At 42.5% G+C, this 482,708-nt stretch overlaps 13 protein-coding genes and 3 long non-coding RNA genes across 32 annotated transcripts; 9 read left to right on the plus strand and 7 right to left on the minus strand.

Moving 5' to 3' along the window:
* The first annotated feature begins 13,504 nt into the window (after positions 1-13,504).
* On the plus strand, positions 13,505-17,396 carry LOC144930477 (uncharacterized). Of its 2 annotated transcripts, XM_078852433.1 has the most exons (3): positions 13,505-13,937; positions 14,807-14,894; positions 15,947-17,396. In XM_078852433.1, exon 3 carries the CDS (start codon positions 16,102-16,104, stop codon positions 16,720-16,722), a length of 621 nt encoding a protein of 206 aa, XP_078708559.1. In that variant the 5' UTR covers positions 13,505-13,937; positions 14,807-14,894; positions 15,947-16,101; the 3' UTR covers positions 16,723-17,396. The 2 variants fall into 2 exon arrangements, with proteins under 2 accessions (XP_078708559.1, XP_078708558.1); XM_078852432.1 differs by lacking the exon at positions 14,807-14,894.
* Positions 17,397-22,438: 5,042 nt separating this feature from the next.
* On the plus strand, positions 22,439-29,916 carry LOC140910212 (uncharacterized). 3 transcript variants are annotated; one of them, XM_073340634.2, is made up of 5 exons: positions 22,439-22,588; positions 24,579-24,652; positions 24,765-24,812; positions 26,048-26,398; positions 27,776-29,916. In XM_073340634.2, the coding sequence occupies exons 2-5, from the start codon at positions 24,599-24,601 to the stop codon at positions 29,222-29,224; spliced, it is 1,902 nt and encodes a 633-aa protein (XP_073196735.2). In that variant the 5' UTR covers positions 22,439-22,588; positions 24,579-24,598; the 3' UTR covers positions 29,225-29,916. The 3 variants fall into 3 exon arrangements, with proteins under 3 accessions (XP_073196735.2, XP_073196736.2, XP_073196737.2); XM_073340635.2 differs by lacking the exon at positions 22,439-22,588 and adding an exon at positions 22,848-23,115; XM_073340636.2 differs by lacking the exon at positions 22,439-22,588 and adding an exon at positions 22,848-23,028.
* A 22,326-nt stretch (positions 29,917-52,242) lies between these two features.
* On the plus strand, positions 52,243-54,849 carry LOC140909941 (uncharacterized). The gene is made up of 2 exons (XM_073340033.2): positions 52,243-52,307; positions 53,686-54,849. The coding sequence occupies exons 1-2, from the start codon at positions 52,254-52,256 to the stop codon at positions 54,619-54,621; spliced, it is 990 nt and encodes a 329-aa protein (XP_073196134.2). The 5' UTR covers positions 52,243-52,253; the 3' UTR covers positions 54,622-54,849.
* Positions 54,850-64,805: 9,956 nt separating this feature from the next.
* On the minus strand, positions 64,806-111,507 carry LOC140910216 (uncharacterized). Its single transcript, XR_012158462.1, has 3 exons — positions 111,338-111,507; positions 67,964-67,998; positions 64,806-65,365 (listed from the first exon to the last, which is right to left on the minus strand). It is a non-coding gene; the product is annotated as an uncharacterized LOC140910216 (long non-coding RNA).
* On the plus strand, positions 72,526-83,874 carry IBSP (integrin binding sialoprotein). The gene is made up of 6 exons (XM_073340649.1): positions 72,526-72,580; positions 72,713-72,763; positions 72,877-72,948; positions 76,811-76,873; positions 81,843-81,971; positions 83,038-83,874. Exons 1-6 carry the CDS (start codon positions 72,527-72,529, stop codon positions 83,614-83,616), a joined length of 948 nt encoding a protein of 315 aa, XP_073196750.1. The 5' UTR covers position 72,526; the 3' UTR covers positions 83,617-83,874.
* A 49,006-nt stretch (positions 111,508-160,513) lies between the features above and the next one.
* On the plus strand, positions 160,514-167,989 carry SPP1 (secreted phosphoprotein 1). Its single transcript, XM_073340651.2, has 7 exons — positions 160,514-160,655; positions 162,007-162,073; positions 162,179-162,229; positions 164,821-164,925; positions 165,335-165,379; positions 166,078-166,347; positions 167,176-167,989. The coding sequence occupies exons 2-7, from the start codon at positions 162,020-162,022 to the stop codon at positions 167,602-167,604; spliced, it is 954 nt and encodes a 317-aa protein (XP_073196752.1). The 5' UTR covers positions 160,514-160,655; positions 162,007-162,019; the 3' UTR covers positions 167,605-167,989.
* Positions 167,990-172,599: 4,610 nt separating this feature from the next.
* PKD2 (polycystin 2, transient receptor potential cation channel) lies at positions 172,600-233,547 on the plus strand. 7 transcript variants are annotated; one of them, XM_073340655.2, is made up of 17 exons: positions 172,600-173,148; positions 182,938-183,048; positions 187,285-187,418; positions 189,446-189,696; positions 190,435-190,659; positions 191,935-192,163; positions 194,081-194,251; positions 197,548-197,729; positions 198,541-198,661; positions 201,947-202,045; positions 205,480-205,601; positions 206,977-207,094; positions 207,333-207,496; positions 209,545-209,692; positions 210,198-210,247; positions 224,329-224,390; positions 233,401-233,547. In XM_073340655.2, the coding sequence occupies exons 1-17, from the start codon at positions 172,668-172,670 to the stop codon at positions 233,439-233,441; spliced, it is 2,709 nt and encodes a 902-aa protein (XP_073196756.2). In that variant the 5' UTR covers positions 172,600-172,667; the 3' UTR covers positions 233,442-233,547. The 7 variants fall into 7 exon arrangements, with proteins under 7 accessions (XP_073196756.2, XP_073196755.2, XP_073196759.2 ...); XM_073340657.2 differs by lacking the exon at positions 233,401-233,547 and adding an exon at positions 211,455-211,548 and having other exon boundaries at positions 172,601-173,148; positions 224,329-224,397; XM_073340656.2 differs by lacking the exons at positions 224,329-224,390; positions 233,401-233,547 and adding exons at positions 211,455-211,548; positions 211,759-213,721 and having other exon boundaries at positions 172,601-173,148.
* Positions 220,074-224,536, minus strand: LOC144930478 (uncharacterized). The gene is made up of 3 exons (XR_013635653.1): positions 224,292-224,536; positions 223,633-223,722; positions 220,074-220,195 (listed from the first exon to the last, which is right to left on the minus strand). It is a non-coding gene; the product is annotated as an uncharacterized LOC144930478 (long non-coding RNA).
* A 2,528-nt stretch (positions 233,548-236,075) lies between the features above and the next one.
* Positions 236,076-252,198, minus strand: LOC140910221 (broad substrate specificity ATP-binding cassette transporter ABCG2). The gene is made up of 7 exons (XM_078852407.1): positions 251,478-252,198; positions 250,339-250,398; positions 249,635-249,749; positions 244,672-244,824; positions 243,444-243,601; positions 237,905-238,171; positions 236,076-236,121 (listed from the first exon to the last, which is right to left on the minus strand). Exons 1-7 carry the CDS (start codon positions 251,684-251,686, stop codon positions 236,076-236,078), a joined length of 1,008 nt encoding a protein of 335 aa, XP_078708533.1. The 5' UTR covers positions 251,687-252,198.
* Positions 252,199-254,440: 2,242 nt separating this feature from the next.
* LOC140910219 (broad substrate specificity ATP-binding cassette transporter ABCG2) lies at positions 254,441-293,109 on the minus strand. Of its 4 annotated transcripts, none has more exons than XM_073340660.2 (16): positions 292,338-293,109; positions 284,660-284,877; positions 280,245-280,304; positions 279,546-279,660; positions 275,653-275,805; positions 274,998-275,155; positions 274,578-274,729; positions 273,657-273,761; positions 272,019-272,266; positions 269,597-269,679; positions 267,834-267,923; positions 267,021-267,145; positions 265,161-265,315; positions 264,019-264,108; positions 262,732-262,826; positions 254,441-261,333 (listed from the first exon to the last, which is right to left on the minus strand). In XM_073340660.2, the coding sequence occupies exons 2-16, from the start codon at positions 284,857-284,859 to the stop codon at positions 261,183-261,185; spliced, it is 1,980 nt and encodes a 659-aa protein (XP_073196761.1). In that variant the 5' UTR covers positions 284,860-284,877; positions 292,338-293,109; the 3' UTR covers positions 254,441-261,182. The 4 variants fall into 4 exon arrangements, with proteins under 4 accessions (XP_073196761.1, XP_073196762.1, XP_073196763.1 ...); XM_073340661.2 differs by lacking the exon at positions 292,338-293,109 and adding an exon at positions 282,069-282,180 and having other exon boundaries at positions 284,660-284,749; XM_073340662.2 differs by lacking the exon at positions 292,338-293,109 and adding an exon at positions 282,069-282,177 and having other exon boundaries at positions 284,660-284,727.
* A 31,614-nt stretch (positions 293,110-324,723) lies between these two features.
* Positions 324,724-352,596, minus strand: PPM1K (protein phosphatase, Mg2+/Mn2+ dependent 1K). Of its 2 annotated transcripts, XM_073340666.2 has the most exons (7): positions 352,418-352,596; positions 343,574-344,092; positions 342,486-342,586; positions 333,995-334,160; positions 333,311-333,455; positions 332,026-332,160; positions 324,724-331,406 (listed from the first exon to the last, which is right to left on the minus strand). In XM_073340666.2, exons 2-7 carry the CDS (start codon positions 344,011-344,013, stop codon positions 331,275-331,277), a joined length of 1,119 nt encoding a protein of 372 aa, XP_073196767.1. In that variant the 5' UTR covers positions 344,014-344,092; positions 352,418-352,596; the 3' UTR covers positions 324,724-331,274. The 2 variants fall into 2 exon arrangements, with proteins under 2 accessions (XP_073196767.1, XP_073196768.1); XM_073340667.2 differs by lacking the exon at positions 332,026-332,160 and having other exon boundaries at positions 352,418-352,595.
* An 8,318-nt stretch (positions 352,597-360,914) lies between these two features.
* Positions 360,915-384,005, plus strand: LOC140910228 (uncharacterized). The gene is made up of 3 exons (XR_012158463.2): positions 360,915-360,983; positions 367,805-367,880; positions 380,756-384,005. It is a non-coding gene; the product is annotated as an uncharacterized LOC140910228 (long non-coding RNA).
* Positions 384,006-386,655: 2,650 nt separating this feature from the next.
* Positions 386,656-420,618, plus strand: LOC140910224 (putative E3 ubiquitin-protein ligase HERC6). Of its 4 annotated transcripts, XM_073340673.2 has the most exons (23): positions 386,656-386,977; positions 388,773-388,932; positions 391,781-391,857; positions 394,148-394,375; positions 397,138-397,232; positions 398,498-398,625; positions 399,570-399,715; positions 400,357-400,430; positions 402,420-402,547; positions 403,249-403,308; positions 404,626-404,719; positions 406,256-406,445; positions 407,786-407,934; positions 408,028-408,144; positions 408,820-408,930; positions 410,570-410,731; positions 411,767-411,913; positions 413,934-414,100; positions 415,750-415,816; positions 416,836-416,906; positions 418,210-418,393; positions 418,498-418,600; positions 419,145-420,618. In XM_073340673.2, the coding sequence occupies exons 1-23, from the start codon at positions 386,722-386,724 to the stop codon at positions 419,354-419,356; spliced, it is 3,126 nt and encodes a 1,041-aa protein (XP_073196774.1). In that variant the 5' UTR covers positions 386,656-386,721; the 3' UTR covers positions 419,357-420,618. The 4 variants fall into 4 exon arrangements, with proteins under 4 accessions (XP_073196774.1, XP_073196777.1, XP_073196776.1 ...); XM_073340676.2 differs by lacking the exon at positions 410,570-410,731; XM_073340675.2 differs by lacking the exon at positions 403,249-403,308.
* A 3,829-nt stretch (positions 420,619-424,447) lies between these two features.
* Positions 424,448-470,924, plus strand: LOC140910225 (E3 ISG15--protein ligase HERC5). Its single transcript, XM_073340678.2, has 23 exons — positions 424,448-425,022; positions 427,161-427,293; positions 428,733-428,809; positions 430,096-430,317; positions 431,224-431,315; positions 432,207-432,337; positions 433,281-433,438; positions 435,848-435,924; positions 436,951-437,051; positions 438,437-438,496; positions 439,441-439,546; positions 440,332-440,515; positions 440,880-441,052; positions 442,341-442,439; positions 449,398-449,499; positions 449,592-449,714; positions 460,402-460,545; positions 461,332-461,498; positions 463,946-464,012; positions 464,230-464,312; positions 465,210-465,393; positions 466,805-466,904; positions 468,749-470,924. The coding sequence occupies exons 1-23, from the start codon at positions 424,770-424,772 to the stop codon at positions 468,961-468,963; spliced, it is 3,051 nt and encodes a 1,016-aa protein (XP_073196779.1). The 5' UTR covers positions 424,448-424,769; the 3' UTR covers positions 468,964-470,924.
* Positions 452,795-453,530, minus strand: PIGY (phosphatidylinositol glycan anchor biosynthesis class Y). The gene has a single exon (XM_073340681.1). It carries the CDS (start codon positions 453,528-453,530, stop codon positions 453,315-453,317), a length of 216 nt encoding a protein of 71 aa, XP_073196782.1. The 3' UTR covers positions 452,795-453,314.
* On the minus strand, positions 453,596-457,073 carry PYURF (PIGY upstream open reading frame). The gene is made up of 2 exons (XM_073340680.2): positions 456,812-457,073; positions 453,596-453,737 (listed from the first exon to the last, which is right to left on the minus strand). The coding sequence occupies exons 1-2, from the start codon at positions 457,027-457,029 to the stop codon at positions 453,596-453,598; spliced, it is 360 nt and encodes a 119-aa protein (XP_073196781.1). The 5' UTR covers positions 457,030-457,073.
* Positions 470,925-482,708: the final 11,784 nt, after the last annotated feature.

The raw sequence follows: 482,708 nt of genomic DNA on the forward strand, positions 1-482,708 counted from the left end.
TCCAAACAGATAGTAGCTAGCCTTTGGAATTAAACCATCCTCTGACCTGCCCCTTCCAAACGCAGCATTTTCAGAAAGTGCAAAGTAAATAATCCAAGTAAAGGGAAGTCAAAAACAAACTAACATAAGTACATGCCCTTTAATAAAGTCTCAGAGAAGGAATAGTTGATGCTGGTTTAGAGCGTCCCAGCTAAGGGCTTGTCTACATGAGGGAATTAGTGAGCAGCAAGCTAGGGTGTGAATTTTCAGCTCACTAGCTACTCCACACTAACTCCCTGTGTGGACACACTACTCCGCCCTAAGAATGCCCTCAGGTGGTTTAGTTTAGTATGCTTGAAAGTTAACTAAGCTGAAGTGCACAGGAAGTGTGTTCATGCTGGGAGTTTGTGTGGAGTAGCTTGTGTGTGGTAAATTCACACCCTAGCTTGCTGCTCACTAACTTCCTTACATAGACAAACCCTTAAAGTCTAATAAATTCTGTGGGCCAAGTCAGGCTAGTCCCCTGGGGCCTGAGAGAAAGTGTCCCACACTCACAGCAGCCTTGGTAACTTCTTACCCGCCTCTGCCTGACTCAGCTTCTGTTTCTGTTTCAACAAGCCAGCCCCGAGACAGAGCAGGGAGCCTCTTTGATTACATCCAGATTGTTCTGGTTGTGAGCACCTGGTAGTCCCTTAAAGTGAAAGTACACTTCATCACAGGCATCATATCATTATTTATTGTTGATTGATATTATGCAATCCAATATGCAAAGGGCATATTATGAGTGGGTGGATGGCATGGAGATTAAAGCACAGGACTGGGAGTTGAAATAGATGGGTTGCTCTGCAACAGACATCCTTCAAGTAACTTTTGTCAAGTCACTTAATTTCTCTCTGTACCTTTGTTACTCCATCAGTAAATTGGGGATAATAATCTTTACATACCTTATAGAAGGTATTGTGAGGCTGAATTCAATGTTCATAAAGTGATCTGACATCCTTGTATAAGTCATGTTATAGGGCATAGTATTTTTATAAATTATATTATAAACAGGTGATTGTAACTGGAAAACATCTTCCCCAGTAAACCTCTACTTGATGAATACAACGGATAACAGTCTTTATAATCACATAGTTATGGATCCTGGAAACTAGAGAAACAGGAAACCAGTGTTGATCCATAACTCATAAACGCTCAGTACTAAAATGTGTTTCACAGATCTCAGGATGATGGTTTCGGAGAAGTTCCACTGAAAGCTTTGGAATATTTGGTAATTACTATAGAACTATACACAATGATGGCATAAAAAGGAGGCTTTGTACGCTCTAACTATAGTATCTTTCAACAGTTGGATCAATTGTTTTTCTTCTTTTGCTGCAAACATACAGGATGCTGTTTTTTTTTATCTCATATAACCACAAACTCACCAAGACCCCTTTGAATAAAACTTTAAATACCTCTCATGTCTGCCACGAGACAAAACAACTTCAGCTTTAATAGGCACAGGATACAAGATGATTCATGAGACATAACATGCCTCCATCTCCACAGACACCTGTGTCAGTCAGCCTTCCCAGGGTTGCGCCAGCTCATGAAAGCACATTGCTCAGGATTCCAAACAAAAGGATTTTGTAGTAAGCTGCGATGGGAAAGCAAAATCCTGTACTAACTCTTTAAATTTTAATACAAAAATAGCAAACATTTTATCCAGGGACTTTTGGCCTGAATGATCCCAAAATGCTTCATAAGGGTAACAAATTGATGAATGAACTAAAGCCCAAATTAAGAACAACCATACTAGGTTAGACCTGTGGTCCTTCTAGCCCAGTATCCTGTCTTGACAGTGCCCAGTACCAAATGCTTCAGAGGGAATGAACAGAACTGGGCAATTAACAAGTGATCCATCCTCTGTTATCCAGGCCTACTTTCTGGCAGTCAGAAGTTTAGGGACACCCAGAGCATGGGGTTGCATCCCTGACCATCTTGGCGAAGAGCCACTGATGGACCTATCCTTCGTGAATGTATCTAATTCTTTTTGGAACCCAGTTATACTTTTGGCCTTCACAATATGCCTTGGCATTCTGCTTTCAATACACCACATCCAGCTGAAACTGCAGTGGGTACTCAGGGCGTAGAATGTAATGAACTGGGTTTGAATTTATCAGGGGTAAAATCATTGGGACTTAGGCGCCTAAGTCCCATTTACAAGCTTTTGAAAATTTTACCCCAGGCCCCTCGTTATAATATTCCGATTCATATGAAAAGGCTGACTGAAGTTTTAACGATTGTTTGTTCTTTCATGCCTGAGAGCAGCAACCCTCTATTTTCAGTCTCATTGATTTTTATTTTAGATTGAGAGACAAAAAAGGAGAGAGAACTGAAGTCTCCATGAGAGAGAGAGCACTGTGCAAATGTGTCTCTTCTATCACACGCTGCATCTTGAACTTTAAACTACACTCTATAAATGAGTGCCTCATAGCTACAAGTAGGCAGACTCCTTAGAATCTGGAAGGTGCCATACACAGGAGCAGGTTATTACAATTCCATAACTGCATACAGCACAATGATCACAAGTGGTTGAGGCCTCTGTTATCCATCTCACCCTAAAGTATTTCAAGCAGTACAGTGCTCCCTAACTCTCTGTTTCTGTATCACTTCAGTGCTGACTCAGAAGAAGCATCTATATGAGTGCTTGTCTCCCACAAGTAGCTCCACAACTCCCTGGAATGGAGCTGAAGCATTTGGGACTTTTTTGCTTTTCTGCAGAAGTCAACCATTCCCTGAATAAGTCGGCCACTTGGGGTTTGTAGGGCCTAGAAGGCTGCAGATATCTTCTACAGGACACATATTAATGTTCTTTCTTCATCTCATTCTTTTCTCTGCCACATGTGCTTGGAGCTTGGACAGTTGTTTCTTTTCCCACAGATTAGTGAATACCGCATGTGGATCTTGTTTGTTTGGGTTGTTGCAGACAATAGGCCTCCTGAACATCAAGCTCCTGTTAATTTTTTTGCCTCTATGAAGCATGTTTCATATGACTTTTTATGACCTTCTCTCTCAAGACAGAGAGGGAGCACTCGTGTGGGAGGTATGATACTTGTCATTCATGAATCTGTGGGTTTAAAAATATGACTTATGAAATACCTAATGAGAACAGTTTTAGAAGGCATTTTACGCCCAAAGTATTTCAATTTCTTAGGAGAACAAAAATAATTTGGATGAAATTTCTATTTAAAAACACAATCAAGTAAACACAAACAGGAAGGAGTTGGAGCACACTGAGACATGACAAACATAATGCTATGTCCAGCGATGTCTGAATTTCATCTGTTATCCTGACTTTTGCCTTGCATGACAGCTCTGGTGGTTCCTTGCAAGCCAGTTAGGGGTACTGATGGGCCGAATTTGAAAGGTTCAGAAGTCTGATTCGGAAAACAGTTGCTGCTTATCCAGAGATCTTCCAAACTCCTTTTTCTACCAAATCAAGACTGAAAACTTACCAGTACAGGCTTTTTTCTCAGATTTCCAGTCCCATGCTTCTGGTTAGAGCTGTCTGGAGCTTGATAATTCCGCTTTGCAGTAACTTTTGAAGTTTTGAAGTTTTGTTTTTGGTTCACAAGGGAACCAAACCAAACCTTGTGAACATGTTTATCAAGTGGAATTGTATCGAAATGTCTATTTTTTTCCATGTCTCTTTCTGGTCATTGAGAGAAAAAAAGTCCACCCAGGACTGGAGAAATTGTCTCATCAAAAACTTCACAGAAATCGATATGTCTCTGCAAAACATTGTAGTGTTGATGAAAGAGCATTTTTCAATGGAAAAATGTTTAGTCAAAAATGTTCTGATCAGCTCTGTGTCTGATCAGTCTTTATTGCAGTGTATTAGCATTTCTGTTCCCAGTCCTAAATTGAATCAAAGGGCAGAAATAAGTTGAAATATTATGTGGCCTTGATATTTTAGACTGGGCTCACTCCTAGCAGTTCCTGCTTCCTTCTCCTCAAAGCTTTCCTCCCAAGGCCTTCCACATTGTGACGTCAGTGCAAGACCCTTCAGCCAACACCATGGGCAGTAAATCCTATTCTTTCTCTCCTGTGAACTTGGGTGTGTGGTTGTGGCAGTGGATTCTTTCCGTACAATCATTGCCATCATCCCCCATGGCAATAACCCTTCATCTTCTCTCATGGCCTGGAAAGGAATCGCAGCAGAAGCTCCTCTGCTCCCTTAGCAAAACTAGAAGCAGGGGCTCATATTCACTCAACTGTTTTCCTCTATCATTGGCTCCATTGACAAGGGCTGTGTGTGGGTGGCACAGAATAGACCTCTTGGCTCTTGCTGACTCCTGGAGCAGAGGAGTTGTATAGCAGCATGAGCTCGAACTCCGTTAGCTGCCCAATAACCACTGAGGAATGTTCCTGGCCCAGGGTGGACGGGCACAGAAACAACAGAGACAGGATGGAGAAAGCGTCACAGTAGTTTTCTCACTCTCCCTGTCACAAGATCTTGCCCACGGAAAGGTATGGGGTGGCTAGAGTCCTTCTCCCAAGCCTCTTACCCCTTCCAACTCCTCCAGAAATGCAGAAGCATGTCAAAGTGGGAGAAGAGGTGATGCGTTTTGTTTTTTTTTGAAACCTCAGACGGTGTCTGATTGGGTCCAAACTAAGATGTAGTCAAAGATTTGGGTTGTTTAGCTAAGCTAAGGCTTCCTCTGTCTGGACTGCCCTAAGCTTGCCCCTTAGACTGTCACAATGTTTCTCTGTTCTAGGAATCAGTCAAGATCTCCTAATTTAAATTTAAGATTTGACAGCAAGTCTGACAATTCCTCCCTCCCTCCACTTTAACTAACTGGCTAACCTGTTGTTAAGGGAAGGATGGAGCATGGTGAAGATGTAAAGAGCCTGGGGTCAGGGGCTGGAGAGCGTGGCAGTATCTCAGCAGTGTGTGCCGACGATACTTTATTGGAACAGTCATATGAGAGCAACAGACAGTTCATAGGAAGGGATGGAAAGTGATGAGTCTGGATTAGCAACAGAACACTGATTTCAGAGGGGAGCGAAAGAGAAAAGAACTGAACACAGCAGACAGAGAGAGAGATACAGGAAAGGTGAAAGGAGAAAGAAATGACTAAGGCAATGATCAGAGCAGAAGAACACGATCATGGAGGGCTGCACTTTTTGAAGACCATGGGGTAGTAGAGGCTTTGCTGAAGGCCTAATTTGGCTAGCAGAATCTTTATTAATGGTGAGGGAAGGAGAAGGAAAGAATCCAGCGTGACACTCAGATTGCAGACAGAGTATGAAGGGCTGTCAGTTTAAAAAACATGTAGTGAGCCCATTTGAATATGGGGGAGAGAATGAATATGGAGCAACATGATGCCATCTTTGCAGAGCCACTTTTCAAAGCAGAGCCACATTTCAAGCATCATATTAAAGGCTTAAATTGCTCACAGAGCATTATACCCCAGTGCACTGGGGTGAATTTCACTTTTTTGAGTTGTCATGCTCTAACATACAGAGATGTACTTAAGAAAACTATTTCACATAGTATTACAATGACACACAAAAATACCTCCTTTAACACATGTATAATGACTGAGAATACCATCATGGATTTGCATCCATCTAGCATGTTTCAATCATGTAGTATCATCATGTAGGATGTGTAGACATGAGTAAAGTCATGGCCTTTAGGAAGCGAAGGAAGCTTTAATTAAATTATTCTTAGCTCTTTTTTTGTACAGTAGGTAGGATATTATTGACAACAGAATGTAAAGACTGCTTCAGACTGTAGCTTTTTGTTCTTTGAGGAGTGTCCCCGGGGGTGCTCCACTTCAGGTGTCTTGGCGCCCTGAGCTTCTAATCAGAGATTTGTAGTAGCAGTGCCTCGGTTGGCCACGCATACACTGCAGCCATCTCGCACCGCTCCGAGCGGTTACACCACGTGCGCAGCCAACCGTCCCCCAGTTCCTTCTCTACTGCCTTTGGCTTCGGTCGGAACGACAGCAGAGCCCTCATTGCTTTAGTTCTTTCCCAGCTAGTACCCGGCCAACCGGGGCACTGCTACTACACATCTCCAATTAGAAGTGCAGGGCGCCAAGACACCTACCGTGGAGCACCCCCAGGGACAACCATCTCGAAGAACCTCAGTTACTGCACAAGGTGAGTAACCTTCTCATGTCCTTAGTATGCAGATATAAAAGGGCTCTAAATTTGAAGTTTTGTTTTGTGTTTATTTTTGAGGCACAGGATTTGCCGTCATTAACATTTTTTTCTGTATTCAGATCATTTCACTATTTTAGCTTCATTACAGGAGCTTTTTGATAAATTCTGGAGTATTTTAGCCTTTTCCATTATTCTACTCTGCTTTTCCTTCATCCTATTTCACATACGCAGACTGATTTCTGTTATGCTTTTCAACTTTTTTCCTGGAGATTTTCTGCTTCAAATGCTCATCAGAGCTAATGCTGAGAATTGTACTTGTGAGGTAAACTATATTTTAAAGATGAATGGAGAAAAAAGGGCTTTGAAACCTATTCGTTTTATACAGACCCCACAACATTTTGAAGATTATCGGTAAACAGTCCTATGAAATTAAAAATAAGAGAGCCATTTCCACTTAATAGGGAAAAATTTGGATGTCCGTGTTCCTTCATCCCCCGCACCCTGCCACCAATCCATTTTCATCCTAAGACATTTTAACCATAAAAAGTTCATGTGGCTTATAATTTTGGAAATTAAATTATATCTTGGATGGATACATCCGAAACTAACAAGAACAAACAACCACCATAGAAGCGCCCACCAATTTGGAAATTGTTGGGTAAGCAAAATCCCTGGGATTGTTGAGTACCCTGGACTTGGCCTCAAAACACTGTCATCTTCTGGGCTATCTGAAATTCAGTCCGCTGCTTTGGCCTTCCTGCTTCAAACAAACCTTGTGTCTTTTTAATAGGCTTTTACTAAGTTGTTATGAAAGAATAATATTTGTTTTAAAAAATCCCTATTAGTCCTGTGCCAAATGACTTGTAGTAACTTCAGATTTTCTTTCAGTGCTGAAAACCCAAATATAGCTGTAGGGAGAGGAAAGAACTTGGGTCAAATTATAGTTTTACTATGGAATGTGGTGGTGGGAAAAAGAACCATATGATGGAAACACAGCTTTTCCCTGTGCAAGCAAAGTTTTATGCTTCTGTGTACTTTAGAAGGAAGTAAGAGCCAAAAAAGAATAAAGTATAAAGACATCACGTTGCAGGAAGGTATGACTGCTACCTTCCTTTTCCTGGAAATTAGATATTTAGGGTCTGCTGCCTAGAAAAGCCAACCTATCATCAAAACGTGCATTTACAGTCAGGATCTCGCTAAATCCTTCATGTTAGCAGTAGATCTGTGCAACAACTGCAACCAAATAAGAAGCCATACAAAACTCACCCACTTGTTATTTGGTTTTGCTAACAGATCTAAATGTAGAGATGAGGTTTGTCGAAAACTCCATGAATGCTTGCACATTTTTTGAGGACACCTGGGCTAATTTATGACTTGGATTAAAATTATGCACAATGAGGGCTCTGTGGTTTGAATGTGTTAAGAGGTGAAACTCGACAGATTCAACTGAGTTTTGCTTTGAGTTCTTGGCTTCATTCTAATCTGAAAATACAGACAGGCCAAAATCACAAATTATTCAGTTTTGTGTGTATAGGATGAGGGGTTGGGCAGGATGATAGGGTCTGAATTTAAATTCTAGGATTGGAACACATATATAGATATGAGAGCTTTGATTGTGGGTTGAGTCCAAAATTGGAAGGGGTCTATTTTCAGGTAATGAGTTTGATATGACTGAAATATGGAGAGAATGGCTGCTCTCCTGAGTATTCTCCTGGTGGAAATCTCTTGAGGGAAAAACTCATTTCACAAGATTTCCATCATTCACGAAAGTGGGAATCTCAGGAGCCCGGATGAGATTCTGTGTTTTGGTTTCAGAGTAACAGCCGTGTTAGTCTGTATTCGCAAAAAGAATACATGCATCCTATGAAGTGAGCTGTAGCTCACGAAAGCTCATGCTCAAATAAATTGGTTAGTCTCTAAGGTGCCACAAGTACTCCTTTTCTTTTTGTGTTTTGGTTCTAACTCTTTAAGAACAGCTTGTGAGATTCCAGCACCAGTTAACCCAAACCTAATCTTATATTTCAGATGAGACTTGGCCTCAGACCCCCAGTTCCAAACTAACAAACTGAATCTGACCAATCTCATTGTAAAACTGGGGAGATTCATAACCATGAAAATGAGGTAAATGATTCCTGTGAATCCAAACCACCGAGTTTCACACAGCTTTAGTTGCTGGCTGTGTACATTCCAGCCTAACCCACAGCATACATTTTATAACACTGTGTATGTTCTCACATAACTCCTTATGGCCAAGTAGCATAGATACACTGTGCGCTCCTCTCCCAGCCCTAATTTTGCAACCATGCCTGGATCCCTGTGACTCTATTTATGCAACCAGTTCTAAAAGCACCACATGTATTTCCAGGATCCCAGGAAGCATGTAGCTTTTCACATTTGCATTCAAAGAACAAAATCTGGATGCTATACATGGAGGTTTCCAAGAGATTCAATTATGCAAAGTGTACCTGACAATTCCCTGTACACAGTTTTTTCCCTCCATCCCTGTGTATTATCTTGATATGAAAATTGACAGTGTCAGATACAAGTGTAATAATAATAATTTACCTTTTGTGTAGCACCTTTCATCTCAGGATCTCAAAGCATTTTACAAATGTTAACTATGCCTGAAACACCCTTGTGAGACAGGTATTGCTATTAAACCTATCTTACAGATGGAGAAACCTGAGGGACAGAATGATGAAGATCACACCGTGACTGAGCAGAGCCAAATGTAGATCCCAAGAGTCCCAACTCAGTCCTTATGCTCTAACTATTAGGCCTTGCACCTTCCTCCCTGAAAGGGAACCCAATAGATGTGCTTGAATCTATTTGGGCTTTGATATATGTTCAAAGTAGCTAGGGCAAAGGCACATCTTAGAGTGGTCAATATTGTTAAGAGCTTCCAAAGTTTTTCTGGCTCTCTGATTTTTGGGGTTCTTTTTCAGGGGACTTCAGGTTAGAGAAGGAAGTCCTTATATGGAATTTCCCGTTGTTGTCTCTTGAGTGATGTCTTGCTTCAGAAAGTGGTGTTTGCGCAATTTCCTTAAAGACGACCACAAAGCATACTGTATAATTACTTGCAGGAACAGCAAAGACAGCTCCAGTAATTCACAGACTTTAGTATAAATGTGCCTGGCTTGAAAAGGTGTGAGGTATTTGCTACAGGGAGGAGGAAGGCTGCAAAAAATGTATTTTCAGTGGCCTAGGAATGTTTGAAAGGTGCATGTGGTGGAGACCCTTAGGAAAGTTTCCTACAATGGTTTGGGTTCCCAAGTTATTGTAAAAGCTGAAGCAGAAGAGATTCTTGTACAAGGCTGATACACTCAAAAGGGAATTACACTTTAAAAGAGCTGCTGGAAAACTGCAAAACAGTGGTCACAAACAATCATTTGAATACAGAAGAGCTCTTCATGTTGGTGCCTCTTGTTGCTTGCTATTCACAAATGCACAATTTCTTGGCAAATGGCTACCCTACGTAAGAAGAGGGAACTAGTGCATTAATAAGATTAGCTGGTATTCACTCATTATTTGTCTCGCTTTTGTTCAAAGAGTTTCAGCCATGCAGAAATAATAGTTGGTGATGTCCCATCATACCTATGAAAAGTAATTAGCAAATAATTGAAGTCAGCAGTTTGTGACTGATTCTGCAAACATTTACACAGGTGCTTAACTTTATGTCGGTGGGGAGTCCCATTTTGTTCAGTGAGTCTCCTCGTGGAAACAAATGTAAGTGTTTGTGGGATGGGTCTATAATGCATCTTATTCTTAATTAACACTTTAACTAGCTCTAGTCCTGAGCGAGAGTAAAGAAACAACAGAAAAGTCTCCCAGTATCGAACTCCCCCACTTTGTTTAGGTTATGGGCTTCAGAGCTGGCCAGAATATTGTGGGTAATAATTGGCAGATATGGTCAGTGGCTAAGTGAGAAAAATATACAGGTGCTCAGGAAGTGGGAAACTTACAACCATTTATTCTGCATTTCAGTTAACACAAACCCACTGCCTCTGAGGCTACGTCTCCGCTTGGAGCGAGGGGAGTGATTCCCAGCGGGAGCAGACCGATTCCTGCTAGCTCTCTTTGCACTAGTGCACTAAAAGCAGCAGTGTAGCTGCAGTGGCCCGGGGAGTAGTGCGCAGCAGCACGGGATAGCCACCCGCAGGGGGTCTGGGAGGGTTTGTACCTGGGGCAGCTAGCCTGTGCTGCCGCGATACCCCAACTGCGCTGCTATTTTTAGCCCTCTAGCTTGATGAGAGCGAGTGCCAGGATGTCTGTGGGGGCTGGGACTCACACCTCTAGCTCTGAATGGAAACATAGCCACAATCAGCTGATCTAAAGCCCAGTGAAATCAATGGGAGTCTCTCTCTATTGTTGAAACATCTTAAGGAGACATTTACAACAGACATAAACACACACTTGTATCCAATTCTATAAATCAACCCATAAATAAAATATTAAATATAAAACTAGGCTTTGAGTAGTTTTCTGATAGCCTATGTCTCATTCTGCTCACTTTATTCACAGGAATGATCCCTCAAACTCAGTGGTAGGCTGCTCATATTAAAACAGCAGGCAAGATTTGTTCCACTGTATTGCTTTATGCAGGACAACATTGCAATCCGCGGTTATCATGCAAGGTAACAACGTGACAAAGCAAGATGTAACATAAAACAAAAATCCATCAGGTAGAATACCAGCTACCCTGTCTGAGTTTGGGCACATTTATTAAATGGTCAAGTGTTTGATAACAGAGGAGTGGAATGGAATTATTTTTTTGCACATCTTTTGAACAGATTAAATTTACAACAGACTCCCATGTGTGTGGTGGGATTACACAACATTATAGTGAGAGGATGCAATAACTATGTTACAAGGATCTAGGACCTCACCCTGCAAAGACCTGTGCACCATGCAAGATGAATAGTTTCACTGAAGTCAACAGGACTACTCACAGTGGATAAAGTTAAGCATGTGCATATCTCTTCTCAGGACTGGGATCACAGAATGCAGCTTGGAGAAAAACTACAGCAGACATTCTATATAAGCAATTTCTTAAAAAGAAAAAGGACTAAAATAAGAATTAAAAAGTCTCAAAAGCTTTGATTCATTGTGGTTGAGCTATGTCATATCTAAAATCCCAAATGGCCTGCAGGACAAAGTTTTCTCTCATGTTTAATACACTCTAGTTTATATATTTAAAGATAGATTCACTTGTGAACTCATCCCAGAAGTCTACTGTTTTCCCAGACAGATAATGATCAGTTTTGCATTATCCTTTGGACTAGACTCCCTCTTTGCCCCTGGTGGGGAGAAGATGTCAGAAAGGTAATTTTGTAAACCAACCCCAACCTTTTCTCCTCCCTCCTTACATGACAAATATTTTTCTAAAAGAATTACAGCTTTGCCTCAGCTGAAAGAACAGCTGAGCTACACATCTAATACGGGACTTCGTCCTAAATGAATATTTGCAGCCCAGGCTTAAATTCAGCTGGAGCTGTGTGGAGTGGAGCACCAGACAGTATTTTCAAACCCACAGGGCAGAGGCCTGGGGCTCCATGAAATACTCTGTGAGAACTTAAGCCCTGCTTGTACCAAACATTTTTCTAAGATCCTATAATCTTGTGGGGGGGTTTTCAAGCTTTCAAGAAGGTTGTGGTATTGCTTCCTTCCCAGTTACACACAGCAGTCATAAAGTTAAACAAAATGAAAACTTAATTATAATAATATACAAACCAAAAAGGATATAGATTTCTGTTTATGACAGAGTATTCATATGTCCCGTATAGACTTTCCCTCTCCTCCACTAGACAACCAAATTTCTATCTTTACTAGCAACCCTAATCTAATAGGCATTGATCTCACTTAATTTTGCCCATGTCTTTTCCATTTCTTACTGTTCTTTTACAGTTTAAATAGTTGGACTTCTGTCTCACTCTACTTTTCTGAGCTTTACAAACCAGAGTGGTGTGAAATCTTCATGAGAAAACTTAAACCCAGGAAAAACTCACTTGGCTTTATTTCAAACTTGAAACTCAGACTAGGTTAATCAAAATAGTAACTAAGTTGCATGTACCTCCATGGTGAAATCTGGGCCCAGTTTTGAGCCAGCACAGGACTATTTACAAATTTGCATTGAAATAATGCCAGGCTGATGTTGTAATTGTCCCCCAGTGTCGACAGGAATGTTCCGATCATGTTAAGAAAAAGGCCGATAATGCGAAAATATTCGTCTGGAAGAAATGAAACAGTAACAAGAGAAAAGCAAGGAGGCTGTTTGTCTTAGATGCTTTGCTTATGCTCTACAGTACAATTTCCAGCACAAGCATTGTGTGGTCCAGTAATTGTTGGTACACATACCACCCCAAGTCAGCTGAGTCCCTAGACTGGTCAACAAACACATGTTTTATACCTGAGGTTCAGCCACATTGCTTTTTTTAATTAAGCTTCTCCAGATAATATTGTAGTTTATGGCTTCATGAAATAAATTACGCAGCTCCCATAAACATAAAGCATAAAACAAAAATCCATCAGGTAGAATACCAACCAACCCGTCTGAGTTTGGGCACATTTATTAAATGGTCAAGCGTTTGATAACAGAGGAGTGGAATGGAGTTATTTTTTTGCACATCTTTTGAACAGATTAAATTTACAACAGACTCCCATGTGTGCGATGGGATTATACAACATTATAGTGAGAGGATGCAATAACTATGTTACAAGGATCTAGGACCTCATCCTGCAAAGACCTGTGCACCATGCAAGATGAATAGTTTCATTGAAGTCAACAGGTAGGTAATCCTTTCTCCAGTGAACATTCCCATTAACTTGCATAGGGGTACTTGCATGAATAAAGACTACACAGGTTTATTCAGGAAAGAACCCTGTATTTTTGTATTATTTCAGAGATTAGAGGCTATGCATCAACAGCCCATGCTGGTTTTGGGATTGGATCTGCACCAGAAATCAAACCCAGGTCTCCTGCCCATCACTGCAGAGTTTTGCAAATAGGTGGCTGAAATGACTGTGATTGAGAAAGTGAAAGAGACAGCAGCCAGATCATCAGCTGATGTAAATCAGTGTTGTCTGTTGTCACCAGCAGAGCGTTGCTGATTGAGGACCTGGTCCACAAAATGTGCAGTTTGTTTGCATCTACTTATAAAACTTGTAAAATAAAGTGATTAGTGTGGTATTTGCTTTAAGAGCATTCACATATTTGTACTAAGGACCAGAGATACTTTATACAATAATATGATGTACATGTCTTAAGCGTGTATACATCCTCTGATTGTATACTAATTTTATAGCATTTACATTTGATACATGTGTTCAGATTTCTGATTCATTTTATAATCTGTTTCTTCCCAGTCCATTTATATTGTTCCAGACTGAGAACACTAAAGAAGGTGAAGAATATCATTATACTTCTTTGCAGTCTGGCAGTAGCCTGGGCTACTCCATTAAGTCTTAAGTCTTAAAAATCTTCCTTAGTGGGGACTACATAATCAATCCCTTACCCATACTGGTGAGCAATTACTCCCATGAATAGTCCCACTGAAGCCACAAGGGACCGTCTGAGTAAGTAACTGGTTGCTGTTGTAGGTAAGGGTTCTATATCTGGCCCCAAAAGTTGGAAAATCAAACAAACTACCTCTTTACCTCTTATTGATCACTTTTATTTTTATTCCCTTTGATTCACATAAGAACCTTTGTCTTCTTTTTAAAAGATACATCTAGGTGAAAAGGAGAATGACAGCATTGCTGGAGAACACCAAGCGAGCCATGCGATTCCCCCCGCCTTCCCTGTAAGCTTCAATTCTCCTACCTACCTCCTTCCCCACTTTGAAAATGCCACCCAGTCTTTATGTCGTCTCACCATTTTTATAAAGTGATCTACCGGATGAAAGCCAAAGAAAGAAATAAAGCCCCTGTACAGTTTTAGAAAGGTCACTGCAGCCAAATATAGCACAGGGCTCCGTCCTGCAATCACAGCCAGATTCTGCTTGGCTGTTACGTGAGTGCTCAGTTCTTGGGGAGTGTACAAAAGCCACCCCCGCCACTACTGCAGGCTGTGCGTGGGCCAGACATACTTGCAGTCCTTGTGCTCTCACACAAATAAGTAGATTGTGAGGAGAGTAGCTAGGACATGAGCTGAGACTTTGGGTTTGTGTTTGGTCTCTCATCCATGCTTCTCTGAATTTCCATGGGTTTGATGACTGCATCTGAGGTTTTGATTCACCTCATCTCTAAAGATAACTTTAAAAAGTGGCATTGTAGGTGAGCAATGTGGACCAAGGAAACTATACAAGTTCCCCACATTGTTTCCTGCTTCACTCTGTAGAAAAAGACTACACAGAGGATGGCCTGGCCCTTAATCCCGGAAGTGTGATTTGCTACTGCTTGTTTTACAGATGAAATTTGGAGGACTGACTATACCAGTCATGGGCAACGTTCCTTCTAATTTTTGACAGGCCGTGTGCCCAAAAATGTCTTCTGTGCAAATTTTTGACAGGCCGTGTGCCAATTATTGTGCTGCTGTGCAAATTGTTGTGCGTGCGGTTTCGCCGTGTGCACAGGGTTTAGGATCTGTGTGTGTGCGCGCACACGCCCAGCTTAGAGGGAACAGTGGTCATGGGTATTTTCGGTAGTTAATTGTTCGTCTCTCATCTGACAGGTGGCTTAACTCCACACCCAGGGCGGAGATGCTGTTGACATACATGGGTATTTGCATTCTCCAGAAAAGCTAGAAGTGACACAACAGGGTGTGTTTTTGGAAAAAAATTGATGCTGTATTTGTCTAATCTCAGGCGTGAACTTCTTTTCATGGAGGGAGGAGTGCAAGGACACTGGCAATGAAAAACTGATGTGTGAGACTGGCAAGAGGGCTGAATTATGGTGGGAGGGCAGGAGAGAGGAATTTAGTGTGTTTAACTTTTAAAAAAGCAAACACCTAAATAGGCATGGGTGAGCCTAACAACAAACTCATCACTTTGCTTCAGTCTTGTAAGACTTTCCCCCACCATTCATATTTAGACTATGTGCTCTTTGGGGCAGGAACTGTATCTTTCTCTTTGTTTCAAAAGCATCCAGCACATTTTGGGTATGCCCATAGTCTACATAAATAAATAACAACGAATTAATATCTGATTTCTGGGCTTTGGATTACGTTTTGTAATATGGTGCCAGAGTTGGGAGCAATGGCTGAGGAGGGGTTTGCATAGATGGCTTTAAGTCGTCTCTGCATTTCTCCAGATCTTGGGTCTACACTGTAACATAACAGGTGTTTTAGTCGCTATGATCAAGAGATTAAAAAATGGTATTTACCATCAGACTTCCTAAGCATAGTCTGGGATTTTCAAAGGATCTTAAGGGAATCAGGTGCACAGCTCCTATTGAATTTCCCATTGAAAATCTCAGCCAGATCTGGGTCTTTGGCTTGGGTTGATCTCTAATTGCAATGTGTAGGCAAATGAGTAAATATATGCAACATTTCTGCTACTGCCCACAGGACTGTTTGTGATCCACAAATGGATGTGGAAAGTTTGAGGGCGCCATTTGAATATATAGGTTTGAAAATATGATGCTTAAAAAGGAAATGGAAAAGCTGACCTGGAGGAAATTCACTCTATGAAGAGGCAGCGGCAGCTTGCTAGACTTGGACTTGTTGATAGAGCTTAGGGGATAGGCCTATTTTTCATTTTCTTGTTCACCATATTTAAGCCTTTACCTTGAAGAATGCATTTCTTTGACAGGTGTTTACAAATAATTATTTCCTGGGATCGATCTATCCTTTCTTTCATTTCCAATCATATAGGAGCCTGATAATGAAAGCACCAATGACAGCAACAGGAATGAAGTTACTGTGGATGGAGGCAACACTGGTGATGGAATGGTAAAGTGAAGGTGGTGACACTGGAAGTGGAAATGGCAGCGCTAAAGGTGGAATTAATCATGTGACTGGCAATCCAAATGCAAACAGCCAGCAGAGTGAACCCAGAGGTACCGATGAGAAGTCTGGCAACATCAGCAGTGAAGACCGTGATGAAATGCATGATTCTAACGAACTCATACAAGGGGATGGCCCCACTGACAGCAATGAATCTGATGGCTCTGTCGGTCCTGAGAAAGGATGATGATTCAAACCCTGACAGTGAGATCAAGTGCAGCGGCCAGCAAGAGGATACCAGCGAGTCCAAGGAATCAGGCGGCGAGGACCATGAAAGCACATCATTCAGCGATACCGAGGATTCAGACAGGGACAATGACCGCAGCGAGAGTGACAGCGAGAGCAGCAGTGACGATGACCCCAAATCAGACAGTAGTGACACGAGAGCGATACCTGTAGTGACAACAAATCAGAAGGCAGCAACTGTGATCGCACTAGTGACAGTGATGGCAAATCAGACAGCACTGATAGCACTAGTGACAGTGAATCAGGTGGCAGTGAAGGTGACAGCAAGTCCGATAGGAGTGAGCGTGCACCTAATAGTAATGACAGTAGTGGTGACAACAGTGGCAATTCACCCCATACAGAACTCCCAACGGACCGCCAATCTGAGGAAAATGACAGTGATGGTAGCGCAAAGTTAGAAGACAAAGACGGTAAGAGCGAAAGCCAATCACAAAGTGAAGGCAGTAATAGCAAGGACTCAGCGAGTGATGATTAGAACTGGGGAAATGAAAATCCGTAGTGACATTGACACTAATTTAGAGCAAATGGAATTTGTGTAGGTGGGAAGGGAAAAAGGACTTAAACAAAAACACCAATAGTACCTAGACATTATCTGAACTGTAATCAAAGATACTAAGCAACCTTAGAGCAAGGCTAGAGGAAAAATGTATTCCCGCAGTGCCGTCCAATTCCAGTCAATAAATGAAAATAAATACTGAATGCATATGTTAAAGTAACATTTTCAGTTGCTATAATTTTATTAAATTGTACATCACATTCAAATGAAAACTAGTGAGTGTTTGAAACTGTGGGATGATTTAGCATCAGAATGTATCAGTAAATTATAATACTTGAAGATTTATAAGTTGTCCCTCAATCTAGGACAAACCACAAATTGTGGGTAACATTATTATTAAACATGTGTATTGCTAATATATAGATCTCACACACACACACACGCACCCTCTTTCCATGTGATATTCCTGTATGCTGCTGGTAAACCCACATTCTCCATTTAATGACAGTTGTATGTAACTTTCCCTCTCTTTTAATCCAATCATTTCAAAATCGTATTTTTAGAAGATGAAATAGGTAATCTGTAAAATAAAGATTTTTTTAAAATGTAGTCTATTTGCCTTCTTATTGGGAAGGAGTCTTGGTTTTACTGGCAGTGTTAAAAGAATGGCATAGAAAGTTTGTAGTAAAATCAAAAATTCTTCTTGTTAATATGAATCATTTTACAACACCTGAAAGTGCACTAGGCACCTCAGAATGCAGTTAAGAACACATAGGCCCAGCTTAAAACGTAAAGATCTATGTATTTACAGAGCCCAGATACAGGGCTGCTGCAAGGATGTTTTGCGCCCTAGTCGAAACTTCCACCTTGCACCCCCACCCCCCCCGCCCTGAGGTGACCCCCTGCAGCAGCTCCCCACCGCCCCCTCTCTCCCTCCCTCCCCTCAGCCTGGGGAGCCGTGCGGCAGCTCCCCGCTCCCCCTCCCTCGGCCCGGGGAGCCGCGTGTGGCAACTCCCCGCCCCAACTCACCTCTGCTCCGCCTCCTCCCCGAGCGCACCGCCGCTTCTCCCGCCTCCCAGGCTTACAGCGCCAATCAGCTGTTCGGCGCGCAAGCCTGGGAGGGAGAGAAGCAGAGTGGGGCAGCATGTTTAGGGGAGGAGGCGGAGCAGAGGTGAGCTGGGGCGAGGAGCAGTTCTCCTGTGCACCGCCTCCCCCCATTACTTGCTGCAGGCGGCCCTCCCCACACCCACCTGCCCCAGCTCACCACCGCTCCACTGCCTCCCCAGAGTGCACTTTTGGCCGCCTCCAACCACTTGGCGCCCTAGGTGACCGCCTAGTTCACCTAGTGGTTGCCTTTGCCCCATTCTGCTGGGCACTGTACAAACACAGAAGAGACTATCCCTGCCCTTAACATAAGTAGTCCCCTTAAGTTCAATGCTATTACTGTCCCACACTAATTCACAGAATACAGTGGACAGGATTTTGGCTGCCTTCCCCAAAAGCACCTGCTGCACCCTCATGCAACACTAGAGGGGTTTGGAATATCCAGACCAAATTTATTTGAAAGATCATCTCATCCTTTGACGAGTCCTGCATTTAGGGTTTGTTACTGCTCCTATTAAAATGTAGTTATTGACTTAAATGGGACCAGAAGAGGATCTTTAATATACGATTTACTCTGCAGCCCATTCACATGAAAGTTACAGGCCATTCTATGAGGTGCTAACCACACTCAACTCTTGTTGCTCTCAGTGGAAGTTGATGGTGCTGAATGAGTCACAAGGCCAAACTGTAGGCAATGGCTGATGTGAGCCCATAATACCTATAGCTAATCATGGTATAAAGATATCCAGGGTTTGTCGGAATAAAAAGGAAGGCTGCAAGGAGTATTATCAGGATGTGCAATGCTCATGTTTATCACTTACCCAGTCAGTGACATTTTGACAGAAGACAACATCAGGTGTTTGGAGCTTGAGTTAAATGCAGGTTCAACCTAAAAAACCAACACTATAATTGTTTAAGGCACAATTCCTTTGTGATGTGAAGCCTAGGAGTGTAATTTTGTTTGAAGTTCAGAGGAAAACACATCCCAGGTTATTGATGTGACAGACAATGAAACCACAAACAAACAAACAAAAATCAACGAGAAAGGAAGAAAGCCATTTATGGAAGAAGGGAGTAAAAACACAAAAGATTTGACCCAGTGCCTATGGAAGTCAACACCAGTCTTTCCATTGACTTCACTGGGCTTTGGATCAGACCCAGATGGAGCTAACAGAATGGAAAGCCGAATGTACAATCGAAAAAGGAGAGAAATAAAGGGAAAGAGGAAAGAGAATTACAACTGCAATAGAAATGAAGGGAAGAGGATAGTTATAAAAGGAATGTACAAAGAGAATTAAACTAAAGGCACACTGTAAAAAAAGGGATGAGAATCAAAGAAAGCACAAGGAAATAGAAGAGACCATGAAGCTAAATGGCTGCTGTGGGCAGATTCAATGGAGAGAGTTATAAAAACTGAAAATGATGGGGGCGAAAATTAACACTTGAGAAAAGGGAGCCAGAGAAACTGGTCTAGGCAACAGGCTACTGGAGACCTAGGGTTTATTCCTGGTACTGCCACTGACCAGCTGTATGAGCTTGAGACTCTGTTTCTTCTAGTCTTTGTCTGTCTTGTCTTATTAGATTGCAAGGTTTTGGGGACAGGTACTGTTTTTTGCTATATGTTTGTACAGTGCCTAACGTACCTGAGTCCCAATCTTGAGTGAGGGCTTTAGGTGCTACTGGAGTATAAACATCATGATTGTAAATTTACCCCAGTGTTGAGACGTATCTAATTCATTATGCACCATTTCTCACACACACACACACACACACACATATTTTTTTGCTTAATTCAAAGACCCAGTACCCATACTGAGAAGAAAGTAGGGTATCTCTGCAGTGGGAGCCCACAAGGGAAGGCGTCTTGATCCAGACTATAGGGGAAAACAAGATTTGTTTTACAACATTATTTTAAAATTCACAAATATATCTATGTTTGTGTCAACAATTAAAGACTATGAACAGAGAATAATAAATGACTAATCACATAATTAACAGTTATTCAGCACCTATGTTCAAAACATCTGACATTCATTAATTTATTAATCCTCATGAAAACTTCATGATGTAGGTAAATATACTCCTTTTAGCGATGGGGAAATTGAAGCAGACACAATTTAGGATAAAATTTTCAAAAGCGCCCAAGTCTCATTTTTTAAAGTAACTGTGGCCCAGATGCTCAAAGGTATTTAGGCTCCTAGCTGCCATTGAAATCTGGGTCTTTGTGGCTTCAGGCCTTATGCATTTAGGAGCCCAAGCGTCACTGAAAGCCCCATTTAAAAATGTTACCCTTAATGACTCATCCACTTGACAAAGGATGATGGTACCAGAGGTGGGATTAAAATCCAGAAATAAGGAATTTCTGACGTCCAGCCCTAGGCCAGCTAAGAGTAAAACACTGGAAGAAATCCCCTCCCTCCAAAGCTGTTGTATGACAGCTTACTCAGAGGGACTCCTGCACCCAAAGCAGGGTTTCCATAGCACTGAGGGGAAGCTGCACAAAAGTCAATGCAATTTACAACTACATTACATTTTTGGCAAATTACTGATAGTGTGAGTTTCCCCATATTTCTGCTTCGAAAACTGTGTCTTTTACTGCATTAGGAATACACTTTTTTTAAAAAAAACGGCATGAACTCTGCAGTCTCCTTGTTTCAGTAGTGTTGTCATTGTACTATAATTTTGTGGAAACTAAGGGCTCAATTCTCTGTTTACAACTACATTACATTTACAACTGTTTACAACTACATTACATTTACAACTACATTACATTTTTGGCAAATTACTGATAGTGTGAGTTTCCCCATATTTCTGCTTCGAAAACTGTGTCTTTTACTGCATTAGGAATACACTTTTTTAAAAAAAAACGGCATGAACTCTGCAGTCTCCTTGTTTCAGTAGTGTTGTCATTGTACTATAATTTTGTGGAAACTAAGGGCTCAATTCTCTGTTCCTCCCAAAAACGGATTATTGCACAAATGGAAGGGCAGTTCAAAGAGGATTGTAAATGCCCCCTTCCATGCTTTTTTCCCTAGCAAGAACAATTCCACCCCATAGTAATATTTTATAAAGAGTAGTTTCCATTCAAGACTGGAAAACTCATTGCAGATGACTGAACTGTGGAGTTTTGTGTGCCCACACACAACAGAAAAGCAAGGAAAATAAATCTCAAAATTTACTTTGGTTCTGACCCTGTTCCCACTGACTTCCACAGGAGCAGGATATTGTGCTAATTGCAGTTTGTTTTTATTTGCCACACTTTTTGTGGTCTTACCTCACGATACGCAGCTTCTGAGAGACATGCAGCTAAATGACTGGAAAAATTATTTCAAGTGCTTTCCCTCAGTGATGTGCGGCCAATGTCTTAACATAGGACTCCCACCATTTCTTTCCGCATGGCCTGTACTAAACACGACATCTCCTGGGGAAATGCGTTACAGAGAGAGGGACTGAGGGATGGGAGAAATCTACTCATTCCTTTACCCAGTTAAACAAAAATGCCTTCTCATAACTTAGGAGGGAAGTGACACCACTTGGCAAAGAAAACTCGTAAAGTGCCCTTCGCTGGAATTGTTTATACTTTTTACTGAAAAAGAAACCAAGCCAAATTCCATTCTCGGTTACATCAGTGTAACTCCAGAGTAAAGCTGCTGAAGTCAGCAGAGATACTTTGGACTATTGATGTTAAACCTGAGAGTTGAATTTAGTCTACTGAGTACAGTGAGAGCATAACACAGCGTTGTGTAGTCTGAAGTTGGGGAGAAAGGTAAGAACTCTTTAGGGAAGTCTGGAGTTACCCTTCATTAGGACATCACTTAAGAAAACCCTTGCAATTTAGTGGAAGCTGGTCCATTTCAAAGGCAAAATATTTGCACTTCAGGCATATTTTTATGAGCTGAAGAACTAAGTCACCTCCAGCAGGGATGACTTAGGAATGTCCAAATGAGGACATGGAAACTATTCCAACCTTCCCTTCAGTTTGGTGGCAGCATTTGAAGAGACTCCCTCGCAACACATCACTACTTTTCCCGTTAGACCTTAAATCCACTTCCTTGGAATAAACCGGGGTAAAGAACCAAAGGGAATGTGTGTTTGGTATTTACTAACATTGCCTAAAATTTTCTCTCTCTATTTATATATATTATTTACATATATATGAGAAACTAATAAAATAACAGTACTAATTATGTGTAACACATACATAGTGCTTTTCAAAGTATTTAATCCTCATGACAACACAGCAATGCAGATAGGTATTATTATCCTCATTTTAATGATGGGGAAATTGAAACAGAGAGGGTTAGGTGACTTGACAAAAGTCATATATGAAGTTTATGTCCAACCCAGGATTAGAACTCAGGAATTCCTGGCTCCCAGCCCAAATTCAGACCTCTAGAGGATGATAAAAGAAGGCAAGAAAAACCTCACCACCCGAACTGCTGTATGGCTTCCTCTAGCACATGCATCTATTTGGCTCAAGTCCTATTTAGCTTTTCCTTTCCATAAACAGAGCTAGGGCCTGATCAACAGAGGCTGATGGGAGAATGCCCACTGAGTTTGAGAAAAGTGGGACCAGGCTCTCCATTTCCAGATTTACTGTGTGAAGATAGCACCTGTGGAACAAGGAGATTTCATCCTGATCCTTTTCAGCGTGTTCTCACAAGGTGGTTAAAAACATACAATTCCTGGAGCATAAGTGTACAAACTGTCTGCTTGTATGACCTGAAAATATACATTAACAGGAAACAACCCCTGCCTGAGTATGACCGGGATCTGGCCATGTGTGTGGGTGACACTCTAATTGTTTGTGCTCGTAACCCTGTATGTATGTGAATGGCATAAATTTAGAAATGAAAATAAAGCCTTAGCAAGATCTTTCATTATATGAAAACTAGGCTAGTCATTTTGAAACCGCAAAAAGCTTTTTTTAGGGAAAATCTCTCTCTGGAGGCTGAAGGAAGTGTGGGGGTGCTGGATTCCCAGTGACACCTTATGACATCATTCACCCTGTGAGAGTGCAGATTGGCCATCATATCTGCAGCAGAGTTTAAATTCATGCACTAGTGGAGGAGGCTCCAGCTACCAAAGCAACAGGGCGATACAGGTATTTAACTGGTCCTATGCCTTTGTGACATCTGACTTGCCAAAGCTAAGAAGTCCTGAAGAAAGCCTGTGTGACGTGCATACAGAAGTAACTATTTTAATTTCTTTGGTTTATTCTGAAAAATGAAACAGCATGTACATGTTAACAGTTCTTGAGCTGTGATTTATAGAAAAGCACAACAGAACATCTCTGGGAAAGAGAGAGAGGAGGGGTAGGGGGCAGATTGTTTTCTAAGGAAAAAGCAAAAGCTCATCTCTCATTTTGAGATCTGTGTGCGCTTATTTAAGCAAGTAAAATAATGTAGTGTTTCCTTCCTAGAGCACATTTATCTTTTGTTTCTGTGTCACATGTTTATCTGATTTACCCAGTGTATAAATCTGTGAGTAAAGATGTTTATATGTGAGGCCTTATAATTCTGATTTTCTTTGCCTGGGGGGGCGGAAATGCAGCAAATTTGTGACAGACGGCTATGGTGTTAGAGTATCCCGTGCAATAGACTCAGTCTCAGATATATCTTTTTGCACAAAGACACCGTGGAACAGATTCTGCCACCTTTACCCTTGTTGCAGCGCGCCTTGCTCCACAATTATTGTGTAGTTAGATGCTACTTCGTGTGAGTCGGGGTGGCAGAATCAGGCCCCCTGTTAGTCTGAAAGAGCGAAAATGTGTTGACTTACCCATTGCAATGTTTATGGTTGATGTTACACAAAAGGGTTTAATTCTCAAAGAAAAAGATTACTTAAACCCACTCCTAAAATCTGTTCTTTGTGAAGCATTAGACTGATTCAGTGAGACTGAATTTGCCCCCCAGTACACAGTTAGCCTATTCCAGAATTTTGTTTGGGATGGACAGATTGTGTGCAAGGCTCCATGTGATTTTTCTCCACTACTAATTTAGGATGAAAATGTAAATATTAAAACAAAGTACCAATAGCAATAGACAACATTCGGTACTGTGACCGTGATCTGTGGTACTAAACTTTTTAACAGGTTGATAAGCAGCCCTGGGTGACACAGTCATTAAGGAACTAGATTTCAGAGTAACAGCCGTGTTAGTCTGTATTCGCAAAAAGAAAAGGAGTACTTGTGGCACCGTAGAGACTAACCAATTTATTTGAGCTACAGCTAGCTCACGAAAGCTTATGCTCAAATAAATTGGTTAGTCTCTAAGGTGCCACAAGTACTCCTTTTCTTATTAAGGAACTAGCGAATCATAAACTGTTTTGCACCCTGTCATTACAGTTTAATCAAGAAAAATCTGCATTTCTCCAGGTATCCCCTATTCCAAACCAAAACATGAAATTTAACTTAATCTTCATGGCCCAGCTTCAAAAGCCACTAGAGATTTTGGGCGCTAGACAAGAGCATGTGCTCAGCACTCTTTCCAAATCAGGATCTTTTAAGGTGTCTCAGGTTGGGCACCAAAACCCGAGGCATCCAAAATCACTAGGTGCTTTTGAAAATCTTATATGCCGTTATAATCAATCATGCTGAATTTCAATTAAGAGCATGTGAAAATACTCTTTTGTAACACTCCTACTTCATTGCAGCTACAGACACTATAATCAATATGAAGACAGTACTCCTGGTAATCTCTCTCTGGGCTTTATCCTGTGCTCATCCTGTAAGTACTTATTATAAAATCATTAAAATCCCTAGTTTCAGCATTTTAAGCATGCCCAAGACCTTCTGTACCACTTCTGTTCATTCATAAGTTGTCTTTTCAATGTGTTTAGGTGCCCAGCCATCAAAATGCCCATTCTGAGAGCTCTGAAGAATGGGGGGTAAGTTGACCATCAAGAGTTTTTCAGAAGACTCTATTTCAGCAAATAGCTTATGAAACAGCATTGTAAAGCGGAACTGGTCTCTGGTTAATAGCGCTCGAAACACTACTAGATTAAAATAGCTGCTACACCTCTAGGCTTTGAGTTATATCCATTTTTCAAGGTCATTTTAATTCATAATGGTTTCAGCCATTTCTACATCCCCCCACCCCCATATGTGGAGATGATAACTAGGTGATAAATTGCATTACATGCTTTCGGCCACCTCAACTACGTGCTGCCCACTAATCTATCCCCACAAGACTTACTGTAACAATCCAAAGATCTGAACAGCTTCAGAGAGCTGCCATTTAAAATAGGAATGCTGCCAGAGCAATGTTTCGCCCTTCACCACCAAATATGGAATTTCTTCCTGACCTTCCCACAATGCGAGGCGCGAGGCACGAGACAGGCATGGTTCAGCCATGGACCAATAGCTACTCTTTAAATGTAATAGTATCACAGCTTTCAAGTTTGGTATCTCCCAAACCCATAATGCTAGAAATGGGAACTTTATACCACTGGAAAGAAGAAAGTCCCATCTTCCCAGTGGGGGACAAATAATTTGTTCCTGACTCTGAAAGCTTATACTTTGTTGGTTCTAAAAAAATGGAACTGGTAGACTCCAAACCACTTGTGGTTTTGGTTTCCCTGAGCCCAAAAGCCTCCCAGGGTTTCGCAAATCTCTATCAATGAAATTTAAGTGACAACACCAAATAATTTCTGGATATAATTTTGAATGATCCCTTTACAAAAAACCCAATTAGTTCATTTGAAACGCCAGCTGCATCCATGGCAACTATAATAAAAACACTCCTTTTATTTTACTCAAACTGAGATTACTTGAGTATAAAAAGATTCAGAGCACTTCAAAATGCATGAGCTGTTACTAAGACAGAGCCATCATATATATATACCCATCTCTTTTACTCAATAAAAACCGCAAGATGAAGCATAAACAAATGTTTGGGGTTTCTTGCATAAGGCAAGCTGTGGTTCTCATTAGAAACAAATAAAACCCGTGCAGAGGAACTGGTAATTAAGAGTCTTCACACTGCTTGCCTGACCCCAAAGCCAAACGGTAATAAGCAGTTTACTTTACACCAATGGACACAATGTGGCCCTTACCATAGCATCAGTAAAACCGCAATAACATTTGCTTAATCAAAGTACCTTAATTTCGCCTTTTTGTACAGGACACAGCAAGCGAAGAAAGTCTGAATGAGGAAGCAGATTGGGCTGGCGATGCTTACAGCAGTCCTAAAAGCAGTACAGAAACTGGAGGAGAGGACTCCAATGCTGATGAGCATGATGGCACTGATGAAGAAAACCACGACCCATCCGTGGTTTCTAGCAGGAGCTCTGAAAGTCATCCAGATGATGTCGATGCAAGGAGCACTCAAGACTATGAAGAGGATGACAGTTTCCGAATTCAGCAGGCTCATCGTAAAAATTGGGCTGATCATGAGGATTCTGGTGACCTTGATGATGTGGAAGAAGTAGATGAAAACAGTCATGGTGATCAATCAACTGAGAAAAACTCTCTGGTAAGTGTACATAGCTCTCCTGTATAAGGCTCAGTTTCCTAGCAGATAACATTCTTCTTCTGCCAGTTGTCTGAGTAGAAAAAGTGGTTAGCAGTCTTAATTCAATCTGCCGTAAACATAGGGCTACAACATAACACATCCCAGATAATTTACTGTAAATTAGCACTGTAATCAGATCAGGCTCTGTTTTCAAGAGACAGAGGATTGTGCTAACTGAGCTGAGTTTTGGAGAACAAATTTGGATTTGGGTAAGTGCATGGGAAATAGAGTATCACTCCTCTGGCTTTGTAATGGGAGCAGTGTGTCAATTAAAGACAAACAAATTGGATGTATTTGAAATTCACATATATGCAAAATTGTTATAGGACAAAATTTGACTACATGGAAAAACATAACCAAAAATATACAATTGTGTAAAATTATATCTGAAATGAAGCCCTATCCCCCGTTTTTTTTCACCACTAGATTATAGTCCTTCACATGAAAAACGTTGTTCAGATACCTAACAGACCTGTGGACATATGGGAAGCATTATTTTCTTACATCTTTATGGTCCAAAGCACAAAAACTCAATATTCATCCATGGGTCAGATTTTCAAAAGAGCTCAATATTAGCAGCTCCCATTTTTTATTGCACAAATGGGCCTGAAATCAATTACTATAAATTTGAAAACAACACTGGTCAAGATTTTCCAAAGAGCACAGCACCATGGAGTCCATGTGGAAGTTCTGGCTTTTTTCAGAATGGTGCAATGGGCCAGATCACTGCTTTTAGTGTGTGGACCATTACTGTAGAATATTTTAGGAGTTATATTAAGGCATATACAATTACATGTAGAAATGGAACAAACCAAATCCCTGTATTCAAACACCCAGAACTTCAAAAGATGGATCAGAATTTTGTGGCTTGAGCCATGTTATATCACATCATGCTCTATTTATAGTGAGTGTGATGAAGCCATGTCATCCCAAACCAAGTAATGCCATAAACTAAAATTCACCCCTCTCCTGCCATAAATCCAGTGAGGACACACATTTTAAACGAGTGGATTACTTGTTTACAGTATCTAAATTGAATCCTAGTAGAGCAGCAATTTCTAGGGGGACTTATTTTTAAGACTCCTAAAATAAGGAGTAAAATAAGTAACATTATTATTTTATTTGGTGGTTTGAAATCTAATTTGTTAGATATACATTTTAAGGCATACTGGGCCAAATTCTGCTCTCAGTTACACCCATGTAGCATTACGAATTTTGATGCAGTAGCACGAGTATAAATTATAGTAGTATTTGGCCTACACAATTCAGTAAACAAGTCGCATTTGTAAAATACAGGAAGGAAGTGTTTACAATGATTTCTCTTTGCCACATCTCTAGGAGGATGTAAACGAGATTCTTGCTATTGACCGCAGTGACCATGGAGATCACCACGCCAGGGACAGCAGAGAATCAGAAGACAATGGTGACATTGAAAATGATGGATTTCTTTACCTATCCAACGGCTTCGACTCTAGCAAGGGGGACGAGGAAAGAAATTATCTGACAGATGAGGAAGATGAGAGCGGAGATGATACCTTTGATGAAAATAACGAGGAAGAAATTAAGGGGGCAGACCCTCGATACCCTGTTCGTCCTGCTGGAACAGATGAGCACAGTGCAGTTGCTGATGGAGATCTAGATGGTGACCATAGAGCTACCGCTATGGGGAAAAAAGATAGCAGCAGCAGCAGCAGCAGCAGCAGCAGCAGCGAGAGCAGCAGCGAGAGCAGCAGCAGCAGCGAGAGCAGAGGCTTTGGTCATGGGGAGGATGCCAGTCGTGGCAGGCATGTCCCCAGCAAAGGAAATCGAGGCAACAGTGACAGTGCCTGCAGTAGCCAAGAGGAGAGGGATGATTCTGATGATGAAGGAATGCAAGGTGATGACCCATCCTTCTTTGAGAGTGAAGCTGGCAATTCCAACATGGTTCACGGTGCCATTCATTCCAAAGAGAGCAGCCAAGAAACCAGTAGGGAGCACCGCTACGGCAAGCGGAAAAGCACCAATAAATCACAGAAACCTTCCCAGAGCCATGTGTTCCGAAATGGTGATGATACTTCAGAAGAGGATGATAGCGCAGAGCACAATGACAGTAAATCCAAAGAGGACAGCAAGTCCACAGAAGACAACAGTTGTTCTGAAGAACACGTTGCCAGCCACTCCAGAGAGGATGTCACCAGCCAGTCAAAGGAAAATGTCACCAGCCACTCCAGGGAGGATGTCTCCAGTCAATCAAGTGAAGAGAGTAGTGAATCCCAGGAAGAAAATGAGGAAAACTCCACAGACGTGGATAGCAAATCAGATGAACACAGCGGTAGCAAATCTAAAGAAGGTCAGGAAGACAGAGACTCCTCTGAGGATGACAGCAATACATCAGAAAGTGACAGTGAATCCACAGAAGACACGAGGGACCATAGCAAATCAGAGGACAACTTGGAATCAGAAGAAGATAAGGATGGACCATCTCACAGTAAATCGGTTGAGAGCAGAAGTGCTTCAGAAGAGAGCAGTAGCAGTGAAGAGAGCAATGCCAGTGATTCGAATGAAGAGGACATCAGTTCTGAAGAGCAGCAAGGCCAAGACAGCAAGTCTGCAGAAACCAGTGAAAGTGAATCGAATGAAGAGGAAGATAGTGAATCCAGAGAGCACACTGCAAGTCAATCAAGCAGCCAGGAAGATGATAGTGTATCAAGGAGCATGGACATTGAAAGCAGAAAGTTAGTACTTGATGTTTATCACAACAAACCCATTGGTGATTATGATGACAATGACTGCCAGGATGGGTATTAAAATATACATTAAAAATCCAAACTATATATGACTTGTGGGGGGGAGGGAAAAATCTTTTAATTTATTTACCCTATAGACAGTATTAAGGTCAGCAGTTCCTTCTGAGAAATATTCTGTGAACAATAAGGGCATGATGATTTTGTAGGATTTCACTATTTCAGCTGGTGTTTGCCCAATGTGAAATTAAATGAAAAATGATGCTTTAAATATGAAAAGGATAAATCTAAGTGAGAAGCTGATTTATGATCCTAGAACTGAATTAGTAAAAAAAAGGGAAAAGCTAAATATTAGTTAGGAGAAGTGTTTGCAAATAAAATAAATGTATTTTTCAGGGAAGATAGACCCACCACTGTGCTAGCTTTATGTTCTCCTATAATTCATTGCATTATGTCCATGAACATTGTTAGGAGCGATGGTTGAGCATTAAGGAGAGAATGGATGCTTAGATTTATTACACAAATATTTGCATCTACAACTTCTTTAAATTCATTTGTCTACAGTCCAAATGCACTTTAAATTAATTGCCACTACTGCACATAACAAGGAGAGCGGCTAGTCACTGCACGTACAGTGTATGAAGTATCACTTCAGTATGGGACGTACGTAATATTTTGTAATAAATGCACAGAAAACGTAGTTGTATCCTTTTGCATTGATGGCATCACTATTTCAGTGTTAACAATAATCCTATTTGACTCCCCTAATTAATATTAAAAACACCAGACTAAATAGTCACATGGTTTGAGTTTTCGCTATTAGGTTATATTAAAATGAAACATTATTTGGAGTCTAACTGCTGTGAGCAGAAACAAAGAGTTTTCTTAACTGGTAACTTTAACATATGCAGCATGGCCAACTCAGATGGATGAACCACTTAAGGAAAAATAGTGCCTAATTCTGATCTCACACTGTTTTTATACCAGTGTAAGACAGTGGAGTCATTTTTGACTTGCTCTCACACCAATGAGATCAGATGCAAACCCTGTACTTGTGCTGATTTTGCAGCAGGAGGCCAGCATTTTGAAGCATCCCTCTTCAAAATGCCGCTTTCAAAAAGAGATCCTAGGTGGAATATTATTGCAACATCAGCTAATCCTCTTTCTCTGATGCTCTATTACCATTCCCAGAAGTGCAGCCTCCACTAAATGCACTGGGAGTGAAGCTGTCTCTATGCTAGACCAAACCAAGGACAGTCCCGTGTTCAGAGGTGCACAAACATACACATACCATTGACCCTGACTGACCCCCCTCTGTTCAGAATGCAATCATTATCATTTAAAAGCTTAGCAATCACATAGGGCTGAAATCTCCTATTGCCAGTACTGGACGGTAGAAAGACGCAGAGGACTCTGAACATGACAGAACTCTGAACATGACTGAGGATGTGGAGTTTTCTTGGCATGCACCTACATGGCCGTGCTAGTAACAAGATGAACCTGTGCACAGAAGGTGACAGCCCTTCTGGATCCTGCTCCAATCCTCTGGTGGTGGTTAGGAAGAGGATGACGACAGGAGCGTTCGGAAGGCTGGGGCAGTGGAGGGAAGGTGGTATGGGGAAGCTGGGAGGAAGGGCGCAATCAGAAGCGTGGCCACACATTGGTGATGGAAGAAGAAAATGGAGAGAGATAAGGGAAAGGGAGGTTAATGAGCAAGACAAAGGAGAGTTGAGAATGCGCCTGGGTTGTAGTGATGGTGCAGGAGGTGGGAAGGGAGAACAAACAAGGGTGCTGAAGCTGGAGGGGAGTTGGAATGGGAGTCTATCTAGGTGCTGGTACTGGGGTTGCAGGGAGTAGCATGGGAGGAGGATTGTGGGCTGAGCTGGACTTGGAGCTGGTGATGGTGGAAGGGAGTAGGGCAAGGAGGCTGAGAAGTTTTTCCACCTCCAATATGTTGGGAACTTAACTCTAGAGCTGCTCCCCAGCTGCAGCATCCTGGCTGAGGGCAGGTTCGGGCAGTCCCTCCCTACTTGCTTTAAACCTATGTTGGCATAGCTGTACTCCCAACATCAAATTCTTCATGAAGGGCAAGGAATGCTCTTGTTCAATCCCAGCATCATGTTCAAGTTTTTGTGGGAGGGGGGGTCCCCTGCAAATACTTGTTGTGGTACCAAAGAACATGGAACGTTAAGCAGCCTTGATGACGCTGATCCACAGCAAGCAATTAAATACAAGGACCTGCAGGATGGACAAATTTCCTAAACGAAAGCACATCAACTGGGTTAATTTTTGTAATTAGACTTAAGACTCTGAGTTGATCACAGAGCAGATGATGTATTGTGCTTACATGATATTCAAATTCAGTAATTGCTCCAGTTCTGAGAAATCCTGAGTCAATCCTGCTTGAGATCTGGAAACAGGAATCTATGTAAAATACGAGTAGATGAAACTGCATGAATTTTACCTCTCGGTGAAACATTATATAAGGTCAGAAGCTGTAAAATTACAGACCAGTAACGCAAATCAATTTGCAAATGCAGTTTGAATTATGAAAAGGCAATGTCAAATAAAATAGCTCTTATTTTGTTAACAATGACCTCACATTACTGGTGGAGTACTGACCCCTTGATATGGGATCAGTATTTGCTGATTCAGCAGAGCATTTTTGCTATGTAATTTACTTTAAGCTCATGCAAAGTCCCATTAAAATCAGTGGGACTATACATATACTTAAAACCAAGCATGTGCTGATGTGCTTTGCTGAATTGGGGTATGAAATCTGGGTTACTGGCCTACAAACAGAGTTTTATGGATGCCTCTCCCACTACTTTTGTCTCCTGATGTAAAATGATTAAGCAACAAGGGCCAAATTCTGGAAAAGACTGAAAATTCACAGAAACGTCACCGGAATGTATGGGGGAAAGTTTGGAAGTGTGAAATATTGGAGCTCCACTGAACAACAGATCCACTGGCCATGCCCCTCGTGTGCCAACATTTCTCTGTGCAGGACTGTGTGTAGAGCTCAGCGAGATCTGATTTGTGCTGTATAAAGATCAATGGTTTCCCCATGTAGTCTTTTGTGAACAAGTCCCATGGAATTTAACCAAATGTTAAAAAATTTGCATAACCTTTTTAAACCACCATACCGTGTGAAATTCACGCTCCACTTCAGTCAATGGGTGTTTTGCTATTGACTTCACGGGAGGCAGGATTTCACCCATAAAATGTAATAGAGAATTATATCCCTATTATAGAATTCTGTAGGATGGCTCAAAAATCGATTCTATGAATCTAGTGATTTGATAAATGCAAAATACATTTTAAGAGTAGTTTTGATACAACCCTAAGTTCTATAGCCTTTGAATCATTGAAAGCACATTCTTTGCTTCAGAATCCCCTGAGTATTTGGGCCTGTGTATGGAGAACACTAACCAATACAGACGAACACGGCTACCCCTCTGATACTAAGAGTGTTTTGTTTATCTCCACATTGTGTGTGGATGTTGGTCTTTCCTTCTCAGGTCTTCAATTTAATCCAGAGGAGGTTTGAAAAACTGAGATGTGGTTTTGTTTGTTTGTTTGTTTGTTTAAAGAAAGAGATAGAAAGTGTAATCCTGGCTCTATTGAAGTCAGTGGAAGTCCCATGTCTAGGGGGAAGTGATGTAAAATAGTCGGGGGAATGATTAGGTATACACAAATCAAACATATGCCTGGTAAATGTTGGAATTCATGCAGTAGACTATGTACCTGGGGCCTGCTGAAGTTAATGGGAGTCTTTCCTTTGACTTTGGTTCAGGCCCTAACATGCTGGAAAGATTTCTAGGGGGAGCGCAGCGTTCTAACATTAAAGTGATACCTAGGCTTTATGAATTTCTTAGAACAACTTAATGTAAGAAGCCCCAAATGGCAACATAGCAACGAATAAGGACTTTCAACAAGAGATTAATCAGCTCAATGGCTAAGGCCTTTTACCTTATAAATTATTTTTTTCTACCAGCAAGTAAGACCATGTGGGCTACATTCACAAATGGACTTAGGCACCTACCCGCTACTTTAGGTGTTTAAATCCCAGAATCAGGCCCCACGAGGATGAACAAAACCCCCACTCACCTGCCACCGAACCCCAAAAATTTGTCAATAAATGTTCCCTAGGAACCTGAGTTTCTGCCTCTGAGTAAATGAACTACAGCCCCACACCAGATGCCTAAGCCCCAGAATGATGCACGAACTAGGGGAAGATGCATGTTCCTCTGCCTAACTTGCCTGCAGGCCGAGTCTAGTAAGTGTGCTCAAAGCTCACCTACCAGATTGGGCCCCTATAGGCGATCTTACACAAAACAGCCAGGAGAAGAGGAGGAAGGGAGGCAGTGGACCTCCCTCATAACTTTTAGTCCAGAGGTGAGGGTGCTCACCGGGGATAGGAGGGGCCCTCCCTCTCATTCAGATTCTCCTCTGCCTGAGGGGGAAAGGGATTTGAACTGGGATCTGGGTGAGCACCGTAATCCCTGGGTGCTGGGATATTCTGCAATGGTGTTCCCTCAGTCTCTCCTGTTAAAGCTGTTCCACTGTGGATATATCATTTTAAAAATACATTGGTGCAGGGGGACTGGCTGCTCGGGCTCCTACCTCCCAAGTGAGTGCTCTAAGCACCAGGCTATACACAGACATTCCCATGGCTGCTTTCTCTATGGGCCAATGATTTTTTTCCTTAGTGATTCACAGTGGAACAGTTTCCCCAGGAGAGACTGAGGGCCACCTCCCCTCAGAACATCCCATAGCCCAGTGGTTAGAGCACTCACCTGAGGGGGGCTAGTTCCCTGTTCAAACCCTTCTCCCCTCAGGCACTTGAACCCATCTGATGTGAGTAGCCTAACCACTAGTAAAAGTTACAAGGGAGGTGGTCCTCTTTCCCTGCCCCACAAAAGGGAAGGATTGCAGCTGAGACGGCCAAGCACAGGAAGGTGCCTCTATGGCCTTAGGTGCCGATCTCCAAAAGAGAGGTGGGCCTTAGCACACATCCCATTGGCTACCTTAGGATAGGAGCTGCTTAGTGTGCTGGCTTTTGTGTATCCCATTCTGAGGCACCAATCTCTTCCTGTTCATTGTGTAGGGAGCCTAGGCTCTGTGAGTCACAATGATTTTCCAGGCGCCTAAAAGTTAGGCATCATGGGGATATTGAACGTCACCATGCCTAACTTTCTTCGTGACTCTAGCCCTAGCTGTTTTACCTAGCATACAGACTGTTTGTTTGTTCTTCTTTTTATAACAAAATACATAACATTAGCAGTTTGTATTAGATGCACAGTAGACAGACCCTGACTTACTCATGTTTTGGCAAGTGGAATTATTAGTGGATAGATGTACTTACACAGATGCCTGCTGATGCAATTGCATTTAAATTCCTCTGGAGCCAGTGATATGTCTGCGGGGAGTTGGAATAGATCGACAAATTAAAGACCCAGAAAGGAAGTTAATTAAATTTTAACTATTTATAGCAAAAAAACCGATACTTAATATGTGAACTCAAATACTCTCTCGAGAACTGAAAAAGCTCTTAATTGACCTTCTGGTTTTAGAGGATCTGCCTTTTTATTTACGAACTAATCAAAAGAGACTCATAGATAAGTGGTGGAAAGTAATTAAGCATCTAGCTCACGATACAGGCTGCGTAACTGTATTAAAAGCCACAAAACGTTTCGAAACCTTGAAAAGTGAAAAAATACTGATTTGGTGAAACCATTTAATGCAGCCCATTTTTTAGCATTGTTGTTTAGAAATATGTCAGTGTAGGAAGTTGCATTGTGATTTCTCAGCTACCCAGCAAGTGGCACTGCTGTTCAGATCAAATGATGCAACCCCTGCTAGCACACTGAATTGAGTTTATAGGCCTACTGTGTAAACACCTCCAACAAGCCTGGGCAAAATAATACAATGAAAGGAATGGCATAGGAATCAGATTCTGAATTCCTCCCAAATGTATGTAATAATTTCTTTAATAAAGAAATGATTCTAACTTCCTAGGAATTCTAAATCAGCAACAGGGTATGCAGGACCTATTCAGTTTCCTAATTAAAATGCCCAACCTGACACAAAGCAACCATACGACTGGGGGATTGCGAAAGTTGCTTAAAACTACTGTTTCATACACACACACACATACATAACTACCACTCAGCACTCATGAACTGGACCCAAAATCCGGCCCAAAGTATCTGGATTCTTGGATGTTTGAGAAAAAGTAGTAAGTTTCTGTCCTCTGCCTCATCTTTTCCCTCTATTCCTCCAAGGAGCCCAGATAATACAGTAATGGGTGACAGTATAAAACTCTAAGGTAGAATGAGATTTAGTGGACAGAACACTTACAAATATCATTTATCTAGGACTTACAATGGCCCTTGGAAATAGATAAACAGAATTTCTTCATTTTATACATGGAGAAAATGAGAACCAGAGAGGCTAAGTGTCGTGCCTACAGTCACATAGCAATTTAGTTTCAGAACAGAACCATGACTAGAACCTGGGGTGGAATCCTGGTTCTGTTCAATTCAGTGGGAGTTTCACCCCAAGTCTCTTGACTCCCAGTCCTTTGCCTTTAGGGCATAGTGTCTCCAAGCAAATCAAACAAAATCTCCGGAGTTGACTCTGTTCTCATTTATACACTTGTAGATAGGGAATAATTCCCACTGAAGTGAGTGGAGTTATATCAGTGTGACAACAGAATCAAGCCCTAAATCTCAGTCTCCCATCTAAAATGGGGATAATAATGGCAAACCTCCCCATCTCTAAAACAGGGATAATATTTGCCTCTCCAGGGTACAATGGGAAATAGATTGTTTGCACATTGCTTTGAATAAGAAAAGTGGTAAGTACACCATAAATTATTTCAAGACACTGTTGAAAGAGCATTAATGTAACTCTGAACTGCTGCTTTATTTGGATTTCCACAATGTCTTGCAATCTGTTTTTATACACGAGTATACAGCTTTGAGGATCTGCAGCCTTCAACTGAAGATAGCAGAGCCTATGCTGAATACCTAACAATGAGAACTGTGCTAAAGTCATGCTTCTTTTTCATCCATATCCACCTAAATTCTGAGAATAACGTTATCTGTTTCATGCATGACATAAAAAGACAGTTCAATAAAACCACTGAAGTGCTGCTGTCTTTTTGAAACCTTCACACTTCATGAATTTGTGAGCAATTTCATGAAACCAACATGATTTCATCCAGAAGAATGAGAAGAAGAAGGAGAATAGCCATTTTTGCAAACCTACTGAAGGAATGCTGAAAAGAACCCTACCATGATTGTTGGAAAGATTTGTTAAAGATTTTGTCAAGAAGATTACAGGATGGTAGCAAAATACACACCTCACCGTGCTACTGTTCTTTTTTGATAACCAAGGGGACAATGCTGCATCTGTAACGTAGGGATAATGATACTCACCTTCTTAGGAAAGCACTTTGAGATATACTGATGAAAAATTATATTTAAAAGCTATTATTATTACCAGCCTTATTACTACTTAGCATAGCACTAATTGCTAGGAGTGTCCCACTGCAGTTTACTTTTTATTTCCTTACTTAAAAGCTACTTTTGACTTCAGGGGAACTACTCAGACTAGTCAGCACTACTCCAAGTAGTCCATACCTGGCAGTAAGTGCTTGCAGAATCCAGTACAAAAGTCCTTCGTGAAGACATGCACTGTATTTGAAAAAAACTTCCATCCTTTGACATTGGCAAAGGGCTGTGGCAGCCAGTCAGATCACTCTGTGTCAATAGTCATGTGACAAGTTATAACTATTAATGTAAAAAAAAAAAGAACGTTTACAAAGGGATATAAGAAGTATGCTTTGTATGACACCTGTCCCAGGGATCTTGGGAACAGAAACACATTTGGATACTGTGGGGCACTAAGGATAAAACATCGATCTGGACTCTTTATACCCTCACACCTCCCTGATTCCTTGATCCCGGAGGACTGAGGTAAAGGTGAGAACAGCTCAGCCATGTGCTTTACAAATGAGATCATGCAATTTGATAGAAAGGTCATTTCTCTCCTACTGCTCCCAAAATCTAAAGGAGTGTCCATCTTTTGGGCCTGGTTCTCCTCTCATATACACTGGTGTAACTCCATTGGTTTCCACAAAGTTACTGCTCATTTGCACCAGTGGGAGAGGAGACTCAAGTCCTGTAGGTCAAATCCTATAGTCCTGACTAGTCTTTCTTCAGGTAACACCCTTTACCACCACCAGGACCTGCAGTTGATGGTTTGCTTGAACGAGGATTTGGCCCCTTATTTACAGATAGCAAATATATGCCACACTCTCGTAATCAAATCAGACCTCTCTGGGCAACCACCTGTGCTGTGCAGAATAATTAAACTCAACCGTCCAGTTGGATCCCGTTGTGGGACTGGGGGCTTAATTGCTCCGCAGTGTATTCAGATTTGGGAATATTAAAATAGCTCTGCCACCACCTCTTTCAAAGCAAAGGGCTCACCACAATTCTATGTCATTTCTTCTTCTCTGAAGAAGAATCAAAGATTAACCCTTTGGTTTGCACCAATTTTCAGATGCAGGTTTCAATCAAAGAGGAAGTAACTGTGTAATGATTACAATTACAGAAAACAACAAGTTTGGCAAGATAGTTAAAGCATTTCAGAAGTTTGATAGACTTCAGTGATTCCATTAAACTATACATTTTTTACTTCAGATAGCTGAATAATGGGAACATTTTTTGAGAAAATTTGGTCTTTTTTTTTGTGGAAATGAAACAAAGTTCCATCAGCTCCACAGCTGGTCAGAACGTAGGATGCTGGTTTTGCGAAAAAAGAGTGGATCACTTTTTTTCCACTGAATAATTTTGAATTTTTTTTGACCAGCTTTTTTTTTAATGGATGTCACGAACCCATTAATTTAATCCATCCAGGATAACCAACACAGGGTCAATAGCAAAAGCTCCATGGACTCCAATGGGAACAGGATTGGACCCTGCTCTTGAAAAATGTAAGATTTTCTTTCCCCCCCAAGAGCTAAATACCATTATTACTGTGGCATATTGATCTCAGGGACTGGAGCAGGAGATGCAGTGACTGTCTGAGGTGACTATACCACAGTAACGAAGCCACACCAAAATGGCAGGGCGCACAGTAACCAGCTTTCCCACCTGTGTCTTTGCCTCTCATCTGACAGTCTTACTTTTTTTTTCCAGATTACATCTGAAATGGAGAGGACTAAGCAGCTCCGGAAACTTTCCTCTCCTTTCTGGTGCACTGGGTTCTAAATATGGTCCAAGTACCACAATACTGTGGTCAAATCAAAATGCCAGTTTTCAAACTGAGCGCTTGGTCACCTTTCTCCCTCCCCACCATAACTGGGAACTGTATTTTTAGGAGCCAGGAATGTGGCCAGATAAAATTAAATGGGGATGAGTAACTTTCAAACTGATTTAGCACACACCGAGACTGTCACATACGCCCCATTCCCCCACTGGGGGCTCTGTTTTTTTTCTTATATAATAGCACAGGCTTGTGGTCATCATAAAAATAGGAAAAGGGTTTTTGAACTTTTTTTATTTTTAAAAACATGGTCACTTTCTCTTATTTTCTGTAACTCAGAGCTATATTTTCGGAATACCACAGGAATGCAGTTGAAAAAAAAAGAACTTTATTTCAATTTTTTTAAAGAAACTCTCCCTATTACACCTTGTGAGGTTATGTTGACTGTGCCTTTAAATCTTCAGCAAGAAGTCAGGCAGGAGGGCCTGAAAAAGAGATCTAGGCAGAAGCTCCACAGTGAAGCAGCAAAAGATACAGGACCTTCATGAGCAACACTCTTCTCCTTATTATAATAAAGCTGCTTGTACAGTATTGGAAGAAAGTGACTCTTTTTATGATTTCTTACTATTGTCACATGACTCTCCTCAGTCTATGTCCATGGACCATTTCCCCACCCTGTAAATAAAAAGTAAAATGAAGTTATTTATATAGGAAATATTCAAGACTATTTCACCCTCTACCTTCTTTCCTCTCCACTATAAGAAGGTGTAATAAGCTCTTCCAAAGTTGCTATTTATTTTAGTGTTATTAAATTCTATTTTAATATTGCTAAAAGAGCAGACTTCTGACCAGGCTGTAAATGAAACACAAAGAGATCTTCCTCCTTCGTTGCTCTGCTAATCTCTCTAACCCTTGACAGATATTCACCAAGAGCCTCATTCTCTATCCATGACTTGCACACACTTTAGGCAACCCAAAAAGTTCAAAAATAAGAATGGCTTAAAAATCATGATTTTTAAAAGAAAATCTGAGGTTCTTTCACTTTGCTTTCTTGTTACTGAGCTTTTAAGGTGAACTCACTTCATGTTTTCAAGCTTTTCGCCTCAGTTATGAGGGAGTAGAAACTACTACTACCATACTTTTTTCGTTTTAAATGAAAGCTGAGAGTCTCATATTGATGTAATCTCCTGATTCAAGCAGTTGGGGCTTCAAGAAAAACACCAGCATTGCAAGACTCATGATAAAGTTGAGAGAGTTGGCAACACAACACGTGAGTAAGCTTTGCCCACAGAAAAAGCCCCATTGTCTCCAGTAGGACTATTCACCCAAGTAAAGTTTGCAGGATCAAGCCCAAAATAGGCAGCCCCCTGTTCTTCCCCTCAGAAAAACTGCAGCTGAAGCCCACCTGCTCACTTGTTGTTACATTAAGCATGGACTTCAGTGCTTTACTGAATCAGACCCTTTAAGCACAAATCACAAATAAGTGCTAATAAAGCTCTCTAATAATTGAAGTGATATGCTAGCTGCACTTTTGACCTCTCTCTCTGGTCTTCAGAGCGACAGGCCCTGCATCTTCCCTCAAGGTGGAATTTTCCCACTCTTAGACTGGGTCCTGGGCTACCTCTGTACCAATTGTGATTACTCAGCAGGCCTGACTGGCTTTGGCATCTGCAAGTCTTCTCTTTGGGAGCTTTGACCAGTGGTGAATAAAGCAACTCAAACCAGCCTTTTCAAAACAAAGTATTATTTAATCTTAATAGCAGAATCCCAGTATAACAACAAAAAGGGCTTTTAACACAATGAACAGTCTACATGCATATTTGTCTTAACTAAAGTTTAGGTAGGCGTTGGATACCCCCACCTCTGGGAAGTGGAATTTGGCCTGCTTTGCAGCAGTTTTTGCTTCTCTCTCTCCCCCGCAGTGCTTTTTGGGGCTCAGCTTGGCCACCCTAAAGTTTTAGTTTCCCGAGCTTCACCTTCCCCAAGTCCAGGTGCTGAACTCAGTGTGGTCAGAGGCAAACTTCAAAGGGAATGACACCTGCATTGTCTTTTTTAAGTATTGGTAAATGGAATGATCTAAAGTGACCATCTGCTTTCCTGCCTATAAGCAGTTAGCTGCTGTTGGAATTAAGCCTTTGGAGCCCTATAGCCAACACCACAATAACAATCAGTCAGATGGAGTGTATAATATTCATAACACATTTCAGGCATTTCCTTCGCAATATGTATTTTCTATTTCATTCTCAGGACTGTCTCAGGCCAGGCAGACAACAACTTCCACTGATGTCAGTGGGAGTTCTGCATTAAGCAAAAAAGGAATAATCAATGGCAGAAAATGGCCCTAAATGAAGACACAATTGTATGAGTGTAGTGCAGCTCTGTCATGCTGTGGCCACTCAGAGTATGTCTACCCTGCAATGAGATACCCGCGGCTGGCCTGTGTTAGCTGACTTGGGCTTGCGGGGCTCGGGCTGCAAAGCTAGAAAATTGCAGAGTAAACATTTAAGCTTGGGCTGGAGCCTGGGCTCTGGGACACGGAGCCTGAGCTCAAATGCCGACACTGCAATTGTATAGCCTCTCAGCCTGAGCCTCACGAGCCCAAGGCAGCTGACCCAGGCCAGCTACAGGTGTTCTATCACAGCGCAGACATAGCCTCTGTGCCTTTGCACTGCCTAAGTGGGTTGGGTTTTTTCTGCCTGCTGTTTTTGATAGCAGCACATTTTTAATTAAATGGAGGGGTTGAAACAGTGGCCGTCTTTCCTGTTCGGAAGTGGCAGATTGTGCCTTTGCAACTTTTGATTCAACAGGGGTCAGATGAGAAGCTGCAAAGTATGAAACTTGGGGGTCAGCTTGATCCGCTCTGCTCTATTCCCACCCACTCCATAAAGCTCAGTCCAGTTTCTGAGACAGACAAAGGAAGATGAGCTGACTGCAGATTGGAGTACCACGTCCTGGGGAAATGAAGCCCCATCGGGTTGGCACTCACAATCAGGGCTAGATTTTTCAAAAAAGCTCAGCACCCACTTAGGAAGTGGAGCAAGTGGGCAGATTTTCCAAATGAGCTCAGCACACTGGGAGACTGAGTTCTTCTGTAAATCTGGCCGTGTCACAATGTGAGCTCTGGGTGCTGAACTCCTGAAAACCTGCCCCATAATCCCTAGCGTGTGGTGGCTGGGAATCTGCAGGGACTGATTTGCTGCCAACTGCTGCGAATGGACTCTGCAAGGTCTGGCTTCTGGGGCTAAAAATTACCGGAGATTTTGCTTAATGAGTCACCGATCATCACAATAGGAGAGTGGTCACTAGCTGTCCACTGGTGAATGTGGATTTCTGTCCCTTTAACCTCAGTGCAGTGGTATTGCTTTTAGGAATGCTTTCCTAAACAGTATTCTATGCTGTTAGGTATGTAAACGTGCAGGTGTAAAGACAACTTCCCTACCCTATCATCAGCCATTACCCTCATATTAGTAAGGACTCAGTTCTTCACCATTCCCTTATGTCACGAGGGTGTCATGTTAACAGATTTAAAGATGTTAAATAGGCAACAATAGCATCAAGTTCTTCATCACAAACCACTTCAATAATTTTAGAGGGAGGCCATCGATTTGTTTTCGTGGTGTTATTTCCTCTAAGCCACCACATCCACACCCTTGAGCGAATATTGGGGGGACATCTGTGCCCACAGTATTTGACATATGGGAAAAACAGCTTGAAATATTTGCAGACAGCTCTATTTTTGTTAAAAGTTTGTGTTTGTCCGTTAACTTTCGGGACTAATTTTGTTATTAATTTATCTAGCAAACATAGTACCTGATGCTTGAGGCCAGAATGCAGGATGCATATATATTTTTCAATATTTTTCTGACTTTTCATGTGGGTTTTTATTTTGGTAAATATAACTGAATACAGTGATTTAGCCAGAAATAGTATCTGGGAATTTAAAGGGACGCTGGTCGAGGTTGGTTTTAAAAAATCAAGAGTTTACAAAAGCCGAAACCAAGAGAAATAGTTCCATTACTTTTTTGTCAGTTCTAATGGGGAAAGCTACTTTAAACAAATAACCACTCCTTTGACATGTTTGCAACTCAATCCTTACAGCACTGTGCAAACCTATGACAGCCAGAAAGTGAAACCTGACCAGAAATAGAGGTGAAACTGACCAGTTTATTTTCACTGCCTAAGCTGAGGGGGGAGACCCAATAGCATGAAAGGTGTCATTTTAATTCACTATCTGCTTTATTAATAACAAAGGTAAATGCATTTGTTTTTTAAAAAATACTGATTTATTTTAGCGAGACAAGGTAGCTGAGGTAATATCTTGCATTGGACCAACTTCTGTTGGTGGAAGGGACAAGCTTTCACTTACAGAAGTTGGTCCACTAAAAAAAGATAACCTCGCCTACCTTGTCTCTCTCATATCCTGGGACCAACACAGCTACGACAACACTGCATGCAACCACTGATTTATTTTAGGCATCTCTATTGAGCTCATCACCACTGATTCTTTGCACATTTACACTGGTATAAATCAGGAGTTATTCCACGGAAATCAACAAAATCCTACTGGTGTAAAAATGGAGTCAGCGCAAGGAGAATCAGGCTCCAGGATTTTTAACTTGTGAGTGTGCCTTTAAGCTAAAAAGTAATGAGAGGTTGCAAACCCAAAGAGCTTATCCTGTGCATTTCATTGATTTATGTTTATCTGCGTAACTCAGTGTAATCCCCCTACCAAGTTGTGTGTGTGTGTAAGTATCCTGTAAGAGCCCAGAAAACACAGTACTGAGCCCTGTCATCTTTTATTACACTGCCTATGCTGTCTTCCTGCTTTCTAAAACTGTGCACCCCCAGACATGTGTGTGGTCTAGTATTTGTTTCTGCTAAATGCTTGGGGGGAAGGGGGGGTTGAGAAGAGATGTTAAGAATAGGAGGGACTTTTTTTTTGCCTTGCTCTGCAAAATACTACGTAGACTAAATGCATTTTCTTTGCTGAAGCAGATAAGTTATGACTTCTTAACATAGGCATTGACTATAATAAAATATAATCAACGAACCGCTGAACAAAAGTCACTTGAGTATAGTCATAGACAGTGACATAGTCAAAAAATCCCGTTGCAGTAAGCATTTTACACCTAGCTGGACCTTTTCTGACTTCAGGTAAAAGAGGCCTGCTTTTTATCAGAGAGGTCTGGTTCTTACTTAACTTTAAATACATCTCTGTTTTCCTCATAGTAGAGAAACAGTTGCACTATGTCCCAAATAAAAAGTCAACAGAACTGATTATTTGAAAAACAACAGACCTGTTATTTCCCGTATTTCCAAAGACCCCTTCATGTAGCCTGCAAGATACAGTCAAATATTCAAAAGGTGGCATCTGACATACTTCATCCAGTATTATGCATCTGATGAAGTGAGCTGTAGCTCACGAAAGCTTATGCTCAAATAAATTGGTTAGTCTCTAAGGTGCCACAAGTACTCCTTTTCTTTTTGCAAATACAGACTAACACGACTGCTACTCTGAAACCTAATATTTCCCTGTAAACTTTGTACATGCATCAGTTGCACTAGCAAATGCTGAATTTGCTTGCACAAATGAAGAACTGCACATTAAAAGTGGTACTTACGTGAGCAATTGACAGCTGTGCACTCAGAAATGTAGGTTTGCCTTGGGCTGCCTCATAAAAACCCTTTTTTTTTTTTTTACCAAAAAGACCTTTCTGAAAGAAATGAAAATTCTTATAGAAAATTTTAGTTTCCTTCTGAGATTTTTTGTTTGTTTGACATCAACAAAATTATTTTCAAAACCCAGACTATTTATTTTAAAAATGTTTCAATAAGTGTTTGGGGTTGTTTTGTGTGTGTGTGTGTGGGGGGGGGGGAGTTCTTGGCTTTCTCCCTTCTCTAAAACAAAAACAAACAAACAAATTGAGAAGAAAAAAAAACCCTCAAAGACAAACATTTTATGAAATACAAACAAAAAAAATCAACATTTCAAAAAACAAATTAAAAATCATTTTTTCTTAAGTCATTTGGGTGCTTTGGAAAAATCCCACACTTAGATATCCAAATATGGATTTAGGAGTCTATCTTTAGGCTCCTTATTTTTGAAAATTTTGGCTTACATGCTTTAATCCAACACCAGGCCTACATTCCACTCAGTGATGCACAGACCTTGTGATTATTCTTTGTACAAGAATGAATTTCCCCAACACTAAGTATAATGACGATTGCTGGGCCAAATCTATGCCTGATGCAAACCGGCAGCGGGTTTAATCTGTGAGTGAATTTTGTTCTTTGCAGTTTTAAAACATAAACTTGCAGAGAATGTACGGTAAATTTCCTGCTTTCCACACTTATTGTCATAACAGCAGAGTTACTAAGTGGTTGGCCATCCATATTATTATACTGTGACACCCTAAAATACAAGGTAGAAGAGAACCACAGGTTTTTTTTAGCATAAGTGATTAAATCTCTACAAACAAGCAAAGTTTATAACTGAATGGTGACAACAATCCTCTCCCATTTGAAACCCTGCTCTGCCTCTGTCTGGAAAGCACTCGTTAATTTTATTATGGCCTGAATTCTTTCCAAACCTTCATTTTTCAATAGCATAATCACTACTTTAATTTTAGGGTGCTTATTATATGTGTACATGTATATGCATAATGTGCAAAACTATTTTTTCCAAGGTTAATGTCAGCTTAGCAATTTTATGTCTGAACTAGGCACCAGGGATAAATTTACCAGGAAAATGGCATAAGCCAGTCTCCTTGTCTGTGCAGAAAATCTGGGTTGTGTAAATCAAAATGCAGTTTAGTCAGAAATGTGACACAATTAAAACAGTACATTGGAAGTACAGGAGAAAGGAGAGTTTTATGCCTACAGCACTGGGCTCGGAATCAAAACAGCTGGGTTCCGTTTCTGGCTCTGCCACAGATTTTCTTGTGACCTTGGACAGGTTGCTTAATCTCTCTGAGCCTGATCCACAGTCCATTGAAGTCAATGGGTGTCTTTCCATTGGCTTTAATGAGCTTTGTTCTCCATCAGTAAAACGGGGATATTTCCTTTCTCTGACCCATTGTCTGTCTTGTCTATTTATATTGTAGACTCAGAGACTCTCTCTTACTATGTGTACTACACTTAGCAGCTGGAGGCCTGAAGGCATTACTGTAATATAAATAATAATTCTTACTCAACCTATGTTCTCCTTGTGTATCCCCAAGTCGTAGCTTCTTACAATAATTGTCAAACATGTTTTTCACTCCCGTAAGGAATACGGAGACAATGCATCTATGGAAGCTTGATCTTTCAGCTAGACTTAGGTCAATAAAACCCTTAAAACCCCCCTAATATTCTATTTTAAAACGAATCCTGTCCTAATACAGAACAAAACACCAAGGCTGAAATTCTCACCCCATGGACATCAATGGCAGTTTTATCGATGAGGCCAGCATTCCGCCCCATATTCTGCTCTCCTTTACGCTAACGCTACCCACATTGAAATCAATGCACTGATGTGAACTATATTTGCCTCAAAAGCATTTAAAAAAATCCAGGCAATTTTGTATGCCTCCTTTACCAATGTGGATAAAAATCCATTCTGTGCCCTTCAAGGGCCTGATCCTGCCCACACGGATGTCAATGGCACAAATCCTGTAAGAGCAGTTATACCAGACACCCCTATTACTGGGGAGATTGAAAGCACTCACAATGCATGCAGCGGCAACCAGGTATGCAGTGTAACCACAGTGTGACAGTCCCCAGGAGGACCCAACGTTGAGAGGTCCCAGGGTTGCCCTTAGCATGAGGCAGTCTTGTCTGTGCCTGCTGTGGATCAACTCCCTGACACCAACAGCCTCTGGCAGCACAAGCAGTCCCTCTAGACCTCCACAGGGCTTGCTCTCAGGCACACACCAACCCCCCGAGCCCTCGGTGTCCAGTCCCTTATCCACTAGACGTTCACGGAATTACCAGGCCCACTGTTCCCAAAGGAACAGCAAACACCAGCTTGTAAGATTCAGCTCAGGACCAGCACTTAGCTTAACGCCACAGCACTGAGCTATATTTATAGTGAAACAAGGATAAGTTTATTGTCAAAGAACAGAGAATCAAGAGATAGTGAGTAAGAATATTGGTTACATATAAAACAAAATCATACCACGCTTTCTAGAGACTAAACTTAACTAACAAGTTAAGCTTCTTTAGACAGGAGGTTGTCTCACCCAAAGTTCTCTCCAGCCAAGCCTGGTTGAGACCCCTTCTTTCATGAAGCAAACACACTCTGTTTACCTCCTAGGTGAAGGATGGCAGGATGCCTGCTTTGTCCCCCCCCAAATATAACAGAGCAAACCTTTGATGTGCACCTCAAGATAGGGTCCCCCCATGCAGGTTGCTTCTTCCAGTTACCTTTCTCTCTCTCTGATGTATTTACAATCCTTCAGTAGCATCCGGTTTAGACTGGTGAGAGGAGACCCATTTGCACCATGCAGTACTTAACTTACTTGCAAACAGCCAGATAGCTAAACAGTTCTTGTCTGACAGAAAACCAGTTTTTCACTTTTGCTGGTGACCAGTCTCTCGTTGCAGACCTAAAGAACATAATGTTCAGTATAGATACATAACTCCTTGCATCACATCCGTCCATACGTTTGCTACAATGACATTGGCTTTTATTTGAAGCCCCCCATGGCACTTTTTGGTGAACTATATAACGTACATACAGGAGATCCCTGTAACCCGTAAGCATCCCCTTGGCTTCAAGAGATCTCGTCATGTGCTCTTGATCATATAGATCATCATGTACACACGTACCTCCTTATTGTTACTTCCTCCTTCCAACTCATGCCGCCTTCTTTGTTTCTTGCACCAGTTGGATCCGGTTATATAGATTATGAGTTGTTTGGGACAAGGAATTTCTTCCTGTACAATGCCTAGTGCAGTGAGGTCCTAACCCTTGACTGGGGCCCCAAGGTGCCACTATAAGATGAAGAAATGGCACATATGTATCAGTAAATTTCCCAAATTGTTACAGCTTGCTGGTTGCTTGCGCTAAAATGAAGTCATATAGTGAAACTATTTTTTGCATAGCATCTTTCATACAAGCTTTATTCCAAAATTACATAGAAAGTTAGACATAGCAGCAGAAGGTATAAATAAGGAAAAGGAGGTGTGTTTTCAGAGGATTTTTGAAAATAAAAGAGACAATGAAGGAGGCAGAGATGCAGGAAGGATCATATCACTAGCACTCAGAAAGTGGCTATTAAGGGGAAGATTAAAAGATAACTCAGCAGGATTAAGAGTGTCAGAAAAATTTTTCCTTTCATTTACAAGTCTGGATAGTTCTCAGAAAAATATAGATAAAAAAATGTCACATAATCATAATGCCAGGAAATAATGTGTGTGTGTGTGTGTGTGTGTGTGTATATATATCTTCAAGAAAAAATACACTTAACTTGTATTTCACATAGGTCTTTCTATAATGGAAATTTTAATTAACTGGAAAGTAGCCTAAAAATTTCAAGAACAAAAGGGCAAGTAAATACATCTCAGATTCTATTGTGGGAGATTAGTGGGGTTTAGTTTAAGACTTTGTGAAGACATACTTAAGTTACTGTGTTACAATTGGTTGTTTGGAAGCTTGAACAGAGTTTAAATTACTTCGAGGTATCAGGTTAGGCTCATATGCGTAGGGGCTGATGCACAAAGAACATAAATGCTGTAATATTGGCAGATTCTTTTTCAGAAGTTCTTTAGAAAATATCCCTAAAAAGTGTTACTTTCTGCTAGATCCTTTACTGCAGTGCTCCAACAAGGTATGTGTGTAGCTTTAAAACAGGTTTTCTGGTAAAATTCAAGTTGAGTTTTGATTTCATGAAATATAAATGCCAAGAAATGTATCTAGGATGTTTTGTTTAAATCTTGTTTAAGCTTATAGTGTGTTATTTGTATATGTGTATGATGGTCACACCTAAAATGATATTGCCACTGGGGAAAGCAGCTCTTTTTGGTGATACAATCCCTTTGCTCATTCATCAGACATATAGGGTTAAGCTATGCAATCTGCACAGTGCCCTGTGTAGGGGGCAGGGTGAAGCCACACCACAGTGGGAGGAGCACTGACAAATTGTACCTCAGATTGCACAGTCTTTCCTGGGACTGCTTAGACTTCATAGTGGCTGAGCAGTCTGAATTACCCACAATAATGGCTCAGTGCATGGGGAGAAGGCAGCCATGACCTAGCCCTCCCAGAGGAAGCAGGTGATTGACCCCTTGCATGGTTCCCTCTGTGCACTGGCATAAGGGCTGATCACAGTCTGGTCCACAATGGCGAGTATTTTTAAGGATGCTCTTTTCACTAACTTCTGCAAGAGTTAAAAACACTAAAGGCTCAGCCTGCAGGGTCAGCAGTTGCTGGCTGTGGACTCTTCCATTTTTCCCCTCACCTCAGCACCCACACAGAGTTAGAGCAGGAAAACGCTGGGTTCTGTGGGCTTGTATTACTTTAGGCTTTAGCCACATCATCTGATTCTGTGGCTCTCCCTTCAGCACTTGGGCATCCAGTACAAGGGACACACATTTTAGAAATGATTTGAGCTGGATGATCCTGGGTGCAAAGAAATTCGGAGGTGCTTGATTTTCCTAAATTACACCCCTGCTCCATGCAAACCACTGATATAGGTCCTTTGACACTTGAAGTGAGAATCCGATCCAGAGGTAATTACATTTCCAATTCAAAGATTCTGACCTTGGTTTCTTCCAGAAGGTGATTGGAACCAGCTCCCTCTGGGCCAGTTCAGATCTCCTCTAGATGCTTCCAGCACTCCTTTCATAAATTCCTCAATAATACTGATAAGAGAGGGCTGGCTTGATTGGCACCTACAGTAGGATATTAACATTATCATCCTTCACTCAGTGGCAACCCACAGAGCCATAATGGCCTTTACCAAGTGGAGGAGGACATTCACGCAACCCTGGTAATCTCATAGACAGCCAGGCCAAGACCATCTGATGTATAGGTTGTTGGTTTAGCTCTTTTGTTAGAGCCAGGAGTACTTTTTTCAGCCACATAAGGAAAGTTTCTCTCTCTCCTGAATTGGGCAGTAATACCTGTGAGGGGAGGAGTCTCCGTTATTATGAGTTTTCTACCTCCCTGTGGTTTTCCACAACTTGGACCCTGTGTTAATGAGAAAATATAGACTATGGTTTGGCCCATTTCAGTGCTGAATTGCTTGGCCAGCCACAAAACGAAAATCGGCAAACGGATGCGGCTTTTTTGTTCTCAGGTGGCACATAAGGCCTGAGACCTTGTCTTGATAATTGAAGCCTACATTTGTATACTTAGTGCTGTATCCACAGAGAACAAAATCAGTTGACTATAGTATTACAGTAGTAGATGCCAGATGCTCCCACTGCAAATAAAGCCTGTTGACAATATACGTTAATTTGGCAGACTGGCTGTCCTTCTGAGATTGTAAAACTCATGTGAGATTAACATCCTGTCAACGTTAAAGGTAAGAGAGGTCACACAGACCCCAGACATTGTAGTTAAAGAGGAGAATTATACATATCATAAGGAGGCTGGTGCTTCCCAAAGATATTTTTTTAAATGCATTTTCTTCTCAAAAGGCTTAGTGAGACTAGCACATGAGAAACAAAGAGGATTTGCGTGAGACTTCTTGTAAACAGCCTGCTACTTGCCGAACAGAGCTCTCACACTAATCCCACTAATGCCTCACAAAAAAAAAAAAAGACATAACAGAATAGCAGTCCTCACATGCAGAGTCCATTTTTAACTATACTTCAGCTCCACTTGTGAATTATGTGGTGGATGTGGCTATGTAACTGTGATGCCTTGTTTTGTGTGCACTGCACCTTTAAATTTTTAGGAACTTTGTCTGTGTGTAGCGACAACAGCCATTTAGATCTCAGAAAAAAGAAAAGGAGGACTTGTGGCACCTTAGAGACTAACCAATTTATTTGAGCATAAGCTTTCGTGAGCTACAGCTCACTTCATCGGATGGATACTGTGGAAACTGCAGAAGACATTATATACACAGAGACCATGAAACAATACATCCTCCCACCCCACTCTCCTGCTAGTTGCTGCAGCCTCTTCAGATATCACACTCTCTCTCTCTCTCTCACACACACACAGACAGTTCTCTCCCACAGAGACATTATTTTTGTTCCTCTTTATTGTTATTTTAGATTAAGGAAAACAAAATAATTGAGACTGAAAGTGTATAACTGGTCTGTGGGAAAACATGGAAAACCACAAGTTACATATGTGACGGATTTGGAGCTGCCTGTAATAATTTATGAATACTATATCTTGACTGGGTTACGGTAATGTGTACTGTCAGTCTAGTTTGAGTTAATCCAATGGCAGGATTGTTGGGAAATGCACATGGGCTGAGGTGGGGTGCTGGGTCCTGATATACACTTCTCTACAAACACTAGAGAAAAGACAAGAGCTATTCACTTTGATGCCCTGGCTTGAACACCTGCGGAGCTCACCAAACCGGTTTGTAAATTGAAGCCTAGGAAGAGAGAACTGAAACGTGGATGGATTAAAAAAAAGCGACTCTTTCTCTTTCTGGTGCAGTTATTTTTAGGGAACAGATAGGCCAGATCCCCAGAGATTAAGGGTCTGGGATAAAACTGATCTGGCTAGGACTTCAGGTAGAACTGACATGCATAAACAGACATTTTGTTGTTTTAAAAATCCATTTATTTAATGTTACACTTTGTTCTTACTGTTAAGATGAATCTTTGTTTTAAGAAGCCTGTTTTGGGTTACTGGATTCACTGCTGGTCACAAGCTGCTAAAGGGAAGATTTTCAGGACTGACCCCAGTCAGACTTGCCAAGTAAGCACAGTAAATACACAGAATAAGGAACCTTATGGTCTGATTCAAGAGTGGGAGAACTGTCGAATTCCACCTTGAGAGAGGTGAAGGAATGAGACCTGAGACAGAGAGACCAAAGAAAGGGGGTCAGAGGTGCAGCTAGCCCTTTAACTGTGACAACATTGCTGCAGGATGACAAGTGAAACTTCTGCTTCACTTCTTCTTTTTACCAGTACAGACTGGTCCTGATCTCAAAACTGAGACCAAACTCAAAAAAAAGCAGGCAAGCCAGTTGGGCATTGTTTGCCACTTTAGTCAGCATCTCTGTGCAAACCTGGTATAGTAAGACAAAAAGAAGAAAGCAACAGTGGGAAAAGAACCCAACCCATAGAAAATAACAATACTCACTTTCAGATGCCACTAGCCTGCATGATGAAGAAAACACTGTTCTGCATCAACTGAAATTAGACACAGCCATTATAACTGAGACCTAAGCTGCACATTGGAAGACAGTTCAAATTGGCAGTGGGGTAGATATGTGGAGCTTCCTCCTTGTTCCAATCAGAATCTAAATGCACTTTACCTAGTCCAAACATTCTGATAATAACAAACATAAACCTCAGCCTAGCTTCAGTCTCTCAGTCCTAGGTCCCATTATCTTCCACCAAGAGAACCGCTTCCACTAAATAGAGGCCAACGTCAACAAGCCACAGCTGGTCTAATAAGCCAGCGGGACTCAGTCAGCCTCTCCCTGTAAAGTCCCAACATGTGCTTATAGGGGGAGTGAAAAGGAGAGCTCTGCCACTCTGTTACAGCAATGAATAATTCAGCCAGCTCTATTAAAACACATGGTTGACCAAGTGCCCATCTGTGCTGATCAAATATTATTGCTCTATTATATTGTGAAATATTCATGGGCATTGGTAAGAAATAACATACTTTCCATTTCTTGCAGGAAGTAGTTCCAAGCATGAATACTCTGCTTCTGTTTATGAGTGTTCTAGGTATATCCTTTGCTTCTCCAGTAAGTATGACCCCCCAGCCCCTGCAAGCAACAAACACTATCAGAGTTACCGGTATCATCCAGTGATTTGCATCTTTGTGTATGACAGGTGCTCCATTGGCCCTTATATTAACCTAGCTGCCACTGAAATCAATGAGAGTCGGCGATTACAAGGACTTCATGATCTAGTGACAAATGGTCATCCATTCATTACTTAATTGACTGGATTATGCTTCCCTTGTGTACACTGTAGCAAAATTATTATTTATGATTCTGCCTAATACTCTTAAATAACATAACAAATCTGGTGCAGCTTGCAAAATATAAACGGAGCAACTTTTTTTCTTAATCTGATCCTACTGCATCAAAGAGACAGTTTAAAATTATCTGAATTTTTCATTTTTATCTGACTGGCGCACATTTAAAATTTGCATTCATAATGTCTTTTGATGCTTTGTTTTACTAACATCGCCTCTTTGCAAAAATATGTGCATAGCAAATCAATTGATGCTTTTCCTCATCTCTAACTCTACATCAATTTAACTTTCCAATTTTGAAACATAAGCCCGTAATCAAGCTGTTCCCCTGGAGGCAATAGTAGAGTCTGCTGGAGAGAAGAGACTGTGTTACAAATCTGGTCAAAGGCTTACCTGGCCTTGTTACAATATCCGAGTCTTCTACCTATCTTTTAAAAGGGGCAGGTGTCATAACCTTTTAGCTAAACTATTTCTTTTGAGAGTCTTAGGTATTGTGCAAATTGCACTGCATTTCCTCAGCCTTCAGAAAATGAGACTCAATTCTGCAGTCCTTACCCAGGGAAAGCTGGAAAAGGACAACAGGGTCAGGCTTATGAGGCCAGATGCTGATCTCCGCTACACCGCTGTAAATCTATTTTCACTTTGATTTGAAGCAAAAATAAATAGTTGGTGCTTTCAGTGTGCCTAATGTATTAGTGAAATTGCAAATTATTTCAATTGTTGTCAACAGGATTAGATGTTTTGCTCAGCTGTAAGAGAAGTCCATTTTGCCCATAGCTTAATGCTGGCTACTGCAAGTAAATTGAAGTCACACAGGCTCCAGTTCAGCAAGACGCTGCAAAACACTCAAATGTGTGCTTAAGTCCCATTAAAGTTAGTTGGATTTAAAGACATTTCAGTATTTTGTTGAACAGGGATGGACTTGCTGAATCAGGGCTAAAGAGAAGATATAGTTTGTCACCAAACACTGGTAATCTGGCAGGTGACTATTACATTTCCAACAGAGGAAATGGTAATTAATTTGTATTTTTAAGTGGATTTTTTCTTTAGTGCTCCAGTATTTCAGTACATTAGGTAAGATATTCTATTCCTTCATTGTGCTTTAGAAACATAATATAGTTTGAATTGTGTCCTCTTGACAGATCAAAAGAAGTGTAAATTTGCTTGGAAGTGGCTATGTGGAAAATGTTGCCAATGTTAATGCCATTAATGCAAACAAAGAAATCTTAAGCAATGGCTCTGGGAATGCTGGGAGGAACCAACAGAATGACGAGAATGAAAACAATGGGCATCCAGAAGGAGCAAAATTCAGTAATTATACAAGAGGACCCAATCAAACTGGAGAGGTGTCTGCAATTGATATTAACAATCCCCAGGGGGCTTATAAGGACAAATCCAATAATCAACCAGCCCCTGAGGACCCTGATAATACCCAGGGAACACAAAACATTGATCAAAATGCTGAGCTCCGCACAGGGAAAGGAATTAACCATCCTCATTTAGACCTACATGTGAACACAAACCACACCAGTGAACAGAATCCATCTGAACATTTGCCAGGGGAAAACAGCGTTTATGGTTCAGCATGGGCAGAAGAGGGTTTTGCACCTGAGGATGCAGAGCTCTCCACTGACAAACAAGATGTCATAGAAGCCCACACTGACAGTGGCTTTAATGTAGGGGGAAAGGATGAGGATATGGATAGTAACCACCATCATTCGGACAGCTGTTCTTTTAACGATGAAGGCATGCAAAGGGTTGATCCAGGTAATGCTGGTGATAGTGGTGACTCTAACTCTAGTCAGCAGGAAGAAAGCAACAGTGACTCTGAGCAACCCACTCCAAAACACTGCAAGAGTATTCCCAGTGAATCAAAGAGTTCGAGTAAATCTGGTCATGAGAATACTAGTGCCGCCAATGATTCCGTCAGCCAGAGTGTCACTAGTGCCTTCAGCGACCCCAGTGAATCCAGCCGCTCCAGTGAATCCAGTGAATCCAGCCGCTCCAGTGAATCCAGTGAATCCAGCAGCTCCAGTGAATCCAGCCGCTCCAGTGAATCCAATGAAACAAGACAGTAGAGTTCAATAAGTCAATAGTGACATTCCAAAGGCATCAGATACCAGTCGCCGGCAAAACAGAGAAAAAGGCAACAGCCTACAAACAGGTATCAGTGAAAATAATTCCGATGATTCAAGTAACTAAAACTAACTTGGTAAATGGTAAACAACCACAACTGAAAAGACACCCCTCCAATAGTATCCCCAAATAAGTACTCGCCAAAAGAAAAGGAGGACTAGGGGCACCTGAGAGACTAACCAATTTATTTGAGCATAAGCTTTTGTGAGCTACATTCATAGGAATGCATCTGATGAAGTGAGCTGTAAAAGCTTATGCTCAAATAAATTGGTTAGTCTCTAAGGTGCCAAAAGTCCTCCTTTTCTTTTTGCGAATACAGATTAACACGGCTGCTACTCTGAAACCTGTCAAATAAGTACTGTAGATCTCTAAAGGACTCTACTTAATTTGCTTTGGTGGTTGCATAATTTCATTCGTGTTAAAGCTTTTCATAATAAAAGAGAATATTATGTTGCATGAACAAGCATATTTGCCTTCCCCATTTGCAGCTTGTAGTTCAAATTCTCTTTTCACTGACACCTGTGCAACCCCAGTGACTTGGGTGTCACTCGGAGATGAATTTGCTTCACATTCAGATCGTTCCAGAATGTTTCAGTGACATGGTGTAACTGTGCCTTGTAGCCTAGCACTGCAGAATCTTAGCGTAATTTAATATTTCAAATTTTCTTTACACATTTGTAATTTCTTAATCAGAGCTACAAGAAAGATTGTTGTTTACCATGCTGTGTCAAAGACATTTCTTACTGCTGCCTTGTATCACTGTTATCTGTAATCTGTTCATTCTCTCCAGCTATTTTCAGCCTCATCTATTTACTGTAATACTGTAACTTCCCAGGGTGATGTGCATTAGAAAGAAAGGGGTGGTTTGGCGGAATATGTGAATTTAGCTGGTAGCCCCAGTCCAGTCTCTACTGAGTCTATCCCATCTCAGAAAGCACATGTGGCACTAAGTGATACCCTTGTTGGCATAAAGACCACAACTTTTTCTTCTGTAGTTGGCCCCTATAGCTCATAATTGAGTCATATTAGTGGAGCAACGTTGGCGGGACTGTACTACTGAGGTGGCTGAGGAAGTTTGGTCTCCAACATAATCGTTCTGCATAGTCCTATTACAGATAATCTTACAAATGATGTTTAACTAAATGTATAGGCAGTTAGATCTTGGAGAAAGGTGTGTTCTTACATTGTCTTGCCATTCTTTTTTAGAAGTTGTGAGTATTACCAGTAAAATTGGTTTCCTCTAATGGACTCTTGCTGACTAGACAGTTACTTAGGTGCACAGATGCTGTCTTCAGGATATACTCCCACAAAGAAACGGAAATCATTACAGGGTCAGGAAAACCTCACATCCAAGGCTATCAATCTGGCATCTTTACAAGCAGCTACCACTGACATCAGTGCGAATTGAGGATGCTCAGCACCTCTGGAAATCAGGCCAGTGGTCCCTGCCCCAAAAGTCTTACAATCTAATTAGACATCAGGCAGACAGTGACTGACAGACAATTTGTGACAGTAACAAACAACAGAGGTAAAAGGCAGGAGGGAAAGAAAAGAGTGAAAGGAACAGGATCACATGGTTACTCAGCTATTGTACATGTACTCCTTGGCAGGTCCATTAAAGTTAATTTGATTATGGTAAATGAACTCATTTCCTGTAGTCATTTCTATAAATGATGGGGCAGATTGTGATTGTCTTATTCACACAGGTGAGCAGTTTTTCATGGGACTTCAGTGAAACTACTCATATGAGTAACTGCTTGTTACATTATTGAACTGGATTTAATTCTATGGTCTATGCTATGTAGGATGTCAGACTTAGATAATCACAACCTTAAAATGCACGAGTCTGTGACAATATATAACAGCTCAGGATCAGCCCCTTATGAATTTGAGTAAGGGGTTCACAATCTGCCCCTATATTTGTACAGACCATCATGAAAAAGGTGAAAGACCCGTAGCATATATTTAAAAAAAAATGATTATAATAAACAAACCACCCTCTCTCACTTTCATGAATGCTTGTTTGTTTTTGTTTTCTTTTCTTATTTTTGGAATTGCAGTTTCCTTTCAGAATAGCTCTCGGGTGTGGAAACACAACCATATAACAGAGCCAGTGGATTAAGGCTGTCAAAATGACAATCACTGCCTTTACCAGCTGTGAGACACAGAGAACAAAAATTCATTCTTTCACCACGCTACAAAAAATAATAATTAAAACTCTACATACAAACTGTGTCCCCAATGGGATACCCTAGATCTAGCTTTCGAAAGCTTTGGCAATTAAAAAAATACCAGGCCACTTCTCTGCCAGGTTTATCAATTCCAGACACTAACTAGCCCATTTATAGCGCTGGCAATAATTTTCAGCCACTGTTCAGGGACCAAACATTGAGCTTACTGGAGAGATCAGCTGCCACTAAATAAAGCCTAGGAGGACTTGTGGCACCTTAGAGACTAACCAATTTATTTGAGCATGAGCTTTCGTGAGCTACAGCTCACTTCATCAGATGTTTACCGTGGAAACTGCAGCAGACTGTTGCAGTTTCCACGGTAAACATCTGATGAAGTGAGCTGTAGCTCACGAAAGCTCATGCTCAAATAAATTGGTTAGTCTCTAAGGTGCCACAAGTCCTCCTTTTCTTTTTGCGAATACAGACTAACACGGCTGTTCCTCTGAAACCTAAATAAAGCCTGGTGCCCTTTGGGTGTTGCTGACTCCAGTTTCAGAGTAGCAGCAACCTCTGAGAGGCGTGACCCCTCTGCTCTCCCCAGAAAACTAACAGGGTTGGTTTTGGAAAGCAATGATTGACTATGGTTTGGTTTCATATAGCAGTAATCCAGCAAGCTTCATGTTCTTGGGTATTTTTTTTCCCACTTCCCTCCCCAATTTTCTCACTAAAATGTTTCATCAGCAAAAAGACAATGTATTTATAGATAAGAAAACAGAAAAGGAAAAATACAGTTTAAATTCATACATACTGTGGCATGAACATGCCCGGATATTATTTTAAAATATATCTTTATACTTTCTTACTCCCATAAACGTTTTTCTAGTTTTACATTTATGTTTCCTATTGCTAGGATCATTCACCTTAGTAAATCACCAAATTGGGTTTCAAAGGTGGGCAAGTGTTTGGAGAAGAGAAAATGAACTCTCACTATTAACAGGGGACAATCACTTCTAATTTGAATCCTGTGGTATCTATGTACTGCACACTCAAAGGAGGGAGCAGGGTTTGGATTTTTAGAACCACTCAACACTGATCTAACTCTGCTCCCATTAAAGTCAATGTAAAGTATTGTTTTTTTACTTCAATGGGAACAAAGTTAGGCCATCACCGAGCACTCAAAAATCACATTCTGTGTTTTTACGATGTCTGTTAACTAATGATGGGCAAGGATATGGTACCAATTTTTATTAGGGATCCCCTTCTGATCTATAATACTTCACATGAATTATCCCATTGTTACTGATGATCTTTTATACTACCCAGGCTTATGCAGTATACATAGTATTTCATCAGCAAATTACGGTTAGATCTGGTGAAGTTAATCATTGTTAATAACATGCACTAACAAATTTAGTCCTCTTTAATGTTTATAAATTCTTTACAAACCGATTCTGATATTCCGCTGATATGTTATTTATAAATATTCACCCAGATAGTTTAGATAAACAATTGTTCACTTAAAAGTCTTTTAAAATTCAATGTAACTATTTGTTATTCATGATAGATCACCTAAATGACATAGTATTGTTTCTGCTCCCTGACTGGTTGACAAACATTTTAAACAGGAGAACAAATAATATTCTTGTTCACATATGAATACTCTTGTCTGAACGCAAATATAATAATACTATTCATAATAAGGGCAGCCAATCCCCAAACATGGGTGTGAAGAAAAATACCACATCATATAAAGGTTTGCAAATTGTGAACAACAAGGGACACTAACAACTGTGCAGAATTCAAAGTATTTGTGAAACCTGTTTTGCAGTATTTGGTCAGTTCTAAAAATGAAACCTGCAGGGAAAACTGGAGAAGTAGAATGATGCATTACACTTCACTATACTAACTTTACTAGGGGTGGTTCCTCTTTCATTTCCTAGTCAAAGAGATACACTTATAGAGCCAAAGGTGTTAAGTGTGACTCCCGCTGCCTCTTAGTGATGTGGAATGTACAATAGGCACTTGGTTGGCATTTACCCCCGGCGTGAATTATTAAAGACAATTACTCGGTTGTTAGTGTGAGTTTAGAATCTCCATACAATTTGCTCTGAGCCCAGAATAAACTGTATCTAAAATGGAAGAGGGTATTTAAGCTATTAGTTTTTATTTTACATATATCAGTGCTCTCTGCTGGTCTATAACTGATACACTAACGCATAACCCATAGAGACTTGTAGCGATGGAGCTGAGGATACTAATTTTGAATGCTGCTCATGCCACCAATATACAGCTGGCAGCTGTCTATGGTGCATGCATGTTTGTGGCCATGGATCATTGCATACTGTGGGAAGTCCGCTCTTTCTAATGATCGCTTCATCAGTGTCTTAGCCATGCTTAAAGGAGAATGCCTCCGATGATAAGGAAATAACTGAGCAACAGGGCATTATTTCTGACCTGGAGGATTTAAGGGGAGACGTTCAAATGCTTCAGTGCAAGGAGGAGATCCAAAATCATATCTGGGAGGACTAAGAAGAAACTCTTCATATCAGCTATACACAGTCTCAGAACGAAGTTTATGCTCTTCTACGTTTCCATTCTGTGTTGCTCATGTATAAGATTTTATATTTCATTCTGCATTGCTCATATATAAGATTTTGCATAGCAATGGGACTAACTGTCAACTCAAACATCCACATTCAGATTCCAAACCCATCCAAGTTTGGATCAAATAATCAATTGTGCTAAAATTTTTGAAACTTTCACGATTCATGAAAATTTTCCCAAACACCCAGTGGCTAGCTGAATCCACACAAATAACATTTATGGCCAGAACTGGTGTGATAGTGGGGGGAAAACAGCACCCCAAAACCCACTGAAGAATATTTTCACAAACTAAAAGTGCTGATGGGTATTGTAAGGATAAAGTCATTAATGGTTGTGAGGTGCTTAGTATTAAACTGAGGGGAACAGATACAGAATTAGAACTGATTATTTGTACTGGAAGTGCTTTATTCGTTATTTCCCTGTTTTAAGGTTTCAGTCACCTATGTAGGGAGCAGAAACAGTCCTATGCAACTTAAGTGACCAACCCCAACTAATGACTATTGAACAGCAAATAATCTTACCAACATCCAAAAGTAATACACTTTCTTCCAAACTATTTAGCAAATAGGTATGAACAATTAATATATTTAACGGAAAATTAGGATGAGTGCACAAACAATTGAGTAACCAAAATAAAAAGACCAAGTTTGTAAGAAATATGCTTCATGACAAATAGTTAGAGCAACGTTAAACATGAGGCCACTAGTCACAGTACGCATAACCTGGTGTTTTGGAACCATACGGTGTCACTGATTTTCATTCAGAACTTGCACTGAAATCAGTAAGGAGATCTGCTTAAGATGGTACAATATTGCCATTCATTTCCAAAAATATTCACAGATTATTTTTTCTCTATTCAACCAGCTCTACCCAGGATCATGCATCTTTTAACTGCAATGCTGTGTGTTGCAGGAGCACTAGCTGTAGGCTTGAAGGAGGGCTCCTCACAAGTTAAAAATGGTCTTGGTTCTGGGAATGATGCCCCAGCAGCACAGTGGTTTGGCGTGGCCCTTGGGTACATGGATATTTTTGTGCTGGCTCATCTCTAGCTCTCACATGAAAAACATTCTTCTATGACATTGTGAGTTTCTCTAACCTATTTTCTTACACTGCTAACTGAATCTGTCAATATAGAGTACGTATAAACACAAAGGCCATATATTTTTCTGTTTTAATGGGTCGTCTTTACTTCCCCACTTCCAAAGAAAAATTCTCTTTCCGAATAAATCATTGTATTAAAATGAATGATTTTGTTGATTAATGATGTTCTCCCCCAACCTATAGACATCTATAAATGGAGTATTTAATGTGTATGTTCAAAGTATGACTTGGAACTGGGCTATGTATATTTCCTATACTATTAAAATATGTACAATGATGGTAAATTATATTTATTTTTCAGCACAGTGCTCCTGTTTAGTAGATTTCTTTTTTTGCTATTATTTCAGCTACTGCTAGTACTAAAGCTCAGGTGCAGCCAGTTCAAACAGCTTCTTTCATGTCTGTAATTATTTACACTTTGGTTCTGAAACTCTCCGTTATGGCTGCTAAATCCATCATAGCTAGGCCATTCTGTACACTATCTATTACAGTAAAAAACCTTGTTTTTATTGGACCCTTCTACGGGCACTCATCTTCTCCTGCCCTCTTGACGAAAATATGAACATAGATGCTAATCCAGCATGCTGACTATTTACGTGCTTTGCTGGATCATGGCCAAAATGTAGATGTCTACTTGTAGAAAAATTCTGATTCATCTTTTGACACCAGAAATCTTTTCTTAGTTTTTTTTTTAATAGGCTCCTTTATTTACATACAAAAATTGTTTCCCTCCATTATCCCAACATTCCCTGGCTCCAATTCAATTTAACCATGTGCTAAAATGCTTTGCTGAATAGGTACCCCTGAGATGAGCTACCTGGGTCGGTGAGGTGCCTTCAGGGCCAACCAATCCCCACCACCAAAAACTACTTTTTAACATTGCTAGTATTGTACATTTTGGTATTTGGGGAACAGATTTCATACAAATCCAATCTCAAATTTTTGCCTCTATGTGGGTTTTTTTGTTCGTTTTGTTTTTAAGTTAAAACTGGGAAACCCAATACAAATGTCATTTGACACAATGCTCCCAAACTATTAGAAAGTCACATAATGTAGACTGAAATTTTATTATTAGCTTGATCTCCATTATCTGCCAAATATTTTTGCAGGAAGTTGTTTGCTTTTACATGTAAATTAATGAGCTAAGATATAATTTTTTAAAAGAATTAGGAATATGCAGTTTAGTCCCCAATTCAGCAAAACACCAAAAACCTGTGCTCAAATGTTAAGCATGTTCCCAAGCGCTTTGCTGAATCAAGACCTTAGAGAGGGTTATTCTGCTAATCAATTCTTGGTAGAGAAAGAAAGGGGCAACATATTTATATGGCTTTTATCAATCTAATGCAGCATTTTATACTATAAATAAGAAGACTTGAGGCCAAAAAGTGGGACTATGGACTTGTCTACACGATGCATCAATGCGCACTAGAAGGGTGTGATTGCTAAAGCACACCAATGCACTGTGCACTAACTGGTCTATGTAGACCCTGATGATGCACGCTAATAGTGCATGATAATGGAGTGCACTACTATTTGTCCCAGCAGGGTCCACACGGGCCAGTTTGCATGCAACATGTTGGTGAGCTTTAGAATTCACACCCCTCTAGCGTGCATTGTAGGCACTGTGTAGGCAAGCCCTCAGTGGAGTAGCTGCTGAACTGAAATGGGAAGATTTCTGCCTATCTACTCCTAGAAGATACTGTTAGAGTAGACTGTGGAGGACCAGTTCCATTAAGCCAACCTCGTGGTACTGAATGAGAAACGAATGGTCTTGCTACACTATGTGCTGAGACCAATTATGTGGAAAATAAAAATTTGCCTCTGAGAATTTTCCATTTTTAACAAAGGGTGGGGAATGTTCAGATGTTCATACAGTTCTACCATCTGGAAACCACAGCAACGACACGTTGATTGGCACTCAGAGGCTAAATGGCACATCTCTTGAACAAGTGTTTCATAAAAGGTGAAAAACAGCTGCTATGCCTGGCTTTTTCCCTACTTAAGTCTGCTGAGCTGGCATCAGATAACAGGGTCTGCTTTTGATTTTGTGGGTTTTTCTGGCCTGAGGCTTCCATCAAAACCCAAACCAGCTCTAGCTCTGCTTTGTAATTAAAGTTCATTACAGTAGCACACTGGGTCTTCGCTAGGCTTTGAAATTCATACTTCATTAAGATGAATGGCTAAAGTTTACATTGACAGTCCACTTGGGAGCAGAATATGTATAAATGCACTGGTTTACATGGTGAAACAATCTTGGACACCAGAATGACTAAGAAAGTTCATTTTTGAATAATAATGAACATTTAGATCTGGAGGAAAGGTTGTAACCCAGAGAAAGACCCATAAGCTGACATTTTCAAAATTAAGTGTCCAACTCCCATGAAATTTCAAGTTAGGTGCCGAACTTACTAGTTTAGGCTCCTCTGAAAATCCTGGTGTAAATTCTCAAGAGTTTAGGTTTGGAGATGATGAAGAATAAATAAAATTTCTTCTTCTCCTGGATACTAGTATTATGTTTTGAAGCCATATTATCAAACTGGGTCTCTGGTTTTAGGCTCTAACTATCCTGCACTAAGGCCTGTTTTTATATCAGAAATAACTCATACCAGTTTTCATAACTTGGTAACTTATACTCCTTCTATACATTAGTAATCATCACCAAGAAACTGATTCTTTAGTCCCACTGTTGCCAAAATGCACAATTTTAGCACCAGTTTTGCGATATTTGCTGTGTTTCTTAAAGCTCCAGCTCCTAGAGACATGTGATTAGGTGACAATCTCAGCTTTCATTTAAAAAACCTTCTAGTCTTCATGGTTCCAGAGAAAAGCTTGAAAACTTGATCCAGGTACTTAGAAACTCAAAACCCAGAAGGCAAATTAAAAGGACCTAAAATTTATTATAAAAAAAACCAACCGTGATTTTTAAGCCGATCTCACGATCTTCTGGGGGCCCGATTTATGTTTTGTAAATGCTTGGGGTTGCAATACTGTAGTCCTATAATTACTGTAGCAAAATTCCTACTAAAAATAAATGGAAGATTAGCCTGTTTCTCAGGGAATTTGCAAATCAACTGATTAAAATGAAGTTGCCTCATTTAAAACCTTAAAGAGCTTTTCTCTTACTCTGTTAATTCAAACTTTGGCAGCTCCAATTTTTTCCTCATCGTCTACATTCCATTTAATTTTCTTCTTATTAACGCATCAAAGATTTCTTGCCTTTAGTGGAGCTGCTCTACAGTAGAATCTGTCAGTTTTTAAGGAATGAATTAACACTTTAATTACCAAATGGAAACTGACCCATCTTTTGCTCTACCAATTATGCAAAAGTACTTTAGTCACGGCTAGAAGTTCAGTTCTATAATGAAATCAGTCGTGTTGACCCTTTCTGAGGAAAGATTACCTAGAATATCACTGGGGTTTCTTCCCTCAGTTAATCCCTTTTTCCTTGAAATGGGTTTAGATATTAGATAAAGTTCAGTCCCTTACCCAGGAGAATATTGGAATATCCCAAATTTCATTTTGTAATGTGGCCCCTCCTGATTCTTTAATACCACCTAACCATTCCAATGTTCACTAATGATCAGATCATTTGAAGAAAATTTTCCCCTCAGCCTCACCAGATGCTCCTTTAACAATATCCAGGGGACCTGTAATGAGTGTACATACTTACGAGGTTTACAGACATTTACTTTAAAACCCATCCAATTTTGCTTGATGATTAAACTACAACAACGTGGCAATAGTCTGTGCTCGTACTGGCCAGGCCACCTCTGCTTAGTTTTCCACTATTTTGTCAAAAAATAGAAATAGGGAAAACAAATCACAATTTAACTAATATCCCTACAATTCACTAATATCAAATATTTACAAGCCTTCCAATCCTTGTCCGATAATTTGCTGGGGACTCCTGCTTTCATCGATTATAAAGGTTTTGTTTAAAATGTAGGCATACTTTGAATATCCTGCTTCCAGAAAATAAGGAGTTAAAATTAAAACTACTGAGATGTTTTCTTGATGTTCTAGGATTTCATAAGCTGTCCTTGGAAAGGAACTGAAAAGCTTAGTCTTTAGTCTGTGATCCAAAGTCCCTTTCACCTTCTTGCTTCAGACTGGTACAGAGCATGCTAATGAGACCTGGTTTATACAAGAATCCCTTAACTGTATACGTACAAAAATCTGGAAAAGCAGGTAAAATATTCCATAGACAGTCAAAGTAATGTAAGAGCTACAACAATAGTCACACTGGCACTTCAAGAGATAGTAAAAATATATAGGGAAAAGTTTAGCAAGACAATTACTCTTAAGGAATGATAGATTAACAGGGTAGTATAATTGCTTCTTTCAAAAGGCACCTACAAAGTCACACTCCCTACTCCCATAGGTTTTCCGTGGTACCTTAACTCACCTAACAGACTCAGTACAATAACACCAGCACCAGCAAACTCCTCGCAGGAATGTTCCTACTCAAAATAAACAAAACCAATTTAAAAACTAAACTTTAGCTTCCTAATGTCCAACCCAGGTGTTTACAACGTAGCCCAGGGGAAACAGCCGGTCTTTAGGAATTTTAAGTGACATAATCTAGGTTTTCCTGCCAGAAGGAGCTTTCCAGTTTGCCATGAATTCAAAACATTTGATTCTTTTCTTTGGCTCTTTTTCATTAGGTGGCAGTCACACTGGTGTTTGCTTTGCTGGTTTGGAGAGTATCCATCACAGTGTCATCACCGTGGCTTCTATACTAGTGCTCCCAATCTGTGCCTAGTCAGCCAGAGGTTCATATTCAGTGCTAGCCACCTTACAGCTATCACAGCTGAAATAAAAATAAACAAAAGTTACAGTCAGTAGCTAGTGCATTACGTTTTCAAAGTGTGTCAGGGCAAAAGTTGGAAACTTTGGTCCTGATCTAAACCCCCAGATCTGAGCACAGTTTGGGTTCAAGTTTGAGAGAGAGGCAGCTGTTCAAATTGATCCTTACTATAGATGAATTGGTTTACTCCTCTAAATGTGGCCAGCTCTGCCAAGTAGTTCCTCAAATGTCTAGCTCCCTTATCAATGTTCTGCGGGTGGGGTGGGGGAAGATGTCTGTGGCCATACGAGAAACGGCCTAGTTACCCAAATTGCTACACTTCACTGATGCTTATAAATGTTTTCAGCGGCAGATCATGCAACTCTTTCCTACTCATGGCCCCTGCTCTCAACTGGGCACCGAACACTGTCTGGAAGCAAATGTGAAGCACAAAGGAGACTGCATGATGGAATTGAACTTCTATGTCAGCAAGAGATGAGGGGCCTGTCTGCCCCAAATCAGCTTGGAACAAGGATTCATTCTTTGGCTAGACTGGGTCTTGGAGCACCTTTGGCCCAATCACGAGAGTGAGGAAAGGAAAGAAAGGGGAAAAAATGAGGGAGGCAGGGAATGGAAAAGAAGGATGGGGAAAGAGAGTGTGGGAAAGTAGAAAGGGGGAGAGAGAGAGCAACAGAAGAGAAGAAGCCTGACTCAAAGCCCTGCAATCAATGGCTTCCACTGACTTCAGTAAGCTTTGGATCAGGCCCAGATAAAGAAGGAAGTTGTAACTCTATTGCAGCATAAGCCCTGCGATAGCCCTACTCATGTTAGCAGATGCTGGGTTTGGTAACCTAGGACTTGAGCATCTACACTACCGACATACCCAGAGAGTCAGAGTTGAAGGCCAGAAGGGACCCACAGATCATCTAGTCTGATCTGCACATCACAGGCCACCATTAGCACCAGCACACTAAATGGAAAAACTGAAATTGAAATTAAACCAAAGTATTCCAGTTTACAGCAACTAGACCATTGTGTGCCATAGGCAGAGAACAGGAGTGACCCAGGTGCACCAGACCCCCACAATGGCACGGAAATGATTAAGTGACATATACCCAGTTAATTCTGCCACATGCTGCAGAGGAAGGCGAACAACCGCCAAGGTCAGTGCCAATGTGACCTGGGAAAAATTCCTTCCTGACCCTACATGTGGTGATCAGTTAGACCCTGAGCATGGGAGCAAGAACGAAGCAAGCAAGAACCAAGCACCTGAGAGAGAGAGGATACTTGACGCTACCTCAGAGCCCAGACTCTTCCCAGCTAATGTCCAGTGTCTAGTTGTGGCCCCCAGGATGCTTCAGAAAAAGGAGATTAAAAACACACCAAGAATACATTGTGTGGAGGGGAATCCCTTCCTGACCCCTGCAGGTGGCCAGCTGAAACCTGAAGCATGAGCTTAGGAACATAAGAAAAACCAGAAGTGAGCCTCCCCGCCAGCTGTTGAGCACCCTACATCACAAGCAACCCCATTATACAATTGCACATAATTTATCCAGAAAGGAGGAGTGAAAGGACATCTAACAGAGACAGGAGTGGGTTAACATGAGGGAAGAGAGAGGTGATTAGAAACAAATGTATACTACATGGACTTGGGATCTGATCCAGAATGACAAGTCCTATTAAACCTCAAATCTGAGAGCCTTGATTCTCAAATCGATAGGCATTGCAGGTGCTCAGCACCTCTCAGGATTTCACCCCAAGGGCGGTATGACTCCCAGCGAGGGTAGGCAGACAAAATTGCAGTGTGAACATTGCACTAGCCTGAGCTGCCACAGCCATGTGGCTATTTTTAAGACACTAGCTCAAACAGAGCTAGCACAAGTCTGTCTGCCCACTCTGGGCATCACTCCTCCCAGCCCCAGGGGGGACACACCATAAAAGAGAAAATGCCAACAGGAAAAATAAGTCAGAGAATAAAAGACCCAAAATAAATAAATATATTTTGCGGAGATAAAAAAAGAGAATGGATTTAGAAAGTAAAAACTTTGAAGATTCAAAGATGTATTAAAGAATCAGTTTGAAGAGAAACTGGTGTTGAAAAAGATTTAGAAAAAGGGAAGGGTAGAGAAAGAAAAAGAAAGAAAGAAAAAGAAGCCAGATCCTCAGCTGATATGAATTAGTGGAGTTCCATTGAAGACAATGGAGAGGTGCTAATTTACACCAGTCCTGGATTTAGCCCAAGGGGTGAAGGAAAACCACCAGCCCCCTTGCTTTACTCAACTCCCCCCCACAACCCACCAAGAAATATAGAGTTTAATTTTTAAAATTGGTATTTATGATTATTTAAATGAATGTGACTTTTGCCTGAATAAGGCCCTAAAGAGCAAACAAAAGCACATACACACCCACACTTTGTGCACATATAATAAACATTGCCATTGTATTAGATAACTGATATCAGACACACCCAGGGATGGGCCGGACAATTCATTCGATATCAGATGTCCATTTCAAATATTGCTAGTCTGCTTTGCCCAGGGTAATGGGCACATTTTAAGCCCCAACATCCACAAAAAGTATAAAATCAGCTCTGCCCTGGAGAATTAGGGATAACAAACATACCTGTAATTGCCTCTCCTTGTCAGCATCTTGACTTCCTGAGAGAAAAAGATCTGTCTTAATTATTCAGTTAGTAAAACCCCCTCCTTCAAGCAATGTCAGCTAGTCCTTCCTGCCACTTGATTCCAGTCTGAGTCCAGTCCATTGTTCAAGGATTTCCTCTCTCTTTGGTGGTGTGCAATACCCTCCTGACTGCAGATACCTGACCCCTCTAATTCCCCTAAAAGTCACCCAATTGGACTGCACTGCATCACTAATAAATAACTGAATGCTATCCTGTACATATAGTTACACTCTCATGCTTTGCCTCTTTGTCCTTCCTGGTATCAGTAATAACCACCAGGTTTGGCTCCTCACAGCCAATTGTAGAATCCAGCCCTCCATATTTTGCTACTAAAGTCTTAGCACTAAAACAGATGAATGTAACCCCTTTTCCAGATACCTCAACCCATACCGTGTGACCACCACATTGGGATATCAGCATCTGTTAGGGCAGTCATCTCTTAAGTGGTCCTCACTGTTTATTGTAAGGTTAGCCTTTGGTCAGAGACAAGCCAACACTCATGCCAACACACTGAAGTGCTTCATGAGTGTAAAATCCAGCCTGGACAGTGCTTTCATGGAAGACCACCAACGAACACTTAGCGGCTGTTGGAAGTGGTGCTAGTAATTCAGTAGGTGGTCATTTACCCTCTGAGTCAGTAATGAACCAGTACCCTATCATGGTGTTAATGGACACCGCTGCAGTAGGTGGCATCTTTCACATGAGCCATAAAACTAAGGTCCTGACCACTTGTGGTCATAGATCTGAAGACATTTCTTCAAGAGTAGGGTTGCTAACTCTGGTGTCCTGACCAAATTCTAACTTGAATAACTACATTCTGCCTATTTAGCTTCCCCCTGTACTTTCCGTTGCATAAGCTGTTCTTCACATTAGGTTCTAAACAGTTGTTTAGCTTTGCAGTACACCATCAAACAATTGCCACGTTTCACCTGAGAAGTAACTGCTTTTCAGCAGTGGGTCAAGTGATCTCTGTGTATAGTTTGTAAAGTGCTTTGGGATTCTTTGAGTTGATAAACAAATTTCTTAGTCTCTAAGGTGCCACAAGTACTCCTTTTTCTTTCTATGTACATTGTATGGTATCCAATGGTTGATAGTAACAGTTTTCTTCCTTTCTTTCTATAAAACAGTAAAATGGGCCAGGTTCTCCAAAGGTGTAAAGTAGCAGAACTATGGTGAGCATCTGGCTTCGTATAATATATATGCTGTGTTTAATTCATATTCATGAGCTATATCAGCACAAATGACACTATTTGTGACCGAATAGTCCTCTCACACTAGCCTTAAACCAGATTGATGCTGGTGTTAAGTGAGAAGAGAATCAGGACTGTTGTGTTTCCACTTCTTTTGTATATAACATTTTCCAAAAAAGAAAGAGAAAAAGCCCTTAAAACAGAATTCCCAATATTTGTTTTAATTTATATTCAGAACATTATTATACATCTCAGCATCCAAACCCTTCATCTTACACGAGACCTTTAATTAAATGAAACGATACAACCCTCTTGGCACTAGAACAGAGCTTTATGTTTATAAACTAAATCTGTGTCTAGAAAAATGTTGAAACTGGGGGGTTTTATGGTGAGAGTCCACTTGCTGACATCACACAGGCAAGGTGATGATTGGCTACTGGAGGGTGAAAAGAGAGTTTATATTCCAGTAGGATGACAGTGAGCAAGCAAAACTATTAAATCTGTGTCCACTGACTTCTTTTAACTAGGCTGTACACTTCAGGACTGCAAACTGGTAAGATTTCTTATGTTTAGTTTCTTTATATGTTGTATAAATTGAGACCAACTTTTTCCACCTGTTTTTCTAACCTGTTGATTCTCTATTTCTAACTGGATTGCAAAATTATGCTTTGTATACTTTGTAAAAAAAGGTATGAATTTACAGCATGATCGTTGTGATAAAGTTGAATGAAAAAGGTAACTAAGTCGTGCCATACCTAATTATAACTTGTCAACCACTCCAATATGAGACAGAAAATGTGAACAAAAAAATTTCATGAGTGAAATATAATCAAAATCCCTACTGAACAACCTAAGAAAACAATTTTTCCTGACTCTTTTCTAACCTGTGTTTAATACAGCATGGGGAAAATTTGCAGAATGGAAGAAACAGATTTTCCCATAGCTTAAAAAAGTTAATACAACTAATCTTGTTACAAACTGAAATATAGAAATGATCCCAAAAGCAGAGTTTTTAGGTGTTATATTACAGACAGGTGTAATTTGCAAGTTTCAGACCAGATCCTCAGTTGGTATAAATCAACATAACTCCACTGAAGTCTACAGAGCTACACTGATGTACTTCAGCTCAAACTCTGACTCCTTATGGCTCAGTGTCTTAATGAAATAAACAGTTGTGCAAGTTATGGATATTTTTGCTTTCAGGATCTGTGTTTATTACCTCTTCCACAGAGAAATCTGTAGTTCAGTGAAGAACCATGACAACCACATTAGAACCAAAATCAGACCACTGCAAGTTCTGAAATGTCACAAACTACAGTGCAGTTGCACCCACTTGCACATGTCTGAATTTCTTTAGTGTTTAGATCTCTCTGATTTACTTTTACTGGGGAGGCGGGTGGGTAGGAGTAGGAGTCTGGTAAGATTCCTAATCACCTTAGCACTAAAAGGTAATTTCCCACCAGGTCTCAGAGCCCACCCAGCTTTAGAGGACTTAGAGAGAAAATTGAATGAGAACTAGAGATGTGTTTCCTGGTCCTGTTCTATAGAACAAGGAAGAAGACACTTCTTCACTTCAAGACATAATTGGGTGGATCTGGCAGGGCTGAAGAGGTAGTAGACCTGCTAGCCACTTATCTCAAAGACAGTAAATAATGGAGTCAGCTGTTCCTCAGAAACCCTACAGCAGGCCACTGTTTCCCCCTGGAGACAACTAAAAGTTAAGAGAGTGATGTCCAGAGCCTGTCAAAGTCCTGAGGTCTCAAGCAAGTTTGAGGAAAGGTGCAATAGACCATTATTCAGATCAGATGATTCAGGGGTATAAATATCATACAAATATCAGGTGTTCTAAACATAAATATTATGTAAGCCCACATTGTGACCTATACTCTCATTGCTAATCAGCTGATTACCAGGGTTAGAGCAGTTGATTACTTGGAAGGGACACCTATGAGGAAAACCCATGTTTGGCAGCCCTGATCGTGGTGACATTAGCATTCTTACTATAGCAAAACCTCAGCTTGAAGTTAGGAAAATGGTGATACAGGAAGTGCCTTCAAACATAAAAATCTACTCGAGATCATTAAAGTTTCCTTTCAGAAGGATGGAGGAATTAACCCAAAGGAATTGGCCAAATTCCAGGGTGGGTAATTACATGCTACCAATCTAAATATTTCCTCCTGAAATTTCAACATTCTTGACTTCCTGCACTAACATGTTACTGTGTACTGTTGAATAATGTGTTGAATAATACAGAAAGTGACTCATTAATATTTTCATGAATTAATGTGACAAGCTTGTGCTGCATAATATCACCCTATGAATTATTCATGAGGATTCAGACAATGGCCAGTTTATTTGTGAAAATGAGTGCAATTCCCAGAGGTTTTGTGAATTCTTATATGAAGGATTATTTGGTCAAGAACTCAAACTAGATGTACATTATTCATTGTAATTGCTCACTATTCATCACTCACTAGTCTCCCGTTTTAAAAACCAAGTTGTCCAATCAGGGAGCAGAAACATTGCCATGTGACTTAGAAACCCAGCCATGCAATGCAAACGAAGGATTAGTTTGCAAAGAAAAACACCGACTAAACATTGTTCACAAACTATTTGGTGAGTACTTGCAAAGGACAACTACATTCACAGATCAGGATTTGTTAATGAATGATCCATCTACAGAGAAAGAAGGCTAAATTAATCAGATAATTTAACTGCAATGAAGTTGACATGCTCTAGGGGCATATTTACTCGGCAGTGGGAAACGTGCCTCCCAGCCTGGGTAGACAGATTTGTACTAGCTCTGCTCTAGCTAGCATGCTAAAAATAGCAGCATGGATATTGTAGCTTGGACAGCAGCTTGGGCTAGCGGCCTGAGTCTATGCCCTCCCAACTCAAGCTTGGATGGCTAGCCCATTCCATTGCCTGAGCACTAGATCCATGCTGCTCTTTTTGGCACACTAGTTCAAGCAGTATTAGTGCAAATCTGTCTACCTAGGCTGGGAGGCACGCCTCCAGCTGCAGTGTAGGCATACCCTCAGTGACATTCAACCCCAGAAATGGCAGTATTCCATTGATGGGAGAAGCGATTCCCCTATGTTTGTCTATCTCCATACATATATATTTGGGTGTGGTTGTGGGTGTGCGTGTGCACACACTTCTGTCTGTCTGTCTAAATGTCACTGGGCTAGTTCTGCATGAAAATACTGCATAAGTCAGTAGCCCAGGAGCTCCCTTGCTCTGCTGATGTTTCATAAATGTGAAGTAAATATACTGACATTACCCTTCTTGTTATTTCCAGAAAATACAACAATGAGGACTGCACTTATCTTTATCTGCCTTTTGGGAATAGCCTGTGCTTTCTCAGTAAGTGGCTTCAACAACTGACTAACTCTTCTAGATCATTTATGAGGCGCTAGAATACCACTTGCCAGTGACTTTGCCTTGCTGGTGTTTTTAAGTAGGAGAACCATTCATTAAAATAACCTTTTCCAACAGGCAAAAAGCTTCTATAGAAGAGCAAAATCAGATGACTCAGAAGAAAACGCGGTATGATATCAGCCTTGTTGGATTATTTTTGTGTATTAGAATTACACTCACTTGTTTCTTAAGCACCAATACCGGAAACCAAAATTGATTTAGTTTTTTTACTTTTTTGCTAGGTTTTCAAGAACAGACATCGATATTATTTTTACAGATATGCCTATGTGTATCCACCACACAGAAGAATTCAGGTAAATGCAGCTTTTTAAAAGGAGTTATAAACATTGCCTGTCACATTATGATCCACACACTTAACATAATTAGATACCTCTTGAACAAAAATAATTGCCAATTTTAGATAATTTAAAGTTATTTGGAACAATTCACATATATTTGAACTCAGCTCTGGCATAAGGAGGAATAATTCCATCAACATCACCTGAAAGTAGAGGAGTTAAACCCATTTGCACCAGGACTGAATTTGGCCTGGGGTGTTCCAAAGACAGTTAGGGATGTTAATTTATTCTTATTCAGATGGGTGAACCTAATCTGCTTCAAGATCCTGCAAATCTCTTAAATTCTCTTTTGGGTCCGTGAAATTTTCTCTATATAGTTTAAAATGGAGCAAAATGAACCATTCATATTGATTTATATATATAACTGGTTCAGTTTTTACAAACAAAAGCCTGTGGGTGAAATCCTTACCGCATGCAACTCAATCCTTACCTCATGCAAAAATCCCCTGGACTTCAACAGGGCCAAGATTTCACCCCAAATGTTTCTCTAGCCAAAACGAAACAATACCAGCTATGCTTTAGAGAAAGAAACCTCCAAAAGCTGAACTGGCACAAGTGCGGGTCCTATGGTGTGTGTGGGGGAGTTGGGGGTGCGCAGATTCTCAGCTAATTTAAATATTGTAGCTCAGTGGAGCTACAGAAATTCACAACGGATGATGATCTGGCCTTCTGGGTGGTGTACATGCACTGGGCCTGATTCTGATCCATCTGTAGTGGTGTAAATTAGGATTAACTCCACTGAAGTCAGCAAATTTATACTAGTGTAAGTCTGGGGTAAGTGAAAGGAGAATCAGGCTCATTATATCCATTTTTTCAGCCACCCTAACTTATGCCGAGGTCTGGCCTTTGGTGTTTTGCTGCCAGAGGAAAAAATATTTTTGGCACCACCCAAATGGCCGAGTTTAAAACAACCCCCCCCCACACACCTCCCCAAAAAAATCCCAAATGGCTGCGTCAACCATTCAAGCAACAGCAACAAAAAAAGAGATGAGCAATGTGGTGCCCCTGAAAATTGCCATCCAGAGCCCCCACCTTGGCTGCCCACCCGTAGGGCTGGCCCTGCTTATGTGCAGTTGACTGTGGGGCTGGCTGACATTCAGAAATAGTCAGATGTGGGAATGCCCCAGGCACACCTCTTTCTCCCTGGGATTATCCCCCAGTGTGACCCCCTGAACTGGGGGCTGCTGCAGGTAACAGAGGAGAGCCAGTGAATTCCCCAGGAATTCCCCACAGTATCTTTACAGCCTTTTATGCTGTCAGAGCCAGTGGAAAGGAGCTGGAGGGCAGTCATAAAAAGGGCCAGGTTTTGAAAAGGGCCTGGCACCCAGCTGCCCCCATTGTAACACTTATGACCAGATTTACAAAGAAGAGCTCAGCACCCCAATAAGTTGGGATCTTTTGAACATCTAGCCCACGAGGTTCATGTTCCAAAGACATTTGGTGTGACTCACAGGGGCACTGACACAAAACATGTCATTTAAAAGAGACTCACTGTTAAATAAGATAAAATAATTACACTCATTTTAAAGCAGTAAACAAAGGCCACTTAATTCCCAGACCTGTCCAGAACTGTGGCCAGTATAGCCGTATGGATTGCATCCTGCCTGACGGTACTGCCAAGAATATGACATCATTTACCTCAGTATGGCCTCTGGAAATGGCACAGACTGGCATGGCTCAGAGTTACAGGAAAGCAGGATGTGTAATTGCATAATTACAAATTATGCAAAGGAGACTCCACTGGAAGAAGTAATTTTGCTTACAACTGAAAAAAATAGGAGAAATGGCAGAATTTACTGTATGCTTTAAAAAAAAAAGACAGCAGTTTGGAATTATTTTTCATAGACTCAATATCTGTATCTTTTGACTGGCATGCAGTTAGATGCAGAGGCACAGTCAGAGATTTCCTCTGAAGCTAAAAACAGTCTTGTGTCTGGGAATGATGCCCCAGCAGCACAGTGGTTTGGAGTGTCCCTCGGGTACAAATATATTTTTGTGCGGGCCCATCTTTAGCTATCACTCACAATGTCAGAGAAGAATCCTGTGAACCCATCTCTCATCTAGTCCCTAATTACGCTGAACGCAAATGTCAACGTACAGAAGATACAAGCTCCAAGGCCAAAAAGGCTTGTGGGCTTCCTGGGTTTCCCTACACCTTTCCTCTCCCCACCTCCAGAAATAATAGTCATAATAAAGCCTGTATGGAAAGCTAATGATTTGGTTCCCAGATAATGTGAGTAGAAATGTTTACTGCCTTTATAGGAAGTATTAACATATCCAAACAAAAAATTACTTATACCTTCAGTGAAAAATTGAATGATGAGAACTACATCTATTTCAAAGCACATCCATTCTCTCCAGAAATCTATGTTTACATACCTATCTCATGGCGAGCTGCAAGTCTAAATTAAAAGGAGTACTTGTGGCACCTAAGAGACAGTGAGCTGTAGCTCACGAAAGCTTATGCTCAAATAAATTGGTTAGTCTCTGAGGTGCCACAAGTACTCCTTTTCTTTTTGCGAATACAGACTAACACGGCTGCTACTCTGAAGTCTAAATTAGTTAAGGCCAGATTCTGGTACCCTTTCTGCCTGCTTAGTAACAAATGGCATAAATCAATTTAATGGCCGAGCAGCACTTTGAAAGTGTTATGTGCTGGGTAAGTAACTGGATGAACCAGGGCGGAAAACCACAGCGTAGCACTGAATGGTGGCAGGGGAAAGGGAAGCTTCTGTCCCCCTATAGCTTATTGTCCGAGGCCGCTATTCTTTTCCATAAAGCTCTGTGGTTCCTGGGAAAGTCTGATGGTGGATAAGTTGTTGGAGAGGCAATATATTTGGCAGAAGATGTTCTGTAGACAGGGAAGCAGATTTACAGTGAAAAGGAGAGGGAAAGCGCACACATACCAGCAAGGGAGCTTTTCAGTCCAGAGAGTGGGATGGCTTAGTGGGCTACACCCCACAGCTGAAGTGTTTAGTCTCCCAGGAGGACAGATTCAATCCGCTCTAGGCCAGGTTGATCCTGCCCTCCATCCTCAATGTACATACTCTGAGTCCCACGAAGTTTTCAGACAAGACCATAAAAATCTGTCTACTGTGTCAGAGCAGCAGCCGTGTTAGTCTGTATTCGCAAAAAGAAAAGGAGGACTTGTGGCACCTTAGAGACTAACCAATTTATTTGAGCCTAAGCTTTCGTGAGCTGCATCCGATGAAGTGAGCTGTCGCTCATGAAAGCTCAGGCTCAAATAAATTGGTCAGTCTCTAAGGTGCCACAAGTCCTCCTTTTCTTTTTGTCTACTGTGTGTGGACTTTGAAGGACCTATGAGGCCATTTGAAAGGCTCAGGGTTTATCAGTGCACAGAATCATTGTGCAGCTCTGGTGTGCTGGCTGGTGGCTGTGCTCCCCCCAGAAGGTCAGTCTCGTTCAGTAAGGTGCATGTATATAATCGGTGCTGAAAGGCATAACATAATTGGGATGAAAGGCATTGTCCACACCAGCCATTTTTTGTACAACATACTCCCCTGAGAAGCTCGTGGAACACCAGTATAAGTGTGGTATACACACGTCTCAAGGGTTCATTGACATTACAAACCCTTCTCCGCCTGACTCTCCACCACTCTCTGCATCACAAGTTTCATGTGCGCCATCATAAGGTCACCAGAATCCTTTAACTGTCTGGCTAACCTTGTAGATCAATTATCCATGTAGAATCTTTTCTGTGCTTTATATGTAATTCTCAGAAACTCTCTCTCTCTCTCCCTCCCCCATTAACTGGAAGCACAGGAAAGGAAATACTCACAATTTTCCCTCTGTTTAGAGCAGTGACTCAGAAGAAGAGGGGGATGGTGACAGCTCGGAGGAGGAGGAAGAAGAAGAAGGGGTATGTAACTTGCGTGGCCATTGTCAAAACAAACCAAGTAGCACAAAAAAATCAAACAAAAAATGGGGATTTTTTAATAGTCTGAACTCTGTGAATGGTCATTGTCAGGATTGCTAACTACCCACAGGTTTCCATTCTGGACTGCTGCTATGTTTTTTAAGCCCTGAGTCATTTTTTTTTAAAATGGGGGAGTAGTCTTTGAGATACAGTCCAGCCTTTCTGTTTCCAACAGTTTAGAAATGGGCAGGGCTTGATAAAATTGCAGAAAAGACCAGCTTCAGGCCTAAGAAGATGAAGTGTTAATAATGTTCAGCACTTCAATAGTGCCCTTCATCTAAGAACCTCTTTAAAAACAACATTGTGAGACAGGTAAGTATTGTTACTAGCTTTTTTACAAATGGGTAAACTGAGGCACTAACAGTGGAAAGCCCTGCTTAACGATTAGACCATAGAACTAGGTTTACTACATTTAGATCAGGATAATAGCAAAGCAAATTGACTGTGGAGAATTATGGAACTAAACTCTTCTTTCCTTAGAGAGTCTGTGGGCCAGATCCTCAGCTGATATAAATCTGAAAAGCTCCATTGACAGTAATGTAACTTTCCTGATTCACACTAACTGAGGATCTGGCCCTATGTCCAGTTCTTTCAGCTGTATGTGTTTGTGTGGGACGTTATGTAGAGCAGCATGCAATCTTCTGCACTGTTCCTGAGTTTGGTGATTCACCAGTCCTTATTTTACCGACATAGAAGTTGTTCTCCCTGTTGGCACACCACAGAATTCTGCAACATAATCCTTAGGGAAATAAAGTGACCCAGAAACAAGAGTGGCCCCAGTGTTAACTCATAAAACAAGCCCATCAACACAGAAAAGGGAACACTGACTACAGAGAGTACTTCCATCACATAACCATGGGGTGTATTTGCAGTACTGGGAGTTAAACATCCTCTCTCATTACTATTTACCTTCTAAATTGTGTTGTCTCCTTCAAAACTGATATAATCTCTTGTGTAAATATGTATTTTGGTGTAATACTATTTTTGGAAATGTATAGTTTGACCTGGACAAGCAGTAATAGCTTCTTTGCTGCCATTATGGTCTCTTGAGTCAATGTGTGCTTAGACACTACTGTATTTATAACACCGAATTTTTGGCTTGAATGACTGTTATGGGTTACAAAGGTGCCATTATATATATATTGTGCTTACCTGGCTTTCCACACACTTATACATCAACCATTGGTGTTAATTATACAGGTATTCAGGGAAAGGAATATATCACACTCCTAAATCTACATACTGAAAATAATCGTGCAATTTTATTTGCAAATACTTAGGGTTAAATCCTGAGGCATGCTACATGGATGCAGAATGCCCAACGGCAGTTGAAAAATCAATATGTCAGGTTCACGGGAGGCAATAATTATCTGAGAGCCTGGTGCATAGAGATTCTGCAACCTATGTGCTGTGGAGATCTCTGCAACTCAGTACAGGGGCAATGGGGGAAGCATAAGCAAGACAGGGCACCAGTGTTTCCATACAAAGCATAAATCTACAGGATTGAAACACCACAAGCAGGAGAACAAACAGTGGACCTTACCCCCCCGACTCACCTCCTTGGCATGTATTAGCAGCTGTGGCCCAGCTAACCAGATATCCTGAGTAGTTGAGTTTGAGTCCACTCCTCAGTCCTGTGGGGCTTTCATGTGGAGCAAGGTGTACCTTCTTTTCTCCGTTTCCATGAATTTGGCCTTTCATGCATAATCAGGAAACCAGGATTTTAAACAGAGTAACTCATTTGAAATTTATTTCCCAATTGGTACCTTTGTTGGCAGAGAAGATGAAACTCGATCTGATGGCGAATAAATTGCCATATCAGTTTGAGAGAAAAGAGGAAAATATATTTCAAAATACCCCCTGCAAAGAACATGCCCCTTGTGGTGGAGCGCAAATAGCTTAAACATTTATAGACCAGCACAGCTAAGATTTTCCAAAGTGAGGAGTTAGTTTTTTTGGGTGCCCAACATGAGTGATTTTAAAGGGACCTGATTTTCAGAACATGCTGAGCACCTACCCCTTGAAAGTCTCTCAATTTGAGTACCCACAAACTGAAACATCCAGGACCATTAGTGTGTATGGAAAATGTACACCTACATTTAAAGATGGGTCTTATCTGGAAAGGGCTTCAACATGGTCTCTGTTCTGGTGGGCACAGTATTAATTATGTGTTCATTGCAGTTGCCATCAGGTAGGTGAGCATTTAATCTCTAACTTTGAGTTTACAGTTATTCACAAGGATAAAAATGGTATCCAAAAAAAACAGAGGCCACATTTTAAAAGGCAGGGCATTACCATGTATATTGTGTCTGTATTCATCTGTAGGCAGAATACTGTCATCTAAAAATAATCCCTCTATTATCTACCTGCCAAGACTAGAGTCAGGTTTCTGCCTTTCCTTTGGGAAGTGTTGATGACATGCAGACAACCTGGAGCAGAGCCAGAATCTGCATCCTGAAACTGTTTAGGTGTTGGTGATATAAACAACTCTGGCAGGAAAAACCCAGACCCCTGAAAGCATAAAACCAGGTCCTGGCTGGATTAAAAAAAAACAACAACAAAAAAAAAACCCTTTAACTTCTCCTTTAAAGTGCATCTACTTGTAACTCTTAAATCTCCATATGAATTTCGTTTACATGACTTGAGGTTTCAGATAGTAAATTTGTGAAGTGAACCAAAGTGGCTTGAAGAAACATTGACTTTATTCTCTATTGTTTTTGTTTTTTTAAAAAGCCGTTTCCAGGCTATGACAATTCTGTGGCAGGCTTTAGCCTTAAAGGCAGTGGAAAGAAAGATAATTTATAATGAAGAGGCAGAACCTCAGCAATGGCTATATAAACAGCATAACTATGATAATTATTTTATTGGGCACATGACAAGTTCTGATACCTATCCGCACAGACAACCACACCATGCAATTTGGTGGCTCTTTCAAGAGAGTAGAAAATAACTTACGTTTTAACTGGCACTAAATTAACCCAAGATTTTAGGTTTACCTTCCTTGATTCCTCTTTAGATACTGAGCAGCGAGTGTTGAAGGTGATCACATTAGATTGTTCCTCTCTTTAGTATCTTACTACTGGTCATGTAAACAAGGCAGTCCTCAGAAGACGGGGAAAGTCTATGGAATTTTTACAAATTCTAACACTAGCAATTGGCTGTGTGCAAAAATAAGAAAGAAAAATTGAGCCAGGCTTGACAGAGGAACAAGAGGAATTACTAAAAGAACCAGCACAAGCACCATGTACAGGTATCTATCTACAATTTGAGAAATAGGTTTCTCTCTTCCCCAGTCTCAGCCTTGAGAACAGGTGAAGCTAGCCATCAGTAGCCTCAGAAGTCAAATGTCCCTCCCATTCAATTGAGATAGAAAACAAACCTTAAAAGTCAGTCTGGCAGAAGTGAGCCTCCTACATCATTTTTATTTGTTGATTACAATTTTTCACTCTTCCCTCTCTGCTGCTTTGTCATTGTGTCTCTATATTTTTTCCAGTCTCCCCAACAATCTGATCCACTTTGCACTCTATTTCTTCAGTGGTGTTTTTTCATCTGCTCCCTTTTCCAGAGGTACTCCAAAGCAGAAAGCAAACCCATTGATGTCTGAGTTCAAATCAAAACTTTCAAACCCACTATGTCTGGGTGCATTTGAAGCAAAAAGAGTTCACCCATCCCTACTTCAAAGCTTAATTTGGTTCTTTCAAATGATATACTTTGTTAAACAAGAGACCAAAACAAAACCATTCAGCTTCAGTCCCTGATGTGTAATTACAAAGGAAGGATGGGACCCGTTTTGGTTTTAATTGAAGTCTCAAAGCAAAAATTCCTGGGAAAATACAAAACCCAAAGTAGTCCCAGTTTTCTGAAGAGTTCTTTGAGATGTTGTGTGATTGTGAATGGGACCTTAGCGGTCAGTTCGAGGATAGCTATATTAAGATATGGTCTGCACTGTGAAAAAAGTTGGACAAACCTCAGCTCTAGAAACACAAAACCAAAAGTGGTCCCAGTTGTCCAATGTTAAAGTAGCATATTTAAATACACACAAACCCAGAGTCTTACTTGAACTGCTCATTATGTAATTACAATTACTACATGCACTATAGCGGTAACTGCTTGTACATTAGGGTTGCAAATGCATGTGCTTTTTTGCTCGAGCAACTACCTGCATATATGCAGATTTAACAGTTTAGCCATAGAGCTTACGTTTTACCATAGAGGCAGTGGGGCTGGATCAATTTTTATAATGGGGGTGCTGAGAGCCATTTAACCAAACTGTAAACCCTGTATAGAATGGAAACCACTTCAAGCCAGGGGGCATGTCAGCACCCCCAGCACCCCTAGTTCCAGCACCTATGCATAGAGATACAAAATTTTACATGCAACTGTGACTACTAAATGGCCAGTTGTGTATTATATGTGCATAATACTAACGTATATAAATAATCATGGTAGCTGAACACACCAACTCAGGCTTCTAGAAAAAATGTGCCCTGTAAGGTGAAATTATCAACGCATCCTCTACCTCATTACTAAGTGTGTGCTTGTAATTTTGTTCACACAATCATTTCGTCTTGCAGATAATGGGATTTTCATGCAGCCTGTTTGTTTAGATTTGCAGATGACTGTGCACACTCAATTTTGAGGCTGCTTTTGAAAACAGAGGTCTAAAATTATTTGTTCTTGAACTCCACAGCCAAGACACAAATTCAGGATTCTTTGTTTTCCCTGCAAGGATTGGCATCGCAAGCTCCTAAGAAAGAGTGCTTTCCTTCAGTATTTAAAGCAGACACAGCAAGGACAGAAGGGAAAGACAATTCCCTCTATTGAAATGTTTACTGCTCACATGATGAGATTATTTTTACATCTCTGTCGAAACTAAAACAGCCTCTGTGACCAGTGCCATGTAATATCTCAGCAGGAGCAGTCAAATGAAGGAAACAATGGAGAGAATGAAGGTGAAGAAACTACGACTGAGGCTCCCACTGGAAAGAAGGCTGTAGGCAAGAAAGGCCTTGGTAACGGAATAACCAAAATCCCTAAGAAGGTAATATTTGCAGCCCTCCAGTAAGTTTATAAATACAATGAAGCCAGTACAAAAGGCTGCCACCCACCCCACCTCCTGGCCCAATAGACTGGCCCAAGGAATCCCAAAATACATTGAGATTGATTCTCTGCTCACCCATTTTACACCGGTGTAACTCAATGGACTCCTGATTTACTCTGGAGAACAGGCCCAGTAAGTACAGTTCAGCTCCTTTATTAGATGGTTCCCATTGTTAGACCTCAATTTGTGTCATAACCATTAGTAGTAGTATTTATGTTTCCAAGAGTTCCTACAGGTCTAGACCAGGTAAGGGCCCTCACTATGGTAGGCACCATACAAAACACATATATAGTGACAGCTTACAATTTGAAGGCAGGCTTTACAGTGCCTTAATGTCTTTCTGTTCCCACAAACCAGGGGGAAATACCAGTGCTATAAAATACAGTATGTATTCAATGCTTCTTAGTCTGGAGCACATTCCGCTTTTTGGCATGGGCTTAGGAGCCAGGGGATGATATTTCTCGCTGTATCTGCTGGGAGGTAAACATGCTGAAAGGAGCCTCTGTCTGCAGCCATGTATTACCAGCTCCTCAGCTTGTGTAAGTCAGCGGAGTCAACATGTGCCTTTCAGACGGGCACAGCGCTTTTTGCACGTTCCCAATTGCACGGGGAGTAATTTATTGCACCATTTTGAAAGCTCTGTCATATTGCTGCCCAGTGGGCCAGCCACTGTGGCTGGGTGTGGGTAGAGAGCCATCCCGCTGCTTACTTCCCTGCCATTTCCCCCTAGAGTGTGGGAAGCTTTTGGAATGCAGTCCCTGCCCCACCCCCGCCCCCAAGGGACTGAGTTGCAACTAACCATCCCTTACATGGGCCATGCAAGAAGCCGGGAGGGAATCTTTCCTTCCTCCTACCCATCTGTGGTCCATTAGGGCAAGACACACCTCGCCTGAAGTTCTCAGAGCTCAGGATCTGGCCCCATGTTAAAAGTTTTTGAATGACTGCGTCTTTCTCTTGTCTATTTATCCCTTTGTAAATCCGAACCCTTTTGCCATATGTGGCACAGGAGCAAGACTGCCAAGGTCCTGAGAATGCTGAAACGGGTGAAAGCGCTAAGAAGGGGGGGGGATGCAAAGCTCCCGGAAAAGGCGGGAAGAGCGAAGGCTCTGAAGGCGAAGAGGACAGCGATGAAAATGAGGAGGAGGAAAATGAAGAAGAGGAGGAAGAAACTGAAAAAGTGGATGAGAACGGGACCGGCGGCAATGGCACGAGCACCAATGGTACGGATACAGAGAATGGGAATGGTGGCAATGGAGAGGCTGAAGAGGAGGAGGAGGAAGAGAATGAAACTGAAGCCACAACCATCGTCATCACCACCCCGACAGATCCGGGGCGAGGTGACACCACGCCAACTGAGGATGAGGTTTATGACACCACCACCCCTGGGGATCTGTGGGGTTATGAAAACGGAGAAACCACCACCCCGGGCTATGAAAATGGCTACGAAAGCCAAACAGATTATAACGACGGCCGGGAGAATGGGTATCCCCGAGGGGACAGCTACAGAACATACGAGGATGAATATGGCTACTACAAGGGGCATGGGTATGATGTATATGGCCATGATTACTATTACAATCAATGAACAGCAAGACTGTGATTGATATTGTTAATGCTCATACTCTGCATGGCAATTGTTTTCAATGTTCTCAGGAAGGTGCAGCAAAATGTAACTTGATGCCGGTAAAAAAGGGGAAGGGGGGGATCCACCTTTAATGAGTGGCATTACTGCTAACTACTAAAATGTGCTCTTTGTTAAAGACATGCTTTTGGACATTATATATGCTCCTGGGGTTTGTAGATTTTTAATCCTGGTACTGAGGAATATTGTATGTCAGGTGGAATTACCCAGTGAGTTTTGTTGTATCCTATATATTTGCAGTGTGTCTATCCATTGTTTATATTAAAGTCAAAATGAATTTTAAAGCAACCAAAATGACCAACATGTTGTAATGAAGAAGAAACAACTTTTTAATTATCTGCCCAATATACCATGTCACTTGCTAGTTTTCCACGAATGGGAGCAAATGCTCAGCTGGTGTAAATCTGCATAACTGCACTGGAGGCAAAGGAGCTACACAGGTTTTTACCAGCTGAGGATCTGTCTCGCTGTGTTTTGAGACTGACTTATTCCTATCTGACCCCATGCCAAAATGCCCACAAGACACCCTGGCAAGAGGAAATGATTGATTAAAAATAGAAAAACTTCTCTAGTCTAACCTCAGAATAAATGAAGGGCCCTCTTTTAGGGAATACTTTATCAACAGATTCACAGTTTTCCTGCTGGCATTATAATAAGATATGGCACTGACCTGGTGCAACTGAGATGAACCTTTAAAATTTGGAGTCAGTGAAAATCTTACATTATCTTTCGTTGCTACTTTAAATGACCATGCATCAAGGCCATATCATATCAATAAGCAACCAGTGGGCTAAATTCTTCTTTATGTTATGCTGATGCAAATCCAGAATAACCCTCTTGTCTTTAATAGTTACTCCAGATTTACATACCGGTGTAGTAAAGAAAAGAGTTTGACTGTAAAATCATAACTGCATCCTGACAGTCTCTGTGTGATAAGGATGGTACTGTGGTTAAGGCAAAGAAAGGACTTTTGGCTAAGGCACATAGGACCTTCTTACGAGGTTCAGGGTGCAACCAGACCAGTAAAGGTTTGTGTCACCACTTGCCCCTGCAACATGGGCGCTTTACAACACTTTGCTGGCGCAGCTGCCAGCCAGGGACCCTCACAACCAACCTACAAGCCTGAAGTGCCTTTGTGCTGGACAGTCCTGGTTCAACAGCTCTGACCCTAGCAGCCTGTCTACAGCCCCACTCTGTACCCCATCCTGTTAGCCTGATAGTTTTGTTTGCCAATATGTGAAAATGGACTTTCATTGTCTTTCTCCGAACACGAGGCTGGTCAGAGAATCGAATACACAGTCCTTTGTCTAGGGCAAACCTGTTTACCAACACCTCCTGACATGCCTGCTTTAAACACACTTAAGTCATAATTCCAGCATATATCCATCCATACACATGGTACATACCCCACACCAGAACGTTAGTGATCAGTGACAGGTTTCAGAGTGGTAGCCGTGTTAGTCTGTATCAGCAAAAACAACGAGGAGTCCTTGTGGCACCGTAGAGACTAACAAATTTATCTGGGCATAAATCAGTGAGTTATTAGTTTTCAGATGATACCTTTCAAGGCATATTTTGTACAAAGATTACCACAATAGTGAATAGGCTGTGAATACAGGAGTGTCCAGGGTCACTCCCCTCCCTTACAAAGTTTCAGGAGAGTTAGCCACTGGCTGACTTAGAGGCAGCAGGTCAGAGCCCTCTTTCCTGGACGGAGCATCTGCCACCACACTTTATTTCCCCTTTGTATAGAAGAAACCTGTTTTGTCACCCTTGTGTACAGTCTCCAGGACATAATCCCAGAGAGTATCCATAATTTCACCGACTGAGTTGTTACAAACATTTCACAGCGACATTAATGATCAGCATGTGAGGTGTAATGAGTATGTCAGGCCTGACAAGAGTTGCTGACACAGTAGTGAACTACCAATGGGCCTTTGTGACACAGTTCTGATATTCAAAAACCGTGTGTCCCAACGGCATGCTCAACTTCTGCAGTTTTGCACACAGATACATCATTCACACCCAAGTGGCTAGTTCTTTGTTTAACTTTGCAATTTTGAAAAACCAGGAAAGCCCAGGAGGATATGAATAAGCCTGGTGGTGTTGGGATTACTCCAAAGGGCTGAGCGAAGGGGAGAGGCAAACCTAAGCAACCCAGCGGTTGACAGTGATCAAGCAGCTTCTGTGCCATGACGACTGCTTTTCTTGCTGATCAATATGGTGTCATCGTTACTTTGGGCTCCCCAGTCACTATTTCTAATAGTTGCACTGTAACCTCTTCGGGCAGAGACCATCTTTTGATTCTGTGTTTGCACAGTGTCTAGCATAATGGGGCCCTGATCCATGACTCAGGCTCTTAGGTATTATTGCAATAAAATCCAACAACCAAGCAACCAAAAGGCAGAGAAAGGAAGGGAGATGCATAGCTGTGAATGGAGAGAAGAAAAAGGAAGTTAGGAGCGATATTAAAGAGAGTCTGTAAGGAAGGTCAGAGATCATTATTTTGAGTTTACATTAGATATGGATGAACTCTCTCTTTCATCCCAGACCATCTTTGAAGACACGGAATAGTTACAATGTTGCCATTCAGTGTTGTCCATGGCTTGTTCCTCCACTGAGCCCAACTTGGTCATAGAATCATAGTACTGGAAGGGATCTTGAGAGAGGGGTCATCTAGTCCAGTCCCCTGCACTCATGGCAGGATTAAGAATTATCTAGACTATCCCTGACAGGCGTTTGTCTAACCTGCTCTTAAAAATCCCCAATGATGGAGATTTTACAATCTGCCTAGGCAATTTACTCCAGTGCTTAACCACTCTGACAGTTAGGAAGTTTTTCCTAATGTCCAACCTAAAACACCCTTGCTGCAATTTAAATCCATTGCTTCTTGTCCTATCCTCAAGGGTTAAGAAGAACAATGTTTCTCCCTCCTCCTTGTAACAACCTTTTATGCACTTGAAAACTGTTATGTCCCCTCTCAAATCTTCTCTTTTCCAGACTAAACAACCCCAATTTTCTCAATCTTCCCTCATAGGTCATGTTTTCTAGACCGTTAATCATTTTTGTTGCTCTTCTCTGGACTTTCTCCAATTTGTCCACATCTTTCCTAAAATGTGGCTCCCAGAACTGGACACAATACACCAGTTGAGGCCTAATCAGCATGGAGTAGAACAGAAGAATTACTTCTTGTATCTTGCTTATAACACTCCTGCTAATACATCCCACAATGATGTTCACTTTTTTTTGCAACAGTTTTACACTGTTGACTCATATTTAGCTTGTGATCCACTATGACCCCCCAGATCCCTTTCTGCAGTACTCCTTCCTAGGCAGTCATTTCCCATTTTGCATGTGTGCAACTGATTGTTCCTTCCTAAATGCAGTATTTTGCATTTGTCCTAATTGAATTTCATCCTATTTACTTCAGACCATTTCTCCAGTTTGTCCAGATCATTTTGAATTTTAATCCTATCCTCCAAAGCACTTGCAACCCCTCCCATCTTAGTATCATCCTCAAACTTTATACTTGTCCTCTTTATGCCATTAACTAAATCACTGATGACGATATTGAACAGAACCGGACCCAGAACTGATCCCTGTGGGACCCCACTTATTATGCCCTTCCAGCATGATTGGAACCACTGATAACTCCTCTGTGGGAATGGTTTTCCAACCAGTTTTGCACTCACCTTATAAGTAGCTCCATCTAGGTTGCATTTCCCTAGTTTGTTTATAAGAAGATCATGCGAGACAGTATCTGAAGCTTTACTAAAGTCAAGATATAAGATTACTAAAGTCAAGTCATGTCCCTACATACGATGTCCTGCCATCTAGTCAGTGGTTGTCTCTAGGTCTGACTGACCTTGGTTGCATTTGCATTATTTTCTTTGGCATTCTATCACCTATCTTCTGCAGCGTTCACACCACTGTAAACTTTTTGATTGTAACCAATCCCATACCTTGACTTCACATTTTGAGACCTATCAGCAGGTTTTAATGCATTTAATGTGTGCCTTGTTGAGTATACCTTGTGCTGTGAGATGCACAATCTGGTTATTGGCAATGCTTGGTTTCCTCACAAAGACATGCAGAAGGTTACCTGGAACTCATTAGGTGGCCAAACCAAAAACCAAAACTGAGCACATTATCAGTAAGATGTACAGATGGTCACTGTTGGATGTCAGAATTCATACAAGTGCCGAGTGTCGTAGTGATCATGAACTACAAATGGAAAGATTAACTTAAAGATGAATAAAAAGATGGGTGCAAATGGAACTAGATTTGCTCGTGATAAATTAAAGATTAGGTCTGTGAAGGAGGCATACAAGGTGATGCTTGGAAAGTATTTCAGGCCATTCATTTGTGCTAATGAATAAGTCTCATTACAGATCAGATGGGGAATATTCAAAGCTGTGATACAAAACACAGTGATACTGGAAGGCATAAGCAAACAGGGAAAAGTTGGAAAAGCAACAAAACAAGAACGTTACAGGAAAAGTGCAAACAAGCCAAGACCTCTGGAAAAGTGGAAGAAGTAAAAGCATCCTGCAAAGTAGTGACGAAATCACAAATATTGGGACAAGCATAAATTTTGGAAAGAAGAGGCTCAACAACTAGAGGAGAAATCAAGAAAACAAAACATGAAAACAATATACAAAAAAGGTTAAGTTGTATGGATGAACTATATGCAATAAAAAAGCTAAATGACACAAAATTCATGCTTTTTGTTACAAATTTGACAATGAGAAGTTTTGTGAAACATTGTGCAAAGGTTTGAACGTTTTTGGTTACAAGCAAAACATGGCCATTTTTCACTGATAATGACCCAATTTTCAAGCAAACATAGGTCTTTTTCCAAGCTAAAAGGGGCAAAAATGAGCCTGCTTATCAAATAAACAGAGCAGCTGCATCAAAAAGATATATAAATATATGCTTTTAACATACTTTCATTGTGAAAATAGCCATTTTGCCCAAATAGCAGATAAAGCAAAATTGGAGGAGAAGTGAAATCACTGGGCATGGAGAGCATTTTTCAGATGAAAACAAAATGTCAATTTTTGCACAACTTCATCTATCTTATATATAGTGTTTTTGTCTGAGGAGCTAAAAGGGCTGAAGAGGTGATTAAAACATCCCTCTAAAGTAGGTAGATATTAGATACATTTTACAGATGGGGAAAGTGAGGCCTCGTATGTAAAGTGATATCACCAATATCAAACATTGCATGCTCACAGCAGCGCTGTAAATAGATTAGAATGGAGGCCTGACCCACATTCTTCTGCTTTGACCACTTGACAACACTCCCTTGTCTTTAACTTAATTCCCTTCCATGTATCTTCTGTGGTAAACATGCTGAAAGTTGCCACAAGCCTCTTATTAATCACATAAGTGGAAGCACAAGACCTAAAATCTATTCTAATTATTGAACAGTTTAAACTTCAAAATAGATATGTATATACTGTGCTTTCTGTTTATTCAACTAGACGGAACATTTGATAGCTGCCTTTTACCACAAAAACATTTTTAGAGTAAAATTACCCCCCATAGTTATCTGTGGGCACTTCTGGTTCTGACAAATTGTTTGCTGGTGCTAAGGTAGCAAGAGCTGATTGGCTACTGGAAATTATAACAAACTTTACATTTCAGCAAAGAGCACAAAGCCTACAAAGTCGGCAGAAGAAATCTTGCAGTCTGAAGATAAAAAGGTAATTTCTCTTGCCCCACTGCCCTATTGCCTTTTAACATTTAATTTTTCCCCTAGTAGATTTGCTCCATCTTTCTCTGCAAGCACAAATCTATTGATTAGTGAAATGAAGCTGATAAACTGTAGCTGAACTTAGTCTAGGCAGTGCATAATTTGCTTAATGCATGCCGAATAGAATAGAATATATAGAAATGTCTGTATACAAGTGATAAAGTATGTTTTTTCTGCAGGTGTTTTTTATATAAGCGTTAACGTAACAAGAATAATTCATGGACTACACCTGTGTAATCCACCAATGACCAAGCAGGACAAAGGGAATATGCTAACAAGCATTAATAAACAAATTATTTGAGTTTATTTACATATATCACAGACACATGGCACCTGGCTTTTATTAGTTTTGGTCCAGCAACTAGCAGCACTCAGAAGAGATAATATTAGTGAAAGCTTTCTACAATAGATGAATTTAGAATGATAATGAAGCACATGCTAAATTAATTACTTCATTTATCATTGTATTTCTTTCCTTACGCATATTAATATACTCATTTGTTTACAACATTCCCCAGAACCTCTTTCATAAAAACTGATCTTTAACAAGGGGTGTATAACAATACCTAAAATAACTTTAATGTCAGACACAAAACTATATCACTATAACACTGAGCTGACATATACTTGTACTACACATTGTAAGACACACACCCACACACCATATTACTTTGTTCTTAAACAACAACAATCCCTGCCATTATAGGCTTCTCTGAGAGAGACAGAGCCACAACAGGGTCAGGTACCAAAGGTCAGAGCACACAAGGGACACCTAGGTAAGTTAATCACCATGGAACTGCCTTTGGTCACTACTGCTCTGGAATGTATGAGAACCAGAGATTCAGAGGAGAATGACTCCATGTTCTGGTCCCTCTCAGACATCCAGTCTCTTCAGAGCAAGTGTTTTACTTCTGAGGAAGTTACTGTAAGTCACCTGCAGACACTTCTTATAGTGCTTTTGATGAGTCACTGCACATCTCTAGAAAAATGAAACTAGGTGAAGCCAGTTGGAAGAAAACTTTAATTACTCAAAAAGAAATTCAAACAGGCTGCATTTTGAGGTTTCAGCAAGTTCTTCCCTCCAGTATGGAACACTTTAATTGTTATGGAATACTACAATTTATATTTGAGGTAAAACCATGTGCCAAATAATTTATTGCTCTGTGTCCTTAGGAATCTCTGAAGATGAAAGTTTCCCTTTTGTGCCTGTGCCTCGTTAGCGTAGCCTGTGCTGAACCAGTGAGTATTTCCTTTTCTGGCTTCTAGATGTATATTTAGTATGGCACGAGACAGTAACCTGTCACAGCACAGTCAGAAGAGATCAGAATTGCCAACATCACCATTTCTGCATCCTTAGGGCTCCTAAATTAAAAAACAACAAAGAACGTGAAGGTGTCTTTTACATTCCAAATGCTTGTTCGGTCATTTTGTGAAGCAAAGCGAACACCCTACATTGACCATATCCTGTCAGATATTAGGATCGTTTCAATGCCACTGGTGGAAATTATTTTTTTCCAGTTTTCTTATGACAAGTCTCTACCTCTGATAAGTGCCACAGCTTTTTATAGGCACAGTAACTGAAGTGAACCAAGCAATACAATGTACTTCATAATATAGTTGTCTAATAGATCATTTTAATGTCATTTTTTGCAGATCAAGATTTTTTGCAGGTCTTCATCCAAAGCCCACTGAAATCAGTAGGAATCTCTCCATGAACTTCCATGGGTTTTGGATCAGGCTCATTTGCTTTTTATATAGGCACTGGGAGGAGTAATAAAAAGGCAAGCTGCTCAGGAAGTACGCCCAAGGTATTAATCACAATGGGATGGATGGAACAAATATCTTTACAGTGAATTCCTATGTTCTTTTCATGTTATGAACATGAAATATTGCTAAAACAAAAGATGAACTAAGATAAAAGTGTTTATTAATCTTCTATGTTTAAAATGTTTTGTAATTTTTTGCCAGGAACTATTCCCAACAACAATATATTTGGAATATAATGGCAACATCTTAAATACATGATCAAATTCTGCCCTCAAATACACGGTTGCAACTCCTAATGGGGTTGAGCAGGATAGGAACTAATCCATTAGGCTAGAATTAAGGCCCATAATATGTATAAATTACTGTCTGATTTAAACTCTGTACAAGCCAATCATCTTCAATAGGAATGCATGGAGGGATGGATATAAGTCACAGCAGAATTTTGACAATGTAGTTACAGTGGTTACCATTACCAAATAGAACTGGTTAAATAATATTTGTGAAATAATTTATTTAATGCATTCCATTATATTTTTCAAACAAATTATTCAACATCTATGGCATTTTTCCATTTGTATATATTCACTAGTAATTGAATAATTCAAAATATTAAATATTTTGGAACATTTTTCTAGGTAACTTTCACTTACTCAAAAATGGGCCTATTTTGAGGGTATTTAATTTGAAATTGCCATGTAGAGGGCTACAATGACACAAAGGAAAGTCGTTAGACAATTGTTTTACCCACTGCCTTTTTACAGTACTTTCACCCCAGCTTTCATACTATTCTGGTAAGTTTGTTTTCTACCTCTTGTTAAAATCGCAGTGTTGATGCTCAAGGGGGTTCCTTGTTTTCCAGTTTAAATGCCACACGGTAGTCACTAAAGTACTTAAACGGCACGGGAAAGATTTTCAAACGCTCCGGGCAATGGTCTAACCCTGCTCTCACTGAAGTTAAGGGGAATTTTACAATAGATTCTGATGGGAGCACAGTTAGGTTGACACTGAGTGCTTTTGAAAATTCCACCCAATATGAAATTTACTGTAAAATTTACTGTAGCCAATTTAGGCACATGGCTATTTTGCTGTGGGGGATAGGCACACCTCACTATACCTCTGTAGCTGGTTAGACTAGCCCTCCCTCCTCCCATAATTCTGTGTGGCTAGACACCTCAGGGTGCCATTTCCCATGTGATGAGGCCACTACTCTTTGCCTGCCCTATAGGAACACTATCCCTGATGCATAATCTATCATAAGCCGGTTGTACAAAGCTCAGTCATGTTTCTGTGATGGTCCTAAACATGGGAGGGTCCTAGCTACACTTACACAGTTTTCAGCACCAGGGAGTTTCACCAGTTGCTGACACCTATTGTGAAATTCGATATATAATGAAAATGGTTTCCACTACCTTCCCTCCCACTTGGAAACCATGGGCCAGAGCCTCAGCTAATGTAAATCGGCATTGCTTCACTGACGTGAATGGTGCTACACCAGTTTACACCAGCTGAGTCACCTCAGATTTTCAAGACATGTAGAACTTTCACCAGCTATCCCTCAGTTACTAGAAAAAAGAAGCATCACCACAGCACTTTACAAGCATCTTTTTGCAGCAGCCTGCAGTGTTAGAAAAACAAGTTACCACCTGTCACACTCCCGTAAAGTATATGATCACCCCTAACACTGGTCTGAGTCTCTTGTATCAAATCCTGTCAGATGCCTAATACAGACCAAGGAATGCTGTTAAATAAGAATTAATTTATCATTACACCCAAATAAATTATTGTCCGACATCAGATTAGTCAAGGAGAACAGGCAAACTAACAAAAGGTATCTGACATAAGCACACATCCTTGCTCCCAAGAATTCACTCCTCTTTTTCCTCCCTTCTCCAATTAACATCCTGAGTAACCTGGCACAGAGCATCTCATCTAAGTCTTGCCCATCTAGTATAGCACCTTCCTCAATGGGGTCCTGGTCTATGACTCGGCTCCTAAGCACTATGGGAACACAAAAATAAATACAGAACTACTAGTAGTAGTCAATAGGGCTCTCTTTATTGAAACTCTCACTTCCAGTATAATCTCTCCCAAACTCTCAGAGAGGGAGCAGCCATCAGTGCTACTGGCCAGTCTCCACAATGCTATGGCAAGTCTCTTATCCAGAAGAGCAGTCATTTGCATGCGTATATTTCTTGTGCTTGGTCCACATACTCATAAATTGCCCATTTTCCTTAGCATATGTAACTGTTCCCGAGGTACTGTGTGATTCGCCACCCAGAGTGCATTCAAAAACATAGTGAGGCAGGTTGTTTATTGTGAATGCAAGCACACAATTATGGCACAAAAGTTGTTGTGTGGATACAAACCAAATGTTCTTACTTGTAACTGATTAATGGGGCCAACCCTCAAGCCAGGAACAAAATCATGGCTGTAAGTTACAGCGTGGGCATGATAGTATTATGAAAGTCTAACTACAGCGAATTACTATTTTCAGAACATCTGTAGAGAATCCTTCAGTTGTAGTACAGAACCCATTACTTGATATCTTTGCCCTTTTGTTCCTCTCAGGTGTTTCATTCACACTCTGGGAAAGCTAAAGAGAACTGCGGTGAACGCCACAAGGTAAACTCAGTTATTATCCTAACAGAAATCTAATTTCCCTAAAGTGCTGTTAATACGTGTGTGGATATGGGGCAGGGAGTAAGGTGGGGAAGCGAACCTAGAAAAAACATATTCTTTTTCAAGTTAGCCAAGAGAGCACTGGGAAAGGAGACTGAAATTTCACAAGGTTCTTAGACTGTTGTGTTGTATAGGAACATTGGAGGATCAGTTCAGAAAGATCTATGGTGGAAGCGAAAAAGTTATGGTGAATCCAGACAAGAGAGAGTCAAGAACTGTCTCTATCAAAGGGCGCTGGAACCTTTGTAGAAGTGGGGGGGGCCAAGGCCAAAGTGCCCCCTCCCTCTCTGTGGCTGGCTGCTCTGGCAGTGAGCCAGCTGCCCTCTCTTCTGGTGCCGCAACAGCCCACTGGTGGGTGAAAGGTGTAGTTGCAGTGCCTCCCTGGCAGAATCTATTATTCTGCAGGGGGAGGAGGGGGTGGAAGAGGGGGAATCTGCGGAGGACATGAATTCTGCGTTTATATTTCTTGGGACTTGGCTCCCTGGCTCTCCTGGTTCTGACACCAGTGTCTCTATCACCTCCCTGGACAGGACAAATCTGAAATCTTTAAATTTTCGCTACACTGAATTCTATTGTATTTTGTCCCTAAGTAAAAGGAGTGGACCCGCTCCATTTTCACTACAAATGCAGGCCCCAATTCAGCAGTCCATCACTATTCAGCAAAGCACTAATGCTTAAGCTTTTTGTTGAATAGGGATGGACTTAAGCACATGCTTAAATGTTTTGCAGGGAGCGTTCACCCTCAACCTTGTTTCGATAGGCACTAGTTTCCTGAACCATAGATGAGTAGATTGACAAAGGTTTTAGAAAAAAGAAAAGGAGTACTTGTGGCACCTTAGAGACTAACCAATTTATTTGAGCATGAGCTTTCGTGAGCTACAGCTCACTTAATCGGATGCATACTGTGGAAACTGCAGAAGACATTATATACACAGAGACCATGAAACAATACCTCCTCCCACCCCACTCTCCTGCTGGTAATAGCTTATCTAAAGTGATCATCAGGTTGGGCCATTTCCAGCACAAATCCAGGTTTTCTCACCCCCACCCCCTACCCCCCTCCAAAAACCCCACACACAAACTCACTCTCCTGCTGGTAATAGCCCATCCAAAGTGACCACTCTCCTCACAATGTGTATGAAAATCAAGGTGGGCCATTTCCAGCACAAATACAGGTTTTCTCACCCCACCCCCCACCCCCATACACACACAAACTCACTCTCCTGCTGGTAATAGCTCATCCAAAGTGACCACTCTCCTTACAATGTGCATGATAATCAAGGTGGGCCATTTCCAGCATAAATCCAAGTTTAACCAGAACGTCGGGGGGCGGGGTAGAAAAAAACAAGGGGAAATAGGCTACCTTGCATAATGACTTAGCCACTCCCAGTCTCTATTTAAGCCTAAATTAATAGTATCCAATTTGCAAATGAATTCCAATTCAGCAGTTTCTCGCTGGAGTCTGGATTTGAAGTTTTTTTGTTGTAAGATAGCGACCTTCATGTCTGTGATTGCGTGACCAGAGAGATTGAAGTGTTCTCCGACTGGTTTATGAATGTTATAATTCTTGACATCTGATTTGTGTCCATTTATTCTTTTACGTAGAGATTGTCCAGTTTGACCAATGTACATGGCAGAGGGGCATTGCTGGCACATGATGGCATATATCACATTGGTGGATGTGCAGGTGAACGAGCCTCTGATAGTGTGGCTGATGTTATTAGGCCCTTTGATGGTGTCCCCTGAATAGATATGTGGGCACAGTTGGCAACGGGCTTTGTTGCAAGGATAGGTTCCTGGGTTAGTGGTTCTGTTGTGTGGTATGTGGTTGTTGGTGAGTATTTGCTTCAGGTTGGGGGGCTGTCTGTAGGCAAGGACTGGCCTGTCTCCCAAGATTTGTGAGAGTGTTGGATCATCCTTCAGGATAGGTTTAGATCCTTAATAATGCATTGGAGGGGTTTTAGTTGGGGGCTGAAGGTGACGGCTAGTGGCGGTTCTGTTATTTTCTTTGTTAGGCCTGTCCTGTAGTAGGTGACTTCTGGGAACTCTTCCGGCTCTATCAATCTGTTTCTTCACTTCCGCAGGTGGGTACTGTAGTTGTAAGAATGCTTGATAGAGATCTTGTAGGTGTTTGTCTCTGTCTGAGGGGTTGGAGCAAATGCGGTTGTATCGCAGAGCTTGGCTGTAGACGATGGATCGTGTGGTGTGGTGAGGGTGAAAGCTGGAGGCATGTAGGTAGGAATAGCGGTCAGTAGGTTTCCAGTATAGGGTGGTGTTTATGTGACCATTGTTTATTAGCACTGTAGTGTCCAGGAAGTGGATCTCTTGTGTGGACTGGACCAGGCTGAGGTTGATGGTGGGATGGAAATTGTTGAAATCATGGTTGAATTCCTCAAGGGCTTCTTTTCCATGGGTCCAGATGATGAAGATGTCATCAATATAGTGCAAGTAGAGTACGGGCATTAGGGGAAGAGAGCTGAGGAAGCGTTGTTCTAAGTCAGCCATAAAAATGTTGGCATATTGTGGGGCCATGTGGGTACCCATAGCAGTGCCGCTGATCTGAAGGTATACATTGTCCCCAAATGTAAAATAGTTATGGGTAAGGACAAAGTCACAAAGTTCAGCCACCAGGTTAGCCGTGACGTTATCGGGGATACTGTTCCTGATGGCTTGTAGTCCATCTTTGTGTGGAATGTTGGTGTAGAGGGCTTCTACATCCATAGTGGCCAGGATGGTGTTATCAGGAAGATCACCGATGGATTGTAGTTTCCTCAGGAAGTCAGTGGTGTCTCGAAGGTAGCTGGGAGTGCTGGTAGTGTAGGGCCTGAGGAGGGAGTCTACATAGCCAGACAATTCTGCTGTCAGGGTGCCAATGCCTGAGATGATGGGGCGCCCAGGATTTCCAGGTTTATGGATCTTGGGTAGTAGATAGAATATCCCAGGTCGGGGTTCCAGGGTTGTGTCTGTGCGGATTTGATCTTGTGCTTTTTCAGGAAGTTTCTTGAGCAAATGCTGTAGTTGCTTTTGGTAACTCTCAGTGGGATCATAGGGTAATGGCTTGTAGAAAGTGGTGTTGGAGAGCTGCCGAGCAGCCTCTTGTTCATATTCCGACCTATTCATGATGACAACAGCACCTCCTTTGTCAGCCTTTTTGATTATGATGTCAGAGCTGTTTCTGAGGCTGTGGATGGCATTGTGTCCTGCACGGCTGAGGTTATGGGGCAAGTGATGCTGCTTTTCCACAATTTCAGCCCGTGCACGTCGGCGGAAGCAGTCTATGTAGAAGTCCAGTCTGCTGTTTCGACCTTCAGGAGGAGTCCACCTAGAATCCTTCTTTTTGTAATGTTGGTAGGGAGGCCTCTGTGGATTAGTATGTTGTTCAGAGGTATTTTGGAAATATTCTTTGAGTCGGAGACGTCGAAAATAGGATTCTAGGTCACCACAGAACTGTATCATGTTCGTGGGGGTGGAGGGGCAGAAGGAGAGGCCCCGAGATAAGACAGCTGCTTCTGCTGGGCTGAGAGTATAGTTGGATAGGTTAACAATATTGCGGGGTGGGTTGAGGGAACCATTGCTGTGGCCCCTTGTAGCATGTAGTAGTTTAGAAAGTTTTAGAGGTTTCAGGCCCAGTTGTTAAAGAGATGTACTTAGGATGGTAGAGGCTGCATTATTAATTGCATTCAGCTGAATATATGGCTTGAATTGTTTGTTTTGAAAGAGTGAATTTGTCTAGGCAAGGACTCAGACTCATAGACTTTAAGGTCAAAAGGGATCATCATGACCATCTAGTCTGACTTCCTGCACATTGCAGGCCACAGAATGTCACCCACTCACTTCTGTAATAGGCTCATGTGTCTTCTTTTGTGTTTGTACAGGGTTTGTGTTTGTCACAACACATTGTGAGCACTACCAGAAACAAATAAATATTAATGGAAGAAAAAAACCTATTACCCTCACAGGAACTAAATTATTTATATTAAAAATAATGTAATTTCCTCCTGTTATTTCAATCAATTTGGATCTTAGACAAATTTAACTCATTTGTTTACCACCAGTGACTGAACTGTTATTTTGCCTAACAGAGAAAGTCCACATTCTAAATGAAAGCAAAAGATGAGAGTTGAAAACAGATCCATTTAAAAAAAAAAAAAGGAAGAAGACAAACTAAATAATTCCCTATTCAGATGAACATGGCCATTATCCACCCTGCAATGATGTTCTGCAGAAGACAAAATATGCCCCCTGGTGGTCATATGGCTGTCATCATCATGAGCCACTTACATCATTCAAAGTGACAGGAACAGACTTGATTGAAATAAATAGAAGGCAGTGAACTGTAATTAAAGCAGAAAACTTCCTCAATAATATTTAAGTTTTTAAAGTCATATTCTGTTGTCCTAGATACTGGTGAGAGGCCACAATCTCAAGCATGGGTATTATATATTTAAGTATGTGTATGCACCTTCAATCCAAAAAAATCAGACCCAGATAAAGGTAAGAGGACTCTAAATTGATATTTTTTTAGTGTGTGTGTAGGCAACAGAATAGGAGAATTGCAACCGAAGAAACCACAATTTTCACTTTGTCCTTAGGAGTCCAGTGGTTGAAGAGTAGCCAACACTTCATGGGCAACTATCTAAGTAAAATTCTTTCTAAATAGATTCTGATATATTTTCTGATTTCTCTCGTTATATTTTGATTGTTCATGATTTATTATTGCCATTTTTGTCCTTAAAGTACCCATAGCCCTCTGAAGAATTAGGGAATCCTCGATTTGTGACATCACACCTGCTTCTTGTGGAAAGTAAGATTGTCACAAAGAATGGAAGTGTACTGTGCCTGTTTATTTTAAAATTGACTGATTAATGCCAGGATGCAAGGACTAGCATATGGCATTATTATTTATTTTATATAAAATAATCCTGTGCAAAACATATTATAAAGTTAAAAATGCAGAAGTCGACGTTAGACTACAAAAAACTAAGTGCCCATGTTGTACTTTAAGCACATGAGTAATTGTACTGAAGTCATTGCACATTGATAGGTGCCTCATTGATATAATGACTGACTAGTAATGACTAACTATGAGGTTAACTTGTACTGAAGCTCACCCATTAATATAGCAAACCTACTATTCTCGCAGTATATTGCTCAAATCGTTTGAAGGTTAGTCACAGGTGGGGGCTAGAACCAACTTTCTTAAAGGACCATCCCATCCGCCCTTTGTCACCCCCTTTATGGTGAAGGAGTGAATGAGCATAGAGATTGAACTCCCTTCCTTGCCTCCAGATCAGACTGGATGCACAATGGAGGACACACTGGAGAAGGGTAATAGGGCACAATGGAGAAGAGTCTACTGCCACTGTCCGTGCTGAATGTGTTCTGGGAATAAATACAGTATTTCAGTTTCCAGTACTACCCAGATAATAAATTCACAACACAAATTTGTGTGTGTGTTTGTATATACAGATAAACAATAGACACAAAACATATACCTATAATGTGTGTATATATATATCTAATATTGCATAAGAATATTCTCAAATCAAATCAACCACCTCACTTTTATACCACAATTTAGAAAGAAGAGGAAAATAATAAAAGCAATGTTTCTACTCACCGGTTTAACAAGGGAGATGAATTAACAAAGCGGACAGAAGAAGACTCCAGGTTCCGAGAGAGAGGTGAAGACCAGAAATACATTGGTGAAAATGGAATTGACAGAACATCTGAGAACAGGAGCATTTCTGATAGCAGACAGAAATTTATTGGAGCTAATGGAAACGCCAGCAGCTGGGACACCCATCATCACTTAGAGGTCATTATACACAAAGATGACACTGAGATTACTACTGGGAATATTATTGCTGACATAGAGGGCAGTGGTGACCTAGATTTTCTAGACCACATTTCTGTTAATGCCCACCATGCTAGAGGTAGTGGCCATAAGGATACAAGGGGCACTGGTCACAAAGATGGAGCTGGAATAACCGGTACTAATGAACCAGAGAGGACTGATTCTAATGTCACTGGAGAAAAAGATGAAGCCAAGGACAGTGATAGTGCTAGAGATATCTCTAAGAAAGACAAAGACATGAGTCAGGACCCAGAAAGCACTGGCTATTCAGACCAAGATGGCACCAAAGATAGAGAGCCTGGCAATGAGGGAAGTGGTTACACAGGCTTTCTAGACAAAGAGGAAGAGGATGTTGCCACCAGCAATGGGAATGCCCACCATGATATAAGAGGCAATAGCTCTACAGATATTCCAGAAAAAATGGAAGATACTAGAGTTGATGCAGAAGGCACAGAGGATTACACATATCTTCCAGCCATAGATAAAGTTAAGACAATTAAGGGGAAGTCTGGCAGTCATGTGGAAGGGCCTGGTTTCACCAAAGAACATAAAAAAGGTGAAGTTAATATCCTTAGCGTGAGGGCTAGTAGCTGTGGAGAAGAACCAGCTGTCACTGACGCACATAAGAAAGAGGAAGGGAAAGGTAACGTTAATGGGAGAGCTAGTAGCCAGAGAGAGAGACTTGGTTCCACCAAGAAACATAAAAAAGATAAAGGTGAAAGTAATATCCCAAGCAGGAAGGTTAGCAGTCACATACAGGAACTCGATGTCAACAAATCACTTGAGAAAGATAAAGGTGAAGGGAGCAGTATGAATGTGAGTGGTAGTGGTCACGTGGAGCAACCGGGTTTCACCGAGACACACAACAAAGACAGAGGTGATGTTAACAAGAGTAATGGAAATGCCCATGATGGTAAATTGGGAATTAGTTACACAGAAGCTCCAGGAAAGGGGAGAACCATTACTGGAATTAGATTTAGAGATGGCCAAAATGGTTTGACAGAAAGAGGTACCAGTTACAGTAAAGCCCTTGGAAATGGTGCCAATGTTAAGACCAGCGATAGAGTTCCCACCACAAAGACAGAAAACATTAGTCACAAGTATATTAGAGGCAAAGATGATACTCGACTCCATGCATCTCAAGACCACAGCAAGCATATTAATAAAATTAAGAAAACTGATGAAATTCATACTTTTTATGTCCTTGGTAATGATGGAAATGTTATAAAAACAAATGACAAAAGCAAGAAGAACAATGCTGGAACTGACCGACAATACTCAGCCAAGACATATCAAGGGAGTGACAGAGTCCTAAGGAGAAAGGGCATTTGTCATGATAAAAAGGACCAGTCAGCTAAGAGCTTCCGTGGCAACAATGACGACAGAAGCCAATCGTCTGACAGTCAAAATTCAAGCAGGAGTGATAGTCACCAGTCCTCTGAGGTTTACCAGAATGATCAGCCTGGCAGTTACCAGTCAGCTCAGGGTATTCAGGATGAGTAATATGGTCTCTCAGCTGAGAATAATCAGAGTGACAACCATAGCTAGATGGCAGAGCAAGAGACTGATTATTCTCACGAGCACTAGCCAACAGGAACAGTTTCATTTACTGAGGTATCATTTCTGAGAACCAAGTTCCATCGTCAGCAGGTCTCACACTGAAAGTGATACTGGAATGTCAAAGTGGGATACATACTACTAGCAGGACATGGGCTGCGATCACCTGACACGAGAGTTGCTTTAGACTATAGTTGGAATAAGAAGCCATTATAACCACACTGATTAATATTAAACATGGCACACCAACTACTTTTGAGTTTTTAGGCAGGGTAAGTTTTAAAGTCTGGGAGCCACTACTATAAACTATAATAGTAGAGCCAAAATAGAATATATAGGTTGAGGGTTGACTACACTTCATATTTTGAAAGCAGTTTATAAATTTGCTGTAGCTCAAATATGTTATGAAGTAATCGAGCAAAATCTTAAAATACACCATATTTTGGCATAAGATGTTGCAATTAAATAAGCAATAAGAAAGTCTCCTGTCTTAGTTATTTCTTTTAAAACGAAAACATTATGTGCACATATTATGGAGAAACAATTAGTTTAGGCTGAACTGACATTTGCATTTGAAATGTAAATTAATTTGGCTTCTTATGCCTGAATAATACCATGTATGTCACTCTTTGGGCACAGAAGGAGTTTTCTGAAAATATACAGAAGAATCGCCTCATTAGTTTAGGAGCTAATAGCGAGTGAAACCTCTGAAGCCATTCCAGACAACACCATTGATTGAAAAGATGAATAATATAAGAACCCTAATCCTGCAAATATTTACTACGAAACATAGTGGTAGATCCTGTGCTGTGTCTTCTGAGAGAAATAGCACCGAGAATGAAGCCCCAGGAATAGGAGAGGGCATTGATGGCTTTATGCTACATTTGTGCCATCTGGATTCTGGACTGCTGTGGTGGCCAATAGCTCTTACCCTGGCACACCCTGGACACCAGAGTCTGTGAGACTAAGTTATTTAATAATAATATAAAAATAATACCTAGCTCTTGTGCAGCCATGCTTTCACCAGTAGATCTCAAAGCCTTTCACAAGAGAGGAAAATATCATTATCCCCATTTTATAGATGGGGAAACTGAGGCTTCAAGTTGCAATGACTTCCCCAAGGTTACCCAGCAGGTCAGGGGCACAGCCATTAATAGAACTCACATCTCCTGCATCCCACCTAGTGTTCTACCCACTAGGCATCTACCCAAGAGTGTAACTAAGGCTGCTTGCATTGGCCCCATGCTGCCCACGTGTCGGGGTTCTCCCCCTGCTCCTTTGCGACTCCTTTTCAGACACCAGAATGAGGCCTACAGTAGGGCGCAGGATCAGCTCCACTGTGTCAGTAACCAGTGATTAGAGCAGGAGTCAGGTTTAGTGGTTAGAGCAGGAGTCAATAGTTAGGGATTGGAGCCAAGGGTCCAAGCCAGAATCAGAGGCCAGATGTCAGAGCCAAAGTTAGGAATCAGAACCAAGGGTCAGAACCAAGTTACCTGAAGTAAGGCAAGGCTGGGTCCCAGGCAGGAATAGGCTCTATCAGAGCCATGGGCAAATGTTCTGAGCATCCACCGAACTGCTGCTGCTGGGTTTAAGAGCCAGTCTGCTGACTCTTCCAGCCAATCAGGAAGTATAGCCAGTCAGGTAGCCTACTCCAGGCTAGCTGCACTTGTTAGGTTGCCTGGAGACTGGCTTTACTGCAGGCCTTGATTCCTGACACGCAGTGCTTAGAACCTGGAGCAGTACCGTTGACCCCCGAACATTTAGAAATGTCTCAGTTAATGCTTCAGGTGAGCATAAGGGGACGGTGTGTACCCTTGTGCTGCTGAGAGGGATCCAACTACATTGCAAGTTGAAGCACAACTTTGACCATGGATAGATTCCTATATGCTTCAACCTGGGAATGCATTTTCAGTCCTTTTCAGTAGCACAGGAAGCACTAACTCAGAACATGCAAAACACTGTGGAGTCTGCTCTTCACTTTGGAGGTCTATCCAGGAAAGTCTGGTTAAGGCCATTTTCAGAGCTGGCTCTGGCCTTCCCTTTCCACAGAAAATCTGTGAGTTTTTTGTATTTTTTAGCCTGAGTTAGCACTGTAATATAGCCCAAAGACAGCTCTGCAGCTGTTTATTACCATCCATGGGCCATGTTCATAGCCATACTTCAGGCCCTGGGCTGTTCATGGGCATGTGCCCTTCTGATTTGTAGAAAACCAGAAAGGTAAAGAAAAAACTCAGCTTTCATTGAAAAGTAAGTAAGTGTCTTTTCCTTGCAAAAGTAGATTTGAAAATGTAACACCATTCCTGGGGTTGTACGGAACATACTGTCACAGTTCAGGGCAACTGCATCTGTCTTTCCCCTTCATGGTCCAGCAAGGGCAGACACCAGATACACTGAGGCTTCTGGCTCCCCAGTGGTCACCTTGCCTGGGTGGAGACACACGTCTCTCTCCCTCCTGACCAGGGTATTTCCAGGATGCACAGCTCCCTGCCTACACTGTGAATTCCCCAACAAAGGGGAAAGTAAGCCAGCCTGCTCTCCTTTTCTCCTCAAAGACATATAACGGTGTAATCGCCACAGTGAAGTTATCACACAGCTCTTTCCAAATCAGCCCATGTATTCTTATGGTAAAAGCATTACAGAGAAAACATATAAAAACAATAAAAAGAACCTACACGCATGCCAATAAGCTTACCAGAGATCACTCCAACTCCACAGGGCTCCGGCTGGCAAACAGTCCTTCAAACCCCACCAAGGGGTTTTTCAGTAATCACAGGTTCATTAACAGCTGTTAGCTCAGAGCAAGCACACCCAGGACTCGAGCGTCCCTCCTCTATGCTCTACGTCCCAAGGCTTACATTAGTCACGTCTCCTTACGCAAAACAACACAAACACTTGCACTTCGAATATGACGAGCTCTTAAGATACTTACATGTAATTCAGTAAGGTTTGTCCAGGACAGTGCAGGCAATTGCCGCACCTGTCACACATACAGCTTGCTCCAGTTCTGCAACAGAATGTTGTGGGGAGCGGGCGTGGGGGGGCGGGAGGGGAGGAGAAGAGTATCCAAGAATTCGCCCCGGCCCCCAGCGTACACAAACTTTGTGTGTAAAGTGAGGCAGTTGAATTTGGAGTGTGTACCTCACCGAATCATTTCACTAGCACTCCCCAAAATCTGCAGGCTGGCTCTGCACACATCAGTGTGATAAATGACCACGAGTCAGTTACATTGTGGGGTGGGGATCAGCAAACAAAATGGTTTCCCAAGATGCCTCAAAACTGCTAATGGTTCTGTCAGCCTCCTCAGCTCTGCAGCCATCCCTAATCCGTAGGGAAAATAACTGGTAACTTAACCTGCCTAAGCCTGTCTCTTTCCCAGTACTGCCAACCCCAAACCCCTGATCTTTTTTTAAAAATGTTGTCTTGTTTTTTGGTCCGTCTTTTGATTTTTGAACCCCCTACCCCCAGTGTGTGTGTGTGACAGCTACAGTGTCACCCACTGTCCCGGATGTGTACAGTGAGGTGATGCTGACCCCTGAGACCTTGCTGGCTGCCTGATGGTGCAGAGCTTCCAATGTCTCCCTAAACTTCTAATGAATTTTGTGCCCCCCCTCCCGCCACTTGGCAGCTGCCCTTGCCCCTCAGGGCACCTCCTCTTCTGCTGCAGCTCCTCAGGTTCTTGACCATCCACACCCAGGTCTGGGGGGTGAGCTGCAGAGGGGTGCCCTTCTCCCCTTCCCAGCTCCCAGCATTCTACACACACCCCCACATTCCCTATCCCAGCCCTGGTGTTGCATGGATGGGGAGGGTCAGTCTGAGCCATTGTTCACTGGAAGGAAGGAGGAGGAGGGAGCGGAGCCACTGGAATCTTGCTGCTCCCTTTTCCCTTCCCCTCCCCCCCAAAAGTCCTCTGGGCTCCTAAGGGGAAGGGGAAGAGTTTCGCCTGTTTTCTCCCGCAGCCCTGATTAGCTGCTCTTCCCCAGGAGGTGGGCAAGTGGGCAAGGCAGCCAATCAGATGGGGTTATTCCCTCCTGCCAGGGCTGAAATTCCCATGAGGGCTGGAGCGTCTCACATCATTCCGGAACTGGTTCCATAGGGGCCAAAATCCCGTCACTCACAAGAGTTGGCAACACCATACATATGCTCAGGGTTTAGCTGATCGCCATATTTGGGGTCGGGAAGGAATTTTCCTCCAGGGCAGATTGGAAGGCCCTGGAGGTTTTTCGCCTTCCTCTGTAGCATGGGGCACGGGTCACTTGCTGGAGGATTCTCTGCTCCTTGAGGTCTTCAAACTACAATTTGAGGACTTCAATAGCACAGATATAGGTGTGAGGTCTTTTTTAGGAGTGGTGGGTGAAGTTCTGTGGCCTGCGTTGTGCAGGGGGTCAGACTAGATGATCATAGTGGTCCCTTCTGACCTAAATATCTATGAATCTATGAACACTAATTTCCCTGGGACAGAGTCTGCAATCCAGCCCTGTGTGGTTGCCAGTAATGCTGGGGCACATGTGGAGCAGGGAGGCAGTGAGGGAGCAGAGGATTCTTTTCGTGCTCATTGGTTTGAGGCAGTCAGGGAAGGTGTTTTTTAAAAAGGCCAAGTGCCAGAAATGCCCGTCTCAGACTGATAATTTAGAAATGGAGTTTAGCCATGGAAGACAGGAAGAATGGTTAAGAACATAAGAGTGGTCATACTGGGTCAGACCAAAGGTCCATCCAGCCCAATATCCTGTCTACCGAAAGTGGGCCAATGCCAGGTGCCCCAGAGGGAGTGAACCTAACAGGCAATGATCCAGTGATCTCTCTCCTGCCATCCATCTTCATCCTCTGACAAACAGAGGCTAGGGACAGCATTCCTTACCCATCCTGGCTAATAGCCATTAATGGACTTAACCTCCATGAATTTATCCAGTTCTCTTTTAAACCCTGTTATAGTCCTAGCCTTCACAAGCTCCTCACGCAAGGAGTTCCACAGGTTGACTGTGCGCTGAGCGAAGAAGAACTTCCTTTTATTTGTTTTAAATCTGCTGCCCATTAATTTCATTTGGTGGCCCCTAGTTCTTATGAAATTAAGTGGTTCAGTGGTTAGGTGTTAGTTTGGGAGACCCAGCTTCAATTCTTAAGGTGATGGGAGCTGTAGAAGTATCTCAGATAGGCCATACAACAAAAAGACATATTTGGAATTCCTCTATGTGTGTGTTTTTTTTAACTTTCCCAACTTGCTCCAAAGGAAGCAAAGGATGCATTCAGCTTCACTGACTGTTATATATAGTCATTGGAGATGCCCTTGCCCAAACAGCTGTAAGACAAAGGTTACAACAATGAAAGATAAAGAGAGCAAGGTTATGTGTTCACACCTTCCAGGAGAGACTATCAGACCATCCTAGCTCCTTCCTCGTCCCTCCCTCCTTTCTTTCGACACTCATTCTCACTTATTTCCCATCATGTCTTGTCAGTAAAAGCTTGACTGGCATGTTGTAAAATAAATGGAGTATTATAAAGAAAGAAATGTGACCTTTCTGTGTACCCAATTTCCACTGTGAATCTAATCCTGTCAAATCAAGATTATTATACAGATCTATCAAAACTAAAGTCTGCTAGTTGACAATTATATGAAATACCATGGCGCCATCTCATGGGGAAACTATGAAACATTCAAAGCAAAGGGTTTTATTTAAATCTCTATTCACATAACAGATCTCTTTCTGTAATGTTCTATGAAAGGCTGTCTATGCTCCCGCAACACACAGGGGGGAACAGTAAGTAGTTCCTAATATAGAACACCTACATTCAAACTGCATTTGAAACTCCTGTCAAATTTGGATTTTTCGTGCCCGAATCAAGGTCTGACAATTTACTTTCATTTTATATAAGCTTTTATCACAGATTCTTGAGGCACAACAGTCTATCTTGGAAGGAAAGTTAAAGGATATTTTCCTTAAAAAGAAAATGAAAAATAATGTTCTCTCATTAGTTTCTAGGGTATTTTTAAAAACTTGAATCTACCTTTCATTCGGTGCCACTTAACTGTATCTATTACCCACTGGCAGCACCTTGAAGTTCTGGTCCATAGTGATTATATCTGCATGCTTTCACATGGCAGAGAGATTTAAAGCCCTAAAATGACATCTAATACCCACTGGCCTCTAGCACTGCCAGGTTCAGCAGCATTTCAGTTTTCTGAACCAGTTCAGCCCATCTCTAATGCGGCACACTCAGTACATTTCTTAGAGGAAATTAGGGTCCATTACAATACTTCTGCTCGTCTCTGGAGAAACCAAAAGTTCAAAAAATCCTTTTGCTCTCTTCCAAAATCTAGTTGCCATATGGAACACCTTGAAGACAGATGATTAATTGCAGCTCGAATATCCAGTAGGGAAATTCTGTACTGTATTTTTAGACCTATGTATACATCTTGTATACTATTAATAGGAATAACTAAATTAAAAATATTCTTGTTAAATATTAAAGCACGGATTTCCCGTCATGCCCAGGAGACTGTGGTCACAGCTGAAGGGTTGGAGGGCACCTGATTGTAATGCCTTGTTCCTGAGACTCATTCCACAACAGTATTGGCCCCAACCTATATTATAGCAGCCTCTAATCTATGCACGGCTGGTGATGGCTCCCCCGAGGAGTACTCCACCAGTCACGGATGGCTACAGTGCAGTGAACTCTGATCATGGATCCTGCCGGCCATTCCCTTCCCTAAGACATATGCAAGGGCTACTAGGGGGTGGCAGAGAAGTCCCCACCTAAGGAGACGCATCTGCTTTTTGGTCCCTTTCCATTATAGGCGCAGTACAGAGGGAATGGTGTGTAGCTCAGGGTTTAGGCCTCTGGATTTGGGGCTTACCTGCACTTCTAAGGCACAACCCTGCATTGGAGGTCAAGACATACCACTTCCCCAGAAGCCCTGCTGAGCACTGTGCCTCACAAAGGCACAACCAACCTGATTCTTCACTGCATTTGCACCTGAGCAAAGGGGGGTAAAAACCCTGCCACTCACCTGAGAAAATGAAGAGTTCTGCTCTAGTAGCACTTCACACCCTCTTTGTATGGGCACAACTGACTACACAAGGCAGGAGCCCGTAGGGGCGTGTAGGAAACACACAGCTGCTACAGACCCCTCTCAAAGGGGGCCATGCCCACTTCCTTTCTCTGCTTTCTTATGCACCAATGCATAAAGGGTGGGGCCTCCTCGCCATCTCCTTTTGGGAGACTAGTCCTGCAGATAGCCCTATACTCATGCAGTTACTGAGCAGAAGGAAGGCCACTGTACCTGGCTTCTGCATGGGAGAAGTAGGGAGGTGGTGGCATGCTCTCAACCCCTTATGCACCCACATAAGGGCCAAGCACAGTCTTGCTGCCATCGACAGCTTGCAGCAGCAGGAGACCCTTCACAGACTAGAATGCAACACTAGCATGCTAGTGTTTTTGACCATTACTATAGAATTCTGTAGGGCTTTTTTAAATAGAGGGCTTATGGATAAAATAAGCCCTACCGAGGAACTTTCAGACAAAGCTTGAAGTGAGCTTTTTATGTGATTAGAAAACAGTTCAGTTAACTACTTCCCATTATTTTATGTTTGTAGTCATCTCCGCACTCTGGGGATGTGTCTGGGTCTGCAATCTCATAGGGAAGCCTTTCCTCAAGAGAGTCCAGGTTTAAAGATCCAAGAGTTTCTGATAACCATTTAAAGTGTTGATGTTTATCGGGCCCAAACACAAACTCTAAGTTTTTTGAGGTTCACCCATTGGTAAATACTGACCAATACTCTGTGTTCCTTGGCAAGTTTTATTCCTGGAGCTGTAAAACTATATATACACACGTCAAAACCAAACAAGGATTTCCGTTTTGTGTTTCCTTTTGGTTTCTTATAGAGAGGGAATAAACTGGTTCAAGACCTTCTGCCTGTTTCTGACTTACACAGTTTGGAGCATCTTATGGGTCTGCTGCTGTACTTGCTAGCTAACGATTGGCAGGTCAAGCAGGTCAGACTATAATCCGCTACACCAAGTTCAAATCAAAACAACAACACTAGTATGACAAGTATGTCTTAACAATCATGCCATGAGTCAGAGCTCCACCAAAACAAATCTGGCTTATTCTCACAACAGCTCCACCCACTTCTTCATGTACTTTTCTTACATTTTTCACTCTGTTTTTCTTATTTCATTTCCTTTGCCACTAGCGGCTGCCATGTCTAAGTCTTAATACACAGGACAGCCATTCCAATGTTGGCTTTTGTACATTTATATTCCCTGCATGTTGTGTTTTGTCATCACCTATGGTATATATTTCACTCCTGAAAGCTCCTCATCCCATCCTTATCTGTCTTTGTACAACGGCCATACAATGCAGCCCCAATCCTCATTGGAGCCTTTGGACACTCCCAGAATAATTTGCCCCTCCAACACCCTTATGTGTAGGAGGAATTCTGTTTTTCTGAAAACTCCAGTAGTCTCTATGAGACCTGGGAGCTTTGTGGTATGTGGCACAGTATCATCAAAAGAGCATAAACACATGATTTTCAGAAGAGCTCTACTCCCCTTTGAACCGTAATGAACTGTCCAGTATTTCAGCCGTGCTCAGATCTTACCTTTTGGTGACCTACAAGCTGTATTCATATTACATCCTCCATACTGTGCTAAAAGGACATTAAAGTTGCAAATTCAAGCACTCAAAAGTTAGTAAATGTCAGCATTAAGGTTGCCTGTGCAACCTTCATTTGCACCCTTTGATCATGTGCATTAAGATACAGTCTTTAACTACAAGATCACAATACATTTTCCACAGGATCTTCTTCCTCATTCAGTGCATAGGATGGACAGTGCTGACTGATTGAGCAGCTATTCATTTTTTTGTTTTAGCCTCATTGTTTGGTGTGTGGCCCCATGCCTGTCCCTTCCAGCCAATCCCTGCTTGAGAGCATACCTAGGGTCCCAGGTGGGTGGGGCTTGCCCATGCCACCACCCATGATGCAGCAGCTTCACTACTATTGTTATTCAAGCTAGCTTTGATCCAAATCAAAAGCTAGACCAAAGCTTACTGTGACATCTTGGGTCCTGAACCCAGGCCTGGGAGTCCCCAGACAGCTGCCACCTCCTAGACTTCACCCAATGTCTTCTGAAACCTGGAAAGCTGAGAAGCCAGTAGGACTATAGCCTCAGCCAAGGCACCACCCATTGGGAGCCCTGTCTGGAGAATCACCCGGCTCCACCGGTTGGTCCAACCACACTATTTAAGCCAGAAGGTGGCACAGGAAGTTTGTCTGAGCAACAAAGTGGTTTCCTGTTGTGCCTACCTCCTGCACCCAACCCTATTCCTGCTTCCTGCTCTGCTTCTGCTTCATCCCTGCCTTCGCTCCTGCTCCAGGCTAAATCCTTGCCTCTCCTCCAGTCCTGCCCTTACATCTTGCCTCCAATCATCAGTTACCAGTCTTGGCTCTGATCCCAGCCTCTGACTTCTGACCCTGGCTCTGGCACTTGGTATCTGACCTCGGCTCTGACCCTCAGCTTTGATTCTTGGTTCTGGCTCTGGCTGGATGCCTGGCTCTGGTAACTGGGGCTGATTCTTGGCTTCGTTCCCCAACCTGGGACATACTGCTCCGCCCACTAGACCTGACTCCTGCTCTGACTACTAGACCAGGTCTACATCCTGTCTATAACACTAACTCAGAAGTGTCTCCCCATGCAGTCAGGCTTCCCAGTTGCAATGTAGACATACCCTGGGTGGACCTCTTCTTGGCAGCCTCAGGAGAGAGGCCAATAATTGAACAGTCTAGGGCTCGTCCCTTGCTCCGTACTGCACATCTCCAGCCCGCTGCCATAGCAACGATTTGCAGTAAGAGAGAAAAAGCTAGTGGGGGTACAACCATTAGCCCAGTGACCCCAAATTACCTGGCCCTGTTCTTTCACCGAGGACCTTGGCATTTGTACCCAACCAAACGAAATTTTTAAATTAGCCTGCAGCACTCATTTCCTTTTACTGACTGTACAATTATTTCATTAAACTGACATCAGTGGCAGCACTACTGAAAGCAACAAACCTGGAACTCTCATCACACCCTCCGAACAGGATACTCTTCTGTTCTGCCAGCCTTCTTTCAGCTCTTCATCCACCAAATTCTATGTGCCTTACAAAACTGCAAAAGCCTTTCGAGCTCCATTTTACAAATGGGGAAACCAAGGCAACTGAATGATACGCAGATTGTAATAATTTATAACAGTTCAGATTGATAGCTCACAGACCCCAAATCCCAACGTGCATTACCAATGATTTTAAACTTTTTTTCCAGGACATGCCTATGTTTTAAACAATTAAAAGGATACAGTTAAACAAAGACACTTGGTTACTCATTAAGCAAGGAATTTGCCTGAAAAGTGAAATATCTTTGTTAGATACTAGAAATCAGTGATCCCTCACTAAGTGCTCTATCCTGTGAAAAGCTGAGTGCCTTCTAAAAGCTGAATGTCCTCAATGCCTATCAAAAGCAATGGGAGTTGAGGACCTCCCCTGTTTTGAAAGAGCTGCTCACAGCAGCAGGATCCAAAGTTTGGGCATGTTTGGATCCAGGGTTTTAATTTGGGCTCATTTCTAACACACACTAAAGTTGTAATGCAAAAAGCAGACATTAAAGTCCTAGGGAAACAGGAAAATTAAGTTTGATAATGACTTGTCACGTGAATCAGACTTGGGCAATGTGATCTATGTTTTCCATGATGATCCAAAAAGTGGAAGTTACCTAAGAAAAAAGCAGGCAAACTGGTTAAGGCGTGGGTCACAGCTGTGAAAATTACATTTCCTTGAAGCTTGCATGACCAGAGAGGTTTTCCAGTAGCACTGGAAATAGCCTTCTGCTGACAAGGTCAAGATGGCATCACACGTACACATCACAATTGGAGAAAACCTGTTTACCACAGCATTTTTATTTCTGTCCTGCTGTGCAAATATTTCCAAACTGTTTCTGGATACTGCCAGCATGCCCTGAGATCTCTTCACAGTTACTGACTATTAAACAATATCTAATGTTCTTACAAACACAGATCAAAATCCTGTCCTGTGCCATAGGGATGTGCTAGGGTGATACTGGGAGGGTAAGAAGAGAGCGTATAGAGACTCCTCCACCCAACACACCTGCTCAGCACCAAAGCTATCCTTGGACTGTTCCGAGCATTAAGAGAGGGGTTCTGGCTAATGCGCTCACATTGCACAAACCCTGACTGTGTGTGGTCTAGCTTGATCAGGACACCTCTGTGTATACACTTCAGTGCTGAGCAGCTGCTAGAGTGGTGTGCTGGACTGCTCTTTTCTGATGGAGAACTCCATGTTTTCAATATAAATAACCTTTGTAATAATTTTTCAGCCACTTTAAAACCCTTGGGGCTTCTCTAGGGCTTATTTTGTCTTCTAAACCAGTAGAGTACCTGGTCAATTATTAAAATGGAGCAGGAATTTGTGCAACTGTGGTCATATGCAATTTTCCCAGACCGGTTAGCCAAACCTTAACTGGCACCGTTCTGTCACTGGGCACCTTGAGACTTGTGCTGTGACCCGTTCACTATCCAAATACCATCTTTAATTACAATGCAGCAATTATTTCTCTTCACCTTCACTGCCAGTAAAATAGTTTCATTCATCTCCTGCCATGGTTGGTCTAATGACATCAGTGACAGTGCTGCTGTGAACAATAGCCTAGGGAAACTATTATTCTGATTCACTAGTTTTATTTATTTATATATATGAATGACTCTTTCAATGAATACCAGAATGGGCAAACTGTATTATTTTGAATAAGAGATATTATTAATCTCTTACATTTCTAAATCCGTCTCTATCTCTAGGGATTGCAGGGCACTTTACAAATTGTACATTATCTGATACACCTTTTCTATCCTAACCAGAAGGTAGTAAATAAAGTAGTCTAGCAAGTCCCTCACATGGGTTAGAATTCATATTAGTTCCTTCTCTCTCTCTTTCCATGCCTTATAAAATAAACTATGTCAGATTAAAAAAGGGTGAACATTTTTAATATTCAAAAATTTACAACCAGATTTTCTCAATTCTTTATTCTGCCCAACTCCACCCCAAACCAGCCATCTATAAGACATTCAAAACTGGCTTCAAGAATTCCCCCAGGATGCTGAAGGTACAGCCAAGAAAGTGTTGCCAACTAAGTTTCTGATTCTGTCATTGCTGAGTGCCTCCTGTCAGGTGGTGAGTATCTCTAACTTCACTTGAAATTAAGGAGAGTTACGGATGTTCAATACCTCACAGAACTGGTCCCTCCCTGGTACATTTTTTGGTCCTGATTGGTCATAAAAGCACAATATTGGCCAACAAGATTGTCCAGGGTTTGCGACAGGAGGGCAACTTGCCAGGAGCCCAAGGGCCACCCCTAATTTTCATATATAATGATTTCATGAGAAAGCAATGCACACAAATAGTTGACCTAATTGCCATTTTGTCACAGTGGTATTCTGCCAGGGTAATTCCACTGACATCAATTAAATGGAGCAGTGAGTCAAGCCAAGTATTTGCTTACATTTGAGTCTTCCACGAAAGATGATCAGAAACTGCTTGCCATTTGAGTTCCCCGCAATAAAATCCTACGAATGAGCCTCAGCTGCATTTATCTGCATTTTAGGACTCCTTGGACCACCCGTGATATATGTAGTTCATGCAGCTGTAGAATTTACACTTTCTACTAATTTTGGTACACTGGATACTATACAGGATGGTTTGCTTTTTCTTGCTAAACCAACCCTTGTGAAAAAAGACATGTGTGGTAGTAGGTCTGTCACGTTTTTAGATGTCTGTGAACTATAATATATGAGACTATCCCCTTCCTTACATAGGTCATATAAGCTCATTACAAACAACATATACTGACTTGTATGTCATATATGTTACATTTATTTTTGTTTCAGATAGGAGGTGGCTTTTCACTACCAAAGTAACAGCTAGGGAAACTGTACTGACACTGGAAAAATAAGGCTCAACCCAGAGATGCTAAATAGATGTCTGAAAATCACTATTATTGTTCAGATAGAAAAGTTAAAGCTGCATTAGAAAATATGGGTGAACTGATTATTCCTTTGATGAGCATTTCAGTAGCGTATGCTTCCCTCCCCCTTTGGGAGGGGGGTCTGATCCAATGCCCATTCAAGACATTGGAGTGTTTTCCATTGATTTCAATGGGTCTTTGTGTTATTTTTATTAGTTGATATCGTACAAATTGTGACATTCATAATTGGTTTTCTCTCCTATTTTCTTCTAAACAAATCCAGTGAAGATTTTTATTTAAGTTTTAAGGGACTCCTATCTCACCTCTGAACATGTGTTTATGTTAAATCAACAAAAGGAGATGAAATATTATGTCAGTGATATTTTGTTTCAGCTGGGTTATTTTCAACACCTCCACATTGCATCTGATATGTTGTTGCTTGTGGGTATTTTGAATCAGAAATCTGTAGGTTTGTTTTTATACTAGCAATTCAACCACTATGTTGTTTAACCTTCTGTATGTTCAATGTTTAATCAGAGCTGAGAACAAGAATGCCAGACTGTATGAAAACATGGGTTGCAGACGTGTTCAAAAAACCAAAAGTAAACTGTAATTTACTGGAAGAGAAGGTCCTCTTTAAACTTACAGAAAGGGGCATATATAGATCCCTAACAAAAACATGTAATGATTCTTTGTCACTGTCCACAGTGGCATCCATTTGCCTTTGCCAATGTGGAATCTGTCATATCCGTCACATGTTGGACACAGTTTGTTTTCGTCAGATCATTATACCACATCCTTGTTGGGGCTTTCTCTTTCTATTCCCATTGTCTGCCTCATCCCTCTTCCCCCCCAACTTCTGGGGGGAAAGTAAACTTTCCATGTTGCTTGTATATATTTTTCCTGTTCAAATATTTTTGCATAGGCTTTTCAACTTAATCATATTATTTATCTGTATTACAGTGGCACCTAGTGGCCCCAGCCAAGATCAGGACTCCACTCTGCTGGGCACTGCACAAACATATAGTAAGAGACAGGCCCCTGCCCCAAAGAGTTTACAATGTAAGCCAACAAGTGAGGCAAAGGAATGCTGTTTTCCTCGTTCGTTACAGGTGGAGAAAGCATCTTGCCCAAGGTCACACAGGAAGTCTGTGGTAAAGCCAGGAATTGGAACTAATCTCCTGAATTTCAGTCTGGTCCATTTGCCACAAGATCATCCCAAACTTTTTCTACCAGCCCAGTCACAATGCAGTGGAATATGACACCTTCAGTTCTATGTTCTTTCTCTGAATTCATTTGGAATAGGTTATTACAATATAAATACAACTTAATCTCTACACTGTTTTTTCTACGAGTCTTTGAAACTCTTTATGAACATTAATTCTCACAACATTCTGATGAGGTAAGTATTACACCATTTTTCCCCTGGGCAAACTGAAGCACAGAAAGATTAAGTGACTTGTCTAAATTCACATAGCAATCCAGTGGTTGAGTCAGGAAGGGGACCCAGTTGTCCCGACACAAAAGTTCATACTCAAACCACTAGGTAGCATTACCAGCTAATACTTCCCCCCATTCAGTCAAAAATAACTCCTAGAGTGACCTTTTGGGCTCTGAGAACAGACTGTGCAAAGATCCCTGGCAGAACTACCAAATCATAGATGAATGTGAAGTAACAACGATTCAAAGCCAACATCTTAATTGTGTAAGCAGTGTCAGGATGAGCTCCACCCTGACATCTGGTGGTGAGGTGTGGCAAGTTGTGGAAAAGAACTTCAGGGGCCGATCTCATTTGTATAGGCACACCCACCACGCCTAGAATGAGACCATAGCTGCCCAAATGGTCACTTTGGCTGCTGTGGGATCCCCAGTGTCTCTGTTATTGGGGCAGGAAGAATAAATTGTTATTACCCTGATTATGGGAACTGTGCTTGGAACTGTACGTGGCCTTTTGTTATGATGGAGGGATTCACCATCAACTAAGTAGCACTCGCTAGGCAAGGGTCATGGGTTCCAAAACTGTGTGAATGGAGAGAGGCTGGGGACAAGTATTAACACTTGGTGGCATGGGCCCCTTGGTGAGGGCCTTACATGCTAATTGCACTTTCTCCTCTCTCCACTGTGGAATATCAGAGCTAATTTTGATTTAATTAGAAGTCTAGCTATAGGCTGCTGAGCTCATTTTGGGCTGACAGTGCACCAGCACTGGGGCTCCCCTACTACAAGCTGAATTCACCTAAGAGCTGAAATCACTGAGTGTTGTGTTAAGTAGTGGGGGAGCCTGAAGATATATTGTGGAGCGGTTGGCGGGCCGGCTGACGGAGCAGTTTGTGGAGCTGAGCGAAGGAGTTCGTGGGGCGGCTGGCAGAGCGGAGCGCAGCTGAGTGAAGGAGTTCGTGGGGCGGCTGGCAGAGCGGAGCGGGGCGGCTGGCGGAGCGGAGCGGAGCACAGCTGAGCGAAGGAGTTCATGGGGCGGCTGGCGGAGCGGAGCGGGGCGGCTGGCGGAGCGGAGCGGAGCACAGCTGAGCAAAGGAGTTCGTGGGGCGGCTGGCGGAGCGGAGCGCTGCTATGGAGCTATGGGGCGGTCAGCTTCAGATCATGTAAGGTGCCTCTTACCCCCGTCCCATTTCCACCCAGGTTGGGAGATAAAGCTCCGCAGATAAACTTTCGAACTCTGGGGCTGCCCTGACCAGGGACAGAGACTTTTGGGGCATTGGACTTTTGGGACTTTGGGTGATTTGGGGTTGCTGGACTCAAGAACCAAAGGGAAGAGGGCATGCCCCAATTTGCTTGGGGTGGGTTTTTTTGCTCATGGGTTGTGTTATGAATCCTGTTGGTGGTGTTTCCCCAACATAATGCCACATTGTTTCTCTCTGTTATTAAAAGGCTTTTGCTACACTCAGACTATGTGCTTGCGAGAGGGGAAGTATTGCCTCTTGGAGGCGCCCAGCGGGGGGTGGTATATATTTATCCCAGGTCACTGGGTGGGGGCTCGAGCTGGTTTGCATTGTGTTATTGGAATGGATCCCCTAGATATTGAACCCGGCCCTTGTTGCTGCCAACTCTGACGGGCAGAAGGGTTACAATTGATTAATTTTGTCTTTTTCCTTTCTGATTTCACATTGTTGTCCAGCAGCTTGCAATTTTGTCAAACTATTGATAATTTCAAATAATTTCTTAAATATGAGTGCCACAAAAATGCCCATTGAATGTTTGTGAGCAGTTTGCTGCAAATATTCTATATTTGAGAGATGTTAGACAGTTTTCAATAGACACAGTCACACAGTGTTGTTTCTGTTCCCTGATTGGACAAGCATAACTCTTACAATCAAATTTATGGTGCAAATTCTCCTATTTTGAGTTCAAAGCCCTCTTCCCATGAATACTGGCTAACAGTCACTTAACAGTCAAAATGTATTAAAAGGAGAGATGGAGCTGACTTAGCTTTGATTTTTCCAAGCTCAAGCAAAGATACAGTGCATGCCTTTTAATAGTAAGGCAATAAAACCAGCATCTTTCTAGCCAGTTATGGGTCTCTGTACCTGTTTTCAGGATGCTTAAGAATTGCTCAAGGAGAAGAGCCCATTTGGTTGGTTTGTTGCAGTCAGACAGTGGAGCTGCGCTCACACAGTTTCCACAGGAAGGGCCAAAGAAATTTGATTCTCCACAATTTATTTTAAAATAAAATTATGCCTTTTAAGATCCTTGGTTGGAATTTTAAGCTTATTTCTTTTTTCAGCAGGACAACTGAACAAATGCATTAATGGTGTGGGGGTGGAAACTAGTGGAAACCAACACTGCCTCTTTCCACTTTAACACCAGCACACTGAATGAAATGTGTGGGGAAATCTTTTTTGTCGCATGGAAATATCCCTAAATGGGCTGTTGCAGCCCTACTAATTCAGGCTGTCATCTCATCCCCAGTCATCAACTAAACAGGGTTGTGCCAGGTCAGTACTCTGAGGGGAGGTGACCTGGAAAGCAAATACAAAGTATCCACAGGAAGTGGTACTGGGGATTCATTAGGTGGCTCTCTGAGTCTACAGAAACAATGATCCAGCGTGGTGTTGGGAAGGCAACGTGTCACTGAAGGTGATGCAAAACAAGGTCATGACCGTATCTAGTGGTTAAAAACTCCTTTGCACTTTTCAGGAGAGTGGAGGTGTTATGCCACTGTCTGGCCAAATTCCATCAGGGTATTGGTAACTGCATGCTGCCCACTTAAACATTCAACTCCCTCTTCACTTTCAGCTGAACAAGTTTTTCTGTAAATGGTTCCTCTGTACTGTTAAACAGTCACCACCCTTTCCCCCAGCCAGGGGTTAGAGCACTAGATAAAATGAATTCCTATGGCATATAGACTTTGTAAGTCAGTCAGTAAGGTGTGACGGCAAAGTATCCCTTATTATCCTTCTGGCTGAAAGTTGCTATGTTATTTGTAGTGCCCCCAGAACTCCAATCTATGTCAAACCAGGGGAAAAAATATTAGTTAAAGAATGAGCAAACTTGAGAAAGATTTAACCATATAGTATATGCCAGTCACCCAGTATTTAATGTTACTATCTAGTAACCACTGCTTTCTGTCCAATTTTGAGATATCCTCCGAGAAGGACTTTACTGCAGTCTACTCTCTCTTTCTTAACTTGGGCCTCTGTCCTACAAACTTGAAATGAATACAACTACTCGCCTGGCTAAAGTGAGGCACACTACCACTAGTCCACATATCCATCGCTATTGTGTTGACCCTTCCAAAGGCAGTATTTCCTCAAATGGACTGAATGGCTGATTCCAGGTTTGGAAGTGCCAAACTGGGACTTGATCCAACATGCGTGGGACACTCCAATTGACTAAGCTCAAATCCTCGCAGCACTATGACAACGATGGAGGCTCTCAGTACCAGTGGCAGTGAACTTCTGTAAAATTCCTAAACAAAACAGTGTTGCAAAAAGGTGCAGTTGCAACTGTGTTTAAGTGGAGTCCAGCTAACACCCGAACCCACAAGCTATACCTTTAAAAACCAAAACAAAAAACCACCCAAGTTTAGAATATTTGGAAGTGTCATAATAATAATGTCATTCTCCCCCCTCCTGATTTACATCATCCTCCCACATTTAAGTTTGCCCCTAAAATTGCAGAAGTTTGTTCAAAAGATCAAAACAACAAATTACTAAGAGTCGGTTGGGAATGGATCCCTTGAATAGGAAATGAGATTTCATAATCTCCTAATAATTTGTAATTTTGACTTTTGCACATATTCTTGCAAGTTTTAGAGGGTTAACTTAAGGTTGGGTGGATGTTGTAATATTTTTGGGGGGTGGGATCAGAGGGACTCAGCTGAACACACTCTCAGCCTTATTATTAACTGAGTTTTTTGTTTACTAATTTCCATGTTTTTTGACAGAATGCAAAATGTTTGTCAGGTTGATATATAAGGTTTGCAGGAGAGGATCCCTGCTCCCACATATCTTCTTATGTCCACCAAGTCAAGGCTTCTCTTCTGCAGACTTTAGGAAGTTCATAGAAAGTATGTGTGGTGGAGAAAATTATACATGGGAAAGATGTGGGGGAGGAAAAGAAGGGGGGGGAGCACTTTTATCCATACAGAAAACTTTAAGGACTTCAAATGTTTTATTGTATCTAGAAAATCTATATCTAGAATGTTGTTAACATGGATTTCAAACTGCCTTTCCCAGTCTCCCTGTATGCCCCAGCTGGTGGTCCCCTCCATCTAATCTCAATCTAGAGAATATGGGTTTAGAGGTCTACATGTTACAAGGCATATCTGCCCAGCAGTTCACTAGAGAAGTAACTAAAATCAGTAATGGAATTAATTTTCCTGCATTCTCTCTTTTTTTTTTGGTCTCAGAGAGGGGTCTTCTGTGGACCATCTCAGGTGTTCCTCCTGAAGCTCTTTCCAGGTGGAGGAGGTAGCCACCTGGTGTCTTTCTGGAGATTTGAGGGAGATGATAGATGGAACCCAGCGCAGAAACAGATGGCAGGCCATTGGGCTTAAGACACTGAAATACATGGTAAGTGGGAGATCTGTGGGTCAAGGGGTGCTGAGGAGGAGGAGGAAGATTGAGCCAGGTGCTACGAACAGTATCAGCAGATGTTTGACAACATTTCTGAACTTGGGCTGGTGTCCAGGCATATTAGGGAACCTGAAACTCATCCCAATTGCATGTGGATTCTGGGTTTGATGCAAAGGATTTGCACAACCGTAGTGCCAACCCACGTAAACCAAAGCCATAAAACAGGTTTGTCCAGACCCCTGCCAACTGAAACCACTGAATTCTGTGGCTCTCTAGCTGATTGTTTCCAGGCTTCCCAGTGACAAAGGCTGAACTTTTATCCTGGTTTGTGTTTAGTTGCTGCCATTGTTCTGACTTAACTGCTCATAGTTTCACTCCCACCTACGTCCTTTCCTCACATACCTGTACAAAAATTAAAAGTGAACAGCCTGCTGCTATTCTTGTGTTGTGCTTAATCATTACATCAAACCCACGCGAGAAAGGATGGGAGGAAAAGAAAGGCTTAATTATGAGCAACGCAATCAGAAGATCACGGAAACCTGCCAGAAAAGAATCGATGAGCCAGTAACAGTCACTAGTCAGCGGTGCGTCAGCAAGCAGCAGTCGGGATGTCTGGACTGCACAGATCTTTTGAAAGGCTATTCAGGACTGGATTTAAGGATAAAAGTCTATTGGGCAGGAGGCTAATGCTTAGCAAGGGCCTGGGTATTGCGAGCTGGAGAACTGGAGTGAGGGGAACAGCAGAAGGAAAATGAGGTTGACAGATAGTGTTCAAAGGAACTGGATCCAGTAAAGGAGTGTCACCCCTCCATAGCCACAAGCTGGGAAAAGTTTTCGATTTTGTTTTCCTGGAAACAGCAAAACCACAATGAAATCAGATTCAAAACACAGACTAAAGTAAGCATTCTGTACAGGGAAACAGCAGTCATTTAAAGTCTCCCTGTGGTTACTCCTTTCCCCATCCAAGACCTTGATGAGTCTCTTCTTCATTCTTTTATGTTGTCTGAGTTTTCCCTCTGGCTAATTATCACTGATTTTCAATCCCCTTTTAAAACGTTTTTTCTCTCTCTTTCTCTCCCCTTCTCTGATTCAGCTTCTTCCCTACTTACTTTTACTTTCATTTTTTTCTCTCCCTCCCACCTTCCTACCAACCCTCATTCTAAGTTTTCCCTCGTCCCCCTTTCTGCAGTACTCCCTCTCCCTGCTCCTTTCTCCTCACCCTTGGTCCTCTCTGCTGTCCATTTCATCCATGATGGTGCTCTTCACTCCTGTTTCCCTAACTGCATATTTGTACTCCCTTCCATTTTTCTCCTTCATTTCTCTGCCCCATTTTGCTGGCTCTGTGGCTTTGCATCCTGTGTGGCTGCCCCGCTTGCCCTGTCCTAGTTACGATCCTGTTCACATCCATACACCCTATTAGTCCTTTCCTCCCTTTTCCCCTCCCACTGACCATCTCCCCCATGGTCTCTTTCTGCCCCACCCACCTTCACTCAGAGAAATGGGGGCTAATGTTTTGCTAATATATTACAGAAAAGAACAGCAGATTATTACTTAGAGTTTGTAGAAAGCTTGGGGATCATTTAATGAAAGATGTTTAATAAACATCAGTTGTCACTAGTAAGCAGCAATCTTCTCTTCTTTCTATATTTATTTATATCAGGCTCTCCCTACATTTATGGGATTGGGGATCCGCTTTTTAAAACAGAAACAAACCAAAAGAGAGGAAGGATGATGTTGTGACTCCGACCCTGGGCTGGGACTCAGGAGACGGGGGTTCAATACGTGGCTCTGCCACAGACTGTGATTTTGAGCAAGTTATTTAATCTCTATTTGCCTCATTTCCAACCATAAAATGCGGTGATAGAACTTTTCTCCCACCTTTTGTCTGTCTCGTCTATTTAGACTGTAAGATCTCCAGGGCAGGGCCCATTTCCTGCTCAGCAGACGTACAACATCTAGCACAGCGATAGGCAACCTATGGCACGCGAGCTGATTTTCAGCGGCACTCACACTGCCCGGGTCCTGGCCACTGGTCTGGGGGGCTCTGCATTTTAATTTAATTTTAAATGAAGTTTCTTAAACATGTTAAAAAGCTGATTTACTTTACATACAACAATAGTTTAGTTATGTATTATAGACCTATAGAAAGAGACCTTCTAAAAATGTTAAAAAGTGGCACGTGAAACCTTAAATTAGAGTGAACAAATGAAGACTTGGCACATCACTTCTGAAAGGTTGCTGACCCCTGATCTAGCAAAATAGGGCTCTCCTCAGATGGGGCATCTAGGTGATACTGCAATACAAATAACAAATAATGACAAAATAAAGAGTGAGAGCAGAAACACGTCAGAGAGCTTACTGGGCTGGCAGTTCATTGCTCTCAGAGTTCTCCTAACTAGGAGGACTCATTTATACTGCAGGAACAAAGGCATTTTAAGGGATCAGTCTCATCTGGATTATATTTGCATTTTCTATTTACAGTATTTAAGCAATCCAAAATTTCATGGACTAAGTGTCCCTTTTTTGGTGCTGCTCCTCTCCAGGCAGTGACTATAAGACCATATTGAATCACAGTCCTCTTCACTTGCACCTAAAATTGATTGCTAAGTAAATTACATTCTTGTTAGTTATAACTTCAAGAAAAAGCTATAAGTTCCTTACACATGAGTTAAAAGCTGCAGGATGCAGGTCAGTCCTAAGAGGAAAAGAAAGAAAAATTTGCTTGCTGTTTCAGCCTCCAAACATAAACAACTGGAGTGGCTATTTCTCAGCTGAATTCTGAATTAGCATTTCAGGGTCCTACATCTCCATGTAACGTTTGTTCAAATACTACACTGGTAGGGAACAGCTTGGATGTCTAAGCACCAGGTGAATGTAGGCTTTATAGAACCCACAGTTCTAATCCCAGCAGGATCCACCTAACCAGCCTCATTTCCATGGTAGATAGTCAAGATCTATGTTTCTTACGCTACAGTCTTTCAAATTAGGTTTTAAAAACCAAGGGTCTATTCTTTTTTCTATTAACTTTAATGAGACCTTACTAATTTTTGTCAGACATGGTGTTGGCTCTAATGTCCAGGGAGTTCCTTCCCCACACGGTTATAGAAGGTTCTGTGCACTAGTGGTCCATCCGGGGACACTTTCGTCCCAGGAGGTGGTTGTATGATTCCAATCCATACACGCTTTGCTAAATGTTCCAGGCAGACAGGCACTGTAAGAGTACGGCATTAGTACTGGTCTGAATTCTGAGGGGCTTATTTAGCTAAACTCTTTCTATTGTCCTTAATAGAAGCTTGCCTGAATAAGAACGCAGTGAATACCCTGAGATTTGGTCCATTTTATTACAAGAGGTACTTAGAACTGGCCCACTACATTCCAACACCACACATAGTACTGTACATAGCACTAAATCAACATATTTTAAAAATGCCCTGTACAATATTTGCTATATGTTAGGAGCTGCCTGAGCAGCTGTCTTGATGTAATTTATTCCTGGTATAACTAATGAATTCAGTGCAGTTATATCAGGGATACATTTGGCCAGGGGCATCAAGTTCAAATAGTTAGGGATGAAAAACATTAACAGATCTGCTAAAAAACAAACTAAAGGAAAGAAGCTGAAACAATTAATCACCCCCACATGAAGGGAAACCATTGCAATGGAAGAGACATTCTCCAGCTATCACATGAGCAGCTGATTATGTAGTCATCTCTTTCTTTAGACTCACTGGATCAACTGATCATAGACCAGTCTGAGATAACGTAGGTTTAAATCTATCAGCAAAGAATGTTAAAATTGAAAGTGGGCAAATTTCGGATAAGAAAGAGAAACGGAAAGATAAATCAAAATCTCCGTGCAACAACCTAAGCGAATTCTCTCCCCTCTGCTCTTTCTGGAAATGATTAAATCGTACAGGAAAAGCAAGATAACAGGCAAAGCTTCCTGAAGGATAAAGAGACACCTGAGCTTTGCCAGCTATTCCTGGTGCCGATGAGGGTTTCAGTAACCAATGACAGTGTGATAATCCTTGTGTGTCTAACTACTTTATGTTAGCAGCACCCACTTCAGTACAGGCTTCTATAAGCTTCAGGACTGCTCCTCTCATAAATTTAATCCGTGAACAAGGGGTGCTCTGGTGCTTCCTACCGGGTGAGTAGAAAGAGAATGGAGCCTTTGAAAGAAAATGGCAATGGAGAGATCATGATGAACAAATCTGTGCACTGAGGTAGTGTCTGGGTTTTAAGTAAAGTGCTTACAACCAGCATTTGGATTCTTCTAGTATTGCACATCAGGAGGAGTGTAGGAAAACCCAAAGGCATTCCAAAGGAGCATCTCTAAGTGAGGCTGAAAATATCACACATTAGCCTGAATACTGAAAACCTCAGACCTGAAAAACTGGGCAACAGGCTCAACCATATACTATTAAACAGTGGAGTCACTGAATATTGTTGCAAGACTATTAAACTTTGGAACTGTAACCCTGGTCATGGGATTGTGACCAGGAAACAAAGTTTCTTGCCAGCACTCCTATGTATCAGCCCTTTATTACAAACTATACAACTCCATTCTGACCCCTGTCTGAGCTAGCAGAGATCAGCTGTGTGGTGGGACCAGTGCACTTGATGGATGTAGAAGGCAAGATGGGAATGGGTGCCGTGACTTCTCTAATGGTGCCTGCCAGCCAGTCCTACACTAACTCCATGGGAGTGGCTCATTTTTAAACTTTTCTCCTGTTAAGAGACAGTAGATTTGATAGTTCCATGTCAGCCACAGAATGCTTAGGAGGTGGGGATCAGCCTGAGACACTAAAAGAGGAGCAACCATTCATTCTTGCTTGGGGTTGGGCTCCATTTATAGAAAATGGGCGGAGAGAACACAGCAGTGAATTGGGGACCTCCAGCTGGACTCAGTGAGTCCCCGTCTGTAGTTACATAATGACTGATACATATGGGGCAGGAAACTAAAATGTCATCATTTGAGAACAGCCACCCTGGTGCTAAATGGAGATACTTGTGTAACTACAGTTTGACATGTTCTGATGTTTCCTATACAGGGGAACATTCTGAAGGGTGCACATGTCACCGCTCACTGCTGTAGCATTTTCAGACTTCTTTGGTTTTGAAACCAGACAACTTTTTTTCCTCCCCCAACTCTATGGGTCATTAGAAAAACATGTGAAAGGAAAGCCAAGGCAGTCACTATTTTACCACATACACAGAAGCCCCACCTCAATGGAATCTGATCTGTTTACTGGAATCCAGGCAGAGGGTTTTAAGCTAATTCACCTATCCCAGCAAACACGCCCACTTTGATTTGCCAACAAGTCTGTCTACTGGATACAGAGGCTGGAGTGTGGGGGGAGGAGGTGTGAAGGAAGCATAAGGACATAACACAAGAGCAGCCATCATGATTGCTTTAAGACTGCAAGCTCTCCAGCATTTCTTCTTCGGTGTTTGTGTAGTGCCTAGCATAACAGGGCCTCAATCCAGACTGGAGCCTTTGGTAACGTATATGCCAGACTGTATACCCTTACTCACATTCAGTAGTGATTTCGTCCAAAAGCGAGTAATTACTTAGGGTGAAAGCCATTATTCAGGGTGAGTAATGGTATTACTATCTGGCTGGAAATGATTAATAACAATGAATTACTGTGGTGGACGGATCCAGTGTGACAAATCCCACAGGCCAGTGTGCCAAAGCTAATATTTTCTGATCTGAAGTTTAATTAATTCTCACACATATTGTAATGGGGATCTACCAAACTGGAAGGATGAGAGAGTCTTTACTTTCATATTTTAGCAAATAAATGGTTACAAATCTTCAGTACTGAATCCTCCATGTGGATAGAAATTCAGTACCTCATGAGCACTGAATGGTGTAGCTGCCCACCTTACGCGTGTGTCGTATTTTCATTGTAATAGTTTATATCTGGTAATCACTCTCATGTGACAACAGTGAAGAATCACAGAAAAGGTCACTTTCTTCTAAAAGTGAGCTAGGAACTTTAATAGAGTAAGGAAAACAGTATTATCTGTGAGATTAAAAATAATAATTAATAATATATTTGAGTTCATTTTTATTTGCCATTTGGTTTTTGAGCCTATAGGACACATTGTGATCATATTTGTGCACTTCTTTTTATAACCAAAAGTGAGGGTAGAGACTTACTTTTAGAAAAAAATGAAAACTGAGATTCTCAGTCAGATGGCTCCAGGAGCAGGGGTATCAAGTAAAACACCAGATATTGAGAGTTGACAATACTGTACCCATAAACTATCCTTTTCCTTTGATACACTGTAGAACTCCTGCCTTAAACCTTTTTCAGCTCCCTCTTGTCTGGATTCCTACTACAGAAGTAAAGAAACACTATCCTCACTGATATCCCTACATCTAAACTCTGGCAACTTTCCTTATTACAGCTCTGCCTTCTCTCACTCTTGACTGTGACTTTCCCATGCTTCCTCCTACATCTGTAAAGTTCCCCCAGCTCCATTGTGCCAAGAAAACTCACTCTGTCTTCATAATTACCTTCTTTCAGCTAGACTTCCAACCATACTACCTACTCCTGCTCTCATGGCAAGTCCCCTGTCCGTACCCAAGCAGAACTGAAGTCAATGAAAGTTTGGTTCGAGTAAGAATGGAATATGTTCTGCAGGATTTGGCCTCTTATTTAGCCCCCATACTCCTAAATTTTAACTCACATTAACAATGAAAATTATAAATACAAAAATACAACACATATTTGGAGCTAATAAGATGCCCGCTAAACAAACTACATCACGCAATATTTCTGATCCATCCCATCCTCTTCTTATGATTGATTCAGACTAGAAGCTCCTCAAGGTTGTGCCTTTATCTGTAAGATGCTATGCACAACTATGGTTTGGAGAAATACATTTATTTGCCCTGCTCTTTCCTTCTCAGTGGCTGACAGCTATCTCCATTAGACATCTTCCCACACTCACCTGCCTAACTCCACTGTTCTGAAACACATACGGTACTCATTCAAAGGAGGCAGGAGACAGCACAACTGGAAAGTAGAAGTCAGCTGTTCATTGTCAGTTTCCTTATCCTCATTGGTGGTCTCGGGACTGGGAAGGGTACATAAATTGTAGATCCATTCCCCAGAGGTCTCAACAGAGATCAGTATGGAAGGTTGCAGAGTATCTTCCTGTGCTGCCTCACACTCATATACAGACTTTCACCTGCTTTCACAAACAGCAAGTTCACCTATGACATTGTAGCAAAATCTGTCACTAGATAAGGTTAGATTGCAACAGATTTGGTATCAAACGCTACAGCCTCACTTGTCAACTTATCATAAATGCCAGTGCATTTGGGGAATGTAAGTGAAAGCTTTCAAGTATGCATTTATGCCCCTCACCTCCCCATGCGAAAAAGAGATACAGGTCTTGTCTACGTGGCACCTTAGTCCTCATTGGCTGCGGAGTAAATTCTATTAAGCGCCAGCGTGTTGCACACTAACTAGTCCATGCAGACCCTGCTGGGATGCACTAAAAGTTCCCGAGTGTGCATTAATATAGTCCTGTTTCAAACAGGACTACATTAACACTCATTAGGAAACTTTTAGTACATGCCAGCAGGGTCCACGTGGGCCATTTCGTGTGCAACACACTGGTGCTCATTAACACTTTCTCCACAGCCGGTGCGGAGTAGGCACTGCGTAGAGTGAACCCTCAACAACAAAGCTGGTTAACAATTTCTCTCTGGTGCCCATACAGGCCTTAATAAAAGGGTTTCATATAAAAGTGTCCCCAATATTTCTAGTGAGGGAACAGCTATAAAAGTCATCTATAGAAATGCCACAGAAAAAAGGTCAAGGTGAGTGAGGTGATATCTTTTATTGGATGAACTTCTGTTGGTGAGAGAGACAAGCTTCTAAGCTACACAGAGCTCTTCTTCAGGTTTGGGAAAGGTACTCAGAGTGTCACAGCTAAACACAAGCTGGAACCGATTGTTCAGTGTAAGTAGTTAGCACGTATTCTAAGGGAGAATTCAAGGTGAAATGGCCTGTTAACACCCCTGTTGTCATACAACAAAAGGAAACGGGGGGGGGGGGGCTTAGGGGGTTACAGATTGTTGTAATAAGCCATAAATCCAGTGCCTTTATTAAGACCATGATTTTTAGTGTCTAGTTAAGTTATGAATTTAAGCTCCCAGGCTCATCTTTTGAAAGTGCTGTGTGGGTTTCCTTTGAGGATGAGGACTGACAGGTCAGATATAGAGTGATCACTCTGTGAAAAGTGTTCACCCACAGGTGATACGGTGTTTTTGTCTTGTATGATTTTCATGTGTGAGTTCATTCGAGAGCGCAGTGATTGCTTGGTTGCACCCACGTTGTCGTTACTGGGGATTTAGTGCACTGGGTGAGGTACACAACGTGTTGTGATAGGCATGTGTAGGACCCCTGGATCTTGAAATGTGTGTTGTGGGGGGGTATTGATCATTGTATCAGTGGAGATATGTCTGCAGGTTTTGCATCTGATGTTCTGGCAGAGTCTGGTGCAGCTTTGAGTTGGTGTGTCCTGGTCTGAGGGAAGCTTGCTTTGTCTCCCTCATCAGCAGAAGTTGGTCCAAGAAACAGATATTACCCCACCCATGTTGTCTCTCTAATATCCTGGGACTGACACAACTACAACTATACTACATCAAAAAGAGGAACATTCTTCTGTTCAGGGTGCAGGCAATTCTCTCCATAGACATTCCGTTGCTACAGAGTGTAACTGAACAGTTGGGTAGAAATGCAAGTGTCATCTCCAGATCAAACTTGATAACCCTCTTCACTATTTTGAAGACAGTTGTGAGCTCTCAAAGTGTGTTCTGGGGAGAAACTTCCTTAACCTTTCTTAAAATCATGGATTCTTGTGGCACTGTCTTAGCCACACTAAAAGCTGCACATTCACTAGGCCAAAAATATCCTTTGTATGATAGGGACACTTGTATTTTACATAATAGCACAACAAATATTCTATGGATAACAATGTCTAACCTTTTGATTTAAATTATTCCAGGCTTATCGGGTCACAGGAACATCAATAGTCCAGCATCCAGTCTTCCTATTGAGAATTTCAAGGAATTCCCGTGGCTCCCACGTCATTTTTCTGAACAGTTAACAAGTTAATGTTTGTAAAGCATTTGGAAGGTGAAAAGAGCAATAAAGTGTCAAGTCACTGTCCTGCTTCAGACCCTGATCCTGACTGTCTTCTGTATACAGAAAGCTCTTCCAAGTCAATGGAATTCTGCACATGGAGGGTTTTCAAAATATGGCCTATAGTAATCAAAGTCAAATCCTGTTTTCCTTACTCATATAAGACTTCCATTGCTCATAGCAGGAGTTTTGCCTAAGAAAGTGGAACTGGTTAGTGTGTATTGCATATCCCATTCTGTGTCTATCCACAGAGGATGAAATTCCATTACAGCTTTCTGCTTGGCAGCTTGGCTCTTTAGCTCAACTATAGTGTCTCATGCTTTTAGAAAGACCCCAGTTCAATCCATCATGTTGGCCAAACTGGCAGATGCAACACAAGAACTGCAAGATTTGTCACTTAGGGACAGATCCAATGCTCTTTGATATCAATGGCAGCCCTTCATTGGGCCCTATCCATATTTATCAGAGAGGAATATACCAAACACAGCAATAAAAGCATATCCTTCAAGGGGAAAAAAGTAGTTTCTATCTCAGGTATATATATTCTGTTTCTGTAATGTGTTTCCTATAGAAAATGTTTCTCATGTGATAGCTTTCTTTGGCTAGATAGAGTATCTCCATGGAGATTTTCTCCTATAAAGACTCTCTAGCATTTTAGAGATGCTTAGGCTGCATCTTGCTCCCACAACAGGAGCACTCTCAGGTCATTCATAAGGGACCACCACTATTGCATCCTAAATGAAAAAAGCAGAGCAATGCTGAATATTCATTAGTACTTCGGTCCCCTCTATCTTCTCAGACTAACTGCACTTTGAGCCTGAGCCTGAAAGCTGGTGACTGCTCTCAACTTTCAGTGATATCAACAGGAGCCGATGGCACTCAGCAGCCCGCAGGATGAGGTCCTTGTCACTTTCTGTTTCCCAGAGCACTGTACAAAATCCCAGATAGACACAGCTGTTTACAAGGCACACACTGTGCCAAGCCTGCCTGTAAACACAGACGCCACTATTTAGAGCCGATTGCTTCACTCAGCTGTATTTCCTGTGTAGTCAGACTGGCATCATCACGTGTCCACAAACAAAGCAATTTACTCTTTTCGATCTGTCTGCAAAGTAAATTTTGTAGAATTCTATTGAGGGTGTAGGAGGAAGGAGGCAGTTAATTTTTCACTTCCTCTTACTGCAATAAAGAGCTAACTGTTACCACTTAATGCACTAAGTAAGAGACTTTGTGCTATCACTTTTAATTAGCCATACATCACCCTACAGTATTTTTAATTCAAAGGGCAAATCCTGTTAATCAGCATAGTTCCACTAAAATCAATGGTAGAATATAATCTACACCAGACAAGGAGCAAGGTCAAAGTGCCCCAGAGCGAGTTTCCCAGGGGACCGGCCAGAGTTAAACTGTAAACAATTGCAGCAAAATATTTTTAAAAGATCAACCTAACAAAAAGATCTGAGCAATGACTCTGTTCTTTCAGTATACAAAGAATGAAATTCCACAGCTAAGGAGCAGAGAAATGTATTCCCTTCAGCCTCTCGATCACCTTCTCCAGGGATATGGGTGGCAAACTCAGCTCCCACCCACTCACGAGATGGGCCCAACCTACAAAAGTCAGACCTGGATCTGGAATTTGAGAGCAGTTTGATTCAGAGTTTAACTTTGGTCCATTACAGAAATACAGGCCATTTGTGAAATTCAGAATCCAAACTGGATCTGAACTTTCACCCAGAACATTTGGGAATGTTCCAATATGGAATTTTTGTTCAGACCCATCCCTAGGAAATGATACGATGGGCCACGACTATTGACATATGAAAGATCTTAACATGAACGTTTTGGGGAAAGGAGGAATATGGCTATGCCTGAAGCCTTCACTGAAGTGTATTAAGGATGATGGACCATTTGGTATACACATGGAGTGTATGGAGAGTTGAGCTGGAGAGGTGATCCATATTTAGATTAGATTTAGACTGATTCCAGGCTTTCACTTTGAATTAAGTCTGGCGCTGGGATTCAGGTTCACTGTACCTGAAGGTGCTGAAATCTCACGATACCACTGAAGTTGCTCTGCTGTGTCCGTTGCCAAAGAAAGGACTCAGCTCTCCATCGTACTAAGGCTTCACAGAATATGGTTTTCATTTTTTATAATTTTGATGGATTCTACCAATGTTTATTTGTAATCATTGTTTTAGATTTTTATCTATTTAAATTTTCACCGTTGCAGGAAATTATGGGAGGTGTCACACAATAATTAATATCAGTAGCCCAGAGATTCAAAAAGTTAACGCTTTTGTTAAAACACAAATTGTCAACATCACATGTAAAATATACAAAGCAAATATCCTTAAATCAAACTCTCATAAGTTCTCAAGCAGCATTTTTCTTACTTTGCCTACCTGTAAATTTCTATGGTTATCAATTGGAAAGATTTTTTTCTGTTTGTGTTTGGACAGTGAAATCAACATTTACTTTCATTTAATCAATAAAAACGGAATCCTTCCAAGCCTAACTGCAGCAAAGGCAACCTCATTTAAGCATCCCTAAACTGAAAGTCTGGCGAGAGCAGCTGTTTTTGCAAGATTTTGGCCACATTTTTACAGGAACTGGGAAAAAGCTCCAATTCATCTTTACATCTGACCTAGAACCAAAACCAGTGTCAGATCCAGGGATTCAAATCTAAAAAAAAGGCTCCCCTAAACTGGAATTCTAAGCATTCAGGTGTGAGATCCATGGTTCTTGTCCATGCTGAGTTTCTGTACATAGGGGATGCCACTTGTGCATTGTCTAGCAGCGCAAGAGGGACAGAAGGCTGCCAAATCTGTCCAGCTAAGAACTTGCCTGACCTGGAGGTGTGGCACTGACATCCCCTGCTCTGGCCACCTCCATCACCACCCTAGGTATGGGGAGTGCCAAGGAAGTTGGTGCTGGACCGTGCCATGCTCCAACTGATGTACACCCCTTGGGGACTATTGCCAGCAAAAGGAGGTTACAGCAGTCTGGAAGCTGCTCTGACTTACATTGGGGCCAGTGCAGATGTACCCTGAAAATCATGGAGCTGTAAACAGCATTCTGACAGCTCCCCCCAGCCCAACTTACACTCTGCCAAGCAGAAACTCAGTGGCAACGCTGCTGGGAATCTGGGCTATAGTTCTTAGAACAAGCAAAAGCCACCTAACTAGTATGTGAAGAGAGATGATGAACAAAGAATAAAATGATCTCACAAATCCAATAGAGCCAAATCATACAGTGACTTCCTAGGCCTTCATAGCTCCCTAATTGTTTACTAGAAGTTGATAAAACTTGTTTCAGGTAGAATTAGGGATTAATCACACCCTGTAGACGTCTAGCTGGAGAATGTGGTACCAGCTGCAATAGCTGGAGGGTAATGTCTGGAACGCTCTCAAACAAACAAAGAACTGCAGTGTGCAGAGAGTGGTATTGCGACAGGCTGAAAGAGAATGAGGCTCCCAAATTCAGTCTTTGAGGTCTTTAAGCTTAAGGCAGTTTATTTTCAAAGTATGCAGAAGTGCAAGATGCAAACACCGGTGAGCAATATTTTATGGTGACACACACACAGCAGTAATATACAGACTATTTTATCGCTATTTATATGTGGTTAGTCTGGACCTTGCAGGACTGGAGACACTCTAGCAGGCCACCCAGGGATCTGACCAGTTCAGGGCTTCTGATACCCTGCTGGCTGCTTTCCCATTCCCTCCTGTCCAGCTAATTTCTTACCTCACTCAGTCTCAAGGACTAGCATGGTTTAATAGCCCACAGCACCATTCATAAACAGTTTTCTCTCTCTAACGTAGACTTCTGGCCTGCTTTCAGAAGTCATTATACATTTACAGTGGACGGTTTAAAAACACAGACAGCATCAGGTACCGTTCTGGCAGCAAGTAATTTAATAAAATTCAGGCAACCAATAGCTTATAAACAGCCACCACCCTAGGCCAGTCCTAGACTCTGGTTACATTCATAAAACAAAATTGTGTGTGTGTGTATACGTGCACTCACAAACACACACAAAGTTCTCTTAAATTTTACATCAGCAAGATGCACCATTAATATGACTCAACAGCAATTACATCTGACAACAGGACAACTCAACAATATATCCTTATGGGGCTAGACTCTATCAAACTGCTAATGACAGAGAAAAGAAAGTTCCCAGGGCCCAATTCTCCCCTCTCAGGATAGGAGCAATAACATACCAGATCCCAAGGACCTTATTCTGGGCCATATTCTGTTTGGCCTTTTAGTGGGCGTGCAATGAGGAAAAGTGCAAGAAGATCCCTCTCCCTTGAGCAGCTTATGTAGGGACCAGGCAGAATTGCCACTCTGGCACTTCACACCAGCCAATTGAACTGGCCATCTGTGCAACAGGGAATATGCTGAATCTCTGAATGGTGTGCAGTAGTAAATATACACCTTCTGTGTGCCTAGGAGCTCCAGTAGCTATTTTGCCTCCCCATAGGGCAATGTGGCTCTGCCCCAGCCCTTGCTGTGGGCTATGCCTAAATGGGGCAATTCTAGCCCTCATGTTACCACGGCAACCTTCCCCTGATCTGCCTCAGTCAATGACAAACAGAGCAAGCCCTCCAGGATGCTGTCTAGAACTCAGCCTCTAAGGTCCATGGTTTTAGGAAGGAAGTGACTTATGTGCTTGTGATTTGATTTTCCTTCTATGTTTCCTGTTAGGAAGACAGCAGGCAAGCATGGTGACAATCATGAAATCTGCCTGCCACACCAAGCTCAGCCCAGCACTGCCTAGAGTTTGTTTTACAGTGGGATGATCAAGTTTTTCACAGGCAGAAGGCCAGTTCTGAGGGCATTTAGTGCTCACACAGCGACTGTGTTCAGAAATGCAAGTGTATATCTGTTCATAAAAGGAGCAGTCTTATTCCTTACTACCCATCACGGCAGAAGAAGGCTAGACACATATTCTAGTTCCTTCAAATTGTGTTACAGAGACTAATACTGCCCTAAATTTTACACATAATGATCAGATCTCCATGAAAACACATATCTTATCAAGCTGCACCTTGTAAAAGCACTGTATTCATCCTGATATCCGTTCACTAATATAATAAGGATCACCTAATTAGGGGACAAACACTTAAAAGTCATGGGGAGGAGAAAGATTTTTAGAAATGATTATGAGATTCAGGAGCATATTGACTTTCAGTGTTTGACTTTCAATGGAACTTGTGCTCCTAAATCCCTCAGACTTTTGAAAAACTCCGCCTTAAGCCAGTCCAACTTGCATAATGCATTATAAGCCAAAGTATTCTTGTTCATCTTCGTTCTTTTCTCTTTTCTGCAATAATCTTGCCTTTGTATTTTGTAGGTACCTGTGGATTTGCCATTTGATGAAGGCCACTGATGAGCTATCTGAGTAAGTCTTTTCTCCACAAAAAAGGGGAAAGATGATTACTGGGTTTTTTATTTTAACATTACTAGAGTGTATAGTATCATTATGCTTACCAGTGGGGTATTGTTCTTTTCATTGTTTTAATCTGTACAGAGGTTTTTCTGTGATGGTATGAGCTCACCACACTAGCCCTGGAAGAGCTGAATTAGGCCTGCTGAATTAGGGCCTAATCAGCTAATTAGGCTACAAACTGGGAGCTTTAGGCTGGAGGCAGTTAATTACAGAGAAGCTCACCTGTGAGGGACAGGCAGGGCTTCTACAAAAGCCAGGAGGCTGGGAACAGAAGGAGTAGTAGGGAGAAGTATGCAGCTACTTCCTGGGAGGTGTGCCTGAGGGGCTGCAGAGATAAGCTGTCAAAAGTTTCCTCTTTTGGGAGGAGGGATTGAAGAGACTGGAAAACCCAGAGGAGTGGGGAAGGCCAGGAGGTATGGAAGTGGCTTAGGAAATAGACCTTGACTACTGTGTAGAGGGTCCCTGAGCTGGAAACTGGAGTAGAGCGTGGGCCTGGCTTCCCCTGCTAGCCCCTGTGGGAGTGGCACCTGAGGCAGTGAGTGGAAAGACTGCCTAGGACTGTTGAAGGAAAAGGGGGAAGGATCACTGAGTGACCTGGAGAGCTGAGTCATGAAGAGGCTGTTGTGGTTTCTGGAGTGAGAGAGGGGCTGCAGATCAGAGAGAGAGATGGAGTGATGGCACGCAACTGCAGAAATGAGTGTTGACCTGATGAGTTAATTTACTCTTGAGTGGCCAGGAGGAGGTGCTAGACTGGTGGTGAGTGAATTCCCCTGTTACATTTCCCCACATGCTATAATGTGCATCGTATTGCTGAAAGAAGTTGTTGTTTGCTAATGGTAGCACGCATGAGGCACTTTCCAGACCTTCAGGTAAGGGTGGCCAATGCATCAAGGGTATCAGTGTCTGTCCAGGGATGGATAGAGAGGCAGGTTAGTACACAGGTCATGGAAGAGAAAACTCAAAGGGATTTTTTTTTAATGGAACTCAAGAATCTTGATAGGTAGCACTACAGAAATAGGCTTTAAGAGGGGCTTAAAAGATCGAGAGGGTAGGACCCTTTCAGATGAATTCAGGGAGATTGAAACATGCATAAAAGAAGGCACCAAGTGCTGGTTTGAGGGATTGAAAAATGGACATCTAAGGGTGAGATTGTTGGTTTTAAAAAGGGGGAAAGAGGCTTACAGCCTTGCATTCCATGTTGAAGATATAGAAGCAATACATAAAAAGAAACGTGAATCTCTGGAAATGGTATCTCTGAAGATCAGAGGTCTAGATCTATATACATGGCTCTGAATGGCAAAAGCTTCCCATTTCCCAATGACCGCACAGATCTCTTTGCATAACCCTCAAACAGAATTGGCTGACTGCCTCCATCGTGTCAGGTGCCCCAGTATTCTGGGTAGCCCAGTGGGAAGTTATTATTGCCATATTCCTTTTTCTTCCTTGTTTCTGTGCATTTCACTTGAGTAGTCATGAAAGGTGAAACATTCTAGCATTGTTTCATGCCCTCATAAAAGAGGGGACATCCTCCTGTTAAGCCAATATCATCACATAGACTGTAAGCTCTTTGGAGCAGAAACAGTCTGTTTGTGTGTACAGTGCCTAGCACAACAAAGCTTCTAGGTGCTACCACAATATAAACAAAATGTATGAATTTCAACTATGCCTGTCCCTGGAAAGTGAATTTCTAGATATGGTCTGATCTTGGGGGCTAACCTTCACTCTCTCTGGGGTATTTACATATCACCAGTCACTGTGGGAGCCCAGCTTACGTGATTTTAAAGGTGTTAAACTATATCCCGCACAAGGGGCCAAGAGTTATGTGAAACCATTCTAGCTAACTTGCTTTGAAAAGGCTTCTTTTTACCTAACAGACTCTTCTTCACCACTTCTGTGGGGGGGGGGGGGAACCCTTGATGAACTCCAGGTCTGACAACCCTCTCCCTGCAACCTCTAACATGCCTGTGACCTCTTGCGGTCTCTTACCCTTTCTCTCCACAGGCTCATGAATCTCCCTCCCTGCCCTCTGCATTTATTACAAATAGTAATAAATAGTAAGAATAGTAGTATTGCTGTAGCACCTAGGACCTCTGTCATAGGTCGTGCCCCCATTGTGCCAGGCACTGTACAAATATAGAAAGACAGTCCCTGCTCCAAAGAGCTTATCCTACATACACACACCCCGCTGTTGATGCATTATGATAAGAGGAGTTCTATTCAGTGTTCATGTTTTCTGGGGTTTCCGTGTCAGAGACCAGCCAGTGTGTTCTGCACACCTCTGATAAGAGAGCTAATGAGTAAGAAAGATCTGAAAGGGTAAGCCAGCCCCAGAACACAACACAGATGATAGAAATTTGCAAGACCCTGGGAGGGGATTTTTTTTTTTAAATAGAGGGAGGTGACAGGTGGGGAAGACTAACTTCATGGAGAAGGAAGGGATATTCAAACATTTGTGGGGAGCTCTCGAGGTGAACAGAAGGTGTAGAGAAAGGAGGGCTCTGGGGGAGAAACCAAGAAAAGGATGCTTAGCCAAACAACGCTTGAGGGGAAAAAGTGGAGATCAGTTTGAGGACGAGTCTGAGGTTCGGGCCTGTTGTTCCAAACTGTTTCACTCACCCACAGTATAGCACAATTGAAAAGAGTGATTATATATCTTCTTGCTGTTACTTAAAGAATGCTTTGTAGGTAGACGGGAAGGGAGAGTTTGGCTGACTGACAGGAAGTCATGTACATCTCCTGTCCCTACTGGAGCCTACACAGGTTTAAAAGATGTCTTGCTATCTTCCTGCTGCTACTGGCCTGCATTCAACACACTTCCTGCTAAAGTTTGAAAGGTTGCCCAGCCACACTTGGGTCTGACATAAAAACATATGACACAAACACAGGAAGAGTTGGGCAGGCTTCCATGGTGAGAGGAGAGAGTGCATAACAACAACAGAAAATGTCTTCCCATGGTGCTACAAATTCCCTGGGAAAACTAGGCTCCCAGCTGAGGAGTGTCTCAAAGGGACTCTCTGTGAATCCACCTGTCACGGAGTCCCCAGGTGATGCTCTGGAACTGCTCCCTATGAAGCCAGTCAGGACTCCGGTGAAGTCTCCTCTCTGTGAGTAGACTGTCTTCAGGACAAGAAGCTCACACAGCTTCCTGGAACTGACCTTGGAGCATTCAGCATCCTCTGCCCCTCCATGCGCTTCCCACAGCGAGTCCGCCCAGGGGGGGTCCTGGGGAGCCAGAGGGTCCTGCACTCCAACTTCGCAGTCAGATGTGACTCTTAACCAGCCAGTAAAACAGAGGTTTATTAGATGACAGGAACACTGTCTAAAACAGAGCTTGTAGGTACAGAGAACATGACCCCTCACCCGGGTCCCTTTTGGAGGGCAGTGAGCCAGACAACCACATCTGCACTTCACTCCACATCCCCAGCCAGCTCCCAACGGGCTTACCCTCCAGCCCCTCCTCCTCTGGGCTTTGTCCCTTTCCTGGGCCAGGAGTCACCTGATTCCTTTGTTCTCAACACCTTTAGCTATCTCCTTGCAGGGGGGAAAGGCGCAGGCCATCAGTTGCCAGGAGACAGTGTTGGCCATTTATTACACAGGCCCTTTGCTCTGCAACAATTACACCCCCTTATCTCACCACCTGGAGTCCTAAGAAATGCATAGGGGAAACTGAGGCACCCCTACAGTATTCAGAGGAAACATTAAGAACAGTCCCACTTCTTCACACCAACATGTATAGATTGAGTAGAACAAAACCAGACATGGGGACTCCCATAAGCAAATTCCTCTCAGCTTTATGACAGGGCTACTTATGCAGCCACCTGGTGTATGTGATGTTAGGGACATACTGCCGTCTCTGCTGAATGAAAGCCAGACGTGAAATAAAAGCCAGCTATCCTGACCTAAAGAAATAAACAATATCAGTAGTGTCCTTCCTTAAAACTGCAGCTGCTTAGAAAGATTTGTAACCAAAATGAGATTGGACATATGATTCGTTGGCATACTGAAGTCAGTGGAGCCATGAATACTAACTCTAGCTGAGTATCTGCCCTATAGTATCATTCTTGTCCCATTATTGGCATATTCAAAGAACGCTGAGAAATAATTCAGATATTAAAATAACCAGATAAGCCATTTTCTATCTGCCTTGATTAGCTCTGGCTCCATTATATGCAAGACTACAATGGAACTACACCTCTCACTAAAATGACTCGTGCAGTAATTTGTTTTTGATTTTTTGTTTTTTTCAGCATCAGATTCTTAGGTCCCAATCTTGCAAACACACATTTACTTCCATGTGAATAGCCCATTGGCTTTAATGGGAAAATGCAGTGGCTTAAGTTATGCATCTGCTTACATGCTTTGTTCGTGTGGGGGCTAAGTGTGAAAACTTCTTGGGGAAAATAGGATCAATTTCAAATATGTAAGGGAATGGGAAAATGTTCCTATTTTGAGTCCTCCAAATTTCATTGCAAATATCTTGGCCACCTACCTTTTAGTTTTTGCAAACTTTTACTGTGATGATTTTTCCTAAAATCTGATTCATTTCTATGTTTGTCCAACACTAATACTTTGGGGGTTTGTCTCTCTCTGCATGAGAAACCTCATATTTCTCAGTGGGTAATGTTTTTCTACAACTTTTTGCAATTACTCAAGATCAAAGTTTGGGTTACCCAGTTCATGTCGACTCAGGGATCACAGCACAATATGTGCCTGTGGTGGTGTCTGTTTAATCTTCCTGAAACAACGTTTATAGACGGAGGGGAAACAAGTTTCTTCCAGTGAGCAAACTGTCATTATAGGTTACGGCGGCCCTTCCCAGACTGTTGACTAAAACAGGAAGTAAAAGAGACATTTACTTTTTTTCTTAACAAATCTAACTTTACAACTTATGTTGAAATGCATAAACCATAACCCAAAATAACTTCATTCTTATGCTTCAATTTACTTTCACAATTATACCTCATAACAGGAAGAAAACTGTTAATTACATTTTACTAAAGAAACACACGTCTTATTGTGCTTTCCTAAATGTTGTGTAAAGGAAAAAATAAAGATTCCTACTGCTGTTTAAAAGATCATAGGATATCCATTTTCATCGGGGAGCCCAATCTTGCCATCTGTACTCCAATGAAGAGTCCTTGCACGCTTGGGTAGACCCAATATTTAGTAGCAATCTAAATGCATGAGTAAAGGCTCAAAGGTTTGGGGTGTCGGGTACCACCCCTGTATACAGTTACTCACATGAGCAACGTTAGGCCCAGGTATAAAAAGTGTTTCCAGGACTGATGCCTCAGATACCAATCCTGTGAGTTACTCCCTGAAAGCAGGCCAATGCTCAAACCACTGAGCTATCCGTGGTGGTTTGAGCATTGGCCTGCTAAACCCAGGGTTGTGAGTTCAATCCTTGAGGGGGCCATTTAGGGATCTGGGGCAAAAATTGGGGATTGGCCCTGCAGGGGGTTGGACTGGATGACCTCCTGAGGTCCCTTCCAACCCTGATATTCTATGATTCTCTTTCGCTGCACAGAATGCTTAGGGCAGATCCCTGAAAGCAGACTCCTATAATTGTGCAAAGCCCCACTGACTTCAGTAGGGCTCTGCATGATGATGGGGTTCACCCATGTGGAGTTACTTTTGCAACTAGACTCTTAATTTGTGTGTATATATGGTGCTATGTGAATTACATTCATGGCTGACCAACACATAGAGGGTCTTTTCTTTTAATTCTAATTTTTTTACTAGAGGGATTCTGGACATTTATCCTCTCGATTCATGGAAAGAAAAATCTGAAGAGAATAACACACTGCATTCAAATTTCTAGTGTATAATCCTGTTGCGTCAGCACAGATACAGACTTGATGATTTAACAGGTCTTTTTAGCTCTAATTTTTATTCTGGTTTTTAAAAAAGAGGCAAAGAAAAAAGTTCTTTGTGGATCTCAGAATTCAGCCAGGGCAATGGGGGATGGAGGAGAAACACATTTCCTAGAAAGCCATTGGTGGCAGCAGCAATAAGCCAAATATTGCTAAAGATCTATGGCTCAAGTGTGCTGATAGCATGTAAGAAGGGGCAGAGCACAGCTGCATCACACTAGAGGGAATGCTAGAGGCATTGTGCTTCTGAATCCAGATGTTTCCTGCAACATCTCAGTAGAGCTGATTGGCCATCAGAAAATACTTACTTGATGGAATTGAAATAGCCCTTGGGAATGTGTTGATTCCATCAAAACTTTACCAAAGTTTTCAGTCAGACCAGGCACCTCTGGCTCCCCAGACATATATCCTTGGGCTGCCTGCTCCCTGGAGAGCTGGGCTGCATGCGGGGGAGGCAGCTCCTTGAGAAGCCAGTTCCTCAGTGCCCTGGGTTGCTGGATTTTCCCTAAACAGACTGGTCTCTGGGGAATGAGGTAGCATGGAGAGACAGCTGCTAGTTCCCTGACACCCTGAGGGTCTCATGGCTTGGAACAAGCCACAAATTCCACTTTAGGAGATCCAAAATGGAATATTTCAGAACTTTTCCTCTCCCAAAAAAACCACCAAGATTTTTCATAATACTTGAAATTGCATTTTTCAGCCTGTTCTACTCCCCAGTGAGTGAGGCAATGGACAAACCCCTATACTCCTTTAAAGGGTGAAGCCAGTTTCCTGGAGGAATGACCTGTTAGCTACACAGGCCAGAAGAAGGGAGGGAGTCACAGAGTGGCGTACTGTCTGACACGCACCCCACCCTTTGTGAGCAGGAGTTAGAGTAAAAGGAGACCATGGAAGCAGGGGAACGGTTCTCCTTTCTTTCCCTCTCCTGGCTTCTGGGAGCTCGCCTCCTCCTGCCTCTTTCACTGCCTAGAGAATTGAGGACTTAAATTCTCCAGCCTGCTGAAGTGGGAGCGACAGGAAAAGCTGGTACCTGGCTGGGGAATTTATTGGGGGTCCTAGCCTTCCTATCTGCAGGTGGAGTAGCACTGGGACCTGATGGGAAAAGAATTGTCCAAGCTGGAAGACCTCTATCTGTCCCCTTTGCCTTCCTGTGGAAGAATGTTGCACCTTCTGATAGCAGTTGTGAATCTTGTCCTGTGTGCCACATGGTGTGGGGGGGTTTGTTTTGTTTTTTAATCACCCTGGGAGGTAAGGAATATCTCCCTCCTGGAATAGTGAAGGTCCAGAGGGAGAAACAAACACTATAATCTGCTACCTCTAACTCACTTTGAATAGGACATTTCTCCATGGGTTGTCCCCGTTAGGCCAGATTCTGAATTCAGTGGAGTTACTCCAGCTTTACACCACAGAGATCAAAATCTGACCAATTGATTTCAGTGAGCCAGAATATGCCACCCTTACTCATGCTGAATAGGAACTTACTCCATAATTGTCTCCGCTATTGGCAAAATAATGGAAAAGCTTACACAGAATTCGATTATTAAAGGATGGGAATATAATTAATGTGAATCAACATGGTTTTATTGAAAATAGCTCTTGTCAAACTCAGCTGATTTCATTTTTGATGAGATTGTGTGATTGATAAAGGTAACTGCATAGTTGTAATATGCTTATACTTTTGTAAGGAGTTTGACTTAGTACCAAACAACATAAAAAAAATTAACACCATATTGTATCAATAAAGCATATCTTAAATTAAGAACTAGCTAAGTGACAGATCTCAAGAAGTAGTTATCAATGGGGAATCCTCAGCAAATGGCCGTGTGTGTTGTGGCACTCCACAGCGGCAGTATTACAGCCCAGGCTAGTCAATAATTTTATCAATAATGTGAACAAAGAATGCAGGCCACACCTGCTGAATGGGGCACGGTATCTGGAAAGAAGACACCCCGAAAAAGATTTAGAGGTCATAGTGGACAAACAACTTCACTTGAACTGCTAGTGTTGCTGTCGGCAGGGAGGGTAATAACGTGATCTTTGGACGTATAAACAGGGGAGTAGTGGGTAAGAAGAAGGAGGTGATCTTACCTCTGTGTGTGGCATTGGTGAGACCCATACTGGAGTACTGCATTTGATTCTGGTGTCGACATTTTAAAAAGGATGTTGAGAGGATGCGGAAGAGAGTCACCAAAATATTTGATGGGTTGGAAAATATCTTCTAGTAAAAGATTTAAGAAACTGATTCAGCTCCTCAAAAAGATCAAGAGGTGATTTGATTGCAGTGTATAATTTACCTTCACAGGAAGAAAATACCAGGTATTATAGGTCACCTTTAAGTAATGGAGAAAGGCATAACAAGAACCAATGGCTGGAAGCCAGACCACTTCCAGTTAGAGATAAAGCACTCCTTTTTTAGAAAGGAGACTGATTAGCCATGGACACAGACTACCAAGGGAAGTGGTAGATTCTGTCTCTTTAAACCTTCAAATCAATACTCGGTGCCTTTGTGGAAGATGTGTTTTGGCCAAATACAAGTAATTGGGCTTAATATAGGGAGTAATGGCATGAAATTCTATGCCCTGTGATAGACAGCATGTCAGATTAGATGATCTCTTATGGCCTTTAAAATTGATGACTATATGAAAGCACTATTTAAAAAGCAGCATATATTTTGTGTGTGTGTATGAGAGTCCTGCTCGCTCAGCATGAGCTAATGCACTAAAAATAGCAGTGTGGACATTGTGGCAGAACAGACTACCCGCCCGTGCTCAGGCCCAGGAGTCAGGTGGGCTTGTACTTGGAAGGCTAGCCTGAGCTGCTGCCTGGGCCACACTATCCCCATTGCTATTTTTAGTGAGCTAGCTTGAGCAGAACTAGTGTGTCTGTCTGTCCAGGCCGGGAGGCACCATTCCCACCTGCAGTTTAGACAGACCCTGTGCTTCAGCATCTACAGACAGTACTACCAGTTTCTCTCTGACCCAAAATATCGCTCTTCGTGTTGTTTCCAAGACACTTGGCCTAATTTTCCTCCTCCTTGCATCAGTGTAAATTGGGAATAACTCCACTGAGGTCAATAGTTACTGTGATATAAAACTAGTGTTCCTGGGAGCAGGGGCACAACCAGAATTTTTATAAGGGGGAAGGGGCCCAAGTTATCTGCCAAGTAGCAGGTGTTTCCATTTGGTGGGAGCCTGCTTTATGCATGCATTGTGTTCCAAAGGCGCACACCTGCATGGGGTTCCCTACCTATTGCATTGCCATGCAGCACAAGTGTGTCCTCACTAGACAGCCTGGAATGGACCCGGAAGAGGTGGAGGAGGCAGCTTGAGAAGTTGCTGGCCCAGGGTTCTGCAAAGTATGGAGTTTGGGTGCAGTGTATGGCCAAAGGATGGGCATGTCCCCCCTCAGCCACCACCTTGCTATGCCCCTGCAGCAGAGGAGAATCAGAAACTGCTGTCTCTCAGCCCCACTGCAAACAAATTAAAAGTACTGGCCTTCACGGCAAAAAAAAATCCCTGCATGCTAATCACAGGGTCTGAGAAAGTAACAATCAATTCGGGGGAATCCACTGAGTGAATCCACTGAGGCTTGTTAGATGACAAATATTGAGTGACTTCAATTGCTCTGTATAGCTGTGAACATACATGCCTAAGCATTGCTTTTACATCTAAGGACATCTCAGGTAGGCTGTAAGTATTTTATCTATTAAGTTAACTTCTAAATAGAATACACACACACACACACACACACACACACACACATATATATATATATATAAATTCAGACATATCTATCACTGTTTGTACTGAGATCCATTTGACCTCCATATTATAAAACCAACACTGCTTTGTTTTAGATCTAATTTTATATTTATGATCAAGCAATAAATTTATTCTACCCAAAAAAAAATCCTTGCAGTTTAAGTTTGACTTGCAGCTGTTTTTAAATGAAAAATATTGGCCCCCCAAAAATGACTCGGCTGCACAGAGTTAGAGCATGTGAAGAACAAAAGTCCCGACCCACCAGCGGCTTACCCTGATGGGCCAGGAGCCAAAGTTTGCCAACCCCTGAAATATAGCGTCAGCTTATGAAAGCGTCATACAGTTTTTACTATTTTTACCTATCCATCTTGGAGTTGGCTTATAAACAAACAGGCTAATAAACGAGTATATACGGTAATTCATTTGGAATAATTCATCCAACCCTTTCCGCTTATGACATGAGTACTACTGCCACTAATGCACTCTTCTGTCTCATTTCTGTATCCACCTAGGAACAGGTAAGGTGACCAGATGTCCTGATTTTATAGGGACAATCCCAATTTTGTGGTGGTGGTCTTATATAGGCTCCTATTTACCCCCCTCTCCCCCCCGGATTTTTCACATTTGCTGTCTGGTCACCCTAGGAACAGGCCATTGGTAAGGCACTGCAATAATATCTCCGCCTCAAAAGGTTTTGGACAACATGGATAAAATATGCAATCAGAAAACTTCAATCAACTTGTGACGTAAAAAAAAGAAGAGTGTGGATTATGAGACCGCTGGGTCATGAGTGATCCCTCAAACTCTTATCCTCTGTGTAATTTTACAGTATAGTCTCACTGTTTCCAACACCTCTGTAATTTTTGCAGTAGGTTCTACATAGCTGGTTACGTTATATTATGTTCCAACCTTTCATGTACAGTAGGGCACACATGTATTGTCACTAGGGCTGAGTGAATCAGTTTGGATGAAAGAAGAAACAGCCTGAAACTTCACCAAAAACTCTCTAGGAGGCTATATGCTCAGCTGCTATAAGTCAGCATAGCTTCATTTTCTTCAATGGAGCTAAACCAATGTATGCTAAGACCCTCTTCTGAAGTTTGGAAAAAGTATGGTGAACTTTAGACTGGATGCTGCTCCTATTAGAGTCAGTGGGACCTATCATTTCCACAGGGCTCTGCACTCCCACTTCTGGTCCCAGTTGGAGCTGGAAGTGCTAAAATACTACAAGAAAGGTCTATTTGACTTGGCTAAAACCTGGGGGTGCTTGTAAGAAAGGCCCTTCTAAGGAGATTCCCAGCCCATGACACAGTCTGGGCCCCCAACTTTTTGACCAAGGAATTTCCAGCAGTCTTTGCGTATGTGAGCAAATGGCAGGGTGCTTCCTTTCACTTGCAGGTTCTACGCAAGCAACTGCGCTCTCTGCAGGTGAACAAACTACCCCACAACAGAGCTGCAATGCAGACACTCCCCCAGCCCACCATCAGTGCCCCTTCCATACCTGCCTATAGGAGGCCAGGGCCGAGACCATCACCCCCACAGTGTGAAAGGGGAGGACAGACCCTACCTGCAAAGCTAGTGGGGCCAGAGAGCAAATACAGGGTGTAGGGTTCGCACTTGGGAGCATGTCAGAGTTTGAATGCTGCCCTTCTTCAGCTCCATCATATAGGAGGAACAGTCTTCTGACCTGAAGAAGAGCGCTGTGAGGCTCAAAAGCTTGTCTCACCAATAGAAGTTGGTCCAATAAAAGATACAACTGGGCCTTATGCCTCTACTATTCAGCAAGGTATCGGGGGTGGGATGCTGAGTTGATGATCCATCTTTTTCCCTTTTATAATCTGTTTATTATGGTGGTATTTTAAGACTAGCTCCCCTCTCTCTGGATTCTTATTGTTCTGCTGGCTGAGATAGGACCAACACAGCTCTAACGACAAAAACTCTTACTGCTCTGCATTGTCTAACCAATTGTTTAGATGCCAATTAGGTCATCTTTTTATTTTTGGTTCAACAGAACAAGTTTCTCCCTTTTAGGAAAGAGGTCACTTCCCAAAACTGCCTGTCACCATCCCTAGTCACATTTTTCCAGGGGTGAAGAGATGTCATTTGACTTAAGTGTGTTAAATAAGATTCTATGAACAGCCAGCAGCACTGACTTCATGCCTTCCAGTGATCTGTTCCCAGATACTGAATACTTCCCAATACATGTCTGCCTCTCTCATAGTTTGTTTTAGAGCCTGGTGACTCGAGATGTTCGTTTCCTCTCCTTAATGTCTGTCTACTAATCGTTTTCCTTCTGTGTACATGTGCCAACCACAGTTTGCCATTTGCTCTGCCAAATTTATATTTACATGCTCAACCGATAATCTTTCTGTAGAGCTAGCATGAAATTACATGCAAAATGTTCTCCTTAAATCTGGATGCTATTATCTTAGAATTTTACATCCCAAAACAAACTCTCTTCTAAGATTTCCCCCTGTGAAGAGTAGTTGTGAGGAAGGTGGGGCCTCCATAGCAATGTATTGCACGCAGGTAGAGCTGGTTGAAATATTTCCAGCTGAATAGTTTTGTGGGGGAAGTGCTGATTTGATGGAATTAATGCATTTTTGTGGAAATGCATTGATTGTCTAAACTTTCAACAGAAACTAAGCAAGCTGTGGGAGGCATGTTTCCTACCAGTCCACCCAGCTCCCCAAGAACCCAGGCTCCCTGCTTGGTGGGTTGCCCAGCTCCCTGAAGGACCCTAAAAACGGCCATACTGGGTCACACCAATGGTCCACCTAGCCCAGTATCCTGCCTGCTGACGAGGGCCAGTGTGGTGCCAGATGCTTCGGGGAAATGAACTGAACAGGGCAATGATTGATTGACAGGCTGTCTGGTTCCTACCCCTACTCCCCAGCTGCCTGCCTGGTAGACTGCTGGGCTCCTGGCTACCTGGGCTTCCCATCTTACCTGCTGCCTAGTTCCCAACGCCTGGGTAACTGGACAGCCCAGGCAATGAGACCTTTTTCAATGCTTCCAAAATGAAATATTTCAGCATTCTAGTCCTGTGAAAAATTTTCACTCTTCATCCCAGTTTGAGGCACTTTTTTTAACTTCAGGATTTGTCATGGAACAAAAAATCCATTTCCTGGCCAGCTCTACTGGGAATCTCATTTTGGCTTAACGTACATTGGTTTCAGTTAACACCTAGTTCCTGGGACGTGTGTACTGGGCAAAATATTACCAATAAAATACCTTCAGGCCATGTCTGTATTTCTACTTCCAGCCCTGACCTAAAAAAAGAAATGCATGCAAATTTTAAAAAAATGTAAAAAGTTAACTAAAAACTTTCCCTAAATCTCAGTACAAAACATAGTCAGATATGAGTTTGGGACAGTTCTTACTGTATCTACTCTGGTTATCCTACCTGACTTAAAATCTACAGAGCCAAAATATGGTCATGCACACTTCCACCAATACATCAACTCTGTCTTGTTTTAATACTGGAGCTGAAGAAACAACAAGCTTCAGTACTGAAGCTTAATCCTGCAGTACCTCTCACCGGGTCTTTTTCAATCCAAAATAATCCCTTTACCATTAAGCTTTTTTTAAAAAAAATTAGAGAATCTGCTTGTGAGTCAGGGGGATGGGATGGGGTGAAATCTAGGACTCATTCAATGAGTTCTGGTTCCACCACAAAATCAGACCAAGATACTCCCTGGCCAAGATACTCCCTCCCAATTCTGGCCTAGCTCTTGAATCTTCCTCCGCCAACCCTACAATTGGCTTTTTTTTTTTCCCTCTCTGCCCCCTCACCATGAACCTCCTTCCCCCACACATGCACACACACATCCCATAATGGATTATTGGTGTTTTTCTGACTCACTGCTACATCAGTTCACCTCAGACAACACTAGGCTGGGATCTGGAGCTAGGCAAAACCTGAAACCACACAACAGTCACTTGGTTACTGGGTTTGTAACCAGTCTTGGAACATAGACTGGGCTAATTGGAAAGACCACAAACCATTCAAGCAAGCCTGAACCTATCACAATGCCCCTACCTTAATCCACCCCAGGAGCTTGTAGAGATAGTGGAAAGGTCAGAAAGGATGGCAGACAAAGGGTCTCCTGTACAGATAACCACACATATGTGGCCTAGGGTTCAAGGGATTAATTACATAACACTGGGCAATTTTCCAGATTCCCAGCTCCAACTGTTACCAGGGAAGTGGACATTTAAAAAGATTTGAAAAAGTCTGCCTCAGGGGATTTGTGGCCCCATCTTGCAGACTAACTCTTCCCCACACTCAGTGTGTGCTCACTCCCCAATCCAGGGGCCTAACTGCAGCACGTGTAGATGTGTCCGAGCTACTTTATCATAGCTAGTTTGGGTACTGATGAAGTGAAGCTGCACCACGGCGGACTTCGGTGTGGACTAGCTAGATTGGACAATCTTGAGTTTGTCACTGAGCTCTGAAGTTGCCATATAGCACAGGGGTATCAACGTAGGGTATGTCTACACTTGCAGTGGTGTGTAGAGTACAGATGTTGCATGTCCAGCTAACCTGGGTATAAATAGCAGTGAAGCACAGCTCCCAAGGGTGTATAGCCTACGTGGGCTCCCTACATGCCCGAGCAGCACTTCCGACTGCAGTGTCCTGGTGCCTCCCCCCCTTGCTGGACCCATTCCCGGCAGCAAGCAGCTACACATGTAGTAGCTGTGCTCTACACCCTGCCCAAGTGTAGGCCTGCAGGTTAGATGAGATGACCCTTGTGGTCTATGCTTCTACAGCCTTAGCGGAATGTCTGCAATGTGCTAAAGGAGGGCGGATACAAATGTATCTCACCCTCTGCCTCGAAAAGGGTCAAATGCACAGGTGTACCTAGCACACTGTGTAGGCTTGCTCACCCTTGACTTCTTGTATCATAGCTCTGGAATTTAAAAATAAACACAGAGCAGCACCCTGCTTTCAGCTACTCTAGTTGTAGTTGATTGAAAAGGATCATTTCATTAATCAACAGCTTCAGAACATGGGCCATCCTCAGTGTGCTCTCAGTGGCTTTACATCAGTGTAACCGAGAACAGAAGTTGGCCCCTAGTCCTTCGCTTACACCTGCTCTTTGCCATGCTCTCCTGTTACCTTTTCTCCCTCCTGTTTTCCTGGCTGTGTGAGGGCTGGAGGTTTCCTTCATGCTGTGGCAGCAGTGATGAGTACAGATGAGGTGGGCACACTGTAGCCCCAGATAGTCATTTCCATCGTGCTCTGCTAACAAGTTTCCCGCGGTCGGTGAAACAGACATCTTGTGACTTTCCAGTTTCACAAGACCAAGAAAAAACCCCTTTCCTCCCTTCCACTTCTGCAGCTGCAAAAAATTCCATTATTCCCCATTTTGTGCTTGGTGGAAAGAGAAAATGTCATTATAAGGACCGAAAAGAGGAAAATAAATGAATTCAAGAAAGTGTGTGGGGGGGATACCATTTTTATGTCACCAGCATTTTCTCCCCACCCCGAAAAAAACAACTCAAAGTAAAGTCCCAGCACTTTCAACCAGCTTCAGTTTTCTTTGGAATTAGGGCCACTTCTGGCAAGATGCTAAGTGTCCTCAAATCCCACTGACTTCATTTAACGAGAGATTCTCCAAAGCACCTAAAGGATTGAGGAGCTCAGGTCCCATTGCCTTTCCTTAATTCTGGAGCATTAGATCTGCAGTGGTGCTGAGGCTTTGGGATTAATCAGAAGGGTAGTTTCGAAGCTCACTTCAGTGGGCGCTGGTGGCACTCAGCACCTTGCTGGAACTGCTCAGTATGCTGCAGGATTACACCCTTTTTTTGGCTCTCAAACACTTGACCCGAATGATATCCAATACCGAGAGAGTCCCTAACAGCATACTCAATTGCCCCACTGGGAACGTGGAATTTCCTGTAGGTAACAGGGACATGTTTTCTATTCTAGTTCATATATAATACTAGTGCAAACTAGAACCAGATTCCAAATTCATGTATAAAGTCAACACGTTTAAACTTGGCACCCAAATCCATAGCTGGACGCCTAAATGAAAACTGCCTGATTTTCAGACTAACTTCAGTCATCCAGGTTTGAACATTTGTGCCTATTTTTGTTTTTGATGGGAACAAAAAACTGCACCCAGGGCAAATAAATATATGTAGATGTTTTTCAGTTATTTTAAAGCTTATATTAGATACTGAAATATATGGTGACTCACTTTTCACACCAGTGATTGAAGTGACTTGAAAATAACCTGACATTTCTGAGTCAAATTAATCTCTGAGCTGTTACTCCATAGATGGCAGTATTAAATATGTCAACGGGGAATAAGAATTGGAGAAATATCTTGCATGGACTTTTGTAGCTGACATTAAATGTCAAAGGACAATAGTTTAGCAGGATTAAATTTCAGTAAACCACAGACATCTTGATTCTATATCTGCCAGTGACAGAGCCAGCCTTTGGGCCCTACAAAACCCAGGACCTACTTTTAGTTCACAGCACCTCCGGTTTGTGGAGCTAGAAATGTACAAGAGAAAATCTCAGCTCTCAAATTCTGAAAAGTTTCCAAACCTTTTCTCTTAAAAAGAAGTTTGAAAATGTAAACTGATCTTCAGGCTTGGAAGGAGCAAGCAGCTTGGCTCAGTTTCTGTAGTCGGGGCAGGGTTGTGCAGACACTTCTAATGCAAAACAACTCAGTTAAATTTGGAAAAAGAAAAGGAGAACGTGTGGCACCTTAGAGACTAACAAATTTATTTGAGCATAAGATTTCGTGAGCTACAGCTCACTTCATCGGATGCATTCAGTAGAAAATACAGTGGGGAGACTTATATACACAGAGAACATGAAACAATGGGTGTTACCATGCATACTGTAATGAGAGTGATCAGGTAAGGTGAGCTATTACCAGCAAGGGGGGTGGGGTGGACCTTTTGTAGTGATAATTAAGCTGGGCCATTTCCAGGACTTCACAAGAACGTCTGAGGAACAGTGTGGGGTAGGAGAGGAGGAGGGAGAATAAACATGGAGAAATAGTTTTACTTTGTGTAATGACCCATCCACTCCCAGTCTCTATTCAAGCCTAAGTTAATTGTATCCATTTTGCAAATTAATTCCAATTCAGCAGTCTCTCGTTGGAGTCTGTTTTTGAAGTTTTTTTTGTTGAAGAATTGCTACTTTTAAGTCTGTAATCGAGTGACCAAAGAGATTGAAGTGTTCTCCGACTGGTTTTTGAATGTTATAATTCTTGACGTCTGATTTGTTTCCATTTATTCCTTTACGTAGAGACTGTCCGGTTTGGCCAGTGTATATGGCAGAGGGGCATTGCTGGCACATGATGGCATATATCACATTGGTAGATGTGCAGGTGAACGAGCCTCTGATAGTGTGGCTGATGTGATTAGGCTCTATGATGGTGTCCCCTGAATAGATATGTGGACACACTTGGCAACGGGTTTTGTCTCTGTCTGAGGGGTTGGAGCAAATGCGGTTGTATCGTAGAGCTTGGCTGTAGACAATGGATCATGTGGTGTGGTCTGGAGGCATGTAGGTAGGCATAGCGGTCAGTAGGTTTCCGGTATAGGGTGGTGTTTATGTGACAACAAACACCTAAAAGATCTCTATCAAGCGTTCTTACAACTACAATACCCACCTGCTGAAGTGAAGAAACAGATTGACAGAGCCAGAAGACACGCGGATGTCACCTACTACAGGACAGGCCCAACAAAGAAAATAACAGAACGCCACTAGCCGTCACCTTCAGCCCCAACCTCTCCAATGCATCATCAAAGATCTACAACCTATCCTGAAGGACGACCCATCACTCTCACAGATCTTGGGAGATAGGCCAGTCCTTCTTTACAGACAGCCCCCCAACCTAAAGCACATACTCACCTGAACCACACAACAGAACCACTAACCCAGGAACCTATCCTTGCAACAAAGCCCGTTGCCAACTGCCCTCGCACTGTTCCTCACACATTCTTGTCAACTGCTGGAAATGGCCCACCTTGATTATCACTACAAAAGGCTTTTTCGCCCCGCTTTCCTGCTGGTAATAGCTCACCTTACCTGGTCACTCTCATTACAGTGTGTATGGTAACACCCATTGTTTCATGATCTCTGTGTGTGTATAAGTCTCCCCACTGTATTTTCCACTGCATGCATCCAATGAACTGAACTGTAGCTCACGAAAGCTTACGCTCAAATAAATTTGTTAGCCTCTAAGGTGCCACAAGTCCTCCTTTTTCTTTTTGCGGATACAGACTAACACAGCTGCTACTCTGAAACCAGTTAAATTTGGGTTGTCTCCCAAATAATCATCTCCTAAGATCTTTGGGCAGCGTCTGTGCATAGTGCTGTAACCAGCAGACCTTCCCAAAAATGCAAAGGCAGGCTCTGGAAAATGTATTGCAATCAGTCTCATTCACTGAATAAGTGTGAAACAAAACCTGCCGTGTGCACAGCTTGTTTAGCCTGACACACAGTCATGCTTCGAATGGTGGAGGGAGTGACTGGGAAACTAACAGACACCCATATTGTTATGGAACTGCCTCTAAATCCACACCATATTTTCCTTTTGAGGAAACCAGCTTCTTCCTGATCTCTTTTTTTTTTCTCTTTATTTAATGCTTTTAAGGTTACTCAGGAAACAAATATTTAGAGTTTGTGCAAAGCATTTGCATGGAACCTTGAACACCCCTTTGATCTTAGCCTGAGTTAGTGATTCAGGAAGTACAGTGAATGGGGATGGAGGATGTTCACGCAGCTACAAAATTTGAGAACCCTTTCCCTTAATTTTTGGCTGCTTCTCTGAACTGAACCCTTGGAACCTTTTGATGATTGCTTCTTACTAGTAAGAATAGAGCAGCATGATAGATCATGCAAGTGAGAGAGTCCATGATCCTAGGTGGCTTGTAAATAAAAACAGGATATTAACACCACCACAAATGACTCCAAAGACAGTATAAAGTCCACTTGAATTGAACATTTAGGATTAGCCATATCTTGGTGGTGGTTATTTTGCATTAATAAAGGTCATTCTGATGCCTGAGAGTGAGACAGCCTTGTAACCAGGGCCAGCCCTAGATCAAACGGCACCCCAGGAGAGGAGCATCTTCGGTGCCCTCCCTCTATTTGTTTAACTTTTGAATACCTTATTTTTTTATTGCATGTGTAGCCAATTTCATGACTTTGATGCATGGTTTGCAGGTGTGATTTATCCCTGTTATATAAGATGATAAATTTGCACAATAGGATCTGTAGTTATTCATGCTAGCAACAAAAACACCCCCTCTCCCCCAAGCCCAGCACCCCAGATGCTTGCCTGGCTTGCTGGTCCCTAAATCTGGCCCTGCTTGTAGCATCATTATGAGCTCTTGAGACATTTGGGAGACCATTGTATTAATCCAGGCTGCAGGTAACCAGGTACATACAGAGCAAGTACCAAGCAGTCTGAAGGAAAAGATAGAAGAATGATCTAGGTATAAATTAGGTGAAATAATAATTTTCTTGTCCATAGTATCCCTTCGTCTATTTGTTCCTATGCTAGAAGGGGTAGCTTTGATTGAGCTAGTGCCTAGTGCCAGGGCAGCGGGAGGGGCTAGCTGCCCCGAGTGTGTACCTAGGACCCTGCCACCACCTGTGCGGCTGCAGCTATGCTTCTATTCTTAGTGTACGAGCTCGATCAAAACCAGCATGGGTATGAGTACCCTAGCTGGAGAGTACACCTCCAGCTCCAGTGCAGGCATGCCCATAGGCTACAAACGCTTTCTGACAAGGATTGGTTTTTGCTTTATGTTTGTGCAGCACCCAGCATTATAGGACCCAATCCTGACAGAGGCCTTTGGGTGCTATCCAGGGTTGCCATTGTCCTGGAGTCTCCAGGAATTAAAGACTAGTCTTGAATTGAAGATTAATGTCATGAAAGGAAACCTCCAGGAATACATCCAACCAAAACTGGCAACCCTGGTGCTACCATCATATAAATATTGATTTCTAATAGTCTATTGCACAGATAGTAAAGGATCTTTGTAATGCTAGCAATATGGGCCTTAGTTCTCATTTACACTAAGGCCCCTTCTGCTCTGGCAGTATAGAAGGACCTTAAACAAGATGTAAATTATATGGTGTAAAGGGACTTTAGCGTAAATGTGCATCAGGTTCATGCTTCTACCATGACAGTCACCATGAGAGTCAAAATAACACCCAAATTCTGGATCATGAGACTTATTGACATGTTGCATATAAAGAAAGAAGAACTTCTGGGGCCAACATTAGGTACCTAAAGTTAAGCACCCTATTTAGGCGCCTGAATATGCGGTTGTGCGTTTAACTTTGTGCACCTACATTAGAAAATTCTGACCTTTGAATGTAATAAGCTTTTGTGTTTTCAGACACAAGGATCACTGGTGCAGTTTCTTTTCCAAAGTGTTCTGCAGACAATTTTTCCCTCTCCACCATGGATGTAATTAAACTAAGTGGAAAGAGTGCCCTTCAGGAAATGGAAGCAGTTGTTACAGTATAGCGAGACATATGTTGTTGGTGCAAAGGTAAAAATGTGAACTGTAACTATGAACATGTCTCCTGCTCTGGGGCTTTTGTAAGCTAGGAAATTTGGGGGTATTTGGGCTAAATTAAATTAAATTAAGGCTAAAAAGTCCATTTTATGAGGCACTTTTCAGCAACATTTCGTGCCAAGAAGCAGTGCAAAAATGTTTTGGCTTTTGGTTGTTTTTCATATAAACCGCTATTTACTACTAAGCCTGCTTTTATTTGGGAAGTTCTGACCGCAAAGATGTTATTTACAGGAGCACTGCCAAGTGGTTTTTTTTTTAATAGTTTTTCATTTGTGTTCTTAGAAACATGGAGATAACATGTCTGCCCTTCCCAGTTTTGTCCTTTCTCCACCTGGAAGACATTGATCCCTACCCCTCCCACCTCCTCTTTATTATGGGGCACAAGCCAACAGGGCTTCACATTGTTTTTGTTCTGTTGTTATCTTGTCTACCATCAAGTGAAGATGTCACCAATGAAGTCAGTGCGGTGTCTGGCACGTGGCTTTGCTAGTTAAATTTAGCACCCTCTGGTGGCTGGGTGATTTCCCCCAGGCAGTAGCACAACCGGGATCATGAAGTAACAATGGCTGTAGTTTTACTTTTTGGTTAACAGAGCTTTAATTTTAAAATTATTAGATGGCATCGTAGAAATTAAAGGGTATGCCATATACAATCAGACTGCTGGTCCATCTGATGTGGTGTCTTGTCTCTTTCAGTTGCCAGTAGCTGATGCTTCAGAGGAAAACAAACCACATGGCACTTACAAACGAATGCAATACTTTACAAAGGACAGAAGAATCACTCCTGAGCCTCTTAGGGGATGAACTTGCACCTGGGAACAAGAAGAACTGATTTCTATTATCTTTATCTCAGATGGCTAGTTTATAATAGTTTATAGTGTGGAAAATTTGGAGCTGTCCCCCTAAACTAACAACCGGAAACTTTCACTACAAGTGATACCTTTTACTGACATCGTAAGAACATTAGGGGTGTGATCTTATAGTCCTCATACAAGCAAACTCCCACTGAGTTAATGGGAGTTGGCCTGTGTGAGGACTATCGGATAGTAAAGGTGTCCAGAGTGAGTCTGGAGATGTGCTGTGTGTTTATGTGATGGAAGTACAGTGAAACCTACACCAAAAAATCATCATGAGGCAACCTCCTACCTTCAGAGACCACTGCAAAGTGACCCCAAACCTAGTGAATAAGTTCTGCTCCAGCTTTATTAGGAGATGACTTCCACTAAACAACCACATGTGGTCGCTTCTAGGAATAGTCATTTCAGAGAGGCTTCAATGTACATATAAACCACCCCAAGGAGAGATGGGCTCAAGATGAAAAGTTCGGCTCAAGATGAAAAGTTCAGCTCAAGATCTAGATCTAAACCTACCCAGAGTCTGGGTGTATTTGGCTCTCAGGTTTTGGTTCAGGCTCACGTCTAGTTTAATGGTATATAAAAAAGAATGACATTGATACTAACACCGATTACTACTCCAATCCATGGTCAGAGCATCTGCACAATACAGTATCAGACAAGCCACCTACAACAGCTAAGACAAAGTTCTGATGGGAAATACTCCATCGAAAGAAGGAAGTCATGCTACGGCAGGAGAGAGGAAGATGCGGGGGTGGGGGGGGGAGACGGATAATGGCCACATGTATAGGCAGATTGGAATTTCCTACAGAGGTCAGAGGAACTATTGTCAGCTCCTGTCGCTATACTGAAGACCTAGCCCATGATTTTAGAAAAAGATAGCAGGTTGCATTTTGAAGCATTAGTAATGGATTTCTACAATGAAAAATAACCATGTTTTAATAGTCTAACACCACATTCCTGATGTTATCCAAAATGGAACTAAGTGTTGTTAAAAGATCATGTGTCAAGACAAGTGAATAGCAGATCTTGCCTGCATGCAATGAATTACATCCCTACACAATTGCATTTTGCATAGTCCCAGTTTCTTTGTGGAAAGTCCACCCTATGCAGATTCCAGAGAGCTATTTATGTTGCCCTGTGTATACCCTCTCATGCTCTCCAGATTTAAGCATTTTAAAATGGTAAATAAAAATAGCACACTGATCCTTCCGTTCCATTCTATCAGCCAGTTTGCTTCGGCTTTCGGTAAGCACCCACTTACTACACAGCACCATCCGTAGGAGGGAGACCTTTACTATTACTGTACGATGTTTCTTGCTGGTGGGTAACCACAACTGACAGACATGAGACAAGTGCTAAATTTACATCAGCTGATGTTGCATGAAAATATATAGCAGTTTACTGACAGTCACTTTACGTCCTGTCCCTGAATTATAGCAAAACATCACTGTCGATCCTTAGCTCTTATGAAATCAATACTTCTATAACCCCGAGCACTGCATAAACAACAGAAACAGGCAGCCTGGTCAGCCGTCACAGCAGTGTTCAGAAGCACTGCCCTCTGGTGGTAGTTTGGAAATATAACCTGTTTACTATGAGTACCTTGGGCGGGGGGGTCATAGGGTTAACCCTTGGAAGACAGGGTTCTAACAAATACCCCAGAAATCATTACCTATAAGTAACCAAATAGTCATTTATGCAAACGGGTGGTTACTGAATAAACTGTAGTGTGAATAAAGTTGTAAAGTGTCTGAGCTTCACCAAACAATTTATGCTGTTGTGCTTGTGAAATTCATAGGTTCCAAGGCCAGAAGGGACACTGTGACGATCTGTTCTGACCTCCCATATAGCACAGGCCAGAGAACTTCCCCAGAATCATTCCTAGAGCAGATATTTCAAAGAAATAAATAAAATCATTCATAATCACCCAAATAACAATGCGTTTAGCAGGTTTAAAAGTTAGTTCGTGCGCTTAGAGATATTGGAGCAATTTGCATAATAAGGTGGTACCCCTTAGGTCAAAGATTGGCTCTCACAAAGGGGAAAACGTACGTTTTGAAGGACAAAACATCATGATTTATTTTTTCTATGCAACGTAGTATTCATTTCTCCAGTGCTTGATTAATGGATGAGCTAGAAAATGTGGGTTTCACTGAGCTCAGTATGGAAGGCAGCATACTAGAGGTTAAAACAGGATTACACATTGATTTGCTCTGCATTATGTGCAAGTCACTTAATCTCTCTGTGCCTCAGTTTCTCGCTCTGTTCAAATAGAGGTAATACTTGCCTAGAGAGTTTTGATATTCTTGGACTAAAGGTGCTATGCTATTTAAGGGCTTGACTCACTAAAGGTCCAATGAAGTCAATGGGAGTATTTCTGTTGACCACAGTGGTCTTTGGATCAGTCCCTAAGTGCAAAGAAATATTAATTATTATGTATAAATACTTAGTTTTTCCAGCATCACTATAATTAATATTCAGGCCAAAACTTTCAAAAATTAGTATCTAAAGGTCGACTCCAAAATCCATATTTAAGTACCTAAATAACTGGGCTGGTTTTCAAAAGTCCTAAATCACCGGGAGACACAAAGTGATCAGCATATTTGAAAACCAGGCCCCTCAGAGCCTAACTTTAGGCTCCTATTTTTGAAAATCTCGGACTAAACAATATAGTTCCCTTTACTTCTTTTTTATGTGTAATCCTTCATTTATATTTTTAGGTACTTATACTAAAGAGTTCATGAATGCACAGAATTGAAAACATTAGTAATAAACTACAGCAACTTGACTTCAAAAATGGAGATTCTTACAAAGCGTTTAAATGATTCATTCTAGACATATAGGTTCAGAGTTTGATTATACACTTTTAGAACTATTACTCAGGTAACACTTAGGTCACGCTTATAATGCATCTTTCCTCCATGGATATCAAAGCACTTTACAAACAAGAATTAATTTTCACAACATCCTTGTGAATTAGGAATCTACAGCAATATTTCAAAGGTCCATATATTGCTATCAGCAGCAGCCGTATGCATAAATTCGGTGTGGGATTTTCAAAAGCTCTCTGCATTGATCTAACGTTTTTCCTACTAAGGTCAATGATTAGAGTTAGACTAGTGCTGAGTATTTTTGAAAATCCCTCCCTGATGTTCAAACTGTGCTTTGCACAGTATTTCTAATCATCCGGCAGAAGAGTTCATTATCCCCAGTCTACTGTACATGGGCTAACTAGATTAGAATAATGGGTGCCTGTTAAATTCCTATTAACTAGAAGTGCTGGGTAACAGACAAAAGATGATACCTTGTCACAACCGATGTTCTAGTAAACACCTATGTTTAATTAAGCAATCTGGCTTTGTCTGAGATCAGAGAGAAAGAGAAAGATGCCCTTTTCCCAACAGGTTAGAAATTAGAATGCTGTTTTGCTTTCTAAAATACTACTTGGACTTTTCTTTCTGTGTCAAATTAAAGTTAGTTATTGTGTTGAGGAAATCAAGGTGGGTGCTTAGCGATTCTTCAACACCCAACAAACTAAGCCTGGTCTGTCTAGGGCAATACATTTAAGGAAGGCTTTGCTGGAATAGTATTGAGACCATCAACTGGCTTGTACCACTTCACTCTTTTACAACTATGGAGTTTCAATCCACGCTGTCCCTCACTTCCAAAGGCCACCACTACTATAGTTCACTCTTGAGCAGTGGGTGCCTTTAGTCCTAAACACGTCCAAGAATCTGACTGCACCTGCTTTAAAACTTAACTACATCAAAGTACTCTGGGGTGTATTCGGCACCAAAGGTACCCAATGTAAATGATTGAATTGACATCAGGAAACATCCCGGAAGGCAGAAATGAAACTGGGAAGGAGCCAGAGGAGTGGCTAGAAGAGAACAGGGAGAAATATGGGAGATAAGGCAAAATCTTGTTTTTATCTAGGGCTCCAGTGACTCTACGGCCCACCCTGCTTTCTGGAAGCAGAACACCGACTGGGAGATTTGCATAAAAATCAACATCCTAATCATTTATATGCAAAAGCTAGTGAGCCTGTTCTGCTCCCAGTGCCCAATGTGCAATCCCATTGAAACCAACAGGGTAACACACACACATCACTGAGAGCAGAAGTTGACCCATTCTTTTTTAAGGGTAGTTTTTTATCCTCCGTGACACATTAACTAAGAGCTTTTCTCTCCCAAGCTTGGAAGGAGGAATGAAAGACTTCTGGACAGCTGTTGATTCTACCTTAAACAAAAGTAGAACACGTATGTGCCCTGAAGTCCTCCTGCGTGATACTGAATGCTGTATATTCTAACTGTACTGAACTAAATGATATTGAACATAAGTAACATTTTAACCATGGAGTAGCTTTGTTTGCTTTGAAAGCCACAAAACCAAAGAGGAAGTGTAGGAGAATGTGGGCAGGACAGTGGCAAGAAACCTCATGACCTCATCCTTTCCGCCTCCAGGGGATTGGCTGGCTGATGTCTGGAACAGCATTTAAATTCCAGAAGGCTGCAGATGTCAAGCAGTAGAAGAGGAGAGAAAGGGAAGTCTGAATCCTTTCAGAGCAAATTGGCTTGAGCTGCTGCACAGTGAAAGCTAACAACAACCCTGTTAGATTCTACCCTTCTGATCCAGACACCACGAAAGGTAAATGCACATTTCATTACCTACCATTTGGTGCTGCATTAAGTTTTTATTCACATGAACCTCAGACAGTAGAATTTTGAATAGTCTAGTTTTTAGTTCAACTTTAAAAACATTCTAGTTCCTCTGCTGAAGGGTGAACCGTCAGAGCCGTAAAGTTGTCTTAAAGAGGGCTGCAGCACACTTTGTTAAATTATGATTTTAGATCTGTTCGTACATTTAGGGATGGAGGAAAGAGGTGGTTTAAATTCCTGCCACTGAGTCAAGTGCTGGAAATTTGAAGCTGCCATTTGAAAACAAAAGAGTGTACTGACAAAATGTAATCATTGTCCTGTCACATGCCACTTCTTCTGGCAGACTTGCAGGGCTTTGAATGAGCGCCCTGGATGGGATATTTTACTTTTCTTTTATAACAATTGAAATTTCATTACTTCTATACAGTATCTGTTTAATGCATTGTTTAGAACATAAGAACAGTCATAAGTGGTTCAGCCCAATGGTCCATCTAGCTCAGTATACTGTCTTCTGACAGTGGCAGGTACCAGATGCTTCAGAGGGATGAACAAAACAGGACAATTTATTGAGCGATCCACCTGCCGTTGTCCAGTCCCACCTTCTCGCAGTGAGAGATTTAGGGACACCAAATGTATTCTTTACTTAAAAGCAAATATCTCTGCCTCAAACTTCCGATTCTCATAGACTCTGCATGGGCTTTTTTGTTTTGGTTTTGTGTTCTGTTTTGTTTTTTTAATTTGTCCTTCAATACCTAATCAGATACATGGCCTCTTGGGTTCAAGTTTCTGGAAAGACTTGATCTACCAAAAAGCAGCTTTTGTTCATATGAATTGATTTTTGTATTCATTTTATTGCAACTTTAATTCAAATTCTGTTCTGAAAACTAGATCTATACTAACTGTAAGGGGGACAAAAAATAATTTGTCTTGCTTTCTCTGTTTGTATGAAACTAAATCTGTCCTTTATCAGCATTTTTCTTTTATTCCTAATACTTTTCCCTCATTAGCTCAAATCACCAGATTGCAGGACTACATTTTGTAAGGAACTGAACATCGTCAGCTCCTAGCTTAGCACTTTGAAGTGTCAGGTTTTAAATTCTTTACACCCCTTCTGGTGTGGGATTATTGAGATTCTGCTCCCCTCCTCTGATTCGCTGCAGAATGGGGCAGAGGGTGTAGAGACAGAGAGAGAGAGAGAGAGAGAGGTTGGCATGGAGAGTTTGAATCCTCAGTGGAAATTTCAGCTGAGCACAGTGAAACACAAGGAGAGAATCAAAAAGCTTATAGAATGTTTGCAATTTTTTCATATTGTCAGCTCACAGTGACAATATCTTTTCCAGGTATAATATCACAATGAAGATTGCAGTGTTTTGTTTGTGCCTCATCAGCATTGCCTTTGCATTACCAGTAAGTATATCAGACATGTAACAACAAGAAAAAAGTTGTATATTTCCTTCAAATATTAATAGTGAATGTATACTGAAAATTTCTTTCCTCTCTTCTCCCCGCAAGGTGAGTAAATCAAAGCGTCATGCCATCTCAGAGAGCTCTGAAGAAAACCATGTAAGCTTCTTTTACAATTCATCTTCTCTATCATTCACTTACTACTTATTTAATCATCACCACGTCAGCTATGTTAAATTGCACTTTCTGATTCATTGTAACTATAGCTGTTCACAAAACTTTATCTAACTTGAATTTTATGGCCAGATTCTCATCTAGTGTAAATCAGTATAGCTTCATTGACTTCTGTGGAACTGTGCCAATTTACACCATCTGGGTATCTGGCCTAATACCTTTAAAAGATGTGCCCTTGTGTATCTTTATAGATCCATTTGTTTAATCACAAACTTTTAAACTCAAGCTTTTTTTTTTTTGCTTTTTTTTTTTTAAAGGAGTTACAGTATGGCATAGTCTTGATGATTCACACCAATCACTGTGAGCCAGATTCTGATACTTTTATTCATCTTGAGTAGCACATTACTCCATGAATGGACCCACTAATTTCAATGGGACTGTTCTCCGGGTATGGTACTACTCAAGGTCAAGAAGGGTATCAGAATCCAGTGCTGTAAGCTCACCCCCAAATCTCACAAGTTACCGTAGAAGTGGAACTAATGAGATTTAAAAATCAAGGACACCTCATTATAACACAAACATGTTTTGATACGTTTCACTTGTATATTTATATGCACTACTCCACAGGATGCTATTAAATGTATTGCAGAATATTTTGCAAAAGTCACAATATATTTAAGGATGAGTTTCATATTCAAAAATAGATAGATCCGCATTAAATGCATGGACAGAACACTCTGATAAATGTATAGAACAGCCCACTATCCAAAGGCCTGATCCTGTGAAGTACTCCACCTCCTCAGCTCAAATGGATTCGAAGGTGCTCAGCACCTGACAGGAGGTGCTCTGCACAACGTAGGATAGTGTCAAAGGAAAGGTTAATTTATGGTGTATTTGGATGTGTGTGCCTGCATGTATTTGTCAAATAGTTCTACATCACATACTGCTGATTTAATGAGCACACACCACACTTTGCCCTTATACTCTGTGCCGCCCCAGTGAAGTCACTGAGACGCGACCAGATATGTTAGTCAAGAGAGAGTTGGGCTCCGACAGGCCAGAAAATGACTAGCCACAGCAGAAGTGTTCAAAGAGGGGAAGAAGCCAGGGCAATCACAGTCCTTGCATAGTAAGAGCTCCCTCCTACTGCATCTGAAGCATTGGCCACCCCAAATGAGCACAGAGTGGTAATGAGGAAGTGGGGACATAATTTCTCTCCCTCCATGCAGCTCTGCAGGTGCCCAATGGGGAGTATGTGGCACCCCTTATGTGGTGTGGCAGAAAGCATGCTCACCCTGCACCCTGGATCCCTGAGCTCCAGCCTGAGCCCAAACGCAGTGAAACAGCCCTTCAGCTCATTCCCTGTGAGCCCTGGCACAGGCCAGCTGTAGGTTTTTCTTTGCTGTGTAGACATACCCTGAAGGAGATTGTGCCTCCTAATGATCACACTGGGACATTGCCACTCCACACAGCTCCTTTCTTAGAGCTATATCAGTCAATGACATTCTTGTTTCTTACCTTGAGAGAGAAACCCTGTTTGGGCAAGGGACTCTTCTGTTTTTTTCTTTAGAAAATAAATGACATAATTGGTCCAGGTGCCAGTTAATGCTTAACCCTTGTGCCTCACATACAATGATTGCCTAGTAACCACAGGTAATCAGGTCACACACCAATACAGGCTCAGACCAATGACTGCAATAGTGATCGCATGCCTGCAGGGTTGCAATGAGTAAGCTAATAAAGGCAACTGGACCTGATTCTCCTCTCATTTACATTGGTTTTACACTGCTGTAACGACATTGACTTCAATGGAGTTACTTTGATTTATAAAAAGAAAAGGAGTACTTGTGGCACCTTAGAGACTAACCAATTTATTTGAGCACAAGCTTTCGTGAGCTACAGCTCACTTCATCAGATGCATAAAGTGGAAAGTATGCATCTGATGAAGTGAACTGTAGCTCACAAAAGCTCATGCTCAAATAAATTGGTTAGTCTCTAAGGTGCCACAAGTACTCCTTTTCTTTTTGCGAATACAAACTAACACGGCTGCTACTCTGAAACTTTGATTTATGTCAGTGTAAATGAGAGGAGAATTAAGCCCCTTATTTGATTTTATGTATTTTATGTAGAGAGTGGTGCAACCCACAACATTTGGATCCAAATCCAAACTTCCCCAAAACTAGGAGGTGTTTGGTTCTGCGGGTGGAGGAGGAGAGAGTGTTCTGACTATTACTGACACAGGAACCAGCTGCAAAATTCTGATCTGAACCTTCACAAGGCTGTTTACCTTACCTTAATGTTTACCTCCAGGAGTTTGGTACAGGCACACCTCTAATATTATGTCCTTTCACATCTAAATGTATATTTGGATTGTGGACTTCTTCTGCACTTTATTCCCATCTGAGTAAATGATTAAAAACAAATGAGCTCCAAAGGGAGCAGGTACTTCACATGCCATATCTGTGTGAAAATGAGTTCCTCTGATTAAAGCAGATTCACCATTTGCGTTCTCCTCAAGTCATATGCTCCTATATGCTTCATCTTGAATTGTGACCTTGGTTCTTATTATTTTCCAGGATTCCGGGAGCCATCATTCTCACAGACATCACCACCAGCAGGTGCATACACAATCACGTATGAGACCAGCACAAACACAAGAACTTCTGGTGCCACCTCAGCAGGTATCTAAAGCCACTCTATACAGCGACCTGCAGAAATGGTTAGAAGAGAAATTTATAGAAACCCTGCTTTGGTAGGAAAATTTTGTACAGTAAGAAAGGTAGCATATAAGACCCTTACTGATAGCCACAATGGTAACTAATGCAAGCATGGAGCTTCTATCATCTCCCAGAATAACAGACCTAGAAGAAGGTTAAAATTAGAGCAGGTGGAATTTTTCTAATTTCCTACAAAAATGCATCACAATTCTTGTTGTTGCCATTTTTAGACCAGCTGGTCAAAATTTCTCAAAGTCGAAAAAATCTGAATTGTTTCCACAATTTTTGTGGGAAACTTGTCATAATTTTTTTTTACCAGCTTTATTAGGTATGTTTCTCCACATTTACATGTACTTTTCATATTCTTTTTCAGAGCCATTTTTCTTCAGAAGAAAGTGTTGAGGACACGGAGCAGCAGGTAAGTTTTCATTGACACCTCAAGCCTTATTGTATACAGCACAGCAGCAACCCTATCACAATATCTATTTTTTCTAACAACAGCCTCCTCCAAACTAGTTCTTCAGACATCTGTTTCTAAGTAAAACAGAACTCCTGGCAGGATCGATGAAACGTAAAGCAACCAGGTTTCTAAAATTTGCACAGCAGCTTACAGAACCTGAGGCTCTAGTCTCCTGCTGCAAAATGTAATTAGCTTCCACTGAAGGGTTGGGAGAATGGGATCTGAATAACAAATTATATTGAAGAAATCAGCATAGTAGATCCCCAAACAATCTACATAGTGTTAAACCAGAGGGATCCACAAGTGCGTATTTGATGGACATCAGCCTCTAAACAAATTCTGCATCTGTAGCGAAACCATTTATGACAAAACCTCAATTAATGAACAAACCTACTCAAACATACATAAACCTGAAGGACAAATCTTAGGACAAATCATAGTCTCTTTGCTCAAGGAATGTGTCTCACCATGGGAGTAGCCTGGAGCTGCTACCACATTTACCATGCCATGGTAGGATCTTATCTGCCTGCCTCAGCTTTAGAATGTACAACAGTGTCATATACTTTGAGGGAGCCGCAAAGAGACACTGTAATAACCTCACATCTATAACAACGCAATTGCATGCTGCACTATTAAATTGTTTCTATGCTTTTCAGAGCCTTCCCAAACGAGCAAGTGTAAGTAACGAAGATGACGGTGATCATGATGATAATGATTCCAATGACACGGATGAATCAGATGAGGATATTGTCACCTATTTTCCCACTGAAGCCCCAGTAACTACGCCTTTAACTCCTGTCGTCCCCACAAGAGGAGATAATTCAGGCAGAGGAGACAGTGTGGCCTATAGAATGAGGGCAAAAGCAAAGCTGGTAGACGTATACCATAAGGACAAGTCTAGCAAGCTCTACAAAGCTTCGGGAAAGGTAAATACCATTTGGCAATGGTTCCTGGGTTACCATAAATGGAGGATGATGTTCAAAACGGAAATTTCTTTGTGGGCATTAGCTGTGGAGGGGATTGACAAGTCACAGGCAAAATTAGAGGGGTGTATTTCCACTTGTTATGGATACATAACTCATTAAAGTTAATAAGTATTATATTCCTATATGCACTGAGACAGGAAAATAGTCCCACTGTTCCAGGTGGCCAGCAGCCACACAGTATAATCATGTGTGAGACCTGAGGCCCGTAGTGAACTGATGTTTCATATAGTACTATAAAACATTTGTTATAGCTCTGTAAATGTACTCGGTGCTTTGAAGAGCATGGATAACCTCAGGGGTGGTGGAACCAGGAGGGCAAGTGCCCTCGCACTGGAAATATTGTGGGAGCTTGACCACTGCCTAAACTTGTGCACATCTTGTGAGTGGGTGTGGGGTGGGGTGCAGTGGTGAAAGCAGGAGGAAGAAGGGCTGGAATCATGATGGGGAGCAGGAAATGGGAGGGGTGGAATGTGCCCAAGAGCAGGTAGGAACCCCCAGGACCCTCCTTCCCAGCCTGGAGCAGGCTGCCCTCAGCCAAGTCTCAGTACCTCCCCTTGCTCCCCCTCTGATCTCATGCCCTCCGTCCAATAACCTATAGGTTTTGAAGATCACCTGTTAGTCTCTAAGGTGCCACAGGTACTCCTTTTCCTTTTTTTAACTCAAAAGGCATGCCCTGTTTCAGTGAAGTATTGCAGTGTTCAGTGATTCATTGGCTCCTCATAATCTAGGATGCCTGTTCATTATGCTTTACCTTTATGTTTGGCACAGTTCATCGTACATGATGTCACAGAGGAGGATGACAGCACACCAGACGCAGAAAGCCAGCAGGTGGATTCCTCCAAAGCCCCATGTGCTGCATGCCGCTTTCCAGGGAAATTTGACATGAGCGTGGAACTGGATGACAGAAGTAACATTCAGGACAGCAATGAAGTCAACAGGAGGTCACATGATAAGAGCATGGAAAATGACAGCCAACAGCAGCTTGACAGTGTGGAGGCAGACAGCGACAACAGCAAACCTGATGTCACAGAAGACAGTCACATGAGCAATGAAAGCACAGAACAGCAGCAGGCCCAAACTGAGGACCTGCAGCAGGTTGATGTTGTCGCTGAAGTCAATGACAGCCGTCAAACTGCTGAGAGCACTGAAGACACTCAAGACCATAGCAGCATTGAAGACAATGAAGTCATTCTTTAAAACAGAAAAAAAAAATCATTTTTTTTTTTTTAGTTAAGAGGAAACATTCATTTCAAGAATTGTTTGCAAATGTAAACACATTGTGATTTTGATCTCTAGCTGTAGCAGTGGTTAGTGGCAACTTTATTAACCAGGCAAACTCAAGTATGTTGTATTAGCTCTCCTTTCCATTACAGAAATGTAAGCCCTCCTACTGCGTATTTTACTGTGCTTCTGTTATGTGTTTGTGATTCTGTTATGAAGAGAAATATAGAGAAGCAAGAGAAATATAGTTTTACACACAGAGCAAATGTTACCTGTTATGATACTGTACTTTAATGGTTTTAGAATTCCAGTGTATATTTTGTTGTATTTTGTGAGTTCAATAAAACTACAAAACCCTGTGCTTAGTGTCAATGTAATTATTGGAGACTACACATCATACTGATCTCACCAATTCTTGCTCAGAAAAAATGAGCTATTTGTTTTGATGAACATTACCACTTTAATTTCCTAAAATATGAACGATATTTAGTCACAAAAGTTTTAGGAGTATACAAATGCATTCAAAATTAACAGGGACTTCTTCCGTTATCACAAAGAGTTATCCTTACTTTAACAACAAATTGTTCTTTTAAAAAAATGGAATCTTATAATCACTATTTATTTACACTCACATTGGCTGCTAATGTCACGACTTCAGATTTATCCCGTCCCTACAATACACACACAAATTGACTGCAAAATAATTTAACTATACCCTCAAAATATTATTTAACATATTGTTAAAATTAAATACCATGCTGCCCACTATGGGCCCAGTTCTGCTCCCAAAGAATGCACCATCAAAAACTTTTATCTGCTTCAGTGGGAGCACAATCAAGCTCTTTCCTTCTGTCTATCCCTTCTATATTTAAACTACCATTTCTACTTTTTTGGTCTTGCATGCTAAACTGCGGCATTTCAGTTGCCAAAGTAATGAGTTACTCCAGTTTTAATCCTACCCAAGTCAGTAATTGGTGATTTATGTGGCAGTCTCCACTCCCGATAGAAATCCAAAAAGGAGTTTGTCATGTGTAACGTTACCTAGTAACACAAACAAACAAACAAACGTGTTCCCCCAAAGATTTTCTCAAACTATTTATACAAGGACTTTGTAAAATTCACATTTTGGATCCACATACTAATATTCTCCTTTTGTATTCAGCAGCCACTAAACAACAATCTGACATATTTTTGCTTCGTAACAATGGCTAAACCAGGACAGAATATGAAAGACAGTAGAGATTTTTGGATCTAAAAACTCTCCATGAAGCTGCAATAAATTTTCACTTTACTGAGTCTGTAAATGATTTCAAAAGGGGCCTTGTTTTTGTTTTGCATTTCACGTTTTAAACTTAAAAGTCTGACAAGTATTTGAATTTTTTAACTAAATCAGTAGCTTGCAAGTATTACCTCTAGTGGCATGATTCTAAAGCTAAAAAATGTTAATTTCTCTCAATAGCAATACAGTGAAAATTACTTCTGTGTTGAATCTCAGTTTTGAAAAAAGTACAGAATGAGTAAATTTAATCCAATTATGGAGTACATTTAATCAACTGCTAAAAGAATTTGTGTCCATACGGAATATTTACTCTGTGACAAGAAAATGACGTTCTAAAACCTTTAAATCATAGTCTAAAGCAGAGGTCACCAACTGGTTGATCACGATCAACTGGTCGATCCTGGTTGATCGACTGGTCGATCCTGGAGCCTCTGCCAGTTGATCGTGATCTCCGGCCGCTAAAAGTCCAGCGGTGCAATGGGGCTAAGGCAGGGTCCCTGCCTGCCCTGGCCACATGCTGCTCCCAGAAGTCCTTCTGCCCCAGCCCGGAGCTTCCTCCTGCACCCAAACTCCCTCCCAGAGCCAACACCCTATACCCCAACAGTCTGCCCCAGCCCGGAGCCCCCACCTGCACTCAAACTCCCTCTCACAGCTTGACCCCCTCCTGAACCCCTGCCCCAGACTCAGCCTGGAGCCCCCTCCCACACTCTGAATGCCTAGGCCCCAGCCCAGAGCCCTCATCCCCACCCCCCCGCCCCAGCGTGGTGAAAGTGAGTGAGAGTGGGGGACAGTGAGTGATGGAGGGAGAGGAGGAATGGAATGAGCAGGGCGGGGCCTTGGAGAAGGGGTGGGGCCTCAGGGAAGGGACAGGGTAGATCCTGGCTTGCACTTAAATTCAAAAAGTGATCCTGTGCGTAAAAAGGTTGGAGACCACTGGTCTAGAGAAACAAAGTCTAAAATGAAAACAACAAATGAAGAATGGCGGAGAAGGGGGAAAAAACCTTATAATAAAAGGCAAAAGCATAGGAACTATGCTCACAAAAATGTTTGTTTTTACTATAAAGACCTGTAATTAAATAAACCTGCTGGCTCATTCCTAGATCTTTTTCCCCCCTTGCTCTCTGCTGAGCTGGGGGGAAAGCAGAACACTGTATTGCCCTGTCCAGTCGCCAGTGTTCAGAAAAAAGGAAATAATATTCTCAGATCAAAGGGGATTATTATGCTTGGGACAAAGCCACAGGCTTCCTGAGAGCCAGAACAGCAACCTGACTGGGCTGCGGGAGAGACAGCTGGGCAACAAGTAGCAAAGAGGCGGGTAGAGCTCTTGCTCTTGGCAGGTAGCTAATAGCAGCCAGCAGTAGGCAGTAGCACAGCAGAATTGCCACCCCCACAGGTCAGACCCAAAAATATCATGAGATTTTTTTTTCTAAGAAAATAGTAGGCTGTGTTTTTAGTCAGTCTTTTGATTTTTAACGCCCCCTCCCCAGCTGCAATGTGTGTGACAGTTAACGTTGCCCAATATGATTGAATAAGGTGATTTTGGCATTTGCTGCAGGAGGCCAAGGCAATACTGGGACGTTGCACAGGGTTTACAAGGACACTCTGCTATCTTCATGATCTTAGCCTGGATGGCCTTCATAACCCTAAGGGCTGGGTGGGTTAGGGAGTCGTTTACTAGTGTGGCCTAGGATATTTGCACCTTTTGACTCCAGCAGCCCAACTAAAAGAGTCCTCAGTTACACAAAGTGTGATAGTGTTTATGGGAACTCACTGAGAGGTAGATCCCATAGAATTTAGGGCTCAGCGTGCTTACAGCGCTTGCCTCCACACAGGTGGTACACGTAGAATGCGGCCACTGTATAACACCACTCACAGCAACAATGGTGTCAGTTACAGATTAACTATTCCCTAACTTGGCTCATTTCTTGTAGGCATCACCATAGAAATTAGTTGTGAAGAGAGATTTGTTTAGCAAAGGTGTTCCATGAACAGGGCCTTGCCAAATTCCCGGTCCATTTTGGTCAATTTCATGGTCATAGGATTTTAAAAATTGTAAATTTCATAATTTCAGCTATTTAAATCTGAAATTTCACAGTACTGTAATTGTAGGGGTCCTGATCCAAAAAAGTAGGGGTGGCATGTTATGGTGCTGCCTTCAGAAGTGGTTGCCTGGCCCACAGCCACTGCCCTCCAGCCACCCAACTCTGAAGTCAGCATAGAAGTATGGGTGGCAATACCATGACCCCCCTGAAACTCCCTTTTGAGTCAGAACCCGTAATTTGAGAAATGCTGGTCTCCCCTATGAAATCTATACAAGCACAGAAAAGACCAGATTTCATGGGTGGAGACCAGATTTCACAGTCCATGATGCATTTTTCACGGTTGTGAATTTGGTAGGGCCCTGTCCATGCCTAAGGGCAGCATGGAAAAAAAATGCAAAGACGGTTGTGGAAGAAGAGGGGACACGCACACACAGACTAAAGCTTTGGTGGGGTGGAGGAAGTGAGTGAAATAGCCAGTTCAATTTGGGGTATATGCCAATGAATAAGCACACTAACCTTTCCCCAAACCTTCAGGCTGGCCCTGTGTATGTGATCCTAATGACCAGGAGCCTGTCTGCATCTTTGAACTGTGGTAAAGAATTGTATTGTCGGCTCACCCCAAATGCTAAGAGTGGCTTTGGGTGGAGCTCTCACAGAAACACTGGCAGACAAAGCAAATCATCATCTTGATTTATTATTAGCGACTGACAGAAGATCTACAGTACAGGGTCACTGAAATGGCAGGGACCCTGCGCTGGCCAGGGATGATTTCTGGTGTGTGTAGGTTTCTTGTATGTGTGTGTTTGGGGTCGATGAATGTGTCTGTGTGCGCGTGCATTGCACGGGGGTGCACACAGGGGCTGGATGGATGCAGGGGCAGGGGGAGTTAGGAGGATGCGAGGGTAAAAAGGTAGATGGGGGGCACGTGGCTGTGGAGGGAGGATGTCGGTGTGTAACGGGGTGTACGGGGAGGGAATGGGTCAGGGCTGGCCGGCGGAAAGGAGGAGGCGGCGGATGGCCAGCAGTGGGTGTGTGGGGCTGCGCGCTGGCTCCGCAGCCGCGGTTCCGCCTGGGTTTGAGGCGGGAGGGATCTTTCTCTCTCCCCCCTGCGCCCACCCGGGGCCGCGAAGAATGGTGGGCGGGGGGCTCTGGGGGCCGGTCGGGGCGGGGTTCGCGGGTGGGGGCGGGGGGCTGTCCGGGCCCGGGGCGGGGGCGGGGGGCGGGGCTCGCGGGAGGGGGCGGGGCTCGCGGGTGGGGGCGGGGGGCTGTCCAGGCCCGGGGCGGGTTCCGGGGGCGGGGTTCGCGGGTGGGGGCGGGGGGCTGTCCAGGCCCGGGGCGGGTTCCGGGGGCGGGGCTCGCGGGTGGGGGCGGGGGGCTGTCCGAGCCCGGGGCGGGGGCGGGGGGCGGGGCTCGCGGGAGGGGGTGGGGGCGGGGGGCTGTCCGGGCCCGGGGCGGGTTCCGGGGGCGGGGCTCGCGGGTGGGGGCGGGGGGCTGTCCGAGCCCGGGGCGGGGGGCGGGGCTCGCGGGAGGGGGTGGGGGCGGGGGGCTGTCCGAGCCCGGGGCGGGTTCCGGGGGCGGGGCTCGCGGGTGGGGGCGGGGGGCTGTCCGGGCCCGGGGCGGGGCTCGCGGGTGGGGGCGGGTTCTGGGGGGGCCCAGGGCGGCAGGTCTGCGCGCGGTCTCGCCCCGCCCCGCGGCGTCTGGGCGGCTGCAGCGGGCTGATGGCGGGGACCGGAGGCGCCAGGGCCGCGCTCTCCTCCCCGGGCGGCGGGGGACCGCTGGGGCTGGGACTGGAGCTGGGGCGGATTCAGGGACCCGCGGGCGGGCCCTACTCGCCGCCGCCCTCCTCCTGCTCGCGGCAGGCCTGGAGTCGGGACAACCCGGGCTTCGAGCCGGAGGAGGCGGCGGCGGCGGCGGCGGCGGGGGCGGCGGGGCCGGTGCTGCGGATGGAGATGGACGTGGAGTGGGGCAGCCGCGGGGCCGCCGCCTCCTCCCCCTCCCCCGGCGCCAGCAGCGCCCGGGGCCCGGCCGGGGAGCCTGACAGCGGCCGGCGGCGGCGCCGGCGGGGGGAACGCGGCGTGGGGGCGGCTCCGTGTCCCAGCCCCGCCGGGGGGGACCCGCTGGCCCCGCACCTGCCCCCGGATGGGGCCCCTCTGCCCCGTCGAACCGCCTGGGCCAAGCGGCTGGCGCGCCGCCTGCGAGGTAGGAGCCAGCCCCGCTCTACGACCTACCCCCCCCCGGGTCCTGCCCCCTCCCGTGTTGTGCCCCCCTTTTCCTGCCCCATGGGCTGCTCCCCGTGTTCTGCCCCCCCCCGCCCCATGGGCTGAGACCCCCCCAGCTTCCCTCACATTCAGGCCCTGGAGTCCTCTCACCTAGTCACACCCCCCCCCCCCCCGGCTTTCAGCCCTTGCCCCTTGTGTTCGCCATTTGGACCTAGTACTCCATTCCCGCAAGCGCTCTGGCTCTTGCCTCTTTTAGATCCTTTCACCCCCACGTTGGCTACCCCCCCCCCCCCACACACACACATCTGTTCACAACCTCGGCCCCTTGTTTTAAACTGCCCCAAGCTCTTTGCCTTTCTTGCTTGTGCTGCTTCTCCCAGGGTGTCAGTTGCAGGGGATGCTTTGTAGGGAAGAGAGCACACTGAGAAAAGGTAGGTCAGGCTGCATCCAGAATGTGCAACCCTGTGTGTGACCTTTTAATGGATTTTTTACCACGAGTCCTCCCTTTTTTTTTTTTTTGACATTGCAGAGTAGCTCACTGGGGGGGTAGGAAGTCAGCTGGGGTTCAGTTTTGTGGGGGAGAAGTCATGGGCAAAAGCCCCACAGTGTTTTTCTGTTTTGTTTTTTATAGTTGCATAACATCAATATTCATAAAAATTAAAAGGCTTCTGTATTTTAGACTCAGGATTTTTCTTCATTTCAAAGAAAATCTTTGTAACTGTAAAAGTGAATGGTGAATGGAGTGAACCGCTTTTTCCATAAAGTTTGCAACTAGATAGATAATCTGAACTGGTGCAAGCTGGCAAATATTAGGTGACACAAAGTGAACAGATCTATCAAACTACATTCAGTTTCAGGCCTGAGGTTTGCAAATCGGACAGTTGCTTGTCCTTTTATTAATGACATCCCCCAAAAATTTTTGATATAAAAATATTCTGTGAATTGAGCCATCTCATGTCAAAACAAAATGCCCTGTATTTATTTGGATGTGAAAGTCAAAAGTGCACTGTTTAGGTATGCAGCATGCATGCTCTGCATCAATTTTTGTGAAAGATTGCACAATGAAATAAGTTCCTGTTTTGTGGTGTGAGATTGAAAAGTGGACAGTAGTGATTGATTATAGTATATAAAAATAATTATTGTTGTTTGATGGATTTATGGCCTTTAGCATTGTTCCTTGAATGTTATATGTGTGTATAGCTAGTGCTTGGAAAAGGAGCTGGCTTGACAGATGTAGAAAGTGAAGTCCTTTTTTTTTTTTTAACCAAGAAACAGGTACAGTCTAGGCAACTGTAATAAGTTTCCCATATTCCCCTTCTGATATACTTTGCCATGTTTGTCTACATTTAAAAAATAGTCTGAACATGACTGCAAGTACTTGAATTAGATGGCACAATACTGACCATGACTTTGTGATGATCACATAACTTAATACTATTGGATCAATTGTGGTTTGTGAAACAGTATTGAAAACAATCATGACTACGCTAATATGATCAGTGCTAGCATTAGAACAGTTTTCAATACTGGTTTGTGGAACCTGTTGATAAAGATGATTGACTGTACAAAACACCACTTTCAGCAGCAGTTAATCTTTTAGTGTGGATCCAGCTTTTGTCCCCAACTAGCTGAAAAAGACATTTTATTCCTCTGCTAGTCCTCTGAACTATCCAGTTACCTTAATATAATTTTTTAATGATTGGCCACTCCACGCTGGGGTAGGAAGACATTGCCTGCTGTACAGTTCAAACTTTGTCAGTGTATGCCCTCAGGAAATCTGTTTTTTAAAATACGCAATGATCCTACTGTACTACAGTTGAACTGGTTTTAGAACAAGTGGGAATATTTTTTTGGACAAGTCCTTCCACTGACTTGCAGCACAGGGAGCTGGGCCTGAAGTGGAATTAGCATCTGAGAGGAAGACGTTGCCAGGAGAATAAATTGCAAGGTATGGTTCTGTCAGTCAGGGAGATCAGTCTAACACAAATTTCTCAGGCAAAATAAGCAATTTGGAAGGTGGTGCACATCGGTCATTGAAAATTACCTTTTTTTGTGGTGCAGGCCCATGTTGAATCACCAGATCCTCTTGGTATGATGTTCTAGCATGCAGTCTATTGGTGACTGATTTAGTTCTCTTTATGCTGTTGGGTGGGATGTCACTAGTAAAGTGCATGCTTTGTGGAAACTGGTGGGCCTACATTTTATGGTTTTGCAAGATAAGAAAATAAAATTTTAAATTACTAATGTCCTCTAGTTGCTTGGGGCATTCTGCATATTCAGATATATTTTACTTAAATGTATGGGTCCCTTTTGGAAGAAAAATAGCTTGGTTTTGTTTGACTAATATTCGGCTTGTATATGCTAGATGCTTAGCGCCCTCAACTCCCACTGACTTCAGCCCAGTATTTAAATGGTGTGAATCACATGTAAGTATAGCTAAAGTTACTACAGAAGCCTCTCTTCAGTTTCTGAGTGAAGAAAAGATGTTATTACTATTCACTATAAATTCTCAGAGTTTAGAGACAGCACTTATTTTTGCAAGCAGTTACGGACAGATAGTGTCCTTTCCTAGCACATCTATAACAACAATCTTCTCTAAAGAGGATAGTGGATATAGGGTAAGTAATGAAAGAGAGAGGTTCCAAGTCTGAAATGTTAAGGTACAGATTGAAGGATGCTTACTACAGATAAACTGAACACCTTTATATCAAGGCCTAGTGAAATTCACTGTAGCATAACTTAAGGAACTATTCAATCTAGAATTGGAAACACTCTCACTTATTTTTGATGTTTCATGGAGAACAGGGATGTCACTGAAGAATGGAAAATATGGTACTTACAAAATCTTTTAACACACGATATGTTTAAATATGGAGTCAGTTATGCAGCAAAAGCCTGAACAGTATGTTTTAAGTGTTGGAACAGGCAAACCAGATAATTAGATTGAGAAGATTCTCTGCAGTAACTGGTGCATTGTTAGAGTAAATAAATTGGTAACTGGAAGCACAGAAGGTGATAAGTAGGGCCCTACCAAATTCACGGCCATGAAAAACGCATCATGGGCTGTAAAATCTGGTGGCCCACCCTCACCCTATGAAATCTGGTCTTTTGTGTTCTTTTATCCAATACTATACAAATACCATGGGGAAGACCAGCGTTTCTCAAATTGGGGGTTCTGACCCAAAAGGAAGTTGCAGGAGGGTCACAAGGTTATTTTAGGGGGCCATGGGATTGCCACCCTTACTTCTGTGTTGACTTCAGAGCTGGGTGGTTGGAGAGCGGAGGCTGTTGGCTAGGCGCCCAGCTCTGAAGGCAGTGCCCTGCCAGCAACAGTACAGAAGTAAGGGTGGCAATACCTTGTACCCCCCTCCCCAACTCCTTTATGGGTCAGGACCCCTACAATTACAACACCATGAAAATTCAGATTTAAAAAGCTGAAATCACGAAATTGACCAAAGTGGACCGTGAATTTGGTAGGGCCCTAATGATAAGTTGTAGTCATAATGGGTTAAGAACATAATGGCCATGCTGGCTCAAACCAACGATTTGTCTAGGCCAGGGGTTCTCAAACTTCATTGCACCCCAACCCCCTTCTGACCAAAAAAATAATTACTACATGACCCTGGGTAGGGTGGCAGAAACCCGAGCCTGGGGCAGGGGAGGATGTAGGGGCGAAAAGCTGAAGCCCAAAGGCTTCAGTCCCAAGCGGGAAGCCTGAAGCCTGAGCCCCGCCACCCAGGGCTGAACTTGAGTCAAAACAAAGTATTTTGAATTTATCCTGATCTTTGTATTACAAACCACCACATGATCTGTGCATGATGGCAATTGTCTGTTACAGAGAGGGCCAATACTGAGTAAGGAGATATTTTGCTGGTTAGGACTAAGGTATATTTGTAGAGCCAGGTTGGGAAGATCACAATCTTCCTCTTCTGTGCTAGACCTTGCTTCAGTCATTGCTGTTTTTCTGTTGCTTTCATGAATACTAAATGCATCTACCTAGCATTTTCCTTTAATGTTTTTCTTATTTGAATTTCACATTCTTAATCTTTTTTTTTTTTAAACAAGGAGGCTGCTACATTTAACACTTATTGGGTCACAGTAGTCATGAAGTTGATGCTTCACTAAGCAATCTGAACTTCAGGACATGTATAAGGTTCTTCTTTTATGTTTGTTTTGGGAGGAGGTGATGCTTGAGATTGGCAAATTTAGGGAGGGTGAGGTTTTATGTTTCTGATTTGCTGTATAGCTTAACTGTTTGCTGCTATATATTATAAGCTTGCTTTTGGCTTGTTTTGTTTTTTTAATTGTTTTAAAACATCTTAAGGGCACTTACAGCTTTGGAGGTACCTTTTTGTTTATAAATCCAAATATATACAAGCTATTTAAAAATGAAAGGAAATGTAGCAAAACCTGTGTGGCTCAAACAAATTAAATGTATTCTGTGGACAGATTTTTACTATGAGATGACGTTTACTTTGTTTTGTAGTTTCCTCTAATCACTACAGTGTGACACCTCATCTGAATTTGTGTAATCTAAGGATATGCCTTTCAGGCAATAAAAGAGAGAGGGAAAGAGAAATGTTAGTTTATGGATTTGATAAACATTTGATAAAGCGAATAGTAGGTCACTTCAGCATGGATCAAAAGTTCATGAATAACTTTATATGTCAGAAATGGGATGCTGAAAATGGTAAATTATAGCTAGAATTGAGATAATTTTGATGGTTCAATGATGATTCCAATCAAATCTTTACATTAAAATGACTCCTTGAACCTGCAGTATTCTTGATTATCTAGAATAATGTTTCTCAACCTGGGGGTAGTTGAGGGACAAGTTTGGGGGGGGTCGCAAGGAGGGCCAGCATTAGGGGGTAGGAAGCAGGCCAATTGCCTGCGGCCCTGCAAAATTAACTTACATGTTTCAGCCCTGAGCTTAAGGTAGGGACGGGAGTTGCAATTTTTTCTAGTGCGAGGGGGTCACAATTTTTTTTGTAAGTCCAAAGTGGGTCGCCAGCACAAAAAGTTTGAGAAACACTGATTTAAACTAATATACTAGTAAAATGGTAAAGTGGCTACATCAGTCCTAACATTTCAGGCCGAAAAAGAAATATAATGGCCAATAGAATCTGGATTTACTTTATTGGTAAGCCTACTCCGTGAACTTCTGAGCTGGATTTTTCAAAGCTGTAATTTTCTGCTCCATGCTGATTTACAATAATTCTCTAATATGACAGAATTTCAGTTAGCAAATATTTTGCTTGCTACATTTCTTATTGGTGACTAATGTACTGACAACTAGTACTTAGCATTCTTGGGCGTTTTATATGGTAAACTGCAACAGCACTTATCTGTAAATTTTTCAGCCTTGGCTTTGAAGAACAAAGTAAAAAACAAAACCAAAAACCTAGTTTCCTTATGGTAGAACTAATTCCACCCTTTTATTAATGTATATTAATGAAGGGTTGTTAAAGACTGAAAACTGAGAGGAAAGCTTATGCTAAAGTTATTACTCCCTGTGCTGGCCTTGTGGCTAAGTACTGTCTTGAATTGGTGTGCTTTAATGGTTTCTAAAAATATTTGCTCTGTTAATGCTTTTGGAATGAACCTTAGCATTGCGTGCAGTTGGAAGATTGTAGCTTTTATCGTCTTTCTCTTTGTTGGGTGAAGCTCCCATTCAGCAGCTGGATCTTTCAGACTTTATTCTTTGCAACAGCTGGGATTACATTTTTGCTTCATAGTCCAGTTTACATTTGTTTTAATTTTCCATTGTTGCTGTTAAATTTGACTCCAAATTACTGTGATATCTTGAACATTAATTTTTTTTCCTCAGGGATTTTCAGATAATTTTATTTACATCCACTAGTGATCTAAAGGGAATTTTTAAGGCTGGTTACTTAAAATATCTGAAAACTGAGAGTGATGACAGTTTGGCTTTGCAGGAATAAATTGAGTTGTGTTTTTCCCCCATCTTTTTCTCTCTGTCCTCCTTTACACTTAGGTCATATTGGCTTGCTTTTAGGTTAAACAACAGTTGGCTGGAGGTAACAATTCTGAATTGAACATCAACAGCTGGTCCAAGCTTCTCTGTTCCTTATTGCATTCCTGTTATTATTATGATTGCTAATGCATTCTGTCCTGATAACATTCAACAATTGACCTTTTGGTGACACTTTAAAAAAAAAGTTTCCTTTATTTTCTGATCCCCTTTGGGACAGTATAGCAAGGCTGAGGGCTTGTCTACACTGGCAATTTACAGCACTGCAACTTTCTCACTCAGAGGTGTGAAAAAACACCCCCCTGAGCGCAGCAAATTTCAGCGCTGTAAAGCGCCAGTGTAGACAGTGCACCAGCGCTGGGAGCCGCGCCCCTCGTGGAGGTGGGTTTTTTAGAATGCAGGGGGAGCTCTCTAAAAAAGCGACCACCCAAGCCATGTTAAAGCGCTGCCGAGTTGCCAGTGTAGACTAGCTCTCAGTTAGGTGCTCTTGCATGGAATGTTGAAGCTTCTCAAGCAAGCTAGTGTCATAAACCCAATATTGGACCTCAATTCTTCAGCTAGTAAAATGCCCAGATTCCCAGGGAAACTGTAGATATAGAGAAGATTTTTGGCTCTGGAAAAGTGGAACGACAGGGTGTAAAACATTAATGGATGTCCTGACTACAGTTCCTTCTTGCACTGAAAAATAAGAAATGTAGAAAGTCTTATTAAAGCCTCTACTGCAGTGTTCCCCAAACTTTTTTCTTCACACGCCCCCTTACACCGGCTTTCCAGTTTCTCTACATCCTTTCTATATAGCGGTGACCAAAATTGGACACAGTACAGTAACTCCCCACTTAACGTCCTCTCACTTAACATTGTTTTGATCTTGTGTCCCTGCTCCATTACAAAACATGCTCGTTTAAAGTTGTGCAATGCTTCACTAGAACGTCTTTTGGCCGCCTGCTTTGTCCAAGGCTGGCAGCCCCCCATCAGACCCTACACCTCCCCTCCCCCAGTGTCTCCTGCCCGCTGGCAGACCCCGCAGATCAGCGCCTTCCCCCTGCTCCCCTGCCTCCAGTTGGTTTGCCACGTTCAGGAGGCTGGGAGAAGTGGGGAGGAGCAAGGACGCAGCACACAGACTCCCCCTCCCTCCCCTGCCTCCTAAAGGCCGCAAACCAGCTGTTTGCCGCACGCAGGAGGCAGGGGAAGGAGGGGGGAGGCACTGATCCACAGGGTCCACTGGCGGGTGGGAGGTGGTGGTGGGGGGGGCAGGCAGGGGAGCTGATGGGGGGCTGCCAGCCTGTTTAATACCTGTATTAAATTGCTTGTTTAACATTGTTTAAAATATATATGATGCCTTTTGTCTGGCAAAAAAAAAAATTTCCCTGGAACCTAACCCCCCTTATTTACATTAATTCTGATGGGGAAATTGGATTCGCTTCACATCGTTTCGCTTAAAGTCGCATTTTTCAGGAACGTAACAACAACGTTAAGTGAGGAGTTACTGTACTCCAGCTGAGGCCTCATCAGTGCCGAGTAGAGCGGTACTATCGCCTCCCATGACTTGCATGCTATATTTCTGTTAATGCAGCCCAAAACTGCATTTGGGGTTTTTTGCAACATTGCATTGTTGACTCATGTTGAGTTTGTGATCCACCACAACTCCCAGATTCTTCTCAGCAGTGCTGCTGCCAAGCCAGTTATCCCCCATTTTCTATTTGTGCATTTGACTTTTCTTCCCTAAGTGTAGCACGTTACATTTGTCTTTGTTGAATTTTATTTTGTTGTCTATAGTCCAGTTCTCCAATTTGTCAAGATCCCTTTGAATTTTAGTTCTATCCTTCAAAAGTGTTTGCAACCCCCCTAGCTTTGTGTTATCTGCACATTTGATCAGTATGCTCTCTATTCCAATATCCAGGTCATTAATAAAGATGTTAAATTACACTGGATCCAGAACAGATCCCAGTGGAACCCCACTTGACACCTCCTTCCAATCTGACATCATTCCATTAATAGTTACTCTTTGTTTGCCCTTGTTTAACCAATTATGTATCCACTTATGTACATACTGAACCCGCATTTCTCCAGTTTAAAATCTTATAGAAGAATATATAAGAATATATAAGAATATAACTCGGACGAGTTGCATCCGAGAGTGCTGAAGGAATTGGCGGCTGTGATTGCAGAGCCATTGGCCATTATCTTTGAAAACTCGTGGCGAACCGGGGAAGTCCCGGATGACTGGAAAAAGGCTAATGTAGTGCCAATCTTTAAAAAAGGCAAGAAGGAGGATCCTGGGAACTACAGGCCAGTCAGCCTCACCTCAGTCCCTGAAAAAATCATGGAGCAGGTCCTCAAAGAATCAATCCTGATGCACTTGCATGAGAGGAAAGTGATCAGGAACAGCCAGCATGGATTCACCAAGGGAAGGTCATGCCTGACTAATCTAATCGCCTTTTATGATGAGATTACTGGTTCTGTGGATGAAGGGAAAGCAGTGGATGTATTTTTCTTGACTTTAGCAAAGCTTTTGACACGGTCTCCCACAGTATTCTTGTCAGCAAGTTAAGGAAGTATGGGCTGGATGAATGCACTATAAGGTGGGTAGAAAGCTGGCTAGATTGTCGGGCTCAGTGGGTAGTGATCAATGGCTCCATGTCTAGTTGGCAGCCGGTATCAAGTGGAGTGCCCCAAGGGTCGGTCCTGGGGCTGGTTTTGTTCAATATCTTCATAAATGATCTGGAGGATGGTGTGGATTGCACTCTCAGCAAATTTGCGGATGATACTAAACTGGGAGGAGTGGTAGATATGCTGGAGGGGAGGGATAGGATACAGAGGGACCTAGACAAATTGGAGGATTGGGCCAAAAGAAATCTGATGAGGTTCAATAAGGATAAGTGCAGGGTCCTGCACTTAGGATGGAAGAATCCAATGCACCGCTACAGACTAGGGACCGAATGGCTAGGCAGCAGTTCTGCGGAAAAGGACCTAGGGGTGACAGTGGACGAGAAGCTGGATATGAGTCAGCAGTGTGCCCTTGTTGCCAAGAAGGCCAATGGCATTTTGGGATGTATAAGTAGGGGCATAGCGAGCAGATCGAGGGACGTGATCGTTCCCCTCTATTCGACATTGGTGAGGCCTCATCTGGAGTACTGTGTCCAGTTTTGGGCCCCACACTACAAGAAGGATGTGGATAAATTGGAGAGAGTCCAGCGAAGGGCAACAAAAATGATTAGGGGTCTGGAACACATGACTTATGAGGAGAGGCTGAGGGAGCTGGGATTGTTTAGCCTGCAGAAGAGAAGAATGAGGGGGGATTTGATAGCTGCTTTCAACTACCTGAAAGGGGGTTCCAAAGAGGATGGCTCTAGACTGTTCTCAATGGTAGCAGATGACAGAACGAGGAGTAATGGTCTCAAGTTGCAGTGGGGGAGGTTTAGATTGGATATTAGGAAAAACTTTTCCACTAAGAGGGTGGTGAAACACTGGAATGCGTTACCTAGGGAGGTGGTAGAATCTCCTTCCTTAGAGGTTTTTAAGGTCAGGCTTGACAAAGCCCTGGCTGGGATGATTTAACTGGGAATTGGTCCTGCTTCGAGCAGGGGGTTGGACTAGATGACCTTCAGGGGTCCCTTCCAACCCTGATATTCTATGATTCTATGAATATGCAGCAAAAATTGTGTCATGGCTTGTGTCACGACAAAACTGATGCACACTCTGCCTCAGTTATATCAGTAATGTGGCTAATATGTGATGCCTTACGTGCATTTATGTAACTATTTCTCTTTAAAGGTCTGTGGGGTACAAGATTGATGGAAGAAAACACTAGCAGAGAGAGATACCTGAAAAGTGTTTTACGAGAACTAATCACATATGTGATTTTCCTTGTGGTCTTGTGTGTCTGTAAGTACCATTTTCCATTAATTTTCAGATTTCTATACTAATTGTCTGTGCTGTGTGACCCAAGAGTGAACAATGAGGGTTTTTACCCCAGGATGGTAGGACTGTTGTCTCGTGATTAGGCCATGAGGCTGGTATTTAGGATACTTGGGTTCTGTTTCTAATTCTGCCATTGGCTTCTTGTGTGAGCTTGGAAAAAATCATTTAAACTGTTTGCTTCAATTTTCCCACCTTCAAAATAGAATAATACCTTCCGTTTAAAAAGTGGGGACTTTGGTAATAGTTATGATTCCTGTGTGTGCCCCAGTTTCCCCCTGTTTTGTATTGCTACATGGAATGTAAAGGGTTAAAAAGCTGCTCTTGAGACAGAGCAGGAGACATGGGGCGTTGGGTCATGTAACTGGGCTGTCATGAATGCGTCCTTAAAGGACTGACTGAAATTGACCCATGTCAATGGAGGATCCAGAAAGACAATGGGAACCCCAAGGACTGAATAGTTGCTACCTATCCACAAGAAACTCTGTTGGGCAGAACATGTGAACTCAGCCGGCATCTGCAGAAGGACAACTATGGACCAAAAGGTGACAGGAGGTTAGGGTAGGAGCAGGCTTTGGGAGAGAAACAGCAGCTCTCATCTGGGACTGAGACAGGGATAGAAGCAGACAGCAGCATGGTTCACAGGAACCCTGGTTTGGCCAGTATGGATTATGTCTTAACCATTGCTTCTCTGTGCTAACGAAGGACTTCTCACTGCTATATTTCAGTTGATTAATAAATCCTACCCTGTTTTGAAAAGGCTGGCTGATGTCACTGCAAATACTTGCTGAGGTGTATTGATCCCTGAAGAGGGCAAAAAGTCTCTGAACAGGAGTCCGTCTCATGGTGTGAAATAGGAGTTCTGGAGGCTCAGGGCAGGTCTACACTATACAATTACTTTGGTATAACTACATCGCTCAGGGATGTGAAACATCCACACCCTCGAGTGATGTCGTTATACCAACCTGAGCACCAGTGTCAGTTTCCACCGACATAACTACCGCATCTTGTGGAGATGGATTAACTGTGCTGATGGGTGACCGCTCTCCTCCTTCCCACAGTGTCTTCATTAAAGCGCTACAGTGGCACAGCTGCATCAGCACAGCTGTGCCAATGTTCTGCCAATGCAGCATTTGAAATGTTGACCTTTCCCTCAGTCCTAAAGGCGTTGAGGCCATGTGGCCTACCCTTCTGGACGAATTGGTACCCCTTTCAGGTTCTGGCATGCTGAAAGGGGTCCTCCAAGGGACTGTTTAAAAGCTGGTGCATGGCACAAATTCTGTGTATCTGATGCCATCGAATAGTGAAAGGCATGAGCTATTGATCACAGTCAAAACTTAAGGTTCAGAAAGTGTCTGAAAAGGTATGATTTTTATCAACTAAGTCAAAGCCAGGTATCCTTAAGCAAAAAAGTTTCTGTAGTGGTTGAAAGACTAGCGGTGGTAGCCTCTTAAACATTTTTTGACTCTCTACATGTGCACATAACATTGAGGGTCCTAAACAGGCTTGCAGCCTCATGTATGCTAATACACAGAAGTAGATCTTGGGTAAAGTGTGTGGTACTAAACATTGGCATGAGATAGTGAGTAGATGCTTGAACCACGGAAATGGCTTTAATTTTGTTACTATTTATTATTTGTGGTCGCATCCAAAGAGCCCAGTCAGGATTGGCGGCCCCATTGTGCGTACAAATGCATAAAACAACGTTGTCCCTGAGGAGAAGAATTTAGTCTTGCCTACCAACTCCCAACTACCGGGGAGTGAGGTTTGCAAACTCCAACCCCTTCTCCTTTAAGGGGGGATTATTAGGGGGCTGAGAGATCCCCTGTTGCTAGGACCAATTACTTTGAGTTGTAATGTTGTTGTAAAATAATTGAAGATGTGACTATAATTGCTTGGTAAGGTCCTACCTACCAAACATGTCTGGCACACTCAATAAAATTATTGGTTTCAGAGTAGCATCCGTTGAAGTGATGACTTTTTTTTCCAAAAGTTTGTGTGTGTGGTTTTTGGAAAAAAAAAAGGGGGGGGGGTGAGAACCTGGATTTGTGCTGGAAATGGTCCACCTTGATTATCATACACATTGTAAAGAGAGTGGTCACTTTAGATAAGCTATTACCAGCAGGAGAGTAGGGTGGGAGGAGGTATTGTTTCATGGTCTCTGTGTATATAATGTCTTCTGCAGTTTCCACAGTATGCATCCGATGAAGTGAGCTGTAGCTCACGAAAGCTTATGCTCAAATAAATTGGATAGTTCTTGTTCTTTATCGAAAGAAAATAAATATCAGTCTTATTTACAGGGGAGTTTAACTTTCCTTAACTCTGTTTATACTATATAATAGTCAAAGGACTCTGTCACCACAACAAGATTAAAAATTGGTATATAGCCTGGACCTAATTCCATCCCTCAAAGTGGGCTGTGGTATTGGACTTTTCAGGGTTTTAACAGTGTCCCTGGAACCAGTTTAGGTACTGTCCACCCAGCGACTTTAACTGTGCTATAACTGGATCTCCCAATGTTATGCTTACAGTTGTAGTGTAGATGCAGTCTTTAAGTTGGGGGCCTAATTCTCTGTTGTGTCAGTCTTTTCTGGTGGCTGTGCCCTGTTCACTCCAACTGGAAAGATGCTATTATTCTATAAGAGAGGGGCCAAATCCTACCTTTCCTGATACGCCCTGCTATTAGATATTCTGTCCCTTTCCTCTGCCTTCTCCTCATTTGAGCTTTTCTGGGGTTTTTTGGCCTTCCTTGCCTCACCCTTCCACCTGCCTCATCCCTCCAGAATGGCATCTATGCTGCTGCTTGTGCACATGGCCCAGTTTTAAAGGAGTGAGGAGAAGCAACTGATACAGTCTTAGGCCCTGATGCAGCAGTGCATTTAAGTGTGCTTAATTTTGTGTATGAGTAATCGTGTCCCTATGCAGCTAAGCACATAATTGCATGAGTAAGCATGTGCTCAAGTGCTTAGCTGCATAGGGATGGGATTACTTAAATGCTTAAATACATGGTTGAATCAGGAATTTGGTCATTTTCAATGTCCGTTCCTAATGGTGCATAGGGGAAGCAGTATGTCTACGAGCAGCCAACGCTATCCTCTGTGAATAGTCTGCAGTGTTAGAGAACGCTGCATCTCCTGCTATGCGTAGCATCTCCAGTATGCTTGTAGAAATAGAGGGTAAAACTGACTCAGGTCACATTGGTATCACTTGGCTAGTGGAGAAATGCGATGGACGGGAGCCACAGCACAGGCACAGCCTTACTACTGGGAAACTTCAGATGTTCGAAGGTGGTGGAACACCGCTCCTGCCGTCGCTTAAGACGTTGGGCGGTCTTTTTCAGCTGCTCTGTGCTAGACTAGTAGCAGAATCTGACTGAGCTACCATATCCAGCATTGGAAGGATTAGTCTGGTTCAAAGGGTATTCTTCTGGGTCTGATTTAGAGAATCCTATGCCACTTCTATCCCTGTTGTGGGCTGCTCTAACTTCTGACTGGGGATTGGCACAGCACTCAGTGACCCCATGATCAAAGAAACCAAAGTCATCTTTCCATCCCTCTATAACTTGTGCTGTATGGTTCTCAGCCAAGGACTTGGCCCAATAGGAGCAAAACGTAAATCTGTATTCAGGGTTTTCTAATTAAAAGATCTTTTAAAGTTACTGCACATATCCTGTTTCTTACCAATTATTATTTTAAAAGTTTAAGTACCTGTAATTTATAAATAATTAACTAAAGAAAGTGGAATTGGAACATTGAATATTTGAAAGCTGATTAACACTTCTATTCTGTATTCCTTTTACACTAAGGGTAGGTCTACACTGCAGTTAGCCACCAGCTGGCTTGGGTTGCAGACAGCTCTGGGACCCTCCCACCTCTCAGGGTCCTAAAGTCCAGGCTGCAACCTTAGCCCCAATGTCTACCTCTCAGATAAACAGCCCCTTAGCCCAAGCCCCATGAGCCCAATTCAGCTGGCACGGCCAGCCACGGGTTTTTAATTGCTGCGTAAACATAGCATAAATGCTGCGTAAACATAGCATAATGGTGATTATCGGGGGCTTGGTGATAGGGAAAAGCTTGCCTTACATTTTATCCTATTAAAAAATGTTAACATTTCTGTGTAAAATACAATCAGATGTTTTTGAAATAAGCTTTTAAAACTTGGTTCCCTCTTTCTCTCCTCCCTACCAAAAAATGTCTCCTGCAGTGACTTATGGGATGGTGAGTTCCAGTATGTACTATTACACTAGGGTAATGTCACAGCTCTTCCTGGAAACACCTTTATCGAAAATGGAGAAAACCAATTTCAAAACCTTATCCACCATGGAGGACTTCTGGAAGGTGAAGGGGAAAAAATGTATCTTATTGTCACTGTAAATTTGTTATTTTTCCCCCTCTGGACTCTCAACCATCTGTAAATATCTTTTAAATTCTCCATCATAATCAACAAATGCTCTTAGGTCTGGTCTACACTTTTGCCGATACAGTAATGTTGCCTGGGAATGTAAATTTTTTTTTAACTACATTTTTATTCTGGCAAAAGCTCTAGTGTAGACACAGTTATACTGGCAATTAACTGTTTAATTAAGTGCTTTGCCACTGTAGGTTATTTTGTTCAGCAAACTGGAATAAGCTATATAAGCAAAAACATTCTTTTGTCACTATAAGCTGCATTTTGCACTAGGAGGGTTTGCCAGTATACTAAACCGGCAAATCTTTGTAGTGTAGACAAGGCCAGAGTTACTAAATGCAATTCATTACAAGTGTTGAATTTAGGAATCTAGATGTCACAATGGATTAACACTTGTTAGATACACTTTTAGAACCTGGATTTAAATCTTAGTTCACAGGAGAGAATATATTTGGTTCTGATATACTAATACAGTTACTTATCAGGCCTGGACATTACTGACCTAACTAGATGACACACCTGTCGAGTTGCTGAGGTGTGTTACATCAAGTGGTGTTGTTAGGAGTCCTGTTGATTTCATTGGTACTGTAGAACCTCAAGAGTTATGAACGGACCGGTCAACCACACACCTCATTTGGAACCAGAAGTACACAATCAGGCAGCAGCAGAGACAAAAAAGAAAAAAAGCAAATACAGTACAGTACTGTTAGATGTAAGCGCTAAAAAGAGTTTTTAAAAAAAGATTTGACAAGATAAGGAAATTGTTTCTGTGCTTATTTCATTTAAATTAAGATGTTAAAAGCATTTTTCTTTTGCATAGTAAAGTTCCAAAGCTGTATTAAGTCAATGTTCAATTGTAAACTTTTGAAAGAACAACCAGAACGTTTTGTTCAGAATTACAAACAGCCTCCATTCCCACGATGTTTGTAACTCTGAGGTTCTCCTGTACTACTTGCGTTGCAAGCTAACTACATGCATCATTGTTTGCGGCATTTGGGCCTTTGTTTGCTGATCATTGACCTTTCACTCCTTATGAGCCATTATCAGTCCTGGTCCTGCGATGTGCCGGTTGCAGTATTCTTCCATTGTGCAGGGTGTTGCTGTAGCAGTCTGCCCAAGCACAACACAGTGCAAGAATGAGTACATGGTGTTGCTATGACTATTCAGGAGCAGTTAATGTACTAAAAATAATTAGAATGTTTTCAGTATACCAAAATTATTTTTTATTCCTCCCATCTCCCAGAAAACACACTAGTCTATAGACTGAGTAGAAAATTTTAAGATGACTTTTGCATTTCAGCTCCTAAGTCCCATTGACTTTTAAAGACACTTAGGGTCCTAAGTGCCAAAGTCAATTTTGAAAAAAGACAAGCTCCTATGTCATTTCGGCGCTTCTGAAATTTTTACCTATTTTAGCCTACTAATAATTTTTCATAAGTCAATTTGATATATTTTAAGGTTCATATTTCTTATTTTTGTAACTCAAGCAGCCACATTGATTTTTGTATCAATCATACAAAACAGGGCTTTAATAACTCTCAACTGCAAAGAGCATAAATGCGAGCAGAGAAGAGAGCTGCATGTAGCTGAATTCATGGTAGCTTTAGTGAGAATGTTTTCCCTAATGCTGACATGGCCACAGAGGATCTCTCTATTTCTAAAAACTCAGAATCCGTCATTCTTTCTCTCTCTAATCCTTTGCCCAGTGGACGTAGCATAGTTATCATACTTCTGATCATGGTGGGTTGGGGAAATTCCCTTGGAACCCATCAACACTTAGTTGTCCAGAGGAGTTTTTGCTAAGTAACTTTATGTAGCAAGAACTTTTTCTGTTAATAGACAAAAACTAACAATTACAATATTGAACACATCCTTGGCAGGAGTGGAGGTGTATAAAGATACTCAGTGTTGGCTCTCAATGAATTTAGCATCCCTAAAATTCTTTCTTCCTCTGCAGTTCACAGAAGGCCCTTTGCTGGATGGGCTGTACTGGGAGATGTGGTACAACAATAAAACCATGGCAGAAAACAAAAGTTTCATTTATTATGAGAATCTGCTTTTGGGGGTGCCTCGTGTTCGGCAGCTGAAAGTGAGAAATGGGACATGCTCGATACCTGAGGACTTAAAAGATGAAATTAAAGAGTGCTATGATGTTTATTCTGTTGCTAATGAAGATACTGCTCCTTTTGGGCTCCGAAATGGAACAGCGTATGTATTTCTCTCTCATCCACTTAGCCAAGTGTGCATTCTGCAATTCTGTGGGTGTTTTTATCTAATTCTCCATTGATATCTGGTACCTGCCAAAAGCAACATCTTAATTATTGCGTGTTCTGCATGTAAACTCTTCCTTTACAGTTAAATCTAAAACAGTTGTCAACTCTAAATTAGTTTCTTCCACCTGTATGAAATCAGTCTATTAGTTCTGTTCTTGGCCTTACTGGTTTAGATACATCCAAGTCTGCCACCAACGGGTATGTCCATTGCCTAGAAATGCAATGTGATCTAAGCATCACAGTTGAAGCCAGAAGTCTCAACTTCTAATTCTGGATTTGACTGCTTACTCACTGAGTGTCTTTGGTTAAATTGTCTTCCCCATGCACAAAGTGGAAATACTACTTATCTCCCTCACAGTGGTGTTGTAAAGTATTATATGCTGCTTTTTGTTTCACTAAGAGAATACAACTCCCTGTGCCAATTGAGAGTATTCTGTTGTCAAGACATAGTTAATTTACTGTGACTTGTTATTATCTATCTTTACTATTAATTTTGTCTGTTAATATCAAGAGACCCTCTAGTACATCTTTCCAGGTTACAGATACCACATCTTATTAATATCTCTTGTAAATTATTGCAATTGGGGTTTTTTTGTGTGATCAAGCTAGTGTATATGCTGTTACACATGAAAAGAGTGAGTAATGTATTCTTTCTCTTGCTGTCTTAAACCAGCTGGACTTACACCAATGAACAAGATTTGAATGGGAGCAGCCACTGGGGGTTGATTGCCTCATACAGTGGGGCTGGTTATTATCAAGATCTGTCACGAAGCAGAGAGGAGACAGCCACACAGATTGCTAACCTTAAGAAATACTTGTGGCTGGATAGAGGGACAAGAGCAGCCTTTATTGATTTCTCTGTGTACAATGCGAACATCAATCTATTCTGTATTGTCAGGTATTTATAAAACTTTGGATAGCATTTATGTTCTCTCAAATGACATTGCACAAACAGTAGATATGGGATTTGCTTTATTTTGTATCATGGGAATTGATCAATATGCACTGAATCTTACTATGTAGTGAAGTGAGAGCCTCTTGGAACTTTTCAGCAAGAGGAAGAGTTATTTGTATTGCTAATGATTTCCACCCCAAATGCTTACATTTGGATAGCCCTTGGAGTTAGTTGGTTAGCATCTACGGCCCTCAAGGAGTCACTAGAGAAGACACCTGAGTATCCTGTCCAGCATGTCCACAGAGCCTAGCCACCTTTCTCTTGTGTACTACTTCCTTCTAATTGACAATTTTGAAATGAGTCCAATTTTTTAAGGTGTTTTTTCCCCCAGGTAATTCCTGTTTGAGAAGAAAGCATGAATTTCTTATTGTGTTCAGAATTTGTCCGCTATCACTACCAAATATAGGAAGACTTGGTACATTTGAAAAAGATTAGCTGAAGGCAGTTGAGCCTGGGTCAGATTATGAGAGCATCTTTTTGATGTTGAGGATTTATCCTAAATGAGTTAAGGAACCATGTAGCTACGTGGAATGGGAAGTTTATATTCTGAAAGATGCACTACATAACTATTCTTTGTAAAAATCAGGATTCTTCTGTGACTTTAAAAAATTCCAATATTTGTTTTAAACTATATTTCTAAATGCAGTTACTGAAATGATCTGAAATCAGTGACTCTGTTCCAAAGGACAGTGCTGCGTCTTAAAATCACACACACAAAAAATCCTTACATATATTATTAACAGCACCTACAATTATGAAAAGGCCAACATTTTTTTTAAATTGCTGGTTGACGACTTTTTAGTCTGAAAAGTGAAACTAGACATACAAACTTCAAATCCCGGTACTCAGGTTGCAGACAGTAGGGACCAAAGTTTAAAGTGTGAGTGCAACAGAAGATGTCTATGTGCAGATTAGGGATTTGTATACATACAGTCTTGCTTTATACGATGTCTTGTGTGTGTCACCTGAGTGCGAAATTGTGCACATACTTTAAAATTTTGTCTATACAGGAATTTTTAAGTCAAACAACTCCCATCCTTGTTAAAAAATTTTAGAGCTAAAATTTTTAATAATTAAAACTCATGAAAATGTTTTTCTACTACTCTTAGATTTTTGTAAAATTTCCTGCTGACAAATTTTAAGTCTAAGCTTATGTTGAAGTAATTTTCAGACTCTGTGTCTAAAACATAGTATTTTTGTTTTCTTTTTAAAATGCAGGTTATTAGTGGAGTTTCCAGCAACAGGCGGCCTCATTACATCTTGGCAGTTTCAGCCAGTGAAGCTTATCCATTACATTTCTAGTTTTGATTTCTTCCTGGCAGCCTGTGAAATGGCCTTTTGTCTCTTCACCCTTTATTATATTGTAGAAGAGATCTTGGAAATTCGCATCCATAAACTGCATTACTTCAGGAGTCTCTGGAATTGTCTTGATATCCTTATCATTGTGGTGGGTAATGGCTTATGGATATGAATCTTTGATATTCTAGTATTGCTTTCTTTGAAGAGTTTTCCTGGAAGTGTTCAGTGCACTCAGCACTAGTGGCATGGGTATAGGGCACAAATGTGTGCTGAAGGGGACAGTAACCACATTCTAATTACATGACTTCAGTGAGATTACTCATGGCAGAAGGTACTATTCAGTGGGAGAAAGGGTATCACGATTTAGATTATGTATATTTTGCTGAATTTCCTTGATTCTCCTATTCAGTGGCATCTTTAGGAGAGGATCTGAAAGGATTCTACTGTGTACACAGGGATTTTTAGCATTTTTCAGGTTTTTAATCTCCTTCCCTCTATACAAAGCTATTTTGAAATAATTTTCTTCCAATGATTCTTGAAGCTGCGGGGACAGCCATGAGGAGAGGAAACTATAACAATTTCTGCTTTATCGTGGCTCTCCCATACTTCCACATCTCAAATACCAGCAAATGCAATGATTTTTTGAGTGGCATTCCGGTGACGACGTTCTCTGCTTTAAAGCCAACACTTTTGGGAATTTTGAGAGCGTGGGTGGGTATTTGCAAAGTAATACTAACAAATCTTAGTGTTTTTATTCAGATACTTAGCCAGCTAATAACAAGTTTTGAATGACATTGCTTATGACTCGCCAACCAGACCCAAGTGCCAGAGAGTGTAGTTGATTGCACTGCACAGCCTGCACCAGCATGTTTTCCATATAGTACAAGTCAAGTTTGGCTTCCTGATAAAGTAGACCGAATGTTCTCTTTGTACGGAGTGAAAAATTTACCTTTGAACTTCAGGCTCCTGTGTAATCCATGATGTAGACCCCTGTGGTGGGGTTTTGCCAACTTTGCTTTATACAAATACATTTACCAATAATGTAACAATTGAAATATACATGGTACCAGGAGCCAGCAGCTTCTACATTTTTATTCTAGACTCTGATTAGTGTTCTCTAGCCTTGGGCAAGTCACTTTAACATCTCTGCCTTAATATTCCTGTCTGTAACATGGGGAATACCACCTCCCTATTGGGAATTTGTGACTGAAGAGTTTGAATGATCACTTAAACTATATGCCTCTACGGCATTAAGTGGGGAAAAATGAGAAATTTCATTGCTATAGTCAGAATGTACCACATATTTAAATCGGGTTGTCAAACTAATTCAGAGGAGAGGGCTGAGTTCTGTGTGTAATTATGGTCCATGGGCCAGGGTACAAATTCAGGACGATATACTCCCCACAATGCACAGTGCCGTGTTCACTGATGTCATTAAAAGATTTTGGTGATGATCAAGGGTGGAAGTTGACCATTGTGGTAGTAGCTAAACATGTAGTTATTGTTTGTTCTGTGCATTATTGGCCCTTCATGACTCAGTGAGAAAAGTTGCTCGCTCTTTGGGCCATCATTATTCCTGCCCTTAATTTCTCTTCCTCTTCTTTCTCTCCCTGGTCTTTGTGAATCTCCTCTCTTTTCTTCTCTTTTCTCTTCTCTGCATTTCCTTCCCTTCAGCAACTCTCATTTTCCAGACCCCGTGGGGTTCACTCCTGAAACCGTTGTCCAGTCCATCCGCTAAAATGATCAATACAGGGAGAGTGTAGTTGATCTGAGTCATTGTTTCAGGCTGTCTGCAGCTTCAGGCAGACATTAGTGCATTGATTTAAATTATGCTTGTGTTTAGAAAGTAGTCAGCACACACGAGGGCTAGAAACTTTATTGTGGTCTGCATGACATTCAGAATCAAAGCTTTCATTTAAGATAAACATCTTGTGGGCTAGATCTAGTCTGTAGGCACTGATTGCCACACCAGCCTTTTCCTTTTTTGTTTTAAATCTATTTATGTAGTGGCGTTTAAAACCTATTCAGTCAAGTGTTTCTTATTGTGTATTTCTTTTCTACTCAGCTATCCGTAGCAGCTATAGGAATTAACATATATAGAAGGTCAACAGTGGACATGTTACTGAAGAAGCAGCTGGAAGATCAAAACGCTTTCCCCAATTTTGAACCTTTGGCATATTGGCAAATACAATTCAACAACATTGCTGCCGTCACTGTGTTTTTTGTCTGGATTAAGGTAAATCATAATACTTCAGATTGGAATGAAGCTTTTTAACACATATGCTAATGTAACTGCAAGAAATATCTTTGATTTGTTTCTGCACCTTGGAAACAACCAACTACATTCCAAGCTTGCTCACATTTCTGCTGAGGCTAACCATGGAAAATTTCAGACCAAAAACGTGTAAGTGAAACTATGTGCGAGTGAAAACAGGGTTATCTTGAAACCTAATTTTAGAAAAAAAGAATCAGTAATAGTGCTAATGCTGATAGTGCTCATAGTAAATTGTGTGAAAAAATCAGTCTAATCTTGTTGTTCCTTGACCCAGTGACAAGTCACTAGCCCTAATTAGTTCCTGTTCTCTCCCAGCCTGATGCAGCTGTTGACATTTCATCAATTGACTCGTATACAAAAGTCCTATAATGTTAAGACGTGGATAGTTTCTAAAACACATGGATTCCGTGACTGCTGTGTTGAAGCTACATACTCATTAGTGTTTAATATGATAATACTTTTGCTTTCCTGGAGTCTTCCTTGCTGTCTTTCACTTTTTTTGTGTTCTTCCCTTTATATGGCTATTTATGGTTTAGTCAAAACTGACATTATACCAGCAGCAAAGACTTTAAACTAGGGCAGCTGGTTTAAAACTGTGTTTTCTGTCAGACCATTTCTATGGCCTGTCCATTCAGATGAAGGGAATATTAGGATAAGAAGACTAGCTTCATTGAACCAGTAGCTATTATGGATGTGCTTAAAGGTGTAGCCATTTAATAACTAAGCTTTAAAATGGAGCAAGTTCATACCTCTGCTTGTGCTGTTTTAATTTCTCTAGATAAAGGCTAGATAATATTGGCAGTTTTTAATGCTGAAACTATTTTCACAACTGACAGGCCTAGAAACTTTTTAAAAATGGGGATAGACTGTAATAATGACACCATGGGGTTCCATGTTCAATGTGTTTCAGTGATTTCCACATCATGTGTGCTTGGTTTACAAGAAAAAAGAAAAGGAGTACTTGTGGCACCTTAGAGACTAACCAATTTATTTGAGCATAAGCTTTCGTGAGCTACAGCTCACTTCATCGGATGCATACTGTGGAAAGTACAGAAGATCTTTTTATACACACAAACCATGAAAAAATGGGTGTTTACCACTACAAAAGGTTTTCTCTCCCCCCACCCCACTCTCCTGCTGGTAATAGCTTATCTAAAGTGATCACTCTCCTTACAATGTGTATGATAATCAAGTTGGGCCATTTCCAGCACAAGGTAACCTATTATTATTATTATTATTTTATTTATTATTATGATGCAAGGTAATCTATTTCACCTTGTTTTTTCCTCCCCCCCTCCTCCCCCAGGGTTCTTGTTAAACCCTGGATTTGTGCTGGAAATGGCCCACCTTGATTATCGTACACATTGTAAGGAGAGTGATCTCTTTAGATAAGCTATTACCAGCAGGAGAGTGGGGTGGGGGGAGAGAGAACCTTTTGTAGTGGTAAACACCCATTTTTTCATGGTTTGTGTGTATAAAAAGATCTTCTGTACTTTCCACAGTATGCATCCGATGAAGTGAGCTGTAGCTCACGAAAGCTTATGCTCAATGAATTGGTTAGTCTCTAAGGTGCCACAAGTACTCCTTTTCTTTTTGTGAATACAGACTAACACGGCTGTTACTCTGAAAGAAAAAAGATGTCTTTCCTAACTCCCAACCCTGATAGTTTATCCTAGGATCTGAGAGTCATGCTGGGTTATTCCGTCTACACATAATTGCTAGTAATAAAATTTATTTGGGCTGAATCAGGCCCTCGGGGTTGCACAGGTGTCACAATCAGCCCTCAGTGGATTTGCTCAAGTACAACTCACCAGAACTAAAGTTAACAATTCTGCTGATGAATGAAAGAATAGAATCCAGCTGAGTTTTATCAGGGCTGAGAGGAGTAAAAACTAGTTAACAATTAACTTGTATTACTTAAAATTAATCGATATAACTCTGACTATGCCAAGAGAGCTGATTTCTTGAGTAAGAAGGTGCTATATTTGTAGCCACTTTTCAGAATAGAACTGCACTTCAGATAACTAGGTTTTTAGAGCAGCAGTTTCCAACCTGGAGGCCACAGGGATTTCTGAAGGGTCGTGTGGGGCTGCCACTCTATATGTTCCTAGCTTTCCTTTTCCAGAAGCGGCACCTTGTAGTGCTGCCACTGAAACATTGCTTTCTGTGCCTCTGGTAACAAACTGCACTTCTAAAGGGGGCTGTAACAGAATCAAAGGGTTGGGAATCACTGTTTGAGGAAGTCTAGCAAATGTGAAGGAAGACCCTATTTCGACTGATTTCCATTGCCCCTCGCTGTAGGATACTTCTCGTACAGCTTCTCCACCTTGCAAGAAGTAGGTTCTAATGTATATTTAAAATTTCCTCTGGCTCTCCTATGATCTCATTTTATGCATCCAAAATTTTTTAGTAATCTATTAATTTCTGGAAATGAAGTTGATAGTAACTCAGTGTATCTTGATGTGGAGAAGGGAACCTTGAGATATGAATGCATATATCACATGGGACTATTTAAAGTGCTCTGGCAAATCTAAATCTTGGCATTCGAGTAGCTCCCCCATGATAGTTTTTTGTCCATGTCCATCTTTGTTTTCCGTCCTCTAGATGTAATGAGTTCTAGAAGGAAACTTTTTTGTTAATGAACTGGTGAAGCTATCTATTGCATGGGCATCTTAGCATTACATCAATGGAGAGAGAATTCCCTCTGTACGCTTTAGGAAGTAACACAAATTCATTCTTAATCTACCAAGTGACTTGTGTATTCTACCACTATGATATAAAGTATAAAACAAAGCATAACTATGTGCCATTTTTACACTTAGAGATGGTGAATGTTAACAAATATAAATTGAAAATTCCTGACTGTCTTCTGCTTCATGTTTAAATAAAAAACAAAAAACCCAACAAGCCTGTAGGGAGGTTTCTTAAAAAGGCATGCTTCAATATTTCCCCCCCTTCAAAATAGTTCTAATATTGGTAGTCCAACACTGGAATAACTCTGCAATAAAACCAGTGTGCGCAAATAATGGAGCAGGATTGGAAATTTGGTTCTCCCTCAATGAATTTTTCTCTCATTTCTAGTATGAGTGTTTTGATAGAAGGGATATTTGTAAAAATAAAAGTAGATTGATTTTCTGTATCTTCAATATTAAGTGCTATGAGATTTGAATACACTTTGAATGTGAGGGGTTGGAACGTTGCTCATTCATTAGTAGTTGTCTGTCTTGTTTTTACATCTATTTCTCTTTTTTTAACAGCTCTTCAAATTTGTCAGCTTCAACAGAACAATGAGCCAGTTATCCACCACCATGTCTCGCTGTGCCAAAGATGTCATTGGCTTTGCTATTATGTTTTTCATTATTTTCTTAGCATATGCTCAGCTGGCTTACCTTGTGTTTGGCACTCAAGTTGATGACTTCAGTACTTTCCAGGAGTGTGTGTGAGTATAATAATAATAAACAGTTCTTCAGTACATCAGCAAATGACCTCCGCTACCTCATTGAAGACAGAAGGTTTTATTATAGCTCCCAGTTATATATAAAAGTTCTAGAGAGCTGACTGTTTTTGTAGGTATATGGGATTTCTGTTACACTTTTTAGAAACTGTTTCAGTATACTTTGTTGAAAAAAAAATAGTCACTCTACAATACTAAATATGACAGATGCACATAATAAACCATTTTTCTAAAAACTTCAAGTATGTCCTGACAAAAATTATATTAAACATAAAGACGACTTCTTCTTTCTCAACATTTGAAGAGATGGGCAACTCTTTCAAATAGATGGAAGTCATAGGGTTTTGAGAATGTATCGCTGACTGTTACATTACTTTACATTGCAGTAGTGATCTACATTTAGTTACTGAGTGATTGCATAGTACCCTAAAAACTGCAGAACATCCCGTTAACCACGTGTGACTAATTGCTTACTGGATGGTGACTATTCCAAGTTGTACAGCATAATGGTGATTTTAAAAAGTCTTATAATGTGTAAAGAGACGTTGGATTTAGTTCAGTTAGGTTCTACTCCACTGTGACTGTGAGGACATTAGTGATGAGCATGAAAATTTAATTAGCACAGCAACTGACTAACATTCAAAAAAATACAGTTCTCCCTACCACACTTCCTCTCCCCTCCATCCCACTCCATAATGAAAATGCTTAGCTCAAAATAGAATGAAATGTCACAAATTTGCTGCCAGAATTCAAAAATGTTTTAACAGCTGGACATGTTTTTGTTTTGTTTTTAAAGCTTTACTCAGTTCCGCATCATTTTGGGAGACTTTAACTTTACAGAGGTTGAAGAAGCTAACAGAGTTTTGGGACCAATTTATTTCACTACATTTGTGTTCTTTATGTTCTTCATTCTTTTGGTATGTAAGCCTTTGTTTATGGAGGGGGACAGGTGTTTTCAGTTACTTTCATCTTTACATCTCTGACTCCTATTATTTTTGGGTGACAGAAAGCTTATAACACAACTGGAAATTTACCCTTTAACAGATGCCCGTCTCTACACTCTTATTTGTCTTTTTCAAAATAAAGTTGCATTGCATTTCCCCGCCACAGCCCTTCAAATGTTTTCCTGATACAAGAATATTTTTTTCTTCTGAAATCTAACCAGTGACTTGCTCTATAAGCGCTTCACAAGTAGATCAACAGCATTATGGTGAGGAACTGTAGTACTCCACTGTACATGCTGCATCTTTATTTATAAACAGTGCTCATGTTTGGGGCTGGATGTTGCTGTAATCTGACGAAGGAATTGAAATGTTAGACTACCATTAAGCGAGTCTGTTCACTACCAGTTATCACTGGTACTGAATACGTATCATGTTATTTTAATGAATTAAGGGGTTGGGAGTGGAAGAAAGACACTCTTACCCCCCACAAAACATTTTTCATTGTTAGATGCAATATTCTTGAGATCAGAACCATTCACAACCTCTTGAAAGTTGCTTTGACTCTGTGGTGCAATTGCTGGTGGTCTGACAGGCAAATTTTTGCAAGATTGGAGCAATTTGCAGAGTCATTGAAGGCATTCATTTTTATGGTGGTATGTCCACCTTGAAAATAAGCTTGTCCAAGAGTCAGTGTCTTTCTAATCTCCTCCTCCAACTGCTGGATGTGTTCAACAACACTATATTTGTTAAAATATTTTAAAACATTTATGCAGCAGTGGTACACTTTCTTGAATAAGATGTAGAGAAAAGATGGTACCTAACTTGTTTTGACCGGGGTGTTAATGATTTTAGAGCGAATTGGGGCTCTTGTGTAGCAACCTAGCCCCGAGAAGGAAAATCTACAAGGCTAGTGTGGAGAGAGAGCAGAGGTAAAAATTTTCAAAGGGACTTAGGAGCCAAAGTCACCTTGATTTTTTGTCTTTCAGTGAAAATTAAGCTGCTAAATGCCAAAGTCACTTTTGAAAATGGGACTTAAGTGATTTAGGGACTTCAGTGCTTTTGAAAATTCTATTCCAGCTTTTTTAAAAAAACCCTATCTTTTAATAGGAGTAGTAACTTTCCCTTAGCATGCTTCATCCACAGACCAATCACATTGGGTGATGAGAGCAATTTCCAAGACCACTCCCACTACCTTTATATACTTTTCCATTAATTACTACTGCTTTCAAATACCATCACTAAGGCTGCGATTTAGTCACGGATTCCATGACTTCAGCCAGCCTTTGCTGGGAGCTGCAGGGTCCCCTGCCACCCGTGACTTTTACTAAAACTATCCGTGACAAAATCTTAGCCTTAACCATCACCCTAATGATACCACCAATATGGAGTGGAAATCTCAAAGTTATTCCCAAATCTGGAGCTCCCACATGGTGATTTGGTATACTGCTGATAACCTATTAGGACACCATTTTTCTGACATTGATTCTGTGGTTAATTAAAGTACTATTGTCTGAAACAACTTTCTACATTATTTCATGCTGTCTCTTATCTCATATAGTTTTTGGATGTTACGTTGTTTGTGTGTGATAAGTGTTGAGTGCATCTATTCTGTTATAATTATGAGACTAAGAAGTTTGTTAAAAATTTAACTGGTCCAAGGAAGAGTGAGCTAGCAAATGCAACATGGCACACTTGAACTTAGGAGGGACGTTAAGCAGGTTTGAAATCCGTTGTGAAACATCTCAAAGTTAAACAAATGGAGGATGGTATTTTACAGGAGGAAAAAACCCTTTTAATTAGAGTAAGTCACGGCATCACTGATGGATGTGGCCTACTTCTTTTGTTTATGTTAAGCAGTAGAGTGAGCCTCTTACTTCGTGGCTGCTATCTTGTTATAATGTTACAGCCTGTCAGGGAACTTGCAGTACTACACCATATTTTGTGTGTTCATTCCCATTTTCGGGTATTGTCATAAGGATTGAATGGAATTGTGTTGAGAGCTCCTGTAGAGCATTGTGATACAAAGCTAGGAAAGATGCATTAAAACAGCAGCATTCTTAAATCTTGCTGTTGTGAATTGAAGGCAAAATGAGCATAAGTCAAGGATGGGGCTCCAGCCTTTCTTTTTAATTGTCCTGGCCTTTGGCTGTGGTGCACAGTGATATATGGATATACATTTTTAAAATTTCCTTCTAGAGAAAATGTACTGAAGACATAAATGCTTTTTGCATGGGAATGCAACGCTTATTTCAGAGTAGTCCTAGGAATGCCTATCATGTAGACTTGTGCAAAGACACTTATTGGGCATAAATGTGCCTTATTGGTATTTTGATACATATATTTACTCTTTGGTATGGCTTCTTTCAAGTAGTTAGTGTATGTCTGGCATATTAAATATTTGACACATGTAGCAGTTTGAAATGGTTGACTTTTAATTCCTGATATCATTTATATAGCAATTAAATTCTTATCAAATTTCATATTCAGGAAATATATATGTGCACAGTAGTGGATAGTTTTTTAGACCTGCTCTATACTAAAAATAAAACTGTGTTTGTAATCAGGTAGTTACACTGTCATCTGACCTGGTTAAAACAGAACAATTGTGTCCACACACAAGCTTTTAGCATAATACAGTTATGTTTGTAGTGCATATGTCATGCAGTCTAAATTCATGTATAATGGCCTGCTGGGAAAATCTGGGCAGCTGTTTGAAACCATCTCAGCAGGGGATAGTTGGGACAGGAGGGCATGTAATGCAGACGAGAACTAGCTTCTCGTGGGACATGACCCTCTGAGATGTCGTACCACAGCAAAGAATGGTCAAGTAAGTGACATGGGCAGGATTGGGGTCCCATTAACAGTACAACAAAAGTGTGACAAACTGTAACAGGAAGATATGAGTGCCTAGATAGTGTTCTACCTTGCCAGCAGCCTATTAACTGCCGCAACTATTGGAATAATAATTAGTAATCAATTAACCATGTTGTTCATTGGTTACATTCGGTTAAATATTGTTGTGGGTGCAGAACCTTACCTTTCAATATCTTGGCTGTTTAATATTACTTTCTAACTGAGGTCACCCCTCCCTTTAAAAAAAAAAAAAAAAAAAAAAAGTAAATCCATAGGCTGGACTTCGTAGGGTATTTGTGAGATTGCTACAACAATGGTGGTGTAGTAGTAGTAATGGTCAGGTATACTGTCAGACTCTAGAATTGTATTTTTTAAGCTGAATTTTTAATTTGACTTTTTAAACAGAACATGTTTTTGGCCATTATCAATGATACTTATTCAGAGGTCAAATCCGATATGGCCCAGCAGAAGGCGGAAATGGAACTGTCCGATCTTATCAAAAAGGTAAAACAGTTTTGTTACAAATACTGACTTTGTATTGGCCAGATTCCAGACTCATTTCTGCCTGGTTTACTGTATAAAATACTAAAGTGCTGTATGGGCAACACTGAGTCAAACCAATCTACTGCTGAATAAAGCAAAAAACCCAATGGGCAGTAAAGGCAAGTCAGTCAGAATTAAGTACAAATTTTAAAATGAATTATGTAACTTCATGTTGGTTTCTAGTAACCTGAGACTTGGAACACTGAATCCAATCTCCTTGTATGTGATGTACTGGAGTAGCTGAATCGGCATTGATAAAGATTTCTGATGTGGAATTGGATTAGACTAAAACTCTAAATCTGCCAGGGTTTAGTTTGCTTACTTTATTCTATTTCTAATTATTTTGAACTCTGATTTGCAGTACCTTTTACTGCACAACCATACATGCAGGGTATCACACATTCATATGTACAGTAAAAGCTGTTTTATCCTGCACTTCACCAACCGGAAAGCTCTATAAACCAGCATTTCTGATCTTCATTGAAATTCCAGTTTATAGTCCGGTTGGCGTGGGGCTGGCAGGGGGTTAGGGCATGGCGGGGCTTGAGCTGCTCCTAGACCACGGCACGGTAGGCGGCTCAGCCAATGGGAGCTGTGGAGCTAGCCCTCAGAGCCAGGCAGGGGCAGCGTGCTCGGAGCCACCTGCCACGCCTCCGCCTAAGAGCACCCAGGACAGGTCACTGCTTGCGGGGAGCTGCCTTAGGTGACCCCTTCCTCACCCCCGGATCCAGTACCCCACACACTCTCTCCTGTGCCCCAACCTGCTGCCGTGAGCCCCCTCCTACACCCAAGCTCCCTCCCAGAGCCTGCGCCCCAACCTCCAGCCCCGCTCCCACACCCAAACTCCCTCCCTCTTAGTTAACCGGAATTTTTCACTTACTGGCACCCCTCATTTCCCCAACATGCCGGATAAAACAGCTTACACTCTATATTGGGAGTTGCTGATTGCAGCCACTGTTTAGGCTCCTAAAGTTAGCTGCCTGCTTGTGTGTGTGCGCGCGCATGAATATGTAGAGAGATTTATATCTAGACCAAGGTTGGTTTATTTGTGTCCTATATAGAAAATGGCTAAATTTGTAGCCAACATACTTCAAAGTTTTGAATGTGGTTATTAAAGTAGAGGAGAAAACTAAGTGTTGTGTTGTTGTTGGAATGAAGTGGTACAAAATTTTCATCCCCAGAATTTATTTCAAAATTAGATAGCGATTTACAAAATGAATAAACTAAATATGTTGTTTTGCACCCAGAACTACTGGCAGGAATTTTCAAAGGTGCCTAACATAGTTAAAAGCTCAACTCCCATTGACTTCAGTGGGAGTTGGGCATCTGAATTCCTTAGGTCCTTTGGAATCCTAGCCACTGGTGCAAGTATGCCTACCATAATTCATAGAAACAGGGAAATGAGATGAAAAAGATGTACTGGGTTATCTTGTCCATTCAGGGCCATGAGGGCCTGATGAAATACATCCTGAAATACTCAAGGAGTTGACTGAGCTGATACCTGAGCCATTAGCTATTTATCTGTCTTCATGGAAGACAGGAGAGATTCCGCAGGTGCCCATCTATAAAAAGTGAAATAAAGACAATCCGGGGAATTACAGACCAGTCAGCTTAACTTCAGGACCCGGAAAGATAATGGAACAAATAATTAAGCAATCAATTTGCAAACACCTAGAGGATAATAAGTAAACAGTCAGCATGGATTTGTCAAGAACAAATCATGTCAAACCAACCTAATAGCTTTCTTTGACAGGGTAACAAGCTGTGAATGGGGAGAAGCGGTAGATGTGATATATTTTTCCTCTAGTAAGCCTTTTGATACTGTCTTGTGTGACCAACTAGGGAAATGCAACCTAAATGGAGCTACTATAAGGTGGGTGCATAACTGGTTGGGAAACCGTTCCTAGAGAATAGTTATCAGTGATTCACAGTCAAGTTGGAAGGGCACATCAAGTGAGGCCCTCCAGGGGTCAGTTCTGGGTCCGGTTCTGTTCAATATCTTCATCAATGATTTTAGATAATGGCAGAGAGAGAACACTTATAAAGTTTGTGGATGATACAAGCTGGGAGGGGTTGCAAATGCTTTGAAGGATAGGATTAAAATTCAAAATGATCTGGACAAACTGGAGAAATGGTCTGAAGTAAATAGGATGAAATTCAATAATGGCAAATGCAAAGTACTCCATTTAGGAAGGAACAATCAGTTGCACACATACAAAATGGGAAATGACTGCCTAGGAAGGAGTACTGCAGAAAGGGACCTGGAGATCATAGTGGATCACAAGCTACATATGAGTTAACAGTGTAACACTGTTTGCTTTTTTTTTTTTTTTTTTTTTTGCACAATATTCTGGGATGTATTAACAGGAGTGCTGTAAGCAAGACACAAGTAATTCTGCTCTACTGCACACTGATTAGGCCTCAGCTGGAGTATTGTGTCCCATTCGGGGCACCACATTTCAGGAAAGATGTGGACAAATTGGAGAAAGTCCAGAGAAGAGGAACAAAAATGATTAAAGGTCTAGAAAATATGACCTATGAGGGAAGATTGAAAAAATTGGGTTTGTTTAGTCTAGAGAAGAGAAGGCTGAGAGGGACATGATCATTTTCAAGTACATCAAAGGTTGTTAGAAGGAGGAAGGGAGGATGATTGTTCTCGTTAACCTCTGATGATAGGACAAGAAGCAATGGGCTTAAATTGCAGCAAGGGAGGTTTAGGTTGAAAAACTTCCTGTCAGGGAAGTTAAGCACTGAGCTAAATAGCCTAGGGAGGTTGTGGAATCTCTGTCATTGGAGATTTTTAAGAGTGGGTTAGACAAACACCTGTCAGGGATAGTCTAGAACAGCAGTTCTCAAACTGTGGGTCACAACCCCAAAGAGGGTTGCCACCCCATTTTAATGGGGTTGCCTGGGCTGGCTTAGACTTGACCAAGCCCCACCACCTGGGGCTGAAACTGAAGCCCAAGGGCTTCAGCCCTGGGCGTCAGGGCTCAAGTTACAGGCCCCCTTCTTGGGGCTGAAGCCCTTGGGCTTTGGCTTTGCCCTCCGCCCAGGGCGGTAAGACTTGGGCGGATTCAGGCTTCGGTTCCCCTTCCTGGGGTCGTATAATTTTATCGGGATTGCGGTGCAATGAAGTTTGAGAACCCCTGGTCTAGAAGATTATACTTAATCCTGCCATGAGTGCAGGGGACTGGACTAGATGATGTCTCGAGGTCCCTTCCACTCCTATGATTACATGATTCCTCCAGTGCTTGTCAGAAAATATTTAATGAGGTTTCGCTTCATTCAGGAATGCAGGCAATCTTCTTTACATGAAACAACAAGCAAAACAAAATTAAGTATGCCATTAGAAGTAAAGTTTTTTTTATTTTCTCTCATTTTATTTTCTCTGATAGGGATACAATAAAGCCATGATTAAACTTAAATTGAAAAAAACTACTGTTGATGACATTTCAGAGAACTTGCAACAAGGTGGGGGCAAGTTAAACTTTGATGAACTACGACAGGATCTCAAGGGGTAAGAAACCAGTATTTTGTATCTTAAACAATATTCCCAAGGGACTTGTGATGCAAAGAATCTGTCTGATTTCCTCAAGGCCTGTAGGGTGTGAGGTGGAGGGAAGTCCTTTTTAAGGTACATTAATGCAAATAACAATATGCAGGAATGCTTCCATGTCTGGTGGGTTGCTAATAAAGCTTATACTTCCTTTTGTAGCGAACAGAAGGGTTTTTATGTAAATAATAGGGTGCTGGAAAATCTGCAGAGTTTCAGGAAAGTCCAAGGGCATTGCAGAAACAAACCTCCCAAAAAATGAGGGGTGCAGGAAGAGAGAAATAATGGCTAATGGTGTGAGCTGGAGTGAGGTAACTAACTTTTCTTGGCTAGTTGCATCGTACTATCTATAAGTTGGACCCTTTCGCTTCATGGTGTGTGAGGATCAGCGGAGAAGTTTTGGCACCATTACTGAAGAGGATTGGTAACAATTCATGGAGAGAAAGATGGTGGTTGCATTTAAGTAGGACCCTGCTCAAAAGGCTTACCAACTATTGCCCTCTTTCTAGCCTCCTCTTATTTTTGGAAGGATTAGAAGTTGGCATTTGAGCAACTCAGTTGCATTTTTGATTCAATATGTGTTCTCCATTCTGACAAGGGGTTTTAGGCATATGTGTGTATGAAGGTGGTATTAAAATCCATAGAGAACAATCTTTCCAGGGATGGATGCAAGCTGACTTTTTTTTTTTCAGATGTCTCAATAACCTTTGAGTGTGACTTGCCTGCAGGATTTCATGAGGATGGAAGGGGGTTGTCTTATAGTAGATGTGTTCCTCTCTCATTGACACCAAAGACAGGCAAATGAAGAACCTTTCCTCCATCAAGTGCTCTTCTAAATGGGGTCCTGTAAAGTTTCATTATGTCACCTGTCCTGTTAAGCAGAATCTGGGGAAGTTCATGAAATGTTTTGGTCTGCAGAGTCACCTTTATACAGACGGTAGTTAGGACTAGAGCTCCTGTTGATCATACAGAGATACTGCATTCTCTTTGTTTTCTCAGTGCTAGTCACAATTGGGATGTGGGTAAGAGGAAACTGTCTTAAATGCAATCCAGTGAAGAGAGAGTGATGCTGTTAGGCAGGGAAAAAACCTCTAAAGCAATGGGCTGGGGCCAAAACTGTTGGTGATATGTACCCAAGCTTTGTCAGCATGATTAGTGGACTTGGATTTGTAATGGGCAAGCTTGTAGGCAACACTGAATTAAGCATGTTCTTTGGCTTTTAGAAAATTTGCTGTAGTTAAGACTTTTTTGTTGTTTCTTCTCCGCAACATTTTTGGCAAAACATCCAAAAAAAAAAAAAAAAAAAAAAGGCAGGGGGTCCATTTTATCTTCTTTTCAGGAAGGGTCACACAGATGCAGAGATTGAAGCAATATTTACGAAGTATGACCAGGATGGGGACCAGGAATTGACAGAACATGAACATCAGCAAATGAGAGATGATCTAGAGAAAGAGAGGGTAAGTCGTGCTTTAGGGCAATTGGAAGACCTTGAACACCATCAGTTAGGTCCTTGGAGTTCCTAAGCACCAATTCTCATTTGCATTAGATTTAGACTTACTAATCTGTTACGTTGTCTAACGTTCACTCCCAACAAAACTATAAAAGGGTGAGGTAGCTCAGTGAATGAGGTCATGCAGCCTTGACCTTCAGCACACAGGTGAGAGTCTATGGATAACATGTTTGTTTTTCATGAAGGAGGATCTGGATCTGGACAGGAGCTCTCTACCACGTCCAATGAGTGGTCGAAGCTTCCCTCGCAGTCTGGATGACTCTGAAGAAGACGATGATGAGGACAGTGGACACAGCTCTAGAAGAAGAGGTAGCAGCTCTAGTGGGGTTTCATATGAAGAGTTCCAAGTGTAAGTGCAAGCAGTCCTGCAGTGTGTGGGGTTGTGGTTTTTTTTTTAAATATATATTTCTGGATATAAACCAAATGAAATCTAAGAAATGTGTTACAAAGCTAACTGTAAATAGCTGTTTATCACTTGAAATCTGTTCTCTGCATTTTAAGTTGTTGTTAGAGGATCCTGGATGAAAATGGAAACAAAAGAAATAGTAGCTCCCAGATTTAAATAAATAAGCAACTAAAAAAAAAAAAGGTTCACAATGAAGGTCACTTACCTGTAACTGAGGATCTTCAGGATGGACTCTGCATAGTCAGCGCAGCACCGATTGGCACAGCCCAAAAGTAGGAATATGCAAAGGACACTCAAAGAAATATGGATTTTTCCTACTTTAATTTGGTTGATGTCTAATGAGGGCATGTCTGTATGGCAATTTAGTGTGCAGCAAGCCCTGCCATGATTCTACAGTGCATTAACTGGCATCCAGTTAATGTACAGGACGCTGTGCATTGTAGATTCACGTTCTGGCTTGCCACGCACTAAATCGTTGTGTAGATAAGCCCTGAGTCTCTTTGGTGTAATTACAGTAAGAATGAGCCATATCACACCAGAGTCCAAGTTAACACCTCTGCTCTCAGGTGTTTGTGGAAGAATTTCATCCATGCCCATACAATGGCTGACAACCTGAAAGAAACATTGTCAATGTTAGAGTAATTCTAAAAGTCTACTCTGCTGTTCTTTCATCAGACAAAAATCGAGATTATTGTACATTCAAATAGAATTAAAGGATTGGCAGGAATTGGTATTACTTATGTTTGTATATTTGGCTGAAATGGTCTCTCTCTGTAGGCCCCAGTCACAGCAAGGATGAATGAAGTGGATATGACTTAGGGTAGCTAGAACCTGATTGACCATCTTCCTTGTTCAGTAGTAACTGTGTGTAATGATCCCAAACTGTACTACCAGTTAAAATGTCTGCAATCAAATGCCTGTGTGTTATATGTATTTTCTTTATCCCCATATAGGATGTAGAACATATCAGTTATTTTGCTTGGGATGTGATTAACTCCACTACATATATGACAGCAAAATTAACACTTCCTTTCTAAATCCCCTTCACTTGAAAACATTCTTGCATCCGATGAAGTGAGCTGTAGCTCACGAAAGCTTATGCTCAAATAAATTTGTGGGTCTCGAAGGTGCCACAAGTCCTCCTTTTTTTAAAACATTCCGTTAACTTTAAGGTTGTCTGCTATGTTCACTAGTTTTTATATGAAATTTGTTTGACAGGAAGGGTGGGTGGGTAGTTAGGTAACTAGGTCTAGGGATAATAAATAAACCTAGATGCTGTATTTCTGCAGACCACATGGGCTTCATAATCAGTAGCTCTCAAATCATCATCAAAGATGAAAATTATTATCTTAGAAAATGGTTGTATTTCTTTTTTACACATATATATAATAAAACGTTATGCAAGCCTGTAAACACCTAGCTCAGTTAGAATACATACAGACCAGAATATGGAACCCTTCATTCACCATGGGAATGCATGTCTCTCTTAAGAAGTAGCAACGGTTCTACTTATTTTTTTCTTCTCTCTCAGAGTATTGCAGAACTGAATGTGTTCTAGAGACAGTTTGCTGGGATTCATTTCTGGGCCAAAAATCTTCCACCCAGGATGCTATGGAAGTAGCACTCTCTTCTCTGTGGAAAGCAGAGTGCCTCTTGTACAATCTGTAGCAAACCTCACAAGTGGTACTGACCAGCTCTTGAGTGAGCCCCACCCGGCCTGCCATTCTTGTACAGTTTATATGACAGGATATCCCCCAAAGAGAAGGAAATCAGAGGAAATAATTTAGGAGTTTTAGACTTGCTATTGCCCTTCTCCCTTGCTGAGAAAATTACAAATTATTCCATTGTCATTTTGGTTTGCAGGGTTAATAAAAACAGTACAAATGTCATCTGATGAACTTTCCACTTCCTACACGTCGATTAGCTAAAATCAAATTAATAACTTGAAAATGTCAGTAACATAAAAATTAGCAAATATCTGTTGCCTTCAGGTTGGTGAGACGAGTGGATCGCATGGAACATTCCATAGGCAGTATTGTTTCCAAAATTGATGCTGTTATTGTAAAGCTTGAGGCAATGGAGCGGGCCAAACTAAAAAGGAGAGACGTTTTGGGAAGACTGCTGGATGGAGTTACAGAGGTAGGAAACCCCCAGTCTGACTTGAGCAGTCAGTTGACTGATCATCAACTAAAGAGCTGTTTTCCATGTAAGATGATGAGCTCATTTGTTTCTACTTTGCTTTTCTACTACTTCACACATAGGATTGTGATAACCGAGGTAGACACCTTAGCAATGTTAAGCTGGTGACTATCAGACTCCATTTTGGGTTTATTTACAATCACTTGATCAAAGTCCAGCCAGTGACTAGTTATCATAGTGAATTAACACATCCCTGTGTGAAAGCTCTGTCATACCATGGTAATGGGCACAGTATAAAAACTTCTTGTTGCTATTCTGCAGCTGCTACACAACAGTACCTTTACCTCTTGTTCAGAAGATACAGTGCCGGGTTTAGTCCAAAGCCATACTATGGTATGAATTCATCTGAGATGTCTTTTAGAATATTTTATACCTTCTTCCAGATTTTGTTCACAATCAAATTTGGAAGATTATACTGTGAGTTTGTGTCATTCTTTGTATTTAGGATGAAAGATTGGGACGTGACAATGAAATCCACAGGGAACAAATGGAGAGGTTAGTACGAGAGGAACTGGAGCGTTGGGAATCGGATGACACAGCTTCCCAAATGAGCCACCGCTTGGGAACACCACTTGGACTGAATAGCCAGCCTCGTTCTAGGAATTCCCGTCCATCCTCCTCTCAGTCAATAGAAGGCATTGATGGAAGTGGAGGAGGGAATGGCGGGAGCAACATCCATGTGTAATATTATTTGTCAATGGGTTGTTTTAAAATTTCAGTCCTGTATTATAACAGCAAATACGCTATTTACTATTTGTTTTCCAAAAACAGTGATGAATGTTAAAGCTACCAGTGTCCCCACCTGGGGATTGATCAGTAGGCCATAGGGACATCTAATATACAACCACTGTGTCAGCAGCTGACAGGTGTAGAGTTGGCATAACCTACTTACCCCACTAAATAGGGTGATATTCCCATTGCCACCTACACTGGCTTTAGGACCATAATCCACCAGTAGCATTGCTTAAAGTGGCTGCACTTAATAGGATCTGTGCCCAGAGGGTTTTACAGTTTCCCTGTCTTCATTCAGTAAATGCAGCTGTTTTTTTCCTAAGTACTCCCACCTTAAAGCTTAATGCTTGCTATGCAGCAGGAGCTCATTTTGGTTATGTAAAATAGGACTGTAAGAATCTACTTTCCCATTTTGTAACGTTGGAAATTAGTTTCAAAGTTGTTGAAGTAAGTCTCTTCTAAAAGTTTGGATTAATCGTTAGCCAAAAATGCATTTAACTTCTCAACTCAAATGCTTAGATTTCCAGTGCTTTATAATGGAAAATATTATTCTTAAATTCCTATTCTAAAATATATTAATAAGGTGACTTCCTATATAGTTATTCCCGTTAATTATATTTGACACCACTTACAAACAAGTAACACAATCTCTTTCTTCTTCTGGAGTTTTCCTTTAGTGTGCTAAGATTTTTTTAAATTAATTTAAAAGTAACATTCCCTATGTATCAGTGCACTATTGCCTTTTTTCTCTGACAGAAGGTCGTGTTTAGTTCATTTTTATTACGAAGTAGAAGCATATGCAAGTGACATTGTACTTTTAGTGTTTTAAAAGTAGTTCTTTGGGAACTTCTTTACACATGAGAGACAAGGTGGGTATGGTAATATCTTTTATTGGTAATATCTTTTATTGGATCAATTTCTGTTTACACTTAACTAATGTGATCATTGTTGTCTTTGTGTCTGTCCATAGCTGGCTTTTAGGGTCAAATTTCCAAATAGGAAGTTCTCTGAGCTCCGTGTCCAAAACTGAACCTACCCTTTCTACAATTACATGCAGAAATTAGGTAAACATTAGATAAGTTGTGAAAAACATCAATGAATCTTGGGGGAAGCAGGGGTAGAGAGAAACTGACATTTTGAACATTTCTGACTAGCTCTAGCAAGTATTCATTCCAATTCAAAGGCAGGGGCCTAATTAGCTTCTTATGTATGCACTTACCTGACCTGCATGAGCAATTGGAGGTATATTTCTGCATGTACGCTTTTTTCTGTAGGGAACTTCACTGCAACTTGAAATTGTAGTCTTTAGGATAACCAGCACTTTTTAGTACAAGACTTGTTGGATTTGAGACTGCGGTAGAGCTTTGAAGCAGCAACAGCACTGACAGTGATTTGAGTTTGCTATACAGAAAATTAGAGGCAAGTATGTACAATTTTTGATAGCATATATTTAGATATAGTGAAATATGGGAGTCTTCACTTAAGCTGACAGTTGCCTTAAGACTTATTGTAGGTTTAAAGGGGAACGGAAAACTTAATACTCAGATGAAGTACACAGTATTCTAAGTGCATAGATTTGTAGGATGTAAGAAGGAAAATGTCCATGCCAAAGGATAAGAAGCCTTTTTATTGATGCTGGTGGTTTTCATGTTGTGCTTATTATAGGAATTGCTTCCTGTAATTAACCTTAAGAACCTTATATTCTTGTGTTAGTATTTTTGGTTTGGTATTGGATCAAATACACCTCCAAATATTGCAGAGTTTCCCCATATCTATATATACCAGCACTTGTTGTCCTGTTACGGTGTCATCCAAGACACATTCCATATGATCAAAGCACTTGTCCTTGATAAAAACAAAACTTTTCATATGTTAAAGTTACGAGAAAGTACATGTTGAGTCTTAGATGAAGGGACTTCTCCCCTACTGAGAGCTGAAATTTCCCAATAGACTATGGGTCAAGCTCCACCACTGCCAAGTAGACAAGAAATTAATCCAAATGAATTTACATCATAATAGTTAAGACTAAGATTTTATCACAGTTATTTTTAGCAAAAGGCAGGGACAGGTCACTGGCAATAAACAAAAATTCACTGAAGCCGGTGACTTGTCCCTGATGTTTACTAAAAATAACTGACAAAATGGGGCTGATGGGGGGATGAAAGCCTGAGTCCTGCTGTAGCAGGGGTCTAGAACCTGCTGCCACTGTGGCTCACAGCTCTGGGGTCCCCCTGCTGCCTGCGGAAGCTGGGGGGGGGGCCCTATGTCCACAGTGGCTCAGAGCACCAGCTTCCCTGACAGCTTCAGCCCTGCCCCCATGGGGCTGAAACGGAAATTGTCATGGAGGTCTCTGAAAGTCATGGACTCCTGGACTTCTGTGACATAATCTAAGCCTTAATAGTGTACAAAACCTTCCATTACATTACTGCGTAGGAGGTATATTTCAAGGGGTCAGTTGGCTAATGGTTTGACATATGGTAAGATTGTTTTTGCAAGCTCTAAAAAATTAGCATTTGGTCTATTGGGGCGTAGGAATACCAAAATGCCAGATACAGTATTATATGTCATGTAGTTAAAGTTTAAACCCAATCATCTGACCAAACGATTTGGCTTCACAGGAAAGAGGTTGCTAGTGCTCAGTTAAAGTGATCTTTTGTTATAAAGACAAGACATGTTGGATGTTGCTGCAATATCATGCTGCAGAACTAAGGAAATTTGCATTTGTGAAGCTGTGCCTTTTCAAGACACTACAGCTATCGCTGTGGCTTTAAATGTGTCCTAAAATTGTACCTTTTCTAAACTAATATCGAACAAAGCTTTTCTTTTATTAGTATGTTAATTATGAAAACCAAAATGTCTGCATTCATAGCTATATTTGTTCATCTGTATATTTGTAACGTGTCGTTACTGAATAACAAACTTCATTTTGAAGTGCAGTAAGCTTTCATGGGCTACCCATGTGTGTTGACAATGTGCCATGCAATAAGTACATGGCAACTAGACAAATGTGTTATACATTTTTTATTATGGTTTCATTTTAAGTTTAGATTCTCCTGCAACTGTTGCATAGAAGAAACCTTTTACCCTCGATACAAAGTAAATGTAAAGTCTTTGCATTAACATTTGGTCTTATTAGGAAGCTGTTAATTATGCAAGTCTTCCACAGTTATCAAAGATTTATTGGTCTATAATACTGAGCACTTTACTTCCTAATAAAGATTTTACATATGAAAACCACCACTGTGTATGAGAATTATGCACAAAAATGGGCTGCATTTAAATCTGTCTCCGTATGGTGAGTGTCCTGTATTTGACATGTTGCTTCTCCCTTCCCGCTTCTTCCCATCCCCCTGTACTGTTTTAAAAATTAAAAAAAAAAAAAAATACAGCTACAGGACCACACTGATGCTCCTGTTTGGTGGAACCAAAAGGAAACTGAAGGCCTAGTCAGTTTCACTTACTGCCCTGCCCTGCTGCATGAAGCAGAAGCCTCTGCTAATTAGATAAGAAAACTAAATTCTCATCCAACTTCACTTTATATAGTTTTTTAAACTATATATTTACATTTCTAGGTAGACATGTTCAGATATTTTTTTCAAGTGCTTTCTTCAGCTAGCTGTCTGCCACGATCAATAATGCACACTAAGCCTTTGTTACCTTAGGATGTCAAAGTTGCTTCTCTGTTTACATCTCCCTTACTGCTGATCTGGGGCTTCTACAGCATTCTGTGGTCCCTGGAAATCCCAGGCCTAAATTATAAGCTGTCAACAATCCTCTGCTGTCTTCATGCACATGAGACCTTTGTAAAAGATATAGCTCAGTAGCAAGCAGTATCAGTAAAAACTGAACACAGTTATCAAAATCTTTAATCTTTGAAAATGTTAAACATTTTTAGTCCATTCACTATCAAAACTACCTTGCATTGTGTTATACTAGATGCTTGTTAACTCATCTGAATTAAGAGAACTTCTTCAGGAAGCGCAGTTTCAAATATGCAATTGTAAGGAAGATGAGTGTCATGCATAGAAGAGCCACATAATTCCTCCACATGCCCCAAGCAGACACTTCAATGCCTTGCATTTTCAAATATTCTTCTCCAGTGCAGCTAGTCAATACAAATTAAAGTTTAAAAAGTTAACCCTTTGTAAAGATCTGTAACTGAATATTTAATTTCCCTGTCTTCATAATTTTGCTGAAAAATGCTTTGGTCCAATGCAAACAAACAGAATGGTGACTGAGGATAGATTAACCTGTGTTAGGGGGAAAAAAAAGATTCAAACCTCAACTCTATACTAAATTTGAACCTTTGCTATTCAGTGCGCATCAGCCTGTGTAAATACTTACTCTACTCTGAAGAGGTCTTGGACCTGTAATACTTTTTAGGGCCTCAAGCTAGCAAATTTTGCAAGTTACCATGTTGCATACTGTGGAGAAGAAAAATCTGAATTTATAAGTCTTTGTAAAAAATTTGAAGAGAATAGCTGAGCAGAACCTAGCAGAAAGTACCAGGGCCAAGGAAATTTCTCTTCCCTTCAATATTCTTTGGTAATAAACTATGAGAACTTCTTCAAAGTGCAATTTTAGATATGCAATAAGAAATTAATATTACAAATATACAGCACACATTAAAAATAGTCTGTTGGGTCCTTTTCTACACAGGAAAACTTGTCATGTCCTGAAATGGTTTTCAAAACCATATCTTAAACTGCTCCAGGATCACTACCTGTTCTCTCAAACACTTTCTTTAAAAATTGTCCCCTCTACCTTCTCTAGCACTTTCAGTCATTTAAAATGTCTAAAATGACTTATCTGAAATGAACAGCAAATATTTGAAAACCAGAGACTGCTCCAGAGGCTAAGTATTCAGTTATAAAGCATAGACCCTCTAGCAGCTGAGGCACCAGGAAAACAACAAAAAAATCTCATTCAGATTTGTAGTTTAGTGAACTTGGGCTCCTTGCAAGAACTTGTTTATAACAACTGCATACTTACATTGTAAAAGGACTAGAAGTGATGCAACTTACATTGACCCCAGTCACATTGGCATTCTGGCAAAAGTTTAGACCTGTAAATTCATTAATTTGCAAAGCCTTTAAAGATAAAAACAAAAATAGGTAGTCAAAGGGGAGCCACTAAGCAGGTTTAATGAATTACTACATACTAAACAAACCAACAAAAGTTTCCTTTAAAATGTATATCAAAATTGTAAGCCAAGATCTGAAAAACTGTCTGGAATCAAAGCTTTTTTTCCTAGAGTGTTGAAGAAATCCTTCCACTGAAAACAGTTTTGTCTAATTTTCAGATAATCACATTTAAAGTATTGGTAAAATACTGTGAAAATATCCCCCTTTGTGACTAAGTGCACACGTTGTCTTTGCCATAGGCACAGGGCCTGCTGCTGCACAGACTGCTATTGGGAGACCTGCATGATGGAAACTCATTGAAACAGAGCAAAAATGTCTCTCTGAACTAAAATAATACTACTGGCTCATTTCTCTTATGCTATAAGCCACAATATCTATTCCTTTCAGCTTTTTCTATTTTATTTTATATGACAGGCCTCTGAGGCATGCCACTTTTTTTTCTCCCTACCAGCCCCAAAACACTGATCAGATTGTGTATTCTCTACTAAATTTCATAATTATAATGCCAAAAGGAACTATTGTGATCACCTAGTCTGACCACTTATAATACTCCGGTCACAGAAGTTCCCTAAATTAATTCTTGTTTGAACTAGAGAATATCTTTTAGATACTGTGTTCAGGATTGCAAATCACTTTAAGACACGTGACTGGTCACACAAATCAGAAAATAAGGTCTGAATTATGGTTATAGATGACATAAGTGTATATAGTTCAAAAGATCAGCAACGGGGATACAGCTTTCAGATTAGCACTACTGGGCTCACTGTAGCAATCTTGTATAAACATTTGAAAGGATTGCACTTATTTGTGTTAGTTGTGGCTGATGCCCTTATTGAAATTGGGACTCACTCTGTGTTTGTATATACCTAGCACAGTAAAGACAGTCACTCATCTGAAAAGTTTACAATCTAAATAGGAAAGGTGGAAGAGGTGAGGAAAAACAGGATTTTTTTGTTTGTTTGTTTGGTTGTGGAGCCAACTCTTTTCCCTTCTTGGCAGCTATTGCTAAAATTGACATAATCCAGTTTTTAGATACCCCACCTCAGCCTTACCTATATCTCACTGGTATCCAGGCCTGCTGTTATTAAAATGTTATGGCAATACAGTAAGGGAATTATCCAGTTTCACATGAAATAAGCAATGGCCAAAACATAAGAAATGAAAAATGCAGAGGAGTTAGGAAGTTGTTCATACTTCTAAGAGGAATTGAGAACCACCATTATAGCAGATACTTAAGTTACATTAGTATTAATTATGTATTGTGGAGAGCAGTTCTGCAACCTGCAAAGAATCAGGATGACTCAATCTTTTTCTGGCCTTACTGCTATTTATGATTATCTATTGACCGCATTTTCTTGTGCTATGCTAATTTGTTACAATACGTATCTGAAACGGTGAGACCTATTGCACTGTACTGAGAATGTAGAGACAGGGAGAACTTATCTGTGTAAGTTGTAATTTACCAATTATAACTGGAATAATATTGTTTGACATTATTTCTTACAAGATAATGGTGATCTCTTTCAAAAGGTGTTTCCAGCATAATGCACAGAAAATGTAGCACTCACTGTCAGGCCGTAGCGAGGGATGCTGAAATAGTTCAGCCAGACAAGCCAGGATTCGATGCTTGTGAGATTTACCAGCAAGCCAGAGAAAATCTACAAACAGTAAAGAAACAGTCAAAAGTATGTCATGGGAATTTTGCAGACCTGCGTCACTTTAGATTTTGATACACTTAAGGGCTTGTGTGCACTTGAAACGTCCTTCCCTCCCTTGCCCCCCCCCCCCCAAGGCAGCAGCTAGGTCAACGGAAGAATTCTTCTGTTGGTACTATCTACGAAGGGACTTAAATCATCTTAACTACATGGTTCTGGGGTTTGGATTTTTCATAGCCCGCATGCAACAACCTAATTTTCTAGTGTAGACCAGGTCTTATTCAGTGTACAGAAATAATTCCCATTAATGTTAAATGTATACATGCACGATGAGTATAAAATCCTAAATCTGAGCCTGATTCTGTAGGCCTTACCTGCTCTCTGTCAATAGGAACAGGATTAGGCCCTTTGTTACCCGAGATGTTTAGTTGTTCCATGGTCTCAGACAGCAAGGGATGAAATGCAATGGAGTTGTATTTGAGGCAGAAGTTTACTTAGAATCTTTACAGGACAGTTTCTTTCTACCTGGAGCAATAGTGGCCTGTTGGGCCATCACTAGTTTCTTGGCAGGATTTTCACTCAGAAGCACAGGTCTTAAGCCTCCTCCTAAAGCATATGAGTCCTAAGGAACATGAGCCTTTCTCTGGTCTCCAGCAGTAGGAAAGCCTGGAATCTCCCTCAAATCATAGTTGGAGCGTCCCTTTTCTAACCTTTGGCATCCTCAGATAGGAAGAACTCAAAAGAGGGGAAATACAGCAGTTCCTCAGCAACAATCCTCTGACATGACTTAATTATAGAACTAAAAGGCCTAAATCCTGGTCAAGAGAGGCAAGGGGTAAAAAATATAAACAAAACTGTCAGAAATCACCACCACCCTGGAAAAGAAAAGCTCTGGAAGAGCAGTTCAATAGATTATTCTCTTTATAGGTAAGAATAATCCATATCGGAGGGGGACAAAAACAATCACTGAGTTCAAGGACTTTGACTTGGCTCTGGTGTATTCCACAGAATCTTCCAAAAGCTTTCCTCCCTCCTGCAACACTACCGGCAGTTACACCCATACTTGTCAAGGCTATGCAAAATAGTCCCATTTAAGTCATGTAATTCTGCAGAGGTAATAACACCTAAGGAGTCCGAGACCAATCTTACCCAGATTATCAAACGCTAGTCACTTGCAAAGCAATGGGGAACCCGCTGCTCTGGGCTGCTTAGCTTTTTTTACATCTGTTTACTTGAGCTGTCTCACTTTACAGGAGATGTGTTCATAATGTGATCTGATATCAAGAGGAAGGATTAGAAAGTATTCTTAAAATTCCAAAGGGCTCTGCTGATGTGCTTCAAAGCACATATAAATAGATTTTTAAAAACAAATTAATTACACATGGCATTTCATTGTCATCTTTTGTACAACAAAAATTTAAGGGGAAAAAAACAGAAAAATGTATCACTCACAATCATAAAAACAAAGCAAATATTTATGAGGAGATTAGCGACAGCCACAATATCTTGTCCCGTTGCTACAGCCAGAGCCATAGAACTGGCTGTGTGGGCGACTAGTATAAGGGTAACCATCATGATAAAGAACGCCCCAATTGTTGGCTTGAAACCTAAGAAATGGGGGGAAAAAAGTCTCAGTCTATCTTTTCCTAGATTAGGGTTTTTGTGTATACTATACACATACCTCTTTTTAGTACCACAGTACATAGTTTGCTTTTATTTGCAGAAAGGGAGTATCATCAACCATAAAGTGTTCTGTCCTACTGCATGAACACCACTTTAAAGAAAATGAACATCTTGGATTATAAAAGGAATTCAGAATGGAAACCTATATACATTGCACCTATAGCTGAGTCAATTAAAAGGCCAAATAAAGAAGTAGTCCAGCTGCAGGGAAGTAGTAGTAGGGTCATCTCCCTTCCTGCGCACTCAACAACCTCTTTCAAATGCCTCCTCAAAAACCATTTCCTTTGTCTTGTTTTCCACCCTTTATTTTTTACTCTCATGCTATCTGCTCCTCTATATACTCTACTGGTCTATACTTTAAAATATCAGAATCTATAAACAACTGTATAATATTTTCATTTGTATGTGGTTTACTCTCTAATACCCTTCTGATCTACGCTTGCCTAATTTAGAGCAAGATTTTTAATTTTTTTTTTAGTTTCACTCATGGTGAGCAGTCCTACTGATTTGATCGTAGTAGACTGTAATCTCGTCAAGACAGGGATGATGTCTTTTTAATCTATGTTAGGCTCCGTACAATGGTACTATATTGTTTATCAACATGAATAGTAATAACTGGACAGATCCTCAGCTGGTGTAAATTGGTGTAGCTCCATTAATGTCAGTGAAGCTATGCCAATTTACCTCAGCAGCAGATCTGGTCCAATAAATTTGTTAGCATAGTTAACTTGTAGAAAAGTCAAGTTCATTAATACCCTTGGGTCTCTTGCTCCATGAGCAGTAGATTAGACAAATCATAAAAAGGCACACAGAATTTGGGAGGAACGCATAAATCAGTGTACAAGCTTACCAAAGCTAACTTCAGATTTGTATTAACAGTAAATAGCTTCAACACATTCTATTTACCAACCTACTCCCAGAATAAAGGTTTTCTGTGAGCTTATGCTAAAGGGAGGGGGGGGGGATAAAAAATGGGACAAGGACCGTAGCCCTATAAGGAAGACGTGCAGACAGACCACCCATGGATACCTGAATTATTTGCCAAAGGAAAGAGTGAATGACCACAGTTCATTTTGATGCAGCTTTCTTTTATAGGATACTTGCCTATTAAGAAATAATTTATAGAGGTGAAGATGATGCTTGGTAAAGTCCTCATGGGTATTAGATCAGCCATTATCTTTGAGAAAAAATATGCAGATACTCTGTAGTAACCACTGATATATTCATGTCTAGAAAACAAATATATATGTATATTATAGATTATATTTCAGTAATGAAGCCATATAGACTGGGATTTTCAAAGCAGCCTAAGGGAGTTAGACACCCAACCACCATTAATTTTAATGAGATCTGGGCACCTAAATCCCTGCCATCATCTATAGAGACCAACTTTAAAGAGCTCCAGAAAGCTTATAATACAGGGTACATTGGAGTACTGATTAAGCTTCTCTTGTTGTTCATTATTTTGTATAGTTTAATTAAGCACTATATTATTCATCTCACCTCTAATCTAAACAATCCCAGTTTCTTCAATCTATTTTCATATGAAACTCTGTCCGTGCCTCAAATCGTTATCACCTTCTCTGAATCCACTCAATTTCTGCTCTACCCTTTTTGAGATTGGATGACCTGGACTGAATACCATATTCCATCCTTTGTGGTGAAGACATGCAAAGAAATCATTTAACTTCTCTGCAGTGTTTATATTCCTTAATTGTTCCCTTTACTTCCCCGACAGTCTAGTTGATTTATTGATTCTGAGGATATACTTACATATTTCCTTTTTTGATTTTGTGTCTTTAGCTATTTGCTCATCATAACCCTTCTTAATCTTCCTTATTTATATCTTACATTTTTATCTTCCATAGTGTATGCTCCTCTTTACTCGCTTCACTTTTCATTTTTTTGATTCATACTTTACTTAGCCTGAAAAACCTCTTGAACTTTGCCATTTGACCATACTGCTTTTTTCTTGCCCTCCCGGTACTACTTTTGGTTAAAAGGAGATGCATCACTTCTGTGAATTATATAAACTGCTTAAGCAGGCTCCATGCTGATTCTAGTGTTTTCTATCCCTTAATTTTGACTTTAGAGTCTTTTTGATTATCTTCTTCATTTTTCAAAAAACCCCCACCTCCTTGCTCAAGTTTAGTGCCACCGTGCTAGTTTTTGGTATGATTTCTCTCCTACAAATGTTCAGTTTAATTATTTTGGTGGTCACTATGCCTTAGTAGTGGTTTGGTTATAGTTACTTCTTGGACCAGCTCTTGTGAGTTTCATTTAGGACTAAATGGAGAAAAGCCTGTTTAGGCTTATCTTTGCTGCAGAGTTAATTTGGTCTGTTACTCGGGTGTTGCTCCTGTCCACAAACAGAAACATCTTACACGAGTTGGTAACTTTACACCGGAGCTCGTTGGCCCATCCTTGGCTATAGGCTAAAGCCCAGAAATGTTAATACTGAGGGTGGTAGCCCACCGACTGTACTGTGGACACAGACTTTCTTACATGTGCCCTAGAACAGTGGTTCTTAACCAGGGGTACACAGAGGTTTTGCAGTGATACATCCACTCAACTAGATATTTGCCTAGTTTTACAACAGGCTACGTAAAAAGCACAAGCAAAGTCAGTACACACTAAAATTTCATACAGTGACTTGTTTATATAGGCTATATACTATACACTGAAATGTAAGTATAATATTTATATTCTAATTTATTTATCTTATAATTATATGGTAAAAATGAGAAAATAAGCAATTTTTCAGTAATAGTGCGCAGGGCCGGATTAACGCAGGGGCTTTAGGGGCTGCAGCCCAGGGCCTCGGGCTAAGGGGGCCCCGGCGCAGCAGGGCTCAGGCAGGCTGCCTGCTTGCTGTGGCTCCACACCGCTCCTGGAAGTGGCCAGCTGCTGGCACATCTCTACAACCCCTGGCGGGGGGGAGGCGGCTACATGTACTACCCCCACCCCCAGCACTATCCCTGCAGCTCCCAATGGCCAGGAACTGGCCAATGGGAGTTGACGGGGTGGCACTTGCAAACGCGGGCAGCGCACAGAGACACGTTGTCCCCCTCCCCCCAGGGGCACGCAGAGACGTGCCTAGCAGCCGGCCGCTTCCAGGAACGGCGTGGGGCTATGGCAGGCAGGCAGGCAGCCTGCCTGAGCCCTGCTGCATTGCTGGCCAGGAGCCACCTGTAGTAAGTGCCTCCTGGCCAGAGCCTGCACCCCAATCCCCTGCCCCAGGTCAGAATCCCCACCTGCACCAAACTTGCTCCCAGAGCCCATGCCCTTCACCCTCTCCGGCACCCCAGCCCAGAGCCCCCTCCTTCACCCAAACTCCCTCCCAGAAAGAAAGTAATATAACAGCTGTTCTAAGGTAAGAAGGAGGCTATTTTGAATTAACTTAACTATATTCTACGTGTTTTAACACTGAAATGTAACCACAGAACAGCTTTATGTTTATTAAAAGGCAAGTTTAGTATAGCGTTAATAGCCTCGATGCCATAATTGTGATAATTTTGTTTTAAATTAGGAACAAGACTTGTATACAGGGGCCCCACAAAATCACAAGAGAGTTAATCCGGCCCTGAGAGTACGCTGTAACACTTTTGTATTTTTATGTCTGATTTTATAAGCAAGTAGTTTTTAAATGAGGTGAAACTTGTGGGGGTACTCAAGACAAATCAGACTCTTGAAAGGGGTACAGTAGTCTGGAAAGATTGAGAATCACTGCCCCAGAATAAGCATTTCTAAGAAACCCCTATTTAAAATATCAAGCAATTGTTTCTCTAAACTTTGTAACATTTGCTTATTTTACATGTGAGCTGCTGATTGTGGCGAGAGAAAGTTATATTTAAATTCTGCATCCAGCCAATAAATCTTATAGTAGCCTCACTCTTCTCAAATGGTATCTGTGACAGGGCCTGAATGGCCAAGTGAAAAAAATTAATATTTCCTAAAACTCCCTTAATCCTGTTTATATTCTGCTTCTCCTTAAACTGCTACTTCTCCAGGAAAGATTTATAGCCACAGTGACTTTCTTCAATCCCTCTTCCTGAAGATAGGTGTTTTGCCTATTCAATCAAGAAACAGGAACACCACCCACAGCTTTAAAAGTTGTTCTATGTTTCTCACACTTTAACAATGCCATATTCCTCAACTGTGAAAATCAATTACCTGACATCACAGATGTGAAAACTGACTTTTTATGCTAGCTGGCAGGAGAGTTTTTGACCGTATCTATTAAACGTATAACAATGACAACCAGTTTCTGGTTTGGGGGCTATACTTCTATTGAGAGAGACTAATAATCAGGGGTAAGATTGAATAGGACAAAGTGGTAGTAATCTATTCAAGCTCTGCCTCCAGCTCCAGAATAGTTGGGTTTTTCTATTAAAATGATCAGCAGTCAGTTATCAGTGCTCATATTCTCATTATCATTAAACTTTTGAGTTAATACCACAGAGAAAGAGCTGGGATAGTTCACATCTATCTTAGGACCAAATGCAAAGCTGTGCCTTCAGTAACAAATTCATCACTAGACCCTAATGATGACGGATAGATAAGGGGTTATCTACATGGGGAAGTTAGTGTATAAGTTAAAGGTAAACTGATACAGCAACAAATAAAACAACACGCAAAGCTTTCTATTACACAGGGATTTACCTACATAAATATCTTTTTTTCTGTGACAAAGAGTTCAATGGTTGTAACACTGCTCAAACACTGATTGGTGGTCAAAAAGAATAAAGCACCAACTCTGTGGAAAGAACAAACAAAAGCAAGACAATTAGCTACGCAAATAGCTTTTTTAGCTAATGAGGAAGGAAGAAAATTTATCAGAGGGAGATGGGTATGCTGTTACTACATGAAAATGGAATACAGATGCAGGAAGCAAATAAATTGTTTAGTGGAAATAGTTCCCTTTTGATCATATGTTAGAAAATAGTCAAACTTCTGGCTGAGGACAGATGGAAGCTGCTTCCCATGTAGTCCATCAACTACCTTTACTGTATGTACCCTAGGTACTGCTCCATGTAACATAATCTTATGGAGCCTATAAACTCCTCAGGGTAGGGACTGTCTTTTTGTTTGTGTCTGTGCAGTGCCAAGCACAGTGGGGTCCTCAACTGTCTCTTGATGCTACCATGACACGAACAAGCACTGTTTTTCCTCTCTCACAGATACTTCTTAAAAATGTAATTTATATTCTACAGTACGTAGCTGTCTCCTTACTTCAGCACAAGAACAGAGGCTAAGTAAAAATCTAAACAAAATGAACTACAGTGTATGCCCTACTAAAATTGTTCAGTTCCCATGTTTACTAACCTGTTCTGAATGCCACTGGAATCATTTTTTATTCCAGAGAAAATGGCTCCTACAACTACTCCCAGACCGGTTGTAATACACAGCTGAAAGAAAAATCAAGTAAGCTTTTGCATTTTATTACAGATAATTATAATAGAAAATTATAATAACTACAGTAATAACCTAATTAAACAGCAACAGCAGTTACTCATTAGTGAAGTGACAAAAATGTTTTTACAAAATACTCTACAGTATTTTATTGTATTCTATTTTCATTCTAAGTTCTGACAAGAGTAATGTGTCACTGTTCAAACAAATTTCAATAAACTCTTAGACTTTATTTGTTCAACTTCTATAAACAATTTAATGGTAGAAGATGTATGGCTAACTACTGTACAGCTCAAAGGTGGTAGGATTGCTTCAAACAGATATTAAAACTGATTTAATGAGAGAGATCCAGAGATATGCTCCCTACTGGAAAATAAACACCTGGTTCATTCACTGTTGCCTCAGAAATCAGTTACAAGATCAATACAGAAAATCTGTAGAGTAGCCAAAGCAGGTCTGCAATGAAAACTATGACAGCAATGAGAGAAAATAGTTGGCATTCCGGAATCTTGCAGATGAAGCAATATGAATAGCATCTACAAAAAACTGACGTGCATCTGTGGACCAGGAAAAAAAAAAGTGTGATATTCAGCACAGAAGATGACGTAGGAAGATAATTTCAAATTTGTCAATTTATGTCTTCCTGGAGAGCTCTCTTGGATGACATCAGAAGCTTGCCATCAACCATTTTAAGAGGTCAACTGATCATATAAGCAAGATAGAACAAAACCAACTTTAACATTTTTTGAGAAAAATCAGTAAGTCTATATATCAGCTCAAAAGTCACTCCTCACTAGGGTTTCTGGATGTCTTCATCAAGAACATAAAGAATTTAACATAGTCTTTGATGGTTATTTGTATCTATTTGAGAATTTGCAGTCAGGACAAGTGTCTACGTTGTGATTCTTTCCTCTATATCAGAAAGAGAGCAGAATATAGTACGGAAATTACAAGGAGACTTGCTTTCTATGTATCTATGGTTAACGGTTTCATAGTTTTATAAATTTAAGACCAAAAGGGACCATCATGATCTTTTAGTTTGACCCCTTGCATAGCTATATAATATCACCCAGCAAATCCTGCATCAAACCCAGTAACTTTTTTAAAGGCATACAATCTTGATTGAAAGATTACAAGTAATGAATAATTAATTGTGATGTATGATTAAAATATGATCACGTATATCATTCTTGCTGTTATACAAATGTAACAAATCTTATTCCAGGTATGCCATGTAAAGTAACAATGGAAAAGTTACAATCTATCAAATATGATTATCCTGTTTGTATGCATGTATCTTTTTACCTCAAGTTATGAATATTGACTGTATACCTGTATTACAAATAGAAAAGGAGTACTTGTGGCACCTTAGAGACTAACCAATTTATTTGAGCATGAGCTTTCGTGAGCTACAGCTCACTTCATCGGATGCATCCATGTCTGCGAATACAGACTAACATGGCTGTTACTCTGAAACCTGTATTACAAATGTGTTTGCTCCTGGAGTAACACCTGCAAGGTAGTTGGCATTCAGTCTAGCCAACACATTGTGAATGAACCATTCAAGTTGATGGCCCATTAATTAATATAATGAGCCACAGAAAAAAATCTTATCCCCACTCGATGTGCCTTCCTGATGACATTTTAACCAGAATATGGGGTAATGACTGCACCTATGACTCATCAAAGTGTAAGCAGTGTCAGGATGAGCTCCACCCTGACATCTGGTGGTGAGGTGTGGCAAGTTGTGGAAAAGGACTTCAGGGGCCGATCTCATTTGCATAGGCACACCCACCACGCCTAGAATGAGACCATAGCTGCCCAAATGGTCACTTTGGCTGCTGTGGGATCCCCAGTGTCTCTGTTATTGGGGCAGGAAGAATAAATTATTACCCTGATTATGGGAACTGTACGTGGCCTTTTGTTATGATGGAGGGATTCACCATCAACTAAGTAGCACTCACTAGGCAAGGGTCATGGGTTCCAAAACTGTGTGAATGGAGAGAGGCTGGGGACAAGTATTAATACTTGGTGGCATGGGCCCCTTGGTGAGGGCCTTAAATGCTAATTGCACTTTCTCCTCTCTCCACTGTGGAATATCAGAGCTAATTTTGATTTCATTAGAAGTCTAGTTATAGGCTGCTGAGCTCATTTTGGGCTGACAGTGCACCAGCACTGGGGCTCCCCTACTACAAGCTGAATTCACCTAAGAGCTGAAATCACTGAGTGTTGTGTTAAGTAGTGGGGGAGCCTGAAGATATATTGTGGAGCAGTTTGTGGGACGGCTGGAGTGCCTTGTGGACCGGCTGGTGAAGCAGTTCGACACGGAGCAGTTTGTGGATGGCAGGAGCTGCTTGTGGGCCGTGGAGCTGAGCGAAGGAGTTCGTGGGGCGGCTCGCAGAGCAGAGCGCAGCTGAGCAAAGGAGTTTGTGGGGCGGCTGGCAGAGCGGAGCGCTGCTATGGAGCGGTCAGCTTCAGATCATGTAAGGTGCCTCTTACCCCCGTCCCATTTCCACCCAGGTTGGGAGGTAAAGCTCCGCAGATAAACTTTCGAACTCTGGGACTGCCCTGACCAGGGACAGAGACTTTTGGGGCATTGGACTTTTGGGACTTTGGGTGATTTGGGGTTGCTGGACTCAAGAACCAAAGGGAAAAGGGCATGCCCCAATTTGCTTGGGGTGGGTTTTTTTGCTCATGGGTTGTGTTATGAATCCTGTTGGTGGTGTTTCCCCAACATAATGCCACATTGTTTCTCTCTGTTATTAAAAGGCTTTTGCTACACTCAGACTATGTGCTTGCGAGAGGGGAAGTATTGCCTCTTGGAGGCGCCCAGCGGGGGGTGGTATATATTTGTCCCAGGTCACTGGGTGGGGGCTCGAGCCGGTTTGCATTGTGTTATTGGAATGGATCCCCTAGATATTGAACCCGGCCCTTGTTGCTGCCAACTCTGACGGGCAGAAGGGTTACAAAAGCATGAAAGGGCACATGAGTAACTCATGTGACCCTGGACTCCATCTTGTGCCTGTACTTTTCCACAAATTAAGACTGAGAGCTTTCCCTCCACATGGGAGAAGGCATAAAAGGCCCTGGAAGCATCTCCATTTTGACTCCTTCCTGCTCTGATCTCTGGACTTACACTAAAAGGAGCATTCCAAACAATGGGCTGAGGACCTTCCAATCTTTTGGGAAGTTACCAGAGATTTTACAAGCCAGCAGTTTATTCCATCACTGCTACAAACCTGCTCCAAGAACTTTGCAATGAGCGTATGTATTTGTTTTCCTTGAGTATTTTAACTCTCCCCTCTTTCTTTTCTCTTAGAAATAAACCTTTAGATATTAGATACTAAAGTATTGGCAACAGCATGATTATTTTATAAGATCTGAGTTATATATTGACCTGGCTATACGGGATTAGAAGAACCCTGTGATGAAAATGGTTTTAAATAACCACTCATCATATAGTCTGCTGTCTGGCTGGTGACAGAAGGGCTTGAATGCCTAAGGAGACTGCATTTCTGACTTCTTGTTAACCAGTGTGGTGACACAGAAGTTTACTTTTGTTACTGGCTTGGTATATTTTATGGAAGAATAACCACCAGTCTGGGGGTGACTCTGCCCTATTTCTCAGCCGTTTGTCCTGAATCTGGTATTCTCAGCAGTGAACCATTGAGGCACGGTGACATCTACCACTTTCCTTGGATATCTGTTCCAATCACAAGTAGTAGATACCTTCTCCCTGAGTAGGTACTTACAGTCTGTGCTCAAGTCACCTCTTAACCTTCTTTTCAATAACTAAGCATGTTGAACACTTTAAACTCTTAGCTATAAGGTATCTTCATACTTTGAATCATTCTTGTGGCTCTTCTCTAAACATTCTGTATGTTTAACACCAGAAGTAGAGATAGCATTCCAGTGATGGACTCACCAATGCCATTTCCAGAGGTAATATCTCCTCCTTTCTTCTACTCCATATTGCCCTGTTTATAAATTTAAGGTTCTTGTTAACTCTTTTAACTATAAAAGAAAAGGAGTATTTGTGGCACCTTAGAGACTAACAAATTTATTTGAGCATAAGCTTTCGTGAGCTACAGTTCACTTCATCGGATGCATTCAGTGGAAAATACAGTGGGGAGATTTATATACATACAGAACATGAAACAATGGGTGTTACCATATACACTGTAACGAGAGTGATCACTTAAGGTGAGATATTACCAGCAGGAGAGAGGAGGGGCAGGGGGAGGACAACCTTTTGTAGTGATAATCAAGGTGGGCCATTTCCAGCAGTTGACAAGAACATGTGAGGAACAGTGGCGGGGGTGGGGGGGAATAGTTTTACTTTGTGTAATGACACATCCACTCCCAGTCTTTATTCAAGCCTAAGTTAATTGTATCCAGTTTGCAAATTAATTCCAATTCAGCAGTCTCTTGTTGCAGTCTGTTTCTGAAGTTTTTTTGTTGAAGAATTGCAACTTTTAGGTCTGTAATCGAGTGACCAAAGAGATTGAAATGTTCTCCGACTGGTTTTTGAATGTTATAATTCTTGACGTCTGGTTTGTGTCCATTTATTCTTTTACGTAGAGACTGTCCAGTTTGACCAATGTACATGGCAGAGAGGCATTGCTGGCACATGATGGCATATATCACATTGGTAGATGTGCAGGTGAACGAGCCTCTGATAGCGTGGCTGATGTGATTAGGCCCTATGATGGTGTCCCCTAAATAGATATGTGGACACAGTTGGCAACGGGCTTTGTTTCAAGGATAGGTTCCTGGGTTAGTGTTTTTGTAGTGTGATGTGTGGTTGCTGGTGAGTACTTGCTTCAGGTTGGGGGGCTGTCTGTAAGCAAGGACTGGCCTGTTTCCCAAGATCTGTGAGAGTGATGGGTCGTCCTTCAGGATAGATTGTAGATCCTTGATGATGTGTTGGAGAGGTTTTAGTTGGGGGCTGAAGGTGATGGCTAGTGGTGTTCTGTTATTTTCTTTGTTGGGCCTGTCCTGTAGTAGGTGACTTCTGCGTGTCTTCTGGCTCTGTCAATCTGTTTCTTCACTTCCGCAGGTGGGTATTGTAGTTGTAAGAACGCTTGATAGAGGTCTTGTCAGTGTTTTTCTCTGTCTGAGGGGTTGGAGCAAATGCGGTTGTATCGTAGAGCTTGGCTGTAGACAATGGATCGTGTGGTGTGGTCTGGGTGAAAGCTGGAGGCATGTAGGTAGGAATAGCAGTCAGTAGGTTTCCAGTATAGGGTGGTGTTTATGTGACCATCGCTTATTAGCACCGTAGTGTCCAGGAAGTATATCTCTTGTGTGTACTGGTCCAGACTGAGGTTGATCGTAGGATAGAAATTGTTGAAATCATGGTGGAATTCCTCAAGGGCTTCTTTTCCGTGGGTCCAGATAATGAAGATGTCATCAATGTAACGCAAGTAGAGTAGGGGCGTTTGGGGATGAGAGCTGAGGAAGCGTTGTTCTAAGTCAGCCATAAAAAAGTTGGCATACTGTGGGGCCATGCGGGTACCCATAGCAGTGCCACTGATTTGAAGGTATACATTGTCCCCAAATGTGAAATAGTTATGGTTGAGGACTATAGCACTGCACTGTGAAGTCCCATTCATGACCCGTATGTCCTTTTAAGGGGCCTTTCCTGGACACAGCTCTCCATCCTATACATATAGACTACATTCTTTGTTCCTAGATCCTGCAGTTGTCTCTGTTAAAATGCATGTTGCTTGACTGTGCCCAGCTTACCAAGTGATTCACATTGTTCTGTATAAGTGACCTGTTCTCATTATTATTTAGCACTCGACCAATCTTTTTGTCATCTGCAAACTTCATGATGAATAATTAAGGCCATTAATAACATTTTTGCACAGTGTTGAACCAAGAATTGATGTCAGGAGAATCCCAGTAAAAACACCCCACAAAATAACTGGGGAGGATGTGGTCAAGATGAGGGAAGAGATTAAAAGAAAGAGTACAGGGCAGTCAGAGGAAAAAGGCCCAGAAGAGAGCATAGGTAGAAGTCCTCTCCCAGAAGGGATGGGACTTTAAAAGAATCTGGCCAGAGGGTCGGGTCCTGAACATAGGAAACTGTTGGAAAAAGCCACAAAAAAGCTGATCCATAATGGTTGTGCAGCAGCCTAACCAAACTCAAAAGTGTCTAAAAGCGTGATATCACATTCCTCTACAAGACCTACTTTCGATAAAAGCATATTGATTGGCATTATTTATATTTCCATCTTTTAATCCTTTATTGCTCTGGCAATAGGACTTTTCAGTCAGTTCCCCCAAAGCATGTCAAATGTATTTCTTCACAAAAGTCATTAGCTTCCAAAGAAGCACAAGGGCAGCTCCTCTAGAAATATACCTATAAAAACAAGTTGTCCCTTGCCTGTTCAATGTCTTATTTATTGATATTATTTTAAAAGAGCCTCAAATGTTTGTTTAAATACACAGTTGGCACTTGGGAAATTCTAGGAGGTACCAGACTGATTGAAGGGTGATAATTCAGCCACTAAACCATGAGAATTTTCATATTCGAGGAGCCCAGAACTGAGAACTCAAGATTGACAAAGGCTTTCTTGTACTAGATAAAAACTAGCATCCCTGCTCTGCTGATGAGGAACAATGGTAACAAAAGCAAAAACTCCTAACATAATACAAACCAAAGTGAGAATAAATCTCATCTTTTATACAACAAATATCCTCAGAGTTTGCTTTACAAAATGTGTATTTCTAATATTTCCAGCTCAAACAAATATATTCAAAAATAGAACTAGTTTAATAACTATAGCAAAAGGATCTTTAGTAAACTAAGTGCGGAGGAGGGTACAGAGACATTGCTGAAGTAAAGAGAAATCTCCTTCCCTTTTGTACTGAAATAATAAAGCAGAAAAGAAATCACTTCTAAACTATTATTTCTTTCAAATGCTAGGTTCAAACTTAATATTTTTTTAAAGTAGCAACTTTTTGCTTGTAACAAGGGTTGTATTTTTAAGTCTATTCAATAATGGATCTAGGGGGCGTGGAGGAATTGAACCATATTAATAATTTATTTCACAGTAAAGCCCAATAGAAAGGTTTTTAAAGCCTAGCGATTCCAGAACAATCCAATTATTGTTAGTTTTAAGCCAACAGAAACATGAATTTTTCCAACAGATAAAAAAGTATGAATGACTTTAATGACATAATCAGAATGATGAAAATTTGTACATGATTATTTCTTAATATGTAGAAGCAAAAAAAAAATCTCAGCAAAAATGATGGTGTCAGGCAGTTCAGACATGGTTAAGCATGAGGGATGCATGAGTCTTAACACTATAAAGCATTTCATACGTGGTACTGTATCACTAAGAATCTGCTGAAAGGACCAAATGTCAGGGATAATTCAGCCACTAAGCTAATTGTAGTGGAAAACAAGGATCATATCAAGACCAATTTGGAGAGGATTAGCAAAGACGGCTTAGTGAACTGTGTACCATTTATAGAATGTATTTGAAATCCATTCCTAATGAGGTTTGGGAGATAGAAAAGATTGTGAGAAAGAAAGTCAGGACCATTAACCCTGGAGTATTATAAAGCTTGAGAGTATAATTCTTGTCACAAGGTCAAGCTTTTACAAACCAATTATTAGGGATATCCATAATATCAACATACAGATACACACCCAGAAACCTTTTAACTTGAGAGATACTGAACAGCTCTCCTGTATGCTGGTGACCATAGTTTTTTGGAAAAGTTTTGCGTCATTGTTGGAAAAACGCTCACAAAGGTTTGATTGTGTCATTTAAGTATAGTTCAGTGCAGAGCAATGCAGACAGGCATTTAAGTACAGTTCAGAGATGCACTGAGCCAATGAGAGCACAAAAAGGCATTCAGATAGAATGTGTGCTGGAGCTCCTGGGCATGAGGACTCTGCATATGCAGTACTTCAGTGCTTTGTAGGGCGAAGCCTACTCCCCTGCATGGCTGTCCAACATTGGTCAGTGCATAAAAAAGGCAGAGTCATGATCTCACTTCCTATCTGCCCCTCCTCACCCTTTTGGGAATGGGAGTAATATGGGAGCAGTCCCTGCAATCCCCACTTTACGGGGCAGCAATTCTGCCTGATCCTTACATGGATTATCCAAGTGAGGGAGGGAAGGCTTCTTGTGCTCCCGTCTTTTCACTGGCCACCATTGTAGGGGTGGGGCATATCCGTGCGTACCATTTATATTATTTGTTGCTATTAATCTATCAATTCTAAATAGTTTATCAATCCTTCCATTTGCTGCTCCAGAAGTGTACATGTGAAGCAAAGGTAAGAAAAGGGAACAATATGATCTATCCTAGTTCGAACCCACAATATGATAGTCAATACATCAAGAAAATGTAAAATAATATTGCTTTATCATCATTGCAATTCAAAGACAATTATACTATAAATCTACAGAGGCTCTACAAAGAGTGACAATTTAGTGGCCAGACTGTGCCACCTTTACTCATACTGAGTAGTACATTGCGCTGTGAGTTGTTCCATTTAAATCAATGGGACCAAATGCAGAATATAAGATATTCCATGTAAATAATGGTGGCATGATCTGGCACAAAGGGTCTGATCCTATTTTCACGAACGTCAAAAGGAATTTTGTCTGTGTTAGGATTACAAGATCTCATTTATTTCTGAAAACACAATCCTCTGTTTTGGATATGAATGTTATCAAACAGACAGCGTTCTGACATTATTGAATGATGAAATATAAAGAAATGTTGGACTGTGTAGCAGAAAACCTTTGTTTACCACATACAGTAGACCTCCATGGTTACTAACACCTTGGGAATGGAGGTTGCTCATAACTCTGAAACGTTCATAACTCTGAACAAAACGTTCTGGTGGTTTACAACTGTAAAAGTTTACAACTGAACATTGACTTAATACACCTTTGAAAAGTAAAAGAAAAATATTCCTTTCCCTTTATTATTTTTAGTAGTTTACATTTAACACAGTAGTGTACTGAACTTGGTTGTTGTTGTTTTTTCTTTTTAGTTTCTGCTGCTCACGATTCGTGTACTTCTGGTTCCAAGTGAGTTCTGTGGTTGACTGGTCAGTTCATAACTCTGGTGTTCGTAACTTTGAGGTTCTACTGTATTTGATAATTAGCAAAAATGCCAAGGGCAGCACGGACAAAAATGAAGGTCTATCGATTTCTCTGTTAATATGATCTATGACTATGTAAAGATTTCCACTTGAAATCTCCACAGTGATTTCCACAGTGAAAGACTGTTTAAAGTCATATTGTTGGCTAATCAATTGGAAGTTTTTTCACTCATTTCTTAATTATCAGAAGCCAACATTTTATATTTCAACCCAATTCATCTTCAGAAAGAAACAGACTGTAACTGTTCATGTTTTAAAGATTCACTACAATTACCTGGGCCATGGAGCTTTGTGGGTTATAGATCAAGTTTTTAAATGTGCGTCTGGACACCCACTTTAGCTGGTGAAAGAAGGAAGTGCTGTATGTGATTTGTTGGAAATCTGCACTCATCTTCCTTTTATTTTCCAAAGACAGCTTCTCTAATTCTGCTTTTGTTTCTTTGTAATAAGGGGAACTGGAAAACAGCTCTGCTAATTTCTCAGCAATAGTCTTATCACCACCGACCTCTTCAATGGTTTCTTCAGGTTAAAAAGAAAAATATTGTTGTAGGAGCAATAGCAGTAGAAAGCTAAAGACGCAAATTAGTTCATGGCAGTTTAGGTATACTGAAGTCATCCCCATCCCCACCCCGCCCCGAAAGGGCTACATTTTATCCTCAAAATCTCTTACCATAAATAAATAGAGATCAGACTGAACCAGAATCGCACATCCAAACCTACAGAATGTTGCAGCAATTCAGATCAGGATTCAAGCTTCAAAGCTCAAGTTTATTTCCATATCGGGCACAAAGGAGAATCCCAGCAATGGGATAGCTAGGACCAGTTTGTGGACCATGTGGAAATGTTTGTGGAAATGATAACATGCACTGTACAAATTATTGCTGGGTACAATTTATTGCTGGGTATTTTAAATGAATACAGTTGTGGCCTAGTTCAACCACATCTATTGCCTCCTACCTTTTTTTCCAGGGTGGCCAGAATATCTAATGGCAACCAAACATGTCCCAGAATAAACTGTGTGGTTCAGATGCCAAGACTGTAACACAATTTTCTCTCCATGTTCTCAGGGAGCTTGTATTTTCTGAATGCAACTCCCCAAGAAGTTCCCTGAGAATGTAAAGCAGAAAACTACGTTAAAATCTTGGAGACTGAATCACACAATCTAGCCATAATCTTACCCACAAGTAACTGCGGGCACAAAATTAGAAACAAAAGAGTTCCGCTTTTAGACAAGAAGCGGCATATGGAGCAATGCTCCAGTATGTACTCCTCTCCCAGGCAGATGAGACATCTGGAGTGCCTGTTGTTAATAGGCATGGTACAACTGCACAACTGGCAGGTCTTGAAGCCCAGAGACTTGGAATCTGGCATGAGGTGGGAATACCCTTGTGTACAGGAGGGGTGTTGGAAAGCTCTTAGTTAAGTCCCCCTCCCAACAGGCAAAGCAAAGAAAGTAAAGTTAAAAATTAATAAATTAAATCTTAAAAAGCTAAACGAGCTCACATAGTGAGTTAGGAGAAGCTATGTTGCATGAGGCACATGCTGCAGGTGCTCCGGCTCGCACCACAGTTAGTAAGAAGGAACAGAGTAATGGTTGCAGCCTCTTCACCTCTTATCCTTCACCTATAATAGCCAAGGGGTCATTAGGGGTTCAGGTGTGGCCATAACAGATACTATTCAAAAAGAATCCAATCTCACACACATGGGGTGCATGTGCATCATGAGCAGGATCAGCGTGGACAATCACTTGACCTCTAGCTCCCATACCTGATAAATTGCATTGACTGACAGATTCTGATTTGCTGAGTGTCACAGCAGTTGAGTCTCCATTAATGATATCCAGAAAAAAATCAGCAGGATTGTTGTATGGCTCGCATTCATAACCTGCAAAGAAATAATATCAGATCTCTAAAATAAGTCATTCAACAGATGGGAGAAATATGTTGCAATATTAAGGGTAATATTCTTAAATCTGTCTTAAAGGGAAAGCAATTAGATAGCCCACCATCAAAAGGTACCATCTAATGTAACAAGTCAGCTTCACCAAAGACAAAAATAGAATGGGCCAAAACTACAAAGTTCACATGTGTTTGGTTCTAGAATTTTATTGGTTCATTCCATTATGGAAATTGGATCAATGGCACAGTTCAGATTTGGATGATCATCGTGCTTTCAAATGCCTAGTCAAAATAGGGGCTTGAATGAGACACTGAGCTGTCTGAAGTCTATCCAGAAAAAACAGTGATAAATTTAGGGTGGCATAAAGCATCTAAAGGATTTGGAGGGGATGGTCCCTATTTTCACAACATCGGTGTACTGCTGGATCCCTGACTCCTTCTGGATTCCCAGGAAGCATTAGTAGCCTCAAGTGTCTTTTTTCCATTTGATTGTGAACATTTCTCTCTTTCACGAATCTCATAACAATTATCCATGCCTTGTGATTTCCTTATGGAATTATTAAAATATGCTTCCCATGGGGCTACCCATAAAGACCATTCAGAAATTATACTCTGTTCAGAATGCAGCTGCTCACTTATTTAGCAAGGTAGGCTGTACAGAGAACATTAGATCAGTTCTCCAAGGTCTGCAGAGGCTTCCTCCTCTTCATTTCTGGATGCAATTAAGGTATTGATAGTAATTGTTAGGATATAGATATTGAGGCCTGTCGGTAAAGGCCTGTACTCTAAGAATTTAGGTGTATTCTTATCACTTGGCTAGTTATAGAGGTATAAAAGAAAGAATCAAAATCACTGTCTGCCAGTGTAAGATCCTTCTCCTACTGTGACAGTCTGAGGCCCTGTTCTCAGGCTAAGGCCTTTGGCTAAGCAACAGAGGCAGCCATAAGCTGGGAAGCGACTGGTCACATCCTCACATTCCAAACTAGTCACATTGAAAGAAGGTGCTACTGGGCTGTTAGGAATACAATCCTGTCCTGATAGTGCCTATCAGCTCCAGAGAAAGGGAAGTGCCTAGAAAATGTTAAAGGAAACTTAGTTTGATAGTATCCTGTCTGGCAAGAACTCACTTACCAATAGCTGGGATGTGAAATCCTCACTTCTGTATTGTTTTGTCATTATAGTTCCCACTTTGCTATTGTTTGTCTGTATAATCTCTAAAAAAGAAAAGGAGTACTTGTGGCACCTTAGAGACTAACCAATTTATTTGAGCATGAGCTCATGCTCAAATAAATTGGTTAGTCTCTAAGGTGCCACAAGTACTCCTTTTCTTTTTGCGAATACAGACTAACACGGCTGTTACTCTGAAACCTGTATAATCTCTGTTTGGTTCTGTGATTGTTTCTGTCTGCTGTATAATTAATTTTGCTGGGTGTAAACTAATTAAGGTGGTGGGATATAATTGGTTACATAATCATGTTACAATATGTTAGGATTGGTTAGTTAAATTTCAGGAAAATGATTGGTTAAGGTATAGCTGAGCAGAACTCAAGTTTTACTATATAGTCTGCAGTCAATCAGGAAGTGAGAGGGTGGGGGGGGGGGAATGGGAACAGGGAATAGGGGTGGGGAAATTGGAATCATGTTTGGCTAAGGGCAGGAATGGGAACAGGGACACAGGTGTAAGGCTCTGTGGTGTCAGAGCTGGGAAGGGGGACACTAAGGAAGGAAACTGGAATCATGCTTGCTGGAAGTTCACCCCAATAACCATTGAATTGTTTGCACCTTTGGACTTCGGGTATTGTTGCTCTCTGTTCATGCGAGAAGGACCAGGGAAGTAAGTGGGTGAAGGAATAAGCCCCCTAACAGTAATGTATCAAATTCTCAAAGATTTGGGACTTGGCTACCTAATGAACAACGTCTCTCTCTATGTGCATTCTTAACAGCTGCAATTGGCTGAGATGCTCTTGCTCAAAAGTCCTTATATACAAACATCCAGGATTTGCAGGCAGGATGTTATTAGTGGCTTGCCACTGACTCTGGAACATGCTTGCCCCATTGCTCTGACAGAGTCCATTAGACTATTCAGATAAACATTTTAAGCACATTATTTCACAACACTGCTAAGACTTTTGAATTAGGATATGTGGTTAGAAAACATTTGGTGGTTTAAAATATTAAAAATTGCTGTATCTTAATAGTGTTTATATCTCACAGTCCACTTTTGATGTAAGCGCTACAGAAAGATAATGAGCCTTGATGATTACATATGCCCACTTTGGTCCTGGGATATAAAGCTTTTATCATAGTCCATCATCTCAGAGGCCACAGTGACAGGGACTCATGTCTTAAATAAACGATATTTGCTACTTTTTTTAATACTGAATGCATTTTTAAACAAGATTTCATTCCTTACTTATACAGTAGGGCCCAGATCCTCAAAAGTATTTAGGTGCCCAACTTCCACTGAGATCAATGGGAGTTAGGTGCCTAATTACCTTTGAGAATCTGGGTCAAAATCAGTATAATATGCTGGGAGGCTAGAAGCCAACATCAATACAATGTGCTGGAAGACCACCACTGTGACTTTGAAAGCTCCCTTTGAAAGCTCACCAATAGATTTGAAGTACTGCAGAGCATTCCGAGCAGGGCCATGGTACAACAGGCTTCCTGCAGCCAGTAACGTCAGGCTATCAAACAATCTGAATATGGAGTACCGGGGCTGATGGAGTGAAAAGATAATCGTTTTCCCCTGACTTGACATCCTGAATGCAAAAAAAAACAAAAAAACACACCACAAAACAGGAGAGGAATTAAACATCTGCAACTATTCCTTTTCTCTTATATTTTCTTTCTGCTATGAATGGCTAATGCCACTCAATCTGAAGTAATGACAAGCATATCTGGTCAAATCCTGGAGTCCTCTCTCAATTTTTACTCAAGCCTTACTGATGCAAGTGCCCATTAACTTCAGTAGTAGCTTAAGTAAAAACTGAGTAAAAGAAGAATACGGACCTCAGAATTTGGCCCACTATCCATAAATTATTCCCTTATAATGAATTATTCTCATGATGTGTACCTAAGCATTCATTATTCTCTTGATGATTTGATATGTGAAACGAGGTGAAAGGCCACATATTTTCCAACGAACAATGTATAGAAAATAAATTCTTGTGCAAATATTTGTAACTTCTTGGGATAAGTGTCATATTGTTTTACAAGATATAATGGAGCAAACAAAGCAGAAGAAAGTTTAAAAGGGCCAAATCCTAAGGCCCTTAGGAGGTGGGACAAAGAGAAAGTAGGGAACATCAAGTCTTGGCCAGATTCTAAACTCCCATACCTACAGGACAAAGTAATGTAAGTTAATGCAGAAGCTTTTAAGTGTAAAGTAACTAGCAATGTTCTTCCTTCCATGAGGTGTGGCATTCCCTCACCCACTCCAAACACATGACACACTATTCAGAGAGCTGTCCCAGGGATATTGAGACCTGGCAGGGTAGGTAACTGTGGATGCATGAGATTTCTATATCAAAGTTTCTTTCCCTGGGCAGATCCTCCAAAAGGATTTGTTTGTTGGTCCAAATTCCCTGCCCCTTTTGGCACAGTGAGGGTTGTGGGACAGGAGACAAGAGTCTGACCCATTGTAATGTGGCAGACTGGCCTCCCACTGAGTCAGAAGGAGAGGATTCAGAGTAACAGCCGTGTTAGTCTGTATTCGCAAAAAGAAAAGGAGTACTTGTGGCACCTTAGAGACTAACCAATTTATTTGAGCATAAGCTTTCGTGAACTACAGCTCATTTCATTGGATGCATACTGTGGAAAGTGTAGAAGATCTTTTTATATACACACAAAGCATGAAAAATACCTCCTCCCACCCCACTCTCCTGCTGGTAATAGCTTATCTAAAGTGATCACTCTCCTTACAATCCAGGTTTTCTCACACACACCCTCCCCCCATAAACCCACTCTCCTGCTGGTAATAGCAAACCTGGATAGAATAGAAATAGAAAACCTGGATTTGTGCTGGAAATGGCCCAACTTGATTATCATACACATTGTAAGGAGAGTGATCACTTTAGATAAGCTATTACCAGCAGGAGAGTGGGGTGGGAGGAGGTATTTTTTCATGCTTTGTGTGTATATAAAAAGATCTTCTACACTTTCCACAGTATGCATCCGATGAAGTGAGCTGTAGCTCATGAAAGCTTAAGCTCAAATAAATTGGTTAGTCTCTAAGGTGCCACAAGTACTCCTTTTCTTTTTGCGAATACAGACTAACACGGCTGTTACTCTGAAATCTGTCATTATGCAAGGCACTGCATTTAGCCATATGGAGTGGAAATCTATCAACTGCATGAAAAAACTTGTACAGATACAGACAGACATCATCTTCCTTTCCAAATGCAAACAGATGGACATCGTACCAAAAGGACTGAAGGTAAAAAATCCATTACAATCTACACACCACACAGACTATGCTGACAGCTTGTGCCACACGCTCTCAAAGAAACTGTGAAATCACCTGATCAACATCCTCTACAGCAAACAGAGAAAGATTAAGAATGAGCTCTCAAAAATGGATACTCTCTCATAAAAAACCAACCTTCCACACACACTTCCTCGTGGCTGGACTTTACTAAAACTAGACAAGCCATTTACAACACACACCTTGCTTATCTACAAAAGAAAAAGGACACTAAATTTTCTAAACTACTACATGCCACAAGGGGCCACAGCAATGGTTCCCTCAACCCACCCAGCAATATTGTTAACCTATCCAACTATACTCTCAGCCCAGCAGAAGCAGCTGTCCTATCTCGGGGCCTCTCCTTCTGCCCCTCCACCCCCACAAACATGATACAGTTCTGTGGTGACCTAGAATCCTATTTTCGACGTCTCCGACTCAAGGAATATTTCCAACATACCTCTGAACAACATAGTAATCCACAGAGACCTCCCTACCAACACTACAAAAAGAAGGATTCTAGGTGGACTCCTCCTGAAGGTTGAAACAGCAGACTGGACTTCTACATAGACTGCTTCCGCCGACGTGCATGGGCTGAAATTGTGGAAAAGCAGCATCTCTTGCCCCATAACCTCAGCCGTGCGGAACACAATGCCATCCACAGCCTCAGAAACAACTCTGACATCATAATCAAAAAGGCTGACAAAGGAGGTGCTGTTGTCATCATGAATAGGTCGGAATATGAACAAGAGGCTGCTCGGCAGCTCTCCAACACCACTTTCTACAAGCCATTACCCTCTGATCCCACTGAGAGTTACCAAAAGAAACTACAGCATTTGCTCAAGAAACTCCCTGAAAAAGCACAAGGACAAATCCGCACAGACACACCCCTGGAACCCCGACCTGAGATATTCTATCTACTACCCAAGATCCATAAACCTGGAAATCCTGGGTGCCCCATCATCTCAGGCATTGGCACCCTGACAGCAGGATTGTCTGGCTATGTAGACTCCCTCCTCAGGCCCTACGCTACCAACACTCCCAGCTACCTTCGAGACACCACTGACTTCCTGAGGAAACTACAATCCATCGGTGATCTTCCTGAAAACACCATCCTGGCCACTATGGATGTAGAAGCCCTCTACACCAACATTCCACACAAAGATGGACTACAGCCTGGTCCAGTCCACACAAGAGATCCACTTCCTGGACACTACAGTGCTAATAAACGATGGTCACATAAACACCACCCTATACTGAAAACCTACTGACTGCTATTCCTACCTACATGCCTCCAGCTTTCACCCTGACCACACCACACGATCCATCGTCTACAGCCAAGCTCTGCGATACAACTGCATTTGCTCCAACCCCAGACAGAGACAAACACCTACAAGATCTCTATCAAGCATTCTTACAACTATAATACCCACCTGCGGAAGTGAAGAAACAGATTGATAGAGCCAGAAGAGTTCCCAGAAGTCACCTACTACAGGACAGGCCTAACAAAGAAAATAACAGAACGCCACTAGCTGTCACCTTCAGCCCCCAACTAAAACCCCTCCAACGCATTATTAAGGATCTAGAACCTATCCTGAAGGATGATCCAACACTCTCACAAATCTTGGAAGACAGGCCAGTCCTTGCCTACAGACAGCCCCCCAACCTGAAGCAAATACTCACCAACAACCACATACCACACAACAGAACCACTAACCCAGGAACCTATCCTTGCAACAAAGCCTGTTGCCAACTGTGCCCACATATCTAGTCAGGGGACACCATCACAGGGCCTAATAGCATCAGCCACACTATCAGAGGCTCGTTCACCTGCACATCCACCAGTGTGATATATGCCATCATGTGCCAGCAATGCCCCTCTGCCATGTACATTGGTCAAACTGGACAGTCTCTACGTAAAAGAATAAATGGACACAAATCAGATGTCAAGAATTATAACATTCATAAACCAGTCGGAGAACACTTTAATCTCTCTGGTCACGCGATTAGAGATATGAAAGTTGCTATATTACAACAAAAAAACTTCAAATCCAGACTCCAGCGAGAAACTGTTGAATTGGAATTCATTTGCAAATTGGATACAATTAACTTAGGCTTGAATAGAGACTGGGAGTGACTAAGTCATTATGCAGGGTAACCTATTTCCCCTTGTTTTTTCCTACCCCCCCCCACCCCTCAGACGTTCTTGTTAAACCCTGGATTTGTGCTGGAAATGGCCCACCTTGATTATCATACACATTGTAAGGAGAGTGGTCACTTTAGATAAGCTATTACCAGCAGGAGAGTGGGTTTGTGTGTGGGGGGAGGGGGGCATGAGAAAACCTGGATTTGTGCTGGAAATGGCCCAGCTTGATTATCATACACATTGTAATGAGAGTGATCACTTTAGATAAGCTATTACCAGCAGGAGAGTGGGGTGGGAGGAGGTATTTTTTCATGCTTTGTGTGTATATAAAAAGATCTTCTACACTTTCCACAGTATGCATCCGATGAAGTGAGCTGTAGCTCACAAAAGCTTATGCTCAAATAAATTGGTTAGTCTCTAAGGTGCCACAAGTACTCCTTTTCTTTTTTAGAGGGAGAAGAGCCACTCTGTGATCCCTAGTGGGCGGAGCCAGACTAGGCTCGCCCCCTCCTGCAGAAAGCTAAGGGGTGGGGCAGGAAGTATAAAAGGGAGAGCCTGTAATCCAGTTGAGTCTGAGCCAGAGAAGGGAGCAAATATCTCCTGGCTGCTGCAGCTTCCTGGAGCAAAACCTGCACTGTGCCTTGCCATGCCCTGCCACTGGAGGAGACTGACCCAGACAAAGAACTGCCAGGACTGCCACTCACCACATACGCCGAAGAGGCCACGGACAATCCTGAGCTGCAGGTACATGATAATGGGCAAGCAGAAAGTAGCCCAGGGATGGCCAGCTATGGTCCGGTTGTATTGCTGCCTGAATCCAGGTCAGTGTGTTGTGACTGGATTTCCCCCCTGACTCAGTGGAACCATTTGCCACTGTTAGGGCCCTGGGCTAGGACCTGGTGCAGTAGGGTGGACAGCTTCCCCACCTTGGGCCAAGGGGCCTGCATTTGTCTGCTGTCTGCCTGCATGAGGATGACAGACTGTTTGGTGTTCCACGCTGCCTGAAGGCCTGAACTCTCTAAGACTATTTGATTCCTCTGTCCTGGCTGAGGGCTGGAGCCCCGAGACTGTTTGTTTGCCCTACTCTCTCCTGCCAGAAGGGCCTGGACCCCACCGCTTGAATCACAACTTCCCTGAAATGGGGCAGTGCCCCTGTGATGTGGTGAGGCGGAGTGGCCTCTCACTGAGCCAGAGAGGGAGGGATGACCGCTAACGCACTACAGTAGCTGAATGCAGAATTAGAAGGAAATTCCATTTGTGGAAGCCTGCAGTTTCCCTTTCCTTACATGGGAATAACCCAATCATAAACCAATACATCAGGCTGTGACTATTTATATACTGTATCTGCAATTAAGATATGTTTAGAGAGTACACTTCTATCAAAGACCAGATAGTTCTTTCCCAGTGATTCCCTTGCAGTCACCTTTTCAGGAGCAACAAGACAGCATTGGCAGTGCTGGCATCTAGTCCAGTAGTTGGTTCATCTAAGAACAAGACTGCAGGGTCAGTAATGAGTTCCATTCCAATATTGGTCCTTTTTCTCTCTCCCCCAGATACACCACGAATAAACAGGGTGCCAACCTAGTGCAAAAGAAGCATCAGACCTTTAAAAGGAGATTTCTTTATTAATTAATTATTTTTTTATTAACATTCTCAAAATCCAGGAAAATATTAGGGCTAACTTCAGGTGTTAGATCAGAAATATTTACATGAAACAAAAACATTCACATGATTAAGAGACGAAATTATAGCAATGCTTCAAAAATGAACCAGTTTTCTAACAAAAAAATCCATTAAGATCAAGTTAAGATTGTAAATTTAGGTAGCTTTTTAAAAAGCGCCTTATTAGAAGGCTGTAAATTTAAAACAAGAAAAATCTGTCTCTATGCTGTTAATCCCCAGGACTTCTAAGCACCTCAGGATTAAAAAAAATACATATAGACCCATATTTACAGTGTGTGAATGGTGCCACAAATGGTGGGATGTCGGGGAGCAAAGTGCAGTTCTATTCTGAAAAGTGAATATGTAAAAATGCACTTTCTAAGTCAAAAGATCTGCTCCCTGCATGTATGCAAAGTCATATCTGGTTACTTTCAGGACAAAAATAATTTGTACTGCTTTTTACTCCGATGAGAGAGACTGAGATGTCATCTGTTCTTTTAACAGAATTATTTACTAACTTCCATTTGCTCAACCAATCCGTGACATCTGTATATCCCCCATTCACTGAATGAGATTACAGAAGTATCAAAAGGCATCATTTGATATGCAGTATCTTTATTATTGGTGATAATGTGCTCGAAAGAAAGAACTCAGCTTCATCTACAGAACCCAGGATTTAACTACAGAGATGGAAGTTAGAAAAAACACTTTTTAAATTGAACACATTTGATATAGAAATCACTGAGATACTATGTATAGAACATCACAATGCCATTTTTCAAGCTTCTTTTCAGAGTAGATGTATACATTAAGGTAGTCTTAACTCTGAATTTCCTGCTTTTCAAATGTTTGTTGATTGTAACTACAACATTCTAATGAGGTTTGTTTGTTAGTTAAATGTTATGTAATTACAGTGCTAACTTTCTCATACCTTAGCTTTTTGTTTGGTAATATTAAATACCATGTCATGCTATGCCATGTGTAGTTACCTTGGAATCTGCCACTTTGGCCAAATCCAGTTCCCTGATGATTTGGTTCACTCGTTCCTTCTTTTCCTGTTCAGCCACAGTACTTGGCAAACGGAGTGCAGCTGAGAACTCAAAATTTTCTCTCACTGTCAGGGTCCCCATAACCACATCATTCTTACAAGACACAAAAATATTAGCAAGTTTTAGAATCATAGAATATGAATTTGGAAGGGACCTCACGAGGTCATAAGTCCAACCCCCTGCTCAAAGCAGGACCAATCCCCAACTAAATCATCCCAGCCAGGGCTTTGTCAAGCCTTACCTTAAAAACTTCTAAGGAAGGAGATTCCACCACCTCCCTAGGTAACGCATTCCGGTGTTTCACCACTCTCCTAGTGCTAAGGGGATTTCCACTAACTACTTACGTGAGTAAAATTACTTTTGTTTGAAAGTTAGGGCCCTAATTATCTATGGATCAAATGTGCAGTCCTTATCTCATCAAAACTTAAATAGGAATTTTGCCTGAGTGAGGACTGCAGGATTCAACCCTCTATCTATTAAATTACTGGCATAACTGTACTGGTCGGTGCTGGAACTAGGGGTGCGGTAGCACCCCCTGGCTTGAAGCAGTTTCCATCATAAACAGGCTTTACAGTTTGGTTCAATGGCTCTCAGCCCCCGGCTATACAAACTGTTCCAGTACCCCTGTAGTCACGATGTCCCTCTGTATGTTTTCCTATGTACTTTCTTGCATGCCAACCACTGACTCTACAGCAGGGGTTCTCAAACTAGGGGTCAGGACCCCTCAGAGCGTCATGAGGTTATTACATGGAGGCCGCGAGCTGCCAGCCTCCACCCCAAACCCCGCTTTGCCTCCAGCATTTATAATGGTGTTAAATATATAAAAAAGTGTTTTTAATTTATAAGGGGGGTCACACTCAGAGACTTGCTATGTGAAAGAGTTTTTCCTAATATCCAACCTAAACCTCCCCCACTGCAACTTGAGACCATTACTCCTTATTCTGTCATCTGCTACCACTGAGAACAGTCTAGATCCATCCTCTTTGGAACCCCCTTTCAGATAGTTGAAAGCAGCTATCAAATCCCCCCTCATTCTTCTCTTCCGCAGACTAAACAATCAGCCTCTCCTCATAAGTCATGTGTTCCAGTCCCCTAATCATTTTTGTTGCCTTCCGCTGGACTCTTTCCAATTTTTCCACATCTTTCTTGTAGTGTGAGGCCCAAAACTGGACTCAGTACTCCAGACGAGGCCTCACCAATGTCGAATAGAGGGGAACGATCACGTCCCTCGATCTGCTGGCAATGCCCCTACTTATACATCCCAAAATGCCATTGGCCTTCTTGGCAACAAGGGCACACTGTTGACTCATATCCAGCTTCTCGTCCACTGTAACCCCTAGGTCCTTTTCTGCAGAACTGCTGCCTAGACATTCGATCCCTAGTCTGTAACGGTGCATGGGATTCTTCAGTCTTAAGTGCAGGACTCTGCACTTGTCCTTGTTGAACCTCATCAGATTTCTTTTGGCCCAATCCTCTAATTTGTCTAGGTCCCTCTGTATCCTATCCCAACCATCCAGCGTATCTACCTCCTCCTCCTCCAGTTTAGTGTCATCTGCAAACTTGCTGAGGGTGCAATCCACACCATCCTCCAGATAATTTATGAAGATATTGAACAAAACCGGCCCGAGGACCAACCCTTGGGGCACTCCACTTGATACCGGCTGCCAACTAGACATGGAGCCATTGATCGCTACCCGTTGAGCCCGACAATCTAGCCAACTTTCTGCCCACCTTATAGTCCATTCATCCAGCCCATACTTCTTTAACTTGCTGGCAAGAATAGTGTGGGAGACCATGTCAAAAGCTTTGCTAAAGTCAAGGAACAACACATCCACCACTTTCCCCGCATCCACAGAGCCAGTTATCTCATCATAGAAGGCAATTAGATTAGTCAGGCATGACTTGCCCTTGGTGAATCCATGCTGACTGTTCCTGATCACTTTCCTCTCCGCTAAGTGTTTCAGAATTGATTCCTTGAGGACCTGCTCCATGATTTTTCCAGAGACTGAGGTGAGGCTTAAATTTTCCTTTATTTATACCATGTTACAGTATTGTAACGAATAAGGATTAACTTCTGCAGGAAAGGAAAACTACACAAGACCAAAGTTCACAAATATGATACCTGTGATGCAAGAGTCCAACAGAGCTTTTCCATCAACAAGCAATGTCTTTTCAGATTTATGCCTCATCCTTTATAATTAAATGCTCTCTTTACTTTTGAAATCTTATTAACATTGTTTAACTTCTCACGGTGTTATCTGTGCTGAGGGATTTCATGCCCATGAACTCGGGAGATTCCCCAGCACAGAGAAGTCCCAACATCTAGTGGTCTGTTTCCTTGTGCTGGAGAATGCCTGTCTGTGGGAACCTCTCAGGAAATAAAAGCCCAAACCCTTAGTGGATTGGATTCCCAGTGCTAGATAATCTAAAACTACGTTTGGGGTGGGGGGGATATGATAGCGGTCTGTAAAATCATGACTGGTGTGGAGAATGTAAATAAGGAAGTGTTATTTACTCCTTCTCATAACACAAGAACTAGGGCCAGCAAATGAAACTAATAGGCAGCAGGTTTAAAACAAACAAAAGGAAGTATTTTTTCACACAACGCACCGTCAACCTGTGGAACTCCTTGCCGGAGGATGCTGTGAAGGCCAAGACTATAAGAGGGTTCAAAAAAGAACTAGATAAATTCATGGAGGATAGGTCTATCATTGGCTATTAGCCAAGATGGGCAGGGATGGTGTCCCTAGCTTGTTTTCCAGAAGCTGGGAATGGGCAACAGGGGATGGATCACTTGATGATTACTTGTTCTGTTCATTCCCTTTGAAGCACCTAGCATTGGCCACTGTCAGAAGACCGGATACTGGGCTAGACGGACCTTTGGTCTGATCCAGTATGGCCATTCTTATGTGGGAAACCCCAGGACAGGGAAAGTCCATCCTCTGAATGCATGAAGTTTCACCACGTTAGGGAATCCAAGACCATGTCTGGCAGGTATTCTCCAGGATAGGAAGTGCCGCCCCCAAGAGTGGGAATGCATTGTGCTGATGAATCAAAGGCTATACATAGTATGGATTCACCAGGGAAGGGAAATGATGTCCACTGATATGGAGTTTTCCTGCGCTCTGCCTATAAAGTCAGAGCCCAGCTAACTCCGTTTGCCAGCTGGACCTAATCTCTGCAAAATGAGGGGAGGGCAGTAGTCTTTCCCTAAAAGATTATGGTACCTAGTTTGGAATTGCGGGAGAGAGTGGTCCTCTGTGGCAGCTCCCCAAAGATGGAAAAGGCCAGCTGGCTAGCGCCAAATCATATCAGCTGAAAAGATGGAGGAATGTCCATGGAACAAGCCCCACGTGGAGAAGCATAGGAAAGATGGGGTACAAAACATTGGTTTTGTGCTGATCCCACATTAATGTTGACTCTGGGAGGAGTAATTTCTCAGAAAAGGTAAAGTATGTAGAACCATTTTCTGATCGCTGTAGCATTGGTCAAAATAACGTCATGGATTTTAATGGAGTTACTCTGGTTTACACCTTTATATCTGGGCCCACAATCTGGCACGTAGTATCCAGATGGTATTTTAGCTAGATAGGATAATGTTCAGATTTAAGATAGCGAACAGTTGGAGCCTGAACTATATGACAAAGTCTTTTTAAATGGTGGTCTCTCAAATAAGACTCCAGGAGTTTGCTGAATTTTAAGTCTCTTTAAGATCAATAATTTTTTTAAATAAGAAAATTCAGATAACTTACAAGCTTTCAAAGCTAGTTTTTGGTCATAAATGGTTGATCCATAATCTGCTGCTACTCTTCCACAAGCCAGCCCGTCAGCCCTCCACACACACCCCCCCCAAATTTACTGGGAATAATTAGTCGACTATAACTCCAATATGGTCCCTACTCTGGACAGTCCCTACAACAAGTCACACTCCCTCTCCTCATAACTAGACCTGAAAAGCTATGTCTACACTGCAGCTGGAAGTGAGCTTCCCAGTCAGGGTAGACAGACAGACAGCTAATTCTGCTCAAACTACTGTGCTAAAAATAGTAGTGTGGACATTGCAGCTCAGGCTTTCAAAATCACTTGACCCCCTCAGTCTGAACTGAAGTGACTAGTCTGAATCTCGTCCAGAGCTGCAACATCCACACTGCTATTTTAGCACACTAACTTGAGTGAAGCTAGCTAGGAGGCTAGTTCCCAGTAGCAGTGTGGACATACCCTAAGGTCTCTCTAGGATATTGCACTTGGAGGCAAAAAGAGCAAAGCAGAAATCTGAATACAAAAGTAATAACAGGACAAATGAAAAAACTGTATAATGTAGATAATTTTGTACAAAGTTAACACAGTTGGACCCTTACCCTGACTGACACCTCAAGACAATACTGTAATAAAAATAATATTGAAATAAATGTAAAGGAGACACATCTGAAACAATCAGCAACTGCAGGTCATTTTCCTGCAAATTTTCAGCAACAATTAAAAACATAACAATTGGGTTGAAAATAAGAGAAGGATTTCATTGTTTTTAACATCTTCTTGTAGTCTTTGAGGCCAATGAAAATAAATTCAAATTCAGGTGAAATTCAGTCAGGGTGATCCAATATAATAACCAAAGTGTAGTAGAAAATGGAAAAACTACCGAACATCACATGAGGTGTTCGTTTACAATAGGAAAAAAATCATCAAAAATTGGGACATTAGAAAAGGAGTAAGAAACACTACACTGGTTTCTACATTTTTGTATCAGACTCTTTTGTCAGTAAATTTTATATCATAATTCTCATCACGGGTCTGTATGAATCAATTAATGGTTATTTTTAATCCAGATTGTGTCTGTCTGTCTCTCTGTCTCTGGAGGGAGGTTAAAACAGTAAAGGCAGGTAGTAACTGCAGGCTCATTTACCTGTACCACATATCCAGAGATGCATTTAAAATTGGCAGGCCGAGGAGCTCCATTTATCAAAATCTCTCCAGAGAGTCCATGAGGATCTTTCCTTGCAGCTAAGATATCCAATAGCCTAGAAAAAGAAAAATCAGGCTCCCAAAAGGGTTCTGAAGAATAAATCTTTGAACCGTGGAGTAGGTGGAAGATAAATTTGGCATACAAATCCAGTTAACAAAATGTGTTGCACATGCAATTTTGATGCTGAAATGCAAGCTCATTTTGTCTCCTGTGACAAGATCTGCTCACCCAATAAGCAGAGGTGGAACTGTCAGGGTTAGGGCTCCCTGATTTTTAGGGAGCCTTTTTGCTGGCCCTGGCAAAGGTTTGAGCAGCCTATGAGCTGCTGTAATTTATGCCAGCTGGAAAAGTTTCCAAAACTTAGATTTACATGACAGATTTTGTTTGTACACCTAAATCAAGTAGCTGAACTCCAGATACCTTATTTTTGAGCATGGAAATCTGAGTTATCTTTTGGGTGATAAAGATACAGTTTGAGGCATACTAATTAAGAGTTTGGGTTGAAGCCACTTTGAACACTTGGCTCTTGTGTTCCTAATCATCCATACTATAAGTATGCAGGCACATTTTCTGTTTGGCATGGTTTCTCAACATGAGGAATACAGATAATGTAAAATAAGTCCTTTCATTGCTTCAACACTTACGAAGATTTGCCACTGCCAGTGGGTCCCAAAATTGCATTAAGGCCAGGTCTCATAATCCCACTGCAAACAAAAGCAACATTTCCTGAAGTCACTGTTTTATTTGTAGACTAATTCATTTAATTTGAAAGCCTTGTTTGTCTGTTGTTGTAAAACAAAATCCTTTGGGAACTGGTGAAGTTCCTCAGCTATGTGAAATCAAATTACTTGCTAGAAAAAAAAATGTTTATAATTTTTTAGTTTTCAAATATACAAAATTATATTTCAATTTTAGAGGCTTTTTTTTTTAAGCCACATTAAGCTCCTCTTTTTCTCCCGAAGTTCAGGTCCAATTGCATACCTACTTTAGTATGGACATTTACACATTTTTCCTACGGACTTACAGTTGTGCCTACAAACTGGTGACTTGCACACAAACCTGACTAGGCAGCTATTTGCCATCAGAACTAAGATGGGCCTTGAGTTAAGCACCTGCAAACTGGTTTTCAAACTCTCAAATACATCAGGTTTCAGAGTAGCAGCCGTGTTAGTCTGTATCTGTAAAAAGAAAAGGAGTACTTGTGGCACCTTAGAGACTAACAAATTTATTAGAGCATAAGGTTTTCCACTGTATGCATCCGATGAAGTGAGCTGTAGCTCACGAAAGTTTATGCTCTAATAAATTTGTTAGTCTCTAAGGTGCCACAAGTACTACTTTTTTTTTTAAAAAAATACATCAGAGTTTCAATATGAATCACAAATTCCAACTGAACTGAGATTTCTTTGCTGTGCTGCAAACAATGCTTCTGTATAAGGGTTCTAAACTACCAGCTCAGATAATTAACTTTTTTTTCAAATTATCATACAACATTTATAAAAGTAATAATGCATCCAACTAGTAATATATTTGTACAGAATTAAGTTTAAATTAAATAACACACAACTGATGTTGTAACCCTCTTATGTATTAATGTATCAATATCGCATTATGTTTTATAAAATACAAAAGTTAACATCCAAAGTGTGAATTCAAAAACTGTATTTCTTACAGTAATTTCTTCAGTCATTCCTGAATCTATCTCTTGGACGTTGACATGAGGTTGTTGACTAAGTTGTATGAAAAAGAAAATTAACGTACACTAAATATTTTTTTAAATACGTACTTGATATCTTTCAAAATTTCTTTAGTAACAGCTTTTTGACAACATAAAAAGCCACTCTTCACTTTCACTCTGTAGCAGATGTTGTGAAAGGTCACAGTGGCTTCTGCAGGAAACTTTTGCTTTTCTATAGAGGACAGTTTTTTCCAAGGGAAGCCATTGGTACTTGGTTCTGATATCTGAATACTGCGGTGTGGCTGGTTCTCTGTCATTCTGGAAGGATGCTTCTGTCGTTTATAACAAAAATACTTATAGTAAAAGTTACCATAAGCGCATTCACAATATAAAATCAATAGAAACAAGTACCTGAAATATAATGTTAATGTTTTGTTGTTGGATAAACCTACATGTATGGTAACATTCACGACACTCTCATATCCTACTGATTCCTCTTTTTTAAAAAAAAATCAACTATACAATAACAGCAAGATTTCAGTCAATCACAGCATACTAAGACTGAAGCAGGGACTAGCAGCTATAAGCCCTCAGCGTTGGGGCTCCCAAGAGCACAGGGCAGACAGGACTCACCTCCACCTGCAGGAACCTCCTCCAGCTGAAGGAAGTGCTTGCACGTGGAGGCTATAGATTTATATAAATCAATGTAAAGAAATGGTAATGAGACTAAAAATAAATCAACCAAACCAAGAGTTATAAAGACTCAATTGTTTTACAGTGATTTATTTAATTTGAGTATATATTTATATTTGTAATGTTGTATTGACTGAAGTGCTTTTCATACAGACCATTTTTTGCACAGTATTTACTACTGCTTAACTTTACTTTAAATAAGAACTAAAAACATTTCTATAAAGGGACTGAGAGTTATCTACTTTCTCTATAGCTTCTCTGAAAGGATATTTGTATGTGGTTGGGGTGTAGATGGGGGGGTTGTATGGGTGGGGTGTAGGTGTAAATGGGGGTGCCGTTGTGTATGGGTCGTGTGATGTATGTATTTGTGGGGTATAGATTGGGTTAGATGTGTATGGGGTAGATATAGGTGTATGGGTGGGATGTAGGTGTAGATGGTGAGTTTAGGTGTGTATGGGTGGGGTGAGGTATGTGGTTTGGGTGAGGTGTAGATGGGGGGTTGTATGTGGTTGGGGTGTAGGTGTATATATGGTTGTGGTGCGGACGGGGTGTAGGTGTGTCTGAGTGGGTCGTGGGGGGTTGTATATGGTTGGTGTGTATGAGTGGGGTGTAGATTGGGGGTTGTATATGGTTGGGGTGTAGGTGTATAGATGGTTGTGGTGCGGACGGGGTGTAGGTGTGTCTGAGTGGGTCGTGGGGGGTTGTATATGGTTGGTGTGTATGAGTGGGGTGTAGATTGGGGGTTGTATATGGTTGGGGTGTAGGTGTATAGATGGTTGTGGTGCGGACGGGGTGTAGGTGTGTCTGAGTGGGTCGTGGGGGGTTGTATATGGTTGGTGTGTATGAGTGGGGTGTAGATTGGGGGTTGTATATGGTTGGGGTGTAGGTGTATAGATGGTTGTGGTGCGGACGGGGTGTAGGTGTGTCTGAGTGGGTCGTGGGGGGTTGTATATGGTTGGTGTGTATGAGTGGGGTGTAGATTGGGGGTTGTATATGGTTGGGGTGTAGGTGTATAGATGGTTGTGGTGCGGACGGGGTGTAGGTGTGTCTGAGTGGGTCGTGGGGGGGTTGTATATGGTTGGTGTGTATGAGTGGGGTGTAGATTGGGGGTTGTATATGGTTGGGGTGTAGGTGTATAGATGGTTGTGGTGCGGACGGGGTGTAGGTGTGTCTGAGTGGGTCGTGGGGGGTTGTATATGGTTGGTGTGTATGAGTGGGGTGTAGATTGGGGGTTGTATATGGTTGGGGTGTAGGTGTATAGATGGTTGTGGTGCGGACGGGGTGTAGGTGTGTCTGAGTGGGTCGTGGGGGGGTTGTATATGGTTGGGGTGTATGAGTGGGGTGTAGATTGGGGGTTGTATATGGTTGGGGTGTAGGTGTATAGATGGTTGTGGTGCAGACGGGGTGTAGGTGTGTCTGAGTGGGGTGTAGGTGGGGGGGTTGTATATGGTTGGGGTGTAGGTATGTCTGAGTGGGGTGTAGATCGCGGGGTTGCATATGGTTGGGGTGTAGGTGTGAGGTTGAACCCCTCTCCCCGCAGCACAGTTACCGTCACCCTTAGGTTGCACGGCTCAAGGGGTAGGTGCTCCTTGGATTTTCAGCTGCTGCTGGACCCCGGCCCCGCTCCACTCCCGGACTCAAGTCCGCCCCTCCCTGCGGCAGCGGAGCGCCTCTACCCCCCCGGCACTGGCCTGCGCGGCAAATGGGCAGGCGAGGAGGATGCGCGGGCCGGCACGTGGCGAAGTAGGCTGGCGGGTGCTCGGTTCGCGCCTGCCCATTCCCCCCGTTCTTACTTCTCAGGCAGCCCCGCTCGCCCGCGCGCAGCTGTGTAATGCCTCCCCTCCCCCGCCCCCAGCCCGTGCAGCGAGTAACGGCTTTAACGGAAGCCACTGGCGGCTGCCCCTGGGAGCGCGCGCATGTTTCAACGGCCCGGCCAGGGACGCAGGCACCTCGCTGTTTGTTCTCTGCCTGTGCACCGGGGGGGGGGGCTTGCTCTACGCGCCAAGCCGCGCTTCTGCGCGCTTTGACCGCCCCCCCCCCGCGCCCGCCCGCTCCATAAAAGCGTCTGAGAAAGAGAGCACGAGTGTGGCTAGTGCGGGGACTTCTGTGCAACTGACCAAATGGAAATAGAAAATCCCCTCCAATGTTTAAAAATAAACATCGGTCTCATGCACTGAAATTGTATTTTTATCTAGAGAAATACATTCTGCCAAGGGTAGCGATGTGGTTATCTTGGAAAGCTGTGCAATAAAATCCAATATTCTCCTTTTAATATTACCCATTTGTAGATATGTGAGGCCAATTTCAAGAACCGCGTGTAAGTGGTTGGCTCTAACAACAAAAGAGGGACTAGGAAAATAATTCACTGAAATCAAGAGCACAGTCAGAGAAAAGCTTTATTTATGAGCATGGTACAAACCCATCGTCATTTGCTAAGGAACCTGCTGATTTTAAGGCCACAGCATTGGTGAGCTATCGGCTACTTTGATGGTAATTTACCTTGACTGTGATAGATGATTTTTAGAAGCTTTGCATAATAAATATCAATGTTACATACAAGTTTGCTTCTGTTATAGAGGAATATATCATTTGCATAAACTGTACAGTTCAGATATCTGAATGGAGATTCTGACAAAACAGCTTATTTTGTGAAAGGTCTGAAGGAAACACATAATTAAATAGTACACAGTATTATTGAAATCAGTTCAATGAACGTTAAAAGGTACATTTAATATTTTAATTAATGGAACAAACACACATAATATGAATAAGTAACAATCAGCTATACCACCCAAAAATTGTGTCAGCCACTTACATTGCTGTGTGACTGACCATTAAGTCCCAAAAAGGTTAAAAATAAAATTTCAACCATTCAGAAACCAGCTTATTCATAGATGCACAATATGTTTTTAAAAGACTGTACTTTCCAGAGATGACTTGCTGTGACTGAACGAAGTAAACAGGTGTGATCTCTATGCTAGTCAGAATGTCAGTATATTGGATAGTGCAACAGTGAGAAACCATCATTGTACCAGCATCCATCAGACACCGTTATGAAACAGTGTTATGAAACATATGAAACTGTTACGTTATAAAATCAGGTTTCAGAGTAGCAGCCACTTTAGTCTGTATCTGCAAAAAGAAAGAGTACTTGTGGCACCTTAGAGACTAACAAATTTATTTGAGCATAAGCTTTGGAGAGCTACAGCTAACTTCATTGAATGGATGCAGTAGAAAATACAGTGGGGAGGTTTTATATACACAGAGAACATGAAACAATAGGTGTTACTATAGACACTGTAACGAGAGTGGTCACTTAAGGTGAGCTATGACCAGCAGGAGAGCGGGGGTGGGGGGAGAAGCTTTTTGTAGTGATAATCAAGGTGGGCCATTTTCAGCAGTTGACAAGAACATCTGAGGAACAGTGGGCGGGGGGGGGGGAATAGTTTTACTTTGTGTAATGACCCATCCACTCCCAGTCTTTATTCAAGCCTAAGTTAATTGTATCCAGTTTGCAAATTAATTCCAATTCAGCAGTCTCTCGTTGCAGTCTGTTTCTGAAGTTTTTGTTGTTGAAGAATTGCCATTTTTAGGTCTGTAATCGAGTGACCAAAGAGATTGAAGTGTTCTCCGACTGGTTTTTGAATGTTATAATTCTTGATGTCTGATTTGTGTCCATTTATTCTTTTACATAGAGACTGTCCAGTTTGGCCAATGTACATGGCAGAGGGGCATTGCTAGCACATGATGGCATATATCACATTGGTAGATGTGCAGGTGATCGAGCATCTGATAGCATAACTGATGTGATTAGGCCCTATGATGGTGTCCCCTGAATAGATATGTGGACACAGTTGGCAATGGGCTTTGTTGCAAGGATAGGTTCCTGGGTTAGTGTTTTTGTAGTGTGATGTGTGGTTGCTGGGGGGCTGTCTGTAAAAAAGGACTGGCCTATCTCCCAAGATCTGTGAGAGTGATGGATCGTCCTTCAGGATAGGTTGTAGATCCTTGATGATGCGTTGGAGAGGTTTTAGTTGGGGGCTGAAGGTGATGGCTAGTGGTGTTCTGTTATTTTCTTTGTTGGACCTGTCCTGTAGTAGGTGACTTCTGGGTACTCTTCTGGCTCTGTCAATCTGTTTCTTCACTTCAGCAGGTGAGTATTGTAGTTGTAAGAGTGCTTGATAGAGGTCTTGTAGGTGTTTGTTTCTATCTGAGGGGTTGGAGCAAAGGCGGTTGTATCGCATAGCTTGGCTGTAGACAATGGATCGTGTGGTGTGGTCTGGTCTGGATGAAAGCTGGAGGCATGTAGGTAAGCATAGCGGTCAGTAGATTTCCGTCATAGAGTGGTGTTTATGTGACAATCGCTTATTAGCACCATAGTGTCCAGGAAGTGGATCTCTTGCATGGACTGGTCCAGGCTGAGGTTGATGGTGGGATGGAAATTGTTGAAATCATGGTGGAATTCCTCAAGGGCTTCTTTTCCATGGGTCTAGATGATGATGTCATCAATGTAGCGCAAGTAGAGTAGGGGCATTAGGAGACAAGAGCTTAGGAAGCGTTGTTCTAAGTCAGCCATAAAAATGTTGGCATACTGTGGGGCCATGCGGGAACCCATAGCAGTGCCGCTGATTTGAAGGTATACATTGTCCCCAAATGTGAAATATTTATGGGTGAGGACAAAGTCACACAGGTCAGCCACCAGGTTTGCCGTGACATTATCGGGGATACTGTTCCTGATGGCTTGTAGTCCATCTTTGTGTGGAATGTTGGTGAAGAGGGCTTCTACATCCATGGTGGCCAGGATGGTGTTTTCAGGAAGATCACCGATTGTCAAGGTTCCTCCCCCACTCTGAACTCTAGGGTACAGATGTGGGGACCTGCATGAAAAACCTCCTAAGCTTATCTTTACCAGCTTAGGTCAAAACTTCCCCAAGGTACAAAATATTCCACCCGTTGTCCTTGGACTGGCCGCTACCACCACCAAACTAATACTGGTTACTGGGGAAGAGCTGTTTGGACGCGTCCTTCCCCCCAAAATACTTCCCAAAACCTTGCACCCCACTTCCTGGACAAGGTTTGGTAAAAAGCCTCACCAATTTGCCTAGGTGACTACAGACCCAGACCCTTGGATCTTAAGAACAATGAACAATCCTCCCAACACTTGCACCCCCCCTTTCCTGGGAAATGTTGGATAAAAAGCCTCACCAATTTGCATAGGTGACCACAGACCCAAACCCTTGGATCTGAGAACAATGAAAAAGCATTCAGTTTCTTACAAGAAGACTTTTAATAAAAATAGAAGTAAATAGAAATGAAGAAATCCCCCCCTGTAAAATCAGGATGGTAGATATCTTACAGGGTAATTAGATTCAAAAACATAGAGAACCCCTCTAGGCAAAACCAAAAAAGATACACAGACAGAAATAGTTATTCTATTCTAGTTATAGAATTAGTTATAGAAATAGTTATTCTAGCACAATTCTTTTCTCAGCCATTTAAAGAAATCATAATCTAACACATACCTAGCTAGATTACTTACTAAAAGTTCTAAGACTCCATTCCTGGTCTATCCCCAACAAAGACCAGCATATAGACAGACACAGACCCTTTGTTTCTCTCCCTCCTCCCAGCTTTTGAAAGTATCTTGTCTCCTCATTGGTCATTTTGGTCAGGTGCCAGTGAGGTTACCTTTAGCTTCTTAACCCTTTACAGGTGAGAGGAGCTTTCCCCTGGCCAGGAGGGATTTCAAAGGGGTTTACCCTTCCCTTTATATTTATGACACCGATGGATTGTAGTTTCCTCAGGAAGTCAGTGGTGTCTCGAAGGTAGCTGGGAGTGCTGGTAGCGTAGGGCCTGAGAAGGGAGTCTCCATAGCCAGACAATCCTGCTGTCAGGGTTCCAGTGCCTAAGATGATGGGGCGTCCAGGATTTCCAGATTTATGGATCTTGGGTAGCAGATAGAATACCCCTGATTGGGATTCCAGGGGTGTGTCTGTGCGGATTTGTTCTTGTGCTTTTTCAGGGAGTTTCTTGAGCAGATGGTGTAGTTTCTTTTGGTAACCCTCAGTGGGGTCAGAGGGTAATGGCTTGTAGAAAGCGGTGTTGGAGAGCTGCCTAGCAGTCTCTTGTTCATATTCTGACCTATTCATGATGACAACAGTACCTCCTTTGTCAGCCTTTTTGATTATGATGTCAGAGTTGTTTCTGAGGCTGTGGATGGCATTGTGTTCTACACGGCTGAGGTTGTGGGGCAAGTGATGCTGCTTTTCCACAATTTCAGCCCGTGCACGTCGGCGGAAGCACTCTACGTAGAAGTCCAGTCTGTTGTTTCGACCTTCAGGAGGAGTCCACCCAGAATCCTTCTTTTTGTAGTGTTGGTAGGAAGATCTCTGTGGGTTAGTATGTTGTTCAGAGATGTGTTGGAAATATTCCTTGAAGTCAGAGACATCACAAATAGGATTCTAGGTCACCACAAAACTGTATCCTGTTCGTGGGGGTGGAGGGGCAGAAGAAGAGGCCCCGAGATAGGACAGATTCTTCAGCTGGGCTAAGAAAATCAGTTATGAAACATGGCTTCATACTTTTGATAAATGCCTTTGTAGAAAATACACTGTAATTATATGTTATCTGTTATATCAGTATGGTTTGAACTCACACATGATAGCTGGGTTTCTCCCCATGACTTTAGGAAACAGCATTAGCTAAAATATAAATAGAATTAATGTCAACAACAAAGGTCTGAGACATTTGGAAATTTTAAAACTGCAGCTGACCTGATTTATTTTGCTAGTAACCTAAAATCAAGAGGAGGGAGGATTTCCGTAAAGAAAATTAAAAATGGTGGGATACGAGCGTTTAGGACTTCAGGGGAAACCATGCTGCAGTGTATTACAACCCATGGGCATATAAAAGGGGTCTTCAGTTTTTTCAAAAAGTGTTTTACTGATGCTTCACTAATGACAATGCATATGTTCTCAAGCCCCAGACACAACCTTTTCTGTCCACCATTGAGAAAGACATGAACACATCAGTGATAATGAAAACCAAACTAACACTATTCCCAGGTACATTTGGGCACAATCCTGCAGCCCTACTGACCTCAATTGAACACTAAGAGCTGCAGAATTGGGTTCTTTTTACATGCTTTTATAACTTATTAACACATTTTATTTCATATTACAAATTTCACAGAGAGAAAATGAGTCAGTAGCAGGACTGGTGGTGACCAGTTTATTTATGGATGATCTAGAAGAAAGTAAATGTTGAGACAGTAAAATTTGTGGCTGACAGAAAATTATTTAAGCTAGTCAAGACTAGAGAGGATTGTGTGCAATTTCAAAAGGACCTAACACACTTAAATAATTGGGCCACACAATGTTAAATAGAATTCAGCATGGACAAGGGCAGTAATGCATACTGGAGGGAACTTCACATACATAGTGACGGAGTTTAAATTGTTACCATGTGAAAAATATGAAGGCAGCTCATTGAAGAGGTACAACAATGGAAAAAATGTTAAGATGTTAAGCTCTGCTAAGATGGATAGTGGAATACAGAAAGCATTGTAATACCATCATAACCAGATAGTACATCCTTTGAATAACACATTTATTTTTGGTCACCACATTAAAAAGACACACTATAGCTGCAACAGAAAAAATTGCAACAGAAAAAATCCTAAGGACAACAAAGATAATTTCTTGCACAGGAACTGAGAAGCCTTCCATTCAAGGAGAATAAATACAACAGAGTTATATAAATTAATTAACAGAATGTAGAATATCTTTAGGGTACACCATCTACCGCTTCAGATAACACAAAAATAGGAGGTACTTGACATAAGGAAATTTAAAATGCAACATAAAGTGAGAATTAATTTACCTGTAGAAACTACATATTAATGTATTACAGCTATAGTATGTTACTAAGACAGTGTTGCCAGCTCTCACAATTTGATCATGAGTCTGGTGATGCTTGGTGTTTTCCTTAAACCCTCAACAGCTGGAATCAAGAGATTACATGAGAATTTCAGCTCTCACTTCAAAGAAGTTTCTAGCCCATGTGGTTACAGAATAAAGCTTGAAAACATGAAGCAAATTCACCCAAAGAGCTCGGAAACCAGAAGACAAATAAAAATAACCAAAAAATATTACTTTAAAAAAAATCTCACAATGGAAATAGGATACCAAAGTAGATTATTGGTCTGTTGCTGTATGGTAATTTCTGTGTTCCTAGCTGAAATACTGTGCAAAGAAAAAATGCATTATATTTGGCATGTATATTTTAATGCACATTTTCCCATGCATGATAGTTAAGGTTTGTATTCAGCAATACATATTTCCACATTACTGAAGCCATGCAAACCGATTTTACATCTGACCAGTAAACAAATGCGAGAGCCGGGGCAGAGCCATAACCTCACCCTCTGCCTGCTCCTCCAAGTCCTTTTGTGGCACTATGCACCCCAAGGAATAAGACCGCCCCAGCATGCCACAACTAACCACAGGGGCTACAGTTCTTCCTAGTTCTTATACAGAGTACACAAAGGTTAGGCAGCTTCTTAGCCTTCCCCTCACCACCACCAACAAAGCATCCATGTAAGGGCCAGGCAAAATCTGGCGCATGGCAAACACGACTACGATGTGGTGGAATGTATGTGGAGGAGGGAAATAGGAGAGATAAAATTAGTGATCCAAGACCTTAAAAATAGATTTTCTTTTTTGTCATAATATCACTCTGGATGTGCAAAATTAAGAAAATTTGTCCAACCATGGAACCTTTTCGTTGTGGATAGAGCCATTAATTATTACCATTTCATAATTGTTCTGTATTTTAACAAATAGCATATAGTAAAGAATTGACTTTACAATTGGTCTGATGAAGAGATGAATACTCTTATGTATATTTCATGACAATAAAAAAAATTCAGGCATACTGTAAATTTCAAGAAAGTGCATTTCAATGAATATTTAGTATTGCTGAAGATTTTTGTTAACTTTGTTACATTTTGAGGCAAGAGGTAAAAGATACAAAAGAGTACTGTTAACAAAAATCAAGTCAGTTTTCTAACTTATAAAACTATTCAAACAATGTGAATTACAGTATATTTACACTTTTGTTTTAAGATAACTTTTTCATGAAGTGCAGTTTCAGATAAGAAATTGTAAGGAAAATTATTGTCATGCATGCAAGAGCCACATGATTCTGCCACAGGCCCCAGGAAGTTGCCTCAATTCCTTGGGTTTTCAAATATTCTTCTCCAGTACAATACCTAAAAATATATGTAGAGATTTTTAAAAGTGAATCCTTTGTTAGGTATCTGTTATGTTATGTTCATTTAAACTGGAATTCCACATGACGACAAAGGCATTTTGGCAGCAGCCAAGTCTTAAGAAAAATGCATGGAGACATTTCATGTCAGGAGCTCCTGACCCCAGAACCCAAGGATTTAAATTCCACTTTTTCCTCTTGATTGACTTGAGATAAGATTACAACACTTTACACACATTTAAACTACACAGAAAGGGTGGTCCAATGGTTAAGGTGCTAGCCTGGGACTGAGGAGCCCAAATTCAATTTCCAGTTCTGCCACAGACTTTTTTTTGTGTGACTTTGGGTAAGTCACTTAGGGTGCATCTATACTTAAAATGCTGCAGTGACACAGCTGCACCACAAAGCACTTCAGTTAAGACACTAACTACCCCAACAGGAGAGGTTCTCATTGGCATAGGTACTCCACTTCCCCAAGGGGGCAGTAGCTAGATTGACGGGAGATTTCACCCATCAACCTAGCACTGTCTACACCGGGGGTTAAGTTGGTTTAACTGCTTCACTCAAGGTGTTTTTTTCACATCCCTGAGCAACATAGTTATACCGATCTAATTTCCCAGTGTAGGCCAGGCCTTAGTCTCACTGGATATGTCTACACTCCATCTGGGAATGAGCCTTCCAGTTCGGGTCCACAGACTTGCACAAGCCCGGCTAACGCTAATCCGCTAAAACTAGCTGTGTGGATGTTGCTTTGACACTCTTGTTCAGGCTCTCAAGCCTCCCATCCCATGCTTGGGAGACCCAGGTGCAATGTCTACATAGCTAATTTTAGCATGCTATCTTGAGTCCCACTAGCACAAGTCTATAGATGCAGGCTGGGAGGCTTGTTCCCAGATGCAGTGTAGACATACCCACTGTGCCTCCCCAGTCTGTAAAATGGGGGATAATAGTATTTCCTTTCCCCACAGTGGTGTTGTGAGGATAACTACATTAAAGCCTGTGAGGTGGTCAGATACTATGGTCAGGGGATCATATAAGTCCCAAGATAAGAGATCATTTTCTTTTCAATTAATAATTTTATTTTTCATGTCGTATGATGCTGTTTTGTGGGGTTTTTGTTTTAATAGACATAATGAATGCAAAATGACAAAGGCATATCGATATTGCTATGAATATCTTTACTGATTCTTTTGTTCATGGCCTCTGTAGCATGTTATCTTAGCACATACAATGCAAAAAAAAAATTAAAAAAAAATGCTTTTTTCTTAATACGAAAGAAATATTACTTTAAAGAATCCTACTGTAGGTGGTGAATGCACATCAAATTCTCTAGCACTCAAAAAAACCTTGCAATCTTGTGTTGTAGTGGAATTCATTTTAATGCAAAACATATACTTACGGTTGGCTAACCTCTGTGCAGTTCATATCAGTCTGACTTGTATTAGTGATACCAGTGCATAATTTCAGATCAGTAAATTCATTAATTTGCAAAGCCTTTTAAGATAAAAGAAAAAAACAACAACTGAATTACTATTAAAGCAATGACAAACCAACTGGATCAGATACTTACTAAAAATCAAATTTATCTTCAAAAATTGTATGGCATCATAGCTTCTGATCTCAGACAAATCCATCTTTTCTAACATAGTGTCATAGCTGATTTTGTTGTAAGAGTATAGTTGTATACATGATGTAAGAATATAGTTTATTCAGCACCCCATATGACAGTGGTCATCTATACAGCAGCTATCTAACCCAGCACTTTCAAAAGACTCCATATTTTCCACCATAACTGCATTACTGACTCAGCTTCCTAAAAATAAGATCATAGTAGTTAGAGATGGAAAAGATCCAACTCTTATGAAGTCCACCTCCTGCAATTGCTTATATGATTCCACCTATTCACTTCCAGGTTTTTTTAAAAAGCTAAATATTCTGTGTGATTGAAGCAAATATTTAAAAGACGAAAAAATTCTTTTGTTTTTAAGTAATACAATACTGTTTCATTTTATTTAGTGTTTTTATGCAAACTGTATCCTAATATAGTTGTAACTGAGATATATATATATATATATATATATATATAGTTATTTAAATACCTGCACATCTCTTAACACTTGCAGATAGGAGACACTTATCTCTTACAGGTTTCAGACTGGTAGCCGTGTTATTATGTATCAGCAAAAACAGCGAGGAGTCCTTGTGGCACCTTAGAGACTAACACATTTATTTGGGCATAAGCTTAGGGTTCATCTGATGAAGTAGGTTCTAGCCCACAAAAACTTATGCCCAAATAAATGTGTTAGTCTCTAAGGTGCCACAGGACTACTTGTTGTTTTTACCTCTTACAACCACCTTCAGCTGCTGTATCCATAAATTCCTCATGCCACCTGACTATGGTGACCAGATGTCCTGATTTTATAGGGACAGTCCTGATATTCAAGGCTTTTTCTTATACAGGTGCCTATTACCCCCCATTCCCTGTCCCGATTTTTTCACATTTGCTATCTGGTCACCCTATACCTGACTAAAGTATGCCATGTCAAGTTTTAATTTCAGTATGTTTCAAAAACTTGCCCATTGGTCACTAATCTATGAAACCTGGATTCATTTCTCCCATCAGATTCAGATGGTCCCTTTTGACAAATGTTTCTAAACACAATGCACCGGAAAACAGAGCACTTACTGTCATGCCATATCGAGGGATGCTCAAATACTGCAGCCAGGAAAGCCAAGACAAGATGCTTGTGAGATTTACCAACAACCCAGAGAAAATCTGTAGACAGTAAAGACACAATAAAAAATCTAAGTCCCATTTCACAGGAAAGTGTTTCAGTCCAGAGTCACCATTACTAATCACAAGTAACTCCCATTAAATCTATATGCTATACAGAAGTCTGAGTTGTATTACACTGGGGGATAATAAGGGGTTTATATCCTCCAGTCAGAGCACACAAGTAAATTTCAATAGAGGTTGGTTGCTAGTGTACTATGCTTTTAGTTGTTAGGGGAGAACCCCAAATCAGGTTTTTGCTAAGTTATGGTTTTTAAAATATGAAATTGTATTTTCTATTCTCCAACCTCTGCCTTTGCTTCTTTATGGCAACTGGACCAAAAACAAGGCAGACAGGCACTTTTGAAGAGCCACACTAAGCATGTTCAGGGAAAACTTTCCCGAAGTAGCCCTGAGATCACTGTCCAATGTGGTGTTTCCCCGGGTGGAAAACTGGACATGCTTCTATCCACGCTGCTTGCAGCCAACTCACATCTCTTTCGTATGTGGCCTATTAATAGATAGTTGGGTTCCTTGTTGATGGTTAGTAAGTTAGTGGTCTCATAATTTAAGGGACTGTGGGCTTTACCTGTGGCTGAGCTGAGGAGAGCAGGGGAAATGTGACTGTAAGCCACTTCTCTGCTCCCCCAGCCCTGGATCAGCTAAGGTCCTCTCTAAATCATGCTGGCTGCAACAGTCCTACAGGGAATTATGCACTAGTTGCAGAGCAGATGGAGCATCATGTACCACACCACATCCACTCTTACCACTGGCATGATCCTTCCCCTCTTCTTCCCCATTATTTTTAATCACTAAAACTTGGCCCTAACTAGAACATCAGATCCAAAACCCACCTTAACCCCAAATTTCTGGAGAAGTTCAGAAACAAGCCTGAACTTTGATTTCTTGTTAATGTATTGGGACAAAGTGGAACATGAAAGCCCCAGATTCTTGATCTTTTTGCAGAATTCAAATTGAGATCTCCATCTGGCTCTGAACTTCACAGCTGCTTGGGTTTACATCTAAATAAATAAAAGCATAATAATGCTACTCACAATCATAAAAACAAACGTGATGGTCATGAGTAGATTAGCTACAGCTACCACATCCTGTCCTGTTGCAATTGCTAGCGCCATAGCAGTGGCCGTGTAGGATACCATCATAATAGTAAACATCATTATAAAGAAGGCATCTGCTCTTGGCTTCAAACCTTAGGGAGCAGAACAAGAAGTCTGTCAGTATAATTTTGTCAGCGCTTGTACCATAGTCAATGTGTACTAGCTTAATATATATAGTTGGCCCCACTTATGAGAACAAATTTTGTGGGAGGACTGATTCAAGGAAATCTGCCCTCCTTTCACCACCACACCATACATTTTGGATCACTGGCTGCAAGGACCAAGGATCAGTGTCCCAAATTCCTATGCCTTGCTGATTATGGGAAGGAGTTCAGACTCCCATGGGCACAAAGACTAGGGATTTTGTCTAGAATAGAACTGATGTGTGTATTTGTGGAAGGAGTTTGGGGATTGTAATTGACTTTTTCAATGAAATGGAAGGAGAAAAAGCTGTAATGTGTCTCAGCCAAAACAAGATAAAGGAGGAGATTTCCTGATTCACTAAGGGCTCAAGTTATCACCACAGAAAAACTGAACAAGAAGCAGCTCATGCCTCACCCCATACAGCAGTAGCTCACATGCGATAAACATCCAATAGTATTTCACTTGTTTCCAGTGGGGTCAGGTCTCCCATGAGTCAGGGGTTGTTGGCGGCTGTAGATTAGGCATTAGTTTCTGAACCACCCCTGTTTCACAGCCATGTAAACGTTCTCTCTGTATATCCTAATAGTGTCATAATGTCTCGTTTGTTTAAGGGAAAAAGTCAGACTAGAGCAAGTGATGATTTTTGTTCTGTACTTGCATTCTGCTAACAATGGTGCTGGAACAATTTGTATAGTGGGGGTGCTGAGAGCCATTGAACTAAGCTGTAAACCTGTATATAATGGAAACCACTTGAAGCCAGGGGGTGTGGCAGTACCCCCAGCACCCGTAGTTCCAGCACCTCGGTCTGCTAACATCTTATTATTATTAAGTTTTGAAACATCCTGACAGTTTGTCTGAATTTCTTGCTCCATGAAATATTTCAGTCTGACCTTCCTGAAATGTGTAGTGAGCATGGTGTTTGAAACTGCATTAATGGTCTAAAATGGATGTCTGCAATTTTAAAATTGTCCTTACTACCCGGGGAAACGACTGAAAAGAGCAGGCTAATATCAGTTTCCAGGAGCTTGAGGTTTTTATAATCACATTTTTCTTTGATGGGGGATTTTATCAGCATGGCCAACTGTAATGAAAAATATTTCGTGATAGAATGATTAAAAGTCTCTAAAAGAAAAGATAACAGCATGGAAACCAGTGAGACAGAGCCATCTATAAATGATGCTTAAACCTATGGTGACCAGATAGCAAGTGTGAAAAATCAGAACGGGGGTGAGGGGTAATAGGTGCCTATATAAGAAAAAGACCCAAATATCAGGACTGTCCCTATAAAATCAGAACATCTAGTCACCCTACTTAAACCCCTGTTTCCAAGGAAAATGCAGATGGGATATATCACAGACTGTGACAAGTGTGCTTGAAATTTTGCAAATGTGCCCAGTCCAGCAAATTGCATAACAGCACCAATGGCAATCTCATGACATTGCACTCACCAAGCAAGAGAAATAATGCCATATTGGTACATGGAGTTTAAACAGAGAAAATGATTTTTTTTTTAAAAGTGGAAGAAGGAAGATTTGATCCAACCTACTCCTGGATACCTGAAATGATTGACAGAGGCATAAAATGAGTGTGCATTGTTGGTACTGAAGCAATTTTCTTTTTAATTTTAATGCAGCTTGTGAATAGGGCACTTGCCTAACATGAAATAAACTATACAGGTGAAGATGATGCTTGGTAAAGTCCTCATGGGTATTAAATCAGCCATTAGCTTTGAGATGAAGTATGCAGACACTCTGTAGTACCCACTGATATATTCATGTCTAGAACACAGAAATATATACAGCATATTACAGATTACATCAATTATAAAGCAATCAAATCATTTTCACATATGGACAGGTTTTGATAAGTCATGCATACAATTCCAAATGGAAAAATAAGAATGCATTTGTGCACATACTGTAATTACACATGCCAATGACCAATAAGATGTCATTATAATTTTGATAATTACATATGCAAATATACATGCCTATTGCTGAACACAATTGTGTCCACAGACCTCTCCGAGTATGGCCCATAGTCTTTAGTGTACATCTTACATCATCAAAACACACTTAACATATAGAAATATGTAATTCTCTCATTTTGTGACTCATAAAGCCTGTAAAGTTCCAAGTACCCAATTAATATCAACTCCATATGATTCTGGTAACAGAAGTGAACAGTTCACAAACAACTCACAATGTAAATAGTATTTATCCAAACTATCAGCATTTATGGACAAAACCATACACAGAAATGATGATTGGTTTGCAAACAACTCATAAACAGGATTTAAAAAATACGTTTGCAATAAATATTACTTGCAGTGAATAATCTGACCAGTATGAATAACTAAATTGTCATATTTAGATGACAATTTAGTAGGGCAACAAAAAAGATTAGCAGTTCAATAAGCTTTGCTAACAATAGGCAATGTTACCCGTTACATCAAGCTTTACTTACATAAATATCTTTTTTTCCACAATGAAAAGTTCAATAGATGAAATACTGCTGAAACACTGGTTGGTGATCACGAAGAACATTGCTCCAATTCTAGGGTAAAACAAATATTTACACTTATAAAATCAGCTACATTAGTGCTTTATTCAATTATTTTGAACATATTTTCAGTAGTTTTTACAATAGACCGTGTCTAAACTCTTCCAAAGAACTACTGGCATTCACTAATATGTGCTTTGCTACTTCACATATTCCATAATTCATGCACAAATTGTCTGTCTTTTCTTATTTCTCAGTAGAGATTTAAAGGTGTAATCTGTCGGAGGGATTTATATAACTGAGATTTCTTTACAAAATAGAAATGGACAAAGTATATTTTATTATTCTTTTTTTGTCTTGTTGACTTACTCAACTAATTTACAACATTTAATAACCTATCGCCAGAGAAGCAAGGTGTCATTAAGTGGGATGTCATGAGCACATGAATCCTGAATAAATGTGTCCTTAAAATAGGCTTGGGAAAACAGGTAGAAAAGTTTTAAACCATCTTCATTCAAACTGCTAAATCAATTTTCTTCATAGTTGTATTATTTTTTAAGTTTCCATGAGATCTACTAAACAAGTTAAGGGACTCATCCCACTCCTGGTTAAGTTAATGGTAAAACTTCCATTAACTTCAACAGAAACAGGTTTGGCCCTAAGACTGGAGCTTTAGCAAATCTTGAGCTAGCTGAGTTCAGTGTTTATTACTGGAATATGTGGGTAACATCTGTTGCTTGTCAGAATCAAATAATGAAAAATGATTTGACTGACTTTACTCAATATTTTGTTTAAATTACCTTCAGACTAAGCACAAATATGAGACCAAAAATTTCAGTCTACATGGAATATGAGAAAATGATGAGCAACTGGAGATGGGTTTACCTGCTAAAATGAAAGGCCAAAATTGTCAAATGTGGATGCCAAATTTAAGCCCTTGGCATACACCAATTCTGAGGCACTTTAATAAAAATGGCCAGATTTTAAGAGGTGCTGACTACAACAGCTCCCACAGTTACAGATGTTCAATCCCTCTGGTAATCAGGCCACTTTTAGTTAGGTACCAAATATAAATTTAGGCCCCAGTCATACACACACTCAGGTAACTTCATTCACATGAGCAGACCCCTTAGGTTCACCTCTGTAAAGTTAAGCATGTGTATAAGTGCTTGCAGAATCAGGGCTTTAGTTGCCAAACTTCAGGCAACTAAAGTCTGAAAAATTTGGCCATTGAATTTTATCTCAGGGAAGTCTTTCCAGATGCTGTTTGTTTAATTGTTGAAGTGGTTAATGAACAGTTGTGCATTTTTAATATTTTGTATAATTTTCTGGAATCTTTCACTGCAAACTTAGGATCCAGTGCTGCTACCCTTACTTGCAATGACGAGTACCTTACTATGCAAGTAGCCCCAATGATTTCACCAGGACTACTTGCACAAGGTAGTAGACAACATGAGTAAGGGTTGCAGAAATGGGACCTTAGGCCTCGAGTCTGCAGTGAGCTCCATGCAGGTGGAGGGATCTAGCCACAGAGAGCTCATGGCAGGACCAGCGCTTATTTTGTAATTTATGATTTACAGGTATGCATTTGCTCTAAAGTGGTCGCTATGGTATCTCACAAAAGACAAGAAAAGTTCATTTTCAGCCACAACAATTTTCATTATCTTATGATGGTAACAGCATGGTTTTGTCAGCCCCATTGATATTCAATCCCTGAGTTGACTCGCCTGTTTTGCACACCGGTAAAATCATCTTGTATCCCAAAGAAAATGGCACCTACAACTAGTCCCAGGAAAAGTGTAACACACAGCTGAAATAAAATAAAATAAATAATTAAAAGAGAGAGAACAACTACAATCTAAATTTGTATTGTAATGAACCTTTTTTTTAAAAAAAAGTTCAAAATTGCAAAAACTACATAAAATATTTAGGTGGTGAATACAGATGGAAAAGAAATGTACTCATGGTACCTAGATAGAGAGTGATAAGAGATGGGAAGACGGAGAAGGTCTAGAGCATACAAAAACTCTGCGTGGGATCCACAAATGCACTTAGATGCCTAAATCCCAGACTACGACTATTTAAGTATTTATGCACAGTGGAGCAATCATTAGGCCAGAAAAGGGGTGCGGCAAATGACTCAGTAGCCCAGTGATTAGGGAACCTACCTGGGTCCAGGTCCCCTGCCCTAATCGCACTTTCATTTTTTAATCCACAATGGAACAGCTTCAGCAGGAGAGACTGAGGGATTCCAGCTCAGAATATTCCATAGTTCAGCGGTTAGAGCACTCTTCTGAGAAGTAGGATACTGCTGTTCAAATCCTTTCTCGCTCTCTGGCAGAGAAGGGGGATTTGAACGTGGGTCTCCCACATCCCAAGTGAGTGCTCTAATCAGTGGACTGAAAATTATAAAGTGGAAAGTAGCACCATCTCCACTTCCTCCAGTGGCTGTTTTTGGGTGGTGTGAAGCAGGTACCTAATTTATTCTCACGACAAATGCTTTAGGTAGCTAAGCTGACTGACTCCAGGTAGTGGGTGCCCATTTGTGGATTGCTAAATGGAGCTAGGCACCTCCCTGCCTCCTGGATTTAGGTGCCTATCTCCCAGAGAGGGGAGGACTTCCCGCTCTGGTCAGTATCTCCCATTGGCTAGCTTAGGCAGCTCCTCACCTAGCATGCTGGCTTTTGTGGATTGTCCTTTTTGCTGTAAAGAAGGGCAGGATTTAACCCTAAGGGACAGAGTATTTAACCCTAAGGGACAGAGTCTTACAGCTTTGCATTAAATAGCACTCTACTCGTGGAATAAATGCTATTCAAATGTAAGTAAGGGTATCAGAATCTGGCTCTGTGTAGATAGAAACGTGCAACTTGGATTTTTGTTAAATAGCAAAATTATCAGTGGATTCAGTGATATAATCTGAATGATTAAATCTGTATGTCACAATTTCTTAAGACTAAGAAGAAGCGAAGAAAATCTCAGCAAAAATGATGGTATCAGGCAGTTCAGTCATGGTTACGCATGAGGGATGCATGAGTCTTAACACTGTAAAGCATTTGATACATGGTACCATATCACTAAGAACCTGCCCAAAGGACCAAATGTCAGGGATAATTCAGCCACTAAGCCAACTGTAGTGGGGGGAAAAAGGATCATATCAAGACCAATTTGGAGAGGATTAGCAAACACGGCTTAATGAACTGTGTACAATTTATAGACTGTGTTTGAAATCCATTCCTAATGAGGTTTGGGAGATACAAAAGATTGTGAGAAAAAAGTCACAACCATTCACCCTGGAGTATTAGAAAGCTCTTGAGATCATAATTCTTGTCACAAGGTCAAGCTTTTGCAATGCAATTATTTGAGATATCCATACTATCAACATACAGATATACACACACACAAAGCCTTTTAACTTGAGGGATTCTGAACAGATTTCCCCTTTGCTATTGATTTTATTTTACTCAAGATGTTTTTTTTTAATCCAGATAATTTATAACAGTGATAAGGTACAACTTTTATTATGGGTTGGAGCCCCTCTCGTATTACTCAGATAAAATTCAAATGGGAGTGTTGCTGGAATAAGGACCTCAGGATCAGACCGAGATCATCTCTGTCTTTGACTCAGCTACTAGGACATAATTATGTGTTGAGAGCTAATTAACTGTATAAGACTGGCTAATTTACTTTCCCTTGGGGAAAAAAACAGAACGCAGTGGGCCAGATCCTGGCGTACAGATGACTTGCAAGGTGCACAGATCAGAGGTGAAGACGAGATTCTGAGAATCAGCTTCTCAGAGTAGCATGGGAGGATTGCAGGGGACTACTTGCAGGGTAAGGTACTACTTATTGTGAGTCAGTTTGGGAGAATTGTGTCGTTAATGACATAAGTGTGAGGAGAATCAAACCCCACACACCTAAAATAATGGTAAATGTAAGTTAATAAATTGTTGCATATCCCTGTCATGCTCATTATTTGGGATCATGTAGCCCAGCATTTTATGGCACAGATTTTCAGATACTGACCTCTATTTTAGGTGCAAATTTTAGGCCCAATAATTTGCAGGTGCAAAATTGTGCCTAACCCATCTTCAGATAGAAATGGTCTGAAAATCAAATCAGACTTACAACTGTTATATTAACTATGATTACCTGAGCTATGGAGGCTTGAGGGTTGCCTATCAAGTTTTTAAATGTACGTTTCGACACCCACTTGAGCTGATGAAAGAAGGAAGTGGTATATGTAACTTGTCTGAAAATTGTCTTCACTTTCTTTTTATTCTCCGAAGAAATGTTCTGTAATGTTGCTTTCGTTTCTCTGTAGTAGGTGGAACTGGAATAGTGCTCTGCTATCTTCTCTGCCAAAGTCTTATCACGGTTGATGTGTTCTTCAATGTTATCTTCAGGTTAAAGAGAAAAAATATTAGTTACCTTTTATTGAATTAATAGAAAAAAATAATTCTCCTCTCCCTGAGGAACTTTTCCGATACTGTGTAGGGATCATTCTGCAACCTTGATTGAGTCCCTTCATTCTTAAGGGGTATGTTTTACTCCTACAGCATGTGTGCATATAGGGCCTGATCCAAAACCTATTGAACTCCATGGGAGTCTTTCTCTTGATGTCACTTTTGGATCAGGCTGTCAAAGGGGAAAATAGACTCCCTGCAAATGAGAAATTTTACTTTCAGTAGCAAAGATTTACCACATGGAAGGAAGGGTCTCCCAGCCAATCAGTCCTTAAATAACCTTTTTCCTCACAAAAGTTAGGGGTTGTCTGCACACAAAATCTGTACTGCTATAACCACAGTGGAATAGTTAAAAGTGGTACAGTGCCCCAGAGGGTGGATGCAGTTATATCGGTATAAAAGTGCTTATACCTGTGTCTAGATTCATCCCATATGTGAAGATGAACAAACTATACTAATATAAGTAATCTTTATACTTACTTAGTGTAACTGCATCCACACGAGGAGTTGTACCAATAAAGCTATTTCATTTTTAAAAATCACATCCCTAACTAAAATAGTCATAGCTGTACATAGTCTGTGTGTAGAGCAGGCCTTGCACTGTATAATTTTGTTGAGATTAAAAAGGATCAATCCCTACATGGGGTTGTAGTAGAACCCCATATAATAGCAGTGTTAATGTGATTACAATAATCAGGTATGGTCCACTTACTGAAGAAAGTGACACTAATGATTGATTACCTCAGGTGAATTTATGAGCAACAAGCTACTATTGCAGAGATGGAAAAACAAAATCAGTCCAATAACATGATAAATATTGTATGCATTAAGTACACATGCAAAGCTAATATCAAGATTTACTGCATATAGTCACAAAGAGTTTTACTATTTTGTTTTTTGACACTACTGTATCACAACAGGGCACTGGATCTGGTTTCCATGAAAAAGACAATAGGAGTTTTGCTATTGAATTCATTGGCAGAACAGTCCTTACTGTTTGAGGAAAAAGAACCACATGTAATAACTGCCATTCACGGAACACCAATGGATATTAAATGTTACACACAAGTCATTTCATACTGTACATGGCGAGATGGCTTTATAAAAGGAAATTTCATGGTGGAGAGATAGACACAAGAGGAGCAGTATCATCTACAGTATATGGGTGTCCAAGTAACTCTTGAGTTTACGTATGGAAGAAGCTATTACTGTTAACTTGATGCACCTGAAAATTATTTTTTCATGCCAGAGTTGATAAATCCAAAATATATTTTGTCACTCTGCAAATCAGCTTCTTACTGTATGAAGAACTTCAGTTTTATACCTAGATCAACATCATCAGCCTTGCTTGCTGCCACAGCAGTTGAGTCTCCATTAATGACATCCAGAAAAAAATCAGCAGGATTGTTGTATGGCTCACATTCATAACCTGCAGAGAAACAGTATTCAATCTCTCAGGCAAGTCATTCTACAGATGGTAACGTGTTGAAAAGCACTTGAGGTAATATGCCATCGGCCAGACTATGATACCCTTACTTATGTTGAGTAGTAACTTACACCACAATGTGGTCCAACTGGCCCAAACTGCTAATCAACATGAGGAAGGAGATTGCCAACTGGCCCTATCAAAGCTGCCATAAAAGGAAAGCTGTAAGAATTCAAAATATCCAAAGGTGACAACTAACAAATGAGCCCTTTCAAATTCTAACTGCATGTCTGTTGTTGCTAATTCTATTCTGACCTATCAGCTGGTACTAATAGACTTAATGAGAAGTCATTTTTCTGCTTCTCCTTATGGCAGGTTTAATCGTTTGGGTTTATTGAACCCACAAATCTATGGGTAAAGTGCTTAAGTGTTTTACTGAATCAGGGCCTAGTATACAATTCATATAAAAAAAACAAAACTAAATACTGTGATATAACGTGCATTACTTTTTACTTTTAAAGTCATTACTAATAAGCACAAAGGGTAACAGTTAAGGTTCAGCCTTCATCCTCAACTCTGCATTTCTCAATTTCTGAGTGCTTGGTTTTTCAACTTTAACTTTGCATTAATGTTACTGTTATATTAAAAAAAACAATTCTTTAGTATGTTTTGGTATGGGAAACAATGAGGCACATTAACCATTGAATCCCATGATTCAAGAGCCATTTTTACTGAGTCACTTTTCAAAACAGAGCTGCATTTTAAGTATGTTCCTTTTAGTGTCCACTGTTGTGACTGAAGCTCCAGAAGAAAACTCACCAATAGATTTGAAGTATTCAATGGCATTCTGAGCAGGGCCATGGTACAGCATTCTTCCTGCAGCCAATAATGTCAGGTTGTCAAACAATCTGAATATGGAGTACCGGGGCTGATGGATGGAAAAAATTATTGTTTTCCCCTGCTTTGACATCCTGAATGTAAAGTGGAAAATAATAGAGGTATCAAATATCTGCACTCTTTGAGGAGTTTTCGTCTTTCAAATTCCTTGCAATACAAATCAGTAAATTAACACAGTTCAACCTGTTGTTGGAGAATCCAATGCAAGGTACAAAAAGGAATAAAACAAGCCCAGCAATATAATAACTACACATTAACCATTCTAACCACATTTTAACTGCAGATTTATGGAGTACATCTCTGTCAAAGCTGGTTCTTTCCCAGTGATTCCATTGCAGTCACCTTTTCAGGAGCAGCAAGACTGCATTGGCAGTGCTGGCATCTAATCCAGTAGTTGGTTCATCTAAGAACAAGACTGCAGGGTCAGTAATGAGTTCCATTCCAATATTGGTCCGTTTTCTCTCTCCCCCGGACACCCCACGAATGAACTGGGTGCCAACCTAGTGCAAAACAAGCAGCTTGTGTCATTTTGTCTGACTTCAAAGTATTCAAGCAAAAAACATCCAACACATTTAACAGCACATTAACTTCTGGGAGAGTTCTGGGTGATTATATTGTGATTATGGATTCAAATATGGATTCAAGGATTGACATTGTTTAAGGGAATAGTGCAACTCTGAACGTTGCAGAAAAAAGGGCTCCCCTTTAAAAGTTTTCACCCTGAAATCTAAGTTTCTTCATGACACTCAGGTCACCTGCTTTCCTCCTACTTGTAATTACTGTCCTGTGTCTGATAGTTTAAGAATAGGTGCACAAGTAACGAGCCTTTATCTTCATTGATACTATGGGAACAGGCAGCTGTGCTGGGGTTTATCAGCCTTTCTGCTATTAGAATAAACCACTAAATCAAAAACACCCCTGCTAAAGTGGAGCCATTTTATCATCTAAAATTATTTAATATTTGCTATTAATTGGGCATCATAATATGACAGCTTACCTTGGAATCTGCCACTTTGGTCAAACCCAGTTCCTTGATGATCTGGTCAATTCGTTCCTCCTTTTCCCGTTCCTTCACAGATGTGGGGAGCCGGAGTGCTGCTGAGAACTGGAAATTTTCTCTCACTGTCAGAGTTCCCATCACCACATCATCCTAAGTAACAAAGTTACATATTTAATGTTCATTGCAGGCTTAATTTTTCCTCTTCTGGGACTAGCATGTGCATCTTACATGTGTACTGTACATGCAGAGTGCATTTGTGTGGCAGTGAAAACTGCTAGAATCAAATAGGCTGGATCTTCAAAACCTGAACATCCCATCAGATATTTGCTTTCAATACTAGTCTCTGCATGTTTGTGCAATTTATGGCAACAAGGGACTATCGTACATGTATCAAATAGCAGAAATATCAATACATGTGTATATACACTGTCCAGATATTTCCCTGCCCAGCGTGTTTTTCAGAGCAGCTAAACATTGGCAACGCAGCGAAAAATTCAAACATAATTTTCAACTGTATGAAGGAAAACCTATCAACAAAATGTTTCTGGATTTGGTCCTGCCCAGGTGCTGAGCACCACCTGTGGGAAACAGAGTGCCCTCAACTCCTCTTGTCTTTAATGGAGGTTGAGAGTGCTCAGCACCCTGCAGAATCTGTATCTGGAAAGAGTTCTTTCTACAGATGTGAATAAAATCTTTCTTCAAATATCTGAGGTTGTGGTTTGGAAATGTGGTAACTGCAGATCACAGCTAAGCAAAAACTAATAAGTGCAGAAAGGTTGTGAGAAGCTTGGAGTGCTGTGAAACTGCTGATTTAAACTGAATCCTCTCTTGAGGTTACCAGAGCAGTGGGTAGGCAGCATGGTCAAGAGGAATGAGCCCAGTGTGGAGAGTGAGGAACCACTGAGTTTGAATGCACCAGGGGCTAGATTATGCCCCATGCTGAGCACTGTGGCCCCATTGCAATTAGCCCATGTTTACTTTAAGTACATGAGAAGTTTCATCAGAATGAACACTCACATGCTTAAAAAATAAAGTGTATGTTTAAGTGTTTTGCTGGATCAGGGTCACAGTGCTTAGCACTTTGTGGGATTTAGCAACTCTTGTTGACTAGATGGTCTCAGGCAAGCTCCCTGACCTTCCTGTCTTAGTTTACCTCTCTGTGAAATGGGTATAATAATACTTATTTATTATTAGGTATTGTATGGGCAGCACTTCGAACATGCAGGGGGTAAGGGTTATTGACAAAACAACTGCAAACTGGAGCTCTGTGTGAGTACATTCAGTCCTACTACCTCCCTTGGATCAGTACTTGTTTAACTAAATACATGCATTGTGGGACCCCATTACATGATGCATCATTGTTCCTTGATACTCTGTTCTGGCTTCAGGTGGCCCTGACAACTGCGTTCTTAGGTGGCCCTACCTGCATTCTCTCTCTTAGATCTGAATCAGCAGCTTAAAGGAAAACACCATGCAGGCAGCCGGAAACCAAGAAAGTGCCAAGTCAGTACTGATGGAATAGAGAAACCTGGTGCCAAATACATTTTGAATTTGAAAGAGAAAAGGAGATGGTGGGAAGGAAAAAAGATGTTACGTGTGTGTGTGAGAGAGAGAGAAAGAGAGAGACATGGTGGATAGAGAAAGCAATAGACAGAATGTAGAGCTTCTCACTTTATAAGATCAGAACAACTTAAAAATGATAGTTCAAGTGAAGAATCTTGTCAGTCAATTATGTGACATCTTTGAAAACCAAAATGTCATCCTAAGGACAGGATACAGAAAATTAAAAAGGATAAAAGGGACTGATTCACTGTGATCCACAATCAAGCCTTCAGTTCCACACCTGTCAGGAGACCACTGCTTTTTAGGAAGCATTATCCGCTGTGATGAGGTACATTGTCCAGCAAGGTCTCTGGACATTTTGAGCTGGTGTTGCCCGGGTACACCGAAGACCCAAGCCACTGTCTTCCCTGTCAGAGTTGTGAAGATTTGGAATAAGACTGTGAAGTGGTAAAGGGAACTGAGGAGCATATGCAGCTGAGCTCGTTAGTCTATCAGCCTCAGCTGCTGTGTATAAAAGGAGGAAGAAGAAGGTGATATGGGAAATTAGATTGGGAGAGTGGGTTGTCTTGATGTGTTCTGAGAAAAGTAAGGGGGAAAATTTTATCTGGGCTTTGTTTATAGCTTATAAAGGGAATGACTTTTTATCTGATGATTGATCATACAATAGTTTAGACATCTCTCTATTAACTTTGTTTTGAGAGAGTACTGGTCAGTGATGGGATGACCATATTTTAATTTCTCTCCCTTTGCCTCTAATAAACCATATGTATTGCACTGAAGATAGGCAAGAGATAGTGGGAAATCTATTCATTTGTTTTTCCCACTGAAGCAATAACACTTTCCCATATCTAAGGAAGGAGGCATCCTCTCTGGCCAAACAAGCTTATGAGCTGAACATCTGTGGAAAACTTTATACTTTGAAAAATGTATTGACTATATTGGTAGTGTAGAGCTGTGTCCAAGCTTTTGAGCATGAAATGGCGGTATGGAGTGATTGTAGAGGAGGCTGAGGGAACAATTTTTGAAAATACCAATCCATCTGGAGCAATCTGGTCTGTTGTAAAGGGGGGGAAATGGCCCTGCTGACATTTTTTTATGAACCCCAGTGGTAAAATCAGCTCTGGCCAGGATCCAGAAAGGGATTGATTCCCAAACTTCCTTTCCATTTGGTGGCAGAATTTTAATATAAGGCTCCCAGGAGTGGCCTCAAAGAATCTCTCCAACATACTGGTGGGCTGTCATGCCCTCTTTTTTTCTTGTGGAAAAGCAGCCAGATAGCAGAGGACTACAGTGATAACAATTGCTAAATTGAATATTCCTTTACAAGGCCTGTGGTGCTTCTCAAGAACCATCCTCCCCCAATTGATAGGGAAGGGACATGCCTGTAATTTCGGATGTGTTTTTCTGATACCTTCTCAGATCTCTACATGAGTTAGAATTCTTACCTGTTTCAAAGAGCAGTGCTAAAGAAAGGTCAATTCAGAATATAGACATACCTTCAAACCTTCAAAATGTGAGGTGTAGTTGCATGTTATGATAGGAAATAAATTATAACATAGGGCCAGATCACCCACTCTCACAGCTACACCCACAGGACAAGATGGGGTGGGGGGGGAACTCAGTGAGGTTCACATTGCAGAGTTTTCCTGGAGACAGGTTCCTACAGTAGTAGGGGGTTAAGGAGGGCTGTGGATTTGACAGGTTGTGCCCCCTTCCACCTCTGTAGATCCAAGGGATCCATAGGGAATGGAGCCTCTTTCCATATGGAAACAGATGATATTCTACAGGGATGATAGCTGTTCCAATGGCTTTGCTCGCCCTTGCGAACTGTACACCAATAGGAACCGTGCTACTATTGGCTGGGTTTCCTTGCAGATGCCCAGTAGCAGTCAGCGGGACATACTACAGTTCCAAGCTGTTTAAACTTCTCCCTGGATTTCTAGGTACTCTGCAGAGAAAGGTGCTGTGGAGGGTTCAGCTCCACTGCTCCAGCCCCTCTTGATCTCTAAACTCAGTGGAGCTCTATGGGCAGAGCAATGGTGCTGTGGAAGCAACATTCTGTATGGGTTTCTTCTATATGGGCAGGGGAAGAGCCACATGTGGAAGGTCCCCACAGCATGCAGAAGCTCAGGGAATAATCCTGGAAATGGAAATCCACTTATCCCATTTACATTTTAGATTATAATGTGTGATTTCTGAATTATATCCTGTGTCAGTTTTGACAAATCAGCTGCTGCACTTACCTCATATTGGACAATTCTGGTGCATTTTGGCTCAGAGGATGTCAAAACGACACAGGCAGATGCAGTCACTGCAGACTGACTTACCTGTACCACATATCCAGAGATACATTTAAAGTTGGCAGGCTGAGGAGTTCCATTTATCAAAACATCTCCAGACAGACCATAAGGATCTTTCCTTGCAGCTAAGATATCCAATAGCCTAGAAGAAGAAAAGTCCATCAACTTAAAGAGCTCCGAAGTGTATATTTTCACCAAGCTGTAAGAGTCGGGGCCAGTGAAAGGCAAATCTGGCAAACAAATACAGTTAACAGTATATAGCCAGCTGTGCACAAGCTTTCCCATATTGAAAATTTGCCACTTACTATAGTTCATATATTTTTAAAACCCCCTCAAAGAACAGAATTGTCTTTTTTTCAGTAAAATAAGCCTCCTGCTGTACTGTAGATTGATGCATAAGGGGAGAATGTCAGGAAACTATTTACTAAAAAGAAATAAATTAGTAAATATAAATAAATTTAGCAAAATTGGCTCTTTTTCTTTTTTTTCCCCTTTTTTGTTGCTTTTAAATAAAATTTCCACTTGAGGTCAAATTCTGCTCTGAAATCCATATAATTATTCTCCATTTATCCATTTACTCTGGTGGAATTAAGATTGAAATCTTTCCCTGGGAGTGTTGTTCACAAATATTTTATATATATAGGTGCATTTTCTTGTTGGCATGATTCCTCTTGGTGAGGAACATGGATAAAGTAAAACAGGTCCTTTCACTGCTTCAACACTTACGAAGATTTCCCACTGCCAGTGGGTCCCAGAATTGCATTCAGTCCTGGTCTCATAACCCCACTGTAAGACAAAACCAACAGGTTTCTCATTCATTGTTTCATTTACAGGTTAGTTCTGTTAATCTGCAGAAATGTATTTTGCATCAAATCCTTTTGCGGCTAGTGAAGTTAGTTGGTTACATCAAATAATGACTTGACTCCTGCTTAGTTTACATTGCTAACTTAAAATGAAAAGATATGGCCCATATTGTTAACTAAAAAGTAACACAGAAACTATAATTATCAAACAATAGCAAGACATATGTTGATGTAGCCATACTAAGCACAAACTCACTCTAGAATACATGCAGTCTTAGCAAGCATGGTTCTCTGGCCATCCCTCTGTAAGAGAGGCATTTATCATGTAGGAAGGGCATCTATATTTAAAAAAATACTTGGAAACCTGACTTAATGACTCTACATCAGATGCAAAGAACTATCTCAAGCTCAGCAGCCAGAAGAAAATGGTACTAAGTATGTTTTTGGTTACCAGTCATTTTGTCTGGAAACAACTCTTTCAATAAAACACAATGGGCAGCTATTTACACTGTGTAGTTTCCTAGATAACAATCAACACTTCCCTTCTTTTGGTCATTGTTACAGATGAAAGATTTAGTGGTAAGGGCCAAATTCTCATAGCTGGCCCCCATATTGCACATGCAGACAAGCATTTGTGCACTTCAGTACAGTTTGCATGTGCAAATGCGTGTCTGTGTGTGTAAATGCAGGCTTTGTTCACTGAAGTGGGAGTTTGACCATGGAAATGGACAATGAGCTACACAAACAACCATTTATATATACAATATAAGTAGCTACTTTTGAATGGCAGCACTGAACTCACAGATACAAGTACAAAGAAAGCAAAACTAGCTGATTGAGTGATAAGTAATGGAAACTTGGTAACTCACTTGTAGTCAGAGAAGCAGCACCAATCTGCATTAGAGCAGAGGACTGGCAGAGAAGATCTAAAAGTATCTATCTGAGGATCTCTCTGATTTGGGATTTGGAATGGGCAAAAAATATCCTTGTAACTAAGAAGTCATGTCCGAATGACTACTACTCAGTAACTTTAACTATATTGTAGTCTATTCCTTTCCCACACTACTTCATCTATGTTTTATCTAATTTAGATTGTCATATCTTCAGACAGAGAACTGGTTTTTTACATGTCTGCAAAGTGCCTAGCATATGAAGGTTGCTACAATAACAAATAAAAGTTAATAATAAACAATTTATCAGAGATTTAGTTTCAAATCAGAGGGACTGGAATCTTATGAGCTCTTCACATAAAATTTTGGGTGCATAGAAACTGAAGAGAGAAAATAGGCCCCTTCCAGTGTTGGATATGACCTGAAAGCAGAACTGCAGGGATGGTTTTGGATAAAGGAAATTTGAGAAGATTTAGCCTCTCTCAGTCTCAGCACAAGGATTTAAAAATAAGTAAATAAATAAATAAATAACCAGAGCGTAGAAGTAGAGTGTTCTTATTGATGAGGGTGAATCTTTTGATGTCTGCAAGTCACCTGGAATAAAACTTCCCTTCTGGGATAGGCTTCTCACACATAGCTCTGTGTGATTACATAACTAAATAGATTTTTGACCAGGCAAAAAAGTCCACTCTGGAATGTATACGACTGACATATATGAACATTATTAGTTAATAATGTCTGAAGTAGCACCAGGCAGGAGGAGGGCTCCCTCACAATCGGTATTTCCATTTGCAATGATTAATTAATGGTGAGTCAACATTTTCCACACATGGCAATGCCCGATTGCTATTTCTTGCCTGGTGTCATTGGATTCTAGTTACTTCCTTCTTTCTGCGATCCATTATCCTTGTTATTTTTCATAAGGCAGCGCTTTCCTCTTTCCCCTATCAAAAATGTCTGGGTGTTCTGCTTTAACAGTTAAAACACAGTAATTAGATAATGAAGTTGCATTATAACACTCAACAAAAATAGTTAAAGACCAAATAAAGTGTGTGTCTGGGAGTTCTACACAGGGACCAGCGGGAATTAAAATAGAAAACAATGTTTTCAATAATGCTTATAATTGGGCAGAGGTGGGCTGAGGGGATTGTCCAATGGAAGCATGTTCCCCACTTTAAAAGCCACCCAGGAAACAGATCATGTCCAATCAATGTAACAACAGAGAACTTAAATGGAAAAGCAAGCTGTTACCTTCATCCCAGGGACAGTAATAACTGTTAATAATTAATAAAGATTTCTATAAACTTTTTACCTGTGCCTCATTCACTCATCACTTTTATTATTTTATTATTCAATTTTATGATTAAAAAAACCTGCACACTTCCAAAATACAACACGCAATCTCACAATGTAAGAAATCATCATCACCTGATTCTTCTTAAATACCCATGTTTGGCAAACCTTCCAAGGTCTTTAGACTGCACCCTGGGAATCACATTAAAGTAATTGTGGTCTAACTGTGAATAATTAATACAAAGACCCACCAATCATGTGAGGAAATCTGTGTGAGCTGACTCTATCTGCCCTGGGAAATGTCAAAGATATTTAATATTGTCTTTCCAGCTAACTGTTGGATAAAATGTTAATTCCAAGAACCACAGAGCAATGTTAGGTTATAATTAAAATGGGTATAAAGTTAAAAGATAAGAAAATTTTTGAGTCATTACTAAAGGTGTCCATTATAAATAAGAGCCTGTTGACTATGTTTGCTACTGAACATGAGAAGGATCTTGCGGTCTTTATTCAGGCAAGTCTGTCATTGATGTCAATAGGAGTTTTGACTGAGAAAGGACAACAGGGGCTGGACTAATTGTGTTAAGTGTAAGGGTCCCTGCACCTACTAAATTTATCATTAATAGGAACGATATTAAAATTGATATTTTAGAGAAACTAACACATATGAGGGTGGCTACTCTTTCAGGAATCTGATTATAAACTGTGACCATCTCACTCTTTAGCATTGCTCCCAAAGATGTCCAAATCTGGGGGTTTGGTGCAGCCCATTAGAGACACAGAAACCAGTTACCATGTTTGGCTATGGATCTAAACTTCCCCAAAGCTCAGGGGTGTTTGAATCTAAAGTTTTCCTGTAGGCCCAACTCTAATTTACAGCACTCTATATTATAAATAATAAAGGGTAGTTTATACTTTGTGTGAAACGTCTTTTATTTCTTTTATCAATCTTTTCTCTGCGCATGGTTGTTACAATAATGAGATATCACATCTACATAGTAAAGACATGAGTACATCATGATAGTTCTGGGTAGTTGTGAGGGATTTGTTTATTTGATTTTCTATCTCATTTCTTGTAGGCAACAAGACAGAAGTTGTTCTTTAGGAGAGGGGGATTTTTGTGTGTGTTTCAATTTAGATATAAAATATCAGATTGAATCTCTCTGTGCTATCCCTCACCCCTTTCCCAGACTCATTATATTTGCTTTTTTTTTCTTTGCTGTTTTAGTCAATCAGAAGTGTGATTTATTTATTTATTCATTCATTCATTTGCATTTTGTTTATGGAGAAACAACATACACTAGGTCTAGAGTCTAAAGGACATATGCTCTTCTCACACCACTGCAAATATGGAGTAACTCTGTTTAAATCTAATGAATTACACTGGAGTAAGACTCTTGTCAGAGAATAAAGATTTAAAATTTCACATTTGGTGGATATAGTCACTCTGCAGCATGGAAGGCTTGGTGTATTAAGAAATGCTGTGTGGGCAAAGAGCAGTACATATAAAGGTCCAACCTTTCATGCATTCTGAGAGCTGAAATTAGAGAACTGACCTACAATTACATCATGGAATGGCAGGTTATACAACTAACTTTCGCGACACACAATTCAGACTTATCTAACTAGAAACTGGCCAATATTGTACAAAGGATCCTTGACAACAAGAGCAATATCATGCAATTACTAAGCAATAACTAATAGAAAGCAGTGCAATAAAATTGTGGGTACCCAAACTCTCACATTCATTGTTCCAGTTACAGAATAATACTCTTCGCTACTTTTAAAGACTTGAGTCTTAACTCAAAGCTAGAGCCAGGGTTATTAAAAATACCTTAAGTTCTGGTCCTACATTCACATCTAGGCAGCTGAGTAAATGACCTGATTTTCAAAAGAGCTGAACACGCTGCAGCTTCTATTGACATCAATGGAATTGAAAGATGCAAGCATTTTTGGAATTCAGGTTAACTTTTTATGTGCCTAAATATGGACTTGGGGAGCCTACTCTGAGTGCCTGTTTTTTTTAAATCTTGACCAATTTCTGTACACTATTATTACACAGGTATTCATGGCTCAGTGACTTATCTGAACCTAACTGTCAAGAAAGGAAATCAAATGAACATGTACTCTATGACAGAGAAGTTTAAGTACATACTTGATATCTTTCAAAATTTCTTTATCTGCCGTTTTTCGACAACATATGAAGCCACTCTTCACCTCCACTCTGTAGCAGATGTTGTGAAAGGTCACAATGGTTCCTCTGCTGACTGATGGGTCTTGAGAGGACTGTTTTCTGCTCGGGAGGCCGTTTGTACTTGACATTTGAATACTGATGTCTGACTGGTTGTCTGTCATTTTGGAAGGATTCCACTTCTGTAAACATAAACATTAACAAAGGTATCCTAGATAGAGAAGAGACGAAAGACCACCCTAGATGCAATGCAGCCAACTTAGTTTATACTGTATGTATCCTCCAATAAATGTGGATGTTATACTCAGAGTGAACCCCACTCAACACTTTTCCTTCTTCCATAATCCTTCCTAATTTTTTTTCCGTGTGCTGGACTATAACATGGGAAAGCCCATATACAGATAACATCTAAAACACTACCTTAAAAGAACATTAGCACTGCCAAGCCACACATTCAGCAGTAAGGAAATGTAAGGATTAAGGTTGCTGTGTAACTTTAATTCTGTCCCTTTTAATTACATGATGGCATACTATTCTTTCCCACTGAGCCCTTGCCTTATTCCATGCACGCGATGAATGCGGTTCACTGAACGAGTAGCTATTCTATTTTACTTTTTATACTCCTTGTTAAAGGCATTACTTTCAACCCCTCCTCTGAATATAGGACTAATAATTATCATTTCCTCATGAGCTGTTCTATGGTACTCTCATCATCGCATCCTAGTGCTTACCAGTCATCAATGATTTTTTTCTTCACCACACCCTTGTGAGAAGTGGTGGTATTAGCTCCCTTTTACACATTGGGAACTAAGGCACAGAGATTAAAGGCAACATCGTCAAAAGTGTTAGCTGAGTGTGGGTGCCCACGTTGAGAAGCCGAGGACCTGAGTTTTCAGCGTAGTGACCATTTTACAGCACTTTATATGTTCAGAGCACTGCTCCCATTGACTTCGGTTGCAGCTGTGAGTACTCAGCAGTTCTGCAAATCAGACCCCAAGAACTTCAGATCGGGTATGCAGAAAATGAGGGATACACAGTGGCCTCCTGTGAAAAATCCGGTTTATAAGACTTGTCCAGCTTTACATAAGGAACATTATGGCAGAGGCAGGGATAAAATCCAGTTCTCCAGGCCAGGGTGCTGGAACAATTTTTATAGTGGGGGTGCTGATCATGGAAACAAGGGAAATCATGTATTTGGTGTTTGTTATTACTACTTCAAGCCAGAGGGTGCGGTAGCACCCCTAGTTCCAGCTCCACTGTCTCCACACTCAGTTGCCTTAAGCATGAGACCACCCTTTCTCTTCCTGCAATCCCCTGCCCCATTCAGCAGACACCTTCCAGCTTCTGCAACAAAAGAGACAGGGGGCATGCAGAGAGCAGTCTCCTTCACTGCACAGCCCTGATTCATTATTTTTATGAGTTGCTAACCATTCGAACATGTTAACTGGCAACTAAATATAGCCTAGACACTAAAATTTGATGTTTCTTTTTTGCTAACCAGGAGGATACACTGTATCTATACACATTTATTTAAGCAATTATATAGCTTAATTTACATTTATTCAGATTCTTAATTTTTACATTTTTTTTATTTTGTTAGAAAATGGTGAATGATGCATTCCCATTTATTAAATAATGATTGATGTTTTCTTGTGATTTGTGTCAAGGACGGATGGAAATTCAAATTCAATTAAAAATGCACACAACCAGCTGTTAAATTTTTTTTATTAAATAAATCTACCTTAAGAGTGAATGTTACATAAGAAAAATTGTTTATCAAAAATGTATGAAAGCATGTTTTGCAGTTCAAACTAACCAATTTATAAAACAAAGGAAATATTATAGAATGTGCAGTTAATGAACTCAAACAATTGTTCCCCATTATCATGTCCTTCAAGAGTTTAGAAACAGTAGAACTCACCCTCTCACATCTAGTTTTTACTTGTAAATTGGAAGAAAACAAGCTTTCCTGCTTTTTCAGCTCCCAGTCAGTCTCTTAACTTTGAATGAACTAGTCATTGTAGTGAAATTGAATAAACAGAACTAAAGAAAATATTTTCTCTGCACCTGCAGAAGAGGCCACAGCTATCAAAAGCTGGTTTAGTACTTCAACAAACTCTGGTTCCTGGTGCTTTGTCAGTGACTTCCACCAATTCAGTAGTTTGACTTCCTTTAAACCTTGGCAGCAAACAGTACTACTTAATATTATTTTTGTATTTAATTTAAATGATTTTAATAGATCGTAATAAGTTCAGGCCTTAACATAGGTTGTCGATTTCAAATTTAATTTTAAAAAGTTTTTTTAAAATAAACCCGTATTTAATTTCCATTCAAAATCCAATTTAAATTAAAATAATCTAATTTTAAATTTAAAAATGCAATTTTTTAATTTAAAAAATCATCTATTTTTATCTGCCCTGCAATCTATTATATTCACAAAGAGTAGGTCTGTGATCCAGACTTCTGCACTGAGAAATAGGACACCTGGAAGGGAATGATCATCCCCATCAGGAGCCAGATTCTCCATTCCTCTCCAGCTGTATGCGTAGCAGGAATTGGGGTAGGGAGAAGGTACAAAGTGCTTAGCCTGGCATCTGGTGCAAGCTGGAACTACTACAGCCCCCAGGAGACCATTCCACAACCATGACTAGCTGGAGTCCAGCATGCTCCAGCCATGCCTCCTTTCTCCTCCCACATGCTCTGATATGCCCCAGTGCACCCCCACACCAAGGGTGGCAAAGGGGTAGCATAGAGTCTTTCTGACATCTCTCTGTCTGCAGGATCTGTTCTGCCCAGTGTCTAGCTGCTTTATGCCAAAACAGCATAAAGAGGCCACAGTGCAACACAGAAGCTGACCCTAGATTTATTCTGTTCTGGTTTTACTACAGAGTGATGTGGGATCCTACAGAATTGAAATTACGTAACACCTGCTTCCTGTAATCTTTCCACTATTAAAGAGACATTTTCAAGGCAGTAGACCTAAAATAAGACCCACCATGCTTTGTTTTGATTCATGTTTGCTCTCAGGGTTATAGGACTCTTTCTTCACCCTATCTATCAGCTCTTTTCTTGTAAGCAGGTAGGCTGGTGCCTTTTGGGATAGGTTAATATGATGTCTGATTAAATTGTCTTGATCTGGAATTCCTCAAAGCAGCTTAATTTTTGGGCCTTAACCAATGCATGGTGGGCACAGAACCTTCCGATATTCTACAAGAATAGATGGGGAGGACTCTGAGTTACTAGTGAGAATTCTTTCCCAGGTGTCTGGCTGAGGGTTTTGCCCACATGATCAGGATCTAACTAATTGCCATATTTGGGGCTGGGAAAGAATTTTCCCCCAGGTCAGATTGGCAGAGACTCTGAGGGGTTTTTTCCTTCCTCTGCAGCATGGGGCACGGGTCTCTTGTAGGTTTAAACTAGTGTAATATGGTGGATTCTCTGTAACTTGAAGTTTTTAAACCATGATCTGAGGACTTCAGTAACTCAGCCAGAGGTTAGGGGTCTATTATAGGAGTGAGTGGGTGAGGTTCTGTGGCCTGCAATGTGCAGGATGTTAGACTAGATTGTCACAATGGTTCCTTCTAACCTTAAAGTCTATGAGTCTAAGAAAGTATTTGATATTGTTGCTGTTTGTCAAGAAACCAGTGGAGCCATTAACACAGGCAACAGTGACCTCCCTGTCAGTGATAATATACCCAAGGGGCTGCTTTTGAGAGATAAGCCACATAGTTGTGTTCCTGAAGCTTTGACAGCACATGGGCTGCCTTGTAATCTTTACTGAAACCAGAGACATAAAGTGCAGCTTGCTTGTTAAAGTTGCTGCTGCCAGTGGCTGAAACAGATGTCTTTCTGAATGACACCCAAAGAGGCCTGGCACGATTGAGGTCTAGGGTTCTTCATAGTTGAGAATACATTTATACTATGTCTCTTGGGTGACCTTTTTAAAAGTGATGTTATGAAGATGAGGACACTCTCCCCATCTCTCCAGTGCACTAGGACAACAAGAAGATCTTAAAAGTATTTTGTGATATGAAAGTTCCTGTTGTTACAAAGCAACGGAAATAAAAATACCACAAAAAAATTAGAAAATTGTTTTAGGAGCAGAAGTGCTGTTCACTAAGGAGACTCCTCCTCCTGGCCTCAGCCATGCCGACTGAGAGCAACCCCTTAGCCACCAGGTGCGATATAGCAAGTTAAACCAACTTCCTGAGTTTCAGGAATTCCCCTACATCAAATGAATTCCCAGATGCCCTGGTTAGGATAGATCTCGGCCTCCTTAGCATGGCCAGAATGGCACAAAGTGACTAAAGCACAAGTTAGAATTTAGCCTGCCCTTAAATTTAAAATTGACTTTCCTGAGCTTGTATTGCTTTATCATGCAACATTACACCACTCTCAGAAATATAGGAAAACAAAATATGGAACATTTGGTGACATGTTGAATAAAACCCCTGTAAACCAGGGACACAACTCTGATCCTCTCCAATAAGGTAAGCAGAGAAAAGCACTCTTTAAGCTAACTGAAGGCCACCTTTTTGAAAACAAGACGTGACCTTGCACAGCTACATTTGTGCATACTTTTACTGCAGTTGACACACAATTGTTAAGACTTAATTAATTCTAAAAAATAATTATTTTGCTGTTCCAGGTGATGTATCAGTCACAAATTAAAATCTGCACTACCTGCCTCTCTCCTCATCTGAGTCTTGTTATAACAAATCTTCCATTGTAGCAATTCCCTATGGGATAAATTGGTGTATCTCTAATCTTGTTCCAAAAGGCAATGAGCCACTAGCAGCAGTAAATAATATCTGTGCATGGTGGGCGGACTTTTCATTTGCTTTTGTTTTTTAGTATTTTTTCTATTAATAATGCAAACATTCACTGAGAGATTATATAGTTAATACTTTACTCAGCAATAGGAAGATTTTTATAGATCAGTAAGCCTCACCATGGAAAGATATGGGCAAGTTCCTTTTGATGTTTGCTTTGAGATAAGAGCAAAGGTTGTTAACATGCTTTACTATTACTTGTTTTCTCAGAGGGGTAGGTTTGTGTCATGTTATTTTGTGTCTGATTTGGCAGTCCTTTTGCAAGTAAAACTCCCAGAGAACAAAGAAATAGCAAAGAAAATATAAATCAAATTAATGCATATATGTGTAATGAAATTTCATTTCCAGTTCACAAAAAACTCTACAAACATATGCTCATCTACTTTAGGTTTTAATGGACAGATAAATATCCAATAAAACAATGTGTCACATCATCATGTATAGGCATCAACATACTATAGGTAAATAATCAGAATAAATTAGTTTGTGTTCAGAAGTATTTTTCCAGTATGATGAACAAAGGGGACCATATCATCATTATATCAACTTTGGTTAAAGTAAGTTATTTTCTCTGTAACTGAAATGTTACCCACATTGGTGAGCTATTCATGAATGGTACATGCTGTACTTGTTCTCTTTCAAAAAAATCTTCCTCGAACACTCATCCTTGCCATCAAGAAGTGAGTCATCAACAGCATTAATTCTTACCCCAGCACCTAATTTAGAAAAACCCAGTAGAAAACTCTTTGGCTCAAGCAGCAGCGTAGTCTCAGCAATATCTTCTATGGATTACTAATATTTCATACTTGATGGATGATCCCAGAATAAATCTAAAAAATCCTAGCTGAATACATTTACACTAGCAAGCTGATGACTTGTATTCATATGATGTAATGCTATAAATGGACTAATATAAGGGCAGCCCTTACAGATGTTTAAATCCCATTAGAATCAATGGGAGTTTTGTGTGAGTATTTGCTGAAGTACTGACCACACAATAGATAAATCACCCTATTTTCTATCACAACACATTATTGGACCTTTAGTGCTCCACTTATTTCATTACTCCATTTTTCTGTGTAACCAGGTTGTCCCCATTAAACCATCCTCAAGAAAGATTCTCGCTTTTCATACCTTCCACTGCATCCTTTCAAGGCAGAAGTTCAGTATCCATAATCTCTCTCAAACTATTGATCATATTACCAAGTCAGGAGACAAAATAATTTACTGGAAACATTTAAAATATTGGATCTTGATATTTAATCTTTCTTCTAACTGAACAGTAAAAATGCCCTCTTTAAAGAAATCAGCATATCTTTCTGTCCATAGATGCCATAACTTAAGGTGTTTTCCTCTTTGGGGTTTGCAAATGTTATTTAAGTGTGTAAATTCGGGTGCATACAGGCAGTTTTCCCATGCATTGTACGTTGACTTGTATAGTCCAAAGGCCTGATTCCCCTCTCACATACGCCAGGGTAAATCAGGAGTCATTGACCTGAAATCAATGAAGTTATATGGCTATCAAACCCACATGAGCCATGGCAGAACCAGGCCTGAGATTTTTAAAGCAACTTTACTAAAAATATTTGCCACCCTACGATATTTTATATTAACAAAGAGATTATGTGAACTCTTGTCTTAGCAATTTCCTACAGTAACCGACCGGCACTGGACAAGTTTTCTAAATCATAAAGGAAGAGCGCTTGTAGCTCAGAAATGAAATTGCAAATCGCAAAACCCAACAACACATATTTTAACTGGTTTTTGAAAGACCAACCAGTTTATTCGAGGTATTTTACCTCTTCAAACAAACACATCAAGAGCTAAAATTAACTAAGAATATATCGTTTTAGAGCCAAAATCAACTCTCGTTAGTGTTAATGGGTTTTCCAAAGGAAGCATGATCAAGCCCTTTTAAAAAGATCCTGATTTTCAACATCCCATAAACCTGCCAGCCATTCATTAGTTAAGCTGTTACTTCTCTTATTTATAATGGGTGCAAAGTTTAACTAGTGCAAACTGTCAGGTGAAATCCTCCATAAAAGCATATTGTAGCTGTACATTTTAGTTCTCTATATAAATACAAATACATGAAACGTATATATAAATCCTGTACTTTGTGCAATACATATGTACACAGAGCACAGACAGGTATATGTATGTACATATGCATATATTTATATAGGAAACCGGTGTGGTATATGTGGATTTATACACAGCACAATCCCCATTTTCATTAATGTTTTGGGGAAATTAAAATCATTTGTGTAAAAGGGGATTCAAGGATTCAGAAAATCAGATATGTTAACAGGTAACTGATATACCTGGGGATGTGTAACCTAGATTTAGAGAAAAATGGTATTGTGTACTAAACAGGTTTGGATAAATGAGCTCTTGTGTATGTATGTGTATTATATATGGTACATACACATACATCCAAACTTCTAAGCAAAATGAACTTGTTTCCCTCTCCATATTCTAGCTCTTGAGCTCTTTAACTATTCAGCCATCAGTCTTACATGAGTTTTCTCCTTAACTTAATAAAATACATTATTATTTTGGACATCTAATTTTGTTGGTAACTTAAATGCAGTGGGGAACTCCAGGCAAATCACAAAACATTTTCTTTCTCACTGTTGGTCAAACCAGCTTCAGAATCTAATTCATTAGTTGGTGGCAGAATAGCACTTCCACTATTGCTTTTCTCACCTCTCCTCTCCCTGGCACAGGGAAGGAAACCGGTCACTAAATTAGACAGTTTAAAAAAATACAATTCCATCAATAAGGTTGAAATGTCCCAGTTGACTTACCCAGTGGATCTCAGTCCGTGCAAAAGGCAGCGGCAGTGAAAAAGTTTACGGGTGATACAGACAGGTACTGGGAGTGCAGCTGGAATCAGGGGAAGAGCAGTGAGTGGCAAGTGTAGCAGTGATCCCAGCCTTTTATGCAGCTCAAAGGAAGGTGAAGTCTCACCAGTGGCTCATCAGGCTTTCTGTAATATCAAGGGCTAATCCACAGGAAACCCCTCCTTTCTCTCCCCCACAGAGGCTTGCAAAGGACAGTCACCTCCCCTCCTCTTTGCTGCTGAAATGAGAGAGGCTCTCAGTCCAGGGGCAGGGACAGAGGCACATGCAGCTCCTAATCTTAGCTGTTCTAGCTCAGGGTGCCACAAATGAACTAAAGTGCATTGGAGCAGGAATTCTGCAACATCTCATCCCCCCACAGTTTTGAGCCCAAGTTCAGTCGCTGCCAGTGGCAGTGTGCCTGAGGACACATCACCAAACAAAAGACACGCTAGTGTTGACTTTCTGACGTACTACAGCAGTGTCACCAACTGTGGACTCACAAAGATTCCACCAAATGGGCTAATTATTAGTATGTATTATGTGCCCACAATGCACATGGTACTGACTGCAACTCGTTGTGGGGTGTTTTCTCTACTCTGTCTACCAGCCCTTCTTCCCCAGTGCTGAACATATTGTACCTGTAAGTGTAGACAAGGCCAAACCATGTTCAATAGCATTTCAGTAACCATGGTTAAAACTAGATTGGAGCAAACCTGGTCACTCTTCCTGGTTAACCATCTCCAGGACCAGTGCAGTAGTACCTGTAAATGACACCTGTTGTCAATTCCTTGGTCTGGTGAAATGTGTGGGTCAAATGGTGCAAACTTCTTTCAGAGACTGTATGCAGTCCTCCAGATCTAGGACTGGATCCTCAGGTGTACTGGAACGCCATGTTATTTCATCTCTGTGTCCTCAGAACCTGGGGGCTACAGGGCTGCTCTAACATAAGCTGGCAGGAACAGTCCCCCAAGGGCCATTACACTGAAAGGGATAACCGGAACACAGCATGCTCAGGCCATACCTCCTCAAGCTGCCACATCTGTCTCACTCTAGAAGACCCCGTTCGTTGGCTTTGCACCACCAGGGGATTCTCTTGTGACAGAGAAATACCCAACTGCCCCTTCAGTCGAGTCCCCTTTATGCCACCACAGCAGTACAGAGGGGACTTAGCCTGTTGGGTATGAAATGTTATATTGTTCATGGTTTATTAAGTTACATGTGTGTATTAGACCCAATAATCAGTTTCTAAGGATATTGCAGCAATCCAAGATGGACTCTTGTGACACCATTTTGTGACCCCACTATGCACTGTCAGCTTGGCCTGGAAGTAACTGGATTAAACTGTTTTTTCCTGCCTCTCGGCGATCTCAAGGCCAAACCGCCTCAGACTGTTTCCCATCTTTCCCAGGAGCATACCATGTTTTCCTGCCACAAACTGTATAAAAGGACTGTAATCACAGACTGGTGGTGCAGTCCATCTTGGGTCTTCCTGGCACCAGCACACTATCGAAGAATACCATTCATTCCTGAGGTGAGAAGAAAGAGGAAGCCGCATTCCACCTTACTTGCTCCTGTTTCTGGGACCGTCAGCAACCAAAGGGTTCTCGGTCTATTTCTTCCATCCCAACGGTCATCGAGGGACTCTCCAGTGCTCCTCCTCTACGGGTTCCAGTTACTCACGGAGTGGAGGTCCTGGACTTCGCCACCACGGAAGTTCTGGGAATATAGTGAGACATAATAATTAGGTTTTTCTTAGTTGGGGTTATGTTTTCAATTGCCAGGGTGGGTTCTGTATTTTTGGGCCTGAGCTTTATGCTCATAGGAAGAGCTGCTGTGTCACTGGCTTTGTGTTTGTTTATATAGTTATTGCTCATTTACATTTATCCCTTCCCTTATCTGTAATTTATCCCTTAATACACTTACCTGTTGTTTTACCCTTATTTCTGGTCAGTCTTTATTATTTGTGCACATAGGGAAGAGGGAAGGAGATCTACACCAGTCCACCGGTGACAGATACGGCAGAGGGCGGGTCTGCTCTTCTGAGAAAAAGGAGCTTGTTTATACTCTGTTAACTACACCCATTTACTCAGTAAGCCCTGGTCTACACTAGGACTTTAGGTCGAATTTAGCAGCGTTAAATTGATGTAAACCTGCACCCGTCCACACAATGAAGCCCTTTATTTCGACTTAAAGGGCTCTTAAAATCGATTTCCTTACTCCACCCCTGACAAGTGGATTAGCGCTTAAATCGACATTGCCGGCTCGAATTTGAGGTACTGTGGACACAATTCGATGGTATTGGCCTCCGGGAGCTATCCCAGAGTGCTCCATTATGACCGCTCTGGACAGCACTCTCAACTCAGATGCACTGGCCAGGTAGACAGGAAAAGAACCGCGAACTTTTGAATCTCATTTCCTGTTTGGCCGGCGTGGAAAGCTGCAGGTGACCATGCGGAGCTCATCAGCACAGGTGACCATGTTGGAGTCCCAGAATCGCAAAAGAGCTCCAGCATGGACCGAACGGGAGGTACGGGATCTGATCGCTGTTTGGGGAGAGGAATCCGTGCTATCAGAACTCCGTTCCAGTTTTTGAAATGCCAAAACCTTTGTCAAAATCTCCCAGGGCATGAAGGACAGAGGCCATAACAGGGACCCGAAGCAGTGCCACATGAAACTGAAGGAGCTGAGGCAAGCCTGCCAGAAAACCAGAGAGGCGAACAGCCGCTCTGGGTCAGAGCCCCAAACATGCCGCTTCTGTGATGAGCTGCATGCCATTTTAGGGGGTTCAGCCACCACTACCCCAGCCGTGTTGTTTGACTCCTTCAATGGAGATGGAGGCAATACGGAAGCAGGTTTTGGGGACGAAGAAGATGATGATGAGGAGGAGGTTGTAGATAGCTCACAGCAAGCAAGCGGAGAAACCGGTTTTCCCGACAGCCAGGAACTGTTTCTCACCCTAGACCTGGAGCCAGTACCCCCCGAACCCACCCAAGGCTGCCTCCTGGACCCAGCAGGCGGAGAAGGGACCTCTGGTGAGTGTACCTTTTAAAATGCTATACATGGTTTAAAAGCAAGCATGTGAAAGGATTACTTTGCCCTGGCATTTGCGGTTCTCCTAGATGTAGTCCTAAAGCCTTTGCAAAAGGTTTCTGGGGAGGGCAGCCTTATTGCGTCCTTCATGGTAGGACACTTTACCACCCCAGGCCAGTAACACGTACTCGGGAATCATTGTAGAACAAAGCATTGCAGTGTATGTTTGCTGGCATTCAAACAACATCCGTTCTTTATCTCTCTGTGTTATCCTCAGGAGAGTGAGATATAATTCATGGTCACCTGGTTGAAATAGAGTGCTTTTCTTCAGGGGACACTCAGAGGAGCCCATTCCTGCTGGGCTGTTTGCCTGTGGCTAAACAGAAATGTTCCCCGCTGTTAGCCACAGGGAGGGGGGAAGGTTGAGGGGGTAGTCACGCGGTGGGAGGAGGCAAAATGCGACCTTGTAACGAAAGCACATGTGCTATGTATGTAATGTTAACAGCAAGGTTTACCCTGAAAGAGTGTAGCCACTGTTTTATAAAATGTGTCTTTTTAAATACCGCTGTCCCTTTTTTTTTCTCCACCAGCTGCATGTGTTTCAATGATCACAGGATCTTCTCCTTCCCAGAGGCTAGTGAAGCTTAGAAAGAAAAAAAAAATGCACTCGCGATGAAATGTTCTCCGAGCTCATGCTGTCCTCCCACACTGACAGAGCACAGACGAATGCGTGGAGGCAAATAATGTCAGAGTGCAGGAAAGCACAAAATGACCGGGAGGAGAGGTGGCGGGCTGAAGAGAGTAAGTGGCGGGCTGAAGAAAGTAAGTGGCGGGCTGAAGACAGGGCTGAAGCTCAAATGTGGCGGCAGCGTGATGAGAGGAGGCAGGATTCAATGCTGAGGCTGCTGCAGGACCAAACCAGTATGCTCCAGTGTATGGTTGAGCTGCAGCAAAGGCAGCTGGAGCACAGACTGCCACTGCAGCCCCTCTGTAACCAACCGCCCTCCTCCCCAAGTTCCATAGCCTCCACACCCAGACACCCAAGAACGCGGTGGGGGGGCCTCCGGCCAACCAGCCACTCCACCACAGAGGATTGCCCCAAAAAAAGAAGGCTGTCATTCAATAAATTTTAAAGTTGTAAACTTTTAAAGTGCTGTGCTTAAAGTGCTGTGTGGCATTTTCCTTCCCTCCTCCACCACCCCTCCTGGGCTACCTTGGTAGTCATCCCCCTATTTGTGTGATGAATGAATAAAGAATGCATGAATGTGAAGCAACAATGACTTTATTGCCTCTGCAAGCGGTGATTGAAGGGAGGAGGGGCGGGTGGTTAGCTTACAGGGAAGTAGAGTGAACCAAGGGGCGGGGGGTTTCATCAAGGAGAAACAAACAGAACTTTCACACCGTAGCCTGGCCAGTCATGAAACTGGTTTTCAAAGCTTCTCTGATGCGTACCGCGCCCTCCTGTGCTCTTCTAACCGCCCTGGTGTCTGGCTGCGCGTAACCAGTGGGAATATTGGTTTCGCTGAGGTCTAAGCGAGTCAGTAAACTGCGCCAGCGCGCCTTTAAACGTCCAAATGCACATTCTACCACCATTCTGCACTTGCTCAGCCTGTAGTTGAACAGCTCCTGACTACTGTCCAGGCTGCCTGTGTACAGCTTCATGAGCCATGGCATTAAGGGGTAGGCTGGGTCCCCAAGGATACATATAGGCATTTCAACATCCCCAACAGTTATTTTCTGGTCTGGGAATAAAGTCCCTTCCTGCAGCTTTTGAAACAGACCAGAGTTCCTGAAGATGCGAGCATCATGCACCTTTCCCGGCCATCCCACGTTGATGTTGGTGAAACGTCCCTTGTGATCCACCAGAGCTTGCAGCACTATCGAAAAGTACCCCTTGCGGTTTATGTACTCGGCGGCTTGGTGCTCCGGTGCCAAGATAGGGATATGGGTTCCATCTATAGCCCCACCACAGTTAGGGAATCCCATTGCAGCAAAGCCATCCACTATGACCTGCACATTTCCCAGGGTCACTACCCTTGATATCAGCAGATCTTTGATTGCGTGGGCTACTTCCATCACAGCAGCCCCCACAGTAGATTTGCCCACTCCAAATTGATTCCCAACTGACCGGTAGCTGTCTGGCATTGCAAGCTTCCACAGGGCTATCGCCACTCGCTTCTCAACTGTGAGGGCTGCTCTCATCTTGGTATTCATGCGCCTCAGGGCAGGGGAAAGCAAGTCACAAAGTTCCATGAAAGTGCCCTTACGCATGCGAAAGTTTCGCAGCCACTGGGAATCGTCCCAGACCTGCAACACTGTGCGGTCCCACCAGTCTGTGCTTGTTTCCCGAGCCCAGAATCGGCGTTCCACAGCATGAACCTGCCCCATTAGCACCATGATGCATGCATTGGCAGGGCCCATGCTTTCAGAGAAATCTGTGTCCATGTCCTGATCACTCACGTGACCGCGCTGATGTCGCCTCCTTGCCCAGTATCACTTTGCCAGGTTCTGGTGCTGCATATACTGCTGGATAATGCGTGTGGTGTTTAATGTGCTCCTAATTGCCAAAGTGAGCTGAGCGGCCTCCATGCTTGCCTTGGTATGGCGTCCGCACAGAAAAAAGGCGTGGAACGATTGTCTGCCGTTGCTCTGACGGAGGGAGGGGCGACTGATGACACGACTTACAGGGTTGGCTTCAGGGAGCTAAAATCAACAAAGGGGGTGTCTTTACATCAAGGAGTATTTCAGACAGGACTTCACGGAGGGTTCCAATAAGAAATGGTGCACCTAAGTTATCGTTCTTATTGGAACAAGGAGGTTAGCCTGGCCTCTGATTGATACATGGCTAGATTTACCTCGCTGCACCTTCTCTGTGAGTGACTGCAGTGTGACCTAGAGGAATGAGTCCCCTAGACAGGGGAGGAGGCAAATGAGTACAAAACAAATCTGGTCTATTTCTTGTTTTGACCCACTCCATCTATCTTTTACATCTTTGGCTGGCAGCAGACGGTGCAGAAGGACTGCATTCCATCCACATCTCATGACTGCCCGGCAGAAGATGATGCAATAGGACTGCTAGCCATCCTCATCTCTTGCCTGCCCGGCAGAAGATGATGCAATAGGACTGCTAGCAATCCGTATCGCCTGCCTGCTCACCATAAGATGGTTCAATAGGACTGACTGCAGGACTAAAGAGAATGACCTGGTCAAGTCACTCCAAATTTAGTCCCTGCGCCCATGTCTGCCCAGGTGCTCCCAGCCGACATGGCCAGGAGCACCTCGGACACGACGAGGACGACTACCAGTCGTATTGCACCGTCTGCTGCCAGAAGGCAATGGGTTGCTGCTACTGTGCAGCAAAGCCGTACCGTGTCTGCCAGCACCCAGGAGACATAGGGTGATGGTTACCTGAGCGGGCTCCATGCTTGGCGTGGTATGGCGTCTGCACAGGTAACTCAGGAAAAAAGGCGCGAAACGATTGTCTGCCCTTGCTTTCACGGAGGGAGGGAGGGAACGGGGGCCTGACGATACGTACCCAGAACCACCCGCGACAATGTTTTAGCCCCATCAGAGTGCTCCATTGTGACTGCTCTGGACAGCACTCTCAGATGCCTGATTGTTTGCCGTTGCTCTGACGCCGGGAGGGGCGACTGAGGACACGGCTTACAAGGTTGGCTTCAGGGAGCTAAAATCAACAAAGGGGGTGTCTTTACATCTAGGAGTATTTCAGGCAGGACTTCACGGAGGGTTCCAATAAGAAATGGTGCACCTAAGTTATCGTTCTTATTGGAACAAGAAGGTTAGCCTGGCCTCTGATTGATACATGGCTAGATTTACCTCACTGCACCTTCTCTGTGAGTGACTGCAGTGTGACCTAGAAGAATGAGTCCCCTAGACAGGGGAGGGGGGGAAGCAAATGAGTACAAAACAAATCTGGTCTATTTCTTGTTTTGATCCACTCCATCTATCTTTTACATCTTTGGCTGGCAGCAGACGGTGCAGAAGGACTGCATGCCATCCACATCTCATGGCTGCTCGGCAGAAGATGGTACAGTACGACTGCTAGCAGTCCGTATCGCCTGCCCGCTCACCATAAGACGGTTCAATAGGACTGACTGCAGGACTAAAGAGAATGACCTGGTCAAGTCACTCCAAATTTAGTCCCTGCGCCCATGTCTGCCCAGGCGCTCCCAGCCGACGTGGCCGGGAGCACCTCGGACACGACAATGACGGCTACCAGTCGTACTGTACCGTCTGCTGCCACAAGGCAAGGGGTTGCTGCTACTGTGTAGCAATGCCGTACCACGTCTGCCAGCACCCAGGAGACATAGGGTGACGGTTACCTGAGTGGGCTCCATGCTTGCCGTAGTATGGAGTCTGCACAGGTAACTCAGGAAAAAAGGAGCGAAACAATTGTCTGCCCTTGCTTTCACGGAGGGAGGGAGGGAACGGGGGCCTGACGATATGTACCCAGAACCACCCGCGACAATGTTTTAGCCCCATCAGGCATTGGGATCTCAACCCAGAATTCCAATGGGCAGCGGAGACTGCGGGAACTGTGGGATAGCTACCCACAGTGCAATGCTCCGGAAGTCGACTCTAGCCTCGGTACTGTGGAAGCGCTCCGCCGAGTTAATGCACTTAATGCACTTAGAGCATTTTCTGTGGGGACACGCACACTCGAATATATAAAACCGATTTCTAAAAAACCGACTTCTATAAATTCGACCTTATTCCGTAGTGTAGACATACCCTAAGAGTTATCTTGGCTCCCCTTTGAGATAACAAGCCTGGGCTAAGGAGCTGGACCCTGGTGATCAGATTTGCCCTATAGATGACTGCAAAACTAAGCTTGAGTGTCCAAAGCTGGCTCTTCAGAGTATTAAAACACCATCTCCTTTTTACCATTGTAGGTGTGTCATCCAAGAAATACAGCCATGTTCTTAAGTTAGTTCTTCAATATTCTGCTTCAAAGTCAAGTCCCTAAGAGAAGGAGTCTCATAAGTGATTAGGCTGGGCCTACAAATACAGGGGGTATCTTTTCCCTGTGAAGTGTGTCTTGGTGCCTGAAATCAGTCATACCTGTCCTCCGAAGTTAGCAGCATCCAACATGTTTGAAAGTTGCTTGGACAAAATAGCTGGTTTACTTGCCCATATTTTCAAAGCATTCAAGGAGATCCACTACTCTGAGATTATTCATCTGAATTTTATTATCAAGCTCTTTGACAAGATTAACAGCCCCTTAATTAGTTTATTGATCAAAATCATTCCTGTTGAAAGTATGACACACACAAATATAAACTAGGGACTTTTTCAGTAAGAATGCTTTTTTTGCTTTCTAAAATAGAAACAAAACCAGGGACTTTTGTCAGCCCTTGAGATGTTAGATAAGATTTATACATTTTCTAAAGAGACATTTTCACTTTTAAGTAAATATAAAGTATTTCTAGAAGAACAACCCAGTCGAGAAAATGCAGATTGGTGATACGTCTAGCTTTCTTGGATATATATATACACCTTGGGCACATGCGTATATCATCATGTATGCAATACCTTTCTCACCTGTTCCACTCTTTATTTTATTAATTAATTTTGATGTAAATAATTTTGTATAAAGATAGCTATACAAGGCTCTGGGCCCTCCAACACTCAATTAATATTAGGTATAGACCCAGCAGAATTAAACAATCAGACAAGGACTCAGCCAGCCAGCCACCTATGAAAAAGTTCCTATTCACCCCTTCATCATTCTGGGAACATACCTGCAGCAGCCCTCTCCAAACCCCAATCAACCTGATGTCTTTTTCAGCATGCCAGGAAGGTCCCAAATCTGGGCTTTCTCAGACTAAGAGGGGGAACAATCTCCAGAGTCCTGACTCCCCCAACTCCCCCAGACAGTTACTGCTCTTATTATCATTTAGTGAAGACTATTCTGCGAAGACATTTGATTTTAAGTCATTTAATCATAGACAGCCAGAATAGAGTATACACATTTTTCAAGATGCTCTGTCACAAAGCCCTACTGAAATCCATGTCAAAACTCCCATTGACTTGAATTTTGCAGGATCAGGCCCATAGTGCTGTTCTGCTCAAAACAGCAACTGCAAAAATGGCATTGTCGGGTTGAATTACTCAGCGTCTCTCTATAATGTCCCTTTATATTTGCTCCGTTTACAAATGAAAGGATGTTTTTTCTAAATGCCGGTCCTGCAAACAGAGCCTGGGCTCATCCTTGAGCATCAGCATCCTTAACAAAGGTTCTGCCGGCCATGTGTTATCCTCAGATACACTTGTCGTGACTCCAATATCTTCATATTATGCCCTCAGTGAAAACTATCTGTATATCGCTAGAAAGCCGAACTGCTCTGCTGTTCTCCCAGCTAAGAATGCATGACAGACACTCATAAAACAATAAAAATATATTTCTAAGAGTATAAGCATATCATAAAAACAGATGGCGAACTTGAGTAACAAGTTAGATGAAGGGTTTGACCTTTCAGACCAGCACTTTATGATCATCTGCCAACTCCATTACACAGCAAACTCATTTCCTCCTGCAGCACAACACAGTCATGTAACAGACCCTGGGCCCACTCATGTTCCCTTCACATAAAACTCCTGCAGAAGTCTTGCGTGAGTCGGATGAGTAGGGCATGGCCCCTTGCAATGGCATTCATAGACCTTATGCTGCAATGGTCACTAAGGAGTTAATGGCCAGAACTGCTACTCCCCGACCTGTGGCTCATTATTTGACTATCAAAAGCTGTGATAAAAAACTGCAGCTCAGGCAGAAGTGGGCTGCTGCCAGAGAGGCAAGGGAGCACCCCAGCAGAGAGCTGGCAAGGAGCTGCTTTCGGAACAGACCCAGAAACCACTGGGGAGAGGTTGCTGGGAAACAGTTAAAAGGGACTGGATTTTCTGCACCTTGTCAGGCCCCTGGGAGGATTACAAATCAGGGATTGAAGAGTAGCTGGCATAGGCAGGCATGCTGGAACAATTTTTATAGTGGGGGTGCTGATGATGGAAATCATGTATTTGGTGTTTGTTATTACTGCTTCAAGCCAGGGAGTGTGGCAGCATCCCCAACATCCCTAGTTCTAGCACCACTGGGTACAGGCCAGATGACCCCCAGAATGGGGTCTTAAAGGACCAATGAACCTTAAATAGTCCCTTAGGGGGAGGGAACAAGCCCTCTCTCATCTCTGTATCAGATGCTGTCATGCTAGACAACGTTTCGTAACAGTTTTTCAGCAGCCTCCATGTCTCATTTAACACTAACTATTATAAAAGGGCGTTGTCTTAAGTATCGACAATATTGTTTGGCAAGAGTCCATACACACATGCCCTGACACTCTACTATGAACCTTCTCAGGTCATCCTAGATGTTGTATGCACTGTTACTGCATTCACTATTCCTGAATCTTTGTCTGGTTAAAGATACAAAGAGCTCCAGTTTGTTTTTACTTATGCCTTGCATTTTGGAGGTTAGTAAAAAAGACAAAATCAAAAATTGGCAGAGGGAGGCGAGTGGCTCACTCGGGTGGTGGGACTGGTAATAAGCAGGACTGGAAGTATGTTGTTGTGAACCGTGGAAGAAGCCAGGGGGCTTGGTTCACTTACACTGATATGAATCAGGAGTAACTCCACTGAAGTCCAGGGAGTCAGTGATCAAACTGGGAAGGGGAGACTGGCCAATCAGTTCTGACCTGTGCACTTACATTGGATACACTTGTAAGGACAAAAATAAGTGGTGCTGAGTTCCCTCAACTCCCACTGATTTCAGTGGGAATGGAGGCCACTGAGTGGCTTGCAGGATTGTGCCCATAATCAGACTCTTCATCACCCACTCAGAAGCCAGATTTCCTACTGTTCATTTGGGGTGCACATTTTCCTCACCCCTCAAAATCACTCCCCCAAATAGTTGCTTAGTGCAATCAGTATTAAAGGGGAAACATGCAGTCACAGTGGTGTTTCTAAGCCCCATTTCATACATAGCATGAAAATAACGATACAGATAAAAACCGCAGCAGGAAAAGTGACCCTGAAAGTCCCATCCCTCAGTTGTGTTGTTAAAGATATTGCTTACCAAACACTGAAATGTTTGTCACATGTCATTTGCAACACCCCTCTCCATGCTGCCTATCTTATCTTTACTCCCAGCTGGCTGGCTTCCCTAGAAAAAAAGCCACAGAAAGGTAGTTACACCCCACTGTCCAACTAACACTGTATTCACTGGGAGACTTCACTAATGGAAAAGGTGAAAGGGACAGTGCAAATTTTATTTTTAATCATTTCTATTCCGGTAATTTTCTAACATATCTGCCCTTTAGGACTATGACTCATGTATTTTTTTTCCTTTGCATCTTTAAGTTGTTTTAAAGACTCTTCTCTCCCCTGCTTTTGTTTGTGTGGGTCACACATCAGGGAGTGCCTGGGGGTAGGGGGCCTAACACCAGCAGCAGCAGATTTCCATCACATTTCTGGATGTTCATCTGTTAGAAGAGAAACAGCTGCAGCTTCTTCCTCGTCCTCCTTCCCTGCAGCCCTTAGCTGCTTGCAGCCTGCTTCCCAGACTCGGTGATTCTGAATCTGAGCTTGCCTGAAATTTGGGATTGTTCAGATTGGGATTCCAGTCCATTCTCCTTGTAGATATATGATCAAGTCATGAGGTTCAGATCCAGTTCCAAATATCCCCAATATTCAGGGGGTTGGATCCAGGGGTTTGGATCCAGAGGATTCTAGGTTAGGTCCATATATCAATGGATGTATTATAACCTCAGGCAGGATTCCTTCAAATACAGAGCCACTGATTTACATATCTTTAAAGACAGGTCTGAGTATTACACGTAAAAAAGTGTTAGGAGATATGAGGACAGGACATTGTGGGAGAGCTGGGGTACAATTTTGGAAACAAATATATGCCAGATTTCTGTGCATATTTATATTAGCTGCATTTTTACAATCATCACACATTTTAATTAGCACAGCACTGTGCTCTTTAATAAAGAAGTTTAGAGCAGGTCTGAGAGCTGCTGATAAATTAATGCTGACACCGTGGTGCTGCTAAGGGTACTTACTCTCCTGTTTCTTTCCATTTTGGAGCCAGGATTCTCTTTTAATTGAATCGTGTGTCCTCTTGTGGTCAAATATAAGTATTAAGTTAACACATCTGACCATGTCTTTGTGGGGAAAATACAGACAAGCACAAACACTTCATCATGCATTTTATTTCAGAGATTAAAAAGGTTTAAATTCAGAATTCATGTTTTCAGCATTATTGGTGCAATTAACAGTCATGCTTTTTCCTGTATCTATATTTATTTATAGAGATGTTAAAGAAACACAGTTAATCTGCATAGGCCACAACATTGACCTGACATTAGAAAGGTAAATAGCATGCAACAGTCCTGAATAATGGATGTACCTGGGCTCTATAGATAGTAATCCCTGAGTCTGATCAGATAAAGCTTCAGCACTCTTAAATTGGAAGCCAGCTCAAAGTTTGACATTGATACTGCAGTGACTTGGGATCAGGGAAATGAAAAGACCTAACAGATGGAGACCTTGACAGACAATGCATGGTTGCTAAGACTGAAATCAAAGAACTGTTTCCTTCACTCTCTATGTTCCCTCCAGGGAGAGAAAAACTTCCCCTTCATTCTCTGAAACTGTACTTTGTGGTGAGCCAAGTTTTGAGTGGCTGTTAGGAGAAATTACTAATGCCAGAGCTTTGTTAGCACAGAGGTAGGTTCATTATGGAGCTGACTCCAGTACTGACACTAAGAGCAAAAGATATCTTTATATTTTTTAGCCAGAGCCTAACCTGTTAAAGCCTTTTTAAAATCTACATGGCCAGCCCATCACCTTATAGGCATGGACAGATCTATTATAGAAAAATGGCTATTGTAGAATAAAATGGCTCCATTCCATTTAAATGGCAAAAGTCTTTAAGAGGGAAAGTGTTGTACAGATCTCTGAGCTCTTAGTATCTCCTAATTATGGATATAGATGTTCTATATCACTCTGGAAATTCTCTCGGGTCTGTTTCTTTAGTCCTCTGCTGGCTTTTTCTCTGCATTTTAAATACTTGTGATTTTCTCTTTTTCCAAACTTCTTTTACTCAATTTGTTCATGAATAGTCATTTACCATGTCAGAACATTGCATTATTAATTATTTATATTATCTGAATTATTGTAGTCCCTAGGAACCCCAGTCATGGACCAGGACCCCATTGTACTGGGTGCTGTACAAACACGGAACAAATAGACAATCCCTGCCCCAAAGAGCTTACAACCTAAGTATGAGACAAGAGACAACAAATGGAGACAGACAGATGGGGAGTACAAGGAAACAATGAGACAATATTGGTCCATATGTTAGGCAGTGGTCTCAGCACATCACCAGCCTAGCTGTTATGAAGTTTTTTGTAGGCATTATAGCAAAGGAGAGTTGTAAGGAGGTTTTTGTAGGAGGATAATGAGTTAGTTTTGCAGATGGTTATGGGGAGCTTCTCCCAGGCATGAGGGGTAGCATGGGAGAAAGCACAAAAGTGCTACTTATCATAGAATCGTTGAAGTGTAGGACTGGAAGGGATCTCGAGAGGTCATCTAGTCCAGTCCCCTGCACTCGAGGCAGGACTAAGTATTGTCTAGATCATTCCAGACAGGTGTTTGTCTAACCTGCTCTTAAAAAATCTCCAATGACAGAGATTCCACAACCTCCCTAGGCAATTTATTCCAATGCTTAACTACCCTGGCAGTTGTGAAGTTTTTCCTAATATCCAATCTAAACCTCCCTTGCTGTAATTTTAGCCCATTGCTTCTTGTCCTATCCTCAGAGGTTAAGGAGAACAATTTTTCTTCCTCCTCCTTATAAGAACCTTTGATGTACTTGAAAACTGTTGTCATGTTCTCCTCTCAGTCTTCTCTTGTCCAGACTAAACAAACCCAATTCTTTCAATCTTCCCTCATAGGTCATGTTTTCTAGACCTTTAATCATTTGTGTTGCTCTCCTCTAGACTTTCTCCAATTTGTCCACATCTTTCCTGAAATGTGGACACAATGCTCCAATTCAGGCCTAATCAGCGCGGAGTAGAGTGGAAGAATTACTTCTTCTGCTAATACATCCCAGAATGATGTTTGCTTTTTTTGCAACAGTGTTACACTGTTAACTCATATGTAGCTTGTGATCCACTATGATCTCCAGGTCCCTTTCTGCAGTACTCCTTCCTAGGCAATCATTTCCCATTTTGTATCTGTGGAACTGATTGTTCCTTCCTAAATGGAGTACTTTGCATTTGCCATTATTGAATTTCATTCTATTTACTTCAGTTACTTCATTTCTCCAGTTTGTCCAGATCATTTTGAATTTTAATCCTATCCTCCAAAACACTTGCAACCTCTCTCAGCTTGGTATCATCCACAAACTTTATAAGTGCACTCTCTGTGCCATTATCTAAATCATTGATGAAGATATTGAACAGAACCAATCCCAGGACCAATCCCTGTGGGACCTCACTTGTTTTGCCCTTCCAGCTGGACTGTGAACCACTGATAACTACTCTCTGGGAATGGTTTTCCAACCATGTATTTCCCTAGTTTGTTTATGAGAAGGTCATGTGAGACAGCATCAAAAGCCTTACTAGAGTCAAAATATACCACATCTACTGCTTCCCCCCTATCAACACGGCTTGTTACCCTGTCAAAGAAAGCAATTAGGTTGGTCTGACACAATTCGTTATTGACAAATCCATGCTGACTGTTATTTATCACCTTATTATCTTCTAGGTGTTTGCAAATTGATTGCTTAATTACATGGTAGCCCAGAGACTGGGAAGTATACTGTAGCATGAAAAGCGGGTCTGTGCTTCTGTAGAAATTGGCAGTTTGCCTGATGAGCAAAGGATTGGAACTAGGCTGTTTCCAATTCTGTTTCCAGCTGTGAGCTCTACAAAGCAAAACTCCAGTTTCTCATGACAACCAGCAGATGGGGCTATTTCTTTCTTTTCATGGGTTTCAGAGTAGCAGCCATGTTAGTCTGTATTCGCAAAAAGAAAAGGAGGACTTGTGGCACCTTAGAGACTAACCAATTTATTTGAGCATAAGCTTTCATGAGCTACAGAAGTGAGCAGTAGCTCACGAAAGCTTATGCTCAAATAAATTGGTTAGTCTCTAAGGTGCCACAAGTCCTCCTTTTCTTTCTTTTCATAGGTTTCAGAGTAGCAGCCCTGTTAGTTTGTATCCGCAAAAAGAACAGGAGTAAAACTTACACAAAGTAAAACTATTTTCCCATGTTTATTTTTCCCCCTTACTGTTCCTCACATGTTCTTGTCAACTGCTGGAAATGGCCCATCTTGATTATCACTACAAAAGGTTTTTTTTTTCTCTCCTGCTGGTAATAGCTTACCTTAACTGATCACTCTTGTTATAGTGTGTATGATAACACGCATTGTTTCATGTTCTCTGTGTGTATATATATATATATATCTTCCCACTGTATTTTCCACTGCATGCATCCGATGAAGTGGGTTTTAGCCCACAATGAAGTGAGCTGTAGCTCACGAAAGCTTATGCTCAAATAAATTTGTTAGTCTCTAAGGTGCCACAAGTCCTCCTGTTCTTTTCATAGTTTCTTTTCAGGGACACGCTGCCACACTATGTTTTATCTACCATGTGTGCACTGAGCTCCTGCATTTTTGATTTCTTTGCCAAATGAAATGAGACACAGAAACTGCTTCTGTAACAGGGTTTTTTTTATTTGATTTTGTAAACAGATTCTCAATTCCCCAGTTGCAGAAGATCCTGCTCCTTTCCCCACTCTCCATGTAACCAAGACTCCTGATTTTCAGAGGTGCTGATCTCCTCCAACTCCAGTTGAAGCACTCTGGGGTCTTTGTGCCTTGACAGCGGCATCAACCAGCCCTAAAACTCACAGATTCAGTCACTAGAGGATGTCCCTCATTTAGGGGAATCCATGGGTGATAGAGCACCATTTTGCTAGCCCTGCCTAGTCCCCAGTACTGAAGGTATTGCCAGGGAAAAGTGATGTTACTGGTCACCCTGTGTTTAGCTGATCCAGGTTGCCAGTTCATTACCATCTAGCACATGACTGAGCAGCCTTCAGCTGCCCCTGGCCATGCCAGTGTCTGATTTTACCATGATGGGGATACACAAAGATGTCTTAAAGGCCCCGCCCCCAGATGTGCGGCAGACATTCCCTGGCAGAGACAGAGTACCCAGCTCTATGTCCTCATTTCTTTTCCCAGAATAATTTGTTTTCTCACTGGAAATGTCTTTCTTACTTTGCAACTTCTCCCTTATTTTTAAACCCTGTGAATTCACAGCAAATATTTCCCCTCAAGTCACGTAGCAGGCAGAAGGCTGATGCTCTGACACAGGAAGGCATCAAAATGTCTTAACTTCATTGACTGTTATACAAAGCACAAAGTATTGGACAACTCGGCTTGAAAAAGTAATACAAAATTTGAATGAAAATCTCACTGAATCAAAGGAAATAATGTTACTCGGCTGCATCTTATGTCTTCTGTTTGTCCATTTACACTTGTGGTGCAGATCGCTGTAAGTGTATTCATACTACTGCTTTTGTCTCTGACTCTCAACTCATTATTACAGTGTAACAAAATATCATCATAATTTAAAAAAAGAAATCTGGACACTATTCTTAAAATATTGTTTCCTGTGTTTTAAGAGAGAATACTCTATATATCCTCTTCTCATTCAGACCTTAGTTCAGCCAGGTACTTAAGCAAGTTCCTGGTCTTAAGCATGTGAGCAGTCCCATTGACGTCAGCTGGATTACTTGTATGCTTAAACTTAGGCATGTGCATAAGAGCTAGATATTATTAAGTACCCCCACTGAATTGGGATCCCTGGGCATAATTCAACTCCCACTCAAGTCAATTGCAGACTTTCCATTGACTTGAGTGGGAGTCGGATTGGATCCTCAAACTCCTTCTAACATTACACTCTCTCCGAGAATGTCCATCAAAAGGGAGTTGATAACATTTATCTAATACAAATATTATGAGCTAATTATTATTTATCGCCTCTTCTGGATTTCCAAGGGTTTCCTGTCTTCTCTGTCCTCCAGACAGTCAGCTCTTTGAGGCAATCACTATCTCTATTTTTGTGTATGCCTCAGAGCAAAGCACACTGATGATGCTAAAAAAATGTATCTTTGTGCCTCAGTTCCTCACCTTTAAAGGGGAATATGAGTACTTCCTATCTCTCAGGGGTGTTGTGAGGTTAAATGCATTAAAGATGGCAAGGTGCTCAGATAGTACATTAATGAGCATCATATAAGTACCTTTGATAGATAATCCCTTCTCCTAGCTCTTAGACATTTGATGGCCCAAAGATACGGTACCTTCAGGACCTAATTCACAACTCTAATATACCAGATCTGTACAGGTGCATCTCCAGTTGTAATGCACTGTTGAATCTGGCCTTCTGTCTCTTCATGTGATGGCAGTGTGCTTTGCTCTTTGGGGAAGGCTAGGGGAGCAGGGAAGGCATTCACTGAGACCTAACAGGAGTTTACTTTCATAGATGGAGGATTGTCTTGCTGATACCTACACTACACAAAAATGGTAGTCAGATAAAAGGGTAGGAATAAGACCAGCCCCATGCTCCCAACTGCCTAGCACCCAGATTTCTGGCCTGACCATTTTACCCAGGTGTGAAATATGAGAGTAGGAACTCATATTCTGTACAGGACTTCTATTTATTTAGTTAGTATCTTTCTGGTCCAGTGAAGGCTGGTAATGCTGGAAAATGGGGAGGTGAAACTGACACAGAAATGTACCCTCAGCTCATGTACACCAGCCAGCTAATCTAAAACAGAGTAAGTAGTATCTGCTGTGTCCACCTTGAGGAGCCTGCTCATCTCTAAGAAGAGTCTTACTGTGAAGAATCACTTTATACCATGTGCTGTGTAGGGTTTATCCATTTGCATGCACCTCTGTACATCAACTACCATGGCAAGGAGCACAGCGTAAGACCCAGAACAGGATAGAGTAGAACTGATCACCCACCTTTATAAAGTGCTTTGGGGCATCCAGCTGACAAACGCTATGTAAGACTTAGGTATTATTGTTAATGCAATATAGATTTTAATGGACCCTGGCAGGGCTGATCATTCCAAGTTTGATTCTTTCCCATAAATAAAAAAACTGAGAAGAGACTCTAGCGAAGCAATTTGTAATGTTAGGAAGGGCTATCTGAAGTGACAATCTGCTCCCTGCTCCTGGTGAGTTACAATATTGTTAACATCCCAGGCAATAAGCCAGCTGCCTTCATGGGCATACATTTGTCAAGAGTGCAGAAGTCTAAAGCTGTTCCCCCTCACTGTGCTCCCTCCAGTGTGTGAGCCACCCCAAATAAATAAGGACTCCACTTTACTCTTCCATGGTACCACAGCCGTCACTTATCTCCTACCGCCCCACACACACACAAACACCCGTGGGCCTAGATGCCACTTTGGAAGTCACTGCCATATTGGGGCAGCGGAAAAAGGGAACTGGCTCAGAGTGAGCTCACCCCACCAGGGTACCGTTTTTGCCTCACCCCAATGAAGACAATTCCCTATGTAAGCAGAGTCAGGATGAGCTCCACCCTGACATCTGGTGGTGAGGTGTGGGAAGTTGTGGAAAAGAACTTTAGGGGCTGACCTCATTTGCATAGGCACACCCACCCCGCCTAGAATGAGGCCATAACTGCCCAAATGGTCACTTTGGCTGTTGTGGGATCCCCAGTGTCTCTGTTATTGGGGCGGGAAGAATAAATTGTTATTACCCTGATTATGGGAACTGTGCTTGGAACTGTACTTGGCCTTTTGTTATGATGGAGGGACTCACCATCACCTAAGTAGCATTCGCTAGGCAAGGGACATGGGTTCAAAAACCTCTGTGAATTGAGAGAAGCTTGAGACAGGTATTAGTACCTGGTGGTGTGGGCCCTGTTGTGAGGGCCTGAAACACCAATTACACCTCTGTCTCTCTCCACTGTGGAATGTCAGAGCTAATTTTGGATCTGTTAAGAGTCTTGCTACAGGTACTGTGCTGACTTCAGTTTGGCCTTATGGTGCACCAGCACTAAGGCTCCCACTACTGTGAGCTGAAATCACTGAGCACTGTGTCAAGTAGTGGGGAGCTGGAAGATCTAGAGTGCAGTGGTGCTGTTTGTCGATAGGCTGGCGGAGTGTTTGTGAGACAGCGAGGTGAGCTGTGCAGAGCGGAGCCGTTTGTGAGATGGTGAGGTGAGCTGTGCAGAGCAGAGCTGTTCATGAGACAGCGAGCTGTGCAGAGTGGAGCCGGTCGTGAGACGGCAGAGCAGAGCCCTGTGGGGCAGTCAGCTTCAGGACAGGTAAGGTGCCCCTTATCTCTTTCCCCCCCCACACAGGCACATTTTAGCCAGACTGGGGAGTAACACTATGCAGATGAACTTTTGAACTCTGGGGCTGGACTTTTTGGACTTTGGGTGATTTGTGGATTGCTGGACTCAAGAGATGTTTGGGTTCCGGCACTCAAGAACCTGAGGGAAAGGATGTGGCCCAATTTGCTGGGGTGGGTCTTTGCTCATGGTTTGGTTAATGAACACTAGTTGTGGTGTTTCCCCAATTTAATGCTGATGTCGTTTACCTCATGTTATTAAAGATTCTCTGCTACGCCGAGATTCTGTGCTTGCAAGAGGGGAAGTATTGCCTCTTGAGTAAGATTTTCCCAGGTCACTGGGTGGGGGCTCGAGCCAGTTTTGCATTTGCTTTGATGAGAGGGAACCCCTGTGTACTGAACCAGGCCCTTGCTGCTATCAACTTGGCCTGGCAGAAGGGTTACACCTAGATTGTAGGCCATGAGAGAAAAGAAAACCATTTGACCATCTTACAAATAAAGCTTCAGGCTGCAGCCCCTACTGAGGTAGGAGTGCATAAAAGGCTTGCATCTATAATAGCTCCTTAGCTCCTGGAGTACTGCCACCCAGACCCTACAGTGCTTGTATTTAGACCCAAGCTCCAGATCTGCAGCCTCCCGGCCATCCTCCATCACTGTGACCATCTGTGATTGGGTCTATCAGGCATCCTCTGCCCTTTGCTGGAGGTATTGGCACCCTGGTGCCACTTGCTCAAAGAAAATCCACTCAAACTGGGTTACCAACAAGACAGTCCTCCAGAGGCCTAGATGGGCCAGGAAAAATACTGACCAATCAAGAGTGAGCAGGCCAGTTAAGAAGGCTTGCCTGCTGCTTCTCAGAGCAATGCAGAGTGAGACTGGGACTGAGGAGGAGTTGCATTGTGATAACCCAGAACCCCAGGGCCAGGTCAGGGCCTTGCCTTCAGATGTTACAGGTAGGTGTTTGCCTTGGAGTTATGTGTTTTTATTTAAGTTTCAGACTGCCGAAGACTGAGTTTGCTACTGAGCTGGGTGTAGACCAGGGGTAGGCAAACTTTTTGGCTTGAGGGCCACATCGGGGTGCAAAACTGTAGGAAAGGCTGGGTAAGGAAGGCTGTGTCTCCCCAAACAGCCTGCCCCCTATCAGCCCCCTCCCATTTCCTGCCTGCCCCCCCTCAGAACCCCCCCATCCAACCCTTCCTGCTCCTTATCCCCTGACTGCCCCCCCCCAACCTCTGCCCTGTACAATTGTTTACTGACTGCCCCCCCAGACTCCCTGCCCCTTATCCAACCCCTTGGCCCCCTTACCATGCCGCTCAGAGCAGCCTGTCTGGCTGCCCGGCCAGAGCCAGACACGCTGCCCTACTTGAGCACACAGCCCTGCCGTCCAGAACGCTGCCTGTGTGGCTGCGGGGGAGGGGGAACAGCAGGGATGGGGCTGGGGGCTAGCCTCCCAAGCCAGGAGCTGGGCAGGATGGTCCTGTGGGCCGGATGTGGCCCCCAGGCCATAGTTTGCCCACCTCTGGTATAGACTCATGCCAAGCTTATGGACACAACCTGTGGATTGAGGCAGGGGGCTCCTGCAGTACCACATTTGGCCCTGCAGGAGGTGCTAAGGAGCAGCCCCATCTGCCACACTATCGGATACCATGGGAGGGCGTAGCCCCTTTGAATGCCTGCCTGGCATGCACAGAACGAGTCACTAGGATAAACCACGGGGACTAATGCAGCACCTACTGCCAGTTATAAAGGCATCAGCCCCCACAGCAGATTCCCATGTGCTGTTGCAATACACAGCCTCATAATGAGCAATTGCTAAACACAGCGCCCTACTTGGGCTGCGGGTTCACTGACATGCCCCCAAAACATTCTGTGTTGAAGCAGCTGACTCTAGTAGTGTTTCTAATGTTCCTCCTTTTTACTTCCTCTCCCCAGTTCAGAGACGCAACCAGATACAGCACTACTGCTTATTCCTGGCTCCCTGCCCACCTAATCACCAATTCTAAATCCCTGTCTGTGCTTTCCTGACGGAACAAGCCTCCAAATCCTGCCTAATTCCACTCTTTCCTCTCAGTGGCTGCCTCTGAGCTGCTTTGACAGACCCTGTGGCCATTCAAAGCCTGCTTGGAGATCTTCTAACCTCCACCTGCACCACCAAGGCTTATGCCTCATGTCGCCCATTCCCACTGACTCCTCCCTATGCATCCTCCATCTGTGCAGCTCTGAACATGAGAGTTTATCGATTTCACAGGCACATGCCTTTCCTTCAGCCTTTGCATGCTCTGTGGATGCCTGGTCACGGCCATCCCCTTTGAAAAAACTGTAGCCCTACTTGAGACCGAGTTGAGCACAACAGCTGAAAGTTGAGCTCAGTTGAAACCCAGATGGAGGGAGGACAAAGATGACTGTGCACCATCTGGATTCTGGAGTCACAGGGGGACCAGAGGCCAGGGGCTGCTCTAACTTACACTGTGCCACAAAGGCTCCCCAGGAGCTATCCAGCAGCACAGCATAGCTGGAATCTGGTGTGCTCCAGCCACACTTCTTCCCTTCCCTAAACTGCCCAAGCCACTCTGGGGGATGTGTGTGTGTGAAGGACCAGTCTAGAAGGAAGACCGGGGTAAGACAGTATACTGGCTTTGCAGCTCTTGTATGCCCACAGGGCCGCAGTGCACACCAGAATGCGTCCCTGTATGTGTACACCTCCTGCCAGCACCCCTGGCTCTTCTTAGAGTGCTTGCTCCTATCGATTCCAATTAGGTGTGTGCATGCCGTGTGCACGATCGTCGGAAGATTTTTACCCCAGCAACACTTGGTGGTTCTGCTGAGGCGCCCCCTGGAGTGGCGCCTTCATGGCATCGGATATATGCCCCAGCCGACCCAGCGCCCCCTCAGTTCCTTCTTACTGCCCATGACGGTCGTTGGAACTGTGGAGCGCAGCGTAGCTGATCTCCACTCTCCCTAGCTTTCTCTCTTAGTAGTTAGTGTAGTTAGATTAGTGTACTTAGTAGGGTGGAGCAGGGTCTTCTCCCCTCTTCCCCCGTCCCAGTACCGGGGCCCATGCCGGGGTGTCCAGGCTTCAAACCCTGCTCGGCTTGCCTGAAGCCGATGCCAACGGGAGACCCCCACGACTCTTGCCTAAGGTGTCTGGGGGAATCCCACCAAGCAGACAAGTGCCACATTTGCAAAGCCATCAAGCCGAGGACCAAAAAGGAGCGGGACTTTAGACTCAAGCAGCTCCTTATGGAGGCGGCACTTAGCCTGGTCCCTTCCTCTGTGCACCGGGACTCGGCACCATCTTCGGTGCAGAGTGCCCCTGCCGCACCAACTGGTCCAGCACTACGTTCAGACTCCACTAAAGACTCACGGCATCAGGCCCTCCCGCACCTCCACCACTGCGGCGTCGGTCCCTGTCTCCGGGCCAGAAGAAGAAGAAGAAGCAGCCCAAGCAGGTGCCAACTGCTTCTTCTTTGTTGGTTCGACAGACACCGACACTTCCCCCACCGCAGCCGGAGCCGCATCCATTGCTGGAGTGCACAGGACAAGTAACAGCTCCTCCACCGTCGACTCTGGTGCTGCAAGGGCTGTTGAGTCTGGTGCATGTTTGCTCCCGTGGTCGAGCTAAGGCTGCCCTCCACGCCGGAGACCTTCTCTACAACTCCCCTGCAGCCAGCAGCACCTCCAGTGCAGGTGGTCCCGTTGAAGGGAAAACCATCCCTGATACGACAGCCGTCACCAAGTGAAGCAGGGCAGCACTGTTCCCGGTCCCGATCTTGGTCACGGCACCTTTCATGGTGTCGCTCGCAGTCCCGGCACCAATCCTGTTCTCGGCGCCAGTCATACTCGTGACGCTGCTCCGGCTCGCGAAGATCCAAATGGCAGTGTGGCCGGTACCGATCGGACTCTCAGAACCGCTCCCGGTACTGATCAGAGTGGCACTCGACCAGGAGCCAGTCCCGGCGCCGGTCTTGTCGAAGGTCTCCGTTGAGATCCAGATCAGGCTCCCGGTACCGATACGACCGCAGGCACCAATCGACATCTCGGTACCATTCTATATCTCGCCACTGGTCCACGGCACCGTACTGCACCGGGGGACTCTGCACTGACATGTTTGGCACCACCTTGGCCGTCTTGCTCCGGCTCCACATCGACACGCTCACAAGGTGGCCACCAGGACCAGGGTGAGGACAGTGGCTGGACAAAGGCCAGGACCCTGGCCAAGGACTTCCACAGTGGTCTTTTTGGACCTCCTGGGCATACCATCGGGCCCAAGGGGTTCCTTCGGGGGCTTCCTGTTCTGCCCCTTCGGAGCCCCAAGTACCAGAGGCCACTGTGTCTAGTGCCCCCCCCGCACCAGGAGGTTCTGAGGGGACTGCCGAAGTGCCAACACAGGTCCATGCCCCTAGCGTGGTGGACCTTGGGCAACAAGTTCCTCCACATGAGACCCCCTCGCAGGATTCCTTAGTCCAGGGGAATCTTCCTCGTCCTCGCCTGATGAAGCAGTGGCAGGGACTACGGTTTCGGGCCCTCCTCCTATGGACCTCCACGCCCACCAGGAGCTGCTCAGCAGGGTGGCATGCAATATGAACCTCCAGGTAAAGGAGGTGGTGGAAGTAGTGGACCCCGTGGCCGACATTCTGTCTGCAGAGGCACTGTCCAGGGTGGCCCTCCCAGTCATACGGACTATACAGGACAATGCCAAGACAATCTGGCAATCGCCAGCCTCTATTCCACCTACGGCCAAGGGGGTGGAAAGGAAGTTCTTTGTCCCCTCAAAGGAGTAAGAGTACCTCTACACGCACCCCCAACCACGTTCCTTGTCGTGGCTTTGGTCAACAAGAAGGAACAGCACGGTCAGCAGGCCCCGGCGCCCAAATCAAAGGACGCTAGACGCCTAGACTTGTTTGGGCGAAAGGTGTACTCGGCCAGAGGCTTGCAGCTCAGGGTGGCCAACCAGCAGGCACTCCTGAGCAGATATGATTATAATTCGTGGCATTCTATGGAGAAGTTCAAAGAGTTGTTATCACAGGAGTCCAGAAAGGAATTTGGGGCTCAAGTGGAGGAGGGCAAGAAGGTGGCCAGAACCTCCCTGCAAGCCTCTCTGGTCATAGTGGACTTGGCGGCTAGGACCCTGGCCTCAGGCATAGCCGTGCACCCGCATCTCATGGTTGCAGGTCTCTGGCTTACCACCAGAGTTGCAGCAGACCCTCCAGGACCTAGCCTTTGATGGCCAGGGCCTATTCTCCGACAAAACAGACTCAAGGCTGCAGAGTCTGAAGGACTAGACTATTATGTGCTCTCTGGGTATGCATTCCCAGAGAACACAGAGAAGGCCCTTCAGACTGCAGCCTCAGAGGTCTTACCCTCCCCCTCGGCCAAGACAGGACTTCTTTAGAAGACGCGGCCAAGGTAGTAGAAGGAGACAAACTGGCCACCAAGCAAGCCAAGGCCAGGACCCAAGCAAGCCAAGGCCAGGACCCTCCCAAGCCATCAGCTGGGCCTAAGCAAAACTTTTGAAGGTGTGCCCGAGGACGGAGCACCAGTCTCCATTCAGGATCCTTCCCCGCCTTTCCAAGATCATCTCTCCCATTTCCTCCATGCCTGGTCTCACATAACAACATCAGACCATTTGGGTCCTTCGCACAGTGGAAAGGGGTTACTCCCTTCAATTTGCTTTCTCTCCCCTGTCCCCATCCCCCCCGGTACCTCTTCAGGGACCTTTCTCACTAGCACCTCCTTCTACAGGAGGCCCAATCACTCCTAGCTGTGGGGGCAATAGAAGAGGTGTCAAGGGGCAGGGGTTTTTACTCCCGCTACTTCCTCATCCCCAAGGCCAAGGGTGGGCTTCGGCCCATCATGGACCTATGCGGACACAACAAATTCATGGTAAAGTTAAAGTTCCGCATGGTCTCTCCAGGGACCATTATTCCTTCCTTAAATCCTGGAGACTGGTACGCTATCCTTGACATGAAGGATGCGTACTTCCACATTGCGATCTACCCAGTGCACAGATGATTCCTTCGCTTTGTGGTCAATCACAGCACTTTCAATTCACTGTCCTTCCTTTTGGCTTATCTACGGTCCCCAGGGTGTTTACCAAGTGCTCGGCTGTTGTGGCTGCCTCCCTCCAACAACGGATACAGGTGTTCCCATACCTCGACGACTGGCTTATTCGGGGCTGCTCCAGGGATCACGTGCAGTCTCATGTCCAGCTCACCATGAACATGTTCAATCGACTGGGCCTCCTGCTCAATGTTGCAAAATCTACTCTGGTACTGACCCAGAGGATAGAATTCATAGGAGCAGCCTTAGACTCAGGCCTAGCCTGAGCATTTCTGCCAGAAGCACGCTTCCAATCCCTGGTGAACGTTGTCCACAGCCTGCAAAACTTCCCAACCTCGACTGTGAAAACATGCCTATGCCTCCTGGGACATATGACCTCTTGCACATATGTGACCATGCACGTCAGGTTGCAGCTACATCCACTCCAAGCCTGACTATCAATAGTATACCGCCCAGGTCCGGACAGCCTGAACACAGTGGTTACCCTCCTGCCAGGGATATTCGCCTTTCTAGACTGGTGGCTGGACCCCAAATCAGTGTGCGAAGGGGTGCCATTTCACGCCCCACAGCCCTCCGTGTCCCTTGTCATAGATGCGTCATCCCTGGGATGGGGAGCCCACCTCAGGGTCCTCCATACACAGGGGCTATGGTCAGCAGGAGAGTTATCCCTGCACATCAACGTACAGGAACTCAGCGCTGTGCGCCTGGTGTCAGGCATTCCAAGAGCACATTCAAGGCCATTGTGCTGCAGTCCTCACAGACAACACAACAGCCATGTTTTACATCAACAAGAAAGAGGGAGCCCGGTTGTCGTTTCCCCTCCTTCCCCGTCAGGAGGCCACTCGTCTGTGGGAATTATGTATAGCCCACTCAATCCATCTGGTGGCGTTGTTTCTCCCAGGAGTCCAGAACACCTTAGCGGACCACCTCAGCAGTTCATTTCAGACTCACAAGTGGTCGGTTCACCTGGATGTCATCCACCCGTTTTCCTGAAGTGGGGCCTTCCCCTGATAGACCTATTCACCTCTTGCAAGAATCGGAAATGCCAAGTGTTCTGCTCTCTACAAGGATGCTCTCCGGGTTCCCTGTCAGACGCCTTCCTCATACAGTGGAAGGATCACCTGTGCTACACCTTCCCTCCATTCCCACTAGTCCACAGGGTCCTGCTTAAGCTGCGCAGGGACAGAGTCCATCTGATTTTGGTCTCCCCTGCATGGCCCAGGCAGCACTGGTATACCACTCTCCTAGAGCTGTTGGTGGACACTCCAGTTCCACTCCCGCTGTGGCCAGACCTGATCACTCAAGACCACGGACGACTCTGTCATCCTGACGTGCAATCTCTCCACCTCACAGCGTGGATGCTGCATGGCTAACTCAATCTGAACTGTGCTGCTCTCTCTTGGTACAGCAGGTCCTTTTGGGTAGCAGGCAGCCCTCTACCAGGTCCATGTACTTAGCCAAGTGGAAGCATTTTTCCTGCTGGTGCGCTCAGTCATACAGCCCCGCTAAAGGCGTCAGTGCCTATCGTCTTGGACTACCTCCTGTCCTTAAAACAGCAGGGCTTGGCAATATCATCCATCAGAGTGCACCTGGCAGCTACTTCGGCTTTCCACCCTGGCAAAAACGGGCATTCAGTCTTCTCCAATCCCATGATCAGCAGATTTCTCAAGGGGTTGGAGCGCCTGTTCTCACGAATTCAACAACCAGTCCTTACGTGGGATCGTAACCTGGTCCTCCCCAAACTCATGGCTGCCCCGGTTGAGCTGATGGCCACCTGCTCTCTCCTGTACCTTTCCTGGAAGACAGCCTGCCTCGTAGCTATCATTTCGGCGAGGCATGTGTCTGAGCTCAGGGCACTCGCATCGGAACCTCCGTATACGGTGTTCCATAAGGACAAGGTACAGCTGCAACCCCCACCCGGCCTTCCTCCCTAAGGTGGTGTCTGCCTTCCATCTCAAGTAGGACATCTTCCTCCCCATCTTCTACCCGAAGCCACACACCTCTAGACAGGAACAACAGTTGCACTCCCTGGACGTACGCAGGGCCCTCGCCTTCTACATGGAGCAAACGAAACCTTTCAGGAAAACGTTGCAGCTGTTTGTTGCTGTGGCAGACCGGATGAAGGGCCTTCCAGTCTCCTCCCAGCGCATCTCGTCCTGGATCACATCATGCATCTGTGCGTGCTATGACTTGGCTGGTGTCCCAACTACACCCCTTACCACCCACTCCATGCAGGCTCAGGCTTCATCTTCTGTTTTCCTGGCACACATACCCATACAGGAGATATGTAGGGCAGCAACTTGGTCATCAGTGCATACCTTCGCCACCCACAATGCGATAATTTAGCAGTCCAGGGGTGATGCCGCATTTGGTTCAGCGGTCCTTCACAAGCAACAACTCTCTCCGACCCCACCGCCTAGGTAAGGCTTGGGAGTCACCTAATTGGAATCAATATGAGCAAGCACTCGAACAAAAGACGGTTACTCACTTTTGTCACTGTTGTTCATCGAGATGTGTTGCTCATATCCATTCCAAACCCGCCCTCCTTCCCCTCTGTCGGAGTAGCTGGCAAGAAGGAACTGAGGGGGTGCTGGGTTGGCTGGGTATATATCCGGCGCCAGGATGGCACCACTCCAGGGGGCGCCTCAGCCGACCCACCGAGTGTTGCTGGGGTAAAAATCTTCCAACAATCATGCACACGCACACACCCCTAACTGGAATGGATATGAGCAACACATCTCGAAGAACAACAGTTACAAAGGTGAGTAACCGTCTTTTACCTCTGGCCATTCTGAAAATCCAGCTCATAATATTTTTCAAAATCTTTGTTTCATTAAAATGTAAAATAACCCTGGGGTTTTTAAAACTCACTTTAGAGTCAAGGGTCAAATGGCTTAGCTGCAGACTAGTAAACAAATCGGTAGCAAACTCCTCCTCAAAATAAAAACACACACTTCCTTGTGGATGTGCTGCTTTATGCACAGGTTCCAGAGAAGACTCGGAGTAGCTGCCAGAAACACCTTGCAGAAGGCAAGGGGGTAGGGCTCGCAGCAAGTTTTTTGGTTGGAAAGGAGCAGCCTCACCCCAAGTGGTGTTGACATTCAGATAATTATAGTTAAAGTCCCTGTGCCAAATCAGCTGTTGGCCTGTGTTAGTCTGACACCCTTCTGGCTGTGCTGTGGAGGTGTCCAATAAAGAGGCAATTATGAAAAACAAACGCTTTGGCTGATTTCCCCATAACATTTTTGGATGGGGAAAGAAATAAGAACAGTGAGTTCCAAAATTCAACACAGCTCCTATGTCAACATCTGAGCCCACACAAGCAAACCAGCTGCTTTGCTAGAGGTCCGGGACCAGGCCTGGAATGTAACAATGCATTATTGTAAGTGCACCAGTTTTACCTCTGGTTTTTCCATAGCCTGCTTCATCCCAGAAGGAGACTCCTGCAGTTTTTCTCCTGGATCAATGGCTAGATTTTTAGAAAGAGCTCAGCTTCCATTTAGGGAGCAGAATAAGTGGCCAACTCTTCAGCAAACATCACCCTTGCATGTTAGGTGCACACTGGGGACTAATTCTTGAAAATTTTGTCCCTACCTAAAATAGAACAAGCTGCATGTTAACAGACTTCAAGTAAGTCTATACGAGCTGCAGTACAGACAGACCCTTAGTCTTTATCTCAGGAGCAGACAAATAATCTGTTTGGGGCTTTTTTAATTTCATTTTTCCATTTAGTATTATGATTATTTTTACTCATTCAGTTCAATATTCAAGCTAAACAGATTTTCTGAATTTCCCAAGACTGTCTTGGTAGCTGCTTTATGAGAGTGCCGGAAAACATTGTCCCTTACAGAGGTGGTCAATGTTTGGCTTTGAGTCTTCACAAGGGTGAAAATTGCGGAGTTTTTATAGGATTAAAATATTTTGCATAATATGCAAAGTATTACTAACAAAGGGATGATGCATTATCCAATGTCCTTGCAGACTGCCAAGTCATTCTGGGTGCTAGTGAGTCACCGGAGCAAAAACCAGCTAGTCCCCACTTAGACCTTACACTGTGTGTAGGAAGCATGTCTGTGCTGCCACCACAGGGTGTGACTGCAGCTCGTATAGACATACCTGAGCTAGTCTGTTAGCTTGGGTCCCAGACCAGTGAAGCTGCAGCAGTACAGACAGCAGCATGGCTCTATAAGCCCACCCAGAACCCTGGGTAATTACTTGGGTGACTAGCCTGCATTGAAGCCCTTTTTTGTGGCTTCACTGCTCTGGTACCCAAGCTAACTTAAAGCTAGCTGGCGTGTAGCTACATAGCTGTAGTCACCCCTTGTGGTTACAGTATAGACAAACCCTTGGGATTTTCCTCAGGAGCAGACAAATGACTGAACTGTTCTGTTTTTTTTTTATTTCATTTTTCTGTTTAGCCTTATGATGAGTTGTATTACTGTAGCACCTAGAGACCCCAACTGAGATTTTGGGACCTATTGTGCCAGGCACTGTACAAACAGAGTATGAGACAGTTCCTGCCCTGTAGAGCTTCCAATCTAAATAGACAAGACAAAGGGTGGGAAGAAGGAAGTATTATTTACAGATGTGAATCTAAAGAACTGAGGCCCAGATCCTCAAGGGTATTTAGGCTTCTAACTTCCACTGAGATCGTTTGAGGAGCTGGGCCAGAGAGATCAAGTGATTCGCCTAGGGTCACACCGAGTCTGTGGCAGAGCGAGGAACTGAAGCCAAATCTCCTGCGTCCCTGTCCAGTGCCTTAGTTTTTACAGAGTGTCCCAGGTTTTCCTCGGAGTCTGACTTGAGTTTGAGCTGCTGGGCTAAAGATAGCTGTTCGGGCTCTGATTCCATCCTACCAGGCCAGATTTCAGAGCCCAGGCTCTCGCCTGAGCCTGAACTTGTACAGTGCTATTTGTAGCCCAGCAGCCTGAGCCCCACAAACCCAAGTCAATTGTTCTGGGCTCTGAGACTCGGTGTCACAGGTTTTTCTTTGCAATATAGACCTACCCTGGGCCACAAAAATGTCCTTCACCCCAACCTATCTTTCACCAACAGCTAATTCGGGGAATTAAAAATACCAAGCGAACAGGAAAGTAGCAAAGATTTGGCTAACTGGCGTTTTTGGATACAATTGGAGAATGTCTGGTTTTTATATATACTCCTCTTCCTCGCCATCCACCCAAACCGCATCACAGGGCCTAATCCTGCTCTCCATGAAGTCAAGAGAGATGGGAGTTGGCCTTTATTTTGCACACCTGGTGACATGGGCAGGCAGCCCCATCAGACAACATGGGGATTTGTTTGGTTTTCAACCAGTAAATACAGGGCTCTAGAGTTGTGAACTGCTCATGTTGAAAACTACATGGAATGTTAAAGCAAAATGTCTGCTTTGGTAAAGTTTTGAGCCAGGCTAATGCTCTTGGCATGAGAACTAATTTACAGACTGAGGAGCTTTGGAATAATGCTCCTTATCTGATAAGCCCTTTGCCTTTTAATTTAGCAGAAAGAATCTCTGGCCCCTGTTGAAAAGATTAGAAGACTTGAAGCTTAACTACATTGTGTAACGGGGGCGGGGGGGAAGAACATCCTCCCTTTTGCAAAGCTTCAGCGAAGTAGGCAAACAACCCCAAACAAAACCCGCAGTGTGCAGAGAATCCCCCTCCCCAGTGGTGGAGGCAAGTGGAAACACAAAGTGCTGCTGGCCCCCTAGACCAAGTTTTCAAGACCAAGAGCCAGTCTGGTCCTGCATTCCATGTGGCAGCACTGCAGAAAGTGGTAGGAGCCCTGCAGAATCATGAAGGCTGCTGGTCCGATGAAGGGCCATGCTCAGGTAGAAGCCATGTCCAGCTTCCTCAGCCAGCAATAGTTACTCTGAAGCAGGGCCTCTGAAAGAAGGTGGGAGAAAAGGGATCCCTGAGAGCCCCTTTCCCTTCGGTAGTAAAGAGAGAATGAAACAGATGGGAGAAATAGCTTGACAAAATTAAATCGTATAAAGAGGGAGGGGCAGGGAAGGACCTAGAAATCCACTCCAAGTAAAACTGAGGGAATGAGGGAGCTCCCACAATCAGAAAGGCAGATAGCGGCCGCTCTGCAAGAAATAAAGGCCTCACAAGCCATTCTGAGTGCAGAAACATGATTGCTACATTAAAAGCCAAATGACTTACCCAGTGCAAGCCCCATGGCATTACAATGCAGATGCATGGAGTGTAAGTCTGGTGGAATTTTGGTCCAAAGCATATAGTAGTCGGAAGGAAGGAGGACTAATAACCCTGAGTTTTAAAGCAAACCCTGTTCAAGGTGTGTATTCTGGGCTGGCCACAGCCTCGTGGGACAGTGCTGGTGGTGAGGCTCACAGACTTAGGAGTGAAGCAGCCCAGAGAAGAGTAAGGACATGACTCGGCACTGGCTGGTCTGACAGAACATAACACAAAAGTCATGTAATCATTGCCCTCATGGGGAGGGACCCAAGTTACTAGGAAGAGCCAGGTAATAGTAATGGGGGATTTGATTATTAGAAATATAGAACTTCATGGTAAATTGACTGCCAGATGCAAAGTTTAAACTGACTCTGGGCCACCTTTCTGATCCAGCAAACAGACAGGACTTCTGGTCCAAGGTGGACCCAATCCTTGCCTTCCACTCAAGAGCACAACCTCAAATATAACAATGAGATGGCAAGTCAGACTGTTTCACACTGTACATACTATCAGGTATGACAAAATTAAACCCGAGCTTTGTTGTTGTCACCAACACAGCTGATGGAGAGAGGTCCAGGAAAGATGAGGGAGAATAGTAAAAATGTGAATAATACCCCCATGATCACAAAATGTTGGGAGAAGAAAAAATAGAGCTCTTGACGCAAAAACTTTATTAAAAGATCCTTCAAGCATTCATATTTAGCCTGTTCACATTGTACAGCTGCTTCGTTAAAAACATGTTAAAAAACAGAACATTCATTTCAAACTAAGTAGTAGATGAATTATAGATTTTGATTACACCAACTATGTACATTGAACCATGGTGAATCTAAGTAGTCCCAAGGCAAACTAGGTAACAAGTTAACACAATTGCACTTTTGCATTTATAGAGTTATGACACGAAAAGTTGCCAAGCACTCAAAACAAAAGGTAAAGAGGAAACCTTGTAGCTGCCTCTGTGTGGAGGCATAGCAGCAAGGAACACACTTGTACAGTGGATATACAGTACATGGATAAATGACCTACATATTTATCTAACGAATGGTAACAAACAGTTTGTCAAAGATGAAGAACGAAGCTTATTCAGTTTTATTAATATAAATTGTTTGCTAGTTCTGTCTTAACTGGAAAAGTCAAAAGCCTTTAATTATAGCATTTCCATCTACAGAAGGTGGAATCCTGACCCTACTGAAGTGAGTGGGAGTTTTCCCATTGCCTTCACTAGGGCTAGGATTTCACCCAGACTTCATTTTCCCCAAACACATAATAAGCAGCAACTTCAGTGCTGTTTTCCCCACCACCATTACTTTGACCACAAATTTTACTCCATGATTAGTCACAGATTCATACATTTTAAAGGTCAGACAGGATAGTTATGATCAACTAGTTTGACCTGTATTTCACAGACCATGGAACTTCACCCAATTTCTGCATCAAGGTCTTAACTTCTGTGTGAGCCAGAGCATTATCTTTTATAAAGATCTCCAGACATGACTTAAACACTGAAAGTGAGGGAGAATTCACCACATCTCTATCTAAGAATCAGCATTTCATTCTCCACTTAGTTGGAGGAGAAAGAACTGTAGCTAGGATTACTCTTGTGACTTCAGTACTCAGCTGCTCCAAAGATCTTGCCAAGGTCCTCCAGCAAAGAGAGAAGAGTGAGGCAAATGGAACCCTCCTAATCTTCGTAGTAAAAATAAATTGCTATGTGTATAATTTTTAAAATACTGAAACAGTCTTTCTGCATCCTAACGGCTACATTGTGATACACTTAGGCACAATGAGTAGCACCTTACTCCACTGAAGTTGCTTTCAGCCCTGTTGAACATGCATACATGCATCAAAATTGGGCCCAGAAAACCAGTGAAGAGCAAAACAATCCTTTGCTTTGCAGTTCACCTCTAAAATACAGTTTAGTTTGTAATACAAAAGCAACCTCCTGTCCATTGATATAATAGATGCATATGGGGTAAAAAAAGCAGAGATTCCATTTAATTCAGTTCACAAAACGTTCAGGTATATAGAGTTAGTGTAGCACTAAAAGCCTCTTACAATAGGCAACTGCTGTCATAAAAGGCCACTGTAACTAGAGCAGCACAGATTTTCAGATCAATTTTGTTGCTAAATTTTAAAGATCCTTTCTATTAGGCCACAGATTTTTGCTGTTCCCTTGGGGCTTAAGACCGGTTTCTCTTGTACGTGTTAGGAGCTGCCAGAGACAGCAGGAGGCTGACAGACTAGAATGTATTGTTTTAAAATGATTCTTTGACGTAGAGAAACACCTGAGTCTGACTTGGACACCTTGATATTCCACGTAAGCAGAGAGCTGGCTAAAAGCTAGAAGGAGACTGTTAATTTGATCCCTGTGCACAATCAAAATGCACCTCTTCCTTCCCTCTGACAGGGTCTAAGCCACCAAATTCACCTTCAATGCCTGAACAATGATATTCAACTCATTAACTAGTTCTCAAAGTCCAAATTCTGAACGGCACATAAATAGCCACAACACTGAAAGGCAAAGGAGTGGTTTTATTCTACTCTTTCCTCACTCAGTGTCTAACGCCAAAACGCAAACTCAAGACCCCAGCAACATCTGTAGTGCCTGACTCATTGGAGAAAAACAGGCCCTGTCACAAATGCCTTTAATTCCACTGACTGGACTGTGGTGGGAGAAAAGTGTGATTGTGGTTCTGAAGAGGGGCAAGTAGCTATGATTGTGTAAGGAAGAAGAGCCCTGAGAAGCAGGATGTCTTCTACAAACAATGCAACATAATGTATTTTTCCTAGCATGTGATCAATGTGGTACTGAGTACACTACTCACATTAGAACCACATGAAAGGCTACAATCTTACATGGAAATGCCACAGCTCTGGTCTTTACTAGGGAGCTAGGCATTGCCATACCGGATCAGATCAATGGGACAGTCAGCCAGTATCTTGACTCCTATAGTAGCTGTACACTTCAGGGGAAGAAGCAAAAAACTCCACAGTGGACAGTTATGGAATAAGAAAAGCTTTTCCTAACCCCCTCCGCTGCTCACTCATAGGAGGTGGTATATGCCGTAAATCCCGTAACCCCCAAGGGCTCAATGATATCTAGTTGCAAGGTGTTCCACAGGCTGTACATGGTGTTAAAAAGTATTTCCTTCTATCAGTTTTAAATGGGGTGCCTCTGAATGTCCCTTTGAGACATGGTGAGAAAGGTTAATGGGAGCCCCTCTACACCACACATTTTGTAGAGCTTTATCATGTCCCTTTCTTGGCTATCTCCGTCCTAACATGATAGGAAATTATTAATGAATTCTTTCTCAGTGAGGACAGCCAGCCAATAGACTGAAAAATCTCCAATTCACTATAAAACTAGGTGACAGGCTATAGGACAGTGATGCAGCAAAACCCTAAGGAACCTAAACTCACATTCCAGTTCAAATGTTGTTATGGGTCATACTTAAACCCCATCTTCAAGCCACTCGTTGAGTTACTCAGCCTATTAACTGGCGCAAAGACGCTCTACGTACAGTATTATTCATTACCCACCAGCCACTCGATAGAGGGATGCAGCTCAGAAGGTGGCAAACACTACCCCAATTTGAGCACATTGAAAAACAAACAAAAACCAGAACGAAATAAATTGGAACATGTGCTACTAAAAGCCTATGTCTCTGAGGTGCCTTCAGACTGGATACGTGGCTAATGGACTACAGGAAAGGGAGGGATTAAGCACCAGTTGGAGCGAGGCAAAATGTTGATGGACCTTCTGCAAAACTGTTCCCATACAGTTCTGTTAATGCACATCTATCATTTGTTGCCTACGCCACCACCCCAGCTGCTCCACTCCCAGGCCTCACCTGAAAACAAACTGCTACTTGTACCAAGGCAAGGATGGTTTTGTCTTGTGGTCAAACATTCACTAGGGATTAAGTGGAAATCATTGGATTTGTATCGTTACCAAGGCTACAGTTGTCACAGGAGAAAGTCTCATAGTACTGCACACTGCAGCACTTTGTTCTCTTCTCACCACTTTATTATTAGTGGCACGCATTCACAAAGCAGCCCTCAGAACATACACTATGAGTTGAGGCTATTGTAGTACCCATAGAATGATGGGGCCTATCTGTGTTTTATGGATCTATGATACGCATCAAATGACTTCAGCAGGAGTCCTGTGGTTAGTTTCTCTATACATGCAATAGCCACTTTGAAAGTCTTGCTCTCAGGCCTACACGTTTAAATTTAGGAAATAAACCGCTGAGTCCCAGAAGTGCACAAAGACGCAGAGTGGAAAAATGGCCACACTGAAGGCAATGACAAAACTCCCACTCACTTCAGCGGGGCTAGTTCACCCAAAATGCTCAAGGGAAGAAGTGTTTTGTCAACACCAAATACAGACCCAAACCAAGTTTATTGGGGAACCAATTTGTTCCAGACTGAGAACCTGTTCTGACTCCCACTAATGGCAACTCAGGGGAAGCAGGGCTGGGCCCAGGACTTCGGACACAAACCCTTAACCCAAAGCAAAAATCTTACTCCAAACCCTCAGAAATGGGAGCTGGGGGGAAGGGAAGGATTATAATTGTGAAACACGAATATACACCCATTCCAGTGAGCTATGCAATAGCATTGGATATATATATAATATATATTTACAAATATTGTTTCATAAACTCTACTTATAAAAGCAATATAAATATTGTTTACACCATATAATACACTGAGTAATGAGACAAGCAGGACACTTTCTGTATGCAAAGCACTTCAGGACAATATTAAGCATAGTTGCCTAAAGGGTGCCCATGCATCTTTAAATATATGCAAAGAGAAACATCTGGAATGGCTGTACAAGGTGTGAGCCTGAGCACAGGAAGGGTTAAAGTAACAGAGGTTAAGATTCACAGTATAATAAGTGTTTGACAAGGCAGCTCAGCAGAATTTTCCCTCTGGTGATTTATTTCATTTTAAAATCTTTCTTGCCAGGAGCAGGTCCAATGTGAAAAATATGATGGCAAAACTAATGAGAACTCGATTCCAATTTCTCTCTTCCTGACTTTACCTACACTGGTGTCTAGCGAGTGTAACTCTGTTGAGGTCAGGAGAGTTGTGCAGCTGATTTACAACGGAGTAAGTGAGCACAGAATTGGGTGCTCTCGGATGGATCTTTAGCTGGCCAGAACAGGGGCCGTTCACAGAAATCAACAGAATCGGGCCCTTTGTGCCTAATTTGACACCGACTCCCATATTCCCCCTTCCACATTAAAAAAAATGGAAGAGGAAAAAAGAAAGAGATGCTGTCAACTTGAAAAAAATAAATCATATTTCTGTCTGAAAATCTGGCAGCTACTGTTGTTACAAGCAATGCCCAAAGCTAAAAAAATTAGTTAAAAACAAAAAAAGGATATTTCTTCCTGTGGTGGGGTATCTAACCCACACTGGCATGAAAGGCGTTAACCCCAGGAGGGAGCAGTGGAGGGGAGTCCTCCGAGCAACCTAATGTGGCTGCGCGGACTGCAGCCAATCTGAGAGGGGTTGCAGGGAGCAACCAATCCGGGCTCAGCAGGCTCATGTAAAAGAAGCTGCGGGGCCCAGATTTGGGCAGTCATGGCCTGGAGCTCCAGGGGTAAGGACTGAGTTCCTAGCAGCTAAAAGAGGCGTTAGCACCATTGACAGGGCAGCTGCTGGCAGGGACCGGAGTGAGGGAGCTCCCAGCTGGCTGTTGGGACTGAGTAGCAGGGGCCCTGAAGTAAAGGTGAAGAAGGTGCTGGGGCTGCTGGGCAGTGGCTCAGGGAAATGTACTGAACAGTCAGAGGGGACGCAGCATGTGGCTGCCAACTACAGAGTCCCTGGGTTGGGACCTGGAGTAGTAGATGGGCCTGGGTCCCCCACATTTGCCACTGATGGAAATGGGGGGGATGAATGGACTGTGAGGTACTGGCTCCCGGAAGGGGGAAACACAGGCAGTGACATAGCCGGAGGACCAAGTCATGAAGAGGATATGGCAGTTCCTGGAGAGACCGCCAGCAGAAACGGGACAGAGTGACCAGGTGCAAACCGCAGACAGGGATGTCATCCTCGAGCTAATCCCCAGAGTGACCAGGAAAGGCGCCAATTCAGCGGTGAGTGTTGCGCCCCATAACACTCCCCTTTTTCCAGTTTACTTTGTGCACTTGATGGCATCCTGTGCACAGTCAACTAGCAACCGGCTTTTCTGGAGAGTACAAAAGCCCTGACTCATTTTTTTAACGAATTAAAACATTCCTGTTGCATTGTTTCCAGGGAGCTCTACTAGAAAATGGAATAATTAGAAATTAAATAATTAAAAAATGGAATTCAAGTTCACAGTGCCTCTTAATTTGAAAAATATGCAGCTTTTTGAACCCCTGTAGACCAGCTTCATGTTTTTCTCAGTGAAATTGTGCCAGGGGTCTGCACAGAGGACTGCAACGTGGCCTCCAAATAACAAATTGGTCAGAGATGTAGGACAGCAGAGACCTCACAGACTCCAGGCCATTGTAGGGAATATCCCCTCTGCCCCCAGTGGCAGGGTATCTGCTTTGGCTGCCACGCATCTTTGGCTCCTGGCCAGCACACATACTTCAACTTGCAGAGTGTGGAGGTCAAAGTATTGTTCTGCTTAGCAGCATTAATTTACACAGGACTTTTGGGCTAAACTTACACTATTGTGTCACAGGGACTTGCTGTATAGACTAGCCTATTCCTGAATCCTCTCTAGCCATGCCACTATTTTTCACATGATTCTCCTGAAGCACCGAGGGACTTCTTGGTGGCTGTGACACAGTGGCAGACAAAACAGGCACCTTTCGTCTCCTCATGATTACGTGTTTGCTCCCCTCCCCTGTGTGTTGTGCACAGAGGGGAGCACAGAACTCAGTCTATCCAGCGTATCAATCTTTCACAGAGGACTAGATAAATCAGTCAGAACAAAACATGTATTGAATACTGCCCTGCACCTAGTCCATCTGCACAGGACTACCCATCATCTTCTGGGATTCAAAACAAAAAAAAGTCAGCAAAATGAACACCTATCTGAAACCAATTAAAATGGGACATGTACGTGATGAGGGTTTGTTACCCAGGAAGCTTACTATTTTGTACAATATTAGGAGAAAAATAAATGGGCAAGATGTGTTCTCCTGTAGCATGCGGCATACAGGTTATTGCACAGAAAATCTGATTCCAGCAGGTCCTCACGCCCACCTTCCACTCGAGGCAAAGCTGCGGCTGAATGAGAAGCTGACCTCAGAGTTTTTGTATTTTCCCCATGCACCAAATGGTACTATGACAGCAGTGCTGTTATCTTCAGTACCATACTGTATAGCCTGAGAAGAGAAATAAATCATTAGAAGAGATAAGTATTATTATGCTAAAGTACTATTTATCTGTGAGATTGAAATGCTTTACAAAGGAAGGAGAGTATCCAGCCCCACAGATCCAAGAGACCCTCGGTCTCCAGCACCTGTCTCCTCCCAGCTCCTGGTGGATTCATTGAAGCAATTCTGCCAGGGGCTCTCATCCCTCAGGTGCGGTGATGCCCGGAACCCCAAGTGTTGCCTCCAACCTATGTTCCCTCTAATTTTTGACAGGCTGTGTGTGCAAAAAATTTCTTCTGTGCAAATTGTTGTGCTTCTGTGCAAGTTTTTGTGCACGTGGTGTTTTGCCGTATGCGCGGGGTTTAGGATCTGTGTGTGCACGCACACAGTTTAGAGGGAACAGTGCCCTCAACTTTAGCCTGTGTTTGGAAAAAACAAAACAAACCTCATTTCTTGAATACTGAATCCCACTTCAATTGGTGCCAATTTGCTGCCATAATATCATTTATGCACTGCAATAGATCTGTCAGTCTGAACATATTCGGCATTACACAGTCTATTCCCTGCTAACCTGCATTATCCCTGCATCATCAACAGAGCACTAGTTCAGCACAAAGCCAAACATTACCTGCTCAGTCACAACATGGGCTGCTTCAGGGGGATCATGGCACTGGTTAATAAAGTCACATATCTCTTGACTGTTCACCATGAAGTTAATGCCATCTGTAGTAAGGACCAGGAAGCTATCACTTGCATGATGCAACTGTAATCAGACAGCACAATATAAATTGTCTTATAAATAAATCATTGCAGGGCAGAACAGCTCTACTTTTTTTCTTTGTTACAACAGACTTTTCCTGTTGTTACTGCGTGTTCCTCCATTTTCTACATTGGTGATACCAACAGCACCAAAGTTCTTAACTATTTCACCACATTGCTTTAAAGCACTGGCATACGAGAGAATCAAGATAGCCGTATTCCAAACATCACGAGTAAATCACTTGAGGGTGCTTCCAATTCTTGGTAATAACCCTGTCTTGGGCTCAATAAATTGAGACCAAAAGCCTGGCAGATCGGTGTATTACCCAGTTACCAATGAACAATCTCAAGTTATTACAGATTTTAAGGCAAGAAAAGACCATTATGATCATCTAGTCTGGCCTCCTGCCTAATAGGGAAGTGTGCTCTGTCCTCCATCTGGCAACTGCCCTGAGAACACTATCTATATTGGTCCACCTCAAATAGGACCCCCTCAGCTGCTGACTCTTTTCCCACCTGGAGGTGAGGGAGGAGATACTGAGAAGATTAAGTTTAGGTGAGGGTGGGAAGTGGTGGCTGGGGGGGAGGGGGCAGAAACTGAGAGCCATGTTTAATTGATTTTGAGATGCTAATTCATTTTTCCTCATTTGTTGAACTGTGGAGCCCCAATAAAATGTCACTTATACATCTCCTGTATTTCCCCCTCACAGGTGTGCAAAATACATACGTTTGCTATTCTTAAAAATTATTTAAATTCTGGACCAAGCTGTGCAAATCAACATGTCAACCCCACTGCTGAGGTGACATTTTGCTTTCAGCAAATAACTAGTTTCAACAAAACACAACAAACACTCATTACAGTTAACAGATGGCTGTCATGTTTTATTCCCTCTCCTCCCACCCCACCCCCCGACACACTCTAAACCATGCTATTTAAGATCGACATTTATCCATGTCAACATTTATTACTGGGGCCAGATGCTGTTCAGTGTCAATCTGGAATGACCCCCCTGACTACAGCATAAATGAGATCAGAACTCGGCCCACAGTCAGACTCAAGGTCCCAAAGGCATTCTGATTGCTAGACACGCATGCTGTGCACACCACAGGATCCAAACGCTCAGGTTCAATGTCCCCTATTAATCCCCTCTTACCTGAACCCTTTTAGTTTCTGGCTCTGCTGTCACTCCACTGTTTTTAAGATCCAAATCGCCTATACTCCGCGTCATTGCAAGTCTACCATTCACATGGGGCTGCCCCAGACTGTTCCAGGCTATAAAGCCACCACATTTCTTTATCCTGTCCAAAACACAAAATAGAAGAAGGAAAATATGAAATAAAGGGTCAGACCAACAATAAAAGGTGTAAAATTCCTGCCAGTGCCTTTATCTTGGATTATACCATGCAGAGGAATGGGGAGGGTATGGAGTCCCAACCCAGAGACATTCAGAGTCAGATTTCTGTTCTGAGGGACTTCCAGGAGGGGATATGGTTTAGGAGGCTGAGTACTGGATGGGGAACATAAGCACATGAGTTCTAATCTTGGCTCTACCTCTGTGTCCTTGGACAAGTCACTTAACCTTCCAGCCTCAGTTTTGTACCCATCTCTAGATAGAGAGGAATGTCGTGAGGATGAGCTTCAAGATGTAAAGCGCTATGGGCCAGATCACCAGACCCAGTAAATCTACTTAGTGCCACTAACCTCAAAGGAGCTCCACTGATTTACACCAGCTGGCCTTATTTATTTAGTTTGGTTCCCTTTTACTCAGAACAAAATTAACCAAGAGAGTTTGAACAAGGCTGTCCCAAGTGATGTTATTAGCATAACTGAGCTGTACCTTTCCTTCTCGTCCTTCCTTTCTGGAGTATGATCAATGGTGAGTTTTATGGCCTTTCCCTTTCGACACAACAGTGCACGACTGTCCCCAACACTGGCCACAACCAGTTCAATACCATCTCGCAGCAGGGCCACTGTTGCAGTGGTCCCAGCGTTCAGCAGGGTCGCTACAAACATCACGTAAAGAGAGAGAAGATTTAAGACTGTCCAGCAGTGTTGCTGCATTTATAACAGAACAATGGTTTTAACTGTCAAACATGTGTGCTCTAAATTACTCAGTAACTAGATTTAAGTTTCAACTAAAGCTATGAAAATAATGGACAGTGGGGGGAAAAAACATGCATGGGAGGGGGGAGATAAAGGTGTTCTGTGCAACAACATGGCTTCATGCAAAGAGTGCAAATGTGATAAACAGGTGTCGGGGTGTGGGGGAATGGCTGCTCTTTGGATCTGTGGCAAATATATTTTCTATTCCAGTACCTCAGCTTTAGATATGGGACGTTATCACCTAGCTACAATGTAAATGGGCAACAGTGAGGATAAATCCCATGGCAGAGCTTTCCTCCTGTAGATGCACGTGAGTAATTCAGTAATGCTAATGAGAGTTGGGTGTATGCTTTGAAAGAAGAGACATTTTATATCTCCTTCCTAGTCTCAGGTCCTTGTCAGAGTCCTTATGATCCGACCATTTCCCTCCTCCTGCCAATAGGCCAATGTTGCATCCAGTATTTTTCTAGCTGTGTAGGACAAGACTCCCTTCTGAGCTCTTCAGTGCCACTCTATTTGTTGAAAGGGCCTCTGACAAGAGAGCAGATATGCTCCAGACCTGATTCTGCCCTGCCTGGCGCTCTGTGTAGTAATCCATACCGGTGCAGCTGGGAACGCTAGTAAATCACAATCCACCAATTGCCTTGGTGGTGGCATTTTACACAGATATAAATTAACTACACAAAGTGCAGTGGAGTGCAAGACAGGTCCTCCTCTGCCTTCCCCCCTTCCTCTATCCCTTGTGGGGTTGAACAGCATGCTCGGAGCTGGGTTTTTTGGTTTTTATTAGAATGGATTAACTAATGCAATTATAGTTAGCGATTCTGGTTTCTAATACTCATTTGCTTTAAAATCCTTGGGAAAAGTCATTTTGGTAGATTAATACGAATTGTGACTGCACCAATTTGAGCACAGACCAGTTGTTTCATTAGCAATGAAATAAATCCCCAAAGCCAAAGCTGCTTTCTTTTTTTAAAAAGAACAGCTCCCCCTTTATTGCTAGCGCACACACTGTATGCAACTATGACAAAGAGAGCTGCTTAACATGCTTCTGCAATGAGCTACTGCAGAGGAAAGCCTGGACAGGAAGAGGTACATCCAAGAATTTACAGCAGACGTGAAATCAGTTGAAAGCCCTGCTTGGGACCGAGCCATATTCTGGGTTTTTCTTTTCAATAGTTAATTTTTAAAAATAGATTTTTAAAATTACAGGCAGTATTTTTTTGGTTTAAGCAAAAAAATCAGAATCCCCATTTATATTCCTCTACTTCCAAATGAGAAAGTAGTAATTAAAGATCTTCTGCAACCACTCCTTTTCTTTGAAGAATATGGACTTCAGTCTTGCCCACACCTATTCACACTCTAAGTGTGCATCTGAGGATTGACTGGGGGGGCGTCACAAGGAGCTGGCATAGATCTGGCTAATCCAGCTTTGTGAGACTCAGGGATTCCACCCTGCCAGGGCGATCCCCAGTGGCCCCATTAGGGCACAAGATCTGAACAAGGGGCCTAAACCGGTTTCTTTAATGCATTATGGGTCTGGTTCTGAGGGATGCTAAGCACCTACTAACTCTGACTGTGCCAGTGAGAGTTGCAGATATCAGCACATCCCATAGTCAGCCCCTGTCATTTACAGAGCATGATTTTCAGACACGTTGACCACTGGCAGCTCCAGTCAACATCCACTTGAACTGTGGGCGCTCAGCACCTCTGAAATAGTTAGGCTTGTAACATGCTTGGGAGGAATTTTTCATGTGGGCAAGGTGTTTAAAGATGCATTGAGCCATGTTGTAGAGCGAAAACAATGTGAACTGACAAATAAAAAAATAAAGCAAATCCATAAAACAAACAGTCTAAATTAGACCTTCAGTACTATTAAAACAGGTATTATCACTGCACTGAAGTCTTCTGGTTCAATAAATCCATCAGCTCTGTCCTCAAACAAAGTATCAATCATTATATGTCTCAACAACTCCACTGTAATTTGTATCAGATCCTTGATTATTTTGGAACTCATACAGTAGGCAAAACCAGATTTTTCCAGGCACTAAGTTGGCTGTAGCTTTTATGTATTTCAGTGAAGTGTTTGCATTTTATTTCCAATTTTAGAAGACCACACAAGAATTAGTGTGCTGCAGGCCCACTTTGAAACATGATTAAAAATATGCCACTAAAATTTAGCAGTGAAATCAGATATTTTAGCAAAGCCAGTAAAATACCTGTTTTAACCAGACAGTTAAACCAAAGTGAAATGAAAAGCCTAAATAAAACTACCTTTAATTCATGCTAAATATATTTTGTTTAGAAATTAAGAACTAATAAGGAGTTGCCCCTAGCCTCTGATATCATTCCTTGCTTTTGGAACTGTAATGCCAAGTATCAAATGTATTCTAGAAGGCATAAAAGAGAATTATTGCATAGTTATCAAATTCTCTTGCAACGCTTTAAATATTTTGGGATGTGCCTCAACTCGAAGGCACAGCAAACATACACATCCCAAATACTCTTTTGAGTACTTTAAAAAAAAAATCAAATCAACCTTCAGTACCAATTCTAGGGAGATTACTGAAAAGCCGGACATATGTATGGTAAAGCTGCAGTACGTACCATAGTGATAGGCACCTTACAAATACCTGTAGACCAAATAAAAACTTATCATAGTTTGGAAATATAAGTGCCACTCATGCTCCCTTCACTGGGCCTAATTCTGCTCTCAGCAAGACCGCTCATGAAGGTAATAGTCAATGTGAGTAAGGGAGGAAGAATCAGGCCCTTAAAGTAAAGGAGGCTTCAGACTCATTTGGGTCACTAACACAGTTCCAAAATCTAGGAATGATGAATGTATCAAATTTCTAGTGCTTTACTATTGCTTCAAACTTATTTCTTAGCACTTTAAAGATATGCTGCATCAGCACATAACATTGGTTTTAATGTTTAAAAAAGGTAAAAACAAGTTTTTACTTTTTCCTAATAACATCACTATAAAACTAAGATCTTTCAATAGGTTCTTAACACTCACTGGACAATTTTTACTGCATGTCATCTCAACTAATGTGACAAAGAGGATGTGGGAACCTTCCAGTAGTCCAGGCTAGGAACCGCCGGACTCCTTCACCTGAGACAAAATTAAGCAGATCTCTTTTTCCACTGAAGCCCAGCATATAGTGTCCAGGGCCTCCAGTTCTAGAGCTGCTGACCAGGTACAGTCTCTGCCACAAATAACACGTACACAGAGGCAAATAGGAAATTCACCCAGGGATTTTGTTCAGACAAAACAAACCTGCAACACTGGGGATGACAGAATAAGAGCTGCAAAGCAAGGGGAAATGTTCACTTTGGGTTTGCCTGCTCTTCTTTTCACAAGTCTTATGACAATGCATGAAGTCCAATTTGACCATGGCTCAATCTTGTCTAAAGACATACATGGTCTCAAATATGTTCACTTTTCTCAATGATTTTCCTCCTTACACTTTCACCACAGCTGTGAGTCACCTCTGTTGTAGCTTCAGCCTAAACAAAAGCCACAAAGTATTTCAGTAACAGTATTGGGGTGACCAAGCAAATCAATGGAAAATGCCCAGCCATCTCATAGTTGGCAAAGATAGACATTCTAAAGAGCATTTCAAGTACAGTATATGGATCAACCTGTTTACAATCTTCATTTCTAAACAAAAAGGTTCCAAGAAACTGACTGCTAAAAATAAACAGCTTTATAGCCATTGGAGATAGATTCATGGCTCGTCATGACCCATTGAACACTGAATGTGGATAAAAACTTAAGGAAATATTTAGAGTATGCGTCTTCTAACTTGATTAGATAATAACCAAGTACCATTACCAAGACTGAACCTTTTTAGGCTGATGGCTATATTAGATATATATTTCAGCAGCTCTCCCTTTTCCTCAGTGTTGCAGGTTAACATATTAAAAGAATAGTCATGTTTTTGAATGGTAACTTAAAAAAAAAATTAGTATTCTCTTTATAGAAAAAGACCTTCAGTATTTGCACAGCATAAGATTTCAAGAGTGCCCCAAACGTACACAAATACATCAACTAGTAACCAACCTTGTTCAATAAAATGGCTATTCCAGATATGAACGGCCAGTGTGATTAGGGTCTGATACAATGAGCACTGAAGTCAATGGAAAAATTCCTATGGTCTTCAATATGTATTGGATTAGGCTTTCAATAAACTGAAGCCGTAGCGGCACCTTACATGGCTGTCCTAGGCCAGGTCAGGAGAGCTGGTGGCAGTGTTTTCATCAAGAAACTTGGGACGTATAGCACTAGTCCTCTATAAGGTTGAGAATGTGCAAAAATGATCGATCTTCCCTCACATGCTAACTCAGGGTCTCTCAGCTGGGGGCTGGGAGAGCGTCCCTTCAGGGCCAGCAGAGTAGTCCAGGTGGGAGGATGTAAGGCAGAGAGAGGAGCTGTGGGGATAGGGAAAGCTGCAGGACCCTAGATTTATCCTCAAAGCAACAAGGCCAAAAGGAAAAAAAGAAAAAGAAAAACTCCATCATTAGGAAGGTAACTAGTACTGCTTCAGTTCTTCAAAAAGTTTGTATTTATTCAGCTCTGGGGCACTGATATGGGGAGAAAAATGCAGCTTTTTAACATTTTAAGAAATATACTGTCGAGATATCAGAAATGTAACAAACTTTGAAGTTGTACATGCTTGTAGGAACATGGTCCTTGATCCAAATTAGTGGGAGAAGGAGCTTGTTGCATTAATTGCACCTTGCTCTGAACTGAAATTTAAAAAGGACAAAATCTTTGCAAGATTCAAAAAGGGATTGGATGTGTATATGGACAGTAAGAACCTCCAGTTATAACAGTTAATGCTGGTATACATTTTTGGAAGAGATATTAAACCTTCAGGGTTTAAATCAAACTCTGTTAGGGATTAGAAGGAGACCTAAGGTGGAGGGCAGATTATCCTACATGTGCCGACTGAGGTTTCTGGAACTCTGAAAAATCTGGTACTGCCCCAGTCAGAGACAGGATACTGTACTAGATGGACCACAGTCCAGTGTGGCAAATCCTATGTTTCCTAAAGAGCCCATAAAACCCATCTGTTTAGGTGCTGCACAGAAGACACAGCACTGTAGTGTTGAATGTGTAGCTTTTTTTACACTGGAAACTTGATGTAAGCGTTACTTTATATATTTTTTAAGTATTTTAGCACCGGAAGGAGTGATTCAAAATAAGAACCACAGTTCCCAGAAGAATGCACAAATTGTAAGACCTGTTCAATTTCTGCCATAATTAAGTTGATCATCTTTAAACAGCAACTTAAAAAACTCCATTTTTCCCATATTATCTACTGTTTTAGTGACAGATTTGGCCAGTGAGGCCACGATCCTGCAATTTTCAAACATACATTTTAAGTATGTGGAATTCCATTGACCAGTTTGCAGGTTTTAGCAGTATCAAGGCCTCAGTCATCCTAAAAATCCACTGTACTTTAAAAAAAAAAAAATTAGAAGTACAGACCACCAGCCCAAGGAATCAACAGATGGAGTCACCTATCAGAAACATTTAACTGAACCCTTGTTTTCCAATACGCAGGATGAGGCAGGATTTAAACAGGAAGACCTGGCTTGGGTGCCATCACGTATGTCTTGAGCAGCCAGTATTCCAGGTCTATAATTTCCAAGAAGCTTTGGTGACACTCTTGCCTCTATCACATCTAGAATAGCCAAAAATAATCTGTAGCTTTGCTAACCAACTGTCCCGACAGTGCAAAGTTAAGTTTCTGATGAGGATACATGCAAAACAGTTCAATTGTATTTAACGTTGCAAACACAAACAGTCTCAAAAATATTTACAGTTTCTAACACCACACATGCAAAGAGTTAATTATATTAATAAACTGTTATCGGTCTACGTCTTTACATCCCATTACTCCACTCCTTTATGGCCTGATTTCAGGGACTGCTCAGCACCTGGCAAAGAGTGCTGAGGGCCTTCAGTTCCTACTAGCTTCTACAACAACTTGAGGGCAGTCAATATCTCAAAGGAGGAATTCAGCACCCTGCAGAATGAGGCCCTTTCACATCTGGATACCACTTCCTGATGACTGTCTTTACAGAGGGGTTCCATGTCCACTGAGAGTAGGACAAGAAGCAATAGACTTAATCTGCAGCAAAGGAGATTTAGGTTAGATATTAGGAAAAACCTTCTAACTATAAGGGTAGTTAAAGCTCTGGAATCAGTTTCCAAGAGAGGTTGTGGAATCCCCGTCATTGGAGGTTTTTAAGAACAGGTTGGACAAACAACCTGTCAGAGATGGTCTAGATTAACTTGGTTCTGCCTCAGCACAGGGGGCTGCTCAACCTCCAGCCCTGCATTTTAATGATTTTATGAAATTACTCATGAAAACTAACATACCTCTGCTTAATTTTCATATTTTCTTGAGCTGTATTAGTGAAAAGGTTTTACCCAGTGTCTCGGAACTGCATTTGTTTAGCTGTTCTCAAAGCATTAGCATCAAGTTCCTAATAAGTTAATGGGGGCATTTTCAGAGAAGTGCATAGTGGTCTAGCCATGTTGCTCCTGTTAAAGATGGTGAAAATTGCAAGGTAAAATCCCAGACAGCATTTTGAAAGCTCACCCTTACTGCACAGCTTGTCAATTAGAGAGTCTCTTTAGCTAATTCAATAAGACCCAAGTACTAAATGTTGTAACTATCTTCAGCATAACAAAATGATATTTTAAGTACCAGTATTTTCTCTCATTACACTTTCTCCTCATGGAGCTGCTGTGAACACAATAAACTTGCACTGAAATGGGTCACTCTAAACAAGCTCTTTTATGAGCAGAGTTTGACAAATAAAACAAGGGGCCTTCAAGATAAGCCATTCCTATGGAAGCACTTTAGATCATTCAGGTGGGTGTGAGGCAGACTCATTCTTACTGCTGCATTTCAGACCCCCTCAGTAAAAACTAACTTCACAATTCAAATATGCAACTTAATTCTTCATCTCACTCCCCAAAGTCAGTTTCTAATAATCAGAGGTTACTAAAAAGGTAATGCCAATTATTTTGTATTGCTTCTTCAGTCAGGTTAAAAATCACTTTTAAATAAGTAAATACCACCTTAGCTTATTAACATTGTTTTTTAAATGGGTCTCTATTTATCCATTTATGCTGTTTACTTTTTATACTTCAGTTTGAACAAAAACTGGGTCAGTCAGTTTCACTTTCTAGTTTTAGACAACACAGCAATGTTTGGCTTGCAAACAGCAAAGGGGAATATTTAAATCCAAACCAAAAGCGTGTGCTGGCATTTTTTTAATACCAGAAAACATTTCTGTCAATGCTATCAGCAGTACAACATCGCTGTAAAATGGGCTTAGCCAGCCACAGGAGTAACACCCCACTATCAGAGCCCTTTGGTGATACCCACTTCTCAGGGCCAATTTCCCTGTGCTCCTGCAAGCTCCAGAAGTTCTAACAGCCCCTTGGGCCGGTGGCAATCAGCATAAACATATGCTAGTGGAATAACTCACCACACAGCCAGCCCAGGATTAAGGGAATACCAAAATTGCTTAATGCCACCTTTATACACAAGTCGTCCTGAGGCATGCAGCAGGCTCCTCAACCATAGCGGAGGATCTGGGGCATACTTTTTCCTACTGACTATGTTCCTTTCTCTTTGCAAGCATAGCTACATTATTTAATTTATTTATTTGTATAGCAGTAGTATCTATCATATTAATCTCTCTGAGCCTAGTTTGTTACTTAACTGCAGCAGCAGAGCCAAGAGGGAACATTTAGACACTGTTTCTTCTAAAACCCACAGAATTAACAGCATTTTTTTAAAAAAAATGGTGACTGAGTGAATTTCTCTTCATAGCGTGTTTAAATATATACCAAATTTGAACCATTGTAGCATCTATTACATTTGGTAAATAATCTACCTGACAGTATCCCTTTAGGATAAAAACTCAGTGGAATGTGTGGCAAAAGTTCAGCCTCATATCAGCTCCCCAGATAAATTTCAGAGAGGATTTTCATATTTCATTTTGAAGTGCTCAAGCGTGACTGATGCCGGTTGTTTCATTTGCAAGTAATGCTCAAAGCAAATCCTTGTGTTAAATAAAATTGCTTTCAATATCAAACATATTTCATTAATACAAAACACTTGTATTCTAAGAGCAGCTATTTCTAAAACCATTTCCCCCACCGCTGCAAAGTCGAATACAGTCGTTCTACCTACCATCAACAGATAAGTGAGCATGCCTCGCAAATGCTTTGTCTATTTCTAGAAAAGCTTTGCTCAACACAGTTTCCAAATTCTTCTCCTGAGAAAGGAATTCTCTGAAAACAAAATAAAGACAGGTTCAACTTCTTCCACAAAGATACCACTCCATTGACAGCAGTTTCCACAGGCCTGTCTTCCCACTACTAAAGTTGAATCACACTGTATCATCCTTTTGGGGTAACAGGAAGCCATTAGCATTCTCCCCTGTCCTTCTGATAGGAGGGATCGAAGGATTGGTGATTTTTAATCGTTGCCTAATTCTGGTTTATATAGAAAGTGTGCAGCCTTCGTTTAAGCCACCTTAATTATGCAAAAACGGAGTGGTGCAAGTGGTATGCCTTGCACCCGTACTGCAGGCATTGCAACCTGTAACTCCCACATGCTCTTGGCAGGCTCAATCCTGGAGGATGCTGAGCACCTTCAATTCCCAGTGAATTCAATGGGTTTGAATAGACTGGGGCTGGTGGGTAAAATCCCACCCTCCCCAGTGCAGAGGATCCATGTAAGGACTACGACCACTTAAGCTGTGTGCTGTTCCATTGTACAGGGGAAGTTTCATCTTAGGCGAATAGAGGAGGGAAGCACTACCTACCCTCTGCTAATTGCTAGGAGTGCCCACAGGACCTGATTTTTCTATACTTCAGAAAGGTAAAAAAACAAATTGCTCATCACGGCAGCATCCAGTCTCTGACACTGTTCCGGCACCAGGGAATCCTGCCCGACTCCAGAAACAAGAGGCCAACAGTGAGACAGAAGTGCCAGCAAGTTTTATATTTCAATGATCAAAATTACCCTGTGTGATGGTGGACAACTCACTTAGTCTCTCTGTGCTGCAGTCCCCTAGCTCTAAACTAGGGATAATCATATTTACCTTCTCCTGCTCTCTGTCTTGTCCATTTGAACTGTAAGCTCTTCAGGGCAGGGAACTGTGTCTTACTATGTGTTCATACAGCACCTTGGACAAGGGGGCCCCAACCTACTAGGCACTAGTGGTAATGCAAATAATAAAACAAATGCCAGGCATCAAACCCTAGCTTACGTACTGGATGTACTCTTCCATGTACTTAGCACAGAAATCAGCTGCAGCAGCCCCACCATGCCCATCGTACACTGCAAAATACAGGACATCATCTGTCAGCTGAGCATAATCAAACCGGTCCTCATTTTCCTTCCGCTTTCCAATCTGGCTTGCGCAGCCCACCTTGGCCAGACTGATTTGGGGAATCAGTTTCCCATACTTTATGCTGGGTGGGAGGAGTATGGGCTCATCAATGCGATTGTCCCAGATCCCAAAGGTGTCCCATGTGGCTGGACGCCCACTGCCGTCTGGATCAAAGCGGGAAGCCCTGCGTTCTGTGGTGGAGCTCTGGCACACGGCAGTCAAGCGTTTGTCGTCTTGCAAGAGGCGGGATGTCAGCAGCGCTCTCCTTCTCACTTGATACCCTCCATTTCTAACCAAATTAATTAAAGCAGCTGTTGACATAACTTGATTCCACAGAGCTTTGCAGTGAATGAAAGATCAATATGCAGCTTCCAGAATGTCTTCAAGGACAATGAGAGAACTGGTCAGGAAACAAGAAATACAGAAAGGGAAAATTCAAGTTGTACCACCCAAGAAACATTTTCACCATCAGAGATCATTAATTGTGGGCTGCATTGCCTAGAAGCACCTGGAAAGATCCATCTGCAGGATTCACTGAGAAATAACCTTTTACTCAGACTAGCCCATAGATGGGGTTTAAATATATAGTGTTGAAATAGACCAAAACAAGGCATTGGATGATACATTTTAGCTGATCATTTGGCTGCTGACCACCAACTGTAATAAAATGAACATTAGTGGCAATGACTTTATTGCTTGGTTGCTCAGAGAAAACCACCATAACTCACAAGGTAATGTAATGAGAGTGAGCGTATTATAAATTACCTTAATCATGCAACTGCTGAAAAGCTTGCATTGTTGCTCTATAGGGAAGTAAAGAATATCAGACTAAAATGACAAAGTAAAAATATACAGAATTCCACTTTATCTAGTTGTCAGCACATAAAAGTACAGGATGTCCAGTTCCGGCAAATATCTGATCAATATTTTCCAGAACAGATCAGTAAACTGAATCATAACTCTCCCTCTTCTTCTGGAAGCTACAGTTGTTTTGTTTTGTATTAATTCATTTAACAATCCTCTTTAAAGTGTTTCCATGAACTCACACACACTCTTTTCACAGATAACTTTGCCCAAGTGCACTCTTTATAATTTGTCCCCTCTGGAGTTCTGTGCTACTTGATGTTTACATTAGATTTCTCGAACAACACCAAGTTCCCACCTGTTTTCATGTATCTCTTGGTGCCCAGACCACTTCCCAAATCAAACAGGACAGTCATTATCTCAGAATAAATAAAAGCCCCAATGGATGATTCTGAGAGATAATAAAAGGAAAAACTGGACAGCTAAAGTATATCTCAGTTACCTATAACATTTTATTTAACGTACATGTCAGGGGTTGGCAACCTATGGCACGTGTGCCAAAGACGACACGTGAGCTGATTTTTAATGGCATGCTGCTGCCTGCCGAGTCCCAGCTGCTGGCCCCGCTCAGCCCACTGCTGAACCCAGGCCGGCAGCAGGCTGAGCGGGGCCAGGGCCGGGAACCCGGCAGGCAGCAGCGTGCCATTAAAAATCCTGCCCACCCTGACCCCACTCTTCTCCGCCCCCTCCTCTTCCACCCCCCCCCCCGTCCCAGGGGGCAGTGTGAAGAAGCTTGGTCCAGCTGGCTGCTGCTGCAGGGCAGGAAAATTCCCCCTCCCCTGCCTCTTCCCCCGGCGTGCTGGGTTCCTGCCCCTCTTCCTCTCCCTCCCTGCCACCATCAGCTGATGGCCCTTGCCAGGGAGAGGGAGAAGCAGAGCCGTAGCGCGCTTGCTGCTCCGGGGAGGAGGCAGAGACAAGGTGGGGACAGGGCCTTGGGGAAGTGGGGTGGAATCAGGGCATATCCCCTCCAGCCCCCTGCCGTGAGCCACTCTGGGAGCACCCCCACAACCCTAGCCCACACCCCCAGCCCTCTGCCCTGACCCCTGCACCCCCCACAACCCCAGCCCTGACTCCAGCCCCCTCACATACCCAGCCCCCCAACCCCATGCCCTGACTCCTGCACCCTCCTCACATACACCCTGCCCTGACTCCTGCACCCCCTCACATACCCAGCCCCCCAACCCCATGCCCTGACTCCTGCACCCTCCTCACATACACCCTGCCCTGACTCTTGCACCCCCCACATTCCCACCCCCACCCTGAGCACCAAACAGGAGCTCCTGCACCCCTCGCACCAAATGGGAGCTGCCCAGGTAAGCACTCCACATCCAACCTGAGCCACCTCCCTCATTCTAGCTCCTGGCCAGACCTTGCACCCCAACCCCCAGCCCTGTGCTCAGTGCACCCCCACCCTCAGCTCAGTGCAGAGAGGAAGAGAATGGGCTAGAACCAGGGAGAAGGTAGGTACCCACTCTATGTGGACAGGGCCGGGATCCCAGACTGGCAATGGGCTGAGCGGGGCCGGCAGCCAGAACCCTGGCTGGCAGGAGTCGGCAGACAGAACCCCAGAGCTGCTCAGTCCACTGCCGGTCTGGGGTCCCGGTCGCTGGCCCCACTCAGCCCGCTGCTGGTCTGGGGTTCTAGCTGCCGGCCCCTTCCCAGCTGGGGTCCCGGCTGCAGGCCCCGCTCAGCCTGCTGCCGGCCTTGGTGAATGGAACCCCAGGCTGGCAGCGGGCTGAGCGGGCCGGTGGCATAAGATCAGTATTTTAATTTAATTTTAAATGAAGCTTCTTAAACATTTTGAAAACCTTGTTTATTTTACATACAACAACAGTTTAGTTTTATAATAGAGAGACTTATAGAGAGAGACCTTCTCAAAAATGTTAAAACGTATTACTGGCACGCGAAACCTTCAATTAAAAAGTGAATAAATGAAGACTCGGCCCGCCACTCCTGAAAGGTTGCTGACTTCCGGTATATGTTAACGTGGAGGGATTAAAAACAGACAGGCTCAAGGCAGATTCTATTGAATAATAGAAGAAACTGCCTTAACATAATCAAGGAACGAAGGACAACAGTTACATTAGAGATACTGTATATTTGGCCTGTTGCCAACAGTGTGCTGTAATGTCACTAATTATAGGTATATTCTGATCACACTTTTATCTTCAGCATTTGAAATACTTCTGTATAAGGAGATGTGCAAGGTTATTTAACAAAACACCCTAGACAAAACTCTGTGCTTGCCAAACCGACAATCATAGGCAATTCTGTAAGCAGTCATTTTGCTGGAAATAGCTGTACGGTGTGCTTTCCGGTGGTGCTCGTTACACTTGTTCACAGCTCAGAGAAATGAAGGCTGGACAGGAAACCTCCCTTGCTGTCCTTAGCTTATCTTGAATACAATTCTTGGCTGGTGAAAGGAATGTTTACTCTTACCATTTGTATAGGTAAGTGATGAAAGTCAAACATGCTGTGAAGTAATTTGTAATAAGCCAATTTAGAGTTACATCGTGAATGATTTTGGCCTAAAGTGTAAAAATGGCTAAAATGGTCATTTCAACAGGTAGCTAGATTACAGATTGTAAAGAAGACAGATGTCCAAATAGCTGAAGTTTATTATTCCTCTCCATATCACCCTATACCATCCCATCCTTTCAGTAATATCCTGGGTCACAGAGATGGACTATTATTTTCCATTTGTCACCTTCACTTACCTTTTCAGTACATTAACATCCTTTTGTACAGCATGACAAAACTGAAATACAGGGAGTTACTTTGGGATTCACTTCCAAGTGTGAATTTGATGGAAGAGGAACACAAGCATTCGCTATGCTTAGCTCTCATAATACTGCAGCATGAATAAGAGCACTATTCTAAAGCTCAAGTAACAATTTAAGATTCATTTTCCATCAAATTCATCTCTCGAAAGCTAATCCGTCTCCAGACTTGTATACAAAACTGACAATTGGGGGGATAAACAAAAGATACTGGAACTCAACCTTTATTCTGCCACAGCATATAACTGCAGTGTCACTGTTTACAAGACGTATTTGTTTGTATTTAAAAATACAGCAAGGTGGTTTGGCAACACATCACTGCTAGGGAAAAGAAGGTGGTGGGACAATAAGGTATTCTTCATGTATCTAAAGTGAAAGCCCACCTCAGATTTCTGTAGATGATAGCCACTCTTTTTAAGTGGAACTCTACATTAATCAGGTAAATTATACACATTTGCATTTATGAAGGTAGCTACTGAATGTAATCTTATGAACATACAATCAAACAAAAATTCCACAGTAGGTCAAGCTGTCACATGATGACTTTTATTCTTGGAATAGTGGAATTTTCCAGGCTGCTACCCAAAAAAATATGAGAGAGAGAGAGAGAGAGAGAGAGTATATATGTGTGTGTGTGTATATGTCTGCAAAGGGTTAAGACACTGCACAAATATATATGTGCAAAGAAGATAAGTGACCTTGCTTTGAGCGTTTGCCAACAGCCACAAAAGTGATTAAAAACTAACTAGCAACCGAAAGGAAATTGTTGTATATTTAATAGTGATAAGGGGGGAATAACATCTTGTGTGGAAATAATCTGCGTTTTCCTAGACCAAGAAAAAGAGCATAAACTATTACCTTCCTATCCTCTTGCGTACGCAATAAATAACAGGCGCAGATTAATTTAAAGAGGCTTTACATTTTTACAAAGAAAGAAAGAAAGAATTGACCAACTTCAATATACGTTTCTAGCCTATATGTACAAATAATCTGCAATTATTTTAGGTTTTGAGTGTTTCAACAAAGCTATTGATTACACCTGAACAACTATTTTTAAGCACTCCATACGACCTTGGTCTTCCAAGTAAGAAAGCACGTGCTTAACGTTAACCACACAAATAGTCCAATTAAAGTCAATGGAACTATTCACATACATAAAGTTAAGCAGATGCACAGCTGTTTGCAGGATCAGAGCCTTAGTTTTGAGCGGTATCTTCCCCATGGAACAACCACACTGAGAACTAGGTCATGCCCTAAGGACCCTTCACATGCAACTCTCTCTTATCCTATGGAGAAAGGGGAAGGGTAGCTGCCAGTGCAGCAGTCTTCCCCCCCTATGTCCCCACAAGTCCCCGTGGAACGCTCTCTGCATTGGTAAATGGAGAGAAGATGGGGAATGAGCAGCAGCGGGAGCAGACACAACTGTGCTCCCACCATCTCTGTGGACTTCCAGAGGTAGTTAGTAGAGCCAGTGGGGTTGCCTTACCTTTTCCACTGAGCCCCCAGAGCAGTGAGGGAACCATCCTTCCCCGCTTTAAGGAGAGCCCTGGGGGCAGCTGACGTGTTCCTGACAGGAGAGCGCCATTGGAGACTCAATGTAAGTGAGGAGCGGTGGTTAGGAGGCCAGAGCTGGTGTGGAAGAATGCAAATGGCTCCAACTCCTCTGGATCATGGTCTGTTCATAGAGAGGACTGCCCACATGTCCCCAGTGAAACAAGGTAGGGGAAACTCTGCCAGGTTCTCTTCCTCCCCCTTACTCTCTCCCTCAGGTTTTACAGTAGGATGGGGTTATTTGGACCTGATTTATTCTGGCAGGGAAGGATGGCACAGCCCAACACTGGGGGTAGAGAGAGGAGCTCTTGCCTCTCTGGTAAGGTCTAGGACAAAGGTTCCTCAAAGAGCTTCTTGCTTGAGCTCCCAACATAGACTCATAGATTCCAAGGCCAATCTGCCCTCCTGAACAACACAGGCCATAGAACTTCCCCAAAATAATTCCTAGAACAAATTGTGTAGAAAAACCTCTGATCTTGATTTAAACATTGCCATGATGAAGAATCCACCATGACCTCCAATAAATTTGGGGGAAGGAGGTTCTCAATGCAATACCTCTTTGGGGAACTGCAGCATGCTCCCCTTACACACCCCTGCCTTTCTTGTCTTTTGGGTGTGTGGGCTCTCCTCATTCCATAGAACAGCAGGGTGTCAGCTGGGCCCACGGAAAGAGGAAGGGAGAAAACTAAGGTCTGGTCTACACTACAGGGGAAATTTGATTTAAGCTACGCAATTTGAGTTGCATGAATAGCATAACACAAATCAACATAGCTTAGATCTACTTTCCACAGGGTCCATACTACGCAATGTCGACGGGACATGCCCTCCCATTGACTCCCCTTACTCTTCTCATGGAGTACAGGAATCGATGGGAGAGCAATCTGCAGTCAATTTAGTGGGTCTTCACTAGACCCACTAAATTGACCATCAATGCATCGATCGCCGGTAAGTGTAGATAAGCCCTAAGAGACAGCAAAGAGGTGGGAAAAGAAGCAAGATGGAAGGATGGAGAAGGGAAGAGGGAACGGATAGGAAGGAACAAAGAGATAATGCAAAACAAGAATGCTGCTATGGCCTGTAACACTAATAAGAGCCAGTCTGTGTGGTGACAATAAAAGTTAGGCTTAATAAAGAGAGAACAAAACAGAATAGACTAGGATAGAAAATAGAAGGGAGAGAATTAAAAGGAAACAAAAATGGGCAAGAAAACAATAGAGAAGAGGTCCACTATAGCATATAGGTTAGTAAGAGTGTTCTCTTCAGCTGTATTTCTGGGGAATTAATCTAGAGGATAAAAGGTTACTGGCAGACTGCTGCCACTGCTGAGACTGGAATCAAGTAGCTGCTTTTCCTAAAGGCATTTAAACAAGTTAACAGGGCACATAGCAAGCAGGTATTTTTAGAAGTTGCTTGCTACAATGCCAGGCAGACTGCGTTCCAGAATTTCAAGCGCTGATTTATGTTATCGGAACCCAAATTCCTAACTTTGATTCTCAGATGCTTGTGCTTCTAAACCTGATGTTTCTCAGGGCAGCTTAAACGAAACACCTTCTTTAAACAATGCCTTTTATTAACTCAAATCTATATTTTTCTACCCTTTGGACTGAACAGTTGTGGGTTTTTTTTTTAATTTAAATGTGACAGTGGAAATTCAAGTCCTGAGTCTAAATCCTTTTACAATTCTGAGAAATGGATCCTGGATTACCAACTGAGCTGCTCCTGAAAAAAAAGAGATGCTCTGTCGCATAAGTCAACAGTGAAGCTATGCCACACTCCAAGAGAACAGTGATTACCCAGGGAGGCAGCATAAATCATTATATAAAGTTGGAGAGCTATGAGAATTACAGCAATAAAAATAACTGTTCTTCCTACAATGCAGCATGCTTATTTGCAAGGAAGGAGACAAATGAGAGAAAAGCAGGTTTCATTTCCCTTTCCCTGACTAATACAAACCCAGAAAAGCCCAAAACTAACTTTTTTTAAAAAAATGTTCAAATTTCTCCCCTTTTTTGGTGCCCTGACTGAGTCCTTTTTGCACGATGTGGTATCTGGCTCTTTTCTACAGTAGTACTGCCAGTAAACACCTTTTGCCAAGGGTCTAATCTGGGGGCAGATACCCAGAGCAGCAGCCAGGTTCTGCTGGCACACAAACTATGCAGGTTAGGAACCAGCATTTACAATCTACTTTCACTGACTCAATCGCGCAACCTCCTTAAACCACAATTACCTCTTTGCTGGGGGCTAAACCGAGTATTATTCTTAGATTTCAGCATCCACGCCAAGTGCCGGTGAGCTGATTTTATGCTAGGGCTGGTCCGTTATCAAGACCGTTTTCTTCAATTGCATTGACTGGAGGATGGGACTGCCAGGGGGGACACCCAGACAGTTGTGAGTGATCGTGCAAACCATAAATAAACAGGGCGGGTGGGAATCCGATCCTGGGGGCTGGACAGTGGACTGACTTTTTTTTAGAGCCGGGGGTTGTGAGTAGAGGAGGCTACTTTGGTTACCCGCTGCACACTGGAAGACGGCAAAAGCGCAAGCCCCAAGGACAAGACTCTAAAGCAAAGGGCTGGCAACTGCACGGCCTGTGCTCGCTGCACGGAACGGACCCACCCCCCGTCCAGCTGCCTTGCTGTAAGGAGGCGGGAACGCGCCCCCATCCTGCTATTTCTCTCCTCTCCCCATTGACAGGGGTCAGCACAGGAGCGGCCAGATGTCAGGAAACCCCCCCCTCCGAATTTGGAACTCCCCGGGCCGAGTTCTAGAACCCACCGGGCTCTGGAACTCCCCGGGCCGAGTTCTAGAACCCACCGGGCTCTACCCTGCGCCGCCGCCTCTCTGCTTGTGCTGCAGGGGAAGCGCCATTTGTCTCCGCAGCCAGCGAGGTAATGAATGGACCCGGCCTCCCCCCCGCACCCCGCAGCGATCGCCCCCCCCCGAACAGCACCCCTCCGCGGCAAGGTGCCGCAAGGCCCCGCCCGGGGCAGGCCCAGCGGGGCGAGCGTCGCCCGAGAAAACCAGGCAAGGCCGCCCATTCCGCACGGCGATGCCGACTCCGTGCCGCCGCCACACGATGCTCTCGAGTATTTCCCCACTTAACAGCGCATGGCGCGAGGGGGGGTCCCCGGTTTATTTTTAAGCAAACCAAAAAGCAGCTGAAGAGCCACAGCGACCGGCCTGCCTCACAGTGGTCTCAGCCTATGGCGCTCACTGAACTGGGTGCGGGGTGAGGGGGGTGCAGATACGTGCATTTAGTGCCCGCAATCCACGCAGTGTGAACAGGCAGGGATCGTGTTACCGCCCGCGTTTCGCGCTGCAGATCTCATGCAATCACCGGGCAATGGCAGTGGGAGGCGGCTTTCCTTTCGCCGAAGCAAACGGAAACGTAGCTTGAACACGCAGAGCGAGACCACCCCAAACCACTGCAGATTTGGCTGGCTAGGTGGGGCAGGGCGAAGAAGAAGAGACCGAGAGAAACGGGGAGGTTCGGGGCCAGGATTGAGGGATAATTCCAGCACTTCTCTTACCTGGCTGAGACCGCGTCAAAGGGAAAGCGTGCAAAGGCTGTGTCGCCCTCTCTTTTCAGTGCTCCGAACGAAGCTGGGGTTTTCCCAGCGAGCCACCCGGACCGAGCGACCCTCCTTCCGCAGCCGTCTCGGAGAAATTCCCGAAAGGTTTTGCTGTAATTGCCTATGTAAAGGAGGAAATGTGACTCCCCGTCACGCTGGCAGCTGCCTTACCCAATAGATCCACAGATGGGGCCGGGCATGCAACCGCCCTTCTCTCTGCAAGGGCCAATGACACCTGCGAAATCGAACGAGCCTCCTTCTGCCCCCTTCCCTCTCCCTGTCCCCGGGCCCCATTCTGCTCTCAACGCAATGAGATTCCTTCCTGCTCCTGCCGTATTTCAATAGAGTTACTCCTGATTTACACCGGCGTGAAGGAAGGGGGTGGGGGAAATCAGGCATGGTCCCTAACCTGCATGGCAATGAAGTGAGTGACAGCAATCCTACGGGGAGAGCAGATTTCCTCCCCACCCCCTGTTGGCCCCAATGGGAGTGGGAAGGGTTAGGTGTAAGGCTGTGGGGAGTGCCTGGATCTGTACGAGACTGGAGAAGAGACTAGTGGAAGATTAAATTCTCCTTTGCTTCCTGGCTAAAAGTCAGCAATCTGACTAGATGTTTTGGACTATTTTGCATCTTGGATATTTATTGTTGTGGACAATAAATAATTCACTCTGTTTGCAAAATCAAATTATTTGTTTGTCTCTGGGCTCCCTTGGAAAAAAAAATCTGTTTTCAGAGTCATCTCTGACCTTGGATCACATCACCCAAATGATTGGTTTGAATCTCATCTGTAGTCTGACAAATGTAGTCTCATCTGTAGTCTGACCAAACTTTGTAGGTACACAAAGTTTCCCTGCCAAAAGATGGCAACAAAACCAGGTCCCCAAGTGTGACGTGTGCCAGGGAAAAAAACAAATGTTTCCCTGCCAAAAGTTGCGTAATGGGATACTGGACGGCTGCATTTTTCGTTGATCCTTTCAGGACCTGCTATTAGCCAGGATGGGCAGGGATGGTATCATTATTTCATTTCCTCCTCCGTGTGACCCCAGCATGCCCCGGTTCTCCCCTAACCCCCAGGTTCCCACCCAAGTTCCACTGCTTTGATTCTGGACTCTGCTGCAGGAACCTTGTCTTTCTATGTGTTCATGTCATGTCACCCTGATCATTTACCTACAGGCAGGGTATACAGAGCTTATGTCTTCTGTGGGGGGCTTAGCTTGTCACTGGGGCTCTATCATACCACAATGGGAATCTCTTCTGGGAGGAGCCTATCAGCAGGTTCCTCCTTTCCACCAGGAGGTTTGGGAATCCAACACCACATCCTTTTTCTCCTCCAATGGGGAAACAGACAGCTGCTCTTCTTCACCCCTTCCGGGGAATCAGTCATGGCAATCCTAGCGGATAGCTCTCTGTCCTCTCACCAAGCAACGTCCCTCACTATTTTCCCCCACAGAACGGCAGCAACATCCACACATCTTAATTATTATAACACATGGACAACACTCTTCCCAGCAGCCATTTACTCTTCCCACGTGTCTCTGTGCTTCTGGTGTGTGCAACGTGAACCTGAGTAGGAGAAGAGGAGCACCTGAAGGGAGCAAGCACTTCAGGATGGGCTGGCAGAAGGATTCATTGTCATCATCAAAAGCAGGGCCACCTCATGTGCCTCCCTAGAACGTAACAGCTGCCAAGTCAGACTGTGCCGAAAGCTGTCCCTGGCTAGATGTGTTGTCCCATGAGGTACATATTCTGCAATGAACTGAAACAAGAAGTCAGTGGGCCAGACCATATTTTTTATTGGGTGCAGCTCCATTGCCTTCAACAGAGTTTTGTGCATTTTACACCAGCAGAGAATTTGGCCCAAAGCCTGCTTATTAAACCAGTTAATAGTATACATATTTAACTGTACCTAAGGGTAGAATCACATTAATCACTGGTGTAACTCCACCAAAGAGAATATAGTTGCACTAGTTGAATCTGGCCCATTTTGTGTTCATTTTCTAGAGAAGAGTAATAAAAAAAATCATAAGTCATATGTGGCAATAGATTAATAAATCCCTCAAGAAAGAGGGCCTCATCTAGTAAAAAAAGACCAGTTATTGTTTTCTCAGATGTTCCCCTTCAGGGTTATTTGAAGGAAAGAGTGGTGGATTTTCTGCAGTGCACACTTCTCTTCCAAAGTAGTTGGTTGTAGGGAAAGAGCTGACTCATCTTCAGGTAATGCATCCCACAAGGTCACTCTTGTGTTGTGTCATAGGGTGCCACCAAAACGCAATCTTTGACTAGGCACAGAACACAAGATTAATTGCAAAAGCTTTTGAAATAAATCCTCCCATTAACCTTACCCTGTCTACTCAGGGCAAAGAGCCTTCACAGTAGGAATCGAGGAAAAGGAAATCTGGCATCATTTATGAAGATGAAGAAAGGGCAGCATCAGCTTTATTCAGTGTTCATAACACATGGGATTTTTCTTTATTTGGTTAAGATTCCTACAGTATTAGTACTTCATAAAGTGTAACCCCTGCCATTGTTTTCCTTGTGTCTTGCTTTGACATCCAAATCCCATCACTCTGGCAGACTCATTACAGCAGCTGGTGTTACATCTATAGGAACTAGATTTTCAGAAGAGACTAATCATTTGGGGTACCCAATTTGAGCGTCCGATGAAGTGAGCTGTAGCTCACAAAAGCTTATGCTCAAATAAATCGGTTAGTCTCTAAGGTGCCACAAGTACTCTTTCTTTTTCCTTAAAGACACCTAATTTTCAGAGGACTTAGCATTTAAGCCCATTTAAGGTGTCTCAGATTGAGCACCCAAAAACTGAAGCAGCCAAAATCACTAGGAAGATTCTTGGCCATGTATGTGTATATGCAAAGTCATCACAAGGCAACTGTTTTACTCTTTTAGAGCTACCCACAGGTATCATCATCTTCTGCAGTGCCAGCTTTACTCTCTGCTCTGAATCAGACTTGAATGTCGGTTGTCCCTGTTCCAAATCCTCTAATGTCTAGCTAAATAGGCCTAGCGTCAGCCACAGAATCAGCACTTCCATCATAACAATATGTCTTTGCTACTAAATGTATTCACTTCTGGTTTCCAAGTGATAGAAATGCAGCCAAAGAGCCTTCTAAAAGAATCCATCCCTGTGGTCTGCATGTAAAATGAGAGTTAGCTAGCCATAGCAGCAGCCAAGACCCATCAGAACGTTATGTGGTTTCCAGAAGACATACATCCTTGTCAGCCTTCAGAATTAAATCCACCCTGGTAAATCTTATTACTGTGGCATGAGTGTTCACTGAGTCTCTGTTTAAGCAACACAAAGAAAATAAACTCTCTGGAAACTACTAATTATGGAGTCCGAAAAAGAGTTGGAATTCTTTCTGAAGGGAGGGGTTCCTTTCTGAACTGGATCCAAGTGGTGCAGGGCCCTGTCAGTGATGAAAAACAAGGGGTTAACATTTAAGAGCAAAGGCTATTATTGGTATTACAGTAGCCGCTACGGCCCCAACCGACGCTGGTGCATTTTTGTACGAGGCATTGTACAAACAAATACTGAGTGAGACAATCCCTGCCCTTACCTGTTCACAGTCTAAGTCTCTGATCCAGCAAAGCTCTTGATAATATGCTTAACCCTAAGCTTGTCAGTAGTCCCACTGACTTAAACAGGGGCCTAAGACAAAAGGTGTGAGGGAAAATGCTGGCACACTAACTTACAACAATCACACAGACATAGCAGGTCACTGGCAGAGCTGGAAAGAAAACTCTGCTGCCATGACTCCCAGGGCCTTATCCTCCAGACCACACTTACTGTCAGCAATGCTGAGCTGATTTGGACCTTCCTCTCACTGCTGTTTCTTCATGACATGGGAATTTGCTTTTCTGGAAGCAGCCCCTCTTCACTATGATTCCCTGTTCCTGCAAGATTTCCTCTCGTTTTTTCTACCTTACTTTCTGTTTCCTCTTCTGTGTTTCACTCCCTGCATTATTGTCTCTGCCCTCTTCTCCCCAGCTGGGTTTCCCCCCCCTTTCTTCCCATCCTTCATTAGTACACTCTACTCAAGTTCTTCTGCAATTGTCTCTCTCATTCTTTTTATTTCCCTCCTCATTCACATTTCCTTCTGCTCTAAGTGCTTCTAGCTTTGGAGTCTAGAAGCATAATAGTGTTGTCTCATTCAGTTGGGGAATAAGCCAAACTGCCCAGGTGGGGTTTGAATGGTGCCATGTCAATTCAGTAGTAAGTGTCCAGAGCCATGGCTCACATCCACAGGCTGCACTGAAACTTGGAGAAATGTATTTGAATCTCCATGGACAGTTTGTATTAGGTCTGCAATCAGAGCAGAGACTCAGAGGCAATGTAATCTGAATGTAATCATAGGGATTACACTGTTAGGCCATCTCATCTATACCCCTGCCAGTGAAAGATTGTCTGCCCTCTCTAGGATTGGTAATAGAGCGTGGAGCCAGGTAACATCTCCATGTCGTCACTTCAGAACCAGCCCAGGTCAACAGGGACCAAAAATCATCTGAAGGCCTACGTGAACTGAGATGGGACTGTCACCTGATGTGCTAAGACTACCTCTAACTTGTTTTCTCTGCCAGTTTGGGCCTCCAGAACCCTGCCTTGTTGAGCCAGACACTCCAGTCTGCTCCAGCATAGACCCAGGGTCTGAACCACACACCTGAAAGCTGCAGGCTTAAATGAAAACAGCTTAAGAAGTGCTCCTGTCTCTAGTACCAAGACACCCAGCTCCCAATAGGATCTAAACCCCAAATAAATAAGTTTTACTCTGTATTAATCTTATACAGGGTAAGCTCATAAATTGTCTGCCCTCTATAACACTGATGGAGGGATATGCACAGCTGTTTGCTCCCCCAGGTATTAATTACTTGCTCTAGGTTAATTTATAAACAAAGTATAATTTAAGTGGTTATTATACCAATAAAATAAAAACCATCAGGATCTTATTAAAGGGGAAAAGGCAAAATACCACATTTATTGTGAATACAGAAAGAATCCTAGTAAGCAGTTAGTTATAGCTATAACATTCCATTCAATTTCATATTTCTTCACACATTCATTCATACACACACACAGGTTCTGCAAGGTTGTTATCATAATTACCAGCCTTAGAGTTGCTCATGCCAAGCCACTGGCCAGGTGGCCTGGGCACGAGGAGGGAGCAGGGCCTCGTCAGATGCACATCTGACGCTCCTGGAAGTTGGTTTGCAGAATCAGACCCCAAAGTTCTCACTTTCTAGAGTCCATTTTTATAGGAATTTTTTCCTATGTCAGTCTATGGGAATTGCTTCATCAATCAGCAGGTGGCACGTTCCTGACGGCTCCGTGCTGCCAGATGTTATCTTGTTCTTCGGTTCTCCCATCCTTGAGGCTGTTGGGTGGATTCCAGTCTGCCCTCTGGGGGTCCTCTGGTTATTTCCACTTGACGCCTTCTTCAGCCGATGGACACTGGATTCTTAGGCTGGCACCTCCCTGATCATTCATTTATTATCCACACCAAACATCCATCCACATACATCCTCTATCTCTATTTTAATCACGGTTGTTAACAAAGAGAGATAAATCCAACAAAAGGGCAGGGAGGGGGCGTCTCTGTGTGCTGTTTCTGTTGTTACCAAGTATCGCTTTGAGACTCTCTGTGTGAGTAGTTGTTGTTACAAAGTATTGCTTTGAGAGCAGACTCTGTCCTAGGATGTTCTAACGCAATTAACAGCCAAAAACCAAGAGACCTCCCTCTTAATTAGTAATACCCTGGAATTTAAACTATGGGGAATCAAACTCATTTGTTATTTTAATACAGAACTTCTTTAATATGATCCAACATGGTTCCAAGTAACAACAGACAGAACAAAGTAAGTTACCAAGCAAAATAAAACAAAATACACAAGTCTAAAACATTAAGAAACTGATTACAGACAAAATCTCACCCCCAGAGATGTTCCAATAAGCTTCTTTCATAGACTGGACTCCTTCCGAGTCTGGGTCCAGCAGTCACTCACATCCCCATAATTACTGTCCTTTGTTCCAGTTTCTTTCAAACATCTCTTGGGGCTGGAGAGGCCATCTCTTGAGCCACCTGAAGACAAAATGGAGGGGTTTCCACAGCCTTTTATATTCTTTCTCTTGTGGGCGGAAACCCCTTTGTTCTCTTGTGCAAAATCACAGCAACAAGATGGAGTTTGTAGCCACCTGGACAAGTCACATGTCTATGAATGATTCAGCTTTTTGCAGGCTGATGCTGTTGTTTACATGTTAGTTTGAATGTTCCCAGGAAAGCTCAGATGTGGATTGGCAAAGTCCCAAAGTCCATTGTCAGATAAGTGTTTCTTGATTGGGCACTTACTGAGAATAGTCCTTTCTCAAGAAGCTGACCAAATGCTTCACTGTGGCTACTTAGAATCAAACACATTGAGATATAAGTACATAGCCAATATTCATAACTTCAAATACAAAAATGATACACTCATACAGACTGCATAATCAAAATCAGCAAACTACAACCTTTCCATAGACACCCCACTTGACCTCCTCTGTACAAGACCTGGTGCAACCATAGGACCCTGGCGGCAACAATGATCTATACGGTCACAGATCATGTCAATAAGATCACAGTCACACTCCAGCACTCATCATCAAACAACCGTTTCTCTTCTTGGTAGTCCCAAGAGCATTCAACAAAGTGAAACTAATGAAATGGAGACTGATTTGCCCTCTTGACCCTAGAGTAGGCCTCTCCACCTCAGGTATAAGTCACAGTGGCAGGTTAGTGTGGGCAAAGCATGTATAGCTGCCACCCATACTGTATCTGGTTTGGTGGATACAGGAGATCTCTTTCTTCAGGGCTGTCACTCTGATGTATTTCACAAGCATTGCATGTGCTCAAAAATAAAATTAAAATTAACCTAAGGCTGTCATATGATACCAATGAGACAATCTAAGCCATGTGTTCTGATAGACACTGGTACTTCTCAGGTGAGTTACAGCATTTAGCCTTTGACCTGATACTTAGCAAAAATACCCTTATGGTGAGATCATGTATTTGTCATAAGACTTTATTGTGTTGCAAGCCTCTATCCCTAACATACCTTATGTGCTTGCTCTGCCTCTGACTTTGGGCTCACTAGGTAGATAAGGGGATCATGTTTTGAAATATTAATTATGTAACCCAGCTGAACCGTGTAAAACAAACACATTCACAGAGTTGGGTCTTAGATCCAAACACTCCTGATTGGGAAGATCAGAACTGGTTACACACCTGTGAACTATATAATCATCTGGATCCAAACTTCATGGCTGGCTTCTGATCTCTACAAAGGTTCAAACCAGATCCAAAGTTCAGATCAAGAGTGAAAATTAGGGCCCATCTCTAATCACTAAAAAAAAATCTATTGTCTTTAATCAGAGAGTCCACGCTTTCTGAAAAGTGCGCTCAGAAAAGGTTATTTTGATTACACTCCAACTTGAAAAGATTGTAGAATTTGTATGTTGTTTTACTATTTAAAAAATTGACACATAGATGTTTGTTAAGATATTAGTGCCACAGTGTCATGAAAAATCCACTATTTAAAATATATTTTTTTTTAAAATCCATGGTAGAATTGCCCTTGGCACTCTCCCTGAATAGCGTTTCAACTGTCTGAGTTGAAATTGTTCCGGAAAGTTGGTCATTGCTGTAAAGCAGCACAAATTAGGTTTGTGCTGAATCAAAGCATCAGTTAAGCATTATGTACTTGAAATACAATAGCCCAGATTCTGATCTCAGTGATGCCTTTGTAAATCTGGAGTAACCTACCTGACTTCAACGGAGTTACTCCAGATTTACACAGGCAAAACTGAGTTCAAAATCTGGCCCTAAGTCTGCTGAGAGAAATCATAAACACTGTTACAGTAAAATGGTAAATGAACTTTTTATTTTAAGAGTTGTATTTTATTTGTGCCTCTAAAACCTTCGGACAGTTGTAATTCAATGACAGGGAATTATTCTTTCAGTACTAAGTGGTGAATATTTTAAAACAGACTCTTAAAAAGTATCTATAGTAGCTATTCTTCATCAGTTTTGTTAGAGAGTGTTGTTTGATACTAAGCAAGAAGCAATGTTTGGGACAGTCTGTGTTATAGATCAGATATATGGGATCATACACTCCTTTAATATAGTCCCATTTCTCCACAGATCGTGCCTTTATTGCCATCTGCGAAGCTGCTCCCTCCGCTTCCAGCTCCAGACTTGATGCTAAAGTACTGAGAGTAGGGATGACTGTCTGTAATGCACTTGATTATGGAATGAAAGATCACTGCCTGCCTGACTTCTTTCCATGCAACAAGCACACACCTCCCGGCTGTGAAACGGTATGCAGATGGGCGTAGGGGCTGATTTGGATTGCTATTGGTCAACTTCTCATCCAATGACTGCAAAGAAAATAACATTTTTTTCCCCCTTCTCATTCGTATTCCCTGGGAAAGAGCACGCTGGTGACTTGCAATTCTTCTTCAAAGATGTATCATCTACAGGTACAAACTCAGCGTAATTCACAATCTTTGCTGAATAGTTATTTTATTGTTGTCCTTTGCGTGCTCTGCTCTTTATGTTTATTGTATTTCCTCATCTATTCGCCTCTTAACATGTAGTTGAGGCTGCGAGGAGGTTTAATGAGGAAGCACGGGTTGTGGTGTCTTCGGTATGCGTATGCCACACACACCTGTCTCCTCCAGCTCGGATGTTTCAGCTGAGTGCTGCCTTAGGGTCTGGGGTATGGATGAAAGCAGGCTGTCTGAGGCTCTGCTCAAACAGAGGGGATGTTGGTGGCTTGTGGAAAGGAACTGAAAAACATGGGAGGATTGTATCTGTTTTTTCTGATTTGCCTGCTGTTTGTTACTCACTTGGGGAGTCTGGTTCAATCCCCAACTGTTGTTGGGTGATTGTGGGGCAGGCTTTTCATCTACATCTAGCTAGAAGGTTGTGGCTTTTTCTTTCTGATGTGAAATTTGCCACTGTGCTTCATGCCTTTGTCACCTCAAGATTAGACTTGCAATGTGCTGTATTTGGGGTATATGATACATGTTTGTGGAAAACAAAAAGCACATGGCATCAGTGTTACATGGTTTGCCAAATGAAATTTTACAGCCTAAAGTAAATGCACGCAGAGTAGTAAAAGCAGAACACTTGAGTTCTTCATGCTACACAGAACATGTGATATTCAGTGTTTTCAAGACAAAAGAATATGTATAGAATATGAGAAGGGGTGAGGTATTGCAGCAGTTGTTCTCTCTATAGAGATATCCCCTGCTCTCATCCTTAGTGTTGATTTGTGACTAGTTATTGCATTTTCCCAGTGTTCCAGAAATGGTTTCCATACAAAATCAATGTCTTGGGCTTTCCCATCAGAGTTATTCAAAAACTTGTGTTTAGAATTGTCAAAGCTTACTGCTTTTAGCATAAGGAAGTACACAGAGATAAGGCATGGCAATATACAGAGATTTAAACTAACTCTTCAGTCTTCAAAATATAACTTTTCTGGCTATCACAGGCCTGACCCAGAGCCCAATTAAGTTAACAAGAGTCTTTCCATTGACTTAAATGAGGTTTGTATCAGGTCCAGTGAGCCTGATCCTGCAGCCCATAGGATGACAAAATTTTCCATTGACTTAAATTGGAGTTAGCCTAAATCCCTAATTGTTGAAATCTTAGATCATCAGATTTGAGTGGTTATGTTTCTCTCACCCATTAAACCACTGGATATTGGAAACAGCACAGAGCTAGCATTTACTGGAAGTCTCTTGGCTGATATATCAAGTCCTTGAAAGAAGTAACACAGAGATGTGGAATTTTTTTCCAGCAGCCATCACCCTGTGACTGCCCCAGACTAGCTTGTTACATTTCAGTTAGGGGGAAAGTCTTAACCCTTTAAGGTGTGTTTTTTGCTGCATTAGATAAAGTGAAAAGCCTCTGTCTGAATGTCCTGTTTGAACTGCCATGATGAAAACATGCAGCTGTAGCGTCATTTGTGATTCTGAGAGGAAGAATGATCCAATGGTTAGGGATCTAGCCAGGGAGAGGCCTTGGTTCAATTCCCTCCTTTGCCACAGACTTCTGGGAAAGTCACTTAGCGTCTCTCTGCCTCAGTTCCCCATCTGTGACCTGGGGATAATAACAACTGCCCTGTCACACACAGGGGTGTTATGAGGATAAATACATTAAAGATTCTGAAGTGCTCAAACCATATAAGTACCAGGGTTCTTAGGAGCTGCAGGTTGCTTGGCAGTGTGAGGTCAAACAGCCATGTATCTAGGATTAGCACGGTACACAGAAGCTGGAATGCTCCAGCCAGTTGCTTGCATTGCTTGCACATAATGTGGCTGATGTGAGGCCCCGATGAAACATTAAGGAAGAACTTGCATCATCTGTCAACTATCCTTAGGGCCTGCCCGCTTGCTGGTCAGATTCACTGCCCACTTTGCTCCTCTGGTCCTGGGGGTGTGTAAAATTCAATAGACAGTCATATCAGTGTGGTTCTTCTTTCTTCTACAAAAGGGAACATGATGTCAGGAGCCCATACAGTGCCTGGGCACCAAAGGGATCTGTTTATCTAAGTGTTGAGATGGACCTTGGGGTTATCTGCCGTTGGAAAACTAAGATATTCAGCCTGTCAGTTAATTGAAACTGCAGATGCACATTCTAGCCCATGACTCACTGCTCCTTTGGAAGCTTAAAAGGAAACTGCAGTGTTAAGTTATAATACATTTGACAGCTCAGTGTGCGTGTGTGTATGTTTATAACATGGAATGGATCGTATTGATTTGATATGACAGTCAATGAAAATATGGCAGTTTCAAGAAATATCTAATATATTATTTTGATGCTACTAAGGTTTTTAGATTTGTGTTGTTAATAAGTGAAGTCAGCAGTCTCTCTTGTCATATTCACAAATTAGTTACTGAATCTCTATCAGATTCATGAATTAAAAGAAAACATTCCAGAAAGATTTGAACCAGGACAGTGGATAACTGGAAAAGAAATAGAGGAATAGAATCTAAACTAACATTTTCTGTTCTATAGTTGTATTTAGTATTGTAACTGACTTACACTTTAATATCGGTTTCAGTAGCCTGACACAATGACAAATGGTTTGAAGTAGTATATTGTTATGATTGGATTGACTGGGATGTTGTTGCAATTTCAGGTAAGAAATAATATTAAATATGGGAGATAAGGGCCTTGATTCTCTGGTGCATTATAGCAGCCCTAAAGCCAGCAGGTCTGACCAGGGAAGGATTTCCCAGCAGTTCTTATATTGTATTCCCTTCCAGCTGCTGGGGGGCATGGCCAGCGAAAGGGGTTATGGCTGGGTTGTGGCTGCATCCTACTGATCCCCAGGTGCCTACAGGTTGCTCTGACTTATACCAGAGAACCAGATGTACTCGGGAGACACAAAGCCACCTTTTCATGCCATCCACCTCCATACTTTTACCTTGTTCTCCTGGGCCTGTCTGGAGAATTTGCACCACACAGTAGACTCTTTGTCCAAGTGACATTGCTACAATTATCTATAAGATCAGAGCAAACCAGCCTTAAAGTCAGAGCCACTTCCAGCTGTTAAATGGACTGAGCTGTGCTGCTATCAAAACAGGTTGAGCAGGTGTTTACGGGAAAATTTTCCTTTTGGTTAACTCAGAGGGAAGTGTGTGACTGACTCACAATTTCCTGCAGCACCTGGCATTCTTGTGACCAGAGGGATGTCAACCCTGGACAAATTCCAATGTGTATAATTGCATTCTTCCCTCCTGAAACGCCTCCTGCGCTTTGATATGCAGGAGTTACTTTTCCGCTTCGCTCCTTTTTAAAAAAAAAAAAAAAAAAAAGCTGGTTATGTAGTCAAATGTTTCTAGGACCAAATGTGGAAGCTACATTTCACTGCTCCTTTGTCATAACACACCACTCAGCATGGTGGACAACCAAATGGATAACTGCATAGGGTTTAATACTGTAAGCAGGGCCAGGAGTCCTATTCTGCCCTGAACCCATTTAGAAAGGGGATGGGGTTGCCCAGGCGTAAATTGAGTTGCTGATGGCAGAATAGTTCCAGAAGGAACTTTTGATATCTGGAGATCACCTGCAACTCAGCTTCACATGTCACTCAGCAGGTAGCATTCCACATAGATACTCCTTCTCTTGCCCTTGGCCATCACACATCCCAGATGACGTTTTAGCTGACATGGCAGATCATAGCTAACCTAATGATCTCTGATGCTTGGAGCGGCTAAAGAAAAAATCCAGGGCTTTTTACAGGTATCTAGTGTATGTACAGATATGTGAGACTGAAGGTATGTATTATCATTTGTATCCTATACACAGGTCTATCTGATAGACAGAACCAGCAGTTAGCCAGGAGATAAACACACTTAGTGACTGTTTTGCAGTTTGCAGGGTAACAAACCCTAGAATGAGTATTGGTGTATGTGTTGTTATTACTGTATGAATGTAAGCATGTTTGAGTCATTCTGTGTGTAAGTGGATGTTTGCATGGATAAATGGGTGCATATACCTGGATCAAACCAGAGCTGATATTTGTAGCTGTGTGCTTGTGTAATTGGGTAATATGGTGGTGCTTTGCATGAAGGTTAAATTGTCTTCATTTCAGATACTTGGACAAACATCCGGGATCTGAATATTAGCCTTCTGCAAATTTTTCTCTTCCTTATATAGGGTTTAAACCCCCACAATTTAAAAAACAACCTTATGGGGGCCCTTACCCTCGTCTCCTCCCCCCGGCCTAGAAGAATCCTGAACTGCTGGTAGAAATCTGCCTGGATGGTTCATAGTTCTTTTAATTTAGAAAGGCCAATATGAATGGGATGTCTGGATTCCAAAAGTTCAGAGGGGAAACCCCATTTTGGGTATGCCTGTATTCACTCCAACACACAACATGATCCTAATAAGTAGGGTAGGCACATGCATGTTTGCTTTGAACAAGTAGGCACGGAGATGTCTGTAGAGATAGGTGGGCTCGCAGCAAATCACCAGGGGGAAGATTGTTTTGATATAGTATCTGTACAGTGCTCAGCACAGCTGCATCCAGACCCTGACTGGGGCCTCTGAATGCTACTGTAATACAAACAAAAGTAAACTAATAATGGACATACTAGAGCAGGAGACTGGAAGTCAGGGGCTCTGGGTTCAGTTCCTGGCTCTGCCATTGGCTCTCCTGGACAAGTAACTTTTTAAAAGAAAACTCTTTGACTCAGTTTCCCCATCTGTAAAATAGGGATAATAGTACTTAGCCACATCAACACAACTAAAGTGCTTTGAGATAATCAGTGAACTGCATTTATTTTGTTTAAAGCTTCATTTCCCCAAGGTCTCATTTTCTAAATCCAGTATTACTGTAGTTATACTGCACCTTATCTCCATTTAACCACAAGAAATTTGTGGTGGTGTTGATGTCGTCATTGGAAAAATGAAAATTAAAACAGCGGAGGCATTGGTAGAAATACTCAAGTTGTTTAAGTGATTTGTCACTTTACAATATTTACATTAAAAAGCTGGGAGGAAATACAGCATTGCTGAACAAACACAGTAATCTAAAATGTGCTAACGATTGGCCTATTATTTTAAATCATACCCAATTGGCTATGTGATTTCTTATCATACTGGTAATATGGATTGCTGCAGTTTCTTTCTCTCTGTTATTTTGATAATACCAAGCAAATCTTCTTGAAAATGAAATGAAAATATCTTCTTGAAAAGTCCTATTCAATTTTAATAGAAAAGAATAACCTTTCTGTAGGTTGTTTGAACCATCCTATAGACTTTAAGAGAAAATTCTCTCTCTACACCAGAATTCTATTTAAATGGTTAAACAGACATAATTTTCTATTAAAGTCAATACATTTTAGAGTAATTTCTACAGAACCTATTGTATTTCTATACAATCCTTCTGTTTTCTCTCCCACTAAATTCCACAAGGGAATGGCTGATGCTGTATACCAAATGAAGCAAGATGGCATATTGGACACATGCTTTTCAGTGCAAAGAGAGAACCAACATTGAAATATTGTGGGTGAACTCCTGGCCCCCTAAATTCCAACTACTTCATCCTTGGATGCCAATCCTAGGGGCTAGGATTTCATCCTATGAGTGGAAAGTCATAGAAACCGATTTTTATTTTCATATTTGAAGCTGGTTTCTGAAAGTTGGCAGGTCTTTTCCAAAGGCAAGCAATGAGCTCTGATGATCTAGCAGAAAATAACTATATCTTTTTCAGTTGTACAGTCTCAGAAATCTAGGAACCCTAGCAAAAGATCATGCCAACCCTTGAGAACTGCTCTGTAACAGGAAGAGCTAAAGTATGTAAGGAATTTAAAAAGTGAGAAAGAAAAATTGAGAATAACCCTGAGAGAAGTTAAAGCAATAGCCTCACTCTGTGGCATACTGGCAGTGAATTAGAAGGGAACTGTTATGCTAGCCCTGTGAAATGTCTCCTAGCTAGATGATGATAGTGCATTTAATTTCTGTAACATTTGGCAATATCCTGTCATGCCAATAAAGTTTATTGAGCTGCAGCAAAATGTTAGGGTCGGATTCTGCAAATGCTAACTGACTTGAGTAATCCTTACTCATGCAAATAGCCCAGTAAGGGTTCATGGGAAATGTTAGTTAAGGTTTCATGACACATTCCCTTTCCATTCCAAAAACACATGGATACATTATTCCCACCTATCTATGCCCTGGCCCCACAATACATATATTGCCATCCTTTTGGGGTTGCCTATAGTTCTGGTTTCCCTCTCATCACATGATAGATGAGACAGGACAGACAGACTGACAGAGAAGGTAGAACGGATTCGGCTTTGCAGTGTTTGGGGTAATGTTGATAAGCCAAACTCTGAGCCTTTTTAGGTTTGCCTGTCACAACTCTTAATGCATTGTAAATTCAAAGTCATCCCAATGTGCATTTGTGCACCTGTGATATATTCACCACTTCTGTTTTATTAGCCACTTCAGAGAGAGAGATAATTACACCTTAATTTGAGGTGTAGCTGTAGCCTATGTTCTAGCACCTCACAGCCTCTGGCTAACTGTTTGAGCTGTAGCTCACGAAAGCTCATGCTCAAATAAATTGGTTAGTCTCTAAGGTGCCACAAGTCCTCCTTTTCTTTTTGTTTCCCTTTCTGTAATCTTTTAAATACAGATCCTCACATGCTCAAGCATCTCCAAAGCTTCGAATAAAACGGAATAGCTGAATATATCCAACGTGCACATTGGCATGACTTGGTATTTGCAATGGATTAAGAGTTGTGACTAACTGGGCTGTAACTACCCCTTTAATTTGCAGGAGATGTACAACAGCGTGAAAATAAACGGCATTGTGATCCTGAGAGCTGCTGGGCCAGGCTGAGACTCTGCGTGAGGTATAGTAGATTAATGATTGTGAAGATTATTTGAAAGGCCTTTTCTCTGAATCACCACATTGGTAGCATTCCCCCCCATCCACCGTACCAGGACTGACCATTGCAGCTTGCCTTATTCTGCCCTGATCAAAGAGGGGCCTTTTGTAAATGGCTCCCTTTACTTATTAACGTTCATTTTTTGCATTGCCTGGCCAGTATCTGGATTAGCTCAGGAGCCTGTAATTCCTCCTTGACCATTTTCTACATTATTCTCCCTCTTTCATTAATGTCTTGGTGAGAATCCAGAAAGCATTTGATGTTACATTAAATAGGGTGTGTAAAAAGCAACCACAGACTCTTATGCAGATAAGAAAAGGAGTACTTGTGGCACCTTAGAGACTAACCAATTTATTTGAGCATAAGCTTTCGTGAGCTACAGCTCACTTCACATGCATCTGATGAAGTGAGCTGTAGCTCACGAAAGCTTATGCTCAAATAAATTGATTAGTCTCTAAGGTGCCACAAGTACTCCTTTTCTTTTTGCGAATACAGACTAACACGGCTGTTACTCTGAAACCTGTCATTATGCAGATAAGTAACCTGTTTAGATGTGCAGTTTGCATTACAATTGACAAAGGCTCATTTTACATTTGAAATGGACTTTTCATTAATGCTATGGACTATTTTAAAAATACGGGGTGACTTTCAGTCCTGTACAGAAAGCCAGTGCACAGCCTATGCACCACTCGAGTCCCATCGAGGGCTTAAGTGGGATTTAAAACCTTAAGCCTTGTGCTGAAATGAATTTCGCCCTCTGGTTTTGAGTACACCAGATTGTGGTTTTGTGATTGCCTACAAGGTGCTGCATGGTCTGGTGGTTAGGGCAATAATTTGGGAGAGCCAGGTTCAATTCCCTGCTCCATCACAGGATTCCTGTATGACCTTGGGCAAGTCATGTTGGCTCTCTGTGTCTCAGTTCCACAGCTGTAAAATGGAGATTTTAGCACTTCCCTACCTCAGAGGCATGTTGAGGATAAATAGGTTAGTGTGGAAGGCACTGAGGTACTGCAATGACGAGGTACCTAAAGTAGATAGGGAGACATGCAGCTACACACTCTGAACCATCTAGGACCAGCTCTGCCAGGGCTTCATGTGAACAGTCACCCAGGTAAGCAACCCAACAGGTAACTTACCATTCATTGAATGGTGCTGGATCAACTGAATTGGAATGGGAGTCATGACAACAGGTCCCTGGGAGAGGGGGCAGGAATGACATGCAATAGCCTTCCTATGCAAGGCTTCAGTTTCAGATAATAGGAAACATTTTGCTCCATAAAGTTGGTCAAACATTTCTTCTACCCTCTTGGAGAGCAGACAGTTCTCTTATAGATGGAAGAGATGCAGCCTTCAGGGCTCTGCCAATGGCACCAACTGACTTCTTTACTAGGACCGGGTGAGACCCATCCACTTCCATGTCTTTGAATATCAGCGTCACAAGTTCTTGGAGAGTTAGTACTCTGCATTGAACTGCTTGTCTCCACTGGGACCCCTGGACATTAATGCTTTACTCATCAGACCGCCCTTACATGCATTGCCTTCTACAAAGAAGCCTGGAAACTGAGAACAGACACTGACGCTGGCTGTAATATAACCTGACACAGAGCCACAATAGACACCATCCCAGGTTTGACATGACTCTGCTCCATCTGTTATACCAATAAAATAAAAACCAGCAGGATCTTATTAAAGGGGAAAAGGCAAAATGCCACATTTATTGTGAATACAGAAAGAATCCTAGTAAGCAGTTAGTTATAGCTATAACATTCCATTCAATTTCATATTTCTTCACACATTCATTCATACACACACACAGGTTCTGCAAGGTTGTTATCATAATTACCAGCCTTAGAGTTGCTCATGCCAAGCCACTGGCCAGGTGGCCTGGACATGAGGAGGTAGCAGGGCCTTGTCAGATGCACATCTGACGCTCCTGGAAGTTGGTTTGCAGAATCAGACCCCAAAGTTCTCACTTTCTAGAGTCCATTTTTATAGTAATTTCTTCCTATGCCAGTCTATGGGAATTGCTTCATCATGCTGTTGCTGAATCAATCAGCAGATGGCACGTTCCTGACGGCTCCGTGCTGCTAGATGTTATCTTGTTCTTTGGTTCTCCCATTCTTGAGGCTGTTGGTGGATTCCAGTCTGCCCTCCGGGGGTCCTCTGGTTATTTCCACTTGACGCCTTCTTCGGCCGATGGACACTGGATTCTTAGGCTGGCACCTCCCTGATCATTCATTAATTATCCACACCAAGCATCCATCCACATACATCTTCTATCTCTTTTTTAATCACAATTGTTAACAAAGCGAGATGAATACAACAAAAGGGCGGGGAGTCTCTGGGTGCTGTTTCTGTTGTTACAGAGTATTGCTTTGAGTCACTCTCTCTGTGTGAGTAGTTGTTGTTACAAAGAATTGCTTTGAGAACAGACTCTGTCTTAGAATGTACTAACACAATTAGCAGCTTGCAAGTTTCACACATAGAGGGAGAGAAACAGTACCAAAAACCAAGAGACCTCTTAATTAGTAATACCCTGGAATTGAAACTATGGGGAATCAAACTCATTTGTGATTTTAATACGGAACTACTTTAATATGATCCAACACATCTCTTGCAGTGGAAGCTACAGTGCTCATAAAAGGGCATGACCCAGGCCAAGTGACCTGTCACATGGCCTGCATTTTTCTCTCATTCCAACAACCAAGGGTACTCTCACACCACGTAGGACCAAGTGGTTGTCCTTAACGACTCACATTTTTATGTGGTGTGCATGCAGAAAACCTTTTCCTGACACAATCTCTGCTGAAATGCCTAGGCTAAAACTCCCACTGTAGGGCAAAACTCTCATTGACTTCAGTTGGGCCAGGTTTTTACCCTCAGAATGTTGACCTCTAAAGGTATGTCTACGCTGATAGGATCTATACTGCTACTTTTAGGAGTGTAATGGCCCACTGCCTCCCTGCTGCACGAGCCTTTCCCTGCTGTGTGTAGCTACACGCCAGTAACAAGTGTGGACACAGCCTGCCTTTCACTGTGGCATGTAGCTACGTATGGAGTGCCTGTATTCTACCTGCCGCTGCAATAATAGGCATTGTCTGTGTTTCTCCCAGATCTCAGCACTTCCACAGCTCCCTGGTTGATTGATTATTGTTAACAGTTTAGCCATTTCTAATCTATTGTTCTGCAAAACAAGATCATTGACTTGGATCCCTGACACTGAATCATGAAGCACTTGCAATCTGATAATTTACAGACCCCAGGCTAAGTAACTGGCCTTGATTCTTCTGTTGAACCTGTCTAATTCCTCCACGTGTGGTGAGGTTTCTTCCTCCTCCAAAGCAAAGAAAAGCACCCACAACAGGGAATTGCATGGGGCCAGACTTCAGCAGCCCTACAAGTGCTGTTGATAAGCGCTCTCTCTCAGCCTCCCAGCCAGCCCAAGGTTTAACTTGGCAGCACTCACAGTTCTCAGGGAAATCAGTTCTGCTGTTTACCAGCACATCCCTCCATCCTCCCACAAAAATCCCTTAGTATCAAAAGATACATTTTAAAAACCACAAAAAGCCACAGAACCCCTAACCAAAATGAAGCACTAATAATACAGTAAAAAAATTTTTTTGGGGGGGAAATCTGGCTCTATAGCAATAAAATCATCCATTTGAGTGCATTCTTAGCAGCATATTCTGCTCATGTGATCAGATGTTGTTGTTTGTTGACTTAGGGCCAGATTTTCAAGAAGCAGATAGGTACCTAGGGTGGAATTCACAAGGGAGATCTAAGCACCACTGGTATTCACCAACCCCCGCACTCAGCTGCAGTCCAACTCTGTAGGCACCTAAGGGCATGGCTACGCTCGCAGATGTAGAGCGCTGGGAGTTAAACCAGCCTTCGGAGACCGCAGTAGGGAAAATGTTGCCGTGTGTTTACACTGTCCGATTCAAGCACACTGGCGTTGCCACATTAGCAGCTCGTGCAATGCCACAGAGAGCAGTGCATCCCAGCATTCAAGTGGCTACAAAGTGCTTTTCAAATGAGGGGCGGGTGAGGTGGAGTGTGACAGGGAGTGTGTTGTGTGTATGTGGGGGGAGTGAGAGTTGGTTTTTGGGGTGCTGAGAGCATGTGTCAGCATTCTGTCCTGTATGTTCAGACAGCAGCAGACCTCCCCCCCTCCCCTGCCTTTCTCTCTCTCACACGCACCCAGCATGCCACACTAATGGCTGCTTTGTCCCGGAGCAGAGAAGCAGCCGGCTGTCAGAAACGGCGCTTTGAAAGGGGATATCTGCAGTCCTCCAGTGAGGTCAAAACAATGACAAGAGTGGCCAATTGACTTCAAGGGATTATGGGACGTTTCTGGAGGCCGACCGCAGCACAGTAATGCAACACCTTGTTCCCGCTGATGCCCGGGCGTTTCAGCCAGAGCACAGCAAGCGTTAATCTTCTTGCCGAGGTGGAGTACCAGGAGTGCTCCAGCTGCAGAGTTCAGGTGCTCTACGTGCCTTGCCAGTGTGGACGGGTCGGGAGTTAGGGCGCCTGGAGCTGCTTTAATGCGCTCTAACTTGCAAGTGTAGCCAAGCCCTCAGTTTCCACAATTAAAGGCCCCAAGGTGGCTACATTTGAGCAGCTGGACACACGTATAGCTGCCTAAGCCCTGTCCCTAGCCAGTGCCTAACTCACAGCAGGGCTTACAAATGAGGGGCTTCTCCTGCCTATCTTGCTTTTAGGACCAGAGCCTGTGGAGTGGCGAGGCCACCCCCGTGCAAGAGGGGAGGCAGGGCTCAAGGGGGTGGGGGCGGACAGGCAGAGCAGCATTGCCAGCCCTGGGGGGAGTGGCGGGGGGGAGGCTTCAGGTGAGCAGGCCAACCCTGGAGGCAGGGCCTCAGCCTAGCCCCACGTGGTGTCCTGTTTTCCCTTTGGGAAATATGGTCACCCTATGGAAACACCACTAACCTCACTCCAGAAGAGGCATTCATGGCTGTGAATCCCTAGAAGGAGGCACCTTCCTTCAGCCTAACTCCCTTTGAGGAGCAGGACTTAGGCTACACCGCGCTCCTAGGCATTTCGTACTGGCTAGCCTCTGTGGTGGGTCCTCACTCAGCTTTCTGGCTTTTGTGACTTCCTTTTTTTAGTGACTTCCTTTCCAACTCTCCCCAGGCTTTGTACCTGGGCACTTAACTCAAGAGATTGAATTCTATTCAGGGGCAGGGCAGCCCTATAAGTCCCCCTTATCAATCTGGCCCCGAGTGAGATTCCCAAAAGCACTTAAGTGAGTTAGGTGCCTAGTTCCCATTGACTTAATGGGACTTAAGTGCCTTGCCCACATTTCTAGTGGCTGTAAGAGGGTGGTTGACCCACTAAATGAAACTGGGCTCAGCTCTCCTGTTCCAGTCCACAGGCTCCCAGTGGGGCCACTTAAGAGGACAAGATGGCACCTGTGGAGCTATAGAAGCTCATTCAGCCATCAGAGCAGACTGAGTTAGTCAGGAATCAGACAGGAGAAGGGCAACAGATGAGAGCTGCCAGAGACAAGGTTGTTCCTGGGAGAGGGCTGATGGCAGGAGAGCAACAAGAGGGGTTTGCTGGCTGACCTTCCCCAACCCAGAGGGCCAGGGCTGCAGAGGGCCGGAGGCAGGAGCAGCAGCAGCAGCGAGATGGCCAGAGAGGGCTGAATGAAGGGGGAGCAGTGGACAGACCTTGCTGGAGTATTAGACCCTGAGGAGCAGTGAGACGGCTGGGGGAGTGGGAGGCACGTTCCCAGCAGAGTGGGAGTTCCTGCTGAGAGGAGCAGGGTTCCGCCCCAGAAGGAATGTCTGGGTGGTAGGGAGAAAAGCTGCTGGATAAGGGCCTACCCGTGATGGAAGACACTGTGGGGGTACAGTGAGAACAAGGACTATGTGCCCTGGGGTAATATGAACTATGCTTTGGGACTTTAGTTATAGCCTATCTGCACAATGTCCTTGTAATAAACTGGCCCCCAGGAGAAGAATTGTTTAAGTAAGATCCTGAAGTGGAATCCTTTGGGTTGTCCAAGAGGGAAACTGAGGCAAGGAGCTATTAGTAAGCCTGCCATGAGGAGGTGCCCAGGAGGAGGCCACTCTTTTACAGTGGCTAAATACCTTCAAAAATCTGGTCCTTGGGTGCCCAATCCTGCAGCAACATCTGCTTCAGTGGGAGTCTATATAGCCTCAATCCTGCATCCGGATATGCCATCTACAGTAAACAAAACACAAACAGTAATACTAAGATGTTTTTCAACTTTCACTCCGTTTCATCTCTTTGTCCCACTGTTTGTCTTTTTTTTTATTTAGTTAGAAAGTTCTGCAGGACAGCATCTGTTTCTTACTGTGTGTTTATACAATACTCACCCATCACCAAAATGCGGCAGTCATAAGAGCAACACTGAACAATCCCCTTGGGAAAGCAAGTGAAAAGCAATTCTATCACCAGTTAAAAGTGACAGGCGAATTTGGGTAAATAGCATGTTCCCTTAACTAGCTTCTTCCTTTAGGTCCACCAATGACTATTAGCCAATATGGCAAATCCTCCGACTGCCAGATGTGGGGACTGGATGACAGGGGATGGATCAGTTGATGATTGCTATGTTCTGTTCATTCCCTCTGAAGCACCTGGCACTGGCCACTATCAGAAGACAGGATACTGGGCTAGATGGACCACTAGTCTGATCCAGTGTGGCTGTTCTTATGTATCTTACATTTCCATTCCTAATAGCCAAATCCTTTTCATAAAGCTCTTGAAATCAAGTTGGTGTACTGTTAACCTTGTCAGCCACTATGATGCTAAGGAGGTGAAGTAGGACCCTTCCTTTCCTGTGCGTAACTAACATTATCATTATACCCCAGTTAGCTACAAAGCAGACTTATTTTTTTTCCAGCTGTATTTGTTTTCAAAGTGCGGCTGAGGCCTTGTTGTTCCCCTTGGCTTGCTGTCACTTTAAACACAGGCCTCGCTCCTGGTTCGGAAGGATGATGCAAGCAGCTTCTCACTTTGCAATGATGTCTGGCTTTCTCACTGTGAAAACTGACCAGTATGCTACTTAACAAAGTCACATTAGAAAGCTGTTGCTGTCATGAATAAAAATACCTCCCTACCTCATCAACAGCCCTTTCCTCTGAAATGTACGGCTCTTCTGGCTGCCCTATTTTGAGGACTTAAGAAGGACTTGACTCCAGTGGTGAGTAGGCCTTTTGCAGGTCTTCTACATAAGAGTGAATTTCAGCCTGAGAGAGCAATTGCAGAGCCACTAATTAATTAAACCATAGTCTCCTGCTAAGCCTTTTGTAGTTCTAACCGTTAGGCCTTCCCATTGGGGTAATGTTTCTTCAGGAGAATCTCTGATTTATTTTTATGGATGCTGTGCTATGATCAGCACACAAAGGGTTACCAGATAGCAACTGTGAAAAAACGGGATGGGGTGGGGGGTAATAGGCGCCTATATAAGAAAAAGTGCCAAAAAATGGGACTGTCCCTTTAAAAACGGGACATCCGGTCAACGTAAGCACACACAGCCAGGAATACTAAGAGCAGCTGTCCATAAACTGGATGTCAGTGAAGGATGCAGGATCAGGCTCAATGTGATGATGGAACAAAAGAAATATGGGTCAGAATTTATTATTAGACACCTAAAGAAAAGGAAGGAAAAAGAATTGGTTACAATTTGTAATACAGAGGCTGAAATTACATCGTGGTATCACTGCCATTAGAGTGTGGGTCTGGGGTTTAATACCTGTAATAACACTAATTGAAATCAATGGGAGTCTTCCATTGACATGAATAGGAGTATGAGTAAGCCCACATGACTGAGAGAAACTATAGCATAAAGCCAGTGTAGATAATGCACCAGGATTATAAAAAATGTGTATTTAGTAATTGAGTCATGTCACTAACCCTCCATTAATATGAATTTGGGACAATTAGTTACCGAAAGAGCATAACCCCTGCAATTACACTGTAATTCCATGTAACTACCATATAATTAGACACAGTATGATAAAGTGTAACCAAAATATGTGAGAATTATCCCTCCGCTACTTATTATAGTCAATGCATCTATTTTATTTGTTTTCTTTTTCTAAAAGAAACTCCACACTAAAACTCCATCCAAAGCTCTGGGTACGTGCCACATGCATTAAAAACACAAGCATAGGAAGTATAAAATATAAATAGTCCAAAACGGTAGCATGCCTCTTACCACCTTAGCACACATCAACTAATTACCAGCCATGAGACCAACACAACTTAACCACCCTATCCCCCACCCCCAGACAAACTTTTAATATGTGTTAACTGAAAATGATTATGAAAGCCAGGAGTTCTGACATCCTTAGGACCGAAAAGCCCCAATATCTGCTCTCATTTACACTTTCAGCTGCAGCTTTATAGGAATGTAGAAGTGGCCACACTGAGACTCAGTCTATACCTAAAACTTAGGTTGACCTAGCTATGTCTCTTGGGATGTGGAAAATTCACACCCCTGAGAGATATAGTCAAGCCAACCTAAGTCCCACTGTAGACAGTGGTAGGTCAAAGAAGAATTCTTCCCAGGGCCGGTGCAACCACTAGGCAAAACTAGGCAGTTGCCTAGTGTGCCAAGTGATTGGGGGCAGCCAAAAGCGCGCGCTCTGGGGAGGTGGTGGAGCGGAGGTGAGCTGGGGCGGGGAGTTGCCACACACGGCTCCCCGGGCTGAGGGGGGGGCGGCGGGGAGTTGCCGCACAGCTCCCCAGGCCGAGGGGAGGGAGAGAGAGAGGGGGTGGCAGGGAGTTGCTGCACGGCTCCCTGGACCAAGGGAGGGGGCAGCGGGGAGCTGCCACGGGGGGGCGCCTCAGGGTGGGGGGGGAGGCATGGAGCTGCCATGGGGGGGGTGCCTCAGGGCGGGGGGGGGGGCAGAGAGCTGCTGCAGGACTTGGGGGCCTAGTCCTTGAAACATCCTTGCATCGGCCCTGATTCTTTCCTCAACCTAGCTACCACCTCTAGAGGGGATGGATTAATTACAGTGAGGGGAAAAACCCTTCCCTCACTGTAGCAAGTGTCTACACTACAGCCACAGCACCGCAGGTGAGCTGGTGTATTGTCTGTAGTGTAAATGTACTCTAAAATAGACAACTGCTCTGCCCAATCTGGTATCTTGCCTCTGGCAGTGGTCTATACATCTTCCCTTAAGGGAAACCAAACACCCTGTTACTGTATCTAGCCAATTTTGCAATGCTACTGCATGAAGAAACTTTCCTTGACACCTCTCTGCGAGAGATCAACTTGTATCCTGAAGTCTGATAGCCAATTTTCCTTGTGATACATTTTCACCCAGCATCTGAGCTTAGTGTAACTGCCCTGGTTACATTTACTGTAGCTGCCTAGATCAGACTAGATCAGCGTTTCTCAATGTTTTTTCAGGCAGATAACCCCTTATTTGAAGTCAGAAATATTCACAACTCTCCCATTATGTGCACTATAAAAATAAGAATACAAAAAGATGTAGCAGTATTAACATTGATAGGCCTGTGTATGAGAGAGAGTGAGTGTGTGGAGAGGCTGAGAGAGAATACTTGTTCTTGAAGGGTAAGAGTGTGTGACTAATTGGGAAATGAGATTTTCTTTGCTTTGGATTGTAATAAAATGTTAACATCTTTGTGACCCCCCAGTTGTCACAAGCACCAGTTAAGAAACACTAGACTAGCTGATCATAATGGTCTCTTCTGGACCTAAAATCTATTAATAATATACTTATTAATATTCCAGACCCCTTAACTACAGCACTCAACTGTTTGCCTCAGTGATTTTTTACGGTAGTAAATTCCACAAACTGATTAAAAAATACATCCAGAAGTATCTCTCCTCAGCCTACACTCTGGTGTCCAATGTCTCTGTATAGCTGCCACCACCAACTCAAAGAAAACAGGATAACTTAACAACAATAACCCCAAAATATATTCAAATAGCTGTAAAGGATCATAAAGCAGTGTGCAGGTGTGTGCATGCCTTTTAAACTACCTTTTTGTCTGTTGAATTGCTGAAAGCAGCTGGACCTTGAGTATCAGTTATCTCAAAGACAGCAACTGCCACAGAAAAGGAGAAAGCTGAAATGGAAAGCGTCAGTTTCAACAGATAACACACATCAGACGCTAAGGAATGAGTTTGAATGTATAACACAAAGATGGGCCTGAGTCACAAGGTTGAGGTCTGAAGAGCCCCAAAGTTCTGGGATGTTTGAACATAGAGGTTTGGGTCAGACTCCACCATGAGATATAAAAATAGCTTTAAAAAATTCAAACATTTACAGTTTTAAAAATGGAGTATTTTAAACTTTATTAAATAGTACTTTGGGACTGTCTAAAAGACAACTAACGTTTTACTAATCAATTGAATATGAACTAAAAATTCTTCATAATCTAAGTAGAACAACATACTCCTGGAATTATGAGTATCTAGTCTATCTATATTTCCAGGCCTGCCATAGAGTAGGACATGGGAGGACTTGTGTTTAAAAATATTCCAGTTCAAGGAATCATCACAGCTCTACTCAAAATGAAGTCCATTTCTTTCTTAGGGAAGATAAAACTTATGTCAACTATCAATTGCATGTCTCAGTGCTTCAGTGTTGCAAAAGCTGATGCAATATTACAGTGATCCAGTCTGTGGATGCGTAGATTCTGATGTGCAATGCCATCTAGCGAAACCATATGAAACTACAACTAGCATACAGACCTGCTGAAGTCTAGTCTTGCAGCAGTGCAGAAGCTAGGCATATATATCAATCGACTTGGATAATAACAGAAGTTAAGTAAAGTAACCTTGAGATTCAAGCCTTGCAGCACTGGTTTTGTGCACAGGTGACTTTTCAAGACACTGAAGGCCTTGAAATCATCTTATCCTCTTCAACATGGGAACGCAACAACAATCAGGGTTTTCTGTTATAAACTCCTTGGTTATTTCAGAGTAGCAGCCGTGTTAGTCTGTATTCGCAAAAAGAAAAGGAGTACTAGTGGCACCTTAGAGACTAACAAATTTATTTGAGCATAAGCTTTTGTCAGCTACAGCTCACTGCATCGGATGCATTCAGTGGAAAATACAGTGGGGAGATTTATATACATAGAGAACATGAAACAATGGGTGTGGTAACTATGGGTATCTATGTATATAAATCTCCCCACTGTATTTTCCACTGAATGCATCTGATGAAGTGAGCTGTAGCTCACGAAAGCTTATGCTCAAATAAATTTGTTAGTCTCTAAGGTGCCACAAGTCCTCCTTTTCTCCTTGGTTATTGTATTTCTGATTCAAATGGTCACACAGATATACACTTGAGGCACTGTAGAGTTACAGACAGTTGATTTGATTACTCAACTCTTTAAGCCCTTTCAAAATTGTTTGGAAAGTTAATTTCCCTCACTTTTGAAAGCCAACTCCCTCTTTCAGGAAAATAACTGTTTGTTCTGCCCTCTACCTCAGAATGCTGCCATGTACTAGTAAAGACCAACCCATCTACATGTATTCATCTCCAGCTAGGCCCCTGTGCAACCTACACCCGGGGAAACACTGGTGTAGCTCCTCATAAAATGACACTTCCTTTCCTGAGAGAGACAAGGTGAGCAAGATATCTTTTAGTGGACCAACTTCTGTTCATGAAAGGGACAGGCTTTCAAGCTTTACAGAGCTCTTCCTCAGGTCTCTTCCTTTGCTGTCTTACATGCTTTGACAAGCTCCACAAACATTTACAATGTTGACATTTAAAGTATCAGCACTGGCATCTGAGTTAGCAGGCAGCATTGAAGTGACTGGGACAGGTCACACCTCAGAGTTATTGTTTCAGCCTCTCTGCAAATTCAGGCAGACATCACCACATCACTTACACCCAGGCCATATTTTTCATGCTCTTTTTCACAACTAGAATAACTAGAGACTTACTTTTTAAAACAACTGAAAGCTGAGGTTCTGGAAAACAGTTGAAAGCTCTATCCCAACTCTTCCCCTCCTCCCCAGCTCGTCTGCCATGCCCCTCCAGGAGGGTGCATAGAATCATAGAATATCAAGGTTGGAAGGGACCTCAGGAGGTCATCTAGCCCAACACTCTTGGGAAACAATGCTGTAAGGGCAGTAACCTTACTACATAAAATAGGTTATTTGGCTCCAGTCATATAGCAGGGGTAATATTTATTCACTAAAATGAATTTTGTGTGTGTGAAATATGGTGAAAAAGAAAACAATAATCAAGTTATCTGTCCGAGTAGCCCCTGATTTTGTTAAATACAATTAGTTATTAAAGAGCTGTTCTATTGTAAAGGAGAGGGAACAATGTCAGTTTTGATGTAATCTCTGTTAGCTTGCTCACATAAATCCTAAGGGCTTGAAAGAAGAAAGCTAATTGTTTACCAAAGAGTGTTATTGAAATAGCTGGCCAAGATGTGGTCTCCAGCTGCCGTCAAAGGCACACAACCCACTTTCATCACAGTGGTGCGAAGCCTACAGGCCCTGTTTGACTCCTCACTATACTTGGCTAGTCCAGTAGCATCAATTTCCAAAAATGCTTCTTTCACCTCCAGCTTGCCAGGAAACTCCATCCCTTCCCCCTAGATGGGGCCCTACCCACAGTACTCCATGCATTTGTTCTCACCAGGGTGGACGACTGTGCGTATGTTCACACTGCCGCTGGAGGTGTGACTATACCACATGCAGCCATAACTGAGCTAGCTTTAATCTAGCTAGCTGTGAGTACAGTAGCAGTGAAGGGGTAGCTGTCCTATACTGACGTCCGTGCTGCCACGGCTTCACTGCTATTGGTATTTGTGCTAGCTAGAAAAAACTAAACTTGGGAATGTCTACACAGGCTGCTGTCACCTACCCAGATTGCTGCGTCGACATACCTCATAACTCGTTGGGTCAGAGCTGAATGTGAAGATGATGCATGTTCTCCAGCTGGTACAGAAAGCAACTGTCCAATTTCTCTATGGCTCAAGCTGCTGCAAGCACATCAAGCCCAAGCATAAGTCCCGTCACTGGCTCTCAGTAAGTTTCCCGTACCAGTTTAAGGCCTTGGTTCGAATCTCCAACACAATTAGTACCTCAAACCTCAGCTATATCAAAGTCCAAATTTCCATCTATGAATCATTGTGATATCAGTGCTCCTCTGGGACAATGCAGATGACAACACCCGGGACAAAGCATGTGAGAGTTGGGGACACAGTCTCCTCCATCAAGAGGATCTAGCTACGGAACAATCCTCCAGAGGAGATCAGGCAAATCCAGCAGCTGACCATCTTTAGGAAATGCTGCAAAACCTTCCTCTTTAAGACCAAAAGTGATGCTCACAATACAAACACCCCTTTCATTCCCAAACCCAACCAATTCTCCCACCACCCCCCAAAAAAATCCCCAAATCTGTCGCAAGCAGAGTTTTGACCTTGAAAAGGAAGAAGTGTGACAGATTTGTTACCAATCTGCCTGGGGCATCAGGTGATCAGGCTGAGGTTGTGACAGAAGTGCCAGAGACTCCAAGAAGTCCACGAAGGACTTTGCAACTACTATTGATTTTACAGGGAAGGCACTCAGGTACTATGGTGGTGGGTGGCCGAACAAAACCCAACAACAGATAGTAGTTATGATTAAAAATAACTCTGGGCTCAAGGGACAATTAACTTAAAAATCTCACTTCTGTCCAAAAATATTTTACTACTATTGTTGCAAGTAACATCCAGAATGACTGGAATAATGAAAAATATATAGATTCCTCCATTTTTTTCCAGCTTGTGCATTCAGTAGCTCTTTGTGCCTAGTCAGTTTCACTCTCTCCTCTGTATACACTGTAAGGCCCTGATCCTGCAAATACTAGCGCACAAGAATAGATGTACACATATGAGTTTGACAGTAGGGAGTGGGGAGGATTGACCTGGGAGTGTTGCGAGGGAGTTTTACTGGTACTGTCTGCATTGGTGATGGGATATCAGGGTGTGGCTTCACTTGAGGGATGATACCTGAGCACATAACCTGAGTCAGGAGGGGGCTGGGACCAGTGACACCTTCTGCCCAGAAACTGGACAAAGGCTGGAAGAGGAGCTGGGCTGTGTGGCTGGGTGAGACGGCTGGAGGGGGTTTCAATTTGGAGCTGGCTGGGGAAATGGAGGGAGATCCTACGCCGGGGTCTAGGCTCTCTGCCCCCCAAGATGGACCTGACTGAGGGGGTCCTGTTGTCTGGACCTATAAGCTCTGTTTTGGACTGTGTTTCTGTCATCTAATAAACCTTCTGTTTGGCTGGCTGGCTGGCTGGCTGGGAGTCACGGTGAATCGCAGGAAGTAGCAGGTGCAGGGCCCTGACTACCCCATACTCCGTGACAATGAGTTGTCCCACTGAAGCCAAAATTCTTAATGAGCCTGCAGAAGTGCAGCCTTGATTAGTCAGTTTGTTGTTTTGGCTGTCTGGGATTTTCACACAGTGACAGGTGAGTGACAACCCATCTATCAAATAGGAAAATGAAGTTATAAAACTGCAAAATTGGCAGATGAAGCCAGGGACAGGAGTAGCATCTGAAACTATTTGACATATTTTTTAAAATGGGCTAGATTTCAAGTTGACAGAGTTTCCTTAATAATATCACCAGTGATGCTGATCAGGTGCTTTCAACATTGAATAATTTCCTGTTCCTTTCAACATTGAATAATTTTTATATATGTTTTTCTGTTTGGTGTTATGATGATTTTCTAAAAGATACATGCTAGTTTAACCACAGCTACTAGACTTGAAGGAGGAATTAACTCAGGGAAGTTCTATGGCCTGTGTTACACAGGAGGTCAGACTAGATGACCACAATAGTCTCTTCTGCCCTTGGAATCTATGAATGTCAGGCAGTTCCCACCGTTCAGCTTGGCTAATTCATAAAGTGGACTCAGCAGCTGACAAGAGCTTCAGTGTTCATGGTCAAGATGTTGATGATTTCTGTGATGTGTTCTCATCGGATTGCAATGTATTATAATGCACAGACAAACTTCTGTTTGAAAGATAATTGGAGCCAGAGTCTAAGGCATGTTTCAGTAGCTGATTATGAAGTGATTTTAAACATCCCTTAGTTGTGATCCAGCTACGTACTTATATAGTCAGATAATCCCTTTCAGGGCCTGGCTCTGGGCCTGCATGACAGGGAATGCTCTCAACTAGTGGTAAAGTGGATCAAAAAGGGAGTGTGGGAGCTCACCAATTCTGGTGATTGTGTGTCATCATAACTCTTGATGTTGTGGGCAAAAGTGACATGATGCATCATCTTGTGTGATTGTAATGGGAAACGGCTCGGGGAAGAGGAAAGAGAGAAGAGATGGAATATATCAGAAAGGAATCTACGTGACCAAATGGGTCAATAAACAGCTAAACAAACTCACTTCGTAATGGGACATTAAAACATTCCTTAGATTGCGTGTGATGGGGTGTGCAAACCCCACACTGGGCAACAAGGGGTTAATGAATTACTTTGGGCCCAGCCAGCCCTTCCCTGCCACACCTGCAGCAAATGCTCCATGTGGCAGAGGAATTAAAAAACAGGGAAACATCTTATTTGGGGGCAGGCCTGTGATTCCTGCAGTGCAGAGCAAAGTTGAAGGCTGAAATCTCTAAGATAACTGTCCCAAAGGGCCCTCCCAGAAGGGAGGAAGGAAGGAAGGAAGGACGGACGGACGGACACCCCCCCCCCCCCCCAGAAACAGTCAGAGCATGGAACATTCCCCTTTCCCTCACATATGGATCCTGGATATTGGTAATCCCTTTTTATTCTCTTGGTTTGGACTACCCAAGCAGGGGAAGCCTTGGACTGAGCTAGCTTGGGTGGGTAGGAAGTGACTCAGAGAGCACAGCCTTAAGCAGCTTTGGTTGCCAGATCACTAATAGCCCAAAAAGGCCCTGGGTTGGAGCCTGGTGGAGTGGGAGGACCTGGGCTTTTCTACCAACAACCCCTCTGCTCGTCATGGGTCATAGCCCTAACCACTCGGCCACACTTCCTGACCAACCCCAAGTGAGGACTGTTACACTCTAACTCAAATCATCTTTCAAACAGAAACACTGAAGCTCTTGTCAGCTGTTGAGTCCACTTTATGAATTAGCCAAGTTGAACTGTGGGAAGTGCCTGACATTCATAGATTCCAAGGGCAGAAGGGACTATTGTGATCATCTAGTCTGACCCCGTGTCCTAGAACTTCCCCAAAATAATTCCTAGAGCAGATCTTTTAGATAAACATCCAATCTTGATTTTAAAATGGGCAGTGATGGTGATTCCACCGTGAATCTTGGCAAAATGTTCCAATAGTTACTTTCACCATTAAAAATGTATACCTTATTTCCAGCCTGAATGTGCCCAACTTCAGCTTCCTGTCATTGGATCATGTTATACCTTTCTCTGGTAGATTGAAGAGCCCACTATTAAATATTTGTTCCTTATGTAAATACTTAAACTGTAATCAAGTCACCCCTTAGCCTTCTCTTTAAGCTAAATTGATTGAGCTCCTTGAGTCTATCACTGTAAGAACTGTTTTCTAATCCTTTAATCATTTTTCTGTAGAGTCACACATTTTTCCTGTAAAATGTAGTATAAGAAAAGAGAAATGCCATCCAAAGAATATAAATTGCAAAATTTAGGACCTATTCTTGAAATGCCTTTATGTATGTATGCTCATGTAAGTAAAGTTATTTGCTTGTAACCATTTTTGTCGTTAAGTGAGTTCAAGTACAAGAGATAATCTCCCTCTTTTTATTAATAAACTTGTTTTTCTTTTAATCTAAACCAATCTAGTGAGGGGTTTGAATTGAAGTGATTGTTAACTCCAGTTACAGTAATAAGATGTACTTTGATCTCTTCTGAGCATTCCAGGAGATGACTGGATGCTTCCGGGCAGATGGTTTTGGGGAACTTCAAGACTGCAGGTGTGTTGGGCTCACCCTAAAAGTAGTAACCCAGGCTGGTGGAGACCAGGATGTAGACAGGCTGCTGGGGTCGGAGAGTGGAACGAGGGCTGCATGGCACACAGACGCTCAAGGAACTGCACGCTTGTCTGCTGGATGTTGGTGTCCAGGCTGTGAGCCCCAACAGCAGGGCCATCCCTACGGGTGTGTGGGGCCCAGGGCGGAAGTGATGAATTTGTCACTTCCAGGACTGACCCATCACTTCCGGGACTGACCATGCCAGGTCAATTGCACCAGCCTGCAAGGACCCCCAAAGCATGGGGCCCAGAGCGGTCACCCCGATTCACTGTACCCAAGGGACAGGCTCTGCCCAGCAACAGAGCATTTTAGGCACCCAGGGTTACAGGATTGGCAGTGTCCCAATCCCTTACTGGTCTGAACCCCCAAATCTGTCAGATACGCTGAATACCATGTAATTTACTCTGTGGCTCTTTCTGATTGCCATAAAAAATCATGTCCCCATCTGCTCTCTGTGAACACTAATGAACCCATGGTGCTGCTTGCAAGGACTGGTCTACACTAGAAAAGTTATACTGATGTATCAGTTAAGGGTGTGAATTTTTAACCAATATAATCATTCCAGTATAAGCCCTAAGTGTACACAGTTACACTAGTATATTGCTTCTTGAACTGGCATAAACTGTACTGCTGTAAACACTGATGCCAGTATAACTGCATCAATACTAGGAAAGTTCTGCCATTTTAACCACATCCTGATTAGATTCCTATTAGAGTCAAGGTCTTCAATCCTGCAAACATTTAAATGTGTGTAATTTTGCCAATGTGAGTAATCCCACTGATTTCTATGGTACTGTTCACGTGAGTAAATTACCCATGTGCTTAACATTTACAATTCAGGCTTTGGTTTGCCCCAGTTGCTTAGCAAAAATGTGGAACCTCTCTGAAAAGCTTGGCCAGCTGAGAACATGGCATCTTTTAACAGAGTATTGGCCTGGTCTATGCTACAAAGTTTTGTGAGCATAGCTATATCGGCTAGGAATGAGGAAAAAGTCACTCTCACTAGCTACCCCGAGTGTAGACGCAACTACGCCACCAAAAGAGTATTCTGTGGATTTAGCTAATGTAGCTATGCCCACAGAAGAATTCCTTCTCCTGGCATTGCTGTACTGACTAAAGCTCTGTAGTGTAGACATGGCCTTAGTTACAGTGTAGAGCATACAGCTTTGACCCTGCAATGGTTTCCAGGTGGGTGGTTTTCATGTGCCCACACAAAGCCCATTGCAAATCAGTGGCACTTCAGATGGATGCCGGGTGTGGCTGCAGGAGTAGGGTGGACCAAACGCCTGTAGTCGATAAAGGAGGGCAAGTGGTTTGATTCTGTTCTCCCTGGTTGGCTGGGGTTTGTTTTCTGGTTTGGGGGAGGCTGCTGGGCTAGGGCTTTGTTTATACACACACAAAAAACACTTAGGGGGAGAGATTTCCAAAGGCAGGAAGAGCCCTTTGGTGTCTCCCTCCCATGGGAGTTGGGTGCCTCACTTAGGGTGACCAGAGAGCAAGTGTGAAAAATCGGGACAGAGGGTAGGGGGTAAGAGGAGCCTACATAAGAAAAAGCCCCAACTATTGGGACTGTCCCTATAAAATCTGGTCACCCTAGCCCCACTGCCCTGGGTGACTTTGAACAGAGGCGCCTTCTCTCTGGCCTCCACGGCCCCCTGTAATGCCAGGGAAGGGGCCCCAGGGCAAGCTCCCTCCCCACCCCAGCTGCGAGGCAGGGCAGGCTGGAAAGGGGCCGGCTGGGCTGGGCTGGGCTGGCTCGACACAGAGGGCGGAAGCAGGTTTCCCCGTGGCGGGCAGAGGCTGGGCGAAGCAGCAGCCGCCGCCGCCACCGGTCTAGCATGTCGTACTGCTGGGGAGCCGGCTCCTGCGGGCAGCTGGGGCTGGGCGAGGCGGCAGCCGGCGGGCCGGTGCGGTGCCGGCGGGGGCCAGAGGCCGGCGGCGGCCACACGCTACTGGAAGCGGCTTGCGGGGAGCGCCACACGCTCCTGCTGCGGCCCGACGGCACCGTCTGCTCCTGCGGGGCCAACGCCCGGGGGCAGCTGGGCAGGAGGCTCCGCCCGGGGCAGCGGCCCCCGCCTCGCAGCTACACGCCGGGTAAGAGGCTGGGCAGTGCCCTGTCCCGCTCGGGCAGCCGGGGGCCAGGAGCGTGGGGCGAGGCGGGTGGTTCCGGGGGCTGGGTGCTGGGGGTCTGTGCGGTGCTTCTTCCTCACCCACATCGCTGGGGCCGGAGCTGGCCCGGCACTAGGGCAGGCGCCCAGCTGGGTTCCGCTGGGTGCATGCAGCCGGCTGGGAAAGCCGCTCCCGCTCCGGTACGTTTCCATTTCTCCCTCCTGCCAATCAAGCTGCAGGTTTCGGATTCCGCCTGCAGGTCGCTGCTACATTCGGTTTCGGATTCCTGGTGGGGGCAGTCAGCTGCTGAGAGGCGAAACCCAGCCGCAGCTGCTGCTCTGCTTTCTGCCTCTGGCTGGCTGTCTCTCCTCCTCACCGGTAACTCAGAGAGAGACTAGCGAGAGAAGGTGGCAGCCCTCTCTGCACCTACAAATCAATATCGGTGCCAGGGTGGATTTGATTTAAATCATAGTTTAAATCAGTAGTCAGGAAGACTCGATTTAATCATGGTTTTCTACATAAAAGTGCATTCCTGTTGGTTGTTATATCCTTAATACCTATTCTTCACAACCCAGAGAGGTTTCATTTTTAGGTTTCATTTTTAGAAGGTACAACTATACATTTTTAAACTGATTTATTTTGAAAACGTTTCAGATTAGGTTTACAGCTATATCAGAAAATGAATGATTGTTTGGTTATTTCATTTACCAAAAGTAATTGAAGCAGATATTTCTGAAGTCCTTGGGAGGTGAACTATCTCCAATTCAACAGGTTAATCATTAATATTTGGAGGATTTTCTTGCCATGGTGTATTCGGAGGAGATCACCAGACAGACATTTAAATTGTTTTATTTAACTAAAACAACAACGTTAAGTATTCTGGATTCTTTTTCTTCAACAGCAAATATAATATTTTAGAAAAAAGCATATGTCCCTTGCTTTTCACATTTATCTCCAGACTTCTTGTCCTTGTCCAGATCTATTCCACCCCCAACGATCTTCTATTCACTGAACTTTTTGAAACTTTTCACTTTTAGAGAGAGGTAAGGGATTGACTCTGTACACAAATTTGCAGAGGGACAATAGAGTTGAGGTCTGTTATTTCTCACCTCTATATATTATTTATTTATTGGCCAGGAATGGCAAACCGCAGCCCCTGGGAGCTGTGGGCGGCCATGCCTGCGGACAGTCAGTGTAAACAAACTGTCTCGCGGCCCGCCAGCGGATTACCCTGATATTTGGATATTTCTTACCAATAAAATTATTGCTACAAATTTGGTTTATGACTTATTTCCAGCACCAAAGAAGAGAGAAAGTTCTCTCAACCCATCTTTTCAAGTAAAAGTACAATAACATTGGTAATTAGCAAACTTAGGAGAAATGAAAAGCTGTGGAAGGTGAATTAAGATTTTAGGCTGACGTGTTTAAATATTTCATTCGTATAAAAGTTCTCTTATATTCTTGTGGTACTGCCATAATTTTTTCCCAAGGCACATTAGTGTTAAGTGTTAGAAACCTGAGAGTGCTCTTGTTTTTCCTCTGTATTAACCAACATGCTCATGGTCCTGTGTCAGCCTTGATCTTTCCAGTAGAGGAAGGAAACTCCATTTAGAGCCTATTTATGCTACTTCTTAATTAGTGGGAGGAATCACCAATGTGAATTTCTTCCCCCAGGAGCTGAGTGTTGCTATATGACTAATCCTTTGCTATTGGCAGGTAGGGTTTGTGTATATCTTTTCTTTCTGTAACCTCTGAATAACCTTTTTTCCCCACCAAAAAGAACAAATTCAAGCTTTAGAAGCACAGATTATTGTTCATGTGAGCTGTGGAAAAGAACACTCGCTGGCTGTTTGCAACAAAGGAAAGGTCTTCTCCTGGGGAGCTGGGTCTGAAGGCCAGCTGGGCACTGGAGAATTTAAGGAACAAAGTTTAATCCCGAAGTAAGTAGCCATTTAAGCATAATGTTTCAGACTCACTGTATGGTCCCCATTTGTGCACGTCACGAAACCACTACAGAATCTGGCCCAGTTTGACATTGGTCAGGACTGGAACTGGAAGGTCTGAGAGAGAAAAGTTGAGTTTTGGGGGAAGTTTGCAGAGCATTGAATCTCACATCTAGCTGTCTCAAAACAGGTGTAAGAGTATTTAGATGCTGTGCGTGGTTTCCTACTCTTGCATAGCATGTTCTTTACTTACCCAAACACAGCATTTCATCCACAAGTTAACTTTGTCTCTGTATGATTTCTTTTATCATAAGTGAGGGATTAGATGGTGGTTCAACATCACCTGAATTGTTTGCAGCTTGTTTAGAAGAGATTTTTCTGCTAACTATGTTGGGGTGATGTAGGCTTCGGCATGCATGGAGAGAGAACTGCTTGAGGATTTCAGATATTTTTTTTTCAAGTGCAGTTACAGGACTTATTTATAAATAGCAGTACACGCACTCATCTGTGAATATGGGACTAAATTCAGCTCTGGCATCAGTGTTCCAGTGGAAGTCAGTGCCAGAGCAGGATTTGCCCCCTGCAATTTTTGGGCAGTGGTGCAGCCACAAGTTAAAGTAGGGGAGACGTGTTTATTTCACATAATCCTGTTAGTTGTTCTTGTAAATAACATTTGTTTTGTATCCCCCACTGCGAATGTCAGATCAATGCAAGTTAGGTTCCTTTGCCAAATACACCTCTTTCTAACCATTTTGCACCTGACATGTTTATGACATGACTACTGAATGGTATACGGAAATGTAAAGCACAAACAGTATGACCACAAACCCTTTGTTTTTATAGCAAGTATATTTCTGTCTGTCTCTTTCCTGTTTAAGGAGAATTGTTGTTTACCTCTCCTTCCCTTATCCCTCCTCCTCCCACAAAGTTGAATGTATCAAAGACTAGATCAGCTACTTTAATCCCGACTAAAGTTTAGGCTGTGCAAGAAGCGTGGGAACAGGTCTCAACTCTCTTGCAGGCTGCACCGAAAATTGAGGATCAAGCTCTAGAGCTTATAGTTTGTTGTGGGGGTGGGGAAGAGGGTAGCAGCCAAACAGAGAAGATCCAAAAGTGGGTGGTGCTGGTCAGGAAGGGGATGTGGCAGTGATGGCTCAGGGATGATCCTATGGGGGCATGACCAATTTAAAGCTGCACTTTCCTAGGGGAATCCTCGTGGTGGGATGGTGCCTGCTCTTTCCTTGACCTTAAGTCTTTCCTTCCTCGACTTTACTCCCCAGCAGGAGATCACCAGACCTCTCCTCACCAGCAGGGATGCAAATAACTCCTCAGCACATCAAGTTCTAAAAAAGCCAGTGAATGTTGTAAAATAGTCACTAACATCTGTACACCACGGAAGAAGAATCGCCTTGACCAGACCATGACTGTTTGGTCACGTGTGAAGTGGTTTAGCTGGCATATTACATTCTGAGGCCTTGCTGAACTCGGGAACAAAATGCTCTGATCCTGTATCAGATGAAACTCTAACACTTCTTTACCCTTTCATAATGTTGTTTTTCAGTCTTGTAAGACAACATTTGTAGTTAGTTAGTTATTCCCCACTCCACCCTCCCATGCATGCCCTTTCTATCTGCTTGCTGGGCATGGGGTTAGGAAATTGTAAGCAGTGTATTAAAACTCACACTTGAAAATGATTTAGTGAAAAATATTGGGCCCATTCTTAAAAGCACTCTACACACAGGCTTAAGTGGGAATTTAGCACATGGAATAGACCCAGTCTGGATGACCTTATGGCATATCAAACATGGCTCCTCCAGGAAGTCTGTAGAAGAGACCGGGTTTTTCAAAATGTATGGAACAGTCAAAAACTCCAGTCAAGTTTGTTCTACATGCATAGGCAATACCAACAGAGTATACTCAGAGAGCACTATTAGAAAAGAAGCTTTTATAATTAAGAAATATAGCATGCTTTTTAGACCCTTAAAATTCAGATATAAGAACGGCCATACTGGGTCAGACCAAAGATCCATCTAGCCCAGTATCCTGTCTTCTGACAGTGGCCAATGCCACTGAGGGAATGAACAGAACAGGTAATCATCAAGTGATCCATAATCCAATCCATAATGGATTTTCATTAGACTACCAAAAAATCTGATCTATAAACAATCTTCATGCTAAATTTTTAGTTTCTGTTCCAAACTGCTAAGACACCCAAGCTCTTAAAAAAACAACCTTACAACATTTTCTCCATTATTAACATTTATGTTTGCTTTCTGTTTCCCACCCTGCCTTTGTAGTAAAACAAACAGCAGAACAATATTTGCTTGAGCTTTCTAAAGACATTCATCATTAGGAAGAAACCAGATCCAGAAAGTTTCACCCCTCCAGGTGAAAGTTTGACAAAGTTCTAGGCAAAAGTCTTGTTAGCATGGGCATGTTCAGGGAACCTTAACTTTAGCTGTAGCTATGCTCTCCAGCTGTAATGCTTATATATGGATACTTTTGCTGTCAACAAAGTTATATTGCAGTGGATGTGTAAGAATCTATTCCGAATAGGTTCAAAATACAGTGCGCGTTCACCTCTGTGTGAATAATAGGCCACTGAAGCACAGGACAAATTAAGTCAGAGTCCAAATGACACATTTATATGCATCTATCTTAAGTAGTGGAGAAACAACCTATTGCAGAAAACTCTGACTGGCTAATGGCCAGGCAAAGGTAAATCAGAGACTGCAGAGTCAGTGTTATAAAATATAATATTACATTATCTGTTTTCTGAAACATAATTGAGTTTTTCATATGCTCTAGAAGCCAAGTTAACTTGGCTGTCCTGTTTCTACTACAGGAAAATAGATGGCCTTTCTGCTCTCCGAATAATACAAGTCACCTGTGGGCATTATCACTCGGTTGCACTTGCACAAGGTAATACACGTTTCATTCTTAAATTATTTCCAAAGTGCCATGCAAGCAATTCTGTTCTTTGGTGCAGTTAATTTATGTGTCAGTCAGATGTTAAGTTGTCCATTACTCCTTTAACAGAAATTGTTAGTAGTAATCATGCTCGTTACAGTAGTGCTCATGGACCAACCTAGAATGGAACCCTATCGTGTCCAGTACAATGCAAACACAGAGTAGTACGCAGTCCTTGCCCTGAAGAGTTTACCGTCTAATAGATGAGACGGAGAAAAGGGAGGGCAAAGGGATACAATATACAAGCAGAGCAATCAGTGTGATGCGGGCAAATGTCAATTTATCTTTTTCTGTTTTTCTTACAGCCCAAATAATGCTTAGTACCTCATTTCTGAAAAAGCCCAGTGGGGCCAAGTTAGCCATTGGTTAGTTATGCTCACAAAGGAGCTGCTAGTAACATTTTTTTGTCAAAGCGTTAGCTATTGTGTTACTTGTGGCACCTTAGAGACTAACCAATTGATCTGAGCATAAGCTTTCGTGAGCTACAGCTCACTTCATCAGATGCATTCAGTGGAAAATACAGTGAGGAGATTTATATACACACAGAACATGAAAAAATGGGTGTTACCATACACACTGTAAGGAGAGTGATCACTTAAGATGAGCTATTACCAGCAGAAGAGCGGGGGAAACCTTTTGTAGTGATAATCAAGGTGGGCCATTTCCAGCAGTTAACGAGAATGTCTGAGGAACAGTGTGGGGTGGGAAATAAACATGGGGAAATAGTTTTACTTTGTGTAATGACCCACACTTTGAGAGACAGGCCAGTCCTTGCCTACAGACAGCCCCCCAACCTGAAGCAAATACTCACCAGCAACCACATACCACACAACAGAACCACTAACCCAGGAACCTATCCTTGCAACAAAGCCCGTTGCCAACTGTGTCCACTTATCTATTCAGGGGACACCATCAAAGGACCTAATCACATCAGCCACACTATCAGAGGCTCGTTCACCTGCACATCCACCAGTGTGATATGTGCCAGCAATGCCCCTCTGGCCATGTACATTGTTCTTGTTAACTGCTGGAAATGGCCCACCTTGATTATAACTACAAAAGGTTTTCTCCCCTCCCCCGCCTCCCCCACTCTCCTGCTGGTATTAGCTCATCTTAAGTGATCACTCTCCTTACAGTGTGTATGATAACACCCAATTTTTCATGTTCTGTGTGCATATAAATCTCCTCACTGTATTTTCCACTGAATGCATCCGATGAAGTGAGCTGTAGCTCACGAAAGCTTATGCTCAAATAAATTGGTTAGTCTCTAAGGTGTCACAAGTCCTCCTGTTCTTTTTGCGAATACAGACTAACACGGCTGCTACTCTGAAACCAGCTATTGTGTTGGGTGTTGTCTGTGATGGGAAGGCAACCCTTCTCAAAACTGCTATTTAGATAAGAAAATGTCAAAAATCTTCCCCACGTTCTTTTGGGGAATTGTTCATTTGATAGCTAAAATCCATCTTCAGTAATAAAGAGATGAATGTGTCCCTTCTTCCTCCTCCTAGTGAGGAACCACAATTCCTGCTACATGCAGTGAGGCTTCTTACATCCAGCACGGATGGTTAAATGGGCAGAGAAGAAGCTTCCTCTGCTGTTGCCTGTTCTGTACTTGTTCTGTGGCTAAACAGAAGGCACTGGGTTCAGGGCTGTCAATCTGGCATTTGTCATGAGCACTACATTAAATATATGCCTTTGGCATAGTGTGTCATGTTTAAGAGGGTGGTATTTTATCTTGTTATACAGGTTCACTGGCATTAAAATGGTAGAAGGGGACGCTGAGAAAAGCATTCTCCATTCATTATTTGTTGTTGTTAGATGAAAAATGTAACAGTTTCTATGAGCATACAGAACTACCTGATTCCTCAGCTTTGGATGGATTAGGAAACTATAGATACTAATTTCAGTTTGCTACCAACACAAGCTGTGTAAAATTATTCTGTCAGCACAGTGTCATGCAGCTCCAGGTATTTGCCAAATCACAAGCATGAGGAATAATGGGTATGGGCCAAATTTAGTTGTCATCACACCCCACAGTCATTGGGGTAGTGTGTGGATTAGTGAGCATAGAATTCACCCTTATGTAGCTTGACTGAGTGGTAAATCTGCCCTCCTCTGTGGCATCAAATTCACATCAGGGGCATAATTTTTCACAGCTCTTAGTGAGCTAGTTAGTGCACGTGTCACTTGAAGGTGTGTCATCTTTTACTTTGTTTCTCTCTTTCTTTTAATAAAAATAAAGATGGCAGAGTCTTTTCATGGGGACAGAACACCCATGGCCAGCTGGGCCTGGGTAAAGAAACCCCCTCCCAGCCTAGCCCACAGCATGTCACATCTCTCAACGGGATCCCCTTGGCTCAGGTTGCTGCCGGCGGGGGACACACCTTTGCGCTGTCTCTCTCAGGAGTTGTGTATGGGTGGGGAAGGAACAACGCACGGCAGCTGGGATTAAATCACGCTAATACAAGAGGTAACTCTATCCTTTCATTTCTCAAGGAAACTCCATCTTAATTCCAGGTTTCCTCTTGTTGTATAGACTCTCCTGAGATAATGGGATGGACTTAGACTGTTCGCTGGGATGGACTTACACTGTTCGCTAGAATGAACCATGACTAGAACTAGATGAATATGAGGGGGGAAAGGATATGTACATGTTTGAATGAATTTGCACCAACTGTTCATGTCCTATCAAATGAGTTGGTTGGCGAGAAATCACCAAAATGGGAAACTTTAAGCAAACATTTGCAGAATGTTTGCAGGAACACATTTTGAATTCATATTCACACTGGAAGCCTGATTGTAAGAGTTGTACCTACCCAAAGAGGGAGCAGAAACATCCTGTGACGTTACCCAGGGTACAATCTGGACTGATGGACAGCTGTGTCCCCTCAGTTCTCCGACCTGGGGTGACATTTACACTGCTTCGCCGTGAGAGCAACCACTCCTGGTCTGCTCACACACAGCCTCCAGCAAGTAGGTTACTCCCAGCTATACTGTATGAGTACTGTAGCCAGCCAGTCATGAACTCCGCTGCAGGGCAACACCAGCAAACTCCCAGTCCCAGACTTCCCCTCAGAAATGTGCATCTTGTACTGCCCAGCACCCTCCTGGGCAATACAAGTTCATATAAAGTCCTTTATTTCATTAATAGAATAACAGGGGTGGCCAAACTGTGGCTCATGAGCCACATGCGACTCTTTTACAGTTAAAGTGCGGCTCACAAGTCCCCCAGACTCCCTCCCAGTGTCCACCTACCAGACAGGGGGCCGTGGGGAGAAGCTCAGGACCTCACCTTGCAGGGGGGTGGTGGAGTAGGGGCTTCTGTCCAGCGGGGAGGGGAGCAGTCTCAGGGCTTCAGCCCTGTGGAGAGCACGTGCTGGGGCTTGGGGCTTCAGCAGGAGTGGGGCTGAAGCCCCAGTTCCCAGCAGGTGTGACCTGGCTCTTGAACTTCTAAAAATAGTTGTATGTGGCTCGGAGGGCCAGTAAGTTTGGCCACCCCTGGAATACGATACGCACAAATCCTGTTCTCCCAAATGAAGTTTCCCAAACACACTGGTTTAGATAAAACAAATTTATTAACTACAGAAAGATTTTAAGTGATTACAAGTAATAAGGCATAAAAATCAGAATTGGTTACAAGGAATAAAAGGTAAAATGTAACTAATGCTTAACAAGCTAAGTGAATTCAAAGCAAAGAGCTCTCTTAGCAGGAGTTCCAACTGTCTTACTGGCTGAATCCTTCAGTCAGGATCCCTCTCCAATACTGCTTCCTTTGTTTTTCAAGCGTTGTTGATGCTGAGGGTGGAGAGAAAGGAAGAGGTGGTTTGGGATGTCTGCTCTTCCAGCCATTTCTCTTCCACTAGAATCACCTCCAGCTGGCATTCAGGAGACAGAAAGTCTGTCAGGAAGCTCAAGCTGCTGCTTTGTCAAAATGTCAGTTCTTTGCCAACACCCTCTCTCCTGCGGAAGAGTGGCCACTTAATCAGCTGAGGGTCCATTTGATCTTGTTGACACGTGGCTGAGCCCTTGGCTAGCCTTTTGTCTCTGGGGAACTGGTTTGTGACTGCCCCCAGAGCAGGTTGCAACATGTCTCAACAATACCACACAGCGAAATCTTTACATACAGTGTTGCCACACACATTTTACCAAGACAATAATGATCAGCAAATCCTGCGTTTTCAAATGATACCTCCCAGTGCATACTTTGTACAAGTTTTACCATAATCCTCTAAAAGGGGTGAATATAGGGGGACAGACTGTCACACATACCACCTAGCCAATCAAAACAGCTTGAATTTCTAACATTGAACTCTTTTTTTAATGTCCCCCTTACAAACAAGATACCAGGTAAGAACTATTTGCAGAAAATCAGTGAATCACATGAACAGCGATTAAATTTGAGGAAAATGAAGTGTTTGGACAGGAAAAGATGAGATGATTGACTCTATTCAGCCAGCTCGGACCAAAACATTTCCACAGCTTGTATAAAGGGTCCACAGGTCAGGCAGCTGTGGAGACAGTAGGATCTTTGGAAACCAGAAAGAATGACCAATTCATTTGGAAGTGGATGGTATAAAAACCAGCACGTTAATGTGACAGTATTATACTCATAACATTTTGGCCAAGCTAACAATATGCAATTTCTGTCTGGATGGAAATTTTGATGGCTCCCTATTTGCAGAGAATCTGTTAGGCCAGATTTAACCTGTATGGAATGTGAGGTTCGTGAGTGAGTGGCAGGTTGTTTTGTTTGGCAGTCTAGATGTTTAAGCCAGCATCTTCAAGCCCCCTTTGGGTTTCTTGCTCAGCCTGTAAGATTTCCCACCATGAGCCAAACCTGTGGTCTGTTTGTAGATTACAAATCCAAAACAAAGACACAAACTACAGTCAGGTTGAGAGCTTTCAAATGCAACTTCAACATGGCCTAGAACAAAAACTCTTCTGTTTCTATTTCTGCTCACCAGACAAAGCACTTACATTCCTTGCACTAGCTGATGCTGTAGAAGGTGTGTATGTAAATATGAGGAGACGAAAGCACAGATGATCTCATTTTGCCCTTAAACTCCCCTTTCCTTTTAAATATTTTTTAAATAAATCATGGTCAGATGATATGAAATCTCAGAGGGCAAGATGCTAAAAAGCAGGGTTAGGGTAACCCAACGTCTAGTGGATGGTGTTATGAAAGGAAAGAAGCCATTTCACATGCTATAGGAATCTGTGCTTCTCCAACAGAGCAAGTCTTCAAACCGTATGCGGTAGCTGCTCTGAAGACTATTGGTGTGGTCTATATCAGCTGTGGAGATGAACACACTGCAGTGCTCACCCAGGTATGCTCCAAATCCTTCTGTGTGATGCGTGGCCAGGCCATGACTGTCTACAGATAAGTGTACTAAGCTCATGCTTAGTTGGTATGATGGCACAGCAAGGCTTAAGGGTCTGTATTTGATTTTGGGTTGGAGGGATTAGAAGACCTGGGCAGTGCTAACCTTGTGCGAAGACCTTAGGCCTCGTAACTTTCACTGAGGTCTCTGGGATGTTTATGTGCTCAAGGATGTCCGGGTTGCACGTTGCTACAGCCTCTGGCGTTGGAAACCCCTGCTGGGTGTTTACGTGAAAAAGAACAAGGGCAGTTTAAGGTTATGGGACCCTGTCTTGCTCCCATTATATTCAATGGAAACTTTGCCATTGACCTCAGTAAGTGTAGGATTGGGCCAAATCCTGCTCATCTTACTCAAACCTATGATGGGACTACTCAGATGAGGAAGACAGGAAGTAGGATATGGCCCGAAGTGCTGTATAACCATGAAAATCTCCATTATCAATGGATAATTCAAGATGCTTTGGTTCCCAAAACAGAGCTTTTGGAAACACCCTACTTATAGCGACTGTTTTGTAGTTTATCTTAAAATTAACAATTATTCCACTATGTACAAACAGATGTAATAACAAATGTAAACAGGTTTTGTACTCTAGGAAAACGTTGGTATTTTGGAAATTTTTAAAAGAAATTTTACTTTCAGCCTAAACAAAGGACTTCTAATGAGAATAGAAATGGAATATGTATTTTTTTCTAGTACCAAAAGCTGTTTTCTGAAAAATTATCAAAAATTAATGGAAAGCACATGAAGTAAAAGCAACATCCTTGCACTACATCTGACATAGAAATCTTCTGCGACCAGCTAGTGCATATGTTCAGTAGGTTGCTTTTCCCTGGATCGGTGTGCTTGTAATCCACTGTGTGTGTGTGTGGGGGGGGGGGGGGGTTGACCACCATTATTTTGGCTACGCCTTACAAGAGGGTATAAATCTCTCTCTTCCATACAGGGAATTTAGCCCTTTACCTCAAGCAGCAGGTTCATGCTTTTAGTATGAGAAATCCCAGGTTCAAACCATGCTGACAGCCCAAACTGGATTAGTTTACGTGCCCGCTGTGAATATGATCCTTCCTTGGTTTCACTTGTGTATGGCTAGTTTGTATCATCTTCTCTCAACAATCTTCAGGTTTTCTTCTTTTTTGCTGGAGGGGTTAAAAAGAATTAGGAGGTGAAAGTCCCATAACCATGGCAAACTAAATTTGCTTTTGTTTCAACAGGATGGCAGTGTGTTCACATTTGGAGATGACAGTGCTGGACAGCTGGGACATTGCTCTTCAACCCAGATGCCTGGTCCTCAAAAGGTCGAATGGATAGATGGTCCAGTTTCCCACTTGGCATGTGGAAGGTGTATACTGTAGCTTGTATGTTTTTCATAATAGTCACATTTTGCAAGGAAAAATAATATTGTTTTCTAAAGGAAGATAGACAATGTTGGGTCTTTTTTTTTTTAACCAGTTGTGTTCCCATTAAAAGCAAATAACTGCTTCAATATAAAGCTAAAGTTGCACAGTTACAATCTTAAGGTCAATTAGTGAAGAAGTTACCCTCCAGTTCTGTGAGAACACAGATACATTAGGTGTTTGCAGCAGCCGGTAGAAACAGAGTTTTAGGGTGAAGTTCAGTGGTATGCTCTGACTGCTTTGCACTCATTCCTTCACTAACAGTAAACTTCTGTAAACCCAGCTTTAACTGGCCTATGAAACTGGATTTCTTGCTCCTTGTCATCACTGGAGGGATGCAAAGCATTCAGAGTATTCCAGTAAAGCCGGCTCTTAATGTATAATTATAATACAACTTGGATAAGCAGATTAGACACTCCTGAGGTAGTTCTGCTGTCTGGATTTTTTTGTGGATGGTCTCTATATAGCAAATTCTAGAGGGTTCAGAGGTCTGATGCATACTGTAATATGAAATAAAAATAAGGCAGGGCATTTATGTATAGTGTATGTATTGCTCTTCATTGATCTCAAATTGTTCTGCAAATCAAGGGCCAAGCTGAAGTCAAATAAGGCAAATAGGCCTGGGTCACTAAGTAGTCCTTCTCAGACAGGAACACTGAGTTACACTGGGACTGGGACTTACTGAACATCTCACAGTCTGCAGTGGTGAAGAATAAAGCCCATCTTGTCTGATTCCCAGTGCTGTGCTCCAACCACTAGATGTCCTAGTGAATTTGTACAAGTGCCTTTATAACCCTGTTTTACCATCAACTGACTCTTATTGACTGGAAGGGAGAACAGAGAGTTTTCTGTGACAGGTTTGTAACAAGTTATCTCTTCTCTTTGGCAGCTATCACACCCTGGTCTATATGTCTACTTCTGGGCAGATTATATCTTTTGGACGTGGTCCCCAAAGACACATTGAAAATGGAACAGCCAGTAACCCAGGGGAGCAGATACAGAACTTTGACATCAGCAGTCTGGTTTCAGCTAACGGTACTGATTATAAGTGGAAATATGTTTGGTTTTACACAATGCATAATGAATCCGTGGAACTCATTGCCACAAGAGATAATTGAGGTCAAGACCTTTAGTTGGATTTAAAAAAGGATTTGGCACTTACTTAAATAACAAAAACATTATCAGTAATATTAGATGGTATTAGAATATCTATATTTAGAAGGAATATAAAGCCCTCATGCTTCATGACATAAATCTAACACTAACCTGGACTACGAAGAAACGGATGATATCATCACTGTAATATAACTGTCATGTAATTATTTTCAAAAAACAGAGAATATCCAATGAAAATATATGGGGGAGTAAAATGTTGTTGTGGCTCTTGCCTGTATTTTTCTGTAACATCTCCCAGGGTCCAGTCCTGTAACATGCTGAGCAGCTGCTGGACATTTCTTAGCCCTCTCAATTCTCTTGACTTTAATGGGAGCTGCGGGCATTTAGCAACTTGCAGGTCTGGGGCCAGATCCAAAACCCCACTGAAATCAATAGAAGGACTTGCACTGGCTTCAGTGGGCTTTGGATCAGTGCCTAAGGCCCAAGAGAATAAAGTAGCAGCATAAATAGCAGCAGTAGACGTTGAGGATTTGCAGTTGATCTGATTCGTATTCTTGTAGATCTGTCGGGCGTCCAAGTAAAAATGATTTTTGCTGGAACGTATGTCAACTTCGTCAGTACTCTTCAGTCCCAGGTAGTGATACCCTGTCTTGTAGATTTCATTTAACTCATGTGTTTCAGTGATGGTGGGCAGAATTGCAAGCAGTATATCACTAGCATGTTAGCAAATGTAAGCTTTATTCATTTTAAAGTAGAGATGTCGTGTTTATGGAGAAAAGGTTGGAAGCAATTAACAGCTGCAGCAGTTTTTGCCAAGCAGTAGTTAGCAAAACACAAAGGGGAAAACGGTAATTTCCAGTTTATAACTCAGCCAAATCTGAATAGATTTACATGGGGCCCACAAAAGACACCTCCCTGACCCTAAGTTTATTTCCTTGTGAAGTTTCAGTTTTGCTGGCTGTAAACGATGAAGGCATTTGAGGTCTTAATTAAGGTTCTTATTACTTTTTTATGGGAAGTATTATGCAACTTTAATATTTGCTCTCAGTAACTTTTTTCTAAAATCATATTTTATGGGCCAGACCCTGAGCTGCTGTCAGTGATCATGACTGCATTGATTTCAATGAAACTTTGTTGATTTGGCATGAGGATCTGACAGTGTTTTAAGAAAGGAAAATCCATTCCTTAAATATACTCAAGTATATGAACCAATGTTGTTTTTAAAGGAAATATATAACAAGATTGTGTTGCAAGAGTAAATCACCCAGTGTTAACCTAGCACACAGAGAATGGTAGAAAGAATCAGAGTTACAGTGGTGGGTATAATTCTGACCATAATCTCACAAGGAGGAAGTTGAGATTGAAGAGCTGCAGTATAGGCTGATGATAATATTTGGTACTTACATTGAGCTTTGCATCTTCAGTGTTCTGTAAAAACATTAATTAACCATAGCAATAGACTAGTGATGATTTATGGCTTTGAGCCCTTTGGAGAATAGTGGTTCTCCATGGATGCTCCGTTAACCATAAGTCACTCACAAAGCCCTTCCTGGTAGTCTGCTGAATGAAATAGGTTGGAGCTAAGTGATGGTTGTTGGAGCAGGAGGAGGTCCAGGTGAGACTGGAAGTTTTCATTCAGTAATCTGAAGTTAGTTAGAACACAGCTCATTTATCTATATTGCCTGGTTCAGGCTAGGAGAGCCAGTTGAGCAGAGAAGATCCTCCAGTCATCAGCTCAAGGATTTCTCAAGCAGCTCACTTTAATTTCCGGAAAGTGTGATCCATAAATACAAAGCAGATCTGGAGACCCACAGTGGTTGGTAGGAAACTGTGTGGTCCCCTAACTCCTCTCCCTCCCCCCACCCCTCAATTTAACAATTTTAATATCCAAAACCTAGTTAGTGGCTCTTTTCCTGTATTCACCCTTCTTCCTCTCTAGAATTGTGTCCAGATCATTCTAGGGCTGGTTCCACTCATATGGATGTCAATAGCAAAACTCTCATTGACTGCAATGGGAGCATGGTTTTAGAATTGGTTGCTATCTCAAAGAACTGGTTGGCATAGAGAATCAATGCAGGAGCTTTCAGACTGTTACTACAATATACCTTAACCCGTGTCCTTTTTCATTTTGCTAACTCTTGGATAGATGATAAGGGATACTGTGAAGAGGAAAATTGGTGACCTTCAGGAGCTAAAATTAAGTTGAGGGATCCTAGGTACAGTTGGGTGCCATCTCTAAGGGTTAGTAATGATGATCTCCTTCTGCTTCAGAATCCAAGGCACGAGAATTGCACGTATTTATTGCTTGTCCTCCCACTCTGTTACAAAAAGTAAATAAAAACAAACATTTTCTTTTCAATTTGGGAAGTATCAGGGACATCATGGTAGTACACTCAAATAAACCTACTTTAATGTCAGGAAGAGTATTACAAGATTAGAGAACTGGTAGTTTCTCCATGTAGCCTGTTGCATTTACCTGCCTAATGCAAATGCAGGGTCTTCAGTTTGAGCAAAAGTGGGAGCAGATTTGATCAATTGCTTTGTAAAAAGCTTATTTGCAGTGGTGGTTTATAATTTTATATACACTCATATGTTGTATCTTTGCTTTTTGGTTTTATTTAAGGATCTTGAGTATGCACATGGGATCTCTTCCACAGATACCCTGCCGAAGATTAGCAGGCTTGACAGGACATTGATAGATAAATGGTTGGCAGTGACAGCTGGCACTGATGAATTCCAGGAGGCTAAAAGGTTGGTGTCTACCACTTTTCTACATTATGGGATGAGAAGACTTGTCTTTAGACTCTTTTTATAATCAATGTACTAAAAACTGATTCATAAACTTTAAACAAAAGTAGGGTCTGTTTTACTGCCTTTACCTAGGTATGGGCCTAGTAGTTTCAGTAATGTGCCCATACCTAGCCTATAACGTGGCTGTCCTACAATTTAGCCAGCCTTGTATGAACACTCTTTGATGACAATCAGCCATGACTAAACACTGTTTCTGAACTCAATTCTTTAATGGTTTTTCATTGAATCATCAGATACCTGTTTGCTGCTGAATGGGAATGGAAGCAGACTCTAAACTGACTTGAAAGACACCCTCTCATTTCGTTTGGAGTCAGATTAGATTCTAAAGGCATGATGCAAAACCCGTTGAAGTTAATGGAAAAACTGTCTTCACTGGGGTTTAGATCAGGCCCTGAGAGAGAATAAAAATCCTGCAGCAAATCGTATCTTCCTCTAAAGGACATGTCTTAAGAAAGCATCTTTTGGCAGTAGAAAATTCATCATGCAAATAAAACAGACATAAATGTGCTCTCTTAATATCTTAAATAACAGAGTAATTGCTTAAGATTCAATCTTGTAAATGTCTGAGTGCTAATACATTGACCTACTAGGTGGCATAATTGTTTAATGCCTACTTTCTTGTATTATTGTGCCTTTTGTAGGGAAATAGCCCTGATATTTTCTTCTCCTGCTTGTTTAAGTGCAAGTTTTTTAAAACCCAGGTAAGTGATACTTTCAATGCCATTCTTTGCTAAGTTTAAACAAGAAGCTAAAATTGTAAGTGAACTAAATTATGAAGGCAAAACCCTATCCCTGTATCCAGAAGATGTACTTGCTGGGCTTAGGGGTGGCAAGGGAGTTAAAGCAGAGCAGTAACAGCCATTTTAAAGTTTGAATAACTGTCATGTTGCTGCGGGACAAGAAGATTCCAGGTAGCAAAGGGGGATTATGTAGTTGTGATACACTCCGCTACTTCTTTAATAAAGGAACACCATTCAATACGCTGAATCCCCAGCAGTAAATGCACTAGGCAGCCAGACACCCAACCATACCACTAGCCAGCAGACCATGCTTGTCAGCTGGCCAGACTACTGGCCTCCTCAGCATTTTTAAGTGCTCACTAAGAATACTGACCACCTAGTCTGTGAGTGTGCTTAGGGGTGTGTTGGAAAATGCTCCCTTTCTCCTCTTCCCACTCCTTCATCCTGGGCAGGGCAGATCTAGCCCATGGAATTTATCTGAGTTTCCTAAAGTTTTAATTTTAAAGTACCTGAATAAGAATTGCAGAAACAAGCTGTCGGCTGAGCTAAGATGTGTTCTCGTACTCTTCCACTTCACTTAGCAGTTCTACAGCTCTAAGGCTAACAAGAACCCTTCGGGGCTTTTTACAGAGCTACAACAATTCTAAGCTTGTTTATATTAAAAAAACAAACAACCAAAAAAACAAACCCACAGGTGTATCATATAGTTTTTGCTGATTTAGGGGACAGAGTTGGTATTGTGCTATTGAGCCTAAAGAGTCACTGGTTCAAATCCAGCTCATTAAAATAGTGACTGACACTTGGGACCGTCTGAGGGCTTTTTGGTGGCAGTGTGACCTGAGCAGGTCGTCTTAGGTTATTTCCCGGACAGTGGACCCTTGTCCATGTCACAGTTGGAACTGGCCCTCTTTTTTAACAGTCTCAGCAGAGTGACCAAGAATTGAATGGGCACAAATACTCAGCTGTCCTCTCCCCCTTACAGGTGATGCTTGGTTGAGGCACGCTGACTGGGCATTGTGGGAAAGCTTGCATTGCCACTCTCTGCCCTGTAGATGAGCAAAGAGATCCAATTTCTAGGGCTGTCAGTTTGGCACATTGCACAGCACTAAATTCTGAAGAAGAACCTTTTAAAAATCAGTACTTGCTAAAAAAGGAAAGAGCATTTGCTAGAAAAGATTTTAAAAAAACCCCTAAAACCAAAATGTAACCATTGAGGTATATTGCAGCATCCTCCTTTATTATATAAAATGAGGTGTATTTTTTTCCTAATCACCTTAGCTCTGCTTTGGAAGCAAATTGTATTGGTGTTGATCTACAAAAGGCGAGGGACGTATTTGATGAGCTAACCAAAAAGGAATGGATTGTTAACCAGGTAAAACATCTTGCAAGTTTTTGTGCAAATTACATCCAGGGTATAACTTAATTTAACAGGTCATCAGGGGTGCACAGGCTTGGTACTCTGGAATTACTCTGAATGAAGTTGAGACAGGACCCTCTTGTAGTGTGACACCGTGCAGGGCACACACTCCCGAGGGCACAACTCCTTGGCTTCAGCATCTCCTGCGTCTGACCTTGGAGTGTTCAGTACCCTTTTCATGCTGTGAGCTCCCTGCAGTGAATAGGGTACCTGGGAAAGCCTTCCATACAGCCCCAGGGGCCACGAACCCCCAACTTTGCAGTCAGCAGTGACTCTCAGCCGACCTTGTAAAACAGAAGGGTTTCTTAGTCATCTGGAACACAGTACAGAACAGATCTTGTTAGCACAGAAAGTAGGAAGATTCAGCAAAGTCCAATTTGGGGAGCCCTAGAGCCCTGGGCTCTCCCCCCACAAGTCCCAAACCAGGAGACTGACCTGCTTCCAGCAGCTCACCCTCAGTTTCCCCTCCTCCGTCTTTTGATCTGTTTCCAGGTCTTCTTGCAGAGGGTGAGGCCCGGCTATCAGTTGCCAGGACACAGAATGTCTGTCCATTGTCTGGGCCCAGGGTGCTAGGCGGCAGTCACACCTGCCCTCTAGGGTCTCTGCACAATCACCCACCCTTGTTCCACCACCTAGATACTTGTGCAACATATAGGGGAAACTGAGGCACACACCGTATTCCTATAAAACATTAAGTAAATTCCCACTTCACCACACAGGAAGCTACTGATTAATTTAATTAATTAACTTGCAAGGGAATTTTTCTTTGTGTGTTTGGGGAAGACATGAAGGGTCTGTAACGCCATCTGCCAAAGTTGCTCAGGACAAGCGTAGGATCCAAACTCTGCTCCCTGTGCAGTGATGCGTTGCACTTGGATATGCTAACACATGGACTCTCCTCATAGACTGTTAATCTCCCTAACCCTCTCATCTCCCAAAGTCTTCACCGCCCAAGTATGAGGAATTGTTTTTAAACATAAAAAAGAGGTAGCTGGCCAAGTATATGAGAGGATGGGGACAACTCTTTATCCCATGTCGAAATCACCCTGAGTGTGGTAAAATGTCAAAAGTATTTCTGTGTTTTAACACCATGACTTTGGAATTGGGAGACAGACAGGAAACAGAGCAGCAGCACAGCTTCCAAATCATTGGGATAGTTTAGGCATTTGGGCCAGTAAGCGGCTCCTCATCTCTGAATAGAAAGGTGCAAAATAGTCCTTAGGAATCAATTTTAAGGCACAATTGATAGTAAGTATCCAACAACTCTAACAAACAAACCTCTCTTCATCCCTTTTTACCCCAATTTTAACATAGATTATTTTTTATTTTAACTGCATCTAAACTCTACATAAAAAAACTCTTTTTTGCGAAGTTTCGAGTCCAGCATTATGCCAGGTAGAAAGTATTGGCTTTATTGTATATGGCACTGCAAATCATTCTCTAAATGCTTTCTCTCTTCCACCTTTCTTTATTTGATTTTATTGCATACAGATAAATCCCTATCTGTTGGCTGATCTGATTCCTGGTCTTCCACTGCGTTCTCCTCATCATGAGGCTTTATCTATTTTCCTACTCCTGCCAGAATGCTCTGTGATGTACAAAGAACCGAACTTGGAGCCTTTTGTTATGCGACTTGCGCAGGCCATTAATACCATGAGTGACCGCTCCTCAGACATTCTGGGTAAGGTTGTTTCACTTTGAGCCTGAGGAGAAGCCACTGCCTGAGATGGTAACTTCAGCACACATTTTAAAATTACTTAATTAGGACACGGTTAACATACTGGTGCAAACATACAAAGTGATCATTTTAGCCTCGTCCCTTCACTACTTGTGGATAGTGCTGCTGTCCCAAAATCTTCATATGACATGTGTGTGAGAGAGAGAGGGAGAGAGTTTTATTCTCTCACACAATTTTTATTAGTTAGAGCCAAAGGTGCTAGATTGCATAGTCAATCAATGCAAACCCTAAAAAGCAAGGAACTAATGTATTCTACACTCCATCTACACTCTACTCCTCAGCTCCTCTTCTCAATTTCATGTGCATCTGTTCCACAACTCACGGACCATATATCTCCACCTTCATCCTAAACAACCAGTGGGCTCCCTTTCTTGTTGTTGTATCTACTACCAGGCCTAGAAACCCTCGACACACAAGCTCCTGGTCCATGGGGCACTGTACGCACAGAACAAAAAGACAGTCGCTACCCCAGAGGGCTTACAATCTAATGATAAGACAAGATAAATGAGGTGGACGCGGACAGACTGGCGAGCATAGGAAACAATGAGATAATATTGGTCAGCGTGATTGGCAGTGGTCTCAGCACACCAGTAGCCCAGTTGTTGTCAGGGATGTATAGGCACCTTGGCAGTGGGGTTTTGAAGGAGGATAATGAGGCAGCTGTGTGGATGTTTATGGTACGCACTCCCAAGCCTATGGGGCAGCGTGGAAGAAAGCATGAAGGTGCTTGTTTGAAAGTTTAACAAGTGGACAGTGGAGGCTGGCATCATGGAGGCAGGACTCAACCTTTCGATACTGAATGAGAGGGTAGGGTAGGGATAGATTGTGAAGGGCCTTGAAATTAAGGACAAGTAACTTTTATGTTTGATACAATAGAGAAGAGGGAGCCAGCAGAGAGGGACTCAAAGAGAGGGATGACGAGCCTTAGACGGGCTAGGAAAATTACCCTGGAACTCTGGTTATTGGCCTGAGGTGGTCGTAAGTTCACATGTTTAGGCTTGGTGTTGCTCTCATCTGCTGTAGTTTTGTATGTGTGTTTTATATGAGTGGGTGCAAATAGCTGAAGTATGGTGTCTGATTGCATTTAGTGGCTGCATTGTTTCCCTCCAAAACCACGTTGCATTAAAAAATACTTTTGAATCATGTATCGTTCATAAGTATGCAAGCTGCAAGGTGTTTGTGGAGGAAGGCTGGGAGGTGTGTGTGTGTTTAGAGATTTTTGTTTCATTGGTTTTTTGGCAGGGGAGTTTCATTTACAGGAATATTTTCCCCTCATATTTCAGAAGAATGCTGGTCATCCTTGTCAGCATCCTTTTTGGACAATGTGGTGCAGATGTTGAAAAAGGCTGTAGTATCTCAGCTGCCATATTACGCCTTCCCCCGTTACCAGGACACCAAACCTCTCCTAGAAGTGCTTGAAAAGCTGTACAGAGTAAGCATGTCTAGTCTGAATAACTGCACAGAGAATCGTCACCGGTTCTAAGCAAACATGTGCATCTGAACCCACATTTTGTTCCATTTCAAGGCAAACAGGAAGGCTAACTACACGCTACAGTTAAGCAGTTTTTACATAGATGAAATCTCCGGAACATTTATTCTTTCAAACGATGTATGGAGGTGGCGCTCATGGCAAGTTACAGCTGTGAGTATGACCTTGTACCATCTCCTGGTTATTCCAGAGTTTCTCAGGACAATGGGTGGTTAAAAGACAGCAGTTTCTTATTATGGTAACACCTAGCACCTCCAGCTGAGATGAGGGCCAGACTGTGCCAGGCTCTGAACAGATGCTAAGCAATAGACTGTGTCTGCCCAGAAGAGCTCACAATCTAAATAGAGAAACACACACAAACATGGGAGGGGAAATAGAGGCGCAGAGGGTTGAAGTGACTTGCCCAATTGCACCCAGTAGGTCAGTGACGGAACGAGGAATAGAACCTTGGTTTCCTGACTCCCAATCCAGTGCCATAACCATTAGACTCTGTTGCCTACCTCTGAAATGTCTAACCTTAATCTTCACTCCATATTGTAGCCGTGTTTTGATTTTTTTTAAGTCTGGGTTTAGTTGCAGTACCTGGTTGGTGGAGGAAATGCACCCCAGAACCTGCCCTTGATGCACAGCAACTAATCCAAAGGGGTAGAGGGACAGTTATAATTCCCTCCTAGGCGAGAAAGGGAAGGAGACTGCAGTCTTGCAGGGCCATTTTTTTGTGTGGGGAGGGAGGAAAAAGGGTGAATCCATGAATTAAGAATGCGGAAAGTGGGACTTACCTGTTTTATTTTTAAGTATTCAAAAGATATGTACCATTCTCCTTGGTAGAATTCGTGTCATGAAGACCACGTTCCCGTCATATTCTGCCGTTTCCCTTTTATCTTTAACTTGGTTTCCAAGATTCATGTGTTCCACCTTGATTCATTTTTCATGCAAGAGGTATGACCTGGTCTCTGTATACTCTGAAACACAGTTTATGTTGGTTTGTTTTTTGTGGGCCACAGAACTAGAGTGACATTTCAACCCCAGGAGCATGTGCTAAAATGAGGGGCTTAGAATGTATTCACTTTTTTTTTTTTCTTCCAAACTAAGGCTATGGCTAAACTACAGAGCTTACCATGGTGCCACTGTAACACTGCTTGTGCAGAGTCTATGTCGACAAGAGGGAGCTCGCCCGTCGACTTCATGACTCCAGCCCCCGCGAGTGGCAGTAGCAATGTCCATAGCGCTGTCCACACCAGCACTTAGGTCGATGTAATTTACGTCGCTCCTGGGGGTGGCTTATTCACGCCCCTGAACGACACAACTTATGCTGACTTAAGCTGTAGTGTAGCCATGGCCTAAGTAAAGTATTTTCATGACCCACCAGGTGCTATCACTTGCCAATGTAGAGTATTTTGCTGGAGAGGTTTATATTTTCTTCTTGGGGAAAAATGGCATCGGTTGTTCAAATACTATACGAACATGATCGACCCTGTAACATGACTTGGATCAGTGTGGTTTTAGATTCGGGGGTGAAGGGGGGAGAGGAAAAGAACTTGTAGTGGAGTTTGGGAGCATTGTCTCCCAGGACAATTTTTGAAAATACACTTGCAGTTCAGTGGAATTTAGTTCATTATAAGGTGGGGGAGGGGATTTGTCCTAATTTCCCTGTGTCTTGGTGGCAGAATTTTAACAAAGGGCTTCTGGAACCTTGGCCAGGACCTTGCTGCTATTCCTATAGGAGAAGAGTAGTTCCCCCTAAATGAGAATTATTTAGATCTTATTAAGTGTTGCTACACTGCATCAGCATTCTGAACCCTCGGTGGTGGGGGCGGGGGTCTGACCAGGCTCAGGAGTGTTCCTATGTGGATTGAATTGCAGGATTTGGGGCCATTTTGATGTAACAAAATTTGATGTAACGGAATTTGCAATTGAACATCAGAAGTTACTCCTTTAAACATCACTTAAGTCTTCTTTTACCAATGGGTGTTTTGGTTTGCCATAGAGAGACAAGGTGGGTGAGGTAATATCTTTTATTGGACCAACTTCTGCTGGGGAGAGAGACAGGCTTTTGAGCTTACACAGAGCTCTGGGGAAAGATATGAAAGTCTCACAGCTAAATACAAGGGGGATCAGTTTTGGCATAAGCAGTTAACATATTTCAAGGGACCATACCAGGTGAAGTGTCCAGTTAACACCCCTCCAGTCATGGAAGCCATGAGTGTGTGTGTGTGGGAGGGGGGGTAGTGGGTTATAGATAGTTGCAATAAGCCATAAATCTATGGTTTGCCATAGTCATTTCTGACATGGTTTCCTGGAAAATGACTCTTTTGAATGGAGTTAATTCACATTTTTATCTAACTCTCCTTATAAAAGAAGTTCTAATTATGCTGTATGACGTGAATACCAGTTACTTCTAACACAGTAGGTTTCAAGTGAAAGAAAATGGGTGTGCAATGCAATGCAATAAGTTAGTGTTTAGAGCTGGGCAAATGTCACATAGAGGGGGAAATGTTGTACCCATTATCACTGCAGTATTTTTTTCAGGCAAGATACTGGAAATAGTTATATTTTCATTCTTTTTTACGGTGTGAAGGCAGAAGCCCAGTTCATACTGACACAGAATGAACGGCTGAGAGAGAGTGAGCTTCCTGCGTTGCCTGTTTTTCCTCTGCTAGTTAAACGCAGCAACCTGGTTGAAGATACTTTACGTAAACTAAGTCTGGTGGAGGACAGTGTCCTGAAAAAGCAGTTGTTGGTATGGTGCCCCGTCATGTTCTTCCTACTTAGCAATACCGGGGAGATTAGAGAAACTGTATAGCTGGTTGGAATTAGGGCTGATGGAAAAATTTTTGTTTAAACTGCCTCTCAATTACCTGAAATTATTTGTGAAAAGTGCCTGCTTTCCACAAAAATGTCGTCATGTTTTAGTTGGGGGGAAAAAATGAAAACTTTTTGGGTGAAAACCCAAAAACATTTTGGTTTCTGTTTTTGATGAAAAGTCAGAATTTTCCATGGAAGAAAAAACATTTTCTGGTCATTTCTAGCTAGCATGCACCGGAAGACAGGTGCCTAATTAGCCAATTAGCAAGGATCGGTTTAACACATTAGGCAGATTTTTATACTTGGTCACCCTCGACAGCTTTGAAAATTTTAAACAGGGTTTTGAGATTTTAACCATATGATCCCCCCTATTAACAAAGATCAATTACTGCAAGGTTTGTGGTCTTACATGTGCACGACCGTGAACATTTACCCCTCTCTGTTAACACTTCCTGCCCTTGGATCGGCATGACACCACAGCTTGTGGTTCTTCATTAGAATGCAGGCTGACTTGGTGTGGCTTGTCTATTGCTTTGTCATGGGACCTCAGAGGGCTGGTGAGTTCAAAAGCCAACTTCAGCTTATCTTGAGAAAAGAAGAGAGAGCAGTGTGTCTCTGAGCAGACCTAACTTGTACTGTAGCAGTGTGTTGTGGACATCATTTTTCAGGAGGTGGAGGAGGGAAAGGAGGTGAGTCACAGTTCAAAAGAGAGGTAAGAATGGCAATTTGTAAGAGCAGGAATGATGAAGTCTTCCCAAATCATCCCTTTGCAGAGTTGTTCCTGCTCTGGTCTTGGAAAGGGCTGATTACTTCAGACCCTAAAGCCATGCATACACTGCACTTAGTAGTTTGACTCCAGCACTAAGGGATGAATGTGGAGTTGATTGTTCCATTTCTGGGGAAATATTAGTCTGCAATGACTTTGGAACAACGGCCCAAAGAATAGCCATCTTTCTCTGTGTTTCTGCAGGTGCAATTTGAAGGGGAGTTGATGGGCCTGGATGCGGGCGGAGTGACGTTAGAATTCTTCCTGTATGTATTTGAAGAGATGGTGAATCCACAATATGGGATGTTCATATATTGTGACCCTGCGTCCCCAATGTGGTTTCCTACCAGCGTAAGTCAGAATCTGCTCAAACCATTCAGGGTCAAGCGACGAAGTAATTTGCATTTTGACTCCAAGCTTCCTTACCTTCTGCACGGTAGCTGGAGTCGGCAGGGGAGGGTCTTGGAAGGCTGTGGCAATTTTCCAGAGCAGAGGGTCTGTGCCACCTGGGTGTTTTATATTGCGGAATTGGAGAGGGTTCAGAGAATGATTAGGTGCATGGGAAAATTTGAATGTAGAGAGATTTCAAAGACTGGCACTTAGCTTTGTTTACCGTAGAAAGGAGGGGACATGATTAAAGCACATAAATCAATGAATGCTCTATACATGATAAATAGTGAGCTTTGTTGTCTCACAACACAAGAACAAGGGGATGTTCAACGAAACTCAAAAGTATTGAAGGAAATAATTTTCCATTCAGTGAGTAATTAGACTGTGGAGCTCTCTGTGGCTAAGAATTTAATGAGATTCAGAAAGGGACTGGACATTTATATGGATTACAAGTTTATCCAGAGTTATAATAGTACAAATAATAGTTTTTAAAGGGATAAAAATCTCATGCCTCATGTTTTACATCATTCTCTAGATAGTAGGGATTAGGATGAGATCTTTATGAGAGGCAGATTATACCACTTCTACCTCCTGTGGGGGTTCTTGCCGCTTCTGACTAGCGGGACTTCTGATCCAGGTCTGGCAATTCCTGTATTCCTACAAGAAATATTGTCTAAGAAATAAATTTAGAGAACTTTAACCACTCAGACTATATTCCCTGGCTGACCACAGTAATTAACCAGACCACTTTCCATTAGTAAACAAATTGTAACTGATCCTCAGAGTGCATCTCTGAGAGTTCAGGTGAGCTGCAGTCAGATGGGGGACCAGTTCCATGGTCTAGAATTCTGAATGACTGGTGCTCCCAGGCTAACTATGAGCATAGTCAAAAACAATTAAATTCCTACAATCAGTGGGAACTCTTCAAGTGGTCAAATGCTGCTTTTGTACACTTTATCTGGCAGTGGCCCAATTAATTCTGTGTCCTTACTCCTTTGTGAAATTTAGTTTTATTGCTCAGCAATATCTATTTTTATCAGGGAGGGGAAAGAAAAAAGGTAAATACCTTCACCTCGATTTCCAAATAAATGTGAACAAAAAAGGAGAAGATGTAATGCAGCAAATTAAGTCTAAAAGACTGCTTTTCAAGATAATTTTGCTCATTAATTGCCTTTGGTTTGCACTCTGTGAAGTGATAGTGTGTCAGACACCATCTTGGCCGACGCGCCAGGGATTAAAAGCATGAACTGCTACAGCTTGAGTTAAAGAGCCAAGGTGTGCTCGGGGCGGCCTGAAACGGACTCTTGTCCTTTGCAGATGAGCCACAGAGTGAGACCTCTAACACATTCCCCAGTGAGACACAAGAGGACAATGAAATCCACTGATGGCAGATCTGTGGCTAATGCATGCCCCAAAGTTGCCAGATGCCCTCTCTTTACCAGTAGCCTGATTCAGTTCTCCTTAAAGAGTCTCACTAACTTCAGTGGATCTTGGATTGGGCTTCAAAACAGAAGCAGGCCTCTTATTCCAGGTGTCCCACCCCCTACTTAGGGTTCTGTCCTCCTCCCATCTGTTTCAATGGGAATTTTGCCATTGACTTGAATGGAGCAGGGTTGGAGCCTTCGGGAGCATCAGAAGGTTCTGGTGGGGTCTCTTTAAACATAGTTTCAGCTCTTCTTAATGACTGACAGGTTTTGTTGCTGATGATTTTGCTTTTTCTTAATTACCAAAACAATAATGTTTAAAAAATTTGCAGGGGGAGTTACATTTTGCACCGATTGATCTTGACATGGTGCCCCTTTAACTAATATAAAAAATTCTGTCATTAACGTTTTTAGGGCTCAAAAATGAACCAAAAGATTTACTGTAAATTTTGTCTTTCCAATCTCTCTATTCTGGCTTGTTTAGTTTTTTCTGTTCCATGACCTACTACTTACTTGGTTCTCCAGTTATAATTTTGCAACGCTTGTTTTTTTTCCAGTCTTCAGTAGAGAAGAAAAAGTATTTCCTCTTTGGGGTCCTGTGTGGGCTCTCCCTGTTCAATAGGATCATTGCCTTCATCCCTTTCCCACTCGCTATTTTTAAGAAACTTCTGGATAAGAAGCCTTCGCTCGAAGATTTGAAAGAGCTGAGTCCTGTGGTAGGGAAGTAAGTGATTTCAGCTATTGGTTCCAGCTGGATCTCTAAAGGAGTGTGTGCATATACCCACATGTATATGAATGGGCTGGATAGTTTGTTGGCTTTCACTATATTGTCTGTAGAGTAGAGAAAGGATCGTCTTGTGGTTCAGACACTGACCTGGGACTTGAGGTAGGGTTCCGTTTCCAGCTCTCCCACTGATTTCCTGTGTGTGACTTTGGGCAAGTCACTTACATTCTCTGCCTCAGTTTCGTGTCTGCAAAATGGGATTAACATTTCCCTACAAAGGGATTGTGAGGATAAATTGGCTAATATATGTGAGGTATTCAGGTACTGAGGTAAAATGCGGGCTATATAAGAACATAGATAGATGGAAGCATAAGAGTAGCAAACCTTCTGTTATTTTTCTGTCCTTGAGTTCTGTGTCAGGGTCATGCAAGCTGCCTTTGTGAGGCTCGCGTTGGCAATAATTTGCCAGCAGCACAGTTGCTCTTAAAATAGAGCAGATTGCAGTCTTGATCGAATGGACTTTTATATGCAGTCTCATAATCTCCACTCTCTGGGCCCATATTAAGAAGGAGGGCTGCTGTGAGCCACACTGTAGCATTCCACACTTCGGCCACCCTCGTACCAGGTTGTCTGTCTGGCTTTGCCTATTTTTGTTGTACCTTCCTGTCGGTTGTGGTTTGATTTGGGCATTAAGGTCATGCATTGTAACAGGAGGAGAGGCATTCATGAGTACATCTAGATCCATTTTTATGTTAGAGAATCATTAGCACCATGAGCCACACAAAGCCCTAATAGTGAAGATCTACCAGACAGCTGCACATCCTGCCATACGTTACGTCTTCTCTGCTGTCTGTTTGGAACAGGAGGAGAGAATGCAGCATAGGCAGCTGTGAAATACAACATATTACATACATTGCGCTGTTGTAAGGATGTCAGCATAACTAACAGAGCAAAGCCTGAATAGCTTGTGTTGTCATCAAAGCCCAGAGATTCAGTGTTAATAAATAAATAAAAGGACAAATTACAGTTACTGGTAATTGCGCTGGACAATAAAAACATACATATAAGTGACGCAACACAAAGCAACTTATGCTTTATAACAAAACTCATTTTGACTTCTAGGAAGTTGAAATACCATATGTTTTATGGGACAACCAGACTTGAGATACAGGTTTTTCCTGGACAGTTATTGAGAAAACAAAAAATTCCCAGCTTGACCTGCAGTAGGGAAGGGAGACAGATTGATGAGAAGGACAGAACTCTGTGGCATCCGGTAGCAGAGATGGGGGAAGTGGGTGTAGATTTTCTCCTGGTTTTTGAGCCCAAAACTTTTCATGGTGGCCTTTGTCTCTGACATGTATTACGTTCGTCTACCCATGAGTGCAGAATTTACAATTTTTTGTTGCTTGCAACTGGAAATACGTTTAACTACAGTATTTACTACTATGGTTAGCATAATTTAATCTACAAACAATCAATAGTTTTTTTAAATTGTTGTCTACTAAACATAATGGCTCATAGTTACTACAAATAGGTAATAAATGGTTGGGATTTCACTACTCACGATGCAGGGTAATTTATCATGTGGTCCGTCATCTAACAGCGTATAAGTATATTTTTGTCTTTTTTTTTCTTCCCACCCCCTTTAGGAGTTTGCAGGCAGTTCTAGATTATGAGTATGATGATATTGAAGAGAATCTTCAGATACATTATTGTGTGAGTACCTCTGGAAGCCATTATGATACATGTCCATTTCATTTGCTGTGCACTACAGTAGTTACAATTGCTGTCACTTTTGAAATGTTGTTCTTTGCTTCACACGGTGGATTGGGTGCTCTTACACTGTTGATGTGGTATTTAGAAGCTTTTCATGAACTTACTGCAGTTGCTTATTACTTTCTTTCCCCCCACATGCTATCCAGTTTAGGAAACAATGACTGTCCCCTTTGGAAATTCAGAATAAGCCACTATGGGAATGGTTTTTTATCAGCTCTTTGAGGCAGGGGCAATCTTTTTGTTCTGTGTTTGTATAGTGCCTGGCACAATGGGGTCCTAGCTGGTGACTGGGGCTCCGACGTGCTTCTGCAACACAAATTATTTTCCCTGCTTCCCAATCTTTGAAAATGAAAACCCCACTTTAAATAAGATACTTGTAGGAACGAACTGATTTTGTTTTGATTAGCATGGCCTCTTACTGGAGTGACGAGCCCTTTGGCTCTGAGGCTGGTCTCTTCCAATCACAGTGGGCCAGATCTCGACTTGTTGTAAGCAAATGCAATTCCATGGACCTCACTGGTGCTGAATTTAGCCCATTCTATCCTGTCAGTCAATGAGCAAAAGCTCTGTGTATGATAGAGAAGACCTGGGCTTGAAGGGGAGATGGGGAAAGCCAAAAAAGAGGACAAAAATCTTCATATTTTCTTTAATGCTGAGAAACATACCCATCTGAAAATGACACATAAGACTCCTACCTGTGCACATTACTGACACACCCATGTAACAGCTATGGGAAGTTACTGAAATTGTGGTCACATTTGCACCAGGCACCTCATTCTCTCTTGCCACTATAATGCAGTTTTGAAGGTGATTGAATTAAAGGTTTCTGTAACATGCACAACACCAGTAAGAACTTTGCAGCCATACTGATTTCAAGTACCTTAGTAGGGAATTATTTAATGGAGAGAAGGTTGCCTGGATTGTTGCCTCTTCTCACAAGAATGTTTTAATGGTTTCAGGTGTCGTGGGACAACAAGGAAGTAGACCTGATTCCAGATGGCAGTTCCATAGCTGTGAACAACAAAAACAAGTATCTTAATGCAGATTGGTTTATTTAATTCTAACTGGTGGGGCTTTCACAGCCAGGCCTCAGAGACAGAGCAACTGTCCAGCTCTTTACAATAGTGTCCTTTTAAGTACTGCAGTTCTCAGTACCTACATGCCAATGATAATGAGGCAAATCCTCCTAGCTGGGAGAGCAGGGATAAGGTGGAAGGTACAGGAAAAGATTAACACTTACAAACACCCCTGTATAGATACCTGAGCTAGCCTCTGTCCATCTCACCATCCTCTCTGTGTGGAAGGCTGGGAGTGACCATGTGTCTCCTTTTTCAGTCCCAGACTCCTCTCCCTATTGAGGTTATGTGAGCCCCTGACTTGTCACCTGATGAGCTGATTTAAAACAACTCCTCCTTTGGCACGTGTCTGTGAGAGCCTCACCAACATTTCCCCCAATGTGTGTGTGCAATTGCATGATACCGGGACTCTCTCCCTAGAAACGAGCAGTCTAAAGGCACTTGTTGCAACTTTACCCACTTCAGGGTCCCGATGAGGACACAATCCCTAATGAAGTTTTTGCCATTTTGTTACAAACTCGGGGCCAGATGCTGTGAATACTTAGTACTGAGTGTAGCTCTTACTGTCATGAGTAGTCACTGGGACTATCATGATTTCAGTGGGATAGTTCGCAGTAGTAAGCAATAAATGTTTGGAGGGTCAGATTCTAAAGTAATTCCTACCCCTGGGATACAAAACAGAAGAACGGCCATACTGGATCAGACCAAAGATCCAGCTTATCCAGTATCCTGTCTTCTGACAGTGGCCAATGGCAGGAGCCCCAGAGAGAATGAACAGAACAAGTGATCATCAGGTGATCCATCTCCTGTCGTCCAGTCCCAGGATCTGGCAGTCAGAGGCTTAGGGATACCTGGAGGCTGGGGTTGCATCCCTGGTCATATTGGCTAACAGCCATTGAAGGAGCTATCCTGCATGAACTCACCTAGTTCTTTTTAGAACCTCAGTAGAAACTTTTCTATTATAACCACCTTTTGAAACTATTATCTGAGCCATTAAATGAACATTTCCCTCTTCCTTAGTGTCAAAGGAATGTCAGTCAGTTTAATTCTAATAATAAGGAGAAAAATACTTTTAAAAAAAAATTACAGGAAAAATTGTGTGTCAAACTGTATCTGAATAAAAGCTATTCTTATTACTATTGTATTTCTGTGAGGTGAGGAGCAAGGTGACCAGGAAAATATATTTACTGTCCTATGTGTATGAAGAGAACAATATTGTGTGTGAGCGAAACAACATCTCTCTTTGCTTCTGTGAAGGAAGGACTTTGTCAACAAGTATGTGGATTACGTCTTCAACAAATCTGTGGAGGTGGTTTATGAGGAGTTCAAGAGGGGATTTTACAAAGTCCTGGACAGAGAGATACTCAGATTCTTCCAGCCTCAAGAACTGATGGAGGTGGCAATTGGAAATGCTAATTATGACTGGAACAAATTTGAACAGGTGTGAAGGGAACAGGGGAAAGAATCTTCTCCAATATTATTCTGATTTATCCACTGAGTTTCACTTCTTTAGAGTAAACATTTTTCCTTTGTTCTATTTTGAAGAATGCAGTCTACTGGGGAATGTACACTCCATCACACCCCACCATCAAAATGTTCTGGAAGGTTTTCCATGAGCTCACAGTGGCAAAGAAGAAGGGCTTTCTCTGTGAGTATCATGTCCACCAACAGATGAGTTTATTTCTCCCAAAATCTTTCAAAATAGAGTAGTTACCATGAGCCACTCTTCCTTGGAGCAGAATTGACTCCTCTGGGGTTCTACAAAGTCTGTCCCAAGGTGTACAGTGCCCAAAGATTCTGTGCAGTAAAAATGACTTCTGACGAAATACTCCCATTGACTTCAGCAGCCTTTGGATCAGGCTATGTGTGTGTTTAGCACCACTGATGTCAATGAGACTATACATATGTGCAGCGTTTGTAGGATCAAGGCCTTAGACTGTAAGCATCTCAACTGCAGGGACTTTGTTTATCTGTTTGGCCTTAAAGCACTATTCATGCCTATGGGGCTGTATAAATAATTTGAATATCATTCTGAAACTGTACCATTCTGAAAAGCATTATTGGAGATAAGTTTATATGAAATGTGCTATAGTAAATATTCCTTCAATGCCTATCACTTTATAAAAGATAACTTGAAATACATACTTCTAACTCTTCTTCCAGCTGAAATCTAATTCTGTTCTGCTCTGTAGTGTTTCTCACAGGAAGTGACCGGATCCCTGTAATGGGAATGGACTGTATAAAGATAAAGTTCAATTCACACGTGTCTATGTCTGAAGATCACATCCCTGAAGCACAGACCTGCTTTCACATCCTGATCCTCCCACAGTATTCTACAATAGAAAGACTCCGGGAGAAGCTTCTTCTAGCGATCGATAACAATCGGGGGTTTGGCAAAAATTGAGTCACAAATATGCACAACATGCATCAGAAACAAAAATGCTCCCTAGTCTCTTTATTCTGGATTTCTTTCTGACCAAAATTCCCATTGGCATCAGGCCCGATACAGGAGAAAAACTTTGGAATAATTTACACACCACTTACAAAAACAAACCAACCCATTTTTGTTTTGTTTTAAATCTTCAGCTTCAGTTCCCAAACACCCTTGTTCAGGAGTGTCAGAATTATTTAGGGTCTCACTTACGTGAAGAAACTGATTAAACCCAAATAATATCTATGTAAGTGTAATAGTTTGACTGAGCCTCACCAAAGCTGAGAAATGAAGAGCCTAACCTAAAATAGGGTTTATAACCAAAACTATGGCATACTCTAACACTAGTCCAAAACTGCAGTGCTATAGGATGAGAATTGAACTGCCCCGTATTAAAAGCATCTAATCACCAAACTATATTAAATTACTGTTATATCACTTAAATCTCAAATTAAAAAAACACTCTAACCCTTCAGAGTATACATTTTTGTATTAGAAACTCCATAAAATATTGTCTTGAAGTTTATGGGAAGAATAGAGACTAGTCGTATATGTTACGATCAAGTATTCTTAAGCCTGCATTGTATTAAAAGACAACTTAAAAGAAAAATATAAAATATCAGTGTCCAAGGAATTATTTTCTCAGTTTTCAACCTAATACGAAATTATAGCCCGTTTACTGCATGCAGCAGATCAAACAGTGAGTTCCAGTTTATAACCTTAACTTTCGTTGTTTGTCAAATTTCACTAGCTTCATGACAACTCTGCCAGTTATTGAAGCAATTTTGACCTCCTCTTTTTTTGGCAGTGTCTTAAGGAGGTAAAATTCTCTAGCCTCATTTCGATGTTAGCAACTTGCAAACACTATTCAATACAATGTAGTAAGAGTGAAATTGCATGTGAATAATTCTGACCTATTTGGTAGTTGGGTGAGCAGGGTGAAAAGAATGTTAATGAAGAAAATACATTTGATGGGATAAAGTCCTATAATATTTTTGCATAGAATGGTGTTTGTACTGTATTTAGATAAAGACAATGTAAACTTTTAGGTCCACATTATATCACTGATGTTTAAATAGAACTCCCCATTGAAATCAATGAGATCTACTTAGAAAGAAATTGCATTACATGGCCTTTTTGTTCTTAGTATTTAGCAGCACAGAATTCTGATTTCCTTGATCTGACTGCTAGTTGCATGTAGTTTGCTAATGAAAGTCATGTCAAATAAAATTGTAACCCGCTTTTATTTCCTTCATTCTTCACATTGTCTTTATTAGTAAAGAAGTCAATCATCTGGTCCTGTTGATATTACTCTAGCGAAAAAAGGGATTGAATGACCTGACACTATTTTATGTATGATGGACATCTCAGGAAAATAAAGGGATTAGGAATGGAAAAGAATATACAGGAGAGTGGAAGTAGTCACGCTTCCTGCTTGGTCCCAGACTCAGCAAGATATTTAAGCACCTGCCTAACTTTAATCACATGAGTACCCCCCGTTTATTTCCACTCACATAGTCACTTAGAAATGATGCAGGAGGCTTAGTAAAAAATGTGCAGTTTGACTAGATCTTGAACTTCTAGAAATAATGGACAAACTCCTATTGCGGATACACAAATGGCAGTGTTCTATGATGTATAATTAAGTGAAATAGATACATTTTCACTTTATGAAAAGGCACAACATCACCTCTTCTACGTCTGTTAACTGCTCCCTACCCTGAGGGCTAAAAACTGTTTAAAAGAAAAAGCAGGAAAACTCAATATTCACATATTGTTCATTGACCTCATTCCTACAAGTGGATGAACTGTTTTTGATCAGACTTTCCAAAAAAGTTTCACCTGAGGTAGGCACAAAGCATGGAAAATTTCAGCCCTAAAGGTTAAAGTTTATCTTCTGAAAACTGGAAGTTATATCATTATAGTGTTAAGCAAACCTTAACTACAGGCATTACTACTTGTGTTGCTTGTACTCTTAAAGTTTAATAGTCAACACAACATTCTCTTTGTTTGCAGAAGGGTGGCATTTTCTGATGGGTGAGAGACAACTGTTAAAAATTGCTCTTCACTCGACTGAGGCTGAGAATCAGTGGGAGAATGCATCCTTCATAAACTGCAACTCCAGGACTGACAGGTGGAGGTGGGAAGAAATGCAAATTCAGATGGATGAGAGAAACCTCTCAGAGTTATATCATGCACACACACGTGCACATGCATACACACACACGCACACACTTCTTCCCCCCAACCTTGTTCTCTGGCCTGGTCTTGTTTCTGAACAGTGATAGAGAAACAACTCAAAAACAGCATCCGTTTGTGTGTTCTGCTCTGGCCCAGAGGCTGTATTTTCTAAGTCAAGTCTCTGCCATCCTTCAGAAGTTGGCTCGGGGTAGAGAACAGGTGTGTCAGTGGAGTAAGTTTTCATCCATGAGAATGTTCATCTTGGGGGGGGGGGGGGTTCACTTGACCTGTAGAGAAGATGGCTGCCCGACTCCAGGTCTCCTAAATCCCCGCATGCTAATCCTTGTCAATTAAGGGCTCATGGATACCTACACAATAACTTTCTGTCAGAAATGTACTAATTAAACAAGGGGGACCCTTTTTGTTGTGTTTTTATGGATCCTGCTGGGAAAAATAGAAACACCAAATAACCCAAGCCTGTCTCCAAAGAAAGAAGGCTGAGGAAATGAAGCAGCCTCTTTCACACAACTCGGCAGCTCTGAAGAACTTTCAAACTACCATATTTGATCCTTTATCTCAAGATATACATGAGCTCTCTAAAGATCCAGGAGAAGTCAAAGCTTGTTTCACCTATTTAGATAATGAACTATGAAAAACTGCCATAGAACTGGAGGAAGTTAGAACAGAGAATGCTTCCTTAAGGCACAGACTAACCAGTCTTGAGGAGAAACAAGAAGATCTTGAAAACCAATCATGCAGGAATAATTTGTGGTTACTGGGCATCTCTGAAGGGCTGGAAGGAAAAACATGATTAGTTTTCTCCAGACCATGCTCTCTGAGTTAGTGGAGATTGAAAGTGCCCATCAAGTGATAGGGGCCAGAAGGAGAGAGAACAATAATAACTCTTTAAATTGCTAAGATTTAATGACTAAGTTGATGTCTGCTGCTAGGCAAAAAGGGACTAGGGTATAGGGATTTTAAATTTTCTTTGTGTCCAGACTTCTCTGCAAATTTAACTAAGACAGCAGCATTTAATGGCATCAAATGAGCTCTTAGGGGGTCAGATATTAAATACAGCCTCAGATAGACTGTGATCTTCATAATGAAGTTGACAGACTCTGTGAAATACTTCAATATCCCATTGGATGCTTGGCAAATACAACGGGAATCAAGCCTAGATCTCGCTACCAGCGTGATCTTGGCACATGTAGGTATTTTGGTAAATACAGGTATATTTCTGGGGGATTCTTAATTTGTATTGTGTGTGGGGGAAGGGAGGGTCGGTGCAGGCATACACTGCCTAGAATCTGGACATGCCCATATCGGAAATCTGGACTGTTACAGGGATGGAGGGTAGTATGGGATGTTTTTGTTTTGTTTTTATGGAGAGGTACTTGGAGGCTGTCAATCTATTGGGCATCAACTAGCAGCTGAACAGTCACTGATTTTTCACGAGCTCTTTTTAAAGTTTTGTTCCTGGAATGCACAGTGGTATAATGAACTCCCCAGGAGAAGCAAAACTTTGAGACACTTTTCTTCAGGAGACCCGTTTAAGGAATAAAGATGCAGACAGAATTAAAAAACTGAGGGGGAACATGAATATCACTCCTTTTTCAACTCCAGATGAAGGAAAGTAGTGATATTAATCCACAAGAACCTCATTTTTCAATGTATTCTGTCATGAATCCGATGAAGTGAGCTGTAGCTCACGAAAAGCTTATGCTCAAATAAATTGGTTAGTCTCTAAGGTGCCACAAGTACTCCTTTTCTTTCTGTCATGAGTGGCTCCAGAAGGCAGATACATAATAATTGAAGGCATTTTCAATGCTAAAAGATTAATTTGGGGGAGTGTATGTAATCCTAGGGGTGAGAATGCACCCTTTATTGCAGAAAAAACAGACATTATTTCCAACAGAACTGATGTCCGAGTGGTACCAGGAGCAGATTGGAATGATGTCTTGGTTGATATTGTAGACAAATCTCTAAGCAAAAATCTCAGGCCTTTGCAAACTATCCATTACCCCTGCTGAAGGATAGTGGACAAATGGATGTTTGGAGATTGAAGCATCCTACAAAGCATAAATACACATTTCTCTATGGTTCATGCCTCCTATTCCAGATTAGATTTTTTCTCTGATCCCTCAGGTGCTATCTTGTAAAGGTGTAAATCAGTAATATTATCATCTCTGATCACCCGCCAATTTTCCTTTCACCTAGCTCTTGGTTATAGTGCTACAGGACCCTCGAGATGGAAGTTAAACACACATCTGCTTCGAGACCCTACATTTCTTTCCATGATTAAACCTCCATTACCAACTGGTTAAAAGAAAATACAAATACTGACTCCTCTACTACAACTTTATGGGATGTACCGGGGGTAAAAGAAATCTGGGAGGAGCTAAACATCTCCAGTTCCTCTGCCAGGTGCGATAATATCTGGCACGAGATATGAGAGCACCCCGTTCTCTGTTTTTGGCCCCCAAACCCCTCCTCCCCAGGGTGCTCCGAAAGGGCTGCGTTGTCTGACACAACGCCGGTCACTGAGTCGTTGCCGCCCTAGATTTGTTGTCTCTGCTGGAGACCGTGAATTGCATCCGCTCAGTCACCCGGCTAAAGAAACTCTGCCTCAAGGGTTTCCTGCAAGGCAATGGAGGTGGCTCGACATTTTTCTCTTTTAATTGCCTGACACCTTGCTGCCTTTGTCGGGGACGTGCAAGCTCAAGCGCCCCTCCTCCCTGCGCGAGGGAGCGGGCTTGGGGAGGGAGCCGACTTTCGATTTCCTGCAAAGGCCACACCTCCCCTGAGTCTCTCCCTCTCACCGCAGGCAGAGGGGCGGAGCCATTCGTGGGGATTTAAACCTGTAGCCTCTGCCCTTCTCCCCACTCGCGATCGCGCTCACGGTGGCATCGGCCAAGAGCTTCGGTCATGCAGGGAACTTTTATGGGCTAAACAATCCGCAGGCTGCCTGGTTCTGTTTTCCTTTGGCAACTCTTTAAAGAGTAAAAACCCTTGCCTCTCTCCAGTTACTGCCACAAGCAAAAGCTGAGAGACAGGCGTATCCTTTCCAACGTGGATCCCAGTGGATTTTGTGTTTATCAGCTGTTTTTTTGGCTACATCCGGAGCTGTTTGCACAGTACAGCGTGTCTTGGCTGGCTTTCTCTGGCGTGCTGAATACAGCTGGAGAATAAGAGCATATCTAACAAAATGCCAAGGGACAGCCCGACAGGCAGGCAACAAACCAGCAGCCAAATGAGTTTATTGTCACCACCTCCTCAACCAGCAGGAGCAACATCCTCAGCGTTGTTGTTGGTCCCAAAATCAAACTGCCACCCCAACTTCTTCAAGAAGCACCCCCAAGAAATCAGCCAGATAAACTGCAAAGAGAGCTCCCTAGCTGTCGTGGAGAGAAATGGGAGCATTCTCATTTTTGACAAAGAGGGTGAACACAGAAAACCGGGTGAGTATTTGTTTTTCAAACTCAAGGACCAGGTTTTGATCTGGTGTAAACTGCCATAGCTCCAGAGATGTCAGGGAGCTGCGCTGCTTTCCAGCAGCTTAGAATCTGGACCAATATAAGACATTTTCTTTTTTGTTGTCCTGTACCCAGATCTAACCCCTTTAGAGTTAAATGTGTGATAGAAATGGAAGGTGCCCCTGCTGTGATTCTGTAATACATTGATTTTACAGTGCATTAATATGTTTATATTCTTTCTCTTTACATTAAACTTATCACAGGAGACCAAGGTAATTTAGGACTTAGGTTGATTTTTCACAGGAAACTCCAAGTGGTTTGTGATTTGCCTACTCTTGCTGTTCAGAAGTCCAATTCCCAGGTCCCTGCTGCCACTCTTATTTCTTCCCTTCTCTTCTCTTCTCACTAGAGCAGTTTCCTTTCTCTGTGGTGCCAAGGACCAGTTTCGGTTTCCATTCCAGAGGCTGTGCGGAACATTACTCAGGGGCTTGTCAGGCTGCCTGCAGCTGCCAGGCAATGTTGGGTGAAGTGCAGGAGGCCAAAAAATGGGAATTTTGTTGTTATTATAGATACTTGACTCTCCTTGACTTTTCAGTGATCTGAGTGCCTTGGGCATGTAAATGTAAGCCCTAATCACTGGTTTCATGTTGATTTAGTTTAAGATAAATTTGAATGAGAGGACCATAACTTATGGCATAGTAACGTCTACGTGATAAGGCAAATGAAGGCACAGATTAGTAAAATGGTGTAAAGATCTGATGCGCACTTACTGGTATCTGAGATTCTGTTATATACTGTGAATGTTAAAGCTTCTGCACTAAAGCCCAATTTTAGATAAAAACTATTGACTTGGTTAGGTCCCAGCGTAATCATATTCCCCTTTTCACCCTTCTGAGCAGATTTCTTTGGAAGGAAAAGAACAAACAAACACAAACTCCTGTGTGCAGGAGTCCAAGTCTAATAAGAATGAAGTTCAAGGGCTTTAGTGGGACACTTCTACTTTGGTAATGGAATAGAGTCTGTGAGAAGGGGACCTATAGGGTAGAAAAATCTAATTTAAAGGGACGGTGGCTAATTTTTGCCTCCCTTTTTGATACTGTTGAAGAAGAAGAAGAGTTACAAAATCTAAGCTGACCAGAAATGCTTTGATGATTTCTTTTGCTGTTGCACTAATACAGGTTTTAATTTATGGATGTAACCCTTTCCCTCCAGGACGGTGAACCCCAGCAGGCATGAGATCCAGACAGACAAAATACAACAGTGAAACTGACTAGTTTGTTTTCCATTGTCTAGACCCAGGGATGTGCAATAAAGACAAACAGCCAGAAAAAATAGTGGCAAGCAACTTAGAGTGGTTTAAAACTCTCCTTCATTTGTAATAATCCGCTGGGCTGACTTTCAGAAGAACTGAGCACTCACAGCTCTTGCTGAAGGAGATCTGGGTGCTCAGCACCTCTGAAAATCCGATCATAATTTATTATTAGTCAAGCCACATTCCACTGCATTTGGGAGACTGGAAGCGAAGTGGTCCTGCGTGGGTTCCATAAGCCACAGAACTGAGCTCTGCAAGTGTTTCTTTCTCTATGGGAAGTTGTGGAGGCTCGGACAGTGGGTGTACAAACACCACCACGTGGAGGGGGGAGGAGTAAGGTTTGACCATTCCTGAAACCTGTGGCCCACACCAGAGCCGTAACTAGCTATTCTTGCGCCCGAGGCAAGAATATAAGACTGCGTCCATGTCGGCGGCATTACGAAGTGTGGGGCCCGATTCGAAGGACCCTCGCCGCCAAAATGCCGCTGAAGACGGCGGCGGTGACTGGCCTGCCGGGGAGTTTTCTGTGCCCCTCAGCTTTGCGCGCCCGAGGCAAGTGCCTCACTCGCCTCGTCCTTGTTACGGCGATGCTACTATATCCAGGTCATCTGGGTGCTCTGCAGGCCACCTAGGAGAGAATTGTGTGCCTGAGAGAGGCCACATACCAGTACATGCATATGTGCAAAGCTTTGTGCTGAGGAGCAGAAACTCATTCTGTGATGCGTTAACAGAGAGTGAAGTTGCTGAGTAGCTTTTAATATGTTCAATGTCTCAAAATGATTGTGGGTTTCTGTCTTGATTTACTCTGCAGAATACGTGACTTTAGGACCGAACATGAGGGGGCATTCCTTGGACTGTGGAGCAGCATATATGCTCATTCTCACCTCAGAAGGAAAACTTTTTGAGCGGAGCATTTCAGCCACAGCTGATAAGTCAAAGATAAGGTGGGAAATGTCTCAGTGGATGATGATGATGGTGGTTAGAGAGTGAGACCAAGCTGTAGCTCACGAAAGCTTATGCTCAAATAAATTTGTTAGTCTCTAAGGTGCAACAAGTACTCCTTTTCTTTTTGCGAATACAGACAAACAGGGCTGCTACTCTGAAACAAGTTCAGAGAGTGACCAAAAAAGGGGGGAAGTTGGTCCAGAGCTGTGGGTCAAATAATGAACTTAAGCGGAGAAAGATCTGGGCTGAAGTGGCCCAAAATAAGGGTAAATGATTGATTGAGAGGAGAGGGGACAGCTTAGCATCAGTCAGGGCAGGAAATGTGGGGCCAAGTGTAACTGACAGCCAGCTAGAGAGAGCAGGGAGAGAGATAAGAAGGATGAAATGGTCGTCAGAGGAGGAAAGATGAGGGAGGTCCTGAAATAATAACAGGGCAAGAGAAGGAACGCATCCATCACTGTTGCCCCAGCCACTGGGAAGGGAAGTAGGGAATGGTTGTAGTAGGCCAATGGTGCACAGTGGCAGAGACTGAAATAGGGGGGTATTTTGGAGAGATGTTTCCCCTTTGCGTAGGGAAGAAAGAGTTGGTTTGTTTTTTTTTTCAACCAAAGAAAAGATGGGTCTAAAAGGTAAGTTAGGGCGTAGCTTTGTGTATACAGAAAGCATGGTCAATGCCCTGAAAGACCAACTGTGCTGGAACAAGGCTTGTCGTGCATTGAACGTGTCTGAGGATAGCAGTACTTACAAGCAGCATGTGATTGCCTGCCTGTTTCTCCTAACGATGACAGAAAAATGCATCCTACAGCAATGGACTGAGAGGTGCTCCCATTGTAAAGGAGGGGAATGGAGCAGAGTCAGGTTTGGAGCCTACTTTGTTTGTTTGTTTTTAACTCAGCAACAAATAGACAATTGAGGATTGTTAATAGCACCGGACTAAATGGACTATCTGAGCACCAGATTCCCTTAGCATCAAGCAGTACCTTATTCCATGAGCCCCGCTGGTCTCAGTGGGACTACTTGTGGAGTAGAGGTACTCCTCAGTGTGGTGAGGGTGGGGCCCAAAGTGACCATGGAGCATCTGACTGCACTGTATAAATTGACTCCCCCACTGACCTACAGGAAGCGCATAAGTACACTGCCATCACCTTTGTGATGTTGTGTTCTGTAACCTTGCCCCAGTCAGACTTTAAACAATATGTAAATATAAGGCCTGATCCTACTCTAGTTTACGCTGGTCTCAATCAAGATCAGCTCAGCTGAATGTGCAAAGCTACACCTGGGCAGAAGGTTAGAATCAAGACTATACAACATTTAAGTGTGCTGAAGGTGGTAGAACAGGATAAAAATAGATTCTCAAGCAGGCTCTTCTTGGATTAAGATTAGAATAATTTATGTTAGATTCACAGCACTTCATGTGTTGTTTTGTTTTTTTTTCCAGACTGCTGAAAGAATTAAGAGACAAATACATTGTCCAAATCGCATGTGGGGACCATCATTCCATGGCACTGTCTAAAGGTATTCTCCTTGTTTAGAGTTTTCTCTAAATTATTAAATCGGAGTATTGCAACCCTCTCCTCAAGAGCTAAAATTTTAAGTATCACAATTAGTTAATGGCATTATTATGAAAAGGTAAATACTGGATAGGAAACTCTTTTCACAAGGGCCGGAAAGGAAGAGTGGTCCAGTGGTTATGGGACCATGTAAATACCTAGGACAGATATAACTCTCACTATATTTACATGAATTTGTTAACCTGTATATCTCAAATCGCGCTCTTCTCTGAATGCGCATACTCGTTTTCTCCAAATGACAGAATGTGTTAATTTAACATTAGATAAAAGAGAATGGGGCTATTGTCATACTGCTTCCTATCACATTTCTTTCTGTCACTTGTTCCTGGAAATAAAAAAAAAGCTCCTACTCTGAGCCATAATTCATTCTTCATATTAAAATTGTGTGAATCATTTATTTATTTCTATAAATGTCAAAATTATTCATTCAGGTTTTTCACTTTTTAAAATACTGAATGTATAGAAGTGCCACTTTTCCATTAAAATTGTTTAAGAAAGCTACTCATTATGTCTTTGATGAAGCTATTCCAGAGCAGGGATTACAGGATTGGATCCTTAGTAGATAGCAGAGGGCAGCTACATTAAGTAGACTAAGCATAGGGCTAGGAGTAAGGAGATCCTTGGTTTATTCCTGACTCTGCCAGTGAGTCACTGTGTGCCCTTGGACAAGTTACTGAACTTTACTCTCTCTCTTTCCACATATATAAAATGGGGGCGATAAAATGCTTTGAGATCTATGGATGAAAGGTCTATGAATTGCGGATTGGCAGGGAGGGTTACGACCCATCACAACTTTAGGGCACTCTCTTGATTTTCACAAATCAGAACCAGATCCAGCGAGTCCTGAACTGATTTATTGTCCCCATTTTGGCAACACTGCTTTTTTACAGCCTGACACCTTTATCAGCATGTGATGACATCATTTGATAATGTGATGATGTAATGTAATCATGCACTGATAAAACACTATGGAGCAAAGGTAGAGAAGGCTGGGTTTGGGACCACCTCCTCCAGCTGCTCCCAAGGCTAACCTCGCTATGGGCCTCTGAAAGCCAGTGCTGAGGCATCCAGGGTCTCTGCCATTACTGAGTCTTAACTGGGTCTCAAATCATATATAAAGAAGTTAGGCTCAATCTTTGGGTCCCTGGTGTGAAAGTATGAGGGCCCATTAGGTGGAAACCTGTATGTTTGAAACTGTCATGTGTTTTTTTTTCTCTTTCTTGTGTTAAGGTGGTGAGCTTTTTACCTGGGGACAGAACTCGCACGGTCAGCTTGGAGTGGGGAACCAGATTGACTTTACCCACAAACCACAACTGGTGCAGGAACTCAGAGGCATCCCACTGGCTCAGATTGCTGCAGGAGGAACTCACAGCCTTGCCCTGTCGCTCTCTGGAGCCGTTTACTCATGGGGGAAGAACGATTTTGGGCAGCTGGGACTTGGAGACACAGAAAGTAAGGAAAGACACAGAGCAGCATAAAAATTAGGTGGGGAGGATATTTTCCTAACAGAGGAGCTTGACACAGACACAGAAACTATTAAGGATGTCAACGACCATCAGAGCAATGATATCTGACAATGTCTCTGGGAACAGCAAATGCAGATAGATTGGTGTTCCACTTACTAGTTTGCCCTGATCAGCTACTGCCCATGGAAAAACCAGTTGGAACAAGGGAGTCTGGTGTTTTACTTCCAGAGGACTAATCAATCATTTTACACTCCCTCCCAGATAGCATGGGCTCATAAAATGCTCAGGCCTCTGAGTTCTCTCCCTGATCGCATTATGCTCTGCCGGTAGTTTGCAGCAAGGAAGTACATGTTCTTATACTTACCTCCCTCCTTCAATTTTCTGTTCCATAGATTTTATATGTACAAGGTGAGGGAAAATTAGATATCCAGATGTGGAAATGTTGGTCGATTTTTAAACTAGGATCATAAATTCATAGCTAAATATATATGGCCTGATTTCCAGAGGTACTGAACACCCACAAATCCCACAAAAGTCAATGGGAACTGCAGGTGCTCAGCATCTTTGAAAATCAGGCTACTTATCTAGGTGCATAAATATGGATTTAAGAACCTAATTTAAGGCCCTCAGGTTTGAATATTGGCTCAAGTTTTATTCCTAGCTCTAACTACATAAATATGTAAAACAACCAAATAAACAAACTTGCCAAGGTATTATGAAGCATTATGCATTGTAACGGAAGGTGAATAAGCCTTGTAAGCAAGTTCTATATACAGGGGAAAGGCTTTTTTTTAAGAAGTCATTCCAAGGATGGCTATAAGTATTTTTCTAGACCTGTATTTGCTTTAGACTTACCAAAGTTGTCAATCGACACTGTGTTTTTTCTTTTCAGACAAATATTACCCTTCATACATTAGAGCCCTAGAACATAAGAAGACTGTGTATATCTCATGTGGTGGAGAGCACACTGCCGTTCTCTCACAGGTTTGGTTGAATTTGAATTCATTCACTTCACAGAGCGCAAGGGAAGTTTAGTCCAACAAAGATGATACACTAACTGCTAGAGTGTTGATTCCCTGTATGGGCAATATTTACATTTATGGGAATGTGAAGCTGGCCCCTGGCACTTGCTAACTTGAGTTTTTTTGTAGGACCATAGTCTACTTAAATTCCTGCAGAACATTAAATGAGTTGTTGTTCTCATTCAGCCGTGGGTTATCAAAGAACCGAAGGGACATTCCAGTAGTGTCTGGCAGAAGCTGAAACTTTGAACCCAAGTACATGGGGACTGGATGTCTCAAGGCACTGTTAACAACACGCAGTTAAACTGTCAATGAAGACCAAACATTATTACTTTTTGATGGTTTTTATAGTGTCCTCACTGACTGAGAACAACAACAACTTATTTACTAGGTTTACTCACATGAATAAAGCCCTTAAGCAATAGGACTATTCTCAGGAGTAAAGTTACTCACATGTATAGGTAATGCAGGATCAGGCCTTACATTAGCATTATTCCATTTGTATTTGCATCACCCATTCCCTGATCTATGGTCTATAGCATGTTCTTACATGTATGTAGTATAGTTGGTCCCAGGATATTAGAGAGACAAGGTGGGTGAGGTAACATCTTCTGTTGGACCAACTGCTCAAAAGCTTGTCTCTTTTGCCAGCAGAAGCTGGTCCAACAGAAGATATTACCTCACCCACCTTGTCTCTCTAATGTCTTATATGGATAATCAACAGGACTATCCATGTGAGTGAAGTTGTGTAAGCATTCGCGGGATCTGGCCCATAGTTGGCAATTACCATTTTTTAATAGTGTGTGCTATTTTGAGATTACATGACCCTTATGAGTGTTTGTCCTTCTCCAAGGATGGGCTGGTGTGTACCTTTGGAGCTGGAGATTATGGGCAGCTTGGTCACAACTCCACCCAGAATGAGTTGATACCTCGTATTGTGGCTGAGCTCTTTGGAGCAAGGGTGTCTCAGATAGCATGCGGAAGGTAGGAAATGGCAATGCCTTTGAAGCTTTATAATGACAAAGAGATTACTTTGCGGAGCTTTTGGGAAGCACTGGAGGATGGAAAAGAAAATCTCTAAATTACTTTTTTCAGATCCCCTTATTTTAGCAGCTCACAGCTGATAGAATATTGACCAGACACACATTTTATTTATTAACTTTTCCACACACAGACCCTGCCCTGCATTGAGCTTCATGAGGACAAAGTCCCGCTCCAATGGAGTGAGCAGATTTTAAAATTGTACTGTACCCATAATCCCTGGCTGCTCTCACCAGGTGATGAAGAATATATACATGTGTCAAACAGAAAAAGACCATCAAGTTACCTAACAGGGACGAAATCTACCAAAATTTCCAGTCAATCCCTGTACAACATGGGAAAATGGTGGTTCCTTACAATATAACTGTGAATGATGGAAACTATGAAATTATATTGAAATTAAACTATGAACATATATAAACTATATATATATAAACTATTATATTATATTAATATAATATATTTATTATATTAACAGCCTGATACAATGTCCATTGATATCAACAGAAAATCTCCTGTTGACTCCTGTTGGCTTTGGATCAGATCTAAAACCACGGAAAATATTTATGCTTGCCAAATGGAAAAATATCAACGCAGAACACTTTATTGTTTGTAATTCTCACTGGTTCAAAATTAGAAAATAAAGAGCTATCTGGAATCAGTGTAACAGTGCTCCTTTAACTAAAGATGCATACTTTGTTCTTTCAGTTCTGCATGCTTATTGTAAGGAGCGCCCTACAAATTTGACTGGAGGTCTTCTGTAGCATGGTTCTTAGTAACTTTAATGGGAAGCATCCCCATGTACTGCTCTGAAAATGTGCCTATCTGTATTATCCTAACTAGCTCAACGGCACTCTTATGTGGTCCATTTTCCTTTTCTGAACAGGTGGCACACGCTTGTCTATGTCCCCTCCTTGGGAAAAGTCTATTCATTTGGTTGTGGAGCAGAAGGACAGCTGGGCAATGGTGACACATCTAATCAGTTGATACCACTGCCTGTTGAATTACCTTCAGATTGGGTGAATGGTGGAAAACTCAACCCAGGTAATTTGCACAGTAGATCTTTTTGAGCTGTACTTTGTTATTTTAGATCCAAACTAGGTAGGAGTTTGTTTTTTAAAATGAAAAACACATTTTGTTTAACGAGGGGCGTGACAAGAGCGTGGGTGAAGAGGGCTGGGAACAAGAAGATTTGTCCCTAAACATTGGACAGCCTGAAGGCAATTGAGACAATTGACCTTACAAACACTTGAGAAGAACTAAGTAGATATCTGTGTGGGGAACCTCCTGCCAGGACAAAGTCACTAACTGCTATCTTCGCCTTCAAATTGGGCAAACTCATGAGAATCACACTCACTTCCAAAGGCAAAACTTACCATCTTTCTCCCTAGCCTGAATAAATGAGTGGTTTCCCTGATGACTAATGTACTAGAAGACTCTGAGGGAAAACAGTCCTGCAGGGTTTCTTAGCCTGAAGCAACAGTTGCCCTGGTATCTTCTTTACCTCTCAGCCTGCACCCTAAATAAGCTGTCACAGGGTAACTGTCCCCTCTAAAGGGAGATGGGGGCCAGACACACCTGTGCCACCATAATTAGCTGCTTCCCACCCTGAGGGGGCAGGACTAAGGAGAGGTCAAGTGATAGATTTGTGAACACCTGGTCCTTTTAAAGGGGCTGTGTGAGATCAGTCTGAGTTGGAACCACAGGGAGTTGGCTCCTGAGGAAGGCCCTGAACTGAGGTTTGGGGGGAAATGGTACTCCAGGGGAGCAAGCCTAGGGGCCGAGTGCTCTATCCCAGAGGCAGCTATATTCTCCAAAGTTAGCCCAGAAAGGGGCTGGGAATGGGGCCAGGAGGGCGTTGCTGAAGGGCAGCCCTGAAGGGCAGAAGCCCTTTTGCTTCTTTGGGAGTTTTTAGTTTGAACTTTTGCTACCCGGGAACAAGTTAAGTTTGTTTGTCACTTGGCCAGATGGTTAAGTCACATCTCCATCACAGCCAGGTGTCTGGAAAGCCACAGAGACAACCTTTGGGAAGGAAACTGTGGCAGGGAGTGCTGGCTACACCACAGGGAGCCAGCAGGGGGTGTTACTGAGCAGCCATGGCATAGATGTTAAGGGTCAACTGTGGATTCTGGTATCTCTGTACCTTTCTCCTCTTCAGGCAATGTACTGCAGGCTACTCTTACTGCTGTGCTGTTCAATCTATTTAATTGTCTCAGTTGCCTCTTCTCTGATCCAGTGCAATTGTAGAAAGAACATCATGCCTTAAAGGGTTGCTTAATAGCTACTTACTTCATTGTACCTACTGCTGGTCAGCTAGATGGGCTGTGCATTCTCATTTGTTGGATTTTTTTTAAAAAAATTAAGTCATTTTAAATTACTTCACACCTTATTCTGAAACTCAGATTTAAACCTCTTCAATTAGTCTTGTCCATGAGGCATTGACTGAGTCTAGTAACGTTAGAGATGTGGAAACCAAGCTAGTGAAGAGCCATCAACTCTGGTGCCAAACTCAATTTTAATGAATAGGACAGCATGGTCTTCTCAACAGCAGACCCTGGCCATAACTAGGCAGTTCTGAAGAGGACTATAACAATAGTTTTTCAGGGTTGTCCTCCATGCTCCTGGGTTTGTAGCTGCTCAGAGCATCTGGGATGTATCCAGATCTCTCTCATATATTGGTTAAACATGCAGTGAGATTGAGGGCAGATCAAAATTAGCTTCTTCTTCCTTTTTTATATTCCCTTATGAAAAAAGTACCATATTACAAAGTTACAGTTGGAAACCATTATATCACACTTTTCTAACAACAAAGTAAGTACGAGTAACAAAGGAAAATATGGAAAATAACGAGGAACACTAGCTAGATAGCACCACAAAAACTGTACAGTAATCAACTACCGAAACAGACTCCCTCTTTATGGGCTTATTATAACCTTAAGGTGACTCAGGTTAACCTGCAGTGGACAGCCTTTACCCTTCTCAGAAATGGGGTTCCTCTGGGTTTTGTATTTAGGAGACTGTGACTTTCCTTGGGTCTCTTTAGGTTTGATAACCACTAGAATCCCACTCATCTGTGGAAGGAGCTCTGTCTCCGTTTTGCAGATCCGGAACCAAGACCTTCCATGAACTAGAAACAAACACAGCTCCCTTCAGCGGGGGCTTCTCCACAGCAGGCTTCTTCCTGCCCACCAGAAGATGCAGGAACTTGCATGCTGCTTTTAGATTGGCCAGCCACCCTCTTCCAGTGTCCCCATGCTGCTTGCTGATCCCATCATAGATATACATTTACTGCTTCATCATGATAAATAAATGTTATATAGAATCACTTCTGGGGCTGGGAGCTTTTGATGAGGTTTTTAAGGTTTGTTTTTATATGCCTTGTCCATGCACTGAACTTTCAAAAGATAAGGGATTGTTCTTTGGCTCATCCTTTTCTTCTTTATCCCTTCACAGGAAACAGTACCTCCAAAAAGATGATTAAAATTATTGCAGGAGGAAACCAAAGCATTGTGCTTTGCTTGAAGAAAAAGGTATGTGAAGTATCTGACATGTTTTTAACAATGTAGTTCCTGGCCAAGGCTTCTGCTTTGCTGCTGTTGAGCCACATATGAATTTGGATTTGCCATCTAGCCCCATAATAGGTTTTTCTTCCAAAATCACAGCACTCTCCACACCTCCCATCATCTCTTCACTGAGACCAAATTGTGTTAGAAAAGCAAATCTCTTTCTCTCTCATGACATCATTTCTGTATTTTATGCTTGTGGTATTGTCTACTGCAGGGGTGGGAAAACATTTTGGCCGAAGGGCCACATCTGGGTGGGGAAATTGCTTGCAGGGCCATGAGTGTAGGGCTGGAGCAGGGCGTTGGGGTGCAGGAGGGAGTGCAGGGTGTGGGAGAGGGTGTGGTGTTCAGGAAGGGGCTCAGGGAAAGGGGTTGGGGTGCAGGAGGGCGCTGGGGTGTAGGCAGGGGGCTGGGATGCAGGGAGTTGGGGTGCAGGAGGGGTTTGGGCTCTGGCCCGGCACCTCTTACCTGGAGTGGCTCCGGGGTGGAAGCGGCATGCACCGGGGCCAGGGCAGGCTCCCTGCCTGCCCCGGCCCCAGCCCCGCACCACTCTGGGAAGCGGCCAGCGCTATGTCCCTGCGGCCCCTGCAGGAGGGGGAGCATAGAACTGTGCACGCTACCCTTGCCTATGGGTGCCTCCCCCGAAGCTCCCATTGGCCGCAGTTCCCCATGCCTGGCCAATGGGAGCTTCGGGGGAGGTACCCACAGGCAAGAGCAGTGCGCGGAGCTCTCTGCCCCCACTCCCGCAGGGGCTGCAGGGACGTGGTGCTGGCCACTTCCCGGAGTGGAGCAGTGGCCGTGCTGCAGGCTGGATCCAAAGCCCTGAGGGGCCGGATCTGGCCCACGGGCCGTAGTTTGCCCACCCCTGGTCTACTGATTGGAAGCCCATTTGTTCACTCCCAGTTTGGCCCACAGAAGGCTGTGATCCTCGCAAACCAGAGTCTCATATACTGGGCTTCTAACCTCATTAACATTCTTGCCCCTTTTATACAGAATCCATATATTACTTTGAACGGAACTGCCATAGTGGAAGACAAAGAGGTGGATAAATGGATTTCTAATTCGGATCCTAAACAGAGGGAGAATATAAAGAAGTAAGTCAGATCCCTGGTGGGTTTTTCCATTAATACTGTAAACTCTAAACCTTCAAAACACTGTATTTTCTTGGTACAGTTCTTCCCTTTCAAAAAATCTTGCAGGGAGTGCAATTAAAAGGAGTATGGCAGAGATGCAGAATTGGATATTTGCTTGTTTGCTGTTTTGAGACTCAGTCCAGCGTGCTTTACTTCGTCTTTGCTCAGGCAAAACTCACATTAGTGAAGTAAGGGCCCTCGTGTTTGGCCCTTGGTCACTATTTTCTTGTGAAGAGATGGAAGTGGACATCTCCATCCTTAGAGGTTTTTAAGGTCCTGCTTGAGAAAGCCCTGGCTGAGATGATTTAGTTGGTCTTGGTCCTGCTTTGAGCAGGGGGTTGGACTAGATGACCTCCTGAGGTCCCTTCCAACCCTAATCTTCTATGATTCTATGATTTCACAAGTACAGAGGTTGAGACACACCGGCCAGCTTTAGGAGCGTGTCCTCCTCTTATTGCAAATATATCATTGCCACTAGTGTTATTGGGAGTTAAAAAGCACACATCCAGGGGGAGACTGAACCCCAAAGAGTGGTGGCCTTAAAACAAAAGAGCCCGATGAAAGTCCATTGAGCAGCATGGCTGGAATTTTCAGAAAGACTCAGCATTCACAATTGGTGTCCAATTTTCAGAAATGCTCAGCTCTCTTTTAGGCACAGAAAGAAGTGGGCCGATTTTCATAACTTGGTACATTGGAATGCTGAACACTTCTGAAAATCTCGCCTTTTTGAGGTGCCTGAAAGGGAGCTGACTTTCTTTCGGGAAATCTGGCCCCAATTACACATGCTGAGTACTTCAAAAACTGGCTCTTTTGAAAGTCTATCCCCACATGGCTAATTTGGAGCTCAGTGATTTTCCAAGTATTTTCAATCTAAGGCAGTGGTTCTCAACTGTGGCCCACCACTTGTTCAGGGAAAGCTCCTGGCGCGCCAGGCCAGTTTGTTTACCTGCCGCGTCTGCAGGTTTGGCCGATCGCGGCTCCCCCTGGCCAATGGGGGCTTCGGGAAGGGTGGCCAGCACGTCCCTCAGCCCACACCACTTTCTGCAGCCCCCATTGGCCCAGAGTGGCGAACCGCAGCCAGTGGGAGCCGTGATTGGCCGAACCTGAGGACGCAGCAGGTAAACAAACCAGCCCGGCACGCCAGGGGCTTTCCCTGAGCAAGCGGTGGACCAGAGTTGAGAACCAGTGATCTAAGGAAAGTGGCATTTAGAACAACTGGCCTCTTTAAATCACAAACCAATTTGTGCACATCTTTGCTGTTTGTTCAGACTGAATAGCTCTTGCTGCTTTTTTTTGTTGGAATGATTAATTCTGGGTTGTTTTTTGTTGTTCTTTTAAATTAACAGGAATATTCATCTGATCTTTTCATCTGTGGCTTGTGTCAATGGAAGTTTCTTGGACAAAAGGTAGAGTGCACTAATTTGAAAACAAAATAGTACATCCACTGTGTATAAATTGGTCAGAAATTAGCTCCATTACAAAGAATGTAGAGATTGATAGGATGATCTGGATTTGTAAAATACAAGTCTGTAGAATATTTTTCAAGAAAAGGCTAAAATTCTCCTCTGATCCACATAATAGATCTTGACCAAGATTTTAAAAAATGAGTGCCTAAAATTAAGCTTCTAAATTCACATTTTGGCACTTAAATAAGTGGTCTGATTTTCAAAGGTGCTGAGCAAACCCAGGTCCCATTGAGGTCAATGGGAACTAGGGGTGCTCAGCACTCTTTCAAAATCTAATCACTTTGTTGCCTAATATGGACACTTGAGCCAAGACTTAGGCATCCAAGTTTGAAAATTTGTCTCCTGGTCTCCAAAACTCTGCTCTCCTTTCATGCTCCCATCTCCCACTAAATGGGTATTTTACATATGTAGAGAGGGCAGAGGATCTGAGCAGAGGTTTATCACATGGATATGAGCAAAGCACTTTACCCAAAATGAAGATCGGACAGGTTTGTCACATATTAACATTTACTGTTGTTAATGAACTTACATTTATACAGCATCTTGTACCCAGAAAGATTCCAAATCATTTCACAAATGTTACTTTACCCAGCGCTGAAATGCAACCACTTCTAGGGTAGAATATGGCAAGCAGCTGATTAACAACACACAGCCACGCTATGTGAAAGTTTAGAACAGGAAGTACGGAATAGCATTCAACTGATGCTGCAGTGCAATTTCTTGGTAGGCAGAATATAATTATATTAATTGGAATTAGGGTTTAGCATTTCTCAGAATGTACATTCCCTTCATACCCAGGGATTGTTAAAATGCGTCAAAGTTTAGCCAGAAATACACAGCAGAGGAGCAGATCTTTCACATCCCTGATTTTTCTTCCCTTCCAGTAGAGACAAACATTTCAGAACCTCCAAAGAAATCTCAGGCGTAGATATGTCAGCAGTGCTTCTTTTTTATGAGAAGATGAACAAGAAACCAAAAGGCTTGCAGGAGGTAAGAAGTGGTGTAGAAATGATACTTGTTACACTGATACTCAGTAGCTTTGGATCATCGCATTTTTTTCCACAAAGGGATGCTGACAAAATGTAGGTCTGGGTTTTTCAAGTGCTTTATAGACCCTAACATAAACAGGAAAAAAACAAATCTACTACCTCTCAGAGCTGCTTCCAGTGGAGCAAAGAGTTTTGTTTGCTGTTATTTCTTTGTATTAAATTAGGAGTTGCCAAGATATTATGGCAATGAAGGCCATATAATGACTGAGGTTGACCTAATGTTTTCATGGTATTTTTGTTTTGTGTTTTGTTTTAAGCTTGTTTTCCTAATTCAAACTCTCCCTGATAGAGCAACAGAAACAGAAAGGGAAACTGACAAAGTGAAATTGATCAATATCTGCAAAATGGTGGTGCAGAAGGTGTGCATTGTGCTAGGCACTGTACAAACACAGGGTGCGAGATGGTGCTTGTCTCAAAGAGCTTACAGTCTCTAAATTGGCAGGCATCTGGACAAGGGTGGAAGAATTATTATTATCCTAATTTTAGAGATCGGGAATATGAGGCACTGACAGATTAAGTGATTTGCCTAAAGTCGCACAGGAAATCTGTGGCAGAGTCACGAATTGAACCCAGATCTCCTGAGTCCCACTTCAGCGTATGAAAGAAGATGGTCCGTGAACATGGGAATTCTATATTGGTCTTGCTGCTATAAGTAATAAATTATTATGGCAAAACTCAGCTGCATTTTTTAATTTCTCTTGTCCCCTCTCTCCCTCAATCCGCCAGGTGATCTCTGCAGTTGAGAAATTGCTGTCATCACTGTCTTCCTCTCCCAGCTCACCTGAAGCTCTCAGGATCTACCTGATCATTCCTGTCCTTTTACGGGGACAGGATAACGTGTCTAACCGTCTTCTTGATCGGCTAGCGGAAGCCATCCTGAGTCTCCAACAAAAAGACCTGAAAGTTCTTGGTAAGGTCTGATAGCAGTACAGCTGGATCACCTGAGTTCTTCAGCACGTTCTGGGGAGGGAGGAGGGAAATACTCCCATTGACTTCAGTGGGGCCAGGATTTCACCCCAGATATTTTCTACAATGGAAAAGGGTTTTGACAAGCTGGTTATGTAGAAAGACATGCTAAGGGATAACTTGTCTGAAGCAGTCTACAGATAAAAGCATTATATGAGTTTGAGATTTACTAGTTTAGTTTAATACCAGTGCTTTATTCGGTTCATTTGAAAACAAAACGAACTGCTGTTTGTCCAAAGGACAGATCTTACTAAGAACTATTTGTATGTTGTCTAAGGTAGAGATGTCAACAGTTGTTTTCTTTACAGAATCCCTGTGGTCAAATCTAGAAATATCTTTTTTCAAGGACCTAGTGAGCACGTATCAAAGGGTTTCCAGAATCAATCTACTTAATTTCATCATGCAAGTCAGAAACTCTGAAGAAGTTACCTGTGAACCGCACTTGAATAGGACTTTGAAAATGCTGCAGATTCTTTACCAGGTAGAAAAGCAGTTGACTCTGGTGGGTTAGAAAATACACATATGATTAGAATATTTTTTCATGTATTTATTTCTTGAATTTACGAATACGTGGCTTTTATACCTGAGGTACAATTGCTGATTACAGAGCAGTATGCACTTTGTCCCATCAGTGCTAAGAGAATGGAACTGTAATGTCAGATCATTGTTGCTTTGCCCCATTACCAGGCCCTATTGGTCCACTACACAAGAATAACCTGCAAAGGGGTCTGCAATCAGTGAGTCTGAACTCTATTTCCCTCTTATTCTTCCATTAGGGGACTGCCCCATGTCTTGTGGGCCCCATCCCAGGGGCAGGTTGAAATGTGAGTGTGATGTTTGCTGATTGCACTCTAATGCTGCAGAAGTTTTTTCACACTGATCAGCTGCTCTGAGGTCATAATAAGTTGAATCCTCTGGAGAGCTAGGGGTTCTCTCCCCTTTTATTACTGTCCTGGACGTGCAGCATCACAATTCCACCCCCTTTTCCTGTTTCATTCACCACTTTCTTAACTCTCTCTCAACAAGCCCGTGCACCAGTTCTGGACACGTGACTTTCTGACCACCCCCACTGGATTTGCCCCGGCATTGGCTTAGGATTTGGGGGCAGATGGGAAGTTGGAGGGAACTGGAGTAAACTTACACACGGATTATTGGGCCTTAAATCATGGGGACCCTAAGCTATTGTCTTTGCTGGAAGCCCTGGATTTGTTTGAATTAGCTCTGCTTATTTTTATTTACTGACCTGATTAGAATCTGTTTCTTTTCTGATTCCTCCCCGTCTCCCCATATTTGCCACTTCTAAGTAAAAGGCCTTTCTTTGTCGCTCTCATCCCCGTTTGGTAGAATTTTCTCCCTTGGGTAATCTACACTGCAAGTTCATTATGTCATTCTAAGACAGGGCATAATACAAAGGGCCTGATTCTCATTTACACTAAGGCCCCTTCTCCCCATTCTCATAATAAAGAAGGGTCTTAAATGAGTGTAAATGCAATATGTGCTCACTGTCAGAGTTGTGTAAAGGAGCTCTGGTGTAAAAGAAAATGAGGCCCTGGAATTCTCAGTTAATGCACAGAGTATGCTACGATTCTTAGCTGTATGGTTCTATATTGATTGTATTGTTTTTGCACTTCTGCCGTTGTGCACTGCTTTGCTCGTTTGTGAAAAGTGCTGTGGTACATTTGCAATATAGTTCTGTTTTGCAGGTTAAGTGTTCCTAGCTCATAGGATCTGCTGGCCATTTCCTTTTAACACTGTACGTATCGATGCAGGTGAATTCCAGTGCTGGTTTCAAAATACAGGAAAACAACTTCTATGTACCTGAAGTGAAAGGGATTTGGGGACAGCCTTGGCTTTCGAATGAAGCAACGGTAAGTATAACATCTTTCCAAAACTGCAATATATTTTCTTGTTGTTATTTAGGAAATTAGAGATATTGGGGCCAAATCCTTGGGTCCAGCCCTTCTATCCCCAGTACAGCTTAGAAAGCTCTACAACCTCTCCGATCCTGTGGCTACTGGGCATTGGGCTGGCCCCGATACGCCATTCAGAACAGCAAGGCTCTTCTAAGTTGTGCCAGCTGCCCATGACTTCCAAGGTTGTTTTGGCAGTCAGAGATCGACTGGGCACAATCACGCCCCAGCTACACCTCCTTTTCCATGGCCACATCTCCCCTTCACTGAGGGCTTGGAAGCAGAGTTAGCATAGGAGGAAACATTGGTGCTCCATGATCTGGAGATTCCCCCATGCCTGACGTAGCCAAGCCATTGGCCAGTCATTGCAAAGCAGCTGCAATGGGAGCCAGGATCTGGCCCATTATATTTCCTCTTATTTTTGTGTTTAACCATTCAGAATTAATGTACCCTTATACAGTCCTTTGAAACTTTTTTCACCAGGAAGCCAACAGAACATTTTAATTTCCTTTGAGTCATGGAAGGGCGCTACGTAACAACTTCAAACAAATTTTCACTCCAGATTTTGTTTGTTACTGAGACCCACTCTGCAAACTAATTTTCACTGGTTTAACCAAAGGCATTGTTTCCAATTCTTGCAGTTAAACTGGTGCAAAGCCCATTTTGAATGATATTAAAATTGACATAAGCCATTTTTAAACTGATTCAAGAGTGTCCACACAGGGCTTTGCACTGCTTTAATTTAAATGAGTCTGATACAGGAATATGCAGAAATCGCATCCGGGAGAATGGGGTATGACTTCAGGACTCATGCTGATTGGATGTGTATTCATTATTTCTAACTAGCAGCTTTAATTCTGCACACAGTACCAAGTGTTTGTTACATGAGGCTGTTTTATAGATTTTCACCTTTTCTTAGCCATAGATTTAATCAGGTCTTTTCTTTCTTGGGGAATATTCCCTGATTCCATATATCAGTGACTAGCCACTGATACAGCTGCATCAGGGCAACTCCTAGTGGGTTATAAGCCATGATGATTTGCACTATGCAAGGGGAAGGTGCACCCATGCAGATCACAGCTGCTTGTGGCTTTCCCTGTCAATACTAGGGGTTTGCACTAGTTCAGCTATATCCGTGGTTTGGCACTGATAGCTGAAATCCTCAGCATAGACAAGGGCTAAACTTCATCCTTGAGGTCTCTCCTATCTTTATCTAATAGTGGACTTTGTTTCTGAGTCTCATTGGTTCTTAGTTTGCAGAGTTTTGATATCTGTTTGTTGTGTGCTTGCTGCTTGACTGAAGTATGCAGTGTGGTTTGTTGAGGGGCCGGTGTGCTGAGTTTAGTGGCCTGCTAGGCAAGGCTGAGAGCTTCTTAAGGAGGCTTTGTTGCCTAAGCCCTTTAGGATCCATTAACTGTTAATGAGGGAGCAGGGCTACTCTCCCTCTCAGTTTAACATTCTCTCAGTTTAGGCCAGGGGTGGGCAGACTTTTTGGCCCGAGGGCCCCATCGGGGTTGCGAAACTGTATGGAGGGCCGGATAGGGAAGGCGGTGCCTCCCCAAACAGCCTGGCCCCTGCCCACTATCCACCCCCTCCCACTTCCTGCCCTCCCCCCTCAGAACCCCTGACCCATCCACCCCTCTGCTCCTTGTCCCCTGACTGCCCCCCCCCCCGGACTCCACTCCCTATCCAAGCCCCCTGCTCCCTGTCCCCCGTCTGCCCTGGCCCCTATCCACATCCCCGCCCCCTGACAGGCCCCCCAGGACCCCATCCCCTATCCAACCCCCCTGTTCCCTGTCCCCTGACTGCCCCCCCCAACCTCCGCCCCATCCAACTGCCTCCTGCTCCCTGTCCCCTGATTGCCCCCCGGATCTCCTGCCCCTTATCCAACCTCCCCCCCCCCCCGCTTCCTTACCATGCCACTCAGCAGCAGGACTGGCTTATTGGAAAGCCTGGGAGGTGGCAGGTGCAAGCAGCGTTGCCTGTGCGATGGCGTGGCTGCGGGGGAGAGGGGACAGTGGGGGAGGGGCTGGGGGCTAGCCTCCCTGGCCTGGAGCTCAAGGGCTGGGCAGGACGATCCTGCAGACTGGATGTGGCCCACGGGCCATAGTTTGCTCACCTCTGGTTTAGGCCAACAAACACCCCCCCACCCAAAAAAACTGCAGGAATATAAAAGAATGCAGGCAGAAGTCCAACAGTAGAGTGGGGTCGATCCAGTTCATTGCATGAAATATATGATTACCTGCCTGTGGGCAGGTGGCATGTGTGTGCATTCAGTGCAAGGAGCTCATGGTCCTCACAGACCAAGTGTGGGCTCTGGAGACCAAAGTGGCCGAAATGGAGGAGCTAAGGGAGACAGAGAGGGACATAAATAAGACTTTCCAGGACAGTGTAGAATGGTCCCTCCCCGAGTCTGACAGCCCCTGAGAACATCAAACTGGTGCAGAGGGAAATGAATCCATAGTTGGGACGCTCCTTCCAGATGTCACGGTATCCTCTTGCACTGAAGATACCTCTCTGGGGGAAGAAATCTCAGTTATTAGGAAGAGATGGCTAATAGTGATGGGAGATTTAATCATTAGAAATATAGATAGCTGGGGTTGTGATGACCGGGAGAACTGCATGGAGAATTGCCTGCCGGGTACGAAGGTTGTGGATCTCTCCAGACATCTAGACAGTCCTATGTGCAGTGCTGGGGAGGAACTGGTGATCGTGGTACATGTAGGTACCAATTACATAGGGAAGGATAGGAGAGAGATCCTGGATGCCAAATGTAGGCTATTAGGTAAGAGATTGAAGTCCAGGACCTCCATGGTAGTATTCTCTGAAATGCTTCCAGTTCCACACACAGGGCCAGGGAGAGCTGCAGGGTCTCAATGTGTGAATGAGACAATGGTGTAGGGAGGAGGTTTTAGGTTTATTAGGAACTGGGGCACCTTTTGGGAAAGGAGGAACTTTTACAGGAAGGATGGGCTCTTCCTAAATCACAATGGAACCAGATTGCTGGCATGTAAAATTGAGAAGATTGTAGAGGAGCTGGGGGAAAGCTGACCGTACAGAGGATTGAGACATCCCACAGAGGAGACTCTATTAACAGGGATTCTCTATATCCTAGTAAAGATGAGAGGATAGAAGTTGCTAGATTACAGCTAGGACCTGAAGAGAAACAGTCAAGTGAAAAAGTGTCCCATTCAATTACATCACATGAAGGCAGACAACTAAAAAATGACACATTTTATAGAGTACTTGTATACAAATGCTAGAAGTCTAAATACTAAGATGGATGAATTTGAGTGCCTGGTATTAAGTGAGGATATTGATAAATGAGGATTAAATGAGGATTTTGATGCATCAGAGAAACTTGGTGGAATGATGATAATCAATGGGATATGGTAATACCAGGGAACAAAATATATAGAAATGACAAGAGTAGATCATGTTGATGGGGGAGTGGCACTAGATGTGAAAGAAAGCATGGAGTCAAATATAGTAAAAAAAAAAAAAAAAAAAAAAAAAAAAAAAATTAAATGAATCAAATTGTATCATAGAATCTCTATGGATAGAATTTCCAAGCCTGAATAACAAGAGTATAGCAGTAGGAATATACTACCAACCACCTGACCAGGATGGTGATGGTGATTGTGAAATGCTCTAGGAGAATAGAGAGGCTATAAAAGTAGAAAACTTAATAATATTGGGGGGATTTCAACTATCTCCATATTGACTGGGTACATGTCACCTCAGGATGGGATATTGAGATAAAATTTCTAGACACCATTAATGGCTGCTTATTGGAGCAGCTTCTCCTGGACCCCACAAGAGGAGAGGGAATTCTGGAATTAGTGCTAAGTGGAGCACAGGATCTGGTCCAAGAGGTGAATATAGCTGAACCACTTGGTAATAGTGACCAAAAAGTAATTAAATTTAACATCCTTGTGGGAGGGAAAATACCAAAGCCCAGCACAGTAGCATTTAACTTCAGAAAGGGGAACTTCACAAAAATGAGGAAGCTAGTTAAAGGAAAATTAAAAGGTACAGTCACAATAGTGAAATGCCTTCAAGCTTCATGGAACTTTTGTACATGAAACTTTTTAAAAACACCATAATAGAGGCGCAAATTAAATATATACCCCAAATTAAAAAACAAAGTAAGAGGACCAAAAAAGTACCACCATAGCTAAACAACATAGTAAAAGAAGCAGTTAGAAGCAAAAAGGTATCCTTTAAAAATTGGAAGTCAAATCCCACTGAGGAAACTAGAAAGGAGCATAAACTCTGGCAAGCCATGTGTAAAAATAGAATTAGACAGGCCAATAAAGAATTTGAAGAACAGCTAGCCAACGACTCAAGATCTAACAGCAAATTGTTTTTTGCGTACATTAGAAGCAGGAAACCTGTCAAACAATCAGTGGGGCCACTGGACAATGGAGGTGCTAAAAGAGCACTCAAGGAAGACAAAGCCACTGAGGAGAAGCCAAATGAATCCTTTGCATCTGAAGGATGTGTGGAAGATTCCCACACCTGAGCCATGCTTTTTAGGTGACAAATCTGAGGAAGTGTCCCAGATTGAGGTGTCAATAAAGGAGGCTTTGGAACAAATAGATAAATTAAACAGTAATAAGCCACCAGGACCAGATGGTGTTCACCCAAGAGTTCTGAAGGAACTCAAATATGAAATTGCAGAACTATTAAGTATGGTGTTGTTAGCCGACGGCCAAGGATGTTTGGTGAGGTGCCAGCTATGCCCGTTTATACCATCCGTGACTTTAACCGCTAGGACGCACTGTCCCTTTGCGGCGGGCAGCCCGGGCTAGGCTGACGGATGCCCCAAGGTCCTAACCACCCGTGACTTTAACTGCTAGAGCTCAGAGCTCCTTCGCAGCGGGCAGCCAGGATTGACTGACAGGTGCCCCAAGAGTTTGCCCCGTGGAGTCGGCACAACTCAACGCTAGGCTCTTAGTACTCTCACCTAATGGCCAGGCTTTAGAGCCAAAACGGCTGAGGTTCTTTAATTGTGTTGGCTGCTTTACAGTAAACCAGAGAAAACAAGTCAGGCTTATGCACAAATGGTTACCACAATTTATTAAGCTAGATTCTAATCATGTGGTTACAAAATTGCTAGTGCCTACTTATTTAAATGTAGAGATGTTACACACACAAACAAGTTACAAAACTGAAGCCACAATCCCAAAGAAAGAAAACAAAGTATAGAGCTCTATTTCAAAATATGTGTACACTAAAGATAGGAGATCAGGTGTGGGTGCTTCTTACCCTCCTTGCATCTCTCGATTCCAGCGGTGCCAAGCCAGGATCGGTCACTCAATTCCGCGGAAAGACGAATAAGGGACAAGGCGTAGGGACCCTCTTAGCTGCAGAAGCCTTGGGAGGCTGTCACTTATCTGACCAGCAGATAGATAGTGAAAAGCACTCAAAAATCATGGTGCTGTAGGTCCCCTACTTATACCTCTGTACTCCTTTATTGTCTTTCTCCTTTCTTATGCCAAATTGAGGCTGGTCTGTCGGGGTGACGCCAGCTCTCGCAAGAGTAGTTTACACTTGCAAGGGAGAGAAACAATAAGTTTCGACTACTGGACATTTCTTTTATCAGGGTAAATATTTTCCCACCTAGGATGTTGGTGTGTGTGCATCACGCTATTTAGTAGGGGCTAAGAGCCATGTCTGTCACAGGGCCTCTGCCTGCTGTGAGCTTAATCCTTGTATCTGCTCCCAGAGGCACATTGTAGCAGCACACCTGTGCTTTCACAGCTTCAAAGGCTGTGCTGGAATATATGTTAAATGCCCTGTTCCGGCTTCCTCCTGTGTTTCCAGCAATGCTGGTCTGTTGGGGGGGGGGGAGGGGGCTGGCTGTCTGGCTACAGGTGTAAACAATCACTTAAATGGGCTTTGGTACCAGATGACTGGCGGATAGCTAATGTGACACCAGTTGTTTTTTTTTTAAAAGACTCCAGAGGCGATCTTAGCAATTTTACGCCTAACTTTAGTGCCAGGCAAATTGGTTGAAACTATAGTAAAGAACAGAATTATCAGACACATAAATGAACACGATTTGTTGTGGAAGAGTCAACATAGCATTTGTAAAGGAAAATCATGCCTCACCAATCTGTTAGAATTATTTTAGGGGGTCAACAAGCATGTGGACAAGGGTGATCCAGAGGATATAATGTATGCGGACTTTCAGAAAGCCTTTGACAAGGTACTACACCAAAGGCTCTAAGAACGTAAGAACATAAGAATGGCCATACTGGATTAGACCAAAGGTCCATCCAGCCCAGTATCCTGTCTACCAACAGTGGTCAATGCCAGGTGCCCCAGAGGGAGTGAACCTAACAGGTAATGATTGGTGATCTCTCTTCTGCCATCCATCTCCACATGCTGACAAAAAGAGGCTAGGGACACCATTCCTCGCCCATCCTGGCAAATAGCCATTAATGGACTTAGCCTCCATGAATTTATCCAGTTCTCTTAAACAAAGTAAGCAATCATGCTCACTGCTATAACTATAATGCCTGGGGCCAAATTTCGAAAGCAGCTTTCAGAAGTGTACCGAGTTTGTAAGTGAAAACCTTGCACTTGTGCATGCAAAATGCCAAGGGCCTGATTCTGATTTCAATGGGACTACTTGGTAATGAGGTATGGTGCATTGTGAATAAGGGTGCAGAATATCAGGCTTTAGAGCTGAGGTACTCACAGTAGGGAACAGAACCTGTAAGTGGCTATTTTAACAGACTAATGGGGGATTTCACTTCTGGACATTCCTTTTAGAAATACTGCCTTATGTACATAACATGACTCTGAGATAGGACAGAGGAAGAACTGATAATCCAGCTTGTCTTTATCACAGTGACATTCTAAATACATTTTCCTAATTGAAAATGAAACTTTCTTGTAATTTCAGAAGGCTTTGTTGAAACTGACTGCATACCCTTGCATCTTTGACATGCAAGATAAGATTGCGGTTTATGAAATTGACCGCCAAATTCTGTTCAGGATATATAACGTAAGTATTGCCAAAGTCAATGGGTTTTTTTTAACAATTTAAAAACTAAAAGAATGTAAAGCTTGTAATGCATTGTCTATTTTGTTTTGTAGGCAAACTCTTTCCTGGTGCCACGAGGTCTGTGGTGTTTAGAGATCAGAAGAACACACCTTGTGGATGATGTGTGGCAGTATTTGAGGAGCGCACCACCTAAAACATTTGAGAAATTCTTGAAAGTAAGAAATCAAGCTTGATTATTTTGTTAGCTCTGAATATATTGCTCTAGAGTACTTCGCCTTTATTATAGCTCATAACCAACAAGGACATCTTTTCAGCATTCATCAGGCATTTTAAAATCCAGTTAAAAATGAAGGAGGGAAAAGTATCATGGAAATTACTGAAAAGCATGTTCCATGTAGGCTAGAATTAGCTTCTCAATCTTGGCACACGTGGCAATTAAGCTTTGTTTGATTAAAGCAAGGGGCTAATACAAATACCCAGTGAATGGCAGGTGGTTTAATTAATTATGAAATAGCTTGGGTGGGGGGGGATGACTTGCTGGCTAAGGGAACTGGTCATGGGCAACCTGCATAGATCTCACTACATAGGTTTCTATTTTCCAAACTCATATTAGCACTACCCAATGGAGTACTCTTTCACTGCTAGGTCACCTCCTTATGGCTGTTGGGTAGTCTGCTGTATGTGAAAGTGGTGGCCAGGCAAACCAATGTGTGTACAACACATCTCCATGATCAGCGCTAGGGGCCAAGAATTGACTTGGCCACAGAGACTAACTGCTGCTGTCCTGAGTGGAGATGGTCCCCCGCACACCATGGAGGAGACGCCCCAGTGGCACAGCATGGGAGATGACTGTGTTGCTCCTGCCTCTGCTGTACCATCATGTAGTTACAAAGGAGGCCTCCCTTTCGATTTCTGTCGGTCTGGCACCAACGGTGATGGAAAAACAATTAGATGGATGAGTGACTAAGGTCTTGACCTTGCAGGAAATCTGGGTAGTGGACTTTAATGGAGCTCAGCATGGGCACAGGATCAGGATCTGCATAGATCTCACGACAGCATCATAGGGTCATAAAGGGCTCTATGTTCCAAACTCCTAGTATCAGCACTACGCACTGGAGTGGTCTGGTTATCCGATCTATGCCACGAGAGACCGCAAATGCAATAACTCTTATTATCCAATATTTTTTTTTCTTTCGGTGGTGGCCCTTCTTCCCTGCCAGCGGTTCCCACCCCGCATCTACCGCAGCAGTGCGAACACGCAGGTTCACTCGGCCGTTTATGCCATGACTTACAGCATCCAATGCCCTGCTTGCAGCTTTGCTTCATTAAGCAACACATCAAAAATATTGTCTGCCCTCCCAGATTATAACTAGTTGCTTTTCCCTAGAGCATCTTATGACTGTCTTATTACTGTCTTCTGATGTCTCAGTAGCTAAGTCTTTAAGAATATTTACCTGTAGTTTGGTTTCTGTGAAAATGGGATAAATATGCTACCTGATTCCTCTCTACCTCATAGTGTTGGGCAGTGTCATGGCTTGCTGTCGTCTTGTGCTATATCCAAAGGGGGCCAGCTCTTGTTTCCCAGAGTTAGACTTGAGGGGCAGGGAGGTAGCAAAGAATGAATCTGGTAGACTTGTATTCTTTGATTTATTGCTGTATTTGTTCTGTCAACTTCTACAAGTGGCTCTATCTTACTTAGGGTCATAGTAGTTAAGTTATAGACGCGCCCCACAGATGACTGAGTCTATCCCAATGCAAGGAATAGCTTTCCCCTACGCCATTAGAAGCCACAACCAATGTTAACCAGTCCCCACAAGGCCGTCCCTAGGGGGATGCAGGACCCAGGACATGGACGCTGAGTTTCTAATCTGCTGGGGGTTGCTCCCCCTGCTCTGCCTGGGCCCTGCCCCCACCCCGCCCCTGCCCCCACCCTGCCCCACCTCCCCCGAGAACACTGCGCCCTCACTTCTCTCCCCTCCCTGCCAGCACCTCCTGACACCGCAAAACATCTGATCTGCGGTAGGCGCTGAGAGGGAGCGAGACCTACCGGTGGGCAGGAGAAGGTTCTGGTGGGGAGGCTCCTCACCCCTCAGCTCCCCGCTGCCCCCTGCGGGGCCCCCAGCAGTCATCCCGATTCACCATACCTAAGGGATGGCTCTGAGTCCCCATATATGTGACCAGCCAGAATCACAGGCTCAGAGATGCACTTTGCGGGAACGTATATAAATCGCACTACCCAGATAGGTATCCAACACACAGATGTTACTCTTCAATTTTAAGATGGAGATATTTGTTACTGAGCTGTAAATGGAAGCACATTTCCAACCTAAGCTTAAAAGGTTACGTAGGGAGAGTTTTCTGCTCCTTCACCCTTACCCTCTTGCATTTTACATCAAGGTGGCAACAGTATGCATAAGGACAATTTGTACATGTATGGTCTAGCTCATGCAGGGGAGTCACTTTTGCTACCACCATTCTGTGTCTCAACATCACAGCTGTCTCTCTCTGTCCATCTAGGAGTGCCTATTTAAGTTAATATGACTGGCACTGGTTGATTAAGGGCTGTCTACATGGTGGGGTAATGTACTAAACGTGGCTGTGCTTTCTAAAGCGCACAAATGTGTTGTGTGTTAATTGGTCCCTGCAGACCCTGCTTTTGCACTCTAATGGTTCCCTAGTAGTGCACTTTAACACCGTAGTTTCAAACAGAACTATGTTGAAGTGCACCACCAGGGTGTACCCAGACCAATTAATACACAACGTGTCCCTGCGCTTTAAAAAACACTCCACCTCCATAGCGCGCATTACCCCACCTAAGACTTAGAAATGGGTGAGAACCAAGAGTCACCTAACAGCAAACAGCGGGTACTTTAATAGGCCAGATTCTAAGCCCTGCTCTACTCCCTTTGTACTGCATTTCCCCAGACAGCATAGATCTGGCAAGGGGCTGGGGAGAGGGTCTGGTTGCTGCAAGCCGCACTACTGCTATCCCCAGCTGGTAGGGACCTTTGCCGGTTGGCACAGGTTCCAGGAGCCCCCAGGCTACTATCCCATGAATAGGTGTGCCAGCTCTGCTATCCTGGCAATCATAATAATGCCTATTTCAGTAATAACAAATGCCCTGTCTTCCTTCCCCCTATAATTTAATTAGAGACATTACTTTTCACTACCCCATCTAAAATTAGACCTATAGTGTTACAGGCACATAAATGGATGCCACCTACAACGTGGCTACATTTCAGTAGGGACCGAAGAGCTCCTAATGCAGAGTCTGCAAAGCACATGTGGATACAAGTTTGATGTATTATACTCTTTATTTCCATAGTACAGTAAGACAAATGCATTCTACTGCAGACATCAGTTCAAACCAGCAAGGCAACTACCGAATTATGGTGCTGCTCATTTAAAGAGGCATAGTGAAACTCACCATAACCTATTTAAAAAAATTCATCTCAATCAGTGCACAACATTTATTCTTTTCAAAGACACAACAACTTTGACGGGCTAGTAGCATAGCCTTACAACTCACCAATAGGTTTTGCTGGGACATGCTAACATGGAGGAGGAACAAGAGAAATGTTATTTAATTATCTCTCTCAGCAGTAATGAGGCCATTGTGCATCAAGGCTTGTGCAGAAAGTTACATTTTCAGGCATCATTGGGAGATTAATAAAGACCACCACTTATGCTAGGAGACTATTGCAACTGCATGGAATATAATATTAGGGTGTGGGTAGGTGAAGATACATCGCTCTCTCCAAGCAGCCACAAGGTTGGCAAGTCTATTTTTGTGGTGCCTTCCAAGCTTTTCCTTATTAGTTGTGTCTAAAAAGTTTAATACCCATCCAGATCCAAAGGTGAAAGAACACGTAAACTGGTATGGTAATAGGAAGAAGCAGACTGTAGAAACACAAACTGGTTGTGCTGGTGCAGCCCTCTGGGAACTTTTCATCCACACTGGCTGAATAAAACAGACCCACTAAGGACAACAGTGGAACAAGTACAGTTAGCGTAGGCAGTGACAGAAACATCTTTCTTCCCCAGTTACTGTGGGCGTAGGTTAGTCTTCAGGTTTTGTCTGAATGATGACGGCTATCTAGGTTTGCTTCGGTTCCTCACCCTGGGCCTTTCTGTCAATCATCCTTGCGGCCTGAGGGATCATATTAGGAATGCCATCAATGATCGGATACGCGATGCCCAGCTCTTTGTTAATTAGTTCATTGGTGGATGCTTCATACCTGGTTAAAAAAAATTGAACAGTAGATACAATGACCTGGGTTGTTGTTGTTGTTGTTGAAGATTTTGGGTTGGGGTGTTTTTTTTATTTTTGGAGGGGGGTGAAAGACAACTGAAACGAACATCTCAATGGAAGTATGTAGCTAGAAACTATGGAACTAGTAGAATTATCCTAACAGAAAGTAACCAGGACACATTCTCAAAGCAGGAAATCATGCCTTCAGATAAAGATACTATTTAGAATGGAGGTAGGGTGTGACTCTTCATAACAATTTATAACATTTAAATTATGAAAATGAAAACTCTCCTTAAGTGCTTGGGCACCCTACAGCAGTGCAGTTGTGAACTAAGATTTTGTGTAGAAAATGCCATTCAGCTCAGTTGTACTTCACAATTATATTCTCAAGGCTATTCATAGGGTACTTTCCGATTGTGTTTGTGTCTGCAATGGCAGAGGTGTAAAAATAAATTATGGCAAACTGTAGCTTCCACAGAGCACATGTGCTAGTCATGAACCCTAGAGATTACATTGAGTTCTCACCTTTTTGCTGTGTTTCAATTAATTCTAGTAGATATAAATAGCATGCCCAAGGAGGTGAAAATGGAGGAAGAGCATGAGTGGGTGTGACACACACAGACACCCCTACCTTCCATTGTAACTCCTTTCCTTCTCCCAGGCAGATATACAGTTCAGTTAATGAACAGCTGCAGAAAATTGGAAGTGAGTGACCTGCCAAAATTGACTTATCTGATGGTATAGGCTCTCATTCAAATTAACTTTATGGCTGATTTAAAAACCAGCTCCTTTTGCGATGAGAGCAGAGGTTGGCAAACTATGGCCCGTGGGACCCTCCTGCCTGGCCCCTGAGCTCCTGGCCCGGGAGGCTAGTCCCCAGCCCTTCCCCCGCAGCCTCAGCTCACTGTGCTGCCAGTGCCGTGCTTGGGGAGGGGGGGGCTGTGAGCTCCTGGGGCAGTGCAGCTGCAGAGCCCGGCGGGACCTGGTGCTCGGTGCTGCGCAGGGCGTGGCTGGCTCCAGCCGGGCGGCACGGCTGCCTGTCCTGGTGCAGCCACTCGGGAAGGGGGCAGGGGGATTGGATAGAGGACAGGGGAGTTCAGGGTGGTGGTCAGGGTGTGGGTGGGGCTCTGACAGTTAGAGAGCAGGGAACGGGGGGGTTGAATTGGGGGCAGGGGTGCCAGGGGCGCAGTCAGGAAGGAGAGGGGGGACTGGATGGGGTGGGGGTTCCGGGGGCAGTCAGGGGACCGAGAGAAGGGGTGGATGGATGTGGCGGGGGGCAGTCAGGGGACCGGGAGAAGGGGTGGGTGGATGGATGTGGCGGGGGGCAGTCAGGGGACAGGGAGAAGGGGTGGGTGGATGGATGTGGCGGGGTCCTGGGGGTAGGGGCAGTCAGGAAGGAGAGGGGGGGTTGGATGGGGTGGGGGTTCCAGGGGCAGTCGGGGACAGGGAGAAGGGGTGGGTGGGTGGATGGATGGATGGGGCAGAGGTCCCGGGGGGGGGGGCAGTCAGGGGACAGGGAGAAGGGGTGGAGGGATAGGGCAGGGGTCCTGGGGGGGCAGTCAGGAAGGAGAGGGAGAGTTGGGTGGTGGGGGGGTTCCAGGGGCAGTCAGGGGACAGGGAGAAGGGGTGGATGGATGTGGCGGGGGGCAGTCAGGGGACAGGGAGAAGGGGTGGTTGGATGGGACAGGGGTCCCGGGGGCGCAGTCAGGAAGGGGGGGGGGGTTGGATGGGGTGGGGGTTCCGGGGGCAGTCAGGGGACCGGGAGAAGGGGTGGATGGATGTGGCGGGGGGCAGTCAGGGGACCGGGAGAAGGGGTGGATGGATGTGGCGGGGGGCAGTCAGGGGACCGGGAGAAGGGGTGGATGGATGTGGCAGGGTCCCGGGGGTAGGGGCAGTCAGGAAGGAGAGGGAGGGTTGGATGGGGTGGCGGTTCCGGGGGCAGTCAGGGGACCGGGAGAAGGGGTGGATGGATGTGGCGGGGGGCAGTCAGGGGACAGGGAGAAGGGGTGGAGGGATAGGGCAGGGGTCCTGGGGGGGGCAGTCAGGAAGGAGAGGGAGAGTTGGATGGGGTGGCGGGGGTTACTGGGGAGGTCAGGAGACAGGGAGCGGGATGGGGCAGGGGTCCCGGGGGGGGGGCCAGCAGGGAATGGAGGGGTTGGATGGGGCGGGGGTCCCGGGGGGGGGCCAGCAGGGAATGGGGCGGGGGTTGGATGGGGCGGGGGTCCCGGGGGGGGCCAGCAGGGAATGGGGCGGGGGTTGGATGGGGCGGGGGTCCCGGGGGGGGGCCAGCAGGGAATGGGGCGGGGGTTGGATGGGGCGGGGGTCCCGGGGGGGGGCCAGCAGGGAATGGGGCGGGGGTTGGATGGGGCGGGGGTTCCGGGGGGGGCCAGCAGGGAATGGGGGGGGGTTGGATGGGGGGGGCCAGCAGGGAATGGGGCGGGGGTTGGATGGGGCGGGGGTCCCGGGGGGGGGCCAGCAGGGAATGGGGCGGGGGTTGGATGGGGCGGGGGTCCCGGGGGGGGGCCAGCAGGGAATGGGGCGGGGGTTGGATGGGGCGGGGGTCCCGGGGGGGGGCCAGCAGGGAATGGGGCGGGGGTTGGATGGGGCGGGGGTCCCGGGGGGGGGCCAGCAGGGAATGGGGCGGGGGTTGGATGGGGCGGGGGTCCCGGGGGGCGGGGGCCGGGCCACGCCTGGCTGTTTGGGGAGGCACAGCCCCCGCCCAACCCTCCCTCCATGCAACTTCCGAAAGCCGGGGCGGCCCTCAGGCCAGCAAGTCTGCCCGCCCCGCCTGAGAGGCTCTTGCTGTGTTTTCCAGCAGGACAGTGACGTGTCACTTCGGGTCCCTGCTGGGTTAAAATCTCGTCTCCCAGCAGGACGGGGCGGGAGCCACGTGGCTGGCGGGCAGAGGACGCCGCGGGGGCGGGGAAGGGGAGCGTGCTGGCTGCCGGCAGGAATTACGGGGCCAGGGTCTCGGGCTTGCCCCGTGCGGCGGCAGCAGCAGCTCCCCAGGGTCCCCGAAGCTCTCCGAGCCCAAGGGAAGGGGCGGGAGGCCGGCCTCACCTCAGCGGCTGCTTGGAGAGCGGGCAGACCAGGAACTGCAGCACAGCCGGGTCGAAGGCCGCGGGCTGCTCCTGGCCCTCCGGCCTGTCCGAGGAGTGGCTCAGGGCTGCCCCCGGGCCGGGTCTGTGAGCAGCCGCTGCCGCGCCGGCTCCCGCGGGCTGGGGCTGCCCGCAGAGCAGCACTGAGGCGAGCGTCCTGCTCACAGAGCGTCCTCGCATGGTCCTGCTCTGCCGCGGCTGTGCTGACTCACAGGGCCAGCCTCCTCCTCTCTGCCCCTCCTTCCTTCCTTCCTTCCTGCGCCGGCCTGGGAGAGTCCCTGTGCAGCCCGGGCTGCTTGCCCCTCGGTTCCTAGTCATCAGCCGGTGCTGCCTTGCTCTCAGCTGCGCCCACCCCCCTTGCTTCTCCTGCGCTGCGGTATTCATAGCAGCTGCTCTTGCCTTGGTCCCAGCTCCTCTTGCCCTTCGGCCCCCGCCAGAGGTATTCCGTTATCCCTGGTTTCAGCCCTGTTAGTCTGTATTCGCACAAAGAAAAGGCTTCTAGTGGCGCCCTTATCACTGTCACTTGGCTCGCCACGCTGTCAGCTAATTAAGCTATTTCTCCCATGGTGTGGGAGGCAGGCACGGTGGTCTCTATTTTCGAAATACTTGGAGACTCTCGGAGACTCAGGTGTAGGTACTACATCAGTACCATACTAGATTAATGGATCAACAGAGGTAGCCATTTAATCTCATTCTCAAACAAGGAGGAGTATAAATCTGTTTGAAGGTGCCACCAGACTCCTCGTTGTTTTTGGGGATACAGACTAACACGGCCACCCCCTGATACTTAATCTCATTCGAAGCACTTCCCTGAGCAGGTCAACCATGGCGACAAGCTGAGGCTACAGCTGTTTGTGCACCTCTAGGAAAAGTTGTTGGACCATTCCCATACATACATTCCCATACATACACTCCCCCGGAGTTGACAAATTGTACTCGTGTGGAGGGTCAGCAATACTTCCTTGTGGGGAGTTAATTTTTAGTCTATTTTTATTTTTAATCTCACTGATGAGGAAAGAATTTGTTGAGTTGATTTCAGTGGGACATTGGAATTTCTTTTGAAATCTTGCTTGTTCAACACATTACAGCTTGACTGCTCTAAATCTTTGTTTTCAGAGATTTATAACTTGCTCAGGAAAAAATGGTTCCAGTGGGAAACTGGGAAAAGAGAATCTAGGGTGTTTTAAACCCAGTTAAAAAAAGAAAAACAAACAAAAATACCAAATACTTAGTACCTAATGTCATTCAGTGTCATAAAAATAATGAGACAAAAATTATTACATTTTGGCAAGTGAGCTTCCCCATAGCCCGCATTTAGACCTGAATACCTGCTGACATACAGAAAAAATCTGAACTCCCCAAACTGGGTCGGCAAATGCCCCAGATAATGCAGCACTTGCTTTGATGTTTGATGTCGCAGAGCTGCCCCACCAGAAGAGGGCACTCTATCAAATATTTCAGTAATCATACAAAAGGTAACTGAAGCACATGGAAGCCACATGTGTTCCGAATGTGGACACGGCTACTGGATTTTGTAGATGCTATTTACTGCTGCTATGATACGACAGGGATGGAGCAGCAAAACACAACTGGGAGGTGAAGTGGAGGAGCAAAGAGGGGAAGGGAACGTATGGGAGAGATTGGAGGAGTAGAGAAGTATATTGGAGAAGTTGAAAATGCATTGGGGAATAGAATGAAAGAGCACTTCAAAGAAAGCATACCACAAGAGAAGACTTGAGAGAGAGAGAGACCCTGTATCAGGCATGAGAGAGCACAGAATAATGGGAGTGGGAGCCTGAATTTATTACAGACGTGCAAGAGGACATTTCCTTGGATTCTTTTATACTTTACAAGTTGAGGCCTATGTGACTACTATACATGCTATAATTTTTTTTTCATAAGCATGTCTAACACTCATTTTAAATTAACAAAGTATTACATTTATTTACACAACAGTCAGGCTTAGCTGTTCAGGAAACTCCTACCTGGATAATTTATTTCTATCCAGGGGTTCTGAGATTATCAGAAACCATGACCCAAAAGATCATGTGATTTATTATTGTCGCTAGAATGGCAAGAAGGAATTACAGCTATATACAGCAATCCACATTTGGGGAGTATAGAGTTTTCTGAGAACCAGTATACAAATGATGCAGAACAGTAAATACATATAATTTTATTTTAATGGCATTGTGTGTGCATGTGTGTGTTATATATAACAAATATCAGGGTTTTTTTTAATGCAGATATGGCTATTATTTGGAATTAAAATTGGGTAATACCAACTGATTTCCACTAGATGGTGCTATGCTGTTTATAAAATAAGGTTTAAGCTCAAGCTTCTGTGCTTATTCCAATGTAAAAAACTACCAGTAGTGTTTTCGGTAAGTGAATGTATTGTTATCAAAAGGCCAGTGTCACCTTTCCGTTCTCTTCTCCCACTGAGCCATCTCAAAAGACAGCCTTGGAAATAGTAGTCTCCTGCTTATTCACACAGCAGGCATGGTACATAAAGCCACAGTGCAAATTTGCCCCTTGTGTAGCCATTTACATCGGGGCAAAGGGAGTGTAGAACATTACCAAGTCAGAATGATAGCCTTTTCCACCCCCCACTTGGCCCTGATGTAAATAACTGCACAGGTTTCAGACCAACAGTGATATATATCCTAGGGGTGAAATTTTGTCCCCATTGAAATCAATGGGAGTGTTGTCACTAATTTCTTTGGGGTCAGGATTTCACCCCTCATGCATATAACATTCACGTGTGGCTTATCATCATTAAAGGGGGTGTCAATAGCTGTCTAGCTGGCATCTTTCAACAGCACTAAGAGCAAATATTGGTGAAGCAAAGGAACCTGTGAAAACTGGGCAGGGGAAGAATTAGTGCCTTGGATTTAAGGATAAGGATCTAATTTGTCAGATTATGGTACCAGTACTGCCAACTTCAAGCATTCAAAAAAATCACTAGTCAGGCCCCCAAAATTATAAAACTGTCTTAAAATGCATAAGATCTTTAAAAATAATACATTTTGGATTCTTTTTATTTGCTTTCTGGTTTTAGGAACCTGCGTTCATGTTTTGAAGCTTGCTTCTGCAACTACAAAGGCTAGACATTTTTTTCAAAATGTTTTTTCACATATGCACATGATTCCAAGAGCTGGGGCTTTCAGAAAAATACCAACTAGCACAAGACTCGAAATAAAATTATGATAGCTGACAACACTGTGGTATCACTTATAACTTTTCCTCCTTCTATCTCCATCTCCTGTCCAGTATAACAGATGATGATCATTCAAGGGTAAACACACGGAAGTGTTTCATGCTGAACAGCCACTGCAGTTATGGGTATTCAATTTGTTATTGCCACCTCTGCAAACGAGGGCCCCAATCTTGCAATTTCATATGCATTGACAGTCCCTTGCACCTACATCGAGCTCTCTGCAGATTTCAGGGCCCAAGTAACTGCCTAGTGCTGGGAGGAGTTGTACAAGTGATCATTTCAGTATGGACACAAGAGCAGTGATTTTCTTGGGGTCTTTTTGGACTGTTCAGGTGCAGTTCGTTGGAGAACAAGGTATTGATGATGGAGGGTTGTCCCAGGAGTTCTTCACTATCATTACAAGGGAACTGTGTTGTCCAGAAGCACAGATATTCAGAAGTTTGGAGGACTCCAAGCTGATTTGGTTCCCCTCTCAGGTGAGTTATTAAGATGATACTATTTTTTAACCTCACCTTAAAAAAAAAATCTCCTTTTAGCTGGTATTTCCCCATATGACTGTCACCCCTTCACGTTTTTATGAACTGGCTCACCATCTGGGTCATGTCTTCTGTGAGAAACAGACTTAGAAATGCTGCAGGTCTCCCTGTGGGCAGTGCTTGGATTCCACTGAGCAAGCTCAGCCTCCATTAGGGGAAATCCTGGAGTCCCACCAACAACCAGATTCTCAGTTAAAGGAGTTTCCAGTTCATATTTTGGGCCTCAGAAATGCTTGCTCCTTTAAATAACAGGCATAGGGTTCTGTATGTATGCCGTTACTTCTTTATTTATGCATAGGGTATGTTCACTGCAATCAGGAGGTGTGATTGTAGGACACGTAGACAAACATGAGATACTTTTGAAGTTAGCTCAAGTAACAATCGCAGCGAAGCTACAGCGGCACGGACTAGCCCTGTCTGCCCAGGACCCTGGGCATATACTTGAGTGAGTGTCATCTGTGCTGCTGCAACTTCACTGCTATTGTGAGATCAAGGTTCGCTCAGGTGTATCTACATATGCTGCAATCACACCTCCCAACTGCAGGTTAGACATAACTATAAGAGAGTGTCAGTGACTTGCCCAGGCACTCAGCAGCAGAACGATGAATACAATTCACGGATCCAGATACCCAGTCCCCTGCCTCTAGCCACTAGACACACTCCCTCCCCACCATAATAAAAGTCAGTAATAAGGGCTTTGTTTTGTTTTTTAAACACACAAACTAGGTACCAGGAAGCGAAGACACCTTTTTCCTGATTGGCACTCTGTTTGGAATGGCACTGTATAACATGAAGATCGCTCCCTTTCATTTCCCTCTAGCTCTGTACAAAAAGTTGCTGGATATTCCACCCACTCTAGAAGACTTAAAAGAGCTGTCTCCTACAGAAGGGAGGTATGAAAACAATTTCCCAAGCTTTGTGCCATTAAATAAAAGTATGTGGGGGGGGGAGGGTCTCCTACTTTGTGGTGTGCATAGAAACCACTAAAAACAGAGCTAAATACAGTTATTCAAGTACATGCCTTCAATGAACTTATAATACCATACTGCTTTTGATATGATAATACTAGGACAGGGACATGCTCCAGAGATGAGACACTCAGGGTACGTCTGCCCTGCAAGTGGATTGCAGCACGTGTATACAAACCTGAGTTAGCATGAGTACCACTAGCAGTGAAGCTGCAGCAGTGTGGGCTAGCTGACTGGCTCAGTACTCAGAGTCCTGGGCGGGCTTGTATAGTTGATACTGATGCCCGCGCTGCCGTGGCTTCACTGGTATTGATATTCACGCTAATTAGATTGCGGATAGCTCGGTATGTCCACATGTGCTGCAGTCACTCCTTCGATTTCAGTGTAGACACACCCTAAGGGTGAAACTCTGCGCCCACTGAAGTCCACAGTGAAACTCCCTTTGTCTTCAGTGGGGCCAGGCATTGGACAAGCAGGAGGTTGAATTGCACCCCTGCAAACGGACAAGTTAAGGGCTTGTCTACGCTACCAAGTTTTGTTGACAAAACTTATGTCGACACCCAAAAGTCAACAAAACAAAAAAATCGCCACAGGGTGTTCACACTTGCTCCCTCTGTTGACAGATCATGTCCACACTGGGGAGACCATCATCGACAGGGTGAGCAATGCACTGTGGGTATGTATCCCACAGTGCAGTGTTGTGGGAAGAAAGAGCTGATCGCTGCATACCTTGAGATTCTCTCTGGGTTCTCCCACAGCCCCCTCAGCTGCCGAGAGCAGCATCGTGAGTAGCTGTGGGAGCTCTCCACAGTGACACGAATGACAAAACAGCGCAGCAGTCTGGCCTCCTCCCCCACAGCAGCAGTCTGCCTGCCGCTATGTTTCTAGCGCAGGGCAGAACAGGAGCATTCCAATGATTTGCTCTTTCTTTGTTTCCCAAACGGAGCAGCACACAGATACTTCCCGGAGCTTTGAAAGGGGAGAGGCACATGGCTGCAGGGAAGCAGAGATCAAAACACTGAGCAGAGCAATCAGGGCAGGCATTGTGGGATACTGGCAGAAGCCAGTTCTGTCGACAAAACAGTCAGCAGTGTCTACACTGGCTCTTTGTGGACAATAAAGGGAGGGGGAAAGACAAGTCTCTCATTGGGGTGGAAGTTTTTTGTCACCAAAACTGGGTGCTTTTCACGACAAAAGTCCCATTGTAGTGTATATGCTCTTGCTGTTTTGTTGCCAAAAGGCAGTTTTTGGCGACAAAACTTGCGAGTGTAGACAAGCCCTAAGAATGTTGTTGGCTATAATTTAGACCTGGCTGAAACAAAGCTGCATCTTATTTAATAGTCTCCTGATTGGTGGGTTATACATTTCTGTTGTGATTCCATTTTAACCAACTTAAATGTTTAGTATAACGGAATTATTTCTCTATGCTGTGATCATGTCAGATCTGAAAAACTAAGCTTTGGTTGCATTAGGTTTTGAATACGAGATTTCAGATATGTACAGCAGGAAATGGTGGTGGTGATTCAGTAGATAGTGTTATTATATTGGTTATGTTATAACCAATGTCCTATCATCAAGATGGGGATACTGTGGTGCTCATTCTGGCTGAGAAGTAAGAGACCAGGATCACAAAGACTGCATGGCAATTTATTTTGTTTGTTTTTTAATAGCATGTCTATTTCCTTCAGTGTCTTGGACAAGTTCCAACTTAGTTACTTGCATTCTGCCTACCCAACCTCCTCCCCCTGCTGTTTCACTTCTTATTTCACTAACTTGCACCGCACTTATCACCATGGCAACTAAGTGCTTCACACAAAAATTAAAAGAACAAACTATGAATTACATCAGTGAATCAAATTACCAAAAAATCTTCACTTCCTGTCTTAAATTGCTGTGTGGTGCTGCTGTGCACAACAAAATTGTTCTTATCTATCATCCCCATGGTCCATGATGGAATTGTCTTGACTCAGTAAACATAGCAGCCTCAGGCCTTGATTCTGCACACACTTACATATGTGAGTAACTGTCAGTGGGACTATTCATGTGTGTAAAGTTATTCACCTATATAACTGTAGGATGGGGGTCCGAGGCTCCAGTCCTACAATGACCTGGGTGCAAACTGACCCATACGTCTGCATGGAATTCCTTGAAAGTCAGGGGGGCTCTGCTCAGGCCACATGAAGCTCATTGCTGGATCAGACCTGAAGTTTATAGACCAGTTGTAGACCAATTTGTGGGTCATTCGGAATGAATGGTGCTAGATAAGATGTAAGACAAAAAATGTGTATATGTACAGAAATAGAAAATATTTTGCTAATTTGCATTAACAAAATTATTTAGAGTCTATTTCCATATTGCTTCTTGTCTGACAGGAATCTTCAAGAAATGCTGGATGAAGACTATGATGACATCCTTGAGAACATGATGATGGATTTCACAGTAAGCCATTATCATTCTACTTACGGGCCCAGCTCTGCAAACACTTATACACAGAGTAACTTGATTTATGAGTAGTCCCGTTGAAATCAGCACAACTGATCATATAAGTTAAGTCCTCACCTTCATAAGTGTTTGCAGTATCAGGCTCAGTATAAAGAATAAGAATGGTATGAGTAAACCAGCATTCAATTTTTTACTTTGCCTTTGACTGTTGTAGATAATGAAGGAACAAGGAGGATCTATAGTTTCCATCGAACTTAAAGAAAATGGTGCAGACATTCCAATCACAAAGCATAACAGGTAGTTTTCTCCCTCTTTCTCTACACACACACGCACACACTTCTTTAAGCATCTAGTGTTTTAGTTTCTGTCCTGGAAGAGGTATCGATTTATTTATATATATATATATATATATATATATATATATAATTTGATTTTAAACTGTAAGATTTTTCTTTCGAGCAAATTGTTTGTTACATAGGACAGAAGGATAGTTGGAAGTAAAAGTTCATTAACCTTACAGTGTATCAGGGATAACCTCAACACAGGGGTAACTGGGAGATGATAGTCTTTGGTCTGTGTTATGCAGAAGCTCAGAAATGGTCCCGGCTGGGCTTAAAATCTCTGAATCTGAAAGCCCTATTTAAGCCCTATATATAATATTTAAAATGGGTAGATGATATAGAACTACAATTCCAGTGAATCATTCCTGTCACAAATAAAAAGAAGAATCAAACTGAGTTAAACCTGTGTAAATCCAGAATAATTCTGTTGACTTCAATGGGTGTTACTCTGGATTTATTCCACTGTAAAACAGAGCAGAATATGGACCAGGGGTCTGTGTTCATAAATGTGCATTCAGCACAAAATAAAGAATACCTGCCGTGTCTTACTCTGGGACCCTTGGCTACTACTACAATATAAACAATTAATAAGAATGACCTTATAATGTATAAAAATAGCACAGAAAATGCATTCATGGGGGTGACTGAATTGACAGTCATTTGTAGTGGCCATTCGTGTTTGTTTATGTACATAAGTAATCCTATTGAACTCAGCGGGATGGCTACGCATGTGCACAATGTTTCTTGCATGTGTTGGATTAAGGCCATATTGTAGGTTTCCCCTTTAAAGTTGTCCCTCAGTCTGTTTCACTAAAAGCAAGAAATCTACAGCATTCGGTTGATATCTTTGCAGGAAAGAATACGTCAATGCATACGTGAATTATGTGTTCAATGAATCGGTAAAGAAGCCATTTGAGGATTTCAGGAATGGGTTTTTAAGAGGCTGTCCAGCTAAAAAGTGGAAGCTCTTCCTTCCTATCGAGTTCCTTACTGTTTTCCGTGGACATACAAAATATGACTGGAAGCTGCTGGAAGAGGTAATGCAGTCCAGCAGAGCATGCACCTGCTTCACTTGCTGAATATAGGTTCCCTGTCTTTGTTCTTTTGTCGAGTACATATCCCATGAATGAGAGAATAGGTGGTTCAGGGGCCTGGTAAGAGATGAGGGGCTTTTCACTTAGGTTCACACCAGTGACCCAATTAATTGTTCCTAGTGGCTACTAGTCATTTTGGGGCTAAACAGGTTGATATTCCTTTAAATTCTTTTGGGTTGTGCTGTTGTCTCATTTTTAGTGCTCTGTAGCCAAAGAAACATGATCTGGAGGTCCATGCTGCAGAGTACCGCACCAAGCATGCTTTGGGCACTCAAAGTAAAACAGTAGAAGAGTGGTGCCTTTGCTGACTATGCGTATGTACAGCATCTAGCACCATGGGGCCCCAGTTATGGCAGGGGTCGCTAGGCATTACTGTAATACAAATACTAATTACAATTTTCAGAGCTCCACCCATTACACCCTTGTTGGAAATTTGCCCCATATGAAAGACACCCCTTTGGTTTTCCTGGTACCACTTCTTAAGATTAAAAAAAACAACAAACAAGAGAAGAATTAGAGATGGGCCTAAAGCAATACCCCGGATCTGACCTGAATCCTTCCCTCCCACCACCTTCAAGCTGCAAAGTGGGCATGTTAGAAATCCATTCCCAGATCTGAAATCCATGTACTATACTCCTTTCTCTCTAGCTGGTTGAGGCAGACCCTTGATTAGAGTGCCCTGAACTTCTGCGTTCGTACAGGGGTGTTTAAAAATCTGAAATAAATAGGATGAAACTCAATGAGTCAACAATGTACCACTGTTGCAAAAAAAGTGATAATCATTCTGGGATGTATCAGTAGGAATGTTGTAAGCATGCCATGAGAAGTAGTTCTTCCACTCTACTCAGCACTGAGAAGGCCTCAACTGGAGTATTTTGTCCAGTTCTGGGCAGTGGGCACCACACTTCAGGAAAGATGTGGACAAATTGGAGAAAGTCCAGAGGAGAGCAACAAAACATGACCTATGAGGAAAGACTTAAAAAAACTGGGTTTATTTAATCTGGAGACGAAAAGACTGATGGAGGACATAACAGTCTTCAACTATGTAAATGCTGTTACAAAAAGGAGAGTGATGCATTGTTTTTCTTAACCACTGAGGACAGGACAAGAAGTAATGGTCTTAAACTGCAGCAGGGGAAAATTAAGTTAGACATTAGGAAAAACTTCCTGTCAGGGTAGTTAAGCACTGTAACAAATTACCTAGGCATCTTGTGTTATGTCCATAATTGAAGGATTTTAACAACAGGTTAGACAAATACCTGTCAGGGATGGTTTAGATAATACTTAGCAAGGTGCCTTCCGGTCTTATATTTCTAGACTAATGGGGCAGGGCTATTTTTATTCTCTTTGACAGAATACAAAGTACACAGATTATGAAAAGTCTGATCAAACCATCAAGAATTTTTGGGCTGTGTTTCATGAACTCCCAGAAGAAAAGAAGAAGAATTTTCTTGGTAATAAAACAGGCACTTTAAATAATGCACTAAATATTCTCTCTCTATTTAAAACACAAAAAAGCATTTTGGTTGTAAAATAATTTTGCTTTAAATTGCTTTTTACTGTATTTGGCCTTGTTTTCATCATTTCCATGCCAGAGCCTTCTCTGCCAAATTTTAGTTCTGTTCCTTTAGGTCTCACTCTTAGACTCTGCCCCAGTGCATCTGACTTAGCCATGATTCTTCTGTACTTCATTTATTCTGAACATCCCTAGGTATCCTAACTTTATTCCACCTAAGGCTAATATAGAGCAAGTGGAGGTGATGGGTCATGAATCAGCATGCAGCTGAGGCCAGAGGTATTTGATTAGCTTCACAGCAATTACCTCATGAGAGTATTTAGTTTGACTAAATGGAAGAATATCTACTTCTTAATTCTTCATCTGCTGGAAATATTTTAGAAGTATGTGTTGGTGGTTAGAGCAGAGGACGAGGAGTCAAGACTTCTGCCTTTTTCCCCAGCTCCCTCTTTGATTATATTGATTGATTGATTATTAGTAGAGCTGGGGTGCAGATTTCTGTCACAATATTTTTTCTAACAGAAAATGCCATTTCTACAGGCAAAACTTACATTTTGCTGACACTCTTTGATTTTCCAGGAAAATCAAAACAAAATGTTTTGGGTCAGGTAGCCCCAAATTGAACATTTTGATTTTTTTAAATGAATCAAAATGTTTAGTTTCAGGTCAGTTCAGCATTAATCTATGCTCACCTGAGCAGCCCTAGAGCATTATGGAATTTGTAGTTCAGTTGCCCCATGCCCCCATTTTCTTTTATGGGCAAGTGCTCCCTGGCTGGACTGCATTTCCCATGATGCACCATAATGGTTCAACCAGCAGGGAGACTGTGATGCATTATGGGAGATGCAATCCAGCCAGGAAGCCCCATCCATACAGGAGAATTGGGGCATTAGGCACCAGCACTACAACTCCCATGAGACGCTGTGACATTTAAGGAAAGCCCCAGATTAATGCTGAACCAAGTCAAAATGAAACTTTTTAATTTGGTTCACCAAACCAAAATGAAATGTTTTAAATTTGGGAGTCCTGAAACATTTAATTTTGATTGAAAATGTTGAACAAAATGTTTAGACATTTCCTAATTGAAATGTTTATGACCTTTCCAGTCCATGAAAAAAATTGAAATTTGGACTTTTTTTCCTGATTTGGGATGACAACAAATGTCAAAATATCAGCAATTCCCCACAGGACAGAAATTCTGCTACATCTACTTATTAATCTCTCTCTCCAAGGTATTTCAAGACATCTATTGCCATAGTAACTTAGTGCAAGATAACCAAAGATAGCACTGATTATGCCTCCCCCCCCAAATTCCTGTGTGTCTTTTTGTATTTAATTTTATAAATTTTGAGGTGAAATTGTGGCACAGATCAGAAGGAGGGGGCACAAAAGAGATGACTTGGTCGGGGCCTAAGTGGAGTTCTTAATTATGTGAGTGTTCCTTACTGACACAAGTAGTCCCAGCTTTATCCAAGAAGGTTGCTGGATCAGGTTCATAGTTTTTAAACACAGAAAGCCTAGCCTCGCCTTTCTAACTTAAAAAATATTTTTAATTAAAAAAGAAAAGAAGGGATCATTCTCATTATAAGTCAGCAAGTAAAAGGATTCAAAATATTCAAGTACACTAAGTGCAAAACAAAAAACACAAAACAAGTAGCTTGTACAATTACCTGTATATTTACTTTGTGATTCTCTGCCCCCGCCACCCCATTTGTCCTCCAGTAATGTTATCTTAGTGTGTTTTCTGTCTGCATCTTATTGACTTTTTTTTTCTCCCCTCAGCTTTTCTGACAGGAACGGATCGAATCCCTGCCGAAGGGATGAGACATTTTCAATTCACTATTGCAGACTTTAAAAAAGAAAACCCGGACCTTTTCCATCCTGTTGCCAATACCTGCTATCACATCTTGGCGCTCCCAAGATACAGCAATAAAGAGATTTTTCGGGAAAAGTTCCTGAATGCCTTAGAGTTTTATGAAAAATTTAACCTATCATAAATTGTGGCCAAGAGCAATTTAAAAAAACATTTTTCATGTCTTACTTGCAATAGTATTCTATTGTTGGAGGAGATGCCACCAAATCCTGTCTTTTATTTGTACTGCACCTTAAAAACATTCAGATTCATTCATCCATTGGGATTGCACTTTGATTGACTGCAGGATTGACTGCAGGCCTGAGAATCACCACCTTTGTTAAAGTACCTAAGATTGTAGAACAGGTTTGTAAAAAGTCAGTGAACTAACTAACCAAGTGCAATATTGACTAAACGAAAATGTATTATTGGTTAAATGACTTTTTCCCTGCATAATCTCTTACATTGGATATAAAGTGTGTGTGTGTATATAAATATATATATATAGAGAGAGAGAGAGAGAGAGATTGATTTTGTGATATGACAGGTGTATATATAGTACATAGGAATTTCAAAGGTACCTAGTGGATTTAAATGCCCAATTCTCCTTGAATTTCATTTGGATTTGGGTGAATGAGTCTCTTAGGTTCCATTGCAAATCCCAGCCTTAATATGTATCAAAAGAACACGTTGTAATTAATTAGTAATGGTATATAAAATAGGTTGACAATGTATATAATAGGTACTTTTAACTTGAGTGCTACCTACCAGACTGCTGTGTTAGGCAAAATCACCCTCCCGGTCTTAACTCTCATGCTTCCTACATTCCCACCATTTAAAAGAATCTTGCTGCTTCACAGATGTTTCTGGCTGGGGTTTTCAAAGGAGCATATGGGAGATGGGTGTTTAATGGGAGATGGGCAACTGACTCCCTGCAGCCACTTGGAAAGTCTCCAGCACACTGACACATTCAGCGAGCAAGAGGTTAATTGGATGCTGGGAGGAGGGGTTGGTAAAGACAGTGATGACTCTGTAACTCTACAGTGCTCTTATTTGACATGGACCTGATTACTCAGCAAAATAAGTCACTATCTTTGCCAGCAGCAGAAGCCTGAATTGTGTTCACAGGGTGACCTCAAGAAGCAAGTCAACAACTGTAATATTAACAAATAACAATTAACACTTCTCCTATAGGTTTCCCAATGCATCCTGTCTTCACTGTGTCTTTTTTGGATTTGTCTGTAAGCTCTTTGGGGCAGAGATTCTCAATACTTTGTATCTTGTATAGAACCAAGCATGCTGTCAATGCATTCTTAATAGTAGTAATGCCAAAGGGAGAGGATGATGAAATTTCCACTGATCAGAAATATTAGTGATGAGTTCTCTAGCCTTACCCAATACCTAAGGGGGCCTGAACCTGCAAATTTGTATTGGACTGAGCAGTCCATACTCTCACAAGCACTGTCTTTGACTCCCCCAAGTAAGAGGTTTCAGGATCAGGACTCAGCATGGCAAATATTTTATATTCTGTCAGTCATTTCCAGGCTTCGCTAAAAGCTGTATTTTTAAAGCATTAATGCAAGGGCTTTGCATTCCCAACATGCTGTGAACTTCTTATTTTCACTGTACGTAATTTTTAAAGGGGGTGTGTGGAGTCTTAAGCAAATAGATTTCATTTTCAAAAGCACAATGTTTTTTTAAATAAATGTCACTGCTATCATAAGTTAAACTCTTTGGGTCCAATTATGCAAGCAACTCCATGTGCATGGATCCCTGCACCTATGCAGGCTTCCTGGTGGGCCCTGGGAGCTGGCTGTACTTTGCAGAATTAAGGCCCAACACTGATAATACTATGCAAGGTTGTAAACACTGCAGACTATACTTTTTGTATTTTTCTGTGGTTTTTCTTGTAAAAAGCATATAAATATTGCATCTTTTTCATTGTCCGACAACTGTGCTCATTGCTTACCCTGAGTACCGTATGTTTGTTATACATTGTTGAATACGTCAGTGGGCAGGTACCTAAAGCAAGTTTCATGTGTAAGAAAGTGTTTTACTGGCCCTTTTGCCAAATGTTGTGTTGAAATAAATGAGGATAGCCTTTCATATGTACAGCTGACAGTGTTTTTCTTTGTTGTACAACTGCCTGTGTACTGTTGTTTCCTTGGTTCTCTCTCTTCGTAAAGCAAATTTTCAGAAGCGGGCACAGTAGGAAGTGAAGGCTGAGCTAAGAGTGTTCAAGTTTATCATGTGCAACATAATTATGTTTCTGATCCAGTTTCCTATTACATTAGTAAGCCAGGTCAAGTATGTTGCTGTGTGGGGAGATATTTGCTTTATGCTGATTTGTAAATCTAGGACAAACGTTATATACAGTATTCTTCACTTCCAGTCCTAAACTGTGGTGTTGCTGCTGTGTGCTGTGTGACAAGCCCTATGTTTCGCGCCAGAGGCGGCTGCGTTTCAGTGATAAGTGAGGTGATTCCTGTAGAGGGCTGGCCCCACACTCCCTTTGCTTCTGTCGGTGCAGAGGAAACTAAACTATTGGATCTGAGTAGGGTCACCGCGGGAGCACCAGCTCCACACATGCCTCCAGAAACTTCTCTGTGGGACGGGCAGGTCTGGCTACTCTCTTTGGCATCCTGCTCCTTCCTCCTAAAACTGTAGGCCAAAGCAGAGAAAGTGCCCTATGTTGTGATGCCTCCTCCCACACATCCCCGCTACAGGAGTTTCAGAGAGCAGCAGCAGCTGAAATCCCTGACTCTGTCATTCCTAGAGGAGATAGGTTGCCATGGTGTTGCAGGGGGTAAAGTGGAAGTGTGTGATGAAACTGGCAGGACCCTGTGCCACTTTTATGCACTGCCTTTTCTTTCATTGTAGTGATGAGATTTAATTGGGATGAACGTTCTGCCATATAGTATTCCCAAATCCTAACCGAGCTGGGACTCCCACTCAGCTTTCCTGCATGGCGGCTCAAAGCACTACCCCAAGCCAGCCTACTGCTCATCTACTTGTTACTTTCCTGTTATACTTTCTGATTCTACACTAGGGCTTGGAAATTCTGAGTGACTGTAAGTACTGTGCAGCTATAAGAAAGATGGTTTCTGTCTGGATTTCACAGTAACCCATTGCAGATTAAATGATTATAGGTTTATCTGCAGCCTGCAGGAATTTCCTCTATCTCATATGATGCATGAGAGAGAAAGCCTGGAGTAACTTGCAAGGCTATTTTTAATTCATTCTCAAATAAGCCCTGATCTTAGAAAAATAAACTCCCTCACAAACAGTACTTTGGGCATCAAGTTGTGTCTACATTACAGCTCCTGGTACATTACCCAAAACAAACAAACAAAAATCCACAGGAGCTGAACCTATTTTAAGACATTAATTCAAAAGAGTCTGTGTTGGCCAGAGAAAGTGTATGAAACTCACATTAGAAAGTGTTTTCTGAGATGCTTCCTCCTGTCTAAATGTCTGATTATCACATTTAAAGAAGCCCTAACGCTGTTTGCAGTGAAGAATAGCTGATTTTGTCAGGCATCCTTTTAGAACAAAATCTCCTTGGAGTTTCTAGGTCAAGATAAGCCAAAGGGTGTGAGATGTGCTCTGTGAAGAGGTTTAGCCAAGGGTGGGGAATGGATGTTCTGGAGGAAAGGCTGGCAAGGGCTGGTGGAGAGCCACTGGACCACTTGTACACACAACTGCACCTGCAGTATGGTTGGCATAACTTCGGCCTTGCTGTGGAGTTCCTGTATGGGATACAGGCATGATAGCCCGTCACTCTTGGTCCAGAAGGTAGCTATACCATGGAAGGAATACAGAAAAAAAACATACATGGGTTCATTCCCTCCAGTGACAAAGAGACTTTTATGGTCAGCTCAGGGTTACTACTCCCCCAAAAGATAGCTCTCATGCATGTTTATGGATGACGGGTGAACAATGTCTGGCTTATGTCAGACGGCATCTTCTCCCATTAGACCAAGAGTTCTGCCTTTGTGAGTCATTCTTACTTTGAGTCGCTTGCTGGCTGACGGACAGATCCCTCCAGGGACTAGATACATCAGCACATATCTGCCAAGGACCATCTACCAGACCTTTAATAGAAGTTTTTAATCTGCCTTCATTTCAGGTCTAAAACATTTCTGTTCCAATATTAATATAAGGCTTGTTTTATTTCTTCTGAGACAATGCAGGGACAATATGGATGAGAAAAGACCTGTGCACTTATGTGTTAAGACACTGTAAGGGGAAATAATTCCCAGGATTAGAAGCTAAATAAAGAAATACAAATTTAAAAAAAAACCATCAGAAAATAAGCCACCAGACACAAGAGATAATATAAATTTTAACAAGAGTGGACAGAGAATGTTGGAAACGTAGGGGCCCAAATTCTCTGCTGCACTGAGTTTCTGTGTGGCACAGCAGAGGGGACAGCTCCCTGCATCTCAGGGTTAATCTGAACCCAGGGTTGGTTAGAGCAGCCCCTAGGCTGCCATAAAATGTCAGCCATAAAATGTCAGCCATACTGTGGGGCCATGTGGGTACCCATAGCAGTGCCGCTGATCTGAAGGTATACATTATCCCCAAATGTGAAATAGTTATGGGTGAGGACAAAGTCACAAAGTTCAGCCATCAGGTTAGCCGTGACATTATCGGGGATACTGTTCCTGACGGCTTGTAGTCCATCTTTGTGTGGAATGTTGGTGTAGAGGGTTTCTACATCCATAGTGGCCAGGATGGTGTTTTCAGGAAGATCACCAATGGATTGTAGTTTCCTCAGGAAGTCAGTGGTGTCTCGAAGATAGCTGGGAGTGCTAGTAGCATAGGGCCTGAGGAGGGAGTCTACATAGCCAGACAATTCTGCTGTCAGGGTGCCAATGCCTGAGATGATGGGGCATCCAGGATTTCCAGGTTTATGGATCTTGGGTAGCAGATAGAATATCTCAGGTCGGGGTTCCAGGGGTGTGTCTGTGCGGATTTGTTCTTGTGCTTTTTCAGGGAGTTTCTTGAGCAGATGGTGTAGTTTCTTTTGGTAACCCTCAGTGGGGTCAGAGGGTAATGGCTTGTAGAAAGTGGTGTTGGAGAGCTGCCGAGCAGCTTCTTGTTCATATTCCGACCTATTCATGATGACGACAGCACCTCCTTTGTCAGCCTTTTTGATTATGATGTCAGAGTTGTTTCTGAGGCTGTGGATGGCATTGTGTTCCGCACGGCTGAGGTTATGGGGCAAGTGATGCTGCTTTTCCACAATTTCAGCCCGTGCACATTGGCGGAAGCACTCTATGTAGAAGTCCAGTCTGTTGGTTCGACCTTCAGGAGGAGTCCACCTAGAATCCTTCTTTTTGTAGTCTTGGTAGGAAGGTCTCTGTGGGTTAGTATGCTGTTCAGAGGTGTGTTGGAAATATTCCTTGAGTCGGAGACGTTTGGATAATTTTTCTTCAGGTTTTGAGTCTTTAGGGTGCATTCACGTCACTCTCTCAAGCTTTTCTCAGAAAGCCCCAGAGCTAGAGAAACCTGCTTTTTCGAAAAGGAAGCTGGGAGTCTCACGTTGTCAGTCGCTTGGGCTTTAGTTAGCTTGGGATTGTTCTGATCTCTTCTGGGAGTCAGTTCCTGAGTGCAGAGCCCTCTGTTGACAAGCTCTGCCCCTTGCAAGTTGCACTGTGGGCCTCAACAGTTTCACCAGCCCTGATGATGACAGCTGTGTCGATGGTTCCTGGCACAAAGGTCTCAGAATGCCCCAGGCTCCTTTTGGATCAGTTTTCTACTTGATTTTGGGGAGTACACACAGACATTGTCTTTGGAATGATTTTAATATTACTTTCAAGTGATACTATATGAATGCTGGCACCTTTTCTCTTACTGCTGCATACTGAGAAAGCTGATTATCTGGCTAAACAGCACCTTTGTGCGATTGGCACTAAAAACGGTATTTAAAGCAGGGCTGTTCCTCTTCCCTTTCCTCCCTTTGTTGGTCACTTGGCTTCTCAGATTGTAAACTCTTCAAGGCAGGGATTATGGTTTCATACTGAATGGACGGTAACTAGCACTAGCAAGGAACAGCAATGAGAATCATGATAATTGTTTGGCTACTAATAACATGCTTAACTTTGCATGCTAGGATTCAGGCCAGATCCTCAGCTGGTGTAAATCAACAATCAGTTAATAGTGCTACCCTGATTTACACCAGCTGAGGATCTGGTAATCAAATGTCATGCTTCTGGGTGCAAGCTGATCATCACAGTAGTCAGGAAGAGACTTACCCTAGATACAGCATTGAATAATTACCCATATAGCTATCAAGCTACCAGGAACAGCATTTTGGTTAGGTTTGTGTGTATTTTTACTTTGCTTTGGCCTGCCTCTAAAGAATTTAGGCATTGGCTACTGGTGAAGGAGAGACAGAAGATTTAATGACCTGATGTGGGTATGACATCTCCAATGTTGCTAAGTAATAATGACCAAGCACAGGCCAATGCTATATTTGCATGAAAATACAGCCTGCAACTATGAATTCCTGGGTCAAGAGATATGATACTCTACATCACCATGGAGACAACATGAGCTGAAAGGTAAAAAAATAAAATAGAAAACGGTAACATTCCACAAACTATGGAAGGTCAGCTTCTTAACTGTGCCAAATAAACCATGGGAGCAGAGGGAAGAGCACAAAAGATGTTTGTGGCTCCTTGATGCTGGGGCAGGATCTGCCCTTGCCAAGTCCCTAATGTGGTTTAGAGCAGCTCCAGACAATTATTTTCTACCAGTTCCTTTCAAAAACATCATTCCCTCAAAATATGAACAGTACCTGCTTGCCTCCTTAAATCAGAAGTCTCCAACAGCTCTCCCATAACAGTTCTTAATGGATTAGAAATCACGTCTGATTGTCCACATGTGCTGACAACTATGGTTGGTTGCACCCACAGTGAGGTCAGCGCTTGATCAGCTATGACTCAAGCTGGTGTTCTGTATGGTAGGAGAAAGATCCATCCATAGAGGGTTTCCCTCTGCAAGGATCTCAGCAGGATGGTCTGGCCGAAAGTCCCCCGGCTCTGGAGTATCTGTAATCATACTCTCACATGCAATCTGTCTCACATGCAAAAATATGTGGCCAGACTTTAATTGACTCACATGGATAAGAACAAAGAGAACTGAAATGGTATTTAAAGAGAACTGTGGTCTAGGATTTGGAGCTTAGGAATGGAAGCTGAAAACAGCAGCATTCTAAACCTGGAGCTGCCACAGGTTCACCATATGCCTCTCAGAGTCAGTTTGCATCTTGAGAAACTGGTAGCCAGTTGAAATGAAGCCTCTTACAGCTTACATCGTTGATAGCTGTCCCACTGCTGAAGGAGCATATTTCCTCTATAACAGTGGTTCTCAACTGCGGTCCACCGCTTGTTCAGGGAAAGCACCGGTGCGCCGGGCCGGTTTGTTTACCTGCCACGTCCGCAGGTTTGGCGGATCGTGGCTCTCACTGGTCGCAGTTCGCCGCTCCAGGCCAATGGGGGCTGCACGAAGGGCGGCCAGCACATCCCTCGGCCCGCACCGCTTCCTGCAGCCCTCATTGGCCTGGAGTGGTGAACCGCGGCCAGTGGGAGCCGTGATCGGCCGAACCTGCGGATGCGGCAGGTAAACAAACTGGCCTGGCACACCAGGGGCTTTCCCTGAACAAATGGTGGTGGACCACAGTTGAGAACCACTGCTCTACAATAACTCCTAATTCCCAGGGGGATTTAGAGGGTTATTTTAGTACCTATTTGTGAAGTGTTTTGAAGAGGAGTAGCGCTAGTCAAATGCATAAGTATTATTATGATCACCAGATAAGTCACAGTTAAAAATTCATACCATGAACAAAGATGGAAGAAGTGCAATCAACATTGGACTCTGAAACACACACTGAAGTTAAGTTTCAGAGGGGTAGCCATGTTAGTCTGTTTCAGCAAGAACAACAAAGAGTCTTGTGGCACCTTAAAGACTAACAAATTTATTAGCGCATAATAATATTTCACACCCATCTCTGTAAGTATATATTTATTCATCTGCCAAACTCCAGTTTAAACTTCTACATCTGAAGAAGTGGGCTAAAGCCCACAAAAGCTTATGCTCTAATAAATTTGTTATACTGAAGATAGATACCTATCGGAAGGAGCTTTACAGAATAGATGAATGCTGCTACCTCATCGTCTTTCTTGAGCCTAAATTGCATTTGGAACAGCAACCCCACCTTGGGATGTGTTGGACAATGTCAAGTTCCCGCTCTTGCGTTGTGGATTCAACTCCAGACCTCTTAAAAACAGGCCAAGGTAACTAGCTTTGCTGGGCCAGCATTCCATCCACAGAGCTAGTTGGCTGCAGTGAGGAATGCATTGTCTTAAGTCAGTGGTTCCCAAACTGGGGTTCATGAACCTCTGGGGGTTCATGAAATGTTACAGGGGGTTCTTGGGGAAAAATTCCCTAATGGCAAACAGAGCTGTCCCTAGGGATCCCGGGCAGCACAGGGCCAGCAGCGCAGAGCCCCTGGACTTCCAAGAGCTAAGCAGATCAAAGCAAGCATATCTATCACACTGAGGAGATTTAAACTTCAAGACTCCTTATAAGAAATGGAAAGGGAGGTGGATATTTTTTGCTGTTTTTAAAATTAAAAAGGCAGCTAGTATTGTTTTTAAAATTATGATGAAGAACAAGTTTAAGCTTTGTTGTACCGTGCGTTGTTTGCCCAGACTGCTCAAGATCTGAATGCTGGTGTAGGAGGAACTCCTTGAGTTGGCTTCTTAAATACCTTCATGCTGCTTCACATCTGATACTCCTTGATGAAGGGTTCACGAGACTTGACATTTTTGTGAAAGGGGTTCACAGGTTGCTAAAGTTTGGGAACCACTGTTGTCAATGTTCCCTCCCCACTCTGAATCTAGGGTACAGATGTGGGGACCCGCATGAAAGACCCCCTAAGCTTATTTCTACCAGCTTAGGTTAAAAACTTCCCCAAGGCACAAATCCTTCCTTATCCTTGGATGGGTACTGCTGCCACCACCAAGTGAGTTAGACAAAGATTCAGGAAAAGGACCATTTGGAGTTCCTGTTCCTAAAATATCCCCCCAAGCCCCCTCACCCCCTTTCCTGGGGAGGCTTGAGAATAATATACCAACCAAATAGGTAAACCAGATTCTTAAAAAACAGAACTTTATTATAAAGAAAAAAAAGTAAAAGAAGCACCTCTGTAAAATCAGGATGGAAGGTAACTTTACAGGGTAATCAGATTCAAAACATAGAGGATTCCCCTCTAGACAAAACTTTAAAGTTACAAAAAACAGAGACATAGGGAAAACTCTAAGCATAGGGAAAATTCACAAGGTAAAAACAAACGATAATCTAATGCACTTTGCCTTATTTACTTACTCTTTTTGCAATACTGAGACTCATTTTAGGAAGATTTTAGGAGAAGGAGTTTTCTGACCTGATGCTTCTCTACTTCCCCAGAGAACACACAACAAAGAGCACAAACAAAGCCTTCCCACGCCCAGATTTGAAAGTTTCTTCTTTCCCCATTGGTCCTTTTCGTCAGGTACCAACCAGGTTATTTGAGCTTCTTAACCCCTTACAGGTAAGGAGGAATTCTAGGCTAGCCTTAGCTGTATGTTTATGACTACTGTCTTAAGCTGATGGCTGTGTCAAGTATCCCTCCCCTCAGCTTGTATGAAAACCAAGCTGTCTAAAAAGCGTTGCACACTTACATTGAAAAGCATCACGGTAATGTTTTATCATCCGTGTTCATAATAGCTGCATGATCTCTTCAGAAGTGAGATAGTCAGAGAGCTCTGCCAATTATATTTCATAGGTAGGGAAACACGCACATCTTGTTGAAGACAATAATCTCTGAGTCAAGGTCTGGTTCCTCTGTAATGACCACCATTGCTGGAATCCAATATATGTAGATTGATTTTTCAGAATTACATGTGGAACTATAAAAAAGAGTCAAACATTTCACAGCATGTACTGCTCTTCACTCCAGTGGGGCTATAATAAACTATTAAGGACCATATTGTTAATGGTATTTAGACACCTAATATACAGATAGGTGCCTAGTGGGATTTTAAAAATGCCTAGGTGCCTAATGCCTATTGATTTTTGCACCTTTAGGTGCCTAAATACCTTTAAAAATAACGAAAGCACTACAAAATTGAGTGTAGACCAGGCCTGGATTTTGTGTTGTAGAAAATGTATACACATGCCAGGATATCTCATTGTCAAGTAATTGCATAGGAATGTCAAAGAGAAGGTGAGTGAGTGTCAAAACTCACCAGCCTGTCATATGCAGACTGAAAAACCAGAGCAAGAAAGTCTGCAGCACATGAGAACCTGAGCTCAGGATGCAAGAAATATATGAACATAACAGTAAAAAGAATAGCAGGGGGAAGAGAGATTATTTTATTTATTATTTTAGTTATTGGTACTGCAGTAGCTTTGAAGGATCTCCATCAACTTGACACCTAGCTAATTAAAAACATACTTTAAAAATAGTTTCAGGTGTCACATTTGCCTTGCGTTCCTCTCACAAATGTTGTGGTTTTATAATCACATTTCCCTATACTTCTCATGGTTTCCTTCTCCTCTTATAGCTCCGTCAACGACCCATGCAAACAACAGAGGAAATTAACAGTATATGGGAGAAAACACAGAAAGTGACTAAACACAAAGTGCTTCCAAATCACAAAGTAAACAAAGCAATAAATAAAATAAAAAGAGAAGTATATTTTTCCTCTAATCCCTTATTTATAGTAATCTAGAGGCAACTTGTAAAAACAGTACACGAAACATTTTCAGTCAGAAGTGTAATTTTTAAGTGGATGGTCTTTTAAGCAAAATAAATGTGCTAAATGCAACATATAAGGGTGGACTGAACTCCATCAGTGTAGAACCCTGGAAACTGCAAGGGAAAGAAAGACTGTAGATATTGGGCCTCATTTCCAAAAGGACCCTCCTTTTCTGCCCATGCAAAAGTGTGTGTCACTGTTCAAACACTAACATAGGATACCTTAAGTGGCACTGAAGCAGTGTTGGTCCTCTGCACAGGGGTGATTTTAATACTGGGAGCCTGACTTGAAAAAAGACTATGGAACCTGGCCTATGAAGTATAGACTCCTTCACCTACCACTGAAATGCAGGTAGCCTTTGGGAGGAACGCAGAAGCTTTTAGACAGCCCAAAGCAATATTGCACAACAATTTAAAATCAGAAAATGAGTCACCAGTAGTTATAGCTGTGTTCTCACTTGAAACCCCCCTCCCCGAATTTATAATTTGGCTGAAACTCGGTAAAAAAAAATCTGAGCTTTAGGGCAAATATTTTTTTTACCAAATGTCTCCAAAAACTCCAAAAATTAAAAGATAAAAATGGGGAATACTCACTTTGACGTGATGTTGTTATAAAAGAAGGGATCTTTCATGCTCATACAACCACAAATAATATTTTGACAGAAACAGAGAAAAGGTGAACCTCACTTGAATAAAATATCTTTACAGATAAAGGCCCCAATTCTGCAAAAATGTATGCACATGCTTAACTTTGCACATCTCAGTAATCTCAGTGCTTTAAATACAATTACGGATGTGCTTAAAGTTAAACATGAGCTATATGCAGGATTGGGTGTGATTGCTAACAGGGTGACATTTTTCAAACATACTCAGTTTTGAAGTCAATGGGAGTTTTACTACTGATTACAATGGGAGCAGAAGTAGGCCTGCACTGATGATTTTGGAGACCCCCATCCTATGTCTTCAATAGTCTCCTTCACTTCTGTGGACTGGGAGGACCTTACATGAGCAGATATCCCTAGAGGAAACAAAAGACAGGGAGGGAGTGCTGCTTAGAGTATAAGAACGGCCACGCTGGGTCAGACCAAAGGTCCATCTAGCCCAGTATCCTGTCTTCCGACAGTGGCCAATGCCAGGTGCCCCAGAAGGAATGAACAGAACAGGTAATCATCAAGTGATCCATCCCCTGCTGCCCATTCCCAGCTCCTGGCAAACAGAGGCTAGGGACACCATCCCTGCCCATCCTGGCTAATAGCCATTGATGGACCTATCCTCCAGGACTTTATCTAGTTCTTTTTGAACGCTGTTATAGTCTTGGCCTTCACAAAATTATCTGGCAAGGAGTTCCACAGGTTGACTGTGTGTTGGGTGAAAAAATACTTCCTTTTATTTGTTTTAAACCTGCTGCCTATTAATTTCATCTGGTGACCCCTACTTCTTGTGTTATGAGGAGTCAATAAATAACACTTCCTTATTTACTTTCTCCACACCAGTCATGCTTTTATAGATCTCTATCATATCCCCCCTCAGTCATCTCTTTTCCAAGCTGAAAAGTCCCAGCTGTTCCATACCCCTAATAATTTTTGTTGCCTTTTTCTGAACCTTTTCCAATTCTATTGTATCATCCCCCTTCTTTCAGAGTAACAGCCGTGTTAGTCTGTATTCGCAAAAAGAAAAGGAGTACTTGTGGCACCTTAGAGACTAACCAATTTATTTGAGCATGAGCTTTCGTGAGCTACCCACCACCTGAGTTCCATGGGGCTCTGCCAGGTTTATGGGGGAGGGAGGGATGGAGTCACTGTCTTTCATCCCTTTCTCAGCAGAGGAGATGTAAGCAGCAGAGCTCCATGCCAGAATTATTGCTGCTTCAAGGAAATGCCATGGTTTGGGTGGCCTCTGCACCCTCACTCACTCCCCTTCTATCCAGGGGGCAATCTGAAGTAAACTCTTTGAGATGAAACAGCTGGAGATTTCTTGTCCCTCTGGTTTCTTTTGGGGTGCACGCCAGGACAATTTTGCTCTGGCAGCAGCAGGTACATTTAGAGACAGAGATCTTCCCCAGTGCATTTGTAAAACGCCTCCTTCAAGAGCTCATGAAAACCTGCCTGTCACCATCAGAAATTTTACTTTCAAGAAATTAAAAGCAGTATTTAGTGTGTTGTGCAAGGCACTGCCTGCCTGCGCCATATCCACAGCACTTGCGCACGGGGGTGGACAGTCCCCATGTTCGCTGAGCTGTATGAAATCATGTGAAACCTCTGGTTGAAACAAGCAACCTTTTGTGATTATTATGCAAATAATGAGGCTCCCAAGTCTGATTCACCCCATGTGATCCTTACACATGAGCCTTTGCAAAAATACCAAACTGACTGGTGCCATGGGGCATCCTAATTCAGCGAACTCATTTTTTATCGGATATACATGTAGTTACCCAGACCTCTCTCTTGAATAGGGGCTCATTCAGTGAGCACCATTCCTGTCCTCTGTATGAGGCAGGGGTCCTGTGGAAAAAAACAGTACATGATCATAGAGAGATACGCCGGGTGAGGTAGTATCTTTTATTGGACCAAGAACAGCTCTGGGTGGCTCGAAAATTTGTCGCTGGACAGTAGTTGGTCCAATAAATTACCTCACTCTGTCTAATATCTTGGGCCCAACACACCTACACCGGGTAGTGCATGATCGTTTAATTACTGCTGGTATCACAAGGCATGTGCAGAAGGAGGGTGAATTTAGGTTGCACAGGCAACCGTAATGCTGGCCTTTCCTAACCGTAGAGTGCTTGACTTTGTCACCTTAGTCTTTTCACATATTTAATGGGAAAGATATAATATTTATCACATGATTTCTCACTTTATCCCTGCGATATCAGCTCTATATATGTAGCCTCTCTCTCTCTCTCTCTCGTTCCGTCTCCTGAGTGAACCCCAAACACTCTCATTTTGAAACCATAAGGCTGGCTGTCTTCCTAGCACTGCCTTCCTTTGATTTCACCCATTTAAAAGCCCAGGAGCAGATGCTCGGGTTCGGACCGTTTTCTGTGTAGCTCCTCCCCACTTCCACGTGGAGCAGCGGCCCCA

This window comes from Lepidochelys kempii, chromosome 4 (genome assembly GCF_965140285.1).
Source record: "Lepidochelys kempii isolate rLepKem1 chromosome 4, rLepKem1.hap1, whole genome shotgun sequence".
NCBI classification, from domain to species: Eukaryota; Metazoa; Chordata; order Testudines; family Cheloniidae; genus Lepidochelys; species Lepidochelys kempii.

Excerpts from the sequence above, each read along its gene's own strand:
- LOC144930477 (XM_078852433.1), top strand. The coding sequence starts at position 16,102 with ATGCAAACAGCCAGCAGAGTGAACCCAGAGGTACCGATGAGAAGTCTG.
- LOC140909941 (XM_073340033.2), top strand. The coding sequence starts at position 52,254 with ATGAATACTCTGCTTCTGTTTATGAGTGTTCTAGGTATATCCTTTGCT. Across the intron at positions 52,308-53,685 it reads GTATATCCTTTGCTTCTCCA|ATCAAAAGAAGTGTAAATTT; the intron begins GTAAGTATGACC and ends TCCTCTTGACAG.
- LOC140910221 (XM_078852407.1), bottom strand. The coding sequence starts at position 251,686 with ATGACAGAGAACCAGCCACACCGCAGTATTCAGATATCAGAACCAAGT. Across the intron at positions 250,399-251,477 it reads GAAATTTTGAAAGATATCAA|TGGGATTATGAGACCTGGCC; the intron begins GTACGTATTTAA and ends TTTTGTTTGCAG. Across the intron at positions 238,172-243,443 it reads GTCTTGTTGCTCCTGAAAAG|GATGTCAAGTCAGGGGAAAA; the intron begins GTGACTGCAAGG and ends TTTTGCATTCAG.
- LOC140910219 (XM_073340660.2), bottom strand. The coding sequence starts at position 284,859 with ATGACAGACAACCAGTCAGACATCAGTATTCAAATGTCAAGTACAAAC. Across the intron at positions 275,806-279,545 it reads TCTCTGGATATGTGGTACAG|GATGATGTGGTGATGGGAAC; the intron begins GTAAGTCAGTCT and ends TTTGTTACTTAG. Across the intron at positions 265,316-267,020 it reads TATAGTTTATTTCATGTTAG|GTTTGAAGCCAAGAGCAGAT; the intron begins GCAAGTGCCCTA and ends CTGCTCCCTAAG.
- LOC140910212 (XM_073340634.2), top strand. The coding sequence starts at position 24,599 with ATGAAGACAGTACTCCTGGTAATCTCTCTCTGGGCTTTATCCTGTGCT. Across the intron at positions 24,653-24,764 it reads CTTTATCCTGTGCTCATCCT|GTGCCCAGCCATCAAAATGC; the intron begins GTAAGTACTTAT and ends CAATGTGTTTAG. Across the intron at positions 24,813-26,047 it reads AGAGCTCTGAAGAATGGGGG|GACACAGCAAGCGAAGAAAG; the intron begins GTAAGTTGACCA and ends CTTTTTGTACAG.
- PPM1K (XM_073340666.2), bottom strand. The coding sequence starts at position 344,013 with ATGTCAACAGCTGCTTTAATTAATTTGGTTAGAAATGGAGGGTATCAA. Across the intron at positions 333,456-333,994 it reads AGGAAGGACGAGAAGGAAAG|GATAAAGAAATGTGGTGGCT; the intron begins GTACAGCTCAGT and ends TGTTTTGGACAG. Across the intron at positions 332,161-333,310 it reads CAGAAACTAAAAGGGTTCAG|TTGCATCATGCAAGTGATAG; the intron begins GTAAGAGGGGAT and ends GTCTGATTACAG.
- LOC140910224 (XM_073340673.2), top strand. The coding sequence starts at position 386,722 with ATGTCGTACTGCTGGGGAGCCGGCTCCTGCGGGCAGCTGGGGCTGGGC. Across the intron at positions 400,431-402,419 it reads TCAGTACTCTTCAGTCCCAG|GATCTTGAGTATGCACATGG; the intron begins GTAGTGATACCC and ends GTTTTATTTAAG. Across the intron at positions 415,817-416,835 it reads ATCTTCAGATACATTATTGT|GTGTCGTGGGACAACAAGGA; the intron begins GTGAGTACCTCT and ends TAATGGTTTCAG.
- SPP1 (XM_073340651.2), top strand. The coding sequence starts at position 162,020 with ATGAAGATTGCAGTGTTTTGTTTGTGCCTCATCAGCATTGCCTTTGCA. Across the intron at positions 162,230-164,820 it reads AGAGCTCTGAAGAAAACCAT|GATTCCGGGAGCCATCATTC; the intron begins GTAAGCTTCTTT and ends ATTATTTTCCAG. Across the intron at positions 164,926-165,334 it reads TTCTGGTGCCACCTCAGCAG|AGCCATTTTTCTTCAGAAGA; the intron begins GTATCTAAAGCC and ends ATTCTTTTTCAG.
- PKD2 (XM_073340652.2), top strand. The coding sequence starts at position 172,668 with ATGGCGGGGACCGGAGGCGCCAGGGCCGCGCTCTCCTCCCCGGGCGGC. Across the intron at positions 194,252-197,547 it reads TGTTTTTTGTCTGGATTAAG|CTCTTCAAATTTGTCAGCTT; the intron begins GTAAATCATAAT and ends TTTTTTTAACAG. Across the intron at positions 209,693-210,197 it reads TGCTGGATGGAGTTACAGAG|GATGAAAGATTGGGACGTGA; the intron begins GTAGGAAACCCC and ends CTTTGTATTTAG.
- PIGY (XM_073340681.1), bottom strand. The coding sequence starts at position 453,530 with ATGTTTCTGTCACTGCCTACGCTAACTGTACTTGTTCCACTGTTGTCC.
- PYURF (XM_073340680.2), bottom strand. The coding sequence starts at position 457,029 with ATGCGAGGACGCTCTGTGAGCAGGACGCTCGCCTCAGTGCTGCTCTGC. Across the intron at positions 453,738-456,811 it reads CTCTCCAAGCAGCCGCTGAG|GTATGAAGCATCCACCAATG; the intron begins GTGAGGCCGGCC and ends TTTTTTAACCAG.
- LOC140910225 (XM_073340678.2), top strand. The coding sequence starts at position 424,770 with ATGCCAAGGGACAGCCCGACAGGCAGGCAACAAACCAGCAGCCAAATG. Across the intron at positions 437,052-438,436 it reads CAGAGGGAGAATATAAAGAA|GAATATTCATCTGATCTTTT; the intron begins GTAAGTCAGATC and ends TTAAATTAACAG. Across the intron at positions 449,715-460,401 it reads CATTTGAGAAATTCTTGAAA|GTGCAGTTCGTTGGAGAACA; the intron begins GTAAGAAATCAA and ends TGGACTGTTCAG.
- IBSP (XM_073340649.1), top strand. The coding sequence starts at position 72,527 with ATGAGGACTGCACTTATCTTTATCTGCCTTTTGGGAATAGCCTGTGCT. Across the intron at positions 72,764-72,876 it reads ATGACTCAGAAGAAAACGCG|GTTTTCAAGAACAGACATCG; the intron begins GTATGATATCAG and ends CTTTTTTGCTAG. Across the intron at positions 76,874-81,842 it reads AGGAGGAAGAAGAAGAAGGG|CAGGAGCAGTCAAATGAAGG; the intron begins GTATGTAACTTG and ends GTAATATCTCAG.